This window comes from Bos indicus x Bos taurus, chromosome 9 (assembly GCF_003369695.1).
Source record: "Bos indicus x Bos taurus breed Angus x Brahman F1 hybrid chromosome 9, Bos_hybrid_MaternalHap_v2.0, whole genome shotgun sequence".
In the NCBI taxonomy this organism is placed as follows: Eukaryota; Metazoa; Chordata; class Mammalia; order Artiodactyla; family Bovidae; genus Bos; species Bos indicus x Bos taurus.
In genome coordinates this window covers 9,802,935-10,379,650 of record NC_040084.1, presented here as the reverse complement: position 1 = coordinate 10,379,650, position 576,716 = coordinate 9,802,935, and the positions used below count along the sequence as shown (strand labels likewise).

At 42.7% G+C, this 576,716-nt stretch overlaps 3 protein-coding genes across 13 annotated transcripts; 1 reads left to right on the top strand and 2 right to left on the bottom strand.

The window, feature by feature from the left end:
- Positions 1-188,916: 188,916 nt before the first annotated feature.
- Positions 188,917-282,763, top strand: B3GAT2 (beta-1,3-glucuronyltransferase 2). Its single transcript, XM_027550879.1, has 4 exons — positions 188,917-189,569; positions 225,119-225,263; positions 282,119-282,267; positions 282,357-282,763. The coding sequence occupies exons 1-4, from the start codon at positions 188,970-188,972 to the stop codon at positions 282,441-282,443; spliced, it is 981 nt and encodes a 326-aa protein (XP_027406680.1). The 5' UTR covers positions 188,917-188,969; the 3' UTR covers positions 282,444-282,763.
- On the bottom strand, positions 282,762-472,979 carry SMAP1 (small ArfGAP 1). 6 transcript variants are annotated; one of them, XM_027550873.1, is made up of 11 exons: positions 472,628-472,963; positions 402,299-402,432; positions 383,530-383,615; positions 372,224-372,299; positions 363,103-363,183; positions 356,871-356,951; positions 314,088-314,178; positions 293,881-294,008; positions 287,169-287,340; positions 285,995-286,299; positions 282,762-283,703 (listed from the first exon to the last, which is right to left on the bottom strand). In XM_027550873.1, the coding sequence occupies exons 1-11, from the start codon at positions 472,743-472,745 to the stop codon at positions 283,560-283,562; spliced, it is 1,416 nt and encodes a 471-aa protein (XP_027406674.1). In that variant the 5' UTR covers positions 472,746-472,963; the 3' UTR covers positions 282,762-283,559. The 6 variants fall into 6 exon arrangements, with proteins under 6 accessions (XP_027406674.1, XP_027406678.1, XP_027406676.1 ...); XM_027550877.1 differs by lacking the exon at positions 472,628-472,963 and adding an exon at positions 389,679-389,799 and having other exon boundaries at positions 402,299-402,385; XM_027550875.1 differs by lacking the exon at positions 356,871-356,951 and having other exon boundaries at positions 472,628-472,979.
- A 57,636-nt stretch (positions 472,980-530,615) lies between these two features.
- Positions 530,616-576,509, bottom strand: SDHAF4 (succinate dehydrogenase complex assembly factor 4). 6 transcript variants are annotated; one of them, XM_027550867.1, is made up of 4 exons: positions 576,272-576,509; positions 553,387-553,533; positions 532,758-532,888; positions 530,616-531,190 (listed from the first exon to the last, which is right to left on the bottom strand). In XM_027550867.1, exons 1-3 carry the CDS (start codon positions 576,492-576,494, stop codon positions 532,779-532,781), a joined length of 480 nt encoding a protein of 159 aa, XP_027406668.1. In that variant the 5' UTR covers positions 576,495-576,509; the 3' UTR covers positions 530,616-531,190; positions 532,758-532,778. The 6 variants fall into 6 exon arrangements, with proteins under 6 accessions (XP_027406668.1, XP_027406670.1, XP_027406667.1 ...); XM_027550869.1 differs by having other exon boundaries at positions 530,616-531,187; XM_027550866.1 differs by lacking the exon at positions 530,616-531,190 and having other exon boundaries at positions 532,457-532,888.
- Positions 576,510-576,716: the final 207 nt, after the last annotated feature.

Here is a 576,716-nt window from a genome sequence, read left to right as displayed (position 1 = left end):
TCTGTCCTTTATTGAGCCCATCTCTGCATGAAATGTTCCCTTGGTATCTCCAATTTTCTTGAAGAGATCTCTAGTCTTTCCTCTATTTCTTTGCCTTGATTACTGAGGAAGGCTTTCTTATCTCTCCTTGCTAGTCTTTGGAACTCTGCATTCTAATGGGTATATCTTTCCTTTTCTTCTTTGCCTTTTGGTTCTCATCTTTTCTCAGCTATTTGTAAGGCCTCCTCGAACAACTATTTTGCCTTTTTGCATTTCTTTTGCTTGGGGATGGTCTTGATCACTGCCTCCCGTACAATGTCATGAACCTCCATCTGTAGTTCTTCAGGCACTCTCTCTATCAGATAGATATAATCCCTTGAATCCATTTGTCATTTCCACTGTATAATCATTAGGGATTTGATTTAGGTCATACCTGCCAGGAGAAATATCAGTAACCTCAGATATGCAGATGACACCACCCTTAGGACAGAAAGTGAAGAGGAACTACAAAGCCTCCTGATGAAAATGAAAGAGGAGAGTGAAAAAGTTGGCTTAAAGCTCAACATTCAGAAAACGAAGATCATGGCATCTGGTCCCATCACTTCAAGGGAAATAGATGGGGAAACAGTGGAAACAGTGTCAGACTTTATTTTTCTGGGTTCCAAAATCATTGTAGATGGTGACTGCAGCCATGAAATTAAAAGACACTTACTCCTTGGAAGGAAAGTTATGACCAACCTAGATAGCATATTCAAAAGCAGAGACATTACTTTGCCAACAAAGGTCCGTCTAGTCAAGGCTATGGTTTTTCCTGTGGTCATGTATGGATGTGAGAGTTGGACTGTGAAGAAAGCTGAGGGCCAAAGAATTGATGCTTTTGAACTGTGGTGTTGGAGAAGACTCTTGAGAGTCCCCTGGACTGCAAGGAGATCCAACCAGTCTACCCTAAAGGAGATCAGTCCTGGGTGTTCATTGGAAGGAATGATGCTAAAGCTGCAACTCCAGTACTTTGGCCACCTCATGTGAAGTGTTGACTCATTGGAAAAGACTGATGCTGGGAGGGACTGGGGGCAAGAGGAGAAGGGGACGCCAGAGGATGAGATGGCTGGATGGCATCACCGACTCGATGGACATGAGTTTGGGTAAACTCCAGGAGTTGGTGATGGACAGGGAGGCCTGGCGTGCTGCGATTCATGGGGTCACAAAGAGTCAGACAGGACTGAGCGACTGAACTGAACTGAACTGAACTGAATGGTCTAGTTGTTTTCCCTACTTTCTTCAATTGAAGTCTGAATTTGGCTATAAGGAGTTCATGATCTGAGCCACAGTCAGCTCCTGGTCTTGTTTTTTCTGACTGTATAGAGCTTCTCCATCTTTGGCTTCAAAGACTATAATCAATCTGATTTCAGTGTTGACCATCTGGTGATGTCCATGTGTAGAGTCTTCTCTTGTGTTGTTGGAAGAGGGTGTTTGCTATGACTGTTGCATTTTCTTGGCAAAACTCTATTAGCCTTTGCCCTGCTTCGTTCTGTACTCCAAGTCCAAATTTTCCTGTTACACCAGGTACCTCTTGACTTCCTACTTTTGCATTCCAGTCCCCTAAATGAAAAGGACATCTTTTTTGGGTGTTAGTTCTAGAAGGTCTTGTAGGTCTTCATAGAGCCGTTCAACTTCAGCTTCTTCAGCAATACTGGTCAGGGCATAGACTTGGATTACTATGATATTGAATGGTTTGCCTTGGAAAAGAACAGAGATCATTCTGTCATTTTTGAGATTTCACCCAAGTAGTGCATTTCAGACTCTTGTTGACTATGATGGTTATTCCATTTCTTCTAAGGGATTCTTGCCCACAGTAGTAGATATAATTGTCATCTGAGTTAAATTCACCCATTCCAGTCCATTTTAGTTCACTGATTCCTAGAATGTTGATGTTCACTCTTGCCATGTCCTGTTTGACCACTTCCTATTTGCCTTGATTCATGGACCTAACATTCCAGGTTCCTATGCAATATTGCTTTTTGCAGCCTCAGACTTTACTTCCATCACCAGTCACATCCACAACTGGGTGTTGTTTTTGCTTTGGTTCTGTCTCTTCATTCTAACTGGAGTTATTTCTGCACTCTTCTCCAGTTGCATACTGGCACCTCACAACCTGAGGAGTTCATCTTTCAGTATCCTATCTTTTTGCCTTTTCATACTGTTCATGGGGTTCTCAAGGCAAGAATACTGAAGTGGTTTGCCATTTCCTTATCCAGTGGTCCACGTTTTGTCAGAATTCTCCACCATGACCCGTCTGTCTTAGGTGCTCCTACAGGGCATGGCTCATAGTTTCATTGAGTTAGACAAGGCTGTGGTCCATGTGATCAGATTGGTTAATTTCTGTGGTTGTGGTTTTCATTCTGTCTGTCCTCTGATGGAGAAGGATAAGAGGCTTATGGAGGCTTCCTGATGTTTTAGACTTTGTCTTAAATAAAGACACATCAAGGATGACTCATGAATATTTTCTGATTACTAAGTAGTGCCTTATTATCTTGGTGAACTGATTTTCCTACAGGAATATCCCATTTTTAATATAAATTTGTTTATTTTAATTGGAGGCTAATTATTTTACAATATTGTATTGGTTTTGCCATACATTGTCATTAACCAAGAGAGCATGTAGAATACAGCTTTGTGAGAAGCTTCATTATCACAGGTAGAAATAATGCAGGAGCCTAAGAAATGAAATCTAAGTTATGAGGACAAGAGTCTTTGTGTTAGAAATGTATTAAGTAGGGCTGCATATAATCTTGAATATTCAAAACAAAAAGTGCCTGGCACAGTGCCTGCTTTATGTGATGAGTGGTAATTTTATTTCTCACAAGTGAATGAATGAATCAGAAAGGGGCTCCATCTGCATATTCCCAGCCTTCTAGGAGTATCATGCCCCTCATCCCCCACAAAAGCAGTCATGCTGTTGTGACCTCTCAAGGTGAGCCTCGGAGCTGGCTCGGCCAGTACTGTGAGCCACAGCATCCCTGGGGGTGCACTGGTGAAAAGCCTCTGCCTGATGCCTAAAATACCTTCATGGGAAAAAGTTTTGGTTTCAAATTGGAGATTAAATGCTTAGGAAGAAAGTGCCTGCCGGAGATAACCATGCACTTAAAGTCATTGCAGTATTAACCAATCATATCATGAGTGTAGACGACAGATACTGTGTTTTCTGCTCTCTCACTGTTTTGTTGGGTGCAAGCAGGTGGCAAGCCTAAGGTCTCACCCTGACTGGCTTCTGTGAGGGACAGGCACCCCACAAGGGAGGGAGGGCAGGGAACAGAGCAGGGAAAAAGCAGCCCCTGAAAGCTGCATAGCTGCCTCTGCAAGGTGCAGTTACCTTGTACTGAACCACGGGGAAAGAATCAGCTCTTGGAGGAGTTGCTACTATGCGTGTTAAGTCACTTCAGTCATGTCCTACTCCTTGTGACCCTATGGACCATAGCCCACCAAGCTTCCCTGTCCATGGGATTCTCCTGGCAAGAATAATGGAGTGGGTCACCATGCCCTCCTCCAGGGGATCTTCCCAATCCAGGGGTTGAACCTGCATCTCTTAAGTCTCCAGCATTGGCAGGCAGGCTCTTTACCACTACCGCCACTTGGGAAGCCCAACTGCTACCATGCAGAGCTCAAAAGACTCGCTGCTCTATTTGATGAGCATATGAAGATTTTTCTATTTTTTCCTAACTTATGGTCAAGCTCACTATATGTGTTTATATATGTATATAAACTCTTTCTTGTAAGTCTCACTGCCTGAACACATCAGTCAGTTTCCGGCCAGGGAAAGAGAAAGGTTTCTGGTTATTTCGAATGGAATGATTAGTAACAAAAATGTGAAAGCAGAATTGTGACAGTGATTTGACTGTAAACGTGTTGGAAGGACTGAGGAGGCAAAGTGGGGTGGAGGCGGTGCTAGAGACTTGCACTGACACTGAGCACACACTCAGGGGCCAGAACCCACAGTCCATGGTGGAACTACCACTGCTCCTCCTGACCACCCCCCCCCCCCCCAGCGGCACAGAGGTCATCCAACACTGACCTCTTACCCACTGTCGCTGTCACTTAGGGGAGCTCCAGAAGCAAGGAAGGAATCATACTCGGGCAGATGACTGTAAAAGTTGGTAATTAGTTAGGATCCCTTAAAGAGGTCCTTATGGAGTAACAGCTGAAGGGTGACATCTTGTATTTGAAATGGAGGCATGGTGACCTATCACTGGCCACTGCATTTACCTTGAATACTAACAATGTATCTACTCCTTGCATTGCTGCTGCTGCTGTTAAGTCGCTTCAGTCATGTCCAACTCTGTGCGACCCCATAGACGGCAGCCCACCAGGCTCCCCCGTCCCTGGGCTTCTCCAGGCAAGAACACTAGAGTGGGTTGCCATTTCCTTCTCCAATGCATGAAAGTGAAAAGTGAAAATGAAGTTGCTCAGTCGTGTCCGACCCTCAGCAACCCTATGGACTGCAGCCTACCAGGCTCCTCCGTCCATGGGATTTTTCAGGCAAGAGTAGAGAATGAATCTAGTTCTTTAAAAACATGGCTGTAGACAGGCTCTAATTTCATCCTTGGTAAAGTGATAAAAATCAAGGCAAACTGGAAGTGGTCAAACAAGAGACGGCAAAAATGAATGTCACCATTCTAGGAATCAGTGAACTCAAATGGACTGGAATGGGTGAATTTAACTCAAATGACCATTATATCTACTACTGCTGGCAGGAATCCCTCAGAAGAAATGGAGTGGCCATCATGGTCAACAAAATAGTCTGAAATGCAGTCAGATAGATCAGTCGCTCAGTCCGACTCTTTGCGACCCCATGAATCGCAGCACGCCAGGCCTCCCTGTCCATCACCAATACCTGGAGTTCACTGAGGCTCATGTCCATCGAGTCAGTGATGCCATCCAGCCATCTCATCCTCTGTCGTCCCCTTCTCCTCTTGCCCCCAATCCCTCCCAGAGTCAGAGTCTTTTCCAATGAGTCAACTCTTCCCAGGAGGTGGCCACAGTACTAGAGTTTCAGCTTTAGCATCATTCCTTCCAAAGAAATCCCAGGGCTGATCTCCTTCAGAATGGATTGGTTGGATCTCCTTGCAGTCCAGGGGACTCTCAAGAGTCTTCTCCAACACCACACTTCAAAAGCATCAATTCTTCAGTGCTCAGCTTTCTTCACAGTCCAACTCTCACATCCATACATGACCACAGGAAAAACCATAGCCTTGACTAGACGGACCTTTGTTGGCAAAGTAATGTCTCTGCTTTTGAATATGCTATCTAGGTTGGTCATAACTTTCCTTCCAAGGAGTAAGCGTCTTTTAATTTCATGGCTGCAGTCACCATCTGCAGTGATTTTGGAGCCCAGAAAAATTAAGTCTGACACTGTTTCCCCATCTATTTCCCATGAAGTGATGGGACTGGATGCCATGATCTTCATTTTCTGAATGTTGAGCTTTAAGCCAACTTTTTCACTCTCCACTTTCACTTTCATCAAGAGGCTTTTGAGTTCCTCTTCACTTTCTGCCATAAGGGCAGTACTTGGATGCAATCTCAAAAACAACAGAATGATCTCAGTTCGTTTCTAAGGCAAACCATTCAATATCATAGTAATCCAAGTCTATGCCCCAACCAGTAACACTGAAGAAGCCGAAGTTGAATGGTTCTATGAAGACCTACAAGAACTTCTAGAACTAACACCCAAAAAAGATGTCCTTTTCATTTAGGGGACTGGAATGAAAAAGTAGGAAGTCAAGAAACACCTGGAGTAACAGGAAAATTTGGCCTTGGAATATGGGATGAAGCAGGGCAAAGGCTAATAGAGTTTTGCCAAGAAAATGCACTGGTCATAACAAACACCCTCTTCCAACAACGCAAGAGAAGACTCTACACATGGACATCACCAGATGGTCAACACTGAAATCAGATTGATTATATTCTTTGCAGCCAAAGATGGAGAAGCTCTATACAGTCAGCAAAAACAAGACCAGGAGCTGACTGTGGCTCAGACCATGAACTCCTGATTGCCAAATTCAGACTTCAATTGAAGAAAGTAGGGAAAACCACTAGACCATTCAGGTACGACCTAAATCAAATCCCTTATGATTATACAGTGGAAGTGAGAAATAGATTTAAGGGCCTAGATCTGATAGATAGAGTGCCTGATGAACTATGGAATGAGGTTCGTGACATTGTAGAGGAGACAGGGATCAAGACCATCCCCAATGGAAAAGAAATGCAAAAAAGCAAAATGGCTGTCTGGGGAGGCCTTACAAATAGCTGAGAAAAGAAGAGAAGTGAAAAGCAAAGGAGAAAAGGAAATATATAAACATCTGAACGCAGAGTTCCAAAGAATAGCAAGAAGAGATAAGAAAGCCTTCTTCAGTGATCAATGCAAAGAAATAGAGGAAAACAACAGAATGGGAAAGACTAGGGATCTCTTCAAGAAAATCAGAAATACCAAAGGAACATTTCATGCAAAGATGGGCTCGATAAAGGACAGAAATTGTATGGACCTAACAGAAGCAGAAGATATTAAGAAGAGATGGCAAGAATACACAGAAGAACTGTACAAAAAAGATCTTCATAACCCAGATAATCATGATGGTGTGATCACTCACCTAGAGCCAGATATCCTGGAATGTGAAATCAAGTGGGCCTTAGAAAGCATCACTACGAATAAAGCTAGTGGAGGTGATGGAATTCCAATTGAGCTATTCCAAATCCTGAAAGATGATGCTATGAAAGTGCTGCACTCAATATGCCAGCAAATTTGGAAAACTCAGCAGTGGCCACAGGACTGGAAAAGGTCAGTTTTCATTCCAATCCCAAAGAAAGGCAATGTCAAAGAATGCTCAAACTACCGTACAATTGCACTCATCTCACGCGGTAGTAAAATAATGCTCAAAATTCTCCAAGCCAGGCTTCAGCAATATGTGAACCGTGAACTTCCTGATGTTCAAGCTGGTTTTAGAAAAGGTGGAGGAACCAGAGATCAAATTGCCAACATCTGCTGGATCAGGGAAAAAGCAAGAGAGTTCCAGAGAAACATCTTTTTCTGCTTTATTGACTACACCAAAGCCTTTGACTGTGTGGATCACAATAAACTGTGGAAAATTCTTAAAGAGATGGGAATACCAGACCACCTGATCTGCCTCTTGAGAAATCTGTATGCAGGTCAGGAAGCAACAGTTAGAACTGGACATGGAACATCAGACTGGTTCCAAATAGGAAAAGGAGTTCGTCAAGACTGTATATTGTCACCCTGTTCATTTAGCTTATATGCAGAGTACATCATGAGAAACGCTGGACTGGAGGAAGCACAAGCTGGAGTCAAGATTGCCAGGAGAAATATCAATCACCTCAGATATGCAGATGACACCACCCTTATGGCAGAAAGTGAAGAGGAACTCAAAAGCCTCTTGATGAAAGTGAAAGTGGAGAGTGAAAAAGTTGGCTTAAAGCTCAACATTCAGAAAACGAAGATCATGGCATCCGGTCCCATCACTTCATGGGAAATAGATGGAGAAACAGTGGAAACAATGTCAGACTTTATTTTTCTGGGCTCCAAAATCACTACAGATGGTGACTGCAGCCATGAAATTAAAAGACGCTTACTCCTTGGAAGGAAAGTTATGACCAACCTAGATAGCATATTCAAAAGCAGAGACATTACTTTGCCAACAAAGGTCCGTCTAGTCAAGGCTATGGTTTTTCCTGTGGTCATGTATGGATGTGAGAGTTGGACTGTGAAGAAAGCTGAGCACCGAAGAATTGATGCTTCTGAAGTGTGGTGTTGGAGAAGACTCTTGAGAGTCCCTTGGACTGCAAGGAGATCCAACCAGTCCATTCTGAAGGAGATCAGCCCTGGGATTTCTTTGGAAGGAATGATGCTAAAGCTGAAACTCTAGTACTGTGGCCACCTCCTGGGAAGAGTTGACTCATTGGAAAACACCCTGATGCTGGGAGGGATTGGGGGCAAGAGGAGAAGGGGACGACAGAGGATGAGATGGCTGGATGGCATCACTGACTCGATGGACATGAGTCTGAGTGAACTCCGGGAGTTGGTGATGGACAGGGAGGCCTGGTGTGCTGCGATTCATGGGGTCGCAAAGAGTCGGACACGACTGAGCAACTGATCTGATCTGATCTGAAAGTGATAGTTGGGTTTCCCTGGTGGCTCAGTGATAAAGAATCTGCCCACAAATGCAAGAGATGTGGTTCGATCCTTGGGTCAGGAAGATCCCCTGGAGAAGGAAATGACTACCGACTCTAGTATTCTAGCCTGGAGTATCCCATGGACAGAGGAGCCTGGTGGGCTACAGTCCATAGGGTTTCAAAGAGTTGGACATGACTGAGTGACTAAACAACAAAGACAAAGTGACAGGCAGGAGGTTGGGGTGTAAGCTCTCCTGAAGAAGGGGTGGATGAGTCTCCAGTTGTACTTGGGAGAGTTGTATCCTGCAAGGCAGAATTACTACCTTGGTGTTGTCTTTTTTTGGAGATTGAGTGTCGGCTCAGGAGCTGTGTATGGGTGCAACCACACAAGGTGAACTTGCCAATTATTTGTGTCAATCTGACTGGACCCCTGGGTGCCCAGATACTTGGTTAGACATTACTCCCCACCATGAATAACAGTCTTAGCAGAAAACGAGTGGAAACAATGAACAGCCTTCAGAGTCTTAAGAGGAGGCTGAGTCAGACAGCCAAAGATGGAGCTCAGTGAACTCTGTCAAGGAGATGATTAAAATGACGAGGGATAGAATTGGATAAAGGCATGTGAAAGGTGATCAAAAAGCCAAAGAAAGGTCTGGAGCGTGTATGTGTGTGTGTGTGTGTGTGTGTGTGTGTGTGCGTGTTTGTGTACACTTCTTTTATTCACGAATGGGTAGAAATTATGTGCTTTCTAGTGATGCTGGCCATAGGAGTAGATGGTCGTATGAAAAGAAAATTGGAATCAAGCAAATACGGGTTCTGGCCCTAATTCTGCCAGAACTAAGTCACTTAATTCTATTAAATCTAAATTTATCCACGATACACAATCCCATCTCTCTAGACCTCTATTAAGTAAAGATGTAAGACCAGATCAGTGATCCCCAAGCCAGAATCACCAGGGGAGATTGCCAGACCCACTCCTGAGAACACAACTCCACCTGATCTGGTATAAGCTCAATGGTGTGAATTTTTCTTAAAAGCTGCTACAGCGACTCTGAAACAGAGCCAGTTTTGGAAGCTACTGGCCTGTGTGACCTGTATGATCACCTCCAGCTCTAAAGCCCAGGAGTGGTCCCTGAGCACCGAGAACAAGAGCTCTCAATGCCCTGTGTGACCTGTATGATCACCTGTATGATCACCTCCAGCTCTGAAGCCCAGGGGTGGTCCCTGAGCACCGAGAACAAGGGCTCTCAATGCCCTTTGTCAAATTGCGCTTTTGAGTCCCACGAGCCTCAGCCATAGAAGGGCTGCTTGGTTTTCAGATAGACCCACGTCCTGGGCACGGTCAGGTTTGTCTTACTATTTGGCTGGAGGGGAGGAAGGACACAGGGCATACACCATCCGTCTTTGCCCTGGTGTCCACCGTGTATCTCCAAACCAAACGATTACAAGAACCGAAAGGGACCAAGCAAAAGTTGGGAGAAAAGTCTATCACGAGATCTAGAAAAAACTGGTACTTTTTCAAGAGGCTGAATGAAAGTCCTAAGAGTAGAGAGAGCAAATGTTTTCATTTGATATTAACTTTCTTCTGAGACCCCATGGTGGGCTGTGCAATGGGCTGGCACAGGCATCAACACGCATGTTTGGGAATCTGATGATACAGTATCAGAGGGGAAATATCTCACTCAGAACCTTCCTCCTCCTTCAGCTCTATTAGTTACGCTCACTAAGGATACAATATTGCTGGGCTCACAGCTCTATTAGGGGCTTCTTACAATCACAGACACAAAGATTTAATTTTGTACAAAACATATGTATTCTGACTTTAGATTCAAAAATTCACTTTGTAGCTAAAAAGCATTTTATTATTTGTGACTCCTTTAAAATATTTTGAAACCTCTATTTCACTTTTAAAAGATTCATATTATGTTCCCTTCCATAATGTCGGTTGCTGCTGCTAAGTCGCTTCAGTCATGTCCGACTCTGTGCGACCCCATAGACGGCAGCCCCCCAGGCATCCCCATCCCTGGGATTCTCCAGGCAAGAACACTGGAGTGGGTTGCCATCATTAGGCTGTAGTAATTCATTTTGTCAAACCTCCCCAGGATATCCTGAGACTTTATGGGCTCACCACTATGATGATTTGATTTTCATTTATAGGAGAATATTAATACCTAGTGATTCTTATTTTCTAAGAAACCCACTCTCTGCTCTTAAATTAGAAACCATGTGTGAATTTTAACCTTTTTGGTCTGCAATGAAAGTGTTTGAAAGGCTTCCTTTTCATAAGCAATATCATTATTTCATGGTTTTTACTTATCTAATTTTGCAAAGTATCCAGGGAAACAAAGCATTTATGAAAAGCAAATTAACACTGTGTACTGCTGTATATATTTGACACTAATTAGCTTCCCCCAAACTCATCTGCTCCTCAGTTGCTCTTCAGCCTTGTGACATGTGTTCATCCTCATCCAAAAATCTGGAACAATAAACTATTGAGTTTGGAGAGCTCATCCAATGCTACTTCTTCCTTATTTGGAAACCTGTCTATATTTCTACCCTGAAATATGGGTACCCAGCTTCTGCTTGAACTCCTGGGATCAAGAGAGAGCCAACACCAATGTTGGAAACCCTAACAATCGTTTGGAAGAAGCAACCTCATATAGAGCTATTTACACCTGACTTCACAGTTCTGACCTCTGAACAACAGAAAAAGACTACTCTCCTTCCCCCAAGAGTTTTCCAAATATTTGAAGACTGTTGTGCCTGCCAAGGCACCTTGAGGTTGCACGTGCCTACTGCTATCCCTCCCATAACCTGGTTTCTCTGGATCCCTCTCACCCAAGACTTCTTCTAGAACTACTGTAATTCCAGGAATGTTTTGTCCAGGGAGGGGGGGGAAAAAAGTTTATTATAGAAAAGCCAAAAATTGTATTTTATGCTGTATAAGGACTTACCAGGCACTGCAGGTCCTATTTATAAGCTCCTTAGTCAGTGGGATACTGCTGTCAAGCAAAGAAAATGCAATAGACATCTTTGTATTCTCAGAAGCTAACAAATTACCAGCACATGATGAGTATTCAATAAATGTTTGCCTTAATTAATGAAGTCAAAGATGCCACAGTTGAATTTTTAGAAACCCTGTCATCCTCAGTTAATTGCATAATAAACACCTCTCCAGTCCAAGATCTCTAAATGAATGAAAGTCCTGCTGTTGGCATAAAACAAAGGGGTCTTGTGGATGCAATATAGAAGCTCTGTATGACTTTTATTTCCCCAGTAATTGTTCTTCTGTACAAAACCCATTATCTTTCAGGATATCATTTCCCCAACTTTTCAAGAACACCTCCAAAATATATGACATTATCATCAACCAATCCTTGTGAGATACATGTCATTCTCTAGTCTTCCTTCCTTTTATAAAGAAAGGTTATAAAATTCCCTTTAAAAAAAATTCTTTGACCTAAGAAACATCCCTTTAATCCTTAGTTGTCACACTCCAAAATCCTCTGTTAAGTATCTCTGAGACCAAGACTATTTTGCACCCAAAGATTGAGAGTGCCTTAGCCAGCCCCACAGGCACCCAAATAGTAATCCATCATTTCTGTAACCAATTTATCCAGGCCCCAGAGATCACCCTCCATCCTGTCCAACTTCAATGATGAAATTAAGGTAAATTTTGAAAGTGAAAATGTTAGTCGACCAGTCATGTCTAACTCTTTGTGACCCCCATGGACTATAGACTGTCAGCTCATCTATCCATGGAATTCTCCAGGTAAGAATACTGGAATAGGTTGCCATTCCTTTCTCCAGAGGCTCTTCCTGATCCAAAGATCAAAGGAGAGTCTCCTGCACTGCAGGCAGATTCTTTACCATCTGAGCCACCAGGGAAGCCCCAAGGTAAACTTTGGGCTTATGTAAGCTTCAGATCGCTTCAGAGCAGATTATGCAAATTCTCAAGGTAGTAAGCCTCAGACAAAGCTCCCAGGAAGTGCCATCAAGTTCAAATTCACCCTGCTCCTGCACAGCAGGCCAATAACTCAAGAGAAAAGGTGCTGTAGCAAGGAATGGCGAGTTTATTCAGAAAGCCAGACGACCAAGAAGACTGTGAACTTGAGGAGACAAAAGAACCATCTTCCCAAGGTAGAATTCAGGCTTCTTTTACACTGAAAGGGTGGGGGAGGCTGTTGCTGTAAATTCTTAGTGCAGGAATCCTTTGTTCTTGCAGCTGTCCACGTAGGCCTGGCCACGGTGTCCCTGTAAACCTCCAACAAGACAAATGTTATTTTCTGTTCTACAACTTTTTATCTCTGTAAGAATGGAAAAGTATTATACCTTTAAAGGTCCAAGCCTTGAGAATAGACTCTCCTGTTTATTTCAGACTGTAGGCCACATTCTTGAGCGGAGGCAAAAACAATGGAATATAGCAGTAAAAAGAAACAGATCCAATACAGAGTCAGATTTGGTCTTCCATTTTATAGAAGGGCAGCTTGCTCAAAGTCCCACCAATGATCTAATGAAAGACCTCACTACTACAAAGGCCTCCAGAACAAACAGTCTCAACTCCACCTCACGGAAATGATTCAACCACTGTTGCTAGAAACATGGGAAAAATAGCAACCAGGAGTAACTACACTCCCTAAACAAAATCATTTTATTCAAGAAATACATATTGTACTCCCTCCATGTAACCAATAATTTCTAAAAATTTGATTTTGAGCAAATTAAACTTCCTTGCATCTTTTCTCATAGTGACATATTTCTGAGAACCAGAGGAGAATGTTGTTTACTTGTCTCAGAGAAGAATCAAGCCTGAGGTTGAGGTATCAATTTTCAAAATATCTTTTGTTGACGCTCTTTTATTTCTTCTTCCTCATACTATATAATCATCTTGGCTAAATCCTTGGGCCTAAAAATGTCCTGTTATGTTTCTGATCAGTTGCAGTGGATGTGGCTTTCATCTGCCTGGCAGGTTATATCTTGACAGCGTTCATTTCTTTCTTAAAGCTCCCAAATTTCTGTTTAAATATAACCAGATTTTGAAATTCATTAGAAAACATTATAAAATAAAATTATGTAGGTTCTTAGTGATAAGGGGACCAAAATGGCACAGTAATTTCAAAATTCAAACCTAAATACCCTCAAGGGAAGGTACTCAGTCAAGCCTTACTTCACCAGACAGACTTCTGTCTGCTGTCAAAATTTTATTGACAAGACGAAATTGTAAATGTCTCTTAAAATTGTTTTGCAGGGGTGAAATTATTAAATACAGTACCTATAATATTTTAGATGTTGGAAGAATGAAAACTTTCATATGCAAATCAAAGGGCGTTCCAGGTGACACTAGTGGTAAAGAAGCCGCCTCTCATGCAGAAGACATAAGAGATGTGGGTTCTATCCCTGGGTTAGCATGATCCCCTGGAGGAAGGGATCCAGTATCCAGCCAGTATTCTTGCCTGGAGAATCCTCATGGACAGAGGAGCCTGGCAGAATATAGTCCACAGTGTCACAAAGGGTTGTACACGACTGAAGTGACTTAGCACACACTCATGCAAATCAAGAAAAGAATATACAATAGATTTTCCCCCTGAGATTCTGTTGCCATTTTGTTCATCAGAAATTTGGTATCCATAACATAAGGGAGTTCCCTGACAGTCTAGTGGTTAGAAATCCGTCTTTTTACTGTGATGCTCAGGGAGCTAAGATACTGAGTGGTCAAAAGAAAGAAAAACTCAAACCAGACCAAACCAAACCAACAAAAATGAGATTAAGATTAATCACCCAAGAAAGCCCAAAGATAAATCCATGCACCTATGGACACCTTATCTTTGACAAAGGAGGCAAGAGTATACAATGGATTAAAGACAATCTCTTTAACAAGTGGTGATGGGAAAACTGGTCAACCACTTGTAAAAGAATGAAACTAGAACACTTTCTAACACCATACACAAAAATAAACTCAAAATGGATTAAAGATCTAAACATAAGACCAAAAACTATAAAACTCCTAGAGGAGAACATAGGCAAAACACTCTCTGACACAAAGCACAGCATGATCCTCAATGACCCACCTGCCAGAGTAATGGAAATAAAAGCAAAAATAAATGGGACCTAATTAAACTTAAAAGCTTTTGCACAACAAAGGAAACTATAAGCAAGGTGAAAAGACAGACTTAGAATGGGAGAAAATAATAGCAAATGAAGCAACTGACAAAGAATTAATCTCAAAAATATACAAGCAGCTCCTGCAGCTCAATTCCAGAAAAATAAACGACCCAATCAAAAAATGGGCCAAAGAACTAAACAGACATTTCTCCAAAAGAAGACATACAGATGGCTAACAAACACATGAAAAGATGCTCAACATCACTCATTATCAGAGAAATGCAAATCAAAACCACAGTGAGGTACCATCTCACACTGGTCAGAATGGCTGCTATCCAAAAGTCTACAAACAATAAATGCTGGAGAGGGTGTGGAGAAAAGGGCACCCTCTTACACTGTTGGTGGGAATGCAAACTAGTACAGACAATATGGAGAACAGTGTGGAAATTCCTTAAAAAACTGGAAATAGAACTGCCTTATGACCCAGCAATCCCACTGCTGGACATACACACTGAGGAAACCAGAAGGGAAAGAGACACGTGTACCCCAATGTTCATCACAGCACTGTTTATAATAGCCAGGACATGGAAGCAACCTAGATGTCCATCAGCAGATGAATGGATAAGAAAGCTGTGGCACATATACACAAAGGAATACTACTCAGCCATTAAAAAGAATACATTTGAATCAGTTCTAATGAGGTGGATGAAACTGGAGCCTATTATACAGACTGAAGTAAGTCAGAAAGAAAAACACCAATAAAGTATACTAATGTATTCATATGGAATTTAGAAAGATGGTAACAATGACCCTGTATGCAAGACACCAAAAGAGACACAGATGTAAAGAACAGTCTTTTGGACTCTCTGGGAGAAGGCAAGGGTGGGATGATTTGAGAGAATAGCACTGAGACATGTATATTATCATATGTGAAATAGATCACCAGTCCAGGTTCAATGCATGAGACAGGATGCTCAGGGCTGATGCACTGGGATGACCCTGAGGGATGGGATGGGAAGGGAGGTAGGAGGGGGGTTCAGGATGGGGAACACATGTACACCCATGGCTGATTCATGTCAGTGTATGGCCAAAACCACTACAATATTGTAATTAGCCTCCAATTAAAATAAATAATTTTTTTTAAAAATTAATCACCCACTGGTCTGGTTAAAAAAAATAGTAATTTAAATATATATATTTGCATGAACGCAGTACATAGTTACATTTGGAGAAAATCAAAATAAAAGACTTTGGAGGACAGAGAGAATAAAATGAAGAAAAACCATAGAAAGAATCAAATTAATACATAAAAAGAAAGAAATAGTTGACAATCACTGCCTTTGCCAAACTGATTCCAAAAAGGGATCTCAAATCAACTGTGAAGTCTGTGTGATAATCAACAACTTTTTATCATGAAACTTATTGCTCTTTCTACATTTGTGCCAGTTCTAAAGACTGTTATAAGTTTTCCCCATTATAATAGTTATTGCCTGGTATAGGGCTTCCTAGGTGCGCAGTGGTAAAGAATCTTCCTGCCAATGTAGGAGACGCCAGAGAGATGAGCGTTCGATCCCTGGTTCAAGAAGATCCCCTGAAGAGGGAAATGGAAACCCCCTCCAGTGTTCTTGTTTGGAAAACTCCGTGGACAGAGGAGCCTGGTGGGCTACAATCCATGGGGTCACAAAGAGTCAGACGCCACTGAGGAATTGAGCACGTGCGCGCGCGCGCACACACACACACACACACACACACACACACACACACAGAACAGCCAGACCATTATTGTATAATATATGCATTGCTGTTGTTGTTCAGTTGCTGAGTCGTGTCTGATTCTTTGCAACCCCATGAATTAAAGCGCTTCAGGCTCCTCTATTCACTATCCCTAGGAATTTGCTCAAATTCATGTCCATTGAGTTGGTGATGCTATCTAACCATCTCATCCTCTGCCACCCACTTCTCCATTTGCCTTCAATCTTTCTCAGCATCAGGGTCTTTTCCAATGAGTCAGCTCTTCACATCAGGTGGCCAAAGTATTAGCACTCCAGCATCAGTCATTCAGCACTGATTTCCTTTAGGATGGACTGGTTTGATCTCCTTGCAGTCCAAGTGACTCTCAAGACTCTTCTCCAGCACCACAGTTCAAAAGCATGAATTCTTTGGTGCTCAGCCTTCTTTATGGCTCAACTCTCACATCTGTACATGACTACTAGAAAACCATAGCTTTGACTTTATGGACCTTTGTCAGTAAAGTGATGTTTCTGCTTTTTGCTAGCTTTGTCATAGCTTTCCTTCCAAGGAGCAAGTGTCTTTTAATTTCATGGCTGCAGTCACCATCCACGGTGATTTTGGAGCCCAAGAAAATTAAATCTTATTTTTATTTCACTGCTTATTTAAGTCACTTCTTATTTCTGTCACTCAAGTCACTGCTTATTTCACTTATTTAAGTCACTGCTTCCACTTTTTCCCCTTCTATTTGCCATGAAGTGATAGGTCTGGATACCATGATCTTAATTTTTAATGATAAAATATGCATTCATTCATTCAAAAAATATTTACTGTGTACCTACTAAGAGCCTGGCACTGGGCTGAATGCTGGAGATACAACTGAAGGCAGAACAGACCTCCCCCTGCCCTCAGGGTTCTTTTTGTCTAGAGGTGCAGTTAGACATTCATCTCACAAGTATGTCACCGCAGCTGTGTTTAGTGCCAAGAGGCAAAGGGACTTGACCTAACGTGAGAGAGTGAACAAGAGTGGCTTGCCTTCCGAGTTTCCAGGGAGATAATGAAGACGAATGCAGATAAAGACCAAGGAGCTTGTTTTGTTTCTTTTTTTAAATTTTATTTATTTTTTTAATTGAAGGATAATTGCTTTAAAGAATTGTGTTGGTTTCTGCCAAATATCAACATGAATCAGTCATAAGTGTACATTATATGCCCTCCCTCTTGAACCTTCCTCCCACCTTAATCCTCATCCCACCGGGGCTCTGCTTTTTGTTTTATTTGTTTTTTTCAATTTGCATTTTATTTTGGACTTTAGGGCTTTCCAAGTGGCTCAGCGATAAAGAATGTGCCTGCCAAGCAGAAGACATGGGTTCATTCGTTGCCTGGGTTGGGACGATACCCTGGAGAAGGAAATGGCAATTCACTCTGGTATTTTTGCCTTGATAATCTCATGGACAGAGGAGCCTGGCGAGCTACAGTCCACGGGGTTGCAAAAGAGTTGGACACGATTTAGCAACTAAACAATCAACAATACACAGTGTTGTCTTAGTTTCAGATGTAGAGCAAAGTGATTCAGTTATGCATACACATGTATCTATTCTTTTCCCAATTATTTTCCCATTTAAGTTTTTACAGAATATTGAGTATAGCTCCCTGTGCTTTACAGATATCCATTTCAAATATATTAGTGTGTTTACAAAACAGAAACAGACTCACAGACACAGAAAACAAACTTAGGTTTCCTTTCTCACTTAAAAGTTTGATACTCTAGTGGACTGAATTTGCACAATTTAATGTTATATTAGACTGTGCCATGACCCCACCCCCACTCAGGAAAAGAAAATTATTTTAAAAATCAAGGTGCTGTCTATGCAAAGAATCATGAAATAGATCTCTTTTCTGAGGCTCTTCTCTAAAACTGCCAAGTTTGTATTTTTTTTAAATGCTTACCACCTTATTTTTTTAAAAAAGCATTTAAAGCATTTTTTTTTTAATGCTTACCACCTTATGGGGCTTCCCTGGTGGCTCAGATGGTAAAGAGTCTGCCTGCAGTGCAGGAGACCCAGATTTGATCCCTGGGTCAGGAAGACCCCCTGGAGAAGGAAATGGCAACCCACTCCAGTATTCTTGCCTGGGAAATCCCATGGATGGAGGAGCATTGTGGGCTCTATGGAAAGAGTTGGACACGACTGAGCGACTTCACTTACCACCTTATAAGACAGAGTTAAACAGAACGAGGAAAGAGGATGTTGTAAGATAGCCTCTTGCTTTGTATAATAAGCTATTTATTATGGTAAATAATCTTGATTTTGACAAAGCACATCAAAAAGAGATATGATTCACGTAGAGCATAGATTTACATACAGCAGAAGCAGTGTTATTAATGTCAACCATCAAAAGAATGACATCATTTGGTCCTGATTGTATCACCAAAGTAAAAGTACTTAAATATCCAAAAGCTTTCCAATTCTACTCAGCTCTACTTAGAAGTTTAAATATAAAATAAAATGTGAAAATACCAGGCTTCTGCTGCTGCTAAGTCACTTCAGTCGTGTCTGACTCTGTGCGACCCCATAGACGGCAGCCCACCAGGCTCCCCCGTCCCTGGGATTCTCCAGGCAAGAACACGGGAGTGGGTTGCCATTTCCTTCTCCAATGCATGAAAGTGAAAAGTGAAAGTGAAGTCGCTTAGTCGGGTCTGACTCTTAGCGACCCCGTGGACTGCCGCCTACCAGGCTCCTCTGCCCATGGGATTTTCCAGGCAAGACTCCTGGAGTAGAGTGCCATTGCCTTCTCCGAAATACAAGGCTAATTCATCCTGAAACTTTCCGCATTTGTGAGCTAAGCTCTGTGGATTTGAAAGTTTGAATATGTTAGAAATCTCAGCTGGATAAGATGTGCTCAACCTCCTTACCTTGTCAGATATCTTTTGGTGATTACGAAGCAAGATGGGGAGTCAGTGCATACCTCATGCCTACAAGTCTTTCAGAGAAGCATTGTTTCTACCTGGATGCTCTGAAAGTCTTAGCCTCGAGGCAATGTCCACAGCCTCCTGGTCCCTGCTTCCCTAGTCCAGCTTCCCTCCCCATTTTTTGTTTCAGAATCTTTACCAGCTTCCACATTTCCTCACCTTCCTGCTAATGAGCTCTGAGAGTACAAACTCAGCTTCTGGCTTAGCCAGAAATTATCTGCCTCCACATAAATATCAAGGAATGGGCCAGAGCTTATTTCTCTTGTCCAAGTTCAGAAAGCAAGAAATATGGAAAAACTGGAGACCCTCTAGCAACATGACAAAATGTGCTAAGGCACACCGCAAGAATCCAGATGAAAAAACAAGATTGATAATTGTAATCTAAGAACTAAAAAAAATGGAAAGATATTCCATGGTTATGGATAACAGACCTGATATTGTCAAGGTGTCAGTTTCCTAACTTGCTCTACGAGTTAAGGTAATCCCAAGAAAAATCCCAGAAATTAGTGTTATGGATGTCAACAAATCAATTCTAAAGTTAACATGGGAAGACCCAAGATAGCCAGCACAATATTGAAGAAGAAGAGCAAGGGCAGAGGAATGATGCTACCTGACTTCAGAACTTACTCTAAAGCTACAGTAATCCAAACAGTGTGGTATCAGTAACAGTCTAGACAATAAGCAATGGACAGAATAGACAGGCCAGAAAGAGACCTCTACAAATAGAGTCAACTGTCCCTTTGGCAAAGAAACCAGGGCAATGCAATGGAGCAGAAATAAGACACCAAATGGTGCCTGAACAACTGGACATCCACACGCAAGAAAAATAAATATAGGCACAGACTTTACACCCTTCACAGACATTGACTCAAGGTGGATCCTAGACCTAAATGTAAAACATAAAAGTATAATAACTCCTAGAAGATAACAGGAGAACACCTAGATGACCTTGGGTACGGTGATAGCTTTTCTGTACCCAACACCAAAGACATGATTGGTGAAAGAAATAATTGATAATCCGGACTACATTAAAATTAAAACTTCTGCTCTGCAAAAGATCCTGTCAAAAGAGTAAAAACACAAACCACAGAGTGGAAGAAAATATTTGCAAAAGACGCATCTGAGAAGGGACTGTCATCCAAAATATTAAAAGAAAAACTTTCAAAACTCAAGAAAAAGAAAACAAAAAGCTCAATTCAAACATGAACCAAAGACCCTAACAGAGACACCTGACCCAAGAAGTTGTACAAAAGACATAAAATGGTGCTTCACATCACATGTCATTGGAGAAATTCAAATTAAAGCAAAAATGAGACACTAGTACAGACTACAAGTGACCAAAATCCAGAGCATTCACAACACTAAGTGCTAGAGAGGATCTGGAGCAACAGGAATCCTCATCATTGCTGGTGGGAATCCAAAATGGTACAGCCACTTTGGAAGACAGTACAGCAGTTTCTTACAATAGTAAACTTATGTCCACACAAAAGCCTGCACGAGGATGTTTATAGCAGCTTTATTCATAATTGCCAAAAGTTGGAAGAAACCAAAAGATGTCCTTCAGTAGGTGAATAATTGGAATAAGTACACTGTGGTGACACAGTGACAGACTGTTTTCTTGACCTCCAAAATCACTGTGGACGGTGACTGCAGCCACGAATTTAAAAGATGCTTGCTCCTTGGAAGAAAAGCTATGATAAACCTAGAGTATTAAAAAGCAGAGACATTATTTTGCCAACAAAGGTCCATATAGTTAAAGCTTTGGTTTTTCCAGGAGTCATGTATGGATGTGAGAGCTGGACCATAAAGAAGGCTGAACACTGAAGAATCGATGCTTTTGAACTGCTATGCTGGAGAAGACTCTTGAGAGTTCCTTGGACTGCAAGGAGATCATTCAGTCAATCCTAAAGAAAATCAATCCTGAATACTCATTGGAAGGACTGATGCTGAAACAGAAGCTCCAATATTTTGGCCACCTGATGCAAAGAGCCAACTCATTAGAAAAGAAGACCCTGGTGCTGGGAAAGATTGAAGGCTGGAGGAGAAGGGGATGACAGAGGATGAGAGGGTTGGAGGGTATCACTGACTCAATGGACGTGAGTTTGAGCTAGCTCCAGGAGATGGTGAAGGACAGGGAAGCCTGGGGTGCTGCAGTCCATGGGGTCATAAAGAGTCAGACACGACTGAGCGACTAAACACCACCACCACTGTGGTACATCCAGACAATGAATGTTATTCAGTGCTAGAGAGAGAGAGAGAGAGTGAGGCAGAATTCAAGCCACTACAGAACACAGAGGAACCTTAAATGCATATGACTAAGGGAAAGAAGCCCACCTGAAAAGGCCACATACTGTGTGATTCCAACTATGCAACAGTCTGGAAAAGGCAAAACTATGGAGACAGTAAAAAGATCAGCGGTTACCAGATGTAGGCAGGCAGAGATAGGGGAGTGGGGAGAGATGAATAGGCAGAGCACGGAGGATTTTCAGGGCAGTGAAACTACCCTGTATGGTACTATGATGATGGATATATGTCATTATACATTTGTCGAAATTCATAAAATGTACAACACCAAGAGTGAACTCTAAGGAAAGCTGTGCCTTTTGGGTGATTATAACATGTCAGGGTAGCTTTGTCCCTGGTTAAAAATGCACCATCTGGAGAGTGATGTTGATAATGGGGAGGCTATGCATGTCTCAGAGGAAGGGGATATATGAAGAATCTCTGTACCTCCTTCTCAGTTTTGTTATAAACTTAAAACTGCTCTCTAAAATAAAGTCCTTGAAAAACAGTAACAATATCACAAAACATTGTTAGGCAGAAAGACAGAAAGGATTCGCCAAGTCGTCAGAAACCATAAAATCCTCACATTTAAATCTAAGATGCAAAGTTTACAATGTGCGGGGACCCAGGGGGATCAGAAGGAATGGGTCATGGTTTCCCTCGAAGTTTGCCTTAAATTTCATTTATCCTTATACCAGACAGTATTCTCTATTCTTATCACAAAAGCTACTTTTATTTCATATATACTCAAGAAGTTTTTGAAATATTTTATTACTTTGAATGAGAACTGTATTAATTTCTGCTCTTAATATTTTATAAGTCAGGAGAAACATAACTCTCAACTGATGCCATTAATTGATCTGTTTAGGAGAAGACATACTTAAATAATCATTAGAAGAATACAGATATAAATTAAAATCCACAGGTTCCAATTTCCACTAACCCTGGGAAATTCACTTGATATTTCTCTGTCTCAACTTAGCCATTTGTAAAACCAATTTAATAATAAGTAAATTCTTAATTTACTTCTAATGTCAGTAGGAAACATAATTAAATGTTGGCAAACTAATTTTCTTTGCTTAAAAAGGCTAGATAATTATGTATTAGTTTTTAACTCTGAAAGTATTTTAAGATGTTTAAGTGATTAAATCTGTAAACTTTGAAAATGATCTTTATTTTATTCAATTAATCACAGCATATTTTAATTAAAAAAAAACATATCTATGGCTTTTCAGAGTGATAAAATCTCTTCCATTCAATTTAACACAAACTATACCCAAATATCCTCTCCTAAATTTAAAACTGTATGCATCTCATTTCTAACATGTATCCATTGTTTTGTTTTTAATTTTGTTCAAAGCCAATATAATTAAGATAAAAGGATTCATTTGTCAGTTAAGAATATATATCAATAGATTTTAAATAAGCTTTAAAAGCCAGTCTTACTCATCTTATTCCTTCAAATATAGTGTGAATATGTGTGCCTGTGAATGTGTGTGTGATGGGATCTGGGGACAGGTGTGTAAGTTCCACATTTGTGTGTTAGAAGTAAAGTTCATGAACTCCCCTACATTATTGGTAGGACTATGAATTGGTGCAGCTGCAATGGAGAACAGTATGGAGGTTCCTTCAAAAAGTAAGAATATAGCTACCAAATGACCCTGCAATCCCATTCATGGGCATATATCTGGAGAAAAACGTGATCTGAAAGGCTACATACACCCCAGTGTTCGTTGCAGGACTGTTTACAATAGCCAAGACATAGAAACAAGAAATTTCATTGACAGAGGTGTGAATAAAGAAGAGATGGCACATATATGCAATGGAATATTACTCAGTCCTTAAAAAGAACGAAATAATGCCATTTGCAGCAACATGGAACAACCTACAGATTGTCATACTGGGTGAAACAAGTCACACAGAGAAGGAGAAATATCATATAACATCCTTTATGTGTGGAATACAGAAAGAAGCACAGATTTAGAGAATGAACTTATAGCTGCTGTGGTGAAGGATGGGCAGAGAGGGTAGTTATGAAGTTTGGGATGGAGATGTACACACCACTATATTTAAAATGGATAACCAACAAAGACCTACCGTATAGTACATGGAACTCTGCTCAATGTTACGTAGCAGGCTGGATGAGGGGGGAATTTGCGGGACAATGGACACGTGTACATGTATGGCTGAGTCCATTTGCTGTTCACCTGAAGCTATCAAAATGTGGGGTTGATATAAATACATCAGATAAAGGAAAATAGGACTTGGGTATTTAAGAATATATACTGTCTTATCATACCTCTTCTTCCAATGAATTAACAGAAAAACAAACAATTTAACAAAAGTGATTGCTGCCTGTGTTTTATCACAGCACCACTTTTTCCTAATATGCTAGCCTTGGTTTTGCCTAATGCATTTTCCTCACTCCCTTTCATGGCCTCAAATGATGAAATCTCCTTCTGAGAAAAGGTAATGTGGAGAAAACGGCCTTAAAATTAGCTTTCCACAAAAGATGACATAAAATATCAGTGCAAAGAAAGAGATAATAGAAGAGCTAAGGAAAGCATGTCAGGTTAGGCATTATGCAGCATTTCCAAAGGCAGGATGTGTCAGTCCACTGACAATAATTTCAATGAGATTTGGGTGTTCCAGGAATGATGCTGAGGGACATTGGCAAAGTCTGCCTGCACCAACTGAGCTCCTTTCTACATTTCCTGGGTAAGGACAGCCTCTGTATCCAGTTTGTCCCATTTAAGAACATCCATGTGTGTTATGGGCCCAGAGCTTTTGTTCATTCCTCAGTCATTAACCCAGCTACCTGTTCTGTCTCATTAAATCTCTCAGCAAAATGTTTGTTGCTGCTTTGGAGGAAATACTAAATGTGATCAGGTCTCAGCTAATCACATGGAGATTGTGTGCGGCACATAACCTTTTACTTCCTCTCCACTAAATTGAAGGGTGAGTGACTAAGGGTTACATGACCTCATGCCCAAAAGATGCGTTGAGATCATATTATAGCAGCCCCAAATGTTGTCATATTGTCCTTAATGAAGACCAGCAGTTGGGAGCCACAGAAGGTGCTTGATCTGCGGAGGGTGATCTTCTAACTGTACTTAGAGGAGATCTTCCAAAGATTAAGGTAATTTGATGTTATTTTTATATGAAAATAAATAGACTGAAAAGATGGAGGTTGAAGCAGGGAGAGTAGTTAGGGGGTCTGTTCATTAGTGGAGCAATGATGAGGGTGCAAACTAAGATGACATGATTGGAGATGGAGGAACAAAGGGCAGAGGAGAGAAAAGCTCAGAAGTGGAGGTCCAAGGAGTCAGAGGTGACACCAAGGCCTTCTGAAAAGGGTGACTAGGAGGACTGCAGATGGTGATAACAGAAGGAAGACCTGGGCGTGCTGAGGCTTTAGAAGCCAGTGGGTCATGCAGGTGAGGAGGGGATGAGGATACAGATGTGGGCTACTGAGAGCATCCTCTTCGAGCACCCCTGAGGTGGACAGAGGGCGCCAGAGCCCCAGGGGCAGGAAGACCACCCTGTGGGGAGGTGTAGGGGGCTGGGAGCAGGCAGAGCCCACCAAAGAAAGCTCAAGAAGAAGAATAGGCCCCCAGCCTTAAAGGCGGTGAGTGGTACGGAGGAGGGGATGAAGTGGGGCTGCAGCCTTGCCAGCTGGGAGGACTGTCGACTTCCCAGGCATCCAGGTCACGAGAACTGAAATGGACTCTAAAGACAGTTCACACTACTGCGTGTCATTGCTGCCACTTCCCTTGTGTTACAGGCTGTGATCCTGTTTGTAACCTGAACCTGGATTGTAAAACCCACGTTTGAGAAGCTCAGCTGTTCCTCAGCCCCGTGGGATGCCAGGTCCCTGGTGTCTGAGTGACACAGAGCCAGTGCGCCCTGCCCAGTTAGGTCTTCTCCAAGGAGCAGTCCTCACTTAGTCCAGTCCTTTAGAGGAGTGGTTGAGATACTTCTTTTCAGAACAGAAATTTGGTTTTCTAGGAAGTGCTTTTATCACAGTTGTGTAAGAACTTTTCTAGGAGTAGAAAGGTGATCTGTTCAGGAGTGGCCACTGACGTCAAATAAGTGGATGACCTCTTTCCATCCATCTTATTCACAACAAATATGGTCCTTCTGTCTTCTTCGTTACTTAAGTGAACACAAGCACTTAAACCCACAACAGGCAAAGCAGCCCTGGCCACATGCGATTTCAAAGTCGTCTGCCCTCTAACAAAGATAGCAGCCGCCACTATCCCCTGTGCACAGCCAGCTCTGTAGCTCTGCTGTGTGACTGGCATGGTACCGGGCTCCAACTGGGTAGACTGTCAGATGCCAATGCGGTGAGGTTTATTCTCAGAGGTAGATTTACTAAGAAGCTAATGAGGATGAAGCTTGCGTGGGTCCATTCCACATCTGCTGTTGTTGCTGCTTAGTCACTACTCTTTTACTGTCGCCCACCAGGCTACTCTTTCCATGGGATTTTCCAGGCAAGAACACTGGGGTGGATTGCCATTTCCTTCTCCAGGGTTCCATGTCACATGTTATTATTAATTTTGCAAAACTTGAGAGATTTTAACACTGATCCACTTTGTGTACTCTCCCTTTCCACTCTGGCTCCCCCGACCCCAAACTCAATTTCATTGTCCCCCTGCCTATTGGTTTTGCACCCATGGGTATCTTTGGCATCCAGCCCAGAGGAGCTTGACTTTGGGAATCTTTCCATTTGAGATGTCACTTTCACTTTACTTCCAGCTGTTCTAATGAAGGACAGAAGCTCCCTTTTCCTCACATCCTCTCCAACATTTATTTATAGACTTCTGATGATGGTCATTCTGACTGGTGTGAGGTGATACCTCATTGTAGTTTTGATTTTATTTCTCTTGATGCTTTTGAACTGTGGTGTTGGAGAAGACTCTTGAGAGTCCCTTGGACTGCAAGGAGATCTAACCAGTCCATTCTGAAGGATATCAGCCCTGGGTATTCTTTGGAAGGAATGATGCTAAAGCTGAAACTCCAGAACTTGGCCACCTCATGCAAAGAGTTGACTCATTGGAAAAGACTCTGATGCTGGGAGGGATTGGGGGCAGGAGGAGAAGGGGACGACAGAGGATGAGATGGCTGGATGGCATCACCAACTCAATGGATGTGAGTTTGAATGAACTCCGGGAGTTGGTGTTGGACAGGGAGGCCTGGCGTGCTGCGATTCATGGGGTCACAAAGAGTCGGACACAACTGAGCAACTGAACTGAACTGAATAAGGAGTGATGCTGAGCATCTTTTCATCATTCATTAATGGCTTTATGGCCACCTGTATGCTCTCTTTGGCGAAATGTCCATTTAAATTTTTGGCTCATTTTTTGAGATTTTTTTTTTTTTAGCTGCATGAGCTGTTTATATATTTTGGAGATTAATCCCTTGTCACTCACATAGTTTGCAAATGTTTTCTCCCATTCTGTAGGTTGTCTTTTCACTTTGTTTATCATTTCCTTTGTTGTGCAAAAGCTTTTAAGTTAAATTAGGTCCCATTTTTGCTTTTATTTCCGTTACTTAAGAAGACAAATCCAAAAAGATCTTGATGCAATTTATATAAAAGAACATTCTGCCTATGTCTCCTTTAGGAGTTTTATAGTATCCAGTCTTACTTTTAGGTCTTTAGTTTATCTTGAAATAATTTTTCTTTATGATGTAAGAGAATGATGCAGTTTTCCTGGCACCACTTATTGAAGAGACTGTCTTTTCTCTATTGAATATTCTTACCTGCTTTGTTGTAGATTAACTGACCATAGGAGTGTGGATTTATCTCTGGGCTTTCTGGTCTGTTCCATTGATCTATATTTCTGTTTTCATGCCAGTACCATACTTTTTTGATTACTGTAACTTTGTAGTACAGTCTGAAGTTAAGGGTTCTGATTTCTCCAGCTTCGTTTTTCTTTCTCAATATTACTTTGGCTATTTGGGATCTTTTGTGTCTCCATACAAACTTCACATTTTTCATTCCAGTTATGTGAAAAATGCCATTGGTAAATTTGATAGGGATTGCACTGAAATTTATGTATTGCTTTGAGTAGTAATGAATTTATTTACAAAACAGAAATATACCCACAGACATAGAAAACAAATGTATGGTTACCAGAGGGGAAAGCGAAGGGAGGGATAAGTTAGGGGTTGGGATTAACATATACACAGTATTCTTGCCTAGAGAATCCCAGGGACAGAGGAGCCTGGTGGGCTGCTGTCTATGGGGTCAAACAGAGTCGGACACGACTGACGCAACTTAGCAGCCGCAGCAGCACTGCTATATATAAAACAGATAACCAACAAGAACATACTGTATAGCACCGGGAACTATACTTCCTAAGAGCCTGTGAGGGGAAAATAGCTGATATATATCTCTTTGCTATACATCTGAAACCAAACAACACTGTAAGTCATTTCAATTTTTTAAAATTTTAAAGAACAAATGAAAAAATGATATTGCAGAGCAGTAACGACATGAAGTGGCAGTGAAAGAGTTTGGAAGCAAAATATGTAGGGAAATCATATAGTAGACGTAGGTCTGTTATAATTTTAAAAGTTGCATTATTTTTCTGTATCCTGTGATGTTGTTAGAATGGGCTTGAAGGGCACACAGCCTGTGTGATCACACGGAGTCCTGCAGGCAGTAGCACCCCATGCTGGGTTTAATGCCCTGCTGTTACAATCTTGAAATCCTTAATTTTTAACCAAGGAGTCAAGACTTTTCATTTTACCCCAGGCCCTCCTAATCATGTAGCTGGTCCTGACAGCATCTCTCTGGTGGCGGTCAAAACAGAAAAGGATTAGTGCAGTATCTGAAATGAGAAATTTCAGCCCTTAGGAAGGGAAATAGTTTCCAACTTTTAAAAATGTATAATTCCTTGTGATTTCTCATTCTGAATAATGGTACACTTTCACACCTATTATTGATTTCATAAACTTGTCTTCTTCCTTAAAAACCTACCCAGCCCCCAAAATGATATCAGCACCCCACACACACACTTCAGCCAGGGTATGTCCCTCAGGCTTTAGTAACTCAGGGCTGAACAGCAACTGGTACATCGTTCAGTCCAATTTGTGATCACTTCTCAGCTTTTTAGCTTTTATTCTTAGCAGAAGCTATGAGGAAGCAGTAAGTGGTAAAACACAGCTTGATCAATCCTTATCATTTATGAAGAGCTCCAGAAATCAAGAGAGGGTTTCAATATTGTTCACCATTTTCCTTTTAAGAGGTGGCCCCGTACCTTGGTTTCCAAGCTACACCCTGGAAGGAGGGGTGTCTGTCTAGCAATCTCCCTGTTTCCACTGATCCGTGGGTGCCTTTGGAGCACAACTCTCAGTTGTGGATTTCCCTGGTCTGTTTCCTTCTCCTCCATGCGCTGGTCATGGTGGGGAAGCTGGGAACCGCAGCCTCTTTCTTACTTGACTGCAGAAGGGCTGCGTGCACTCAAGCAGAGCCAAAGCCTGGATCTATGTGGCCTTCACTGCATCCTTGCTCTGTCCATCCCTGGGAAAGACAGCCCTATGTGCAGCCTCCTACTGGTACAGGGCTCGCCTTCCAGTCGATTTTGAGGCTGAATTCACACAAATTATTTACTTTTATTAAAAGGCAAAATTGTTTTCTTCAGCTGGTGAAATGCAAAAGGTGCTCACGCCTTTGGGTAATGTGACGAATTGTTTCCTAATATGCACAATGGCGGTGCACAGCCTGTTTACCACGGTCAGTATATGCAAAAACAGAAGGAAGTGACGATTTAGCTCCGACTAACTTTCTTCAAGAAATCCATTACCCATGAATTCTAAACAGTTGAGGAGGAAGCTAGATAGTGAGGCAGGGAGTTTCTTCAATATATTAATCTCTATTTTTTTAGATGAGATTTGAAATGAGATTCAGATTGCAAATTACAGCTTTAGGCAGGCTCCCCAGTGCTGGCTAGTGAAATCCTCTGGCTTCTGGGGATGAAGCAACTTGGCTTTCCATAATAGGACCACGAGAACCTTATTTCCCACTGCTAGAATTATATGTCCGCAGCCTGAAATGCAGGAATCCAACATGGGTCACCAGTAGGGATACATTAAATGCAAAGAAAACAGGCATGGAAAAACTGTGATCCGCCTGCGTGTTTCAAATTTATCCTCAAGCCTGCCCTCCAGCTCATTTCACTCGGTTCCTCAGATGTGGCTCACAAAATTGCGTTTTCCCGTCTGTGAAAACAGTTAACCTCCTGGTGGCTTCTGGCCATGTGACGTGTGTACAGAGTGATGGATGCCCCCGTGGTTCTTTGTCCAGACACAAGTGAAGTTTTTCCCTATTAGCAGATGGCTGGATGAGAAAAGGTGTGGTGACTAATCGCTGTGCAGGCACCTTATGGGGCCTTTAGGACTCACTTAGGAGATGGCTAACATCATACACCTTTCACACTTACAAATTAAATATATACCACTGACTGCCTGCCTTCACAAGACATCACAAATTCCTTTCTCCCTAAGGGAGATGATGAAGATCGTCAATCAGAGCATCTTGTTCAATATACATCCTTTCTCAGTTTTGTGGAAATTCTTCCATGGTTTCAATTAACCTTCCTGCTTCTTTTGGTTACTTGGTGAGGGTGGGAGAGGGACAAAGGCCTGCAGAAAAAGAGAGCAGATTTTATTAACCATTGCTCAAAATTATTCGGCCTCATGTGGCTTCTATTGCCCTTTCTCCTGTGTCTCTGAGTGTTTGCAAACCATTTGTGTTGCTCCAAGACTGTTTTTCTTTAAGATGTTCCTGTATTTGAAATTCAAATCTCAACAGTCAGCAAGCTGTTTGCTCCAACATTGCCTTTTCAGCAGGCCCTTAGAGGGGGTCCCTGATGGTGTAGTCCTCAAACCAGTTTTCTTACTCTAAAAGCCCAGAAGGCTCCTCTTCCAGCTGGTGGAAAGAGAGAGGCTTAGAACAGTGAGCTAATCCTCCTTGCTTCCAGGAGGCAGCTCCTCCTGAGAGTTCTTTGCTTCAAACTCAGGCCATACCGTCCTCCCTGCCATCACCCCCCTCTGATGGCTTTGTACCTGGTCTGTCTTGTCCTTCCCTAGGCCTGTGGACACAGGGTCCAGCTAGAATGGGACTCAGGCCTAGGAAGTACCCAGGACATATTTCTCTGTGTCCTTCTCTTTCTTTTGGCATCACTCTCCCTTTTAACATAAGCTTGGTGGTGCTTTCTAAGAATAAAACGTATGAGATTTCTAAAACTTAAATAATCCCAACTTCAATCAGACTTATCAGCCGATATTCTTCTATTTGTAATAGTCTCTTGAGCTACCTTATGTAGAATTGCTTTTAACATCTGCTTATCCAATAGGGCCATATTTACTACCTTCCTGAGAAAGGGGGCCTGGGGATAGCCATCAGGCAGTGGGCACGAGGTCTGGAGATCCTGGTGTCACCTGTAACACTCACCAGAGATGAGCCACCACCGAAGAGGCAGTAAGTGAGAAGACAGAGGACTGGGCCAGTTTTTGTCATCAGCTACCCTGGAGCCAGCTCTGAGGCACATGGATGCTGTCACAGACTCCACCCAGCCCTTCTTCCGCCTCTGACTACCCATCCTGCCAGCAACATCTGAGCCTCAATACGGTTTATCCCTCAAAGAGGACAACTGGCCGCTTGGTGGCAAGCTGACTGCTTTGCACATCCCCCGATCCCGAAAGGGTCAGTGGTTCCCCTTACAGGGGTAGACGTGTATTACACACGTGGTTTTGCCTGTCCTGCCCTCAGACCCTCAGCCAACACCCTCTCCAGGGGCTGACATGACACCTTATCCACTTGGGTTGGGGACCCACACAACAGGGCACACACCATGGGGCAAGCTTACAGGAGACACTGAGAGGAGCTATTGCTGCCCCCAGGAGACAGTGAGCTGGGGTCTGATGCAGCAGCTGCGAATCGTGTGGAGGAAACACACAGGCCTGGGTAACTATTGTCCCAAAGCAGGAAGTCCAGCATAAAAACAGGTCCTGCACATCCTCTCTACTTTCTCTCCAACAATGCGCTCCTACTCCCCACCCTGCCCTTCCCCAGCACCTCAATCCAACCCTGTGATGCCATCCCAAAGGGTCAGCCTCCTGGGGCACAGAGAAAGGCCTGGAAGGGCAGAAAGCAGACCCGAGAGGGAGGGTGATGGAGACCCCAGTCTCCCCTCCTCCTGCACCACCCAGCAAGGCACACGCCCTTGGCCCTGGTGACCGTACACAGCCTCAAAAAGGGCCCAGAAATGACTTTCCAAGGAAAGGCTGAAGGGCCAGCTCTGAGGTCATCCTCTGAAAGATGAGCTGCCTTCAGCCATGGCGTGGCACCAACCTTAGATCAGACTCCTCAGTATGATGCTCTGTCCACAAAGGAAGAACACGCAGGGCCAGGAGCTGGAAGATACTTCCCTCTCTTTGGTAACCGTAAGTGTTTCTATGTCTGTGAGTCAGTTTCTATTTTGTAAGTAAGCTCCTTTATATCATTTTTTTAGATTCCGCATGTAAGTGATATCATATCATGCTTCTTTCTCTTTCCATGTTTCTCTGTCTGACTTACTTCACTTAATATGATAATCTCTAGGTTGATCCATGTTGCTGCAAATGGTATTATTTCATTCTTTTCATGGCTGAGTAATATTCCATTGCATATATGTACCACATCTTTCTTATCCATTCACCTGTTGACAACATTTAGGTTGCTTCCATGTTCTGGCTATTATAAATAGAGCTCCCATGAACATTGGGGTGCATGTATATTTTCAAATTATGGTTTTCTCTGGGGTTATGCCTAGGAGTGGGATTGCTAGACCACATGGTAACTCTATTTTTAACTTTTTAAGGAAACTCTGTACTGTTCTCCATAGTTGTACCAATTTACATTTTCACCAACAGTGTAGGAGGGTTCCCTTTTTTCCACACCCTCTCCAGCATTTGTTTTTTTCTGGATTTTTTAAATAATGTCCTTCTGACTGGTGTGAGGTAATAGCTCATCATAGTTTTGATTTTCATTTCTCTAATAATTAGCAATGTTGAGCATTTTTCATGTGCCTCTTGGCCATCTGTATGCCTTCTTTGGAGACATATCTATTCAGGTCTTCTACCCATTTTTTAAAATATTTATTTGTTCATTTATCTGGCTGGGTTGGGTCTCAGTTGCAGCACGTGGGATCTCATTGAGTCGTGCGGGATCTGCCAATGTCATGCATGGACTTTCTAGTTGTGGCACTCGGGCTCCAGGGCACACAGGCTCCAGGGCACACGGGCTCCAGGGCACTCGGGCTCCAGGGCACTCGGGCTCCAGGGCACACGGGCTCCAGGGCACTCGGGCTCCAGGGCCCTCGGGCTCAGTACTTGCTCCATGGCATGTGCAATTTTAGTTCCCTGATCAGGAATCCAATCTGTGTCTCCTGAATTGCCAGGTGGATTCTTAACCACTAGACCACCAGGGAAGCCCCTTCTGTCTGCTTTTGACTGAGTTGTTTGGAATTTTTTTATATTGAGTTATATGAGCTGCTTGTATATTCTGGAAATTAATCCCTTGTCAGTTTCATCATTTACAAATGTTTCTGCTCAGTCCCTAGGTTGTCTTTACACTTTGTTTATGGTTTCCTTTGCTGTGCAAAAACTTTCTAAGTTTAATTAGGTCTCATTTGTTTATTTTTATACTATTTATACACAAAATTGTGTAATTATAATTAAGATATCATAAAATTGATCAATTTATAAGTACATGTATTATACGATAATAAATATATTACTCTACAACTATATCATGGAATACTATTTAATAATGCCAAATTATGATGTACAAACAGACATATTTATTCACAAGGAAAGATGACAACAGTAAGTTAAGAGAAAAAAGACAGCAATATGTTTTACATATTACACAGTTTTCAGTTCAGTTCAGCCGCTCAGTCGTGTCTGCCTCTTTGTGACCCCATGGACTGCAGCACACCAGGCTTCCCTGTGCATCACCAACTCCTGGTTTTACACATTACAAAAAACTGTTCTACACAGTTTTACACATTATCTGAAAGCAATATGTAAAGTAAGATAATGTTTTTATAAAAATATGTGTGTGTATATACAGATGCTCACATATAACACTGAAAACGTCTGAAAGAACAGAAAATAAGCACAGTTATCTTATGGTGAGATTATGGTGATTTTTTTAATACTTTTCAATATATTATAAAACTTACAAACAGGATACTTATAATAATGAAAAAAGTAAGTAAAATATTATAACTATTCCAATATGTCCGGACCCGGTCTCATATGAGCCAACGTTAGGTCCTCGTTGGATTTAGGATTCCATTTACTGGAGAACAGTGGTAGTGCTACCATGCCTTATTTTTAGAAGAACGTTATTTCTCTTTTCCTGTAAGTTCTCAGTATACCTACCTCTCACTTTGAAACACTGGAGAGGAGCTTAAGTAATCTTCATCTTTACACATTATCCTAAGAAAGACAATTTAAAAGTTCTAGAAACTAAAAATTCAGGCAGGAAGAGTGCACAGCACAGCAGGGTACGGTGGGCATACAGGACTGCTCTCAGAGGTGCCTACCCCCATCTCCTCCGGGATTCCTGGGAACACTCAAGGAGCTGAGGCTCCTCCAGGAAGAGCTCGCCTTGAAGCTCTTCTGATCCAGGTCTGCAGACGGAAGCCAAGAGGACTCTACCCCATAAGCCTCAGACCTCTGGTGCTTCATCTGCAGCAAAAAAAAAAAAAAAAAAACATATCCTCTGAGTACTTCCTTGCCTCACGGTTGGGAATGACATCCCTGGATGCAGAGCCCAGGCTGGAGGGTTTCACCTCATCCGGGCACCTGACACAGAGAAGCTGGTGGGTGCCCCGTGATGTAGCAGACACGCTTTCAACTCACTGACCAGGGAGCGAGTCCGGAAGAAGGAACAACTCTTGATTTAGAATGTCATCTATCTTTCTCCTTGTCACATGCACACACTGGATTCTGTAAAATGGATGTACTGTAGCCCATGCTTATTCATGAGGGTTTCTCTAATTACTGCAAAATTCCCGATGTAATCACTGCTGCCTGGGTGATTATATTCAAAAGCTTCCATGCTCTTTGTGCAGTTTCTCACACTGACATTAGTGGCTCATTAATATTAAAGAGATCTGCAACATTGTGAGTATTAGCTAATCACACCAAAGGCTATCTTTGGAATGTGTCAAGCCTAGATCTGGCTTCTATTTTTACAGCTTGATGGGCAGGATAGGCTGATCTGACTATTTTTAAAACTATCTATCAATCCCACTTTGATGAGGAGAAATTTGTCTGCTTTACGATGCATGCTTTAACCAAAGTAAACATCACCCAAGATTAATATAATTTGAGCTGCTATTTTTGAGAAATAAAACACGGCAAGTACACATTCTGTTCACAGACCAACATTTTTAAAGTTAAAGGGGAACATCCCTGAAGAGTTTGTGTAACATGAAAGCACAAAGAATGCCCACCATCCACCAGATACCATGTACCTGCATCTTTCTGGAGTTCTACCCCTGGTTCCCCATTTGGTGACGTCCAGGGACCTTCAAAACTGAACAGAAGAACATCGAAGTCAGGGTAGAGAGAACAAGTTTTTATTGATTTCACTCTCTGGTCAGTGTGCACACAGAGCAAGGACTTGAAAGATTCCTCAGCTCGATGCAGTGTTTGCCACATGAGTGATTGTTGTCATTGTGTCCAGGAAGAAACCAACCATTGCCACATGCCTGCTTCATAAGGCACCCTGCTGGACCCTGTGAGAAAAGGCCACAGAAACCTGCTTGGAGCCCCTACAGACCACCTGAGGGCCCAGAGAGATACTGGGACGCCATCAGCCAAAGGAGGCCTGGGTGGATGCGTCTGCAGACACCAGGGCAGACTTCGGAAGGGAACCCTTATAAGAGCTGCTTATTTGATGCCAGCCAAAAAGTCCAGGGGCTTCCCAGGCGGCTCAGTGGCAAAGAATCCACCAGCCAATGCAGAAGATTCAAGAGATCGGATTTGATCCCTGGGAAGGGATCCCCTGGGAGAAGATCCCCTGGGGAAGGAAATGGCAACCCACTCCAGTATTCTTGCCTGGAGAATCCCATGGACAGAGGAGCCTGGCGGGCTGCAGTCCATGGGGTTGCAAAAGAATCGGACACAACCTAGCAACTCAACAACAGCAACAAAAAAAGCCCAAATGTTGGTATTACGTTGTACTCATTAATTCTCCCTGAGCCTAGTTGCCTTACTCTCCAGAAGGCAGCTCACCCGTGTCATCCAGCTAGTAAGTCAGAGCCAAGACCCAAATCCTCACTCCAAATTCAGAATTCTTTCATTGTTTGCAAAAATAAGGACCTCAAGAGAAGCATGCTGCCTGCAGAAGTGAGTGCAATTTTTAATCTTTTTTTTAATAACTGGAGGGATTATGAAAGGATTTCATCCTCCATAAAAAGCCAAGGTTAAGTAGCGATTGATAACAGATGAATTGCTCTGGTGTAGCAAAGTCTGCGGAAAAGAGGCAGGTTTGTAGTGTTTCTTTCAAAACTTGCCCTCCCCCTCCTACTCCGCAAAGCTCTGTTTAACTCCTGTATTATGTTAGTCTCTCAGTCATGTCAGACTCTTCGTGACCCCATGGACTGCCATGCTCCTCTATCCATGGAATTCTCCAAGCAAGAATACTGGAGTGGGTAGCCGTTCCCTTCTCCAGGAGATCTTCCCAAGGCAGGGATCAAATCCAGATCTCAATGCAGGAATCGAACCCAGATCTCCCGCATTGCAGGCAGATTCTTTACCAGCTGAGCCACAAGGGAAGCCCCAAAATACTGGAGTGGGTAGCCTATCCCTTCTTCAGCAGATCTTCCCTACCCAGGAATCGAACCAAGGTCTCCTGCATTGCAGGAAGATTCTTTACCAGCTGAGCTATCGGGGAAGCCCTCCAGGGAAGTTTATGATTAATTCTTACCATTATTTTAAGGTCTTTATTTATTAAAAAAAAATCCATGAATTTAGAAATGGTTGTATCTCTAATTTCTGATATTTTGAGAAGGCTGAATTAGCTGGCGTCACAGTCCTGGTCTTCTAGAAGGCAGAGCCTGAGGCGAGGATTATGTTGCTAACAATTTATTTGAGTAGCCCCCACCCAGGGCTGTGAGTGGAGAAGGAAGGAGAACGTGATGGAAAGTGGCCCTTACGAACTGCACCGCCATGGCTCCATAGCTGGCTCTGCGGAAACGCAGGAAGACACTGGACATACATGCTCACTCAGCACGTGGGTCTTCTCCAGGATGGCCGAGCAGAAGGAGCGCCTCAGGAGGTAGGTGTCCACACACGGGAGAGAGGAGCGGAGATTCTTCGTCCACCCCCTCCCATCTCCCATCTCCCTTTTCTCTTTTCTCCCATCTCTCCTTTTCTCTCCCCTCCTGAGCTCTCAGTGGGCGCTCAGATCCTGTGCAGTGTCAGGGAGATGGCCAGCCCCACTCCCTGCACTGATTTCTCTCCCAAGTCCAGAAGTGGGGCCCAGCCCTGCAGGAGACAAGGGAGAGGCATTATTAAGAAAACTGGAGAAGGTATGCAGGATTTGTGTCCACTGGGGATGGTTTACACAGCACAACTTCAATTTCTCATAGCATCTCTCATAATATTTAATGTAGTATCTTTTAAACAGTAAATACACTCACAGCCATTCATTCAGTGAATTAAAAAGAGGTACAAGGCACCACCGGATGTCCCTGATGGCAATCACCACCACGCTTCAGGCTCAGAGTCTGTAGCAGTCAGTATAGTGGCCCCCAAAGAAGCCCTGCTCTAATCTTCAGAACCTATGACTACCTTACATTACATGGCAAGAAGGACTTGGTCAAAGCGGTTCAGTTTGAGACGGGGACATTGGCCTGGATTATCCAGCTGAAGTCAATCACGTGCATGTGTGCGTGCTAAGTCACTTCAGTCGTGTCTGACTCTTTGCGCCCCCATGGACTGTATAGCCTTCCAGGCTCCTCTGTTCATTGGATTCTCCAGGCAAGTATACTGGAATGCCTTGGCATGCCCTCCTCCAGGGGATCTTACCCACCCAGGGATCGAACCTCTGCCTCTTTTTATTTCTCTTGCATTGACAGGCAGTGGGTTCTTTAGCCACCTGGGAAACCCCTGAAGTTACTGCTGCGAAGGTGAAGAGAGGGGTTGCCAGCCTAGGAGTGGAGACCCCCAAGAAAGGTAAGACAGAGACCCCACCCCGAGCCTCTGGAAAGGATATCCTGCCTTTAGTCCAGAGAGACCCACGACAGACTGCTGACCTGCAGAACTCTAAGAACAACAGTGTGCTGTTGAAGCTGCTAAGTCTGTGCTAACTTGTAAACAGCGCCAAAACACACGAATGCAGTGTCTGGGGGGAAGAATTAGGCTCTTTTTCTGAGGCTGTACTGTCCTTCCATCACAAACCTGAGTTCATTCTCACCGTAGAATCACTTCTTTCAGGAAATACGACTTAAAGAGTTCTGTTCTTATCTGATTTAAGTTTTATAACCTTTATAATTAGAAAAGTAGCATGTTATAATGTTTAATGATGCAAATTAAAACCATATTCATTAGAAGAAGGAGCGGTAGGAGAACTTCTGAGATGGTAAAAGAGCCCTTTACAAGAGCTGGAAGAAAAAGGAAACGTGCAGATAGCATCACTGTTGGCCAGACGTTTATATCAAAGAACGCAGACTTAAGAGCAAGGACGTAATTCGGTGCAATATAGGTTTGACCCAGTGTAAGGAAGAAATTTCTAAAAATTCAGATACCTATATAGGAAGCACACTTGGGAAACAGCAGTCATTCAAACACAGCTGATAAACATCAGAGAGGAAATTTAAGCTTCCAGTGGATTATTGGACTGGATGACATTTGTCATTTTCTGACCTTGAAATTCTATGATTAATCTAAGAAATAACTTTATTGACTTTATTTATATTCATGACACGAAAAAAAGAAAGAAAAACAGAACTTACATGCCATGAATGTGTCTACAGGCAAATGTAAAATGGAAGAATAAAACAAAAAGTCACACTGAGATAAGAGGAAAATCCAAAATGAAATGTCTATTATACAAGCCATAGCTGGAACAATATATTAAGATTGATTCCTGTGCGGTATTTCTTTAAAAGAAAAACAAAACCAAAAAAAGTACTGTATTCTTGAGATTACAGAAGCATAGTTAAAATAAGGAAGTGGTAGCAGGGAGGACTCAAAATATCAAAGAACTGTGTATACAAGAAAGACATAAACATGATAAAGAGGAGATGGGTGGCATTAATGATGATGGATGACACAATATTTTATAAGAGAAAAGATTATATTAGAGCTCCAGTTGACAAAAGGAAATGGCTTTGGCAGAATCTGCAATATGGGAAAAAAATAATAGAAAGCTAATCCTTAGACATGATGGTGTGGTGAGAACTGCATTTTAGGAGAGATTTTTTGAAAATTATGAAATATGGGAAGGACAAGACCATTGATCACAAAAGGTTTTAATTGACCAGAAATTGTTTAGAGGGCATTCTATAGGAGAAAATGAAGGGAAATCTGTTTCCTAAATGTACTGAAATGTGTCTACAGCCTTACATAAATTATTGAGCAGTCAACATCCTGAAAGTGCGTTCACACTGTCATCCTTGGAAATGAATCAGATGTGTAACGAGGAGCAGTCCTGCAGCAGAGACGCTGTAAAAGCATGCCAGCCTGTCGACACAGTCTGGTGCGCTTCCTGGGATTAAGACGTGGCTCAGAGGTTGGCATCCCTAACCTCTTTCTGTCTCATCTTTCTCTCTGTGCAATAAAAGGTCTGACTCAGTGGGCTCTGTGTTTCTTACCACCCAGAGCTGAAGAGGATGCTTGTTAGTCATAGCCACATAATACTCTGTTGATCCCAATCTAATTACTTTTAACTGAAGCCTCACTGTGATAATTTATGCTCATGTCTTTAAACTTCCACTTAAAATAATTTGAAACTTCCCTCTTCCTTACACATTCACACTTACTCATTTCTTGGTCTAATCTCTAAGCTACTTGGCCAAGTAGCTCACAGATTACTATAGGGTCCTAGCTGGTAAGTGTACTCTAAAACAACCTGGAGTTGTTTTCCACCTCATTCCATCACTCACCATTGGTTACATTGGTTCCTGGACCACAGGGAAACCTCTGAACCTGTGTTGGGTCTCCATTGCTGCATAAGGGGAGTCAGAGAGTGGGGGACAGTCTGGTGAGACTGAAAAGGGCTAAAACAATGCTGAAAAAGGCTAAAACAGAAACATCTGTTTCTTTTACTTTAACTTTTGTATTCTATTGTTTTTGCTACAAGATAATCACTAAACGAAGGTTGCCTATAGCTTAAGTAAACATAATGGAGCTCTGCCTCCCATGCAATGAGGAACTCTGCCTCCCATGCAATGAGTATTAACCTAAATACCTTTATTTAGCCCACAGGAAACATCCTGACCAGGCCCACCTATGAATGGCTGCAGGAAGTAAGAGATTGGCACACCTCATCTAGAATTTCAGCAGTGGCCGCAGGACTGGAAAAAGTCAATTTTCATTCCAATGCCAAAGAATGGCAATGCCAAAGAATGTTCAAACTACCATATGGTTGCACTCATTTCACATGCTAGTAAGGTTATGCTCAAAATCCTTCAAGATAGGCTTCAGCAGTACATGAACCAAGAACTTCCAAATGTACAAGCTGAGTTTAGAAAAGGCAGAGGATCCAGAGATCAAGTTGCCAACATTCGTTGGATCATGCAGAAAGCACAGGAATTCCAGGAAAACATCTATTTCTGCTTCATTGACTATGCTAAAGCCTTTGACTGTGTGGATCACAACAAATTGTAGAGTATTCTTTAAAAGATGGGAATGACAGACCACTTTACCTGTCTCCTGAGAAACCTGTATACAGATCAAGAAGCAACAGTTAGAACCTTATATGGAACAACTGACTGGTTCTAAGTTGGGAAAGGAGTATGACAAGGCTGTAAATTGTTACCCTGTTATTTAACTTCTATGGCGAGTACATCATGGGAAATGCTGGGCTGAAAGTCTCACAAGCTGGAATCAAGACTTCCAGGAGAAATATCAACAACCTCAGATATGCAGATGCTACCACTCTAATAGCAGAAAATGAAGAGGAACTAAAGAGTCTCTTGATGAAGGTGAAAGAGGAGAGTGAAAAAGCTGGCTTAAAACTCAGCATTCAAAAAACTAAAATCATGGCATCTGGTCCCATCACTTTATAGCAAATAAAAGGGAAAAAAGTGGAAACAGTGACAAATTTTATTTTCTTGGGTTCCAAAATCACAGCAGACAGTGACTTCAGCCATGAAATTAAAAGACTCCTTGGAAGGAAAGCTATGGCAAGCAGCATATTGAAAGCTATGAAAAAGTGTACTGAAAGCTATGGCAAACAAAGACACCACTTTGCTGACAAAGTCTGTATAGTCAAAGCTATGGGTTTTTTTTTTTTTTTCCCAGTAGTCTTGTACAGATGTGAGAATTGAACCATAAAAAAGGCTGAACGCTGAAGAATTGATGCTTTTGATGGTGGAGAAGACTCTTGAAAAGTCCCTTGGACAGCAAGGAGAGCAAACCAATAAATCCTAAAGAAAATCAACCCTGAATATTCATTGGAAGGACTGATACTGAAGCTGAAACTCCGATAGTTTGGCCACCTGATGCAAAGAGCTGACTCATTGGAAAAGACCTTAATGCTGGGAGAGATTGAGGATAGGAGGAGAAGAGGAGGCAGAGGATGAGATGGTTAGATAACATCACTGATTCAGTAGACGTGAGTTTAAGCAAACTCTAGGAGATAGTGAAGAACAGGGAAGCCTGGCATGCTACAGCCCATGGGGTCCCAAAGAGTTGGACACCTCCTAGCGATTGAACAGCTACAACAACAACTCTAGAATCTGGCTGGCACCAGGAAATATTTGCAACAACTTACCACCTTTTTTTACTTTGCCTCTTCAATTCACCCCTCTTTGTTTTGCCAAAAAACATCCAGCATCCAGGCCTGGGTAAGATGGCTCTTTAAGACGCTAGTCCACCGTCTTCTCATCTGCTGCCTTTCTGAATAAAGTCACTATTCCTTGACCCAACAGCTGTCTCTCAATTTATTGTCCTGCTGTGTGGCAAGCAGTACAAGGTTGGACTCAGTAACAAAAGGAAGTAGGAAGGCAGATTCTTTGAGAGTCTGTACAGAAATCCCTGTAAAGTCTAGAGTCCCATCTGGAGCCCCACCCACCACCCCTCACCAGCACCCCAGCGCTGAGAGCACAGTGGGGTGTTTTACGCCTAGGCAGATGGAAGGCTCCTTTCTAAGGAAACTCAGTTAACCATCTGGGGACGCTTAAGGCTTTGGTGTGCACATCAGGCCTGAGATCCTGCACACACAAATGTCCTGAGGTGAATTCCCTTAAGATGCCCCTATTACGGGTGGGGAGACTGAGGACGCAGTGTCCACTGAGTCACTCAGCCAGGATCATGCAGTCAGTCGGGAGCAGAGCCAGGAGGTGAAGACCAGCGGGGAAGACAGCTGCTGCTCACTTGGGGGTGTGGGAGACCATGAACAAGTGCAGGCGGCATGGGCTCCCGGGCTGGGGACCACTCTCTACGAGGAGTCAGGAGGGGCTCGTGGGCTCTCGTGTTTCCTTGTCAATTGTCCCTTTCCCACCCTGAGTGCTCTCCCCCTCTGCTCTGAAAGATCCATTCAGCTGTAACCAAAGGTCCTGCACGGTCCAGGGAAGTTCTTCACCCCTTAATGTGTCTCACTCTGGAACTCAAGTGTTACCTCCCTGGTCATTACTTCAAGGTGGGCGGGGGGGGGTGTCTCAAAGAGTCAGATATGACTGAGCAACTAACACACACACACACACACACACACTCCCTATCAAACTACCATCTTTTCCACTTGCTTCCAGTTGCTTTATGTCTATTTATTTAACTTATCCCTATAAAATTAGTAATGCCTGATGATACCTCTTTGCATGATGTGTTAGCTGCTACTTGTCAGGAGGAAGTGACTGCAAGGCCTGCTGCAGTCGGCCAGAGGAGGGGAAATGTGTGCACACAATACACACAAGTTGGTGGCGAGGTGGGCAGTGGGGGAAAGGGGGTGGGAACGGGGGAGGGCGGGGGTGGGGTAGCTATCGCATCCTTAGAATGTGAGTTTCCTGTCCCTTCAATCGTTCAATCATTTTTTTCCTTCCCCTAAACTAATCCTGTGCATCGTTAAGAGGTTTTGATTAAAGGTTTATAGATCGAGTTGCTTGTGGTCAGTTCAGCAGATTTTATGGCAGCTGTAATTCATTTTCTTTTTCTCTTGCTAATTAGGAAATAATGCATGAACTAAAAGATATACAGTAAACAGACTCTTTGAAAGAACTGGTTGACATAAAATGGCACTTCACATGCAATGCAAATGAATAATCCAAGTTTTCTAAGAGCAGTTCCTACTGTTAAAATATATGAGACTAAGAAAAGTCAGAGACATTGGTAATATCTTTTGAAGAAAAACCAACTGTCTACACTGAAAAAAAAAACGCTTTCAAAGAAACTAATAGGAGGCAAACAAGTAAAAATCACAAGTATCCCTTACTTAAATACCCTGATTTTAAATTCAGAAACAAGTAAAGGGTCATAAAAAATATATATCGTAAAAGCACCTTCAGCATAAGCATTTCAGCATAAGGAATGTCATTTCCCCACCAAGTCTTTTCTTTTCCTAACTGCTTTGCAGAGAGAAAGCTGCATTCTACAGGGGAGACAGGCGTGCCTTGGATTGTGGGACTTGCAAGCTCTCTTCCAAGGTTTGTCACATGTGATCTGGAAAGCAGCGAGTTAAGAGTTAGGGAGACATGGGTTCTAGTTGTCTGTCAGTCAGTAACACTAGCAACTTCAATGGTTTAACACCTTGGGCCTCAGTCTCTTCATCTGTTAAAGTGAAGTGAAAGTTGCTCAGTCATGTCCGACTCTTTGTGACCCCATGGACTGTCCATGGACTTCTCCAGGCCAGAATACTGGAGTGGGTAGCCTTTCCCTTCTCCAGGAAGTCTTCCCAACCCAGGAATTGAACCCAGGTCTCCCACATTGCAGGTGGATTGTTTACCAGCTGAGCCACAAGGGAAGCCCAAGAATACTGACTGGGTAGTCTATCCCTTCACCAGGGGATCTTCCCGACCCAGGAATCGAACCCGGGTCTCCTGCATTGCAGGTGGATTCTTTACCAACTGAGCTACCAGGGAACCCCACTCATCTGTTAAAGGAGACCACTTATGTTTTAATTTTAGTTTTATTGAATAATAGTTGACTTACAATGTCAGTTTCAAGTATACAGCAAAGTGGTTCTATGTATATTCTTTAGATTATTTTCCCTTATAGGTTATTACAAAATACTGAGTATACTTCCATGTGCTATACAGTAGGTCCTTAATGTTTATCTATATTACATGTAATAGTTTGTGTATTTTAGCCCAAACTCCTGATTTATCCCTCCCCCCATTTCCCCTTTGGTAACTGTAAGTTTATTTTCCATGTGTGTGGGTGTGTTTCTGTTTTGTAGATAACTTCATTTGTATCTTTTTATTTTTAGATGATCTATGAGGCCCTACCGGAGAAGGCAATGGCAACCCACTCCAGTACTCTTGCCTGGAAACTCCCATGGACAGAGGAGCCTGGAAGGCTGCAGTCCGTGGGGTCGCTAGGAATCAGACACGACTGAGCAACTTCACTTTCACTTTTCACTTTCCTGCATTGGAGAAGGAAATGGCAACCCACTCCAGTGTTCTTGCCTGGAGAATCCCAGGGACAGGGGAGCCTGGTGGGCTGCCGTCTATGGGGTTGCACAGAGTCAGACACGACTGAAGCGACTTAGCAGCAGCAGCAGCACGAGGCCCTACAAATCTAGCTACAAATCTGATAGTCTGAGTAGATCAGGGCCCCACCCTTATCACCTCATTTGACCTAATGATCGTCTTAGAGGCCCTGTCTGCAAATACAGCCACACTGTGAGGTTAAGGCTTCAATATATGAATAGGAGGGGAGGGGGCGAAAGGGGAGACACATTAAGTCCATAACAGATAGATGCTGCTGCTGCTAAGTCACTTCAGTCGTGTCTGACTCTGTGCAACCCCAGAGACGGCAGCCCACCAGGCTCCCCCGTCCCTGGGATTCTCCAGGCAAGAACACTGGAGTGGGTTGCCATTTCCTTCTCCAATGCATGAAAGTGAAAAGTGAAAGTGAAGTCGCTCAGTCGTTTCCGACTCTTAGCGACCCCATGGACTGCAGCCTGCCAGGCTCCCCCGTCCATGGGATTTTCCAGGCAAGAGTACTGGAGTGGGGTGCCATTGCCTTCTCCGAACAGATAGATGAGTGATAAGTAAATAGTTGACAGGTAGATCCATCCTCCTCTCTCCCTTCCCACATCGTGGTGGTGGTTTAGTCACTAAGTTGTGTCCAACTCTTGCAACCCCATGGAGCCTGCCACCCTCCTCTGTCTGTGGGATTTCCCAGGCAAGAATACTGGAATGGATTATCATTTCCTTCTCCAGGGGATCTTCCCAACCAAGGGATCAAACTTATGTCTCCTGCACTGCAGGTGGATTCTTTACCACTGAGCCACCAGAGAAGCTACCTGGCCAACGTCTAGTCTGTTCCCTTCTCAGCGTAACATTTACTCACTAGTGAGACCCTCCTTGACAGCCGTCTCCTCTAGGCCCCCACCACCCCAATGCACCCGCATGGGTTACTCACACTGGATTGTGTGTGGTGTGTCGGTGGTTGGGTCTGTGTTCCCTACCAGTCAGGGAGCTCTTTGAGGGAAGAAATGCTGACCTGTCATTCAGGCTACTCAAGGGCCCAGGCTAAGTACTCACTGAACTTCTGCAAGCAAATGAATGAAAAGACATGAGTCTTAGAATTAGACTGACCTGCGTGTCATCCCGTTGCCACTATTTCTTAGCTGGGTGACCTTGAGATAATTTTGGTTTTTGGATAATCTGAATGCCAGATCACCATCTACAAAGTGAAGATGACGCTGTGTAATTTTCAGGGTTGCTGAGAGGGTTGAGAAAAGCATACATAAAAGTGGCCAGCACTGGGCCTGGTGCATTTTTCCCGTACATCTGAGCTTGAATTAATCAGAAAACAGGTATTGAATACCAAAAACAAAAAAGTACAAAGATTCATTCTTATTCAGACTTATGAAAAATAAACAGGATGTATTCTCACCAGCTGGGGCTAATCTGGAGGGAGACACAATTTCACATTTTATACTTTTAAGAACTCAGTTTTTTTGCCTGAAGAAACAACTACTTTACAGGCAGCAAGGATAAGCTTTCTGGTAGTTCAAAGCACACTAAAGAATCACTGTATTTTGCCACCAGTTAACCCAGCCAACTGAGGCACAGCCCAAAGGAGCCTGCCTTTTAAAGGAGTGACTCCAAAGTCCCAAGCAGCACTTTTAAATGCTTGTAAAAATGAACATCCCACAGGGATGGATTTTTAAACACTTAAGGGTGTATGAATCCTCAAGAGCACAAAGGAAGTAGGGATTTGGCAACCTTCCTGCACAGTCAGCTGTCTGCTGCAGAAGCAACCCAGGACCCAGGAGAAGTAGATCTTTCTGGTGGCCCTGGGGCTTCACCACTGACCCCACTGCTTGGGAAGAATCCACAGGAGCCCAGAGAACCAGGAGCAAGCAAGGAACAAAGTAGGGAGAGGTGTAGCCCGGACCCACCCCCAGAGCTCCCCAGACAGCCACCCTGACTCTGCTCATGGACCCCCCGGGCTCCAGGCTCTGCCTCAACCTCTTTCTCCACTTCTCAGGACTCTCCCTCAGGAATCATCCATGCTCTTACAAAGCAACTGGTGAGTCTTTTCAGCAAAGTCTACTTGCTGCCGAGTGTGCTAGCTCCCACAGGTAATAAGAAGGGCCCACATCTCCCATCTATTTCAGGACTCCTTCCGAATGTAAGGAGAAAGCAATGGCAACCCACTCCAGTACTCTTGCCTGGAAAATCCCATGGATGGAGGAGCCTGGTAGGCTGCATTCCAAAGGGTATTTGGCCACTCTGTAGCCAAATGGTAACTGTCCTTTGCAGGATCTATTGACTCTACCTGTTTTGTGGTGAAGGAGTTTCCAGGAGGCCATGGTAAGTGGTGGGGGGATTTCTTATGTCTCCACTGCACACTTTTCACTGTGCTTACTAACCATTCAAGTCCAATTTTCTTAATTGATCAGATTTATCACTTTCCTGCCACACTGTCTTCATTGCTCTATAAGGACATTACCTGACATTTATAATTGTTCCAGTTCCTCTAGACGCTTAACTGCTTTTCTCTTCCCTTTTAAAACCATTTCCAGATATGTCAAAATCTGAGAGTCCACATTTTCCTCTTCATCCAAGAATTAATCCCATGGGTGATACCCCCAAGTTGTCACTAAACCAAACTTGAGTCGGTAAAAGTGGTAAAGTCAACCCACTGACCCCAGGTTGTGGTGAAGGAAAGTGCAATGTTCATTACAGGCACCAAGCAAGGAGTCCAGGGCAGCTAGTGCTCAAAACCCCAAACTCCCAGTAGGTTTCTGGGAAGCATTTTCAAAGGCCAGGTGGACGAGTGTGGTCGCAAAGTGTGTGATCAGCTAGTGCACAGCGCTCTGGTTGGTTGATGGTGAGGTAAGAAGATGGTGTCACAGGGGCTAACTTCATCATACTCAGGCTCCAGTAGGTCTGGGGACTACGTTCTCATGGTCATGAAGTAGTTAACATCTTCCATTTGGTGAGAGTTTCAGCATCCGTGAAACAACTCAGGAAGACATGCATCAGATACTTTTATCTGGGTACTTCAGGGGGTAGCTAGAGCGGGGAGTAGTGTGGCTGGGAGGGCCCCAAAGGGTCCTGCTCTGTTATAAAGTTACAGGAAAATGCACAGCTGAGGGTCAGCCTGACTCACTCAGAAGTGACTGTGCTTTGTGTCAGGATGCTTAATTAAGGACCTAAGTGTAGCCAAGCATCTCACCCTCTTGGATTCAAAGATCATTTAAATGGATGACTGTATGTGTGACTCTACTCACAGAAATCCAGGATCAACTATGGAAGTTAGTCAATCCTGAAATTTATTTGCTATCCGACACAGCTGTTTACTTTCACTTTCAGATTTCATAGTCAACTGGAAAATGCATGTAACTCCCTCTCCAGATAACCATCTCCAGGTATAATGTTTCTCACCAAGAGCCTGCAATAGTTTGGTATCTGCTGTAGATCTTGGCACTGGAGGGGTAACTAAAGTTTTCCAACAACGCTGCTGTGAAAAGTAACGTAGGCTGGCTCACTCAAATTCATTTCAACCTTAGCTCCTTTTCTTCCTTGAGTATTGGTGCTGCAAAGCTCAAATTCACCTTTTCTGACTACCAAGCCACTAAAAATCTCACCCTGGGCACAGTTCAAGTCAAAGTGATAAAAGCAGACTTCCAGGAGTGTCTGAGCAAGTCTCTGATTCCCTGATGCAGGCACCACCCCAGCCTCCTTCCCCTGTTTCTTCTTACCTGGGTTAGAGATGTGTTGACAGGAGCTGCAGCAACCACTGAGGGACCACAAAGTAGGAGATGAAGAGAACTTCAAAGTGAACTCAGATATAACTTGTCTCAGAACCACCACCTGCTCTGGACTTCCTGCATGAAGCAAAAAATGATAATAATTATAAAATAAAGAATAATTAAATAAACCCATATGTATTTAAGGCTCTATTAGTCCGGCTGTATGTTATGAACAACTAGAAACAACTCTTCCCTTTACAGTTTGATAAATGAGAAGTTGTTAACCTCCTCTGGAGAGCGCACAATCTCCTTGAGGGGCTGAGGCTGAGTGCTGTCCTATGGTGCCCAGCTGGCTCCGTAGTAAAGAGTCCACCTTCCAAGCAGGAGACGTGGGTTCAGTCCCCTGGAGCAGGAAATGGCAACCCAATCCAGTATTCTTGCCTGGGAGATCCCATGGACAGAGGAGCCTGGCGGGCTACAGTCCATGGGGTCGCAAAGAGTCAGACTGAGCGACTAAACAACAAGAACATGATGGCATAACATCGTGGTGGTTTCTGCCTAAAATAATAGTATGAATTTAAAGGGTATGTATCCTCAAAAGCAAAACATCACTAAACCTAGCATACTAAGGAATCTTTTAGATGCAATATTGTCACTAATGTTTATATGGTGATATCACCCCAGATATAGTCATTTTCATAATGAACATGAAAGAAGCTGGAAACTGTAAGACATTTTACAATCATGAGTATACTGGAAGCTACTGATTTTGCAACAGTCATCATTCTGATGAGCAACTGTCCTCCTCCCCATTTACAAGTTCTTTAGGAGCAAGAATTGGGTATAATACTTGCTTTTGCTAAGAGATCAAGACATGTTCATTGGTGCCTTTTGGAAGGCAGAGGAGGTGATTTCTGCTTGGCTAAATTTGTTCTTCTTTATGAATCAGAGTCAACAGCCCTAAATGTTTTGATTTCTCATACAGTATTAATCGTGTCCAACAACAGTTTCCATGTGCCACTGCACTCCAGGCCTGTGCTCGGCACCATGGAGCACAAAGCGGTGAGCGCCGTTTTCACCCAGGAAGCTCACCTTCGAGTTGTGGCAACAAAGTTAGCGCACTGGAAACAATCGGAGAGCAAAACTGGACAGCATAGAATTTATGCTGAACACTGTGCTACAGGCAATGTAAGAACGTAGAGAAGGAGAAATAGGGGAACGTGTTAACACACAGGCTACTTTCTGCACATGGACCTACAAGACATGTATAAATGGGTGACTTCATGCTTTAAATATACGTAGCATTGAGTCAGTGACTCAAACGGGGTGGACAGTAAGAATAACATATTCCTAAGAGATGATATGTATTTGAATACAGCATGTGGGCAGGAGGGTAGGGGAAGTGTCTGAGCCTTTGACTAGAGAGCACCACGCTGAGGGGTTTAGTACAGTATGAGTAATCCCCTGTGTACAAAGCTCTCGCAAAGCTCCATTGTCAAAGTCTGAATACCTCCCAAGTGCCTTCTCATTTGTTTTATTGTTTTATTACTTTCATAATTAAACACATATTTGAGCTCAACTATTTTTAAAATACCCAAGTTGCTGGTGTATTTAAAACTAGAATCTCTTAAAATTGTTCTGCTACTGCTACTGCTAAGTCACTTCAGTCATGTCCAACTCTGTGCGACCCCATAGACGGCAGCCCACCAGGCTCCCCTGTCCCTGGGATAGTGGGTTGCCATTTCCTTCTCCAATGCATGAAAGTGAAAAGTGAAAGTGAAGTCCCTCAGTCGTGTCTGACTCTTAGTGACCACATGGACTGCAGCCCACCAGGCTCCTCCGTCCATGGGATTTTCCAGGCGAGAGTACTGGAGTGGTTCTAGGCAGAAGCAAATCTAAATTTCCTCTAGGAAAAGGTAACATCATCCTAAGTGTCAAATTCTTCTGCAGTTTTGCTAATACAATGCCTAGCACTCCATCAAAAATAACTAGGCAGTACATATGTTCACCAAGGATATTCTTAGCCACACTGCTCGTTAAAACCTCAAAGTGAAATCTGTAAATAGTAGAATGCTAAATTAACTATGATATAAACACAATATAATACTAAGTAACAGTGCAAATGAAAAAGCCACAACTGCTACATGAAATAGTATGGATGAAGCTCACAAACACAACAAAAAAACAGAAAAACTTGTATACAATTGATATAAAGTCCAAAAATCAGGCAAAAACTCACACATGCCATGACATGACAGGGTAATGCCTATGCTTGGGTGGGTGGAGTAGAAGAGAAGGAAGAGATAGTTTTTAGAAAGTTTCAAACAGGGCTTCTGGAGTGTTGGTAATGATTTTTTTTTTTAATTTAGGTGAAAGTTACATAAATATGCTTGGTTTGTGGAAATTTATCATGCTATATGCTTATACCTGGACTTTTCTGTTTGAATAGCGTGTGTCAATATTTTTTTTAAATAACAAGGTATACAAAGGTATAAGTAATTAACCACCTACCCACCACCCCCCCATCTCTGCAAAAGAACAATATTCCACCCATGATGCTCCAGCCAAATATTTTTGTTATCAGACATAGACTTTAAAATAACTAAGGTTTTACATTAAGGGAGAGATAAAAGACAATTTTTTGGAGTTCTGAAAACTATACAAAAAAGAACAAATTGAGAATTCTAGCCTGAAAAATACAAAAACCAAAACAAAGTATTCAATTAATGTATTTAGCAGAAGATCAGACACAGATATAGGAGGAATTAGTATTCTTCCTACATCTGTGTAGCTGGTAAATAAGTAAGAAGAAATTGTTCAGCATCAACTATGGGAACTCAAAAAAGATGAAAAATACAGAAGAGAGGGAAGAGACATAAGAGATGCAGTGAGAAGTTCTAACATAGGTATAAACCAAATCCCATTAGTAGAGAAGAGAGAGAGTGTGTTAAAAACAGTATTTGAGGAGGTGATGGCTAAGAGATTGTTCTAAAACAGATTAAAAACAACAAGCCAAAAACTCAAGAAGTCCGACAAACTCCAAAAAGGATTAAAAAAAAAAAAAATGTTCAATACACCATAAGAAAACTGCCAAAGACAAAGGGAAAATTCCTAAGAGCAGCCAGAGAGAAAAGACTGCTTAGCTTAAGAAAAAATAAAAAGAGAGAAATAAAACGATTACACTGACAGTTTGGTTCTTAACATTAGAATTGTCAATAGAAGCTGGAAGAAAATGAAATAATGCATTTAAGTGCTGAAAGGAAATGACTGGTAACCTGTAATTCTATACACCATAAGAAGAACTTTCACAAATGAATGTAAAATTAAAATATATACATACAAAGAAGACCAGAAAATGTTATCAGCAGACCTGCACTAGATAAAATGCTAAGACATTCGTCAGCCCCAGTGACGATGTTCCCATAGAAAGGTCAGGGATATAAAAAGCAATGAAAAGCAACCCGTAGCCTCAGAGGGCTCTGTTGAGCTAAGCCTCATCTCCTCTTCCTTGTTGTCAACCACGCCTCTGTTCTTACGATAGAGAGTGAGGACAGTGACCCCTTTCTCATCCTCTGGGTTGTGCTGCTATGGACAATCAAGCCCACACCACACAGTCAAATGTGAGTCCGAGAAACATCTCTAGAATGGTTCAAGGCGGTCCCAGGTCAAAGACTCCAAGTAAAGGTGATTTCCATAGAGAACAAATCAATACCTCCGAAATCCAGCCCCATTTATTGGACATAAGCAACAACATCCTCTGCCTCCAAACAGGTTTCATCTCATTCCAGCCACTGGGTCGCTGGGGAGGAGAAGCGGCTGAAGCTCCTGCTAATGCCTGAGAGGTCATCATGCCAGACGCCCAAACCTCCCTGAAGATGCTGGTTTTCTTGAGCATATGAAGCTGGACCTGTGCCTTCCCTCCAAAGCCCAGCGTCCAGTCTCGGCATGGGGTATTTTAAAATCCCCTTATTCCCTCCGTATTCCTTTTCCTCCTGGTTCAGCATTTCAGCTTTATCTGAATTTCTCAAAACTGCCTGTCGCCTTTTAACAGCCTATTTCCACTGCTTCCAGTTCATTCCTCAGCCTCACTCTCTCCACTCCTCCACAGATGCTACTTTTTCCCCCTCTCTCCTGAGTGCCTTCTTTTCCAATAGGAACTTTAGCTTTGATACTCATCTTCGGTGACAAGAAACCAGGTGTCTAGTCTTCTGAAAAGGTTAGCACTCCTCACATCTCTTTGACTGCACAGGAAGTCATGACCCCAGGAATCTTTGGAGTGGAGATGAATGAAGCCTCTGCGAATTTCCCAAACGTCACCCCCTATCCTCATCCCAGAGGGGCCATCTGAAGCCCCACCCTGTGGACATCTGGTTTCTCCCTGGAGTTAGACCCCCCTAGAGTCCAAGTCAACCTCCAGGGTCTTCTCTGGCTCCTCCTGTACCACACTGAGCCACAGAGCCAGGGGACTCTGGCAGGTGCCCAGGCACTTGATTCCACCATCCACTTTCAGTAGCCAGCATGTATGCTGTGTGCTTAATTGCTCAGTCGTGTCCAGCTCTTTGCAACCCCATGGACTGTACCCCGCCAGGCTCCTCTGTCTGTGGGGATTCTCCAGGCAAGAGTACTGGAGTGCGTTGCCATGCTATGCCCTCCTCCAGGGGATCTTCCCAACCCAGAGACAGAACTCAGGTCTCCCGCATTGCAGGTGGATTCTTTACCAGCTGAGCCACCAGGGAAGCCTAAGAATACTGGGGTGGGTAGCCTATCCCTTCTCCAGGGGATCTTCCTGAACCAGGAATCAAACCAGGTCTCCTGCATTGAGGCAGATTCTTTACCAGCTGAGCTAGCGCTGGAAAATGCCCTGCTCTCAGGACGTGGAGGTACTACTGGATTGCCACTCTCCCACCTTGACCCAGGCCCCCTCTGGCTCCTCAATTCTGGACCTTTAATCTCCCCTTCTGAAACAGGGATCATCTAGAACTGCAATCCCAAATAACACCTTAACTCCCTTAAAATAGTAATTTTTTCTTAATTCCACAATGTTATACCCTCCTGTGTTCCTGCTAATCTAGGGATTTTTCTAAAAGGGAAATCTAATCATTCACTGGCCCTAAAACTTTCCATGATGCTCCTTCTTGAAGCAAAATGATCTTAGTTATACAATGTACCTCTGTGCCAGTACTCCCAGCGTCTGTCTGCTCAGTGTCCTTGGGTTCAAGTCCAGTTTTTGTTGCTCAGGGCCCTTCTTGCCTGTCTAGGCCCTATCTCTTACCATCCTTGGCTCCTCCACTCCTCTACTCCACATCTCACCCATGCAGAACTGCCTTTGAAGACTCCACATTGTTTCATCAATCTGGAGCATTCTCCTTTATCCTCAGTCTGGCTAACTCCCACTCATCCTCAACTTAGACGTCACCTCCTCCAGAAAGTCTTCCTTGCCTTCCAAACCTACTTTCAGAGTAAACAAACACAGTGCACCTCCCTCATCACACATAATTTTTTTAAAGAATGTGAGAAGAAAAAATGAATGAATGGGAGGTAGGGAAGCAGAAGAAGCCTAAATATTTCTAATAGAGTACCAACTAAAGGATGGGGGTAGGGCAGCATGAAAACCAGATATAAGAAGTATGAGATTGTAGTCATGACAACTGAAGTCACGGGGAAAGGGCTACTGTTGATGGGCTCGGGTTCCTGAGGAATGGTGAGAGTGTTAGTCTCTATTATTATAACAGGTACCATCTGAGTACTCACCACACACAGGGTGCTGATTTATGTCCTTTATAAACGAAGAAACAAGGGGACAACCAGCCTACAAAACTGGATTTAAGGAGGCACATTTTCTTCTTTAACCCGAGGGAGGGTATTTAACCGAAGTTAGTTTATCTAGACGTGAGATTGGCAGCGTGAAGAGAGAGCAGGCCCCTGACGGCTGGCTCTTGCATTTTCAAGGAGAAATGAATGCTGTCTGAGTATGGGTGTGGGTGGGAGTGGGGTGGGGGCGAAACTTGGAGGATTAACGGATTCTTGAGCTCTGCTTGCATTATTTCAGGATATCTCATTCATAGATAGAATGGTTTCTCTAAGACCTGAGTACTCAGAGTGTGGGCCATGCATCAGGGCTGGTCTGCACTTATTAAGGACAGAAGTTGAAGGTAATTATTCAAAGACTTTTCCAGCAAGTTGGCATTGCTCTGCAGCCAAGTGCGTGAGATAAGCTCCTTGCCACAATAAAGAGGGCCTAAATGAGTTCAAATGTCAGAGAACTCACCAATGTGGCGATAACACTGGCAATTTTAAAAATAGCAACTATTTTACAAGACAGAAATAGACTCACCAACATTGAAAACAAAGGTATGGTTACCAAAAGGGAAAGGCGGGGAGAGATAAATTAGAGTTTGGGATTAACATATACACATGATTACAAAACTGATACACAATGAGCACCTGTTGTATAGCACAGGGAACTCTACTCAATATCTTGCAATAACCTATAAGGGAAGAGAATCTGAAAAAGAGGATAAATATGTAAAACTGAACACTTTGCAGTATATTTGAAGCTAACATGATATTGTAAATCAGCTATACTTTAATTAAAAAAAAATTTTTTTTAGTAACCAGAGAGTTTGAGAAGCATGGGTTAGGGCGGAGAAAGGAGCAAAGCCCTAGAAGTCTGCACAAGGAATTCCCACGATGATCCCACATGACTACTGGCGTCACACGCCAGAGACAAGGAAACACAACTCCTCTGGAAGTGGCTTTGCACTTGCTGGGAGGGGCTAGAAATGAACAAGCGTGGTTCGCACAGAACCTGGAGGAAGCAGAGGGGCAAAAACGGGGGCCTCAGAATGGGTAGGCCCTGCTTCCACTTTCAGCTCTGCTTCTGACAACCTCTGCAGTCTTGAGCACCTTTAATTCCTTTCAGCCTTGTGGGTTCGTCTGGTAAAAAAATTATATGAGGAAGAAGAGGGGAGAGGGGTTTTGCCCTGGATAATCTTAAGGCTTTTCTACTCTATCATTATTCAAGCAATAATTCAGAGAAATTCCACCCATAAACACTAAAGCAGATTTAACTTGTAGTGCTCAAGCAACCACAATAGAAACACAAATTATAGCTTTCTTTTCCTCTTTTTTCAGGTTTTTAAAAAAAATTTTTTTAGTAATTCAAAAATTTTATCAAAGCATAGTTAATTTTCAGTGTTGTGTTTCAGTTGTACACCTAAGTGGTTCAGTTTTATATATATAAATATGTGTGTGTATATGTATATACTCTTTTTCAGATACTTCTCCTTTATAGGTTATTACAAAATATTGAGTATAGTTCCCTGTGCTATACAGTAGGTCCTTGGGTTTTTTTAACTTTAAACTTTTTAGTTTGTATTGGGGAATAGTCGATTAACAATGTTGTGGTAGTTTCAGGTGAACAGCAAAGAGACTCAGCCATACACGTACGTGTACCCATCGTGTCCCACACACCCTCCCATCCAGGCTGGCGCACAACACTGAGCAGAGCCCCGTGTGCTTATCTATTTTATATATAGTAGTGTGTGCCTCAGAGAAGGCAATGGCAACCCGCTCCAGTTCTCTTGCCTGGAAAATCCGATGGACGGAGGAGCCTGGTGGGCTGCAGTCCATGGGGTCGCTAAGAGTCGGACACGACTGAGCGACTTCACTTTCACTTTTCACTTTCCTGCACTGGAGAAGGCAATGGCAACCCACTCCAGTGTTCTTGCCCGGAGAACCCCAGGGACGACGGAGCCTGGTGGGCTGCCGTCTATGGGGTCGCACAGAGTCGGACACAACTGAAGCGACTTAGCAGCAGCAACAGCAGTGTGTGTCTATTAATTCCAAATGCCTAATTCATGCCTCCTACCCCATTCCCCTTTGGTAACCATAGTATTCGGTCTCTGTGAGTCTGTTTCTGTTTTATAAATAAGTTCATTTGTATCGTTCTTTTAGACTCCACATACAAGCGATATTATATGATATCTGTCTTTCTCTGACTGACCTCACTCTGACTGATCATCTCTTAGGTTGTGGTCCCATCTAAAAAGGGATCATGTGTTCCTTATAAGTGAGTTGAGGAAATAGCAAAGTAATTTCCCATTATTTCTTCAATTCATAGTGCAGATGCAATATTCTTTTCTCCCATAGGAGATGGTGTGTTCCTGGTGTATTTTGCTCATGAGAAATCTTGCTTATATTTATATATAGAAAATCATCAGAAAAAAATAATGGCCCATACACATCCCAAGTTCCATGTCTAACTATTGCTATATTAAGCCCTCCTTGTCTCAGCTCTTTAAGAGCTGGAAGAAAAACATAATATTCACTTAATAAATACATGGTATATTCACTTAAATATATAGTATTTTTGGGTTTAATGATGGTGTTCGGGTTTCCCTACACCCTGACTCCTCTGCTACTCTGTCATTTGACACTTTATCTTTTGTGTGGTCTGTGGAGGAACCGAGCGTGCTGAGCATACATTACCCTCCTCATAAAGAGTTAGATAATGAAGGACCCAGTTTGGGTCAGAGCCCAAACGTTTCTATTTTGGTGAGAACATTTCATTATTCTCATAGAGGACCTAATAAAATGCTACCATGTAAATGCTTCTCAGTGGCTCTTAGACTGTCCTGCGTACTTCCTTAACTCACTTTCAGTTCAGTTCAGTCTCTCAGTCGTGTCCAACTCTTTGCAATCCCATGGACTGCAGGACACCAGGCCTCCCTGTCCATCACCAACTCCTGAAGCTTGCTCAAACTCATGTCCATCAAGTCAGTGATGCCCTCCAACCATCTCATCCTCTGTCGTCCCCTTCTCCTCTTACCTCAAACTTTCCCAGCATCAGGGTCTTTTCCAAAGAGTCAGTTCTTCCCATCAGGTGGCCAAAGTATTGGAGCTTCAGCTGCAGCATCAGTCCTTCCAATGAATATTCTGGAATGATTTCCTGTAGGATTAACTGGTTTGATCTCCTTGCAGTCCAAGGGACTCTCAAGAGTCTTCTCCAAAACCACAGTTCAAAAGCATCAATTCTTTGGCGCTTAGCTTTCTTCACAGTCCAACTCTCACATCTATACATGACTACTGGAAAAACCAAAGCTTTGACTAGATGGACCTTTGTTAACAAAGTAATGTCTCTGCTTTTTAACATGCTATCTAGGTTGGTCATAGCTTTTGTTCCAAGGAATCAGCATCTTTTAATTTCATGGTGGCAGTCACCATCTGAAGTGATTTTGGAGCCCAAGAAAATAAAGTCTGACACTGTTTCCAGTATTTCCCCTTCTATTTGCCATGAAGTGATGGGACCAGATGCCATGATCTTAGTTTTCTTAATGTTGAGCTTTAAGCCAACTTTTTCACTCTCCTTTCACTTTCATCAAGAGGCTCTTTAGTTCTTCTTCACTTTTTGCCATAAGGGTGGCGTCATCTGCATATCTGAGGTTATTGATATTTCTCCTGGCAATCTTGACTCCAGCTTGTGGTTCATCCAGCCTGGCATTTCCCATGATGTACTCTGCATATACATTAAATAACCAGGGTAACAATATACAGCCTTGATGTACTCCCTTCCCGATTTGGAACAAGTCTGCTGTTCCATGTCCAGTTCTAACTGTTGCTTCTTGACCTGAATACAGGTTTCTCAGAAGGCAGGTAAGGTGGTCTGGTATTTCCATCTGTTTAAGAATTTTCCACAGTTTGTTGTGATCCACACAGTAAAAGGCTTTGGTGTAGTCAATAAAGAAGAAGTAGATGTTTTTTTGGAACTCTCTTGCTTTTTCTATGATCCCACAGATGCTGGCAATTTGATCTCTGGTTCCTCCACCTTTTCTAAATCCAGCTTGAACATCTGGAATTTCACAGTTCATGTACTGTTGAAGCCTAGCTTGGAGAATTTTGAGCATTACTTTGCTAGCGTGTGGGATGAGTGCAATGAGTTACTCACTTTAGTTTAAAGAATATCTCCAATTGATTTGTGATGAAAGGCAACCCAAGATTGCTTTCCACAGAACAAACTAATAAGTCCTTAAGTGAAAATGCCTCTCTTTGTAATCTTATGTCTTGGTAGGTATTACAGAAACTCTTTGGCTTCCACTTAAATAAGATGCTAATTTATTCCTTTACATAATTTTTATAAGAAGATAATAAACCTAGATTCAAGATCATTTTCTAATCTGTGGTTTAATATTTACATACTTGAAATGCTATTTTGCTGCCAGCATCTGGTCAGTGTCATATTGTTTATTTCCAGATATGCTATCATATCCAGTTTGGAATAATAAAAAGTAGATTATGTCCATTCTTTTTCAACAGGAGCAAATTCCACAATTCTCGCTCAGTAACCATCTTAGAAGACTTGAAAATAAATGAAAAAAATCAATGAAAATAAATTAATCATTTTTGCCATTTACTTAATCTACACAGTAACGTTAATTATCAGCTCAGTACAATTGCTCAGTCATGTCTGACTCTTTGCAACCCTATTGACTGCAGCACACCAGGCCTCCGTGTCCATCACTAGCTTCTGGAGTTTACTCAAACTCACATCCATTGAGTCAGTGACGCCTTCCAACCATCTCATCCTCTGCCGTCCCCTTCTCCTTCTGCCCTCAGTCTTTCCCAATATCAGGGTCTTTTCCAATGAGTCAGCTCTTTGCATCAGGTGGCCAAAGTGTTGGAGTTTCAGCTTCAGCATCAGTCCTTCCAATGACTATTCAGGACTGATTTCCTTTAGGATGGACTGGTTGGATCTCCTTGCAGTCCAAGGGACTCTCAAGAGTCTTCTCCAACACCACAGTTCAAAAGCATCAATTCTTTGGTGCTTAGCTTTCTTTATAGTCCAACTCTCACATCCATACATGACTACTGGAAAAACCATAGCTTTGACTAGATGGGCCTTTGTTGGTAAAGGAATGTCTCTGCTTTTTAATATGCTGTCTAGGTTGTCATAGCTTTTCTTTCAAGGAGCAAGTGTCATGTTAATTATACCCAAGTGAAAATGTCTGTTCTGAATTTATTCTTTGAAAACATTATATCTGAGATTTTTTTTTTAATTTTCTGGTTTTATTTGGATAATCAGAGGGTTATTAAAAAAAAAAAAAACAACCAGAATTTTAGTATGATTATATTGATAACTCTGTATATTGAATCTGAGATTTGGGTTTTACCAAGGCAAAAGGAAACCAGTCTCAGTTCCCTTTAACACTGAAGCTATAGCCCCCAAAGTCAATTGTTCTCAGTTTCTTTAAAAGGGTAAAAAGGATGCCTTGAGGGCTAGAAGACTAGGAAAGCTACATATGGAAATGCAGAAGTTGAGTAAAGAGATATCTGAGAAATAAAGAAAAAAACTGTAACATTCACCAACAATCTGAAAATCTAGTTCCTCTTATTTATAAAACTTTTCTGTTTGATTTCAAATCCATGACTGTAAAATTGTTTGGACATTTTATGACTAAAGCCCCAATATATTAACTTGAAGTAGTACAAGTTGACCTCTGCTTGAAGGAATTTACCATTTATATCATAGGTTTTCAGGATTTTTTGTTATCCATATGGCCATATTTGAAGGGAAATCTTTGTAAATTAAAATCCCCAGGGAGGGATAAATTAAAAGTTTGGAATTAACATATACGCACTGTGCTATGCTTAGTTGTTCAGTCGTGTCCAACTCTATGTGACTCCATGGACTGTAGTCCGCCAGGCTCCTCTGTCCATGGGGATACTCCAGGCAAGAATACTGGAGTGGGTTGCCATGCCCTCCTCCAGGGGATCTTCCCAATCCAGGAACCAAACCCAGGTCTCCCACACTGCAGGCAGATTCTTTGCCATCTGAGCCACCAGGAAAGCCCAAGAATACTGGAGTATTCCTTCTTGAGGGGAACTTCCCAACCCAGGAATCAAACCAGGGCCTCCTGCTTTGCAGGCAGATCGTTTACCAGCTGAGCTACCAGGGAAACTCCATATACACACACTGTAAAAAGTGAAGTGAAAGTGAAAGTCGCTCAGTCATGTCCAACTCTTTGCAACCCCATGGACTATACAGTTCATGGAATTCTCCAGGCCAGAATACCGGAGTAGGTAGCCTTTCCCTTGGGATTGAACCCAGGTCTCCCGCATTGCAGGCAGATTCTTTATCAAGTGAGTCACAAGGGAAGCCCATGCACACACTATTATATATAAAATAGATAACCAACAAAGACCTATTGTATAGCACAGGGAACTCTACTCAATGCTATGTAATGATCTATATGGGAAAAGAATCTAAAAAAGACTGAATATATATATTTATGTATATGTGTAGCTGAATCACTTTGATGTACGCCTGAGACTAACACACCATTGTAAATCAACTAAACTTCATTATGAAATTAAAAGTAAATTTAAAACATAAATTAAAAGTTCTTAGGATTTGACCATCCCAACATCTCATTTGCCCCCTAAGATAATTTCATCAGTAATTTCATCAATTTACAGATGAAAAACCTGGAGCAACCAGAGGCTGGTTTACTCTTTTACTGAGGATCACACCATCTGTGACAAAGTTGGTCTCCCCACTCACAAGTATTTTCTAGATTTCCAGGTTTTGGCTGATAATCTTCCATCAGGTTTCAACACAACTGAGTGGACATTTAACGATGAGGAAGACACACACCATAGTAACAAACAGAAGCATACGAAGGCTGTGCTCAGACAATCAAGTGGTTTCAGTGTTTGTGAACCTCCGTCTCCTCTGCTCCCCGCAGAAGAAGGACGTATTTAATACCATCAGAGACGCATTAATACCTCTCGCTGACGCTGGGTATTGGTTACTGCTTTTGTTCAACTTGCAGCTCTGAATAAGTCTTCTTTAATACCTGAATTGTGCCGCATTTCAGAGTTCATATTCACTCACTCGCATCTGAGAAATATAAAGGTTTATCCATATTGCAATATAGGAAATTATGTGATATATCACATTTAGATTGTCATCTAGGCAAAATGACTCCAGTTTTCAAAAGGAGATGAAGGGAGAGGGCCAGAGAAGGTTGAAAAGATGAGAAGGGACCCAAGTTAGTCTGCAGAATTAACTGAGAGATGAACAAGGAACAGAGCCCTTCTTTCCAGTGTTTTTAATGTTGCTCTGTCATGACCAACTATCTCATTTAGTAGTCTGATCGCTGGTGCTACCTTTCCTCACTTGCTCATTTTTCTGACTTCTATATCCCATTACATCCCATGATCCCTGTGTTTCTTCCTCATCCTTATTAAACATTTGTTTATCCTATCATTCAGTATCAGTTAGAGATGACGTAGTTGGAAGGAAATGTTTGATTAATCTCTGAAGGTTGAAGCAGAAGTCAAATCCCACCTCTAAGGTGAAACTACCCCAGTTCACAAGCAGACACACTGATACACAGCTTAAGGGGGCCTGATGTGGAAAAGCCATGCGAGACCATAGAAGAAAGTATCTCTCCATTGTACCAAAGAGGAAAGGGAAGGCAGGCCAGGAGGATGGTGAAAGGCTGAGGGTTCCTGGATTCGACTCCTCCTTGCAACTCCTGAATTCTCAGATGGGCTACCAAAATGTAGCTGAAAATCTGAGACTTCTTTAAGAAATGATGAAAGGACTGGGCTTTGCACACAGACCCGTGTAGCCGAGACTGAGGCAGCATCTGTGGCCCTGCAGGAGTGAGGGAGTGTGGAGAAAATCATAGAGAATGAAGTCGAGGCTGGGGCGGGCTCTTGGAGGCCCCACAAAGTCTGCAGAACCGAGAGAGCCTGCCCCGGGCCGGGGCGCTCAGCTGCCCTGGCAGCTCACAGCAGCTCGGGCCTCCCCGCACTGCGCACAGCCAGCCCCGCTCTCTGTCTATGAAGCACCAAGCCAAGGGGCACTTCTTGACGCCCCGCACATTCTACCACCTGGAACTCGCAAATGGCAATGTGAGAGCATCCTGCCCATCAGCACCCTGCCCATCACGGGCAAAGGTCAGGGAGGAACAAGGAAGAGAAAAGGCAACAAACAGGAAAACCCAGCACACTTCCTGCTGGTCTGCCCTGCTGTCTCTGTGTACCAGCGAGCCTGGAATACTGTTATTTAGTTAACATTATTTTTAGCTAATATTTTTAAATACTTTAAAGACTCATGCGTCTTCTAGAAAGAAATTATATATATGTATATATATATAAACTAAGTTGCTTCAGTCGTGTCCAACTCTGTGTGACCGCATGGGCTGCAGCCTGCCAGGTTCCTCAATCCATGGGATTCTCCAGGCAAGAATACTGGAATGGGTTTTATACACACACACACACACACACATATATATGTCATCATAACTAGAGGGGTGGGATGGGGGAGGGGAGGAAGGCTCAAGACAGTGTGATATATGTATAATTATGGCTGATTTGTGCTGTTGTATAGCAGAAACCATGACAACATTGTAGAACAATTTTCCTCCAATTAAAAAAAATATATTTTTTTAAATGCTACCATAATATATAGTGGGCTTCCCTGGTGGCTCAGCAGTAAAGAATCTGCCTGCCAATGCAGGAGACCTGGATTCGATCCCTGGGTTGGGAAGATCCCCTGGAGAAGGGAATGGCAACCCACTCCAGTATTCTTGCCTGCAAAATCCCAAGGACAGAGGAGCCTGGGAGCTACAGTCCACGGGGTCGCAAAGAGTCAGAAACAACTTAGCGACTAAACAACAGCAATATATATATTAATAGCAGAGAAATATATTTGCCAAGAAGATGCCCTTTGAATTACACTTACAACTATAGAATAAGTTATTATTTATGACTAGCGCAGGCAGACATCCCACAGCAGCCAAGCCTCAGAATGCTCCTCACCTCCTTCACCTTCTGATTGTTTCCACCCACTGGTTCTTGCTGAGGACACCGGTCCTGCCACTTCACACAGAAATAGGACTATGTTCTAAGCCACACAGCCCACCACCTTGGCCAAGATGTTTAGACCATAAAGATACTACGTAAAGGGTAATTAGGCTATAAGTGGCCCAGCCACCTAGAAAGGAGGGGAAAATTCTTCCTAAATTAACAAGGAAGAAAGAAAGAGGGGGAAAGCAAAAAAACAGGGATTAGATGGACCTGTCAGAGTCCCTCTAACAATAATTTGAATTTAATAACCAGAAAGAAGCTGGGCAGTGGGTGGGGGCAGGTAGAAGTGACCACGTGCAGCACAGAAGGCAGTGTGCAGGCTCCGACTACACAGAAACAAACCCTAAAGGGGAAAAAAAGTGTGTGTTAAGGAAGGATGAGTGAAGCCCTCCAGAGCAAAGGTAAGTGTAGCATGTTCAGTGGGTCATCTAACTCAACTTGTCTTTGACTCTTCCCCACAGAGCATTAGGTGATGTTCTGGGTGGTAAATTGCTTCTCTTTTTGTAAGCTATGTGTTTAAGGGCATAGAGTGGTGGGATATACACAGGCTGGTGAAGGAGAGCCCAGAAATTTCCTTTAGAAAACAGTTTCATGATTTCCCTTGTTGCCACTAGTCTTCTTCATGGGGAAGTAAACGACTTTATTTGAACATTTCTGAGTGGTTAAAACTGTAAATACGATGCTTTGCAACTGCAAGGTTGTTCATGAGTGTGCCCATACGCTACACACTCAAAGGGATATGTTTGCCCCCAAATTGAATTATTGTTCCCATATGCAGATTATCATCTTCCTTGAGGGTCTCATTAAACTTCTCCTACAATACTGTTGGGCATTCAACATCAAGCATAAACCTGACAATGTTTTCTTGTCCATATGGTCCAGCCTGCCCCTGCATCCAGCAGAAGATTCATACCCAGGGAACTGAATATACATTATGCATATGTATTGAGTGCTCATATGTGTGAGATGTCTTGCTCAGCTCTCTAGAGAAGTTTGCCAAATTCATCTGATGTTAAGAATCATCCAGGACACTTATTTTTTCAAGAAGTTCTGGAGGCCCAATCCAAACATACTGAACCAGAATTTCCAAGTAACAAAAAGCTGTGTTATTCTGATCTCCAAGGGGGTTGGAGAAAAGTTTATAGGGGATGGAAAAGTGAGCAAAAAGTCCAGTTCAAGGATGGGGAGAATGAGGTATGTCTGAAAGAGGAAGGTAAGACACAGGAAGAAGATCACCTTCTTGGGGGACAGCTGGTTATGATGATGCATCACAGACGGGTTGACAGATTTCACGTGGCAGATACTCCAGGATTTCACTAGGAATGTGCAGGCAGTTCAGTCCTAAAGAAGATCAGTCCTGAATATTCATTGGAAGGACTGCTGCTGAAGCGGAAACTCAATACTTTGGCCACCTGATGTGAAGAACCGACTCACTGAAAAAGTCCCTGATGCTGGGAAAGACTGAAGGCAGGAGAAGGAGATGACAGAGGATGAGATGGTTGGATGGCATCACCTACTCAATGGACATGAGTTTGAGTAAACTCTGGGAGTTAGTGATGGACAGGGAGGCCTGGCGTGCTGCAGTCCATGGGATCGCAAAAAGTTGGACACGACTGAGCAACTGAACTGAACTGAACTATTCATGCAGCAGCAGACATGCACATAGGAATGTGTGGGATTTGCTTGGAAAATAGGGAAGTGGTCCAGCCTAACCAGACTACAGGATGTGAGTTTGGCATAGAGTGGGCACACAAACAGTATGGAGGATACTGACACATTACAGAAGGTCTGGGGTTCCCAGGGAAAGGGTCCCTTTTTGTGCAGGGGCATAACCTGATAAAATCTGTTCCTTAGAAGACTAATCTGCCAGAGGTAATTAGAATAGTCTAAAGTCATTCAAGGCAGTAAATCCAGAAGCCCCAGAAGGATGTCCTCCCAAAGGACCAAAGGACAGGGAGGTAATAAAGGGCAGTGAGGAAGGACTGGAAAGACCATCATTTATGTGAAGTCCTTGGGGCAACGCTGGTACTTCATCCTCACTGCTCTATTTCTTATTTAGTGCAAATTTATTCAGTATTCATTCCAGAAATATTTAGTGAGCCAGACATGTGGTGAGGCTCTGGGGCCCCCTCGCTGGGAATTTCCTGGGGCAGATGGAGGAAAACACGGCCATCACGGGGCACAGAGGCAAGCAGGGGCAGTGGTCAGGAGGGTGTAAACAACACCTGAAATATTCCTGCTGGGGATGCACCCCCTGCGCGTTTCCTCCACTCTGAGCTGCAGCAAGGAAGACGCTTCTCCTCCTTTCCACCAATCATACTCATCTCAATCCACTGATGCTCAAAGTTAAAGAGAAGACTCCCCAGACCGAACCCCGGGGAAGGCCTCCGTGACTCCTGGTGTTCCCAGCCTGGACTTCACCATCCTCAGACGTGAATTTAAGGGATGCCGCTTCCCTGGCCCCTCCGCACTGGGCTGGTGTCACCGACAGTTGGGTTTCCTTCCCACGATCCCGACACCTATCTGAACCACACACGAAAAGGTTTTTCATCCCAGTCTTAAAAACAATAAACAAAAAAGGTGATGACTGGGAACTGATCGAAGTCTACTTGTCACAGAAAAGGTTAAATGCCTTGAAAGTCTGTATGAAGTGAAGTCGCTCAGTCGTGTCTGACTCTTTGCGACCCCATGGACTGTAGCCTACCACGCTCCTCTGTCCATGGGATTTTCCAGGCAAGAGTACTAGAGTGGATTGCCATTTCCTTCTCCAGGGGATCTTCCTGACCCAGGGATCGAACCCAGGTCTCCCGCATTGTAGACAGATGCTTTACCGTCTGAGCCACCAGGGAAGTCCAAAAGTGTGTATGTGTAGGTATAAATGCACACACAGAGTAACTGCATCCAGTGTTCGAACATACTCACCCAGGAGCGAGGTAGAACTTACCAGTCCCTCCATCAGAGCGCTAGCAAAGTACCGCTAGATTGCGGTACCTCTGAGCTTGCAGAAACACACTAGGGATGCCATCGGGTCAGTGTTGTTTTTTTCCACTCTTGTGCACAGCACACCAGGGATCCATCAGCACAACACGCAGACATACATCCCTGTGTTCTTTCGTTGGAACAGACAGGCTAACTGCACACAACTGTTCAGATCTCCGTGTTTCTGGACTTGATTTCTGCCAGGGAGAATGGACACTTCAAAAGGAGCCCGTCAAGACTTGCTGCATAATGCTTAACAGTGTCTTCCACATCCCTCTCCTGCCACAGTTTGTGTCAGAAAATAAGAGACTACAGCCCTGGAAGCCCCCTCCTTCTGCGTCACCGTGAGAAACGCCTCCCACCACAGCGGCCACAGTGAAGAGCAGGTCCACTGGAACCTGGCCAGTCCTTGTGAATACCTGGACTAGACGTACAGAGTAGTTAAAGGGGACCTAATAATTCCATCAGGTGGAAGAAAACATCCTCCAAGTTTTCTAAAGAATTGTTTAGATATTAGAATTTTTTTCTTTCTACTTTCCTACCTGGTTCAAATTTTTAATAAGCCTTACATCTTTATAATGAATATGCTGTTTTCAAGAACCAGATTCTGTTAAAGGCATCTCTATTGATTTTTGCTTGAATATGTGCTAAATTGATGGAAGAAGATGCAAGAAACCAATAACGTGACTGCCAGTGGAGAGAGGAGCTAGGTAGATGGAACACAGGAGTAGGCAATGGGGACGGCAGAGGATGTCGCTGCATACTCTCGTGTCTTTCGGGTTTTGAACCATGCAAATGTACTAATTAGTCCAAAAAATTAAATTAAAACCCAAATCATTAGATAAGTAGGGAGATAATGAGGGGAGAACTCATGCATTTGGACATTCATTCCGCACACACCATTCCCCACCTCCCCCCACCCCTGGTGCTGGATGCCAGGGACATAAAGATAAATTCAATGGTGACCGTCCCCATAGATTGAGTCAGAAAGTAAGTGACAGCTTAAAGTGACTCTGACTTGGATATGAAACTTCCATAGCATGATTTTTATCACTTTTTGAAGACCAGTAAAGAAAAAGCCTCAGATACCAGTGGTAGAAACAGAATCATCCATACGTTCCCTTCAAAGTTAGACTCCGTGGTTAAAGGCAACTTGGCCTTCCAAAATTAGGGAAGTCTCTTCACGATCAAAGAAGCAGCTAAGACTGTACTTAAGAGCCTAGTTTTTAGAATCAGTTGAGATTTGATTTGGACACTCTTCCCTGTCCCTCTTTACTCCCTTTGTGAACTTGGGTAAGTTACTCAACATTTCTAAGCCTCATATGTCTTCAGTTCAGTTCAGTCGCTCAGTCGTGTCTGACTCTTTGTGACCATGGACCACAGTACACCAGGCCTCCCTGTCCATCACCAACTCCTGGAGTTTCCTCAAACCCATGTCCATCGAGTCGGTGATGCCATCCAACCATCTCATCCTCTGTCATCCCCTTCTCCTCCTGCCCTCAATCTTTCCCAGCATCAGGGTCTTTTCAAATGAGTCAGCTCTCCACATCAGGTGACCAAAGTATTGGAGTTTCAGCTTCAACATTAGTCCTTCCAATGAACACCCAGGACTGATCTCCTTTAGGATGGACTGGTTGGATCTCCTTGTAGTCCAAGGGACTCTCAAGAGTCTTCTCCAACACCACAGTTCAAAAACATCAATTCTTCTGTGCTCAGCTTTGTTTATTGTCTCATATGTCTGCAGAATGACAATTATTATGGTAACCAGCTCATAAAGTAGTGGTGATCATTAAACTTCCAATGTATGCAAAGCACTTTTCATAGATAGCATTACTATTATCTGGAGAGGAATCTTGGCTTTTCAACAATAAAATGAGTCTACTGCAAACCTCTCACAAAGGTTTTTGTTAAAGAAAATAGGATTCCCTTTCTGCTGGCAGATTCCTCTCCAAGCTGCTTAATTATTTCCTCCTGTGTCTTTTGCTCCCCAAAATGAACATTTGGCTGAGAGTTTAGCCAGAAGGCAGAATGACTCCCAGGGAGATGGGTGCACCTTCCAAAGATCCATGATAAATATCTCTTGGCTTTCTAACTCCAAGGGCTTAAATCCTACTTTGTAGCCAGGGCCTGGGGCATTAACCTTCTTGGCAACTTCAAAGCAAGTTGTGTAGAAATCAATTTCTTTGGGGAAAATATAATACACATTGGAGCACATTAAAATTCATGATTTTTCTGCATCTTCTGCACAGGTATTTTTTCACTTTTTAACTTTACATTAAAAGAAGTCCACAGTGCCATGAAATAAAAGACTGATACATTTTACTATACATACCCAAAAGGAGCCCATCTGCATAACAAAAGAAATAAGTGGAGAGAAATAGTTGCACTGATATAACAAAGGCCTGTAGAGTCAAAGCTATGGTTTTCCTGTAGTTATGTACGAATGTGAAAATTGGACCATAAAGAAGGCTGAGCACCAAAGAATTGATGCTTTCAAGTTGTGGTGTTGGAGAAGACTCTTAAGAGTTCCTTGGACTGCTAGAAGATCAGACCAGTCCATCCTAAGGGAAATCAATCCTGTATATTCATTGGAAGAACTGATACTGAAGCTGAAGCTCCAATACTTTGGCCACCCAATGCGAAGAGCTTACTCATTGGAAAACACCCTGATGCTGGGAAAGATTGAAGGTAAAAGAAGAGGGTGGAAGAGGATGAGATGGTTAAATAGCATCACCAAGTCAATAGACATGAATTTGAGCAAATTCCTAGAGACAGTAAAGGACAGGGAAGCCTGGCATGCTGCAGTCCATGGGATTACAAAGAGTCAGATATGACTTAGCGACTGAACAACAACAACCATATAACATACAAAGCTAATACAAAGCTCCAATAAATTGAGAAGAAACTCTCTATGGAAAGCAATTTTGTTCCAGGAAGGGGGACCCCTTCCAGGGCCCGATACTGGGCTCTTGCCTAACACTTGGAAATAAATTGTCCAAGGAGACACATGTGCTGGCAAAGCAAGAGATTTTATTGGGAAAGGGCACCCGGGTGGAGAGCAGTAGGGTAAGGGAACCCAGGAGAACTGCTCTGTCACATGGCTTGCAGTCTCGGGTTTTATGGTGATGGGATTAGTCTCCGGGTTGTCTTTAGCCAGTCATTCTGACTCAGAGTCCTTCCTGGTGGTGTACGCCTTGTTCAGCCAAGATGGATGCCAGAGAGAAGGATTCTGGGAGGTGGTCGGACAGGTGGTGTCTCCTTTTGACCTTTCCTGAACTCTTCTGGTTGGTGGAGGCTTATTAGTTCCCTGCTCCTTACCAGGACCTCCTGTCATAAAACAACTCATGCAAATGGTTACTATGGTGCCTGACCAGGGTGGGTGGTTTCAATCAGCGTGCTTCCCCTAACAATATGGCAATATCTACCCAAATAAAATTGAATTGCCTTTGACACAGCAACTCTGCTTTTGGGAACCTACCCTACAAATATATTTGAACAACACTAAAATTATGTGCATACAGTGTTATTCATTCATTATTGTGTGTAATACAAAAGATTAGAAACAATCCAGATGGCCATTAGTAGAGGATCAATGAAGGAAAGAAATTATGGTATATCTATACAATAGAAAGAATATTTGATGCTGTGTCAATAGACAGATCTAATTTTTAAAAGGAGAGTTCTCTATGTACCATTATGGGAAGAACTGCTACATATTTATTGGATGAAAACAGTGAAATTTAGTGGTTTGTCTTCTCTGACACATTTTGTGTAAAAAATGGGCAAGCCAATGTTAGTATTTGCTTGGAAGTTTCAACAAATTTCAAAGATAAAAATCTCTGAAAGAATTGATATTGCAATTGATATTGTGACTACAGCAGTGACTAGGCAGAAGAAGGTAGGAAAAAAGCAGATCACGGCAAGGATGAGAGGAGGAAAAAATGAACATTCTTTCATACTTTTTGACTTTTTAACCCACAGAAGCTAACTTGAATTGTAAACAAATAAAAGAAAATTTTTTAAAAATAAAAAAAAGCTTTAAATGCCTTAGCCTTTTCCCTCAGAACATTCTTTCATTCTTTTCACAAATTATATTCAAAGATGACCCCCATGTCCACTGTGAGTGCCTAGAAGGCAGAGAACCACTACAGTTACTCTCTTTGGGTCAAGGCTGGTCATCTTATTAGAGACACAAGTTCAGAAGAGGGGGCTGGATGCAGACACAGAGGACAGACTTATGGTTGCCAAGGAGCGAGGGAAAGAGGGATGGACTGGGAGACTGGAATTAGCAGATGCAAACTGTTACATAGAGGATAGATAAACAACAAGGTCCCACCGTATAAACCATAATGGAAAAGAACATGAAAAAGAATGTACATATTAACATATGTAAAATGGAGTAAATTTGTTGTACAGCAGAAATGAACACAACATTGAAAATCAACTGTACTTCAATAAAATAAATTGAAAAGAAAGGAAGAGGGAGCCAGAGAGATCAGCCTTTCCCCACCGCTGGCTCCTGCAACCCCACTGAAGCCCGTCTCCATTTCCTTGTGATGAGAACTGTTTCAGGCTGGCGGTTTAGGTCAGAGCACCCTGAACCTGGTCGGAGTACCAGGAAAGGCATCACATGACCACAAGTGTGTCATCTGTAGACAATGTCACTGGAAACAAGAGGTGTGGCATTCTTTAAAAGATTCTGCAACATTCTGAATATCCTTTCATAACCCTCCAATTTTAGTGTTGAGTGGAGTTGACATCAGTTCTTTCTCATGATTAAAGACTTTTTTTTAACCTTAGCAGTTAATCAGGGAAACATGAGTAAGAGAACGACATGAGAAGAAATTAAGAATCTGAGCTCTGGGAGCCAGACTGTGCTGTGCTGTGCTTAGTCACTCAGTCTGTACGACTCTTTGTGACCCCATAGACTGTAGCCTGCCAGGCTCCTATGTTCATGAGGATTCTCCAGGCAAGAATACTGGAGTGGGTTGCCATGCCTTCCTCCAGGGAATCTTCCCAACTCAGGGATTAAATCCAGGTCTCCCACATTTCAAGGAGATTCTTTACCAGTTAAGCTAGCAGGGAAGCCCACAGCCTGGGGCCAAAACCTGGCTTGAATTCTCACAGTTGGTGTGACTTTCAGTAAGTTGCATTGCTTCTCTGGACCTCAATTTCCTCTTATCTATCACAGGGATCACAGTGGCATGTATCACATAAGATTACTGGGAGGATTTATCAAAAGGCTCAGAAAGGAATATGTACATTGGGAGCCACATTCAGCACTTTCTGTGCAGGACAGGATTCAAATCCAGCCCTGAGTCCAGAGCTGACATGACTAGAGCAGAAAATTCAACCTTGAAGGGACACAGAGTTCTAATTAAATGTCCATACACCCTCCTCTATTTCAGTGCAAAAAAAATAGAGGGAAACAATAGAATGGAAAAGACTAAGATCTCTTCAAGAAAATTGGAAATATCAAGGGAACATTTCATGCAAGAATAGGTGAGATAAAGGACAGAAATGGTATGGACCTAACATAAGCAGAAGATATTAAGAAGAGGTAGCAAGAATACACAGAAGAACTACACAAAAAAGATCTTCACTACCCAGATAATCATGATGGATGATCACTCACCTAGAGCCAGACTGGTATGCGAAGTCAAGGGGGCCTTAGGAAGCATCACTACGAACAAAGCTAGTGGAGGTGATGGAATTCCAGTTGAGCTATTCCAAATCCTGAAAGATGATGCTGTGAAAGTACTGCACACAATATACCAGCAAATTTGGAAAACTGCAGTGGCCACAGGAATGGGACAGGTCAGTTTTCATTCCAATCCCATAGAAAGGCAATGCCAAGGAATGCCCAAACTACTGCACAATTGTACTCATCTCACATGCTAGTAAAGTAATGCTCAAAATTCTCCAAGCCAGGCTTCAACAGTACATGAACCATGAACTTCCAGATGTTCAAGCTGGATTTAGAAAAAGTGGAGGAACCAGAGATCAAATTGCCAACATCTGCTGGATCATCGAGAAAGAAAGAGAGTTCCAGAAAAACATCTACTTCTTCTTTACTGACTACACCAAAGCCTTTTACTGTGTGGATCACAACAAACTGTGGAAAATTCTTAAACAGATGGGAATACCAGACCACCTGACCTGCCTCCTGAGAAATCTGTATGCAGGTCAAGAAACAACAGTTAGAAAAAGACATGGAACAATAGACTGGTTCCAAATTGGGAAAGAAGTACGTCAAGGCTGTATATTGTCACTCTGCTTATTTAATGTATACGCAGAGTACATCATGTGACATGCTGGGCTTGAAGAAGCATAAGCTGGAATCAAGGTTGCCAGGAGAATATCAATAACCTCAGATATGCAGATGACACCACCCTTATGGCAGAAAGCAAAGAAGAACTAAAGAGCCTCTTGATGAAAGTGAAAGATGAAAAAGTTGGCTTAAAGCTCAACATTCAGAAAACTAAGACCATGGTATGTGGTCCCATCACTTCATGGCAAATAGATGGGGAAACAGTGACAGACTTTTTTTTTGGGGGGGGGGTGGTCCAAAATCACTGAAGATAGTGACTGCAGCCATGAAATTAAAAAACGCTTGCTCCTTTGAAGAAAAGTTATGATCAACCTACACAGCATATTAAAAAGCAGAGACATTCCTTTGCCAACAAAGTTCCATCTAGTCAAGACTATGGTTTTTCCAGTAGTCATGTATGGATGTGAAAGATTATACGTATGGATTATAAAGAAAGCTCAGTGCCAAAGAATTGATGAAATTCTTCAAGAATTTTGAATTGTGTAGTTGGAAAAGACTCTTGAGAGTCCCTTGGACTGCAAGGAGAGCCAACCAGACCATCCTAAAGGAAATCAGTCCCGAATATTTATTGGAAGGACTGATGCTGAAGCTGAAACTCCAGTACTTTGGCCACCTGATCAAAGAACTGACACATTGGAAAAGACCCTGATGCTGGGAAATATTGAAGGCAGGAGGATGAGACAATGGAGGATGAGATGGTTGGGTGGCATCACTGATTCAATGGACATGAGTTTGAGTAAACTCCGGGAGTTGGTGGTGGACATGGAGGCCTGGCATGCTGCAGTCCATGGGGTTGCAAAGAGTTGGACACAGTTGAGCGACTGAACTGAACTTAACTGAACACCCTGCTTGTGTTCAATGATTAAAGCATCTGTTCACTTCCTAAAGAAATGCTACGTGTTGATAGATGAACATTTATGATGTTCTGCCAGATTCGTTGTCTCCAAAGAAGATTTAACTCCAGGACCAAAGACAGACTGTCACTCAGAGTTTTGTGCAGTAGAAACTTTGTTAAAGTGATAGCGACCAAAAAAAAGGCTTCTGATGTAGACTTCAGAAGGGGGTAAAAAGATTGCCCTCCTTGCTAATTTTAAGCAGGGTGTTATATACTTTTCTTCTAGCTGCTGAGAATAGGAAAAAAATACCTCAAGGCTGTGAAAATTTCGTCCAGACCCCTTCCTGTAACATACATCCTGGGATGACATCAGCATGAGATCAACCAGAAGGAGCGGGTTAACCCAGAGCTCAAGGCTGTGGAAGTTTTACCCAGACCTTCTCCCATAACATACACTCTGAGCTCAAAAAAAGGCATGTCCTTGAACAAGAGATACTGCTGCCTATGAGGCCTACTTGTCTAAGGCAAAAGAAGGTGAAAAAGAAAGATCATTCACCTCCTCTTTAAAGGGGCTTTAGGCTTGGACTCCTTGTCAACATGCCTAAGCTAACTCTCTCAATATGATCAGAATTTCCCACTCAAAGAAAAACCATTGACCCTTCCTAAGGGCTGCCGTCTATGGGGTCGCACAGAGTTGGACACAACTGAAGGGACTTAGCAGCAGCAGCAGCAGCAGCAAAGCATTATGGCTTTCTCCATTCTAGAGAGGCCACCGCTGCTCATGGTTGGACTGGAGAGAACAAGGACAAATCTACTTTTCAACCATGTGCCTCAGTACATGGAGCCTGAATGGGGGACCTAAGACAGCGTCCCACTTTGAACTTAGAGGAACAAAAAAGAGAATCTAGTTGCTCGAGTGGGGAAATGCTCAGGCGGCCTGCCTTCTTCTCTGTGGTGAGCCCTGTCAGCTTGGTTCTCAGCACGACCAGCATCCGGACTTGTCAGCACTGCAGGCTGGGGACCCATACAGCTTGCTGGCTTTCCATAAGAATAGATGCAAGGCCATATTTTCTCAAGTCTTCAAAAATGCACAAAATCCTGAGTTCAGGTTTTTTGAGCATGAGCCACCCATTCTTCTTGCTTGGCCCTACAACAAACGTTTCTCTGCTCAAAAAACAAACACGCAAACAAAAACCCTACAAAATCCTGCCTACTACATCCCACCAGTTTTAATTATTCTGAAATGCCATCTATAATTTTTACTGTTACAATGTTCTATAAGTTATATTATGAGATAGGAATCATAACAAAGATCTAGCCAAACTATTATACTAAAATTGCTATACTAACAATGAGTAATGATGTATTCATACCAATATATAGAGTTGCAAACATAAGCTGTAAACTAGTTAGGATATCACTTGTAAATGCATTCCAGCAGCTGCGGCTTCCAGATACACTTCAGAGACTCACGTCTGGGGTGAACCCTGGCACTTTACACTATGCTAATGGAAAGTCATGTTCATGAGTCCATATCTTGTTATGTATTGAGGTCAATAATCAGAGACAACATCGAAAGCAAGTAAGTGGTTTTTAAATTATTGTGTAGGAAGATAGTATTTAGATTTACTCTACTTAGATTTTCTGATCAATTAGCAGGTCACGACCAAGCAGAGCTTACATTATTCCAAGTGCTGCAGTGAATGGTTTCCCTCATTAATAAAATGCAACCATCCTAAGTTCACTCAAGCAGCTGTTGCATTTATCATATTTATATTTACAAATGACTATAATGATTGCATAATGTTGTTTTTATCACTTTTTGGAAATGATCCAGGATTTGTTTTCATAGAACTCCTGTGGGACCTTCCATTTCTGATGTAGAATACATAAAATATTTAGTATGTTTCAACTGAGGAGAGGAAACACATTTCACCAATTATTTAGATGTAATAAATATACAATAAACCAGACATAGAAACTCAGTCCTTTCAAGTCTCACTTATCACAATACCGTGTCATAGGAAAGATTAAGATACAAAGTTGGGGGAAATTGACTTGCTATTATACTTTCTAATAGCTGGGGTCAATATTTTCTGACAGTTGAGATAAATCCAAATCCCACAAGTGAATTTATATTCCATCATAGTTCTCAAACCAAAGTGTGCTTTACCGCTCCCCTGCACTTCCTCCCCCACCCTCTAAGCCACCTTTGTTTTCATCTTGTTGACTAAGTCAGAGTCGGGTGATTCTAAGTATCTTGAGAATTTCAACCCCATCATAGTCAATTTTACTGGAAACTGGAAATTTACACCAACTAGAAACTGGAAGTGTATGCCAACACATTATACCTGATCATCATCAACTCACCCCTGCACTGACATCTCTGCAGCATGAAATAGCAGTTCCTCTTTAAACTAACACAGAGAAACTGTGAAGGTAATGAGCGAATCAATATTCAAAGCGTTCTTTCTATGTCTTGAATAACTACATCTTATGTAGCTTTAAACTATCTTGTGATATGCTTTTATACTTACAATGTAAAAAAAATAGCTTATCATAGAAATATATCAATTCAGAAAGAAGGAAATAAGCATTAAAGTATTTTTTTTTATTTGGGCAAAACAGAGGGTGGTGATGAAAGAATCACAGAATTCCAAGGTTTAACCCCCCCCCCCCCGGGGGTATCCTATCTCTCTTCTCTGCTCTTTCTCCTCCCTTTCAGCCCCTCTACCACCAGCAGGGTATTCTCTCATTTCTTCCATCTGTTCAGACAGCTGTTCAAGACAGACTATTTTGGATTTATTGATTTACTCATAAATTAATCACTTTGCAACAAGAATATAGCAGATTAAATTATCCTATCCATGTAGGCTACTGTGAAAGAAAATAAGTTACATATACACACATACATACACATAGACACATAACATATAGAGATACACATACATGTACACACATATATACAATACACACATATACATACACATGTGCACGTGCATGAATGCATTTACCCATGCACACATGTATACAAGACACACACATGTGTGTGTGCATGTCACATGCATACATACATATATGCATACACACATGCTCATACATGCACGCATACATACACACACACGTACAAACACACAAAGAAGCATTCTTCTCTCTCCCTAAGGCTTACCTTCCATAGTATATAAATTATTTATGATTTTGCATCAGTTAAGAAACCTCAATAATGAAAATGCCTAAGCAATGATATTTACCAAAGTATTTACAGTCATCGTTTTCACTAAAATGATTTTATTAAGGAGGTTTTTGGCCTTTGTGTACATTCAGTTCAGTTCAGTCGCTCAGTCATGTCCGACTCTTTGCGACCCCAAGAATTGCAGCACGCCAGGCCTCCCTGTCCATCATCAACTCCCGGAGTTTACCCAACCTCATGTCCATTGAGTCGGTGATGCCATCCAGCCATCTCATCCTCTGTCGTCCCCCTCTCCTCCTGCCCCCAATCCCTCCCAGCATCAAGGTCTCTTCCAATGACTTAACTCTTTGCATGAGGTGGCCAAAGTATTGGAGTTTCAGCTTCAGGATCAGTCCTTCCAATGAACACTCAGGACTGATCTCCTTTAGGATGGACTGGTTGGATCTCCTTGCAGTCTAAGGGACTCTCAAGAGTCTTCTCCAACACCACAGTTCAAAAGCATCAATTCTTCGGTGCTCAGCTTTACATTTCTTATTTATTTTTCCTCTATCAAACTCCCCAAATACATACACACATACATGTGCATTCACGTGCACACATACATACAAACACTCTACTACATTATTTTGTGTATGTAGCGCCCTCCAAAAACCTCTATTTCAAGATTTTCTAACTTGAGACACCAAATATGTATGTAGCTTTAACTTAACAAGACAATATATTTGGGAAACAGTCAGAGTATTTAACAGCATTTTCAGAAAACAACTCATTAAAGCTGATTTTTGAAAACCAAGGTACAAATGCAATTTGTTTATTCATCATTGATTCACAGTAGGGACATGATTTTAAGACTAATAATTAAGCAGTTACTTCTTCAGTGTGTGCACTGGATATTTTATTATTCAAATTTATTATTATTCTGTTTGTTAGAGTTACAAAAATAAAGGCTCCAAAACAAGTGAGCTGGCACCAGTGTAGAGGAACCAGATGCCCTTGGGACGCAGCAAGTGCAGGAAGCTACACCCCTTGTGTGAGAGAGCTGGGGTGAACAGGGGTAGGCAGCTGCTGTCATTATGGTGCCTCTGTGGACACTAACACATCTTTAAAAACTGCTCCCCCTGGAAAGGTTTCCCAGGTGGTGCTAGTGGTAAAGAATCCAGTCCAATCCAAAAAAGCAATGCAGGAGATGCAAAAGATGTGGGTTCAATCCCTGGGTCTGGAAGATCCCCTGGAGAAGGAAACGGCAATCCCCTTCAGTATTCTTTCTTGGAAAATTTCATGTACAGAGGAGCCTAGTGAGCTACAGTCCATGGGGCCACAAAGAGTCAGACATGACTGAGCGAATGAGCACACTCCAGGAAAAGTCTATCAATTATTATATTTTGTGATCATTTGGGGTCTGAGGAGTTGGGGGGAAAAAAGAATATATCTAGAAAAAGCAAATTTAGGTTTGTTTCATGTTGCTTCAGGACACAACTCAAAATGTGAAAAAGTGAAAAATCATATCATGATCATGGCATCTTATGTGCAGATGCATACTTTTTACTGATTTTATTCAATTATTGTTATCATTACTTTAAGTGCTGATCTGTTAATATTATCTCCTAAGACACTGCTGAGCTGTAGAAATCCAAATAACATTTTGGATTTATTTCTATAGCATCTCTATAATATTAGCAGTATTGGGAATAATACCTACACATGAATGAAAGCTATGAACAGAAGTTGCAAAACAAGTTCTCAAAATCATTTGAAGAGTTATTTTGCTGGCTATCTATGCCTACGTGTTGTTTGTTAATCCTTAAGAAGTAGTGCTCTTGGAAGGAAATTCAATAACCTATATGATGTTAATGGTACACATGAAAATTCCTAGACATAGCCCCTCCCTCTTTGTACCACCAACCTATCTCTGCAAGCACACAAGAGAACATGGAGGTGTATACAGAGCATACACACACACAGAAACAGGGGGCTTCAGGCAGGTTGGTTGGTTTGTTGGTTGGTCAGTTGGTTGGTTGGTTGGTTGGATGGGTTTTAAATAGAATCTTTTTTGTCCTTCACAGAATCTTGTCAGTTAAGTATACTGATAGGAAATGATAATCCTTACATGAAAAAAAAAAGTCACCAACACTAGACATCCTCTCTGTGGCCTTGAGCAGGCCACCTAACTTCTTAGAGCCTTAGGTGCTTTTGTTTAAAATGAGGACTTTATAATCTATAAGTTTCCCTCCAGTTCTGTGGTTCTAACTCTAGATCTATTTCATCCTTAGCACAGTCCTAAAAGGTCTGAATCCTCTCCTAACTCAGATTTCTCATTTGACACTCAGCTGGGCTGCTGACCTGGGGACTAGGTAGCACCTGCTCGTGAGTGTCATAAGGAGCCGTTTGGGTCCTGGAAGTTACGACTGAGCTCTGCTTTCTAGATGAGCACAGGGGCCGACAAAAGACTCCCTTTAATTATCTGAGGCTGTGATCATTTCCAAAAACCTGCATTCATCAGTGCACATACTGGGAAGCAGGGCTTCCTACATTCCAGCTGGCGCAGAGGGTGGTGGGGGATAATTCCAGAGAATAATGCAAATTACACTCAAATGAAGCCCTTCCAAAGGAGGGGGCAAAGTAATATTTTCCCTCAATTATAGCTCTCTCTGCCAGTCCCCTTATTTTACACACCACAAGTATGCAAATGAGCCTTTGGGGAGAGATGTTGTCAAGCATATTGGAAGGAAAGGATGACAAAGCTGGGATGTGGATTAGCTATTTTAATAATACAGGGGGCCAATCACTTATTCTTTGGAGAGTGACTACAGCAAGTAATTAAATTTCTGAAGTGTCAATAAAACGAATGTTGATTACACCCAGTGTAAGAATCTGTAATAAAGCAGAAACAACTTTTTTCCCAGTATCTATTTTCAAGCTTGTGACATAGGTATTTTTGTTATTGTTGTTTAGTCACTAACTTGTTTCCAGCTCTTTGCAACCTCATGCACTGCACCACACCAGGCTCCTTTGTCCTCCACTACCTCCTGGAATTTGCTCAAATTCATGTACGTTGAGTCAGTCATACTGTCTAATCATCTCATCCTCTGCCACACCCTTTTGCTTTTGCCTTCAATCTTTCCCACCTCAGAGTCTTTTCCAATGAGTCAGCTATTCCTCTGAGGTGGTCAAATTATTGGAGTTTCAACTTCAGCATCAGTCCTTCCAGTGAATATTCAGGGTTGATTTCCTTTAGGATTGACTGGTTTGATCTCCTTGCTGTCCAAGGGACTCTCAAGAGTCTTCTTCAGCACCACAATTCAAAAGCATCAGTTCTTTGGCACTCAGCCTTCTCTGTGGTCCAACTCTTACCTCCACACATGACTACTGGAAAAACTAACTTTGACTATGCAGACTTTGTTGGTAAAGTGATGTCTCTGCTTTTTAATATGCTGTCTAGTTTGTCAGAGCTTTCTTTCCAAGGAGCAAGCATCTTTTAATTTCATGGCTGCAGTCACTATCCACAGTGATTTTGGAGCCCAAGAAAACGAAATCTGTCAGTGTTTTTCCCCCCTATTTGCCACGTAATGGGACTGGATGCCACGATCCTAGTTTTTTGAATGTTGAATTTTAAGCCAGCATTTTCACTCTTTTCTTTCACACTCATCAAAAGACTCTTAAGTTCCTCTTCACTTCTTACTATTAGAGTGGTATCATCTGCATATCTGAGGTTACTGGTATTTCTCTGGGCAATCTTGATTCCAGCTTGTGATTCATTCAGTCCAGCATTTCATATGATGTACTCTGCATATAAGTTAAATAAGCAGGGTGACAATATACAGCCTTGTCATACTCCTTTCCCAATTTTGAACAGGTCCTTTTTTCATGTCCAGTTCTAACTGTTGTTTCTTGACCTGTATATAAGTTTCTCAGGAGGCAGGTAAGGTGGTCTGGTATTCCCATCTCCAAGAATTTTCCAGTTTGTTGTCATCCACACAGTCAAAGCCTTTAGCATAGTCAATGAAGCAAAAGTAGATGTTTTTCTGGAGTTCTCTTGCTTTCTCCATGATCCAACAAATGTTGAAATTTGATCTCTGGCTCCTCTACCTCTTCAAAACCCAGCTTGTACATCTGGAAGTTCTCAGTTCATATACTGCTGAAGCCTAGCCTGAAGGATTTTGAGCATAACCTCTTTATCCTGTGAAATGACCACAATTGTATGGTAGTTTGAACATTCTTTGACATTGCCCTTCTTTGGAATTGGAATGAAAACTGACCTTTTCCAGTCCAGTGATTACTGCTGAGTTCTCCAAATTTGTTGGCATATTGAGTGCAACACTTTCACAGCATGATCTTTTAGGATTTTAAATGGTTCAGCTGGAATTCCATCACCTTCACTAGCTTTGTTTGTAGTGATGCTTCTTAATGCCCACTTGATTTCACACTCCAAGATATCTGGCTCTAGGTGAGTGGCCACCTTTTCTGTATAGTTCTTCTGTGTATTCTTGCCACCTCTTCTTAATCTCTTTTTTTTTTTTCTGTAAAGTCCTTACAATTTCTATCCTTTATCATGCCCATCCTTGCATGAAATGTTCCCTTGATATTTTCAGTTTTTAAGAGATCTCTAGTTTTTCCCACTCTTTGTTTTTCTCTATTTCTTTGCATTGTTCACTTAAGAAGGCCTTCTTATCTCTCCCTGCTCTTCTCTGGAACTCTGCATTCATTTGGGTATATCTTTCCCTTTTTCCTTTGCCTTTCACTTCTCTTCTTTTCTCTGCTGTTTGTAAAGCCTCCTCAGACAACCACTTTGCCTTCTTGCACATCTTTTTCTTGGGGGATGCTTTTGGTCACCACTTCCTGTCCAATGTTAAGAACCTCCATCCCTGGTTCACACTCTATCAGATTTAATCCCTTGAATTTATTTGTCACCCACTATGGGGTCGCACAGAGTTGGACACGACTGAAGTGACTTAGCAGCAGTAGCAGCAGCAGCAGTATAACCATAAGGGCTTTGACTTAGGTCATACATGAATGGCCTAGTGGTTTTCCCTACTTTCTTCAATTTAAGCCTGAATTTTGCAATAAGGAGCTCAAGATCTGAGCTACAGTGAGTTTCAGGTCTTGTTTTTGCTGACAGTATAGAGCTTCTCCATCTTCAGCTGCAAAGAATATAATCAATCTGATTTTAATATTGACCGTCTGGTGATGTCCGTTGTAGAATCATCTCTTGGGTTGTTGTAAAATGGTGTTTGCTATGATCAGCATGTTCTCTTGACAAAACTGTTAGCCTTTGCTCTGCTTCATTTTGTACTCCAAGGCCAAACTTGCCTGTTAATCCAGTTATCTCTTGACTTCCTATTTTTGCATTCCATACCCTGTGATGAAAAAGACATCTTTTTTGGTATTAGTTCTAAAAGGTGTTGTAGGTCGTCATAGAAGCAGTCAACTTCAGCTTCTCTGGCATCACGGTTGGGGCATAGACTTGGATTACTGTGATAGTGAGTGGTTTGCCTTGGAAACAAACAGATCATTCTGTCATTCTTGAGACTGCACCCAATCTCAAAACCCAGATTCTTTTGTTGCCTATGAGAGCCACTCCATTTCTTCTAAGGAATTCTTGCCCACAGTAGTAGATATAATGGTCTTCTGAATTAAATTCACCCATTCACATTCATTTTAGTTCATTGATTCCTAAGATGTCGATATTCAGTCTTGCCATCTCTTGCCTGACCGCATCCAATTTACCTTGATTCGTGGACCTAGATTCCAGGTTTCTATGCAATATTGTTCTTTACAGTGTCAGACTCTACTTTCACCACCAGATGCATCCACCACTGGGCATTGTTTCTTCTTGGCCCAGCAGCTTTGTTCTTACTGGAGCTGTTAGTAACTGCCCTCTGTTCTTCTGCTGCGGCATATTGGATGCCACACCCAAGCTGTGGGTATCCAAGCTGAGGGTGCTCATCTTCCAGTTTCTTATATTTCTTCCCCTTCATACTGTCCATGGGGTTCTCATGGCAAGAATACTGGAGTAGTTTGCCATTCCCTCTTCTAGGGGACCACATTTTGTCAGAACTCTTCACTGTGACTCATCCATCTTGGGTGGCCCTGCACGGCATGGCTCATGGCTTCATTGAGTTACACAAGCCCCTTTGCTACAACTAGGCTGTGATCCGTGAAGGAGGCATAGGTATGGTACGTGCTTGTTTTCTATTCTTAAATAATAAGACCTGCTTTCAATTATTAGCAAGAAAAAATAAAATTCCAGCTTCAAGAGAATTATCTTAAAAAGATGGTAAATTTCCTTCCTCTGAAATGGTTGTAGTTTTGTTTTCTATCATCCAAGTATTAATTTTCTCAAAATATGGCCAGGACTTTTATTTTATCCAATGTTCCAAGTCATAATTTCCACACTTAGTTGCTAAAACAGGAGCATAGGAAATTTAACTTAGGTTGCAGAGATCTAAGCATGTCACAAAGGTTCCCTGGCTCAAGAGTGTATTAAAATAAAATGCATTATATTTTATGCTGTTGTTTCCAAAAATATATTTTTTGTGTAATGTTCCAAATTAGACCTTGGAAATATGTAATTTGGAAAATGAAAACAAGATTTGTGAGACCAGATTTTATAGATAAAGAACAATTATTAGAATCCTGAGAAATCCTAAGAAGCCAGAAACAGTTTTCTACTAACTCATCAACGGGGATTGAAGAGAACATTTGCCTGCTAAATCTCCAATCTCAGTGCCCAAAATCTGGACACATGAAGGAGAAGCTTGAATGTGCCCTGAGTAGCACTGAATGTAGAGAATGCCCCCACAAGGAGACTCAGTCACCTGGAAGTTTGGAAAAAGGTAAGGAAAAGTTTTGGTTCAATCTGAGCATTTATTAATGTCAACACAGTCTCTCTGAGTGCTGATTTCAGCATCTGGATATGATCCTTTAAGAATCTTTTGCTGAGCAACACAAAAATGTGATCATGCACAAATGACTTTACAGTATTAATAGTATCACAATTTGTCTCGTTACTCTTTAGGGTTGTAGGGAAGGGTGTTCAAAGACTTTTATATATGTATGATCTTTTCAATTTTCAAAACTCTATGAGATGGATCCTTAGAGGTAAGGATGCTGAGATGCACAAAGATTAAGAAACCAGTAAGAGACAGGGTTGGTGATGAGTTGAACAAAAGGCCCATTCAAGTCTCCTGTTCCCATTCCCCAAATGCTTTCATCCCTCTTCTCCACTGCAGAGTTTCTCAAAAGGATCATTCTCATCTCCCTCCCTCAGCAAACAGAAGGCTCCCAAATAATCCATGTATCCAGTGGGCAAAGATCTGAGACGGGAACATTCAAGATTCTGAGTCCCTTTCACATTCAGACCATTTGCCTGAGCAGTAACTTGGGCTGTCTCCCCAGTGACCTGATTCCACATAACACGAGAATGACAGTTCTGTTTCACTGCATCATGGTTTATAATTTTTCACTTGGAAAGCTTTTTCCACAGTCAGGTACAAGCCACAGTGGTTAAAAAAAAAAGATTATGTATTTGTCAATGTCTTCTTAAAAGTGGACCGTTTCAATGCATTTCCCAGTAGCTCATTACCCAAGAGAAACTGGAGGGCTGGTGGCTCACATGACCTCATTTTCTGGATGCACTGCAATCCGGCTCACCCATTAGCTATCTAAGCTCTTTGTGAAACTAACTTGGAGCCTGAGGTTTGGGGAAAACTGGCTGTATTAGGAGCTGCATCCTACCCAGACCTGTGTGGATCAGGAAGCCAACAGGTCAATGCTGGGCATCTCTGAGCAGATGGAGTCTTCAGCAGAGTTAATGCCTGGTAATTCATTCCAGCAGCATTTTCTGGGGTAGGTGGGTAAGGATTGAAATAGCCAAGGCTTTCATATCTCTCTGCTGGTTCCAGCAAGAGCCAGCCCTGTCAGAATCAAAGCTTGCTCTGTATCAAAAGGTGCTCTGTCTTTTAGGAGCTTATTTTTATCACTTGACATCAGTTTTCAAAGAGTGATTCCTTTCACTGTCACCCTTCACATTCCTCCTTTGCTCTTGAAACCTGTTATGCTTGATACCTGAGGACAAAGCAGACATAAAACAGGGGAAAACAGAGGTGGGGGGAAGGCTCTGTGAGTGAATTGTTGCTGCAGAAATTTAATGGAGATGATTCCCCTGATCATAATTATAACAACACAAATGTGGATGTGATGGCAGGCAAGCATGCACAAACACATTCTGCTACAAAAGCCTGTGACCTCCAAGGAATGTCCTCTGAAGTCACGAAATCAGTGACCAGTAGATCACAGGTCACTTTTTCAAGGAGAAGAAAACAGCCTTTTTTTAAATACAGCACTTTTCAAAGCTCTTTGGCACCTCTGAGGCAGATGTTGTCAAAAATACAGGAGTCAACCTGAAAGCCCCACTCTACATGCACACACACTGCACAAGCCCTGCTTGTTGTATGGCATTTATTTTCTTGCATAATCAGGAAAAGCATGGTTGTCCTACTTTGGGGAATTTTCCTAGCTTCATTAATCCCCGCATGTCAGAGCTGGAAGGGAACAGGTCTGCCATCTTGTTTTTCAAGACCCCTGCCCAGGAAACCACAGCCTGGGTGCCATGACTTTGCCAAGACCCCATGAAGTTGGCCACTGGACTTTGCATCTCGGTCCACCCTCCTCCTTGGGCAACTAAGTCTGAAATATTTCATTCCTTCCACAGACACTTAGCAGCCGGTACTGTGCGGTCCTAGTGAAGGACATGGGTAAGATAAGAAAAGAATAGGATAAGAACTAGTCTTCGAGGGCCGCTCAGTTCTTAGTGATTTTGTTTTTAAGGAGAGACACTAAGTAATAAAGATTTTGTGGAAGATGAAAATCTTCCACAAAAAAGTTATATTTTTTCCTGTTTGGTGATGTTAGAGAAAACTAATATTTAATATTCGTATAGATATCACCCACAGTGTAGACACTCTTGAAACAAAATGAATGTCTTTGAAAGCTAGAAAAGAATAAGTTGACAGCACCTTAGAGACTTTTCAGAAATTAGAAAAAAAAATAGCGTTGTACCATTTGCAGCAGTATGGGTGGATCTAGAGATGACCATACTACTGAAGTAGTCAGGAGATGACCATACTACTGAAGTAGTCAGGAGATGACCATACTACTGAAGTAGTCAGGAGATGACCATACTACTGAAGTAGTCAGGAGATGACCATACTACTGAAGTAGTCAGGAGATGACCATACTACTGAAGTAGTCAGACAAAGACAAGTGCCGTATGGTGCCACTTAGCTGTGGGATCTAAAATATGACACAAGCGAACTTGTTCACAAAACAGAAAACACTCACATACATAGAAAGCAAACTCATCGTTACCAAAGGGGAAAAGAAGGAGGGGTAAATTAGAAATCTGTGATTAACATATGCATTCTGTGCTGTGCTGTGCTGTGCTTAGTTGCTTAGTCATGTCCGGCTCTTTGCGACCCCATGGACTGTAGCCCACCAGGCTCCTCTGTCCATGAGGAGTCTCCAGGCAAGAATACTGGAGTGGTTGCCATGCCCTCCTCCAGGGCATCTTCCCAACCCAGGGATCAAACCTGGGTTTCCCTCTTGGCAGGCAAATTCTTTACCATCAGAGCCACCGGAAAAACCCCATATGCATACTACTATATAAAAAACAGATAAATAACAGAGACCCTTTGTATCACATAGGGAACTATACTCAACATGTTGTAATAGCCTAGAATGGAAAAGAATCTGAAAAGGTACATATATATATATATACATGTATATATAGATAGATAGAGAGAGAGAGAGAGAGATAAACTGAATCACTTTACCATACACCTGAAAGTAACACAACATTGTCAGCCAATTATATTTTAATTAAAAAAAAAAGTTGTACACATTCTATTTGTACACATTTTTATATGTTAATGATTTCATGTTAAATTCATATATTATATATGCTTATGAATTTAGTGCTAAAATTAACACTAAATTCATAAACATTCAAGTATCTTCCATTTTATAACCAACTCTATGAGAAATACATGGCCATCAAATATTAATGTGTTTGACTTCACCCTGTTGTTCCCTATTCCAGTGTTTGGAAAGCAGAGTATACTGGGCTTATTAAATTTGGGGGGAGGGGGGTGGAAACTGTAGGTACCAAGTCTTTGCTTCCTCTTCCCCTCTTGCATTTCTGAACTCCTGTATGAATAGAGAGACAGGCTCTCACTGTTAGAGGTGATGCCCAGAGCCTCTGAAACAAAGCTCTTGCTCCTCCTCCGCCAGCGGGGTCAGGTTGGAAAGCCACATCTTGTGACTCGCGTCCCATCCTTCTGTGCCCTCCGTTTCTTCATCACCGGTAGTTTCAGCTTCACTTTTGAGTGGCCTGGGGTTCAGCCAGATAGACAGAAAGTTAAATTCAAAACAGGAACGGAATCTGAATAGACCTCAGGCGGCTGACACGTAACCCAGGGATGCAATCTATTTTCATTCGCTCTATCTCCAGGCTCTTTGAAGGTTTTCCCATGAATAAAATCTGGTTGCTGAGTACCTGTGAGAGCTGGTGACCCACAGCAAAGGCTGGCTGATAGATGCATTTTGCCCTGGATGTGCTTTGCTTTTTTTTCGTCCTTTTTGCTGGCACAGTCCTTTAACAATCCCCACCACTTTTCCTTCTAAATTAGAACAATATTAGTGACCACTATTAAATATTTACTATATGCTGCTGCTGCTGCTGCTGCTAAGTCGCTTCAGTTGTGTCCGACTCTGTGCGACCCCATAGATGGCAGCCAACCAGGCTCCCCCGTCCCTGGGATTCTCCAGGCAAGAACATTGGAGTGGGTTGCCATTTCCTTCTCCAATGCATGAAAGTGAAAAGTGAAAGTCAAGTCGCTCAGTCGTGTCTGACTCTTCGTGACCCCATGGACTGCAGCCTACCAGGCTCCTCCATCCATGGGATTTTCCAGGCAAGAGTACTATATGCTGGCACTGTGCTAAACACTGCATTGCACTAAAACTACACAAGTATACAAGGTAAATATTCGTATCCCAACTTACACAAGGGCTTTAGCAACTTAACCAACGTCCCACAAATAAATAGCAGGATGAGGGAGTCCAGACTCCAATGTCCTTGCACATGATCATTATGCTTATTCTATGCTGTGTGTTTAGTCGCTCAGTCATGTCCGACTCTTTGCGTCCCCATGACAGTAGCCCTCCAGGCCCCTCTGTCCATGGGGATTCTCCAGGCAAGAATACTGGAGTGGGTGGCCATGCCCTCCTCCAGGGGATCTTGCCAACCCAGGGATGGAACCCAGGTGTCCCGCACTGCGGGCAGATTCTTTACCATCTGAGCCACCAGGGAAGACAGCTAAATTTTTTCTAGGTTTTTCACACCAATTTTCAGTGGCACGTTGGCTTCTCACTGTTGATGAGCCCTGCTTTGAGGCTGCCCCATCCATCTAGTGGTCTCAGAGTACTGTTAAGTGGACCTAAGGAAAGCCCAATTGATTTCAGAGAATGCCTGGAGCACAGTTGTGTTCCTTTTCTATGGCTGTGTAGTAAGTTACCACAAATTTAGCTGCTTGCAACAATACAGGCACATTATCTCGCCATTCCCAGGGGTCAGTAGTCTGGAACCATTTAGTTGGGTTCCCTGCTTAGGGTCTCCTAAGGCTGAAATCAAGATTTCAGCTAGGCATATAATCTAGAACCTAGACTTGGAATAATTTCTGCCAAGTTCCCTCAGATTACTGGCAGAACTGAAGTCTTAGTGGCTGTGGGACTGAGGTGCCCTTGTCTTGTTGACTGTCAACCGGGAGTGCCTTCAGCTCCTGGAGGGTGCCCTCAGCTCCTTGCCACATGCCTCCTCCTTCCCCACAACAGAGCTCACCGCTCATAGGAATTCCACCTGCCATGGAAATCACAGCTTATTTCTTTTAAAAACACACACTGGAAAAGAGCTTTATATCCTGTGTATCCCCCTGTGTTGGTATCATGGATGCACTTACACAGGGTACTAAGCTTGACTTAAATTCCTTATTCAGTTGTATATTTTTTGCACTACTTCAGTTGTATCATGTGCAATCTCTTGACCAAGCCTATTTTTAAACTCTGGTAGAGTATCATTTTATACATATTCCCAGCTGCAGAATTGGTATTGCTTATCTCAGCAAGAGAGATTGCTTGCATGGAAAGATTAATAGCACTGATTAGCTTTCTAATATTTTGCACTTTCTGAAATGTTTGTTTTTTTATGTGATTATATTTAAAACTTTAGTAAATAATGAAATAAAACCAAAAAAATTAAAAAAAATAAACACACACACATTTACTTACTTATTTGGCTGCTCTGTGTCTTAGTTGAGGCACTCAAGATTTTTGAACTTAATTGAAGCATGAGGGATCTGTAGTTGCAGCATGCAGGTTCTAGTTCCCCAACGAGGGATCAAACCAGGGACCCCTGCATTAGCATTGTAGAGTCTTTGCCACTGGACTGCCCGGGAAGTTCCAACACAGCTTGTTTCATAATTTAATCCACTGCTCTCTTCCTTCATTTGAATAAGAGATAAATATTAATGAATGAAATTCCATGATAATGGAACTTTTTATCCATAGATGAAAAAAAGGGATGGATTTGAGCCTATGTGTGGGTGGGAAGAAGCTCTTCTTCTCCGACTCTACAGTCACCACCTAACCATGTACAACATCCAGCAGGATCTGACCTTCCTGAACCTATCTCCAGACCCTCTACAAGGAGCAGCCTCAGATGAACCTGAGGCTCCTCCTGTGAAAGGCAGCAAGGAAACAGCTGTGTTGGGATCTCTGTCAGCCCCCATCACTCGTCACTGGTCCACGTTTTATATCAATCCCAGGACACACCTGCTGACAAAGTCATTCTCACTCCCATTTGCTAATGGAAGTGTTTTGTGGATGACTATGAGGCAATGGCAACCCACTCCAGTACTCTTGCCTGGAAAATCCCATGGGCAGAGGAGCCTGGTAGGCTGCAGTCCATGCGGTCGCAAAGAGTCAGACACGACTGAGCAACTTCACTTTCACTTTTCACTTTCATGCATTGGAGAAGGAAATGGCAACCCACTCCAGTACTCTTGCCTGGAGAATCCCAGGGACGGGGGAGCCTGGTGGGCTGCCTTCTATGGGGTCGCACAGAGTCGGACACGACTGAAGCGACTTAGCAGCAGCAGCAGCAGCATCTTGCCAAAAGTGCATGATTTCAGAATAAAATAACAAATTATTATGTCTGTATTTACTTGGGTGTTTTTATTTCAAGCTGAATTTCAAATAATGGGTTCTAAGGGGCTATTCTATTAATGTTCTTTGTAAGTTCAAATATTGGTATCATTGTCCCCATCTAGTCAAAATGCCAGTGATGCCAAAATCTATACCAACACATCATCTTTACTGTTCTCCACAATCTTTGAATATCGTCGTTTGCTTTTTCTACATAGCATGAGATAAATTGGTAAGATGTCCCTAAATAAATTCCCTTAAATAAGGAAGAATTGGAAAATGCTTTGAAGACCCAAAGTTCCAAATGCTTGTAGTGTGTTTGATGGACATATGTTCAATTAAAGAACACGTTAGCAAAATTTAACTCAAAAATAGCAAGTGTATAGACTAGAAGGGGGGAATCTGGGTTTTAGTTCTAGTTCCTATTGCTTACTTCAACTGTAAACTAAAAGATTTAATTACCCAGGCTCCAGGAGGAAAGTGGAAATTATTTATTTAGGGTGATGGAGTGTTGCTACTGGACACCAAACTTCAGCTCCCAAAACTCTCTGCTCTTGTCTTCTCTGTCAATGGAAGCTATCCTTTGCTAATAAGATAGGACATTGTTAATGGGAGCTGGGGTCCTGACAAAGGCATGGAGACTATTAGACAGCTTCTAGCTTCTCTCAGTGGGCTTAAATCTTGGGTATTGATGAACTATGTCCCAAACACAGGAAGACCTACAGAGGTCCCTGACCCCCCGCCTGAGCTCGATGCCTGAAGATGGGCAAAAACTGTTTATTGTTGCCAAAACTAGAAATTCTATAAACCGTAGACATTCATCTGATAAACTGCAACTGGATTCTCAGATTAATAATTCTCAAAAGGATGGTTTGGGAAGGTTGAGGAAAAGACGCCAGGATCCTTAGAACCAGTGTAGATTAATCAGTAAGAACAAGTATTGATGGGCTAATCATATTCCTGTGCAGAGTGGGTCACTAGATGAAGAAGGAAAGAAGACAGAGAAATCTTGTGTCCGAGTAAGGACACAACTCTGGGAGTTCCCAGAGGGAGGGTGGATGAATCTAGATGGTGGGCAAGGGGGAGGGTAACGGGCAGAAAGACAAAAAAGAAGAAATAGGCTTAGAGACCCAGGAATGTGCCCTTTACACCTTTATGTCCAGTCCCCTGCCCCAGGAGCTCCCTTGAGAACAAGCTGCTCTCTTTCCAACATCCCACATGCCTGTGCTCAGAACACAGGTGGCATTTTCTTTGCTCCAGCCTCTTTGCCAGACCACGATTCTTCTCTCCTGAATACAGTTCTTCAGAGCTTCCTCTGAGGGGCCTGCCTTTCTGCTCTACCACCCGGAACTCTCTCCATCCTCCCGCCCTGACTTGCTACCTCCCTTCACTGTCTCTTGATTCCCTGAGGACTTTGGAGCCCGATACTGTCTTCCACCTTCCTCACAGCCTGCCATTACCCTGAGTTATTGCAGGGAGCATGCGCGCCCAGTCAGAACCCTGGACTCACTTCCTCTACCTTCTCCCATGCATCTCAGAGCATCTTCCGCTAATAGGACCACAGGGACTGCCACCACGAGGCTGCGGGGCTCCCTCCCTGAAATGTAGACGCTTCTCGACTACAACCATCTCTCCTCACCCCGGGGCCCACTAAGACCTCCATCTTCTCCACTAGAGCACATCTCCTTGTCTGCACCATCCCCTCTACCTCACCCAGGCTTCACACTCCCTACTTTAACCACTGTCTCACGGTATCAGATTCCTGTTGCCACTGCAACAAAATACCACAAAGATGGAGGCTAAGGACAGAAACTTATTCTCTCGTGGGTCTGGAAGCAACAGTCTGAATCCAGGCACCCCAGGGCCACACCCCCTTGAGGGACCTGAGGCAGAATGACTCAGAGCCCCTTGCTGATGGTCAGGAGGTGCCAGGCCTCCTTGGCTTGTGGTCACATCACTCCAGTCTCAGCCTCCATCTCCACACTGCCTTCTCCCTCTGTGTGTTTCAGGTCTCCTCAACCCCTCTCTTAAAAGGATATGTGTGAAGACACTCAGGGCCCACCTGGATAAGCCAGGATAAGCATCTCCTTTCAAAACTGTTAATGTAACCACACCTTTCAACATATATGGTAACATTCATGAGTTTCAGGGGTTGGGAAGTGAGTAGGTCTCTACAGAGCTGGTTTTTTTCAACCACTACCCTTGCTGTGGGCTTCCTGGGTAGCTCAGCTGGTAAGGAATCTGCCTGCAATGCAGGAGACCCTGGTTCAATTCCTGGGTCAGGAAGTTCGCCTGGAGAAGGGATAGGCTACCCACTCCATTATTCTTGGGCTTCCCTGGTGGCTCAGATGGTAAAGAATCCACCTGCAATGTGGGAGACCTGGGTTCGATCTCTGGTTGGGAAGGTCCCCTGGAAGAGAGTATGGCAACCCACTCCAGTATTCTTGCCTGGAGAATCCCCATGGACAGAAGAGCCTGGCGGGCTACAATCCATGAGCTGCAGAGTCGGACATGACTGGTTGACTAAGCACACACATTCATCAATATTCTCTACTGCTTTGCTCCCCTGATCCTTCCCTGCCATCCAGAAACCCTCAACATTCTTCCCACCTACACCTGGGCCACTGCTTGCTGCTGGACAATAACACACTCTCATGGAGAGACGCCACTGCCAATTCCCAGCCTCCAGCCCAGGAAATTCAGATGTCACCTCCCTTCTGCATTAGGCTACACTAGAGAGTCAAGTCAGAGCCGTAAACAGGCAAGAATGAGGACTTGTATTCAGGTCAAAATTGCTTATGTCTCCTTTGATTTATTTCAACAAGCAAGGCAAACAAAATAGATGATATCCCTTGAATGTGGGTGGACACAGTCTCTACCACTTGCCTTTTATCTGGTGGAGGTAGACCAGAAGTATCACGTCTTAGCAGCTCTTGTGAGGAGAAAACCACAGGGCTCCAGGACCACAGAGCTGTGGGCCCATGCCCCTCATTTTTTTATTGGAGTTTAGTTGCTTTACAATGTTGTGTTAGTTTCTGCTGTACGGCAAAGTGAATCAGCTGCACATGTACATGTACCCTTCTTTGTCACCAAGAGCACTGAGCAGAGTTCCCTGTGCTGTACAATATGTTCTCACTGGTTATCTGTTTCACACCAAGCACTGTATATATGTCAATCCCAAACTGCCAGTCTTTCCCACCTCCACTTCTCCCCTTGGTATCCATATAATTGTTCTCTACATCTGTGTCTCTGTTTCTGCCTTGCAAATAGATTCATCAGTGCCATTTTTCTAAACTCCACATATATGCATTCATGTACAATATTTGTTTTTCTCTTTCTGGCTTCACTGTGTATGACAGTCTGTAGGTCCAACCTAAGTGTCCATCAACAGATGAGTGAACAAAGACGATGTGGTCCACATATACAATCGAATGTCCTTGTTGTTGTTGAGTAGCGAAATCGTGTTCATCTCTTTGTGATCCCATGGACTGTAGCCCGCCAGGCTCCTCTGTCCACGGGATTTCCCAGGCAAGAATACTGGAATGGGCTGCCATTTCCTTCCCCGAGGGGATCTTCCCGACCCCAGAGATCCACCCAGGTATTGATCCAGCATCTCCTGCATTGGCAGGTGAGTTCTTTACTGCTGAGCCACCAGGGAAGCCCTGGAATACAACTCTGACCAAAAAAAAAGGAATGAAATTGTGCCATTTGCAGACACATGGATGGACCCAGAGACAGTCACACCCTTTCATGTGCCCAGCAGACTCAGCACCCAAAGCAACCTGTATTACCATATAGAGCTGTGTAGAGGCTCCTCGGCAGCCACTCACTCAGGCCCAAGTCTGCCTTTGGTATCCTGTGGTCCCTGCCGGGCAGGTGCCGGGGTCTGGCAGGTCTCCATCCCTGCTCCCCTGGAGGTTCCCACACCTGGTCAGCAGAGTGCCCAGCGCTTTCCCTTTGCACTCAGAGCAAAACCCAAAGCCTCTGGCAAGGATAGCATCAGGCTCCCCTCAGCCCCCTCCTTCCACCTCCATCGCCAGACCCCCAATGCCCAACGCCCAGGTGCTCGGAGGTGTTCACTTTTCTCTCCTGCCTGCTAGTCCCCCGCCTCCCACCACCCACCAGCAGCCAGACTCGCTGCGTCTTCCCTGAAGCCGCCCCGCCATCCTCCTCAAGCCCATCACCCCATCACCACTGCCACCGCAGCCCGAGGCGCCGCTCCTCTGTCTGAATCCAGCCCTGGATTCCCTCTGCCACACGCGTTCTCATGCCAGTTCCCAACGAGCCACATTTAGTGTCATCTGCTCTCTCATACCGCAGAATTCTGCCAGGCAGATGTATGTGCGCCCAGCACTGCTCCTGACACATATGAGACCTCAACAAATACTGAGAAAATCAGTGTCATTTCATCAGTCATCACCTGTAGGCTTTGTTTTTTAATTTTTATTGAAATATAGTTATTGTCTTATTTTTTATTTGAAAAAATATCTTTCAAAGGGCAATTTTAAATTACCCTTTTCACTTTTAAAGGGAAATTTTGCTGAATATGTAAATCTAGGTTAGCAAGATTTTTTTTTTCTTTTAATATTTAAAGATCCCACTCCAAGCTTTTCTTGCTTCCTTGTTTTTGACAAGAGTTCCATTATAATTCTTTCTCTTAATTTCTTTCTTTAGTGAAGTATAATTGATTTGCAATGCTGTGTTAACTTCTACTGTATAGAAAAGTGACTCAGTTATACACGTATATACCTTCTTTTTATATTTTTTTCATTATAGTTTATCTCAGGATATTTAATATGGCTCCCTGTGCTGTACAGTAGGCCCAAAATAGAGTTGTTTTGCAATGATGTGTTAATTGCAGCTGTACAGCAAAGTGAGATATACAAATATCTTCTTTTTCAGATTCTTTTCTATTGTAGGTTATTATAAGATAGCTTTAGACCCTGAAGTTGTTCATTGTCCACACAAAATGAAATACCAGGAATGAGAAAGTTGCTAGTCCCACCGCACTCTGTACAAGTCAGGCTGACGACGATATTCCACACTGGCTGCCAGCCTTCCAGGAGTGGGGGGTTGGAAACCGTGAAAGCTCACGAACAGCTGGAGAACCTAAGGAGACTCACCTCAAAGAAGACGACCTTCAAATTCTTGAGACTCCGCCACATGGTTGCAATGAGGCTCAACCACAAGCCAAAAATTCTGACCGGTCAGACAGGGAAGGGAGAGAGGGACTCGAGGGTCTGATCGTGGGGTGTCCCTGGGAGAGGCAAGAGGGCTATGGGCACTCATCATGAGGACGCTTGGACCAGAGATTTCCTACAGACTCTGCAACCCTGCCACCCCCAGAGCCAAGTTAATTAGCACGTCAGGCACTTGCCCTGCAGCAGCTCTGGCCCAGCCTGCGCTCTGTCAAGCTGCCGGGGTGCCCTCGGCGTTGAGTAAGGCTCCCCAGCGAGACCCATCTCTGCTACCCGAGTGGAGACAATTTCAGCCAAACCTTTCAGCATGACTGGATTTCTTCTCCCTTCCAACTGTCTGTCAGTGATTACAGAATTGCATATTTTGTTAGACTGTGACAAACCGCTTCAAAAGTAATGGAAAAAAAAAAAAAGCAAACAGCAACTACTTTATTAATATTTTCCTAAGAAACCTTAGAATGAGAACCTGGCCACTTCCTCAACTGATATTGTGCTTTCTCATTTACACAGAAAGCTATCATTATTTTCCAGCTGACATGTTTGATTTATGGTTCCTAATATCTTTCAAGTAATGTACTTGGTAATTGTAGTCACTCTATTGATTTTCATAAAACTTCTTTGTTCTCTGTGAAGCCACATCTGAAGCTGGTGATTTACATGCCCTCCATCCCCAGCTGCTGTTGAGGGCGTGGGTAAAGTAAATATTCGAACAGGGCTTCCTCCCAGCTCTGGACATCATTTGCCCTGGGACCAAATCTTTCAATTCCCTAATGAATCTATCCATTCACAACTGTGTATTGCTAACCAATTCACACAGCCTTGTGTGTTCAAACAAAGAGGTGCACCAATAAAAATAATCAAGTGGAGCCAAGAAGGAATTAACTTACCTTCAGAGCAATACAGGTAGTTATTAACTGTTATTTTGGGAAAGAAAGGTCAAAACTGCTAAGGAAGAGAATACTAGGAACAGACCCTGATGTTTCATCTCTCTCTGCTAGAAGCCATAGTCCTTCTCGAGATGAGTTTTCTTGGTTGACTTCAAAGGTGTTCAGCTGCCAGGCTGGGTCTCTTTTCATAAATGCATGTGTTTCCCTGTAAGGCCCATCCCATAGACAAATTTAAAGGTGCTCATTTCCTCAAGGCTAAATGGGCCTGGCAAACCTACTGCTCTCACCTTACAATGCGCTCAGCTTGCCACCATCCATACTCAGAACATAGGTCTGAGGACTGGGCAGAGTGGTCATCCACTGGTACCACTACAGAAAGGAGACGGAAGCTGCATGCTGATGGTGTGGAGCCAGTTCAGGTCCAGCAGGCTCCAGTCTCTGCAACTTTGATGGGTGCTCCCTGGTCTGTTTTGCAACTGATGTCCCCAGAATAGCCCTGCACCAGGAGCCAGAGGGAAAGGGCTCTGCTTCCTGCTCCTCCATGGACCGGCTGGGTAATAGCAGTCAAGCTTCCCTCAGCCTCTGCCTCCTCTCTGTAAACAAATGACTAATCCTTCTCTCCACTTCACCAGATCGATCTGAGAATCCAGTACTACAGATAAGCAAAAGCATTTGATAAGGAATAAGTCACAGACTGAACATACATACGGTCATGGCATTTGTCACCCAAGATGCTGTGGGGAGATATTCCCCGCTGTGCCTGGGAAGAAAAGATGGTGCTGTGCAAGGCAAGTGTCACAAGTGAGCACATTTGGGCCTGTTTTAAGTCCACAGGATTTTGATGCAATTTAAACATTGAGTCAGTTGAATACGGGGCTTCCCTGGTGGCTCAGACAGTAAACAATCCGCCTGCAATGCAGGAGACCCAAGTTCAATCCCTGGGTCAGGAAGATCCCCTGGAGAAGGGAACAGCAACCTACTCCAGTATTCTTGCCTGGAGAATCCCATGGACAGAGGAGCCTGGTGGGCCACAGCCTATGGGGTTGCAAAGAGTCGGACACGACCAAGCAACTGACACAGTCGAACAGAGAACTTTCATAAGCACAGAATCAGATGTCTCCCCAGACTGTGCTGATGATAAATAAGGGGATATGTACAAGCTGCATGCAAGCAAAACCACAGAAGGGGCAGGATGGGGGTGCCAGCCTGGTGACACGGCGGCAGGGGATTGTCCCCCAAAAGCACTGACTGTGTCTGTCTTACTCACCCCATCTTAAGGGAATGGTAGCCAAATGTAGTTCAGTTCAGATGGGGCCTGGAAGATGCTGACAGATCCCTTGCTCTAAGAGGCTGGCAAGCTCTCAGCTCCTTCCTGACCTCAGATCTCCAGCTATGGGTCTAGGAATCCATATGTTGACGGTCCTGTTGTTCATTCTTACAGAGCCTGAGATTTGAGGAGCTTGCTGGAAATTCTGTTTGAGAGACTGTTGTGGCCAATCTCCAGATACCTCCACGGCCAAGACTTGGGTCTGAGTATGGCTTCTGCATCTCCACAGGGGCATAACCATGGATGAGTCATTTAGCTGAGGTCTCATGAAGTGGGAATGACAACCTATCCTCACAGCGTTGTTAAAGCGGCAAAGAGGAAAGTGCACATCAAAGTGCTGCATGAACTACAAGAGTCACGCCAGTGATGGTGCAGCTGCATTTTTTGTTGCTGGGGTGGCAGCTGCCTGAGCCCCCAGACACTGGCCAGCGTAGAGAGATGAGCCCTGACCACAGCCAGGGGACATGATATGCAGCTGCCGTGCCTGCCCCTGAAAGTCCTCTCACCTGCAGTCAGCTCTAGGGTCTCAGTATTAAGAATCGACCCTTCTGGGGACTTCCCTGGTGGTCCAGTGGCTAAGAATCTGCCATACAATGCAGGGGATGTGGGTTTGATCTCTGGTCGGGGAGCTGGGATCCCAAGTGCCGTGAGGCAACTAAGCCCACGTGCTACAGCTACTGAACCCACGCAGCACAACTAGAGAGCCCGTGTGCCGCAAGCAAGACCTGACCCTTCCCACTGGGGTTTCATTAAAAAGTAACATCCTGCTCTGTAATGAGATTAACATTGTGTATGCACTACATATTACTTGACAGACACTTTTTATACATTACCTACTTTACTCCTCAGAACACCTGATGAGGTAGTATTATTATCTTTATTCCCTTTTTTGCAGAAGAAGAAAGCAAGGTACAGAAGAGTTGTGTGTGTGCTCAGTCACTCAACTGTGGTCCGACTCTTTGCAATCCCATGGAAGGTAGCCCACCAGGCTCCTCCACCCATGGAATTTCCAGGCAAGAATATTGGAGCGGGTTGCCATTTCTACTCCACAGAAGAATTAAGAACTTGCTCCCAAATCACACTTTTATTGCTGACTGTGTCAGGGCTAGAAGCCAGGCATCCTGACCCCAGAGCCTAAGATCGCTGCATCGTGCCCTCCTCCATGTGCAAGAAGTACCCTGGCTCTTTCCTGTCCTGTCTCCTCTAAGACATGCAGACCACCAAGGCACAAAGAAACAGGGACTACAGTCCTATCAGCCTGGCAACATCCCTCCCACAGCACAGAGCTGACAGCACCCCTGTGCAACACTCCTTTTCTTTCTTTTTTCACTTAGACTTTGGTTATATACAGAAAGAGTAAAACTAGTCTTGATTGTATTAGTCTCAGTTTAGGAAACCACTGCTGTGCATTCACATAAGAAAATTACTAAAGAACCACTATGAGTCTTGCAGCCAGAATGTCATACCTGAGAGCAGGAAATGCCTGAAGAGCTTCTAGATGAAGTGAGCCCAGAATTGAACATTGATTTGCCATTTCTCAAGGATACAGTGGCAAACTCTTCTGTTGTTAATATAAAAATACAGAGCTTTCAGATCCCATAGGACTAGTTTCAAGATCTAATTAGATTTCTCAAGAGTGACTAAAAGTACTGACACATTTTCCTTTCTTTTAAAGGGCAAAGTTCCGCCCGTCATTAGTGATTAATACCCGCAGGCACTCTTCAGAGCCTCATCCAGCAAGCAGTATCGGCTACCCAGGTGGCAAGGGGCTGAGCGTGGGTCTTTCCTGAACCACAACAACGGAGGCCAGCCTGGAAGGTGGGGTGGAGTGGGAGACGGGCCGGGATGAAGCCATCCAATAGCAAAATAGCAAAATAAGAAGCCTGTAAACAGTTTTAGATAGCCGAGTCAGGGCAGCAGTTCTTCTCTAAATTATCATGTAGAAGCAACAAGGAGGATAAGAGACAGAAATGCACATTCTTTTTTCAAACTTTTTATTTTGTATTGGGGTATAGGGTTTGCCTCATAGCTCAGTCAGTAAAAATCTGTCTGCAATGCAGGAGACCCGGGTTCAATTCCTGGGTCGGGAAGATCCCCAGAGAAGGCAGTGGCAACCCACTCCAGTATTCCCCCCTGGAGAATCCCATGGACGGAGGAGCCTGGCAGGCTACAGTCTATGGGTCGAAAGAGTCGGACACGACTGAGCGACTAAGCATACACACACATTGGGGTATAGCCGGTTAACAATGCTGTGATAGTTTCAGACGGATAGCAGAGGGACTCAGCCATACATGTACATGTACATGTACATGTACCTGCTCTCCCCCAAACTCCCCTCCCACCCAGGCTGCCACACAATATTGGCCAGAGTTCCCTCTGTTGCATAATAAGACCTAGCTGGTTATCCATTTTAAATATAGCAGTGTGTACATGCAGATCTCAAACTCCTTAACTCTCCCTTCTCTCCACCCTTCCCCCTCTCCTCCCCGGGCAACCATAAGTTTGTTCTCTAAGTCAGAAATGTAAATTCAGTCTTCACAGAAACTCTAGTGTTGAAGAGCAGTCAGATGCATGAGAGTCAGGATGGGTTCTGGAGGATGCTGAGAGAGGAGAGCCGTGGCCACAGAGCTCAAAGCCTAGCAGAAAGCATGATTTTGTCAAGTGGTACCATTTGATGGGCACTGTCAGCAGGAAGGGTGTGCCTGTGAGAGTGGCGGGAGCTTCCCTGGACCTGATTCGGCACAAGGGAAAATTAGAGAAGGCGGGAATGAGTAAACACTCATATAAATGGTCTGCAAGTGTAAGACATAGCAAGTCAGTGAGACAGGACAGGGGTGTGACACCCCAGCAGAGGAGATTGCAGCTGCCAGTATCAATCAGGAAGAGAGAAATCAAAATCAAAATAATTCACACTTATAAAGCTGTAACATAAGGAGAGCTCCCAAAGCATGGCACCATGAAAATGTCGCCATGAGACAGATGAGGTTGTGAGCCAATATATCAACATGAATTCATAAATGTATTGAGAAGCAGCTGCCAGGATAAAAGTGAAGCTCAGAGTAGAGGCAGGACTCCAATGAAGCCTGGAAACACGACACCAGGAGTAGCAGTATCTGGGAAAGACGAGAAAAACAAAATCATTACCAAAGTGAAGGCCACACTGAGAGCAGTCCCAAAGATAACAGACACCAGGAAAATCAGCAAAAGGGACACAGAAGACAGGACTGAGAAACACAACAAGTAAAATGATAATAAAGAGCCAAAAATAATAGTAGCTAAAATAATAAACATGAAGTGAAAGTTGCTCAGTCATGTCCGACTCTTTGCAACCCCATGGACTATTCCATAGTCCATGGAATTCTCCAGGCCAGAATACTGGAGTGAGTAGCCTTTCCCTTCTCCAGCAAATCTTCCCAACCCAGGGATCGAACCCAGGTCCCCTGCATTGCAGGAGGATTCTTTACCAGCTGAGCCACCTGGGGAATCCCAAGAATACTGGAATGGGTAGCCTATCCCTTCTCCAGGGTATCTTCCCCACCCAGGAATCAAACCAGGGTCTCCTGCATTGCAGGTGGATTCTTTACCAGCTGAGCTACCAGGGAAGCCCATAATTTATTTAGTCACCTTATAAGGAAACTACTTTCTATTAGTGTCACCATTTGATAAAAAATAAAACCCAGGTCCCCCACATTGCAGGCATATTCTTTACTATCTGAGCTACCAGGGATAAAGATTTTAAAAGGAGAACATAGTTATCTCTTGCCCACCACCACCAAAACCAAAATTTAACTGAAATAATAGAACAGAGGGCTTAGGTGTTGCAAGTGGTAAAGAACCCACCTGCCAATGCAGGACGGAACACATGTTCCATCCCTGGGTGGAAAAGATCCCCTGGAGAATCCCACGGACAGAGAAGCCTGGAGGGCTACAGTCCACGGGATTGAAAAGAGTCAGACACAACTGAAGCAAGTTAGCACGCCCACACACAATAGAACAGGAAAGATATAATTCACGACATTTTTCAAAAACAAAAGCTAGATTTGAACCTGCACCTGAAACGCTGTGCCATGTTCCTTGAACTAAAAAAAAATGAAACAAACCCATTAACACTGTGACATTTCCTGAAACTGTGATTGAACTTCAGAAATAATGAAAGAGTTATGTGGACCTCCAGGCAAAACATTCATCTACTAAAGGAAAAAAAAATCCTTTGACCTGGGACCCTAAAAAATAGTACAATAGTCCAAAGTCCAAAAAGAAAGAATATATGGACCTAAGAAAAGGATATATGACCTAAGAATTTATACCCAGCAAATTTTATTCAAGTATAAACTGAAAACTATCCCAGAGAATATTGCTGCCGTGAACATCTCTTGAAGAAATTTTTAGAGGACATCTTTTAGCCAAGCAAAAGAGGATAACAAAACTACAAAGGACAGACTAGCAGTAAATCCTGACTCTAACTCTAGGAATCAAACTAAAACAAATGTAGGCATTATAGTTGAAGAACAGAATCTAAATGCTATAGACAATATGGCCATGATGTAATTAATAACATTTAGGAAGAACAGAAATGAACAGTGAGAGATAAAGTGGTACATTGAACTCCTTATCTTTCACAGAAATGGATAAAAATAGCAATTAAATATATAAATCCAATAGGAAAATGCATGTGTGTTTTATATAAAGGTAGACATATTATCATATAAAGGGTGGTGGAGCAAAAGAAAAAAGAATGGAGAAGATGCAAATACAGTTATTTCATTTTTCACAAGATAAAAATTAAAGATTAAAAATAAACCCCTTTTCCAAACTAGGAGTAGAAGGGAACTTCCCTAATCTCATTAAAAGTGTATATAGAAAAAGAAACATAGAAAATATACTTTATCCTGAAATGCTGAAAACGCTGTTTTGGGAATTAAGAACAAGAGATTCTGGGACTTCCATAGAGGTTCAGTGGTTAAGTCCCCATGAACTGCAGCATGCCAGGCCTCCCTGTCCATCACCTTCTCCTGGAGTTTACTCAAACTCATGTCCATTGAGTCAGTGATGCCATCCAACCATGTCATCCTCTGTCATCCCCTTCTCCTCCTGCCTTCAATCTTTCCCAACATCAGGGTCTTTTCAAATGAATCAGCTCTTCACATCAGGTGGCCAAAGTATTGGAGTTTCAGCTTCAACATCAGTCCTTCCAATGAACACTCAGGACTGATCTCCTTTAGGATGGACTGGTCGGATCTCCTTGCGGTCCAAGGGACTCTGCCCCTTAAAACCCCAACTCCGGAACCCTTCTGAGAGTCGCTTTTTCAGCAAAGCATTTTCAAGGGTCAGGTGAGGGAGGACCCTGGTTGGTTGTTGCAAACTTCTTGGCACAAGAATCCTTTGTTCTTAGGCTGGCCACATAGATTAGCTCAGGATGTTTCTGTAAACTTCCAAGACAAATGTCAGTCTCTGTTCTGCAACTTTGTATCTCTATATGAATGAGAAACTGTTATACTTTTAAAGGTCAGAGCCTTCAGAATGGACTACCCTGTATATTTCAGGCTGTAGGCAATATTCTTAACTTGTAGCAAAAGCAATAAAAGGCAAAAGTTAAAGAGAAAGAAACAGATTCAATATGGAGTCAAATTTGTTCTTTGTGATTAGACTTTCATGTTTCCAGTGCCACAGTGCAAGTCTCCACCTATAGAGAGCCAGGGACAAGCTAGTAGAGAAAGGTAAAAATGGCCAGCTGAACAGGAAACTGGCCATTTTCTGAAGGCTGCAGAGAGGGCTCATCCAGGCAGGGCCCAGTGCAAAATGAAAATGAGGGTCCCTTGTTCAAAAAGCACGGGTAATGTGTCGTGAAATGTACTAAAACATAAAGCTTTTTCCCTCTGGCATGTTCTCTTGATTTTTCATGGTGTTTTATATAAGCTGTGTAATGTCACTGTAAGTAAAGAAAATTAAGTTTTTTAAATTACTGGCATATGTTTTGCTATTTATCTTTATATCATACGATGCCCTTTTAAATGCAAATAGAAAAGCATTTAACTCAAATGCTGAATCACTGAAAGTACACAACTCATATTTTGTAGCTCATGCATGCATATGTATTTTGTTCTTACCAAAACAGTGGAAATGCCACACAAAAGTTAACTGTGTTGTTTCACTTCTTAATATGCATATATTCTACCAACACTCTCTACCTTTAGCTGGCTGTTGAGTAAGGACACCGAAAGGAAAGGAAGTGTGGGTTGCCCAGTCTTTCCTTTTCCGTTATGTCACTGGTATCACCGTGGGTGGTTGGCTAACATAAGGAAGTGACGTGAGGGGAAAAGGATGTGCTTGGGTTTATTGGTCATCCACATACTCATGAGACAAGTCTGCGCCTTGGGATCTTCTGCTCAGTGCTTGCACCTGGACACACCTCTTCTTGAGACACCAAATGCAAAAGAAATTGTATGGGGCCAAAAGCAACTGCGTGCACGCGCAGTTAGGGCAAATTCTGGACAAAAGCTACAAAGAGGGGGAAAAAAGCCGCCTGCCACTTTCGAGGGGCCTGGAGCAAATGTAGGGTGTCAGGAACAAAAGCAGCGAGCGTACTGAGCATGCCCCCTGGACACACCGCCACCTATGCGGTGGGCAAAACACATAAGCCACCCCTCCGGCTCAACCTCTGGACACCTCCCTACCCTCACCCCATGCAAGGAACAAGCTTGCCCTACCTAAGGGAGCAAGGAAGTAATGGAACCTGTTGCTTGTTCTTGCTCCTCCCTGCTGTAGCAGAGGTCCCAAAAGACCCTTGCCTGAATTTCTTGTCTGACCTCTAATCAATTTCTGTTAATTGGGGAAGGTCAAGAACCCTCGATGGTAACATTTATAATGCTAGCGCCTCCCTTCTGGGCTTGAAGCAAGTTCTGGCTCACACGGAAATGCAGCATCTCCATCTCCATATGGGCAGCATCTCCATGTGCTCAGCCCCATGCATACCAGGTCCTCCTCCAACTCCCAACGCCCCACGTACTTGAATTCCATGCTCCCTGGAATTCCATGTTCCTGGGCATCATCAATACTGCATGTGGGTGGGCCCAGACCCACCTGAAAAAAACAAGCTCAGGGATAAAAGTATTAAGAATTTCCTGATGATGACAGCAGAACATTAAAGTTTGGGGACCACTGAAGTTTGGGGTCTGATGCAATCACTGGCACCGTGAAGCCAGCCCTCCATTCTGGAGTCCGCTGTTAAAGGAGAAAACTGGAGCACATAGACTGGCTCTTCCTCACCAGCATCTCTCTTGTCTATTTAATGTCATAATAAATGTTTAGGAGATACATCGTTAGAGTCATCATATCAAAAATGTTTGAATGACAAGATTTATGCTGCAATTTTTTATTTTCCAAGGTCCTATTTTTCAGTTCATTATCGACTTGTCTCTATATGAGAGAACAGAATAATCTTCTAAGGGTTCTTAGTGACACTGCTACTGAATTTCTATGATTATTAATGCAGGATATGGAAATTTCCCCTCCAGAATAAGAATGAATTCTGAAGCCTGGAGTTACTCTTCAGGGAATAAATTCAAACTGATGGACTCTGAGATTAGCATGCAGCGAGTTTGGAGATGCGCCTGCTCTTCATCCATCAATTGGCAGCTGGTGGGGAAAACCCTGGGTTTCTCTGCATCCTGTATTTTGCAGTGCAACTGATGCCACACAAGCTGAAGAAGATTCTTCAATCATCATGATGCTTGTTCTATTGAATATTCTATATTTTCAAAATATACTGAGTTCCAGTTGCCCCAGAACCAATGTCGGCTCTAATACAGAAAGTGACCAGATGCCTAGGAAGGGGAGGAAAGTCTCTTCCTTTTGATGAACTGTATTGGGTGCAAATTATGTATTCTATGGTCTTTCCAGTAGTCATGTACAGATGTGAGAGCTGGACCATAAGGAAGACTGAATGCCAAAGAATTGATACTTTTGAACTGTGGTGCTGGAGAAGACTCTTGAGAGTCACTTGAACTGCAAGGAGATCCAACCAGTCCATCCTAAAGGAAATCAGTTCTGAATATTCATTGGAAGGACTGATGCTGAAGCTGAAGCTCCAATACTGTGGCTACCTGATGCGAAGAGCCAGCTCATTAGAAAAGACCCTGATGCTGGGAAAGATTGAAGGCAGAAGGAGAAGGGGACAACAGCGGATGGCATCACCATTTCAATGAACAAGAACTTGGGCAAACTCTGGGAGATGGTGAGGGACAGTGAGGCCTGGCATACTCCAGTCCATGGGGTTGCAAAGAGTTGAACACAACTTGGCAACTGAACAGACAAACAAATTGGATGCAAACATACCTGCAATGTGTGCGTAAGTGCATGCTCAGTCGCTCAGTCGTGTCCACCTCTTTGTGAACCCATGGACTGTAGCCCACCAGGTTCCTCTGTGCATGGGATTATCCCGGCATATGGAAAGCCCATGTCTGTTGAAGGGGTCCTTATAAGACCTGAGGCAAGTCACTGAATTTCTAAGTGTAAAGAGACTGATAACAACAGGATTTAGTTATGGGCTATGTGTGATTTAAGTAAGATATGGATGACTTAGCCCAGCCCCTGTGCATAGAAAGGGCTAGTAACTGTTAGCTCTCATTCTTGGCTGTTGTTGGTAGCCTGCTCGTGACAGTCATGTAGAGGAAGAGATGGTGACAGAGACCCACTGCTCCTATCCTGTTGAAATTCTCACAAGTGTTTATAGCAGAACCCTCCAGCAAGTCTACCACCCTCAGAGAACTGTTTCCTGGACTTCTCAGATGACAGAGGCCCAGGGGCCCATATGACACAGAGGCTGAGCATCCTGCCTTCTGGCCTCTGGATCCACAGCTGGACACAGAAGCTCACTCTCCCACTGGCGGTCCTAGGGGGCAGCTAGGGACTCTACTTTGTCTTTGACTTGGATCAGAATTTCTGTCCCTTGAGGAAATGAAGGTAAAGACTTGGGCCCTTCAACATATTAGAACATGGCTCACCACATAGTAAAAATAACACTAGAGACCAACAGTGTGCCAACAATATGGACCATGGAAATACCTTCTCAGAGAAAGATGCAGGTGTCTTCAGCCCTAGAAACCAGAAACATTTACAATCGAGGCTCCAGGAACATATTCTCTACCTCTCACTGGGAGGTTAGCCCCAGAAGTTTTTGGTAAGGAAGATCACAGAGCAACATCTAGCCAACAATACTTCGCTTGGATCGACTAATCAGTTTAATAATTATCCTCAGAGCAACAGCCTTTCCTCACCTTCTTTTATTTTAGGGTTCAATAGAGTTCTTTTTCTACTTGATATTTGTACATATTGCAAAATTATCACCATAATAAATCCAATTAACAGCTGTCACTATATGTAGTTACAAAACTCTTTTTCTTGTGATGAGTACTTTCAAGATTCACTCTCCCAGCCACTTTCAAATATGAAATACAATATCATTAACTAGTCATCATGCTGAGAACTACATCCCAGGACTTAATCATTTCATAACTGGAAGGTTGTACTTTTTCACCACCTACATCTGCTTCCCCCACTCATCCCTACTCATCTCATATAAGCACAAGTAACTGGAAGTACAGTAGACAGGAAGACTGCCCAGAAAGCAAAGTAAGAGCCCACAGGAAACACAAGAATCAGAAAACAGGCTATTAAATGACCCACAGATCCAAGAAATCACAATACATATTAGGAAATGTTTTGAACTGAACAAAAACTAAAACAAAACATATGAAAATGTGTGAAATGCAGCTAAAACAGTTCTGAGAGGGAAATTTATAGCTTAATTTGCTTATACTTGAAACACAAAATGCCTAAAAGTCAATGATTTCAACTTGCAACTTAAACACCTAGGAAAAGAAAGGCACCGTAAGCCCAAAGTAAATAAAAGGAAGGAAATTAATAAGGATAAAATAGACATTACTACACCAATGAAGTAGATAAGTAATAGAGAAAATAGACGAAGGGAAACTTGGTTCTCTTTCTAATTTTTGTTGGAGTATATTTGCTTTACACTGTTGTGTTGGTTTCTGCTCTACAGCAAACTGAATCAGCTATAAATACACATATATCCACTCTTTTTTAGATTCCCTTTCAACTTGTGTGTGCTCATTCAGTCATGTCCAACTCTTTGTGATCCCATGGACTGGAGTCCGACAGGCTCCTCTGCCCATGGAATTTCCCAGGCAAGAATACTGCAGTGGGGGCTGTCATTTCCTACTCCAGAGGATCTTCCTGATCCAGGGATCAAGCCTGCATCTCTTGCTTCTCCTGCGTTGACAGGCAGATTCTACCACTAGCACCACTTGGGAAGCCCAGAGTTCCTTGTTTTGTTGTTTTGTTTTTTTAAAGATAGCAAGATTTGTAAACTCCTAGTGAGGCCAGTCAAGAAGAAGGAAACACAAAACACAAATTACCAATACTCAGAATGGTGCCTAACTACTATTAAAAAAAAAAATTTTAGTAATACAAGCCTCAAATAGAGTCCCAGGTGGCACTAGTGGTAAGGAGCTTGCCTGCCAATGCAGGAGACATGAGAGACACATATTCGATCCCTGGGTCGGGAAGATTCCCTGGAGGAAGAAATGGAAACCCACTCCAATATTCTTGCCTGGAAAATCCCGTGGACAGAGGACCCTGACGGACTGTTGTCCATGGGGTAAAAGGCTGGGACTGAGCGACGGAGCACATACAAACAGAGCTGGGAAACCAGCAGGGGGAGCTCTTGTTCCAAATCGGGAAAGCATCCTCACCCTGCTTAACTTATACGCAGAGTACATCATGAGAAACGCTGGGCTGGATGGAGCACAAGCTGGAATCAAGATTGCTGGAAGAAATAGCAATAACCTCAGATATGCAGACGACACTACCCTGATGGCAGAAAGTGAAGAAGAACTAAAGAGCCTCTTGATGACAGTGAAAGAGGAGAGTGAAAAAGTTGGCATAAAGCTCAACATTCAAAAAACTAAGATCATGGCATCTGGTCCCATCATTTCATGGCAAATAGATGGGGAAACAAGGACAGACTTTATTTTTCTGGGCTCCAAAATCACTGCAGATGGTGACTGCAGCCATGAAATTAAAAGATGCTTGCTCCTTGGAAGAAAAGTTATGACCAACCTAGACAGCATATTAGCCAGAAAGAAAAACACCAATACAGTATACTAACGCATATATATGGAATTTAGAAAGATGGTAACAATAACCCTGTGTACGAGACAGCAAAAGAGACACTGATGTATAGAACAGTCTTATGGACTGTGGGAGAGGGAGAGGGTGGGAAGATTTGGGAGAATGGCATTAAAACATGTAAAATATCATGTATGAAATGAGTTGCCAGTCCAGGTTCAATGCATGATACTGGATGCTTGGGGCTAGTGCACTGGGACAACCCAGAGGGATGGTATGGGGAGGAGGGAGGAGGGTTCAGGATGGGGAACACATGTATACCTGTGGCGGATTCATTTTGATATTTGCCAAAACTAATACAATTTTGTAAAGTTTAAAAATAAAAAAATAAAAAAAAAGAGCTTACCAGGGCCAAGCATGAAATGAGCCAGGCTGCAGGGCAATCGCCTGCAAACAGCTCCTCTGCCTCGTGACTAAACACCACCAGGGGGCACCCCAGTGCTACCCGACCTTTCTGTTTTCTAGAAAAAGCAAGAAATCTGCATTTTATTGTGAAATTTATTACTTTTAGATGTTGACAACAATTTTAAAAAATTAAAACACGGTGTGAGCCAAAAAAAAAAAAAAGCAGAAACATTCCTTTCCAACAAAGGTCCATCCAGTCAAAGCTATAATTTTTCCAGTAGTCATGTATGGATGTGAGAGTTGAAAGAAAGCTGAGCAGAGTTGGTGATGGACAGGGAGGCCTGGCGTGCTGCAGTTCATGGGGTTGCAAAGAGTCGGACACGACTGAGCAACTGAACTGAACTAAGCGTCGCAGAATTGATGCTTTTGAACTGTGGTGTTGGAGAAGACTCTTGAGAGTTCCTTGGACTGCAAGGAGATACAACCAGTCCATCCTAAAGGAGATCAGTCCTAGGTGTTCATTGGAAGGACTGATGCTGACACTGAAACTGCAATACTTTGGCCACCTGATGCAAAGAACTGACTCATCTGAAAAGACCCTGATGCTGGGAAAGATTGAAGGCAGGAGGAGAAGGGGAAGACAGAGGATGAGATGGTTGGATGGTATCACGGACTCAATGGACATGAGTTTGAGTAAACTCCAGGAGTTGGCTATGGACAGGGAGGCCTGGCGTGCTGCAGTCCATGGGGTCGCAAAGAGTCGGACACGACTGAGCAACTGAACTGAACTGAGCTGAACTGATGATGGTGCCACAGCCCAGCAGGAAGGAGAAAAACTCTTGTCTTTCCTGGCAAGGACTCAGCCGTGAAAAGCCAGGGGACTTTTTGTTTGCAGCCCTCCCAGCTTCATTTCCCCTCTGTAAAGATCTTCTCCTTCCCTTACTGGGGGTGGAAGGAGTGAGGGGTGACTTGTAGGCTGCTCACATGGTTGCAGACCCCAAACTGCAGTTCTCTGCTGATCCCTGGATAAACGCACCTTCACTAGAGATACATCTGGCAGTCTATTTCAGGTCAACACTACAAAAACTATGTTTTTCAAAAGGATGATGAGAATTGTTGTAAAAAGTTTTATGACAATAAATGTGACAACCCATATTAAGTGGAAAAAATATTAGAAAGATTCAAATTACCAAAACTGACACAATAAGAAAATTTTTAAAAAACATGAATAGCCCAATATCTGTTAAAGAAATTGAATTTAAAATCAAAAGCCTCCCTACAATGAAAACATCAGGTCCAGATAGCTTCACTAATGAACAGCCAAAACAGCTTCAAAAAAGGACATTGGAGAATTCATACAACCTGATTTCAAGACTTAATATCAAGCTACAAAAATCCAGGCAGGATGGTATTGGTCTGAAAATAGATAAATCAATAAAATGAAAAGAGAATTCAAAAAATAAACTCATATTTAAAAGATCAGTCACTTTTAACATATACTAACAAGTTTGCAGTGAAAGTGAAAGTCAGTGGTGTTCGAGAACACTGGAATGGGTAGCCTTTTCTTTCTCCAGGGGATCTTCCGGACCCAGGGATCTAACCCAGGTCTCCCACACTGCAGGCAGATTCTTTACTAGCTGAGCCACAGGGGAAGCCCAAGAATACTAGGGGTAGCCTATCCCTTCTCCAGGGGATCTTCCCAACCCAGGAATCAAACTGAGGTCTACTGCATTGCAGGTGGATTCTTTACCAGCTGAGCTACCAGGGAAGCCCAGAACTACTTGCTATTAGTATCGCCGTTTTATAAAAGACAAAACAGAGAGGTTATATAACCAGCCCAGGGTCACACAGTTAATAACAGCAGAGCCAAGCTTCAAAGCCAGGCAGTCTGCACCAAGATTCTATAATCATAACTCACTACACTGTTCTGTTACTATGACGTGTTTCACTATTGGGTCAGCCTTATAAGATCCTGGGAAATTTTGTAAGTAACCGTATAAATGGTGATATAAATCAGAACTATGGTATTAATACTCTGAGCAATGTTCAGGGGGAAAGTTACTTAATATCTGATATTTTAATTATTTATAATATTTAATGGCATAGTAATCAATACGTAAGCCTAGGGAAACTAGATTTATTTTCCACTGAAAAGCAAAAGAGAATTTGTCTAAGATTTTAAGTAGTTTGGGAACACTAGAGAGAAATTAAGATGAGGATAGATACACCAAGAGGCACAGAGAGTAGGTGTGGTCCAGCCCAGCCCAGAGGGGTGTTTCATCACAGTTACTGTTAGCATGCCATCACAGGGGCAATAAAAAGAAGGCTAATAAACATTTTATTGGTTTTATTATTGTTTTTAATTCTCTATGGATAATGCACCTCTTTGTTGCCTGTACCCAGAGCAGACTACTTACCAGCCCCCACAGATACACCACTGCTTAAGACTCTCCATATTTATAAGCTTAATGTTTTAGATTCATGAGATATATTTAGGTGCTTGATATGGTTTGTTGTATAGATAAATGAATTCCTTAAAGAAAATAAAGAAATCCTGGACTTAGAAATGCAATTGAGAGCATATACAGTAAATTAAGCTGTTGTGATGCTGAGGTTTATAATAAGAAGCATATATATTTGATCTGGTCTTCATTTCTAAGTTTGGTATAAAGGCGCCATCTTTCATGTTAATGAGGTGACTTTTGGAATGTCCATAGGTCTCCTAAGGCTGGGGTTAGTCAACAGAGGAGCCAACCATGTGGTTAGAGGGTTTAAATTTTTTATCCTACATTTGACCTCCCAGGAAAGGGGCATGCGAGCATCCTAAGTTGCTTCAATCATGTCTGACTCTTTGCAACCCCATGGACTGTAGCCCTCTGGGCTCCTCTAGCCACAGACTTCTCCAGGCAAGAATACTGGAGTGGGTTGCCATGCCCTCCTCTGGATCTTCCCAACCCAGGGATTGAACTCGCATCTCTTACGTCTCTTGCACTGGCAGTCAGGTTCTTTACCATTAGCGCCAGCTGGGAAGCTAAGAGGAAGGAAAGAGGTGCTTGAGTTCAATTAGCACATAGGCTTCCTCCCCACCCCCACCCCACCTCACCCCTACCCCCGCCATCCCATGGCTCAGAGGGTAAAGCATCCACCTGCAATGCAGGAGATGCAGGCTCGATCCCTGGGTCAGGAAGATCCACTGGAGAAGGAAATGGCAACCCACTCTAGTACTCTTGTCTGGAAAATTCCATGGACGGAGGAGCCTGGTGGGCTACAGTCCATGGGATTGCAAAGAGTCACACATGACTGAGCAACTTCACTACTCATGAATGATTTGATGAATCCTGCCTGTTTAACATTGGCTTTCTAGGTAGCTCAGTGGTAAAGAATCCGCCTGCCAATGCAGGAGATGTGGGTTCAATCCCTGAGTTGGGAAGATCCCCTGGAGAAGGAAATGGCAACCCACTCCCGTATTCTTGCCTGGGAAAACCCATGGTAAGAGGAGCCTGGCGGGCTACAGTCCACGGGGTCACAAAGAGTCAGACACAACTGAGCACCCACGCATGACTGTAACAAAGCCTCCATAAAAGCACAAGAGGAGGAGGTTTGGAGAGCTACCAGGTCAGTAAGTGTGTGAAGAGTGGCTCTCCTGGGGAGGGCATGGACGCCAGTGCCTCTGCTGTGCTACTCCTCCATCAGCTGTTCTTGATTAGTCGCTCAGTTGTGTCTGATTCTTTGCGACCCCGTGGATTGTAGCCCTTCAGGCTCCTCTGTCCATGGGGATTCTCCAGGCAAGAATACCGGAGTGGGTTGGCATGCCCTCCTCCAGGGGAATTGTCCTGATCCAGGGAATAAAGCAGGGTCTCCCACATTGCAGGCAGATTCTTTACCATCTGAGCTACCAGGGAAGCCCCAGGCTGTTCTTGGGTTGTATCTTTTTATACTACACTGGTAATCTAGTAAGTAAAACATTTCTCTTAGTTCTGTGAGCTCCTCTAACAAATCAATCAAACCCAAGGAGGGGCTCATAGGAACCTCTGATCTATTAGTCAGAAGGTGATAACTCAGACTTCTGACTAGCATCTGAAGGGGGTGAGCAATCTTGTGAAAGTGAACCCTTAACCTGTGAGATCTGATGCTATCTCCAGGGAGATAGTGTCAGAACTGAGTAAATCACTGGACACCTGCCTGTGTGGGAGCATGGCTCGGGAGTAAGGGGGAAGCTCCTAATCCATGGGCAACACCACATCTAGGTATTTGACAAACAATTGTTAAACTTTCTGGGCTTATAAACAGAAAGCTAAGACTTATGAGTTGAACCCAAGGGCTTAAGGAACAGAGCTTGTGCAAGCTTTCTCACATGCCAAGAATTCTCTGGGTGCTTTTCACACATGAACTCACAACCACCCAGTTAGTATTCCAGTTTAAAGGTGTGGAAACTGAGACCCAGCTGTGGTGATGATATCATCTACACAGGGTTGTGGTAGTGATTGAATAATGAGTTGCTATCTATGAGGACAGGTCAGTAGTCCACGGATGGAGCTACTAAGTGGTACAGCTCAGACTCAAAGCACAGCCTCTGCCTCCTGGGTCCAAGCTCCTAAAGTTCTGAATTCACAACTCTAATTAACTTAAATATTAGTTTGTAATACCAAACAGTCCCTGAAAACTCTTACTTGTATATTAAAGTCATTCTCAAAGATGCCGGCAAACATGTGGATAATGACAACCCTGAAGTAAGATGCTACTGTTACAGAAGAAACCTCTCAACTGAGGTTAAATAACTTATCCAAGGTCACGCATGCGTGCTAAGTCGCTTCAGTTGTGACTTCATGCAACCTCATGGACTGTGGCCCACCAGATTCTCTGTCCATGGGATTCTCCAGGCAAGAATACTGGAATGGATTGCCATGCCCTTCTCTAGGGGATCTTCCCGACCTGGGAATCGAACTCGTGTCTGCCTGTGTGTCCTGCATTGCAGGCACATTCTTTCCCACTGAGCCATCTGGGAAGCCCAGGTGGGGTTGACCGTCCAAGGTCAACTGCCTAATAACTGACAGGCTCGATATTCCACCTCAAGCCCATCTCAGTCTAAAGCCAGTCGTTTACACCAGCCTGACAGTGCCCTGGCACTTGCTGGCAGTGTGGTCTACAGGCCAGCAACACTGAAGCATCAGGAGAGATGCAGGGCGTCGGCCCTAGAGAGAATCAGAATCTGCATTTTAACAAGATCCCCGGGTGATTCCTGTGCACTGTGAACACAGAGGCTCTGCTCTCATCAACCTGACCTCCAGCTTCTAGCTGCTTAGAATTTTCTGGGCTTCTGAACACAGTTGGGTTATGTCCCAATGATATTTTCTGCTCAGACACACGAGCCAAAGGACAAGAACAAAGGAGGGGGTAAAACAGCTGACTGTTGAGTGTCAAGGAATAAAGGCAGCTAATAAAGCAGCAGGAGGAGGAGATTTTGCAGTTTCTATGAATATTTCAATTAGAAATCTCCCCTTTATCTAAATCACTCATTGGATATGTAGTTAGAGTCTAACTTTATTATCATTTCAAGAGCCCTCGCCTATTCCCCCCAAACATATTTTAAGCATATTGTAAGTAGTAAGTCTGTGAGTAGTAAGATGAGTCATTTCTTTAAAGAAGCCCTGATTACATGAACTTCCGACCTCCACTAGGTCTGTTGAAATAAAAGGGAAAAGGAAATCCATCTTCTTTGGTTTAATATTAGCTTCTTCTTTTTAATTGAAGTATAGTTGATTTACAAGGTGGTGTTGATTTCTGCTACACAACAAAGTGATTCAGTTATACATATACACGTATATATACATACATATATATGCATTCTTTTTCAAACTCTTTTCCATCATGATTTATCACAGGATAAATATAGTTTATCCTGTTCCCTGTGCTATACAGCACAGCTGTGTTGTTTACCCATCCTGTTTATAATACCTTGCATCTACTAATCCCAGCCTCCCAATCCAACTCTCATCCACTCCTCTCCCCCTCAGCAACCACAAGTCTGATCTCTATATAGTGAGTCTGTTTTTGTTTTATAAGCATGTTTGTTTGTGTAGCTTTAGATTCTACATATAAGTGATGTCATTTGTCTTTCTCCTTCTGAGTTACTTCACTTACTATGATAATCCCTACATGCCCAGGATAGGCTTGCCGGGTCATACGGTGGCTCTGCTCTTAGTTTTTTAAGGAAGTTCCATATGGTTCTCCACAGTGGCTGCACCAACTTGCACTCCCAGTAACAGTGTAGGAGTTACTATTTACTATTTGTAGACTCTTTGATGATGACCATTCTGACTGGTATGAGGTAACAGCTCATTGTAGTTCTGTTTTGCATTTCTCTAATAATCAGTAATGTTGAGCAACTTCTCATGTGCTTTTTGGCCATCTGCCTGTCTTCTTTGGAGAAATGTCTACTTAGTAGGTCTTCTGTCCATTATTTGATTGGGTTGTTTTTTGTCATTGACTTGTAGAAGCTATTTTTGTATTTTGAAATTAAGCCCTCGTTGACTGCATGTTAGCAAATATTTTCTCCCAGTCTGTAGTTTGTCTTTTTATTTATGGTTTCCTTTGCTATACAAAAGCTTGTAAGCCTGATTTTGCCCCATTTTTTCATTTTTGCTTATATTTCTATTGTTTTGGAAGACTGCTCTAAGAAAATATTGGTACAATTTATGGCAGAGAATGCTTTGCGTATGTTCTCTCAGGAATTTTATGGTGTCTTGTTTTATATTTAAGTCTTTAAGCCATTTTGACTTTATTTTTATGTATGATGTGAGGGTGCATTCTAACTTTATTGATTTATATGCAGTTGTCCAGCTTTCTGAACACCACTTGGAGAGGAGACTGTCTTTTCTCCACTGCATATTTTTGCCTACTTTATCAAAGATTAATTGACAATGGGTGTGTGATTTATCTCTGGGCTCTCTGTTCCATTCCATTGGCCCATATGTCTGTTTATGTGCCAATATCATGCGGTTTTGATTAGTGTAGCTTTGTAGTATAGTCTGAAGTTTGGGAGGGTTATGTCAATGGCTTAATATGTAAAGCATGCATGTAAATATCAGTCTTGCCACCAAGCGTTAGTTTCATTCAGTTGAACACAGGTACTGTGTTAGACTCTGTTGGGGGCCAGAGTGAGGTACTCCGCCCGTGACAAAGGTCATGAGGAAGGAGGCTCGACATATGCAAAGGCGGGATCGAGCCTCAGGAGTCCCCCTGGAACTCCTCGAGCATCTACCCCCATAACCAGAGCCTGCCTACTTTACTACTTTGTGCTCTCACCTACATCTCTGACTTTACGGGGGGCTGTCCCCCACCACCTCTTTCGGAGAAGGAGTTAACCTAGAGCTCCAGTTAATAATAATTCCTGGGCATGATAGGAGTGTTTCAACCTACAAACTCCTCTGAAGGTTCTCTAGCCTGCCTGACAGGCTTGTCCGGCCACATGTGATTGCTCACAGCCTCCGAACCGTGAGAGGCACGAGATGCTTTAAATCTTCTAAAAACAGGTTCCTTAGAAAAGTTAGAAAACTATTAGTATAAGTATAATGGGCTGATTAGAAACTGTATTGGTGAAGGGTTTTTCATTTGTTGAGCCAATGTTTGTTGCTAAGTCTCCACATCCCCTGCCCTTACACACATTAATGAATATATAGAAGAAATAAGTATTAACCTTTGATATTAATCACGTTAGACCTTAGGCTAAGTAAATTCTTTCCTTAACTAAAACCCACTACACCCTCACCCTATAGGAATGTAACTTTATTTGGGTGGTGTCTGTTTTAAGAATAATCACCCCTGGAGAAATAAGTGTCCTGGTTTACTGACCGTTGTCACAAGGAGAGGGTCATAAATTGTCAGCAGGCCCCCCTGGCCAGAAGATGATGTAACACCCCTAAGACTTCTGTATACATTTGTATGAAGCACCTGACTTTGATAAAAGTCAGGACTGCTGACCCCGCGTGACTTTTGCATAACATCTCAGTGTATAAAAGTAGACCATGGAAAATAAAGAATTGGGATCAGTCTCTCGAAATACTGGTCTCCCCATGTCGCTCTCTCTCTCACTCTGGTTGAGTCTCCATCTGGAGCGCGGAACCCGCCATGCTTACTAATTATGCCTGGGCTTCTAAGATCTGACTGGGGAGGCCTCAGTGTCTCCTCTCCTTCGGGAGAACGGAAGGACGCCTGCGGCCTACGTAAGTGGTGCAAACTTCTTGTCTTGAAGTTTTATTGGTCTCCCGCATAAACCAAGCTACTCAGCCTCTTTTCTCCACTGAATTTTCCTACTGAGCTATCCTTATTCTATTACTATTTATATCTTTAATTAATATCTAATTGAAGCTATTGTATCCTGACCCTCGCTGACGCCGTCCCCGCTTCGAATACCCTGGATCAACCGGGGCAGGACCCCGGCAAGACTCATTCATTTTTATTTTCTTTCTGTCTCTTCTATTGGCAGTGCTTCATGTTTAGTCTTTCCAAAATTGGATTAAAACATTTTCCTTCAAATACTGCTCTTTATCTTACAGCATCTCCACTCACACCAAGCTTTTCCACACCTGGTCCCCAGTGGTGCCTTACAAACCATCCCCAGCTCCTCCTTCTCCACCTCTTAAATGCAGCACTGTCCTAGCTGTTTCTAATCATGATGGGTTCTGCCCCGCCCCACAGACCTTTCTCATTTGCTGCTACCTTTTCACCCCAATAGTCCTGACCTCAGTGAAGGCCCTTACTGTCCATATCCTGGACCACTGAAGCAGCTTTCTATTGCTTCTCCTGCCTCTGGTTCTCTCTTCAAATGGTAGACAATTTCCTTTCTAAGAAACAAGTCTAATCGTGCCACTTTCCTGAAGACCCGATGATGGCTCCACTGCTCAGAGTCCAGGCTCTGTACCCAGCACCCGAGACCCTTCAGAACTGGCCAGCCTGCCTCCTGGGCCTCACTCCTAACCACTTGCCATGTACCCAGGGCCCTAGAGACCCCGAAGTGTTGACCACCCCCCAGTGTGCTTTCTCACACCATCTCTGCCTTGGCTGCTCAGAACCATCCCCATCAACCAAACTTCCAACACCGATCACACGTCCCAGCAGAGATGCCACAACCTGAAGCATTTCCTGCTTCTCCGCCTCTTAAATAGCGGTCCCCAGACAGGATTGCATCACCAGGAAACCTTTTGGAAATGCAAATTCTCAGAACCCACCACAGACCTTCTGAGGCAGAACCTCTGGCCACAGAGCAAAACAATCTGTAGTTTAACTGGCTGATTCAGATACATATCCAAGTTCACGTTCAAAGCACCACGGTCATGCCACCAGCCTACCACCCAACACGTTGTAACTACCTGTGGTTCCTCCTCCTCACTGCTTGACAAGGAGAGCCTCACATGCAAGGAATCTCATCCTTATTTCTTCAGTGTCCAGAGCACACAAGTCTATCAACTTCTTCTGCAAATTCAGCAAGAAGTAAGTCATATTCCTGACTTTTTATACTCCTATTCATGACATTATTTTTTAAAAGACCACCGTAACTTTCCTCCTGACACTGTTCATCCAGCCCTCCCTTAATTGCCAGATTCTACATGGGTGTCAACCCTGAGAAGGTTGGCTGGACAACTGCTTTTGTATCCAAAGAACAGACTGTGAAATCCTGCTCACCTAGCCAGGCAGCCTGAGCACCAACTTCTTTTCCTTGGCTATGGACCTAGTGAGCAAGTGTTTAGGGAACTGGCCTTTGTCCAACAGCTTGAGGACTAGATAGTCATTTATCTATAATTGGCCCCAGACTGGTTTCAGAGGATAATTGTCACAAGGAAACCTTCAGGCCCAAACATTTCATGTTCTCAGTAAGGATAATCTCATGAAAGATAGACGTAGGGGAAAAACGAGACAGCAAAACTGAATGTGCTTGGTTATTGTTTCTCTTTAGAGACACATATCTCACACCATAATGCTATTTTAATATACCTTTGAAACATGTTTATACGAAATGAGAGAAACACTGAAAATAGTGGTGGCACCCTGGTGTCTATATCACCCAACCCAGAGTATTAAATACTAATAAATAAGAAAGGGCAGGGATGGCATCGTCTGTTCCCTAGCGGAGTATCCGGACCTGGGTAGGCACTAGATAAATATCTGCTGATGACTGGTTTTTTTCCCCTTCATCATAGTAATTCCATTTTTAGCTAAGTAAGAGAACCCACATGCCATAAATATGCAGTTTTCACTTTCTTTTTTTATGTAAAGAGAATGAATAACCAGCCCCATTAGAACTACAGAATGCAAATTCGTTCTGTGTTTTGTTTAGAATGCCTCAGCCTCCCCCAGTCATCACTCTGGAGACTCGGGATCCCCTACCCTTAATGACCTGCTGACCGAAGCCTGGGGCACAGAAGCTCTCGGGCAACTTCCCAGCACACTGGCTGTTAATAGGAACAGCGGATACACTGCTTCCTGGCTGGGAAATCAATAGTTCTTTGTTGATTAATAACTGATTTCTCCACTGATCAAGCGCACAGATCAATGCACCGCCCCATCTCCCAGGCCTTCCAAGGAGCCAAGCTGCAGCAGGGGCTCCTGCCATCCTTCTCAGGTTTCATCCTGCTCGGAGAATGGCCAAGACACTCCAAAAGGAATAGGAAGACCGGGCCACACCCAGAACCCTGCTTTCACATTTTAGAACCGGGTGTCTGTGCGACATCACCCCCCACTTCCTGTCCACTAGATGGCGCTGGAGACCCGTATTTGTAACAGTTCTCTGGGCCTGAAGAGTGAAAAGTAACAGGCGGAACGACGTGGAACGCTGAAAATTTATGAAAGTCAATCCTTTCACCATCCTGGCCTTGCATGCGTCTTGGCAGGCCCTTGAACAGAAGGTCCATCCAAATGAATGGAAATATAAAACTTGCGCATTTATTTATGACACTGCCAACCTGAGCACCCACACCTGCCAAACAAGTACCTCCTGGCACTTCTTTATTCTAAAATAAAGCAGCTGTTTACACGCTGCCTAACAATAAATGTACCCCTAAAGAGCATAATTTCTGACACTGAATATGGAAGAGAAAGTCTGCGATGTTCCGAGACACTGCTCAGTAAAATCAACCCATTGTCAGACCTCACACTCACTGATAGCATCCTAACACCCAGTAGAAAATTAGCAGGAATTTAGTCAGAGGTGAGCCTCTGTGTTCCCAGTGATCACCTTCTCCTTAGGACTGAAGGGCAAATTCAGGTCAAAATCCAAGTAATTCAAGGCTATCCTGGCATTTCTTAGACTGTGATGGCACTCCCCCTCTGACTATTGCTTCTCACATTTTGCTGGAGGGATGTGGGGGGGCGGGGATTGGCCAGTAAATGTGGCTTATTTGGAGAGCAATCTGCGTCTTCTGTAAATAGGCGAATCGTGTCGTTCGTTGTGTGCTTTCCTTTGGGGGCCTGAGAGCCTATCTCTGCAGCAACATAAATACACTGGGCTTGGCTGGGGGCAGCCACCAGCCTCCCGTCCACAGGATGGACGGGGTTAACCTCATTTGAGATGGACCACCCCCTTCTTATATGCAGAGTACATCATGAGAAACGCTGGGCTGGAAGAAGCACAAGCTGGAATCAAGATTGCCGGGAGAAATATCAATAACCTCAGATATGCAGATGACACCACCCTTATGGCAGAAAGTGAAGAGGAACTAAAAAGCCTCTTGATGAAAGTGAAAGTGGAGAATGAAAAAGTTGGCTTAAAGCTCAACATTCAGAAGACAAAGATCATGGCATCTGGTCCCATCACTTCATGGAAATAGATGGGGAAACAGTGGAAACAGTGTCAGACTTTATTTTGGGGGGCTCCAAAATCACTGCAGATGGTGAGTGCAGCCATGAAATTAAAAGACGCTTACTCCTTGGAAGGAAAGTTATGACCAACCTAGATAGCATAGTGAAAAGCAGAGATATTACTTTGCTAACAAAGGTCCATCTAGTCAAGGCTATGGTTTTTCCAGTGGTCATGTATGGATGTGAGAGTTGGACTGTGAAGAAAGCTGAGCACTGAAGAATTGATGCTTTTGAACTGTGGTGTTGGAGAAGACTCTTGAGAGTCCCTTGGACTGCAAGGACATCCAACCAGTTCATTCTGAAGGAGATCAGCCCTGGGTGTTCTTTGGAAGGAATGATGCTAAAGCTGAAACTCCAGTACTTTGGCCACCTCAGGCGAAGAGTTGACTCATTGGAAAAGACTCTGATGCTGGGAGGGATTGGAGGCAGGAGGAGAAGGGGACGACAGAGGATGAGATGGCTGGATGGCATCACTGACTCGATGAACGTGAGTCTGAGTGAACTCTGGGAGTTGGTGATGGACAGGGAGGCCTGGCATGCTACGATTCATGGGGTCACAAAGAGTCGGACACGACTGAGCGACTGAACTGAACTGACCCCCTTCTCACCTGTTTTGAACTGTCTGGTTAACTCGCTTTGGAAAGGAGTATCAATAATTCAGCAGCCCGTTGGCATGTCACCCTGACAAATGGAAACAGCTACAGGGCCATTGACTGCGTAGCTGAAGAGACGCCCCCTCTGCAGCCCACCTTCTGCCATGGGATCAGTGAGAAGAGGAAAGCCTGCTGAGACTGATACACCTGTGGGGAGACCCAAGCACCTGAGGGCCGGCCGAAGGCCTCGGTGCGAAGATGCGCAAGGCGAGTGTTGGGTTCATGAGTATGGCTGAGGCAATCCGTTCCTTGCTCTGTGTTTCGGCTGTCTTTGGAGTCATATGAATGAACAACTCCATAGAGAACTCTGATCACGCCACCTAATGTTTTTATTCCTCCTTCTCCAAAACAGTGCCTCTGAAAGTGATTAGAAACATATTTCTGTATTTCTGTAAAGGAAAAAAAAAAAAGCTGTCGTTTGGCCAAAGTGTTGTCCATCCTGGGCACCTGAACCCCCTACCTCTGCTCAGCTCCTCTGGGTATTTTTGCTGGGTCTCCCTAGGGCCCCCGCCCCGGGGGCCTGGGCTCCAGAAGCACCTCCGTTTCTGTTTCCATGGGGTCTGTCTGCCAGGATCAGTCGATGAGCAGCACCGATTGTGCAGGAGTCTCGGGCCCCCGCACCCCCAGCCACTGCACACGCACAGTCCCAGGCTACCCACCTCCCCCAGACTCTCCGTGCTGAATTGGGACCCCACCCTCCAGTGTGACTTCACTCCCTGACACCCTTTGTCTCAGGGAAGGGTCTCTAGAGGCTTTACAGGTGGCACTGATGAAACTGCTGAAGATGTTTAAAAGAACAAGTGTGTCCATGTCTTAGGAGTGAGAACAAGAGGGTATAATGAGTGTTAAGCCGTGTCTTTTCCTCTCAGCTAGAAGCATCTCCTAGGCTCCCAAAGGCATGATCAATTTTACTAACGATTTGCTCTGACCTACTGAACAGTCTTCTGCTTAATACTAATAATGCACATTTGCAGAAGGTTTTTAACTTTGCAAAAACTCCTTGGTTCCTGTTACTCATTTAATCATTGCAAACCCACTTGATAGCACATTGCTTTTTAAAAATCACAAAAACTGGGATTCTGTGGAATTAGTGACTTAACTAAAGTTTGGGGCCGATCAGTGACAGGGCCAGGTCTTTGGAGCCTGTATTTTTTTTCCCCTGCCTCTGTCTTAAAAAAGAAATTCACTGGCTTACCAGTGCTGAGTTCATTACCTGAATCTGTTAGAATAATATTGGAAATAAATTTCAAAAATGCTGCAAAAATATTTATAGCTCTCAAATCTATGGAGATGCCACAAGAATAAAGTGGGATCATAGCAGAGTGGAAATATTAATAGCATGAGATTTAGGCTCTGGCAAACCTGTGCCAATCCTTACTACTGTGTCCAAAGTATTCAACAACCCGAGACTGCTTTCTCTTTTTTAAATAAATGTATTTATTTTGGTTGTGTCAGGTCTTCATCGTGCTGCACGGGCTTTTCTCTGGCTGCTGTGAGTGGGGGCTTCTCTACTTGCTGCATGTGGACAGCATGTGGGGTCTTAGTTCCCTAACCAAGGATCGAACCCATGTCCCCTGAATTGCAAGGCAGATTCTCAACCACTGGACCCCCAGGGAAGTTCCCTGCTTTCTCGTATGTAAAATGGAGGTAATTTCTACTGAATATGAGTGGGAGGATTAGAAATCTAACAGATATAAAAGAATGCCTGTTAGATTTATTGGCACCTAATAAATACTACCTTTTACCAGCTATTTGGATTTATTTTTATTAACATCAACATCATTATAATTGAAAACTATGGAATTAATACAATTCCAGGATAATCTGTGAGCTCATGATGATGATGTTAGTAGGTGAAACTGTACAAAATACGAGAAAACTGGCCTTTAATCTGGACATGTGGTCCAGATTGGCTGACTGGCTCTTAGTAACAGCTTAATGTTTTTCCATCCTCTGGATACTGCAAACTATTTTATTGTCTGTAAAAGTAAGTTTGGCCAGAGAAACAATTATTCCCAGAACTCTGGAAACTCTAGAAGACACGGGCAATTTGTTTTGTTAACAATCTGCCAGTGATACACCGAACTCTGCCTCTGTTTTTCCCCCTTGTCCCTGTCATTGTCAATTACTTTGCACGATATCAGGATCCGGAAAACAGTTAATCAGGTTAGATTGCTAGGCAGCCTTGAGTTGGCTTTGCTTTAATCACAAAACATGCTGCTGCATCCATCAATTTCCCTTTTATGTAAGCTTCTTCATTATTGTGACATTTCACCATTGTCCATGGCAAACGTGTTTGCCGACTTCCATGTCACGGAAAAGAAACGTGGTATGAACAGAAGAACCCATGGGGAAGGGCAGCCAAGACAAAGGTGTGGAGTGAATTTGAAGATGTAACTTAGTGAAAAGCCCAACTAGTCCAAACCCGTGAAGCCCGTGTAAGGAAATGTGACCTGTCACGAGACGGTAACAGCAACGCTTGCATTCCACCAGAGCAGAAGTCTGATGACGACATCAGGAAGCGCCTCAGAGCTGGGCTGGAGGCATTGATCAAAGAGCATTGCGGGCCCTGCAGGGAGAAAAATAGACCCTGTGCATCGCAGATGTGGTGCTCTTACCACAAGAAAGTACAGAGACAAAAAAACTTTTGGAAGGTGATGGATATGTTTGTTACTTGATTATCACCTGTGTGATGGTAATATGAGGTCTACATACATCCAGACTCACCAAATTATATTATGTGCAGCTTTTTATACCAATTATATCTCAATAAATCTAAAGGGAGGGCATTTATTGAGAACACAAAAGAAAGGAATTGCACGCAGACCCTGAAGGTAAGAAGATCATGGCAATATTCTTTTTTTAAGACTATGGTCTAGTTTTTTTTTTTTAATTAAGGGCTATTCTATTTGTTTAGGGTCTTCCCAGGTGGCACTACTGATAAAAAAAAACCCACCTGCCAATACAGGAGACACAAGAGACATGGGTTCAACCCCTGGGTCAGGAAGATCCCCTAGAGGAGGAAATGGCAACCCCCTCCAGTATTCTTGTCTGGAGAATCCCATGGACAGAGGAGCCTGGTGGGCTAAAGTCCACAGAGTCGCAAAGAGTTGGACGGAAGTGAAGCAACTTAGCATATATACTATTTGTTTATAAGTAAATTTAGTGACAGCATCTTTGAGAACACCTGTGTATGAGCCAGGGAGACCCACCCTCGCCCACCCTTGCTGGGCCATGGCCGCTCCAGCTGGGAAAGAGCGAGTGTGAAGGCTGTGTTCCCGTCATCAGCGTGGCAACTGCCCTGGTATCCCTGATCCTTTTCTGGGGCTCACCTCTGTTTACAGCAGGGAGCTGAGACTTCAAAAGCCCTTCTCAGTCCACTCTTCACAAATGTCTACAGTGTCGGAGCACTTTCTATGAACTTACTGATTCTCTCTCTTGGGACTCGCATTTAACCTTCTGGGGTAGGCCAGCAAGGTGCAAGTGTGTCTACGTGGCCCACAGAAGAGTCTGTTTCCAGAAACCACTGTTGTGCTTCCCTGGGTTGTGCTGGTGAGCCCTGGCCCCTGGGCCTGCTCACCCTGGGGAGACAGGAGGTGCTGTGGGAGCTCAAACAATCTTGGAAGAGCCTTCGGACAAAATGTTAAGACAGGGATCTGTCTCATTACGGTCAATCGGTGCGTACAAAGGAGTGTGGGCTCACACATGCCCGTGTGTGAGTGTGTGTGTGTGAGAGAGAAAGTGTGTGTGTGTGTGATGTGATCAAAACACATTGACCCAAGCTTGATCGCTGTATTCACAAGAAGTGACTCTGGGGATTCTGCGCTGCTGCCGCTGCTGCTGCTACTAAGTCGCTTCAGTCGTGTCCGACTCTGTGCAACCCCACAGACGGCAGCCCACTAGGCTCCTCCATCCCTGGGATTTTCCAGGCAAGAACACTGGAGTGGGTTGCCATTTCCTTCTCCAATGCATGAAAGTGAAAAATGAAAGTGAAGTCGCTCAGTCGTGTCCGACTCTTCGCGACCTCATGGACTGTCTCCGCTGGGGATTCTGGAAGTATTGAAAACTCAAACCCATACTTAAAATTAAAGTGCGATATTCAAAGGAAACTGTTTTCAGTCGGTGCTGATTGCTAAGTCACCCAGTCGTGTCCAACTCTTTGCGACCCCATGGACTCTACCCTGCCAGGCTCCTCTATCCATGGAATGTTTCAGGCAAGAATGCTGGAGTAAGGTGCCATACCCTCCGCCAGGGGATCTTCTCGACCCAGGGATTGAACCCGCATCTCGTATCTCCTGCGTTGGCAGCCAGGTTCTTGACCACTAGCGCCACCACATGGTTAAGTGAGGTAAATGGGAGACAGGCTAGGAGGCGGTTACCAAATTCTCTCCTGCTCTCGCTGTCACGCTTTGAGCCATCCCATCTCAGGCAGAAGAGGAGCAGAGAGCTAGTGTTTGTGGCCATTGGAGCATAGTCACTGGGTCCTTGGTGCCGGAGAAGGAGCCGCATCACTGACGCCTGAGGACACGGAGGCCTGGACGTGGCCTGGGGGCGCGTGGGGAGCCAGAATAATGACCTTCTTGTACGGGCTTAAAGGTCACTCTTCTCTGGACCACACTGCCACAGTTCTGAGAGCGGCAAAGTCAACTTTGGAGGCGTAATTTTTTTACACATATATGTATATGCATGAATACATTTATTTTTTTATATAGGTATTCAGAAAAAGAATATATATGAATTCTATATAGGTTCTGAATACATATATATGTGTTCAGAAAAGAATCTGAAAAAGAATATATATGTGTATACATATATACATAGGCTATTATATAACTTATAGGCTATTATAAAACACTGAGTATAGTTCCCTGGGGTGTATAGTAGGTCCTTGCTGGTTACGTGTTTTATATATAGTAATGTGTGTCTGTCTGTTAATTCCAAACTCCTAATTTATGCCTCTCTCCTTTCCTCTTTGGTAACCATATGTTTATTTTCTATGTATGTGGGTCTGTTTCTGTTTTGCATAGATTCATTGTATCATTTTTTTAGATTCCACATATAAGGATATGGTATGATATTTGTCTTTCTCTGTCTGGCTTATTTCACTTAGTATTATAATCTCTACTTCATCCATGTTGCTACAAATGGCATTATTTCATTCTTTTTTATGGCTAATATTGCATGAGTATGTGTGTGTGTGTGTCACATCTTCTTCATCCGTTCATCTGTCAATTATTATTTAGGTTGTCTCCATGGCTTGACTATTGTGAATACCAGTGCAACATTGGAGTGCATGTATCATTTTGAATTATGGTTTTCTCTGGATATATACCTGGGAGTGGGATTGCTGGATCACATGTTGGCTCTATTTGTAGCTTTTTAAGGAACCTCCACACTTCATAGTGGCTTCGCCCATTTACATTCCCACCAGCAGTGTAGGAGAGTGCCCTTTTCTCCATTCCTTCTCCAGCTTTTGTTGTTTGTAGACATTTTGATGATGACCATTCTGACAAGTATGAGGTGATACCTCTGTGTAGTTTTGATTTGCATTTCTCTAATAATCAGTGATGTTGAGCATCTTTTCATGTGTCTTCTGGCCATCTGTCTGTCTTGTTTGGATAGAGGTCTAAGTGTTAACACTATACATTTTTTAAACAAATTGAATTCCTTTATAATCATAACATATCTCAGAGACCTCATTTTTTATGGGGACTTTGGTATATATATAGTTCAATGTCATTTCTTTTCACAACAATACTCTCTTGGTTTCCATTTATTTTGTGTGGCTTATACAGTGTTATTTCTCTCCTTTCATCTGAATTAGCTAACAGGAAAATCCAAAGCGAGTCTTAGCGATCCAAGTGATGTTTGTCATAAAAAATGCAAGCTGTCAAAAACCACCTCCAAATCTGAGCAGAGTCAACTAACTTCACTGTTTCTCTATCTCCTAAGTTGCCACAGTACATTCATCCCATTAGGTTTTCCCAGTGGGTGAAGATAAAGGGAGAACCTGATCTTTTTTTTTTTTTTTTTGCAATTATTAATGTTTCATTACCTAAAACGAAAATATCGAACAGATTGGGTAGAATAGTCACTTTTATAAAAGGAAGTAGGGCACACAGCTTATCAGGCAGAAGAAAGAACTTTAACAAAGGCAGAGGATTTGGTGAACAAAGAATGCATTCTGATTAAACACACATTATTCACCAGCTCAGCTCAAGTCTGTCATTTAACCCCCACAAAGGCCTTTCAAATGACACACCTGGAAATGAGTGAAAAGAAACATTCTCGAAAGATGACATCCAATTTTTCTATGAAGGTGAAGGTTTAAAATAAAATATTAAATTGTGCCAGGCATCAATCAGTGCTTTTTTCAGTGCTTACTTACTCGCGTTACTGTCCAGGTGGAATGTGAATATTGCAGCACCTTTTGGAGGGAAACTATGAAAAAAATTTTGGCCTGGTTCGATAATTTGCTGCAAACACAGACATAGAGGTAGTCAGCTACAGAATTTACAAAATGTTTAGGCATACTTTCGTGCAGATTTTCTTCTTCCTTAAACATTAGAACAGTAGTAAACCTTCTTTTCAGAGACCTTACCTCAGGTATAGCAAACCTAATTTTTCCATAAAGGCAAGAAACAATAATACCCTTACAACATATGTACCACTTATCTTGAAAACTATATAAATAATGTGTTTATCATCAGTAGGAATGTTATGCTTGGATAAATAACATTTTATGGAATGAAGACTATAGCTGAGGTGATGAGACTTAAGGACACAGACAGCACATACAGGCAAACTCACCCTAGAAAGAGATCTGCACATCTATCCAGAGGAAACTCTACGCTGAAAAGATACGCGCTCACCCATGTTTACTGCAGCACCGTTTACAGAAGCCATGACGTGGAAGCAACCTACATGTCCATCAACGGATGAATGGATAAGGAAAACGTGGTGCATATACACAGTGCAATATCATTCAGCCATAAAAAGGATGAAATAATTCCCTTTGCAATAACATGGATGGACATACATCTTATCATGCTAAGTGAAGTCAGACAGAGAAAGACAAATACCATATGATGTCACTTATATGTGGAATCTAAAATATGATAGAAGTGAACTTATTTACAAAACAGAAATAGACTCACAGACATAGAAAACAAACTTATTGTTACCAAAGGGGAAAGTGAGGGAGGGGGGTAAATTGGGAATTTGGAATTAATTTATATATAGTACTATATATAAAACAGAAAATCATCAAGGACCTACTATATTTTGTTCAGTCACTCAGTCATGTCTGACTCTTTGAGACACCATGGACTACATTTCCCAGAGCTTGTTCAAACTCATATCAATTGAGTTAGTGATGCCATCCAACCATCTCATCCTCTGTCATCCCCTTCTCCCACCTTCAATCTTTCCCAGCATCAGGGTCTTTTCCAAAGAGTCAGTTCTTCACATCAGGTGGCCAAAGTATTGGAGTTTCAGCATCAGTCCTTCCAATGAGTATTCAGGATTGATTTCCTTTTGGATTGATTGGTTTGACCTATTTGCAGTCCAAGGAACTCTCAAGAGTCTTCTCCAACACCACAGTCCAAAAGCATCAATTCTTTGGCACTCAGCTTTCTTCCAATCCAACTCTCACATCCATACATGACCACTGGAAAAACCATAGCCTTGACTAGACGGACCTTTGTTGGCAAAGTAATGTCTCTACTTTTGAATATGCTGTCTAGGTTTGTCATAGCTTTTCTTCCACGCAGCAAGTGTCTTTTAATTTCATGGCTACAGTCACCATCTGCAGTGATTTTGGAAACCAAGAAAATAGTATTTGGTAATAACTTGTAAAAGAAAACACTCTAAATCACCTTACTATACAGGTGAAATTAACACAACATTGTAAATCAAATATAACCCAACAAAAAATTTTTAAAAGAAAGAAAGCAATTATGACTAAGCCATCAACCTCAACTAAGAGTATTTTTACTTTAAATGTGAATGATTTAATAAAAAGTTATGAAACAATAAAAAGTTATGAAACATTCAAAAATGAATAAATAAGAAAGATATCCACCCAACACATGTGTGGTTCTCTGCTTTGGGGAATCTATGCTTGATGTCCTTATAGACTTTGCTCTCCTTATATTGCTGTGTTTCCCAGCAGTGCCAGAGATCAAATCAACAACATCCATTGGATCACAGAAATAACAAGAGAGTTCCAGAAAAACATCTACTTCTGCTTTATTGACTACACGAAAGCCTTTGGCTGTGTTGATCACAACAAACTGTGGAAAATTCTTTAAGAGATGGGAATATCAGACCACCTTACCTACCTCCTGAGAAATCTGTATGCAGGTCAAGAAGCAACAGTTAGCACTGGGACGACCCAGAGGGATGGTACATGGAGGGAGGAAGGAGGAGGGGTCAGGATGGGGAACACATGTATACCTGTGGCGGATTCATTTTGATATATGGCAAAACCAATACAATATTGTAAAGTTAAAAAATAAAATTAAATTTAAAAAAATAAATAAAAATAAAATGTCATATGTGTTAAGAACTGGACATGGAACAGCAGACTAGTTCCAAATCAGCAAAGGAGTATGTCAAGGCTGTATATTGTCACCCTGCTATTTAACTTATATGCAGAGTACATTATGGGAAATGCCGGGCTGGATGAAGCACAAGCTGAAATCAAGATTGCTGGGAGAAATACCAATAACCTCAGATATGCAGATGATACCACCCTTATGGCAGAAAGAGAAGAACTAAAGAGCCTCTTGATGAAGGTGAAAGAGGAGAGTGAGAAAGTTGGCTTAAAACTCAACATTCAGAAAACTAAGGTCATGGCATCTGGCCCCATCACTTCGTGGCAAATAGATGGGGAAACAATGACAGACTTTATTTTGGGGGGCTCCAAAATCACTGCAGATGGTGACTTCAGCCATGAAATTAAAAGATGCTTGCTCCTTGGAAGAAAAGCTATGACCAACCTAGACAGCATATTGAAAAACAGAGACATTACTTTGCCAACAAAGGTCCATCTAGTCAAGGCTAGGGTTTTTGTTTTTGTTTTTTTTAATTTTATTTTATTTTTAATCTTTACATAATTGTATTAGTTTTGCCAAATATCAAAATGAATCCACCACGGGTTTTTCCAGTAGTCATGTATGGATGTGAGAATTGAACCATAAAGAAAGCTGAGTGCTGAAGAATTGATGCTTTTGAACTGTAGTGTTGGAGAAGACTCTTGAGAGTCCCTTGGACTGCAAGGAGATCCAGCCAGTCCAACCTAAAGGATATCAGTCCTGAATATTCATTGGAAGGACTGATGCTGAAGCTGCAATTCCAATACTTTGGCCACCTAATGTGAAGAACTGACTCACTGAAAAAGACCCTGATGCTGGGAAAGATTGAAGGTGGGAGGAGAAGGGGATGACAGAGGATGAGATGGTTGGATGACATCACTGACTCAATGGACATGAGTTTGAGCAAGCTCTGGGAGTTGGTGATGGACAGGGAGGCCTGGCGTGCTGCAGTCCATGGGGGCACAAAAAGTCAGACACAACTGAGCAACTGAACTGAACTCCCAGCAGTGACCTACCATGCTGTATGGTATTATTCTTAGCTTTCTGTGTATTAGGATGTCTTTGCATCTTAAAGAATCCCTGTGGCTGGGGAGAGTCTGCCCTCCCAGGGCGGCCAGCATTAAGAGACAGGAAAGGGTACAGCTGGGAGCAGGCCTTTGACAAGCAAAGTAAGCAACCCAAAGCCCATGTCCCTAGGAGCCCTGCGAGGCAATAGTCCTGTGTCTTCATCATCCCAGGGCAAGTACTAAGCAACTAGACACACCCCTATAGCCCAAAGCCACCGAAGTTTGAATAAACTAGCCATTCCTAACCTATTTTTTCTGCCTGCCTTGACCTTCTTCAGGAAACCTCAGTAAAGGTCCCAGGGTAATGTGCCCCCCACCCTGGTCATCCATTTCTTGACCACCCGGTGTCTCTGCCACACGGCCCGAGACGTGTGTGCCTCCTGCCTCAGGACCTGAGTGTGTCATCCCCTTGGTTCTCCTGAGCGCTCTTCCACTGCTCCTGTGGCCACACTGACCAAGCACCTCACTTAAAAACAACAGACAAGTGCTGATAACAGACATACGTAAAATTCCCTAAGCGAGGGTATTTGTACAATTGGAGATTCCATTTTGCTGTCTGTCACAGTGGTGCCCACTCCTCAGGATGCTCAACCCCAGGCGTCGTGCACTCATGAAATCTCACATTCACATGAAAGATGCATCATCTCTCTCCGTCTCTCTCTCCCTCACTCCATCTAATGGCCTGCTTTCTGAACCCTAGGAAGTGCTGAAGGTCACCAAAAGGCTGAGGAACCAAACACTAAAACTTGCTAAATCACGTCTTAAGATAGTTCAGAGTGCATTCTGAGATGGGTTCAAATCCACCTTGTAGAACATCCTCAGCTCTCAGAAGACCTTCCTACTTAAACTGCAACGTGTGGGGGAATGGAACATCATTCAGAATGGCAGGTAACCACCTCATGACAGAGATGACTTTTTATCTCCATCCAGTTATTGAGTTGAAATGTCCTTCCTTATTAGAAACCAGCTGTCCTCACTGGGAATCTAATTATCCTGTTCATTGGCCAAAAAGAGTCCTTTTTCTAAAAAAAAAAAAAAAAAACAATTCTCTTTTGCACAAAAATACATGATTTGCTTAATTTGATTACCGAGTTACCACAGACAAATTGAGTATAAGAGAGCCATTCCAAGTTTTCCACTCCACTTTAGGAAGGTGTGATCTCATCCCCAATGGTACCGCCAAGAGCCCCAAACCAGTGAATAATAGTCTCAGTCAAAATAACCAATGAATCAAACAAAGTGACCTCAACAAGGAAGTCTTTAATTAAATATCTGTTTTTCCTTGCAATGGAGGGGTGAGGGGATTTGATTTCCTGTCAGTCACTATGAGGAAAAAGAAGTGAGTGGCTAACAAACAAACTGAAAGAAGAAATTTAAGTTTTTTTAATCAACTTATGATGTGTCCTGGGGTCAGTAGAACTTCAGCCTCATCTTTTAACATGTAGACAACTCTGATTGTCAGTCAGTTCAATCGCTCAGTTGTGTCCGATTCTTTGTGACCCCACGTACTGCGGCACACCAGGCTTCCCTGTCCATCACCAACTCCCAGAGCTTGCTCAAACTCATGTCCATCGAGTCAGTGATGCCATCCAACCATCTCATCCTCTGTCGTCCCCTTCTTCTCCCACCTTCAATCTTCCCCAGCATCAGGGTCTTTTTCAATGAGTCAGTTCTTCACATCAAGTGGCCAAAGTAGTGCAGTTTCAGCTTCACTCCTTCCAATGAACATTCAGGGCTGATCTCCTTTAGGATGGACTGGTTGGATCTCCTTGCAGTCCAAGGGACTCTCAAGAGTCTTCTCCAACACTACAGTTCAAAAGCATCAATTCTTCAGCTCTCAGCTTTCTTTATGGTCCAACTCTCACGTCCACACATGACTGCTGGAAAACTCATAGCTTTAACTAGATGGACCTTTGTCGGCAAAGTAATGTCTCTGCTTTTCAATATGCTGTCTAGGTTGGTCATAGCTTTTCTTTCAAGGAGCAAGCATCTTTTAATTTCATGGCTGCAGTCACCATCTGCAGTGATTTTGAAGTCCAATAAAATAAACTCTGTCACTGTTTCCATTGTTTCCCCATCTATTTGCCATGAAGTGATGGGATTGTATGCCATGATATTAGTTTGTTGAATGTTGAGTTTTAAGACAACTTTTTCACTCTCCTCTTTCACCTTCATCAAGAGGCTCTTTAGTTCTTCTTCACTTTCTACCATAAGGGCAATGTCATCTGCATATCTGAAGTTATTGATGTTTCTCCCAGCAATCTTGATTCCAGCTTGTGATTCATTCAGTCCAGCATTTCCCATGATGTATTCTGCATATAAGTTAAATAAGCAGGGTGACAATATGCAGCCTTGATGTACTCCTTTGCCAATTTGGAACCAGTCTGCTATTCCATGTCCAGTTCTAACTTGACCTGTATACAGATTTCTCAGGAGGCAAGTCAGGTGGTCTGGTATTCCCATCTCTTTCAGAATTTTCCACAGTTTGTTGTGATCAACACAGTCAAAGGCTTTGGTGTAGTCAATAAAGCAGAAATAGATGTTTTTCTGGAACTCTTGCTTTTTATATGATCCAACAGATTTTGGCAATTTGATCTCTGATTCCTCTGCTTTTCTAAATCCAGCTTGAGCATTTGGAAATTCTCGGTTCACATACTACTGAAGCCTGGCTTGGAGAATTTTGAGCATTACTTTGGTAGCATGTGAGATGAGTGCAGTTGTGTGGTAGTTTGATCATTCTTTGGCATTGCCTTTCTTTGGGATTGGAATTCAAACTGACCTTTTCCAGTCCTGTGGCCACTGCTGAGTTTTCTAAATTTGCTGGCACATTGAGTGCAGCACTTGCACAGCATCATCTTTCAGGATTTGAAATAGCTCAACTGGAATTCCATCACCTCCACTAGCTTGTTCTTAGTAATGCTTCCTAAAGCCCACTTAACTTTGCACTCCAAGATGTCTGGCTCTAGGTGAGTGATTACACCATCGTGGTTATCTGGGTCATGAAGATCTTCTTTGTATAGTTCTTCTGTGTATTCTTGCCATCTCTTCTTAATATCTTCTGCTTCTGTTAGGTCCATACCATTTCTGTCCTTTATTGTGCCCATCTCTGCATGAAATTTTCCCTTGGTATCCCTAATTTTCTTGAAGAGATCTTAGTCTTTCCTGTTCTATTGTTTTCCTCCATTTCTTTGCATTAATTATTTAGGAAGGCTTTTTTTGTCCCCTTGCTATTCTTTAGAACTCTGCATTCAAATGGGAATATCTTTCCTTTTCTCCTTTGTCTTTCATGTGTTTTCTTTTCTCAGCTATTTGTAAGGCCTCCTCAGACAACCATTTTGCCTTTTTGCATTTCCTTTTCTTGGGGATGGTCTTGATCCCTGCCTCCTGTACAATGTCATGAACCTCTGTCCATAGTTCTTCAGGTGCTCTGTCTATCAGATCTAATCCCTTGAATCTATTTCTCACTTCCACTATGTAATCTTAAGGGATTTGATTTAGTCATACCTGAATGGTCTAGTGGTTTTCACTACTTTCTTCAATTAAAGTCTGAATTTGGCAATAAGGAGTTCATGATCTGAGCCACAGTCAGCTCCCAGTCTTGTTTTTGCTGACTGTATAGAGCTTCTCCATCTTCAGCTGCAAAGAATATAATCAATCTGATTTTGGTGTTGACCATCTGGTGATGTCCATGTGTACAGTCTTCTCTTGTGTTGTTGGAAGAGGGTGTTTGCTATGACCAGTGCGTTCTCTTGGCAAAACTGTGTTAGCTTTTGCCCTGGTTCATTCCGTATTCCAAGGCCAAGTTTGCCTGTTACTCCAGGTATCTCTTGACTTGCTACTTTTGCATTCCAGTCCCCTATGATGAAAAGGACATTTTTTTGGGGTACTAGTTTTAGAAGGTCTTGTAGGTAGTCATAGAACTATTCAACTTCAGCTTCTTCAGCATTACTGGTTGGGGTATGGACTTGGATTACTGTGATATTGAATGGTTTGCCTTGGAAATGAACAGAGATCATTCTGTCATTTTTAAGATTGCACCCAAGTACTGCATTTCACACTCTTTTCCTGACTATGAGGGCTACTCCATTTCTTCTAAGGGATTCTTGCCCACAATAGTAAATATAATGGTCATCTGAATTAAATTCACCCATTCCAGTCCATTTTAGTTCACTGAATCCTAGAATATTGATGTTCACTCTTGCCATCTCCTATTTGACCACTTCTGATTTGCCTTGATTCATGGACCTAACATTCCAGGTTCCTATGCAATATTGCTCTTTGCAGCCCCAGAGTTTACTTCCATCACAAGTCACATCCACAACTGGGTGTTGTTTTTGCTTTGGCTCCATCTTTTCATTCTTTCTGGAGTTATTTCCCCATTGATCTCCAGTAGCAAATTGGGCACCTACTGACCTGGGGAGTTCATCTTTCAGTGTCATATCTTTTTGCCTTTTCATGCTGTCCATGGGGTTCTCAAGACAAGAATACTGAAGTGGTTTGTCATTCTCCAGTGGACCGTTTTGTCAGAACTCTCCACCATGACCTGTCTGTCTTGGGTGGCCCTACATGGCATGGCTCATAGTTTCATTGTTAGACAAGGCTGTGGTCCATGTGATCAGTTAGATTTGTTTTCTGTGATTGTGGTTTCCATTCTGTCTGCCCTCTGGCAGATAAGGATAAGAGGCTTATGGAAGCTTCCTGATGGGAGAGACTGATGGTGGGGGGAACTGGGTCTTGTTCTGATGGGTGTTCAGTAAATCTTTAATCCAATTTTCTGTTGATGGGAGGGGCTGTGTTCCCTCCTGTTGTTTGACCTGAGACCAAACTGTGGAAGGGGTAATGAAGATAATGGCCACGGTCTCCAGCTGTGGCCCAGTTCAAATGGATATTCACAGTGACATCCTCTGTGAGAGCCTTAGTCACCTAGGAAAAAATCAATTATGTTCAATACTTTCCACTGATTGGGGTCAGAGAGCAGCATAGTAACTTCAAGAAGTTTCTTAGCAATGGTTGAATCACAAGGGTCTTCTGATTTCCTCTGACTTAATCTTGGGGTACATTTGACCAGAATTACCTCTTTATCAAGTTAGAATCAGTCAAAATCTTATCAGTTTATTCTCTCTTGAAAATATTTTCATGTGGTTCTTCAAATGTCAAATCTATTATATATGTGCTTTCTGAAATTTGTTTATGATAACCATCTTGTAGCAGAAAAGACTTGACTACTTACAAAATTCAAGTAATACAACCAAGTAAAATACATTCAGATAGGTTTTAAAAAACTAAGGCATAGATATGATAAAAGTAAAAAAAAAAAGTTAAACTGGAACCAGAAGTGACGTAGGCACAAAAAGTTAGGCTATAAAAACCTTCATATTTGGAAGTATAAACTATAATTTTGTCTTCAACCCTTTAGAAACCAAGTATTTGCTCTAGAATTCTTCAGTTTCATAGAAAACCAAATAGAGCTCAAGGTAGCAAGCACCCATAAAAACTAGCTAAAACCCAGCCTTTGAGATTCCAACAGGAAAATTAAACAGGACAAAACTTTCCTACAGTCTTTACAGATCAACATGCCCCAGAAGCATAGTTTGAGGGGTAGGGAGTGGGGTCTCACAGAGGGGATTTGTGTCTCCTGAATCCAGTCAGTTCCAACCCTCAGAGACACCAGTCTTAGCAAATCAGACAGCCCGAGAAAGAGGCACCTGCGCCTGACTGCCCACTGGGCAAACTTCCTCCTTCCTCTGTCACTGTGAAACACTCTCATTGAGAAGATTCTATTTTGTCTGCTTTTCATACAGTCTAAAAAGAGCCTCAAAGGTAAAAACCTAACCAGCAGAAACTCAACCAGTACAAAGTACAAAATAATAAGACCCACGTATGGAAATCCACTTCAGTAGTTTTTCAAAGAATATTATGAATATTGAGAAAGTAATATTATTAATTCCAAATAATGAATCCCATTCCTATTACTTTGTTGTTGTCGTTCAGTCACCCAGTCGTGTCCAACTCTTTGTGACCCCATGAAATGCAGCAAGCCAGGCTTCCCTGGCCCTCACCATCTCCTGGGGGTTGCCCAAGTTCATGTCCATTGCATCAGTGATGCCATCCAGCCATCTCATCCTCTGACACCCTCTTCTCCTTCTGCCGTCAATCTTTCCCAGTGTCAGGGGAAGGAAACATTATAATATCCCATTACTTAGAATATCATTTGAGATTCCCTCCCTGCTAAACAAGTGTTGGGCTCTGGAGAGCGACAGAGGGAATCCTGGCTGTCTGAAGTCCCTTTCAGACCCTAAATGGTGCAAGGCAGGGGAGGGGAGTACGCAGGTACAAGAAGGGGAGGTACAAGGAGGGGAGGGGAGGACGCAGAGTCCTGGAAGGCAGGAGAGAGCCCTTCACACTGCAGTCTCTCCACTCTCAAGGCCACTGATAAGGACCAAACAAGAGCAGTTAGAAGGCGCAAGCATGAGTGTTAAGAGGCTCCACATGGTACCTAATGGTATCTCTCTCTCTCTCTCTGTGTCTCACACACACGCATGCACGCACGCACATTCAGCCAGACCCAGTGGGCTCACAGACAGTAATGTTACAGAACCAAACTTGGATCCAGTCGCCCGAGTGCAGTAATGCTAATCTAGCCATCATCTCGTGATGGTTTGGTGTTACACGTTTTCCTGTCAACTTGAACGTCGTACAAACCGCGATGTATAATCCGGTCAACAATTTTGACCACCTTCTAGGTGCAGAGCCTTGGCCTCAGTGCTGTGGGAGTGACAAAAATACACAAACACGCCCCCCCCCCCGCCCCCAGTAACTCATGGAAGTTGGGGAGTTCGGAGGAGTTTGCAAGAAAATGGCAAACACATATAAAGTACTAAGCAGAACATGCCAATGCACGCTGTCGCCAAAGAGTGCCCAGGAGGAGAGATCGCCGCGCAGGAAGCAGAGACGAGCCCTCGATTGTCCACGCAGGATCCAGACGTGGAACCCGGATTAGGACTCCAACAGGAGGGCACAAGGTGGCAGAGGAGGGCATCTCAAGGCAGGAGGGGCAGACTCGACAAGGCAGGAAAGTGAGTGGGAAGTCTGTGGTGAGAACAGTGACTGAATGTGTCCTCTTGGTTATTACAGTCACGTGACTGCTGTCGGATTTTGTTTGTAAAAGACTTAATTGTCTTGCAACTTACCGCAAAAGGTCAGTAAAACCTTAAGTAATTAATTCTAATCTTTATGCTAAGGCCATGAAAGATTCAGTGCTTCACATATAAATTTTCGTGGGCTGGTTTGAGGTCACCTTTCCCCACTCTAGGGAAAGGTGGAGTGGTGTGTTATTTACAAGCCACCTGAGACTCTCTTATTTGGCTTCCCTAGTGGCTCAGACAGCAGAGAAGGCAATGGCACCCCTCTCCAGTACTCTTGCCTGGAAAATCCCATGGACAGAGGAGCCTGGTAGGCTGCCGTCTATGGGGTCACACAGAGTCAGACAAGACTGAAGTGACTTAGCAGAAGCAGCAGTGGCTCAGACGGTAAAGAATCTGCCTGCAATGTGGGAGACTTGGGTACAATCTCCGGGTTGGGAAGATCCCTTGGTGGAGGGCATGGCAACCCACTCCAGTATTCTTGCCTGGAGAATCCCATGGACAGAGGAGCCTGGTGGGCTACAGTCCATGGGGTCACAAAAAGTTGGACACGACTGAGCGACTAAGCACTGAGAACATTAACTTGCCTTTTTTGCAGCATTCTGGTGTGGTAAATTTCCAGATGCCTTGAAGAATGTCCATGAGAAACAATCACAAAGCTGTTAAATTAATGCCTTTCACAGAAGAGTCACATGTTAGCTTCCCAGTTTAGGTGTGTCCAAATTGGCAATTGCAGCATCTGTTATGGTACATTTTGCATTTAATAGTTACACTGGCTACCTCTTCATTGAAATAATCAATTTATGTACAGAGGAGAAAATTGGTTTTGCAGCCCAGAAGTAGTGCAGTAAGCAAATGAAGCAGAATGAAACGTGATTATAACAAAACTGATATGGTAGATGACATATTTAATAAAACTCATGGCTTTTCATAGATAAGGAATTGTTAATATAGATGCAGCAAATAAAATGTTAATTGTACCACAGGAGAATTATACAGTATCTCATCGTTAGTGGAAAAGATAGGAAGATGACATAATTGCTTCATTGAAAAATTAAATAGTGTTATCTTCTTTGTAAAAAGTAATGCCAGGAATCTTAATAAGTTCTTAGCTTTTCAGGAAAAAAATATATTTTATTTTTAAGTGGTGCAATATAAAGCATTTTAAGTAGATGATGTAAGTATCACAGAAGCATTTGAGATTCATATTTCCAAACTGCAGAACAATTAGGAAATGAATTCACCTATTTAACATAATTCCCCAGTGTGACAAATCAAAATCATTCCATTGTAGGGCTTAAGACATTGAAAAAGTTGAATTACTCTCCTGGTCTTCCATGCTAAAACAATGTAAGTTAAGGTTAAAGCTTAGATGACAGAGAATATTTGTTGGGATTTGATTCCTGAATTTCATGCTCTTATTTTCTAGTTAATTTGGTACTGAGAAATTCCTCCCCCTGCCCGGTCCATTTTAGTTCATTTGTATCTAGTCTCCCCCCTAAATTATTTGCAGTGATTCAGAAAGATGCATAAAATGTTGCAAGATAAAAGTTGATGAGGAGGAAAGGAAAACAAGGAGAGAAAAGCCCTGTGAAATAAAAATTTGTATTTTATGTCAACACAAGAAATATCTAAACATAAAAAATTCTTCACTGCCCTGTGGCCTCCTCTCCCCCTAACCATGCATCATATATATGCATTATGCCTCGATCAAACCTCCCCATCATCAGGAATACCTGTGTGCTGTGCTTAGTCGCTCAGCTGTATCTGACTCTTTGCAACTCCATGGACTGTAGCCCACCAGGCTCCTCTGTCCATGGGAATCTCCAGACAAGAATGCTGGAGTAGGTTACCATGCCCCCCTCCAGGGGATCTTCCCAACCCAGAGAACAAACCCAGGTCTCCCACATTGCAGGCATATTCTTTACCGTCTGAGCCACCAGGGAAACCCAAGAATACTGGAGTGGGTAGCCTATCCCTTCTCCTGGGGATCTTCCTGACCCAGGAATCGAACTGGGGTCTCCTACATTGCAGGCAGATTCTTTACCAGCTGAGCTACCAGGGAAGCCCCCAGGAATACCTGATCAACCACAAAAAGCAATATTCTCCTAACATCAACAAGACAACTCCTTTAACAGATAATGTCCTTTCTTGATCTTGTGAGGGGCCACGATGATGTTTAGATCTGCATTGGGTAAACTATCAGTAATACATCATTTAGTCTCACAAACTTGTCTAACCGTGTCTTGACTTCTAACGGGCACAAGCAGTTCTCAGAGCTTTTGACAGCCCCCCGCCCCCCCGCCCCACCCCATGCAGGTTGTACTCCTCAATTTGGCACAAATGAAATTTTCCGTTTCTTTTTTAGATCCACTGATGAATTTTTCATGGACAGCAGTGAGGTGGCTGTGTATCAGGCAGACATGATGTCCTGTCCACAGATTTGCCTCTATGGCTTCTGAGTGGTTTAGTAAAGAGAGTGGACCACACGTCAGAGTCCTTGTGGCTCATCAAACTTTCCCAAAATGGTCACAGCAGCATTTCCTCACTCCCAGTCAGGAGGCGGGCTCTCTTCCCCTCCCCTTGAGCCTGGGAATGACTCTCTAGCCAGCTGCCCCAGCACGTGTAAGGCAATAGAAGTGATGCTATGGGGTGTCTGTGGCTAGATCATTAAAGCCGATACATCCCCTCCCAGCAATCTCTTTGTCTCCCTAGGGATTCTCTCACACTAAGGACCCAGCCACCACGTGTGCGGAATCCCAGGCCACAGGGAGAAGCCACATACAAGGGTTCCAGCCGACAGCACCAACCAAGGTCGCAGCCAAAGCCAGCATCAAAGGGATGAGCTCACAGAGGGTTCCAACACCCAGCTGAGACCCCAGACACGGTGAGTGGAGACAAGACACCCCACTGTGCCCTGGCGGATTTCCTGGCTCGCAAACTTCCTGAGCATCATAAATGATCATTTTACACCATTGAGCTTGAGAGTAATGTCTTATGTGGGCATCGCCACTGCCACAGCCCTTTAGAGGAAAATGAATCTGGAGAAGCTCAACCGTTCCCAGCTCTGAGACTAGAGACAAATTTCTCTCATGTGTCTTCACTGAGAAAGCACTGGGAGGTAAGGAACTAGGTTCTCAGTGATGTTCGGATGGTGAAAATGGGCAAGAATTATAATAAAGATAAATAATAATAATATAATATATAAATAATAAATATAATAATAAATATAATATTAAACAATAAATATAATATTATAAATAAACTTATAATAAATAAATAATAATAAAGAGAATTATAATAATTCTCTGCTTGTTAGGCTGATTGCATCAGGGCAAAGGGCAGTGTGGCCAAAGCAAATACAAGAAGGAAGCATCAGTGCAGTTCACATCTCTAGCTCTCAGTTGGCCCAGCCTGCTGTAAAGGTGGGTTACAGTGGGGAAAGTATGCACTTGAATGACACTCAAAGATGCTAGTGCCAGAGGGGCCAGAACTCAGCACAGAGGGGAGGACAGGCTGGTGGCCAGAGAGCCCACATGAACGTGGAGCGACAAGGAGCCTCTGGGACTCCCTGATGCTCCGGTGGTTAAGCCTTCCGCTTCCAGTGCAAGGGTTTCAGGTTCAATCCCTGCTCTGGGAGCTAAGACCCAACATGCCTTGGGGCCAAAAGACACAAACAAATACTAAAAAGTAAACAATATTGTAGCAAATTCACTAACGACTTTTTAAAAATGGTCCACATCAAAAAAAATAATAATAATTTGACAAAGAAAATGTATTTCCTACTCTTCATTCTGTTTGAAAATTTGACCCTAACCATGTCCTTACTTAAAAAAAGAAAAGACTTAAGAGTTAATGAGGCTTTGCATCTTATATGAGAAATTTATAGTCTTCTAAATTTCTCTCTTTTTTTATTATTATTTTAACAAGCTTTATATTAATAATATATTTTGTCCTTGTCAAGTTCTTTCCCAAATACAGATATTTGGGGATATATACAATCTTATTTTTCTGTATTTGTCCCAACCACGGGCACTTTTTAGTTTAATTCACATTTTAGTTGACCCGTGTTGCTTATCTAGTGCTATATTCATTACCATTGTCCTTTAGTGACTGAATTCTGAGAGCTGACATCTGTGTGATGACCAAGGCATAATCAGGGCATTGTGGCTTCTGATTGGCTGAATTCCCTGGAGTTCCAATTAGTCAGAACCTCAATCTGTGGTGTATCTTCCCAAACAAGCACTTCCAGTGACACGATGTTGAGTTCATTTTCGATTTTAAATGGCACATACAGTGTTTATTTGTTCTAAGTAGCTGGCAACAGCTAGTTGCACAAATCTGAAAGATTAGGTATCTCCCTACAAGACAGTGAGACTCTGTCCTCATGTGTATATTAGAATGTGTGCACTCGTGTGCCTGAGCTAGAAGCGTGCCTGGGTGAGACCCCCACCCAGGCAAAGCTTCGGAGGTGGCCTGCTTGCTTCACAGTTTGTGTGAGCTCTGCATCCATTTGGCCATCGCCATAAACATCCTTTCTCTCAGCAGAACTGTTGATTCATAGAAAGTCTGAGATTATACCCCTTGAGAGGCGGTATCCCTATGCTGCCAGTTAAGTTCAGAGACTTAGTGGGGATGAGTTTTACTAATACAGCTTCTTCCAGAGGTTCGGATAGGATGGGATGGAGTGCAAACTACGCGACCTGCCTCTCCAAACCCTGCCACTCTGGGTGGCACACCATAACCAGACTGGTCTCAGTAGTTGTGTCAATAAAGGATTTCTCCTTGTCCATGGAGATGTTTTGGGTTGCCCCTGGTGGCTCAGAGGGTAAAGAATCTGCAGTGCAGGAGACCCGGGTTCAATCCCTGGGTCAGGAAGATCCCCTGGAGAAGGGGATGGCAACCCACTCTAGTACCCCTGCCTGGAGAATTCCAAGGAAGAAGAGCCTGGTGGGCTACAGTCCATGGGGTCACAAAAAGTCTTCACGACTAATTGACTAAGTACATAAGGAGATGTTTGGCCTTTGCCCGTGGACCCTGGAGGTAATCTCTAAACCCTTGGAATGTCCTGCCTCATGAAACTGTGTTTATCAGGCAGCTCTGAGTCACCCCAGCAATGTGATTTAGAGGGCAGGGGCTTTCTGTCAGTGGTATCAGCTCAACCTCCCAGAGGACTAGAGGTTGAGGTCAGCCTTGTGGGTGAATAGCCAGCTGAGCCCCTGTAAGGACTCTGGACACAAAGACATCAGTGAGCTTCCTAGTGGGCAGTTCGCTATGTCTGTGTCCCTCACTAACGCCAGGAAAGTGATGCTGTCCACAAGGAGACAACAGTTGGACACTCTGAACTTGGATCTTTCCAAGCTCTGCCCCAAAAGCTTCTTCCCTGGTTGATTTTAATCTGTATCCTTTAGATCTGATAAACCAGGACCATGAGTCTAACTTTCAGTGAGTTCTGTGGGTCCTTCTTGTGAAGTATCGGATCTAAGGATGGTCTTGGACTCCCAAGTTTGCAACTGATGTGGGAAGCGGGGGCAGTTTTATGGACTGAGATCCTTCTAATGTGGCAACCACAGCGAATCCTATAACCTTCTTGAACATTAACAACAGATGTTATCAAGGATTGTAGAGAAAATAAAGTAGGAGGAGGTAGTGGACACATGTGAACTGAGGAGCAGTTCCTCAGCCACAGTTGATGGGCTTTCCTGAGGCTGGGTGGGAGGTTTAACAACCAGGTCAAACAGAACGCAGTCAGACACAGCCCACCAGTGCGAGGGTCTTGGGAAAAGATCCACATACCCACCAGGAGAAAATGCCCAAGTTGGAGACTTGGTCCAACCTTCAGGGGCTGTACCCTTCAGCAGGCTACCAAAAGGTTGGAAAAATCCAGACTCGGATGCCTCCTGGAACCCAAATACCTTCCCTACAAGTGCCAGAGCCCCAGGATTAGACCTTCCTCTCCTTTTCTTTTGGAGAAGGAAATGGCAACCCACTCCAGTATTCTTGCCTGGAGAATCCCATGGACGGAGGAGCCTGGTGGGCTACAGTCCACAGGGTCACAAAGAGTCGGACACGACTGAGTGACTTCACTTCTCCTTTTCTTTATACCTGGGTCTTCTGAGGTTTGCAGAGGCCCACAACTAAATCCTAATTAGTTAAGAAAACCAACCAGCATAGGCAGAACGGAGCTAGTTATTCAGATTTAACACTTGCTTAAGTCAGTTTCCTATGAGGGAGCCATATACCAAGACTATCTATGATGGCTCTGCCATTGGAGAGAGTGGCCAACATGGAACCAGGCCACCGAGAGGCAGGAACACTATCGTAACTCCTGAGCTGACTCTCTGCCATATCTCCTGGGTCCAGAACCAACTGGTCATTGAGGTCAGACCAGAGTCTGTACACGGAAGTTTGACCTCTCCCCTGCCCATGTGACTTTGCATTCTGGTTCACACCATCGTGGGCCCAATTTGTCCAGATACCAAAGAGTTTAGGTACTAGAGATCACGGGTTCTAAGACACACAACTGAGATGACTTTCAGGAGCCATCATCTAAGAATGATACCCGTGCATTAACACCTCACCCATGGCTGACTCATGTGAGTGTATGGCAAAAACCACCACAATACTGTAAAGTAATTAGCCTCCAATTAAAATAAATAAATAAATAAGAAAGAAAAATAAATAAATAAAATTAAAGATTAACAACTGTGGGTCTTGTGAGACTTGCTGGAGGTATTTTAGGGAAATTCCTCTGAGCATGGGGCTTCCCTGGTGGCTCAGCAGTAGAGAATCCACCTGCAATACAGAAGACACAAGATACACAAGTTCAGTCCCTGACTTAGAAAGATCCCCTGGAGGAGGGCATGGCAACCCACTCCAATATGCTTGCCTGGAGAATCCTGTGGACAGAGAAGCCTGGTGGGCAAAGAATCAGACACGACTGAAGCGACAGAGCATGCGCTCTCTGAGCATAATGGGAACCCCATGGAGCGATGCTACCTGAACCATGGACCCTGGATCAGTGGCTGTATCACTTGGGAACTACTGAGAAACACAAATCCCCACGGCAGACCTGCTGAATCAGGAGCTCTGGACATGGGGACTCTGGACACTGTGCTCTAGCAAGCCCTGTGGTTGGCTGTTTCTGATGCTTGCTCACGTCTGAGCACCATCGCCATGGAGGGAAGGAGAGGCCACTGCTGGAGCCAGGGGAGGGGTGGCTGTACGGCTTCACCTGTGTCACCCCTCTGTATTTATCCCACTGATCATTAAAGGCTGCTTTAAACAATCAAGAGAAGTAACAGTGTGGGAGGAAGGAAAAATGTTAACCAAGACAATAAAGAGAAGGTAAATTTAGCAGAGGAATAAACAAAGAATTGAAGACAAAAGGAAGGAAGGAAAACAGAAAGGGAGCAAGCTTTTTAAGAAGAAAGTAAAATTAGACTATGCTTCGGCCCCCTGATGCGAAGAACTGACTCACTGGAAAAGACCCTGATGTTGGGAAAGATTGAAGGCAGGAGGAGAAGGGAAAGACAGGATGAGATGGCTGGATGACATCACCAACTCAATGGACATGAGATTGAGTAAACTCAGGGTGTTGGCGATGGACAGGGAGGCCTGGCGTGCTGCAGTCCATGGGGTCACAAAGTGTCAGACACAAGTTAGCGACTGAACTGAACTGAAAAGACAATGCGGATGCAGGAAGCGTGAACTGGAGAGATACAGGCAGCACTGCAGGAGTTTCAAATCACGTGCAGGATTCAGGCAGGCTGTGCTCATGCGGCCGCTCCACCATCTGCAGTGCAACGGCCTCTCAGGGCCTCAGTTTCCCTATCTGTAAAGTAGGTAGGGTCGCTCTGAGAATTAATGTGTGCATGTGCTCAGTCTCTCAGCTGTGCCCAGCTCTTTGCAACCCCGTGTCCTATGCATCCTCTGTCCATGGACGTTTCCAGGCAAGAATACTGGAGTGGGCCGCCCTCTCCTACTCCAGGGGATCTTCCCAACCCAAGGGATCAAACTAGTGTCTCTTGCACCTCTTACAATGGCAGGCAGCTTCTTTACCACTGCACCATCTGGGAAGCCCCATCAATGACATCAGTTCAGTGCAGTTCAGTCACTCAGTCGTGTCTGACTCTTTGCGACCCCATGAACTGCAGCACACCAGGCCTCCCTGTCCATCACCATCAGTATCCTATCATTTTGTCTTTTCATACTGTTCATGGGGTTCTCAAGGCAAGAATACTGAAGTGGTTTGCCATTTCCTTCTCCAGTGGACCACATTCTGTCAGATCTCTCCACCATGACCCGCCTATCTTGGGTTGCCCCACGGGCATGGCTTAGTTTCATTGAGTTAGACAAGGCTGTGGTCCTAGTGTGATTAGATTGACTAGTTTTCTGTGATTATGGTTTCAATGACATAAGACACATTTAAAGTGCTTACCACTGTGACTGATACATAATAACTACTCAAACTGGTTCTCTCTCTCTCTCTCTCTCTTTTTTTTTTTTTTTTTTTTTTGGTTGCTAAAGAATAGTTTATTTACAAGAAGCCTAAAAATGTTGTCAAAGGATCAATTTTTAAACATTCATAAAGGACCAGAAATTTATGTTCTACTCCTAAAGAAAATATAAATACATCCACCTCTGAATGCATACATAAAAATGTGATTTTCATAGCCCATGTGCATACTTTTAAAGGAAAAATAGAATTTGCAGCCTCATAGGTGCTTAAACTTTAGCTAGTCTACCAGTTTATTTTTCAAAAAATAAAACTGAAGCTTAAGGATGTTTTATTTATTAACCTTGTTTTTTTTTTTAGAAATAAAAATCTATCACTAAAACAATGGCATCACTAAGCCACAGTAAATTCTGAGCTATAGAAATGTGTATTTGTAAGGAAACAAGTAAAAAGCAGCAGGGAGAGGGAGAGGGAAAGACAAACACAAAAGCGAGGAAACCATTAAACCCAGTGGAACCAAATGATTGCGACCCTCATGGAGTCTTGGGAGGAGCTGGCTTCTGGTACCTGCCTCCCATGGCTGGGCTGGATCCAGGCTCTTTTCCGAGCACCCTGGGGAGGCGACCAACATCCCTTCGGCTGTATTTTGCCTCCTGACTTGTTCCAGAAGAGAAACTTCATCCACACTTGTGCCAGCTGGGGCCTTGGCTCTCGATCCAGCTGACCCTGGCTGAGCAGCTGTGATCTGATTGGTCTGAGACCCAAGCCTTGCAGGGCTCCTGTAACCTCAGGGGCACCCTGAGGCACTGCACCCACCTCTCCTGGTTCTCTTCCTTCCTCCAGAGGGGATCTAGGTGGCCAGGAAGCCAGGCAGGTCAGGTAAGCCATGAGCTTACCTCTCTTGGGCACGCATATAGGATGGAAGTGACCGTGCTTTCTAGGAATACAGATAGGTGGTCTCTTTTTTCCCAGTGTGCCCTTTGGCCATGCCTATCCTGAAGGTCCCCAGGTTTACATAGATGAGGTGAAGGCCCCTTTTCAAAACTCCCAACCCAGCTGTGTATCAGAGCTCAGCTATGGAGTACCAGTGGTTGTCCAGACAGCAGTACATGTGTGTTTTCATTCTGTTGCTTCTGTGTGTGGGGTTCCCTTGGTAATCACTGAGGTAGGCAGGGGTCAAGATTTTGGGGATCCCTTGCCAAAGGCAATGGCAACCCACTCCAGTACTCTTGCCTAGAAAATCCCATGGACGGAGGGGCCTGGTGGGCTGCAGTCCATGGGGTCGCTAGGAGTCGGACACGACTGAGTGACTTTACTTTCACTTTTCACTTTCATGCATTGGAGAAGGAAATGGCAACCCACTCCAGTGTTCTTGCCTGGAGAATCCCAGGGACAGGGAGCCTGGGGTCACACAGAGTCGGACACGACTGAAGCCACTTAGCAGGAGCAGCAGCCATAACATGGACAAAATTTCATCCATAAGCCTAACAGCAGAGATTAGCCCCTTTTTAGGGGAAGACAGGAGGGATACCCGCTATGGAGGAAGGCCCCACCACCTTCAGTAAACCTCTGTGAAACCTCGCAGGCCAGGAGTCAAAGCAGCAGGAGCTGGTCAATTGTGCTCCTGGGAACTTGGGTCATTCATGAGTGCTTGGACTTAAGACTTTCATTGCTAATACTCACAGAATGCATTGATATAGTGGCTGAGTTCATTGTTCCAGGGTTTCCAAATATTCATTCAAGCACTGAACAGACATTTAAGGGCCACCTACAAAAATACATAGCAGGCATGCTGATTGCCATCACAGCACTGGATCATGGGGACAGAGGCTTTTTAAAAAAAAAAAATTCACTGAAGTACAGTTGATTTACAATGTTGCGCTAGTTCCAGGTATACAGCAAAGCCAGTCAGTTATCCATGAAAGTGAAAGTCGACCGGTCATGTCCAACTTCTTGCGACCCCATGGACTTTACAGCCCCTGGAATTCTCCAGGCCAGAATACTGGAGTGGGTAGCCTTTCCCTTCTCCAGGGCATCTTCCCAACCCAGGGATCAAGCGCAGGTCTCTCGCATTACAGACAGATTTTTTACCAGCTGAGCCACAAGGAAAGGCCAAGAATACTGGAGTAGTTAGCCTATCCATTCTCCAGTGGATCTTCCTGACCCAGGAATCAAAACCCGTGTCTCCTGCATTTCGGGTGGACTCTTTACCAACTGAGCTATCTTGGAAGCCCCAGTTATACGTATATCCACTCTTTCCTTTTTTTTTTAGATTCTTTTCCCACATAGGCCATTATAGAATATTGAGTCAAGTTCCTTGTGCTAGTAGAGGGCCTTTTCAAAATTATTTTGAGTGGGTATAGTATGATTCACAGAGTCCTTGGGCAAGGGGGTGGGGGGGTGTTAATGAGAGACAAACGTAAGAATTTAATTTCAAGTTTCAGGAATTATTCAGAAGTTCTGACTCATGGGCCAGAGTTGATGACCTGATTTCACTTCATCCAGCTCCAGGCAGGTTGGCAGCAGTCCTGCTGCTGCCTGCACTGGGGGTGCAGAAGGAAGAGCTGTCCTAAAACCTGGGTGCCTGGCTCTGTGGATCCTGGGACCCACGTGTGTCCAGGACTGTGACTGTGACTCCATCCCTCGCCCATGTCTGTTCATGTGCCCTTCCCACACTCCCTTTTCTTTAGCCCAGTGCTGCCCTCCCAGCCCATAGCAGCATAATGTGAGCAGTGGATGTTTGTTTTTTATTGAAGTAGAGTTGATTTAGAATGTTGTGTTAGTTTTGGGGTGTACAGCAAAGTCATTGTTATATATAAGTGTATATGTATTATGTGTGTGTGCATATATATATATATATATATATATATATATATATATACACACATACTTTTTCAGACTCTTTTCCCAGAAGGGTTATTGCAAAATATTGAGTATCATTCCCTGTGCTACACAGTAGGTCCTTGTTTCTCTTTTATATATACAGTGTGTATCCGATAACCTCAAATTCCTAGTTTATTCCTCCTCTCCTTTCCCCTTTGGTAAACATAAGTTTGTTTTCTATGTCTGTTGGCCTACTTCTGTTTTGTAAATAAGTTCATTTGTATCATTTGTTAAGATTCCACATACAAATGATATCATATGATATCATTTTCTGTCTGATTTACTTCACCGAGTATGATAATATCTAGGATCCTGGCTGTATTTCAAATTTCCTAAACAATTAAAAAAGTAGAAAGGAACAAGTAAAACTAACTTTAAAAATACATTTTATTTACTCCAGTCCATCCAAAATAGGATCACATCAACCCACCATCAAGATAATAATTAATGCAATATTTCACATTCTGATTTTGCACTAAGACTGTGAATCTATGCGTCATTTTACACTGACAGCAGGTCTCCGTCCAAACGAGGGCATTCCAGGTGCTCACTGGCCATGTGTGCCGGCCAGTGGCTACCCTGCTGGATGCACAGCCTTGGCCACTCTTTCTCCAGTTTTCTCCTTTCTTCAACACCCGAACTGTCTCTCTCCCGTGGCTGCTTCTCTTGTATAACTTATAAACATCCGTCCATAGTGTTCAAAACTTGTACAAAGGCACTGTCCTCATTGTGTCCAAAACGCACAGTTGCTCATTACCCATCACCCTGTGTGATGGGTCTTGCACATTCACGAGTGTCACCATCACAAGAGTCTCTGGAGCAGGCAGAGCTGGCTAGGATTATTTGCTTCTGTCTTGGTCCATTTGGACTGCTCTAACAAAGTACTGTAACATGAGTGGCTTACCAACCACAGACACTTATTTCTCCCAGTCATGGAGATTCAGTGTCTAAGATCAAGTGCAGCATGGTCAGAGTTGAGTTCTCTTCAGGTTGTGAACAGCTGGCTTCTCTTTGTATCCTTGAAACAAGCTCTTAGTTCTTCATCCCCTGGTAAGGGCACCATCCCGTCATGAGGGCTCTTTCCCTAATGTGTCATCCAAATTGAATCACTTCCCCAAAGTCCCACCTCCAAATAGTATCATGCTGGGGATTAGCTTCAACATATGTCTTTGAAGGAGGACAAAAACAGTGTAAAGCATCCCTCCTGGTCAATTTCTCTAAAAGTAGCATGAATAACACTAGCTAACACACAGCTCTTATCAAGCACAAGCATTATTTGAAGAACTCCACCGTATCAACAAACAACATGCTAAACGAATTTTAAATATGTATTACTGGAGGTTGTCCACTAATAATCAAATGCCCTTGTTAAACTGGAAAAAAGGAACTAATTTTTTTAAACCCAAGCCTTGTATGCCACATTACCTGAGTTACAGACAGTGTGTAAATACCCCTTCTTCTGCTGGCAGCAACAAAGAGAAAGCAGTATCAATAAACCCTTAGGCCCCAAAGAGATTACTTTCTCTAAACATTGACCGGCATTATTAAATTGTTGTTCCAATTACAAATAGAATCTCACATGTAGTTGAAAATCCTCATGAAGACCCCCCAGGTAGTTCTTGTTTTGAGTGACAAAATGCAAGAGGTCAAAACTGGGACCCTGATCATCTGACCTTGAATTTATCATCTGACCTCAAACCCAGGTCTCTTTCTCTCTCCAACTTGTGCTTTTGTATAACAATGACCACTTGATAACTGATTTTTTTAATGTGTGTAATCGATTCTAACTGTCACTGACACTGCATATTCAGAAGCCAAGAGTGAACCTTACATGATGATTATTATCATCAATATCATAGCTGCAGCCACACTTACAGAACAATTACTATGTTATTGTTCCAAGGGTTTGACACCTATCAACTCAATCACAAAGACTTTAAATGCTAAAATAACTTACACTTCAGTTCAGTTCAGTTCAGTTGCTGAGTCGTGTCCAACTCTTTGCGACCCCGTGAATCACAGCATGCCAGGCCTCCCTGTCCATCACCAACTCCCGGAGTTCACTCAAACTCATGTCCATCGAGTCAGTGATGCCATCCAGCCATCTCATCCTCTGTCATCCCCTTCTCCTCCTGCCCCCCAATCCCTCCCAGCATCAGAGTCTTTTCCAATGAGTCAACTCTTCGCATGAGGTGGCCAAAGTACTGGAGTTTCAGCTTTAGCATCATTCCTTCCAAAGAAATCCCAGGCAAACTTACACTTACAGATTCTTATTATCCATTCAACCCTTTTTACATCTGTGGAGAACAGCTATCTAAAAAAGAGTGTTAGCTGTGGAATTAAAAAAAGGAATTGGGTAAAAATTCAGTCCACTTTTACTGGCTGTATGACTTTCAAAAAGTTTCTCACTCTCTGTTCTGACCTTGTAGGGTTGTTGTGTGGAGTATGTTTAGTGCACTGAACAGAACCTGGTTTGTGATAATCCCTACATAGCATCTCTTAGTTTTAGGAGCAATAGCAGGAGGTGAGTGATGGTGTCAAATTCATCATGTAGGTAACCAGTGCGTGGGTATCCAGGATGTCAACTCAAGTCTCCTTGCTCTGAAGTGAAGTGAAAGGAAATGAAGTGAAAGTTGCTCAGTTATGTCTGACTCTTTGTGACTCCATTGACTGTATTGTCCATGGAATTCTCCAGGCCAGACTACTGGAGTGGGCAGCCTGTCCCTTCTCCAGGAGAATCTTCCCAACCCAGGAATCTAACCCAGGTCTCCTACATTGCGGGCAGATCCTTTACCAGCTGAGCCACAAGGGAAGCCCAAGAATACGGGAGTGGGTAGCCTATCCCTGCTCCAGAGGATCTTCCCAACCCAGGAATCAAACCAGGGTTTCCTGCATTGCAGGTGGATTCTTTGCAACTGAGCTATTAGGGAAGCCCTTGCTCTGAAGCGGTTCTTTATCCTGAGTGCCATGTGCCACCCACTTGGCAAGGTTGACCTGGGTTTCAGGTAACTTCTAAACTCTGTGGCCAGCAGGGCTGGCAGACAGCATCCCCAGACTTAGGTTTCTGTGTTTTATTACTGCCACTTTCTAAATAATCAAGTGCTACAGAGTGACAGCACCTTGACTGCAACAGCCCTGACACCTAGGTGATTGAAGATTATATCAGAATGTGGATTTCATTTGGAATTTGAGGGGTTTTGTTTTTTTTTTTTTTTAGTTAGTTAAAGAGAGACTCTAAGCAACTATACGATAGTTTGGGAACAATAATTGCACAGGCTTAATTGCATTCTATTCAAATAGAATTCTAAGCACTTTCCTTGAAAAATAATGGACTCAACTTTGCAGCCCTTAATTCTATTTCTGCTTCAGAATCAAGAGCTTTTAATGAGCGTCTTTTCGGACTAAATCTGTGTGGGTAAATTCCTAGACTGAGGCTATAAACTTCTGATGAGCAGAGGAATAAAAGCATAAACCCCCTGTTCATTGTGTTTAAAGGATTCATATTTCATTTAAAACCCTGAATACACATCCAAGCCAAGTCATATTGTTTTTGGCACTTCAAAAACAGAAACTAATGTAGACATTTCAGGTGTCCAACTGCAGGCTCATAAATTCACTTTTTTATGAAAATAGAGGCAACTAATTCAAGCTAATGGGCCACCATATTTAGAAGAAATTGTACTTGAAACATTGACAATGTTCTATTATTTTAATTCTTATATTTGGGAGGTGGCATGCTTATATAACATGTTTTTACCTATAGGAACAAAATTTACCTTTAAAACATACAGGAGATATTTTCTTACTTAAGAAGATGCTAAAAATCCTCTTTAACCTTGTGCAGTGTACTAAATGTTTGTGTCCCTCTAAAATTTATATTATGAAATCCAGCCTCCCAATGTGATGGTATTCACTAGTGAGATCTTTGGGAGGAAATCAGGTCATAAGAGTAGAGATCTCAAGAACAGGATTAGTTTAAATCTTAGAAGATCTCATCACATACACAAAAAAATTGTAACTTATATGGTGATAAATGTTAACTAAACTTATTGTCATTATCATTGCACAATATATGCATATATTGAATCATTATGTTGTATATCTGAAACATATAATGTATATGTCAATCATACCTCAACTAAAAAAAAAATGTGGCATTAGTATCCTCGTAAAAGGGACCCCAGAGAGCTCTCCCACTCTCTTTCTGCCCTACAAGGATACAATGAGAAGTCAGAAGTCAGCAACCCAGAAGAGGGCTCTCACCAAACACCAAATCTGCTGGCACCAGCCTTCAGAATCATGACAAATAAATTTTATTATTTAAATCACCCACTATTGGTTACTCTGGTGTAGTAGTCTAAAGGGTGGCAAAATATGCCACCTAAAAATATATCACTTATATAAGGATTATTTCAATCTAAAGGCCCTTGAAAGCCGGCAGGTAGAAGGGAGACCCTCTAATCTGCCCCCTTTCTTCCTGAAAGAAGGAGATAAATCTCCCCTGTGAAAGATGTATTCCCTATACCAGTAGAAAGGAGACATTCTTATTACCAGAGATGAGGAGCTGAGGTTGAGGAAATTTGTACAAACAGACCTTGGGAAAATAATTGGGATCTTCCGTTATCATCCCCACATATAAGCCTCTCTGTTCAAGCTAGTATAAAAGCTTCGTTTTGCCACTTCTTTGAGATCATCATGGGCTGCCATGTCACATAAAACTTACACATAACTTTGTTTTTTCCCTCTTTTCCTGTTAACTTTGTTTCTTTCCAATCAGTTTTACACCTATTTAATTCTCAGGGTCAGCCAGAGACCCTACATTTTGCCTTCCCCACAGTTTCTGGACAATGAGGGTGTTGCCTTCAGAGCCTGGGATGCCCCATGTTAACTGTCTCAAGGGATTGTGGGGAGGGGTCCTGGGAGAACTGACAAAAGCTGGCAGAACATAAAAATTCTTAAAAAGTCAGCTCTCCTGAGTCTCTAGCACTGATCAAGAGGGAAGAATTTTCTTCTTGTCCTTTCTGTTCCATGGACAAATTGGCAGGAGAAAAACATTTGTAAAAATAATTAATTCTCTGCATTGCAACTCTTGTGAGTTTGTTTTGGGTGCCCAGAGACGACTAATCCTTTCCCTCTCAGGGACATTTTCCTCCATGTGTGTTTATGTACTAAAAGCTTGATGGGCTTTGCACTTGCCAACAGTCAGAGTGGAGGCCCCAAGAATGGGCAGGGCAGAATGTGGCTGCACTCCATTGGCCGCTGGCATCCTACTGCAGTTAGGAGTTCTCTGGGAGCTTTGCCAAAGTCTTTGTTTTGGCTGCCAGTGGGAGTAGCTCTGAACCTTGAGAGGGCTGCAGCTTTTGCATCATCTTTGGGGTTGGCTCACGGGACCATAGGGAAGCCATTGAAAGTCTTATTGGTTTTAAGCCATAAAAAGGTTTCTTGGCCTGGAGTGACATTGAAATAGATATATATCACAAGATTTGAACTTTTATATCTAAAACAACTTTTTAGAGGGCTGCCATCTGAAACAAGGGGCTTCTCAGGTGGTGCTAGTGTTAAAGAACCTGCCTGCCAATGCAAGAAACATAAGAGACACCTGTTCAATCCCTGAGTCTGGAAGATCCCCTGGAGGAGGGCATGGGCAACCCACTCCAGTATTCTTGTCTGAAGAATCCCACAGACAGAGGAGGCTGGTGGGCTACAGTCCACAGGGTGGCACAGCATGCATATCCGAAACAAATGTCCTATTGTTACTTATGGGAAGATCAGACTGAAAGGGAAAAAAACAAGGCAAAGATGAGAATCAACTCTTATATAAATTAGTAAATGTGTTTCTCTGTTTATACCTAACTCATGAGTTCATGTTCAGCCACTCAGGCTTGTCCAACTCTTTGCAACCCCATAGACTATAGCTTGTCAGGCTTCTGTCTCCAGGGGATTATCCCAGCAAAACTACTGCAGCGGGTTCCCATTTCCTCCTCTGGGGGATCTTCCCAACCCAGGGATAGACCCCACATCTCCTGTAGCTCCTGCCCTGGCAGGTGGATTCTTAACCACTGAGCCACCTGAGAAGCCCTAAGAAAAATAAGAGCTATACAAATTAAGTATTCATATAAATCTCAGAAGCATAGAAATAAATCCCAATGTTTTTCAAGTTCGTGTGGTCTGGGATAATTTTCAATAAAGACTAGTTTAGGTTGGGATCAAGATGGCAAAGGAGTAGGAAGCAGAGCTCACCTTCCTCCACAGAAACATTGAAAATAAATCTACAAGTGGAATGGTTTACACGGAACAGCTACTGAATGCTGACAGAAGACCTCAGATGTATAAAAAGACAAGAAAACCTCTATGTAACTAAAGGGTAACTAAAACCTCTATGTAACAAAAGGGAAAAGAAAAAGAAGTCAGGATAAGGTCTATGCCCTGGGGAGGAGCTACAAAAAAAGGAAAGATACCCACTCCCTGGGAAGGCCCCTCACCAGTGTTGAAATTAGACTGGACAGAGGGGGAGCTCAGAGTCTAAGAAGGGAGAGCAGCAACTGGTTTGTGAACAGCAAAACATAGAAGGGATCAACAGCAAAGAAGGAAGCAATAGCAAAATAACTGAGGCAGAAGAATGGATAAATGACTTGGAAGATAGAATGGTGTAAATCTCTGCATGGAAAAGAATCAAGGAAAAATAATGAAAAGAAATGAGGACAGTCTCAGAGACTTCTGGGACAAAATGAGATGAACCAACATTTAAATTATAGGGATCCCAGAAGAAGAAGAAGAAGAAGAAGAAGAAGAAGAGAAAGGGCCTGAGAAAATAGTTAAGTTGATCATAGAAACTTCCCAAATATGGGAAAAGAAATAGTCAGCCAGGTCCAGGAAGTATAGAGATTTCCATACAGGATAAACCAAGGAAGAAAATGCTGAAACAAATATTAATCAGATTAACAAAAATTAAATACAAAGACAAAACATTAAAAGCAACAAGATTAATAAAAATAATAAGTAAAATAAATAAATAAATGCAACAAGAGAAAAGCAATAAATAACATACAAGGGAATCTTCATAAGGTTATCGGCTGATTTTTCAACAGGAGTTCTGCAGGCCAGAAGGGAGTGGCAGGATATATTTAAAGTGATGAAAGGGAAAAATCTACAACCAAGAATACTCTACCCAGTGAGGCTTTCGCCCAGATTTCACAGATAAATCTAAAGCTTTACAGACAAGCAAAAGCTAAGAGAATTTAGCAATACCAAATCACCTTTACAACAATTGCTAAAGTAACTTCTCCAGGCAAGAAACAAAACAGAACAAGAGAAGAAGGGAAGAAAACAGGCCTCCCAAAACAATTAAGAAAATGGCAATAGGAACATATACACCAATAATACCTTAAATGTAAATGGATTAAATGCTCCATCCAGAACACATAGGTTGGCTGCGTGGATACAAAAACAAGTCCCCTATATGTGCTGTCTACAAGAGACCCACTTCAGAAATAGGAGCACATACAGACTGAAAGTGAGGGGATGGGGAAAGATATTTCATGTAAATAGAAATCAAAAGGAAGTTGGAGTAGTAATACTCATATCAGACAAAATAGTCTTTAAAATACAGACTGTTACAAGAGACAAGGAAGGACACTACATAATGATTAAGGGATCAATCAACGAAGAAAATATAACAATTGAATTATTTATGCACCCAACATAGAAGCACCTCAATACAAAAGATCAGAGAAGGCAATGGCACCCCACTCCAATACTCTTGCCTGGAAAACCCCAGGGGCGGAGGAGCCTGGTAGGCCGCAGTCCATAGGGTCATGAAGAGTCGGACACTACTGAGAGACTTCATTTTCACTTTTCACTTTTATGAATTGGAGGAGGAAATGGCAACCCACTCCAGTATTCTTGCCTGGAGAATCCCAGAGATGGGGGAGCTGCCATCTATGGGATCACACAGAGTCGGACACAACTGAAGCGACTTAGAAGCAGCAGCAGCAGCAATATAAAAGATAAATGCTAACAGCCATAAAAGGGGAAATCAACAGTAACAAAATAATAGTGGGGCACTTTAACACTCCACTTACACCAGTGAACAAATCATCCAAACAGAAACTTAATAAGAAAATACAAGCTTTAAATGGCACATTAGACCATATAGACTTAACTAATATTTATAGGACAATCTATCCAAAAGCAGGAGAATAAACTTTCTACTCAAGTGCAACATGGAGCATTCTCCAAGATAGATCACATCTTGGGTCACAGATCAAGTCTCAATAAATTTAAGAAAATCGATATTGTAATCCAGCATCTTTTCTGACCACAACGCGATGGGATTAGTCATCAATTACAGGGGGGAAACTGAAAGAAACATAAACACACGGAAGCTAAACAATATACTACTAAATACCAATGGGTCGCGGAAGAAATCAAAGAGGAAATAAAAAACACCTAGAGACAAATGAGAATGAAAATGCAATGACCCAAAACCTCTGGGATGCAGCAAAAAGTAGTTCTAAGAGGGAAGTTTATATCAATATAATCTTACCTCAAGAGTTAAGAAAAATCTCAAACAACCCAACCTTATGCCTAAAGCAACAAGAGAAAGAAGAACAAAGCCCAAATTTAGCAGAAGGAAAGAAATCATAAAGTCAGAGCAGAAATGAATGAAAAAGAAACAAAGAAATGATAACAAAGATCAATGAAACTAAAAGCTCGTTCTCTGAGAAGATAAATTTGATAAACCTTTGGCCAGGCTCATTGAGGAAAAAAAGAGGACTCAAATCAACAAAATTAGAAATGAAAAAGGAGAAGTTGAAACTGACACCACAGAAGTGTAAAGGATCATAAGAGACTACTACAAGCAACTGTATCGTAATAAAATGGACACATGGAAGCAATGGCCAAATTCTTAGAAAGATACAATCTTCTCTAAACTGAACCAGGAAGAAAGAGTAAATATTAAAAGACCTATCACAAGTAGCCACTATGGAGAACAGTGTGGAGATTCCTTAAAAAACTGGAAATAGAACTGCCATATGACCCAGCAATCCCACTGCTGGGCATACACACCGAGGAAACCAAAATTGAAAGAGACACATGTACCCCACTGTTCATCGCAGCACTGTTTATAATAGCCAGGACATGGAAGCAACCTAGATGTCCATCAGCAGATGAATGGGTAAGAAAGCAGTGGTACATATACACAATGGAGTATTACTCAGCCATTAAAAAGAATACATTTGAATCAGTTCTAATGAGGTGGATGAAACTGGAGCCTATTATACAGAGTGAAGTAAGCCAGAAAGAAAAACACCAATACAGTATACTAATGCATATATATGGAATTTAGAAAGATGGTAATGACAACCCTGTATGCGAGACAGCAAAAGAGACACAGATGTATAGAACATTCTTTTGAACTCTGTGGGAGAGGGAGGGGGGGAATGATTTGGGAGAATGGCATTAAAACATGTTTAAAAAATAAAATAAAATAAAAAATGTAATCAGGAAAAAAAATAAATAAATAAAAGACCTATCACAAGTAATGAAATTGAAACTGTGACTGATAATCTTCCAACAAACAAAAGTCCAGGAAAAGATGGCTTCACAGGCAAATTCTATCAAACATTTAGATAAGGATTAACACTCATTCTTTTCAAATTCTTCCAAAAGATTGCAGAAGAAGGAACACTCCCGAGCTCATTCTATGAATCCACCAACCAAAACTAGACAAAAATATCCACCAAAAAAAAAAAAATGACAGGCAATTATTACTGTTGAACTTAGATGCAAAAATTCTCAACAAAATCCTAGAAAACAGAATCCAAGAGTACATCAAGAGGATTATACACCATCATCAAGTAGGGTTTATCCCAAGGATGCAAGGATTCTTCAATATATACAAATAAATCAATGTGATACACCATATTATGAAATTGAGGGGAAAACCCCATATGATCATCTCAACAGATACAGAAAAACCTTTGACAAAATTCAACACACTTTTATGATAAAAGCTCTCCAGAAAGTATGCATACAGGGAATATACTTCAACATGATAGAGGCCATATATGACAAACCCACAGCAAACATCATTTTCAATGGTGAAAAACTGAAAGCATTTCCTCTAAAATCAGTAGTAAGACAAAGATGTACACTCTCACCACTATTATTCAATACAGTTTTGGAAGTCCTAGCCACAGAAATCAGAGAAAAAAATTAAAGTAATACAAATTGTAAGAGAGGAAGTAAAACTATCACTGTTTGCAGATGACATGATACTACACATAGAAAACCCTAAAGATGCTACTGAAAACTACTAGAGCTCATCAATGAGTTTGGTAAAATTATAGGATACAAAATTAACACACAAAAATCTCTTGCACTCCTATACATTAAAAACAAAAGATCAGAAAGACAAATTAAAGAAACAATCCCATTTACCATCACAACAAAAAGAATAAAATACCTAGGAATAAATCTACCTATGGAGGCAAAAGACCTGTACTCAGAAAACTAAAAGATACTGATGAAAGGAATCAAAGACAACATAAACAGATGGAGAGATATACCATGTTGATTCACCCTAGTCAAAAATAAACTCAAAATGGAATAAAGCCCTAAATGTAAGAATGAACACTATGAAACTCAGGAAAACATAAGCAGAACACTCCTTGACAGAAATCACAGTGAGATCTTTTCTAAACCACATTCTAGAGTAATGAAGATAAAAACAAGAATAAACAAATAGGGTCAAATTAAACTTAAAAGCTTTTGCACAGCAAAGGAAACTATAAACAAAATAAAAAGACAGTCCTCAGAATGGAAGAAAATATTTGCAAACAAAACTACCGACAAGATTAATCTCCAAAATATACAAACAACTCATGCAGCTCAACATCAAAAACAAACAAACCTAAGAAAAAATGTCCAAATAGACATTTCTCCAATGAAGACATGCAGATGGCCAACAAACACATGAAACAATGCTCAACATCACTAATTATTAGAGAAATGCAAGTCAAAATTATAATGAGGTACCAACTCACAGCAGTCAAAATGACCATCATCAAAAAATCCATAAACAATAAATGCTGGAGAGGGTGTAGAGAAAAGGGTACCCTCCTACACTGTTGGTGGAAATGTAAACTGGTACATCCACTATGGAGAATAGTATGGAATTTCCTTCAAAAGCTAAAAATAGAACAATCATGTGACCTAGCAATCCCACTACTGGGCATACATCCTGAGAAAACCATAATTCAAAAAGATACATACACCCCGATGTTCATTGCAGCACTATTTACAATAGCCAAGACATGGAAGCAACCTCAATGTCCATCAACAGAAGAAAGAATAAAGAAGATGTGATACATATGTGTGTGTGTGTGTTTACACAATGGAATATGACTCAGCCATAAAAAAGAACAAATAATGCCATTTGCAGCAACATGGATGAGCCAAAGATTGTCATACTGAAGTCAGTCAGACACAGAAAGACAAATATCATATGATATCTCATATGCTGAATCTTAAAAAAAAAAAAAACTGTACAAATGAACTTATTTACAAGACAGAAGTAGAGTCACAGATGTAGAAAACAAACTTATGGTTACCAGAGAATAAGGGAGGTAGGGATAAATTGGGAGCACAGAGAACCTACTGTAAAGCACAGGAACTGAACTCAATACTTGGTAATGGTCTATATGGGAAAAGAATCTTTTTTAAAAAAAAGTAGTATATGTACATATAACTGATTCATTTTGCTATACACCTGATACTAACAAAACATTGTAAATCAACTATACACCAATAAAATTTTTTTAAAAGGCCAGCTTAAGTTTGTTGGCTTAATAAAAATAGGCATGACTTCAGATCTGTCCTCATTAAACATACTGCAGTCATGCAAATTTTTCTACCTAGGTTTACTAATCAAACAAGCTTATGTTATCCCTATTAGATGTTGAAGATTGTGAAATTATAAATTCAACGTAAGACTTAAACACAAAATAAAAAGTAAATTATGAATGTATTTCAAGCAAGGCAATAAAAAAAAGTTTAAGAAGAGCCATATGTTCCAACTTTTAGATTTTTTGCTTCTGTGTGGGTTTTTTCATACTTTTCTGATTTGTCTACAAGAAAAGTAACTCAAGATGATGGATAGCTTTCCTTAATGTCTCATGAAATTTTGATGAGCAATTCAAGCACAGTTTGCTAAAAAACAAATGAATTAAATGGATGTAAATGGGATAAAAGTATATAAATGAACTTTCTCAATAATAACTTTTTATAAAATATGTTAAAAATAATTTCAAAACCTTTTTTGGTATCTTAAAGCCTCAAAGTTACACTAACTTAAGTTAAATGATGGATATTCATTGAATATCAAGGCCCTTTCCAAATACCAGAAAATACGGAAACACTAATTTCTAAACCTAAGTTTATCTATTCTTGACTTCTTAAGTTTTACAGAGCCAAAGGATATTTGAGTCTGCTGATATATATATTTCTTTTGTCACATGGAAAATTTGTATTATGAAAAATATGTACCTACAAATTATGAAATGATATATTCATAAAATGTATTCATTTGCTATAGAATGCTAGTATTATGATAGGCAATTAAAAATATAAAGGAAACTACTAGAAACTAGAAAGGTGAAAGGAAAGTAGTATGTGTTTTTAATTAAAAAATGGGGGGAGGGAGGAAGGCATGAGATATGAATGCCTTGTTTCTGTTAAAGGGAAAAAAAGGACTAATTTTGTCCTAAAATAAAGTGACTGGTTGTTCCAGGCCTGAGAAACAAGAAATGAAAATGATTAGCACAAAATCTAAATGGATATATTTAGGAATTTGCAGAAGATCTATGGGAGAAAAGTTTTTTATGTTGCAAGGTCAAAGATGACTCAGATGAAGTGGATTTATTTATGAGTTTTCTAAATGAGCTCAATAATATACTGATAAAAAGCTAGTATCTCATTTGCTCTCAGTTAAAACGAAAAAGATGCAGCTCTGCTTGGTGGGGGATCAAGACAATGGGGTAGGAAGACCCTGAACTCACCTTCTCCATGGTAACACCAAAACTGCAACTACTTACAGAGCGACTGTCCACTCCCTGAACACTAGAAGAAAAGGTGCAGAGGAGCCAGAAGACAGGCAGGAGGAGTGCAGATACAGTTTTTTGGGTCAGCAACCCACAAGTGGAGGGAAACCACAAACATCAACATCCTTACCGAGAGTGAGGAGCCTGGGGCTCCCAACATGCAGAATGAGCCCCCAGAAAGTCCAGCTTTGAAAACACGTAGGATTTGGGTTTGGGGGAGCAGAAGGACAGTAGGCAACAGACTGTGCTCTTAAAGGGCATGTGCAAAAGCTCACATGCCCCAAGTCCCAGCGCAGACGCAATGGTTTGACAGGAGCCTGGGTCATTCTCACTTACTGACCTTGGAGACAGTCCTGCAGAGGCCAGAAGCATGTGGAGTCCCCGTAGGAAATGAGATGCTGGCAGCAGCCATTTGGGGGATCTCATTCAACCGTGATAGCACCAGCACTGGTTAGAGCTATTTCTTATTTTGTTTTTTTCTTATTGTTTTGGCTGTCATGCACAGGATGCAGCTATCTTTGTTCCCTGACCAGAAACTGAACCTACACTCCCTGCACTGGAAGCAGGGAGTCATAACCACTGGACAACTAGGAAATTCCTCATTTTATTTTTAATTGAAGTATAGTTCATTTATAATATTGTGTTATTTTCAGATATATAGCACAGAGATTTAGCTATATATATATATGTAGATAGATAGATAGATATGGTGAAACTAATGTTGAATTAGTTTCAAGTAGACATCACAGTAATTTTGTCATATATATATAACATAAAATATTTAAAATATAAAATATTTTATATAAAAGAATCTGAAAAGAATATATATATACATATATAGATAGATTATTTTTAGATTATTTTCCCTTTTGGGTTATTCAAAATATTGGCTATACTTTCTTGGGCTATACTGTAGGTTCTTGTCCATTTATTTTTTTAATTAATTTATTTTTTAATTGAAGGATAATAACTTTACAGAATTTTGTTGTCTTCTGTCAAACTTCAACATGAATCAACCATAGGTATACATATATCCCCGCTCTTTTGAACCTCCCTCCCATCTCCCTCCCCATCCCACCCCTCTAGGTTGATACACAGCCCCTGTTTGAGTTTCCTAAAACATACAGAAAATTCTCATTGGCTATCTATTTTACATATTGTAATGTAAGTTTCCATGTTACTCTTTCCATATATCTCACCCTCTTCTCCCCTCTCCCCATGTCCATATGTCTATTCTCTATGTCTGTTTCTCCATTCAATTAAGTTCAGTCGCTCAATCGTGTCTGACTCTGCGACCCCATGAACAGCAGCATGTCAGGCCTCCCTGTCCATCACCAACTCCCAGAGTTTACTCAAACTCATGTCCATCGAGTCAGTGATGCCATCCAGCCCTCTCATCCTCTGTCGTCCCCTTCTCCTCCTGCCCCCAATCCCTCCCAACATCAGGATCTTTTCCAATGACTGAACTCTTCACATGAGGTGGCCAAATTATTGGAGTTTCAGGTTCAGCATCAGTCCTTCCAATGAACACCCAGGACTGGTCTCCTTTAGGATGGACTGCTAGGATCTCTTTGCAGTCCAAGGGCCTCTCAAGAGTCTTCTCCAACACCACAGTTCAAAAGCATCAATTCTTCGGCGCTCAGCTTTCTTCACATTCCACCTCTCACATCCATTCATGATCACTGGAAAAACCATAGCCTTGACTAGATGGACCTTTTTTGGTAAAGTAATGTCTCTGCTTTTCAATATGCTATCTAGGTTGGTCATAACTTTTCTTCCAAGGAATAAGTGTCTTTTAATTTCATGGCTGCAATCACCATCTGCAGTGATTTTGGAGCTCAAAAATATAAAGTCTGACACTGTTTCCACTGTTTCCCCATCTATTTCCCATGACGTGATGGGACCAGATGCCATGATCTAAGTTTTATGAATGTTGAGCTTTAAGCCAGCATTTTCACTCTCCTCTTTCACTTTCATCAAGAGGCTTTTTAGTTCCTCTTCACTTTCTGCCATAAGGGTGGTGTCATCTGTATATCTGAGGTTATTGATATTTCTCCCGGAAATCTTGATTCCAGCTTGTGCTTCTTCCAGCCCAGCATTTCTCATGATGTACTCTGCATATAAGTTAAATAAGCAGGGTGACAATATACAGCCTTGACGTACTCCTTTTCCTATTTGGAACCCGTCTGTTGTTCCATGTCCAGTTCTGACTATTGCTTCCTGACCTGAATATAAGTTTCTCAAGAGGCAGATCAGGTGGTCTGGTATTCCCATCTCTTTCAGAGTTTTCCACAGTTTATTGTGATCCACACAGTCAAAGGCTTTGACATACTCAATAAAGCAGAAATAGATGTTTTTGTGGAACTCTCTTGATTTTTCAATGAGCCACCGAATGTTGGCAATTTGATCCCTGGTTCCTCTGCCTTTTCTAAAACCAGCTTGAACATCTGAAAGTTCACAGTTCACATATTGCTGAAGCCTGGCTTGGAGAATTTTGAGCATTATTTTAATAGTGTGTGAGATAAGTGCAATTGTGCGGTAGTTTGAGCATTCTTTGGCATTGCCTTTCTTCAGGATTGGAATGAAAACTGACCTTTTCCAGTCCTGTGGCCATTGCTGAGTTTTCCAAATTTGCTGGCATATTAATTGCAGCACTTTCACAGCATCATCTTTCAGGATTTGGAATAGCTCAACTGGAATTCCATCTCCACTAGCTTTGTTCATGGTGATGCTTTCTAAGGCCCACTTGATTTCACATTCCAGGATGTCTGGTTCTAGGTGAGTGATCACACCATCATGATTATCTTGGTCATGAAGATCTTTTTTGTACAGTTCTTCTGTGTATTCTTGCCATCTCTTCTTAATATCTTCTGCTTCTGTTAGGTCTATACAGTTTCTGTCCTTTATCAAGCCCATCTTTGCATGAAATGTTCCCTTGGTATCTCTAATTTTCTTGAAGAGATCTCTAGTCTTTCCCATTCTGTTGTTTTCCTCTATTTCTTTGCATCGATCACTGAAGAAGGCTTTCTTATCTCTCCTCGCTATTCTTTGGAACTCTGTATTCAGATGCTTATATCTTTCCTTTTCTCCTTTGCTTTTCACTTCTCTTCACTTCACAGCTATTTGTAAGGCCTCCTCAGACAGCCATTTTGCTTTTTTGCATTTCTTTTCCATGGGGATGGTCTTGATCCCTGTCTCCTGTACAATGTCAGGAACCTCTGTCCATAATTCATCAGGCACTCTGTCTATCAGATCTAGTCCCTTAAATCTATTTCTCACTTCCACTGTATAATCATAAGGGATTTGATTTAGGTCATACCTGAATGGTCTACTGGTTTTCCCTACTTTCTTCAATTTAAGTCTGAATTTGGCAATAAGGTGTTCATGATCTGAGCCACAGTCACCTCCCCGGTCTTGTTTTTGCTGACTGTATAGAGCTTCTCCGTCTTTGGCTGCAAAGAATATAATCAATCTGATTTCAGTGTTGACCATCTGGTGATGTCCATGTGTAGAGTCATCTCTTGTGTTGTTGGAAGAGGATGTTTGTTATGACCAGTGTGTTCTCTTGGCAAAACTCTATTAGTCTTTGCCCTGCTTCATTCTGTACTCCAAAGCCAAATTTGCGTGTTACTCCAGGTGTTTCTGACTTCCTACTTTTGCATTCCAGTCCCCTATAATGAAAAGGACATCTTTTTTGGGGTGTTAGTTCTAAAAGGTCTTGTAGGTCTTCACAGAACCATTCAACTTCAGCTTCTTCAGTGTTACTGGTTGGGGCATGGGCTTGGATTACCATGATATTGAGTGGTTTGCCTTGGATACAAACAGAGATCATTCTGTCATTTTTGAGGTTGCATCCAAGTACTGCATTTTGGACTCTTGTGTTGACTACGACGGCTACTCCATTTCTTCTAAGGGATTCCTGCCCACAGTAGTACATATAATGGTCATCTGAGTTAAATTCACCCATTCCAGTCCATTTTAGTTTGCTGATTCCTGGAATGTCAACGTTCACTCTTGCCATCTCCTATTTGACCACTTCCAATTTGCCTTCATTCATGGGCCTCACATTCCAGGTTCCTATACTATATGGCTTTTTACAGCATTGGACTTTGCTTCTATCACCAATCACATCCACAACTTGGTATTGTTTTTGCTTTGGCTCCATCCTTTCATTCTTTCTGGAGTTATTTCTCCACTGATCTCCAGTAGCATATTGGGCACTTACCAACCTGGAGAGTTCTTCTTCCAGTATCCTATCATTTCACCTTTTCATACTGTTCATGGGGTTGTTAAGGCAAGAATACTGAAGTGGTTTGCCATTCCCTTCTCCAGTGGACCACATTCTGTCAGACCTCTCCACCATGACCCGTCCTTCTTGGGTGGGCTCACAGCATGGCTTAGTTTCATTGAGTTAGACAAGGCTGGGGTCCATGTGATCAGATTGGCTAGTTTTCTGTGATTATGGTTTCAGTGTGTCTGCCCTTCGATGCCCTCTCACAACACCTACCGTCTTACCTGGGTTTCTCTTATCTGGGACGTGGGGTATCTCTTCACAGCTGCTCCATTAATGCCCTGTAAATAAATTCTTCAGTACCATTTTTATAGATTCCATATATATGCATTAGAATACGATATTTATCTTTCTCTTTCTGACTTATTTCACTCTGTATAATAGGTTCTAGGTTCATCCACCTCATTAGAACTGATGTAAATGCTTCCTTTTTATGGCTGAGTAATATTCCATTATGTATATGTACCACAACTTCTTTATCCATTCATCTGTTGATGGACATCCAGGTTGCTTCCTGGATGTTCTAGCTATTGTAAATAGTGCTGCAATGAACAATGGGATATGTGTGTCTTTTTCAATATTGGTTTCCTCAGGGTGTATGCCCAGGAGTGGGGTTGCTGGGTCATATGGTGGTTTTTTATTCCAAGTTTTTTAAGGATCTCCATACAGCCTTCCACAGTGGCTGTGTCAATTTACACTCCCACCAACAGTGTAAGAGGGTTTCCTTCTCTCCACACCCTCTCCAGCATTTATTGTTTGTAGACTTTTTGATGATGGCCATTCTGACTGGTTTGAGGTGATATCTCACTGTAGTTTTGATTTGCATTTCTCTAATAATGAGAGATGTTGAGCATATTTTCATGCGCTTGCTAGGCATCTGTATGTCTTCTTTGGAGAAATGTCTGTTTAGGTCTTTTTTCCACTTTTTGACTGGGTTGTTTGTTTTTCTGGTATTGAGTTGTATGAGCTGCTTGTGTATTTTGGAAACTAATCCTTTGTCAGTTGTGTCATTTGCTATTATTTTCTCTCATTCTGAGGGTTGTCTTTTCACCTTGCCTATAGTTTCCTTTGCTGTGCAAAAGCTTTTAAGTTTAATCAGATCCCACTTGTTTACTTTTGTTTTTATTTCCATTACTCTAAGAGATGGATCATACAGGTCTGCTTTGATTTATGTCATTGACTGTTCTGCCTATGTTTTCCTCTAACAGTAAGACAGTTTCTGGTCTTACATTTAGGTTTTTAATCAATTTCGAGCTTATGTTTGTGTATGGTGTTAGGAAGTATTCTAATTTCCATCTTTTACATGTGGCTGTCAAGTTTTCCAAGCACCACTTATTGAAGAGGCTCTTTCCCCCATTGTATATTCTTGCCTTCTTTGTCAAAAATAAGGTAACCATATTTCTAGATTTCTATCCTATTCCAGTGATCTGTATTTCTGTTTTTGTGCCAGTACCATACTGTCTTGATGACTGTAGTTTTGTAGTATAATCTGAAGTCAGGAAGATTGATTCCTCCAGCTCCATTCTTCTTTCTCAAGGCTACTTTGGCTATTCAAGGTCTTTTGTGTTTCCATATGAATTGTGAAGCTTTTTGTTCTAGTTCTGTGAAAAATATCATTGGTAATTTGATAGGGACCACATTGAATCTGTAGACTGCATTTGGTAGTATAGTTATTTTCACAATATTGATTCTTCCTACCCAGGAACATGGAATATCTCTCCATCTGTTTATGTCATCTTTGATTTTTTTCATCAGTGTCTCATAATTTTCTGAATACAGTTTTTTTGTCTCCTTAGGTAGGTTTATTCCTAGATATGTAATTCTTTTTGTTGCAATGGTGAATAGGATTGATTCTTTAATTTCTCTTTCTTATTTTTCATTGTCAGTATATGGAAATGCAAGTGATTTCTGTGTAATTATTTTGTATCCTGCAACTTTCTTAAATTCACTTATTAGCTCTAGTAAATTTCTGATACTATCTTTAGGATTTTCTACATGTAGCATCAGTTCAGTTCAGTTCAGTCGCTCAGTTGTGTCAAAGTTTTTGTGACCCCATGAACCACAGCACACCAAGCCTCCCTGTCCATCACCAACTCCTGAAGTTTACTCAAACTCATGTCCATTGAGTCGGTGATGCCATCCAACCATCTTATCCTCTGTCATCCCCTTCTCCTCATGCCTTCAACCTTTCCCAATGTCAGGGTCTTTTCAAATGAGTCAGCTATTTGCATCAGGTGGCTAAAATATTGGAGTTTCAGCTTCAATATCAGTCCTTCCAATGAATACCCGGGACTGATTTCCTTGAGGATGGACTGCTTGGATCTCCTTTCAGTCCAAGGCACTCTCAAGAATCTTCTCCAACACCACAGTTCAAAAGCATCAATTCTTCAGTGCTCGGCTTTCTTTATACTCTAACTCTCACATCCATACATGACTACTGGAAAAACCATAGCCTTGACTAGATGGACCTTTATTGACAAAGTAATGACTCTGCTTTTTAATATGCTGTCTGGGTTCATCATAAATTTCCTTCCAAGGAGTAAGTGTCTTTTAATTTCATGGCTGCAATCACCATCTGCAGTGATTTTGGAGACCAGAAAACTAAAGTCAGCCACTGTTTCCCCATCTATTTGCCACGATGGGATGGGATTGGATGCCATGATCTTAGTTTTCTGAATGTTGAGCTTTAAGCCAACTTTTTCACTCTCCTCTTTCACTTTCATCAAGAGGCTCTTTAGTTCTTCTTCACTTTCTGCCATAAGGGTGGTGTCATCTGCATATCTGAGGTTATTGATATTTCTCCCAGCAATCTTGATTCCAGCTTGTGCTTCATCCAGCCCAGTATTTTTCATGATGTATTCTGCACAGAAGTTAAGTAAGCAGGATGGCAATATACAGCCTTAACGTACTCCTTTTCCTATTTGGAGCCAGTCTGTTGTTCCACGTCCAGTTCTAACTGTTGCTTCCTGACATGCATACAAATTTCTCAAGAGGCAGGTCAGGTGGTCTGGTATATCACAGTTTATTGTGATCCATACAGTCAAAGACTTTGATATAGTCGATAAAGCAGAAACAGATGTTTTTATGGAACTCTCTTGATTTTTTGATGACCCACAAAATGTTGGCAATTTGATCTCTGGTTCCTCTGCCTCTTCTAAAACCAGCTTGAACATCTGAAAGTTCACAGTTCACATATTGCTGAAGCCTGGCTGGGAGAATTTTGAGCATTATTTTACTAGTGTATGAGATAAGTGCAATTGTGCGGTAGTTTGAGCATTCTTTGGCATTGCCTTTCTTCAGGATTGGAATGAAAACTGTCCTTTTCCAGTCCTGTGGCCACTGCTGAGTTTTCCAAATTTGCTGACATATTGAATGAAGCACTTTCACAGCATCATCTTTTAGGATTTTAAATAGCTCAACTGGAATTCCATCACCTCCACTAGCTTTGTTCACGGTGATGCTTTCTAAGGCCCACTTGACTTCACATTCCAGGATGTCTGGCTCTAGGTGAGGATCACACCATCATGATTATCTGGATCATGAAGATCTTTTTTGTATAGTTCTTCTGTGTATTCTTGCCACCTCTTCTTAATATCTTCTTCTCTTAGGTCCATACCATTTCTCTCCTGTATTAAGTCCATCTTTGCATGAAATGTTCCCTTGGTATCTCTGATTTTCTTGAAGAGATCTCTAGTTTTTCCTACTCTAATGTTTCCTCTATTTCTTTGCATTGATTACTGAGGAAGGCTTTCTTATCTCTCCTTGCTATTCTTTGGAACTCTGCATTCAAATTGGTATATCTTTCCTTTTCTCCATTGCCTTTCACTTCTCTTCTTTTCACGGCTATTTGTAAGGCTTCCTCAGACAGCTATTTCATGTCATCTGCAAATAGTGAGAGCTTTATTTCTTTTCCAATCTGCATTTCTTTTATTTCTTTTTCTTCTCTGATTGCTATAGCTAGGACTTCTAAAACTATGTTGAATAATAGTGGTGAAAGTGGACACCCTTGTCTTGTTCCTGATCTTATAGGGAATGCTTTATTTTTTTCACCATTGAGAATGTTTACTGTGGGCTTATCATATATGGCCTTTACTATGTTGAGGTAGATTCCTTCTGTGCCCATTTGTTGAAGAATTTTAACCATAAACCGGTGCTAAATTTTGTCAAAGTTTTTTTTCTCCATCTGAGATTATCATATGGTTTTATCCTTCAATTTGTTAATATGGTGTATCACATTGATTGATTTGTCTATATTGAAGATTCCTTGCATCCCTGGAATAAACTAAACTTGATCATGCTGTATGGGCTTTTTGATGTGTTGCTGAATTTTGTTTGCTAAAATTTTGTTGAAGATTTTTTCATCTATGTTCATCAGTGATATTGGCCTGTAGTTTTCTTTTTTTGTGTTGTCTTTGTCTGGTTTTTATATCAGGGTGATGGTGGCATCATAGAATGGGTTTAGAAATGTTCCTTCCTCTGTAATTTTTTGAAAGCATTTTAAAAGGATAGCCATTAGCTCTTCTCCAAATGTTTGGTAGAATTTACCTGTGAAGGCATTGGTCCTGGGCTTTTGTTTTTTGGGAGATTTTTGATCACAGCTTTGATTTCAGTGCTTGTAATTGGGTTGTTCATAATTTCTATTTCTTCCTGGTTCAGTCTTGGAAGATTGAACTTTTCTAAGAATCTGTCCATGGCTTCCAGGTTATCCATTATATTGTCATATACTTGTTCATAATGGTCTCTTATAATCCTTTGTATTTCTGCATTGTCTGTTGTAACTTCTTTGTCATTTCTAATTTTGCTGATTTGATTCTTCTCTTTTTTACTTGATGAGTCTGGCTAAAGGCTTGACAATTTTGTTGATCTTTTCAAAGAACCAGCTTTTAGTTTTATTAATCTTTACTGTTGTTTCTTTCATTTCTTTTTCATTTATTTCTGCTCAGACCTTTATGATTTTTTTCCTTCTACTAATTTTGGGGGTTTTTTGTTCTTCTTTTTCCAGCTGTTTTAGGTGTAAAGTTAGGTTGTCTGTTCAATGTTTTTCTTGTTTCTTGAGGTAGGATTTTATTGCTATAATCTTCCCTCTTAGAACTGCTTTTGCTGCCTCCCATAGGTTTTGAGTTGTCGTGTTTTCATTGTCAATTGTTTCTAGGATTTTTTTTCCCCCTTTGGATTTCTTCAGTAACCTGTTCATTATTTAGAAATGTATTGTTTAATCTCCATGTGTTTGTGTTTTTTACAGTTTTTTTTTTCTTGCAATTGATATCTAATCTCATAGCCTTGTGGTCAGAAAAGATGCTTGATATGATTTCAATTTTATCACTTTCAGTCTCTATGTATCTTAAGGTCTGAAGTGGGTTTCTTGTAGACAGCATATATATGGGTCTTATTTTTATGTCCATTCAGCCAATCTGTGTCTTTTGGTTGGAGCATTTAATCTATTTACATTTAAAGTAATCGTTAATATATATATTACTTTGCCATTTTCTTAATTGTTTGGGGTTTGTTTATGTAGATCTTTATCTTCTTTTGTATTTCCTGACTATATAAGTCCTTTAACATTTGTTGTAAAGCTGGTTTGGTGGTACTGAATTCACTTAACTTTTGCTTGTCTGAAAAGCTTTTGATTTCTCCATCAGTTTTGAATGTGATCCATGCCGAGTAGAGTAATCTTGGTTGTAGATTTTTCCCTTTCAATACTTAAACACATCCTGCCATTCCCTTCTGGCCTTCAGAGTTTCTGCTGAAAGATCAGCTGTTAAACTTAGGGGGTTTCCCTTGTATGTTACTTGTTTCTTTTCCCTTGCTGCTTTTAATATTCTTTCTTTCTGTTTAATCTTTTTCAGTTTTATTAGTATGTGTCCTGGCGTGTTTCTCCTTGGGTTTATCCTGTATGGGACTCTTCATACCTCTTGGACTTTATCGACTATTTCCTTTTCCATATTAGGAAAATTTTAAACTATAATCTCTTCAAAAATTTTTTCATAATAAAAAAATTTTATTTTTCTCTTCTTCTTCTGGGACCCCTATGATTCAAATGTTGGTGCATTTGATATTGTCCCAGAGGTCTCTGAGACTATCCTCAGTTCTTTTCATTCTTTTTAATTTATTCTGCTCTTCAGCAGTGATTGCTACCATGTACATTCCAGCTCACTGATCTGTTCTGCTGCATATATTCTGCTATTGATTCCTTATAGAGTATTTTTAATTTCACTAATTATGTTGTTTTTCTCTGTATATTTATTCTTTAATTCTTCTAGGTCTTTGTTGATTCTTGCATTTTCTCCATTCTATTTTCAAGGTTTTTTATCATCTTTCCTATCATTATTCTAAATTCTTTTTCAGGTAGTTTGCCTATTTCCTCTTCATTTGGACTTGTGTGTTTCTGGCTTGTTCCTTCATTTGTGCAGTACTTCTCTGCCTTTTCATAATTTTTTTTTTAAACTTATTGTGTTTGAGGTATCCTTTTCCCAGGCTTCAAGGTTGATTCTTTCTTCCTTTTGGTTTCTGCCCTCATAATGTTGCTCCAGTGGTTTGTGTAAGTTTCGAATAGGGTGAGATATGTGCGGAGTTTTGTTTTGTTTTGTTTTTTTCCTCTGATGGGCAGGGCTGAGTGAGGTGATAATCCATTCTGCTGATGACTGTGTTTGTATCTTTGCCTTGTTTGTTGTTTGGATGAGGCATCCTGCACAGGGTGCTGCTGGTGATTGGGTGATGCCAGGTCTTGTATTCAAGTGGCTTCCTACGTGGGAATTCTCACTATTTGATACTCCCTAGGGTTAGGAGTTCTCTGGTGGTCTAGGGTCTTGGAATGAGTGCTCCCACTCCAAAGGCTCAGGGCTTGATCTCTGTCTGAAGCGAGTAATGAAGCAAGCAACACCTCACTGTGTGCAGCATGTGCAGGAGCAGCCATCTATTTTTATACATAATATTCTCTGTCTGCTAATCCCAAACTCCTAATTTATCCCTTCCCCCACATCCCTTTCCCCTTTGGTAAAGATAAGTTCTTTTTTTCATGTCTGTGAGTTTCTGTTCTGTAAATAAGTTCATTTGTATCATTTTTTCAGATTCTACATATGTGTTATCATATGGTATTTATTTTTCTCTGTCTTATTTCACTTAGTATGATACTTTCTAGGTCTATGTTGTGGCAAATTGCATTATTTTATTCCTCTATAAGGTTGAGAAATATTCCACTGTATATATGTACCACACCTTTGTCCATTCCTCTGTTGATGGACACTTGGGTTTCTTCCATGTATTGGCTATTGTGAATAGTGCTGCAGTGAGCATTGGGGTGCAGGTATTCTCTTAATTATGGTTTTCTATGTATATATATGCCAAGGAGAGGGATTGCAAAGGCATATGCTAGCTCTATTTTTAGTTTGTTAAAGCAAATTCCATACTATTCTCCACAGTGGCTGTACAAATTTGCATCCCCACCAACAGAGTCAGAGGATTTCCTTTTCTCCACATGCTGTCCAGCATTCATTATTTGCAGATTGTTTTGATGATGGCCATTCTGACTGGTGTGAGGTGACACTTGATTGTAGTTTTGATTTGCATTTCTCTCATAATTATCAATGTTGAACATATTTTCATGTGTCTTTTGACCATCTGTATGTGCTCTTTGGAGAAGTATCTGTTTAGATCTTCTGCCTATTTTTTGATTACGTTCTTTGTTTTGTTGTTGTTTGTTTGTTTATTTTTACAGTGAACTGTATGAACTGTTTTGTATATTTTGGAGATTAATCCTTTGTCAGTTGCTTCATTTGCAAATATTTTCTCCCATTCTGAGGGTGGTCTTTTCATCCTGTATATGGTTTCCTTTTTAGTGAAAAGCTCTTAAGTTTAATTAGGTCCCATTCACTTATTTTTGCTTTTATGTCCATTACTATAGGAGAAGGAGCCAAAAAAATCTTGCTGATATCTATGTCAAAGACAGTCCTATGTTTTCCTGTATGAGTTTTAAAGAATCTAGTCTTACATTTAGGTCTTTAATCCATTTTGTGTTTATTTTTATGTATGTGTTAGGGAGTGTTCTAATTTCATTCTTTTATATCTAGTTGTCCAGTTTTCCCAGCACCACTTATTAAAGAGGCTGTCTTTTCTCCATTGTATATTCTTGCATTCTTTGTCATAGATTAATTGATCATAGATGCATGGGTTTATTTCTGGGCTTTCTATCCTCTTCCATTGATCTATATTTCTGTTTTTGTGCCAGTAGCATACTGTTATGATTATTCTAGCTCTACAGTGTAGTCTGAAGTCAAAGAGCCTGTTTCCTCTGGTTCCGTTTTTCTTTCTCAAGATTGCTTTGGCTATTCTGCATCTTTTGTGTTCCCATACAAATTGTAAAATTATCTTTTCTAGTTCTGTGAAAAATAAAATTGGTAAACTGATAGTGACTGCATTGTATCTGTATATTTCTTTGGAGAGTATAGTAATTTTGACAATATTGAAGACTTGAAGACAATATTGACTCTTCCCATCCAATTACATAGTACATCTTTGCATCTGTTTGTGTCATCTTCAACTGCTTTCATCAGCATCTTATAATTTTCAGAGTACAGGTCTTTTGCCTCCTCAGTTAGGTTTATTCCTAGGTATTTAATTCTTCTTGATGAGATACTAAATGGGATTTTTTTTCCTACAATTTCTTTTCTCATAGTCAGTATATAGAAATACAACTAATTTCTACGTATTAATTTTGGAAATTTACTAAATTCATTAATGAGCTCTAGTAGTTTTCTGGTTGCAACTTTGTTGTTGTTCAGTCGCTCAGTCATGTCTGACTCTTTGCAACCCCATGAATTGCAGCACATCAGGCTTCCCTGTCCTGCATTATCTTCAGGAGTTTGCTCAAACTCATGTCCATTGAGACAGTGATGCCATCCAACTATCCCATCCTCTGTCATCCCCTTCTCCTCCAACCCTCAATCTTTCCCAGCATCAGGGTCTTTTCCAATGAGTTGGCTCTCACATCAGGTGGCCAAAGTATTGGAGCTTCAGCATCAGCATCAGTCCTTCAAATGAATATTCAGAGCTGATTTCCTTTAGGATTGACTGGTTTGATCTCCTAGCAGTCCAAGGGACTCTCAAGGTCTTCTCCAGCATCACAGTTCAAAAGCATCAATTCTGCAGCATTCAGCTTTCTTTATGGTCCAAGTCTCACATCTATACATGACTAAACTGGAAAAACCATAGTTTTTACTATACGAATCTTTGTCAGCAAAGTGATGTCTCTGCTTTTTAATATGCTGTCTAGGTTTATCATAGCTTTTCTTCCAAGTTTGCCTCTTTAGGAATTTCTAGGCATAGTATCACATCATCTGCAAACAGTGACGATTTTACTTCTTTTCCTATATGACTTTCTTTTCTTTTTCCTTCTCTGATCACTGTGGCTAAGACTGCTGAAACTTTATTGAATAAAACTGGCAAAAGTGTACATTTTTGTCTTGCTCCTGATCTTAGAGCAAATGCTTTCAGCTTTTCACCATCAAGTATGATATTAGCTGTGGGCTTGTCATATATGGCCTTTACTGTTTTGAGGTAGGCTCCCTCTGGGTTTCCCTGTTAGCTCAGCTAACAGGAGACCTGGTTTGATTCCTGGTCAGGAAGATCCCCTAGAGAAGGGATAGACTACCCACTCCAGTATTCTTGGGCTTCCTTGGTGGCCCAGTTGGTAAAGAATCTGCCTGCAATGCTGGAGACCTGGGTTTGATCCCTGGGTTGGGAAGATTCCCTGGAGAAGGGCATGGAACACACTCCAGTATTCTTGCCTGGAGAATCCCCATGGACAGAGGAGCCTGGTGGCATGCAGTCCATGGGGTCACAAAGAGTTGGACACAGTGAGTGACTAGGAAAAGCACAGCATAGGCTCCCTCTATGCCCTTTTTCTGGAGAGCTTTTATCATAAATGGATGTTGAGTTTTATCAAAAGCCTTTTTTATATCTATTGTGATGATCATTGGTTTTTATTCTTCAATTTGTTAATGTGATGTATCACACTAGTTGATTCACAGATACTGAAAACTCCTTGCATCCCTGGGATAAATAACATTTGATCATTGTATATGATCTTTTTAATCTATTTGCTAGTATTTTTTTGAGGATATTTGTGTGAACTTCAACAGTAGTAATGGCATGTGATTTTCTCCTTTTGGCAGTTATTTTGTCTTGTTATCAGGGTGATGGTGGCCCTACAGAATGAATTCTAAAGTGTTCCTTCCTCTGCAATTGTTAGAATAGTTTCCAAAGATAGGTGTTAACTACTCTTCTCTAAATGTTTGATAGAATTTGCCAGTGAGGCTATCTTGTTCTGGACTTTTGTTGTTGGGAGTTTTTAAATCACAGATTCAATTTCATTACTTGTGATTGGTCTGTTTGTGTTTTCTGTTTCCTATTGATCCAGTCTTCAGAGATTGTACCTTTCTAAAAATTTGTTCATTTTTTCTAGGTTCTTCATTTTATTTAAATATAGTATCCACCCAGCCACTCTATGTCTTTTGGTTGATATATTTAACCCATTTACATTTAAGGTAATTATCAATATGTATGTTCTAATTGCCATTTTATTAATATTTTTGGACATTCATTGCAGGTCTTTTCCCTCCCTTTATTCTTCTTTTGTCCTCTCCCCTTGTGATTTGATGACTGTCTTTAATGTTATGTTTGTATTTCTTTTACAGTTTTGTCTGTATATCAGTTATAGATTTGGGGTTTGCAGTTACTATGAGATTTTTATATCACCATCTATCTATTTATACTTGATTATTTTAAGTTGCCGATCTGTTCATTTCAAATGCATTAAAAAAAAAAAAAAAAACCTATGTTGTACTCTCCTCCCCTCAACATTACTGTTTTGGTATCATGTTTTACATATTAATTTTGTGTGTATCCCTTAACTGCTTATTGTAGGTAAGTTGCTTTTACAACTTTTGTCGTTTAACCTCCCTACCAGTTTTGTATTTGGATGATTTCCTACCTTCTGCGTGTTTGCCTTTACTGTGAGTTTTTCCAGTTTTGTACATTCTAGTTGTGGCTTTTTCTTTTTGCCTAGAGAAGCTCCTTTAACATGTGGTGGTGCAGGACTCTTAGCTTTTGCTTGTCTGTAAATCTTTTGATTTCTCTGATGAATCTGAATGAGATCCTTGCTAGGTAGAGCAATCTTGTTTGTATTTTTTTTTTCCCATTTCACCTTAAACTTATCATGTCAATCCCTTCTGGTCTGCAGTGTTTCTGCTAAAAAATCAGTTGATATATTTGTGGGAGTTCTCTTGTCTATTTGTTGTGTTTTCTTGCTGCATTTAATAGTCCTTTATTTTTAATTTTTGTCATTTTGATTACAATGTGTCTTGGTGTGTTCCTCTGCAGGTTAATCTTATTAATCTTCCTTTCTTAGGTTAGTGAAGTTTTCAGCTACTATCTCTTCAACTATTTTTTCAAGTCTTTCCTCTCTCTCTCAACCTCCTCTTGGGATCTCTGTAATAAATATATTAAGTGTGTTGATCTTGTCCCTGGGCTGGGGGGGGGGGGGGGAGTTGTCTCTTAAACTGTGCTAATTTCTTTTCATTCATTTTTCTGTTAAGCAGCAGTGATTTCCACTATTCTATTATCCCAGAAAGATAGCAGAGTAGAAGGACATGAGCTCATCTTCTCCCGTGAGAACTCCAAAACTACAACTCACTGCTGAACAACCATTGACTGGAGAATGTGGGATCCCACCAAAAAAAGATACCCCACGTCCAAGGGCAAAGGAGAAGCCCCAGCAAGATGGTAGGAGGGGCAAAACGGCGTTTAGAATCAAATCCTTTACCTTCCAGAGATGCTCAGAGGGCTCAAACAAACCTTGTGCCCACCATGACCCAGAGACCCCACAGAGACTGAGCCAGAATTGTGTTTGAGTGTCTCCTGTGAAGGTATGGGTCAGCAGTGGCCAGCCGCAGGGGCAGGGACTCTGGGTGTAGCAGACCTGGGCATAGCATAAGCCCTCTTTGAGGAAGTTGCCATTAACCCCACCATAGAGCTGCCAGAACTTACACAGGACTGGGGAAACAGACTCCTGAAGGGCAAAAACAGAACCTTGTGTGCACCAAGACCCAGAAGAAAGGAGCAGTGACCCAACAAGAGACTGACTCAAACTTGCCCATGAGTGTCCAGGAGTCTCTGAAGCAGGCAGGGGTCAGCGGTGGCCTGCTGCAGGGTTGGGGGCACTGAGTGTGGCACTGAGTGCATGGGATGTTTTGAAGGAGGTCGCCATTATCTTCATCACCTCCACCATAGTTTTGCCTCAGGTCAAACAACAGGGAGGGAACACAGCCCCACCCATCAATAGAAAATTGGATTAAAGATTTACTGAGCATGGCCCTACCCATCAGAATAAGACCCAGTTTCCCCCGCAGGCAGTCTCTCCCATCAGGAAGCTTCCATAAGCCTCTTATCTTTATTCATCAGAGGGCAGAGAGAATGAAAACCACAATCACAGAAAACTAACCAGTCTGATCACATGGACCACAGCCTTGTCTAACTCAATAAAACTATGAGCCATGCCATGTAGGGCCACCCAAGACAGACGGGTCATGTTGCAGAGTTCTGACAAAACATGGTCCACTGGAGAGGGAATGGCAAACCACTTCAGTATTCTTGCCTTAAGAACCCCATGAACAGTATTAAAAGGCAAAAAGATATGACACTGAAAGATGAACTCCCTAGGTTGGTAGGTGCCCAAAATGCTATGGGAGATCAGTGGAGAAATAACTCCAGAAAGAATGAAGAGATGGAGCAAAAGCAAAAACAAAACCCAGTTGTGGATGTGGCTGGTGATGAAAGTAAAGTCCAATGCTGTAAAGAGTAATATTACATAGGAACCTGGAATGGTAGGTCCATGAATCAAGGTAAATTGGGAGTGGTCAAACAGGAGTTGGCAAGAGTGAACATTGACATTTGAGGAATCAGTGAACTAAAATGGACTGGAATGGGTGAATTTAACTCAGATAACCATTACATCTACTACTGTGGAGACGGAGTAGCCATCATGGTAAATGAAAGAGTCTGAAATGCAGTACTTGGATGCAACCTCAAAAATGACAGAATAGTCTCTGTTCGTTTCCAAGGCAAACCATCCAATATCATAGTAACCCAAATCTATGCCCTGACCAGTAATACTAAAGAAGATGAAGTTGAACGCTTCTATGAAGACCTACAAGACCTTCTAGACTAGCACCCAAAAAAGATGTCCTTTTCACAATAGGGGACTGGAATGCAAAAGTAGGAAGTTAAGAGATACCTGGAATAACAGGCAAATTTGGCCTTGGAGTACAAAATGAAGCAGAGCAAAGGCTAACAGAGTTTTGCCAAGAGAACACACTGGTCATAGCAAACACCCTCTTCCAACAACACAAGAGAACACTCTACACATAGACGTCACCAGATGGTCAATACCAAAATCAGATGGATTGTATTCTTTGCAGCTGAAGATGGAGAAGCTCTATACAGTCAGCAAAAACAAGAACTGGAGTTGACTGTAGCTCAGATCATGAAATCCTTATTGCAAAATTCAGAATTAAATTGAAGAAAGCAGGGGAACCACTAGACCATTCAAGTATGACCAATCCCTTATGATCATACAGTGGAAGTGAAAAATAGATTCAAGGGATTAGATCTGATAGACAGAGTGCCTGATGAACTATGGACAGAGGTTCGTGACATTGTACAGGAGGCAGTGATCAAGACCATCCCTAAGAAAAAGAAATGCGAAAAGGCAAAATGGTTGTCTGAGGAGGCCTTACAAATAGCTAAGAAAGGAAGAGAAGCTTAAACCAAAGGAGAAAAGGAAAGATATATCCATTTGAATGCAGAGTTTCAAAGAATAGCACAGAGAGATAAGAAAGCCTTCCTCAGCGATCAATGCAAAGAAATAGAGGAAAACAATAGAATAGGAAAGACTAGAGATCTCTTCAGGAAAATGAGAGATACCAAGGGAACATTTCATGCAAAGATGGGCTCAATAACGAACAGAAATGGTATGGACCTAACAGAAGCAGAAGATATTAAGAAGAGGTGGCAAGAATGCACAGAAGAATTATACAAAAAAAGATCTTCACAACCCGGATAATCATGATGGTGTGATCACTCACCTAGAGCCAGACATCCTGGAATGCAAAGTGGGCCTTAGGAGCATCACTATGAACAAAGCTAGTGGAGGTGATGGAATTCCAGTTGAGCTATTTCAAACCCTAAAAGATGACGCTGTGCAAGTGTTGTGCTCAATATGCCAGCAAATTTGGAAAACTCAGCAGTGGCCACAGGCCTGGAAAAGGTCAGTTTTCATTCCAATCCCATACAAAGGCAATGCCAAAGAATGCTCAAACTACTGCACTCATCTCACATGCTAGTAAAGTAAGGCTCAAAATTCTCCAAGTCAGGCTTCAACAGTACGTGAACCATGAATCCAGACGTTCAAGCTGGTTTTAGAAAAGGCAGATGAACTGGAAATCAAATTGCCAATCTCTGTTGGATCATCAAAAAAGCAAGAGAGTTCCACAAAAACATCTACTTCTGCTTTATTGACTACACCAAAGCCTTTGACTGTGTGGATCACAACAAACTGTGGGAAATTCTGAAAGAGATGGGAATACCAGATCACCTGGCGTGCCTCTTGAGAAATCTGTATGCAGGTCAAGAAGCAACAGTTAGAACTGGACATGGAGCAACAGACTGGTTCCAAATTGGCAAAGGAGTATGTAAAGGCTATATATTGTCATCCTGCTTATTTAACTTCTATGCAGAATATGTCATGCAAAATGCTGGGCTGGATGAAGCACAAGCTGGAATCAAGATTGCTGTGAGAAATATCAACAACTTCAGATATGCAGATGACATTGCCCTTATGGTAGAAGTGAAGAAGAACTAAAGAGCCTCTTGATGAAAGTGAAAGAGGAGATTGAAAAAGTTGGCTTAAAGCTCAACATTCAGAAAACGAAGATCACGGTATCTGGTCCCATCCAGTCATGGCATATAGATGGGGAAACAATGGAAACAGTGACAGACTTTTTTTTTTTTTTTTTTTTGGACTCCAAAATCACTGCACATGGTGACTACAGCCATGAAAGAGGCTTGCTCCTCAGAAGAAAAGCTATGACAAACCCAGACAACATATTAAAAAGCAGAGACATCACTTTGCCAACAAAGGTCTGTATAGTCAAAGCTATGGTTTTTCCAGTTGGACCATAAAGAAGACTGAATGCTGAAGAATTGATGTATTTGAACTGTGGTGCTGGAGAAGACTCTTGAGAGTCCCCTGGACTGCAAGGAGATCCAACCAGTCCATCCTAAAGGAAATCTATCCTGAATATTCATTGGAAGGACTGATGCTGAAACTGAAACTCCCAATACTTTGGCCACCTAATGCAAAGAACTGACTCATTGGAAAAGACCCTGATGCTGGGAAAGACTGAGGGTAGGAGATGAAGGGGATGACAGAGGATGAGATGGTTGGATGGCATCACTGACTCAATGGACATGAGTTTGAGAAACTCTGGGAGATAGTGAAGGACAGGGAAGCCTGACAAGCTATAATTCATAGGATGGCAGAATCAGACATGACTTAACAACTGAACAACAGATTTGGTGGGTGAAGCTGTTCTAGAAATTATGCAGGCTTCCTGGTAGCAGGGACTGGTGCCTGCCCTCTGGTGTTTGGAGCTGAGTGCTAGCTCTCTGGTGGGTAGAGCCATGTCTCGGGGCTGTGGGCTCAAGAAGTCTTTAAGGTGCCTGTCTGCTAATCGGTGGAGCTGTATCCCCGCCCAGAGAGTTGTTTCCCTCAAGCCTCCTAGCACTGGAGTTAACAGGCTTTTGAGCAGGGCTTAGCCTTGATGATAATGCACCAAGATGGCAGCCGCCAGCAGTAGTGTTCTTGCAATAGTATGCCTATTTCCAGTATGTCTGCCACCAATGTCTTTGTCCCTAGGGTGAGCCACAGCTGCCCCACCACCACCCCACCTCTTCAGGATACTCTGCAGAACCATCAGGTAGGTGTGGCCCAGGCTCTTATTGAATAATTACTTCTTTTGTCCTGGGTCCTGCTGTCTGTGAGATGCTGTGTATGGCATTGAAGAGTGAAGTCTAATTCCTCCAGTCCTGTGGGTCTTCGAAAACTAAGCTCTATTGGTCTTCAAAGCCAAATGCTCTGTGGACCCACCCCCCACTTTCTGCTGAACGTCTGGTTGGAGAACCCCACCTGGGGCTCAGAACTCTCATTCCTGAGGGAGAGCCTCTGCAATGTAATTATTCTCCAGTTTGTGGGTTACCCACCTGGGGGTGTGGGACTTGACTGTACTGAGAGTCTGCCCCTCCTGCCTGTCTCACTGTAGTTCCTTCTTTCTGTCTTTAGTTGTAGAACATCTTTTCTGGAGGTCTCAGTCTTTTTCACTGATAGTTGCCCTGTAGACAGCTGTAATTCTGTTGAGCTCCTCGAAGGAGCTCAGGGTCTTTTTCTTCGGCCCTCTTGGCCACTTTTTTGAGATTCCTTTTTAAAAGTTACAGCAAAACAGACTTTAAAAGAGCCTATATGATAAATCACTATTCTTTTGGCACGTGATGAAGCCAAGATTCACTAGAGTAGACTTGTTTTACAAATGAATTCATCTTCCTTCAATTATCTTTGATAAAAATGGGGGCGATACACTGGGGAAAATTATGTTTCAGTAAAAGCTGTAACACACCCTCTTGGTTGAACAGAGCCATTTTCACTAACTGGGCCTTTTCTCCTCTTTGTTTCTGGTTCCTGTCATTTTGTGCATTTTGTCATTAATTAATATTTCTAAGTTTTCTCCCACCATCTCAACTTGACATCACTGTAAACTAAAATTGCCCTTTATCAGCCTGCAAGCTGAAGCTGGACGACTTGATATAAATTTCAAAGAAATCACCAAAACTGATCATGTATTGAATACAGTCTTCATGCCTGCTGTAGGCCACTCAGAAATTTCACCATGATATCACCTGATGCCATCACCAGAGATGGTCAACCTACAAAAAAAAATTTTAGATTGCCCTTCCCTATTCTCATTCTACCATCTAAAGATGCTTCAGGGGCTTCCCTGGTGATCCAGTGGCTAAGAATCGTCTTGCAATGCAAGGGAGGCCAGTTCAATCCCTGGTCCCACACGTCACAGAACTAAGCACATGCACCACAGCTCCTGAGCCCGTGCGCTACAGCCTGAAGCCAGCACGACTGAAGCCTGCGAGCCTAGAGCCTCTGCTCCCCAACAAGAGAAACCACCCCAGTGAAGGCCCGCACACCGCAACCAAGATTAGCCGCTACTCTTTGCAACTAGAGACAACCCGTACTCATCAATGAAGACCCACCAGAGCCTAAATACATAAATACATCTTTTTTGAAAAAGTAAAATAAAGATGCTTCAAGCCCAACATCTAAAAAGTTCTCAACTGACTGCCCTGAGTCCTTTGATGGATTCAAACACTGAGTTTATTCTAATCATTAACCTTTGTTTGTTTCCATAGAAATGCCCATTATTAAATGACTGTTACCCACATTATGTAAAGGCCTAATTTAGATGTCCCCACCCCACAACTTCCACCCACACCATTGCCTCCTGAAATAGGACATAACTGTTTAACTGACTGACCAATCTCAGGACTAAGAGACTGATTCATGTGATATAGAATAAACTACCCACCCAGCTTCTGGTCCAACAGTCCCATCTTGGTAAACAAATGGTGATATGCAATCACTAACGTAGTTTAACCTTTAATTATGGAAAATTTGGAACATGCATAAGTAGGTCCAATAATATTAGTAGCTCCCATGTGTAATATCCCAGTTTCAGCATCAACTCACGGCCAATCTTGTTTCACGTCTCTCTTCCATTTTACATGTATAAACGACTCTACAGTGTTTAAAATACTTTTATCAACATCATTTCCTTTGATTCTCATGAAAACTATGAAAGGTAGATTACGTAGTTTTACAGTAAAATCCTTTTTCTAACAAGTTAATATTTTAATGTAAATGCCAATATTTAAGATAGTGAGGGGAAGAGATATAAAGGATGATAATATGCCTTTATGCATTTTTTTTGTGTGTGTGCATCCTAATTCACTAACAAAGAGAAAAGGAGGAACACTGGCATGTTTTATCTTCAGTTATTATTCAAACTAAATGAAATTTTTTTCAATAAAATTGTTAGGCTCAATTGCCAATTTCTAATTTTCAAGAAAACTTTTACTGAATAAACTTGATCCCAAACCAACCTATAAAAGTAGATTTTTACTGTCAAACTCCTCTAATGTCACATTTTGTATATAATAGCTCCAAATATCTAAAATTTTAAGGAAGCATTAAAGTTTAGAACAATTCTAAGACAAAATTGATGGTTGGAAAGGATCCAGATACATGAAAATAAAACAAATGAGCCATTTAATTTGTGGTTTGGGTATCATTTTTCTGACAGTTATCAATGAAATTGTCATGTATCCCTGGAATTTGGGACTATCTAAATTATTTATTTTGACATTGTTCTTCCACATAATTGTATCTGATATCATAACAGAAAATATTTACGTTCACATGAGGTGGGTATTGATTATCAATACATTCCCATTACATTATTCCTCCCACATGAGTTAGTTGATTCCTTTTACAATCTGCTTTGCATACCTATATTATCATACAGATATTGACAAGTATTTAATTGCATATAGATTTTTTTTTCTTGATCTCCTTCCCACTTAAGAATATCAAGGATGTACCCAAATGTTCTTGTGAAGGTTAATTTTTCACAGTAGCAGTATCATAGGCTCAAAAGTCAAATGGGATCAGCTCCATACAGAGCTCTAATCAGGTTGCAGTCTTTCTGGTGCCAAAGTAACAGTTGCATATTACTCATCAAAGCAAAATGTAAACGTTTAGTGATTCTGCAAATATGTTTTTTGTTAACTCCCCAGATGAGGTTTTTTTTTAACCTTTGTTTACTTGAGAACAACAGCTGAATGCTGAAACACAGCAGCTGATGCCAACGATCCAAGGCTTCATTAGTACAGATGAAGCAATGCTCACTTTGTTACACAAATAATTAGAGAGATTAGATGAAAATAAACACCAAGAGGTTGTACAGAAGCTCTGAGTTAGGTAATTATTTTCATTACTCTAGTGACTTTACCAACCTTCATTAGCAGCCACAGATCACGTTTAAACTGTTTTATGTAAGAGTATCATAAACATTATGCGAATGTACCATAGCTATCAGTGATTATGCTTCAGAAAAATATTTTGTTCATGCTTCCATTTAAAGAAGCTGTTTCCATTCTGGTGCCCTGATAAATTCTCTCAATATTTTTAAAGCATAATATATTTTTGCACGTAGTAGTATTCTATCCTGATTTTTGGCTTCAAATGGACATTCTTCATTTTTATATCTTTGTATCTTTGCCAACATTTGATCATGAAAGATGTAGGTCCACATTTTTGAGTCACTGAATGGCATTTTCACTTGAGATAAATGTCACTTGGAATCATGTCATTCTTACCGTGTGATAGGGGCATCGTGTACTGGGAGTTCACTTCCTCTTTCTTCCCCTCTCTACACCAATTGGAGAAGGCTCTACCAAACACATTATTGTCTCCTCAGGTGGGGCCCTATTTTGAGGCATTGTTATGATGATCATGTAGATCCCCTGGTGTAAGACATTCCTTTGAGAAAGTGTTAACCTGTATTTAAATACCATTTACTGACTACTTATATGTTGCCAGCTGCTCTGCAAAATACTTTACCTAACATATCCTATTTAATCCTTACAAGATTTTGATGGAGTGTGTTCTACTAAGTCCATTTTTTTCCAGATGAGGACACAGACTCTGAAAAGCTCATTGACTTTCTAAAGTTGCCCAACCAACCCAGCTGGGGATAAAACCCGGGTCTACTCCAAGAACCATCATGTTCCCAGCAGATGAGTGAGTGAGGTACACCTGGGGGAAATGCTGACTAAGGGTAACAGAAAAGATGCACAGACCCCCTGTGTGCTGGTTAAGGGTTGTGTTGTAGGACATCTGTGAATCCTGGGCCCCAGTCAAAATCTCAAAATAAATTCCAAAAGGTGATGATTTTGCAAGTGTTTCTTCTCTGAGCAGTCCTGGTTGCTGGAAAAGAAGCAATCAGGAAATAGGTTTCAAGGTTCAGAGGGAATAACCAAGGTCCCTACTCATGAAGTTTAGTGATGCTTTTAAGTTCAATTCTGTGACCACTTCAGTTTTACTCAGGTAACACACGAGGCGTTTCTCTTCAACTACATGTAAAAATTCCAACAGGATGAAAGAGACTTCAGTCATCTTTGCAGGGTGGGCAGGTGTGTGTGCTGCTTCGAGAAACGCCTCCACCGATTACCCTTCCCAACTGTCCTCCCTTGCCTCCCCCAAAATGCTGACCCTGACTTCCCCAGGCGCACCCCGGGGCGTGACTTGCCCGCTAAGCTATCGGCGACCATAGGAAGGAGTCTGAAGGATTCATTGTTTCCTATGTTTGGAGGCACTGATCTAAATTGTGATTTAAAGTATGAGCTAGTAGCTGATACTGGAAGGTGGAAGAGGTGATCCCTAGTGAGGGCGGCGTGTGGGGTTATTATTATACATTTCACTCTCGGGCTTCAGACTCTGGGCTGTAAATTAGGGAAATTCAGGACGCGCCAAGACCGGAAGCCAGGCTGGAGCAGCCAGGACAGAGCTGAGAAACCAGGAGCCTCAGAGCCGCTGGACACGCGAGCATCTGTCCCAGAGCATTCATTCCCCGTGCGGACACTCAGAGCGCGATCGCCGGGGTTTATTTGTGAAGACGACTGAGGAAGACAGACAGCGAGGGAAGATGGGCTCAGAAATTATTTATCACAGGCTGGGGAAAGTCTTTGCTGCCGCTCTGCGAGCACCTCCCTTGCACGTGCCCAGGGAGCACGAGCCCGCTTTCATCTGCCCCATCGCAGGCAGCCAGAGGCTCAGCCAGCGGGTCCGCTAGATAGCAAACACCCAAACCAAGAGCCTGCGTCTACTCGCGTCTTCCAGACGCTGTCATGGTTCCACATGTCACCGAACACTCCGTTTGGTTCCGAATGCACCATGTTTACCGCCAGGAGGGCCGCCCGCCGTGGGGCTGTGCCGAGAGTGGCTTTTGCAGGCCGAAGCCACCGGCTAGACTCCGGGCACCTACGTCTCCTTTCCGCTGGGCCATCGCCACTGACCTCGGCGAGATCATTGCCAACTCTGAGTTCCAGCTTCCTCATCCAGAAAATGAAGGTGATTCTACTTCCCAGGCCTCATCGAAAGGATCGCCGAGAGGGTCAAACGAAATCATTCCGGTGGCAGCCGACTGTGAGAAACTGACCCAGAGTACAGAAGGAAAATAAGTTAAACCTGCTAACTCAGCTGGAGTTTTAGGAATTATCCCTCAATGATCTAACTGCAGCCAGGCAGCAAAGGTTCGGATAGATCCTTTCTTCTGGGCCATCTCACTAGTCAAACAGCCATAGGGGCACCCCTCTGTTTCTCGGGGATGTCCATGATCTCTGCCTTTCCGGGAAAGCGCTTCTTGTCTGCGCGGTGCGGTCCATCCCCAGCACACAAAGCCCGCGCCGGGCGCCAGAGAAGGTATCCTACGCCCTCTCCCGCCGCCCCTCTCCTCTCACTCCCCACCCGAAGTCTCCCGCGTTTTCGGCACGTGCCTGTGTTTTCCTGGCTGGTCTCCAAAGACCTTGCCGCATTTCAGAAAGCTAAAAGCGCGGAGGTCGGGGGAGCGAGCGAGCATCCAGCCCCTCCCCGAGGCCGCGGCGCCCGACGGGGACCCTCCTCCCGCTCCCACTCGGCGGTGCGGCAGCCGCCTCCGGAGTCGGCTCGCCCGGCCGCCTTCCCGCCTCCCCGCGCAGCCCCACGCCGCCAGTAGCAGCGCTGCTGTCTCCCCACAGGACTGGGGGCTGGGGGCGACGCTGGAGTCTGCAGCGCCCCCGCCCCCTCGCTTTTTCTTTCTTTCCAGGCTTTGGGATCTTGCTGCCGGAGCCCGGAGAGGTTCTACGGAGAGCAGCGCTGAGCGAAGAGACCCGGGCACAGGCTTCCGCGGCGGCGCGCGAACCGAGCTGGGCGCAAGACATCCCAAGCTTCGCTTCCGGTGCTCGTCGCCTCGGCTGGGATGTAACGAAGGAGAGCGCTCGTCGCGTGTCTCCCACGCCTGTCTCCTCACCCAGAGAGCGCACCAGGGACCCACGGCTGGAGTCCCTTTGCTTGTGGCGCCGCGGGACGGCTCCTAGCTCCCACGCTTCGGAAAGAGCGCGGTTGGATCACCACCTTCCCGGCGCCCCGCACAACTCCGGGGCCGGAGGCGCGCGCGGCTGGACCGAGTCCCGCTTCCCGCCGACTACCCGGAGTAGGGACCTCCCCGCCAGCCCGCCTGCCTGCACGCCTGCAAGCCCGAGCTCCCCGCCACCTGCGCGGACCCCGCACGCCCGGCTCCGCGCCCCCGCAGCGCCCCGCCGCCCCATGGAGTGCGCGCCGACCGCGGCTTCCTGAGCGCGGACGCCAGCGCCGTCCAAACTGCGCGCTGGGGTCCCCCGGCTCAGCCCCGCTCGGGGCGTCGGAGAGGTCGGGGGAGAGCGCACCATGAAGTCTGTGCTGTTCAGCCGCTTCTTCATCCTCCTGCCCTGGATCCTGATCGTCATCATCATGCTCGACGTGGACACGCGCAGGCCCACGCCCCCGCTCACCCCGCGCCCCTACTTCGCGCCCTACTCCGGGGGCCGCGGGGGCGCCCGGCTCCCGCTACGCCGGGGCGGCCCGGGGCGCGGCCGGGAGCCACGCAACGAATCGTGGCCGCGGCCGCCGCCGCCGCCGCCCGAGCCGCCGCTGCCTACCATCTATGCCATCACGCCCACCTACAGCCGCCCGGTGCAGAAGGCCGAGCTGACCCGCCTGGCCAACACGTTCCGCCAGGTGGCGCAGCTGCACTGGATCCTGGTGGAGGACGCGGCGGCGCGCAGCGAGCTGGTGAGCCGCTTCCTGGCGCGCGCGGGGCTGCCCAGCACTCACCTGCACGTCCCCACGCCCCGGCGCTACAAGCGGCCCGGGCTGCCGCGCGCTACCGAGCAGCGCAACGCAGGCCTCGCCTGGCTGCGCCAGAGGCACGGGCACCAGCGCGCGCAGCCCGGCGTGCTCTTCTTCGCCGACGACGACAACACCTACAGTCTGGAGCTCTTCCAGGAGGTAGCGGCAGGCCCGGGCGGGCGGGAGGACACCCCTCGGGCTGGTCCTGCCACGGCTGCCCTTCCCCGCGCGTCCACTCGGGACTCCGGGCGCAGCGCCGCAGCTCTCGCTGATCCCTCGGGGTTGGAGGAGGGTGGGAGGACCTCCGGGACTCCTGGAGAGAGTCTGGCGGGAGCTTTGCTTCCCCCTCCTTCCCCCACAACACACAGACACACACACACACACTCACTCACTCACTCACTCACTCACTCACTCACCGGCCCCGCTATTGGGCTGAAGCGGTGGTGCAGCTGTGAGGCTCCTGGAGGATTTCTAGAAACTGGGCTCTGGCCGGCCTGAGGATGGAGCCCCGAGAGGCTGGGCTGCAAGGAGAGGGGTTCTGCGTCCTGGGGGCAGGCTAGGTGGTCTCTGACGGCCTTTTCAGTGCACGCAGGTGTGATTCTGAGTCTAGAGCCATATCAGGAGGACGCTGAAGATGGTGACTAATAATCAGCCAGACACCCATTTCCCTGTTACAGTTTGGTGGGCTGGAAATGGTTACTAGTGAAAACACTGACTTCTAGGGAGTTCTTCCCCACCATCTCTCCCTGTACCCCACAAAGGCCCTTCTTGACTCTAAAGATGACCTCCTTTTCGAGGAATCCCTCTGCCAACTAAGTTTGGGACTGCCCTGTGGTTCTGTTTTTTCACAGCCCGAGGTTATCAGCAGGACTGCCGGGTTCCTTCTCCTGTCCCTTCTCGAGGCCCCTCTTTGGCCACTTTTGCACCGGCCATTGCTGCTTGGTCCTCTCCATGAGGTCCCCAGCGCAGCCTGGCCCGCTGGTGCTGGGATGGCACAGTGTCCCTGGAGCCCAGAGCTGCACAAAGCCAGCAGGCACCGGGTTGGAACAGGTGTTCGTCCCTGAGGCTGGTGCTTTGCAGCCTGAGTGTGTGCGCATGCGTGTGCGTTCTGCAAATGAGGCTGAGTTGCCTGGTTTTGACAGTTTTCTTGTTCCTCCTCCACAAATATAGCGGGAAATGACCTTGGACTTTTTGACATGCCTTGGGACTGTTGCCTTCCTCTTCCCCAAATCCCCGACATCCTGACTCTGAGACTCCATCATCCCTTCCCTTCCCCTAAGTAAACTGGGCGATCTGTATGTCTAGACATCCCCCGGTGGTGCTAGTGATAAAGATCCCGCCTGCCAATGCTGGAGGCATAAGAGAGGCGGATTTGATCCCTGGGCCAGGAAGATCCCCTGGAGGAGGGCATGGCAACCCACTCCAGTATTTTTGCCTGGAGCATCCCATGGACAGAGGAACCTGGCGGGCTACAGTCCACAGGATCGCACGGAGTCGGACAGGACTGAAGCGACTTAAAACACTCTTCACAGAAATCACAAACGTCCCATGCTTTCATCCTAATATCTCAATTTGGCTTTCATAACCTCAGGATAGAGCTATTCGGTGTCTCTCCAGCTTCATTTTTCTGCCTGTGTGGCTTTAAAAATCCATTTCTTGGGGCAATTGTTGCCTTCATTTCTGTCCATCCTCTCTTGCTTCTTGAATAAAAGGACCAGTAATTGCTCTCCTCTCTCTCTTCCATGCTTTCACGATGGAGGGCTTTCTTCCTGTATTTATTCTGAAGAAATCAATTAGCTTGTCATTGTATATTATGGTCTTCATAATATCCAAGATTCGAAATATCAGCTGATTTTTTAAGTTGGGTTTTATCTTGATTCTGCCTGCATATTCCTGCCCCCAAAAGACATGGTTTGTATTCTGAAGCCAAGACCCTTGTGTTTCAGAACACCGTCATTTTAACCCCCAAAGTCTTTTTTCTTCTTATACAACTTGGAAGTTGCTCTGCTTGTGAAAATGTGTAGTCTTGGGTAAGCAAAACAGTGCACATTTTTATTAATTAACCTTTTAGGCGAATGGGCTGTGAAGGGCAGTGAGTCTCAGTTGCTCCCCTCTTCCAGCCCGCTGGTGTGAGGCGCTGGACTGAAGGGAGGAGTTGGCCAGAGAAATGGCCCAGAACACAGCCTTTCTTTGATGCTTCCCAAACTGAAAGAAGTCTTGTTCGTGGTGGATATGAAGCAGCAAGAGGTTTTTTCATTGCTCCATTGGGGAAAAGAAAAAGAGAAGATAAAGAGGAGAGGATGGGGACAAAAAAAAAGTGTCAGCCGAGAGGAAACTATATAGGGGAAAAAAAATGCTAAACTTTTAAGATACTAATGTTTTGTATGGTTGGAAGTAATGAAATATTCAAAATAAACTTACGAACATGTGTGTCTCTTATTTATGGAGAGGTGCCAAGTATACTAAATACGCAACAGAAGGGATTTTTTTTTAAAGCATAATATGCATGATACACTTAGAATTTAAGTCCTGTAGCTTCTCGGGGTTCCTCCCAGGCAGGAATTTTAGTACTAATCCCTTCCTCGCCCACCACCCCTCCCCCAACATAACGTTTTTGAACCAAAAAAGGCATCTCTCTCTGTTCACCAGGCATGTATGTTGAGACATTAAGTTTTCTTTATTACAGCACATTCTTTTATTTGCATGGCAAGCAAGATTGAACTTTCCAAAAAGTCAGATTAGGGGAAATTATGCATCCTTAGTCTTGTATATTAATGGGATGTCCTACCCTCCACCAGTCCTAGATTAATGATTTCACATGTACTGCAGTCTAGACATTGCTGTCTTGGCCAAAAGGTAGGACCAGTTAAGACATCTAAACACTATAACTCCTTGGGGGAAGGGAAGATGCTGATCAGGGATGCTGGAGGGCCCGGCATACATCTCAGCCCTTTCTACGGTGCACACACAAATTAGTTTTTAAGTAATTCACAGTACCTCAGGAAAGAATGTCCCGAGGCAAGCTTCATCTTTTATTCATGGTGCTTCTCATTTCCATGGTTGATGTTAACGTAGATAAGATAAAAGGAGGAAAATGAACCAGGTACAAATTAGCTCTCTAAGCATTGGCTGCCAATGAAGGAAAGTAAAAGATGAAAGGTTTCCAAATTAAATTTAAGGCACAACAGGCACTCTGGAGCAATTAATCCTCCGTGGTAGCTTAGCTGGAATTGAGCTTTCTTCTCCCATCCAGCTAGCCAGCCAGCCAATTTTCAGGCTCCCCTTTCAACTGAGCTGTGCGGCCAGGAAAGAAATATTTGCATCAGACAACCCTACACTTAACAGCCAAATCCATTTGCAAAGGAAGCTGTGTGAATTGTGGCCAAAGCTGAGCTGCCCATCAGAGATGGAGGTGCTTGGAGTTATCTGGTTCCCAGTGGCCTCTTCTCGTGGCCTTGATAGGAGTTTGCACTGTGGCTCTCAGGTAATCCTAGCTGCCTGCGACCTGCACACCCCATCCATCTAGCTCTCCGGAAAAGCTTATTTGCTAAGGATTTGCCCGGCTTTCACAGAAGCAACAGCCACAAACAAATGGGACTGTAGCTGGTCACATTTTTTCAATAACACTATTGATCAGATTTCTGTCCTCTGCTAGAAAACCTTCCAGAGTTTCTTGAGTTTAAAGAGGCCGCTTTTCAGATGAAGTTGCTTTCCACCTTGGGGAAACCAGTTGAAACAAAAGGTTAAAAAGTATCACTTTCCAAGCAAGGAAAGAACTTTTAAAAATTTAACTTTCAGTTTAAGGAGATGAGGCTGGAAGACAAGCTGACTTCGAAACCGGTTACAGGCTCAGGAAAGGTCTCAGTTAATGAGATTGCATTTGGAAGATGTTTCTGGCAAGTAGTGAACTAGAGAGGTCCTTTGGATGTTGTCTTGAGTGCAGTTAAGCTGTTTGTGTGCTGGGCAGGGGCTGGGAGTGGGGGAGGTGAGTTTACCCTGCCCTTTTCTGATAATTTAGTTACACGTTCCACCCTTTACGTGCAGCTCATTGGAGCCATAATCCAAAGAATATTGAGATTTACAGAGTTTGGCACTTTCTCCCCTAAATAATAGATTACGAATGTATTTCCCGGAAGGAGACAGGAGAGATCCCTTTCCATTTCCCCTTGACACAGTTAGTGTAGAGTGATTATCTTTTCGAAGTGAAGAAACCTCAAAGATGCTTTTAGAGAGCACCATCCAAAGATGATTTTACCCGAAACACGCCCCTCATGTGTTATTTCTTCCCTCCTAAGAGCATGTTAATAGTCACGCTGTGAGTCTGATCAAATGTGAGAATTTGGTGAAATGGATGTCTAGAAGGATGGACAGCTTTCCTAGTCTATCAGTGTTAAATCTGTACATTTTCTTTACTTTCCCTGGATGTATGGTACTTGAACTGTGGCTCATTTTTGACAGAGTTTTCCTTGGACACCAGCAGTTTTCATCTGGATCTTGATATTTTAATGGATCAGAAATAACTCCTCAGGTTTCAAAGGCCTTTCTCCCTTCTTCCTGTTGTCTTTTTTCCATCTTCCTTCTTCCTCCAACCTGCTTTCCACTGATTATTCTTTCTCATGAATAGACATGAAGATAAGTCCAGGTTATTGTGTGTGGCAATGAATGTGTGTCTTTTAAGCATTTAGACTGTTGTCTACAGCTTCTTGGATCCTGGTGGGTGACTCCATTTTCTTCTGTCTACCCCACTTACCTCTAAATTGCAGGCTAGTAAATTTTCTCTTGTGTGAACAGTAATGGAATAGTAATTGCTTTGAAGGCGTGCTGCAAAAGCAGAATAGGAGAACCAAAGTCAACAGCCTTATTTATTAACTATTCCAGGTGCTACTCTAATAGTGGGTTTTTCAGGACAGAATTTAATAATATTCAGATATGTTTACTCAGACCTTCCGGACTCTGATGAACTATTTGCTTGGTCTGCATAAATTAAGATAACATTATTTGTATTTGATTTGTAGTGCTGTTGAAGCATGCAGTTTAGGTTTTACATCGTTCTCAAGTTTTCCCCCTGAAACACAAAATTGTCATACCAATCCATTGGTAAGTAGGTAGGCTGGTAAGTAGGTAGGTTTACAATAGATTTCCAATTCATAGAAATACACTGAAATACTCCATTGTTCCTACCAGGTAATTTTTGTGTACAACTTGGAAATAAACATGTAAAATACTCCTTATCATGGATACAAGCAAAATGAGCACTTACTATGGCCCGAGGGCCACATTTAGGGTGTTACGTGATTCGCTCATTTGATCATCATGACGGCTGCTGGGTAGGTTCTAGTATGGCCCCCAGTGGCCCCCATTATAGTGCTGATATTTAGGTGTGAACACCATTCTTTGCTGAATACAGGGATTTTTAAAAATGCAACCTGAATCTAAGATGGTCATAACCCTGATCAGTGTAATCAGTATCTCCATTTTATAGGTGAGCTGCCATAGCAGGAAGTCACCTAAAGGGTCAAGGAGCTGTCTGAGACAAGATCTCCTGACTGGGTCTGGAGCCTGCCCTCTGGGTACCGTGCAGCCCATCTTACTAACCTGTACCATCCGATGGGTGCGTGTCATCCGTGGCTATGAGTAAAGCCTCTGACCGGCAGAAGTCTCTCATATTATTCTAGCTGCTGCCATACTTGAACTCGGGCAGATCTGTCTTCCTTTTATTAAATTTATTCTTTATTGAGGCAGAGTTGGTTTACAATGTTGTGTTCCTTTCAGGGGTACAGCAGAGTGACTCAGTTACACGTATAGGTCTGTCTTCTTGGCTGTATCAACTTGTGATTTTCTCTCTTGCCCTTTTCTTCCTGATGTAACTTGGATTTATGAAAACGTCATCTCCTCACTATTTCACTAAGGGACCATTTGACTTTTAGACTCTTTTTTCAAGTCAGCTGAAAACTGCTAAATAAGCATAATAACCTGAAGTCATTTATGTTTTTGAACTGTCCACTCCTGGGAACAAGTAAGAATTAACTTCTGGGAAACTTCCCTGGTGGTCCAGTGAGTGAGACTCCATGCTTCCAATGCAGGGGGCGTGGGTTTGATTCTTGGTCAGGGAGCTAAGATCCCACAAGCTGTGGGGCACAACCCAAAATAATAATAATAATTTTTTAAATAGTTAATTTCTGCAAGAAAATGCAGCATTAACTTTTTTCCTCGATTGATGTACATACATCAGCAATGGTAATCTGCTGAGCATGTCAGAGTGGACAGAGTGAAGGGAAGAATACATTTCAGGGTGGAATGGAAATGGGGGTGATACTGGATTGTTTCCAGTGGGCTGGGTGCCTTACCATCGGGGTGGAGGAGAGGAGCTGGGGACCTCAGCGAATCTGAGCTGACGCTGACATGGGTGGCGGGCGGAGGGGCGCTGGGGCAGCTGCCCCTGGAGCACAGGATGAGCTTGTTGGAGCCGTTGGTCTGGTTATGCTGGCCACACCGCCCGGCCCGCCTGCCTCCTCCCTTGTGGGTGGGAGGTTTGTTGATTGTCCTGTTTGGTTCTTTGGGGACTAGAACTTTCTCTGGATTAAACACAAAATTAGTAAATCGTGAATTTCTGCATGCTAGGAAAATCTTGAGGATGGCTGAGCTAAGGGAAGGGTGAACATGCTCCTTACCCCAAGTCAGATTATATGGTCTTTTCCCCCAAATAACTGAAAACTCAGTAGTTTTTTTTCTCCCTCTGTCCATCTCCTCTGTCAGTGGAGACAGTACCTGGTGGCTCAGTGGTAAAGAATCCACCTGCCATTGTAGGAGATGTGGGTTCGATCCCTGAGTTGGAAAGATCCCCTGGAGAAGGAAATGGCAACCCACTCCAGTATTCTTGCCTGGGGAATCCCATGGACAGAGGAGCCTGGTGGGCTACAGTCCACGGGGTTGCAAAAAAATCGGACCCAACTTGGTTACCAAACAACAAACAGCAACAAGTTACATGCAGTATCTAAGACTGTCCTTACTGCAGTTTGCATGGTAGGTATTTGTCAATTGCATCTTCATCTGTCTAGTGAAAGCTGCACATGCTAAACGCCGAACATTCTCCACTGAGATCTCCCTGATCTAAATTATCCTCAATAGTGTATCACTCCACCAGATTCCTTGTGCCCAGCTCAGCTTAAACATGACCATGTTTAGAAGATGTTTGAAGGGAACAAATCAGTATCCTTCTCTCCTACTTAACAAGTGTTAGTTGCACACCTATGTGCCAGACTCTGTGTTAATTACAGCAGGATGGAGCCCTCCTGTGAACACAGAGTACCCCTGCCCTCTTCATTTAAGCCTCTGGACCTAATCTGTATGCTAATATCAGAGCCTGCTGAGAAAAGCACAGGTGCCTGGGCGTGTACAGCAGAAGCCCCTGATGCAGTCGTGAGTTGTACTTGTGGTTGTGGAGGAAGCGACATTTAAGCTGATATCTAAAGAATGGAGGGGGTCTGGCAGGGGAGGGGGCAGAGGGAACCGCGTTTGAACCCGTCTGTGAATTTGGAAGTGCTACACAGCAGGATGAGGGGCACGCCTTTACTTTTTCACGTGTGCTTTTTAGATCCCCCTGCAGGCAAATCTTTAATCTTTAATTTTTTAAGAAGAACTTGGGTAAGGTAGATACTAGATCAATAGAAAAATTGTAGATATATAATGCACTTCTGGTTGTACCAAGGAATCATTAATGTAGATGGTCGTGATTCGTCTTAGCAGCTAACATCAGTGTTGAAGTTCACTGCTCTCCTACTAGAATTTAAACTCTGTCAAGGTAGGTAGTTTCTTCTGTTCACTGCTGTGTCTCTAGTGCCCAGCATATTGTAAGTGTTCATTCAATACCTACTGAATGAAGGAGTGGATTGTAGGAAACGTTGGAGCTAAGGGAGTCCGTCCCCAAAGGAAGCTATTTCTGGAAGCAGAGATTGCCGGACCACTGCCTTGAAGTTTGTTCGTATGACTAGGGTTATACTGAGCCCTTCTAAGTAGTAACTGGAAGAAAAACTGGCTCCTGCTCTGACTCTGAGAGCTTTCAGTGCAAAGAAGGAGAGCTGGGGAGAGAGAACCAGGAACCTTAGTCTGTAGCCAGGCATCCCCGTGGATGCTCGAGAGCAAGGAGAGGGTGTGGGGGGTACTGCGAGCCCACACGGTGTCTGACCTACTTCTCACACATGAAAGGTGGGAGGCTGGTGAGGGGCTCAGGTGGGAGCTTGCGGCTTAAACGGCCCCAGGTTCAAGTCCAGCCTCATCACCTGGGGTCATGGGACATCTGAGAGGTTTGCCTGCCTCCTCCGATGGCTCCAAGAAATACTGAACAGAGGAGGGTTATAAATGTTCTTTTCCCTGCTTCTCTACTAGTGACTGCCCAGGTGATGGGTCCCCCAGGGAGCTGCGCTGTCTCGCTTGGGGAGATGCCTCTGAGTCCTCTGCTCCTGAAACCTAGACTGTGCTTCTGGAAGCCTGGAGAGGAGGATGGGGCAAAGGTACAGGACTTTCCCAAATTAGTCCATGCCAGGAGGAACCGGTAGATTGGCGATTTGAATTACACCACTGGGTTAGGACAATGAGAAAGACACAAGTTAAACAGGGCTTGTCTATAAGGAGCTTCCCTGGTGGCTCAGAGGTTAAAGCATCTGCCTGGAATTTGGGACACCTGGGTTCAATCCCTGGGTCGGGAAGATCCCACGGAGAAGGAAATGGCAACCCACTCCAGTACTCTTGCCTGGAGGATCCCATGGAGGGAGGAGCCTGGTAGGCTCAGTCCATGGGGTCGCAAAGAGTCAGACACAACTGAGCGTCTATAAGGAGTCCTGGAGGAAGCAAGATGTGATAAAGTAAAAAGCATCATAAGGAGGTTTTAGGCTAGAAGGAGGTAGCACAGTGTTCTTCGTGGGTGTGGAGCTGGTTAGGGACCGGGTGAGAGCTTGCAGGTTGGGTGCATGGGTCTCAGAGGAGGACATACATGCAGCTTCCTGCAGCTCTTGGGTGTGACTGTCTATAACCTTCGCAGCCCTTGCCCCTGGTGTGGACCTGAGATGCATCGCATAATAGATTCTTTCTAGCACCAATGAATGAATCAAGGAGATAGTCTGTTACAAAGAAGAGGGCAGCTTAGTAGGAATGAAATGAATCTATTTTTTAAATTTTTTTTACAGGAATATAGATGCTTTACTGCATTGTGTTAGTTTCCGCTGTTCAGCAAAGGGAATCAGTTATACATATACAAATACTGCACCCCCCTTTACTGATTTCCTTCCCATTTAGGTCGCCACAGAGCACTGAGCAGGTCCCCATTAGTTAATCTGTTTTATAAAGTAGTGTATATATATACCTATCCCAATCTCCCGGTTCATCCCGCCCCCCTCTCCCCTGTATTGTTCGTATGTTTGTTCTCTCTGTCTGGGTCTCAATTTCTGCTTTGCACGTGCGCTCTTCTGAACCATTTCCTAGATTCCACATATATGAATTAATATATGATATGTTTTTCTCTTTCTGGTCTACTTCACTCTGTATGACAGTCTCGAGGTCTGCCCACGTCTCTGCAAATGGTACCATTTTGTCCCTTTTTGTGGCTGAGTAATACCCCACTGCATATCTGGACCATAGCTTCACTATCCATTCCTCTGTCTATGGACATCCTGGTTGTTTCCATGTCTTGGCTGTTGTAAATAGTGCTGTTGTGAACACCGGGGTGCGTGTATCTTTTGGAATTATGGTTGTCTCTGTTAAAGCACATGATTAGAAGCAATCGCTTGATTTTTAAGGTCGCTTGCTGGATGGGAAGGTTCAGCGTATGGGTCTCTCCCACACCAGTTGGCCGAGGCAGCAGGGAGGCTCCAGTCTGACAGACTCTCCCGTGCTGGCCCCTCCAGCCTAGACTGGATCGCTGGGGCGTCTGCCGCCTGGCACCGACTGGGAGGTCCACCCTGAACCGCCTTCTTGTTTCTAAAATACTGCTTACATTTTCATAAATAAAAGCATTTTAAAGTCCATTTCCTGCCGTCTTGAGGAAGAGGCAGCAGTGGGAGAGAGAAAGCACGTGTGTGTGTGTGTCCGTGTGTCCTTCCATCCGCAAGTCCCTGGGCTGTTCGGAGGCACGCAGTTCTTTTCTCTCCCTGTTCTTTCTCCACAGACCCTGAAGTGTGGCCACCCCCAGGGGTCCTTGGCGTTTTCTGCTCATATAACGCCTAAAAGAATTTGATAAAACTGCATACCTTCTAGGATATTTTCAAGTTGATGACTACATTTTAAAAATCATGTAAAATTGTTGCAAAGCATGTGATTTCCATATTGAATCACTTTTCATATTGAATCACTATGTTGTACACTTGAAACTAGTATAGTGTTGTAAATCAACTATCAGTTCAGTTCAGTTCAGTCACTCAGTCGTGTCCGACTCTTTGTGACCCCATGAATCGCAGCACGCCAGGCCTCCCTGTCCATCGCCAACTCCCAGAGTCCGCCCAAACCCATGTCCATTGAGTCGGTGATGCCATCCAGCCATCTCATCCTCTGTCGTCCCTTTCTCCTCCTGCCCCCAATCCCTCCCAGCATCAGAGTCTTTTCCAATGAGTCAATTCTTTGCATGAGGTGGCCAAAGTGCTGGAGTTTCAGCTTTAGCCTCATTCCTTCCAAAGAAATCCCAGGGCTGATCTCCTTCAGAATGGACTGGTTGGATCTCCTACTTCAATTAAAAAACACGTTTATGTTTGAATTAACAGTATGCTTCCCTGATGGTTCAGACAGTAAAGAGTCTGCCTGTAATGTGGGAGACCCGGGTTTGATCCCTGGGTTGGGAAGATCCCCTGGAGAAGAGACTGGCTACCCACTCCAGTATTCTTGCCTGGAGAATTTCATGGACAGAGGAGCCTGGCAGGCTACAGTCCATGGAGTCACAAAGAGTCAGACATGACTGAGCAACTAACACTTTCACTTTCAACGGTATATTTAGTAGCAGTAATCAAGTTATCAAAACAACATAAATGTTGCAAAGTTGGATAATTAACTGTTAAGTATAAAAGCTACATTTCTTGGAACTTGATTTCTTACAGACATAGATGAAGCATTTTGTTGCTAAGGGTGCATACTCTGTGTCATCGAGAGTATTACTTTTTGCTGGAAAGAGATGAGGTTTAGCATAAGTTTGGTTCCCTTTAGGTCACACTTGTTTCCATAAAATAACTATGATGCAAAGCATTTTCTTCCAGCAGTGTTCTCCAATTTTTTGAACCCGCGAGCTCTAAGCCAAAGACACTATGTTGATCTCTTAGCAGAAATGATTTTAATAATCTATTGATAACATTAGTTCTTCAATTTTGTTGAAAAAGCTAATTAGGAATGTTCTGTCTTCTAAAAGGATGAGGTTACCCACTCATTAGAGAGAGGAACTTTCTTAATAAAGACAGCAGTATTTCTGATCATCTGTGTTTGGTCTTGGAGGTTTGATCACAGTGAGACAATATATTTAATATGATCTGGGATGGATATGGGGTTTCCCGGCTGGCACTGGTGGTAAAGAACCCTCTTGCAGTGCAGGAGATGTAAGAGAAGTGGGTTTGATCCCTAGGTCGGGAAGATCCCCTGGAGGAGGGCATGGAAACCCACTCCTGGAGAATCCCATGGACAGAGGAGCCTGGTGGGCTACAGTCTATAGGGTCGCAAAGAGTCTGACACGACTGAAGCTACTGAAGCTGGAGCAGGGCAGTTGGGACAAAGCAAGATGAAAGGCAGGACTGACCAGTCCATCCAAGAGGTCAGTTCGGGGGAGCATATGAAGAGTTGCCCAGAGGCTGAGATGTGTCCCCTTAAAGCTGTCTGTGCTCACATGGTCCATGAGAATCTTTATAGACATCCAGGGCCCAGGCACGCCCAGTCTGAAAATGGTTGTTCTGGTGAGAGGAGCATGAAGTTAGGAACTGGAAACTGTGGGCTCCACACCCAGCCGAGCCCAAGCCCTCCGGCCTTAACCTCGCAGGGGTGTTCATGCTTCTCTGTGTGCTGGGCGCCCCCTCTCGGTGTTGAGATGGTTCCTTCTCATCACGTGTCTGAAGTTAGGAACCACAACGCCCTTTTTACAAACGAGGGTCAGCTGTATGGCGGCGGGTCTGGGCTGATGTGTCCAACTGTGAGGATTCGGTGAGGGAGATACCTGTGGGTCAGAAGGGCAGCTTCCCTGCCGGGCTGGACACCTGCTCTCCCTGGGGTCTGGTCCCAGGAGCGGGGAGAGGGGGCAGAAGACAGGATCCACCTGCCCCTGGCTGCCCCCGCTGTGTGGTCCCAGCGGCCAGCCTCCAGGGTCCACGTGTGGACACGTGATCATCTAGATAAACTCGGTATTGCAAGACTAAAATGCCAGTGTCATTTTTAAAGGTCGGGCGACAGTTTGGGGATATTTTTGTAACTTTGGAAAGTTCTTCCATTGCATCTGTTCTCACTGGTGAAAGTGCTGTAGACGTCCTTGGGACATCTCTCTGCAGGGAGCTGCAGCCTTGCTTTGCTGGGATGCTCAGGCACCCCTGCCTCCCCGTTCCCCAGAGCTGGGGCTGGGCCTCATCCCCTGACCCTTGGCTTCGTGCCCGTGACCCCTGCTATACATACTGAAAAGACAGGGTTTGTGATTTTTTTTAAACCTGTTCCCGCCTTGCCTTTTCCCCTCTGTTGAGGGGTTTTAAAAAAAGATTTTAAAACAAAAACGTAATGAGAACCTACTGTATAGCACAGGGAACTCTATTCAGTGCTCAGTAACGCCTATACGGGAATAGAATCTAAACAAGACTGGGCATATGTAGAAAGAACTGTATAACTGATCCCCTTTGTTGTACAGCAGTAACTAGCACAACATGTAAATCAACTATACTCCAACAAAAATTAATTTTAAAAACACCCACAAAAAATTAAGATAAAATGAGACTGACAACGTTTGTGGTTTCTCCAGGTGATGATTTGGGGTTTTACAGCAGTCCAGTTTTCCTCTGAAAACCTGTTGTCTTTGGGTTAAATTCCAGTAAGATTTAAAAATAAATGCCTCTTCTCTGCTTCTTGTTAGGTCTTTCTTCCCTCTTTGTGAAGGGCTGCAGGGGAGAAACAAAAATTGAGTATACTTATTGTAATTTGTATTCTGGTAAAATATATATTCCATGAAATTTACCACTTTAACCATTTTTAAGTGTGCAGTTCAGGGGCATTTAAGTGTATCCACTCTGCTGTGCAACCATCTCCCTCTCCATCTCCAGAACTTTGTCTTCATCCAAGCTGAAACTCAGTACCCTTTAAACAGTGGCTTCCCGTCTGTTCCCTCCTCCAGTCCTTCATAACCTATAATCTACTTTCTGTCTCTATGAGTTACACTATTTCAGGTGCCTAGTGTAAGGGAGAATCATACACTATTTGTTCTTTTCTATCTCACTTCCTTCACTTAATATCTCCAAAGTTGATCTACGTTGTATCAAAACTCCATTCTTCTTTAAGATTGAAAACTCTTCCACTATATGTATAGACTGTGTTTTGTTTATGCATTCCACCACCAGTGGATCCTGGGTTGTTTCGTCCTTTGGGCTGCTGTGAATGCTGCTTTGAACGTTGGTATGCAAATGTATGCTTGAGTGTCGGCTTTCAGTTCTTTGCTGCGTACATATACAGAAGTGGAATTGCTGGGTCACATGGTATTTCTGTGTTCAAAATTCTGAGAAGCTGCCAGACTGTTTTTCCAGCTATTGTTGTTTATTTTTTATAATAACCATCTAAGGGTTGTGAGGCAGTATCTCTGTGGTTTTGGTTTGCATTTCCAACTGGAGAAGGCAATGGCAACCCGCTACAGTGTTCTTGCCTGGAAAATCCCAGGGTTGGGGGAGCCTGGTGAGCTGCCGTCTATGGGGTCGCACAGAGTCGGACACGACTGAAGCGACTTAGCAGCAGCAGCAGTAATTAGTGATGCTGACCATCTTTTCTTATGCTTATACTATTTGTACACCTTTTTTGAAGAACTGTCTGTTCATGTCCTTTGCCCATTTTTCAGTTAGGTTGTTTGGTTTGGTTTTCTTTGTTTTTGTTGAGTTTTAGAAGTTCTTTATATATTCTGGATAGTAGTCTATATCAGATATGTGATTTGCAAATATGTTGTCCCATTTTGACAGGTGCTTTTTTATTTTTAATCAATTTATTTTAATTGGAGGCTAATTACTTTACAGTATTGTAGTGGGTTTGCCATACATTGACATGAATCAGCCATGGGTGTACATGTGTCCCCCATCCTGAAGCCCCCTCCCACCTCCCTCCCTATCCCATCCCTCAGGGTCATCCCAGTGCACCAGCCCTGAGCATGAAGCGTGCTTTTTAAAATTTCATTGATAGTGCCCTGTGATGCCCCAAAGTTTTAAATTTTGATGGAGTTCAGTTTATCTATTTTTTCTTTTGTTGCCTGTGTTTTTGGTGTCCTGTCCAAGAGATTGTTGCTAAATTCAATGTCATGAGGTTTTTCCCTAACAGTTGCATAATTTTAGCTGTTTTGTTTAGGTGATTAATGTTGATTTTGTTGTTGTTCAGTTGCCCAGTCGTGTCCCAACTCTTTGAGACTCCATGGACTGCAGCATGCCTGCCCAGTCTGTCCCTCACCATTTCCTGAAATTTGTCCAAGTTCATGTCCATTGCATCGTTGATGCCATCCAGCCATCTCATCCTCTGATGCCCTCTTCTCCTTCTGCCCTCAGTCTTTCCCAGCATCAAGGACTTTTCAGTGAGTCAGCTGTTTGTATCAGATGACCAAAATACTGGAGTTCCAACTTCAGCATCAGTCCTTCCAATGAGTATTCAGGATTGATTTCCCTCAAGATTGACTCGTTTGATCTCCTTGCTGTCCTAGGGACTCTCAGGAGTCTTCAGCTCCACAGTTCAAAGGCATCAATTCTTCAGTGCTCAGCCTTCTTTACGGTCCAGCTCTCACATCCATACGTGACTACTGGGAAGACCATAGCCTTGACTATATGGACCTTTGTTAGCAGAGTAATGTCTCTGCTTTTCAACATGCTGTCTAGGCGTGTCATAGCTTTCCTGCCAAGAAACAAACGTCCTTAATTTTTGTACACAGTATTACATATTATCTTTTGCATGTGGATATCTAGCTTTCCCCAGCACCATTGCTGAAAGGACTGTCGTTTCCTCGTTGATGGTCCTGACACCCTTGTATAAGGTCATTTGACCATATATACGTGGCCATTTATTTCTAGGCTCTTTGTTCTACTCAGCTAGTCAGTATGTTTGTCTTTTGCCAGTTCTATTCTGTTTCAGTTATTGTTGATTTCTAGCAAGTGTTAAAATCAGGAAGTGTGGGTCCTTCAACTTTCTTTTTCAAGGTTTTTTTGGACTGTTTGGGTTCCCTTAAGATTCCATGTGAATTTTAGGATGGATCTTTCTATTTCTGCAAAAACCATTGGAGTTTTGATAGGGATGGTGTTGAATTTGCATATTGCCTTGGGTAGTATTGGTATCTTGACAATATTGTCTTTGAACCCATGAACACAGAATATCATTTCATTTTTTTATGCCTTCTCTAATTTCTTTCAGCAGGGTTTTATGGTTTTCAGTGTATAAATATTTTGCTTCCTTGGTTAGGTTTATTCTTAATAATTTTTTTCTTTTTGATGTTACCTGTTAGGGGTTTTAATAAGTTAGTTTGGGTTTCTGTCCCATCTCTGAAAAATATTATCATATGCTACTAGTAGAGCTAAAAAATCCAGGACTGAGAGACACTTTAGGTGCACAGAGCAGCGTAAGTAGATCTTAAAAATATGGTACAGCAGAGAGAAAATGATGGTACAGCAAAGAGAAAATGATGGAAAAAATCTATTCCATAACGCCATTCATGTATGTTTAAAAACAGCACACAAAGTATTACACATTTCATGAGGATACACACAGATAAAATAATTCAAGGTCTTCTGAGTTGTGTTCCATGGAAGAGTGGTTTCTGGTGAGGCCTGTCTGGTACGTGGGTGCTCAGTCTCTAAGTGGTGTCCAACTCTCTGTGACTCCATGGATTGTAGCCTGCCAGCCTCCTCTGTCCATGGGATTTTCCAGGCAAGAATACTGGACTGGGCTGCCAGTCCAGTATTGGACTGGTTGCTTCTCCAGGTCTGTCTAGATGTGATTTTAAATGCCTTGATTCTTGTTCATGTTCACATCCAAGGCTGACCTCAAACATCATCAGAGATGAAACTTGTCCTGAAACACAGAAGGAAGGGCATCCCTTATTCCAGGCCTGGACTTGTGAAATTTACTTGGTACAGTTTTTCCTAGAAACTAAATGTCTTTTGCTTCTTAAACATGTAAGCAAAGGATTTCTTTGTTGATGGGTCCCAGTGTCCAGGCTAAGGCTGGCGACTCTGTCCCTGAGCAGTATGGTGATAGCTACACCCTACGCTCCTCACCTACGTACTCACCTACGCTCCAGAGTCATAGCCCTATAAGATGCCACTAAAATGTTACCATATCTATTTAAATGGGTGGAAAGAAGCACAGAGAGCCGTACCTATGGCCTGAGGCCACACAGCTAACTCGTGCTGAAACAGATTTGAATGAGGAGGGGAGGCTTCACGGATCCACTTTTTCACTCTGCTTTTTCTCTTTCGCCTATCTCTAGTTCAGTTTTTTGTTGCTTTGGTTTCATTTTGCTCTCTTATTTCCTTCCTTCGGTTTTGATTTTTTCTTCTTTTAAAAAAATGTACTGAAATGAAAGCTTAGATCTTTAATTTTTCTATCTCCTTTTCTAATGTCTGCGTAAAGTTACACCCGTCACTCTAAGCACTGCATCCCACAAATTTTGCTGCTGTGCTTTCATATTGTTCATTTCAAATATTTTCTAGTTTCCACTGATTTATTTTTTCATATAGTTTCTATACTTTTACAAATAATTCAAAGCATGTTACTTAATTTCTGAATACTTAGGTTTGTTATAATCTTTGGTTCTGATTTCTAGTTCAATTCTTTGTGGTCTGAAAGCGTAGTCTAGTTTCACTCAACTGGAATGTATCGAGATTTGCTTTGTATTCAAGCTACAGCTGTTTTCATGCTTGTTCCACGTGTGCCTTAAAAGAATGTTTACTCTGATGTTGCTGGGCATAGAGTTTATACACATCAGTTTGTCAAGCGCTGTTTAAATTCTCTGTATCCCTACTGATAGTTAATGTTCTTGTTAACATTTCTGATTTTCATGGTGAATTTTTCTTTCTCCTTTTACATTTATTTTTCTTTCATCTATTTTGAAGCTATGTTATTTGGTGCCCACAACTTCAGATTTATTTTTTTCTTGATGAACTGACCCTTTCATCATTATGAACTGTCCCTCATTATTGCTGGTAATTTCTTTGTCTTGAAAGCTATTTTATCTGATACGAGTATAGCCACAATAGCTATCATATGCAGACTGTTTGCATGATATTCCTTTTTCCATCCTTCAATTTCATCCTGAATCTCTTCTTATGTTTGAAGTGTATCAGTTGTAAATAGCATAATGTTGCTTCTTGTTTCTTTATCCATTTGCTTTTCCAATACTCTTCTCTCAAGTTAAAGACTTAACAGTCAGTAAATAAAACCCTATTTAAATAACCCTTGCTGTGAATCTTGTGTGAGTAAACAGCCTGTGTATTTTGTTGTGTTTTAGACTTTCTGAATTAGGTTACCTTTCAAGACTCACCTATATTTTTACTTTCCACCAAAGTAAAGATTGGTCATGATAACTTTGTAAAATAACCTTTTACTGAGGCTACAAAGAGTCTACTTACTATTCTAGGGAATGTCTTATCATAATCTTCCTTTTTAATATTTTATGGGGGACTTCTCTGGTGGTCCAGTGGCCAAGAGTGGACCAGTTCCAGTCTTGTTCCCAGTTCAGGGGGCTTCCAGTTCAGGGGGCTCGGGTTCAATCCCTGGTCAGGGAACTAGCTCCTACATGCTGCAACTGAGTTCACATGCTTCAGCTAGAAACCCCACATAGCCAAATAAATAAAGTAAATATTTTCTGGGAGTCCTTAATTGCTTCTGTAAGATTAGAGACTTCCCTCCGTGTTTCTCTTTTATTTATTTGTCACATATTCTGAATATGCTTTCTACCAAGAGAATCAGCTATTTTTTTCTTTTCCTTAGATTCCAGGTACAGAGGTGGAGCTGATCTTACTTCTCAGGTCTGACCTGCTATCAGCATCTTCCTACGTGTCTCCCTGCTCTGTGTGTATTTCCTTTTGTCCTTATCTTCAGGCATCTCTTCTAGGATACGCGCTGTGGGTTGTTTCCTCCGTATGTGTCTTTATATATAGTGCTTTGTGTGCAGTATTTTAAATGGCATTATGGAATATATTTTTTTCTATTTTTCTGTGTTGTAACACAGAAAAAGATGTATTTTTAATTGCTATTCAGTTCAGTTCAGTATGCATCTCTAATCCACTGCTTCTAACTGTGAAGCTTTTTTAAAAATGGAAATTCTCATAAATACTCTTTATTTGGGAAATTACAATTTGTCATGAGGTACTTTGCTGTATTGATCATCATAGCACTCTAGTGCCTTATTAATTGGTGAAAAAAATTATAATCCCAAACCTGCTGCTAAGAGACCATTTTGTCAAAGACTTTGCCAAAAGCATGGTAAAGTTCCCACTTTCTGGTGAATTATGTCTGAGTGAATATGAATCTTGCACAGTGATGACCAGTACCTCCAGCTTCTGGGACTAACTCCCCAGGGAGGATGTCCCCTGGCCCTCCCCGACTCAAAGTCACGTATGGTGGATTTCCCCAGTTGTTTGTAAGGACCAGAGAAGGAACTGACTTACACAGCCAACGTGTAAGTCCATATCAGGAAGTCCAGATGGAGGGCAGGGTTCAGGCTGACTTAGAGATTCAGTGGTGTCATCAGGGGCCCAGGGCCCCATCTCTCTGCATGCTCAGAATGTCAGCTTTGTGTTCCAGCTCTTTTCCTACCAGTTATGACATGGCTGCTGCAGTTCCAGCCATCACATCCAGACATGGCTCTGTGCTGAATTCCCTAGGAGTGGGAAAACCTTGCCCACAAGCAGCCCAGCCCCCAGTGCCCTTCTGCTGATGACTGGAACTGCCAACATTCAGAGTAATCACTGATAAGTTAGGATTTATTCTTGCTCTTGGAAGAGGGTCGCCCTCTCCTCAGTCATGTTTGGCAAGGGGGTGGAGAAGACCAGTCCCTGCTGACTGTAAGTGGCTGCAAGCTCAGCCAGTAAGGAAGAGGAGAGAGTAGGCATTGAGCAGGCAGCCAGCAGTGTCTGCCGCAGCCTCTGCTGTCTTTCACATCATTTCTGACCCTTGGTAAAGGTTGTGATTTTCTTCATTTGGTTCCTGCTCTTTGCTCAGTGAGTTTACGCCTAGCATTAGTTACTTGATCTTGCTACAGCAATGTTATTTTCCATGGTATTTGCTGGTATATAGGGAAGCTATTAGTTATTAGTCACCTCTGTTCAATTGTCTTGTATCTGTGTATCTCTGTAAGTTTCCATGTTCCCTTTCTGGAATAACATTAGATGTTAATTAAATCCTGGGAAAGAAACCCAGAGGATGTTGAATAGAAAAGGGACAGGATTGAACAGTAAGAAGACAGACAGGATTTTATTATATTCCATTTCTGTGAAAAGAAAGTTTACATCTCATTGTCTAGGGGGAAAGGAGGATTGTGTGTCTATCTTAGAACTCACTTTAAGACACTGCTATATGTGACAGGGGAGCTCTTTAATGTCCCAGAATATTAAACCTGATGCTGAAACTGCTGCTGCTGCTGCTAAGTCGCTTCATTCGTGTCCGACTCTGTGCTACCCTATGGACAGCAGCCCTCCAGGCTCCTCTGTCCACAGGATTCTCCAGGCAAGAATACTGGAGTGAGTTGCCATTAACAACATCTTTTAAGAATATCTGAGTGTTTGGGGGACCTCTTTTCCCAATTTTTCTCTCTGAGAAAAATGGGAGATGGGTAGTTGGTTTTTATATAGAAAAATTAAGAAACAATGAAAGAATTTTAATTTCCTCACATACTCATAGTACTGAGGAAACCAGAATAGAGGTCTTTAGGGTCAGTGCTCGTTCAGGAAAATAGGTTGAGCCCAGCCAAGGGCACAGCCGTAGGGAACTTTGCGTCTCCCATGCAGTGACTGATGGAAGGGATTTAAAAATCCAGTATATGGCCCCCAGAATCCCCACCCTGCACACACACACACACACACACACATGCATGCGCATGCATGCACGCACACAGCACCATAAGATGTATTCTGAGACTGTATTCATTTCTTTAATGCTTTCAGTTTGCAGTATTAGTTTATAACTTTTTCCTGAGTGTGGGTTAGCTTCTTTGTATCAAAGTCTGTCTGTTACAGGCAAAGGCTGGTGGACTACTGAGCGTAGCCATCAGGTGTGGGTTGGCGCTCCAGGTGCCCGAACTAAGTGAGCTGTGCAGTTGGACAAACACTTCCTTTATAGACTGGGCATACAGTGCAGAGGTGAGTGAGGTGTTGTCTGCCATTAAAGACCTCAGGACTCTTGAAATGCAAGCAAAAAGAGCAGATTTCAAAGGGGGAAACCACTTAGTACATTGAAATACATTAGCATGCTGATTTGTGAAAGTTTTCTGTAAACCTAACAATATATTTGATTTTTTTCATTTTTCAGTTACTATTGCCTTTAAAAAACTTTTATTACAATTTTTAAAGTGCATTTACAAAACTAAATGTACTCCATTTACAGTTATTAAAAATAGCTGTATTCTCCATGCTGTACATACGTTCTGTAGCCAGTCTTAGACCCTCCCACCCCCTCACCTCTATCCTGCCCCCCACGTCCCCCGCCCCACTGGGAACCACTAGCTCGTTCTCTGTATCTGTGGGTCTGCTTCTTTTTCTGTTAGTTTGTTGTATTTCTTAGATTCTACATTTAAGTGGTGTCATAGAGTATTTGTCTTCCTCAGTCTGACTTATTTCACTTAAGAGAGTATCCTCCAAGCCCATCCATGTTGCTGCAAATGGCAAGTTTCCACTCTTTTTTCTGGTTGAGTAGTATTCCATTGTGTTTATGTACCACATCTTTATCCAGTCATCTGTTGATGGGCACTTAGGTTGCTTCCACATCTTATACATTTGATTTTATATACACTTTTCCTTTTTGATATCCAAATAAGGATTAGCAGGGTTGTTAGCAATGAATTATATTTATGTTTTCAGTAAGCATTCAATTTTACTGAAGTATATAGGTCTATACAAGGAGTACTGGAATAGACGAGGTTTATTTTGAGTTTTTAGAAGGAACATCTCTTAACCTTGCTGGCAGGAGAGGGGACGGCTCAGGTTGTGGGGGGCACGCACCTCCAGAGGAGGGCCCTGTTCTCTTGCCCGGTGTTGTCACAGTAGCATTCTACCCTGAGGCTGGATTTCTTTTCTGCACCAGTGCGTCTGTTCCGGGAAGCCCGGCATGCATGTGTGCTAAGTAGCTTCAGTTGAGTCTGACTCTTTGTGACCCTGTAGACTGCAGCCCAACAGGCTCTTCTGTCCATGGGATTCTCCAGGCAAAAATAGTGGAGTGGGTTGCCATTTCCTTCCCCAGGGGATCTTCCACACCCAGGGATTGAACCCTTACATAAAAGACGTAAGGGTACTCTCTTACATCTACCTGTGTTGGCAGGCAGGTTCTTTTTTTTTTTTAATTTTATTTAATTTTTAAACTTTACATAATTGTATTAGTTTTGCCAAATATCAACATGAATCCACCACAGGTACACATGTGTTCCCCATCCTGAACCCTCCTCCCTCCTCCCTCCCCATACCATCCCTCTGGGTCGTCCCAGTGCACTAGCCCCAAGCATCCAGTATCGTGCATCGAACCTGGACTGGCATCTCGTTTCATACATGATATTTTACATGTTTCAATGGGCAGGCAGGTTCTTTACCACTAGCACCACCTGTGAAGACTTCTAGAAGCCCCAAGGAAAACGGAAATTTAAATAGTCCTAGATTTGGCTATGATAAGTCCACACAGACAAAAAAAAAATTTCCCTGTGACTGGTTGGTCTCGCTGACACTCATCTGTTTCCTCATAAGTACATTCAGGCTAAACCTTTTTAGCAAGGATACCACAGATACAACATTCCCTCCTCTCCTGTGTCCTCTCACGTGGCACCAGCAGTCAGGTCATCTTATGGATGCTGAGGCCAAACTGGACCACTTGGTCAAGGGGGTGACTGCCAAGTCTCTCTGTGGTAGAGGCACATTTTTCTTTTATAATTTGTAAGTACCCCATAGATGGACACTCTGAAGCAGTGCGAGTATCTTCTTTCCGGAAAACTTTGACCCAAGAGTTTGAGCATCCAGTGACGATTCTTGCTTGAATTATTATTGCCACGCTTTGGGGGCACCCAGTGGAGCTTTTCTCTTTGTGTCCTTCGGCACTTCTTCGCTGGTATCCTTCTTAAAGGACGGCTTGTCTCTAACCAGCCCCCCGCCCAGTGTGTTTTAATCTGCCAGTGTCATTCATTCTGATGCTCGAATTGTTTACAGCTTGGCCAGCAGCCTGTCTTTATCATCTGTCATTGAGCAGTTCCTTTGCCTCTTTGATGCAAAACATCCTAAAGTCACACTTTGTCCCCGTGTGGGACCTGGAATCAGCCGCTTCTCCAAGGAGCCCTAGTCCCCTTTAGTGTAGAATGGTATTTACAAACCAAGATCTTGGTGTCAGGTGTGTTTATTGCTGCTGGGGTGTTAATAGTTCTACGACTTTTAATCATGAGTTCGTATTAAAACCTCCAAATGGATTTTGTTTTTAAAACCCCAGCTTCATTGAGGTGTAATTTACCGACAATAAAATGCATTCATTTTAAGAGTAAAGTTTGGCGCATTTTAACCCCCTTCCACAGGCTGCTGCACACCACCGGACATACCTGTTTGCAGGCAGCTGTGTGTGGTGGCCTAATCTGCTTTCGGACTCTACAGATGAGTCCGCCGATTCTAAAGCTTCATAGACGAGGAAGGATACAGTATGCAGCCTTCGTCTGCTCTCTTTCGCTCACCATTGTATTTTCGTGATTCATTCATGTTGTTATGAATATCAGTGGCTCATTGCCTTTCATTGCCGAGTAGTAATGCTGTATCCATTGTATGGATACATCACGATCTGTTTTTCTGTTTAAAAGCTGTATTGGGGCCGTTTACAGCTTATGGCTGCTATGAGTAAAACTGCTGTGGATATTAATGTACAAGTTTCGTGTGGACAGGTGCTTTCATTTCCCTTGGGTTGCTGCTAAGTCACTTCAGTTGTATCTGACTCTGTGCGACCCCATAGACGGCAGCCCACCAGGCTCCCCCGTCCCTGGGATTCTCCAGGCAAGAACACTGGAGTGGGTTGCCATTTCCTCCTCCAATGCATGAAAATGAAGTCGCTCAGTCTTGTCTGACCCTCAGCGACCCCATGGACTGCAGCCCACCAGGCTCCTCCGTCCATGGGATTTTCCAGGCAAGAGTACTGGAGTAAATACATAGAAATAGAATGAGTGGATCAAGATATTTGTTAACTTGGTAAGAAACTGCCAAAGGGTTTCCCAAACCATTTTTACACTCCTGTACTGAAACTCCAATACTTTGGCCACCTCATGCGAAGAGTTGACTCATTGGAAAAGACTCTGATGCTGGGAGGGATTGGGGGCAGGAGGAGAAGGGGACGACAGAGGATGAGATGGCTGGATGGCATCACAGACTCGATGGACGTGAGTCTCAGTGAACTCCGGGAGTTGGTGATGGACAGGGAGGCCTGGCGTGCTGCGATTCATGGGGTCACAAAGAGTCGGACACGACTGAGTGACTGATCTGATCTGAGGGACTGTTTCCCCACATTTGCACTGATACTTGGTGTTGGCAGTCCTTTAATTTTTGCCATCTAGTGAGGTGCCATAGTATGTTACTGCAGCTTTTATTTCTATAATGACTGACGGTATATGCTAACTGATTATTCATGTTTCTCGAATGAAATGTCTGTTCAAATCTTTGGCCAGTTTTTAAACCGTCTGTAGTGGCTATGCTTTAGGCTTTTTTATTGAGCTATGAGAATTCTGTGTGTTCTCAACACAAGTCTCTGTCACATACATGTATTGGGATATTTTCTCCCAGTTGGTGACTTACTTTAAAATTTGGTAAACAATATCTTTCAGAGAGTTAAAATTTTTAATTTTTATTAAATCCAATTTGTGAATTGTTTAGGGTTCATATTTGTAAGACCTTTCTGAGGAATCTTTGCCTATGTATATAAGAGTTTGCATCTGGTAATCCCAAATTCCCAATCCATCCTTCCCCCACCTCTCCATAAAGAGTTTCTTTTTTAAAAAATTAGTATTATTGAAGTATAGTTGATTTGCAATGTTGTATTAATTTCTGCTGTACAGCAAAGGGATTCAGTTATGCATATATATATATATATATACACACACACACACATATATATTATTTTCCATTATGGCTTATCACAGGATATGGAATACAGTTCCCTGTGCTAGGCAGTAGGATCTTGTTGTGTAAACACTAATTTGTATCTGCTAATCCCAAACTCCAAATCTATCCTTACCCCACCCCTCCACAAAAGGTTTCTTTTCTATTTTCTCTACAAGTTCTATAGCTTAAGTTTTCATGCTTATGTCCATGATTCCATTGAGTTAATCCTTATGAATATTGTGAGATACAGGGGTGGAGATGGTTCCCTCCCTTCCCTCACCGTGAAGGTCCTTTTGTTCCAGCACAGTGTGTTAAAGACTATCCCTTTCCCCACTGAGTCATCTTGGCATCTTAGGGAAAACAAGTCAGCCAGGCATATGTGGGAAGAGCTATTTCTGAATTCTGTCATCTCTTCCATTTACCTCCATGTCTGTCTTTACACTGACACCACGGTGTCTTCATATGTGATAAGCAGAGCTCAGCCAGCTCCTCCCAGGACTCACAGTTAAGTGCCCTCAAGCAAGTGACATAATTAAGTGTAGCTGGCTGTGTGTTGAGCAGTACTCTTTTTTTTTTTTTTTTGTATTAAAACTAAAGGACTAAAACTTCAGCCTGATTTATATTCATTTACTAATTTTTGTAATTACATCCCTTACCTATTATTTCTCATAGTTGTTATTGTTTCTAATGGGGTCTTTTATATATATATGAAAGCCTTCCTAAGTGGTCAATGCAAAGAAATAGAGGAAAACAATAGAATGGGAAACTATAGAGATCTCTTCAAGAAAATTAGAGATACCAAGGGAACATTTCATGCAAAGATGGGTACAATAAAGGAAAGAAATGGTATGGACCTAACAGAAACACAAGAGATTAAGAAGAAGTGGCAAGAATACACAGAAGAACTATACAAAAAAGATCTTCATGACCCAGATAACCATGATGGTGTGATCACTCACCTAGAGCCAGACATCCTGGAATGCGAAGTCAAGTGAATCTTATGAAGCATCATAATGAACAAAGCTAGTGGAGGTGATGGAATTGCATTTGAGCTATTTCAAATCGTAAAAGATGATGCTGTGAAAGTGCTGCACTCAATATGCCAGCAAATTTGGAAAACTCAGCAGTGGCCACAGGACTAGCAAAGGTCAGTTTTCATTCCAATCCCAAAGAAAGACAATGCCAGAGAATGATCAAACTACCGCACAATTGCCCTTATCTCACATACTAGCAAAGAACTGCTCAAAATTCTCCAAGTGAGGTTTCAACAGTACATGATCTGAGAATTTCCAGATGTTCAAGCTGGATTTAGAAAAGGCAGAGGAACCAGAGATCAAATTGCCAACATCTGTTGGATCATAGAAAAAGCAAGGGAATTCCAGAAAAACATTTACTTGTGCTTTATTGACTTCACCAAAGCCTTTGACTGTGTGGATCACAACAAACTCTGGAAAATTCTCAAAGAGATGGGAATACCAGAACATCTCATCTGCCTCCTGAGAAATCTGTATGCAAGTCAAGATGCAACAGTTAGAGCTGGACATGGAGCAACGGACTGGTTCCAAATTGGGAAAGGAGTACATCAAGGCTGTATATTGTTACCCTGCTTATTTAATTTCTATGCAGAGTACATCATGGGAAATGCTCAGCTGGATGAAGCACAAGCTGGAAACAAGATTGCTGGGAGAAATATCAATAATCTCAGATATGCAGATGACATCACCCTTATAGCAGAAAGTGAAGAAGAACTGAAGAGCCTCTTGATGAAAGTGAAAGAGAGGAATGAAAAAGTTGGCTTAAAACTCAACATTCAAAAAATGAAAATCATGGCATCAGGTCCATCATTTCATGGGAAGTAGATGGGGAAAAAATGGTAACAGTGACTGACTTTATTTTCTGGGCTCCAAAATCACTGCAGATGATGACTGCAGCCATGAAATTAAAAGACACTTGCTCCTGGGAAGAAAAGATATGACTAACCTAGATAGCATGTTAAAAAGCAGAGACATTACTTTGCCAACAAAGGTCCATCTAGTCAAAGCTGTGGTTTTTCCAGTAGTCACGTGTGGATGTGAGAGTTGGACCATTAAGAAAGCTGAACGCTGAACAATTGATGCTTTTGAACTGTGATGTTGGAGAAGACTCTTGCGAGTCCCTTGGACTGCAAGGAGATCAAACCAGTCAATCCTAAAGGAAATCAGTCCTGAATATTCATTAGAAGGACTGATGCTGCAGGTGAAACTCTAATACTTTGGCTACCTGATGTGAAGAACTAACTCTTTGGAAAAGACCCTGATGCTGGGAAAGACTGATGGCGGGAGGAGAAGGGGACGACAGAGGATGAGATGGTTGGATGGCATCACCGACTCAATGGACATGAGTTTGAGTAAGCTCCGGGGGTTGGTGATGGACAGGGAAACCTGGTGTGCTGCAGTCCATGGGGTGGCAGAGTCAGACACAACTGAGCGACTGAACTAACTGACTGATAACACTGTTTTTCATATTAAATATATAGGAACAGCCCTCTTTCTTATCTGTGCAACAGTGTTGCCTCCCTGTGTACAGTAAATCCCCTACATACAAACCTTCCGATTGTGAATTTCAATGATGTGAACCTGCATTTGCGTGTTCAATCACACAAGTAAGTTCTTGTGTCTGGTGTACATTGTCATGTGTGTGCATCCTCTACAAGCAGATGTACTTGTAGAGTACTAATAGAAGTACTAATAGTACTAGAAGTACTCTAGTACTCCTAGAGTGCTACTGTAGTCTAGGTAGTACTGTACAGGAAAGCACACAAAAGCAAACCACTTGTAGAGGATGCACACACATGACAAAGTAGATGTACTTGTAGAGTACTAGTAGAAGTACTACAAGTAGTACTTATACTACTAGAAGTACTCTAGTACTTCTAGAGTACTACTGTACTCTAGATAGTACTGTACAGGAAACCACACAAAAGCACAACCACTTGTACAGGATGCACATACATGACAACGTACACCAGAACCATGAACTTAGTTGTGTGATGGGACATGAAAATGCAGGTTCACATCATTGAAATTGTACAGTGTCTTTATTTCAAGCCCAGGATGTCACCTATGAAGAGAAGAAAAGGAGCTACTACCCAGATGTACCAGGCCATTTTTTCAAGAGGGTAGATAGAATTGAATCGAGTAAGGAACCTGTGCCATCGGTGTCAGGTGTGAGTGAAACCGCAGCTTGCCCTCCGTCTCCGATCGCTGACGACCCTTCAGCTCTACCATCTCCCACCTCCTCTCTCTCCCCCAGTCAGTCGCTCTTCTTACCTGTCCACTTGATGCCAGCCCCTGCAGGCCCTATACTTCTCAACGTACTGTACTGTAAAGGTGTTTTATTTTTTGTATCTGTTTGTGTAAAAAGTATTATATGTCTCCTAGAGTACAGTATTATATACACGATTATTAGTTGAATACCACAGCTAACTTTGTTGGACTCAGGAATTCATCTCACATGCTAGTGAAGTAATGCTCAAAATTCTCCAAGCCAGGCTTCAGCAATACGTGAACCGTGAACTTCCAGATGTTCAAGCTGGTTTTCGAAAAGGCAGAGGAACCAGAGATCAAATTGCCAACATCCGCTGGATCATCGAAAAAGCAAGAGAGTTCCAGAAAAACATCTATTTCTGCTTTATTGACTATGCCAAAGCCTTTGACTGTGTGGATCACAACAATCTGGAAAATTCTGAAAGAGATGGGAATGCCAGACCACCTGACCTGCCTCTTGAGAAGCCTATATGCAGGTCAGGAAGCAACAGTCAGAAATGGACATGGAACAACAGACTGGTTCCAAATAGGAAAAGGAGTACATCAAGGCTGTATATTGTCACCCTGCTTATTTAACTTATATGCAGAGTACATCATGAGAAACGCTGGGCTGGAGGAAGCACAAGCTGGAATCAAGATTGCCGGGAGAAATATCAATAACCTCAGATACGCAGATGACACCACCCTTATGGCACAAAGTGAAGAGGAACTAAAGAGCCTCTTGATGAAAGTGAAAGAGGAGAGTGAAAAAGTTGGCTTAAAGCTCAACATTCAGAAAACAAAGATCACGGCATCTGGTCCCATCATTTCATGGGAAATAGATGGGGAAACAGTTGAAACAATGTCAGACTTTATTTTGGGGGGCTCCAAAATCACTGCAGATGGTGATTGCAGCCATGAAATTAAAAGACGCTTATTCCTTGGAAGGAAAGTTATGACCAACCTAGACAGCATATTCAAAAGCAGAGACATTACTTTGCCAATAAAGGTCCGTCTAGTCAAGGCTATGTTTTTTCCAATGGTCATGTATGGATGTGAGAGTTGGACTGTGAAGAAAGCTGAGCACTGAAGAATTGATGCTTTTGAACTATGGTGTTGGAGAAGACTCTTGAGAGTCCCTTGGACTGCAAGGAGATCCAATCAGTCCATTCTGAAGGAGATCAGCCCTGGGATTTCTTTGGAGGGAATGATGCTGAAGCTGAAACTCCAGTACTTTGGCCACCTCATGTGAAGAGTTGACTCATTGGAAAAGACTCTGATGCTGGGAGGGATTGGGGGCAGGAGGAGAAGGGGACGACAGAGGATGAGATAGTTGGATGGTATCACCGACACGATGGACGTGGGTTTGGGTGGACTCTGGGAGTTGGTGATGGACAGGGAGGCCTGGCGTGCTGCGGTTCATGGGGTCGCAAAGAGTCGGACACGACTGAGCGACTGAACTGAACTGAACTGAACTGAGGAACAAATTGGACTTACGAACATGCTCTCAGAGTGGAACTCACTCTTATGTAGGGATTTACTGTACTTGTGGCTCATCTGGTCTGTTTTCCAGGTGCCCACTTTGCAGGGAGGACTGTCCCCCGTGAGTACAGACATGTAGGTTCAGCTTTGGGGGCTGTGGTAGGGGGTGGAGGGGGACCGGGGGGAGCAGGGAGGGCTAGCCTGGTGCTGCTGCAATCTAGCTGCTGTAACTATAAAGGACTCCAGCCCAGTGCATCAGATCGTCAAGGACCCCAGACAGCTTGGGGCTTTACTACGTCTCCATTTAAAATGCAAAACCGCTGTACAGGCCAGTCCAGACTCTCCTCTCAGGCTATGTATGGCCAAATGCTCCGCTGTGATCTCTGGTCTACACGGTAACTGAGGGCAGAAAAAGTGAGTGAGAACTTGACTCTAGGCTGGAGAATAAGTCTACATCATACCCTACGCATCAGGGCCGGATAGAGAAGGAGTAGTCACTCCAGGTGCTCTGGAAAGAAAATTTTAAAACAGACTTCATATTTAACACAGTTTTGGAATTACAGAAGAACTGAGAAGATGTGAGAGAGTTCCCCCATATTACACACCCAGTTTCCCCTGTTGCTAATGTTATATATCAGTATGTTACCTGTGTTACATGTGTTGTAATGAATGGATCAAATTCGCTACAGTCTATTCTTTATTAAGATATCCTTAGTATCTACCAGGTATCCTTTTTCTGTTCCAGGAGCCTTTTCTGGGCACCACATTACATTCAGTCATGTCTCTGTAGGTTCCTCTTTGGCTGTGATAGTTTCGCTGATTTTCCTTGGTTTTGATGACCTTGACAGTTTGGAGGAGTGTAACTGAAAGTGTTAGTCTCTCAGTCCTGTCTAACTCTGTGCAACCACATGGACTGTAGCCCGCCAGGCTCCTCTGTCCATGCAGTTCTCCAGGCAGGAATACTGGAGTGGGTAGCCATTCATTTCTCCAGGAGTTCTTCCCGACCCAAGAATTGGACCTGGGTCTCCTGCAGTGCAGGCAGATTCTTTACCACCTCAGCCACCAGGGAAGCCGTGTTTTTAATGACTTTGACGCTTTGGGGGAGTACTGGTCAGGTATATTGTAGCATGCCACTCCACTGAAGTTTTTCTGAGGTTTTCCTCATGATTAGAATACGGTTATGGATTTGGGGGAAGAAAAGTGTCATTTCCATAATATCAGGTTAAGGGTACATGCTATCTACACTTTTGTATAGCTCGTTATTTTGCATTGTTTCTTCTCTAGTCACTGGGAGCTCTTTCAGCTGGCTGTGTTCTTCAGACAGACCCTCACAGATGTGGGTTCGTGTGGGATCTTTGCCTTTTAAACCCTTCCTTACTTTCTGGCACTGCAGGATGATTTAGGCTCATCTTTTGTATTTCCCATCTCTGTGCTGGAATTGGCCATTTCTCCAAGGAGCCCTGGTTTATCTTATTAGAAAGATCCACAGAAGTTAGAAAAGCCCATGGAGAGACAATGCTATTTGCAGCATATCAAGGGCACATGACTTAAAACTGTGGACGGTATCCTTGAGGTTTCTCCACTGTGAAGTTTCTTCCACACTGATCTCTCTAAAAGGAAGTTACTATGCAGCCCACACCAAAGAAGCTGGGAGTCAGCTCTACCTCCTTGGCTGGGAGGAGGGCCACCTACATTCAGAATTTGCAATTCTTCTGCGTGGGAATTTGGTATATTCCCCATGTGCTGATGTATTCAACCATTTGTTTATATACTTCGGTTATATTTGTGTTTAGTGTTTATTTTGTAGTTTGTAATCTAATTTTGTTGATCAAATTGTTCCACCTTTGGCCATTTGGTAGACTCCTGTGGGCCTTTTTATATGCCCCCATCAATGTGTACTTTTTGTTTGTTTTTGTCTTTTTTAATGTTCCCTTGCTTTCTGGCTCTGAAGATGCCCAGGATCATCATGGATATTTCTGCCCCAGCCCTGGAGTCAGCTGCTTCTCCAAGTAGCTCTGGTTCCCTTTATTAGAGCATGGTGTTAGGGACCATGATCTGGAGCCAGGTGGGCTCGGTGCTGCTGGGGAGGTCACTGCTTCCAGGCCCCTCAGCTGACAGAGCAAGGAACTGCGTGTGTACTAACCAGAGTGCACACGTGTCTATCTATTGCTGTTGTTTAGTCTCTAAGCTGGGTCTGACTCCTTTGCAATTCCATGGACAGTAGCCCACCAGGCTCCTCTGTCCATAGGATTTCCCAGCCAAGAGTATTGGAGTGGCTTGCCGTTTCCTTCTCCAGATCTTTCAGACCCATGGATCCTGCTTGGCAGGTGGACTCTTCACCACTGAGCCACCTGGGAAGCCCTATCTATAACCGTCTCTATAGTAAGCTATAACCATCTATAACCCTCTCTATATGAAGCTAAACATGAGTGCATACTGACATCTCCAGCTCTCATCCACAGCCACCTGGGTCATGCTGGTCTTCTCTTTTCCCATCTGTAAGTTCTCACTCCAGCAGTGGGAAACCTGGCTCCCAGCAGCCACTGTCCAAAATGATCTATTTTATTAAGGAAGGCAGGGGAACATTCCTGTCCGCGGCCTGAAGCACTTGAGTTGCCTTCTTCCTGCAAAGTCTTAGGCTTCGTGTCCATGGTGGCCAGTCTTCTCGTGCTGTGGGCTTAGCTCAGGTCGATGTCCCAGAGGAAGCCTCAGTGGGTCCCAGACCAGATCAGAGTCTCGGAAATGAACCTCACAGCACCATCTGCTCCCCTTAGAGCCATTATCAGCATCAGATTTAAGTAACTTGTTTTGCAGTTGATTGTGTTACTGATTTTTCTTTCCCGGAACATTGGCTTCATAGGCACGGACCTCATCTACCTCACTCAGGGACTGGCACTGGACGCATATGAGGTATGTGACTGATATTTAGTGGAAAGATACAGGAGGTGTGAAGAGATGTGACGTGTGGTCTTCTAGACTTTCTACCCAGTGACACAAGAGAAGGGTTGAATATATAACATTAGGGGCATTTCTGCTTCTAGAATTCTTAGCTCCTTTAAGTAATTAGCTTGTGCCCCTCAGAAGTTCGTGCTCTGTAAATGGTTGTGTATGGAAATAAAAATTTTCTGGAAAAAAAGAGAAAAGATCCTGGGCAATATCCAGTTATGTGAAGGACACGGTGTGGAGTGAATAGAGCTGAACCAAGGAACTGTTAGTTGAAAGAAATGGATGGTGAATCAGATGCAACAAAGAAAACAGACATGATGCTAATTTTCAGACTTGTTCCAAAGAAAATTTATGGATGTGTTGGATCATATAAACATAGCTTCTCTGTTGGAAAATACCGGGTGTTTATGCTCAATATTGGAAAGGACCCTGGGCTCCAGGTGCACACTTGCTGTGTCTTCATCATATTTGCAGCTCTCTTTCCTGTCTGTCTTTAGTTCTAAATGTGGATTCTGCTACACTGAGGGTGATTTTTTTATTGTGGATTTGGGGTGGCTTTTTTGCCACTGAAATTATTAGTTTAAAAAGAAGGATATGGGATGCAAAATTCTTTATTGTAATTCTACTCCTTGAGGTTGCCTATAGCATTTCATGTTTCGTAAGATCAAGGATTTTGCTCATTTCCCTTTGGAAAAAAATAAATACAACTTTCACTTACCAGTAGGTCTTAAAGGAAGCTACAGACACTTGTTTAACTTTCAGTTTCACTCTAAGGGCATTCTGATGATAATGGATGTGTGATCTGAAGTGTTCCAGTCCTGCAGCTGGCCGCTAGCTGTCTCCCAGACAGGGACCAAAGCCTTGTAGCTTAAAGCTGCAGGAACAAAGTTGGCTTAAAGAAACAGGGGCTGGTTGCTGGTAAGAGTCACCAGACGTGGAGTCAGGGCAGTTCCTTGCCTCCCTGCTCTCCTGGAGGAGATGCAGACAAACCAGCACCCCCTGCCCTGGGGAGTTTGAAGGCATTTAGACTGGAGGAGTGTGGAGATGTACCTAACACATCTTGTGGTCCTCCAGCCATTGGGTCTGCTCGTGATTTGGGCTGGTTGCTTGGGAGTCCTGTCCATTTCACTGGGAGTCACAGCGGGAGGAGTAAGTGATAGAGTGTGGCTCTGGTGTTGAATAAAGAGGACAAAAATGCCTTTGGGGGCCAGACCTGGTCTTAACGTTGTGAATCTTATTAATATGCAAAGTGCTTCCTCACTCTCTTAACATCTAGCGCTTTACTCCTCGATTTCAAACTGGAGCTCACACCAGGCACCTGGAATTGTGCTGTGACATAGCTGCTGCTTTGTGCTAAGAAAGTGGGAAAGCTTTTAAATATTGGAAATTATTTTAGTTATAGGAAAATTTTACTTATAATAGAAACAGTCATCATTACATCCCCCTCCCCTCAGAAAAGAACGTAGCTGCCAAGGACTCCTTAAGGAGCAGTGGTGGAATGAAAAGGGTGCAGAACAAAGATGGGTCCCTGGGGTGACCTGCAGATGCTCTGTAAATAGCTCTGCTATTTTCCTGTAAAATGCCTGGCACACTCTGTAATGCAATGGTCCTGTACTGCCAGGCTGTGTGATGCAGGATTCCACACTGAATCTCAGAGGCATACATACATGGCCAAAGCATCTGGATCTTTCTGAAGCTGTAGACTACAGGCATCCCTAGATACCCATGGGAGATTGGCTCCAGGACCCACTGCGGGTACCAAAATCTGAGGATGCTCAAGTGCCAACCTGGACCCGCCGTATCCACAGGTTCAGCATCTGTGGGCTCCACCAACTGTGGATATGATGTGCTGCCTGTATTTAAATGACTGACATTTTAAAATTTAGCATGCTTGGAAATATAATCCTACCACATCACCTGTGTTCAATAGTCATTGCTTCTCCTTTAGCACCCAATCCTCTGAAAAAATAAAACATGAACAGATGTTTGATCTGAGCTACTCTCGGGAATTTGGAGCATGCAAACAAACCCTGCATGTTCTAGCATGAAACTGGCACAGAAGTGTGAAGAGTCACTTCTGTGTTTCATCTTGTTACCCAGAACCCTAGGCCATTCTGGAATCTGTGGGCAAAATCCTTCACGTTTTTCATGGCCCTGTTTAAAGTGAAAAGCCAGGCATTGAACCCATCTGGCCGTGTTTCCTAGCCCCTGTAGGAGTGTTCCCAGTTACGTGTGTTCTACTCTTTAAGGAAATTTCTCTTTTCCTGTTTCCTGTCTCCTTCCATTCTTTTCCTGTCTGTCTGCCTCTTTGCCCGTGAGGTACCTCTTCATAGCACAGCTCATCCTGATCTCTTGCTACACATGACTCACATATCAGGTATCACGTGGTGCTTACATCCTTATCAAGAATGTTTCGGCCTTTGCTGTATGCAGGCACAGCCTATGTGTTGTCAGGAGGACACCCACCCAAGTCTGAGATGGGGTCTGCTTACCAGCTTTCCACATTTCAACATTTAGTGCTCCAGGAAAAAGAAGTTTAGGAGCTGAAAAATCACAGGCATTTTAAGGAAATATCAAAAAAAGGACACAGCACTATTTTCGTGCCTTGTTAGACACAAGGCCATTTTGTCACTGTAAGAAAAACGTATTAGATTTAATTTGGTTTTTCAGTATGCTTGGCATGTTTGAGATATCAAATGAAAAAATGGAAATGTCTCCGTTTTCTGCAGTGTGCAAGGAGATGGGTCTGAAGGTGGAGTGAATTGAGAAGAGGACTGTATTTTTGTGAACTTTGCGTCTTTCCCCTTAAAGAAATCTAGGAGATAACTTCTGGTTGAGGGCTGTCTTTGACCAGAGCCCCACCAAGCACAAGAGCGGGTACCTGGAGAGGACCAGAGATTCCAGCCACTGGCATGGGGCATTTGGCCAACTGCCTTTGAAAGGCAGTGAATTTAGGGTACATTTTTCTTTCTGTCAGTCCGGAGGGTGCCTGGTGTCTGTTCTGGATCTGGATCCCATTATGAGTGTTCCCAGACAAGACCTCTCTGTGTCTGTCACAATGCAAAATCAGAGCCAGCCAAGCCCTGTGACTTCTCTGAGCGGAACTCCTGCTGTTACTGGATGTGCGGTTCCCTGGGGGTCAGCCAGCCTCCTCACTTCTGGAGGTACGGAGTATTGTTGCAGATTCAGCTTCGAGACAAGTAGACAATATCTGATGGCCACAACTTAGCTTCCAAGGAGGTGAGCGATGTTCAGACACGGACCCATTTTATCTCTCAGCCCTGAGCCCCTGACTGAGCCCACGATGGCACAGGACAGTGGTCCCCAGCAGGGAATCAGGGAGCCGTCTACCAGCAGGAGGGCTCTGTTCAGAAACCTGCGCCTTTTGAACATCTCCACTCCCCTTTCCCCCTGTTTCTTCTGTGGCTCACATTCCTTTCCTCCTCTCAGGGTCTTTTCCCTAAGGAACCCTCAACCACATCTCTTTCCGCTTTTGTAGATGAGAACGACACGCAAGGTCTCAGTCTGGCCGGTGGGCCTCGTCGGTGGGCGGCGCTACGAACGTCCGCTGGTGGAGAATGGCAAAGTCGTGGGATGGTACACTGGCTGGAGAGCAGACAGGCCTTTCGCCATCGACATGGCAGGTGAGGCGTGTGGATGGCGGGGTTTGCTCCTGCAGGACTGTCCCCGCTGTCTCTCCAGTGTATAACTGCACCAGAGGAAGCCCGCTTTGAAAGACTGCTTCGGTTCAACTCTAGACTGTATTACGTTCAGCCGATGAACTATTTAACTAAACCCTCAAAGCAGGCTTTGCGGGTAATTCAAGGAGAAATCAATTTTGGGAGTGATTGGAAAACGCTCATTCCATTTTGTCGCCTGTCCATACAGCCATCAGCCATCCCTTTTCCAGGGGGGTGGGTTGGCGGGAGGAGAGCTGGTGGGGGCCAGACATGGCCCAGGCTTCACAGGCTCTGCAGCCTGTACCTCTCTGTGCTTTGTCTACAAGTCCAGCTGGTTATAATATATCACATGTGTACTGGTTATCATATAATCACATGTGTTATAATATATCCCATGTATAATATATATAATATATCCCATGTGTAACATATCCCGTGTACTGGTAAATGGAACAGGCATATGGTATAGGCAAACCAATCATTTTAATGATTATTGATACATTTAGGGCTTATTGATACATTTAGTAACTAAAATATAAAATTGGATGACTGGTTGTTCAAACATGGATTAACATTAAATATAACTGTCTTCTGAAGTTTTTGAAATGAAACTGTCTTTGACGTTGGTTGAAGACCAACCAACTAAATTGAATAAAACCTACAGTAGACCACAAATTCTAAAATGCTGCTTCATCACAAAGTGACTCATTTTCTAGGGGTTATATAAAATGATGCCTATGATTACTCTAGAAGGATGCAGTTTGAAACATAAGACTTAGAGGCAAAAAAAAAAAAAAATCACTGACATCTATAACCTAGAAGATGAAGGCAGAGTTGCTTCAAAATTGATCTCATCCATCTTCAGGTCTGAAACAGAACTCTGTCTGTCAGCCTGGGCTTGGTCAATCTTTTGTGTGTTATTTCCCAGCTGTAGTCAGAATCACTACGTTCGGAATTGTGATGGGATGAAGGCTGTGTTCTGACTGGCTTCATCACTTTAATTCTGACAGTACTATAAATTTGAGGGAGTGAGACCATGAAGGGGACTAGGGATAAAGCTGCTGAGGAAAGCCTTGTGGATGGCTGTTCCACTGCCCTGAATCACGGGAAAAGACAAGCTAGGGCATCCTAACTCCACGTTTCCTGAGTGCACACATTTGGGGACCATGTGTCATGGTCTGTGACCCTTCCCTGATCCTCCTCTCCCAGACCCTTTCCCTGCATCCTGACCTCTCCATTGCTCTTCCAATCCAAGCCTTACTCCTCATCCCCCAGCTCTTACAGCCCCAGAGCTGAGCTGGCATCTCAACCAAAGCATCTTCCTGAAGGCAGACAGAGAGGCAGGTCAGCCATATTTGGAAAGTCTCAAGGATTCTCAAAAGAGTTATCTCCTCAATCCAGTCTGAGTTTGTGGCTCTGAAAGTATGACTGACTATAACTTATAACATGTCTTTTGAGAATCCAGGTTGTTTTTTTTTCTTCTGTTCAGAAGTGTCCCTTTGAGCAGAAGACTTGGGTACTATTAGGAAAAGTTTTGTGCTTCTCTGGGACTTGGCCTCCTCATGCAGAATGAGGGAGTGAGTGACCAGTCAGGTCTTCTCTAATGAATTCCTCCTTTCCCTGGCTTCCTACCTTGGAAGTCCAAAGAAAAGTCCAGGTCGCTGGATTCTAAGTGAGGGTGTGACTGCTAACACAGCCAGCTAGCAGATAGCTGGTCCTAATTGTCCCCAGAGCCTTGCCTGAACTTCCCAGGAGCATCTCTGCCCATCACCCTGCAAGGTAACTTCAAGGTGAAAATAACATGGATACCTCTTTCTGGATTTTGCTGTAAGAACTTTATGTAGATGATCAAGTATCCAGTAAACAGTAAGCCCATTGAGTGTTTTGCATTGCTTCCTCCAGAGTTTGGATACAAATAGATATATCCAAAATTCAAGAAAGGCACATGGGTTTTGTGATTTAGGCTGGCTAGTGATAAGATATTTGATGCTCTTTCACTGCCAAAATCTCTGGGAAACTTTTCTCCATGACATGACTTATAGTTGGATTTTTCTAAGCCCCTTATTATATTTCAAAGCATAAGAGCTATCATAAAAAATGAATGATTTGCTTATTTTTTATTAATTACCCTTATTTTAAAATAGGAATAAAATTTCTGTCTCAAAGAAAACAACTTTTGAAACACTAAATTCTTTTTTTCACACATGAATTTGCTTTGCAACTAGTTTTCGGCAAATTATTGATATTTTTGGACATCTTTATGTGACAGTGATTTGGTTGATAAGATAAAGATCTGACTTTGAGACAGTTTGTTCTCATTCTAAAACTTGAAATTCCACAGCTTTGTTTAGATTCCATATAATCCATTTATTCTTAGTGGGACAAGAGGAAGATCTTTTAGATGTTCTTGTACAAATGATACTTCCCACCTCATTTTCAAGGGACAGATACACACAGTCACTATCCCTAGAGAGAAGGAAGCAGAAAACCCACTTCCCTGCCATACCCAGGAAAGCCTGAGAAGCACTGCTTTAAAAAAGGTTGTAATAGTTGCACTGGGGGCCTGCATTGGAGCCTGGGCCTCGCTTGGATTGCCACAAACTGATTAAAAATGTAACTGACAGCTGCATGGGGACCTGGGTCCTTGGGCCAGCACCAGCCTGAAGGCCCACGTGGATTGTGGAGCCAGCCATGTGAGATTGTTACCCCGCCCTCCTTCAGCCCCACAGCCCCACAAGAGGAACATCCCTGTAGCCAGCCAGGCCAGGGTCCAGGCTCCCACCATCACACTCACAGGAGCCAGCCCAGCCACAGAAGAAGAAGGCACACAGCCCACAGAGGAGGCACCCCTAGAGCATATAGCTCTGGAGACCAGGGAAGAGCAGGTTGCGGGGCCCCATAGGACGTCTCCTGCATGAGGCCACTTCCCCAAGATCAAGAAACGTAACCAGCCCACCTAACACACAGAAATAAACAAAATTGGGCAAAATAAGGAGAGGGAAGAATATGTTCTAAATGAAAGAACAGGACAATCTCAGAAAGAGAACTAAACGAAGTGGAGATAATGAATTCAAAGCGATAATTATAAACAAGCTCATTAAACTCAGAAGAATGAATGAACATGGTGAGAATTTCAACAAAGAGCTAGAAAATATAAAGAAGAATGGATCAGAATTTAGGAATACAATAAATGAAATAAAAAATACACTAGAAGGAATCAACAGTAGATTAGATAATACAGAGGAACAGCTCAGTGATCTGGAAGACAGAGTAGTGGAAATCAAGCAGAACAGAAAAAAAAAAAAAAAATTTAAATGATGGTAGTTTAAGAGACCTCTGGGACAACGCCAAGTGTACTAACAATCACATTAGAGGGGTTCCAGAAGGAGAAGAGAGAGAGAAAGAGGTAGGTAAGTTATTTGGAGAAAAAAGTAGCTGAAAACCTTCTTAACCTGGGAAAGGATATCGACATCCAGGTCCAAGAAGCACAGAGTGTCCCCAAAAAGATGAACTCAATGAGGTCCACACCAAAATGTTACAATTAAAGTGGCAATTATTAAAGAGAGACTCTTAAAAACATCAAAAGAAAAGCAACTAGTCACATACAAGGGAACTTCCATGTGACAATCAGCTTTCTTTTTGGCAGGAACTTTGCCAGCCAGAAGAGAGTGGCACGATATATTCAAAGTGATAAAAGGGAAAAAAAAACAGGAATACTCTACCTAAGAATACTCTACCTAGCAAGGTTAGTATTCAGATTTGAGGAGAAAGGATTTTAAGGTAAGCAAAAGTTAAAGGAATTCAGTACCACTGGGCTTCCCTGGTGGCTCAGCTGGTAAAGAATCCACCTGCAATGCAAGAGACCTGGTTTTGATCCCTGGGTTGGGAAGATCCCCTGGAGAAGGGAAAGGCTACCCACTCCAGTATTCTGGCCTGGAGAATTCCATGGACTGTATAGTCCATGGGGTCACAAAGACTTGGACACGACTGAGCCACTTTCACTTTCTTTTCTTTCACTTTCAACCAGCTTTGCAAAATATGTTAAAGAGGCTACTTCAAAGAGAAAAGACCACAACTAAAAATATGAAAATTAGAGAAGGAAAAAAATCTCATTGGTTAAAAACAAATATATAGTAAAAGCAATAAATCAGCTGCTTAAAAAGCTAGTAGGAAGGTTAAAAGACAAAAGCATAAAATCATCTGTATCCACAATAAGAAGTAGTTAAGAAATACACAAACAAAAAGATGCAAAATAATTACACTAAATAGACTAAATGTTCCAATCAAAGGACATAGGGGAGCTGAATGGATAAAAAAACAAAATCCATGTATATGCTACCTATAAGAAATTCACCTCATCTCTAAAGACACATGAAAACTGAATGTGATGTCATGGAAAAAGGTATTCCACATAAATGGAATTGAATAGCAGGGAATAGCAATACTTACATCAGATGAAAGACTTTAAAACAAGAAATGAGACAAAGAAGAATATTATGTAATGATAAAAGGATCAACCCATCAAGAAGATATAACAATTATTAATGTATATGCACCCATTATAGGAGTACCTAAATACATAAAGCAAATATTAACAAACACAAAGGGAGAAAATAATGCAATACATTACAATATTAATAATAGAGACTTCAATGCCCTACTTATATCAGTGGACAGATCATCTAGACAGAAAATCAATAAGGAAAGTTGGCTTTAAATGACACATTAGAGCAAATGAAATTAATAGATTCAGAACATTTCATTAAAAAACACCAAAATATATACTCTTTTCAAGAGCACATAGAACATTTTCCAGGATAGATCACACAAAAAAAGTTCCAACAAATGTAAGAAAGTTGAAATGATATCAAATGTATTTTCTGATCATAACAGTATGAAAACAGAAATCAAATACAGGAAAAATAATGCAAAAAAAAAAAAAAAAAAAACGAAATACTTGGAGACTAAACAACATACTACTAAACAACCAATGAGTCTTGAAGAACTCACAGAGGAGGTTTTAAAAAATACCCAGAGACAAATGAAATGGAAGCATAAAGTAACAAAATCTATGGGACACAGCAAAAGCAGTTCTTAGAGGGAAATTAGAGGCATAAAGGCCCACCTCAAGAAACACGAAAAAATCTCACATGAACAATCTAACATTACACCTAAATGAACTAGAAAAAGAAAAACAAAACCAGAAGGTAGTCAAAGGAATGAATCATAAAGATCAGGACACTAATAAATGAAACAGAGAGTAAGAAAAAACAAAAGAAAAGATCAGTGAAACTAAGAATGGTACTTTGAAAAGATATATTGCTAAAGCTTTAGCCAGACTCAGCACGAGGAAAAGAGGGGATCCAAATAAATAAAATCAGGACTGAAAGAGGAGACATTACAACCAACACCACAGAAACACAAAGGATTATAAGCCATTACTATATAATGTCTTTACTATATGTCATTACTATAAAAGTTTCCAATAAAATGGACAATATATTATAGAAGAAATGGATAAATTCCTAAAAATGTATAATCTCTCAAGACTGAATAAGGAAGAAATAGAAAATATGAGCAGACCCCATTACCATTAATAAACTGGAATTGGTAAGTTAAAAACTCTTAACAACTAAAAGTCCAGGACCAAACAGCATCATAGGTGATTTTTATCAAAATTTAAACAGGAGTTAATGCCTATTCTTCTCAAACTATTCCAAAATTACAAAGAGAAAGGAATGCTTCCAAACTCATTTTATGAGGCCAGCATCATTTTGATACCAGACACATCATAGACACCACAGAAAAAAGAAAGGGAAAACAAAGCAAAAATAAATTTATAGGACATCATTACTAATGGACATAGACGCAAAAGTCCTCAACAAAATATTAGCAAACTGAATTCAATAAAACATTAAAATACACCATGATCAGATGGATTTATTCAAAGGATGCAAGGATGGCTCACTATCCACAAATCAAGCAATGTAATACACCAGATTAACAAGCTGAAGAATAAAAATCATATCATATCAATAGATGCAGAAAAAGCTTTTGACAAATTCAACATTCATTTATGATAATAACTCATAAAAAGTTGGTATAGAAGGAACGGACCTCAATATAATGAAGCCCATATACAACAAAAATACAGCCAACAGTGAAAAGTTTAAAGAATGTCCTCTAAGATCAGGAGAAGACAAGACAGCCACACTTATCAATGTAGGAGCCAACTCCTAGCTGGAGGTCTTCTGGAACCTGAGACTGAGCTGTGTGAGCTTTCTGCCGAGTTTGTTTTTGCTGTCTTGGTTTCCAGCACGATGGATTTATTATCACTTCCACTGCACTGGGTTTCCTTTGCATTCAGCTTCCACCACATGAGCTTTCACCAAGTTGGGCTTCTGCTGTGCTTGGCCTCCGCCTCGCAGGGGCCAAGCCAAGGTTGTTTTGGCCAGGTTACATCCGAGTCATGGCCCCAGATATGTTGAGGGAGTGTAATTTCCTCGGTTCTGTCTTGCCACAGCAAAGATTTGAAATGGTGGGCCAGTGTTACAGCTTGGTTACAGCTCCGAGTTTTACTCAGCAAGCAAAGGAAAGTACACCCTCAAGGCGGGAGGGCAGGCCAACCCCAAGTGAGAGGCCTCAATCTTCTTGGCTTCCTTCTTTTATTCATTTGTCTCCTCCCTGCTGAGCCTACCCTATGCAAATTAGGCTAGCCAAGAAGAGGGAGTGTTTGTTTCCCCTGAAGTTCTCACTCCAGTCAGCAAGTTTTCTTTTGTTCCATTTTTGCGGGCTTTTCCCTTTCTTTGTCTTTAAGCCACCACCATTTTGGACTCCTTTTTCCTCTTCTAACTACTGAACAATTACTACTGACACAAGAACCAAGATACTCACCCATAGGATGGAAGGAATGCATGGGAGGCTGGCAGTGGGCTTTAGCAGCTGGTCAGTGGCCACCCTGCTCTGCCAAGCCAGCAAGACCTGGGATTACTTCTCCTGGTTTGTGCCTCAGGCTTTCATTCGCACCCCTCAGGCCTCTGGCCACTGGCTAGTTCTTAGTACCTAAAAGCAGGGCTATCCTCACAATGTTTTTAGCTCTGTTTTGAAGTCAGGGAGTTACTTTCAAGTGACTGACTCACTTTGGCTACTTCCAATGACGTGTCATAAGAACCACCGCTCCCCTCCAGAGTCTCTGCTCCAAGGCCAGCTCAGCAGGCAGACCTTTAAAAAAAGTGATTATAAATGATGACTGTTTGCTTGACAATGAATGGGGAATGACAGGTGGACCCACTGAAGCTCTTTCAGGGGGCTCAGTGGAAGCAACTGTTGAACAGCGCCTTCTTTTTCTTGACACCTGTTGACAAGGACTCTGGTCTGGGTTAATTTACTTGGCAGACCCTTTTTTAGTAGGTAATGCAGTAATATCAGGGCTTCCCCAGGTGGCGCTGGTGGTAACCCACCTGCCAGTGCAGGTAGATATAAGAGACACAGGTTCAATCCCAGGGTCAGGAAGATCCCTGGGAGGAGGGCATAGCAATCCACTCCAGTATTCTTGCCTGGAGAATCCCATTGGCAAATGAGCCTGGGATCCATAGGGTTGCAAAGAGTCAGACATGACTGAAGAGACTTAGCACGCATACATGCAGTAGTATCAGCCCAGATCAGATGATCATCAAAGCCAAATGAGCTGAGCCACAGTGGACGAAGGTTTTATTTACTTCGTGCGTATAAACTCTGCAAGAAAATGGGGAGAGTGACCTTGTTGCCACTTTGGAGCCATATGTAATTTGTGTTTGGTTTTCAGTCTGTGAGTGATTTTTATGAAACAGATAAAGTTATTGAATGAATGTTCTCCATAGAATAGCTTGATGTGTCCCATAGTACATTTCAGTACAGGATCTGGGGACTGACGTGGGACTCTGCCCCTGAGTCAGTGCAGCGTGGCTGACCCGGCAGTGGCCAGTCCTGACCTCAGGACTGAGGGGTGGTAGCTGGAGATTTCCAGAATTAGGTGTATATTCCAGAAACCCCCAGACATTTGCTGACTCTGGGGGCTTGTTCAGCACTTTTCACAGGCAGCCTGACCACCCTGGGTGAGGTGGGTGAGCAGGGTGAGGAGCAGCTGTGTGCCATAACCAGGGTCCCTTCCTGGCGGTAGCTGGGGATGGGATATCCACACTGGGGCTGGGCAGGGGGGAGGGGTGGGCAAGAGGGAGGGGTGAGGTAGGGGGCTGCAGGAAAGAGGACAGAGTGTTTTCAGGGCCCATTCCACTTCAAATAGAGCAGTTCTGCATTTATAGATTGTAACTTCCCTCAAGAGTTCAGTTGATGATTTCAGATTTCAATTGAAGATTTCCCTCAAGCTTTCATTTAGGACTAAGACTTTTGAAAACCATGTTTTCCCTGATAGCAGGGAAGTCCTCAGACTTAGTAATTAGTTTGCTGAGCATTTATGGGCAGCAGGTGTCCTCAGGAGCTCTGTGTGCTTTCTCATTGAATCCTCGCCCCACGAGGCTTGTATTATTGTCCTCATTTAAATATTAGGAAGTGGAGGCCCAGACAGGCTGAGTAACTTGTCAAAGGCTGCAGTGATTGGATGGTGGAACCAGGGTTCAAACTCAGGTCCAGAGATGGTCCTGATGCTGGGCTTTGAATCCCATCCCACTCACCTACAGCCAAGGGATGTGAGCCTGTCTTCTTCATCCACAAATCAGAGGCTGTGGGTTTCTTCCCAGAGTCAGACCTCACACACAGAACATGGGATACAGAACTTTAGACACCCACCTACTCAGATGACTGGTAACCAGGAAGCAGGATGCACTCAGCTGGGGGGTGTGGGACCGTCCACGGTGGGGGTCCCATCCCTGTGGGCAGCCGTGGGGGTGAGGCGCTGACTCCAGCCCCTCCTTGAGCATAGCAGGCTGTGTTTCTTGGTTTCCTCACCTGTGGTTTAGGGATCAGACCACCTGCCTTGGGAGTGATGCTGAAGGGAGAAGAGACATGTGCTGAGGGCCTGCTGTTCTGTGAACATTTGAGTCTGTACCCCTGTGTCTGTTTCAGGTCCATCCACCTGAAAGGTCAATACTGCAGTCCATGCAAAGCCCTTGCTGGGGGGTCTAGATGGACGTTTTTCCTCCCCCTGACTGGTGGACCTCCCTCCTCTTCATTCAGCAAATTGGCTCAGTGGGCAGGATGGCATGTGGAGATAACATTGGCCCCAACTTTAGGGAAAATACCCGCCAGAGAGAATGGTCAACAGGAGAAAAACAAACCAAAAAAAGATCAGTTAAGAATTCAGGAGCAGATACGCCCTCACTCTTGCAGTTTCCCAGCTGAAAAAACTAAACAAACAAAAATGCAGTTGCGCTTTCAAAAGCAAATGCCAGTTGTAACGTGTAGATTTGCAGGGTGTTCTGTGTGGCTGCCCCTCCTCCCCCACTGGTGCAAAGAGGGAGCATCTGTTTTCTGTACAAATACCATGGCTCCTGGGGAAGGTTAAGATGATTTTCTAATCAGGCTACAGGAGGTGGGGCAGAAATGTCCATTTTACTACTTTGACTTTCCCTGGAGCGCCCCAGGGGGACATCCATAGAAGTAATTTTCGTATGGAATCTATTAAAGAGGCAAACAGTTCGTTGGGGGGAATGATGAGAATTAAGGGCTGGCGCTCTGCCCGGCTAACCCGGGGCTGCTCGTTGAATCTGGCTTCAAGCAGTAAGGTCAGCCGGGTTTTCCCTCCACCCCAGACTCTCTGCACTAATCTCACCTTGGTGCAAATTCGCCCGGCGTTGCCTAAGCTAGTAACACCACGCAGAGCAGAATATGGGATGTCGCCGTCTTCTCACGTCTTCTCCCCCGCATTACTTTCTCCCGGGGAAGTTTGTCCAGATTTTCCTTCCTTAGCAGGTGCACATCCCACGCGCTCCCCAGAGCCCTGCCTTTCCGCGCTTGTCCTCACGGTGGCGCTCCAGTGGGACTCCCGCCACCCCGCCCCCTTTGCCAGGGGAGAGGGCCCCAGGGACACAGGTTCACTCCTGCCTCTCCAGGCCTCGCACTGTCGCTGACAGTCAATAGCTGCAATGTCTGCTGAAGTCATGAATATTAACTTGTCTTTCTTTTCTAGATTAAAGATTATCAAAATTATAAGTTTTATAGCTTCTTATTCCTTCTGAGACCATATCACCATTATCTCTTGTGAGATTTTTTTAAAGAGGGGATATTGAGCTGCACCCGCAGAGAGCTCCCTAAGGAGAGTCTTGCTTAGTGGTTCTCAGCCTGGCTACACATCAAAAATGACCTACAGAGCTTTGGAAAAGTACCCAGAAATGGGTTCCATCATTGATCAATTAAACTCTGGATAAGGGCCTGGTGTTGCGGTGTGTATATATTTATTTTAGGTCCTGAGGTGATTATAAACTTCAGCCAGAGACCAGAACGGCTGGTGTAGGTGGTCAGAAGCTTCAGGTTCCTTCCTCTGGTTCGTTCTAGTCCAGTCTGTAGGCTGGGCCCCTCCCGCGCCACCTGCTGAGTCACTCTAGGAGTTTCAGCAAGATAACCCCATGCTTTGGTTATCTTCACCACTGCCTTGTTATGGAGAAGGAGCTTGCATAACTCAATGAAGCTATGAGCCATGCTGTGGAGGGCCAACCCAGACGGATGAGTCACAGCGAGAGTTCTGACAAAACGTGATCCACTGGAGGAGGGGACGGCAAACCACCCCAGTGTACTTGCCATGAGGCCCTCATGAGCTGTATAAAAGAGCAAAAAGATATGACATCAAAGGATGAGTCCCCCAAGTCTGAAGTTGTCCAATATGCTACTGGGGAAGAGCAGGGGAGAACTAATAGCCCCAGAAAGAATGAAGCATCTGTGCCAAAGATGGAAACAACGCTCAGTTGTGGATGTGCCTGGTGATGAAAGTAAAATCCAGTACTGCAAAGAACAGCACTGCATAGGAACCTGGAATGTTAGCTCCATGAATCAAGGTAAATTGGACATGGTCAAGCAGGAGATGGTAAGAGAAAACATCAAAATCTTAGTAATCAGTGAACTAAAATGGATGGGAATGGATGGATTTAATTAATTATATATATAATTTATATTATATATTTAATTATATATATTTAATTAAATTTATATTATATATATTTAATTTATATATTTATATATAAATTTATTTTTATATATTTAATTTAATTATATATATGATGTTCATCTGAATTATATATATATATATATATATATAAATCTCTATTACATTATATTATATATCTACTACTGTGGGCAAGAATCCCTTAGAAGTGGGTAGCCCTCATAGTCAACAAGAGTCCAGAATGAAGTACTTGAGTGCAGTCTCAAAAATGATGGTATGATCTTGGTTCGTTTTCAAGGCAAGCCATTCAACATCACAGTACTTCAAGTCTGTGCCCCTACCACCGATGCTGAAGAAGGTGACCAGTTCTATGAAGATCAAGAACCTCCTAGAACTAAAACCAAAAAAAGATGTCCTATTCATCATAGGGGATTAGAATGCAAAAGTAGGAAGTCAAGAGATACCTGGAGTAACAGGCAAGTTTGGCCTTGGAGAACAAAATTCTCCAAGCAACAAAATGCCCTCCAAACAGGGTAAAGGCCAGCTGAATTCTGCCAAGAGAATGCACTGGTCATAGCAAACACCCTTTTCAACAACACAAGAAACAACTTTACACATGGACATCACCAAATAGTCAATAATGAATCAAATTGAATGCATTCTTTGTAGCCAAAGATGAAGAATCTCTATACAGTCAGCAAAAACAAGACCTGGAGCTGACTGTGGCTCAGATCATGAATGCCTTATTGCAAAATGCAGACTTACATTGAGGAAAGTAGGGAAAACCACTAGACCATTCGGGTATGACCTAAATCAAATCCCTTACAATTATACAGTGGAAGTGACAAGTAGATTCAAGGGATTAGATCTAAGATCATGGCATCCAGTCCAGTCAAATGGGCCTTAGGAAGCATTACTACCAGTAAAGCTAGTGGAGATGATGGAATTCCAGCTGAGCTATTTCAGATCCTAAAAGATGATGCTTTTAAAGTGTTGCATTCAATATGTCATCAAATCTGGAAGACCCAGCAGTGACCACAGGACTGGAAAAGGTCAATCCTCATCCTAAATCCCAAGAAGGGTAGTACTAAAGAATGTGCTAACCATCAGACAATTGCACCCATCTCCCATGCTAGTAAGGTCATGCCTAAAATCTTGCATGCTAGGCTTCAGCATTACATGAACCAAGAACTTCTAGATGTCCAAGCTGGGTTTAGAAAAGGAAGAGGAACCAGAGATCAAATTGCCAACATTTGCTGGATCAAAGAGAAGGTAAGGGAATTCCAGAAAAACTTCTACCTCTGTTTCAGCAGCTACGTCAATGCCTCTAACTGTGTGGATCACCATAAGCTGTGGAAAGCACTTAAAGAGATGGGAATACAAGACCATCTTACCTGTCTCCTGAGAAACCTGTGTGCAGGTCAAGAAACAGCAGTTAGAACCCTGCAGGAACAACTGATTGAGTCAAGATTGAGAAAGGAGTGTGACAGGACTGCCTGCTGTCACCCTATTTGTTTAACCTCTACACGGAGCACATCATGAGAAATACCAGGTTGGATGAGTTACAGGAGGAGAGTGAAAGAGCTGGTTTAAAACTAAATATTAAAGTAAGATCATAGCATCTGGCCCCATTGCTGCTACTGCTGCTAAGTCGCTTCAGTCGTGTCTGACTCTGTGCGACCCCATAGACAGCAGTCCACCAGGCTCCCCCGTCCCTGGGATTCTCCAGGCAAGAACACTGGAGCGGGTTGCCATTTCCTTCTCCAATGCATGAAAGTGAAAAGTGAAAGTGAAGTCGCTCAGTCGTGTCCGACTCTTCGCGACACCAAGGGGGAAAGGTGGAAGTAGCGACAAATTTCTTCTTGGGCTCTAAAATCACTGTGGATGGTGACTGCAGCCATGAAATCAGAAGACAATTGCTTCATGGCAGGAAAGCTATGACAAACCTAGAAAGTGTGCTGAAAAGCAGAGACATTACTCTGCCAACAAAGGTCCGTATAGTCAAGGCTATGGTCTTCCTGGTGGTCAGGTACACTTGTGAGAGCTGGACCATAAAGAAGGTGGAGTGCTGAAAAATTGATGTTTTAAAACTGTGATGCTGGAGCAGACTCCTTAGAGTCCCTTGGACGGCAAGGAGATCAAACCAGTCAATCTTGAGGGTAATCAACCCTGAATACTCACTGGAAGGACTGATGCTGACATTGAAACCCCAGTATTTTGGGTTTCTGATGCGAACAGCTGACTCACTGGGAAAGTTCCTGATGCTGGGAAAGAATGAGGGCAGAAGAGGGCCTCAGAGGATGAGATGGCTGGAAGGCATCACTGATGCAATGGACATGAACTTGGGGAAACTTTGGGAGATGGTGAGGGACAGGGAGGCCTGGTGTGCTGCAGTCCATGAGGTCGCAGAAAGTCAGACACAACTGGGTGACTCAACAACAACCCCATGCTACAAAAGGTTTGCTTCTGCGTGCTGCCCACTCAGTTGTGTCTGACTCTCTGTGACCCCATGGACTGTAGCCCGCCAGGCTCCTCTGTCCATGGAATTTTCCAGGCAAGAATTCTGGAGTAGGTCCCAATTTTCTACTCCAGAGGATCTTCCCGACCCAGGTATTGAACCTGTAGTTCTTGCACCCCCTGCATTGGCAGGCGGATTCTTTATCACTGGCTGCCTGAAATGACCATACTAAGGTTTGAGAACACTTAATAAAATGGAAAACACTACCAATGGCCAAGCAAGAAGAGACTTTGAGCACAGGAGAATCGTTCTTAAAATTATGACGACTGAAAAGCATCAGTAACAATATAAAGACTGCCTATATTCACTGGAAATGCAAGTTTAACCTGCTTTTTCAATTGTGGTATAATACACGTATAATTTACCATTTTAACTATGTGTAAGTGTACAGAGGGGTCAAGTACATTCACACTGTTGTGCAGTGTCCACCACTGTACATCTCCAGAACTTCTTATTCTCACAAGCTGAAACTCTGGACTCATTTGATGACTAGGAAAAAAAAAAAACCTAAAAGTTGAGAATTGTGGTTTATTTGAAGATATTACCAAGGACTTTGGCCCAGAGCCTCTCAGACAGCTCTGAGGGACTGTCCCAGAGGTTAGGGAGGAGCTAGGATACATTAGCATTTTTCAAAATGCCTGAAACAAACAAATAAAAAAATCCATAGTCAAACATCAAATATGCAAATAACCTCAGATATGCAGATGACACTACCCTTATGGCAGAAAGTGAAGGGGAGTTAAAGAGCCTCTTGATGAAAGTGAAAAAGGAGAGTGAAAAAGCTGGCTTAAAACTCAACATTCAAAAAATAAAGACCATGGCATCCGGTCCCATCACTTCATGGCAAATAGATGGGGAAACAATAGAAATAGTGACAAACTTTATTTTCTTGAACTCCAAAATCACTGTGAATGATGACTGCAGCCATAAAACTAAAAGATGTGTGCTCCTTGGAAGAATTGCAATGACAAACCTAGGCCGCATATTAAGAAGCAAAGACATTACTTTACCTACAAAGGTCCATTTAGTCAAAACTGTGGTTTTTCCAGTAGTCATGTATGGATGTGAGAGCTGGACAATAAAAAAGGCTGAGTGCCAAAGAATTGATGCCTTCAAACTGTGGTTCTGGAGAAGACTTTTGAGAGTCCCTTGGACTGCAAGGTGATCAAACCAGCTAATCCTAAAGGAAATCAGTCCTGAATATTCACTGGACGGACTGATGCTGAATCTGAAGCTCCAATACTTTGGCCACCTGATTCGAGGTGGACTCACTGGAAAAGATCCTGATGCTAGGACAGATTGAAGGTGGGAGGAGAAGGGGAGAACAGAGGATGAGATGGTTGGATGGCATCACCGACTCAATGGACATGGGTTTGAGCAAGCTCTGGGAGTTGCTGATGGACAGGGAAGCCTGTTGTGCTGCAGTCCATGGGGTTTCAGAGTCAGACACAACTGAATGACTGAACAACAACAGCAACAAGCATCAGAAGATTACTTCTAGGAATTCCCTGGTGGTGCAGTGGTTAGGACTCCATGCTTCTACTGTAGGAAACATGGATTCAATCCCTGGGTAAGGAACAAAGATCCCATATGCCATGCAGCACTACCAAAATAAATAAAAGACCTTAGTTAAAAAAAAAAAAAGATTACTGCTAGTCACAATACAACTTAATGAATTTAATGCTTTTCTATATCAGATCAGATCAGTCACTCAGTCATGTCCGACTCTTTGCGACCCCATGAATCACAGCACGCCAGGCCTCCCTGTCCATCACCAACTCCCGGAGTTCACTGAGACTCACGTCCAACGAGTCTGTGATGTCATCCAGCCATCTCATCCTCTGTCGTCCCCTTCTCCTCCTGCCCCCAATCCCTCCCAGCATCAGAGTCTTTCCCAATGAATCAACTCTTCGCATGAGGTGGCCAAAGTACTGGAGTTTCAGCTTTAGCATCATTCCTTCCAAATAAATCCCAGGGCTGATCTCCTTCAGAATAGACTGGTTGGATCTCCTTGCAGTCCAAGGGACTCTCAAGGGTCTTCTCCAACACCACAGTTCAAAAGCATCAATTCTTTAGCGCTCAGCCTTCTTCACAGTCCAACTCTCACATCCATACATGACCACAGGAAAAACCATAGCCTTGACTAGACGAACCTTTGTTGGCAAAGTAATGTCTCTGCTTTTGAATGTGCTATCTAGGTTGGTCATAACTTTCCTTCCAAGGAGTAAGTGTCTTTTAATTTCATGGCTGCAGTCACCATCTGTAGTGATTTTGGAGCCCAGAAAAATAAAGTCTGACACTGTTTCCACTGTTTCCCCATCTATTTCCCATGAAGTGATGGGACCAGATGTCATGATCTTCGTTTTCTGAATGTTGAGCTTCAAGCCAACCTTCTCACTCTCCACTTTCACCCTCATCAAGAGGCTTTTCAGTTCCTCTTCACTTTCTGCCATAAGGGTGGTGTCATCTGCATATCTGAGGTTATTGATATTTCTCCCGGCAACCTTGATTCCAGCTTGTGTTTCTTCCAGCCCAGCATTTCTCATGATGTACTCTGCACATAAGTTAAATAAAAAGGGTTACAATATACAGCCTTGACGTACTCCTTTTCCTATTTGGAACCAGTCTGTTGTTCCATGTCCACTTCTAACTGTTGCTTCCTGACCTGCATACAAATTTCTCAAGAGGCAGATCAGGTGGTCTGGTATTCCCATCTCTTTCAGAATTTTCCACAGTTTCTTGTGATCCACACAGTCAAAGGCTTTGGCATAGTCATTAAAGCAGAAATAGATGTTTTTCTGGAACTCTCTTGCTTTGTCCATGATCCAGTGGATGTTGGCAATTTGATCTCTGGTTCCTCTGCCTTTTCTAAAACCAGCTTGAACATTAGGAAGTTCATGGTTCACATATGGCTGAAGCCTGGCTTGGAGAATTTTGAGCATTACTTTACTAGCATGTGAGATGAGTGCAGTAGTTTGAGCATTCTTTGGCATTGCCTTTCTTTGGGATTGGAATGAAAACTGACTTTTTCCAGTCCTGTGGCCACTGCTGAGTTTTCCAAATTTGCTGGCATATTGAGTGCAGCACTTTCACAGCATCATCTTTCAGGATTTGGAATAGCTCAACTGGAATTCTGTCACCTCCACTAGCTTTGTTCATAGTGATGCTTTCTAAGGCCCACTTGACTTCATATTCCAGGATGTCTGGCTCTAGGTCAGTGATCACACCATCGTGATTATCTGGGTTGTGAAGCTCTTTTTTGTACAGTTCTTCTGTGTATTCTTGCCATCTCTTCTTAATATCTTCTGCTTCTGTTAGGTCCATACCATTTCTGTCCTTTATCGAGCCCATCTTTGCATGAAATGTTCCTTTGGTATCTCTGATTTTCTTGAAGAGATCTCTAGTCTTTCCCATTCTGTTGTTTTCCTCTATTTCTTTGCATTGATCACTGAGAAAGACTTTCTTATCTCTTCTTGCTATTCTTTGGAACTCTGCATTCAGATGCTTATATCTTTCCTTTTCTCCTTTGCTTTTCACTTCTCTTCACTTCACAGCTATTTATAAAGGCCTCCCCAGACAGCCATTTTGCTTTTTTGCATTTCTTTTCCATGGGGATGGTCTTGATCCCTGTCTCCTGTACAGTGTCACGAACCTCATTCCATAGTTCATCAGGCACTTTTTCTATCAGGTCTAGGCCCTTAAATCTATTTCTCACTTCCACTGTATAATCATAAGGGATTTGATTTAGGTCATACCTGAATGGTCTAGTGGTTTTCCCTACTTTCTTCGATTTAAGTCTGAATTTGGCAATAAGGAGTTCATGGTCTGAGCCACAGTCAGCTCCTGGTCTTGTTTTTGCTGACTGTATAGAGCTTCTCCATCTTTGGCTGCAAAGAATATAATCAATCTGATTTTGGTGTTGACCATCTGGTGATATCCATGTATAGAGTCTTCTCTTGTGTTGTTGGAAGAGAGTGTTTGTTATGACCAGTGCATTTTCTTGGCAAAACTCGATTAGTCTCTGCCCTGCTTCATTCCGTATTCCAAGGCCAAATTTTCCTGTTACTCCAGGTGTTTCTTGACTTCCTACTTTTGCATTCCAGTCCCCTATAATGAAAAGGACATCTTTTTGGGGTGTTAGTTCTAAAAGGTCTTGTAGGTCTTCATAGAACCGTTCAACTTCAGCTTCTTCAGCGTTCCTGGTTGGGGCATAGACTTGAATTACTGTGATATTGAATGGTTTGCCTTGGAAACGAACAGAGATCATTCTGTCGTTTTTGAGATTGCATCCAAGTACTGCATTTCTGACTCTTTTGTTGACCATGATGGCTACTCCATTTCTTCTGAGGGATTCCTGCCGTCAGTAGTAGATATAATGGTCATCTGAGTTAAATTCACCCATTCCAGTCCATTTCAGTTCTCTGATTCCTAGAATGTCGACATTCACTCTTGCCATCTCTTGTTTGACCACTTCCAATTTGCCTTGATTCATGGACCTGACATTCCAGGTTCCTATGCAATATTGCTCTTTACAGCATCGGACCTTGCTTCTATCACCAGTCACATCCACAGCTGGGTATTGTTTTTGCTTTGGCTCCATCCTTTCATTCTTTCTGGAGTTATTTCTCCACTGATCTCCAGTAGCCTATTGGGCACCTACTGACCTGGGGAATTTCTCTTTCAGTATCCTATCATTTTGCCTTTTCATACTGTTCATGGGGTTCTCAAGGCAAGAATACTGAAGTGGTTTGCCATTCCCTTCTCCAGTGGACCACCTTCTGTCTGATCTCTCCACCATGACCTGCCCGTCTTGGGTTGCCCCATGGGCATGGCTTAGTTTCATTGAGTTAGACAAGGCTGTGGTCCTAGTGTGATTAGACTGACTGGTTTTCTGTGAGTATGGTTTCAGTGTGTTTGCCCTCTGATGCCCTCTTGCAACACCTACCATCTTACTTGGGTTTCTCTTACCTTGGGCGTGGGGTATCTCTTCACGGCTGCTCCAGCAAAGTGCAGCCATTGCTCCTTACCTTGGACGAGGGGTATCTCCTCACTGCCACCCTTCCTGACCTCAATGTGGGATAGCTCCTCTAGGCCCTCCTGCGCCCGTGCAACCACCACTCCTTGGAGGTGTAGAAGTCTTGTCTCAATGAAATCATTCCTTTGATATGCATCTTAACTATCAAGGGCCAGTACCCTGTTTGGGTCAGTATCCTATTTTTCTCCCTAAGGGTGCATGTCATCAGGGCAGCTGTAGTAGCTGATGGCTTGATGGCTAAAGCATTTGTTGTTTACTGAAATGGCCTGTGACTTTTTTTTGTCCACATGTTAAATAACTGCCCTCACTCACTCCCCTCCCCAGTCCCTGATAATCACCGCTCTCCTTTCTTATCTCTAAGTTTCTCATATAAGTTGTCTTATACATTGCTTGTCCTTTGTTGAACGAATAGAACCACTTTCCCCTCTACACATCTTTGATGTTAGTATGCCTTACTTCCTTGCCACCAACTTACTAGAAAATCATTCATGGAAATTTTTAGTATTCAATTAATTAAACCTCCTGAATTTATCTTTTACTCTGAGGATCAAGGTTTCCATCCTTATTCAGTATCCTGATTGCTTCCTCAGAAGATTTAGTTTTCTATGATGGTTTACTGTTTTCAGAGTAGAGATTTAAATGAATTGTTTATAGATTAAATAAAGAATACTTCTTAGAAATAAACCATGTTTGATGTTTTTTGCAAAGAACAATGGCTGCTAAAATGCTTTTGAGGAGTTTTAAAAACTACACAGTAATTAAAAAAAAAAAAAAAAAAGATTTACCCTGGAGCAATCTTAAATTTCAGTCAGTATTCTGGAGCAGATTAACAGACCTATTTAACAGGCAGGCCATGCTTTCTCATTCCTGTTCTGTGCTAGAAGAAAATCATCCTAAAGTATAATTGGAAGTAAATGTGAAAATCATAGTTCTGTCTGCCTGTTAAGAAGCAGAAATCTTTATCATGGTCATTAAAGAACACAGCCATGCATGCATTCGGTCTTAGAACCATGAAAATCTGTAGTTGAACATTTGCATGAAACAGTGGCAATTTAGAGATGATAGTAAATAGATAAAGGACACATTCCTGTTAGACAGTCCTTTTTGCTTTCTGAATCTGATTTAAGTCTAGTGAAAATGATTCTTGAAACACTATTGTTAACATATTTGCTTTTCAGTTGAATGTTTGAAGATGCCAAGACTAGAAGGAATAAGATTATGAAATAAAATACTTAAGTAAGAGTTTTCCATTTTTAATAGAGATGTAATTGACATATGACATTATACTACCATCAGGTATACAACATAAAGACTCAATATTTGTATATATTGCAAAATGACCACAACAATAAGTCTAGTTAACATCTATCACCTCAGATAGTTACAGTTTTTTTTTTTTTTCTTCTGTGATGAGGACTTTTAAGATTAAGGTGCTACTCTGTTAGCAATTTTCAAATATATGATACAGTATTAACTATAGTCATCATGCTGTACATTACATCCTCAAGACTTATTTTGTAACTGGAATTTTCTACCTTTTGACCACCTTTATCCATCAAGCCCACCCTCCACCCCCTACCTCTGAACCAACAATCTGTTCCCATTTCTATGAGTTTGATTTTGGGTTTTGTTTTTTAGAATTCACATATATGAGAATCACGGGATCATATGTTGTATTTCGCAGACTTATTACATTAAGCGTGATGTCCTTAAAGTCCATGCATGTTGTTGCAAAAAGCAAGTTTCCTCCTTTTTAATGGTTGAATGATATTCCATTATATGTATGTACTTGGTGGTTCAGACAGTAAAGCGTCTGTCTATGATGTGGGAGACCCGGGTTCAATCCCTGGGTTGGGAAGATCCCTTGGAGAAGGAAATGGCAATCCACTCCAGTACTATTGCCTGGAAAATCCCATGGACAGAGGAGCCTGGTAGGCTACAGTCCATGGGGTCGCAAAGAGTCAGACACGACTGAGTGACTTCACATTCACATTTTATACCACATCTTGTTTATCCACTCATCTGTCAATGAACACTTAGGTGTCTTCCGTGTCTTCAATGCTATAAATAGTGCTGCTATGAACATTGGGATGCATGAATCTTTTTGAATTAATGCTTACATTTTCTTGTGATAAATACCAAGAAGTGGAGTTGCTATTTAAAAAATTTTAAGGAACCTTCATAACATTTTCCATACTGGTTGCAGCAGCATTTACATTCCTAGCAGCAGTGCACAATAACTCCCTTTTCTCCACATCCTCATCAATCACTTGTTATTTCTTTTCTTTCTGATAATAGAAATTCTAACAGGTGTAAGATGGTATCTCATTGTGGTTTTGATCTTCATTTCCCTGATGTTGAGTGATTTTGAGCACCTTTTCATGTACCTGTTCTTTATTGTATATCTTCTTTGGAGAAAATGTCTATTCAGATCCTTTGCATATTTTTAAAATGAGATTGTTTGTTTTTTGCTTTCAGTTTTATGATTCTTTATATATTTTGCATATTAACCCTGTATAGGATATATGATTTGTGTTTTCATTTTGCTGATGATTTCTTTGGCTGTGTAGAAGGTTCTTGGTTTGATGTCATCCCACTTGTTTATTTTTTGCTTCTGTTGCCTTGGCTTTTGGTATCAGATACAAACTATCACTGCCAAGACTGATGTCAGATAGCTTTCCACCTATGTGGAAAGTTTCATCGAGGGGTTTTATGGTTTAAGGCCTCATGTTAAAATCTTTAATCCATTTTGACTTAAGTTTCTGTGTATAAGAGAATGGTCCAATTTCATTCTTTTGCATGTGGCTGTCCATTTTTTCCAGCACAATTTATGTAAGAAACTGTCCTTTTCTCCTTGTATATTTTTGGCTCCTTGTCATAAATTAATTGACTATATATATATGTGTGTATGTATACATATATATATATATGAATTTATTTGAGGGCTCTCTGATCTGTTTCAACAATTTGTGTGTCTGTGCTTATGCCAATACCATACTGTTTTGATTACTATCGCTTTATAATATAGTTTGAAGTCAGGGAGTGTAATGCCTCTTGCTTTGTTCTTCTTTCTCAAGATTGTTTTGGCTGCTTGGGGTCTTGTGTGGTCTTATACAAATTTTAGGGTTGTTTTTCTGTTTTTGAGAAAAATGCCTTTAGGATTTTGATAGGGATGGTATTGACTGTAGACTGCTTTGAGTAGAATGGAAATTTTAACAGTATTAGTGCTTCTAATTCACAAGCATGGAATATCTTTCCATTTGTGTTCTCATTTCTTTCATGAATGTCTCATGGTTTTCAGTATACAGATATTTAACCTTCTTGGCTAAGTTTCTTTTTTTAATTTAAATACAGTGTTGTGTTACAATTTACAGTGTTGTGTTAGTTTCAGGTGTACAGCAGAGTGATTCAGTTATACATGCATATATATCTAGTTTTCAGATTCTTTTCTTTTATAGGTTATTACAAAATATTGAGTTCCTTGTGCTGTACAATAGGTCTTTGTTGGTTACTTTATACATAGCAGTGTGTATATGTTAACCTCAAACCCCTAATCTATCTCTCTCCCCCTAACTTCTTGGTTAAATTTCTCCCTAGATATTTTATTCTTTTTGATGCAACTGTAACTGATATTGTTTTCTTAATTTCTATTTATGATAGTTTGTTATTAACATATAGAAATGCAACAGATTTATGTGTATTGATTTTGTATCCTTTGATTTATTGAATTTGTTTATTCTAACAATTTTTGGTGGTGTCTTTAGGAATTCAATGTATAATATCATGTCATCTGCAAATAGTGACAGTTTTACTTCTTCCTTTGTCATTTGCATGACTTTTCTTTCTTTTCCTTGCCTGATTTATCTGACTAGGACTTCTAATACCGTACTGAATAAAAGTGGTATCCTTCTTATTCCTGATCTTAGAGGAAAACTTTCAGCTTTTTACCATTGAGTATGATACTAGCTGTGAGCTTGTCATCAGTTCAGTTCAGTTCAGTTCAGTTCAGTCGCTCGGTCGTGTCTGACTCTTTGTGACCCCATGAACCACAGCGCGCCAGGCCTCCCTATCCATCACCAACTCCCAGAGTCCACCCAAACCCACGTCCGCTGAGTCGGTGATGCCCTCTAACCATCTCATTCTCTGTCATCCCCTTCTCCTCCTGCCCTCAATCTTTCCCAGCATCAGGCTCTTTTAAAATGAGTCAGCTCTTCCCATCAGGTGGCCAAAGTATTGGAGTTTCAGCTTCAAAATCAGTCCTATCAATGAACACCCAGGACTGATCTCCTTTAGAATGGACTGGTTGGATCTCCTTGCAGTCCAAGGGACTCTCAAGAGTCTTCTCCAACACCACAGTTCAAAAGCATCAATTCTTCAGCTCTCAGCTTTCTTTATAGTCCAATTCTCACATCCATACATGACCACTGGAAAAACCATAGCCTTGACTAGACAGAACTTTGTTGACAAAGTAATGTCTCTGCTTTTTAATATGCTGTCTAGGTTGGTCATATATACCCTTTATTATGTTGAGGTACATTCTCTCTATGTATACTTTATGTATACTTTGTTGAGAGTTTTTTTTTTATCATGAATGGATGTTGAATTTTTGTCTAAAAAGCTTTCCCCTGCATTTATTGAGATGATCATAATTTTTATCTTTCATTTTATGTTTATATTTTAAAAATATAGTCATTTGAAGGTTGTTTATTCTCTTTAGTTTTCCACTTAAGTATCAAATTTAAAAATTTTTTAAAATTATTTATTTTAATTGGAGGCTAATTATTTTATAATATTGTAGTGGGTTTTGCCATACATTGACATGAATCAGCCATGGGTGTACATGTGTTCCCCATCCTGAAACCCCCCTCCCACCTCCCTCCCCATCCCATCCCTCAGGGTCATCCCAGTGCACCAGCCCTGAGCACCCTGTCTCATGCATCAACCTTGGACTGGTGATCTGTTTCACATATGGTAATATACATGTTTCAATGCTATTCTCTCAAATCATCCCACCATCACCTTCTCCCACAGAGTCCAGAAGTCTCTTCTTTACATCTGTGTTTCTTTTGCTGTCTTGCATATAGGGTCATCGTTACCATCTTTCTAAATTCCATACATATGCGTTAATATACTGTATTGGTGTTTTTCTTTCTGACTCACCTCACTTCATATAATAGGCTCCAGTTTCATGCACCTCATTAGAACTGATTCAAATGCATTATTTTTAATAGCTGAGTAATATTCTTTGTGTATATGTGCCACAGCTTTCTTATCCATTCATCTGCCAATGGACATCTAGATTGCTTCCATGTCCTGGCTATTGTAAACAGTGCTGCAGTGGGATTGCTGGGTCATATGAAGAAGGCACTGGTGACCCACTCCAGTACTCTTGCCTGGAAAATCCCATGGACAGAGGAGCCTGGTAGGCTGCAGTCTATGGGTCGCTAAGAGTCGGACACGACTGAACGACTTCACTTTCACTTTTCACTTTCATGCATTGGAGAAGGAAATGGCAACCCATTCCGGTGTTCTTGCCTGGAGAATCCCAGAGGCATGGGAGCCTGGTGGGCTGCCATCTATGGGGTCGGAGAGCAGCAGCAGCAGATGGCAGTTCTATTTCCAGTTTTTTAAGGAATTTCGACACTGTTCTCCATAGTGGCTGTACTAGTTTGCATACCCACCAATGGTGTAAGATGATTCCCTTTTCTCTGCACCTTCTCCAGCATTTATTATTTGTAGACTTTTTGATAGTAGCCATTCGACCAGTGTGAGACGGTACCTCATTGTGGTTTTGATTTGCATTTCTCTGATACTGAGTGATGTTGAGCATCTTTTCATGTGTTTGTTAGCCATCTGTATGTCTTCTTTGGAGAAATGTCTGTTAGTTCTTTGGCCCATTTTTTGATTGGGTCGTTTATTTTTTTGGAATTGAGCTGCAGGAGCTGCTTGTGTATTTTTGAGATTAATTCTTTGTCAGTTGCTTCATTTACTATTATTTTCTCCCATCCCGAAGGCTGTCTTTTCACCTTGCTCATAGTTTCCTTCGTTGTGCAAAGGCTTTTAAGTTTAATTAGGTCCTGTTTGTTTATTTTTGCTTTTATTTCCATTACCCTGGGAAGGGGGTCATAGAGGATCCTGCTGTGATTTATGTCAGAGAGTGTTTTGCCTATGTTTTCCTCTAGGAGTTTTATAGTTTCTGGTCTTACTTTAGATCTTTAATCCATTTTATTTTTGTGTATGGTGCTGGAAAGTGTTCTAGTTTCATTCTTTTACAAGTGGTTGACCAGTTTTCACAGTACCACTTGTTAAAGAAATTGTCTCTTTTAAAGTTTGTGTTTCCTTGCTAATTTTCTGTTTGGTTGATCTATCCATAGGTGTGAGTGGGGTATTAAAGTCTCCTACTATTATTGTGTTACTGTTAATTTCCCCTTTCATACTTATTAGCACTTGCCTTACATATTGCAGTGCCCTTATGTTGGGTGCATATATATTTATAATTGTTATATCTTCTTCTTGGATTGATCATTTGATCATTATGTAGTGTCCTTCTTTGTCTCTTTTTACAGCCTTTATTTCAAGGTCTATTTTATCTGATATGAGTATTGCTACTCCTGCTTTCGTTTGGTCTCCATTTGCATGAAATATCGTTTTCCAGCCCTTCACTTTCAGTCTGTATGGGTCCCTTGGTTTGAGGTGGGTCTCTTGTAGACAGTGTATATAGGGGTCTTATTTTTGTATCCATTCAGCCAGTCTTTGTCTTTTGGTTGGGGCATTCAACCCATTTACACTTAAGGTAACTATTGATAAGTATGATCCCGTTGCCATTTACTTTATTGTTTGGGGTTCAAGTTTATAAATCTTTTCTTTTCTGTGTTTCTTGTCTAGAGAAGATCCATTAGCATTTGTTGAAGAGCTGGCTTGGTAGTGCTGAATTCTCTCAGCTTTTGCTTGTCTGTAATGTTTAGATTTCTCCTTCATATTTGAATGAGATCCTTGCTGAGTATAGTAATCTGAGTTGTAGGTTTTTGTCTTTCATCACTTTAAGTATGTCCTGCCATTCCCTTCTGGCCTGAAGAGTTTCTATTGAAAGATCAGCTCTTATCCTTATGGGGATCCCCTTGTGTGTTATTTGTTGTTTTTCCCTGGCTGCTTTTTATATTTGCTCTTTGTGTTTCATCTTCATTAATTTGATTAATATGTGTCTTGGGGTGTTTCACATTGGGTTTATCCTGTTTGGGACCCTCTGGGTTTCTTGGACTTGGATGGCTATTTCCTTCCCCATTTTAAGGAGGTTTTCAACTATTGTCTCCTCAAGTATTTTCTCATGCCCTTTCTTTTTCTCTTCTTCTTCCGGGACTCCTATGATTTGAAGGTTGGGGCATTTGACATTGTCCCAGAGGTCTCTGAGGTTGTCCTCATTTCTTTTAATTCTTTTTTCTTTTTTCCTCTCTGCTTCATTTATTTCCACCATTCTATCTTCCACCTCACTTATCCTATCTTCTGCCTCAGTTATTCTACTGTTGGTTCCCTCCAGAGTGCTTTTGATCTCAGTTATTGCATTGTTCATTATTGATTGACTCTTTTATTTCTTCTAGGTCCTTGTTAACCATTTCTTGTATCTTCTCAATCATTGTCTCTAGTCTATTTATTTGTAACTCCATTTTGTTTTCAACATTTTGGACCATCTTTACTATCATTATTCTGAATTCTTTTTCAGGTAGATTCCCTATCTCCTCCTCTTTTGTTTGGTTTGGTGGGCATTTGTCATATTCTTTTACCTGCTGAATATTTCTCTGCCTTTTCATTTTGCTTAGATTGCTGTGTTTGGGTGCCCTTTCTGCAGGCTGGAAGTTTGTTGTTCCTTTTTATTGTGGAGCTTGCTCCCTGTGGGTGGGGTTGGACTAGTGGCTTGTCAAGGTTTCCTGGTTAGGGGAGCTTGTGTCTGTGTTCTGGTGGGTGGAGCTGGATCTCTTCTCTCTGGAGAGCAATGAAGTGTCTAGTAGTGAGTTTTGGGGTGTCTATGGGTTTGGCATGGCTTTGGGCAGCCTGTATTCTAATGCTCAGGGTTGTGTTTCTGCTTTGCTGGAGAATTAGCATGGTATGTCTTGCACTGGAACTTATTGGCTCTTTGGTGGAGCTTAGTTTCAGTGTAGGTATGGAGGCTTTTCGATGAGCTTTTTTCTATTAATGTTCCCTGGAGTCAGGAGTTTTCTGGTGTTCTCAAGTTTTGGATTTAAGCCTCCTGCCTCTGGTTTTCAGTCTCATTCTTAAAATAGCCTCAAGACTTCTCCATACATATAGCACAGATGATAACACATCTAGGTTAATGGTGAAAACATTCTCCACAGTGAGGGACACCAAGAGAGGTTCACAGAGTTACATGGAGAAGAGAAGAGAGAGGAGGGAGACAGGATGACCAGGGGAAGAGGGGGAGTCAGAAGGGGAGAGACCAATCATGGCAGTAATCACACCCCTAAGTGAAAATGGGTACTGAAGATTAGATTCTTAAAGGTACAAAATTGATAACAAATACTAAAAAGCAAAGATTAAAAATCTAGAGATTAGACTCTCAAAAATACAATATTAAAAATACAAAACAAAATCAATCACAAAAATTATAAACATATATATGAAATTTGCATTAAAAAATAGGGTCTTTTTTTGCAAGGTAATTTAGCATATTCAAAAGCACAGACATTACTTTGCCAACAAAGGTCTGTCTAGTCAAGGCTATGGTTTTTCCAGTAGTCATGTATGGATGTGAGAGTTGGACTGTGAAGAAACCTGAGCACCAAAGAATTGATGCTTTTGAACTGTGGTGTTGGAGAAGACTCTTGAGAGTCCCTTGGACTGCAAAGAGATCCAACCAGTCCATCCTAAAGGAGATCAGTCCTGGGTGTTCTTTGGAAGGACTGATGCTAAAGCTGAAACTCCAATACTTTGGCCACCTCATGCGAAGAGTTGGCTCATTGGAAAAGACTCTGATGCTGGGAGGGATTGGGGGCAGGAGGAGAAGGGGACGACAGAGGATGAGATGGCTGGATGGCATCACCGACTCGATGGACGTGAGTCTGGGTGAACTCCGGGAGTTGGTGATGGACAGGGAGGCCTGGTGTGCTGTGATTCATGGGGTCGCAAAGAGTTGGACACAACTGAGCGACTGAACTGAACTGAACTTGCAAGGTAATCAGATCAGATCAGATCAGTTGCTCAGTCGTGTCCGACTCTTTGCGACCCCATGAATCACAGCACGCCAGGCCTCCCTGTCCATCACCAACTCCCGGAGTTCACTCAGACTCACATCCATCGAGTCGGTGATGCCATCCAGCCATCTCATCCTCTGTCGTCCCCTTCTCCTCCTGCCCCCAATCCCTCCCAGCATCAGAGTCTTTTCCAATGAGTCAACTCTTTGCATCAGGTGGCCAAAGTACTGGAGTTTCAGCTTTAGCATCATTCCTTCCAAAGAAATCCCAGGGCTGATCTCCTTCAGAATAGACTGGTTGGATCTCCTTGCAGTCCAAGGGACTCTCAAGAGTCTTCTCTAACACCACAGTTCAAAAGCATCAATTCTTCGGTGCTCAGCCTTCTTCACAGTCCAACTCTCACATCCATACATGACCACTGGAAAAACCATAGCCTTGACTAGACGATCGTTTGTTGGCAAAGTAATGTCTCTGCTTTTCAATATGCTTTCTAGGTTGGTCATAACTTTCCTTCCAAGGAGTAAGCGTCTTTTAATTTCATGGCTGCAGTCACCATCTGTAGTGATTTTGGAGCCCAGAAAAATAAAGTCTGACACTGTTTCCACTGTTTTCCCATCTATTTCCCATGAAGTGATGGGACCGGATGCCATGATCTTCGTTTTCTGAATGTTGAGCTTTAAGCCAACTTTTTCACTCTCCACTTTCACTTTCATCAAGAGGCTTTTGAGTTCCTCTTCACTTTCTGCCATAAGGGTGGTGTCATCTGCATATCTGAGGTTATTGATATTTCTCCCAGCAATCTTGATTCCAGCTTGTGTTTCTTCCAGTCTAGCGTTTCTCATGATGTACTCTGCACATTAGTTAAATAAAAAGGATTACAATATACAGCCTTGACGTACTCCTTTTCCTATTTGGAACCAGTCTGTTGTTCCATGTCCAGTTCTAACTGTTGCTTCCTGACCTGCATACAAATTTCTCAAGAGGCAGATCAGGTGGTCTGGTATTCCCATCTCTTTCAGAATTTTCCACAGTTTCTTGTGATCCACACAGTCAAAGGCTTTGGCATAGTCAGTAAAGCAGAAATAGATGTTTTTCTGAAACTCTCTTGCTTTGTCCATGATCCAGTGGATGTTGGCAATTTGATCTCTGGTTCCTCTGCCTTTTATAAAACCAGCTTGAACATCAGGAAGTTCACAGTTCACGTATTACTGAAGCCTGGCTTGGAGAATTTTGAGCATTACTTTACTAGCATGTGAGATGAGTGCAATTGTGCGGTAGTTTGAGTATTCTTTGGCATTGCCTTTCTTTGGGATGGAATGAAAACTGACCTTTTCCAGTCCTATGGCCACTGCTGAGTTTTCCAAATTTGCTGGCATATTGAGTGCAGCACTTTCACAGCATGTAGGTTATAAAAATGAAAATTAAAGGAGTAATAAACTTAAAATTTTTTAAAATTTAAATATGGTAATAGTAAGAATATATCTAGGAATTTCTCTGGAGCTGTTGAGGGCAGTGTGGGGTCAATTCAGTTCCAGATAGTTCCTTGTTCTGGCTTCTACTTGTTCCCAAGGTCTATAGGCCCCTCCAATGCTTAGTCAATGTTAACTGCAGGGTTTTAATCTGTTGCACCCGTCACTTCCAGAGCAGTTTCCTCTTCTTTGCTTATTTTGGCTTCCTCTGTTTGCAAGTCTCTTCACTGTCTAATTTCTGCCCTGACACAAGGGGATGAAGGTGGTCACTTATTTAGGCTTACTTGTTCACTTGCGCTGTGGGGAGGGAGGAACACTGCAAACAAATATCACTGACGTGTGTGAGGAGTGCTCACAGTGTATGGACCACACTGGGTTTGCCCCAGCTCACAGCATGTGTGCTTTCCCAGTCTACAACTGCTCCGGCTTCAGGCTGCTCTGTAGGGGTACTGTCCAAGGCGGGCCCTGCCTTTCGTGCACTTCCCAGGTCTAAGCTGCTCAGGTTCAGGTTCTCGGGTATTCCACAAAGGCACCTACTCAGTTGGGCGTGCACTTTGTTCCCTTCCCAAGTCCAAGCGGCTCAGGTGAGCAGGTGCTTGGCAAGCACACTCTTCCAGGTGGGCCGTGTATCTTAAATCACCTCCTCAGTCCCAGCCACTCAGTTCCAGGTACGCCATGAGAGCACCGTCTCAGGTGTGCCGTGTCTCCCCTCTGGGGAGCTGATCTCCGCCTATGACACTCCTCACAGATGTCAACCGTCCAGGATCCCAGGAAGACATGGTTAGGAACTGGGAGCCTGCTCACAGTTTGGTGGAGGATGCTGTCTCTGGGGCCGAGATTGCCCCTTGCCTTCTGGCTCTGGCTGTCGCCCGCCAGCCTCCCTGCCTCTGGTGGGGGGATGGGCTGGTCTGCCGCCAGCTAGCTCTCCTTTGGTATTCGCTTAGTCCTTTGTTCTGTGAGCAGGCCAGGCTGTGCATTAGCGCCTTTCCCAGGAAAGTGTTTTGTTTTTTTTTTTTTCCTCTCTGGCTATCCCACAGTTTGGGTTGCTATCTCACGTTAGCTCCCTCAGATCGCCCTCAGGGCATTCAGGCCTGGTACCTGAATACCTGGTACCTTCTTACCCTAAGGACCGATGATGCAGCCCATGCCTCCCTGTCCAGCCCCAGCTCGCTGGTGGTGGATGCAAGTGTCTGGGCTACTTATTTGCTGGGAGTTGTGGTTAGGCACCTATTTGTGGGTTTTTTTCCCCTTTTTCCTCCCAGGTATGTTGCCCTCTGAGACTCTAAAACTCCCCACAGACCCACCGGTGGGAAGGTTTCCTGCTCTCTGGAAACTTCTCCTCCTTCACGACTCCTTCCCCAAGGTGGCTCTCCATCCCTAACTCTTTTGTCTCTCTTTTTGTCTTTTATATTTTGTCCTACCTCATTTGGAAGAGAATGGGCTGCCTTTCTGGGTCCTTGGTGTCTGCCAGAGTTCAGAAGTTGTTTTGTGGAAGTTTCTCAGCATTCAAATGATCTTTTGATGAATTTATGGGGGAGAAAGTGATCTCCCAGTCCTATTCCTCCACCATTTTGGGATCGCCCCTCTATCTTTCATATTATTAATGTGGTGGATCCAGTTGATTTTCAGATGTTGAAACATCCTTGCATCCTTGGAATAAATCCCACTTGATTATGGTGTATAAATTTTTTAATGTATTGTTGAATTCAACTTGCTAATGTTTTGTTGAGGATTTTTGCATCTATGTTCATCAGGAATATTTACATATAATTTTCTTGCCTTGTGGTATCCTTGTCTGGTTATAGTATCAGGGTAATGTGTGTGTGTGTGTGTGTGTGTGCTCAGTCATGTCTCTCTGTGAACCTATGGACTGTAGCCCGCCAGGCTCCTCTGTCCATGGAATTTTCCAGGCAAGAATACTGGAGCAGGTTGCCATATCTTACTCCAGGGATCTTCCCAACCCAGGGATTGAGCCTGAATCTTTGTATCTCCTGCATTGGCAGGCATATTCTTTATCACTGCACCACCTGGGGAGCCCATCAAGGTAATCCTGGCCTCATAACCCTCATAAAATAAGCTTGGAAGTGGTCCCTTTTCTAGTTTTTAAAAGAGTTTGAGAAAGATTGGTATTAATCTTCGAAGATGTTTGCTCGAAGTTACCAGTGAAACTGGTCCTGGACTTTTGTTTGTTGGGAGGTTTGTTTACTATTCAATCTTCTACTAGCAACTGGTCTGTTCAGGTTTTATATTTCTTCATAATTCAGTTGTAGTAGATTGTATGTTTTTAGGAATTTACCCATTTCTTCTAGGTTGTCCAATTTGTTGGTATATATTTATTTGTGGTAGTCCCTTATAATCCTTTGTATTTCTGTGGTATCACTTACAGTATCTCCTCTATCATTTCTGATTTTATTTATTGAGTCCTTTCTCTTTTTTTTTTCCCTTGATGAGTCTAACTGTAAAGGTTTGTCAATTTTTTTTTTTATCTTTTCAAAAAACCAGATCTTAGTTTAATTTGTCTCTTCTGGGGTTTCTTTAAAGTCTATTTCATTGATTTTGCTTTGATCCTTGTTATTTCCATTCATCTACTAACTTTTGGCTTTATATGTTCTCTTTTAATTCTCTTGAGGTATAAAGTTAGATTGAGATCTTTTTATTTCTTGAGGTAGGCCTTTATATCTGTGAACTTTCTTCTTAGAACTTCTTTTGCTGCATCTTATAAGTTTTGGTATGTTGTATTTTCATTTGTCTAAGGAATTTTTTTATTTCTCAGCAGTTGTTCATTTTTAGCCTTCATGTTCCATGTTACTGTAGCTTCTTCTTCCATGCTTATTCACATCAAAGGATTATAATGGGACTTGGGGTTTGAAAAAATAAAGGCAGTAACATATTTGGTATTGGTAGATTAAAGATCTTTGAATAGTCTGTCCTATATAGAAGCAATGAGAATACTGCAACAATTGTCAAAATAAACTTTTTTAGTAATATGGAAATTAATCAAAGGTGTGCATTAATCTGGAGAGTGTTTATTCAAGAAAAATGGCTATTATTTTTGTAAGAACACTGAGTATTGAACTGTTTCAATTTTCCCTGTTCCTACCCATTCTCCCCAGTGCCATGATAACCTTGAAAAGTCAAGAGCTCCACAGTAAAGGCAAAAATCAATAGCTACTAATCCCAGCATTCACTAGGAGGAACAAACAAAAACACATCCAAAGCTCTGCTCTAAGAAAATTGCCATTATTTGACATAATAGTTCTCTAGAAAATTCTGTTCATAAAATTTGTCTTCCTCTGACCTCACTCAGAGCTCACCCAGAGCAAATGGCCTTTTCCTCAGGGGCATTTTTTTTTTTTTTTTCAAAATCAAAAAACAAATACAAAAATTCCCAATAACAAAACCAAAACCAAACCAAAATAAACTAAAACAGAAATAAAAATATTGATTGTTAACCATCACAGCTCCCTGGGGTAAGCACTAACCTAAGCAAAACATTTAAAATAAAATGTTAGAGGAATATTTTATTCCATAAGAGGGTTTAAAAATCTCTTCCATAGTACTGGAATTCTAGAAGGCCATGTGTATGCTTAGATCTGTATGCATTTCCAGAGCTGTGCATCTGCTTAAGAAAACATTTCAAGGCCTTGAGTTCTCCTCTCCAGCTGATCAGACCTCTGAGCAAGCAGGAAGTGGTGAAAGGTAAAGCAGAGTGTAAACTGCTTGGCTAAGTGTTGAACACAGGCCCAAGCTGCACACAGAGCCCCTTGGCACACTAAGAGCCTCTTTGGTTCCAGTAATTTAAGGACACATATGTCCAATATTTAACTGGCTTCTAAGATGATTGAGCAGAGATTTCAGTGGCCACACACAGCAAAGAACACAAACTTTAGTTCAAGAAAGTCACAAACAGTAACATCAACAAAGAGTAACAACAACATATTTTAGAGAGGTGAGGATATCTGATGTCCAGAGTTGTCACATTCTATTGTTTAAGATGTTCAGTTTTCAATTAGCAATTACAAGACATGCAAAGAAACAAGCATAGCCAATATGCAAGTAAAAAAAAAAAAAAAACATCCTTGAGAAAGTCCAGACACTGCACTTACTAGACAGGGACTTTCTCAAAGCTGTTTTAAATATATCCAGTACTCTTGTCTCGGAAATCCAATGGACGGAGGAGCCTGGTAGGCTACAGTCCATGGGGTCGTGAAGAGTTGGACACGACTAAGCGACTTCACTTTCACTTTTCACTTTCATGCACTGGAGAAGGAAATGGCAACCCACTCCATAGTCTTGCCTGGAGAATCCCAGGAATGGGAGCCTGGTGCGCTGCTGTCTATGGGGTCGCACAGAGTCGGACACGACTGAAGTGACTTAGCAGCAGCAGCAGTCAACCAAGAGAAACCATGTCTGAATAACTAAAGGAAAATATGAAAATGCTGTCTCATCAAATATGAGATATAAGAGATAAAAATAAAATTAATTAAATTTAAAAATGGAAAGGAACCAAGTAGAAATGCTAAGTTGAAAAGTTCAAAAACAGAAGTGAAAAATTCCTTAGGAAGGTCAAAGAAGATTTGAACAGACCAAAGAATCAGTGAACTCTAAAGATACGTCAATTGAGATGATTGAGGAACAGAAAAGATGAACACAAATGAACAGAGAGCCTAGGAGACTTATGGATCAAAAGTACAACTGTACAGATACTGTGAGTCCCAGAAAAAGAGAAAGAAAGGACTACATGGAACATTTAAAGAAAAATGGTCTCCCCAAATTTGTATGAAAAGCATTAATCTACATATTCAAGAAGCCTTAATGGACTCCTAGTAGGACAAACTCAAAGAGATCCATACCTAGATACAATAATCAAACAACTGAAAGACAGTGATGAAGAGAATCTTGAAAGCAACAAAAGAGAAGTGACCTATCATGTATAAGTGATCTTCAGTAAGATTAACCGCTGTTTTCTCACAGGAACCATGGAAGCTGGAAGGCAGTAGTTTGACATATTCAAAATATTGGTGGAAAAAACTGTTAAACAAGAAATCTATACCTGCCAAAATTACCCCTCAAAAATGAAAGTGAAATTAAGGTATTCCCAACATACAAATACCAAAAAAGAGAAAAAGTACTGCTAGCAAATATGTGCTGCAAGAAATACTAAAAAGAAGTCTTTAGGCCAAAATGAAAGGACACTCGGCTGTAACTCTAATCCATGTGAACAAGTAAAAGCGCCAGTATAAGTTACTCTAACTTTTAACTGTAACTTTTCTTTTCCTTCTCTGATTTAAAATACTGCTTAAAATGATAATTAGAAATCTGGGTTGAGAGGCACACAATGTTCATGGATGTAATTTGTGTGACAATAACAGTACAAAGGAGGAGGAAAAAGAATGCAGTTGGAGGAGGAAAAAGAATGGAAATATGTAGGAGTAAAATTTTTGTATACTAATGAAATTAAGTTTATATTAATCTGAACTAAATTGTTAGAGGTTAAGATGCCAATTGCAATCCCCAGGCCAATTCCTAAGTAAACATCTCCAAAAACTATTGTAAAAGAATGACAGCAAAATAATACACTGGGGAGTACCAGTTTAATGCAAAAGAAGATGGTAATGGAAAAATCGAGGAATAAAAATACATTAGACATACAGAAGACAAACTGCAAACTTGAAGATGTAAATCTTAATTTATCAGTCATAATATTACATGTGAATGGATTAAACAATCCAATCAAAAAACAGGTGGACAGAATAAATAGAAAAAATATGATATATTTGATATCTAAAATTATGATAACTAAATGCTATATACAAGGCAAGTATTTTAGATTCAAAGATACAAATAGGTTGAAAGCAAAGACATATCTAAATAGGAACCAAAAGAGAGAAAGCTGGAGTGGCTACCAGACAAGATATACTTTAAGAAAGAAGTTGCTACCAGACACAAAAAGGTTGTTTTATAATGATAAAAGTGTCAATCAAGAAGATAAAGCAGTTATAAATGTGTCAGTTCAGTTCAGTCGCTCAGTCGTGTCAGACTCTTTGCGACCCCATGAATCACAGCATGCCAGGCCTCCTTGTCCATCACAAACTCCCGGAGTTCACTCAAACTCATGTCCATCAAGTCGGTGATGCCATCCAGCCATCTCATCCTCTGTCGTCCCCTTCTCCTCCTGCCCCCAATCCCTCCCAGCATCAGAGTCTTTTCCAATGAGTCAACTCTTCGCATCAGGTGGCCAAAGTACTGGAGTTTCAGCTTTAGCATCATTCCTTCCAAAGAAATCCCAGGGCTGACTTCCTTCAGAATGGACTGGTTGGATCTCCTTGCAGTCCAAGGGACTCTCAAGAGTCTTCTCCAACACCACAGTTCAAAAGCATCAATTCTTCGGCGCTCAGCCTTCTTCACAGTCCAACTCTCACATCCATACATGACCACTGGAAAAACCATAGCCTTGACTAGCGGACCTTTGTTGGCAAAGTAATGTCTCTGCTTTTCAATATGCTATCTAGGTTGGTCATAACTTTCCTTCCAAGGAGTAAGCGTCTTTTAATTTCATGGCTGCACTCACCATCTGTAGTGATTTTGGAGCCCCAAAAAGTAAAGTCTGACCCTACTTCCACTGTTTCCCCATCTACTTGCCATGAAGTGATGGGACCAGATGCCATGATCTTCGTTTTCTGAATGTTGAGCTTTAAGCCAACTTTTTCACTCTCCACTTTCACTTTCATCAAGAGGCTTTTTAGTTCCTCTTCACTTTCTGCCATAAGGGTGGTGTCATCTGCATATCTGAGGTTATTGATATTTCTCCTGGCAATCTTGACTCCAGCTTGTGCTTCTTCCAGTCCAGCGTTTCTCATGATGTACTCTGCATGTAAGTTAAATAAGCAGGGTGACAATATACAGCCTTGACATACTCCTTTTCCTATTTGGAACCAGTCTGTTGTTCCATGTCCAGTTCTAACTGTTGCTTCCTGACCTGCATACAAATTTCTCAAGAGGCAGATCAGGTGGTCTGGTATTCCCATCTCTTTCAGAATTTTCCACAGTTTCTTGTGATCCACACAGTCAAAGGCTTTGGCATAGTCAATAAAGCAGAAATAGATGTTTTTCTGGAATTCTCTTGCTTTTTCCATGATCCAGTGGATGTTGGCAATTTGATCTCTGGTTCCTCTGCCTTTTCTAAAACCAGCTTGAACATCAGGAAGTTCACAGTTCATGTATTGCTGAAGCCTGGCTTGGAGAATTTTGAGCATTACTTTACTAGCATGTGAGATGAGCTCAGTTGTGTGGTAGTTTGAGCATTCTTTGGCATTGCCTTTCTTTGGGATTGGAATGAAAACTAACCTTTTCCAGTCCTGTGGTCACTGCTGTGTTTTCCAAATTTGCTTGCATATTGAGTGCAGCACTTTCAGATCCAAAATACACAAAGCAAAAACAACAGAAATAAAGGGAGAAATAGACTTACAGGTAATAGTTGTAAACATCAGTATCCCACTTTCAGTAATAACTAGGTGGAAGGTCAGTTGGGATAGAACGCTCGACAAGCACTATAATCCAGTGAGACCTACAACCTCCAGAGAACACGTCACCCAACTGCAGCATTCTTTTCAAATGTGCAATTGGACATTCTCTAGGATAGACCATAAAATAAGTATTAGTTTAGGCCATAAAATAAGTCTTAATAAATTTAAAATAATTGAAAGTATACAAAGTATTTTCTTGGGGGCACACTGGAATGAAATTAGAAATTGATACTAGGAAGGAGTCTATAGAATTCACAAGTATGTAGAAATTAAACAGCACACTCATAAATAACCAAGAAATCACAAGGGAATTTGGAAAGTACTGTGAGATGAATGAAAATGAACACATAGTGAAATCTATGGAGTACAGCTCAAGCAGTGCTTAGTAGAAACATACAGATGCAAATGCCTCTATTAAAAAGAGATCTCAAATCAATTGCTTAATCATTTACCATAAGAAACTATAAACAGAAGCACAAAGAAAAACCCAAATAAGCAACAGGAAGGAAATAGAATTAGAGAAAAAAATAACATATAGAGAATAGAAAAGCAACTGAGCATATCAACAAAATCAAAAGTTTGTTCTTGAAAAGCATCAACAGAATTGACAAATATTTAGTTAGACTGCCCCAGGAAAGAGAAGAGAAATGTTGTATTACAAGAATCAGGGATGAAAACAGGGACATGACTACCAACCTTACAGACTTTATTTTTATTATAAGAGAAAACTATGAAAAGCTGTATGTCAACAAATTAGATAACCTTAATGATATGGGCAAATTCACCAAAAGACTATTAAATCTGACTCGAAATAGAAAATCTGAATAAGCCTGTAAGACATATCAAGTTAGCAATAAGAACTTCTCACAGGAAAAAAACCTCAGTTCTAGACAGCTTCACTGGTAAATTCTACCAAACATTTAAAGAATAGTTAAGAAAAACCCTTCACAAACACTTCCAAAAAAAACAATGCAGGAACACATTTGAAGTCATTCTATCAGGCCAGTGCTGCTGCTGCTGCTGTTGCTAAGTCACTTCAGACCCTGATTCAAAAACCAGGCAGCACAAAGGAAAAAACTTGTAGATTAATATTCTTTATGAATATGGATGCAAAATTCCTAAACAAAGTACTAGTAGAGTTAATCCAGCAACATATAAGAAGAATTGTACACCATGACCAGGTGGAATTTATCCTTGGAGTGTAAGATTAGTTCATGTGCAGAAGCCAATAAATGTAATATACTATGTCAATAGAATAAGGTACAAAAGCCACATAAATCAATAAATGCAGGAAAATGATGTGACAAAGTTCAACATTTTCTCATTATCAAAACACTAGAAGGTCAATAACTGAGGAATGGAAAGGAACTTTCTCAACTTGATAAATAGTGTTTATAAAAAAAAAATTCAACTCGAGTTGAAAAATCAAAGTTTTTCATCTCAGTTCAAGAACAGGACAAGGATGACCCCTCTTGACACCGTTGAACTATAAATTACAGGAATATTAGGTGAGAGAAATTAATAAAAGGCATCCAAGTTAAAAAGGGAGATCTTTTACATAATAAAACAATCTCTTACACAGTAAATCCTCAGAAATACACACATGTGCATGCATACACACATACGCGCACACACAACCAATAGTCTAAAATGAATTTATCAAGTTTGCTGGATGTAAGATCAATGTATGTGTACCAGTTGTATTTCTGTACAACTGTACAATCTGAAAATGAAATTTAAAAACAACTTCATTCATAAAAGTCTCAGAAGTAATAAAATACTTAGTAATAAACAAACGAAGTATTAGATTTGTATACTGGAAACTGTAAACATCATGGAGAGAAATCAATGAAAAACTAAATGGAGAGACATGTTATGTTCATGGATTTAGAAGACTTAATGTTATGGGGAAGATTTATTAATATTACCAAAATGGCATTATTCCCGAAGTTCATACAGTCAATGCAGTTCTTCTCAAAATTTTGGCTGCCATTGTTTTGCAGAAACTTACATGGTGATCTTAAAATTCATATGGGAAAGCAAGGGACTCAAGAACCAAAGCGATCTTGAAAAAGAACAAAGTTAGAAGATTTACACTTCCTGATTTAAAAACACTATGAAAAGTCTTTACCAAAAAAAAAAAAAAAAGTGCCCAGAACCAAACCCACTGAATTTGTATCCTTTAAAAAGGTCATTTTCAGTATATGAATTGTATCTCAATAAAAGGAGAGTAGGGAAGATTCCACCCCCTCCCCCGCCCCCCCCCCCCCCCACCCCACACACACACACAGCACTGCGGAAGGCAGTGTGAGATTTGCTGGGAAGATCTATGATAAGAGTGAGCCACCTCAGACAGAAGAGTTGTCGGATGTATCTGTCTTTCTCAGGCAATTTTTCTGAGACTCTTGTGTGTGTTCAGTTTAAGTGAGAACTTAGAATCTTTTCTTCTTATTATTGTTTAAAGTGGGGAGAGAGACTTTTGAAAGTACCTGATACCTACTGGCAACAGCAGAAGTGCACCAAAAGCCCAGTGTTCTAGGACAACTGACCACAGCAACTGTTCAAGAAAAAAACAAACTTGTAGTATCTACCTTGTGACCAGACAATAGAGAAATTGTTGCCAAGACCAATCTTTCGGGAACTGGAAACAGTTTTATTTTGTAGGAACCCTACTGAAATTAGATTATGTTTAGTTAGAAAAGAGAGAATGTGCTGGTGAGACAAGTACATGCTGGGGAGACTAAGTCCACAATTGATGCTATTAAAGATGCCTGAGTGGGGAAGAAGATGTTTCCTGGAATTTGATTTTCCTTTCCGGTTTGTCTGCCCTTTCCTTTCTACCTTCTTTCTTTCTTTCCTTTATTGCAAAGACTAGAACCTTCGGGATACTGTTGAATAAAGGTCATGAACAGACATCTTGCTTCATTCAACCTTCAGTGGTTTAATTAACACCAATCTTTCACCACTGGGTATAATGTTGGTGGTAGGTTTTTTGTAGTTGCCCTTTATCAAGTTGAGGAAATTCGTTTCTATTTTTATTTTGCTGAGAGGCTTTTCTAAAATCGTGATTAGAGGTTAGATTTTGTCAAGTGCATTTTTTTCACCTATCGAGATAATCAGATGTATTTTTTTTTTTAGTCTCTTAATTTGATGAGTTACATTGATTGATTCTATGTAAGGTTAAACTAACATTGCAGTCTTGAAATAAGCCTCATTTGGTCATGATTTGTTGTTGTTCAATTGCTATGTCATGTTGGACTCTGTGATTTCATGGACTACAGCACACCAGGCTCCACTGTCCTCCATTATCTCCTAGAAATTGTTCAAATTCATGTCCATTGATTCGGTGATGCTATCTAACTATCTCATCCTCTGCCACCCCTTTCTCCTTTGACCTTTGATCTTTCCCAGCATCAGAGTCTTTTCCAGTGATTTGGCTCTTCGTATCAAGTGGTCAAAGTATTGGAGCTTCAGCTTCAGTGACAGTCCTTCCAATGAATATCTAGGGTTGATTTCCTTTAAGATTAACTGGTTTGATCTCCTTGCAGTCCAGGGGTCTCTCAAGAGTCTTCTCCAGCACTGTAATTAGAAAGCATAAAATTCTTGGGCACTCAGCCTTCTTTATGGTTCAACTCTCATATCTGTACATGACTACCAGAAAAACCATAGCTTTGACTACACAGTCCTTCATTGGCAAAGTGAGGGTCTCTGCTTTTTAATATACTGTCTAGGTTTGTCATAGCTTTTCTTTTCAAGGAGAAGTATCTTTTAATTTCATGCCTATAGTCACCATCCACAGTAATTTTGGGGCCCAAGAAAAAATATGTCACTGCTTCTGTTTTTTCCTCTTCTATTTGCCATGAAGTGATGGGACTGTATGCCATGATCTTAGTTTTTTTAACATTAGGATTCAAGCTAGCTCTTTCACTCTCCTTTTTTACCCTCACCAAAAAGCTTTTTAGTTCCTCTTCGCTTTCTGCCATTATAGTGGTATCACCTGCATATCTGAGGCTGTTGATATTTCTCCTGGCAGTCTTGATTCCAGCTTGTGAGTCATCCAGCCAGCATTTCACATGATGTACTCTGAATATAAGTTAAATAAGCAGGATGACAATATACGGTCTTGCTCCTTTCTCAATTTTGAACTAGTCTGTTGTTTCATGTCCAGTTCTGTTAAATTTTGACCTGCATACAAGTTTCTCAGGAGACAGGTAAAAATTTTCCAATTTGTTGTGATCCACAAAGTCAAAAGCTTTTGCATAGTTAATGAAGCAGATGTTTTTCCAGAACTCCCCTGCTTTCTCCATGATCCAGCAAACATTGGCAATTTGATCTCTGGTCCCTCTGCCTTTTCTAAATCCAGCTTGTACATCTGGAAATTTCTTGGTTTATGTACTGTTGAAGCCTAGCTTTAAAGATTTTGAGCATTTACTGGCATGTGAAATGAGCACATTTGTACGATAGTTTGAACATTCTTTGGCACTGCCTTTCTTTGGGATTAGAATGAAAACTGACCATTTATCTTTTAAATTTTTGGATTCAATTTGTTAGAACTTTTAAGAATTTCTCTGTGTTCATGAGGGCTGCTAGTCTGTAGTTTCCTTGTAACATTTCTGTTTGACTCTGGCATCAGGAATTTGAAAAGTATTCTCACCTTCCCATTCTCTGGGAAACTTGTATTATTTCTTACTTAAACATTCGGTAGAAATCACCAATGAAGTTGTCTGGGCCTGGAAGGTCTTTTTTGCTTTTTTTGTTTTGGTGAGAAGATTTTAACTATAAACTTAACTTCTTTCATTGATTCAGGACTATTCAGATTATTTTCCATGACTGAGCTTGATGGCTTGTGCCTTTCAAGGAATTTGCCCATTTTTATCTAAGCTGTGAAATTTACTTCCATAAAGTTGTTCATAATACCCTCAGTATCATTTTAATGTTTGTAGAATCTGTATTGATACTCCTCTCTCATTCTTGGCATTGATAATTTGTCTTATTTTTTCTTGATAAGTAAAAATAGATATTGATCAGTTTTACTGAGTTCCCCCCTCAAAGGACATGGTTCTGATTTCACTGATTTTCTTTGTTGTTTTATACTTGTATTTTAGTAATTTCAGATCATATTTATTAGTACCTTTTTTTCTATTCACTTTGGATTTTATTTCCTCTTCTTTTTCTAGTGCATAAAGACCAGTGGTCAGGTCACTGAGTTGAGATCTTCTTGTCTAATAAAAATCTTTAGTGCCTAGTGTCAGCATCACAGGAGTGTGACACACTCCCTTTCTCTCCCTCAGTCTACAACCAATAAAACATCCATAATTCAACAAGGTTTCCTCTGCCCAACATACCAGGATGCCAAAGAGTCCCAGACACCTGTTTATCTAGAGGTAGGTGGAGCCTACGATCCTGACCCTTTGACCACTGCAGGTGAGCCTTCATCCCCAGAGAACCAGTAGCAGCAGGGACATCAGTGTACACGAACCTGGAGTCCCAGTGCAGCAGGGCCCTTGGCTGCAGGAAACCAGGCAGGAGTGGCAGCATCCCTCCACAGCATCTGCAACTCTAGTCCCCTGCCTGCAGCTGCACCTCCCTAGCCACCCCTTACATGGCAAAGGCTTCCGCAGCCCCAACTCCCCGGCTCCCAACTCTCTATCACCCCCTCACTGCTGTAGAGCCTGCGGCTCAGGCAACCCTGGATGCAGTGGAGGCAGCATCAAGTTGCTGGGTTATCAGTGCCCCAAGTTGTGATGCAAGGGACAGCAGCGATGAAGGCAACAGCATGAAACCAGCAATCCCAGAGACACAGCAGCAACAAGGGTCTGGGGACAGCTCTGGCAGAGGCAACGGAGGTGGGAAGTGCCGACTCTCAAATACAGAGGAATCCAAGGTGAGAGAGGCCAGAAACTTGGGCCACCTACTAAAAACCAAAGAAAGGCCTCTCATTTCTAACCTGTCAAATTGTTGGAATCAACTTTCAAAAAGCTTTACCTAAATAAGAAAGGTGTTCACTAGTTTAAATGTGCCAACAAATGAACAACTTATCAAGTACCATTAAGAAGCATGGTAACAACCTCACAAAAAGAAAACAGATCTCCAGAAACCAAAATTAAAATCATAAAATACTGCAGTCTAATGGACTGAGAATTCAAAATAGTTTTCATGGAGAGATTCAGCGAGCTACCAGAAAAACTCAGAAAGGCAGTTTACTGAGCTAAGGAATAAAGTTAACACACAGAACACTTCACCAGAGAGACTGAAACTCTAAAAAAAGAACTAAATGAATATTCTGGAGTTGAAGAACTCAATAAAGGAGATAAAGAACACATTAGAAGGAACTGGAAATACAGCAGACTGCATGGAAGAGAGAATTAGTGAGCCTGGAGACATGAGCAGAAACGATACAAGTAGAAGAGGAAACAGAAATAAGATCTAAAAAGAAAAAAATGAAGAAATTCTGTGAGAACTGTCCTACACTTTTAGGAAGGGGAATGTTATGGTGATGGGTATCCCAGAGGGAGAAGGGAGCAAAGAGTTTTTTAAGGGAATAATAGCTGAGAATGTCCCAAACCTCAGAAGGAATGGGGTATACAAGTCTATAAAGCTAAGAGAACACTTAGTTACCTCAATGCAAAAAGACTGTCTCCGAGACACATTATATTAAAACTGTGCAAAGTCAGTGACAAAAAGAAATTTTAAAGGCAGCCAGGGGAAAAAGGATGGTCATCTACAAAGGAACCCTCAGTAGGCTACCAGCAGATTTCTCAGGAGAAACCACAAGGCAGGACAGAGTGGAATGGCATACTCAAAATATCGAAAGATAGTAAAATTGGCAGCCAATTCTATCCAGCAAAGGAGAAGTAAAGAAATTCCCAGAGAAACAAAAAGCTGAGAGACTTCATGCTAATTAGATATGCCTTACAAGACATGCTGAAAAGGAGCTTTTTGACTATGGCAATAAATAGAATCAGAAAATTGCAACTTCTGAATCAGGATAGGTTGTTAAACAAATATAGCATAAAGATTATAGAGGAGAAACTGTAAAATAACTGTAACTATCTCAGTGGAAAGGAACTCACAATATTAAGAGGGATAATTTGGGACACCCCTTCGTGGATCACAGCCTTGTCCTGGCGAAGGGGCTTGCATAACTCAATGAAGCTATGAGCCATGCCATGGAGGGCCACCCAAGATGGATAGGTCATAGCGGAGAGTTCTGGAAAAACATGGTCCACTGGAGGAGGGAATGGCAAATCATTCCAGTATTCTTGCCAGGAGAACGCCATGAACAGTATGAAAAGGCAAAAAGATATGACACTGGAAGATGTGTCCCCCAGGTTGACAGGTACAGTATGCTACTGGGGAAGAGTGGAGGGCAATTACTAATAGCCCCAGAAAGAATGAAGCTGCTGGACCAAAGCAGAAATGATGCTCAGCTATGGATGTGTCTGGTGGTGAAAGTGAAATCTGATGCTGTAAAGAACAATATTGCATAAAAACCTGGAATGTTAGGTCCATGAATCAAGATAAATTGGATGTGGTCAAGCAGGAGATGGCAAGAGTGAACATCAACATCTTAGGAATCAGTGAACTAAAATGGACGAGAATGGGTCAATTAAATTCAGATAACCGCTATATATACTACTGTGGGCAAGAATCCCTTAAAAGAAATGGAGTAGCCCACATAGTCAACAAGAGTTTGAAATGCAGTACTTGGGTGCTGTCTCAAACGACAGAATGATCTCAGTTCATTTCCAAGGCACACCATTTAGCAACATAGTAATCCAAGTCTGTGCCCCCAACCACTGATGCCAAAGAATCTGAAGTTAAACGGTTCTATGAAAACATCCAAGACCTTCTAGAACTAACACCAAAAAAAGATGTCCTTTTCATCATAGGGGGTTGGGGTGTAAAGTAGGAAGTCAAGAGATACCTGGAGTAACAGGCAAGTTTGGCCTTGGAGTACAAAATGAAGCAGGGCAAAGGCTAACAGAGTTTTGCCAAGAGAACACACTGGTCATAGAAAACACCCTCTTACAACAACACAAGAGACGACTCTACACATGCACATCACCAAATGGTCAATACCGAATTCAGACTGATTATATTCTTTGCAGCTGAGAATGGAGAAGCTCTATACGGTAAGCAAAAACAAGATCTAGAGCTGACTGTGGCTCAGAGCTAAAGCTCCTTATTGCAAAATTCAGACTTAAATTGAAAAGAGTAGGAAAAACCACTAGACCATTCAGGTATGGCCTAAATCAAATCCCTTATGATTATACAGTGAAAGTGAGAAACAGATTCAAGGGATTAGATCTGATAGACAGAGTGCCTGAAGAGCTATGGATAGAGGTTCATAACACTGTACAGGAGACAGTGACCAAAACCATCCCAAAGAAAAAGAAATGCAAGAAGGCAAAGTGGTTTTATGAAGAGCCTTTACAAATAGCTGAGGAAAGAAGAGATGCAAAATGCAAGGGAGAAAGGGAAAGATATACCTAACTGAGTGCAAAGTTCCAGAGAATAGCAAGGAGAATAAGAAGACCTTCTTCAATGAACAATGCAAAGAACCAGAGGAAAACAATAGAATAGGAAAGACTAGAGAGCTCTTTAAGAAAATTAGAAATACCAAGGGAACATTTCATGCAAAGATGGACATAATAAAACACAGAAATGGCAAGGACCTAACAGAGGCAGAGGAGATTAAGAAGAGGTAGCAAGAAAACACAGAAGAACTGTACAAAAAAAGTATTAATGACCCAGATAACGACGATGGTGTGGTCACTCACCTAGAGCCAGACATCCTAGAGTGTGAAGTCAAGTGGACCTTAAGAAGCATTACTACCAGTAAAGCTAGTGGAGGTGATGGAATTTCAGCTAAGCTATTTCAAATCCTAAAAGATGATGCTTTTAAAGTGTTGGACTCAATATGTCAGCAAATTTGGAAAACTCAGCAGTGGCCACAGGACTGGAAAAGGTCAGTTTTCATCCCGATTCCAAAGAAGGGCAAGCCAAAGAATGTTCAAACTACTGTACAATTGCACTCATTTTGCATGATAGTAAGTTTACGCTCAAAATCCTTCAAGCTAGGTTTCAGCAGTACTTAAGTCGAGAACTTCCAGATGTACAAGCTGGATTTAGAAAAGCAGAGGAAACAAAGATCAAATTGCCAACAACTGGATCATAGAGAAAGCAAGGGAATTCCAGAAAAACATCTACTTCTGCTTCATTGACTATGTTAAAGCCTTTCACTGTGTGGACCACAACACACTGTTAAAATTCTTAAAGAGATGGGAACACCACAGCTCATTAGGTGCCTCCTGAGAAACCTGTACACAGGTCAAGAAGCAACAGTTATAACCTTATGTGGAACAACTGACTGGTTCTGAATAGGGAAAGGAATATGACAAGGCTGTATACTGTCACCCTGTTTATTTAATTTGTATGCAGAGTACATCATACGAAATGCCAGGATGAATCACAAGCTGGAATCAAGATTGCCAGGAATATCAAGAACCTTAGATATGCAGATGACTCCACTCTAATGGCATAAAGTGAAGAGGAACTAAAGAGCCTCTTGATGAAAGTGAAAGAGGAGAATGAAAGAGTTGGCTTGAAACTCAACATTCGAAAACTAAGATCATGGCATTTGTTCCCACAACTTCATGGTAATTAAAGGGAAAAAGGTGAAAACAGTGACAGAATTTCTTTTGGGGGGCTCCAAAATCACTGTGGACAGTGACCACAGCCATAAAATTTAAAAAGATGCTCCTTGCAAGGAAAGTTATGACCAACCTAGACAGCATATTAAAAAGCAGAGACATCACTTTGCTGACAAAGGTCTCTAGAGTCAAAGCTATTGGTTTTCCTAGTAGTCATGTATGGATGTGAGAGTTGGACCATCAAGAAGGCTGAGCACCAAATAATTGATACTTTCAAACTATGATGATGGACAAGACTCTTGAGAGTCCCTTGGAAAGCAAGGAGATCAAACCAGTCAATCCTAAAGGAAATCAACCGTAAATATTCATTGGAAGGACTGCTGTTAATGCTGAAGTTCTAATACTTTGGCCACCTGATGTGAAGTGCCAACTCATTGGAAAAGATTCCGATATTGGCAAAGATTGAAGGCCAAAGAAGGGGGCAGGCAAAAGATGAGATGGTTAAATAACATCACTGATTCAACAGACATGAATTTGAGCAAACTCCGGGAGATAGTGAAGGACAGGGAAGTCTGGTATGCTGCAATCGATGGGCTTGCAAAGAGTCGGACATGACTTAGTGACTGAACACACAGTTTAAGACAAAAACATAAAAGAGGAAGAGAAAAAGAATGGAATGGTATAGGCAAATGAAGATAAGATGCAAATAGAAGAAAATGGATTACTTTACATTTGAGACATTTCATACAATTTTCATTGTAACCACAAAACATAAATGTAGAGCAGAAGCACAGACATAAAAAAGGAGGAACTGAGAAAAACATCTTAGATAACCACCAAACTAAAATGGCAGACAAATATAAAGAGAAAGCAACATGGAGATATAGAGCAATGAGAAACAAAAGATTAAAATGGCAGTACTAAGTCCTCATTCATTAATTACCCTATATGCAAATGAAGTGAATTCACCAGTCAAAAGACACAGAGTGGTTGGATGGATTAAAAATAAGACCCAAGTATATACTGTCTCCAAGAGACTCACCTCAGCTCTAAAGACAAACACAGGCTCAAAGTGAAGGAATGAAAGATAATACTCAAAGCAAAATCAGTCAAAAGAAACCAGGTGTAGCCATACTCCCCTCTCAGCTAAACTAGTCTTCAAGCCAAAAGTGGCAAGAAGAGACAAAGATGGACAGTATATAATGATAAAAGAAACAATTCAAGAAAACATAATGGATGTGTGTGTGTGTGTATCCTAACATAGAAGTACCAGAAAATATAAAATAATCTTGAAAGAAAAATTATGACCAACCTAGATAGCATATTGAAAAGCAGAGACATTACTTTGCCAATAAAGGTCTGTCTAGTCAAGGCTATGGTTTTTCCTGTGGTCATGTATGGATGTGAGAGTTGGACTGTGAAGAAACCTGAGTGCCAAAAAATTGATGCTTTTGAACTGTGGTGTTAGAGAAGACTCTTGAGAGTCCCTTGGACTGCAAGGAGATCCAACCAGTCCATTCTGAAGGAGATCAGCCCTGGGATTTCTTTGGAAGGAATGATGCTAAAGCTGAAACTCCAGTACTTTGGCAACCTCATGCAAAGAGTTGACTCATTGGAAAAGACTCTGATGCTGGGAGGGATTGGGGGCAGGAGAAGGGGATGACAGAGGATGAGATGGCTGGATGGCATCACTGACCCAATGGACGTGAGTCTGAGTGAACTCCGGGAGTTGGTGATGGACAGGGAGGCCTGGTGTGCTGTGATTCATGGGGTCGCAAAAAGTCGGACACAACTGAGCAACTGAACTGAACTGAAAAATTATTGTGTTGCTGACACCAACACAATAATAGTAGGAGGCTTTAACACTCCACTTACATCAGTGGGTAAATCATCCAGACAAAAAGTCAACAAGGAAATAGCAGCCTTAAGTGAAATATTAGACCAGATAAACTTTATAAACTTATACACACTATTCCATCCAAATGTAGCAGAATGCACACTCTTCTCACGTGCACATGGAACATTCTCAAGGAGAGATCATATGTTGGGACACAAAACAAGTCTCAATTAAGAATACTGAAATCATAACAAGCATCTTTTCTGATCAGAATGGTATGAAACTAGAAGTCAACTATAAGCAGAAAGCTGGAAAAATGACAAATATGTGGAGATTTCAGAACATGCTACTGAATAACTCTTGGGTCAATGAGGAAAGCAAGGGAGAAATTTTGAAATATCTGAAGACAAATGAAGATGAAAGTACCAAAATCTATGGGATGCAGTAAAACAGCATAGGAGGGAATTTTATAGCAATATAAACCTGTCTCAAGAAACAAGAAAAACTCAAACAATTTAACCTTATACATAAGTGAACTAGAAAAAGAACAAATAAAGCCCAGAGTGAGCAGAAATAAGGAGACAGTGAAGATCATAGTGGAAATAAATGAAATACAGACTTTCAAGACAATAGACAAGATCAAGGAAACTAAGAGCTGATTCTTTGAAAATGTAAAAAAAAAAAAAAGCAAACCTTTAGCTATACTCACTTAAAAAAAGAGAGAAAAGGCTCAGATAAATAAACTCAGGAATGAAAGAGAAGAAATTGCAAAGAATACAACAGAAATAAAAAGTATTATAAGAGAATACTATAAATAGCTGTATGTCAACACATTGGTTGACCTAGAAGAAATGGATGAATTCTTAGAATCATATAACCTTCCAAGACTGGATCATGAAGACACAGAAACTATGAATAGGCCAATCACTAGGAAGGAGATTGAACCGTCATCAAGAAAACAAAACTCCAGAACCAAATGGCTTCACAGGAGAATTCTACCAAAAATTCCAAGAAGATTTAATACCTGTGCTTCTCAAATTTTTCCCAAGAAACTTGAAGAGGAAGGAATGCTGCATAACTTAATAATAAAGTCAACATTATCCTGTTCCCCAAACCAAAAAGAGAAACAGACAAAAATGAAAATTACAGGCCAGTATCTTATGAGCACAGATGCAAAAAATCTCAACAAAGTATTAGCACACTAACTACATTAAAAGGATCATAAATCATGATCAAGTGGGATTTATTATAAGGATACAAGAACGGTTCAACATCTGCAAATCAATCAGCATGATACACCTCCTTAACAAAATGAAAGATACATACATACATACATATATATATATATATATATATATATATATATATATATAATCAATAGGTGCAAAAAAAGCATTTGACAAAATTCAACACCCATAGAAAAACTCTCAATAAAATGGGTATAGAAGGAACATAAATAACATAATAAAGGCTATATATGTCAAGCCCACAGCTAACATTATATTCAGTTGTGAAAAACTGAAATCTATCACAAAGATCAGGACAAGACAAGGTTGCCCACTCTCACCACTCTTATTAACAGAGTATTAGAAGTCCTAGCGAGAGCTGTCAAGAAAAAGATATAAAGGGCACACAAATTGGAAAGGAAAAAGTAAAATGGTCACTTACAGAAGATATGATAGCTATATATACAAAACCCTAAAGTCTCCATCAAAAAAAAAAAAAAAACTATTAGAAGTAATAAATGAATACAGTAAAGTTTCAGTGTACAAAATTAGTATACAGAAATCGGCTGTGTTTCTATACACTAACAATGAATTATCAGAAAGAGAAATTAAGAAATGCCATTTATAATTTTAAAGAATACCTTGGAATAAATTTAACCAAGGAGGTAAAAGACCTGCATACTGAAAGCTATAAGACACTGATGAAAGAAACTGAAGAAGATGCAAAGAAATGGAGTTAATGTATGCTCATGGGTTGGAAAAATTGACACTGTTAAAATCACAAGGAGCAATCTACAGATTCAATGTAATCCCTATCAAAATCCCAATGACATTTTCCACAGAAAATGGATAGAACAAAAAGTTCTAAAATTTATATGGATCCACAAGAGACGCCCAAATGGCCAAAATAAATAAATAAATAATGACAAAGAATGAAACTGGAGGTATCATGCTCCCTGATTTCAAATTATACTATAAAGCTGCAGTAATCAAAATAACATAGTATTGGCAGAAAAATAGACACATAGATAATGGAATGGAATTGAGGCCCCAGGAATAAATCCACATGTATATGGACAATTAACCCATAACAAAGGAGCAAGGAACATAAAATGGAGAAAGGACAGTTTCTTTAATAAATGATGTTGGGAAAACTAGATAGTGACATGCAAGAGTGAAACTTGACCATTATCTTACACCATATACGAAATTAACCTAAAATGGATTAAAGGCATGAATGTAAGGTCTGCAACTACAAAGCTCTTAGGCGCAACCTTAGCAGTATATTCTTAATATAGATCTTAGCAATATCTTACTGGATGTATTTCCTCAGGTAGGGAAAACAAAGGCAAAAATAAACAATTGGGACTATATTCAACTAGAAAGCTTCTGCACAGCAAAGGAAATCATCAACAAAATGAAAAGACAACCTACCAAATGGGAGATGATATCTGTAAATCATATATCTGATAAGGCACTAATATCCAAAATACATGAAAAACTCATACAGCTCAAGAACAACAACAACAAAACAATCCTGATTAAAAATTGGGCAGAAGATATGTAGACATACAGGTGACCAACAGGCACACAAAAAGATGTTAAACATCACTAATTATTAGGGAAATGCAAATCAAAAGCACAATGAGATACCATCTCACACCTGTTAGAATGGCTATCACCAAAAGGGCAAGAAAAACAAATGTTGGAAAGCATATGGAGAAAAGGGTACACTCCCACACTGTTTGTGGGAATGTAAATTGGCACAGCTACCATAGCAACTATGGTATGTAAAACGGAATGGAGATTCCTAAAAAACAAACAAACAAAAAAAAAACAAAAAACAGTAAGAATAATTAACTTCTGGCTATTCTACTTCTGGATATTTATCCAAGGAGCACAAAAACACTAATTCAAAGAAACATACACAACCCTGTGTTCTTGGCAGTATTATTTACAATAGCCAAAATATAAAAATAGCCCAAGCGCCCCTCGGTGAATGAATGGATAAAGATGTGGTATATACACACAATAGACTCCGTTATTTAAAAATTTTTTTAAAAAGATGAAATCCTGCCATTTGTGACATGGGATGGACTTTGAGGGTTATTATGCTAAGTGAAGTAAGTCAGGTAAAGACATTTAAATATGGTATGATGTCACTCAAGTGTGTGGAATCTAGAAATACACAAATGAACCAAATGGAAGAAACACACAGATAGAGAGAACAGAGTAGTGGTTCCAGAGAGGAAGGCAGTCAGAGAGAACACCAAATGGGTAAAGACGGTCAGCTTTTTGTCGGTCACACTGTAGTGTGTACAGAAGTTGAAATACAATGTTGTACACATGAAACATGTTTCTAGTGATTCCATTATAAACATACATATTTTCATTCTACATTCTCTTCTGGATAAGTTATTACAAGATATTGAGTACAGTTCCCTGGGCCATACAGTAGATCCTTGTTGGTTATGTATTTTATATATAGGAGTATATGTATGTTCATCCCAAACTCCTAATTTATCTCCCCTCTTTCCCCTTTGGTAACCATAAGTTGGTTTTCTATGCCCCTGAGTCAGATCTTCATTTTGTAAATAAGTCCATTTGTATCATATTTTACATTCCACACAGAGGTGATATCATGGTTATTTGTCTTTCTCTGTCTGGCTTGATTCAGTCTGATAATCTCTAGGTCCATCCATGTTGCAGCAAAAGGCATTATCTCCTCCTCTGTATGACTAATACACCATTGTATGTATGTACCACATCGTCTTATCCATCCCTCTGTTGGTGGACATTTAGCTTGCTTCCATGCCTTGGCTATTATAAATAGTGCTGCTCTGAACACTGGGGTTGCAGAGTCGGACACAACTGAGCAACCAAGCACGAACACAAACACAGGGGAGGGGGGAGGCATATATATCCTCAGATTATAGTTTTCTCCAGGTATATGCTCAGCAGTGGGATTGCTGATCTTATGGTAATATAACATCACAAACCAATGTTACCTCAACAAAAGATTTTACACGTTTGCTGCTTTAAAAAAACTACTTATTTGGCGGCTCGAGTCGTAGCTGCGGCGTGCAGAATCTTCATCTTGGCTTGTGAAATCTTTGTTGCGTTATGCAGGGTCCTTTGTCGAGGTGCACGATTCTTTAGTTGTGGTGCACGGGCTTAGGTGTTTCTCGGCATGTGGGATCTCAGTTCCCCTACCAAGGACTGAATCTGCATCCTCTGCGTTGCAAGGAAGATTCTTAGCCACTAGACCACCAGGGAAGTCTCTAGTGCTTTTAAAAGTAATTTTTCATCTACATACTGCTTTAGATGCATCTCACAAATTTTGATGTTTTTGTTTTCAGTTTACCATTCTTTTCCCATTTTTTTTCTTTTTGATTTGTATTTAGAATTATTTGGTTTAGTTTCCAGATATTTGGGAGATTTTCCAGATATCTGTATATTATTGATTTCTATTTTGATTTTACTATGGTTAGAGAAATATTTGGGGCAATTTGCATTCTTTTAAATTAAGACTTATGGCCCAGACTAAGGCCTATTTTAATAATATCCCATGTGCACTTGAAAAGAAAGTGTATTCTGCTGTGTTGAGTGGAGTCCCTGGTGGCTCAGCTGGTAAAGAATCCACCTGCAATGAAGGAGACCTTGGTTTGATTCCTGGGTGGGGAAGTTCCACTGGAGAAGGGATAGGCTGCCCACTTCAGTATTCTTGGGCTTCCCTGGTGGCTCAGCTGGCAAAAAATCCACCTGCAATGCGGGAGACCTGGGTTTGACCCCTGGGTTGGGAAGATCCCCTGGGGTCGCAGTCAGACAGGACTGAGACTAAGCAGAATTTACTACGTGACAAATTTAAGGCCAAGTTGGTTGACAGTGTTAAGTCTTAAATATTCTTTCCTTTTTCAAATTTAGAAACATTTCAGTTGCTAGTTTTTCAAATATATTTTTTTCTATCTCCTGCTCCCATCTTTCATTGTTTCCATGACTTGTGTGTGTGTGTGTGTGTGTGTTGGTGATTTTCCTTTTGTGTTTCCTTTGGCAGGTTTCTATTATTTATTAATTTTTTATTCTACAGTGTCTTATATTAATCTCACCTAGTGTATTTTTCATCTCAGACATTGTATTTCATCAGAGTGAGCTCACTTTGTTCTATTTAGCATGTTTAACCTTTCCCCTACCTTTTTGAACATCTTAACTGTTTTTATGTTTTAATACCCCTGTTCTAACTTCTATCATCTGTGCCATTTCTGCTGACTGAGTATGGGATTATAATTTCCTGCTTCTTTGCTCATCTGGTCATTTTTGTATCTGAGGCATTTACAAGTTGGTTGTTAGGTACTAGAAAAAAAATATGTGTTCAGTTATTTATAATAGATTGTATTTATATATACACTTATTTTACATACATACACACATGAAAGTAAAATAAATGTATATATAAGTACTTTACATACATATATACACACACATGGGCTTCCCTGGTGGCTCAGGTGCCTGCAATGCCGGAGACTTGGGTTCAATCCCTGGGTCAGGAAGATCCCCTGGATCAGGAAATGACACCTCACTCCAGTATTCTCGCCTGGAAAATTACATGGACGGAGGAGCCTGGTAGGCTACAGTCCATGTGATTGCAAAGAGTCGGACACGACCGAGCACACACAAAAAAAACAAAAAATACACACCCATATGTAACTATACACACATGGGTGTGTATATAATTATGTTTGTAGATTATATAAGTAATTTACTATTAGCTTTTTTTCTGGGATACAATTAAGTTACTTAGATTCCTCTTTTCCAGGCTTACCTTGAGGTATGTAGGCAAAACCAGCCCAGGCTTCCTTTTAGCGCTTTTTTGGCCTCACGGTGGACCAGCGGCCGTGCGAGCACTCTCCTGGGTGCCCTGCTCTCGCCCGCTGCACCCTGGCTGTGGGGCATGTGGCCAGTCCAGCCCCGAGAGGCCTCCAGGGACTGACCCACCTCTTTCCAGTGTTTCCGGCCTGGCCTCGGGGAGTCTCAGCAGCATCTGCTGAGCAGACCCAGTGGGACTGGGGGCGAGTGCTCTGCAGACAGCCATGCTCCCGCTCCCCAGGGTGATGCCCCATGACTTCCAGGTGTCTTGTCCTCCCCGAGTTCTCAGCTCTGTTTCTCACTGAGCAAGGCCTGGCAAAGGGGGGAGGGGTGTGAACTGCCCCCCAACCCACACCCCACACTCCAGTGGGGCCAGGACAGGGCCTTGCAGCAAAGCAGCATGTAGCTTCCCGCTGGCCGCCACCTCTGCCTGAGGGGTGGACTCTGCCTCATAACTGCTGTTAAGAGCCTGCAGGATATTCCCGAGCTAAGGAAATTGAGAAAACACTGAATCCTCCAGTGGTCATGATGATGAATGTGTTAGTAAGGGAAAATGAAGGGGAACAGATCAAAGTGGCATCATATAACTTTCACAGTGACTGCAGTACAATTGGGATCCGTTTTTTTTTTTTTTTTTTTTATGAGAATGAGGAAATAAAATCAGTACCTTGAAGCCATGTGAGAAATACACCAGGACCTTCAGTCTGCTTGAGAAGGGCAGATGTTGAATTAGGAAAAGAGGATGAAGCTTATTGAAAACATTTAGAAAACCAGAAACCTTTTAACTCTTACTCTTGAGTTGACCGAGTAGAAGTCACTCTATTGTGTTAATTTGAATCTTTGGCTCTTGGGGGACCCATGGCTGTTGGAGCTACATCTGAGGAAGGCTTCAGACTTGTTAGCAAAGTGGGGTGAAATGCAGGGGGCCTATGCCACCTCCTCTCATCATATTAATAATATTTACAATGGAATTTACAGTTACGTGCTTTAGGGTCCTTTGAACGGAGCTGTGCAGTTAGTGGGGTCTTTCTGTTCCCTAATTTCACATCAGACATGAGGGGAGAGGGTGTCACGCCTCTCGTGGATGAGGAAATGGAGTTTCAAAATCGAGAAAGGCTCAGTGGCTGGGCCAGTTCTCAGCCACAGGGACCCACAGGAAATGGAGGCTGCTGACTCCGCGTTCTGCCAGGACACGCTGTCCCTGCGGGACTGGTGGATACACCAGGCTGGTCCTGGGATGACTGTAATTTGCAATCATCTCCTTGTTCCGCCCCACTCAGGCCCTCTGTACCCGCCTGAGTCTGTAGGTGGCACAGTGGTGTCTCCCCAAAAGGCAGCGGGGCTGGGAGCATGGGTCAGGCCAGGCTGGCACCTGCAGAGGTTAAGAGGATGCCGCTGGGTGTTCCCACAGCTCCCCCACAGCTGACTGCAGTCATCTCATACTTGGCTAACTATCCTTTTGCAAAAAAGCAGCATAAATCAATCCAGTTCATGTAAGGAAGGGCAAAAACTTGCTAAGAAAACATTCCTGGAGATTGGTCCTCCGAACTGTAGAAGGTGCCTGGCTTTACAGTCAGCTTAGGCATGAGGAGCAGAGGTCGGGCGACAGACATCTAACAATCATGATGTCTGTGACAGCTGTTTGCAGACATGCCTTGTGGCACACTTAACGGCTGAGCCTTTAATACTGTTTGTTAAACTACAGATTAGATAGTAATGACTTTTCATTAAGGCCAAACCATTTAAGGAAATTGACACTACTTTGTATCCCTGAAAAATGAAATACAGAAACCAAATTTATCAAATGGCCTGATTTCCCCTGAACTGACTTACAGCCCCAACTCCCTTCAGATGGAATCAAACTGAAAACTTACAGCAAATTACTATTACAGAGTATTCATTTCCCAGCTAACTGACCTGATTGTATTGGTCAGTCTTCTGACCGCAAGGGCCATCAGAGCAGTGCTGGCTTCGGTAGGGACACAGGGAGGTGTCAGAGGTCACGTAGGGTAGGGACTCCCCCAGGGACGGGCAGTCTGTGTGGTTTTCAGCTGCGTTCAGGCCTCAGTCATTCCCACAGGGTGAAAGTGGAGGTGTGACGACCTCCATGAATTGCACCCTCTATCTTATCAACAGAGCAGACTTCATACTTTACAGTTGGCCCTCCGCAACCCTGGCACAGACCCTGATCGGGGCAGCAGACTCTGGTGCAATGGCAGACTGTCCTTCTGAGACTGTCACGCAGGTAACGCTCTGGTTCAACTCTGTGAACCAAGACTTGGCTCAAAATATGTACTGAAAAAACAACTTCTGACGTGACCAGATATATATATATATATATTTTCTTTAAGTACACCAGTATCTTAAACTTTTTTTTTAACTTTTCTTACAAAGGATTTGCTGTAAGCCTTCAGGTCATCTTGTCCAACCCCAAAGCTGTATTCAAGCGCCGTGGGTCCCAGCCGGGGATGCAGGAATCTGACTTTTTGAGGCAGATCACGACCGTTGAAGAACTGGAACCAAAAGCAAATAACTGCACCAAGGTACTCCCTTCACTTGTGCCACCTTCCCCCGCCCCTGCCCTTGCTGTGTGCCTGCCTGAGCATGCCTACCCACCAGGTCTCCTCCCCAGGTCCTCGTGTGGCACACTCGGACGGAGAAGGTGAACCTCGCCAACGAGCCCAAGTACCACTTGGACACCGTGACGATTGAGGTGTGACGGGGCTGCCCTGCGCCTCGGGCGTGGGGGGCGGCGGGCGCAGACTCGGCTCCTGCCTCCATTTGTTCTGCATGTTCCCCTATGACCTGGACAGTCTCTGTACAGTACAGCTGAGGGCACGCAGGGTACCACTCTGAGAATCTGACTTGTATTCCCCCTGTTTGGCCTTATAATTGGTTAGAACTGAACAGGTTTTTGAAACAGATGACAAGTATTTTGTCAACAATATGTTCCCAATTTGTGACTTTGCAACGTGAAGTAATTTTTGTCAGGTTGGTGGCAGTATACGTCACAGGAAATAAAACCCACAAAAAAAGGTCTATGGATTCATCTGTTTAATACAGGGATATGACATTTGTCAGTACTAGGCACCATAAAATGTAAACACAATCACTGTCATAAACCTGGATACACCTCAAGGACGAGTGGCTTGTTCAGTTACCCTGTTTGGATCCAGTGCGGAGAAAGGTCTCTTGCTAGGACTGTGTATACATAGGAAAAGACCCCACTTCCAAGGAAGGCAGGTAAAATCTGACTTCTTCAAACATGTGTTAAACTAAGTCATGTCATAACATCCAGGTTTATCTTCCTTTCACTAACCACGTTCCCTGTTAAGCACATCATAACAACAGCACAGTGAGGTGAATGTGACATAAAAGAGTCTGGATACACTAGAAAACAGTGCTCGGTGATACATTGACATTCATTCTATTTATATGATTAAACATTTGATCATACAGTACCTTCCTACAGGATTACTGGCTAATCTGGGGGTGGGGCTCATACTGTTAGAGGTATTACTAACATGATAACTACTTCCCTTATATGCAAACATGAGAGCTATAATTTCATCGAGAGGGAAACTGATTATGCATGTTGACTGAGCAGCTTCCCAGAGACTGTGTCTGCGAAATTCTGGGAATTGTGAGCAAAGCTGCCCTCGACATGGAACGGTTTCTCAACCTGCTTTTCACCACAGCAAATTCAATCAGTACAGACCAACACGGTCAATCAGGTAACTCTTAATATGAACAAATGGGGGAAAAGAAAAAAACATGTATGTACATGAATGGACAGGGGAACCGGGCGTGTCTGAGCAGGAATGCCGGTGGGGGCTCACTTCCACAGCTGCGTGCTGAGCGTCTGCCCCGACGAGCCCCCGGGCCAGCCCGCAGCCCCCGCCGAGGTGCTGGGCGGCTGCCCGAAGCCCGCTGCCGAGGCCGCGCCACCCAAGCTCAGGCCAGCCATCTGCTGGTTCACCTGCGAACACAGAAAAGCCTTCACTTCAGTCGTTGTTTCTTCAGCCGCCGCTGCACACTGTTCACGGCCAGCCTGTTTTCCCAGAGGCAGCCTTTACCTGAAGCTGACACAGTCAGACTCGGAAGTGTAATAACCATTCTAAGTACTTTTCATCCATGTGAAAAGCAATCCAAGCCCTGGGGTAAAAGCAGACGACCACACAATGCTTTCTCTGGGCCTCCATTTCCTTCCACACGTTAGCCCTGCCCATCAAGTAATCTCAAATCAGTTTATATTTATTCACTTTCTGGACTCAATTTCTTGTCCCCCAAAGATGAACCACAAGTGAAAAAAGTACCAAGGCAATCTTTGAATTCGTATCTGAATACACTACTCCAACTTTCAACTACACTAGAAGAGAGTGCTTTAACTACTAAAGACTAAGGAAATGTTTAAAAGTAAAATACTCCAAAATTATGAATTGTATATGATGGCAACTGTTCTCCTGTTACTCAAGTCTTAAATACCTCAATATACTTTCTAAATATTAAAAAGTCATAAAGCATTATTTTTCTTTTGCTACGTAAGTATCTAAAATTAATTTACATTATATGACAAAAGGTGCAGGATTACATGTACTTTTCTTCCAGACTGGAGTTTCACCTGCTTTTTGTGTGTACACATACGACTGGAGTCGTAAGTGTACATAATAAGCCTCCCGCGCTCAGTCGTGTCTTACTCTGCGGCCCCATGGACGGTGGTCCACTAGACTCCTCTCTCCATAGGATTCTCCAGGCAGGAATACTGGAGTGGGTTGCCATGCCCTCCTCCTAGGGATCTTCCCATCCCAGGGACTGAACCCCTGTCTCCTGCACTGGCAGGTGGATTCTTTACCACTAGCACCACCAGGGCAGCTCAAGCCTCCTGAGCCTTCTCCTTCTCACTTCTAAGACGGATGCGGAGTGAAGGAAAGGCAAGGAGATTTACCACAAAGTACAGTGGATTCAAAACCTGTGCTCAGGGTGGAACTGTATTAATAAAGTTAATTTGTCTACAGTTCCTCAAAGACAGTAATATTAACCACGTCACCAATGAAGCATCATGGAGGGGCAGGTCACTTCTTCCCAGGTGCTAAACGATGTCTTAACCCCCCTGCCATGGCCTGCAGATGCCGCCAGGGAGCGCTGGAGCAGAGCATCCCCTTCGGCACACCTGGAAATAATGCAGGGAAGCCCCGGCCCACCACCCGGGTTCAGAGGCCACTCTAACCTGAGCAGGGTCTGCACCAGCATTCTGGCCACACAAAGGCTCTTACTGACATTTGGTACTTACAATTTTTGAAATGCCCAGACAGCAGAGATCAATGTCATATAAATGCTCCTTTAAACAGTGATAGTAAAAATTACTTGGAATATTCATAGGCTATACAGTGATTTTGCTAATGTTAATTAAAAATCACTATATACAGTCCTATTCTCTGAATGCTGCAGAGAACAGAAATCAAGGGCAGCCAAATACCAGAGGAACATCAAACAGGAAGCATACAAAGAAGGGTGGGAGATGAACCTACATCTGAGGTCTCTGTCTATAGAGCCAGAGAGAAGTCAGAATGGATTTGAAAGAGGAAACACTAAATGCCATCTCCTGGCTCTTAACTAACAGGCAGAAATGGGATCTCGAAACATGAGATGTAGGACACAAATAAGGATTTGCTTGTATCTTATGGGAATTCCTGAACTAGTGGGTATTCTTTTTAAACATAAATGTGATTATAATATAAGAAATACAACTCTACAAACACATTTAAACAAAAAGATTCTTTATACATCCATGCACAGTAGCCATGGAGAACAGCCTAGATCTCTCAGAAATAGTGCTGTGAGAATGCAAGACTGGGTTTTTTTTTTCCTAATTTGTGGAAGTTACCAAGAACCCTTGAAATTATTAGTGAAAATAAATTGGTCTAAGTTGTTGACATAAACGCCCTCTCAGGGAGCTGGGTTAAGGCTCGGCACGCTAATTTCAAAAAATGCCCAAGATAACGTCTAGCTGTTACACAAACAAATATGGACACTCAACAGTTACAGCTGTGCTGGAATCGGAAATGAAAAACTACACGACATTCTCTACAGAATGTTCTAAATACAGGAGCAATGGCAGCTCATTTGTCTATCTATTGAGACAGTTTTGACCTTTTATAACATTCTCCCTACTCAATTCTTTCTGCCAGATTGTTACGAGTTAAAAACAAACAAACCCATTGACCGGATAGACCTGGTCTGACTCTGGAGAGGCTGGGGGGTAGTGCCTACCTGGGGGAGGTTCCATGGGCTCTGCGGAGCTGGCTGCAGGCCAAATTTCCCCTGGGCTGCGCCCAAGTGAGCGACCATCCCTGGGGGCCCGACCACGCCCTGCGCCAGCGGCATCACAGCAGTCTGTGCGCTGCCCATGAAGCCATTGGGCACTGGCACGCCCACCATCATGCCCGCGCTTGGCCCCAGTGAGCTGCCCACCAGGCCGGGTGCCGCGGGCACAGGCACGCCCATGGACGGGAAGCCTGGAAACGCAGGCGGTGCTTGTGAGGTAAACGGTAGATTCGTGGGTCCCATAAACACACCTGCAGCAGAAGAACCAAGCAAAGAAAACGCATGAGACAACTGAGATATTGCACACTGCTGCCCTCAATGAGCACAGACAAAGGATGACCAGCTCTAAACTGCCCATGGCAAAAACTTTAATTCCGGTCTGGCTGCTCCTACAGCTCAGGCCAGCTCACACCTTACATCCTCAGGGCCGGTTACTTCCAGAAAGCAGACAAATCAGCTACGAGCCTGAGCAAATTAGAGTGGATGAATCTTGTGCAGCAGCCACATAACATGCCCACTGTGAAGACGAGACGACACAGCAGGGGCTGCTGCTGCTCTGCACGCTCATCTCTCACGACCAGATAAACAGTCAGAGCTGACGGCATCTGGTTTTAATGGAAGCAGCTGGGATGTCATATAATTTCAGTTCACATGTGAAATGCAGCCTGTTATTTCAGAGGAAATGACAGATTAAAACTACAAACAGTAAATCTTACCATGCTAGTATTTCTTTATAATTATGTTTTTAAAAAATCTCAGAGTTCTTTTGATTTCATGTGTTATCTCAGACTTACTGCTTAACTTATAGAAAAAATACCACAGTGTACAGTTATAAGCTTCATGCAAATCAAGCTTAAATAATTCTTCAAAGATAATCCATTTCCTGTAAGGCTTGTGAAACAATATTAAGTAATATGACACCAAGCTGTTAATCTCAAATGAATAAAGTTTTGTGCATCCTGTATATGCTTTCTATTTCCTAATGCTTCTTTCATGTCAGTTTTGTAGTTGTGCAAACTGCAACAACAGAAGCACTCATTACACAGGACAAACAGGAAGAAACATCATTGACATTCTAAAACCACAACGGCTGCATTGAAGGCAGGTTTCGATGAATTACCAGGAGCACCCTGCTGCTGGATGGCCCCGGCGCCATACAGAGACAAGATGGAGTCTTTGGAGAGCTGCTTCTTGGCCACCTCTTCTGACTTTGCAGCTTGCTCAGTGAACAGATCCAGATCCCCAGATGTCACTGCAGACAGAGTGGCAGCTGCTGGTGCAGAGGATGTCCCCTGAGACAGATACCAAAACAGGCTGTCGAATTCCACATCACAAACCAGAGCTCACCCATTCCTTGGCATCCAAATGAAGCTGTGAAATTAGAAACTAAACAAACGCAGAAGGTAAAACGGTGACACTGAAGAGAATCACTCCCGAGCCCAGGCAAGACCAACAAGCAGGATAAGGGGCTGACACCTCCTGTTTTGAACCTGAAAATGTAAATGAAGTAGACAGAACCTCTGATGCAGAACTTCCATCACATCCTGGCCACAGCGGCTTCAACAATAGGCATGTGGTGCTGCCCGACCAGGATTCCTGGAGATGTTTGGGCATCTCCTGCAGCAACTACTGCTTCAAAGGAATGGGTATCCCTTAGAATAAAGAACATTTCTAGGGAGCAGTCTCTCAGAGCTATTTGAGATGCTGCCTCCCGGGCTGTGGTCCTCATTTTGCCCCAAATAAAACTTAACTTGCAACTCAAAAAAAAAAAAAAAAAAGAACATTTCTGTAGCTATAGCAGACTGCAGGACATTCCTGTAATGACTGATTTTGTCATCTCTGGGGGGAAAAAAAAGTATTGTTTTTCTAAAGCAACATCATGATATTTTTATGAACCTAATCTAATCCATTTTAACCACAACATTAGAATGTTTCCAGACTACCCAGAAATGAGGAACAGCAAATGTGCAACCACCTACACTCTCCCTGACACTTTGCATTCTGCTATGGACAGAAGTGAAGTAAAGTGAAGTCACTCAGTCGTGTCCGACTCTTAGCGACCCCATGGACTGTAGCCTACCAGACTCCTCTGTCCATGGGATTTTCCAGGCAAGAGTACTGGAGTGGGTTGCCATTTCCTTCTCCAGGAGATCTTCCCGACCCTGGGATCGAATCCAGGTCTCCCGCATTGTAGGCAGACGCTTTAGTGTCTGAGCCACCAGGGAAGTCTTGCTATGGACAGGGGTAAGTACAAATAAATACAAATAAACATGTGGACATTTAACACAAAACAAAAATTTTCACTTAATCTCCTATATCTTGCACACACACACACAGTATTACACAGCCACAACTGATACCTCATTTTAATCATCTATACAATAATCACATTTGTATATAAGGAATTGACTTAGATATGAAGAGTTTCAAAGAAATCTATGAAGGCTAGTAAAAACTGGATACGTCTTCTCAAATTATAAAATAAGGTGAGCAGCAAACAGAAGTTAAATCATATCTATGATTTGGCTTGAATTTTTAAAAAAATCAAACATTTAATGTCTTCGCTAAAAAACCTCCCAATAAACTACTATCCATGCTCATAGCTAACTTAAAGAGAACAGTATTTTCAATCTATTATTAACAAATTAAGCAAGAATTTTAAGATAGGAAAAACCATGTATCTTTGCAAAAGATCTGAAATGTGTAAGAAATCAGACATGATGGGATTCAAATGTAACAGTGGGCTTGAATCAAATACACATGCAGCACCAATGCAGCAGCAGAAGGCAGGGCTGAGAGCGTGGGCCTCACAGCTCCCACAGGCCCTAGACTATCACGCCACCGTCCCACGCTCTCCCTGGGGCCTGGGGAGAGGAGCGGCCTCGAAGCTGAGCCTGGGGACCACAAGGCGCGCTCTGCACAATGGTGCGTCAACTGTTCACATTGCTAGATAACAGAGCAACCACCTCCCTGAGTGATCTTCCATCCTAGTTTCTGTTAGTTTCTGTTTCTGCTTCAAAGGAATGGGCATCCCTTAGAATAAAGAACATTTCTACAGCTACAGCAAGACTGCAAGACGGTCCCACATGACCGATTTTGTTGTCTTTGGGGGGAAAAAAAGTTTTGTTTTTCAAAAGCAACATCATGGTATTTTTATGAATCTAATCTAATCCACTAGATCTTCCATCTTAGTTTCTGTTCAAATCTGAGAACCTGCCCCAAACCCTGAGGTCTATTCCCCAAGGAGGGTACACACGTATGAGAACACCCAAAGTGCTGGGGAGGCCACGACTGCGTCGCACACTAGAGCAGCCTCCTGCTCCAGACACAGATGTTTCTTCTGATGAATGCCTGCCTCCGTGTGGATGCAGGCTAAGCAGAGCCGCACCAAGCAGCCTGGCTAGTAAGCCTTCCCACTGCTGTTTGCTTGAGGGGCTCCACGAGCTGGCACGACCACTCCAAGGTAAAGGAGGACAAGGCTGACAGTCAGCGTGCACTTCTGGAGGCCGCAGGACTCCAGCCAAAGGCTCTTTGGATCTGGAGCCAAGCCAAACCACGGCGCCTGGGTCTAGATGCTGTGGGGACGTGTATATTACAGACAGGACAGGTGAGGGGTGGGTTCCACATGTCTCCTATGGGGACACTGGAATGACTCCCCTCAACCTGAAATACACGTGGACTCCCAGCCCCTCAGGGAAGACCCCACAGCCAAATGGAGAGCTGTCGGGAATCCAGCCCAGCGTGTACTCACATAAGGGTAACTGACCAGAATTCGTACCATACTCGGAAAATCGGGACTGAAAGAAGATGGGGTTCAGAACCCACCAAATTAGGAGACTACATACAGCCTGTGCATAAAACATGTGCTTGAACTCACCCCTCCCTCCCCGGATTTTTAAAGACATCATTTTGAAACCATGTCTGGATTAGTCTTCACATGTAGTTTGAACGGAAGATGATTCTGTGTATACAATTATTTTAGAGGAATCAATAAAACGAGCATAACTTTGGTCCAAAAACAGTATTCCATAAAAAGAATTAGGTGTGGCTTTAACAACCCACCCTGTTTCCTCCAACTACAGAGGCAGACAGCCTGAGCCTGAAGGCTAGGGCTCACTCTGCTCACCCCCGACACAGAGGAGCCGAGTCACGGCCGGGCTCACTCTGCCCACCCCGGGCACAGGGGAGCGGCGCCCACAGCCAGACTCACGCCGCTCACCCCGGGCAGAGAGGAGCTGCGCCCACAGCTGGACTCACGCCGCCCACCCCGGGCAGAGGGGAGCAGCGCCCACAGCCAGACTCACGCCGCCCACCCCAGGCAGAAGGGAGCTGCGCCTGTGGCTGGGCTCATGCTGCCCACCCCGGCCACAAAGGAGCCGCGCCCTCGACTGGGCTCACACTGCCCACCCCGGGCACAGAGGAGCCACGTCACGGCCGGGGTCATGCAGCCCACCCCGGGCAGAAGGGAGCTGCGCCTGCGGCCGGGCTCACGCTGCCCACCCTGGGCAGAGGGGAGCCGCACCCGCGGCTGGGCTCACACCGCACAGGGAGCCTGCTCCAGCCTGCACCTGCTCTAACTCTGGACGGGGCCTCGGCCGGGAGGGGCAAGGCAGCTCTTAACCGCCGAGCACGCTAGACCAAAAGAAACTACTTTTCACGCTTGCACAGCTACGGTATTAGCCTTAGACGATTTTTCACTACCACACATCCCCTTACCTGCACACATTCACAAGGTCGTGAACGTTAACTGAAACAGTACTAGCAACACTTAGTTCCTCCTGTCCTCTGCTGGGGGAGGGAGGAGAGGGGACAAAGCCATAAAATAAAGCTATTGTTTCTGAAAATAAACAGTAATGCTGCACTTAAACTAATGAGTCCTAAGAAATCTATTCGCTCAATTCTAGTGATTAATTATACAATGACTATCATAATGATAATATGTGTAACAAAAACATATGTCTTTAGTCTTAATAAGACATGAGTTCTTCCTTGGTAATACTTTCTGTCCAATTCCCATTTGGCTCACGTTTTCTACAGAAAGGGAAAAATTTTAAATCTTAAGCTGTATGCTTAAAAGTAACCCATGTTCCTGAAAGTTTACATATTTCACCTTAAAGACAACACTGCATGTTATCACTTATATGTGGAGTCTTTAAAATAAACAAGAAAGGCAAACCCATAGAAACAGAGAAGAATGGTGGTTGCCAGTGGCGCAGGAGGAAGGGAAATAAAAGGGAACAAATTTATAGTCATAAGATCAATGAGCCCTGAGGATCTAAGGCATAACATAGGTGATTATACTGTACTGAATAAATGAAATTTGATGAGAGTAGATTTTAGGGATTTTCAACAAAATTAAATTTGTAAGATGATGGATAAGTTAAGTTGGTGGTAGGAATCTTTTCAATTACATTTCAATAAAGCTGAAAAAAAAATTTAAAGTATTTAACAATTTATAATTCTAAAAAAAAAGATGTGATTGACAAGGAATTAAATCTTCAAATATACAAACATCTCAATATAAAAAACAACCCAATTAAAAAATAATGGGTAGAAGATCTAAATAGGCATTTCTACAAAGAAGATATACAGATGGCTAAAAAGCACATGGAAAAATGCTCAACATAACTAATTAAGAGAAATGCAAATCAAAACTACAATGAAGTATCACCTCACTCCAGTCAAAATGGTCATCATCAAAAAGCCTACAAACAATACATGCTGGAGAGGGTGCAAAGAAAAGGGAGCCCTTCTGCACCGCTGGGGCTTCCCAGGTGGCTCGGTGGTGAAGAATCTGCCTGACAGGCAGGAGAGGCGGGTTCAGCCTCTAGGTTGGGAAGACCCCCTGCAGAAGGCAATGGCAATGCACTCCAGTTTCTTGCCTGAGAAATCCCATGGACAGAGGAGCCTAGCAAGCTACAGTCCACAGGGTTGCAAAGAGTTGGACACGACTTAGTGACTAAACCACCACCATCATCTACACAGTTAATAGGAATGTAAATTGCAGCCACTATGGAGAACAGTACGGAGGCTCCTTTAAAACCTAAAAATAGAACTACCACATGATCCAGCAATCCCGCTCCTGTGCATATATCCAGAGAAAACCATAATTAGAAAACATACATGCACCCCAGCACTATTTACAATAGCCAGGACATGGAAGCAACTTACACATCCATCAACAGATGAATGGATAAAGATGTGGTACGTATATACAATGGAGTATTTGTTGTTGTTTAGTTGTTAAATGATGTCCAACTCTTCTGCAACCCCATGGACTATGGCTTGCCAGGTTCCCCTGTCCATGGTATTTCTCAGGCAAGAGTACTGGAGTCGGTTGCCATTTCCTTCTCCAGGGGAGCTTCCTGACCCAGGGATCAAACCCGTGTCTCATTCATTGGCAGGTGGATTCTTTACCACCAAGCCACCAAGGAGGCCCAATGGAATATTGCTACTGCTGCTGCTAAGTCGTTTCAGTCGTGTCCGACTCTGTGCAACCCCGCAGATGGCAGCCCACCAGGCTCCCCCGTCCCTGGGATTCTCCAGGCAAGAATACTGGAGTGGGTTGCCATTTCCTTCTCCAAGCCACCAGGGAGGCCCAATGGAATATTACTCAGCCTTTAAAAAGAATGAAATAATGCCACTGGTGAAGTAAGTCAGACAGAGAAAGACAAGTACCACATGACACCACTTATATGTGGAATAAGTTCATTCCACATGAACTTATAAGAAAGAAGTTCATTTACAAAACAGAAACTTATTTACAAAACAGAAATATAGGCTCACAGACAGAAAACAAACTTACGGTCACCCAAAGGGAAAGAGAAGGGGAGGAATAAATTAGGAGTTTGGGATTAACACACACACACTACTATGTATAAAACAGATAACATCTAGGACCTACTGTACAGCATGGGGAACGATATTCAATATTTTATAATAACCTGTAAGGAAAAGGAATCTGAAAAACAACATATATGTATAACTGAATCACTCTGCCATAAACCTGAAACTAACACAGCATTGTAAATCAACTATAGTTTAATTTTTTTTAAAAAAAGAATAAAGGCAAAAAAAAAAAAAGAAAAAAACATGAAATTCCATGTAATGTTAAGAAGGTAAGTCAAAATTTCTTAATCATTGGTACTTTTAAAAAATCTTGATCACTAATATTGTCTTCTAAATAATTTTTAAAAAATCATAAAAATTAAAAAGTAAGGAACATTTGCTAAAAAATCATGTGTTTGTCTTCATTAAAAAAAGAATATGAGTATTGAGTTTGCTAGAATTTCTTGTTCTGGGTTTTCCTGCACCAATGAACACAAATGAACTTATTTACAAAACAGAAGGAAACACTGTCCAGAGCTGGATCGACAGGAGCAGGAGAAAAAGACAACTGGCTTTTAGGACATGTTCACATACCCACAGTTCAAAACCTCTTATGGAAGTACCCTGTGGATCACGGGCAAGGCTGAAACAGTTCGACTTTCCCCACTTACTCATTCTAAACTCTGTCTGTCTAAAAAGTAAGAGTCAACAAACTTCAGGGGATGACTACTTAGGCTTTGTGGATCACAGAGTATCTACTACTACCTAGCTGCAAATTCTCAACTTGCTTCTGCCGTGGAAAGCAGCCACAAACAATGCCTAAGTAAAAGAAGTGGCTGTGTTCCAATCACACTTTGTCTGCAAAAACAAGCTACAGGCTTAGCTTGCCAACTCCTGGCCTAAATAAAGATCAGGAGGCTTTCAAATCAGAAACAATTCAAAATGGAAACTTTCCAAGAAGGAAATACATAGTGATCCTGTAAAAGCACACTCCCACACAATACCTGAGCCGGAGGCATGACAGTTGCAGGTAAGGGGTTAGAGATCATCGGTCCAAAGATGTCCAGGTCATCGTTCAGGGCTGGCCCCACGACTGCACTCCCATTGGTCACCGGCGCCTCGGCAGGCCCATCTGAAAAGAGCACAGAGTCTCGTCCTAAAGGTTCTAGAATGTCTTAAAAGTACCTGGAACATGGCATTATTCTAAAACTTAACATATAGTTAAAAGAAAAGTTCAGAATGTTAACAACAAAATATATATGCCCTCCTTTAAAAAAAACAAACAAATATATATATATATGCCCACCTCTTACCCAGGCTATACCCTCTTTCCCAAAGAAACCACTTTCAGTTTTGTTTGTTCTCAAAGAAACAGTCTTTACCCACTGGTTTCTAGGTATGTATGCAAACCCCCTTTTCACCAGTGGTACTACACTATTCACACTATTCTGTGTCCTGATGCTTCCTTACATGTAAGGTGCTGTTCTGAGTACTTTACATATATTAATTCATCTAATCCCCATAACTATATAGGACTGGATGAGACAGACCCACTTTTGAGGGAACCAGCTAAGCTGGGATTTGACACCACCTTCCTGCAAACGCTGCCTCTTCATAAAGGCACGCATGTGTGTTTCCAATAGTAGTTCATATCATGTTTACCTAACCTTGGAAGTAAATATTAATGACTTTAAATTCCTGAAATGTTAAAATTTAAAGTTATATAAGGGATAGAAAGAAAACAAATGTACCCTACATACTGATTCTGTAGGAAGTATCACAGAACACTGAAATAAATCCTTTCTTTATTCAGACATAGTGACCTTCAGCAATGGCCCCAGATCAGCCCCCTGCTCACCCTCACAGCTCCCATACCCCCTCCTCATGGCAGCCCAGAACTTACAAGGTGTGAAGTAGGGGCTCAGGTGGGATGCAGGGCAGAGAGCTGTGAGACCGGGGTTTCAGGGAATGGGACCCGGCCACAGCTCAGTCCTCTGTAGGTACAACCTCGAGGAAGACCTTAGAATATCACAACCCCATCTCCGGGGACTTACATCCCAATCAAGCTTCTACTTTAACAGCTTCCAATCTCATTTTGGAAAAAAAAAGTCCTTTCCATCAGAGGGGATTGGAATGCAAAAGTAGAAAATCAAGAGATACTTGGAGTAACAGGCAAATTTGGCCTTGGAGTACAAAATGAAGCAGGGCAAAGGCTAACAGAGTTTTGCCAAGAGAACACACTGGTCATAGCAAACACCTTCTTCCAACAACACAAGAGACGTACCTACACATGGACATCAACAGGTGGTCAACACCGAAATCAGATTGATTATATTTTTTGAGGTCAAAGGTGGAGAAGCTCTATACTACAGTCAGCAAAAACAAGACCGGGAGCTGACTGTGGCTCAGATCATGAGCTCCTTATTGCCAAATTCAGACTGAAATTGAAGAAATTAGGGGAAAACACCAGGCCATTAACCTATGACCTAAATCAAATTCCTTATGATCATACAGTGGTCAAGGGATTAGATCTGATAGAGTGCCTGAAGAATTATGGATGGAGGTTCATGATATTATACAGGAGGTGGTGATCAAAACCATGGCCAAGAAAAAGAAATGAAAAAAGGAAAAATGGCTGTCCGAGAAGGCCGTACAAATAGCTAAGAAAAGAAGAGAAGTGAAAGGCAAAGGCGAGAAAGAAAGATATACCCACCTGAATGCAGAGTTCCACTGAACAGCAAGGAGAGATAAGAAAGGCTTCTTAAGTGAACAACGAAGAGATTGAGGAAAACAACAGAATGGGAAAGACTAGAGATCACTTCAAGAAAATGAGAGATATCAAGGTAACATTTCAAGCAAAGATGAGTACAAAAGGACAGAAATGATATGGACCTAACAGAAACATAAGATATTAAGAAGAGGTGGCAAGAAAACATAGAAGAACTATACAAAAAAGATCTTAATGACCCAGAAAACCATGGTGGTGTGATCACTCACCTAGAGCCAGATATCCTAGAGTACAAAGTCACTTTGGAAACATCACTACAAACAAAGCTAGTGGAGGTGATGGAACTCCACCTGAGCTATTTCAAATCCTAAGAGATGATGCTATTGAAGTGCTGTACTCAATATGCCAGCAAATGTGGAAAACTCAGTAATGGCCATAGGACTAGAAAAAGTCAGTTTTCATTTCAATCGCAAAGAAAGGCAATGCCAAAGAATGCTCAAACTACCGTGCAATTGCACTCATTTCACATGCAAGCAAAGTAACGCTCAAAATTCCCCAAGCAGGCTTCAACAGTACATGAACCGAGAACTTAATGATGTTCAAGCTGGATTTAGAAAAGGCAGAGAAACAGAGATCAAATTGCCAATGGTGCCAAGGTGGTGACCTTACCTGCCTCCTGTGAAATCTGTATGCAGGTCAAGAAGCTACAGTTAGAACTGGACATGGAACAGCGGACTGGTTCCAAATTGAGAAAAGGCGTACATCAAGGCTGTATACTGTCACCCTGCTTATTTAACTTCTATGCAGGGTACACAATGAGAAATGCCAGGCTGGATGAAGCACAAGCTGGAATCAAGACTGCCAGGAGAAATATCAATAGCCTCAAATACAGAGATGACACCACCCTTATGGCAGAAAATAAAGAGGAACTAAAGAGCCTCTTGATGAAGGTGAAAAAGGAGAGCGAAAAAGTTGGCTTAAAACTCAACATTCGAAAACCTAAGATCATGGCATCTGGTCCCATCACTTCATGGCAATAGACGGGGATATAATGCAAACAGTGATATGGACTTTATTTTCTTGGGCTCTAAAATCACTGCAGATGGTGACTGCAGCCACAAAATTAAAAGACGCTTGCTCCTTGGAAGGAAAGTTATGACCAACCTAGACGGGATATTAAAAAGCAGAGACATTAGTTTGCCAACAAAGGTAGGTCTAGTCAAAGCTATGGTTTTTCCAGTATTCATGTACAGATGTGAGAGTTGGACTCTAAAGAAAGCTGAGTGCAGAAGAATGGATGCTTTTGAACTGTGGTGTTGGAGAAGATTGTGGAGAGTCCCTTGGGCAGCAAGGAGATCCAACCAGTCAATCCTAATGGAAATAAGTCCTGAATATTCATTGGAAGGACTGATGCTGAAGCTGAAACTCCAATACTTTGGCCACCTGATGCAAAGAACTGACTCCTTGGAAAAGACCCTGACGCTGGGAAAGACTGAAGGCAGGAGGAGAAGGGGACGACAGAGGATGAGATGGTTGGATGGCATCACCAACTCGATGGACTTGAGTTTGAGTAAGCTCCAGGAGATGGTGAAGGCCAGGGAAGCCTAGTGTGCCTTAATCAATGGGGTCACAGTGAGTTGGACACGCCTGAGCAACTGAACAGCAACAACAATCTCATTTGATCTCTCTGATGAACCATACATGTCTCAAAGGCACACAGGTATCTTCTAAAACCTCTTCAAAATGAGGTGGATGGACGTCTTGCATACAGTAGGACTTCAAATATCTGGCAAATTTAATGGAAGCTCTACCACATACTGGGTATTTCTATCACAACCCACAGGAACTCATAGATTTCTTCTCTTTCTTGAAGTGTAACTATGGAAATTTGTATCTTTTATTTCCCCGTTTCCACGTTTAAGCTTCAGGGAAACAACTCATCATTAATTTCAAGGAACAAAGGGTCACAATAATCTTTACTACTTAATTTGTAAAACTGTATGAAAACCATGAAAGGTTAGTTTGGAAGAGACCAACTGCAAATATTTCTCAATCATTTTCAGTGATATTACATTATCAGAGCAATAAGAAAGAAATATTCAGCGTATACATGTTTATGTGTTACACATGTTAGATCTCTATCAAGCACTATGGACAATTTAAAGATCAAGCAATAACACGATGCACAGACTACTACTAATTTATAATATACAGAACTTTAAGCTAACACACAACCATGATGTAAAATTCAAACACGATTTACACATGACAGTATATTCCCCATATCTAGCTCATTCAAAATGGCAACATGCATTTTGAAATTAGACCTCTTTAAAGAGCTACTGCATGTCTTTCAGCCCACTACCAGCGCAGCACATCAGAGAGTACACGTCAGACAGAGCGGTGAATGAACCACAAGTAACGTACTTTAGAAAGACAGGGTTTCCTAGGTTAAAAACACAAACAAAAGAATACGTTGCCTGCGGCATCCACAACTCAGTAACGAAACTCAAGTGGCAACACCGCCTGTGTCAGCGGTGCCTGCACTCCTAAGCTGCAGAGCGGAGGACGGGGAAACCACCTCATCAGGCTCGTTCACTCTACCACACCAACAAGGAAGCACTGCGACTGCAGGAAACACGACCACATCACAAGCAAATTAACCTCACAAACAGAAGCACATGTCCTCCAGAACAAACCATGACCAAGAGGACGAAAAGCGAAAAAAAAAGGAGAAAAGAAAAACCCGACAAGTTGAGCCTAAATAACTACTCTCAGTTTTTCAGTTAAAATTTGTTGCTGTTTTACGTAACAGCAAACACTGTAACAATCAGGAAAAATTTATATTTCAAAAAATTTTAAGTGTTAGAAAATACTATTAACATTATTATTACTATTATTATTTTCAGTGAATCGGGAGAAATGCTGTCAACTGATTTTTTGCCACAGAACATGTCAGTTGACTTACACAGCACCAGTAAGCTCAGGATGTGATATGTGAGAACAAAGACGTTCATTTACTACAAGCAAATAATCTACTTTCATTCTTTTATAAACTGTACATCCTTCAGAAATTTTAAATCTGTTTGAAGCAGTACATTATATGCCACTAAGGATACTAATTTCTTTATACTTTGAAGTCTAAACCCTGATCAGTACTTAGTAATACATTATCTAATCTGTAAAATGACATGTGGCACTTTATTTAGTTTTCAAAGTCTTATTTCACCTTTCACAGCCGTAGGGTCACATATGTGACTAATAAAAGTAAGAGTCAGCACTCAGTATAGTGTTTGCTTTGTGCCAAGCCTGAAAAAATACAAATACACACACATACACTTGTCCAGTCTTTATTATAATGCTGTGAAGTGAAAGAAGGAAAGAAAGTGAAGTCGCTCAGTCATGTCCGCCTCTTTGCGACCCCACGGACTGTAGTCTACCAGGCTTCTCCATCCATGGGATTCACCAGGCAAGAATACTGGAGTGGGTTACCGTTTCCTTCTCCAGGGGATCTTCCCGACCCAGGGATCGAACCCAGGTCTTCCGCATTGGAGGCAGACGCTTTAACCTCTGAGCCACCAGGGAAGCCCATAAAAGAGGTACTAAAACTACCCTCATTTACAGATGGCAAAAAATGTTAAACTTGTCCAGTATCACAGATACAACAAAGTCTCAGACTATAATCTTAAATTCAGTTTTTACTTTAAAAGTGACAAATTCCTGCCAAAGATGCAAACCACACAAAAATAAAAGTTCCCTTCCACATGTGATAGTGATGGCTACACAAAAATGTGAAAGAACTTAATGCCATGAAAACTTAAAACTGATTAAAATGGTTAAATTTTAATGTGTATTATACCCAATAAAAAAATCCCTATCATTCATTTTGTATGCTTATAAGGATGAGTAAGGAGAAGGCAATGGCACCCCACTCCAGTACTTTTGCCTGGAAAATCCCATGGACAGAGGAGCCTGGTGGGCTGCAGTCCATGGGGTCGCTAAGAGTCAGACACGACTGAGCAACCTCACTTTCACTTTTTACTTTCATGCACTGGAGAAGGAAATGGCAACCCACTCCAGTGTTCTTGCCTGGAGAATCCCAGAGACAGGGGAGCCTGGTGGGCTGCCATCTATGGGGTCGTACAGAGTCAGACACGACTGAAGCAACTTAGCGGCAGCAGCAGCAAGCATGAGTAAAAATATGCTTAAAATAATGTATATACAATGAGAGTTTTCTTAAATAAAATTGTGTTATGTATACGTGGGTGGGGCAGACAGACTGCATTTGATGACACTGCATGGACCCACGGTAACTTGCAGCTTCAATCCTCCAACACTGGCATGGAGGCAGCTTCCAGACCAGAACCACTGCAGACCCAGAGCAGCACCATGTACAGTCCTGACCCTAATGCGGGCAGGCCTCGCTTCCTCTACAGTCATCAACATGCCTTCTGCTCCCACTACTGCACTGGAGAACAGCTGCATCCTCTCCTTCCATTAAGTACGTGTGTGTGCTCAGTCCTCAGGCACGTCCGACTCTTTTGTGACCCTCTGTCCATGGGACTTCCCAGGCAAGAGTACAGAATGGGTTGCCATTTCCCCCTCCAGGGGATCTTCCAGACCCAGGAATCAAGCCTGTGTCTCCTGCAGTGCACGCAGATTCTTCACCACTGAGCCACCAAGGAAGCCTTTTATATATAAACTGGCCTTTGGAAATCTCAGAAAGGCATTCCAGACAAAAAACAAAGCGGGGCTTTCTTTGTAATCACCTCTGGCAGCGAGTGAAGCTGCCATGAAAGTCAACTTACGCGAGCCCAAGGGACTCTGGGATCCTTTAGAATGAGGCAGTGGAAGCGTCTGCTTAGGGACCGTGGTCTCTGTGCCAACACTGATATCTGCGTCGAGTGACTGGGAAAGGTCTTCTCTGAGCTCCACAAACCTAAGGTGAAGAACTCTCCCAGGCCCGTGTCCCACCTCACAGACAGCACGGAACACAGCTGTCCTCTCCTCTCTCCCCTGAAGTCTCCCCTCCACAGGATCCTCTAACATGATGGAGTAAAACCCCCCTCGATTCTCCTTGTTACTAAAAAGCCAAGCATTCACAGAACTGTTGAAAAACAAAGCCTTTTAACTTAAATGAAAACTTCTCAACCTTGGAAAATCAGCAAACAAAATCCCAGCGTATCTCCCCATTGGATTTCAATGATGGTTAATTTGACTTACCATGTTTGGCTTGCTAAACACATTGTCTACAAAGAATTCTCAAATCACCTCAAAACTTTTATTTTTTACTACAGGATAAGATCTTGGTTTTTTACCTGTTTTTTCTCCATATTTGAAGCTATGTGATTGAAGTACCTCTGTTAATAGTTTCCTGATATAAAGTTGGTTAAAATTTCATCTTTTAATAGATCACTTAGATAATATAATGTATGGGTTTTCTGTTGCTTTTTCAGGCACAGCAGATGGAGATTTTGTAACAAAGCGTTGTTACATGGCAAGAGGGTAATGATAAAATTGAAGTTTATCATTCCTTTTCATGGTAACAATTTGAGGACTGGAGAAAATGTTCAAGATTAAAACTTGATGCTCAAGCTTTACAAAACACTTCTATTTTTTATTTTCAGGATTTAAATAGGACAACTGAAAATTATATTACCATCATTATAAACATGACCTGTTCCCTAAACTTTTTAAAAGAATATTCACATGCTATCACTTCTGTCTGTATAAAGCATGGGAAGGGCTCCCCTTCATTACCTCCAGTTTCAGAAACGCAGGGCCCAGAGATTAAAGACTTGGAGTCAATTCTCTAGTGAAGCAGCAAAACTTGGACTAGAACCAAGTCTTCGGACCCCAAGACCAGTGAGGCTCTTTTAAGCTGCATTTCACAGAAGTCATGTAGTTACAACTGTATACAACTACAAAGAAACCATCTAAACTCCGAAAATCAGAAACCAGCTTTTAGTTGATAATTATCTGTGCTGTTAAGAGAAGCACAGAGGTGACCAGCTCGGAAAGCGCAGCACAGCACAGCCTCAGAGCTGTCTCTCCCCGCGGCATCCTCCGCCGAGCCCGGCGCCTCCCCAGCGCACAGCGGGAGCAGGCAGCGTGGCCACAGCGGGCGCTGGGCTACAGGCGGACATAGGCAGCCCCACCACCAGCCCTGCCGCCCAGCGCAGCCTCTTCCCCAAGTGCCCACCAGCAGCACAGGCTCTGCTGGCTAAGGGAAAGCTCAGAGACCACAAAAGCCACAGAACATCAAGGTGTTAAAAAAGCTTTTCAGATAAATATTTTAAAATTTAGAAAGAACGAGTCTTATTCAAATTAAGTGGTTTAAATACTGTAAATCAGTACAATTTAAGAAAAATAATTAAATCCACATCAGTTACATCTGTTTTGTACAGATATGTGCACACACACCCAGACAAATGAAAAACTCTCCCCTTCCAGGGAGGAGGGGGCCAAACACAGTGTATGTGTGTGTGTAGAAGCCGTGTGTGTGTAGAAGCCGTGTGTGTGTGCAGAAGCCATGTGTGTGTAGAAGCCATGTGTCTGTGTGTAGAAGCCATGTGTGTAGAAGCCGTGTGTGTGTGTATGTAGAAGCCATGTGTATGTAGAAGCTGTGTGTGTGTGTAGAAGCCGTGTGTGTGTGTGTAGAAGCCATGTGTGTATGTGTGTAGAAGCCATGTGTGCGTAAAAGCAGTGTGTGTGTGTGTGTGTGTAGAAGCCGTGTGTGTATGTGTGTAGAAGCCATGCATGTGTGTGTAAAAGCAGTGTGTGTGTGTGTGTAGAAGCCGTCTATGTATGTGTGTAGAAGCCATGTGTGTGTGTAGAAGCTGTATTTGTGCACGTGTGTCTAGAAACCGTGTGTTAGTGTGAAGCTGTGTGTGTGTGTGTGTGTGTGTGTGTGTGTGTGTGTGTCTGCACAGGTGTGTGTAGAAGCCGTCTGTGCAAACAGCGTGTCAGGACTGGGCTCCCTGCTGGGGGAGGAGCAATGCTGCTCCATCAACATGCAGAAACAGCAGCTGGTGGACAAGACATGTAATAGGAGCACGGAGTACACGGAAAGCCCGAGGCAAATGGAAGAAACTTAGCTGGGACAACATCATAAAGAATGATAATGAAGCACGAAGGACCCCTTGAAGAGGCAATGAGCAAACAGAAGAAATCAGGACAACGCACTAAAAGAGAAGAAATTCCAGTCTCAACGGCACAGCATCAAGTTTACGATCAGCTGCTTGCGGGTAACTGTTCTTTCTCCTTTACCTTAAGATTTCAGACTAATGTTGGTAGATGATGGTTTATACTGCACACATTCCAGAATTCAAAAGAAAGGTTAAATGTTTTGAGCTAAAGAAAGCAAGTTGTTAAAAATCAGTGCTGCAGCTCACATGAACAGAAGGTCTGCCCAGCACAAAAATATGACAACCTTGTGAAGGCCGTTTCTACCAAAGAGAAACCCTCGAGGCAGCTGTCTATTAACCTTGGGTATATCAGAACTCATCTGACACCGAAAATCCAAGTGAGTAACGGTAAACAAAGCACTTAAAACAATCTTTAGTGCCTTCTTCTTGGTCTATTCCAAGTGCCTTTGAATGATATTGTGTATAAACTAAAAGGAAATAAGAATATAACACTTTGGATTTTAATAACATTTTTAACACTAACATTTGTAAGTTCTATTGCCAGGTACTCTGATCATGCTTTATATGAAGTGTCTGAGTTAAATCCTCACATCACCTCCAGTGAGTTTTACACAGGAAGACTGGGATTTCAACACACCTCTGCTGGTACAGCTGGATAACTCCACTGCTCTAACCCTTCTGAGCAGCTTCTGCTGGTTCCCCCAAACAGAAGCAGTGCCCCTCGCTTGTCCCAGGTTAAACCAGCTCTCCGGGCAGCTGTCGCGCCTCCCAAGAAGAGGGCACGAAGGGTGAAGCTGGCCTCGCTGCCCAGCTGGGCACAGTCCCCGCTTCCTGCTGAGCCCACGAGACCAAGGCCCTCTCCCCACCCCACCCCCGCAGCCACTCCAGCCCGGATGGCGGGCCAGACAGACCCCCGACTCCTCCCCAGTGCAGGCGCCTTCCTGACGCGGTGTTCGGTCTGTGCCGGCATCTGAACATGCTGAGCACGCTCTCCTGGCACCGTGCCCACAGTCGAGCACCCCCGTCCACCCTCTGCCCTCTCAGAGAGATGGGGGCTGCCTCCTCAACGGATGCCCGGCACAAAGCAGATGCTCAAAGAACGACTGATGAAATGCTTTCCAAACACACATTAGGAGGATGTTTCTTGGTGACTGGAGCCATGGGGTAAAACTGTTAGGGTAAGCACACTGACTGAAACCGCCCACCCTGGCCAGGCACCATAGTCGCCATTTGCATGAGCTGTTTTACAACATTAGTCCTGGTAAGGAACACGGAACTAATAAGCCTCCACCAACCGGAAGAGTTCGGGAAAGGTCAAAAGGAGACACCACCTGTCCGACCACCTCCCAGAATCCTCCTCTCTGGCTTCCATCTTGGCTGAACAAGCCCTGAGTCAGAATGATTGGCTAAAGACAACCCTGAGACTAATCCCAGCACCATAAAACCCGAAACAGGAAGCCACGAGGCAGAGCAGTTCTCCTGGGTTCCCTTACTCTCCTGCTCTCCACCTGGGCGCCCTTTCCCAGTAAAATCTCTTGCTTTTTCAGCACATGTGTCTCCTCAGACAATTCATTTCCAAGTGTTGGGCAAGAGCCCAGTTTCGGGTCCTGGAAGGGGTCCCCCTTCCTGCAACAAAACGACAGGCAGGCAGGTGATCCTACTTCTGTTGGGAGAAAAAACAATGACTCGGAGTGTGGCAAGTCCCGGCAGTATGGTTACAAACCCCTCTCGGTTCCCATCCTACTCAACCACACCGTGTTTGACCCTGGCTGATCCTTCCTCCCTGGAAACCTCCTCTTAGTCCACATCTTCCCGGAAGACCCTGCAGCCCCTGTGATGGAGACCCCTGCCACTCCTCCCAGTCTCTCCGCCGCAGCCCCACACCCCGCAGGCTTCCACGTAGCATCTGCACCCTGCTGAAATCCCTCCCTGGCTTCTTCTCTCCAGGCCACCATGGCAGTGAGGTTGCAGTTGTCCCTCTAAATCAGAACCGCATCCTCGAGCAACACTCTGCCCATGGCCCAGAGCACTGCTGCAGTCACAGTACTGCTCACGCATGTGCACACACACGCACACGCCTGCTCACATCTCAGGCAGCCTCCTCACCGACCCCACTCCCCTCTCCCACAGCTCTGCTCTGAGCAACTCCCTGAGATGGCCTCTGAGAAGGATGCGGATGGGCTTTAAATCACAGGACAATTTATAAAGGGGAGGCCCAAGGACCCAGTTGTCTGGGGGTCACTGGTCTTTCCCAGCTGCCACTCACTCTAAACAGACCCTAGAACACAGGAGGTTTTGCCTGACGTCACTTTGCATGGCATGAAAAACTCATCTGCCTCTGACGAGGAAGAGAAATAAGGCCTGAATTGAGGAAAATAACGTGTAAATTGCGAACTTTAGCATTATGCCAGGTTTCACACTGCACTTTCACAGCCAGCCTCTTCCACAGTCCCACTCTTACCTGAGCAACAGTTCTGTCTTCTCGTTTCTAGATTGCACGCGCATGCACCCCCCGCAACTTGTACTACTAGACATACACAGAGCCACGTTCTCTGGAACTTACCAGAGTTCCATGAACTCGCCTGTGCTCAATAAATATTAACTGAATTCATCCTTTACCTGAATGTCAGTGGCATTAGCTGGTCATAATCTATTTGCACAAATAATGAAAAAAAAAGTCACAGAGTTATATGCTGCTGCTGCTGCTAAGTCGCTTCAGTCGTGTCTAACTCTGTGCGACCTCATAGACAGCAGCCCACCAGGCTCCTCTGTCCCTGGGATTCTCCAGGCAAGAATACTGGAGTGGGTTGCCATTTCCTTCTCCAACCCATGCATGCATGCTAAGTCGCTTCAGTCAGATCCGACTCTGTGCGACCCCATCGACAGCAGCCCACCAGGCTCCTCTGTCCATGGGATTCTCCAGGCAAGAGTACTGCAGTGGGGTGCCATTGCCTTCTCCGACAGTTCTATGAGACTTCTTATATCACTAATCTGGCATAGGCAGATAAGAACATGATAAGTAAGTGATGCTATGCTTCTCATTACTGCTCCTGACTGAGTGTGAACACTTAGCCTTGAGCACACCCTTGGACACCAAAAACTGCCAACTCTAATTCTTCACTGCTAACTACTGAGGCATCACCCTAGGGAGGAGCGAGTCCAAGTGGAAACGGATTAAAGAAGGCTGCTTCCATGAGGTATAGTGAGACACTCTCCTTGATGGCAAAACTCCTTGAAGCTTTATAAATCTTTATATTACTCAAAGAACCCTTTTTATTTTCTACCCAAGAAACCATTTAAAGCTTTTTCCTTTATTAAAAATGTTACTTGGAATTCCTCTGGATTTAAACACACTTGGCTTTATGAAATGAAATAAACTCCCATGTGTGTTACTTTGTAAACTCAAGTCATAAATGTTCATTTGAAGCATATTAATTTTCAGGCTTCAAATTGTTCTCAAAAGCTTAAGAAAAGATTACTGAGGGTTAAATGAAGCTGTTTATTTTTAATCTTCAGTTAATTTTTCTTAGTGCTAAGTAGGGTTTCCCAGGTGGCAGTGGTGGTAAGAACCCATCTGCCAATGCAGGAGACATAAAAGATGCAGGCTCAATCCCTGGATCAGGAAGATCTTCTGGAGGAGGCCATGGCAACCCACTCCAGTCTTCTTGCCTGGAGAATCCCATGGACAGAGGAGCCTGGCAGGCTGCAGTCCATGGGGGCACAAAGCGTTGGACACGACTGAACTGACTTAGCACGCACACACTGCTAACTAGGTGGCCTTTATGCTAACCCACTCAACTGACCGAGAGGCCTCACAGCCGTGTGAACCCTCCCGCTCCGTCTGTCCCTCCCGTTCCGAGCTCCTCCTCCTGTGAGTCAGGTCGGCTCGCCCTGCGGCCGGTGCTCTGCCCAGCGTCCGCCTGGTGTGGCGGCATCCCCCGAGGTCCCACAGACACGCTCGTCCTGCCCCATACATCGCTGTGGTGTGTGTCACACTGCCCATTCAGTCATGCTCTGGACGACGAGTACACAGCGGTGCTTGTGTTCCCTCACTGGGTGAAGGCCCCAGAGCCCGCGCAGTCCCGGCACCGCCTCTAACTCCAGGCCCCCTGTGACACGCCGCATCTGTCTCCCGGACAAGTGGGTCTCACGTCTGTCTGGTATGACACGGTCCCCTGGCAGTCTCAGAATCTCACTTCCTCTCAGAGCTCCACACACTGTAACTGTTGAGAATACCGGTCTGGCTCTGCAATCTACCAACTGCTCACCTTTGAGCAACTTACTTAACCTCCGTGCCTCAGTTTCTTCACTGGTAAAGTGAAACCAACAGTAGCTCACCAACCTCAGAGCTTCTGTGAAGATCTGTAAACACTGTTCACCATCTGTAAACACTCAGAGCAGTGCCTGGCACACAGCAGGCACCATCTCCATGCTTCTTAAAGTAACGAGATGGCAATCTAACTACTGGAGTAAAAGCATCTAGCTTCAGTTCATCTACAAGCTGAGACTGGACTCTGAACTCAGGGAGATCTGGGTTTGAACCTAGTTGTCGTCCAGAAGCTGGGCCTTGGAAGCCAACTTCAGTCAGCTTCTGTGTCCTTGTATGTTTTAAAACAAAAGGAAATGGGAAGGACAAGGTGTGTGTCTGTGTGTGTGTGCCACATCCCCCCTCTGAAGGGCTGCAGAGGCTGACACGCTAACAAAGCCAGCCTGAGGTGTGTGTCTATGTGTGGCTGTGTGTGTGTGAGACACGTTCCCCCTCTGAAGGGCTGCAGAGGCTGACACACTAACAAAGCCGGCCTGAGATGTGTGTGTGTGCGCGTGTGTGTCATACTCCCCACTCTGAAGGGCTGTCAGAGGTGTGTGTGTGAGACACGCCCCACCCCCCCCCCCCGCCCCCCGAAGGGTTGCAGCGGTTGACACGCTAATGGAGCTGGCCTGCACGGCAGAGGCCACACGCTGTTGCCCGGCCTCACCTGCACCGAGAGAGGCCCCAGGACCCCTGCCCAGGGGACCCCGAGAACTCTGCTGGGGGCATTTTCTGGGAGCAGCTTTCCCTCCTAAGAAACCACCGTCTGGACGTGGCCTTGAGGCCAGGGGCTGGGATCTTCACTGCCCATGTGCTGACCACCAGGCAGGGCCCAAGGGTGATGGCTCAGGAAGCAGGAAGGGGCGCCGACTCCTGACCCCAAACTGCTCGCTCACACAACACTCGTCAAAAGTCCCCCTGCAGCCACGTTCAGGCCCCCGATGCCCAACAACTGGAAGGCGCCTCGCCCACAGCCAGCATTCCCGCCATCAATGCCTAGACATCGCGCCTGCTGTCATGCGCCTCACAGTCCCTGGGGCCCGGGTCTGGAGAAGGCGATGCCCTCCTCCCCGGGCTCTGCTGCCGGATCTCCAGCAGGCCCAGTTGCCACCCTCTGTGGCCGCCCCTCAGACTCAGGACTGTGGATAGCAACGGTGCACAGCTGGTCTCTCCCAGCAAACAGGCACACACCTGTCTGCTCCCCTTCCACAGGTGTGATCACACACAGACAGCCAAGGCCCCCTTTTGGAAAGGGTGAAGTAGTCTTTAGTCATTCACTGAACATACTCTTCTGAGCAGAAACAATGCAAGATTTTATTAATTTTTAACCATATCTGAGAACCACTGTTGTTGTTGTTCAATTGCTCAGTCATGTCTGACTCTCTGCAACCCCATGGACTGCAGCACGCCAGGCCTCCCTGTCCCTCACCATCTCCTGGAGTTTACCCAAGTTCACGTGCACTGCATCGGTGATGCCATCCAGCCATCTCATCCTCTTCTCCTCCTGCCCTCAATCTTTCCCAGCGTCAGGGACTTTTCCAATGAGTCTGTATGCATCATTTGACCAAAATACTGGAGCTTCAGCATCAGTCCTTCCAGTGGATATTCGGGGTTGATCTCCCTTAAGATTGATTGCCTGATCTCCTTGCTGTCTAAGGGACTTTCAGGAGTCTTCTCCACCACCACGGTTCGAAGGCACCAATTCTCTGGTGTTCTGCCTTCTTTATAGTCCAGCTCTCAAAACCATACGTGACCACCAGGAAGATCACAGCCTTGACTATACAGACCTTTGCTGACAGAGTGATGTCTCTGCTTTTCAACACAAAGCTTAGGCTTGTCATCGCTTTCCTGCCAAGAAGCAATCATCATCAGACTTCATGGCTGCAGTCACCATCCGCAGTGATTTTGGAGCCAAGAAGAGGAAACCTGTCACTGTTTCCACCTTTTCCCCTTCTGTTTGCCAGGCAGTAGGGGGAGGATGCCATGATCTTAAGTTTCTTTAAGATTTAGTCTTAAGCCAGTCTTTCACTCTCCTCCTCCACCCTCATCAAGAGGCTCTTTAGTTCCTCTTCGCTTTCTGCCATTAGAGTGGTATCATCCCCATACCTGACGTTGTTTAGGTTTCTCCCGCTTGCCTTGATTCCAGCTTGTAACTCATCCAGCCCAGCATTTCTCATGATGTGCTCAGTGTATAGATTAAACAAACGGGGTGACAGCATACAGCCCTGTCTTAGGCCTTTCCCGATCTTGAGCCAGTCAGTTGTGCCATACAGGGTTCTAACTGTTGCTTCCTGACCCACATACAGGTTTCTCAGGAGACAGGTAAGACGGTCTGGTATTCCCATCTCTCTAAGAGCTTTCCACAGAACCATAACAGACTATAAAATTACTTCAGGCACGTGTGCTAGACAGAGCCTCCTCTCCTCCTCCCTGCCCGGACAGCAGCAGGACGCACACAACTAACCCCCCACCCGCAATTTCTCAGGCCAGGGCCCAGCCGTGGCCCAGTCCACCCAGTCCCAAACTTGTGGTACTTTTCAGTGAATGGCCTTTGAAAAACAGAAACCTCTCTGTAGGAATTAACTGCTTTAAAGGTAATTAGAGTGCTTTCTGAAAGTATTTTATTCTTTAGTTTGTTTCTGTCCAGAAATCTTACAAACACAAAAAAAATTTACAGAAAAAAAGGCAGTGTATTCACCTCTCTCATTATATAAAACTGGGACATACATTACTAGATAATTAAGTAGGTTATATATAATAGTAGAAACTATGTTTCACTAGCATTGCCAACCCATCTGATTTTGGCTATTGTGACAAGTTAATGCTTTTATTTCCTGAAACAGGCATGAAGAAGACTTTAAAACTTGCCTAAAGCTGTATGTTCCTCTGAGCTTTTTAATTAAGAAAAAACTGAGGAACCCACTATCTAAATACGTCTCTGTGTAGTTCAGTATTTAAAATAACTCAAGGTTGATGAAACGTTCAGGCAGAAATGTCCCTAGATGAACGTAAGCAAGCAGAAGAATACGCCCATGTAAGCAGTACAAACACCCTGAGCCAGGCTTTCATCACCAAGCTCCAGGCCGCCTCTGTGTGAGCTCTACCCAGGCGCCTGTCCCCGACAGTCCCATGCACCCACGCGCCTGAAGGCCTGTGGTAAAGCCTCCTGCTGGGGAGTGGAGTCTGCGGGAAGGCCGAGCTGAAGCCAGCAGGCCACGCTTCACCCCGCAGCCACAGGCCTGCCACGCCTTACTGCTGGAGCGGGTGCTCACCCTGAAGACTGCTCTCAGATGGTACCTTCTAGAAAAAGCAGTCTGAGGCTGTCCTAACCAGTTGCTAAGCAGTCTGTCAGCTTTCGTCTCACGAAAGCCAAGTCGTCACCAGCAGAGGCTGGCCGTGAAGACGCGCACAGCGTGGCCCCCAGTCCTGGGAGAGCCTCACGTGCAGAGCACAGGCAAGCGGCACCCCGGCGGCGGCGGGAGCTGGTGTCAGCTCTGCTCTCAGACAGCAGGGACATGCTCTAGTCAAGCGGCCGGGCTGGCCCTCGCCAAGAGGGGCCCTAAGACCTGGCCATTTCCAAGAGTAGAGGGCACGTAACAACCAAGTATGGACCCCATTTCTAATACCAGACAGTAAGGCAGAGTAAACTGTGCGTCCACAAGCTTCCAGCGCAAATTAACATCTGAACATGAAGTCATTCTTGCAGGCACAGCCAGGAGCATAAAGGCCCCTCCCAACCATCTTTAACACCCAGCAGAGCCCAGCCCCCCTCACCATCCACACTCTTGCCAACACCGACATGCCCGCCACAGGGGCGAGCGGAGCAGCTGCCCCAGAGGCTGTAAGGCCCACAAAGCCAAAAACAGTTATTCCCTTTCAGAAGAGCATTGCTGACTCTTGCTAAAAAGCACACAGAGTATTTTATGACTTTGGAATGGGAGTAGATCAGGAAAGGGGAGCTGAGGAAAACGGGTTTATCTCGAGCCACTGGGCTGAAACAAAAAGGTTCGCTAAAGGGCCCATTTAAATGGGAAGTTCACATTTCTAAAAACTTGCCTTGACTATCATCCTGTGTGAGACTACTAAAATGTGACCCCCAAAACACACAGAACCCTGGGATTCCTGGCCCTCTGTGGCTGGGTAACTGCACTAACCCTGTGGGGCTTTTCTCTGCTTTTCCTGCAAACGTGTAACGTGAAGGCTGTCTCTGCTCTCACCCGCTTGGGCCTGCTGTCTTTTCCACTCGGCCATAAAGTGGACCGCATGCGCCTGCTGCCCCTGCCCCAGCATGCCGCCACCTGCGGGGAACCAGAGCGCCACGCTTACCCATGAGAGGCTGCTGCTCTGTCCTCATTCAGGAGCACTGCTCTCTCAAAGCCAGACAATCTCTTCTAGAACTTAGGTGACTGGTGACCGGCAGGAGCAGAGCTGTGCGTGCTCTGGGTGAGGCACCAGCCTTTCCGCTGCTGTGACTTCATTAGCAAGACCCCTAAGCCCTCCTTCTGACCCCGTCACCTGCCCGGCCACTGCCAGAACTCTTCCAGCACAGAGCTAGAATCGTCAGGCAGCAGCAAACCCCCCAGATATGTCCTCACCCTCTCCTTCGAGCACTCCCACATGCTCCTACCATGAGCAAAGCTTGGCTCTCCCCTCAGGACAGTTTCCTGAAGCTCTCCCACTGCTGAAACAGGCTCCCAGAGCCCCGATGAGACCCAGCCACGGCTGACATCACAGAGCCTGACGCCAGAAGAGGGGAGCCACAGTCTGAAACCCCCATGGCCCAGGGACTGTGAGACCAGGCGGTAGAGGACAGGGACACACTGAGAGGAGACACGCTCTGCAACTGTGACCAGCTGGAAAGCAGGAAGCACAGCAAGTGACGGTCCACAAAGACAGATCTGTGTTCTGAGGTCAGAGGTCAAGTGCCAGGCGACAGGACCACGCAGCATCACCGTGGCAACAGCTGGACGCCTGGGGCCAAGCCCACCACCTGTCTCCCAGATCACCTCCGCACCACCATGCTTAGCAGCTGGAGACCTCACGAGAGCAACTCTGCTTGTCCCAAGGGAGCAGGCTGCCTGTTCTACAAAGTCACTCCCAAAGGGAAACATCCTACGCTGCTCACTGGTCAGCGAACCCTATTGGCTCCTTCTTTAAAACAAGTCCAGAGCCGGCTACTTCTTACAACTCCCCACACCACCACCCCCCTCAGCCACCGCCCCCCAGCTGTGTTACTGGTCCCCCTGCCCCTATGGCAGCCTCGCCTCACTACACCCAACTCTTAACACAGCAGCTACAAGAAGTCCTGAAACACTCAAGTCAGAGGAGGTGCTTCTTTGCTCGAATCCCTGCAATGCATTTCCAGGACACTCCAAGCAGAAGCCAAAGTCCTGTCGCAGTGGACCTCCCTGTGGCCCCACACCCTCCAGGTGTCACGCATCCTGGCCCATTCATGTGGTGGCAAGGCTGCCGCGGGGCCACCACACCCACCTGTCTCACCCCCACGGACAGGGAGCCCCGACTTCCTGAGGTCCTCACTCCAGTGGGACCTCAGGGAGCCCCCAGCACCCGTAGCCCTATTTAAAATCACCACCACTCCTTTTTGTTTCAGCTACAGCACTTACCAGACATGACCCATACCACAGTTTGCTTCACTATTTTATCACTGCTTCCCCAGAGACAATGAAAGCTCCCAGAGGTCAGGCATTCTCATCTGCTCTCCTTCACAGCTCTCTGCTTAGTGTCTAGGTGCCTGGATACCAGCAGACACTTTTTGAGAGCTGTGGGTCAGTGAGTCTGTAAGGTAAGAGTCAGGCCTGGGTTCTAACATTTCTAAGTTATGAACTGGTAAACGAGGCACTAGACTGGAGAGGAGATGCTGCCGTGAAGATAAAGATGCATGCAGTCTTAGTAGGATCTATTCTTACTTTGGTAATGAGTCTTTTTTTCCCCTTTCTCTCATTTAGAGGAAAGGAAGTAAAATACATAAATTAAGAGAACTTGTATTCAACATAATTCTATTTAAAGCGCCTGGACTGAGCCCTATTTTCAGGGCTCATAAAATCATAGTTATTTTTTTATATTTCTAATATATACCTCCTAATTTCACCACCACAGAAGATTTTTATCCATAGGGAGTATACTTGCATGAAACACCAACTTCGAAGAAATGACTAAAACATTCAATTGTAATTCTTAAAACAGAAAACAATCTTCTTAATAAGAACAAAGATCAATCTTTAGAAAACTTTCATGAAATTCAACTCCATCCTTCAACTATCTTTTACTGTTTTCCTTTAGCCATTAATCTTTCTCTAAACAGATTTTTTTCTAAATTAATTACTGCAGAAGGCTCAGATAAAAATAACTATTTATCAAGCTACTTTAGAACAAAGAGGAGAAGCACTTAAGAAGAGCTGACAATTGCAGATAAGGACAATACAAGCACCCTTTGAATGGAAGCCTGTCTACCTGCCAGGCAGACAACATCCATCTGTCAGCCCCAAGAACAAAAATGACATTAAACTGAGCACTTCTTACTGTCATCACACACATAACGTGAACCTAGCTACTAGATCGAGGTATAAGGCATGTTGCTTCAGTTAACCCAAAAAAAGCTTACTTTAAGACAGCACCTTACAATAAGGCTATGCCAGAATTATTTTGCTAAGAGATTCCTCCAACCCCGCAAAAAGCTAAATAAAGAGAAGAGGGGTAGAAGTAAACGCATCTACCCCTTGTTGCAGTGCTGAGGCAGCATGGCCCACCAAGCCTTGGAGACTGCTCTGGCAGCTCCCCTCTCCCTAGGAACTCAGCACTCGTATTTCCGTGAAGGCACTGCTGACAGATGCCAGCTCCCTTATGAAGATTTCCCTTTTTGCGGGAACACAGCAAACTAACCACACCGTGTCCAAATTCAGTTAACAGGTCCCTTTGGCACATGGACGATAAAGCCATGCTAGTCAATGCAAGTCAGGGTCTCAGATGTTTCATAGCTCTAACGGTGACGTGTTTTTTTTTACTTACCAAGTCCTAAAAGATCAACAGTGGGCTCTGCAGCTTTTTTAGGGCTGGTACTTTTTTTAGGTTCCAATTGCTGGTCTTCTTTCTTCTGCAGCTTTAAAGTAAATAATCAAATTTATTATTTTTTTTTCAAATAAATTGAACAAGACTGTTAAGCCTCAATTAGGTATACTTTTGATAAAGTTAATATAATGTAGCATATGAAGTATAGTATGATAAACCTAGAGCGTTTATTATCATAAACTGGTAAACACAATCATTCAACTTGAAATGATAAACTGGACATATTAGGACCCCAAGACAGTAAATACAGAACTTTAATCTTAATGTACTTGTTCTTAAGCATCTAAACCCTTTACATGAACGCTGCACGCTTCACAGCAATACCTGCTCCCTGTGCCGCCGGGTGGGCCCCAGAGCCTAAGCGCAGAGCACATCTCTCTTCCCCAGGCTGCCAGCACAGGCGGGCACCCCTGGCCCTACCAGAACCCAGCTGACGCATGGGCAGCACTCGCTCTACTGAGCCCTGCAGACATGCCGCTGCTCATAAACCGAAGGTCTGCAGCAACCTGCATGGACCACTTTTCCTGCATCTGCTCACTCTGTGCGTCTGTGTTGCCAACATTTCATCACTATTATACCTGTTATGGTGCTCTGTGATCAGCGACCTCTGATGCTACCCTGGAACTGTTTTGGGGTGAACCACACCCACATAAGGCAGCAATCAATAAAAGTGTATCCTGACTGCTCCACAAATAAGATGGCTGCCCATTCCCTCCCTCACCTTGGGCCTCCCTGTTCCCTGAAACACAGCAAGACTGAAACCAGGCCAGTTAGTAACCCTACAGGGGTGTCCAAGTGCTCAAGGAAAGAACAGTCCCACGTCGCTCATTTAAATTAAAAGCTAGAAATGATTAAGCTCAGTGAGGAAGGAACGTTAAAAGCCAAGACAGGTCAAGAGTAGGGCTTCTGTACCAAACAGCCAAGTTGTGAATGTAAAACAGAAAGTGTTACTCCAGTGAACATATATATGATAAGAAAACTTTAAAAAAAAAAAAAAAAGAAAAGAAAACTTACCATGTCTTATTGTTGATACAGAGAAAGTTTTAGTGGCCTGGACAGAAGATCAAACCAGCTACACCATTCCTTTAACCCAAAGTCTAACTGGAGCAGAGCTTAACCTCCCTTCAACCTTAGAAAGCTGACAAAGGTAGAGAAGCTGCAGAAGAACCCTCTGAAGCCAGCAGAGGCTGGTTTGTGTGGTGTCGAGGACAGAGGTTGCCTCCATAATGTAGAAGTGTGAGGTGAAGCAGCAAGTGCTGACGTGGCGGCTATAGCAAGTTACCCAGAGCTGCAAAGACAATGCATGAAGGCGGCTACTCTGAACAACAGATTTTAATGCAGATCAAACGATCTTCAATCAGAAGATGCATCTAACTAAAGACTTCACAGCTAAAGACGAGAAGTCACTGCCTGGCTGGAAAGCTTCAAACGACAGGGCTGGCTCTCCTGTTAGGGGCTAATATAGCTGTTGACTTAAAAGCTGAATGCCCGTTTACCATTCAAAACTCCTGGAGCCCTTAAATTACGCTCAATCTATGCTGCCAGAGCCCTGTAAGTGGAACAATCGGGCTGCATGACAGAATATCTCATAGATGGTGATGCCTCTGTTGAATCTGAAAGCCACTTGAAAAGGATTTGCCATTCTAGACGCCATTAAGAACATTCGTGATTCATAAGAGGCCCAAATATCAACATTAACAGCAGTCTGGAAGAAGCTGGTGCCAACCCCAATGGATGACTTTGAAGGGTTCAAGACTTCATAAAGGAAGGAACTGCAGATGTGACAGAAACTGCACAAGAACTGAAACTAGAAGTGGAGCCTGAAGATGTAACTGCATTGCTACAATCTCAGGGTAAAACCCTCACAGAGGAGGAGTTGCTTCTTACGGATGAGCAAAGAAAGCCGTTTCTTGGGTGGAATTTGCTTCTGGTGAGGATGCTGTGAAGATCAGTGAATGACAACAGAGGACGTAGAATATGACATCAACTTAGTTGAAAAACTGTGCTGACGAAACTTCAGCATGTTGTAATCTTACTGTAGGCGGAGGGTCTCACCTCCACGCTGCTGACTGCTGACTGATCCAAGTGGTGGCTGTTGAAAGCTGGAGCGGTTGTGGCAATTTCTTAAAATAAGACAGTGATGAAGTCTGCCACTACTGACTCATCCTTTCACAAACAGTTTCTCTGTGGCATATGATGGCTGTTTAATGGTATTTTACCCGCAGTAGAATTTTTAAAACCTGGAGTCATATTTCTCTCTAACTACAAGCTGATACTTTGTAAACCCCCTCCCCCAGCACACTTCATCCACTCTCACCCATATCCTTGCCTCTGGCAACCTCCAATCTGTCCTGTGTCCATGAGCTTCCTTGTTTGTTTAGATTCCACACACAAGTGAGGGTATATGTATCTGTCTTTCTCTGACTTAATGTTACTGAACATAATACCCTCACAGTCCATCCATATTGTTATAAACAGCGAGGCTTCCTTCCTTCTTACGGCTGAATAATATTCCATTGAATATACCACCTACCTCTGTTAAGCCAAGAAAATACAACATTCATTCTACCATTCTTTCATTTCTCAAACCACTCCTACAAGATCATTTCTTCAACTACCTAAAGAATTAATAGCTTAATTGTTACATGAGTTTGTTGCTTGATAGCTATATAAATACACAAATTTCTAAGAACATGTATCTCCCCTTACTTGTTTTTGGTCACTACTGTCTCTCTCAGAGTATTTTTTTTACTAACTAGCCTAACGTAATAGATATCAATTCTTTAATAATTTTACCAAACACATAATTATCAGCCTGTAACTATATATAATTCTAAGAAATTTAACATAATCCATTTCACATTCTCTTTTTCAACATCCAACACAGGTTTAAGACACACCCTGCTTATTACCAAAATAATTTCAAAGAAAGCACAGTGTACAATAACAAAATAAGCAATTCTTTTCAATTGAATACTTAAACTGCTATACCTTCCTTCTCTGTTTTTGTTTTTTAACTGGACAACCTGTGTTACTACAAACGCTTCAGTCTGGGGAACTGGGGAGTGAGCAGCCACAAGCACACAGACGTCCAATCCTCCCGGGACAGGCCTGCCCGGGTCACAGCCCTGGCCGTGATGCTCTGGGTATTATACCTACAAGTATCACACGCTTGTTGTTATTGTTTAGTCACCAGGTCGTGTCTGTCTTTGCAACCCCATGGACTGAAGCCTGCCAGGCTCCTCTGTCCATGACTTTTCAGGCAAGAACACTGGAGTGGGTTGCCATTTCCTCCTCCAGGGGATCTTTCCCCCAGGGACTGAACCCGTGTTTCCTTTGTTTCCTGCACTAGAGGCAGATTCTTTACCTGCTAAACCATCAGGGATATAAAACTGAGATATGTGGAATACAGCTACCATATAAAGTATAGTTTCTTAAAGCCAAATTTTAGAAGACCTAAGAAGGAAATGGGAAGGAAATGGCAACCCACTCCAGTGTTCTTGCCTGGAGAATCCCAGGGACAGGGAAGCCTGGTGGGCTGCCGTCTATGGGGTCGCACAGAGTCAGACACGACTGAAGCGACTGGCAGCAAGAAGAAAAATGCTATTGTCTTGTTAGAATTTGAGGCTGGCAAAGAACACAGTGTGAGAATAGTAAGTCACGAGCTTGAAAAGCACGAGTTTCCTCATGAACTGTCTCCCTGTCGATGTTCCACACTCAGCTTAAACACATCAAGCAGTATGTACAGAAGCATTCCACTTTGAATTCTCCTGCATATCATACATGAATTTGCCTTTTCATAAATGAAGAATGAAGCTGGCTGTCAAAGAATAAAAGTAGGCAATCTATAATTTATTAAACAAACTTTCCTAATAAACAAGAACACAGGTTTACTTAGACAAAGCAATTTTATAAAATGTAATTTCCTTAGATTCATACTGAGCAAATGTCTCATTCAAATGATTAAAATCTGTATTAGCAGAGGAATCTGTATTCACAAAGGCCTCACCCGGCTGATCTTGTGTAGTTCATAAAGCCACCCCATAGAAGGGAACTGAGCCAAAACCACGTGGTTCCCAGCTCCTACACTCACCACCATTCCTACCCTACGACACAACAGGAGCAAGAGCTCAGCCTCTGGAAGGCGATGCACTCTGCTTGGTTGAGCAACTAACGTAAATAGTGTCAATACATAAGAATAGGGAAGCTATACAACTTTTTAAGGTCTAGACGTAATTATTAGAATTCTTCTTTAAAAATGATTATCTCCAATCATGCCTTGGCTAGTCTGTCTATAATCAGTGTCCTTTAACATTCACAGACTCACACAGGTAGATGAGACAACACACCCTGTTTAACACTCTCATTTTAAAGTGATACACAGGCAGTGGTATTTACCTTGCGGTCTGCAGGGAAGACAGGAAGGCGTATGAAAGTAGGAACTGAAAGGCACCCGAGGAAGAAAAGCAAGTATGGGAAAGACAGCGGGCCTACCCGCCTAACCCGGAGGCCGAGTGTATGGAGGCGACAAAAGGCGAAACTGAAAACGTGGGGCTGTACTGTGCAAGGACCTGAACAACCCACGAGAGCTAGGAACTAGATGAATTTTCCAGGTGAGTTGCAAAAGCAAAGCTACTCCTGGGGTGGTGTGCCAGGCACAGGAACAGCCCTGCTAAAGGAGAAGATGACCACCGCCACCTTGGGCAAGGGCTGTGTGGCTGAGACACAGACAGACCAACGCCCGGGAAGACAGCCCCGAACCTGCCACCTCCCCATAGCCCGAAACCTGAACATTCCCTACCTAACAAGCTGCTCAACAACAGGCCGTTCCCAGAATACTCTCTCATCTCAGAGCCTTACGAAATCCCAACAGCGGGATTTAAGCTTTACTTCAATTTTTAGTAAAAATTTATGAATGGTAAGCTACTCCAAGCTGTTGGATTGTATGACATCATATACTCCAAAGCAGAAACAGAATTCAGACTGGATCATCCATGTTGTTCACATATTAAAGCGCCTCAGTGGCATGGTATCAGTAATTAATACAAGTCACTCTCTGGCATTCCTACTATATTCTGATAAATAACCATATGTTTGTATGTGTGTGCTTTCACAATCAAATTACATACAACCTGAGAATTAATCTTGCACATGACTGCTGCTTATTATCCCAATCTTACTGTTTTATTATTCAGAATCTTGTTAAATTTTCTTTTTTCTTTACCATTCTTTATAGATTTTTTTCACATTAAGGCTGTCATTACTTAGTGTACTCCGCTTCTGAATTTTATATTCTTTCTTAAATTTTATTTTTAGAGTTCAATTTAGAATTGTAACCTATATTTGATTGTGTGTCCCCACTCACATGGACATCTTTTAGTAAATGGCTCTCATGGCCTAGGGACACTATAATACAATCTCAAAAAAACTTCCCTGAGCTGGATAAGTAGCAAAAATTTATATAAATTTCAAAACAAGACAGAGCTTTAGACAACATTTACTCAAGCCACTATGTGACACAGGAAGCATCGCTGGGACATCTCACCTATGGGGCTGCTCTTGGTAAAAACCCCGGTACTGTGGATTCAGTGGACACGACGGTACAGCGCATTTTACATGCAGAAAATCTAAACATTAGAAAGGTTCTCTTCAGGCAGCCTGTCCCATCTACTCACTTATCCCTGTTCTCCACAACACTGCCACTCAGCAGAGGAATGAAGAGTGAACACCCCTCAGCAGCCCCAGCAGACCACTTTTTCCCACCCAGCTCTCTGCCACCTATAATCCTCTGAGGTCGTCTTTTGTGCCATTATATTCAGGGCACTTTGGGGTCCAGCTCATTCATTTCAGAATTGTATTGTTCTCCAAGTCTGGGTCAGTCTCCTGTGGGGTCACTGCTCCTTTCTCCTGGGTCCTGGTAGGCACAAGGTTCTGTCTGTGCCCTCCAAGACTCTTTCCCAGCTGTGTAAGCTCTGGCAGCTCTATGGTGGGGTTAATGGCAACCTCCTCCAAGACGGCTTATGCCATACCCAGGTCTGCTGCACCCAGAGCCCCTGCGGCAGGCCACTGCTGAGCCGGACCTCCGCAGGAGACACTCCAACACTCAAAGGCAGGTCTGGCTCAAGTCTCTGAGGGTTCTCCTGATGAGCACAAGGTTTTGTTTGAGCTATCTGAGTATCTCTGGTTGGTATGGGGTTGGATTCTAAATGAGATTTTGCCCCTCCTACCATCTTGTTGGGGCTTCTCCTTTGCCCCTGGATGTGGGGTATCTTTTATTGGTGGGATCCAACATTCTCCTGTCGATGGCTGCTCAGCAGCGAGTTGTAACTCTGGAGTTTTTGCAGGAGAAGAGCGCATGTCCTTCTGTACCGCCAACAAGCAAGAATACTGATGCGGTTTACCATTGCCATTTCCAGAGGACAACATTTTGTTAGAACTCACCACCATACCTGGTTGTGGACTTTCTCTCTGCCAACTTTCTTCCACCCAAGAAGACCTGAAATGTTGCCACTCCTTTAAATCCAAGACTACAGACACTTTCACTTTTGTAAGGACTGGTATTGTAGACAGTGTATGGTTTTCAGTAATATAGCAACATTTGCTATGTGTATAGTAACAGCATCTCAATTAGTTTCAATGATTTGGAAAAGTTCTGTCTGGAGAAATCAAACTAAACATAAAATCGCCAAAGCTCTGCTGGTGGTGTCATAGGTGTTGATACAGTCATTAGTCAGCAATACTGACTGCAGTATACTCTTGATGGAAGTCAAAAAGAGTGCAAAAGTTGGCTTAAAACTCAACATTCAAAAAACCAAGATCATGGCATCTGGTCCCATCACTTCATGGGAAATAGATGGGGAAACAGTGAGATATTTTATTTTTGGGGGCTCCAAAATCACTGCAGATGGTGATTGCAGCCATGAAATTAAAAGACACTTGCTCCTTGGAAGAAAAGCTACGACCAACCTAGACAGAATATTAAAAAGCAGAGACATTACTTTGCCAACAAAGGTCCATCTAGTTAAAGCTATGGCTTTTCCAGTAGTCACGTATGGATGTGAGAGTTGGACTATAAAGAAAGCTGATCACCGAAAAATTGATGTTTTTGAACTGTGGTGTTGCAGAAGACTCTTGAGAATCCCTTGGACTGCAAGGAGATCCAACCAGTCCATCCTAAGGGAAATCAGTCCTGAATATTCACTGGAAGGACTGATGCTGAAGTTGAAACTCTAATACTTTGGCCACCTGATGGGAAGAACTGACTCACTGGAAAAGACCCTGATGCTGGGAAAAATTGAAGGTAGGAGTAGAAAGGGACAACAGAGGATGAGATGTTTGGATGGCATCACCAACTCGATGGACATGGGTTTGAGCAAGGTCTAGGTGCTGGTGATGGACAGGGAACCCTGGCGTGCTGCAGTCCATGGGGTCGCAAAGAGTCAGACACGACTGAGCAACTGAACTGAACTGATTATTACCTAATCTGCTGGTATTTTGTGTTTAAGATTTCCAGAGGAATTGATTCTGTCACGCAATAGTTTAACTAACTAATCTCTGTTGCCCTGTCATTTGAAAATGTGAACAATGTGACAGTGATACATGCAGTTAATAAAACGGTGAAGAGAATGAAATCTGAGACTGAGACTGCAGAATTAATCATGGTCCATCGACACTGACTTCACTTCTCTCTCTGGGCTCCTCTGGGCACAGCTGTCCACTCAGAACCTGTTTACCAGGCCCCACTGCCTACATTTGAACCAGAAGGAGATTTGAAAATTGCGACCACTAAGCTTAGGCTGACACAGGCTGTTCTTAGGTAATCTAAGGTAACTAGTAAATGTGGCTGACACTCTGAAGAAAGGAGCAAATTAAAAAGAAAACTCCACTTACATTCTGCACAGAGTTCATGCCAAGCTCAATGGTACAAGCACTCATAGCCCACTTACATCTTCCTTCTAAAGTTCTGGGCGTCTGCCTCTCTCTAAACTCCTGGCTCCTGTCTTAGGTCTCAGTCTGGACAGCATCTCAAAGAGTGGCCTACATGCTTCACACGCCAGGCCCGCCACGGCTCTCACTGCTCCGCACAAACACCCAGTACCTACGCAAGTAAGTTCCCTTAAAATAATGTGCCGGAGTTTTTGTGAGGATTAAAATAACATAGTCTTTTTCATAGAGCTGGTACATAATAGGTGTGCTTCAAAACTGGCAGCTGGTGGTGGCTGTGGAGCTGCCTTTTAGAAATTCCCGCCAGAATCGTAAGTATTAGAGACACAAAAATGAGTAAAACATGATTCCTAAGCTTAAAAAGAATTCATTCTAGTGAAGCAAACGGACGCAGACCTAACTGCAGTTCGGTGTGGCCCAGCGCGGTGATGGAGGAAGAGCTCGGCGGGGGGGGGCCCTGGAGCAGGGCTCAGCCGTGTCTGAGGACCGTCCTGTGACGGGCAGCCCTATGGCCTGGCTGCCTGGGACACCCCCACTCAGTGCCTGGGAGTCCAACATCAGCTTCCACCCGTAAAAGGACCCAGTTTGGAATACCCACACCGATTTCTTATCCCTGTATGCACAGTAGTTTGGAGGTTTGCAGGGAAGGGAAAAGAGGATAGTTTTTTTTTGTAATTCACCACTTACTGATTACAGCAAAAGTAGGAAAGAAAGGACAATTAAACGGGGCCCGCTGAAAGGGGCCAGCCCTCAGCCATCACACCTGCACACACCTGGGGGCCTGGTTGCCAAAGCCTCCAGCCCCCTGCTTCTGGACTGGGTTACCATCACCGCGACCTGCTGAACGTCAGCCCTCGACACCAGGGTTTGGAAGGTAAGGAAGGAGGGAAAGGAAAGCATTAACCAACACCCACATCTCAAACCCAGCCTGGACCCTTTCCAGCTGTGTGGGAACAGTCAACAGGTCACTAACATTTCTGAGCAGCTACAGCTTGCACAGCCCACCAAGAGCCCACACAGGCTTAACACTCAGACGCTGTATCTGGAAATTCACCATCTTCTCTTTGAATGTGATTCTGCAAACACAACGGGACAAGAGAATGCAGGCTGATCTCGGGAGAGGCCACGTGCGGCCCCTCGGGTGGGTCCTCACGGCCATGTTTCACCGGGGCACAGAATGCCACCCCGGGCCCCTTCGTGCGATGAGTACAAGGCACACGGAGAGGCGGGCCTGACTCCCCGGGGCTGTGATGTCACCTCTCAAAGCACACGGCGGCAAGGGTGTGATTCTAGACACAAGAAAGACCCAGAACTCCTTTCTCGCCTCTGCCAAGGACCTCCCATGGTCCGCTCCCCTCTCAGCCTCCTCACAGAATATGCGCGTATCGAGAAGGGAAGCAAGAACAGCGCAGCTGCTTCTGTGCACTGTTCCCAACAGGCTGCGACTCAGGACCCTGTGCCACAGTGCTGGCCCCTGGACACAGGTCTACTCCAACAACAGACACGGGACTACAAGGAACTAAAAGCAAGTCACAGGGCAGACCACAGGGTCTCCCCAACCCTCACCCAAACTGGAGAGATAGGGGAGTACAGAGAATCGTAACTCACAAGAGTTGAAACCAGCACCAGGGTAGAGCTGGGGCCCAGGACAGGCTACCGCAAAATATGCCTCAATGACATACTGATTATTCTAAATCAACGCTGCGTGAGAAATAGCAGTGGCGGGTGAGGGGGGAGAGAATAAAGACTCCTGACCCCTCTGATCCTCCGCTTTGCACCGGAAAGCAGGAAATGCGTCTCCGGTGTGCAGGTGTCCTCCCTAACTGGGGGGAGAGAAAGCTGCAGGAACACTCTGACACCAGGGAAGGGAAACACCCCACTGCAGTGCTCTTGGCCGTCCTGTCCCACCTACAATGGGGAACCCGAGGCACTTGCACAGCGCACAGCCCAGGGATGCAGCCTCGCCCAAAGACGAGATCTAACCACAGTCTCCAGAACACTGCCCCGCCCCACAGCCCCCACCTGTTACCACAGGCCCCCTGACTGGGGTTCCTTGGCCAGTACATCACATTGCATTCAGCCTCAGAAAAAATGAGGCCTACAAAGAGGCAAAAAGCACAGTCTGAAAACATACACTAAGTATCAGACCCAGACTCAGATACAGCAGGGATGCAGGAATTATCAGACTGAATTTAAAACAACTATATTTACTATGCTAAGGGCTCTAACGGAAAAAGTAGATGGCATGCCAAGAACAGACAGGTAATGTAAGCAGACAAATGGAAACTTTAAGAACCCAAAAATGGCAGATTGAAAACATGTAACAAATAAAGAATGCCTTTAATGGGCTTAGCAGCAGCAGACTGAACACGACTGAGGGAAGGACCTCTGAGCTTAAGCGTACATCAACAGAAACTTCCAATGTGAAAGAGACTGGGGCGGGGAGGGGACTACATCCAAGTGGGACGACTATAAGAGATGCAATTTGCACACACTGGGGACCACCAGAAGGAGGAGAAAGAGGGAAACAGGAGCGGGAGAGACATCTGAAGCCACACTGACAGAATTTCCCCAGATTAATGCTGGATATCCAACTGCAGATCCACGAAGGCCAGGGAACACCAAGCAAGATACACGCTAAAAACAACTATGCCGAGGCACGTCATTTTCAAAGCACATAAAATCAAATACAGAGAAAAACTCCTGAAAGAAGCCAGAGGGAGGAAACAAAACCTATTAAAAAAGAACAAAGAGAAGAATTACATCTAACTGCTCCCTAGGAACCTTGCAAGCAAGAAAGACACCCAACTCAAATATCAAATATTTAAACTGTTGGAAGAAAAAACCCCATAAACTTAGAATTCTTTATCCTGAGAAATTATCCTTGAAAAGTAAAGACTTTCTCAGACAAACAAGGATTGAGGGAATTTGTTGCCAGCAGACTTGCCGTGCAAGAAATGATAAAAGAAATTCTCTAGAATGAATGAAAATGATGGAAATCAGAAGCTTAGAACTACATAAAGGGAGAAAATCAGAGGATGAACAAGAGAGGATAAAATAGGATAATTATTACAGCACTGCCTTGTGAACTATAAAAATGAAAATACATTATAAACATTTGAGATTTAAATGGTACAATTATAACTTGACTCTTTCGACTCTTTGTTGCTGGCTTTATGTATCTTCATGTCACTAGGTACTAGGCGGGAACACAGGATCACCAGCCACGCTCCAGTGGCACAACACTAACGTCAGCCTCCTTTATCAGATACCATGTACTGTCTCAAGATTTCCTTCACAGGCAGACTGTGAGCTCTCTAGAAATTACAGCAACTTATCACTAACTAATGGCAACCCATTCCAGTATTCCTGCCTGGAGAATCCCAGGGACGGAGGAGCCTGGTAGGCTACAGTTCATGGAGTCGCAAAGAGTCAGACACGACTGAGCGACTTCACTTCACTTCTTCTTCATCACTAACTCACAGGAAACCCAGAGGTTTGCATCCTTTCACTGTTTGCATTAAGATGATACATTCAGTCTACAGCAGAAATGGAAATTCAGCACCAGAAACCATTCACTCGGTTCTCAAACACAGATGTAAGCTTTCTCTATTTAAGGTTCTTGGTTTTAATAAAGTAAAATACCCATTAATAAAATGAAATCACTGTTAGCAAAGAACAGAACTCATATTCTATAGATACTTTCAGAATGATACTTTACATATTATTAGCAAGATAACATTATCTGATATTTAATATGTCAAATTCTTGTTAAAGTATTCTAGTAATCTGCTAAGAAATCCAACCAAAGATAGAGTTTCACGTTACTACAGCCAACACAACCACAACTAACAACTGGTATTTGTTAAGTTCACATGCAGTAAAGCCATGTTCTAATTTTTTTACTTTTATTAGTTAGTGATAAGATCTTAGAGTCACCTTTACACCTAAGGGTTTGGAGACTGCTCTTTTGGACAAAACACAGTGAGCCAAGCTGCCTTCTTGCTACTAAGTTACTAATGTCATCCTGCCCTACTACACACTGCCACAATGCCTAACGTCATCCCGCCCTACTACACACTGCTACAATGACTAACGTCATCCGCCCTACTACACACTGCCACAATGCCTAATGTCATCCCGCCCTACTACACACTGCTACAATGACTAACGTCATCCTGCCCTACTACACGCTGCTACAATGACTAACGTCATCCACCCTACTACATACTGCCACAATGCCTAACGTCATCCTGCCCTACTACACACTGCTACAATGACTAACGTCATCCGCCCTACTACACACACTGCTACAATGACTAACGTCATCCGCCCTACTACACGCTGCTACAGGGACTAACGTCATCTGCCCTACTACACGCTGCTACAGTGACTAACGTCATCCCGCCCTACTACACACGCTGCTACAATGACTAACGTCATCCTGCCCTACTACACACACTGCTACAATGACTAACGTCATCCCGCCTACTACACACTGCCACAATGCCTAACGTCATCCCGCTCTACTACACACACTGCTACAATGACTAACGTCATCCTGCCCTACTACACACACTGCTACAATGACTAACGTCATCCCGCCTACTACACACTGCCACAATGCCTAATGTCATCCCGCCCTACTACACGCTACCACAATGCCTAACATCATCTGCCCTACTACACATTGCTACAATGACTAACGTCATCCGCCCTACTACACACACTGCTACAATGACTAACATCATCCGCCCTACTACACACACTGCTACAATGACTAACGTCATCCGCCCTACTACACGCTGCTACAGGGACTAACGTCATCTGCCCTACTACACGCTGCTACACTGACTAACGTCATCCCGCCCTACTACACACGCTGCTACAATGACTAACGTCATCCTGCCCTACTACACACACTGCTACAATGACTAACGTCATCCCGCCTACTACACACTGCCACAATGCCTAACGTCATCCCGCCCTACTACACACACTGCTACAATGACTAACGTCATCCCGCCTACTACACACTGCCACAATGCCTAATGTCATCCCGCCCTACTACACGCTACCACAATGCCTAACATCATCTGCCCTACTACACATTGCTACAATGACTAACATCATCCGCCCTACTACACACACTGCTACAACGACTAACGTCATCCCGCCCTACCACACGCTGCTACAACGCCTAACGTCATCCCGCCCTACTACACGCTGCTACAACGCCTAACGTCATCCGCCCTACTACACGCTGCTACAATGCCTAACGTCATCCGCCCTACTACACGCTGCTACAATGCCTAACGTCATCCCGCCCTACTACACGCTGCTACAATGCCTAACGTCATCCCGCCCTACTACACGCTGCTACAATGCCTAACGTCATCCCGCCCTACTACACGCTGCTACAATGCCTAACGTCATCCCGCCCTACTACACACTGCTACAATGCCTAACGTCATCCAGCCTTACTACATGCTGCTATAATTAGTTCTCCCCTCTGCTCCCCACACCCACCTGCCAACCCAAGCTGCCTGTTTCCTTTTCTCCTAGATGACAGAAATCCTCTCTCTTTGGCATCTGGCTGTGGCTACTTCAGAATAACACAATGCTTGTCTTTCAACACTTCACTTCCAAGCTTTATGTCTTCTTTTAAACCAGAGGAAAGATAGATAACCTGAATCTCCTAGCTCACGGTTCTGCCAGAGAAATGTGGGCCCTTGGTTTAGTGCCACTACACTGGGAGGGATGTGAGGAAAAACTTTCAAGGCAACTAAACACACCATACAAGTTATCAGGTATTTTACCAACAAACGATGAAAGATTATTGGGTATGAAAAATTACTGCTCCAGTTCCAAAGGGAGAGACTGAAACGAAAGCTGCAAAGGATCCCCAGCAGGCCTGGGTAACCCACAGCAACGGCCGCCTGCACTGCTGCACATGCACACCCCCGTGCGCTCCAGGTCCCCGTGACCGACAGCACCTCACCACTGGCCGGGCGTCAGGCCAGGAGCCCGGGCATCGCTTCCAGACCGTCTCATCACACTCGGTCCCCAGGTGCTTGAGTCCTTACCAGCCTCGGGCAAATAAAACCGAACACGGGTCCTAAATACCTCATCTCTACAGAAAGCCTGGGTGGGTGTATGTACAGCTGGGTGTCCCTAAGGCCTCATGACACATTTCCATACAGCCTACCAGCAGTGCACCAGAATCTGAGTGCAGGAAAACTCCTTTTAAAGTGGCAAAGCCCCTGTAAATATTCTAAGATTATTAAAGACAAATTAGTTTAGCTGTTAGCACCATATTAACTAACCCTCTTAGCACTGCAAATTTATTAACAATTCATTCACTAGCAACTCTTCAATATAATAGCTACAGATACTACTTTTTAAAAATATCTTCTATAGTCTGGCTAAATACTTTGCAGTATTACAAAGGTGGTTTTACCTTTTTCCCTTATTTTAAAAAAGACTGCCCTGTGGTGGGTAATTAAAAGTATCAGTTCAGTTCTGTCGCTCAGTCATGTGCGACTCTTTGCGACCCCAAGGAGTGCCCCATGGTGGGTAATTAAAAGTACCAGTTGGAGGGAAAAGCATCCTGAACACGACGCTGTTTACATGCTCCCTGCAGGCTCACTGTCAGTTATGTGTTCAAGCACCTCTGAGGCCTTGGTCCATCCAACACTCACTGGGCAGTCAAGTGATGTGACAAGGAGCCGTCTGCACCACAAGCAAGGCCAACAGTGGAGAGCACAACTCGGCTCTAGTCTGAAGGCCCAGCGCCGTTCTTCCCTCAGCCCCCCCACTCCCCTGAACCACCGTGTCCACTTCCCACGCAGCCTCCCCGCCAGCCCATCACAAAGAGGGCCATTTCTACATCAAATGCTGGCTCTACCAATAGCCGTTCACTCAATAATTAAGCCTCAGCATAGGTGCTCAGCGACGTCTGAGGCAATGACACTCTACAGTCTGCATTGTGGGGATGTGTGGAGGAGATACAGAGGAGAGAAACAAATAAACCACCACAAATGAAGCAGCAGGCAGTGTTCAGTGCCACTGCTGCTGCTCAGTCACTAAGCTGTGCCCGACTCTTTGTGCCCCGAAGGACCACAGCACGCCAGACCTCCCTGTCCATCACCACCTCCGGGAGCTCGCTCAAACTCATGTTCATTGAGTCGGTGATGCCATCCAACCGTCTCACCTGTCGTCCCCATCTCCTCCCACATTCAATCTTTACCAGCATTAAGGTCTTTTCCAATTAGTCAGCCCTTCCCATCAGGTGGCCAAAGTACTGGAGCTTCAGCTTCAGCATCAGTCCTTCCAATGAATATTCAGGACTGATTTCCTTTAGGATGGACTGGTTGAATCTCCTTGCAGTCCAAGGGACTCTCAAGCATCTTCTCCAACACCATAGTTCAAAAGCATCAATTCTTCAGCACTCAGCTTTCTTTACAGTCGAACTCTCACATCAGTACGTGACTACTGGAAAAATCATAGCTCTGACTAGATGGACATTTGTTGGTAAAGGGATTTCTCTGCTTTTTTAATATGCTGTCTAGGTTGGTCATAGCTTTTCTTCCAAGGAGCAAGCGTCTTTTAATTTCAAGACTGCAGTCACCAGCCACTGTGATTCTGAAGCCCAGAAAATAACATCTGCTACAGTTCTCACTTTTCCCCATCTATCTGCCATGAAGTGATGGGACCAGATAACATGATCTTCACTTTTGAATGCTGAGTTTTAAGCCAGCTTTTTCACTCTCCTTTTTCACTCTCATCAAGACCCTCTTTAGTTCCTCTCCACTTTCTGCCATTACAGTGGTATCACCTGCAAATCTGAGGTTGTTGACATTTGTCCTGGCAATCTTGATTCCAGCTTGTGGTTCATCCAGCCCGGCATTTCACATGATGTACTCTGCATAGAAGTTAAATAAGCAGGGTGACAATATACAGCCTTGACGTACTCTTTTCACAATTTGCAACTAGTCTATTGTTCCACATCCAGTTCTAACTGTTGCTTCTTGACCTGAATACAAGTTCCTTAAGAAACAGGTAAGGTGGTCTGTTATTCCCATCTCTTTAAGAATTTTCCACAGTTTGTTGTGATCCACACAGTCAAAAGCTTTAGCATAGTCAATGAAGCAGAAGTAGACATTCTTCTGGAATTCTCTTGCATAGATGTCAGGGGGTAAGTTAAAATAGGGCATCACAGTCAAGAATGACTAGAGACCTCTGAATACTTTGAATTAGGTGCTCAGGGTAGGCCTGTGTCTAAGGTGCTGTTTAAAGTAAACTAAATGACCGGAAGGCAGCACCCAGGAGATGTGGGAAAGCATCCCAGGCAGGGTAAGGTGGAGACAGGCCATTCCGGGGACACAGCAGGGGGTGGCTGAGGCAGAGTGAGGACGGGAGGGGAGATCGGATATGAGACGTGTGTGGGGACCGCAGAGGGCAAGGTCCGAGGAGCTGATACCATTCTGTGCACGACAGGAAGACATGGGACATGATCCCATTTATCTTCAAAAAGACAGTTCAGAGGAAAAGGGCATGTACTCGGAGGGAAAGGGGGCACGCTTGCGGGGGAAAGGGGGCGTGCTTGGGGGGAAAGGGGGTGCTCTCGGGGGGGGAAGGGGGAGCGCTTGGGGGGAAAAGGGGCGTGCTCAGAGGGGAAGGGGGAGCACTCGGGGGGGAAAGGGAGTGCATTCAGAAGCTACTACAGAGGCCTGGGGACAGAGCGCGGCGGCCAGCATGGGATGGGAAAAGCAAGGATGGACAGAGGCAGCCGCTGGGATTCACTGGTGGAAAGAAGAGTCGAAGGCGCGGGGGCACTGGGTCAACTCTGACTTTTGCCTTAAGCAACTCAGTGAGCCTTGGAGTAAGGTGGCATCTTGACACGGGGGAAGCAGCAGGCAGAGGAGGAGCCACACCTCTGGTACACGGCCGTGACAAGAGGCACACTGACCAGAGAACCCTGGCCGAGCCCAGATACGGCCCAAGGAGCCCGTCTGTGCACACGGGACGGACAGAGCTGCAGGGCTGGCGGAGGGAACAGAGGAGGGAGCCAGCAGGTACCTGGGGACTCACTTCTCGGGGTCTGGAGATGAGCTGGAGCCAACAGAGGATACTGAGGAAGAACAGGAAAGAAGTGAGAATACAACCAGGAGAAAGGGGCTTGTGGACACCAAGACAAGAGCATGTGGTCAGGAAGAGTGAGCGGTCATCTATACAGAAAACTGATGAGAACTCAGCAAGCAGAAAACTCCATGGGACTTGGCAACAAGGAGGTAACTGGCAACCTTGATCCGGGGAGACCGTCAGGACAGAGGTGCAGACGGAAATGTGAGTCGAATGCAGTGGGGGGTTAACCTCAAAAAAGAAAGTAGTAAAAAGGATCAGATGACCCTTTCAAAAAAGTGGTAGCTGGAGGTGATCATAGTTGGAGATAATAAGATACAGTAGAGAGGGAAAAACCAGGGAAGCCGGGTGGAAGATGAGGCAGCAGGACCTGGGAAGGAAAGCATCCCTGCAGCAGGCACGGTCCCAGTCCATGGAGCGGCCTTCCCCTCAGGAGAGGAGGGCAGGCCGGGCGGTTGGGCCGAGGGGGAACGGGAGGGCCACCCGCTCCTCAGTCCACGGGAAACAGAGACACCACTGAAGCGGGACACGGAGTCTGTTTACAGGGGAGAGAAAATGTGAAATAACTCTGGAAAACCAGAACGCGAACAGCCAGGAAGGAGGGAAGAGCAGCTGGACAGTGAGGCGACATCAAGGCCCACTGAGACCTGCAGTCACGACCCGGACACAAGAGCAGGCGGCAGGCAGAGGCTGCTCAGCGGAGGGTGCGGGTCAGGGCGGCCAGCCGGGTTTGGGCCCCGCGGGCCAGGCTGAGTGGGTCGCACAGCACGCAGACAGTCCAGGACCGAGCAGCTGAGTCGGGGCACGCCGTGCGGCTTTCCACCCTGGGGCCCGTCTTCGGGAATGGTCTCCCCTTTGACTGTACCTCGCTTTCTCTGATCAAATCCTTGTGCAACCGTGACCTGCACATGAGAGCTGTTTTCCAACTACATTATCTGCACGGAATCCTTTCATATTATGGGGGCTCAACTGCAGTGACCAGAGAGTGAAGATTTTTCCCTAAGAACCTCCTACATACAATGGCTAGTATGCAAGGCAAAAAATAAAATAAAATAAAACCTACCAGAAAAGCGGGATGACAGGGAAGCAGCGTGAAAAGATCAAGTGAATCTAAAGATGAGCCAGACACACACACATATGTCTTCCCCCTACCCTCCCTCCCAAGGAAGACTTGAGGATCAGCACGGGTCAGGAAGAGGGAAGGACAGAAGTTAAGGACTTGCACAGTGAGCCTCATGCCCCTGCTTGTAGGGTCTGACTAGCTTCCAGGGAAGCAGAGAGCAGAGGGCAGGCTCGGGGAGACACCCCCAGCAGAGACAGGTTTCCTCCTCTCTTCTTCCTCTGCTCCTCATCCTTCTCCAGACTACAAGCTCCCAGTGGGTACTTGCTTTTTTCTGATGTCATCTTTACAGCCCCAGTGCTAGAACAGGGTTCATCACATAACAGATGTTCAATAAATACGTAATGCACTGAGGACACCTGTGCAAAGACAGACATGGAGTGACGGTTCTGGAGAAAGCTAGCACAGACGGAACCTAATGCCTTGTCCCTGGAGGCTGATGGAAACGACCTCTCTCGGGTAGACTGGCCCCTGACCCACGGGGCTGCCAGAACAAGAACAAGACTGTATCAAGATGATCAGTTTCCCAAGAGCAAATCACAACTAAACACACTTGACTCGACTGTAAGCTCTAAAGGACAGGGATTTTTGTCTGAGTTGTTCACTGCCGACCCCAAGACCCTACACCCATGTCTGTTACAGAGCAGGCATTCCTTACGCATCTGCTGAATAATTTGTCTATCCTCATGATTGGACAGGTAAGTGGCCCATCCAAATATGCTTATACACTCTTTTAGCTACTATTTTAAAATTAAATTTTAATCATAAACACTGAGGTCTTTCTGACACCTAAGTTCATGTTCTTTTCAGGGTACCATGTTGCTATTACCTACCAGAGATGGAATGCTGACACATTCCAGAAACATTCGTATTAGAAACTATGGACCTAAGACACAAACAACTTGCTATCTCCTGATGGGTATTAGCAGTTGTTTCAATTAATTCACAGCACACGTTCAGTAGAAGACAGTAACTCCCTATCAGTGACCTCCTTTTTAGAAAGACCTGCTTGATTACTGTGGGACTCTAGGCAAGTTTCACTCTGAATCTTTCGTTTCTCCTAGTGTAATGACCGTATGATGACAATGCAGGGTTTGTGTGAGAATTGTCCGGCACCCATAAAATGCTGCACTTAGCAGACACTCAGTGAATCCCCTGACCTTTCTTCTCCCCCTTCTTCCTCCACTTTCGGCTGTAAAAGTAACACACTGAGAGGCCCCAGTTAAGAGCAAACACTCTGAAGGCAGGAAGTTCAGTCTCAGATCTCAGCTTGACTACTCAATAGCTGTGTGACCAGGAATAAGTCACCAGAGGTGCATCTCCAGGCTCTCAGCAGTAAATGAGGACAAGAAGGGTGTCGAGCTCACAGAGCTGCTGTGAGGACTATGAAATAAAATAATGCATGCTGAAGGCTCAGAACAATGCCCTGCAGAGTTAAGCACCAGAAAGCACGGACCGTTTCTATTACCCGCAATTACCCATCAAATCTAACTGTCGATCCTTGCATTTGGCTGCAAGGCTCTTAAGCACAGGCTTTAACCCAGGAAGACTACCTTTCATCAAAGCATTTACTGAGGAAATATTTCTCTTATTTCCTATTTAAGGAAATTTTAATTTACTGTGAGGGACTGTAATGCATACATGCTCTTACTGACCAGAGTTTTCCTTTCCTTCATTAACTAGGAAATGAAAGCTCTGCACACAAAGTAATTGGATTTCTTCCCTTTTTATTGCCTCACTTGCAATAAAGGTTTAAATGATTGCAAAAACATTTTAGAAATTTCATCAAGAAAAAAAAAGTTTCCAATTTCCTGTAAGCCAATAACTGAACCTGAAATCTGGTTTTATGCCTCAACTTACACACTCTGTATCATCCTAGTTACTTTAACAATGAGTAAGAATTAAGACGCCATTACAGCTTTGGCTGGTTCCTTTTTCTTCTAGGACTGAGGGTTTTTTAGCATGTAGTTATTTAACTAACAAAATAAGGTTACTATCATCTTGCTACTGCTTTCTGTAAGACAATAATTCTTATTCCAGTCACTCAATTCTTTCTTTTTTAAACTAGGTAAAACAGTAAGACGAGCACAAACCATCTTGGCTGAAAGAACTTTCATGCAGTACTCAAAATTGTTTCAAGCTGATTAAATTATTTACTCTTTTAAAGGTAACCTCTCAACTGCCAGGACATTCTAGACAGTTAATTAGCACCACCCAACAAAAATCCTAGTTTCCACACACGTACCACAGAGAAGGCAATGGCACCCCACGCCAGTACTCTTGCCTGGAAAATCCCATGGACAGAGGAGCCTGGTGGGCTGCAGTCCATGGGGTCGCTAGAGTCAGACACGACTGAGCGACTTCACTTTCACTTTTCACTTTCATGCATTGGAGAAGGAAATGGCAACCCACTCCAGTGTTCTTGCCTGGAGAATCTCAGGGACGGGGGAGCCTGGTGGGCTGCTGTCTATGGGGTCACACAGAGTCGGACACGACTGAAGCGACTTAGCAGCAGCAGCAGCATACACGTACCAGATTCTTCTTTTTAAGTGACACTACTAAGTTTTGGTGAAAACCATAAAGCAACTGTAACTATCATGCAATACTGAAGAGAATATAAACTGGTACAATCACTTTGGAAAACTCTTTGGCACAAAGACTATAAAGCTGAACATAAACCCTCAGACCCAGCATCTCCCCTTTGGTGTGTACCCCATAAGCTATGTCTAGGTTTATGAAAAGGAATGCACAAGAATGTTCACAGCAGCTTCATTCATCAAAGTCCTAAATTAAAAACTACTCGTGTCACCCAACCACCAGCAGAATGGAAAACCTAAGTCTGGCACATGGACAACAGAATAATTCCTAGCAATAAAAAAAGAACACACAACAACATGGACGACTTTCACAGACATGATGACAAGCAGTAACCTGTAGCAAAGCAGGACCTCACGAGGCCTTCCTGAGACAGACCTTCCCCTATGTCCCCTGCCTGCTTCTTGTGCATGGAGAAGCTGAAGTCTCCCAGGCCTTCCCTGAGTCACAAAAGCCCGGCTCAGGAACTGATCATTGAAAACATGTATTAACTTGATGACCATGAGCACGTAGCCCCCAGACTTACTAGAGTCTAAAGCACTATGACGTTAATCCCGTGACACCACCCTGTTACCTCACCATCAAGCAACCAGAGAACTGTGCGTGAGCTGAGCACAGATCACAGACCTGCAACCACCCCCTCACCTGGTCTTTAGAAGTGTGTCCCTGAAACCCACCAGGAGTCCAGGGCTTTGGAGCGATAGTTGCCCCTGGACTGCTTCCTTGGGGCTTGCAATAAACGCCGCACTTTCCTTCACCACACCCTGATTGGTTTTAACTGCGTGTGGGCAAGTGGACCCAAGTTTGCTTTGGCAACAAAACCAGATCTGGAAAAAGTATCTGATTTCATTCACATGAAATTCAAAAGCAATCAAAACTTATCTGAAATGAGAGAAATCTGTGTAGTGATTACCTTCAGAAGGGGTTGGGTGAGAGGGCCAGGCGAGTGCAGAGATGCCACAGGGGTCTGTCTGTGATATGCGCAGCGGACAGACTTGCACTCACTCACTAAGCTATAAACGTAAGATGTCTAGGTGATACTTCAATAAAAAGATTAAGAAGTTAAAGACCTAACTTTTAAAATGAAAACTTTAAGAAATTACAAAACATTGCTTTCAGATAGATATATACTCAATATAACTTCAAAAGCTTTTTCTCAAATTCTGTTAAATTGTCCCTTTAAGAAACTGAACATCTTGAAAAAGATGGGGAGAGAGTGCTGACAGCAATTCCAGGGTTGCCTGGAGTGATGCTCTGTGACACTGGGCTGTACTGAGGACAGGATGGACAAGTCGAACTGGGATTCTCTGAGAATTCAATTCAGCAGCTAGTAGTTACGCCCTTAAAACATGCATGCGTGCTCAGTCACATCCAACTCTGAGACCCCACGGACTAGAGCCTGACAGGCTCCTCTGTCCATGGGACTCTCCAGGCAAGAACACTGGAGTGGGTTGCCATTTCCTCCTCCAGGGATCTTCTTGACCCAGGGATCAAACCCCCATCTTCTGCTCTGACAGGTGGACTCTTTACAAGTACTACTCTGGCCACCTAATGCAAAGAGCTGACTCACTGAGAAAGATCCTGATGCTGGGCAGGAAGAAAAGGGGGCGACAGAGGATGAGATGGTTGGATGCCATCACCGACTCAGTGGACATGAGTTTGAGGAAGTTCCGGGTGTTGGTGATGGACAGGGAAGCCTGGCGTACTGCAGTCCGTGGGGTGGCAAAGAGTCAGCCACGACTGAAGGGCTGAACACCACCACCACCACCTCAGAATGTAATCACTCCCTTCAACTACAGTAACTGGCTGTATTGATTAGCTCACCTGCGTGTGACTGTTCAGCCTATTTAAAATGAAGAGGAATCTGGAGATTTAAATACTATTGAAGGATTCTTCCATAGTGGTGAAGAGCAGGCTTCTAAATAATGCTTATTTATAAGAAAGTAAACTAACTCACTCTGTATAATTAAGTTGGAACACACACACACACACACACACACACACACACACACAAATATCTGCTAGACTGTGCTAGGTGGAAATTCTCTCACTGGCTCAAAATTATCTTAAAAAATATAAAACTTTTTCCAATTTGTCTCTGGTCTCTGGCCCAAGACATATCATACTTTTCACCATTAAATCCACAGTTTTTCCTCCTTTCCTCCTCTTTACAAAGCCTCAGACCAATCATGACTATTTCTATACATTTTACTATATAGAAACACGATATGAAAATCTATAAATATCTGTCGATAAATCCAATAGATATTGCTTGGTTTTGATAAATTACTATTTGGTGTGTATTTTAGCCCAAGTTCCCTTAGTCACAGTAAGATATTCCTAAAATCAGTTTTTATGTTTCTACTCATATCGTAACATTTAGTCCCCCATCACATCCTATCAGCCTCAAATATATGATAAAACACTAAATCTGAAAACCTAAAGATTAGTCAGGCCCAGTACTGAACTAGACCTCTTTGTGGAAAGAAAGCAAACAGAAAGGTGAAGCAGAGAGAGAAGGTGAAGCCACTGCCCCGCAGAGCCCGGTGGGAGGAACACAGATCCACGAGGCTTCTGACTCCAGTCCACTGGCTGAACAGGGCCAAGCCTTCCCAAACCTCCTCTCACAGAGGTATGCGGCGGCCAGCTCAGGACACACCTTTCTTACAAGGAGAATTTAGTCGTAAGGAACAGTGTACGCTGTTTGAAAGATCGAAGGCAGAAGGAGAAGAGGCTGACAGATGGCTGGATGGCATCACCGATGCAGTGGGCAGACCCCGGGAGATGGTGAGGGACGGGGAGGCCTGCCGTGCTGTGGTCCACGGGGCAGCAAAGAGTCAGACAAGACCTGGCAACCGAACAACAACAACAATGCATATGGTGCCCTGGTTCTAAACCTTAGACATAGTAATACTGTTCTGATGCAGCTTCAACACGTTCTGTGCCAATAAAAACCGCATCACAAACACTCCCATCAGCGGTCAATTTAACCCTCAGTTTATCAGGATACTAACACTTTCACTTAACACTTTATCAGGATAAACACTTCTCACTATTTAACACCTAGGTCTAAGCAACTCTTTTAAATTTTTTTATATTTTCAAGTCATTTTATGTTGACAGTCAAGAAGAATAAAGGGAGAGTAAGAAACTACATTAAAATTTTCAAAATGTATTGAAATAAAAAACTCAAAACTATATTCCATGTTTCTGGTTTTGATAGTACGTAGACCTGAACTAGACAAAATTCTCTGAATGAAATATGTGTGAACACAGAACATATTTGGTTTGTATATACTGACTCCAGATTTAAAATACCTCCCTATTAATAGCTGCTTCTGGCTCTTCTTACTCTTGCATCATTAAAACATGGAACTTGAAAAAAATTCTGACAACTCATAATTTTGTTGATGACAGAATGACTATGTATTTGCTCTATAACTGCAACAACAACAAAAACATATTGCAAGAAAAGAATAAGGTATATGATACGGGTGAATCTTAAAGCCATTATGCTAAGTGAAAGCAGCCATCCACAAAACAGTACCCAGGAAGCCACCACTGACATGCACGTCAAGAGCAGGCAAATTCAGACAGAAAGGCCAGTGGTTGCCATGGGGGGAACGGGGGACTACTAATGCCTATGGCGTTTCTTTTGAGGGAGATGAAAATGTTCTAAAACGACACTGGTGATGATTGTACAACTCTAAAAATACACTAAAAACCTCTGGACCGTACATGTTAATGGGTGAACTTTACAATATGTGAAGTGTATCTCAATAAAGCTGTTATTTAAAAAAATCACATGGTAGAAAATTTAACAACTGGAAAATATTAGCATGGTTTTCCCACAAACTGGAATAAAAAGACTACCATGATTATACATATTGGTAAACATTCCACTGCAGTCTGAGGATGCCAACACCTCCGTGACAGTTGTCTATGACTACAGATCCGTGTCCTCCAGCCCACCTCCTCCTCCTCCTCCTCCTCCTCTGAAAGGAGGTTAGGGAAACAGGAAAGAGGAAAGACGACTGAGGGAAGCAGGTCTGAAACAGACTCCCCCTCAGAATCCTATCCCCACTGCCAAGACCATGCTCTGGACACCAAGTCCTAGAGGGAACCCCTATTATAACCTCCCCACTATTTTGTTCACAAATCAAAGTGATAATGTGAAAGCCATAGCAATAGACTTTCACTGTAAACGTGATCTGCGTGTACCCTCCCCATTTTTTATGTACTAGCATATATAAAAATGGGCTTCCCAGGTGGCTTAGTGGTAAAGAATCCACCTCCCAATGCAGGAGACACAGGTTCAATCCCTGCGTTGGGAAGATCCCCTGGCAAAGGAAATGGCAACCCACTCCAGTATTCTTGCCTGGGAAATCCCAGGGACAGAGGAGCCTGGCAGGCTACAGTCCATGTGGTCGCAAAAGAGTCAGACATGACTTGGCAACTAACCCTAACCCTAACCCTTTTCCATTAAAAGGCACCAGGGCTCCCTAGTAAAATGGACACAGGTCTGGGGCAGGCAATGTATAAGAGGAGCTTAAAACAACTACCAGCCCAAGTCTCAAGGAAATTACCATACGACTAGAGCTGTATCACAGAAAAGACACAGGGACCAACTGGAAGAGGTTTTCCATCAAAAGCTAACGACTGCAATAGACAGAAACATACTTCTTGGCCTGGCTAAAAAGTTCATTCAGGTTTTTCCATAGATGTTACAAAAATAACCCAAATGGGGTAACCCAATACATATGTTTAAATTCATGAATATATTGTGAGGACCCCCCCAACCCCTGCAACCCTAACTGGACACAACCAGAGGATGCTAATGAATTAACTCGCTATCTTGAAAACCGGCAAGTTAAAGGAAAAAATTAAGTCGCCTCTCCTACATGAATTACCAGTTAATCAAAACTACCCACATATATAAGAAATGCCAAAGACAAAGGACTGGCAGAGGACGGAGGCTGATCAGCAAAACGCACACTGTGGGAGGGAAAAGACCCCGTTTCTCCCACACGTAAATCAGAAGAAAAACAGAGGTGAAAGAGGACTTGCCAGACTAAGAAACGTAAATATATCAATCTGATCTGCAGTTTGAGGCGAACTAACAAACCCGGGGGAAAAAACAGCGCATGATGTATGACTGGAAAGATGAATCCTTTAAAGGATATTTGATGAGAATAAGGAATCACTGGGTTTCCAGGAAGTCACACGATGATGTTAATCCCAGCCTCCCTGATCCACCCCCTTTACAAACACCCCCGACTAAAAAGCCAAGCAGGAGAGGCCCCAAGGCTTGCCCCCCACTCACCAGCTTGGCACCTGAACAAACCCTACTCTGCTGTCAGTGCGGCTTTCTGCATCTTGGGCCCCTGATACGACTCCAGAGATCAGAAGACCAGCAGAAACCACTTCTGGGGAAAAGTGGATTTTCCCCCAGATGCTTTCAAATCAGTTATGAAGAGAGGACAGCTTCCCCTTCTACCCGTCAGCAAGAAAGAGTAGGGACCCTGGACTAGTCTCCACTCAGAAGACTCACAGAAGTTTGGCTTCGACAGAATGCCACACCCTCCTCCTGCACTCCACCTCCGTCGGGGTCTGTGTGCTAACACACAGCACGTGGGGCCTCCCTGGGTCTCCGAGTCTCAGCGACTGCGGTGGAGGGCAGAACCACGTTAGAACCCCTGCTTCTGGGATCGTTACTAACACTCATCTATTCACTGGAGGGAGAGATGGAACTGGGAGGATCTGTTATAGTCAATGCAATGTCTGTAAAGTATCAGACAAATATCTGAAAGAGATATTTGTTAAAATTCCTTGAAAAATAAACAGATGCATGTTCATCATTAAAATCAAATGACTAGGATGTTAAACTCTTTACCAGAGCAATAAGTTTAAAGTCTAATGATCAGTTTAAATATCTTTTTGGAGACAAAATAGATCTGGCATCATAATGTCACTTTAAGCTTTTAGCTAACATAAACCTCAAACACAGCACAAACATCACACTAAGACATTTTATTAGAAAAATTCTATATACGAAATAATTCTCACAGGAAGGCAAGAGTTTCTGTTTTACTATTGTATGCCTAGTACTGTATATACAGTAATTGCTTAATAAATACTTGCTTAGTGAGTGAATAAATGAGTGAATCTGAGACAAGAGCCCCTTGCAGTTTGACAAGGCTAACTGTTAAAAAGCAGAGTAAAACGTATTAAAACTAAAACGTCTTTAAATCATCTTTCCTCAGGAAGCAGGTAACAATACTCTCCAGCCAGCAGGCTATGTCAGGGCTCCACTGTCCGGGGCTGGTCCATGGGTTACAGCTTCCCCTCCCCTCCTCCTCCTGCACCCAGGGCTCATCTGACTAAACCAGTGCTCACATCAATATACTTCCTGGGCTGAAACTAGCTATCAAGGGTTTATCAGGAAACGTCAGGTTCTCTCGATACAGTTTCTGCTGTATGAGCCCCTCCCTGTGTTACACTCCAGGCAAACTGCACTGGGCGTTACTGCCAAACCATGCCCCCAGTGTCAACCACCTGCTTGTGCGCCTGTCTTCCTGCATCCAGGGCTCCCTGACATCTTCAAAGCTCCTGCCAAAGGGAAGCACCTCCATGAATTCTCTTCACAACCCCCACATGCTCTCCTACTTCCCTAAGCCTCCGTCCTCTGCACCTCTCCAGCTGCCTTGTATCAGCCTATGCTAAAGCTATTTTTTTCATACATCCCCTTTTTAATCACTTGCTCTTTCTGAATTTTAAGATTCTGGAAGGTACACTCAGTCTCCATCACTTTTATGTTCCTTCCAACCCTTCAGGAGCATCCTAAAAGTTGTTACATTCAATCCAAATACTTCCTCCCAGAAATCTTTTGATGCATCTCTCCCTTAGATATCGAACAATTGTAGCATTTAATCTACTCAAAGGCAACCAAACCATCAGGCCAAATTCCTCTTAAGGTCACTTTTATCGGCCTTACACTTAAATCACACAGAATATCACAGTAGCTGACACAGCAACGCCCACTGGTTCTACGGCGCACTTTACGCAGTCAAGAGAGGAAGGCTGCATGTTGCTGGGGGTTCAGAAGTCAGGTCATATACTCGGAGCTGCATTCAGGTGAGCTGAGGCCACAGATGTTAAGATACAGGGGGAAGACTCTAACAACATCCAAGCAAAGCTGTGCAGTCTCTGAAGCTCAGAGGAAAAGCGTCCAGAATGAAAGGCCCGGGGAGTCCCCGCGTGGAGGCTGCACAGCGGTCTCACCGACGCTCTTCATTCTCGGCTTCGTGTGTCTGCAGCACACGAAGGGATGTGATACTTCAGTTAAAGACATTTTAGTTCAGCACATGAACTCCAGGGATGTCCACACCCACGGGTCAGTGATGAAACCTGCTGTCACGATCCACACACAAACTCTTCTGGATACTTCTGGAGCAATGCCTCAAGGGTGCTTACCACGGCTATCAGAAAAGACAGTGCCTGTCTATTTCTAAAATTCACAGCTAAGAAAGTGAAATGCAGCAGTAGCTAATAATACAGCCAGGATGGCAGCAGGAGGCTGCAAGCCCAGGCAAGGGGCCTCAGAAAGACAGCGGGCAGCCCTCTGTAGGAGGCAGCAAAGCAGAGACAACCATGCACTCACCGGGCCAGAGCCGGCCCTGAGGTGCGTACTGGGAACTCAAAAGAAACAGCACGGATGCCACCTCGTGACTGGCGGGAGGCTGCTGCCTGGCGGACAGGCGGACTCCCCTGGAGCCTCTGGGGGCCTGTGTCAGCCTCCGCACACACGCGTGCGTGAGGGGCACCCTGTCCTCACAGCACCATTTTTAACTTTCTGTTCATGAAACTTTTCTTGGAGTTTTTGTGTATTCAGAAAAAATTCTTAGAAAGCAAGTAACTACTAGGGAAAGCACGTGTTAACATATCCAGGGCACTACAAGTTTAAGACAAGTTTAAGTCCTTCTCCACCAGTTTATTCTTTTTTGGGGGGGTGGGAGGTGGGTAGGAGATGTAATAGGAAAATAAAAGGTAAAAAATGATCTATCAAATTTTTACATTTAGAAATTTAATGAAGGAAACATAACATGAAGCTTTAGTCCTTCTGAGCGATCTGTTAACAGCATTACGAACGGCTGCTAGGGCAAAACCACTGAGAGCACTAGACGTATTCATTTCAACAACACAGGCTACAGTATACCTGTGTAGCCTAAGCCTGGCTTATTTTCAGTCTACCATTACTCTAACTGGTACGGATGGCACAGGCCACAGGAAGGAGACATGCCCTTATTCATGTCTAGTGACAGGCGGGTGGTCGCTACCTGGTGGACAGGCGGACCTGTCCCTGGATCCTCTGGGTGCCTTGTCACCCTCTGCACACGCAGAGGGAGGCACAGCACCACACAGGGACAGCAGCTGTGCCTTGTCGTCAGAGTTGAAATACCACATTTGAAAATAATTTTTGGAACGCTGTGATTACAAAGGAAAAAGTTGTAACTCTACATATGTTGTTGCTCAGTCACTCACTCGTGTCCAACTCTTTTTCACCCCATGGACTGCAGCATCCAGGCCTCCCTGTCCATCACCACCTCCTGGAGTTTGCTCAAACTCATGTCCACTAACTCAGTGATGCCATCCAACCATCTCATCTTGTCATCCCTTTCTCCTCCTGCCTTCAATCTTTCTCAGCATCAGACTCTTTTCTAAAGAGTCAGCTCTTTGTATAAGGAAGGCAAACTACTGAAGTTCCAGCTTCAGCATCAGTTCTTCCAATGAATAGTCAGGACTGATCTCCTTTAGGATGGACTGGTTGGATCTCCTTGCAGTCCAAGGGACTCTCAAGAGTCTTCTCCAACACCACAGTTCAAAAGCATCAGTTCTTCTGAGCTCAGCTTTCTTTATAGTCCAACTCTCACATCCATACATGACTATTGGAAAAACCACAGCTCTGACTAGATGGACCTTTGTTAGCAGCTTTTCTTCCAAAGAGCAAGTGTCTTTTAATTTCACGGCTGCAATCACCATCTGAGTGATTTTGGAGCCCAAGAAAATAAAGTCTGTCACTCTTTCCTTTGTTTCCCCATCTATTTGCCGTAAGTGATGGGACCAGATGCCATAACCTTAGTTTTTTGGATGTTGAGTTTTAAGCCAGCTTTTTCACTCTCCTCTTTCACTTTCATCAAAAGGCTCTTTAGTTCCTCTTCACTTTTGGAATAAGAGTGGTATCATCTGCATATCTGAGGTTATTGATATTTCTCCCGGCAATCCTGATTCCACCTTGTGCTTCATCCAGCCCAGCATTTCGCATGATATATCCTGCATATAAGTTTAATAAGATAATATACAGCATTGACATACTTCTTTTCCAGTTTGGAACCAGTCCATTGCTTCATGTCTGGTTCTAACTATTGCTTCCTGACCTGCATACAAGTTTCTCAGGAGGCAGGTCAGGTGGTCTGGCATTCCCATCTCTAAGTATTTCCGACAATTTGTTGTAATCCACACAGTTAAAGACTTTAGCATAGGCAATGAAGCAGAAGTCGATGTTTTCTGGAATTCTCTATGATCCAACAGATTCTGGCAGTTTGATCTCTAGTTCCTCTGCATTTTCTAAATCTAGCTTGAACATCTGGAACTTCTCGGTTCACATCCTAGTTATCTAAAAGGTATATTTATCTAAAAGGTAGCCAAAATAAACGCCACAACTGATGAGTCTGATTATGTATTCAAAAGAAAAACATGACAATATAAAATTTACTACAGAATCATTAAAATAGAGTTATAAAGGTAAAACTGTACATATTTACAAAGTACCTTTGGAGTTTCATTTGTTAACTTTTAAACTGCAGTAATAACCATTTCTAAGCACAGAGTTCAGTGGCATTAAGTACATTCACACAGCTGTGCAACCGCCACAGCCATCCTCCTCCAGAGCCCTTTTTATCCTGCACAACTGACACTCTCTGCACACGAAACCACCACTGCCCTTACCCACCCTCCACCGTGCATTCTACCGGCCATCTCTGTGAATCTGACTCTTCCAGGGACTCGCGGGAGGCACCTACAAGTAGCATCGCACAGTATTTGTCCTTTCGTCTCCATTTCACTTCGTATAATGTCCTCAAGGAGCACCCATGCTGTAGCCAGTATTGGAATTTTCTTCCTTTATAGGCTGAATAATATTCCATTGCACATACATATCACATTTTGTTTATACATTTATCCACTAATGGACATTTAAGTGGTTTCTACTTCTGGCTATTATGAATAATGTTGCTATGAACATGGATGTACGAATTCTGTTTGAGTCCTTGTTTTCAATTCTTTTGGGTATATACCCAGAAGTGGAACTGCTAGATCAAACGGCAATTCCACGTTTCTTTGAAGAATTACCACACTGCTTTTCACTGCTGCTGCTCCTGCTGCTAACTCGCTTCAGTCGTGTCCGACTCTGTGCGACCCCATAGACGGCAGCCCACCAGGCTCCCCTGTCCCTGGGATTCTCCAGACAAGAACACTGGAGTGGGTTGCCACTGCCTTCTCCAATGCATGAAAGCGAGAAGTGAAAGTGAAGTTGCTCAGGCATGTCCGACTCTTAGCGACCCCATGGACTGTAGCCCACCAGGCTCCTCCATCCATGGGATTTTCCAGGCAAGAGTACTGGAGTGGGGTGCCATTGCCTTCTTTCACTATGGCCACACTATTTTACATTCCCACCAACAATGCACAGGTTTCCAATTTCTCCACATCCTCACCAACCACTTGCTATTTTCTGGCAATTTTTTTTGACAGCAATCATCCTAATGAATGTGAGATATAAAGTACTTAAAGTATTCTTTTAAAATTCTATAAAAATTTTCAAAAGAACTGAAAGTAAAAACTAAAATGTTAAAAGTGGTGAGACTCTATACAGTGAGACAACAGGTTTTCCTTTGTACTTTTTTTCTTGTATTTTCCATGGTTTTTATAATAGGGGGGAAATGGCTATTTTAAAAATGAGGCTGATATTATTATCACAATGAGAAAAGATTTAAGAGGAGGCATGGACCTAGTCACAGCACAGGTGCAGAAGAAGTCAGAAAGTTGAGAGGAAAACAAGCCCGGCACATTCAGGGGCCAGCACCCGATGGGCTCCCCTGGAACGTGTGTGTGCGGGTAGGGGAGGGACTGCCTGAGACGGAACGTGGGCACAGACGGGGGCACACCTCGGATGGCTCAGGTACCTGTCCTGCGGTCTGCACGCAGCGATGCCTGGTTCTCTCTCAACTTTTCCCAACGGTCAGGCCTCCATGAAGCTCTGAAGAAGTTGGAATCTTTCTTCCTGGCACCCAGTCTTTCTGGCACAGCAATGCTCAGAAATAAATGCAGTAATCTAGACAAATAATTATAAGTACCACAAAAGTGATACTCCAGAAGGGGAGTAACAACAAAGCTTATGGCCTCAGGGCTAAATGCTGTCAGGGGCCCAAGACCATGTATCTAATCCAATTTTTATCCTAACAACCTGTTCTGTTTTTACCTCCAAAATGAAGGTGATTCTTTTTTCAATTTTTAAAAATTTTAAAGGTTACTTTCCTCATAATTTTGTTTGTAATATATTTTGTGTTGTACAATATATACCCTTGCGCCTGTCTTACAGCAACAATCTGCACCTCCCACTCCCCACCCCCCATACTGCCCCTCATCTACTAATTTGTCCGCTCTACCCAAAATGCAAATGATTCAAATCACATGGGAATTAGATGAAAAGATGTGTGATTTTAAAAGATAAACTTGACTCTGGGAATCTTCGAGTAAAGAAAATGCTGGTTTGGATTTCAAATTATCTTATGTCTACCTCCCACTTAATGGCACTATTATAACCTTTTTCTTTCATATACATAACCATATTACTTCCTTCCAGCATCCGAGTAAAACTGCTAAGAAAAAGATTTGTGTCTATATCCAAAAGCCTCACTTGCACTCTCCATCGAGGTGTGTACCAGACTGCTTTCTTTCTTCCACTGAGACCAGTTTCAGGGACCTGGAATCTGAATCATTGATTCTCTAGTGATGAGCAATCTTGTCCTCCGGGACATTCAGCAACATCTGAAGACATTTCTGATTGCCAGGACTGGCAGGATGCTGGCAGACATCCTGCAAGACACAGACATGCCTCCACCACACGACTCCTAGTGTTTAAGGTGATGCTTGCCACAGGGTAGGTAGAAAAAAATGCCCATTAAACTAACAGATTTACATATGAGGAAACTGAGGTTCAGAGTGATCAAATATTTAGTAAACAGCAGAGAATGGAAGTCAAGTCTTCTTACCAAGCCCAGGCTCTACCTTCTTTACCTTCTAGTAGTTTAATATTTTTCAAAAGACTTTTTAAAAAGTCTGTATCCTTTGACTTAGCAAATCCAGTTTTAAAAACTTATCCTAATAAGCTATCACACAGTTGTACACCGATTATGTGTGCATATTTTCATTATTCAAGAGATAAATTTTAAAACAAATCTTTCTATAGTCAGAGGAGTGTTTCATTCCCACTCAAGGGAATGTTACTAAAGACAGAAAAGCATACACATATTTATCAACAAGAAAGGATACTCAAGACATATCGTTATATGACAGAGGAGCAAAGCAGTCCGATCCCATGTGGATACACACATTTCCATGGTTTCGAAATAATATGGAAGGATGAACATCAAAATGTTAGCGATAATTTTTCTAAGTGGTTAAATCTGTGATGATATTACTTTTTCTTTTTGGTTATTTTCTAACTTCTTAAAAGTAGACATGGTTTGGGGACTATGGGGAGGTAGAAGGGAGATGCTATTAAAAATCCATAACGTTTCTATCTACCCTGTATCTTGGTTAAAGAATGAAAAACGCTATAAATTTACTGGACAGGAATATGATTTCTTTTGACTTAGGAGTAGCAGTAGTGATCTTTTCTTTTTCAGAGAGTAAAGATTTACTAAAAAAGATAAACCTAATAGCTAAAGAAAGAAAGTTGTCAACAGCAACTAACAATATAGACTCTAATAAAACCTGGACCACAGAAAAGCAGGACCAAAATGCTTTCTAAGCCTAATGCACAATTATGCTGAATCTATTTTTTTAAATCTACAAACAAAAGATTGTTATCAAACTAATCTCCAATATCAGGTTTTAAGCTGAAAATGAAATGATTTGTGGAAAATACAAAGAACCTTCCAATTCCACTTATAAAAAAAAAAATGCACTGTTAAGACATCTGCCATGCTTACTTATTACTACCTAGACCATATGTCTCCACACCCACAAAAGCATTAACTGTTGGAAATATGTGATTCTCAAGTGCACACACACATCATGAGCAATGTTTATCTAGCTTCAATGGCACTGAGAACCTGGTGGCTGTGTGAGCATCTCTGCCCGACTGTTAAACAGCAGAGCCTACTAATGCAGCAGCTGGCAGTGAGCCACTGAATTCCAGTTTAATGCATGACTAAGAGCTATCATGCTGCAATTCATGGGGTCGCAAAGAGTCGGACACGACTGAGTGACTGAACTGAAACTGAAACTGAAGAGGTATGTGACTGACATACAACTGGTTGCTTACTTTTACATGGCTGTACTGAAATCTCAAGCTCAGGAGCTTTGCAATTTTACTTTCTGCTTATATTGAAAGGTCAGACCACTTATTGTATTTTTTAAGTTTTATTAACATAAAAGTTTGTTCATAAAGACAACTCTGCTGGTTGTTTCTGTTTTTTCCCCAACTACTTAAAAAAAAATCACTACTCATCAACATCATCTTCTTAAAAGATTAAAATACTATTTAACATTAATATATGTGGTAAGTTGATTTTCTCTCATAAACGTCAAGCAGTTAGTGGCAAGAATCTGCACACACGCAAAAAAAACCAAAAAAACACTTTTTAAATTTTGCATTAAAAATTGTAACACATGCTTGGGGGACCACAGGCAAGTGATTGCCAGTCACAGCAATCACTTTAAAGTATTTCACCAAGACACATACAAGAGATTGGTAACAGTACACACACATTAGGACTGACATATATACCCTATCATATATAAAACAGACAACTAATGAGCACCTACTGTGCAGCACAGGGAATTCTACTCAATGTTCTGTGCTGACCTAAATGGGAAGAAGGAAATCCAAAGAAGAGGGCACATATGTATACACATAGCTGATTCACTTTGCTGTACAGGAGAAATTAACACAACACTGTAAAGCAACTATACGCCAAAAAATTAATTTTTAAAATGCTTAAGATGAAAAAAAAGAATACTCATGCACACAAGCAGAGAAAGCTATGCCACAAAAGGTTTAAGACAGTTATCACTATGTAGAGGGATTATGAGAAGTTATGTACCTTTTTAATGTTTTGCTTATTTATACATTTTATTTTCCTACACAGAATATGTAATATTTAATAAATGTTTGAATATGAAAAATTTTTAATTCATAAAAACATAAAAATATTCCAAGATAGGTGAATAATTATGTACTAAACTCACTGTAATTATCTCAGAAAGACCTTAAGAAAGTCCATGAAAATATAAAATTCTTTACTTTGATGTAATAATCTAAATTTTTCTGTTAAGATACTCATTGCATATAAAACCAATGATGCATTTATACTTGTACAACAGGCATCTAAACAGAAATACCTAATACCTTAAAGTAAGCCATGTTTTCTGAAATATAATATATTCAGACACACACAGATATACACACACATACATACACACACAAATACATGTTCTATATAAATGCAGAAGTAGCTAGCATTAGGAAGAACTGAATACTTTTTTCCTAAATTAGACTGTCGTTTAACAGGAAGAATAGCTCATTGAAACAAAATAGCAACTAAGGTGGATGAGAAATCAGTTTGAAATAATAAAGAGAATTCACGGACTAAAAACCAACTCTGGAGCTGTGAAAGCCATCTTTAAGGATATAGTCAAGATGATTTTAGGAACCTGTCCCTATGTTCAATAGATTTAATAAGTAATTCTAAATTTAGAACTATTAATTACCATAGGGATCACTAGAGATCATCAAGGCAAAGCTTATTAATAAAAGAGGAAAAAGGAGATCCGGGCAATTAACTGACTTTGCCCAGTTAACTGACTGAACCCAGACCACAGGCTTGAACCTGACTCTCCTCCTGACCCTGCTTCTCCTGCTGCAACCAAGTCTCAACAAACATGGCCACCTGCTTCTGTAAATAACATTTACCGGAACACATTCACATATACTGCCTGTGTACTACAAAGGAAGAGTTGAATAGTTGTGAAAGATACCTTATGGCCTAAAAGATTTAGTATCTGATTCTCTACAGAAAAACATTTGCTGATCCCTAAAGTTTTCTTAACATACAATTTAAAAGTTTCAGAACTTAACACATAAATTCTATCAATAATAAACTACATTATAATAAACAGCAATAAAACCAGAACCACTACTGTGGTTATTACTTTAAACTACTTTATGCTATGCTATGCTATGCTAAGTCACTTCAGTCGTGTCCAACTCTGTGTGACCCCAGAGACGGTAGCCCACCAGGCTCCCCCGTCCCTGGGATTCTCCAGGCAAGAACACTGGAGTGGGTTGCCATTTCCTTCTCCAATGCATGAAAGGTGAAAGTGAAGTCGCTCAGTTGTGTCCGACTCTTAGCAACTCCATGGACTGTAGCCTACCAGGCTCCTCCGTCCGTGGGATTTTCCAGGCAAGAGTACTGGAGGATTTAATTCCCCCATCCCAAGAACTATCTGTCCATTTTTCATGTTTTGATATGTACATCTTTAAGAAAAACTATAAAACTTAGAACCTCCCAAAGGAGAAATCAAGATCTGCTTATTTAAACTGAAAGAGAACTCATGTACATTCCTTTAATAGAGTACTTCTCATCTACATAAACATATTTATAGATCACCAGCTACTTGGGAGACAGTCTAGTAGATAAATCTAAACAAACTGAATTAGAAATGTCAAACATAGGACAGAATATTTTAGAAAAAGTCAAATATATACACTATTTTCCAGCAGAATATCTAAAGCACAACAGACAGACATCTATTTAAATGTCAAAAACATCTGCCCTATTAATCAGTTGATTCAGTAAATGTTTAGGTTTTACCTTCTGCTTCCCAGAAAAGAAAGTGAGCTGGCTCCAGCTAACCCTATTAGTAACAGATGCTTATACAACACAGTAACATAAGCCTCAGGGAGACCTAAGTACAAAATACGATTTAAACAAAAGTAGTAGGTTGCTCAGGGGAAACAAGTGTATTTACGGAAGGAAGAAGTCCCTAAGGTAGGAAATCAATAAAAATTATGAATCCACTAGTTAGAAGACAATATGGGATGGGGTTATATATAAACACCATTCTTTTTTAGAGAACCCAGGACTGTTCATTATAAAATGATGTAGAATGTACAACAGAACAAAAAATTGCAGTACCTGAGGGCACATATGTCAAATCAAAGCACGCATACACACACAAACGACCTGGGACTTAAATCGGAAGAAAACCTCGGTTCAACCCCTGTTGGGGGCCAGCGTGAGGCACTCCGCCCATGGCAAAGGTCATGAGGAAGGAGGCTCGACATACGCAAAGGTGGGATCGAGCCTCAGGAGTCCCTCTGGAAATTCTCGAGCATCTACCCCCATAACCAGAGCCTGCCTACTTTACTACTTTGTGCTCTCCCCTACACCTCTGACTTTACAGGGGGCTGTCCCCCACCACCTCTTTCGGAGAAGGAGTTAACCTAGAGCTCCAGTTAATAATAATTCCTGGGCGTGATAGGAGTGTTTCAACCTACAAACTCCTCTGAAGGTTCTCTAGCCTGCCTGACAGGCTTGTCTGGCTACATGTGATTGCTCACAGCCTCCCAACCGTGAGAGGCACGAGATGCTTTAAACCTTCTAAAAACAGGTTCCTTAGAAAAGTTAGAAAACCATTAGTATAAGTATAGTGGGCTGATTAGAAATTGTATTGGTGAAGGGTTTTTCATTTGTTGAGCCAATGTTTGTTGCTAAGACTCCACATCCCCTGCCCTTACACACATTAATGAATATATAGAAGAAATAAGTATTAACCTTTGATATAAATCACATTAGACCTTAGACTAAGTAAATTCTTTCCTTAACTAAAACCCACTACACCCTCACCCTATAGGAATGTAACTTTATTTGGGTGGCGTCTGTTTTAAGAATAATCACCCTTGGAGAAAAAAGTGTTCTGGATGACTGACCACTGTCACAAGGAGAGGGTCATAAATTGTCAGCAGGTCCCCCTGGCCAGAAATGATGTAACACCCCTAAGACCTCTGTATACATTTGTATGAAGCACCTGACTTTAATAAAAGTCAGGACTGCTGTCCCCGCGTGACTTTTGTATAACATCTCAGTGTATAAAAACAGACTCTGGAAAATAAAGAATTGGGATCAGTTCCTCGAAATACTGGTCTCCCCATGTCTCTCTCTCTCTCAAACTCTGGCTGAGTCTCCATCTGGAGCGTGGAACCTGCCATGCTTACTAATTATGCCTGGACTTCTAAGATCCGACTGGGGAGGCCTCAGTGTCTCCTCTCCTTTGGGAGAACGGATGGACGCCTGCAGCCTACGTAAGTGGTGCAAGCTTCTTGTCTTGAAGTTTTATTGGTCTCCCGCGTAAACCAAGCTACTCAGCCTCTTTTCTCCAATGAATTTTCCTACTGAGCTATCCTCATTCTATTACTCTTTATATCTTTGATGAATATTTAAATAGTCACCGACGCAGTCTCCCCTTTGAATACCCTGGATCAGCCAGGGCTGGACCCCAGCAAACCCCCTCAACTGCTAACAACTGTTAGCACTGAGCAAGTCACTTTTCAGTGGCTTGATGTCCTTCTAGGTTTTAGTCTGCTCCTGTATAACATAAGAGATTGGGACTAGGTAGCAAGGTTCCTTCTGATCCCCAATTAGCACACTTCCAAGTAACTGTTTATTAACTCACTGCTGCACGTCAAGTCCATGTTAATGGCTTTAATTATGTGTAGAAATAAGTGGACTTAGAAGAGGTATTCTGGAAAAATAAACCCTATCAAGCATCACTCTTTCAAACGCATGAAGATGTACAAGATGGAGCTTAGTCTGCTCTGCCTTATAAAAGAAATGAAATCCTATTTTTCCAAGCTCCATAAATTATCTAACTAAACTAGATTACATTAGTCAGTTCATATATTCTCTCTGATTCTTGGTTCTTCCACCTCCAACAATAACTGGTCTTTGCAAGGAGTAAAGAGAACACACACAGGTGAAGAGCTGAAAGCCTTCCCTCTGAGGTCAGGAATAAGACAAGGATGCCTTCTATCACTGATTCACAAACCAGAAATAAAAAGAGCAATAAAACCACAGAAATAAGACATTTGCAAACATGTAACTGGAAAAGGACCAGTTTCTTCGACATGTATGCATGTGTGTTGATCGTTAAAACCGCAATATTGTAATTAGCCTCCAATTAAAATAAATTTTAAAAAAGAAAAAAATAGGCAATTAAAAAAAATAAAGAGAAACTGTATTTAGGGAAAAAACAAAGGCAAAGAGGGAAAAGTAAGCAATCCAATTTAAAAAGAGGTAAAAGATCTGAATCAGAGCTCCAAAGGGGGGCTCCAAATGGGCTATAAACATGTGAAAAGGCCCTGAGCTTTGTTCGTAATATACAAAATGGACACTTAAAATACAATGAGATATCACTATACACTCATCAGACTTTAAACAATATTTCTGATAATACCAAATGTTGAAAGAACGCAGGGTCACCAGAATACATTTGGCATTTGGTGTACATGATGCAGGGCTGTGTGACATGACTTAGCAACTGAGTATGCACAACAGTGTTCACACTTTATGACCAAACAAGTCCACTCGTAAATACATCCTGAAGAAGTACACACCTAGAGGCACGAACAAAAGCGCTCACAGCAGCACTGCTTATTAAGAGCTAAAGCCTGGATATAATCCCAGTGTTTACCAATCGAATGGATAAAGAAAGAAACAAAAATACGATGAAATACTACACAAAAATTAACTAAGGAAGCAGACAACTATATACCAAAAAAATGCTGACTGGAAAAAAAAAGCAAAACAAAAGAATATTCGTGCTATCATTTGTATGTTCAAAAAATACAGGAAAAACAGTATTTTCTAAATATGATTTCTATTATTTACATACACACTCAGAGAAGATAAATCTATTTCTAAATGCAAGGAAACGATTATCTGGGGAGAAGAGAGGTGACTGAACCAGGAGGTGTTACGGTGGCAACTTCTGGGGAGCCAGCCACGTCCTGTTTCCTGACCAGGTGGTGAATACAAGGCTGGTCACTTCACACTTGTAAGTGCACATGCAAACTACACCTGCCCAGTTCCTGGCAGATAACAGATAGCCAATAAAGCCAACCCCTTCTTATTAATGAGGATGATATTCTGACTACTACTGATATAATTTTCACTATTACTACTAATTTCTCCTCTGTAGATTATACACGGGGGTTTCCATGGGGGCTCAGTGGTAAAGAATCCACCTGTCAATGCAGGAGACGTGGGTTCAATCCCTGGGTTGGGAAGATCACCTGGAGAAGTAAATAGCAACCCACTTTAGTATTCTTGGCCTGGGAAATCCCATGGGCCTGGTGAGCTATAGTCCATGGGGTTGCAGAGTCGGACACGACTTAGTGACTAAACAACAAGACTATACAGGCTCCCTGACTACCTCAGCTCAGAGACAAGGCACAGAGAAACGGCTAGTGCGAAAGAGGAGAGCTCACTGGCGCCACTGCTCTGTCTCCCCACTGTGCAGACTTGTAAATGCACTGGTCTCTCCCTTCTCATGCAGCTTGTACTATCCTGACCACGAAAGTTAGACAGGAACTGAGGTTTCTCCCTGTGGGTGATGATTCCTTCAGCAAGGTTCCCACTAGCAGCAGCAGGAGTCCTGAACTCTGCAGGGTGAGCAAGAGTAACAGACGAGGTGTGAACTGGGTTTAGTAAAACCTAACACTGAAGGTAACAGAAAAGTGCCGGCTCCTCCCCGTGCCCACCTCTGAAGTGCTCTTCTCACACCCGCGATCCAGAGACTGCTCACAGGTCACTGGCGGCCCCTTCCCTCAGCGGGCAATGGAAGGCAAGCACTTACACATAAGGCAGTGAAATACACGAGGTCATGACATCGAATGCTCACTGTATTCTCAGGGCAAAATTTTTTTTTAAGAGAAAAAAATACATGTTTTAAAAGAGGTTAAATTTTAAATCTTGCCAAGTACAACAGTAAGGCATTATATAAACTCTTTGATATTTCTAACTTTTGAAAACAAAAGATAAAACCTTCTGGTGATTTTTAAATTCCTTTGCAATCAAAGAGAAAACTGTCAAAGAGATTTCACTTACAGCTTCTTACTGATGCATGCTGAAGAGAAAAGTTTCCCGAGGAGAACTGAAGCAATTTAAGTAACTGGGGTTATAATTACTAACTTAATCACTCCTTATAAAAAGTTTTATAATATTTAACATCTGACTAAAACAAAACCTAGATGCATCCCCTGTTGGGCAAAGAAACTGATCTAACAGTGTAATTAAAGAATCATATGAGAGAGGAAATAATACAATCAAATGTATGACAATGTCCCCAGAATTCTGAGGAAGGGAGAAAGTGCATCTACTTGGGGCAGTTAGAGGGCCTTCACGGACAAGGAGGAGGCCTAGGGAAGTTGGGGGAGAGCAAAGGACAGCCTTGGCCAGGCAGTTCAGGGAAGAGATGGGAAGTGTGTTCAGGGAGCAACAGACAGGTTGGCCTGGTACTGGTGGGGCCGGGGGTTAAGGGGACACCCACTAGGAGGGAGGTGAAGGCGCAGGTGAAGGCGCAGATGGTGGACAGGTGTGGGTGCTCCATAAAGTTCTGACCAGCCTTGGGATTCTTAGCAGCACGTCTTAAAGCTGAAGGCATGCTTATAACTTTCTGAAGGAATAGGCTATTCTAATAAACGTGATGGAAAAAGAGCCAGTTACACTTCAAATGGAAGCAGTTTGTACTGTGTAATTTATGCCTTCATAAAGTCGACTATTCACACTGCAACAATTAAAATCAAGGACACGCTCTCTTTAGTAATAATTCTCTTTCTGTGCTCCATCATTGTGTGAGGAAATGCACTGAGAGCCAAGCCACCATGACTATTTAACCAAGTCCTTTACAGACATCCATCGTATCTTGCTACAGTAGTGTAGCAAGATAGTAGGCCTGATCACAGCTCTCCTGCTCATCACTGCAAAAGAACCTTCCAAAAGAATCCACAGCCTGTCCTTCAAAAAGGATCAATGTGGACCTTAAAGTCCTCTACAATTTGAGCTCAATCTACCATTCTGGTCTCTTTCCCACGACCTTCCCACAGACATAGATCTTTCTTCACTCTACTGCTCACTCTTCTTCTAAATAAACCCTGTCTTTACTTTCTGTTACGTCCTCAAGGTGTTCTCTCCGCAGGACACACTCCTCACAACCTCCATCCTACCTACACGTCAGTCCACTCAAGTGCTACACTCAGTGTGGAGTGTCTTCTGAAGGCCTCTGCAGGGCCCTCTGCACTCTCTCAACTGTGCTGATTGTGAAGTCAGACTGTGCAAGAAAGCTAAAACCACCACTCTTTACATCAGGAATAATACTTGCCCTCGAGAAACTCACAGGAATCTACACCCACACATATGCACCAGATTACAAGTCATACAGGACCAGACAGATACAGGACACACTCCGCAAATACTGGTTCAAAGAATGACATTGCATATCATGAGTATCTCCAAATCATCCATATATAACTATACAGAGAAGGTTGTAGCCTGTGTGGATTAAAAAACAGCAAGAGATTACCTTTTCAGTTGTAAGAGGTTTTGTAGGCTTTTCTGGCTCCTTTTCTTTCTTTTTCTCTTCCTTTTTTTTTTCCTTTTCTTTCTAAAACACAGCCGAAAGTTTTGATAAGTTCACTTTTTTAAAAATGTCAGCTCTTCATACATTTTTATTTTATTAGTTGGAGTCATTTGAAGAGAGTACAAATTTCAATGATGACAATATTCAGTGATACTGAGACATGAAAGAAAGCACAGCAAATTCATACTGTCATCAAGTATGTTAATAACACAATAAAGAATAACTTTCCTTAAAAAATTAAGACAGAAGTGAGACAATTTAGAACTTCTTTGATATTTCAGAATTTGTTTAAAACAAATGCAATTTCTATTCAATAAATTCTCATTGCATCTTTACATAAAGTTAGGTTTCCTAACAGCAACCAAGAAGTTGAAATTTGAATACAAAGAAAATAAAAACTAACTCATAGAAGAGAATTCTTTATCAACCAGATGAAGGCAGAGTACAACATGTAAACATGAGAAGCAAAGTGTAAAATCACTTTAATTTTTTTTTCAATCACCATAGTGTTGTGGTATTTTTAAAGGACAAATACGATTATTTTCTCTTGAAAATAACGTTGAAGATAGTGCTTGGGGACCAGAACTAGCTGACTGGTTTGCATATATGATACAACCCAGTCAAAGTAAACTATAATGATATTATAAAGTTCACAATTTGCATTTTCAAGAAGGATGAAATAAGATATAATGATAAAAACTTAAGGGCTATAAACAGGTGGGAAAAGGAAAATGAAGTAGATTAAACAACGAGCATTTGTAAGGCATATGGAGGGAAGAGATACCTAGAAATTTACAATCTGATGATAATGCAACTGAGTGCTGATCTAGACCTTAGTCCCTGGCAGCAAAGACGAAAGGATAAACTGCTGAACCTAGAAAAGGCAGGAAAATAAACACATGAAACTTGGTGAAAATGCCTAAATGTTGCATCTGCACCTATGCCTTTAAAAATGGTGCTTGACACCACGTCTCTCAAGGGAAGAATCTTTACTATTTGTAAATTGGGAAAGTCAACACCAGCAATTCCTAAGCCAAAATGGTAGAGATAAAATTAAAGCTCCTATGGGCCAGGCACTGTGATAAGCACCTTACTGTCTAAGTCAATGTTTATAATAATGTCGGAAGAAAGTCCTCATTGTCATTTTACAAATGCAGAAACAAACTCTCAGGAAGGTGACACACGCAGCCGATCGCAGCAGGGCTGAGGGCTGCAAAGCCTCCATGCTCGCTGTCGTCCAGTGGGCTCTGCTTCCCCCACACTGTCCTCCCCAAGGGGACAGCGGGCACCTCCTGAGCCCTTCTCAAGGGCTAGACACCATGTGACTCACTGAGACCTGCATAAAAGCCTTCCGAGGTAAGGAATATCACCGCCACTGTGTAAGTGAAAAATAAACAGGATGTGCAGAAGTCCTTCAGATGTCATGAAATGTTTTCCAGACACCAGTCAAGTTTAGGGAGGAAAGCAACATAACTGGACATCCTCACTAATATGCTGGAGGTGGATGGTGCTGCAGCCCTTCAAAGCTCTTAGTTATTTCTCAAGGATGTCACTGTCATGAGATGGGGAAGAAGCCCGTCTTTCTAATCACTATGACTGGTGGGTACATCTGAAATCAACAAAAATAAATTAAACCAGTTCAGTTCAGTCGCTCAGTCATGTCCAGCTCTTTACGACCCTATGGACTGCAGCACGCCAGGCCTCCTTGTCCATCACCAACTCCTGGAGCTTACTCAAACCCATGTCCATTGAGTCAGTGATGCCATCCAACCATCTAGTCCTCTGTCGTCCCCTTCTCCTCCTGCCTTCCATCTTTCCCAGCATTGGGGTCTTTTCAAATGAGTCAGTTCTTCACATCAGGTGGCCAAAGTACTGGAGATTCAGCTTCAACATCAGTCCTTCTAATGAATATTCAGGACTGCTTTCCTTTAGGGTTTCTGCCTTTTCATATTGTTCATGGGGTTCTCAAGGCAAAAATACCAAAGTGGTTCGCCATTCCCTTCTCCAGTGGACCACATTTTGTCAGAACATGGCATGGCTCATGTGGCTGTGGTCCATGTGATGAGTTTCATTAGTTTTCTGTGATTGTGGTTTTCATCTGGTCTGCCCTCTGACAGATAAGGATAAAAGCCTTACGGAAGCTTCTTGATGGGAGAGACTGACTGTGGGAGAAACTGGGTCTTGTTCTGATGAGCAGGGCCACGCTCAGTAAATCTTTCCCTAGCCCTTCCCTTCTCCAGAGGATCTTCCCAACCCAGGGACTGAACCCAGGTCTCCCGCTTTGCAGGCAGATTCTTTATCAGCTGAGCCACAAGGGAAGCCCAAATTAAACCAGCTAGCTGTGTTTAACCAAGGGAGAGCACAATTTGATGTCTTAAACACTGGAATTTCAGTTGTCAAAATATGGCTGTAAGCAACAATTTTATGACATGGGCCTTGAAGTCACATTAAAAACATGGGTTCTAGCCAAAATGGCCATCATCAAAATACCCACAAACAATAAAAGCTGGAGAGGGTGTGGAGAGAAAGGAATCCTATACTGTTGATGAGGATGGAAACTGGTATAGTCACTATAGAGAACAGTGTGGAGATTCCTTAAAAAACTAAAAATAGAGTGACCATATGACCCTGCAATCCCGCTTCTCAGCATATATGCAGAGAAAAGCATGATCCAAAAAGATACATGTGCCCCAATGTTCACTGCAGCACTGTTTAAAATAGCCAAGACATGGAAGCAACCTTAATGTCCACCAACAGAGGAATGGATAAAGACGACGCGGTGCGCACATACAATGGAATATTACTCGGCCATTAAGAAGAATGAAACAGCCATTTGCAGCAACATGGATGGACCTAGACAGTGCCATTCTGAGTAAAGTAAGTTAGAGAAGGAAAAATATTATATGACATCCTTTATACGGGGAATCTAAAAGGAAATGACACAAATGAACTTACAAAACAGAAACAGACTCACAGGCTGGAGAACGAATTTATGGCTGCTGGCAGAGGGAGGACGGGGAAAGGATAGTTAGGGCGTCTGGGATGGATGTGTACTCACTGCTATATTTAAAATGGACAACCAACAGGGCCCTACTGTATGGCACAGGGAACTCTGCTCCGTGTTATGCTGCAGCCTGGATGAGAAGGGAGTTGAGGGGAGAATGGATACATATAGTATATGTAGGGCTGAGGCCCTTCTCTGTTCACCTAGAACTATCACAACATTGGTTGTTAACAGGCTATACCTCAAAATAAAAAGTATAAACACAAGAAAAAAAATTTTAATAATAAAGAAAGGAGACAAAAGTAAGGAACTTAAAGGCAGGCATCTCATCGGGTGACTGATCTATTTAAGATACAAGTTTCCTAAGGGAATGGTGAAATATATATATATTTTTTTAGGTTGGAGGAAATATATCTTTAGTATCAACGCTTCTGATTTGTTAAGGCAGTTGCTATTTCTTCTTTGGCTCTTAGTAGGATGAACAGAAATCTCAAAATTTTCTGTAAGTCCTTTCTGAGAGACAAATCTCGCTCTCTCTTTCTCCTGGGAATACCTCAAAACCAGAGCTGCTAGAAAAGGTAGATAAATGCGGTCTGAAGAGATTAGTTTCAACCACGCTATGAAACAAGCAATATTCAAAATCTTATAAATAAGCTAAGATGCACCAGTAGCAGACCTTTCTAGGACCCTAACGTTTAGTGAGCATTATTAAACTTTCATTTTCTATGTTTTCTCAAAAAAAAAAAAAAAAAAAAACCATGGGCTCTAAACACAGGCCATATAGTTTTACCTACAGATAACACCCATCTTTAGAATCAAAAGCTGCTGAAAGAAAGACCAAAGAGTACTGTGAGAACCTAAGTTGTTTTAAACTATTTTCTCAGCAAGAATAAAACACAGCAGTGTTTGATATTTCAAAACAGTAGTTCCTGAAATTTGGTTATTACATAGCCAAATGATATAGTGAAATAGGAGACCTTCTGCAAAAGAGAACAGGAAAAAATGTTCAAGTCCTATAAGGCAAAGAAAAGTAGATCTTGGGTTCATTAAAGATATGGTCTCTAAAACTTTTTATTATGCACTTCTGTCTCAAATGTTGTGAGCAAACATACTCAATATATGTATGTATTTATTAATAAAGCACATATAGTACTCTATTATACACATTATAAAACTACATAAAATTAGAAATTTTAAGAGGGTAAGAAAAAAAAAGCATGAATAAACCTTTTGACGGAGTGCCCTTAAACGCTGTCTAAATGGTGTCTAAATGCTGTCAGGCAAGACGACGCCACTAGGCCGGGTAAGACCCCGCTTTCCAGGACCTGGTGGCCAGCCCCGCACAGCAGACACGTGACCTGAGGGTTTCCACCCTCTGAACAGGCACCGCAGCCACCTTTCACGCCCTTGAGGCCACCTCCACCTCCTGCAGGGCTTCCTCTCTGCTCCTGACCCCTAACACCTACAACTCTCTGACCACCCAAGTCTCTCCAGCTCCAACCACGCCCTTCATGCTCCAAACCACCCCTCACTGTCTCCTCGGGACCCCCTTGCTGTGCTGTGAGGTTCCAGTGTGCCCAGCTCTCCACTCTCATGTCACCACTCAACACAGTATACGCGGACTGCCTCTGCACTCCTCCACCTGGGATCTCTCCTCGGCCTCCAGACCTGTGTCTCCAACCTCCCACCAGACCCCTCACAGGTGTTCTGTCACCTCACATTCAACACACCCAACTCTTAAGTCTGCCCCATCCCTATTCTCATCTCAAAGCTGCTCCTCCTCCTCAGCCTGGATCCCTTCTCCCTGGAGAGTGCATCATCTGCTGAGATGCTCAGGCCTGCAGCCAGGAGTCATCAAGGTCCCCAGAGCACCTCCACGACTCACTCATCATACACCTCACAGACCTGACCTTCTCCGGGTCTTTGAAGACCACTCTTCCTTCCACTCCCTCTGCCTCCAGTTCAGCACACGCTCCCATCATTTCATGCCTGAGCCAGAGCAACAAGTCCTCGGGCCTCTTCTACATCCAGCAGCACAAAGTTCACTCTCCGGAGATGGTGGCACAGACAGTCCGGAGGAGAAAACCGGTTCCGGACGCGCCTTCTACCCGTGGAAGGCACTGCGGAGCCAGGGCCTAGGGTCAGAGCCCAGACGCGCCAACAGGCTCCCAGGAAGGCGCGCCTCCGCTTCCCCACCAGCCACATGCCTGCCTTCTGCCACAAACCCCACTCATCCTGCTCTGCCCACAGGCTTTCTTCACAGGACACTTTCTCTGTCTGGACTGCACCCCAGTCCTCACAGGGAACGTCCAGGAAGAATGAGCACCCTGGGCCAGAGTGGCTCTGTGAGGGCTCAGCAATCACGGCCCCCATTCGGCTGCGCCAGAAACCCCCGTAAGGTTCCCCATTTTCCTCTGTTAGATGGAAGCATCTCCCCGGCAGAGGATACACCTTATCTGTCTTTGTATCTCACATGTCAAGTACACCATTTAGCAATGAGGAGACACAGACAAAGTGTGAGATAAAGGATGTCTCAAATTCACCATGGTCATTATAACAACAAAAAAAAGATAAAAGAGTCAAAAAAATTAAAACCTTCAACTATTTATAGGGATGACTTTAAAAGTCCATAACGGTATAGCACCACGCTCCGTAATCACTCCTACCCCACACACATCTCAACAATTATCACTCTCTACAATGATGACTCTACGCATACACTGTATCCATACGATAGTTACTATGGCTTAAAAAACAAAATGACATGAACGTTCAAGAGTTTATAACAATAGAATCATAGAAAGAAAAATTTTAACCAAAATCTCTTCCTAGTAAATCAAAGAATTCAAGAGCAATTATAGAACAGTTCCTTTAAGCCTAAGGTGGTAGCGGAAACAACAGCGAAAAAACAATTGCTTATTAAATGCTGAGATAAATCTATGGTACCGATAAATTAGTCATTCTGAAATTAAATACAGATTAAAGCTCTTTAATCCTACCTGCAGCATAGGAAAGTGGTCCTAAAATTGTTGTATTTAATGTATTTAATACTGGAGACCATTCAAAGCATAAACAACTATTACAGCATCCATAATAAACAACTAATACAGCATAAACGATGGCACGTTCACACCGAGCGTATGGACACAGCTGGCTAGAACACCACCATACCTCCAATTTGTTTTTCTCAACAGCAGCTTGTAGAGAAGGAGAGGATACCAAAGGCTGAAGAGGAGCATCAGAGGAGGCAATCTGTGGAATGCAGGTGGGAAGTCAGGAGGAAAAAACAAAAAGAAAGTAATCAGAATTATAGGCACAGGAAAGAAACAAACACTCATGCATTTCTGAGCTACAGAAGCACTTAGAAATATGTTAAAGGAAAATAATGCATCAAGAAGAGTGTTGCTTTTCAAGTACTTCCATGTGGAATTTCTGCAGATAAAAGCATTTATTACAGAAAAGTGTATGATTTCAAATGCATTTCACTCTAACATAAAATTTAAAATGCACTCAGACAAGATCATGCCCAAAGTATCTGAGAAAGAACTGAGTGTGTCTGGCGGCTCTCTTTCCATCAGTGTTATTGCTGGAGCGCTCACGCTGACACGCTGTTCCAAGTGGCTGGACAGCACGAATTGAGATCTTGTTCCCACTGACCATAATTGCTTTAAGAATGGAAAATAACACAGAGCTGAAACAGTAAAAGTTAACGAAAGTTTTAATCAACTGTGTAAGAAAACAGAAAGAAGGCTGGGAGTGAAAAGACTGAATTAACGCAGTGTAACAGCTAAGCAGCAGGCTTACTGAAAAGCCATACATACACTTCCTTCTTGGAGCTCGTGTCCACAGACACCACCCCCAGGGCTGCACCGGCTGAACTGCCCCAAAGCTCTGTGAGACAGTTACATATGCAAAGGCAGTTACATATGCAAAAGCAATTTATACAGAGATAATTTCATCTAAAAGCCTTTTCACTCATCTTACCCAATTCCTACAAGAATAGCTGATCACTTTAATGGAAGCATTATCTTCCTGCTCTCTTTACTGCCAAAATATAACTGAAATACGTTTACAAAATGTGTAGTAGATCTTTGGAGCTGTTAAACTGACATCTCTATATTGCTCTATCATATCAACAGTGCCTATGAGGAATCTTTAAAAATAAAAGGTGCTATTACAGAGAGTCATTATGCAATGTCAAAATAACAATGTGAGATGGTAAGTTCTCATTCAATCTGCTTGTTACTGAGTTAGTTATGGCTGCAATTCTGAGTCACAACCCAAGCCCATTATCTTTACGGGTCTTCCCGGGCACACTGTTAGCTCTGTTAAAAGTATACAAACTAGCCATTCGATGACAACTAACTGAAATTACACATAGAAGAAAATATTTAACAAGACAAACTGTGCCTTAAAGACCAGCTGCAAAACTAATTTATTTCACTGGACATTTCCCTGCTAGAGATATGGAGAAAACAAGAGATTAGAAAAAGCACATAAAATCATTTAAGATGGTATAAAGACCTTTCTGCCCAAATTTATGTAAAAGCTGAACATAAAAATATAACAAATAAATAAAGGCATTTAATATGTTGAGTGTTACTAATTCAAGATAATTCACTGTAGAAGTATTTTTTCGCCTCCTGAGAGGATGATAAACTGATTTTGCCACTTTTAAAATTCAGATGTTCACTGTTCACAGAATCTTGATTCAAAGTGGAATCAAGATTGCCAGGAGAAATAGAGAGATAACACCACCCTTATGACAGAAAGCAAAGAGGAACTAAAGAGCCTCTTAATGAACATGAAAGAGGAGAGTGAAAAAGTTGGCTTAAAACAACATTCAGAAAACTAAGATCATGGCATCCAGTCCCATTACTTCATACAAAGAGATGGGGAAACAGTGGAAACAGTGACAGACTTTATTTTCTTGGGCTCCAAAATCACTGCAGATGGTGACTGCAGCCGTGAAATTAAAGGTTACTTGCTCCTTGGAAGAAATGCTATGACCAACCTAGACAGCATATTAAAAAGCAGAGATAACTCTTTGCCGAAAAAGGTCCGTCTAGTCAAAGCTATGGTTTTTCCAGTAGTCACGTATGGATGTGTGAGTTGGAAGGACTGATGCCAAAGCTGAAACTCCAATACTTTGGCCACCTGATGCAAAGAACTGACTCACTGGAAAAAACCCTGATGTTGGGAAAGATTGTAGGCAGGAGGTAAAGGGGACAACAGAGGATAAGATGGTTGGATGGCATCACCAACTTGATGGACGCGAGTTTCAGCAAGCTCCGAGAACTGGTGGTAGACAGGGAGGCCTGGTGTGCTGCAGTCCATGGGGTAGCGAGGAGTCAGACACGACTGAGCAACTGACACTGAACTGAACTGAAAAGTCAGATGGAGCAATATATAACTATTTAGTAAATATCAGTCTTTTAACAAAGCATGTTAATACCAAAGTAAAGCATTAATACTATGTTCCAATTAAGAAAAAACACAGAGATCCTCGTTCAACAGGAAAGACATCTGAAAAGTCAATAGGAAAATTCACAGGTGAATGTGAACAGTTGTGTACCCATAAATCAAACTACCATCTGCCAATAAGTCCGACAGGAAACACGAAAACAGGGATGAGTCTCAAAAACATGCTGAAAGAGGCCAGACACCAAAGAACAAACAATGTATGATACCATTTACACGTTTGAAACTTCAGCAGTGACGAATATAGTCTACAGTGACAAAGAGCAGACCAAGGGCTACCTGGGAAAGGCGTGGGAAGCAAGGGGGCACAAGGCACCTGATGGGGGGAGGGGAAGGGTCTACATGCCAACTGTGGTTGTGGCCACACAGGAGCAATGAGTGACGAGCAGGGTAAGCTCCATTATGCAAGCAAGGAATGAAGACCTAGAGTCTACAGCTAGAAGCAAGAGACACAACAGACAGAGAGATGGATAGGGGAGAATCCAAAGGGCAGGCGGGAGGAAGAAAGAAAAAAATACAGAGGCAAGAAAAACCAGGTGCTCTCGTGTTCTTTCCCAAACTCTCAGGACCATTGCCCACCCCCTCCACTAAGCACCCAAGCAGAAAACCACCACCTGCCATCTGGATTAGTCCTCCAGTCCCGCTCATCCATAAACTATGCATTCACACATGTTCTACAAGGCCAGAGTCCAAACCCCTTAACTAGACTGCAAGGTGCCCTGCCTGCCCCCTCCCCCCAACCCGGTCACCACCTGTCTAGGCGCACTTGACTCCCTGGGAGCCCGCTCTCCAGTCTGCTGCTCGGGCCGCCAGGGATCGCTGCTTTGCTGCTCCCTCTGCTGGAAGCCTGCGTACCTCTAGGGGACCCCCGCCCTGCCCCTTCCCGGACGCGCCCCTGGTCCTCCCGTTTGCACCCGCCAGGATGCTGCACTCCTGCAAACACTGGCACGTGTGTCCAGTGACGATGCCGTTACTTATGGGTGTTCTTTGTGCAACTGAAGTTCTCTGAGACGGACGTCGTTCCTACTTTGTTCACCATCTTCAACATCTGGCATTCAACAGGTCTCAATAAATGTTTTAGTTGAGGAAAACAGGACAAGAGTGTCTCAGAGACAGACACAAAAGGAGGCTTACATCAGTAGCTGCCACTGTCCTCAGAAAGGGCTCTGGCTTACTCACTCTCTTCTCTGAACTCTCATGAAAGTTATCTACACTCACTGTGAAATTCAGAATATATTTGGTAACTAGATGATAATTTCATTTCACTACATTCCAGTACTTTTACAGAGAGAAGACAAGACTCTGACCTAGAAAATGGCACTGGGAATAAGTGTTGGGAAATGTGGTTGTCGTGTCTGACTGTCCCTCTATTCCCCACCCTTCTCTCTGCCCCATCTATGACCTCCTTCAGGAATAAATGAGCTATCACCCTTCCTTCAACTATTCTTAAGCCCAGAAGGTCTTCTCAAGGCCACCACCAAAGTGAACTGTATGCAAAGAAACTCCCCGAGCAATCCAAGTGTACAAACCCACCTACTACAAAAGGAAAACCAATGGGGCAGTTGGAAAACAGGTTTCCAATTGCCATGTTCCAGCAAAAAGTGAACAAATACACACTGAAAAGATACCGAGTGTTATAAAAATGCCAGGATGATTATTTGAAGGGCATAAGGCAAATTGCTCCTTTTGTCTTTCCAAGAAAAGGCCACGTCATCTCCTTGAGGATTTTGCTGCTGCTGCTGTCACTGCTACTCAGTCCCGATGTCCTGTCCCGCTCTCTGCAGCCTCGCGGACGGCAGCACGCCAGTCTCCTCTGTCCTCCACCACCTCCCACAGTTGCTCAAATTCAAGTCGCTGACTCAGTGATGCTATCTATGTCGTCCTCTGTCATCCCCCGCCTCCTCCTGCCTTCAATCTAAATGAAAATCTGCTGCTCCAAAACAACTGACAAGGACCTCATGGATTAACTGTAATACATGCCTTAAACCAGTTCTAGAGATTTTTGACTATATATTTTAAGTGGAGATTTTAATCACAGCAGTTCTCAAATGACTGTCTCATGATCTTTCAGTATCCTGTGAGGCTTAGGTTCTTCAGGAGTTGAGAAATCATCTAAAAAATATAGTTTCCAAAGTAAATTACCTTCCATGGCTGTGTCAGATATAAATACATTTACTGAACTAATAAATAAATCATATAAAAGAAATCACCAATTAAACTCGTCAGTAGCGGAGTTAAAAGACTGACAAACTTAAGTACCCAGAGTCACCACATACACAGAAGCAGCCTGAATTTTAATTTACTAACTTTAAAATCACTGGATAAAGCACTAAGAAATGCAGAATTCTGGAGCAATTTCAAACAGAAATCCATTAATCGCCACATCAGTCACCTGGAAGCCCATAACTTAAAAGGGCTGACTAAAATGTGGCGATATTAACCCAACAAACCTCAAACACTGTGCCCTTTCGCTGAAGCCACTGCGCCTGGACTCTCTGCTCCTACAGGTCTCCTCCTCCCCCAACACGAGCCTCACAGCGGCTCCTACATATAAAGCACTCAGTAACACAGACTGCTACGGAAAACACCACAGGCAACACCTTGTTTAACTCTCCTAAGAGTACCATAAAAAGCAGACACCACGACCATTCCTATTGCACAGAAGAAACTAAAACTGTAACAAAAAAGAAGTAACAACAACTCCATCTTGAACCTGCGTATTTAACAGTAATCTTAAGTCACCACTCGATAATTTATCATCTAAGTTTTTCATTCCTATCTGGAAGGATATCTAAAATGGATTGCAATGCATACAGTTTTAAAATTATTGCTCATTTATCTTAATGAACTGTATAATCATCAGTTAATTGTAAACAGTGGTTGCTGCTCAGTTGCTAAGTCAGGTCTAACTCTGTGACCCCATGGACTGCAGCACACCAGGCTTCCCTGTCCTTCACCATCTCCTGGAGCTTGCTCAATCAAACTCATGTCCATTGAGTTGGTGGTGCCATCCAACCATCTCATCCTCCGTCGTCCCCTTCTCCTCTTCTCCTCCTGCCCTCAATCTTTCCCAGCAATAGAGTCTTTTCTAATGAGTCAGTTTAATAAAATTAAAAATGCTAACTCATTTTTATTACAACACAATTCAGAAACGTTATTTCCACAACAATTTCAAAGTTGAAATAATGGATTAATTTCACTTTCATTGGACTAAATTCTAGTCTTCATACATACATGTGTGTAAACACATATAACATACATACATATAACAACGTAAGTTAGAATTTTGCTGTTTTTAAACTTTTATATAATACTCAATTTTAATACTTCAAACTCAAGAAGGCAAAGTGGTTGTCTGAGGAGGTTTTACAAATAACTGAGGAAAGAAGAGAAGCAAAAAGCAAGGGAGAAAGGGAAAGATACACCCAACTGAATGCAGAGTTCCAGAGAACAGCAAGGAGAGATAAGCCTTCTTCAATGAACAATACAAAGAAATAGAGGAAAACAACAGAATGGGAAAGACTAGGGATCTCTTCAAGAAAATTGGAGATATCAAAGGAACATTTCATGTAAGGATGGGCCATGATAAAGGAAAGAAATGGAAAGACCTAACAGAGGCAAAAGAGATAAAGAAGAGGTGGCAAGAATACACAGAAGAACTGTACAAAAAAAGTCTTAATGACCCGGACAACCAGAGTGGTGTGGTCACTCACCTAGAGCCAGAAATCCTGGAGTGTGAAGTCAAAGGGGCCTTAGGAAGCGTTACTACCAATCAAGCTAGTGAAGGTGATGGATTGCAGCTGGGCTATTTCAAATCCTAAAAGATGACGTTGTTGAAGTACTGCAGTCAATATGTCAATACACTTGAGAAACCCAGCAGTCACCATGGGACTGGAAAAGTCAGCCTGCATGCCCAAAGAAGGGCAGTGCTAAACAATGTTCACACTACTAGACAACTGCGATCACTTCCCCTTCCAGTACGGTTATGCTCAAAATCCCTCAAGCTAGGTTCCAGCAGTACTTGAATCCAAAACTCCTAGATATACAGGCTGGGTTTAGAAAAGGCAGAGGGACCAGAGATCAAATTGCCAATATCTGGTGGATCACAGAGAAAGCAAGGGAATTCCAGAAAAACATTTACTTCTGTTTCATTGACTGCGTTAAAGCCTTTGACTGTGTGGACCATAACTGTAGAAAATTCTTCAAGAGATGCGAATACCAGATCATCTTACCTGTCTCCTGAGAAACCTGTATGTGGGTTAAGAAGCAACAGTTAGAACCTCACATGAACAACTGACTGGTTCAAAATTGAGAAAGGAGTATGACAAGGCTGTATGTTACCACCCTGCTTATTTAACTGATATGCAGCTAGAGGAGTTACAACCTGGAATCAAGATTGCTGGGAGAAATAACAACCTCAGATATGCAGATAACACCACTCTAATGACAGAAGTGAAGAGGAACTAAAGAGCCTCTTGATGAAGGTGAAAGAGGAGAGTGAAAAAGCTGGCTTAAAACACAACATTTAAAAAACAAAGATCACGGCATCACTTCATGGCAAATAGAAGGAGAAACGTGGAAACAGTGACAGATTTTAATTTCTAGGGCTCCAAAATCACTGCAGCCACAAAATTAAAAGAGCTGCTGCTGGAAAAGAGCAAACAATATGTGAAAACTCAACCTCATCTACTCAAGACCTGCTAAAGGGATTTCCCTGGTGATCCAGCGGTTAAGACTTTGCTTTCCAATGCAGAGGGTTCGAGTTTGATCCTCGGTCAGGGAGATAAGATCCTGCACACCACAGGGCCAAAAAAAAAAAAAAAAAAACCCAGAACATAAAACAGAAGCAGTACTGTAATAAATTCAACAAAGATTTAAAAAATGGTTTACATAAAAAAAGGTCTTAAAAAAAAATCTTTTAAAAAACCTGTTATTCAAAAAAAAAAAACAGACCTAAATTGCCTAAGAACTCATCAGTATTGCCAGCTGTGATGCACCACTGGTTACGGGGAGTGAAGGGCAGACGACAGGACAGGTTTCTTTTTTTTTTTTACTGTAATCTTTCTTATTTATGGCTTCAGCCAGGCCATGTGTGGCATGTGGAATCTTAGGTCAGCAACTTGGGATCAAATCTGTGCCCACTGCACTGAGAACAAAGAATCTTAACAACTGGACCGCCAGGGAAGTACCCAAGACAATTTTCTGTACTCAAAGTTCTTCAAATGTCCCCTATCACTCATCCATGAAAGAACACCAGGGAGGGCAGGTTTATTCTGCATACCTGTCGTAGAATTCTAAGACAGCCACCAAAACCCTTACATACCCTGGATTCTAAAATGAGTTCTTAAAATTTCAAATGAAAATGTATTACTTACATTTTAGAGTTTGTCCTTTGTTTCCCCCACAATGCTAGAGGTAAAGTTAATTACATGGACATTATCAACATCTCTATTTTGTCCATTTTTACCTATCTTTCAAAGGATTTCCTTTTCTATATCCACCAGAAATGCAGCCCAATCTCTATCAAGGGTACCTCTAATCCAAAATATACATATTTGATTGAATTTTTTAGTATATTGCTTCTCTACATGTACCAAAAAGGAAAATCAATTTGCAAAATGAGATGAAATTAGTCTCTAAACTGCCTGACAGATGACTTACCCACAAAATTAATGGCTTATAGCTTTATGATTAATCTAGGAATCAAAGACCCTCTCCCCCCAAAAAAGGACTGCAACAATAGGGACAACTAGCCTTAAATGGTATTTAACTGGGATAAGAAAATGTATCAGAAAAAGAAACTTAAAAACAAACAGTAATAAAACATATTTGATCACTACAGCAAGGTCTCAACTATTAGGGAACAAATGCTTGATAATAACCAATCAAAAGGCTACGTTTTCAGACTCATTTTGTGCAGGAACAAGGTCAACAAAAGCTTGTCTGATACTGAACACCTCACGTTAAAGAGGCTTTATCTATTAGCACCTGCTCCTCAGGCACTCAAGCTTCAAAGCACTTTCCCAGTAAGACCATCTGGTGCTGCGATTCACGCAGGCTAAGTCACTTCAGTGCTGTCCGACTATTTGCAACTCCGGACTGTGGCCCACCAGGCTACTCTGTCCACGGGGGCTCTCCAGGCAAGAACACTGCAATGCGTGGCCATGCCCCTCTCCAGGGGATCTTCCCCACCCAGAGATCCTGGTCTCTTATGCCTCCTGCACTGGCAGGCAGCTCCTTACCACTAGTACCACCTGGGAAGGTGCTGTGATAAGTACAGATAAACAGGAGCAGCACCATGATTTCATCAGAATAATTAATGCAAGACTTCCTGTTGACTGTTTGCAAATACAGTGCAAACAATTGTGTTTTCTATTTTGGACCAAAGTGAGATAAAGCTGTTCAGGAAAAGAAAAAAAAAAAAGAAAAAAAGCTGTGTTTTAATAAACATATCTGGTCAGATCCACCAATGCCCTTAGAAGAAGACAGATTTGCCTTTTCATTTCCACAAACCAATAAAATAATTTTCTCTCCTCAATTTTTCAATTAGTATCTTTACACAGATTTCATAAATTAACTTAAATGCCATTTAAGCAGTTATTAGATGCTTACTTAAGAATATGCTCCTTTCTGAATCAAGAGTTCTGCTTTGTGAAAGCTCACTACGTGACAAAAACTCCCAACGTTCAAATTTTTAAAGTATGTAACCAGGACATTTTTACAATAAATAAGTCAAGCCATATCACATGTTAAAATTTCAAAATACATTCATCAAATATCAACTGGTGATAGAGATGAAGATTTTACTTACATTTGTAATAGCTATAGCATTTTTGTCGTAGTATTTCTTCTTTTCATATTTATCTCTGATGAAAAATTCCACTGCTCTGAAAACAGATAACTTAAGGAAAAGCATGAGTTCAGTGACATGTACACTCCCCTTTATTTACTCCACAAAGCCCAGACTCTACATTTCATACTCCTACTCCCCAGTCTGTACTTTCCTCACACACTATTTCCGCAACTAAATTCTGTAACCTACTTTTCTTTCTGCCAAAGAATCTATCTCGTTCAGGGAATCTTCCCGATTCAACAAAACCACTCAGCTGAATTCTAAACAGAAAAGTCATCGTATTTCTCAGTTCCACCAAAATCCACAGCCTTTTACCCCCACCCCTACACTAAAGGTTCATTTTGGACTTTCAGTTTAAATAAAGAAACTAACACTCATGTGGTAACCACAGCATACCAGATGCCGTGCTGGTGCGCTATCCACAGTTTTCCTTTAGTCTTTCCTCCACGCAGTTGTGTGCATATTATAATTTCCATATCACAGAGGAAGAATCAGCAACTTGGAAAGAGTAGACAACTGTGATTTCAACACTTATGTCCTTTCCCGCCACACACGGCTGCCTCTAACTGTATCAGTGAGGATCAGAAGAATGGTGACAAATTTTTTCCTGCAAAGCTTTCTAGAAATGGAAAAGTCAAGAAGCTAAAACCAATGTCAGTACTATTTAATTTTCTGAAGTTGAGTGGACCAGCCTTATCTGTTGATGGGTGAATCACTTCTAGTGGGATTCAGGAGCTTTGGGTCAGCTGATATAGATGACTTCTCTTACCAGTCAACCGACCACTGTTTTACCATGTTCCACTAAAATGGGACTTCTTCCATCAAGGACTCTGAACTTTTTTATTTTTTAGTACCATGAACCCCTTTGACTCCTTTCTGAGATAGTGCTTTTAAATGCATAAAATAAAATACACAGAACTACAAAGGAAATGAGCTACACTGAAATACAGACTCTCGGTGGATCCCCAGGTTAAGACAGCCTTCTGTTCAAAGAAAAGCAATCTGAAGCAGTAAAACAGTACATTTTCAGTCAATTGTTCCTTACTGGAAGTTAACAAAGCTCTTTAAACTGACAGTTGAGGCCACAGGTAGTAGCAAGAATTGACAGACCACTATGCAGTGGGCATTGAGAGACAGCTCTCAAAGGGCCAGGGAAGGCAAGAAAGACAGGAAAACTAAATGTTCAATTTATCAAGCAAGCGGAATAACTGAAAGCCATTTTTAAAGACAGATCTCTATCAACTGTGTATATGAAAGGCACTTCACATTGCCTCTTTTTCTCCTCTTAACCTATAGAGGTCTTTTATGTTTACAACTAAAGCCAGGCACAGAGTTTAAGGAGTTCTCTGGTATTCTACAGTACAAGAGAGGGAGTATTGTGATAACTGGAAACCAGGCACGTCTAGCATCCACCTTTTCAGATGCTACTGGTCACCACAAATTCATTTGTGAATTAGTCATTTAATTTCTGCTAATGATAATAAATGCCTTTTTATCTAGAGAAGGTCAAATGTGGTAGCCTTGAAGACCCTTTCAAGTCAAAAGCCCCAGAGCTGTCAGAAGGCTCATTAGTTAGATATGTGAACATTTTGGCAGTCAGTACCAAAAAATTACCATAACACCCCAAGATTTTCATAAACACAATAACGTTGCTTTATTCCAACTATTTCACATATAAATAAGCTAAATGCTAAGTTCGCACATGATTTTAAATCCATGTTCAATATTGCATTTTCTGTTTTTCTAAGAGGATAAAATGAAAACAATCAAAAAAGCCGGCCCTTTGGATGAATGTGGATATATGAGCAACTTTTACTGTCAAGACAACTATTTACTGCCACAACAGGAGAGAGAAGAATTTACTTAGATTGATGTCATTTTCACAGTGGATGAAATGAAATACGTTTGTGCCAAGTGCATGCTAAGTCGCTTCAGTTGTTTCCAACTCTTTGCAACCCCATGGACCGTAGCCCACCAGGCTGCAAAACAGGCAAGTTAACGCTCTTACTGCTTAGTCGCTCAGTCATGTCCAACTTTTTAGCAACCCTATGGACCGTAGCCCGCCAGGCTCTTCTGTCCATGGGGCTCTCCAGGCAAGAGTAGTGGAGTGGGTTGTCATGCCTGCCTCCAGGGGATCTTCCCAACCCAGAGATGGAACCTGCGTCATCTCTTATGCCTCCTGCACTGACACGCGGGTTCTTTACCACTCGCGCTGCCTGGGAAGCTGGGTGAAATATGTTTACTGCTTTTAAAAATTCTATAATATTTTTAAAACAGCAATTATATTTACTTCCAGATATACATATTACATAGTATGTATACAGCCTTTCTTAACTAAAGTCTAAATTCTTAGAGTATAATTTTTATATTTAAACACCTGAGAGGAGAGTAACACTTATGTTTTTCCTCCTTAATGACAGAAACAGCAGTCTATTTTGGATATTATTTAAAATCTACTACATATTAAAGCTTGAAAAGATTATAATACTCTCATTTATGAAGTGTTTATAACAAAGGAAAGATCACTGTTTATGACCAAAGAAAACCCTGATATTAGAGAGAAAATTCATTAAGAACAGTATCAAAAATTATTTAACCACCATTGTAAAACCAAAATTAATGAAAACTATAATAGTTTTGGAAATACTGAATTTGAAAAAGGCAAACTTTTAAGTATATAATCTTTTAGAGTAAAAAACAATACTAATATCTGATGAAATATGTGAATTTTCAGAAATAACAGATATACATGATATCTTAATTTCTACTTAGTGTATTTTAAGTAAGTAATTCAAATATAGCTGAGTTTCACTTCTGTTTATGATTTTAAAAAACCTCTGAAATTTTCTAAGCAGTAAGCGATTTTAAGAAATGAGATGCCAGTCCTGGTTCAACGCACGATACTGGATGCTTGGGGTTGGTGCACTGGGACGACCCAGAGGGATGGTATGGGGAGGGAGGAGGGAGGAGGGTTCAGGATGGGGAGCACATGTATACCTGTGATGGATTCATTTTGATATTTGGCAAAACTAATACAATTATGTAAAGTTTAAAAATAAAATAAAATTAAAAAAAAAAGAAATAATTCATTAAAAAAAAAAAAAACTACATCAGATGACAGTTGATCTGTTTGTCAAGGACATAAAAAAATAAAAATTAAATCCTTAAGGCAGGACAAAGCACTAGGCTAGTCCTCACAATTAAACATAAAACACTACTTCATAAAATGCAAACAAAGCACACCACCAAGTAAACTTTCAAAACTCCAGGGGAGTCACCGGAGTAAGCACTGCGGTTCAGGGAACATGCCACATCCTCGGGGGCTCTCAGGTCCTACATGCCTCTTAGACCAAGAATGTATGACGCAGTTCTTGTGTATTTTTGTACAAGGTCTCAAAAGCAACCCAACCCTTAACTGTTTATTCACCTAAAGAAGCAGTGATTTATTCCAGGGGTCAGCAAACTTTTTCTTAAAGGGCCAAATAGCACATATTTTAGGTTTCGTGGGACAGCTGTTCTATGCTGCAATTACTCACTTCTGCATTTTCAGCTCCAATGTAGCCACAGAAAACTGATAAATGAATAGGTAAGGCTAAGACTCTGAAGCTGGGAGGGGTTGGGGGAAGGAGGAAAAGGGGACAACAGAGGATGAGATGGATGGATGGCATCACCGACTTGATGGACATGAGTTTGAGTGAATTCCAACAGTTGGTGATGGACAGGGAGGCCTGGTGCGCTGCGATTCATGGGGTCGCAAAGAGTCGGACATGACTGAGAGACTGAACTGAACTGAACTGAAGGCTATGTTCTAATAAAACTTTTTTAGAGTCAGGAATTGGCTCCTGGGCCTGCAGTCATGGATTCTCAATTCTTTTCCAATGCTAGTGAGCTAAGGACACCTTGACTGGATTTATATAGGGTCTCTGTGTCTGCAAACTGGCACTGTAGCAAATGTGAGGGATTTTCAAGAGAAATCTGACAATAATTTTGCATTATATGCTGACCATAGTACTAATTCTCAAAGAGGATGGTCTCCAACATATATCCTCATTTCTGGTACCAGCAGTTCTTGCTACTTAACTGGCAGTTATTGTGACCTTGAAGCTTGATCTCTTCATACCTAGCTAAGTGAAAACGGCAAGAATTCTCCATCTCACAAAGTTGTTGACAGTATTGGGGATAATATATATAAAGCACCCAGCACAGTTCCTAACAAACTGTAAGCATGCAATAAGTGAAGTTAGCTTGTATTCTTGTGTAACTTGTCTCAGCTTCCTCACCTTTAAAACAGAGATGATACCAAGACTCACCTCCCAAGATCACAGGAAGAATTAAACATGCTCAGGTGTGGAAAGACCTCAGGACAGGGGGTGGCACCGAGTGACTGCTGTCTGACACACAGCTCTTATCATCAACCACCGTGCTCTGACAGGTCTTTAAACACAAGGCCCACGGTGAGAAGGAAACAGACAACTGCTGCGTCATCAATACTAGGAGGGCTTTCCTATCATCAGCTTTAAATAGACAAGCGAATGAGAAGTAGCCACTAAAGAACCAATAAATCTGGAGACCGGGGAGTACTGATCTTCATTTTCCAGCCTCCAGGTGCCATCTGAGACCAAAGGACTTACTTAAACTGACAGAGACCAAGAAGACACCTCTTTTTCCCACAAAAAGAAACCAAACAGTAGCACTTTCAGATCAAGGTAAGCAATATTATTACTGACAATGTAAGCCTAGGGGGCTGATCTGGGATTTAGTAAACAAACAACTAAACACCCCAGAAGATCCTCCTTGCCACAGTCACAAACCATTCAGCACAGCACACTTCACTGTCAAAACCCTCAACACGGACAGACGGCACCAGACAAGTCCAGAGAAATGGTCACAGCACTGTGTGTTCTATCTTTCCACAAGTATTTATTTTTTTTTTTTTGCCCTCCCCCACAAGTATTTATTTCTTTTTTTTTTTTGCCCTCCCCGACAAGTATTTATTTCTATCTTAAGATTTCTTCCTTTCTTTAAAGATGCTATTTAAAAGACAATTAAAGTAATATCTACTCCCAAGAACAAAATCTTCCAGTTTCAGACACACGCCACTGACAGCAGCAAAATTTTCAAAAGCTCCAAGGAGACGCACTGCTGATTAGCTCTGGTGCACACTGGATCTCATGGAACTGAGGTAATTAATGTTTTTAGATTAAGACAAAATATCCTAATAACGAAAAGCTTAATGTAAAACTTTATTGCTTGTCATGCACCTGCACACGCCACCTAGAATTACCCACATGCCACATGAGAAATTACGCTTTGACAGCAGCTTCTGCCTGACTTTTGTAAACGGTAAAGCTCACAGTGACGAATCTTGTTATGAGCACAGTCACGTCCCCTACTATGCCAGTTTCACTCAGTTTGGTTCTACTTGCTTCTAGGGATGAGACAACTATATTTTCCTTAATCCTAAATTTTATTTTTTTAATTAATTTCAATTAATTGGAGGCTAATTACACTATTGTGGTGGTTTTTGCCATCCACAGACATGAATCAGCCACAGGTGTACACGTGTGTCCCATCTCAAACCCCCCTCCCTCCCCATCCCACCTCTCCGGTTGTCCCAATGCACTGGTTTCTTGCATCGAACCTGCACTGGTGGTCTGTTTCACATATGATAATATACATGTTTCAATGCTATTCTCTCAGATCATCCCACCCTAGGCTTCTCCCACAGAGTCCAAAAGTCTGTTCTTTATATCTGTGTCTCTTTTGCTGTCTCGTGTTTAGGGTCATTGTTATCATCTTTCTAAATTCCATATATACGTGTTAATATACTGTATTGGTGTTTTTCTTTCTGACTCACCTCACTTTGTATAATAGGCTCCAGTTTCAACCGCCTCACTAGAACTGACTCAATTACATTCTTTTTAATGCTGAGTAGTATTCCATTCTGTGTATGTACCACAGCTTTCTTATCCATTCGTCTGCTGATGGACATCTAGGTTGCTTCCATGTCCTGGCTATTATAAACAGTGCTGTGACGAACATTGGGGTACACGTGTCTCTTTCAATTCTGATTTCCTTGGTGTGTTATGCCCAGCAATCAGAGAAGGCAATGGCACCCCACTCCAGTACTCTTGCCTGGAAAATCCCACGGACAGAGGAGCCTGGTAGGCTGCAGTCCATAGGGTGGCGAAGAGTCAGACATGACTGAGCAACTTCCCTTTCACTTTTCACTTTCATGCATTGGAGAAGGAAATGGCACCCCACTCCAGTACTCTTGCCTGGAAAATCCCATGGACGGAGGAGCCTGGTAGGCTGCAGTCCAGGGGGTCGCAAAGAGTCAGACACGACTGAGCAACTTCCCTTTCCCTATGCCCAGCAGTGGGATTGCTGGGTCATAAGGCAGTTCTATTTCCAGTTTTTGAAGGAATCTCCACACTGTTCTCCATAGTGGCTGTACTAGTTTGCATTCCCACCAACAGTGTAAGAGGGTTCCCTTTTCTCCACACCCTCTCCAGCATTTATTGTTTGTAGACTTTTTGATAGCAGCCATTCTGACCAGCATGAGATGGTACCTCATTGTGGTTTTGATTTGCATTTCTCTGATAATGAGTGATGTTGAGCATCTTTTCATGTGTTTGTCAGCCATCTGTATGTCTTCTTTGGAGACATGTCTGTTTAGTTCTTTGGCCCATTTTTTGATTGGGTCATTTATTTTTCTGGTGTTGAGCTGCATGCGCTGCTTGTATATTTTTGAGATTGATTCCTTGAGACAACTATATTTAAATCAGTAAAAGTGCAAAGATGTTAGGCTTTTCGAACAGCACTGAGCTTTAGAATGATCCATGAAATAGAGAAAAGGGGACTTGTTTTCTTTAACTAGCTTCCATATTACAAGCTCCAAATCACAGTGTTTCATAATTAAAAGAAGTGATAAAAGCAATGTAGTTGTAATAAGTATAGAGAAAAAAAAATTTTTTAAGACTACAGTATTACATTAGATACAAAAGCTTGTCTCATGATCCAAGAGATGTCATCTTATGGTGTTATCATTAGGAATCATCTATCTCAAGTTTGTCTAGACAAAATCCCTCTTTAAGCTTCTGACAACCTTAGATTATCTTTTTGTAAACAGCAAGACTTTGCTAACAACAAAGGTCCATCTAGTCAAGGCTATGGTTTTTCCAGTGGTCATGTATGGATGTGAGCATTGGACCATAAAGAAAGCTGAGTGCCAAAGAATTGATGCTTCTGAACTGTGGTGTTGGAGAAGACTCTTGAGAGTCCCTTGGACTGAAAGGAGATCCAACCAGTCCATCCTAAAGGAAATCAACCCTGAATATTCATTGGAAGGACTGATGCTGAAGCTGAAACTCCTATACTTTGGCCACTTGATGCGAAGAACTGACATTGGAAAAGACCTTGATGCTGGGAAATATTGAAGGTGGGAGGAGAAGGGGATGACAGAGGATGAAGTGGTTGGATAGCATCACCAACTCAATGGACATGAGTTTGAGTAGACTCTGGGAGCTGGTGATGGACAAAGAGGCCTGGCATGTTGCCTTCCATGGGGTTGCAAAGAGTCAGATACAACTGAGCGACTGAACTGAACTGAAACAGCAAGGGGTAAGCACCTCATATGAATATGACCATAATCTTCAAACATTTTACAAGTAACATTTAGCTTGAAAAATCAAATACACCTGCTTGAACTAACAGTAGCAAAGAAACACATAATCCAAGAGCCTGACCTGAATCATACCAGGTATGCAAAAGTTGCAATCTTCACCTAGACCTTATGATCTTAGTTGCAAAGAATCCCAAACTACAAGCCTATTTTTAAAAGCCGGCTCAAATGTGACAACAGTGGTTTTACTCAGACCAGCATCATTAAGTAATATTCAAGTGTCCTTATACAGGAGAGAAAGTCTTGAGGCTTTGGAAAGTTTCTTAACAGCCTCTTTGAGCATCCCACCCGCTCACTTACCAAGAATAAAAATATGTTCTCAGTTGTTTCCAAAATTAAAAAAGATACCGTATATAAAGTGCCAAACTCAGGGCTTGGCCCACAGCAAACCCTCACTGAGCAGGAAAGCTACTGCAGTTGTTTCCAACACTGTACCTTCACTGTGTCGAAGGTCAAGGACTTACTAGTATCAGATACCGATCAATCCATGATAAAAATCTCTCCTGAAATATTTAGATAAGGATCAAATATCTAAGGACATATCAACAAAAAATACCAGAAAAAAAACTCACCATCTCACTGTGTTGGTAGTGTAGTCGCTAAGTCGTGTCCGACTCTTGAGACTGGGGACTGTAGCCTGCCAGGCTCCTGTCTATGGGATTCTTCAGGCACGAAAACTGGAGAGGGTTGCCATTTCCTTCTCCAGGGGATCTTCTCGAACTAGGGATCAAACGCAGGTCTCCTGCACTGCAGCAGTCTCCTCGCACTGCAGGTAGATTCTTTACTGACTGAGCCACCGGGACAGCACCATCCCATTAATTCTTTACTTCTATTAGATTTACCATAAAATGGACGGTAATTACTTAAGAAATAGTATTCCTACCAACGTGTACCACATGGTGCCCAGAAAGGGGCAGTGTAAGCAGATGCCAGAGTCCCATCTTTGCCTGCACACCTTCAGGCCTTTGTCAATTATGGTGATCAGTGAGATACCTTGACGCTACATTCATCCACCAAATACCACATAAAGGGTACTACTCCAAATTTCAAGACTGTCAAGTAATTTATCACCTGGTATTCAAGAAAAGTCCAAAAAACCAAATTTAAACCAAGCCAATCTCCCCTTCCCCACCACCCAACACATAGACACACAGTAAAACTTCCATCCAGAAAAGGGAGTTTCTTCAATTTGAGGCATTTTATATGTCAACTTAGACTTGGGGTGAAGAGCAGAAAAAGGAATAAATTAATACAACTAGCAAGCAGTGGTAACCACCACATGGAACACAGACTGTCTGCTCTGTGGGATTCTTCCACCATGCTCTCTTCCTCAGGGTTCAGTCCCATGCCCTCACTTCCAGAGAAGGAAAAAGCATTTCCAGGATTCTGAATAAAACCCTCAGAAAGAGCAGAGGCACTGCCCCAGGTAACATAGCTCACCCAAGCATTCTTCCATCACCTACACACGAAGGGGCTCTCCAGTCTACACTGCACCCTCTGCTCTTCCAGAGTCCAGACTCCGGTCTCCAGCTTCCAGACGGGCATCTCCACGCATGTCCCACAGACCCTTCATGCTGCCCAAGCAGTGTCTCACCGTCTTCCGCCTGTAACCTTTGAACCTTCATCTGGTACTGAATTCCTTCCCCCGATGAGCAAGTCTACCTCACTCACAGAACCTTAGCCAAGCTAGAAAACGTAGGGTCATCTCAGTATCTTCCGCAGAAGGCGAGCCAATGTTAACCTACTCCAAATGTCCCTGGCTCCTCAACTCCTTTCCAGTCTCCCCAGCTCCCTCCTGCCCACTCTGAACCCCACTACATAAGTAGTACCTTCATCACTGCTCATTTCAGGGCTGCACTAGGATTCTGCATGACCCCGCTGACTCCACAACCTCCTCCAACCCCTCTTCCACGTGATAGAAGGTGACGTTTCTAATGTTTCTCCTGCCTCACAGCATTGCAAGCCCTTCAATCCTTTGGGTCAATTAAATGAGGCACTGCTCTATATTCCATTTATAGGCAGTTCTAGATGCCATTGAAAACCTTTCACAATCTGGAATAATAATGAGCTGCCTTTGCCACTTGCCCCACAAAACTTAGATGTTATTACATCGGAACTTTAAAATGTCAAGTGTCCTCACACCTTCGTACTTCTACTCACACAATTTTTATGCCTGAAATACACCACCCACTCTTACCCTAGGATCTTGTTATAACAAAAATAACCTGGGATATCAGACTGCTAAATGTGTGGGAAGGAGGCAGGAGAAGCAGAAACAGAAAAGGCCAAACACTAACTTCTGGAATATACCTCAACAGGTTTCTACACAAATATGAAAAAAAAATATATATATATATATATAATATATATAATGGCCTGTATCTCTGTGAGAAAGAACTTTTTTCATTGTATGATCACACAAATTGTTCTAGTACATGGGGAGCACACAGCTGATCTTTAATAAACTACATTATATTGCCAAAAATCACAAAAATCATCCTTGGATAAAATTACGTGTGTATGTGTGGGCTCAGTTGTGTCTGACTCTGAGATGTCATGGACTGTAGCCTGCCAGGCTCCTCTGTTCATGGAACTCTCCAGGCAAGGATACTAGAGTGGGTACCCATTCCCTTCTCCAGGGGATCTTCCCAACCCAGGGATCAAACCCAGGTCTTCTGCATTGCAGGCGGACAGTCTTATTAGATAGTCTTACTCTGATGAGCTGTTTCTCAGACTTCAATATGAGTCTGAGAAATCCTATAAAATCAAATGATTTCTCTTTAACATGTGAAAATATTCTGACTAAAATGCCGTGAGGAAATACCCTACTCATCAGTGAGGGAAGACGTGGATGCAGACAGAGCTGTGCATGCCGCCTGTGACCCAGAGAAGGTCGTCAGGGACCCGAGCCCACACACCTGTCACCACCCACGTCTACTCAGTATGGGACTCGTCTCATCCACTGCTTCACATGAAGGTGATCTCAGGAAACCCCTCTGGAAATGATTTGCTTAAACAAAAATACTTAAGATGTTCATAAATCAAATCTCTAATACCAATCTAAAGTGATAACCTATATGTTCCAATCAAGAGCTGGATATCAATCAAGAATAGGATATAATATCTTATACTTAATTATATAAAAATACTATGTAAATCATATTACCAGATTCCTATTAAAAACCAGGTGGCGAGGTGGTAAAGAACCCACCTGCCAATGCAGGAGACATCAGAGACACAAGTTCAACCCCTGAGTCAGGAAGATCCCTTGGAGGAGACATGGCAACCCACTTGAGTACTCTTGCCTGGAGACTCCCATGGACAGAGGAGCCTGGTGCGATACAGCCCATGGAGTCACAAAAAGTCGGACACGACTGAGCACAGCACAGCAGCAACAGAGTTAAAAACTTACCACATATAAAGCACAGGTCAGGGCAAATCAATCTCTATTTTTTATGAACAGTATGATAAAATTCACATGTTCCTAAATACAAAGTTAAAATATAAACTATAAAAATGAAGGAAAAAAAAAATGAGCTGATTCTTTTAAAACCCAAAATAAAGCAATGTTAAAGGATACTGATCTGTCTGTGGTCTTCGAAAGTTCTCTGGAAGATTGGCTTCATATAGTAGTCTTGCTTTAGTATTTCCCATATCTTGCATGCACTGTAATAAAAAAAAAATCAAATATTTTCATTACTCATATAAACATTAAAAAGTAATTCCTATACACATACATATACATACATACGCATATATACAAATACCAGATATTTATCATTTCCAACATATATTCTGATTCATTTTGATATCTGGCAAAACTAATACAATTATGTAAAGTTTAAAAATAAAATAAAATTTAAAAAATAATAATAATTTAAATCATAACCATGAAATTACTCAAATTCAAAACAGAAGCATAGTTTTAACCATTCACATTTCTTTAATATATGTAGATCCACCATTTTCTAATGCCTTTTTCCATGACTACAATACCACCTTTTTTTATACTTATACTTCCTTAAAGTGGGTTCCCTGGCAGTTTATGGTATGATTGATGTTTTAAATGTTATCACTTGAACAACACTGCCATTTCTAAGCCCAAAAACTCAACATCAAATTTTCTTTGTCTTGAGCTTCAAAATACTCTGAAGTTTTCATAATTTACATTCCAGACCACATGGAAAGCAGCAAGAGAGAAATGCTGGTGTCCTGGAACTCTACAGAAGTGGATTCACTTCTTTTAAGATTACTAACTTCTTTAAGGGTTATTAGCTTCTTGAAGATTCTGCTAAAAGCTTTGGATTCTCCTTTCCCTACCAAAAAAACTGCCTAATGGTTAAATTTCACATACAAGTTCATGAGCTCATAGGACTCTCCCTAAAAAATCTATCAATCCCAAGAGCAAGAACCACTGCTAAGGAGACATAAGATAATTAAACTGGTTAAGTGATTATTTTCTTTCTTATTTTGCAATGTATTTTTTTAAATTTATTTATTTTTAATTGGAGGATAATTACTTTGCAATATTGTGATGGTTTCTGCCATACATCAACATGAATCAGCCATAGGTATACATATGTCCCCTCCCTTTTGAACCTCCCTCCCACCTCCCACCCCATCCCACTCCCCTAGGTTGTAACAGAGCACCAGTTTGAGCTCCCTGCAGTCATAGAGGAGATTCCCACTGGCTACCTATTTTACATATAGCAATGTAAAACACCTGGAAAGAAGGAGACCAAGAAAAGGTTGCATAATATCTGCAATGAAACAAAAAGATACAGCTCACAGAAACTACAAAAATAAGAAAACAAAGTTTCTAACACAGGAACAAGAGTACATAAAAATTTTAACAAAAAATTTAGTAAGACTAAAAACAGTATCTGCTATACATGTCATATCTCATTGATCCAAAGTTACATTTTTCTTCATATTATAGTATTCATGGAGTAAAAATGCATCTTACAATTGACCTAGTCTTGTTAACCTATTTTTCCTAATTACTCTAATAAAATGTAAGTGCTTCTTACAACCAGTGATATAATCCTACATTCAATAAATATGACTCTATGGATTTTATGCAAATATTATACATATTCTCTTTATCTAATATAAGTCATTAACATTTTATTTTGGTAAAATAAAAAATAATTAGGAATAGGTGTAAGTGTGGGGCTTCCCAAGTGGTGCTAGTGGTAAAGAACCCGCCTGCCAATGCAGGAGACACAAGAGGTAGGTTCCATCCCTAGGTCGGGAAGACGCCCTGGAGAAGGGCATGGCAACCCACTCTAGTATTCCTGTCTGGAGAATACCATGGACAGAAGAGCCTGGCAGGCTATAATCCATGGGGTCACAAAGAGTCAGATACGACCAAAGTGACATAGCACAAGACATAAGTCTACATTGGGCTTCCCAGGTACCTCACTTGGTAAAGAATCCACCTTCAATGCAGGAGACCCTGGTTCAACTCCTAGGTCAGTAAGATTCGCTGGAGAAGGGATAGGATATCCACTCCAGTACTCCTGGGCTTCTCTGGTGGCTCAGATGGTAAACAGTTCTCCAGCACTGAGGGAGACCTGGGTTTCATCCCTGGGTTGGGAAAATCCCCTGGAGGAGGGCATGGCAACCCACTCCAGTATTCCTGCCTGGAGAATCCCGTGCACAGAGGAGTCCGGCAGGCTACAATCTATGTGGCTGCAAGGAGTCGGACACAACTGAGCAACTAAGCACCTGGCACACAGCATGAGTGTACACTATAGCAAATTATTTAATTTTGTTCTAGGGATGCTATCTATCACAATTAGACAGGAAGGAAAAAAAGAGTTATAAAAATCTGAAAGCAAGAGTGATATGAATATAAAGAGCCTTTCCTAGAGGAGACCACTGCTGAAAAGTGACTTGATGCTGGTGTGCATGCATGCGTGCATAGCGTGTGTGTGTGTGTGTGTGTGTGTTAGCTGGGCCTGGGGGAAATAAGGATTCAATAACATCACAGATACAGAGAGATCACTGTGAAAGAAGAGGGAAGGCACTAGTAAGCTCAGATAATTTCTAAGTTTCTGAAAAGTAGAACAGAGTAGGGTGGGAGGAAAGTCTGTGATGTAAGGATTAGCGGAGATGAAACTGGTTCAGTCACTGGAGATGGTTAAACACAGGAGGCAATCTCAGGAGGTAATGAGAGTGCAGTACAAACTAGCTGTCCTCAAAGTTTCAAGACACTATGGGTTAGGGCCCTACTGTACACATTAAAATTTATTCCACTGGCCTTAAAGAGTAAACTCTGGTAATCAGCAGAAGAAAATAATGAAACAGCCTAACAGCTACAGTAGCAAGCATTAGCCTCAATACCTTATTAACATATATAAATATATGTATTATTATAAATTATACATATTGTATAATATATAAATTGAATACATATTACAATATATAAATTGCTTATATATATGCCATTTAAAATTTTTTAAAATCCTAATCTAGATATTACTACCCTAATTTGGCAGGAAAGGAAACTGAAACTGCAAAATGTTAAGTGACAGGTCTAAGACTTTCCAGAAGCATTTAACTTCTGACAGAACCCACATCAGCCATCAGCCGTTTAGATACCCCAGGCTGCAGCCAGTGGAACAGGGAACTAAATCATGCAAGGCTTAAGAATACCAGGCTCTCTGCTTTAGAGGCTCAGTTTTCATTTTACTGATGAGGAAACAAGGCCAAAGAGGTTCCCTACTGCGTAATTCAAGGAATCAGTTACAGAGCTTTAAAAATATTTTAAAATAGATATTTAAACAGCAAACTACAGCTCATCTCAAAATTAGATTTTAAAAAAACAAGTCAAGCATCCAGTAACCACAAATGTATTGATATTCTTGACAAAGAAATCATTGTAAGACTATATGAAATACAAAGTCAACATTCATTTTTACTTTAAGAAAAATATATTAATGTATTAAAGGATACGTGAAATGTATACTCTGAAGTTATGATAAATGCCATTTAGGTAGGGCATATTTAAAAATTAATGTTATTTACTATGCCAGTTAAACTCAATCTGTCCTCCTTTTATATATCATATGGTCCTAGAAAGATAAATTTTATACTGTACTTTTTGATAAACCACCTTCATCCAAAATCATAATTATTACCATTATAATTGCAGAGGAAGACTTCACCTGGAAATGGTATAATAAAACTCAGTTAAGAATAGCAAAACCCACTATTATAAGTATTTTTCATCAATCTATAATCTGCGTGATTTTAGCTTCTCCACACAATCCAATACATATTACAACATCTGACCAAAGGCTCACATATCATTTGAGATTCAATTTTTTAAAATACTATTTGAATCAAAATGCTGAAAAGCATCTACAGGCTAACATACTATCAAGACAATCTAATGAAGATGATATATTTCTATTCCTGAAACTTTCTAAGTAGACAATATTATATCACCCAGCCTTAGTTTTGCAGTAAAAAAACAATAAAACTAATATTCTAAAAGATATTTTTAACATTTTACAGAGACTAAAGAAAATTTAGGTTGTCAAGTTTTAATTGGCATTTAATTAGATTTGTGTAATTTAGTAAACATACAAAAAAACACACCAAAAAAAGTGGGAATAGACTTTTTAAAAGACAGTATCAATAAGTAACCAAACCAACGTAGTAGGAAATTTTTATTTTTGTTTAACACTACTGTATATGTTTTTCACATCAATGGAGCATCTCCAGTGGAAAAACATGAAGTAGCACACAAAGACAGTTTTACTGAAAAGGGGGCTGTGAAATAAATGCTAAGATAAAAGGCAACAGGAACAAAGTGTGCCCAAGTTTACATCGTCATGGTCCGTATCAGGAAATAAACATAAAAGGCAAGATAAACGACAGGCCACTGAAGTTCCAACTCAATGACATATTCTCCTGAGAATAAAACTCATCAAACTTTTTCTTTCCTTTAGTCTTCCAAAATCCTGAAAAGCAGAGCTCTTTGTGGAGTTCAACAAAGGGATATGACTACTCCAGGACACAGCTCCTATTTGTTCAAGCCCAGCTAAAGCTAGGGGCTTCCCCGATAGCTCAGCTGGTCAAGAACATGCCTGCAATGCAGCAGACCCCGTTCGATTCCGGGGTGGAGAAGACCCACCCAGTCCAGCCCAGGACCAGGGTCTGTGTTTAAGAGCTAGAGCTCATGGGCCTCCCCACTGCTTCATCCTGTGCATGCTCCCTTTTCCCTATCTGTCCCTGGAATGTTCCCTGCATTTTCTCCCTCAGATACTGAGAAGTACCCAGGCAACAACCCTTTAAAGTCAAAGTCCACTCAGGAAGCTTTTTGTGTAGTTTTCATAAATTTTTAAGTGTGTACTGACTTGCCCTTTGGGGTTTACTGGCTATTTTTTAAAAATGGAGTAAGTGGAAAACAGAATAACAGCAACAAAATAAAGGACTGAAATTACTAATAGCTTTGTTGCAAATGATTAGTTTACAACGTGGCAATTAGATCTTCCAAATTCCCAATGCCACAAATGCAAAACATTAAAATAATCAACAGAATCTTAAACATTACTGTGTAATGGAAGGATGCTACACATCTATGTTAAATGTGGAAGTAAAAAGGTTAAATGATATAAAATACTTCAGGAAGAATATACAAGAAACTGAAAACTAAGGTTCTTCCTATGGTGTTGGAGAAGACTCTTGAGAGTCCCTTGGACTGCAAGGAGATCCAACCAGTCCATTCTGAAGGAGACCAGCCCTGGGTGTTCTTTGGAAGGAATGATGCTAAAGCTGAAACTCCAGTACTTTGGCCACCTCATGCGAAGAGTTGACTCACTGGAAAAGACTGACGCTGGGAGGGATTGGGGGCAAGAGGAGAAGGGGACGACAGAGGATGAGATGGCTGGATGGCATCACTGACTCGATGGACGTGAGTCTGAGTGAACTCCGGGAGTTGGTGATGGACAGGGAGGCCTGGCGTGCTGCAATTCATGGGGTCGCAAAGAGTCGGACACGACTGAGGGACTGATCTGATCTGATCTGATAAGAGGGAAACAGTCCATGGGTCGCAGAGTCAGATGCAGCCGAGCAACTGGACTGAACAGACAGCGGGAAGCCAGGTGGCTGCGGGTGCAGAGAGGGAGCACTCGCTCACACGTGTGTGCCTCAGACCTTTACACCAGGCCCACCTGCTCGCCGCTCCCCAACACAACAAAACCGTGAGGGGCCGCAGCAGTCCTGCACTGACCCCAGATAAGGTCTTATCTGGAGGGCGCTCAGCCAGGGCACCCGCAGAGCAAGGAGCTCGCCCTCACTGGGCGCTCCACCTCCACCAAGAGAACAGCCATCACAGATGTTCAGTGAGTACAATTAACACGTTTAAAAACCCCACCCAAGAACATCTGACTCTCAAAGTACATTCAGAACATAAACACAGCATTTATTTACCACATGTTTTCCCAGGATCAATACTTCCATGACTGTTGCTTAAGATGGTATCAGTGAAATTTCAAATTACTTGTTTTTGCTTAGGATTTCAACGTGTTTGGTTCTGTGTGGGAGAGGGAACATTACTTGCTCTATTATTTTCTATTCATATTTAGAACACAAAGACTAAAAATTCCAAATTTCCCTAGCTGAACATACATATATATATATTTTATTAAACCTCATAATTAAACAAAGCAAGTGAGCCCTTGCAGTCCCTGGTGATTCTTCATGTCCGTGACTCACCTCTACTACCACTTGCAATTTTCCAGAATAGTTTTCTATCTTCCTCTCAAAAGCCACCAGGATTTCCTGCATAGAAGCAAGCTTTTCAGGACTGGTTTCAAGATCTTTGGGGTTCCAGCTGCTGGAAAAGAAGGGCCACCAGTTTTGGTCTCAGGAACTCTTTGGAAATATTTAATACAGAGTCCATTCCTTCAGTTTTCATGAAATTGTATTTATGGAGAGCTGATCTCTTTCTGTTTCTTTGTTTTTAAGAACAAAGTAAGTAAACCACACATATTTAAAACTTAAAATTGTTAAATGATGATGTGGAATCAGAGGTACCAGTTTTCTTAATTTTCACAATTTCTAGATCTTCTCAGATCACGATTCATATGTTGCAGCACTGGCTGGCTACTAACAAATTCAGAAAATGAATTCCTTTTCTTTTAAGCAGTAAAATTAAACACTGTTGTGACAAAACTGGAAAAGTTTCATATGACAGTCTTTTATCATCTCCGCTTACTCTGCAATTCACACCACCTGAAGTCCAGGAATAAACCACTACTCCGGTCCTAGGTGTTCAGGCCCAGCAGGCGGCATCTGGACTCTCGCCTCTTCTATCAGAAGACTAGGGACTCTCGCTTTCATGTCTGTGCACGTTTACCCGGAATCAACCTTGTCACCACTGCTTTAGCTCAAGATTCAATCACCCACTGCCGAGGCCACTGCAGGAACATGTAAGAACTTACGTTCTTAGAAGAAAATGATATTAGACACTGCTCTTCAACTTAGACCTCATTACAAGCTCCCGAGGCTGTCCCTCCATAAGCCACCCCTCACAGGACCAAGGCCAAACCAGCCCCAGCCTGCAACTTTCACCTCTGCCCCTATAACCGCACCAGTCTCTTCTACTTCACTTTCTCAAACACAACATACTTTTCTGTCTTCCTGCCTAGAAGTCCCTCTGCACACTGTTGTATGCTTTTAGAAACCGATAAACAAAGGTCAATGTCAAAAACAGTAATGAGACATTTAAAAGACATGTTTAGCAAATCGCCAGTCCAGGTTCAATGCATGATACTGGTTGCTCAGGGCTGGTGCCCTGGGATGACCCAGAGGGATGAATGGTACAGGGAGGGAGGTTGGAGGGGGGTTCAGGATGGGCAACACGTGTACACCCGTGGCAGATTCGTGTTAATGTATGGCAAAACCAATACAATATTGTAAAGTAATTAGCCTCCAATTAAAATAAATAAATTTAAATTAAAAAAAAAAATTTTTTAATAAATAAAAGACATGTTTAGAACTTGCGATATCACTGGATACTGGTAATACTTTTTTAAAACAGAAAAAAGGAGCCACTCCTAAGGAACATGCTGAAGATGCTCTGCGTGCTGAGGATCTCTGAGCCAGCAAGCCTAACCCCAAGCCCAAGCCTACAGAGTACCAGGCCAGGACTTCCACCACACCTGCTGGTCTCAGGCACTCTCCAGTCACACCAAGCAGCAACTCTGAACTGCTGTGTGTGACGAAACAAACAAAACAATCGTGTTCCCAGATAATGAATTCAGTGGATTCATTCACTGCCCCCCAACAAATTCCTGCCCTGCGTGAGCACCCACTCTGGGATATATGTCCTTATCTTCAGGTAGCCTGCGATTCCTTTGGCTATACTCTCAGTCCACCTAGAGTAGCCAGCACAGAATTAACGGGATCAAGGAGTGACTTCCACTAAGTAACATCTCACCATTTTGTTCACTGCTTTGATGCAAGAACTACAGCCAGTCACAAGGAAAAGGAAATTCTATTACTGATATTGTTGAAAGTTTAACCTCAAAAACAATGAAGAAAATCAACAGAAAAATCACAATCTTGCACATTCAAATTCAAAAAAAGGGTTTTTAAAAAAATTTCCTCCAATGGATTGTTTAAAATGCAAACCCTCCACTGAATTTCACAGATCACATGTTGTTATAGACAGTGTCATATTTATTTCCCTCTGCACCTGCAGGTAAAAGATAAACCCAGCAATGTGCTGCCACCTTGCTCTGCTTCTGAGGACACAGACCATATCATGACCCTGGCAAGAAGTCAGTGTAAGTTGAATCTCAGTCAACTTAAAAAGTTCAGTATGTACATGAGGCCACAGTTTGAGACATTTCATCAGCTTGATGGAGCTATAATGAGCACTCCTCCCATAAAATAAGAAAAAAAGTTGCTTGACCTGGGATCTCTTGAATAAGTATGTACCAAGAATTGTGTAATGAAAGCTTATTATGTGTCTGATTCTATACAACACTATAGAAATTTATCTAAGGGTCAAAACCTTGAGGGGCTTCCCTGGTAGCACAGCTGGTAAAGAATCTGCCTGCAATGCAGGAGACCCTGGTTCAATTCCTGGGTCAGAAAGATCTCCTGGAGAAGGGATAGGATACCTATTCCAGTATTCTTGGGATTCTCCACAACTCAGACGGTAAAGAATCTGCCTGCAATGCAGGAGACCTGGGTTCAATCCCTGGTTGGGAAGATCCCCTAGAAGAGGGCATAGCAACCCACTCCAGTATTCTTGTCCAGAGAATCCCCATGGACAAAGGAGCCTGGCAGGCTACTATCTACAGGGTCGCAAAGAGTCAGACACGACTGAGCAACTAAGCACAGCAAAACACAAAATTTTGAGAGGTTAAACAATGTTCTAATACACACAGGTGAAATGTGGTTAAATCATGGAGTGCTTCAAATTAACTGTTATAATGACAATTTTACTCTACTAAATATTGCTTGTCATGGGGATGCTGTAACAGCACTGATGGTTTTTGAAGATGCAAGAAGCTCCTTAGCAAAAAACCAAAAACACAGAAAGAAGTACTAGATTAAAGAAACCAAAACCCACGCACAATATTTAGTGAAATGTAGTAATGGAGTTCAGTTCAGTTCAGTCACAGTCATGTCTGACTCTTTGTGACCCCATGAAACGCAACATGCCAGGCCTCCCTGTCTATCACCAACTCCCGGAGTCCACCCAAACCCATGTCCATTGAGTCGGTGATGCCATCCAGCCATCTCATCCTCTGTCATCCCGTTCTCCTCCTGCCCTCAATCTTTCCCAGCATCAGGGTCTTTTGAAATGAGTCAGCACTTCACATCAGGTGGCCAAAGTATTGGAGTTTCAGCTTCAACATCAGTCCTATCAATGAACACCCAGGACTGATCTCCTTTAGGATGGACTGGTTGGATCTCCTTGCAGTCCAAGGGACTCTCGAGAGTCTTCTCCAACACCACAATTCAAAAGCATCAATTCTTCGGCACTCAGCTTTCTTCACAGTCCAACTTTCACATCCATACGTGACCACTGGAAAAACCATAGCCTTGACTAGATGGACCTTTGTTGGCAAAGTAATGTCTCTGCTTTTGAATATGCTGTCTAGGTTGGTCATAACTTTCCTTCCAAGGAGTAAGTGTCTTTTAATTTCATGGCTGCAATCACCATCTGCAGTGATTTTGGAGCCCCCCAAAATAAGTCAGCCAGTTTCCACTGTTTCCCCATCTGTTTGCCATGAAGTAATGGGACCAGATGCCACGATCTAAGTTTTATGAATGTTGAGCTTTAAGCCAACTTTTTCACTCTCCTCTTTCACTTTCATCAAGAGGCTTTTTAGTTCTTCTTCACTTTCTGCCGTAAGGGTGGTGTCATCTGCATATCTGAGGTTATTGATATTTCTCCTGGCAATCTTGATTCCAGGTTGTGCTTCCTCCAGCCCAGCATTTCTCATGATGTACTCTGCATATAAGGTAAATAAGCAGGGTGACAATATACAGCCTTGACATACTCCTTTTCCTATTTGGAACCAGTCTGTTGTTCCATGTCCAGTTCTGACTGTTGCTTCCTGACCTGCATATAGGTTTCTCAAGAGGCAGGTCAGGTGGTCTGGTATTCCCATCTCTTGAAGAATTTTCCACAGTTTATTGCGATCCACACAGTCAAAGGCTTTGGCATAGTTAATAAAGCAGAAATAGATGTTTTTCTGGAACTGTCTTGCTTTTTTGATGACCCAGTGGATGTTGGCAATTTGATCTCTGGTTCCTCTGCCTTTTCTAAAACCAGCTTGAATATCTGGAAGTTCATGTTTCACGTATTGCTGCAGCCTGGCTTGGAAAATTTTAAGCATTACTTTACTAGCGTGTGAGATGAGTGCAATTGTGCGGTAGTTTGAGCACTCTCTGGCATGGTAGTAATGGAAGAAACCCACAAATCCCAAGATGCCATTAGGTAGGGATGAGGCATAATGACCAGCAGATATGCCCACAACACCTAATGAGGTGTTGAGTGGGTCTGAGAACAGAAGACTAAGACAGTGGAGACGTACAAACTGGAAATTACTGTGAACCAAGAGGAAGATGGCACATGAAGCTGAGGGATTTCACCCACCCCAACAGCAAGGAAGCGCAAGAAGCTGGGAATGCGGAGAGACCCCACAAGAACCACCAAATCTCCGTCAGGACAGGGCCCCACATTGAGCAGAAACTCCTGGGAAATGATTCAAAATGGAGAAGGACAGGAATCATGGAGATAAAGGAACAGAAGGTTCAGAAAAAAGTGGGAGAAAACAAGTGGCTTTATGTTTTAAATACCTGAAAACAACTGAAGAGACAGGTCTGTGTAATTAGAAAAGCTATTTTGAATATTAATGCCTTTTAAAGGTAATGAAAAACCAATGTCACATAAAAATGATCAACAGAAAATAATCAAGGTCAAATCTCATACAAAGTTGTCAGAAGAGGATGCTTGGGGCTGGTGCACTGGGACGACCCAGAGGGATGGTATGGGGAGGGAGGAGGGAGGAGGGTTCAGGATGGGGAACACATGTATACCTGCGGCAGATTCATTTTGATATATGGCAAAACCAATACAATATTGTAAAGTTAAAAAAAAAAAAAAAAAGATGTGGAACAGTGTCTCTAACAGTGAAGCCACACAAGAACAAACATGCCCAGAATACAGATCAAAGCCACAGACTACTAATCAGAACAAACTGAAAGCCATAAATACAAGATAACAAAGAACATATAAATGAGTCCAAAGACACATGATGTTATTAAAGAGCAACTAAATCAGAAATCAGAAACACACAGAATTAAAACAATAACTCAGGAAAGAATTAGAAGTTTTTTAAAAATTCAAAACTGGATATCAAATTAAATAGAAGATCAAAACAAATAAACACAGCAAGTAATGGTAGAACTCTGGACAGGCAAAAGAAGAAAAAAAGAAAACTTAATGGAAGTAAAAAGTAATGAAAAGTATCTAAGAGAAAGTGACAAATATTAGTGTCAGGCAATGAAGACCTAAATACAGGTAAGAGGGTCAATGAAACAGGAAACTCAAACAAGGAAACAGGATACTAAAAACTTCATTTTTAAAAAGTTACTGGAATAAAAAAAAAATTTTGAATGTCACTGAAATAAAAACTTTGAAACTACATGCTAAAAGAACATATCACATGCAGGCATTTCCTGTCTAAAAGAAATCTCCTATGTTTCAAGACAGAGACAGGTCAAACACTGAAGTACTAAAAAAGACAGATCACGCAACCATCTAGCAAAAGAGAGCTGCGGTGGCTCCAGGCAAACAAGACATCTAATCACCACTGTGAAACAGGAAATGAGCCAGTTACAGGGTTTTACATTTTCTGATAGCCTTACTAAAAAAAAAAGAAAAACAGGTACAATTAGTGTTAATAATGTCTTATTTAATGCATCTTTCTCCCCTGCAGAGCTCCCAGGAAAACGTAATAACTGATTTCACCTGCATCTGAAGACTTAAAGTGGTGTCATAATGTCATTTTTTTTGCAATGAACTGACAATTTAATTACTCACTAACAGCTAAGACCAGGCCCAGAGAAAGGGCCTGTATTGATCTGATACATTCTTGGATTCCGTCCCAGTAAAACCAACCTGTACAACTTCATGATTCAAGTGAAACTTAAGGTTCAGCTGTCCACAATACTCTAGTTCCAGGTTTCCATTTTATTAAAGACTGAAGAGGGAGCTCAGAGCAGACTGGTTTCATCAACCGCAAGTCATTTTATTTCACAAAATCAATACGCTTTCAAGGAATAAAATTTATTATAACTTCATCCAAAACATACTATGTCAGAAAGTCGAAGAAGAGAAAACCTCCTCAGTGTGCTCAGCCACTTCCACCCTAGCCTCTATCACGTCCCACCTCTGAAATCGTGTACACACTTATTTTACCACTGCAGATGCACACAACATGACCACAACATGAGAAGTGCCTGTCGTTTCAGTTGTCGTTCCAGCTTCAAAGAAGTAGTTAAAGTAACTATCAAGCCCCTTTTGCCTATTCTCTCTGATTTGGCCAGATTAGGAATGCAAGCTGAGCTGACAGAACACAGTAAAGCTTACTGATGAAGATCAACAGAAATCCACGATTTTCGCTTCCTTAGGGAAAATCCTTTTCTAAGAAAAACCAAAAATTTAAATGAAGACAAGCAGGTTAATGTTATGACATAAATTAAACTAAAGGCTGCACAAGTTACCTTACTGTAGGTTTCTTTGGGAATGACAAGGTTATCAGAGAAATCTCTATGCATTTAGCTGGTGATTTTCTCCTTATGAAAGAAAATAAGAAGAGCAAAAAAGTTTATCCAAAACATTTTTAGAACCTGTCTTTTTGACTTAACCCAAGAATCCTGTCATATTCTTTTGAATTATTGGAGATTTCAGAAAAGTCTTATCCTTTAGGGTAGAATTTAACTCTTGGAAAAAGTTGAATCACACCTGTTATCGTGATTTTGAACTGTTGTGGCAACCAAAGAAGATTTGAGCATACCACCCAAGAATCCCAAAAATGGAAGAGACTTCAGTCACTGAAACTGCTCCTCACCTGCCATCCAAGGCTTGAACCCCACCTACATCTCCAAGTGCGCATCCGGCCCAGTGATGGCGAGCTCACTGTTCTCCAAAGGCGATTCTTTTCAGTTTGGAACAGTCTGAACTCTGAAAAGTACTGCCTTCTAGTTTCAGCATGTATCACCTTGGAACCCCATACACACTAGCTTAAGTCAGACTTCCTATGGCGGCTATATTTTTGGAACTTTACAAGTATAAAGGAACACAGGGAGAAAAGGACAACAAATGGAAAGCAACAGAAGCAATGAAAAAACTAAGAACTGATGGGAAACAAAGGCACAGGAAAGAAAGCCAGTCCAGACAACCAGATGACCGTTTGCATTTTAGATGTATCACGCGGCAGGTAAACAGACACCTACCAATCTTAACATTTCTAAGTGTACACATTAACTCCTATGACTGTGGCCAAAGTTTCCCATATTGAAACACTGAAACAGTTTAATAAATCCTTTTTTCCTGTTTCTGTATAAAACACCTAGGCTTCATTGATAGTGTTAAAGAACAACGGTTAATGATATTCTGCTCTGTATTCTACTCAAATGTATCATGTTATCTAGCAAAAAAAAACTCCATGCCTGGTTGTATCTATTCCTTTCTCTTAAAGTCTATCATAGTATTAGCAGCTGGCTTTCTTTGTTTTATGAAAAGCATTTTTCACAAAGCAACAAGATTTTTAATTATTTCACAAGAGTTCTTGAAACACAAATATGAATAGATGATGTACAGCCATGCTGAAATTCCAGTGCCATGGAATCAACCTATCGGGCTAACTCCAGCCTCACCAAACATACTTGGAAAAATTACCAATTACCACGCCAAGGATATTCACATTGAAAAAGACCCTGATGCTGAGAAAGACTAAAGTTAGGAGAAGGGAACGACAGAGGCGGAGATTGCTGGATGGCATCACCGACTCAATGGACATGAGTTTGAGCAGGCTCTGGGAGTTGGTGGTGGACGGGGAGGCCTGGTGTGCTGCAGTCCATGGGGTCACAAAGAGTGGGACACAACTGAGCGACTGAACTGAAGCTGAACTGAAGGATATCCAAGGTTTCTTAAGGTGTGATAAATTCATGAATACCAAAGGTTTCAAACAGAAAATCTAAAAGAACTGATACTTTAAAGAGGTCACTACTAGAAAGAGGGGAAAATCATGTGCACAGAAAAATAACAACTGAACCCATGAGAGTAACTGAGTTTTCCCTGGGAGCAAGACAAACGAGCAAAAAGGCTGAAGGCAAAACTGCATAAAGTCTCCAAAAGGAGGGAAAAGCAGAAAAAAAGTTTTAAAAAAAGAGAAAAACACAGCGACTAAATAATGAAACAAAACAGAGGATGAGGGATAGTAACTGTAGATTCTCTTACACAGAAAAAGCTTCAAGAAGGCAGTGAGGAGTGTCAGGGAAGCAGGGACCACGTGGGTGGCATGGACATGGCCACGAGCGTTAACTGCGCTCTTTATGAGCACAGAGCCAACAGAGGGGCGGAGTAAAGACGAGTCAGCAGAGGCCAGTCAGGTAGAGGAGTGAGACAGCAGGGAGAGACGCTGCTCAAGAAATCCAGCTGCTGCAAGAAGGTCAGGGCTGCCCCTGGAGGACAGTGGCTGGCACTGTGAACAGTCGGTGAACGCTCGCAGGTGAACAAGTGAGTGAACCAGCATCGTGGGGTTGAGGGCTGTCTGTCGAGGGTCAAAGGGTACAAAGCAAACTTTTGTGGAGGCAGGGGGCAAGACAGCAGATTTCAAAGAGGAGGAAAGCATTTAAAGATGCCTCCAATGAATATAACTTCTTTAATTAGGTAGAAAAGCAGAAAGGAAGCTGAGAATGGAAACAAAGGCAGAACAACTAGCACCAGCACCTTCCCCCACTCTGCACCTAGAACAATAGAGCCAGCTGCTCAAGTCAGAGCAGAGATGGCTAGAGGAGGATGGACAGAAAGCGAGAGCGAGGAAAGCCTCTGTTCTTCTGATGCAAGAGTAAACAATGATGTGAGGAGAGCTCAGTTCAAAGACCTCTCCCTCTGGGCCAAAGTGTGGTCAAAGCCATAGCACAAAGGGGCAAGGTATAAAGACACGGAAGGAAAGTGCCTACAGAACGCTGAAGGCAAGCGTACCGAGCCTAAGGAGACTGGACATATTTGATAAATGAATACACTGCAGTCGTGTGTGCTTGGTGTTCCACCCTGCAAAATGCCAAGTACTGACACCTTATCAACAAACGTCACCAGTAAGTCCAAAACAAAGAACTTGTGAGAGAATATTACTAAAACACTTACAGATTATAAAGTATGAAAAATGTTACCAAAAGTTACCACGAAAAGTGGTCCAAAAGTTACCATGAAAAGTGGTCTAAAGTTACCAATAAAAACACCAAATGCATGGAGTATACTTTCCAATGCAGACAAAGTCTCACTAGGGATGTTTTATTAGGCAGCACAATTTACACAACTCTCTACAAAGTGAGCCAAGAAACTTTATTCTTTTCTAATCCTCATTTCTTTTTTTTAATTGTATTTTTTAATGAAAGTACAGTTGATTTACAGTGTTATTTTCTGGTACACAGCAAAGTGAGTGACTCAGTTACACACACACACACACACACACACACAAACACACATTCTTCTTCATATTCTTTTCCATTGTGGTTTCTTACAGGATATTGAGTATAGTGTTATACTAGGGCCTTGCTGTTTAGTGTATTCTTCATTTTAATTCCTTCAATACAGACAATGAAAAATGAATAATTAAGAATTTTTAAATAATGAGGGGAAAAGGTAATCAAGACTTCGGATTAATGAACCAGTACAAAACTAAAAAGAATACTTTATAAATACGATGGCTTTTATTTTATAACACATTGATCCTTTCCAAAAATTTGAGAAGTACCCAAAAATAAACCCAAGATCAAAGACATTTCATCTATGAACCACCATTCAAAACAATTTATTATTATAATTTAAGGTGAATAACTATTTCCACACTAAGTTTTGGTAGATAAATTATTTTCTTTTAAAAGTAAGCATACAGCAATTCTAACACAGCTATGATAGATGCCCTAAAAACTGACTCCCACAGACACTACATATATGATGGATATATAATATCAGATCCTCGAACTCCACCATTTTAGGTAAAGGACCTGAGAATCCACAGATTTCAATATGTGAAGGGGTCCTGGACCAGTCCCCAAGGACACAGGTGAACGACTGTATAGACCTTTCCCGAGGTACATAAAACTCACTTTTATCTGTACTTGCTCCGTAATTATACCTCATTTTTTATATGCTTTTTTTTTTTTAATTAAAAAAAAAAAAAAGCCAAAGTTGGATTAAGATCCCATAGGCCATAGGGCAGCGGCCAAAGGAAAAAAAAGAGACTGGAAAGATCCTCCAAGCAGCAATATTGAGGATCTTGCACAGCGAACAAAACAGACTAATCCTACTAGTAACTGACAAGCCAGCGTGACGGGAGTGTTCAAGATGTGCCAGTCTGAAAAGAGCACAATACCATAAATCAACTATGCTTCAATACCCAGTGAGCCCACCAGTGTTACAAACATTTTGCCCGTATCACCCATATTACCGCACAGCCCCACCAGAGGGCACTGGGACGGCCTGCCCTCAGACACAGGCACTGCGGCACTTAAGGCAAGGCGCCCTGCCAGGACTGCCCCGCGCTACCCGGAGTCTGACTCCACAGAAAGCCTTCTCAGTCACCTTGTTCTATGGCCTCTCAGGAACCAGCTGCCTTAAAACAAAGCTTGCGCTCCTCAGTATGGAGCCTCGGGGTCTTTGCCAACCACTTTCTTTTTCAGTACACAGCAGTCCAGAACTGATTTTAAAGAACAACTCTGGCTCTGCCTGCAAGCACTGACAAGGCCCACACAAGAATACCAGCGGGCTCACCTGTTCTTGTGACTAGGCTGACCCACCCTTCTTTTCTTTAAAGTGAGCCTCACTGTCTTCTCAACTTGACTTCGCAGGCATGCACTCTAACCTCACCCTCCTCAACTGCAGGAGGCGCCCCGAGGCTTATGAAGACACAGCACGTCCCTATGAGAAGTACTCGTCAAAAGTCTGGCATTCAAAAACAGTAATTCTTATTTGAAGAAGCTGACATACAAATAAGTGTTCAAATATAACTTCAAAGACTGTACACTACTTAGTAATTGCTTTCAAGATCCTTACATATTTAGTAAACAGTATCTTGCTTTATAACATATCCCCCAGAAAACCAGTAAACTACAGTGCTCTGGTTGGGAAGTTATGCCCTAAACTACTAGAAAAGAACAGCTGTCCACCTCAAAGAACCTGCTACTCAGCTCCTTTCAACAGCCTAGTTGAAATAAATAATATTTCTGGAGAATTTAAGTGTCTAGGGATTCCATGTTTTCTCCTTGGTTTGAAATGAACCATTAAAAAGGCAACACATTTGGTCTTGAGTGTTCTGCATCTTCACAACCATTACAAACTCAAGTGACATTTCAAGCTACACTTCATGTTCTCTTGATGACAACTTAAGAAACAATCTCATGAAAATCTGTAACCATAGTTACTACAGAGATGTTACTAAGAAAACTGCCTTAAAATGAAATGTTCAAAAAGCTCTGCTTCCTTAAGTAAATTCTCTCAAGGATCTTGAAAAGACAGTTTCATATTTCCTTTTATATTCTAGCCAACAAAAAGTTAAAAAACTAACCTAAGACTAAACTAATTAATTATGCTTGACTTTATGGCCTGAAGATCTCTATTCTATTTTTTTCCTTTGAGTATTTTTGAGGTTTAGTTTTTTAATATTTAAATTTTTGCTACATCTAGTATTTACTTTGGTATAAATGTCTTCAGTATAGAAGCTGTACTTTCTTTAACCAAGTCTATATACGTTTTTTAAGTGATCACTCTCTCCCAGCATTCTATTCTTTCTACCCTTACTTCACATATCCATGTCAATTTGTGTGTTATATTTATTTTATGATTGTGAGGTATATGTGTGTATCCCTGAGGTTCAACTACATACACTTGTATATTTATGTTTCATACTGACTATAAGTAATTTGAAAAGGGCATAAGAAAAAGACATGCAATTTCACTGTGAACTATAAATATAACCAGTAGAAATAATCATTTTTACATTAGCAATTAACCTAAAGGATTAGAAAGTATGATTTTGAAAATTTAATACTGTCACTGGAAAAATGGCAAGTCCTTAAAAGTATAAATTTATCTCTAAAAAACTAAACTGCTCCAAACAAGCCCAGTCACGAGAAGAACACTGGCTAAATGGGCTGTCTTCCAGCTCCTGTGACTTGTCTGAGAGTGGAGAACACCCACTCCTGCACAGAAGGAAGCCGTTCCTTCCCCTTCGCGCTGCAGACAGGCGGTCTGCTCTTCGTCTTTACTCAGGCGCCCTCTACTGACTGCAAAGCAAAACAGACTACGGAATTATACCCGAAATCTCATCAGCACAGGAAAAGAATTTTTTTTTAAATACTTCAAAATCAACATTTTAGAAAACTACATTAAAAACTGACTTTACTACAGAACCAAGAAAAAATAAACATCTGTGAACTGACAGTCCAAGTCAACGCTCAAATTTTATTTGTGGCATACACCATATTTCAATATACTACTGAACGATGTTAATCCTTAGATGCAAGAAGGAGTAAAGCTCTTAAATCCATTTTAAATAATTTCTCTGTAGGGTAATGTTTACCTGGATCTGTTCTGGTGTCCATTGGTCTAGGTTGACTGACTTGACCCTGGATATATGAACCCCAAGATTCCTATGGATGCCAGCACATCTGATGCAAATAAACACACCAATATTCCAGGAAGCCCATCGAGGACCTGATTACAGAGAAGAAACAAAGAAAAGCTAGCATTAAAAACTAAAAAAATATCATAACAGCATATAAGAAGCATTCTGGTTCTTTATACAATCATAACGAAGGGCTACAGAATTCACGGGCTCCAATTTTCAAATGGCACAGCAGCAGCTTGCTAAGAAGACTTGTCTTGGTTGTGCTGCTGCTGCTGCTGCTAAGTCGCTTCAGTCGTGTCCGACTCTGTGCGACCCCATAGACGGCAGCCCACCAGGCTCCCCTGTCCCTGGGATTCTCCAGGCAAGGACACTGGAGTGGGTTGCCATTTCCTTCTCCAATGCAGGAAAGTGAAAAATGAAAGGGAAGTCGCTCAGTCGTGTCCGATTAGCGACCCCATGGACTGCAGCCCACCAGGCTCCTCCATCCATGGGATTTTCCAGGCAAGAGTACTGGAGTGGGGTGCCGTTGCCTTCTCTGTTGGTTGTGCTAAAAGGTTATAAATCAACCTTCAACCTTCAAGAACTTTAAGGAGTTTACTAATTTTGCCTTCCTAGGAACTTCCCCCAAAATCTAAGAATTTAAAACTACTTTATGTGAACAGTTTTTTCACTAGCATATTTGATTCAGGAGTAGTAACAGCCCACAGTAAAGGTAAGTCCTTTATTAAATGTTTAGGGTATTGTTTAAAAGACCACCAACAAGTAAAAATCAAAGAGGTTTTTTAAAATGAAACAGAAATTAGTAAAAAAAAAAAAAAAAAAAAAAAAACAGACAATGAACCTAAATAGAAAAATGGACAAAAAAGACACAAATGGGTAATTCACAGAAAAAGAAATGTATGGCCAACAAACACATAAAAATATGTACTCTCTCACTGGTAACTGGGGGGAAATGCCCTTTAAAACTACAATAACTTCTACTTTGTAATCAACACCTTGAGGAGGGGAACATTTTTATCAATTAATACCATTAATAATTATAAGACTAAAAAAGGACTGCCTCAAGAAGTCTTTTATCAACATGAATAAATCCCAGATATAACCCTGAGATTAAGAAGTTACAGATGAACTGAGGTGTGTTACAAAATGTTAAGTCTTTGGGTCAAAAAACTGATTCAAACACCATTGAGAAACTCACCTAAATATGTAAGATACAAGCCTTAGCTGTACTATTCTTCTAGTACTACTAGCTGTACCTCTGACTGTACTACTTCTTGATAATTTTAAATCTTCTTATGATTATCTTCACATACTGCTCGTACAATTAAAGTAAAATGGAAAATAAAAGTAATATCTGGAAATTATATCAAATATTCAGAAGCTCATATATAAGATTTCTCTAAATGACTTGATTATGAAAAACACAGTAAGAGATATTAATAAAAATCAAGCTTTTTAAAAAATTTAGGGTTTTTTTCTGTTTAAGTACATACTTTTTATCTAAAGATGAGAATCTACAAAATAACACCAAGGCTAAAAATTTTAATGTAGTTAACACTAAACACATTCTCCAAAAATTCCTTAGGGGAGAGGTTATGTGTATACAATTTATGTCAAAATATCTTGCTTTTAAATTTGAGAAATGACACCTATAAACAGACAAGCATCTGGGACATGCTCTATTTAAGACTCTATTCGACTACCAACCGTGTCAAAATAAGTTAGCAGTCAAAAGACCACTGCTGTCCATGTGCTCAGCCACTTCTGAGCTGCACAGATTACACTGGACCTAGTAACAGAGCTGTAAGGTTCTCTCTCATCTGTTCAAAGGAGTTAGAATGGTTGCCCTCAATACTTAGGTGAGATGTGTACGGAAAATATTTTTAAAGTTTTAAAGCACTACTTAACGCAAGTTACTGCCATGTTAAGAAATCCTGATGATCAAAATATGACACTTTTTTCCCTCTAGAGAAGTTCCTATATTGGTCTGTAAAACAACTGTATCTTAACTTTCCTCAAAAGTAACTCCTATAAAGGCAGTGGGTCCAGAGCATGATGAGAAAATAGAAATCTTCAACAGACTCCAAGAAGGGCTTCATTTTTGTGAAAACAGAATGATTTCCCTGTGAATAATCTGCCAGAATTTCAGCCAAATACAAATGGAAACCTTTAGCACGATTTCCTAATGTGGATGCTATGACTGAAAGAACTTGCATAATACGATGCGACTCTCTGTGCAGGTACAAAACTGCAGTACCCAATACAGTGGTGCATTTTTATAACAAAAGAAAGGGATTCAAATGCATAAAAGCCTTATGCAAGAATAATGCTAGCAGTAATATGAAAAAAAGGCTATATTACTATTGAGCAAAAGCTAGATATAATTAAATGTTAGATGGTATTTAAATCTTATTAATTTAAGGCTATAAAAACCATTTTATTGATTCCTACAAGAAAGAAAAAAAAAAAAACCTGGTTATCATTTATGGGAAACTTTAGCCCCAATCATTTTTTACATATTGAAATAATAATGTAATTTTGTCAATGAATCTTTCTTTAGAACATAAACTATCATAACTGAACAACATAATCAAGAACCCCTAAAAATACTTTAAAAGTCTAACCAAAGTTACAAACGGAACATGCACTCTATAAAATTAGCCCTGTAAGTTTACCTAAAATTGCCTTGATAAAATAGTAGTTGCTTAACATGGCAGTCATTCAATTATCAAAATGAAATCCTTCTTTTCATTCACCAAACAAGCTTCCCCGGTGGCTTAGTGGTGAAGAATTCACCTGCCAATGCAGGAGGTGCAGGCTCAATTCCTGGGTTGGGAAGATACCCCCAGAGAAGGAAATGGCAACCCACTCCAGTCTTTTTGACTGGAAATCCTCATGGACAGAGGAGCCTGGAGGGCTACAGTCCACTGGGTCACAAAGAGTCGGACACAACTTAGCGACTGAACAACAACAAATTCAATGAGTACTTACCAATTCTGTGCCAACTAAATGCTTTAAAAGACCACTGACACAATGATAAAAGGCTAACTTCTCACAGTCAGGAGACGATACCAATTTAAATAGATGCAACCATTTTTTTTTAAATTGGTCAAATCTAGTCAGATGAATAAACCCTTCCAACCAACAATCTACTCATAAACACACAAAACATAAACACATGTGCTTACACATATGTGTCTCAATTTATGCATGTTTATTTTAAACAATATGACATGTCTATGTACACAGAGAAATTCACACATACACAACACACCCTTTAGCAATATTTTAAACAGTAGGTCACAACTCATTAATTTAATCTCAACCAGAATTTATTTTTAGAAGGAAAATGGTATAAGTGCATCAGATGAAGAGTAAATATAACTTTGTTAAAACCTTTAAAAAATCAGTAATATACATATATATGTACAGACACACATACACACAAAAATCAGGTCACATTATAAAATGCTGTTTCTCTGGACCAGAGTCAAGCAAGGCTGAAAAACACTACAAAGAAACTCATACATATACTCAAGAAGCTGCGTAACCAGAGTATTTACAGTAGCATGATTTCTGAAAAGATTGACAACTTAAATGTTCACCAGTACGATTATCTCCATACCACAGAAAATTATACAACAATGAAAATGAACAGACTGCACATAACATATCAACGTGGTTAAATGGGACATTTGTAATCAATTTTAGCACAAGGTGATATATATAAAGGCTTCTCTGGTGGCTCAGAGGGTAAAGAATCTGCCGGCAACACAGGAAATCCAGGTTCGATCCCTGGGTCGGGAAGATTCCGTGGAGAAGGGGCTACACGCTCCGGCATCCTTCAGGGGCTACATGCTCCGGCATTCTTCAGGGGCAAGGAGACAAGGCTATGGGAAGGCAAGCAGGTCTCACAGAGGGGGCCAATCTTGAAACAAAGCTTAAACGCTGGCCGGAGCCACTGACACAGAGTACGCCAAGACACGTCTCAGCAAAGGCTGAAGAAGGTGAGGGTGGTCAGGGAGTCTGGCAGAGCAGAGGGCAGGGTGTCAGGGAATTGGGGACCTTTCAGGAGCTGACAGAGGAGCCATATAATAAAGGCCTCACGCGACAACGGAGGGGCCGACCCCAGCCCCCACGGAGAAGACCTCAGTCCTCGTCCAAGTGCACCTGGCCTTCCTTGCTTTTGCACATGTTGCCACCTCTGCCCCTAATGCTTCCTGCAGGCTGTGAGGTGCCAGGCTCGCTCCGTCACATGCCGCCTGCTCTGGGTGACTTTGGTGACCCCTCCAGCCACAGCTGCCTCCCCCGGCTACTCTCCATCACTCATACATAACAGGACAGTCTCCTCTGAAGTCTACGTAAAAATCTAAGGTAAACAAAAAGACAGATACAGGCAAACACAAATAGATGAACAGCTGGAGGGTCTAATTATTTCAGCAGCTAAGTTTCAAAACAAGAAAAGTTAAAGAACTGCAGCGTCAGTTTCAGATCAGTGTCTCTCAAACTCTAAGGCGCGTGCATGTCGTGGGGGACACAATGGAATCTGGTGGCCCCGGACAGTGCCTGCGACTCTGCAACCTGACAAGCAACCCGAGACACCAGTGCTGCCATTCACAGGCCACAGGGACAACAGCAAGATGCAGACTACTTTTTGTATAAAATGTCTCATAGATAAAACAGTCCTTTTTCTTGCTGAGAGGATCTGCATTTGCTCACATGTGTTTTGTCCCTTTCCTCTTCCCATTTTATGCTTTATCTTGTGTCTTTTCATCTTGTGATTCTGTTACTAAACTGAAGAAGCTATAGTTATTTTTACTGCTTTCTTTTCCTTTAAGCTTTATGCTATAATGGTTTGACAAACTATTCTGATATAGTCACAATTTTATATTTGCCACCTTACTCAAAGTTTTGTGTACATTTGCGTTTCCATTTCAGGTAGAAGAGTTCACTCCAACATCTCTTATAAGGCAGGTCTGCTGGTCATAAACTCCCTCAGCTTTTCCCTGTCTGGGAAAGCCTGCATTTCTCCTTCATATTTGAAGGGTAACTTTCCTGGGTAGAGCAGTCCTGACCGACAGTTTTTCTCTTTCAGTGTTCTGAGAATGTCATTCCACTCTCCTGGCCTACAGAGTTTGTTTCAAACTCCAAGAGACGGTGAAGGAAAGGGAAGCCTGGCATGCTGCAATCCATGGGATCGTAGAGTCAGACATGACTGAGCAACTGAACAAGTGAGGGTTCCTCTGCAGGCAACCATCCTTTTCTCCTTGGCTGCTTTAAGAGTCTTTCTTTGAGACATACAGATGGCTAATATTGCTCATTATTAGAGAAATACTAATCAAAACTACAATGAGATACCACTTCACACCAGTCAGAATGGTTATCATCAAAAAGTCTACAAACAATAAATGCTGCAGAGGCTGTGGAGAAAAGGGAACCATCCTACGTTGCTGGTGGGAATATAAAATTGGTACAACCATTATAAAGAGCAGTATGGAGGTTCCTCAAGAAACTAAAAACAGATAAAAACAGAACTACCGTATGACCCAGCAATCCCACTCTTGGGCATATCCAAAGGAAACAACAGTTCAAAAAGATACCCCACTGTTCACTGCAGCACTATTTACAACAGCTGGGAGAAGCAAGCAACCTAAATATCCATCAACAGAGGAATAGATAAAAAAAGATGTGTTACATATATACGGAGGAATATTACTTAGCCATAAAAAGAATCAAATAATGTCATTTGCACCAACATGGACGGACCTATAGGAGTTAGAGAAAGACAAATATCATATGATATCACTTTTGCAGAATGTAGAAAAATGATACAAATGAACTTATTTACAAAACAAAGTAGAGTCACGGATGTGGAAAACAAACTTATGGTTATGGGCAGGGGGTGGCAACTTGACACATACACACCATGTACATAAAGCAGATAAGCGAGGACCTACTATACAGCATAGGGAATACAGGCCACTACTCTGTAATGACCTACACAGGAAAAGAATCTAAAAGAGAGTGGATGTACGTATTGGTTGGATGGCATCACCCAATCAATGGACATGAGCAAACTCCAGGAAGTCTGGTGTGCTACAGCGCATGGGGTCGCAAAGAGCCAGACACAACTTAGCGACTGTAACTGACTCATTTTACCGTACCTGAAACTAATACAACACGGCAAATTAACCATACTCCAATAAGAAGTTTAAAAAAAGAAAAGCAGTGAAAAACCAGAGAAGGACTGCGTTTAAAAAAAAAGATAGTCGACGTGTCAAAACTTTCCGAGAAGTCAAGAAGAATGGGGCTAGGGCAGATGTGTTAACTGAGAAGGCACGGGTAACCTCACGGCTGGAAGGCAGGGAAAGACAAAGAACTGTTCCTTCCGAATTCCATTACCAGGTGGGGGAGGCATTTACCCATTTTGAATTCTATTATCCTGTTAAACCCTTCCTCCCTTTCAGTCCCCAGCTCCACATCTTTAACATATCTATAATCTGGACCCAAATTTATTTTGCACTACTCCAACTTACTTACACATTCAGGAAGCCAATCGGTTAGTCAGAAAGCAGAAGAGACTCACTGCTTTCCCTTGAATACACCTCAGTTACCCAGTCTTGAAACTTTCCTGCACACCACCTCCCTTGCCTAGAATGTTCTGTTTGTGACCACACAAGTCCTACCTCATCTTCAAGGCCTCCAGAGTCCCATATTCTCCATGAAGCCTTTCCTTACGACCCCAGACCTCCATTCTCCTTCTTATAAATGTCTACAGCCCACGATAGCTTGTCTCAGACAAGACACCACAACAGATACCTGCTGTTTCTCCATTTGTGACTAGTCACATCTACTGAAGTGAATGGCACAGCTCTCACCAGGAGGCACTGTGTGGCCTGCGTCACCTAGAGTAAGGGGCAGCAGAGTAAGCGAGCAGGCAGCACAGTAAAATATCAGCTAAGTCTGATGACTTGGTCAAACACAAGTCCTTTAATACCTGAAGCAACCCATGATTTATTTAAAAGCAGAAACAAAAGCAAAACCTGTGAGGCAGAAACTGTTCTTTTTAATATCCTTTTGCCATTCTTCCTTTAAAAAAAAAAAGAAAAAGCCCCTAAGTTTTACCTACAAACAAGGCTACACTGATAGAGAATACATTTCTCAGTCTCCTCTGTAGCAAGTGTGGCCAATGGAATGTGAACTGAAGCGATGTGTTTTGCCATTACCCAAGGGAAAACTGGCCCAGACTGGGCCTGTGTGTCTCGGGCCTCTTCCCCTTTCCCATGAGCTGAGAAAATGGTGAGAAGGGAAGCTGCTGCCTTGGATCCAGATATGAAAACTTCATGGTGAAGAGGACAAAACCCTCAATAGTAGTTCATCTCCATACTAACCTGAGGAAACAAACTTCTATCCTGCTGAAGTCAGAGTACCTGAGTGCCTTTCAGTTACAGCCTTTTCATGCTGTTCACAACAGAGAACAAGATGGCTGGATGGCATCACCGACTCGATGAACATGACTTTGGGTGAATTCAGGAGCTGGTGATGGACAGAGAGGCGTGGTGTGCTGCAGTCCATGGGGTCGCAAAGAGCTGGACATGACTGAGCGACTGAACTGACTGAGTTATAGCAGCTAAGCTTGTAATCGATCTAATTCATTGTACACATTATATGTGCACATTGGCAGCAGGAATCAGAACATGCTAAAGATTTATTCCTCATTTCAGAGCCAAAACTGTAAAAGAGGTATTTAAGAATAATAAAGTATATTTTGATGGAACCTTAGTTTTCTAGATTCAATTTAAATCACCAAATATGTACTGTCTACTTTACCAAGGTATTAAATGAAGGAAACAAAACACAGATTCCTCCATCAAAGAGCTTGCACTTTAGTGTAAATCTAAGTGTAAGTGTAAGTCATTCAACAGTTACAGTGTATGTGCAAATGATGTAGGAAAAGGAAAGGGAAAAGCAAAGAGGAAAAGATGAATAAAGGGCAGGTCTATCAGCACAGGCTTCGCAGAGACAGCTGCATTTGAGGTGGTCACTGAAACAGAAGTCCGATTACAATGGTCTGCTGCTGCTGCTGCTGCTGCTGCTAAGTTGCTTCAGTCATGTCCAACTCTGCGATCCCATGGACTGCAGCCTACCAGGCTTCTCCGTCCATGGGATTCTCCAGGCAAGAACACTGGAGTGGGTTGCCATTTCCTTCTCCAATGCATGAAAGCAGAAAGTGAAAGTGAAGTCGCTCAGTCGTGTCCGACTCTTAGCGACCCCATGGACTGCAGCCTACCAGGCTCTTCTGTCCATGGGATTTTCCAGGCAAGAGTACTGGAATGGGGTGCCATTGCCTTCTCCGAGGTGTGGTCTGGACAAGGTATAAAGACAAGGTGCCTTCTGGTAAAATGCACAGTGCCCCATGCACCTTGAAGAGTTTCACCTGTGCTGTAAAGCTATGGCCAACAAACAATACCACAGTACCTGATTACCGCTAAGTTTCTTTATTTAACTACGGATTTAATTTTTTTCAGTTGTAATACATATGCACCTAACATTTGTATGACAGAAGTGACTACTAGCTTTCAGTTCAGTTCAGTTGCTCAGTTGTGTCCGACTCTTTGTGACCCCATGAATCGCAGCACGCCAGGCCTCCCTGTCCATCACCAACTCCCGGAGTTCACTCAAACTCACCTTCATCGAGTCGGTGATGCCATCCAGCCATCTCATCCTCTGTTGTCCCCTTCTCCTCCTGCCCTCAATCCCTCCCAGCATCAGAGTCTTTTCCAGTGAGTCAACTCTTTCCATCAGGTGGCCAAAGTACTGGAGTTTCAGCTTCAGCATCATTCCTTCCAAAGAACACCCAGGACTGGTCTCCTTCAGAATGGACTGGTTGGACCTCCCTGCAGTCCAAGCAACTCTCAAGAGTCTTCTCCAACACCACACTTCAAAAGCATCAATTCTTTGGCACTCAGCTTTCTTCACAGTCCAACTCTCACATCCATACAGGACTACTGGAAAAACCATAGCCTTGACTAGACGGACCTTTGTTGGCAAAGTAACGTCTCTGCTTTTGAATATGCCATCTAGGTTGGTCATAATTTTCCTTCCAAGGAGTAAGCATCTTTTCATTTCATGGCTGCAATCACCATCTGCAGTGATTTTGGAGCCCAAAAAATACAGTTTTAAGAAAAGAAACCCTGTAGAAACTGGGAAAAATGAGGTTTGTTGAATGATAAATCATTTGGTATCCAAATAATGTAAAAACATACATATATTTTTAAAAAGAACAGGAATTTTACTGAAAATTCATTATACTTGCCTTGTAGATATCGCAGTATTTGAGAAATAAAATGAAATCATATGCTCTTCTGAAAAGAAACTTCTCAAATTTCTGATTACCATGAGAGACTAGCAAACAGAAAAATCTCTTTGAATCTTTTTTATAAATAAAAAATTTCTTTCAAGACTTAATCCTTCCATAAAGCCTCCTCCAATTCCCCCAACACTTTTTTAATAACATTTATCACAGTGATTTACAGTTAATTGCTTCAGCTATCTCTTCTGTGACACAGTGATCTCTTTGAGCACAGGGACTTCATTTTATTGATCTTTGTGTGCTATAAAACTGCAGACAGTGTCTAGCTTACAAATGACACCTAAGAACTTGAGTCACCTGAGTTACTGCTGCCAAACACACAAGGAAGTATTTAACAGGAAACTAGCATCTTACTGAATATGCAAAACATTATTCATTCTATTCCAGAAACAATGCCTGATTTAATCCTAATAAATGTTGCTGTTGTTCAGTCTCTCAGTCGTGTTCAACTCTTTGCAATCCCATGCTTCCTGCACACCAGGCTTCCCTGTCCTTCACTATCTCCCAGAGCTTGCTCAGACTCATTTCCATCGAGGCAGTGATGCCATCCAACCATCTCATCTCAACCCTTCTCCTGCTGCCTTCAATCTTTACCAGCATCAGGGTCTTCTCCAATGAGTTGACTCTGCATCAGGTGGCCAAAGTACTAGAGCTTCAGCTTCAGCATCAGTTCTTCCAATGAATATCCGGGGTTGATTTCCTTTAGGATTGACGGGTTGGATCTCCTTGCTGCCCAAGGGACTCTCAAGAGTTTTCTTCAGCACCACAGTTAGAAAGCATCAATTCTTTGGCACTCAGCCTTCCTTATCGTCCAACTCTCACATCCATACATGACTCCTGGAAAAACCATGGCTTTGACTAGATGGACCTTTGTCAGTAAAGCAATTTCTCTGCTAATACACTGTCTAGGTTTTCTTCCAAGGAGCAAGCATCTTTTAATTTCATGGCTGCAGTTATGGTCCACAGTGATTCTGGAGCCCAAGAAAATAAAGTTTGTCACTGTTTCCATTTTTTCCCCATCTATTTGCCTTGAAGTGATGGGACCAGATGCCATAGGAAGTAGATAATATTCCCACACTGTATTTTGGGGACTGAGAAATGTAGAATCAAAAAAAAAAAAAAACAAAAACCAAATCTAGCAATCAGAGGAGAGAGCGAGCTAAGACTATTCCATGAGCAGATTCCAGAACACACTTGTGAATACTCTGCATCTCCTACCACGATAATTCCACCCTTCGAAACACAATTCCTTTCCACTGGATGCCTGGTTTTACTCTCCACTGTCACCGGTTGAAATGCTAAGTCATTTACTGTTGAAGCTAGTAATACAGATTTAAAGATGCAAATAATCTCTTCACCTCTCCAGAAGTATCAATCCTTCCCATATTATTATAAGTTCATTTCTTTCCTCATTATACCTAAGCTTACAGGCAGTAAGAACTGGATTTGGTTTGGTTTTATTTGCTGAAGAAGGAAACTGCAATGGACAGAGAATTTTGATCAAGGGGGAGCAGAGGCGAGGCAGGGGGCAGAACCCTCTGGGGCGGGAAGGTGGCTCACAGGGCAGCACCAGGCAGTGGGCTCCTGGGGAAGGGGGGACATGGCCAGCAGTAAAGGGGCCCCGAAAGGAAGCACTCACACCAAACACAGCTGGGACCAAACCAAAACAAGCAAAGCGCCCTTTCCCCTGCACCACCGTGAAGCCCTCAGCTCTTCACCCCAGAGCATCAACTACCTTTTGCTGCTTCATGAAGACATGTTTTCCACAGTAAAAACCAAACTACTAACTTGCAAAACAATGAGTAAGGGGCCAGGGGGACTGCAAATAGGCATGAGGGATCTTTCTGAAATGACAGAAGTGTCCTGAAATTTTATAGCAGTGACAGTTGCAGAAGTCTGCCAACACATTAAAAATCACTGAATTACATACTTAAAATAAATGAACTTTACAACATGTAAATTATATCTCACCAAAGCTGCTTTAAAATTTTTTATACATTTCTTTAAATATGAGAATGAAATATCATGTGTTCCTTTTACTGCTTTTTCTTTACCAGAAAAGAAAGCATGACAGCCAGTAGCAGAACTAGTGAGCTGCCACTGCCAAGTGCTAGAGGATGATCTCAGTGCATGTGTGGAGTGGATGATGTGGAGTCCTGTCAGAGACACAGAAACGCTGGCCAAGAAGACATGGACCCAGCTCCCGTTTAGATGGTTTCATAATTAAACCCAAAAGTGTACACAGATGCTCCATCATTACTATTTCAACAGCAGTTATTTCAAAGTTCCAGTTTCTTCCAGAAAACATACTCAACAAAACATTTAGTTCACTTTTTAAAAAATTATTTTTATGTAATTTTTAAAGGCTACACTCCATTTACTCCATTTACAGTTATTACAAAATGCTGGCTATATTCCCCATGCTGTACAATACATTCTTGAAGCTCTTTTGTTTGTCCTTCAGTCGCTAAGTCGTGCCTGACTCTTTGTGACTCCATGGACTGCAGCTCGCCAGGCTCCTCTGTCCTCCACTATCTCCATGTAGTTCATCTCATACCTAATACTTTTGACTCCAATTCCCCTTCCCCTATTGTGCCTCTCCCCATGTCCACTGGGAAACACCAGCTCATTCTCTTTACCTGTACATCTGCTTCTTTATTATTATATTCACTAGTTTGTTGTATTTCTTAGATTCCACATATAAGTGACATTATACAGTATTTGTCTTTCTCTGTGAGACCTCTTTCACTTAGCACGCTACTGCTGCTGCTGCTAAGTCACTTCAGTCGTGTCCAACTCTGTGCGACCCCATAGATGGCAGCCCACCAGGCTCCCCCGTCCCTGGGATTCTCCAGACAAGAACACTGGAGTGGGCTGCCATTTCCTTCTCCAGTGCATGAAAGTGAAAGTGAAGTCGCTCAGTCGTGTCCGACTCTTAGCGACCCCATGGACTGCAGCCTACCAGGCTCCTCCGTCCATGGGATTCTCCAGGCAAGAGTACTGGAGTGGGTCGCCAGTGCCTTCTCCATCACTTAGCATAATACCCTCCAAATCATCCATGCTGCTGCAAGTGGTATTATTTTATTCTTTTTTATGTCTGAGTAATGTTCCATTGTATAAATACACCACATCATCTTAATCCAATCAACTGTTACTGGGCACTCAGGTTGCTTCCACAGCTCTGCAAATGTAAATAATGTTGCTATGACATCAAGGTTTTGAATTAGTGGTTTTCGTCTTTTTATATATATATAACCCAAGAGTCCCTGGAGAAGGAGATGGCAACCCACTCCAGTGTTCTTGGCTGGAGAATCCCATGGACGGAGGAGCCTGGCAGGCCACGGTCCACAGGGTCGCAGAGAGTTGGACACGACTAAAGTGACTAAACACGCACAACCCAAGAGGAGAATTGCTGGGTCATACGGCAGTTCTGTTTTTAGTTGTTTAAGACGTTTCCATTTTGTAGTTTTTCATAGTGGCTGCACCAGTTGACATTCTCACCAAGGGTTTCCTTTTCTCAACATCCTTGCCAACATTTGTTATTTGCGTTCTTTTAGTTGATGACCATTCTGACAGGTGTGGGGTGATCTCTCACTGTGGTTTTGATATGTGTTTCTCTCACGATTAGCAACCTTGAGCATTTTTTCACGTGCCTGTTTGCCATCTGCATTTCTTCTTTAGAAAAATGACTATTCAGTTTAATTGGGTTGCTTGTTTTTCTGATGTTGAGTTGTATGAATTGTTTACATATATTGGATATTAATATTTTATTGGCTGTATCATTTGCAAATATCTTTTCCCATTCTGTAGGCTGTCTTTTCATTTTGTTGATGCTTTCCTCTGCTGTGCAAAAGCTTTTAAGTTTAATTAGGTCCCATTTGCTTTTGCCTTTATTTCCTTTACTTTAGGAGAGAGATCTGAAAAATACTGCTGTGATTTATGTCAAAGAACGTTCTGCTCTAGGTTTTCCTTTTTAGTTTATTTTTTAAAATACGAAATATTTTAACATACAATGTTTTACTGCTGCTGCTGCTGCTAAGTCGCTTCAGTCGTGTCGGCAGCCCACCGGGCTCCCCCGCCCCTGGGATTCTCCAGGCAAGAACACTGGAGTGGGGTGCCATTTCCTTCTCCAATGCATGAAAGTGAAAAGTGAAAGTGAAGTCGCTCAGTCGTGTCTGACTCTAGCGACCCCATGGACTGCAGCCTACCAGGCTCCTCCATCCATGGGATTTTCCAGGCAAGAGTACTGGAGTGGGGTGCCACTGCCTTCTCCCAATGTTTTACTAGGAAGGAAATAAAATGTTTTTTTAAATACCCTTTTTTTTTTAATATGAAAGTAACATTCTTTGGTATGACCTACTTGTCTACAGTTGATCTACCTCACATTTACATTTCTCTGCAAAGTGGCATCAGGAATGTTACAACATGACAGGTAGTGATAACATCTGACAGAATTTCTGCACAACTTTCCAAAACTGAAAGAGTCATTACAATGCTGATTAGAAGAAAGGTTCTGTGTGGTATTTTAATCAATCATTTCCAGGAGACTAGAATATAAAGCATTAATACACGCCAAGCAATTGTAGTCACTTAAAAATGAACTCACAGCAATATTCTTTCTTAGGTAATTTATTTTTTCTCCTAAAATTTGTCTGAAATAAGACTGACAGTAAATAGTAAAAAAAAAAAAAAAAAAAAGGAGGGTGTATAGTTTTATTTTTCAAAAAAATAACTGATCTTTAACACACTGCAGTCATCACTGTTCAGAATCTTAATTTGGTAAGACTCTTATATAGACCCAAACCAATAACGTAACAGAAAACAAAGCTTTTGAAAGAAAATCTCTAGAATAAAGAAATTTTAAAACTTTTCTATTCAGAAAGATGGCACTTAAGTTGCAATATTTAAATAATTCCCTCAGAATTTTTTTTAAGTCTCTTACACTCAGAATAGCAGTACATGTATTTACCCAACAAGCATTTGTGGAGTGCTGACCATCTCAAGGCACTACTGTGCAAGGCTCTGAGGAGTCAGTGGTGAACAAAACCGGTGAACTCCTGCCCTCTTGGGAGTCTACACGCCAGTGGAAAGCACTACACAGCGAACTAACATGTGAGAGGAACAGTGTGCCAGGGGCAGCAGACATTAGAGAGAAAAACAAAGCAGAAGTGGACCAGGAGGACTGGGGGAAATGGCCAGGCACGTCACTGTCACTTGGTCAGGAGACGGTGTGCTTGACCAGAGACCGGAAGGAGGCAGGGGAACAAACCCTGCAGACACCTGGGCCCACGATGGCGGCGAGGGGGCCGCGGGCCACAGGACTGAGGAGGACAGCACGCTCCCCCAGTTGAAGGCCCACCCCGCCGCACATTTCAAAAGTGCTGAAGGCGTGCCTAAGACACGCCAAGGAGGCTTTTGTGTTTGTTTTTAACACTGTCTATGAAGGGCCACTTTTACATCCCTACATCAAATACAGTAATAAAACATGTACTATAAAATGGTTAAAAGCAGAGACATCACTTTGCCAACAAAGGTTCTTGTAATCAAGGCTATGGTTTTTCCAGTAGGCATGTAGGGATGCGAGAGCTGGACCATAAAGAAGGCTGAGCATTGAAGAATTGATGCTTTTGAACTGTGGTGTTGGAGAAGACTCTTGAGAGTTCCTTGGACTGCAAGGAGATCCAACCAGTCCATCCCAAAGGAAATCAACCCTGAATATTCACCGGAAGGACTGATGCTGAAGCTGAAGCTCCAACACTTTGGCCACCTGATGTGAAAAGCTGTCTCATTGGAAAACTCCAATGCTGGGAAAGACTGAAGGTGGGAGAAGGGGACAACAGAGGATGAGATGGCTGGATGGTATCACGGAGTCAACGGACATGAGTTTGAGCAAAGTCTGGGAGATGAAGGGCAGGGAAATCTAGCGTGCTGCAGTCCATGGGGTCGCAAAGAGTCGGACACAACTGAGTGACTGAACAACAACAGTCTCTAGGAATGAATCAAGCACAATCTGTGTGTGTGTGTGTATTTATATCCAGCATTTTATTGTAGTGCCCAGCACATGCCTAGTAAATATGAAAGACAAGACAGAAAAAGATAAAGCTAGGTAAGAAAATTAATGAAAGGATTCCACCAAAGAATGTTTTGGAAATGCACTGTTTTTCCATTAGGCACTGGAAGGGGTAGTTACAAGGCAAAAACAAAATGGTAATCTACCCCCTACTCTTTCCAAAAAAGATAACTGCAGGATACAGAGCAGACAAACATACTCACATAGGTCATTATCTTAAGAAAGCTGGCTGTGTTTGCAAACACTCTGATTTCAACCCAAAGGTTTCCTTAATTATGTGACATTTTCCTGTATTTGTATCTGTCAATCCTGACAAATGGAAAATTCACCCCTGATATTACTGGGACAATCGATGAGATCTGAGTAAGGCCTATGGGATAGGTGACAGAATTATATCAATAATAATTTCCTGATTTTGATAATTTATGACTTTAAAAAATTCCTTGTTTTTAGAAAGTAAACACTGAAGCTAGGGGTATAGGAGCGTTTTGTTTATAACTTATTCTCACATAGTTCATAAAAAATATAACATGTCTGTTTATGTAGGAAAAAAAGGAGCAAATGTGGTAAAATGTTAACATTTGGAGACTAGATAAAAGATGATGGAGAGTACTACATCAATAGTTGCCCTTGTTTCATCATATGCTTTCACTTGTAGAAATGAATAAATGAAACAGAAATTTATGCATGACCACTCAATAGACAACTGTAGTAAAAAAAATTTAGAAAAAATGTATCCCTGTATTTATACAACTTCTCTGAACCTAAGTTTCTTCTCTGAAAATAAAAATACCACCATCTCCCATATTCAAATGATCACTACAAACACCCTTCCTGGCTCATTTCATTTACTATTGATACAGGCCATGATTTTGGCTTCAGAATCTTCAATTTCCTTAAATCATGCTATTTCAATGACTATATGATACAAAATAACCTATTTAAGGAGAAAAAGCACACTAAAGGTACACATTATTTATTAGACACTTCTCAAGATAAGAAACCTAAGAAAGTCCTTTTCATAAAGGAAGAAATGTAGTGTATCTCTAACACCAATCTCTTCTCTAAGCATCAGATTCTTAATAACCAACCAGGCTACCACAGTGCCATGTCCAAGACAGAGTTGGTCTCTCCACGGAGCCCCCTCTCCCACGTCTGGCCCCTGTCCCTCCGCTCCTCCTGACTCCGCCAAGTCAGCTGGCGGCAACACTATCCACCTGATGACTTCAGAAACACGTCATTCTTATTCCTCGCTTTCAGCCTCCATCACCATTCAATCAAACAAAAGTTTTGATCATTTTAGTTTTTCTGTTGCTGCTGTTTTATTTTTTTTGGCTGCGTTGCACAACTTGCAGGGTTTTTCCCGATCAGGACTACACTGAGGCCACAGCAGTGAAAGCCCAGAATCCTAGCCACTAAGACACCAGGGAACTCCCCATTTTAGTCACAGTTATTTTTCAAACCCGCGACATTAACCTCATCTCAACTGTACCTCCGCCCCTGTTCAGGAGCTCACCAAGCACTACCCGGAGGGCTACATTGTACAACATCCTCAGAAACAGCTTCCTAACCCCAAACACTGCCTCTCAGATTTATGAACCCAGCAGACAAAGTTTAATTCCCCTAAACATTACCTAGCAAGGCACTTCAGCTTCACCTATTTCCCTAGCCCCATCTTTTGCTAGATTCATTTCCATTAACAACAAAATATTTTTAAGACTTCTCCTAACCACTTAATTATCACATTTTGAGTTTTAGCTTCTAGTTAAGTTACTTCTAATCTTTCTTTTAGCATAAACTCTCTGAAAACCTCAAAAAGATTCAGATACGTATTCCACAGCAGAGACAAAACTTAAAAATTCTCTAACTCAAAGGCCTTGTGAAAAAACAAATCATTAAGAAAAATGGATCAGACTTATCAGAAATACAAGGTTAATCTGGGCCTATGGGCAACTTCCCTACAAGTTTAAAAGTGAAGTAAGGCTGAAAGTGTTAGTCTTCCGGTCGTGTCTGACTCTCTGTGACCCCAAGGACTATAGCCCACCAGGCTCCTCTGTCCATGGAATTCCCCAGGCAAGAATACCGGAGTGGGTTGCCACTCTCTTCTCCAGGGGGATCTTCCAACCCACGGATTGAAGCGGAGTCTTCTGCATTGCAGGCAAATTCTTTACCATCTGAGCCACACCAATATCCCCAGCTTATCACTGAACAAAGAAATTTAAACTGAAATAGGAGAAGACTGTATATATTGATTTTCCCTAGTAGCACTGACCAAGAAAAAGGCAGAAATACTAGAAAGAGAGTTTGTGGAGAGGAGGGAGCAATAATAAAATACTCTGCTTTAGTCATTTCTCTTACAAAATCTGCTCTGTGAAAATCAGCAAGTGGCAAGTCATATAGCTTCTTCTTTCCCAATAAACAACACAAACAGATGAAGGTGGTCAAAAGACTGAAGCGTTTAGCTGTAAGATAGAAAGCACTAGAGGTGTGTGTACAACATGACAATGACAGTTAACAGTGCTGTATGACGGGAACGCTGCTGTTAAGAGTAGAGTAAGAGTTCCCACCACAAGGTACAACAAGCACACCTCCACGCACATTCACTTTTATCTGCATGAGACGATGGATGTTAACAAAACTTACTGTGGTAATCACTGCTCAATGTCCGTAAGACAAATCATCATGCTGCACAACTTATACTCACACAGCAGTGTATGCCAACTGTTCCACAATAAAACCAGGGGAAAAAACTCACTATCATTCCTTTTAACTTAAAAAATGTTTAATATAAATTTTTATCTGGTATTACTAATTTAAGTTCAACATGCTTTGGTTATCAAAATAATAAATCATATGCTCTGTCATAGATAATTTCAAAAAATTATAGAGAATGGCTAAAAATGGACACGTTCAGAGATGGTTTACTCATTTTGTCAAATTAAAATCAAGCTCAAAATGTTGCATGTTAATGTGATAAAAATTAACAAAATCTAATAAATCTAAATTCCAGTACAACTAAATTTACTGTTATCAAAACTTAACTTATAACAAAAGAAATCATTAATGTCAAAAGCAGCCGATAAAAGCCAACTACTGCTAAGATCACAGGAAAACCCAGAACAAGGAAAGACAAATATATCTGGTAAAATACACAGTTAGGTTCCTAACATCAGTTTTATTCTAATATTATTCTAATTCCCAATAATTAAACTCTAGAAACTATACTGAATATTCACTTCACTCAGTTGTTCAGTCGTGTCCAACTCTTTGCGACCCCATGAACTGCAGGCTGCTCTGTACATGGAATCCTCCAAGCAAGAACACTGGAGAGGGTTGCCATTCCCTTCTCCTTCTCCAGAGGATCTTCGTGACCCAAGGACCAAACTTGGGTGTCCCACATTGCAGGCAGATTCTTTTTTTTTTGCAGGCAGATTCTTTACTGTCTGAGCCACCAGGGAAGCCCATATTGAACCCTGATCTACTGAATATACCCTATACCTATACAGTAGCAACTCAACTATTCCACTTTTTCTCTCATTCCTGAAATCTACAGTCCATTATTATTATTCATTCATGCCAAAATTCTAACAATACTCCCAACATAAAATAATTCAGAGGACAGTGTGGGCATCTTAATTAACAGTGGGCGCCATTTGGCAGTATGGCAAACTTTTCCCCTTTGTCTATTAATACAAAAGCATTAACTAAAAACAGGGTTATACAATTATTTTTGATTTTAATTATGAAAATACTTAAGTGCACAGAAAAGCAAACAAAGTAGCAGTGCACTGCTTTGGCTACCCTATCAGTGAAAAGGTGCTGAAAATAGATGGTGAACGGGAATAGGCAGGAAACATCAAGTGAGGGATACTCTGCATGACACACAGTATCTGACACACAGTCAGATCTTGGTAAGTATTAATTCATTAATTTATAACCCAATTAAACATACTAGGTATTACCCTCTGAAGACTAGCCTAAAGGTTAAGATTTTTCATTTTAATTTTAAAGTAAGATCATTTGGATCATATTAAGACAAAAACTAAAGCAATAAACCCCAACAATAAACGTTTCTTAAAAGAAATCAAAATAAGATCCACCAACGCTGTTGCCAAAATCTTGACCTAACACCAGGCCAAGATCTGAACAGAATCAGAATCTCGGTGCCTCTGTTTCCCTTTGGGTGTTTCTAACTGCACCATTATCCAAAACTGCTTAAGTTTTCTCTCGCCCTAACCAAGCGCTGCTGCTCCTCACCATCCCGGCCTTCATTCCTTGGTAAACAGGCCAAACCGCCACACCGCACGCCACTGCAGTGGGCCAGGGTCCCGGAGCAGTCACTGACTAAGGTAACCTCACGGCTCTGCTGCAGAAAGATCTGCGTCTGAACTGCCAGGACAGTAAGGTACAGAACTACAGGCAAGTAAGACGGCCCCTCCAAACACCAGTTTCCAAAACTGCTACACAGGGCAATTTCACCCACATCCTGTAGGGTCCCCTGAAATTACAGCACCTGGCACATATCACCTTCAGCCGCCTTTACGGACAAGGCCATCTTGTCACCCCTTAAACATTTCAAGTGATCAAATCTTACCATCCTAGAGCCTACACCAATCACATGCAATTATATCTATTAAAAAATTCTCTCTTACACCAATATGAAAATGCCACAAGTTCAAAGGAGTAAAAGATCAGATGAGCAGTAACAGTTGGAGAAGGCTTCATGAATGTGCCATGAGTGTAACCTGGAGTGGGCCTGGGAAGATGGATGAGACTCAGGTGAGCAGAGACTCAGATGGTTAATCGTTCAGTCACTCACTCATTAACTCACTGTCATCAAAAATGTGCTGAATGCTTATTACGTGCCCAAAACTTTCTAGATGGTAGGAATCCAGTAGGAAAACAGAACAGATGAAAGTCCCTGCCTTCATACACTGCATGTTCCAGTGAAGCAAGAGAGAGGCAGAAATAAGTCAGAAAATGTTTAGGATGTCAGCTTATGATAAAGGTTATGGAGGAATAAAAAAATAAGCAAGTACGGAGAACAGCAAGCACTTAGAAAAAAGACAGGATGCTATTTTCAATACAAGCGGTAGGGAACACAACACTGATGAGGTGGCATTTCAGCAGAGCCCCAAGACAGGAGACAAGCAGATACCTGGCAAAAAGCGTTCCGGATAGAGAAAACAGAAAGCACAAAGGCCCTGGCACAATTCCAATAGGATTAAAAACCACACGAAAGGGGAGTGAAGGCACACGGGAGCTTTGGTCAACAGCATCTAACAAAACACAAAGGATGAGAGCAACAGTGAAAATACAGCCGAGGGCACTGCAGAGTCTGGGCTCCTAAATGTGATGCTACGCTGTCAGCAACAAGGACTCACTGAACAGTTACGAACAGGCCAGTGAAATGAATGAAACCATAACTTAAGAAGAGACATAATGAATACTCAATTATTCAGTTTGCTATTATTACCTGTTAACTACACAGGAACAAAAAATGCTTTTTCTCCACCTTCTTCTGATACCAGCTCAATTAACACCAACTTTCAACATTAAGTGAAAAAATGAATTTTAATAGTGTCTTTATATTTTTCACATATTATTTTACATATTAAACCAAAAGCCTTGATATGGGGAAAGCAGAAACTGTTGGCTAACATGATAATCAGAGTTAGCTATGAAGTTCAACTACCTTCTTGTCTTTCAAGTTCACAAATAATGGAGATGGCTGATTAAGCCCACTTAATGTCTGGTATCAGTAATAAACCAATGAAACATTGATGTATCAAATTTCAACAAATATCACCGTGGAACATATGAGTCTTGTCTGCATTTTTAGCGTGAAGAATCAATGCAAAGACTAAGGCAAAGTCTGTACCCGTTTGAGAACTGCATGCTCTAATTACATACACAGATGTTTTCAATAGTACAAAATAGAATGAGATGATCTGTGAAATATGAAATATATAATAATATGCTGTAGAGTATAATCATGTTTTAATTTGACTTGACAAAAATCTGTGTTATCAGCAGTCAGCAACATAACATCACATTTATATCTGAAGAGCTTATCATAGGGGACTTCCTCTACACGTTCAGTCAGCCTGCAGGGGACAAGGATTGGCTGGGCGGATCGCTCTGTGGCATCGCCAGTCAGCAAGGCCGGGCTGCAATGAACCCTGGGGCTGCAGGGCAGCTTCGACAGCAGTCGTTCTGCCATCTCCTCCAGTGTTGTGCCAGCAGCTCTAAGTCTTACATGAAAACAAATGCTTTGAATAAACTCAGTACAACTATTCTCTCCAAGAAGCCTGCTGCTGCTGCTGCTAAGTCACTTCAGTCGTGTCTGACTCTGTGCGACCCCAGAGACAGCAGCCCACCAGGCTCCCCTGTCCCTGGGATTCTCCAGGTAAGAACACTGGAGTGAGTTGCCATTTCCTTCTCCAATGCATGAAAGTGAAAAGTGAAAGTGAAGTTGCTCAGTCGTGTCCGACCCTCAGCAACCCCATGGACTGCAGCCTACCAGGCTCCTCCATCCATGGGATTTTCCAGGCAAGAGTTCTGGTGTGGGGTGCCATTGCCTTCTCCTAGGGAAAGTTAAAGTTTCAGTAAAAAGAAACTAAAGTTTTTAAAAGTAATTTTCTTTCCCTGCCCCTTTTCTACTAAAGTACTACACAGAGTTCCATTTCTAGCCAACATGAAGGAATGGCCACTGAATTTACCCTACTGATTTTTCAAAAACCTTAAAATCCAGACAAACTATGTAAGACAACTTTCCTGAAGAGACTGGGAACCGAGAGACTGAGGACCAAGAGCGTCCCGCCTGGGGAGAGTCCCCGCCACGCCACGGCGGATGGAAAACCAACCCAGAAGCCGCCCGGGGGTCTCCCTGTGGAGATGATGGAGCTAGGAGCCAGAGACCAAGGTTACCAGACTTTCCACGGCAGAGAACAGAAGTGGAGGGATGCACACAGAGGACACCCTAGGTCTGTGAAAGGCCACCTTCAAGTATGCAGCCAAGCACTATTAATGCACAAACATGAGGAAACCAGAGGGCAGAGGAAGAACACCCCAGAACAACTAGGGGCAACAAGACAGAGGGAATAACCGTAAAGCTCAAAACAGGAATCGAGTCTGTGCCCAGCCACCAGACCAAAGACCTCAACACTCATGGAGCATCAGACGTGGAACTCAGAAGAATCTTGCCTCATCCATCGGAAAAAACTAACTCTAGAGTAAATGCTACTCTGCTGCTGCTGCTAAGTCGCTTCAGTCGTGTCCAACTCTGTGCAACGCCATAGATGGCAGCCTACCAGGCTCCCCCATCCCTGGGATTCTCCAGGCCAGCTTCTCCTAAAAAAACAATAAAAGCAAGATCTGAAAGGACTGACTATTTCCAAATAACTGAATTCAGAATCAAGAAGCAAAATTCACAGAATCTAGCATTCAATAAAAAATTATTAGGCAGGCTAAGAAGCAGGAAAATACTATCTACAGACAGGAGAAAAGTCAATCAGTTGAAACTGACCCCCAAATTACATAATGACAGGAATAGTAGGCAAAGACATTAAAAACATCATTATTACCCATGATTTCCATACATCCAAGAAGTTACAGAAAAAAATGAACAAATTAAGTAGAGGCATGGAACTGGATAGGGAGAGAAATATATATTCATGTACACACACACAGCTACAGTTGCACCAGCTGTGGCGCGCCTGCTCAGTAGCTGTGGTGCAGGCTCAGCTGCTCTGGGGCACATGGGATCTTAGTTCCCCAACCAGGGATCAAACCTGTGTCCCCTGCACTGCAAGGTAGATTGCTAACAACTGGACCACCAGGGCAGTACCCCTAATTAAATCAGAATTCCTGAATTAAGAAAGGAAGTTAACAGGAAAAATTTAAAAAGATTAAAGAAACGACTGAAGAAATATGCTCAAATTTTGTGAAAACTATAAATGTGCAGAACTAAGAACCTCAAAGAACCTCAAACACAAGAAACTTTTTAAAAAGTCACTCAAAGGTACATCACAGTATAATTGCTTAAAACTAGGAACGAAAAGAAAAATCTTAAAAGCAGGGGAGGGAAAAAAATACATTATGTAGAGGCGGTCCTAAGATGGCGGAGGAATAGGATGGGGAGACCACTTTCTCCCCCACAAATTCATCAAAAGAACATTTAAACGCTGAGTAAATTCCACAAAACAAGTTCGGAATGCCGGCAGAGGACATCAGGCACCCAGAAAAGCAGCCCATTGTCTTGGAAAGGAGGCAGGAAAAATATAAAAGACAAAAAAGAGACAAAAGAGGTAGGGACAGAGCTCCGTCCCGGGAAGGGAGTCTTAAAAAGAGAGAAGTTTCCAAACACCAGGAAACACTCTCACTGCCGAGTCTGTGCCCAGCCTTGGAAGCACAGAGGGCAACACAATAGGCAGGAAAAAAAAGTAAATAATTAAAACCCACAGATTAAGCCCAACAGTAACCCACCCAGCGGAGAAGCAGCGCAGACATCTGCGCCCGCCACTAGCAAGCGGGGCTGGGCAGGGAGGCGCGGGCTGCATTGCTTAGAGTAAGGATCGGGCCTAAATGCCCCCGAGGGTAATCAGAGTGCACTAATTTGGGCTAGCAAACCAGGGGCCTGAATGCCCCCGAGGGTAATCAGAGTGAACTAATTTGAGCTAGCAAACCAGACTGTGGGATAGCTACCACTGGAAAAGCCCTAAGACACTGCCAGGCCCCAGCACAGAACAAAGGGCGGAACAGAACTAGCCAGCTGCAGACCATCCCCCTCGGGTGACAGGCAGCCAGAGCTGGAAGGGGGCTATCGCGGCCCCAGAGAGACATTATCTACCAAACTGCAAACAGGCTTCTTTGCTTACTAAGACTTCTTAGGGCTCTGGACAGTCATCCACCTGAGAAGGTGTGCCGGTTGTACCCCCAGAAAACCGAGCAGCAAGGATGGGAGAGGCGATAAGTCGCAGTGACCCTGCTCGCCAAACACCTCATCATCTGAGCTGCTCGAAGCTGGGAAGGGCACAAAACGCAGGCCCAACGGAGTCTGCGCCTCTGAGGACTACCCGAGTGCCTGAACCTGAGAGGCTCAGACCCGGGAGGTGCATGCAGCTCAGGGCCGGCCTCGGACGGTTACCGGCAGACCAACCTAGAGGCTGAGCAGTGTGGACCGTGAGCGGGGGCAGGCCCAGTGTGGCTGAGACACTACGAGCACACGCCAGTATTATTTGTTAGCAGTGTCCCTCCCTCCCCACAGCGCGACTGAACAAGTGAGCCTAAGACAAAAGTATCAGGGCGGAAATCAGACACTGAAGAGACCAGCAAACAGAAGAAGCTAAAACCCAGGTAAACGCCTTGGAAGTGACAGGTGCAATAGATTAAAACCCCGTAGTTAGTACCGACTACATAGGAAGGGGCCTACAGATCTTGAAAAATATAAGCCGGACCAAGGAACTATCCAAAAATGAACTGACCCCACACTGCCCACAACACCACCAGAGAAAGTCCTAGATACATTTTTACCATTTTTACGATCATTCTTTTCTTTGTTTTCTTTCTTTTTTAACTTTTTTTAATTTTTAAGTCCTCTATTACTCCTTTAATTTTCATTTTTATAACCTATTACTTTTCAAAAAAAAAAACTTTAAATCAAACTTCATATATATATATTTTAATAATTTTGTCTCTGTTTTTTTCTTCTTCTTTTCTTTAATATTGTATTTTTGAAAATCCAACCTCTACTCTAGAATTTTAATTCTTTGCTTTTTGGTATTTGTTATCAATTTTGTACCTTTAAGAACCCAATCTTTAGTACCCATTTTTACTTGGGAGAGAGATTACTGGCTTGACTGCTCTCTCCCCCTTTGGACTCTCCTTCTTCTCCACCAGGTCGCCTCTGTCTCCTCCCTCCCCCTTCTCTTCTCTACCCAACTCTGAATCTCTGGGTATTCCAGATGGTGGAGAACACTTAGGGAACTGAGTACTGGCTGGATCTGTCTCTCTCCTTTTCATTCCCCACTTTTATCCTCCTGGCCACCTCTGTCTGTTCTTCCCTCTTCTCTTCTCTGTATAACTCCATGAACATCTCTTGAGTGGTCCAGACTCTGGAGCACACATAAGGAAGTGATTACTGGCTAGCTTGCTCTCTCCTCTTTTGATTCCACCTCATCTCATTCAGGTCACCTCTAACTCCCTTCTCCCTCTTCTCTTCTCCATGTAACTCTGTGAACCTCTCTGGGTGTCCCTCACTGTGGAGAAACTTTTCATCTTTAACCTACATGTTTTATCAACGGTGCTGTATAGAGGGAGAAGTCTTGAGACTACTGTAAAAATAAGACTGAAAACCAGAAGCAGGAGGCTTAAGTCCAAATCCTGAGACCATCAGAGAACTCCTGACTCCAGGGAACATTAATCGCCAGGAGCTCATCAAACGCCTCCATACCTACACTTAAACCAAGCACCACCCAAGGGCCAACAAGTTCCAGAGCAAGACATACCACACAAATTCTCCAGCAACACAGGAACACAGCCCTGAGCTTCAATATACAGGCTGCCCAAAGTTACTCCAAAACCACTGACATCTCATAACTCATTACTAGACACTTCATTGCACTCCAGAGAAAGGAAATCCAGCTCCACCCACCAGAACACCGACACAAGCTTCCCTAACCAAGAAACCTTGACAAGTCACCGATACAACCCCACCCACAGTGAGGAAACTCCATAATAAAGAGAACTCCACCAACTGCCAGAATACAGAAAGGCCACCCCAAAATCAGCAATATAAACAAGATGAAGAGACAGAGGAATACCCAGCAGGTAAAGGAATAGGATAAATGCCCACCAAACCAAATAAAAGAGGAAGAGATAGGGAATCTACCTGATAAAGAATTCCGAATAATGATAGTGAAAATGATCCAAAATTTTGAAATCAAAATGGAATCACAGATAAATAGCCTGGAGACAAGGATTGAGAAGATGCAAGAAAGGTTTAACAAGGACCTAGAAGAAATAAAAAAGAGTCAATATATATTGAATAATGCAATAAATGACATCAAAAACACTCTGGAGGCAACAAATAGTAGAATAACGGAGCCAAAAGACAGGATTAGTGAAGTAGAAGATAGAATGGTAGAAATAAATGAATCAGAGAGGAAAAAAGAAAAATGAATTAAAAGAAATGAGGACAATCTCAGAGACCTCCAGGAAAATACTAAACGCCCCAACACTCGAATCATAGGAGTCCCAGAAGAAGACAACAAAAAGAAAGACCATGAGAAAATACTTGAGGAGATAATAGTTGAAAACTTCCCTAAAATGGGGAAGGAAATAATCACCCAAGTCCAAGAAACCCAGAGAGTCCCAAACAGGATAAACCCAAGGTGAAACAACCCAAGACACATATTAATCAAGTTAACAAAGAACAAATATTAAAAGCAGCAAGGGAAAAACAACAAATAACACACAAGGGGATTCCCATAAGGATAACAGCTGATCTTTCAATAGAAACTCTTCAAGCCAGGAGGGAATGGCAAGATATACTTAAAGTGATGAAAGAAAATAACCTACAGCCCAGATTACTGTACCCAGCAAGGATCTCATTCAAATATGAGGGAGAAATCAAAAGCTTTACAGACAAGCCAAAGCTGAGAGAATTCAGCACCACCAAACCAGCTCTCCAACAAATACTAAAGGATATTCTCTAGACAGGAGACACAAAAACAGTATATAAACTCGAACCCAAAACAATAAAGTAAATGGCAATGGGATCATACTTATCAATAATTACCTTAAACATAAATGGGCTGAATGCCCCAACCAAAAGACAAAGACTGGCTGAATGGATACAAAAACAAGACCCCTACATATGTTGTCTACAAGAGACCCACCTCAAAACAGGGGACACATACAGACTGAAAGTGAAGGGCTGGAAAAAGATATTCCATGCAAATAGAGATCAAAAGAAAGCAGGAGTAGCAATACTCATATCAGATAAAATAGACTTTAAAACAAAGGCTGTGAAAAGAGACAAAGAAGGACACTACGTAATGATCAAAGGATCAATCCAAGAAGAAGATATAACAATTATAAATATATATGCACCCAACACAGGAGCGCCGCAATATGTAAGACAAATGCTAACAAGTATGAAAGGGGAAATTAGCAAAAACACAATAATAGTGGGAGACTTTAATACCCCACTCACACCTATGGATAGATCAACTAAACAGAAAATTAACAAAGAAACACAACTTTAAATGATACAATAGACCAGTTAGACCTAATTGATATCTATAGGACATTTCATCCCAAAACAATGAATTTCACCTTTTTCTCGCAAGCACACATGGAACCTTCTCCAGGATAGATCACATCCTGGGCCCTAAATCTAGCCTTAGTAAATTCAAAAAAAAATGAAATCATTCCAAGCATCTTTTCTGACCACAATGCAGTAAGATTAGATCTCAATTACAGGAGAAAAACTATTAAAAATTTCAACATATGGAGGCTGAATGACATGCTGCTGAATAACCAACAAATCACAGAAAAAAATCAAAAAAGAAATCAAAATATACATAGAAATGAATGAAAATGAAAACACAACAACCCAAAACCTATGGGACACTGTAAAAGCAGTGCTAAGGGGAAAGTTCATAGCAATACAGGCACACCTCAAGAAACAAGAAAAAAGTCAAATAAATAACCTAACTCTACACCTACAGCAACTAGAAAAGGAAGAAATGAAGAACCCCAGGGTTAATAGAAGGAAAGAAATCTTAAAAATTAGGGCAGACATAAATGCAAAAGAAACAAAGGAGACCATAGCAAAAATCAACAAAGCCAAAAGCTGGTTCTTTGAAAAGATAAATAAAATTAACAAACCATTAGCCAGACTCATCAAGAAACAAAGGGAGAAAAATCAAATCAATAAAATTAGAAATGAAAATGGAGAGATCACAACAGACAACACAGAAATACAAAGGATCATAAGAGACTACTATCAGCAATTATATGCCAATAAAATGGACAACGTGGAAGAAATGGACAAAGTCTTAGAAAAGTACAACTTTCCAAAACTCGACCAGGAAGAAATAGAAAATCTTAACAGACCCATCACAAGCATGGAAATTGAAACTGTAACCAGAAATCTTCCAGCAAACAAAAGCCCAGGTCCAGACGGCTTCACAGCTGAATTCTACCAAAAATTTAGAGAAGAGCTAACACCCATCCTACTCAAACTCTTCCAGAAAATTGCAGAGGAAGGTAAACTTCCAAACTCATTCTATGAGGCCACCATCACCCTAATACCAAAACCTGACAAAGATGCCACAAAAAAAAGAAAACTACAGGCCAATATCACTGATGAACATAGATGCAAAAATCCTTAACGAAATTCTAGCAATCAGAATCCAACAACACATTAAAAAGATCATACACCATGACCAAGTGGGCAAGGTATATCCTTGCATCCCAGGGATGCAAGGATTCTTCAATATCTGCAATCAATCAATGTAATACACCACATTAACAAATTGAAAAATAAAAGCCATATGATTATCTCAATAGATGCAGAGAAAGCCTTTGACAAAATTCAACATCCATTTATGATAAAAACTCTCCAGAAAGCAGGAATAGAAGGAACATACCTCAACATAATAAAAGCTATATATGACAAACCCACAGCAAACATTATCCTCAATAGTGAAAAATGAAAGCATTTCCCCTAAAGTCAGGAACAAGACAAGGGTGCCCACTTTCACCACTACTATTCAACACAGTTTTGGAAGTTTTGGCCACAGCAATCAGAGCAGAAAAAGGAATAAAAGGAATCCAAATTGGAAAAGAAGAAGTAAAACTCTCACTGTTTGCAGATGACATGATCCTCTACATAGAAAACCCTAAAGACTCCACCAGAAAATTACTAGAACTCATCAATGAATATAGTAAAGTTGCAGGATATAAAATCAACACACAGAAATCCCTTGCATTCCTATACACTAATAATAAGAAAATAGAAAGAGAAATTAAGGAAATAATCCCATTCACCATTGCAATGAAAAGAATAAAATACTTGGGAATATATCTACCTAAAGAAACTAAAGACCTATATATAGAAAACTATAAAACACTGGTGAAAGAAATCAAAGAGGACACTTATAGATGGAGAAACATACCATGTTCATGGATCGGAAGAATCAATATGGTGAAAATGAGTATTCTACCCAAAGCAATCTATAGATTCAATGCAATCCCTATCAAGCTACCAACGGTATTCTTCACAGAGCTAGAACAAATAATTTCACAATTTGTATGGAAATACAAAAAACCTTGAATAGCCAAAGCAATCTTGAGAAAGAAGAATGGAACTGGAGGAATCAACCTGCCTGACTTCAGGCTCTATTACAAAGCCACAGTCATCAAGACAGTATGGTACTGGGACAAAGACAGAAATATAGATCAATGCAACAAAATAGAAAGACCAGAGATAAATCCATGCACCTATGGACACCTTATTTTTGACAAAGGATGCAAGAATATACAATGGAGAAAAGACAATCTCTTTAACAAGTGGTGCTGGGAAAACTGGTCAACCACTTGTAAAAGAATGAAACTAGAACACTTTCTAACACCATACACAAAAATAAACTCAAAATGGATTAAAGATATAAACGTAAGACCAGAAACTATAAAACTCTTAGAAAAGAACATAGGCAAAACACTCTCCGACATAAATCACAGCAGGATCCTCTATGACCCACCTCCCAGAATACTGGAAATAAAAGCAAAAATGAACAAATGGGATCTAATTAAAATTAAAAGCTACACAACAAAAGAAACTATAAGCAAGGTGAAAAGACAGCCTTCAGAATGGGAGAAAATAATAGCAAATGAAGCAACCGACAAACAACTAATCTCAAAAATATACAAGCAACTCCTACAACTCGATTCCAGAAAAATAAATGACCCAATCAAAAAATGGGCCAAAGAACTAAATAGACATTTCTCCAAAGAAGACATACAAACACATGAAACATGGCTAACAAACACATGAAAAGATGCTCAACATCACTCATTGTCAGAGAAATGCAAATCAAAACCACTATGAGGTACTATTTCATGCCAGTCAGAATAGCTGCAATCCAAAAGTCTACAAGCAATAAATGCTGGAGAGGGTGTGGAGAAAAGGGAATCCTCTTACACTGTTGGTGGGAATGCAAACTAGTACAGCCACTATGGAGAACAGTGTGGAGATTCCTTAAAAACCTGGGACTAGAACTGCCATACAACCCAGCAATCCCACTGCTGGGCATACACACTGAGGAAACCAGAACTGAAAGAGACATGTGAACCTCAATGTTCATCGCAGCACTGTTTACAATAGCCAGGACATGGAAGCAACCTAGATGTCCATCAGCAGATGAATGGATAAGAAAGCTGTGGTACATATACACAATGGAGTATTAGCCATTAAAAAGAATACATTGGAATCAGTTCTAATGAGGTGGATGAAACTGGAGCCGATTATACAGAGTGAATTAAGCCAGAAAGAAAAACACCAATACAGTATACTAATGCATATATATGGAATTTAGAAAGATGGTAATAACCCTGTATGAGAGACAGCAAAAGAGACACATATGTATAGAATAGTCTTTAGGACTCTGTGGGAGGTTGGGGGGTGGGGGGGATGATTTGGGAGAATGTCATTGAAACATGTATAATATCATATAAGAAATGAATCGCCAGTCCAGGTTCGATGCAGGATACAGGATGCTTGGGGCTGGTGCACCGGAATGACCCAGAGGGATGGTATGGGGAGAGAGGTGGGAGGGGGGGTTCAGGATTGGGAACATGTGTACACCCGTGGCGGATACATGTTGATGTATGGCAAAACCAATACAATAATGTAAAGTAATTAGCCTCTAATTAAAATAAATTTAAATTAAAAAAAATATGTACAAAGAAATACAATGAGGACAGATTTCTAATCTGAGGCAATGCAAACTAGAAGACAGTGAAGCCTCTGAAAAGTACTGCAAGTAAAATACTTCCCACAACTTTTCCTGGCAAAGTATCTTTCAAAAACAAGAGTGACATAAAGATTAGGACAGAAATCAGTGAAATGGAAAATAGAAAAACAACAAAGAAAAGCAATGAAAGCAAAGATGATTATTTGAGGATATTAATAAAATTAATAAACCTCTAGAGAAACTAATTAGAAATAAGAGAAAACACTAATGACCAATATCAGGAATGAGGGAGGTGATGTTAACTACAGATCTTACAGGTATTAGAAACAAAGGCCTATTATGAGCAACTGTATGCTATTAACTTCACCAATTCCTTGAAAGACATAAATGAGCTCTTTCTCTAGGAAAAGATAATTTGAATAGCTCTATTTATCAAGGAAATTGATCAACAGTTGAAAATCTTCCAACAGCAACCACAACCGCAAAAAGTTCCAGAACCAGAGAGCTTCACTAGGGAAATCTACCAAATAGTTAAAGCATGATACAAATTCTATGTAAACTCTTCAGGAAACTGGGGAAAAGGGGGTGAAGGGGTACTATTTCCCAACTGATTCTATGAAGCCAACATAACCCTGACAGCAAAAGCAGAGGGCATCAGAATAAATGAAACTTGCAGATAAACACTCTGCATGAATATTTGCAAAAATTCTCAACAAAACTTTATCAATTAAAATTCTGGAATATATGAAAAAGATAACAGATCAAGACCAAGAGTGATGGGGCCCAGAAATATAAGGTTAGGTTAACATGTAAAATCAGTGATTTATAATTTACTAGTTTATAGTTTACTATAATTATAGTAAAATCAATATAATTCTGTTAAATAAATATAAAGAAACTATTATGATCTCAAAGTGCAGAAAAAGCACATGATAAAATCTAACATTCATTTCTGATTTTTTAAAAAACTTCAGCAAACTAGGCAAGAAGGAAATTTCCTCAACTTGATTAAAAACATCTATGAAAAATGAAAAGCTAATATCATTCTTAGGGGTGAAAGTCTGAACACTCTCACATTTAATGTAACATCATGAATAAGATAAGTTCATTCTCTCCATTTCTATTATACTGAAGGTTCTAAAAAGGAAAATTAAGGCAACAAAATTACAGAGGAAGTAATAACTGTCTTTACTTGAGGATGACAATCATCTAGATAGGAGATCTAACAGAACCTATAAAAAGCTACTAAAACAAGTATGTGAGGTTTAGCAAGGATGTGGGATATAAGATAAATATGGGGGAAAAAAACTTTTATTTCTACATTCCAACAACAATCAGAAATTGAAATTTTAGAAATATTAGGTTGTGCAAAAGTAATTGAGGTTTTTCACTGTTGAACTATGTCACTTGATTGTCACAATATATTGGAATATATTCTTAAATAAATGTAGTTATGTTGTATACACTTTAATGCACATTTCTCGCTTTATGTTTTTTGCTAATGACTTATTACTTGCTGTGTATTTTATATTTATTTTAGACTTAGAGAAATAATGTTAGTCAATAGTGATTTTCTTATTCGAGTTCAAAATGGGTTGTAAAGCAGCAGAGACAACTTGCAACTTCAACGACGCATCTGGCCCAGGAACCGCTAAAGAACGTACAGAGCAGTGCTGGTTCTGTAAAGGAGACAAGAGCCTTGAAGATGGGCGCAGTGGCCGCCCATCAAAAGCTGACAACAACCAACTGACAAGCTTACCAAAGCTGATTCTCTTACAACCACACGAGAAGCTGCCGAGGAACTCGATGCCTACCATTCTACGGTCATTCAGCTTTTGAAGCAAATTGTAAAGGTGCAAAACCTCGATAAGCGGGTGCCTAAACGAGCTGACCACAAACCCAAAAAACAGTTGTCCTAAAATGTCCTCTTCTCTTATTCTATGCAACAACAATGAGCCATTTCTCGATCAGACTGTGATGGGCGACAAAAAGTGGATTTTATACAACAACCAACGACAACGAGCTCAGTCGTTGGACTGAGACGAAGCCCCAGAGCACTTCTCGAAGCCAAACTTGCACCAAAGAAAGGTCATGGCCACTGTCTGGGAGACTGCTGCCCGTCTGATACACCATAGCTTTCTGAATCCCAGAGAAATCATTACATCTGAGAAGTATGCTCAGCAAACTAACGAGATACACTGAAAACTGTGAAGTCTGCAGCTGGCATTGCTCAACAGAATGGGCCCAATTCTCCTCCATGATGACGTTCAAAACAAGCAACACTTCAAAAGTTGAACAAATTGGGCTACAAAGTTTTGCCTCATCTGCACATTCACCTGACCTCTCGCCAACCACTTCTTCAAGCATATGGAAAAATCTTTATCTTCTACTCAGTTTTGCTGTGAACCTAAAACTATTCTAAAAAGTCTATTTTTAAAAAGTCAACAGTAAAAAAAAAATATTAAATTAGAAAATGAAAGACATGAACAGATCACTGAAGAGGATACACACGTGGCAAATAAGCACGTGAAAAGCTGTTCAACATCATTAGCCATGAGGGAAACGCAAACCAGTACCACTGTCACCATCGCTACACACCGAACAGAATGGCTAAGATTAAAAAAACAAAAAGCAGCAATGCCATATGCTGTCACAGCTGTGGAGATGCGGATCACTCACACACTGCTGGTACAAATATTACATAACACAGCCATTTTGGAAAAGTCTGCCAGTTTTGCAATGAGTCAAACATGCAATAACCATACAACTCACCAACTGCACTACTGAGCACCCGCCAGAGAAATGAAACCTTACACAAATGTACAGCATTATCTGTAAGAGTCAAAACCAGAAACAGCCTAAAGGTCCTTTCAAAGTGTGACTGATTACACAAACTATGGGACACACACACCATAAAACTCCACTCCTTAATAAAACATATATTAAGCATGATTCACACTGTCACAAAGCCTTAGTTTCTCTACATATGCTCTAATTTACAGCTTTCTATGGGAAAAGAAGCTATCATCTCAATTAAATGGCACAGAGAAAATATGACCAGTATTTTTAACCTAACTTGGAGAAGGCAATGGCACCCCACTCCAGTACTCTTGCCTGGAAAATCCCATGGATGGAGGAGCCTAAGTAGGCTGCAGTCCATGGGGTCGCTAAGAGTAGGACACGACTGAGCGACTTCACTTTCACTTTTCACTTTCATGCACTGGAGAAGGAAATGGCAACCCACTCCAGTGTTCTTGCCTGGAGAATCCCAGGGACGGGGGAGCCTGGTGGGCTGCCGTCTATGGGGTCGCACAGAGTCGGACATGACTTTAGTGACTTAGCAGCAGCAGCAATCTTTAAAACAGACAAAACACTAGAAATGCTCAATGTTCTACATTGAGGAAACTGCACAGTAATCATTTGGTAATAAAACTGCAGTAATTACAGGGTACAAAAAAAAAAACTTAATGAACTAAAATCCTCCTAAACATATTCCCTCAATTAACTGGGATTCTTCCCTGATAAACTGTTTTCATGTGAAAAGGGTATATCCCAAGGAAAGAAATTCATCGTAAATGTAAGAACAAAGACTTCATGAAAATGACAATCCTTGTTATTTAAAATTTACAAATCAGAACAGCACTGTCAATTGAACTTTATGCAATACAAAAACATTCTTTAATCTTCATTGTCCAACACAGTAGCTATCAGCATTACATGTGGCTTTAGGGCCTTGATATGCAGTCAGTAAGACTAAGGAACTGAATATTTAAGTTCAATTAAATAGCATATGGCTAGTGGTGGAGAAGGAAATGGCAATCCACTCCAGTACTCTTGCCTGGAAAATCCCATGGGTGGAGGAGCATGGTAGGCTACAGTCCATGGAGTTGCAAAGAGTCAGACACGACTGAGTGACTTCACTTGGTCACTCACTAGTGGCCACCACACTGGACAAAGCAGATCTGGAGCTGGCAGAAAAGTTCAGAAAAGAATACAAACACAAGCAATATAAAAATAATCATCAGAGCTTCCCTGTCAGCTCAGCAGTAAAGAATCTGCCTGCCAGTGCAGGGGACACCAGTCCAGTCCCTGGTCTGGGAAGATCCCAAACACCACGACCACTGAGCCCGCGCTGCAGCCGCTGCCGGCTGGGCCGGGCCCCTGCGCTCTGCGCTGGGAGGCCCGCACCACACAGAGCAGCCCCAGCTCGCCACAACAGGGGAAAGCCCAAACAGCAGTGAAGAACCAGCACAGCCAAAGTAAAGCAATTAAATGACAAAAAACATAATCATCAGTATTGTGGACAGAGGAGGTCTATTTCTCACCCACAGCACTACAGGCCTTTGAAGCAGAATAATTCATTGCACCCGACTTCCATAAGGAGAGCAGAGTCCCCCCAAACAATAAAGATGTTTGTCCCCAAATGTAAGTTTTTTCTGGCCACTCTTGATATAGGGTATTATTTCATTCAAAGAAATAAATAATAATGTGACTGAAGCCACAGAGTTCAGCGCAACAATACATTTTCACCAGCAGAGGGCAGAGAGATGCCACAAATACCACACAATGCCAATTTCAATGCCCACATGTATTGAACTCAAAGATACTTGGTATATTCACTTCCAGAGAAGCAACAGCACTCCTTGGAGTAAGAGTAAAAATGTGTTTAAAAAAAATGTATATTTTTCAAAAATAAACAGGTCTCCCCAGAAAAGTTTCTGTCAATGTCATCAGTTTACCAGTTAACTGAAACTCCTCAAACGTAACAAAATAACCCTGGCAAATAAAATGGCAACCAAGCCTTAGTTTCAAGGCCATTTACACCTGTATTAACATTATCCCACAGGTTGCAAAATAAGTTGTAAATAATTCTCCTCCTAAAGTTGTCGGAATCCATGTGAAAACAAAGCATTTGATCCAAAAGTAAACCTGACACAAAAAACGAGACCAGCAACGGACTCAGCAAAGGCGCTGAGAAGGCCCAGGCGCCCTCGGACGACCTGGTGAGGCCCACAGGGCAGCGGGTCGGCTTCAGGCTCCCTCCCAGAGCTGGAGGAACAGCCTTCCCGCCCCAGGTCCAAACGCCCTCTGCAGCCCCGTGCTGCCCTAGTGCCGCGATCACTGCCCTCCTGAAGCCCCTCTGGGGCTCCCCGCCCCAACCTCCTCCCTGAGCATGCAGGCCAGTGCCGCAGCCTCAGGCACCCCCGCGGGGCAGGCCTCCCGGGGCAGAGGAGGCCCAGGGCATCAGCACCCCTGCTGACCCCGGCCCCCTCCCTATACGTCCCTCCCTCCCCAGACTGACAGTGCTCCCCTCCCTGCTCTGCTCTGCTCTACTCTCCCTTCCTGGCTCCCTGAGGCAGGCCCTCCGCTCTGTGCTGCTTCTTGCTGCTGTTCAGTCGCTGTGTCCAAATGTCTGCGCCCCCATGGACCGCAGCACGCCAGGATTCCCTGTTCACCAACTCCCAGAGTTTACCCAAACTCATGTCCACTGAGCAGGTGATGCCATCCAACATCTCGTCCTCTGTCGTTCCCCTTCCTCCTGCCTTCAATCTTTCCCAGCATCAGGGTCTTTTCCCGTGAGTCAGCTCTTCGCATCAGGTGGCCAAAGTACTGGAGCTTCAGTTTCAACATCAGTCCTTCCAATGAACACTCAGTGTTGGTTTCCTTTAGGATGGACTGGCTGGATCTCCTTGCAGTCCAAGGGACTCTCTGTGCTCAGGGTCTGCCAATCCCCTTAGAGCGGAGGCTCCTGCAGGACAGGGCAGGGAAAGCTCCTGTCCTACGCCCGCTCTAGGAGACCAGCAGACAAAGGGTAAAAACTAGAAAGAAACATCACTACCTTCTTTTCCTGAGCCTTCCAAAAAGTATTCTTGAGTGGAGGTAGTCCCAGGCTGTGCTCAATATCACTGTTTACCAGACAAAACACAATTCACAAATGCTTCCTTCAAAGTTGTAAAAATGACTGAGTGCTAAAAAACAAAAAGACCTGACATAATTTTCAAGTCCTTACTTTGTACAGAACACTTCACAAGCTCACTTAATCCTCACAACTCCCTGACTCAGGCATCACCCTTTGACATGTGGTGACACTGAGGCTTAAAAGTTTAAACACCCACCACAAGAAAGAAACAGGGGAGGAGGGAGGAAAGGGAGGGAGAGAGGAAAGAAGGAAAAGAAGAGAAAACAAACCCCAGAGATAACAATGAGACAGCTGATTTCAATGGAGAGCCCGTGCTCTGAGCTAAGGAACTAGGATGCCTCTCAAGGGTAAAGGCAGCCCAAAAGTTAGGAAATACATAACTACATTATTTTTATTATATTTTTATTAAACTTAGGAAAAGGGAATAAGTATGTTCAGTTCAGTTGCTCAGTCATATCCAACTGTGTGTGACCCCATGGACTGCAGTACGCCAGGCTTCCCTGTCCACCACCAAACCCGGAGCTTACTCAAACTCATGTCCACTGAGTTGATGATGTCATTCCACCATCTCATCTTCTGTTATCCCCTTCTCCGTCCGCCTTCAGTCTTTCCCAAATCACGGTCTTTTCCAATGAGTCAGTTCTTCACATCAGGTGGCCAAAGTAGTGGAGTTTCAGCTTCAACATCAGTACTTCCAATGAATATTCAGGACTAATTTCCTTTAGGATGGACTGGCTGGATCTCCCTGCAGTCCAAGGGACTCTCAAGAGTCTTTTCCAACACCACAGTTTAAAAGCATCAATTCTTCCACACTCAGCTTTCTTTATAGTCCAACTCTCACATCCATACATGACTACTGGAAAAACCATAGCTTTGACTAGACATACCTTTGTCAGCAAAGTAATGTCTCTGCTTTTTAATATGCTGCCTAGCTTGGTCATAGCTTTTCTTTTACGGAGCAAGCATCTTAATTTCATGGCTGCAGTCACCATCTGTAGTGATTTTGGAGCCCAGAAAAATAAAGTCTGACACTGTTTCCACTGTTTCCCCATCTATTTCCCATTAAGTGGTAGGACCGGATGCCATGATCTTAGTTTTCTGAATGCTGAGTTTTAAGTCAACTTTTTCACTCTCCTCTTTCACCTTCATCAAGAGGCTCTTTAGTTCCTCTTTGCTTTCTGCCATAAGGGTGGAAGAAACACAAGCTGGAATCAAGATTGCCGGGAGAAATATCAATAACCTCAGATATGCAGATGACACCACCCTTATGGCAGAAAGTGAAGAGGAACTCAAAAGCCTCTTGATGAAAGTGAAAGAGGAGAGTGAAAAAGTTGGCTTAAAGCTCAACATTCAGAAAACGAAGATCATGGCATCTGGTCCCACCACTTCATGGGAAATAGATGGGGAAACAGTGGAAACAGTGTCAGACTTTATTTTTCTGGGCTCCAAAATCACTACAGATGGTGACTGCAGCCATGAAATTAAAAGACGCTTACTCCTTGGAAGGAAAGTTATGACCAACCTAGATAGCATATTCAAAAGCAGAGACGTTACTCTGCCAACAAAGGTTCGTCTAGTCAAGGCTATGGTTTTTCCTGTGGTCATGTATGGATGTGAGAGTTGGACTGTGAAGGTGGCTGAGCGCCGAAGAATTGATGCTTTTGAACTGTGGTGTTGGAGAAGACTCTTGAGAGTCTCTTGGACTGCAAGGAGATCCAACCAGTCCATTCTGAAGGAGATCAGCCCTGGGATTTCTTTGGAAGGAATGATGCTAAAGCTGAAACTCCAGTACTTTGACCACCTCATGTGAAGAGTTGACTCATTGGAAAAGACTCTGATGCTGGGAGGCATTGGGGGCAGGAGGAGAAGGGGACGACAGAGGATGAGATGGCTGGATGACATCACTGACTCGATGGACGTGAGTCTGAGTGAACTCCGGGAGTTGGTGATGGGCAGGGAGGCCTGGCGTACTGTGATTCATGGGGTCGCAAAGAGTCAGACACGACTGAGCGACTGATCTGATCTGATCTGATCTGATAAGGGTGGTAACATCTACATAACTGAGGTTATTAATATTTCTCCTGGCAATCCTGATCCCAGTTTGCACTTCATCCAGCCCAGAAGTCTGCATGATGTACTCTGCATAGAAGTTAAATAAGCAAGGTGACAATATACTGCCTTGACCTATTCCTTTGCCAATTCGGAACCAGTCTGTTGTTCCATGCCTGGGTTCTAACTGTTGCTTCTTGACCTGCATACAGGTCAGGTGGTCTGGTATTCCCATCTCATGAAGAATTTTCCAAAGTTTGTTGTGATCTACACAGTTAAAAGCTTTAGCATTAACAATAAAGCAGTAGTAGATGTTTTTCTGGAACTCTCTTGCTTTTGCGATGATCCAACAGATGTTGGCAATGTGATCGATCTCTGGTTCCCCTGCCTTTTGTAAAACCAGCTTGAACACCTGGAAGTTCATGGTTCACATACTGTTAAAGCCTGGCTTGGAGAATTTTGAGCATTACTTTGCTAGCATGTGAGATGAGTATAATTGTGCGGTAGTTTGAACATTCTTTGGCATTGCCTTTCTTTGGGATTGGAATAAAAACTGACCTTTTCCAGTCTTGTGGCCACTACTGAGTTTTCCAAATTTGCTGGCCTATTGAGTGCAGCACTTTTACAGCATCATCTTTTAGGATTTGAAATAGCTCAACTGGAATTCCATCACACCCACTAGCTTTGTTTGTAGTGATGCTTCCTAAATCCCAATGGTTTGCATTCCAGGATGTCTGGCTCTAGGTGAGTGATCACACCATCATGGTAATCTAGGTCATTAAGATCTTTTTAAAATAGTTCTGTGTACTCTTGTCATCTCTTCTGCTTCTGTTAGGTCCCTCCCATTTCTGTCCTTTATTGTGCCCATCTTTGCATGAAATGTTCCTTTGGTATCTCTAATTTTCTTGAAGAGATTTCTAGTCTTTCCCATTCTATTGTTTTCCTCTATTTCTTTGCCCTGATCTCTGAGGAAGGCTTTCTTATCTCTCCTTGCTATTCTTTAGAACTGCATTCAAATGGATATATCTTTCCTTTTCTCCTTTGCCTTTAGCTTCTCTTCTTTTCTCAGCTATTTGTTACTTTGGAGGCCAGTCCTCCTTCGAAGGATTTGATTACAGAACTTACACAGGACTAGGGAAACAGATTCTTGGAGGGCACAAACAAAACCTTGTGTGCACACCAGGACCCAGGAGAAAGGAGCAGTGACCCCTCAAGAGACTGAGCCAGGCTTGCCTGTCAGTGTCCAGGAGCCTCTGGCAGAGATGTGGGTTGCGGTGGCCTGCTGCAGGCTTGTGGGCACTGAGTGCAGCAGTGCATGCATGGGACCTTGTGAAGAAGATCACCACCACCACAGTCTGGTCTCAGGTCAAACAACAGGGAGGGAACACAGCCCCATCCATCAACAGAAAATTGGATTAAAGATTTACTGAGCCTGGCCCCGCCCATCAGAAGAAGACCAGTTTCCCCCTCAGTCAGTCTCTCCCATCAGGAAGCTTCCATAAGCCTCATACCCTTCTCCATCTGAGGGCAGACAGACTGAAAACCACAATCACAGAAAATTAACCAATCTGAGCACATGGACCACAGTCTTATCTAACTCAATGAAACTATGAGCCATGCCCTGTAGGGCCACCCAAGACGAACAGGTCATGGTGGAGAGTTCTGACAAAACTTGGTCCACTGGAGAGGGAATGGCAAACCACCTCAGTATTCTTGCCTAGAGAACCCCATGAGCAGTATGAAAAGGCAAAAAGACAGGACACTGAAAGATGAACTCCCCAGGCTGGTAGGTGTCCAATATGCTACTGGAGATCAGTGAAGAAGTAACTCCAGAAAGAATGAAGAGACAGAGCCAAAGCAAAAACAACATCCAGTTGTGGAAGTGACTGGTGATGGAAGCAAAGTCCGATGCTGTAAAGAGCAATACTGCATAGGAACGTGGAAATGTTAGGTGCATGAATCAAGGCAAATTGGAAGTGGTCAAACAGGAGATGGCAAGAGTGAACATCGACATTTTAGGAATCAGTGAACAAAAATGGACTGGAAAGGGTGAATTTAATTCAGATGACCATTATATCTACTACTGTGGGCAAGAATCCCTTAGAAGAATAAATATGTAAATAAACTCAAAATATCATAGACACTAAAAAACTAAGAAGATTCTTAGAGAACTAAAAAATCTACAAATACAGCATTCCCATGACGTTTTTCAAATGCTAATGTACTTTGGCAAAGAAGTTAAACTGTGATAGTCGTTTAAGACTCCACTGGTCATCAGGACAGTATAAGATAAAAGGAGAAGATGAAGCTTAATTTTAGATACTTGCTTCATCAGACTGTCCTAAAGTTTAAGCCTTGTCAACCCTATTTCTCACTTTGTTCAGGTGATTGAGCATCATTCAGAAACTCAGCTTAAAAGTTCAGAAGTTTGAGCAAGTGTGTTACCGCTTTCCTTGATTTTATTTTATTTATTTTTGGCTGGGCTAGGTCTTTGTCACTGCGTGCAGGCTTTCTCTGGTGGTGCAGAGCAGGGGCCTCTCCTGTTGTGAGCACAGGTCCCAGGCCCTGGGCTTCAGCAGCTGCAGCACACGGGCTCAGCAGCTGCGGCTCGAGGGCTCTAGACCGTGGGCTCAGGAGCTGTGGCCTAAGGGAATCTTACCGGACCAGAGATCGAACTGTGTCCCCTGCATTTGCGGGGGGATTCTTATCCACTGTTCCACCAGGGAAGTCCTCTTTTGTTTACATTTTTATAAATATTCTAGTACTTTCTCTATGCAAAATTCCTCTCAAGCAGAAAGAGATTCAATATTTACAACTACCTCCCTTTTAAACTATTCTTGACAGATTCCATGAGATAACATGTGCTTTTAATACAACAAACAGCACTCCAAGTTTTAAAGCATGTCTGCATTACTGCTATTGCCAAATCTATGTTCAAATAAACTTGTTGAGTAAATATATAATATGCAATCATTCCTCATTTTATTTTTTCTTAATATTCTGCCATTACACGGATATAATTTGTTTAAGCATAAAAACCCAGAATTTATCTCCCTTCTCATTATGTACAACAGCTGAATTTAAAGAGAATGAAAAAGCTGAAAATCTGAGTGATACCTTATGTAAATGTCAAGGGTGACTAACACATTCCAGTTGTCCAGAAGACCATCTGCTACTCCGGCCTCACAAAGTAGAAACTGGTTCACTGTCATATCCTCTCCCTGTTAACAGGTTGATGCAAAGCATTTAATCTATTAATTAGTTAATCAATCTCTAATAGGAGATTAGACCAGATACCTGAAAGGACTCTTCTATCGCTAAACTTTCTATAATTTTTGTTACAAAAAAATGTAGATGAGAGACTGAAAATCTGTGCAAAGTGCTTACCTATCACTTACATATGGACTTAGAGCATTTAGGGGTGAACAGTGTGGCTGGCACCGAACTCTGAGGAATGAATATTGCCTGGAAGGACTCAACAACTGGTCATGAGAAACCTGTGACAATGATAGACAATCCCACCCCCAAATGAAGGAGCAAATCATAAAAGCCTAGTAATGACCAACAGCATATTTAACATGTTCAATTTAATGAGTGTTGAAAAGCGCAGTAGGAAAGTGTGATACATTTGCACCACCTCCATTTAATGAAACTTTTCATGAACAGGCTCCTCAGTGACAGGCTGGGTGCCCACGGGGGAAGCAAGCCAGCCCTGCCCGCCTTCCACAGAGATCCACCCTCAGCAAGTAAGAGTGTGCGCCAAGAGCTCTGACAGCAAGACTCTGAAACCACGAGAGTTAGAAAGCAAACACTCCTCAGTGAGGAGCCAGCTTAGTTTAAAACACTTTTTAAACTACTATAAAGTACTATTAGCCAGTATGCTGTGCAGAGAACACTCTTCAACCTCCTTCAATACCCCGCTGTCCTCACTCTCCGCCAAAGACTTCACCTGCTGTCGCTCCCACTTCAGACCCTTTCAGTCTCCCTCCTCATCAACTGCTCCACAGTCTTCCTGATTCTTCTTCCGTCCACGGCGAACCACCTCTCTGTCTGCTATCTAACGCTCCCCTGGGTCATGCGTTAAAAAATATCACCTACACACCACACTTCCCTCCTGGTGAGCCTGCCCCCTCCTGGCTGTGGAGAAGAGCCCACTACTGGCCCCACAGCCTGCTGCCTCCAGAACTAAACCCCCACAGCGGGACACAGCCCCGGACTCCCGGATGATGACTCAAAGAGACACCACCTTCAGGAAGCCAGCCCGAGAGCTGCCGAGGCGCAGGCCGATGGATCAGTGAGGAGAGTGGGGAGGAGGGGAGAGCGTGTGAGGAGAGCCAGGCCCCGGGCCCAGGGACACAGAGAGCGAAGGCAAGGCGCTAAGCTGTCTGCCAGGCTGGGCTCGTTTTCCCAGGTCAGGCTGTGGGTGCGCTGCTCACTCTGAGACCAGCTGAAACAGAAGCCATGGAGACAGTATTGACGTGCTTACACCACGGCCACTCGACCCAACTTGTGGTGTGCCAGAGGACAGAGAGCTAAAAAAGCTTTATTTCTCAGATTCCTTTGCAGTTAGCCTTTTGAATGAAAATGAGTTTCTAGCAATTAGATGCACTCATGCAATCAATAGCTCACTTGGTAAAGACTCCATCTGCAATGCAGGAGACCCCGGTTCGATTCCTGGGTCAGGAAGATCCTCTGGAGAAGGAAGAGGCTACCCACTCCAGTATTCTTGGGATTCCCTGGTGGCTAAGATGGTAAAGAATCCACCTGCAATGCGGGAGACCTGGGTTTGATCCCTGGGTTGGGAAGATCCCCTGGAGAAGGGAAAGGCTACCCAGTATTCTGGCCTGGAGAATTCCATGGACTGTATAGTCCGTGGGGTCACAAAGAGTCAGACAACTGAGCAACTTTCACTTATGCAATCAATACCTGAAAGCCAAAGTGAGGTGGAGACTATCTTCCTGCCTTTCTCACTGTTTTCTACAAGAAAACCAGATGGTAGAATGTCTGGTCTCCAGTCGAGTCCTGGGTGAGAAGTACCAGTTTTCACGGATGACGGGAAGACCCCACACTCCAGTACCAGCTGGTACGTGTAGGAGAGTAGCTGCAGCTTTCTAATCCCAGGATCACAGCTAGCTGCTTGTTTTCTGACACTGAACAGCCCAAGGACAGCCTTTGGGCGTGAAGCTCCCTGGCGCATCAGTTCTGCTGTGATCTGGGACTGACTTTCCCGCCCCTCCCAGGTCTTTCACAAGGACCTAATTTCCTGTGTCAAAGCATTTTTGCCAACACACCTAGAGCGTTCTATTTGCAGTGCTGAAGCTCTACTAAAACAACCTAAAACATACAAAAATAATATGTGATTCCAGTATTCAAAGCCAGTGGCTTTTACAAACCTGACTAAACAAAGTTTTACATAAGCTAAAAAAAGAAAGACAGATATTGGGTGAGGCCTTATTTTCCATAAAAAAGAATCACCAAAATCACAGTGATCTTCATCAAACACTTAAGATACTGCATGAAATACCTCCAAGACCACTGAGACAAATTAGCTTTGCAGATGCTGCTCGTACCGTTTCATAAATAATGTCTTAAACTGGCAGATACAGCATTCTCAAGCCGAGCATGTGCTTCCCCTTGCTCGGTTCCTTACTCACTCAACAAATACTTACCAAACACTTATGCGCCAGGAAGTATCCTAGGCAGTGAATAAGAAAGACAAAAAATGCCTGACTTCTACATTCTAGAAAGGAAGACAACTATTAAACAAAATTAAGTACATACTGAATGAAGACCTAATCTAACCAAGGTGTGGAGGCCAGGCCCACATGCACACCTGGAGGAAGAACATTCCAAAGAGAGAAAAGGCACCAGGGCAGAGAGGCTGGTTAGTATGTTCAGAGCCTGAGTGGGCGGCGTGGACCGCCATAAGCGCTTTGGTTTTTACTCTGACAGGCAAAAATAATGGAGGGTTTCAAGTATAGCCATGACAGGATCTAACTACCTAACTTGACTTTTTAAATAGATCATTCTGGCAGCTGGGTTAGAACAGACCATAGAGGCAAGAATAAAGCTGGAAGACTATTTTAGCTATTGCGGGGACAACTCCAAAGTTCTGGGACTGAGCACAAGGGCACAGCAAGATGGGGAAGACTGTTCGAAGAGCAGGCCTGGGGAGGAGAAAGATGAATTAAGTTAAGACATGTCAACTTGGAGCTAGTGAATGAACAGCACATGCAGGGGGACAGACCAGTGTGGAGTTCTGAAGGTACGTGCCAGGGGGAGCCATCCCCTTACAGTCAATAACTAGAGCAGGAGACTGGCTGAGACTGGCAGAGGAGTAAGCACAAACAGAAGTGGAGAGGTTCAGAACTGAGCCCTGCGGCAGATCCAAGAACTGGCTGTGCAAGCCTCCCGCCTCTTCTGATTTAAAAAAAAAAAAAAATGCTATTTTGCTTAAATTAACGCTAGTCCTTTTCTATCCCCTACTATGGAAAGTCTTAAATACAGAAAGCCCTGGTCAGGATTCATTAGTGCCTTACACAACTTCAATCTCTATGACAATCAGCACCTGTGCCTAACACACAACCGGTGCTTAGAAAACACATGTGACATGAACACTTCTTCAGGTACCCTTGGGCTTCCCTGGTGGCTCAGAGGTTAAAGCATCTGCCTCCAATGCAGGAGACCCGGGTTTGATCCCTGGGTCGGGAAGATCGCCTGGAGAAGGAAATGGTAACCCACTCCAGTATTCTTGCCTGGAAAATCCCATGGACGTAGAAGCCTGGTAGGCTACAGTCCACGGGGTCGCAAAGAGTCGGACATGAGTGAGCGACTTCACCTTCACCTTCAGGTACCCTTGGATAAAATACAACTTAGGAAGCAGTATTAGAGGTTCTGGTGCACTTTCACGGTTTGCTGCAGTTCTTTTTACTATGTTCTTAAAAAAATAGGATGAGGAAGAAGTAAAATTAGTACCACACTCATTATTACCTTTTCAGATGCTTTATTAACAACAGCTGAGTCAGTACTTAAACAGCTGCATGATAATCGTTTTTCTGATCCAGCATCCAAAAATGACTAGGGTCTACCATGAGGAGGCAACAGCTAATTTACTTATTCCTTAATCACTCTGTCTTTGTAATAATAATTTATCTGAAGTTTTTTTTAACTTCTTTTGTTCTCCCGGTATGTTTACACAACCTCTAAGTATGTTCAGAACAGATGATATATGTTGAAAACTACACATTCAGTATAAGATTACATAAATGTCCAGATACATACTGTCAGTCAAAACTAGTTAACAATATAGTCTTCTAACTGAAGGGGGAAAAAATGCAGATCAAAGTGAACTAAACATTTTTTAAGTCCAGAATAAGCCTCCTTATTTGCTGATAGCTTATTTACTTCTTAGATACAAAAACTAGAATTTTTTTCCTAACTTTCATTATCAAAATTTTCTAAATACAGAGAGTAGCACAGTGAATAATAACCACATACCCAATGCCCAGATTCAACAATTGGTAGTTTTTTGCCATATTTTCATCTTTTGTGTGCTGAAGTGTCTTAAAAGTAATCTCAGGCAAAAAGACATCACTCCTAAAAACATAATGAAGCTTTAAAAACTATGAATTTTCCCTCCATAATCACAATTACCACACCTACCAAATTAACAGTAAGTTCTCAATGTCGTCTAATGCTACCTATTTTACTTCCCACAACTGTGATTCCAAAAAAAAATTTTTTTAAAGGACTTTTTCAAAAAAAGCATCCTCTCAAGGACCATTCACTGTGTTGTCTCTGACATGCCTTTTAACTTAGAAGAGCCCTCCTCCCAACTTTTTCCTCATTAAACTTAGTAAAGAGATACTAAACCCAGGCTTAACATAAAGAATAATTACACTCTCCACTTTAAATATTTTCAGGGGACACATTCAAATATGAAATGTCTCTAATCAGCATAATGCTCCTCACTTCATGTGAATTCTAAAAGTAACTTGAATATGAATATTCAAGGTCTGCCATAAAGATGAGGCTTCCCAGGTGGCTCCAGTGGTAAAGAAGCCACCTGCCAATGCAGGAGACATTGGAGATGCAGCTTCAATCCCTGGGTAGGAAGATCCCCCGCAGCAGGAAATGGCAACCACTCCAGTAGTATTCTTGCCTGGAAAATTCCATGGACTAGAGAGGAGCCTGGCGGATTACAGACCATGGGGTCACAAGAGTCGGACACGACTGAGGGACTTTCACCTAAGATTAAAGCTCAGCTGAGTGGTACTAGCCTGAAGGTCTGTTTCTTTAGCTGTGACATAACAACAGTAAGCACTGTTTGGGACTGATACTCTCCCTCTACAAACACTCAAACTCAAAGAACCTGACGTGATTTGCTTTATTCAATTTGAACATATAGGAACTTCACCTGTTATATACTCACTAATATATACACATATGTTTTACACATTCATTTAAACGTATGAAGCTATTTTTACATGTTTTTCCAATTACATTTATCTCTCACAGGCTATGGGCTGCAGACTTTCACCATACCTCAAATATCTGGTAACAGTTTCACTATGAAATTTAAGAACTTCAATGATGTTTTTTGCCTGTTAATGTGCCTTGCAATTTTTTCTTGATGGCTAGACATGCTGTGCTGGGTAAAAGAAACGGCTGTAGAGAGGCCTTAGTAACTGGGGAAGGGGGCGTTCCATAGCCCTGTGATTAGGTCTCAGCTCTCCAGGGAGTCTCTGCCTCTGTACTGGGAACTTCACCAAAATACTTTCAGTCTCTGCCATCCTTCCTTCAAGGGGAGAGGACGGCTAGCTAGACTAGGCAGGCACTGGATTTCCAGAGATGGCTAGAGTTAGGAATTTGTTGCCCAGCTCTGTGCTTAGTCACTCAGTCGTGTCAGACTCTTTGTGACCCCATGGATTGTAGCCCACCAGGCGCCTCTGTCCATGGGATTTCCCAGGCAAGAAAACTGGAGAGGGTTTCCATGCTCTCCTCCAGGGGATCTTCCCAACCCAGGGATGGAACCTAGGTCTCCCACATTGCAGGCGGATTCTTCACCGTCTGAGCCACCAGGGAAGCCCCTTGGAGCCCTACTTTAGCCCCAAATCTCTCATCTCCCCCCGGTCCTGTCATAGCGTGGCCTGGGGCCAGCCCCGAGAGGTGCTTCTTTTCCCCCAGGTCAGTTAATCTGTATTTAAATAGTTCTTCCCCAGGCTCTACCTTGCTGTAAAGAACAGAGTGCTCTGGTGTATATCTAAACAGTCCCTCCTCTTCTCCAGCCAGAAGCACTAGGAGCTCTTCTCCCATATTTACTGTGTTGAGTATCTAGAGGTAAAACTCACAAACATATCTGACCCTCCCCATTTACTGAGTCTTCCTGGAGTCCTCCAGCAACTCATCAGTAACAGTTTGGGTTTTCCCAGTCCAGTTCTGGTTCCAAGAATTATGATGGAACTTGTGATTCTCTATATTCACCTATCTCTGCAATTTGGGGGACTGCAGTTGCCCTATGACCTCATTTCTCTGACAGATCTAATAAGATCTGCTGATTGTTCAGCTTGCTCAGCTTTTTTCGTCTTGTTTGGATGGAGTGGAGACCTGAAGCTCCTTTCAGTCTTGAAGCCAGACCACAATCTGGAAGTCCTCTCAACTATTTTTTGGAAACTAGCAAAACATTTATTTTAGGTAAAAACCAGATTTCTGTTGCTTTCAGGCATATCTTGACAAATCAGTTAAGAACACTTAAAAATCAGGGAGACAAGGAGACAAGAGATAAAAGCCCAAAGAAAGGGAAGCACCAGATAGCCTTGGCTTATCTACAGAAGTGAAATCACTGTCTCCACTAAAAAAACAAATTTCAAATAACAACTAATTTTCATTAATTAATGAGGGAAAACGGCCTCTGTACAAGAGTTGAGCACCATTTCACAGGAAAAAAAACATTTATTTTAAACTGATAATATTGGGCAAAGAATAGCAGCAATAGACTAGTGACCTTTGCATATAAAAATAGTAATTTAATTAAAATAGAAAAGGAATCCATGTCACCATCAACTAAAAAAATTAATGACAACCTGAAAGTAGAGATTTATTTTATTTGGTGGGAATGTTAAGGACTCTGAGCCCAGGAGATAACATCTCAGTAGCCCTGAGAAACTGTTCTGAGGAAGCTACAGCCTGACTCCCTCTCCTGTCTCCTGGGAACAGTTTCTATATACACCCAGCTATCCAGTTGTGTATACAGTTTCTGTATACACAAGGCTATAGTACACACAAGTTTGAAACAAAGGGGGCAGGCAGTCTGAATATCAAAGATTACTGATAAGTAAGGAAAACCAGATATCAAGCTAAGGAATTTAGCATTCTTCCATGTATCAGTTCAGTTCAGTCACTCAGTCGTGTCTGACTCTTTGCAACCCCATGAATTGCAGCACGCCAGGCCTCCCTGAGTTCACCAACTCCTGGAGTTCACTCAGACTCACGTCCATCGAGTCAGTGATGCCATCCAGCCATCTCATCCTCTGTCATCCCCTTTTCCTCCGGCCCCCATTCCCTCCCAGCATCAGAGTCTTTTCCAACGAGTCAACTCTTCGCATCAGGTGGCCAAAGTACTGGAGTTTCAGCTTCAGCATCATTCCTTCCAAAGAAATCCCAGGGCTGATCTCCTTCAGACCCTTGGACTGGCTCTCAAGGGTCTCTCCAGAGTCTTCTCCAACACCACAGTTCAAAAGCATCAATTCTTCAGTGCTCAGCCTTCTTCACAGTCCAACTCTCACATCCATACATGACCACAGGAAAAACCATAGCCTTCACTAGACGGACTTTGTTGGCAAAGTAATGTCTCTGCTTTTCAACATGCTATCTAGGTTGGTCATAACTTTCCTTCCAAGGAGTAAGCGTCTTTTAATTTCATGGCTGCAGTCACCATCTGCAGTGATTTTGGAGCCTAGAAAAAGAAAGTCTGACACTGTTTCCCCATCTATTTCCCATGAAGTGATGGGACCGGATACCATGATCTCTTTAAGCCAACTTTTTCACTCTCCACTTTCACTTTCATCAAGAGGCTCTTCAGTTCCTCTTCACTTTCTGCCATAAGGGTGGTGTCATCTGCATATCTGAGGTTATTGATATTTCTCCCGGCAATCTTGATTTCAGCTTGTGTTTCTTCCAGTCCAGCGTTTCTCATGATGTACTCTGCATAGAAGTTAAATAAGCAGGGTGGCAATATACAGCCTTGACGTACTCCTTTTCCTATTTGGAACCAGTCTGTTGTTCCATGTCCAGTTCTAACTGTTGCTTCCTGACCTGCATACAGATTTCTCAAGAGGCAGGTCAGGTGGTCTGGTATTCCCATCTCTTTCAGAATTTTCCACAGTTTATTGTGATCCACACAGTCAAAAGCTTTGGCATAGTCAATAAAGCAGAAATAGATGTTTTTCTGGAACTCTCTTGCTTTTTCCATGATCCAGCGGATGTTGGCAATTTGATCTCTGGTTCCTCTGCCTTTTCTCAAACCAGCCTGAACATCAGGAAGTTCATGGTTCACATATTGCTCAAGCCTGGCTTGGAGAATTTTGAGCATTACTTTACTAGCATGTCGGAGAAGGCAATGGCACCCCACTCCAGTAGTATTGCCTGGAAAATCCCATGGATGGAGGAGCCTGGTAGGCTGCAGTCCATGGGGTCGCTAAGAGTCAGACACGACTAGGCGACTTCACTTTCACTTTTCACTTTCATGCATTGGAGAAGGAAATGGCAACCCACTCCAGTGTTCTTGCCTGGAGAATCCCAGGGACGGGGGAGTCTGGTAGGCTACCGTCTATGGGGTTGCACAGAGTCAGACACGACTGAAGTGACTTAGCATAGCATAGCATAGCATTACTAGCATGTGAGATGAGTGCAATTGTGCAGTAGTTTGAGCATTCTTTGGCATTGCCTTTCTTTGGGATTGGAATGAAAACTGACCTTTTCCAGTCCTGTGGCCACTGCTGAGTTTTCCAAATTTACTGGCATATTGAGTGCAGCACTTTCACAGCATCATCTTTCAGGATTTGAAATAGCTCAACTGGAATTCCATCACGTCCACTAGCTTTGTTTGTAGTGATGCTTTCTAAGGCCCACTTGACTTCACATTCCAGGATGTCTGGCTCTAGGTAGTGATTACACCATGGTGATTATCTGGGACGTGAAGATCTTTTTTGTACAGTTCTGTGTATACTTGCCACCTCTTCCTGATATCTTCTGCTTCTGTTAGGTCCATCTCTGGGCTCACTGAATTCAATCCTTTCATATGCACCTCAGCTACCTGGGGCCAAATTCTGTTTCTTGATTGTTTATATCCTCAATTTCTTGCTCAACATTGCTGTTCAGTTGCTAAGACCTGTCCAACTCTTTGCAACTCCATGGATTGCAGCATGCCAGGCTCCCCTGTCTTTTACTATCTCCTGGAGTTTGCTCCAACTCATGTCCATTGAGTCAGTGATGCCATCCAATAAACCTATCCTCAGTCTCCTGTTTCTCTTCCTGCCCTCAATCTTTCCCAGCATCAGGGTCTTTTCTAAGTCAGCTTTTTGCATCAGGTGGCAGAAGTGTTGGAGCCTCATCAACAGTCCTTCCAATGAATATTCAGGGTTGATTTGCTTTAGAATTGCCTGGTTTGATCTTCCTGCATCCAAGGGACTCTGAAGAGCGTTCTCCAGCATCACCACTGGAATGCATCAATTCTTTGGCACTCAGCCTTCTCTATGGTCCAGCTCTCACATCCCTACATGACTCCTGGAAAAACCATAGCTTTGACTACACTGATCTTTGTCGGCAAAGTGATATCTCTGCTTCTTAATATGCTGTCTAGGTTTGTCATAGCTTTTTTCCAAAGGAGCAAGTGTCTTTGAATCTCATGGCTGCAGTCACCATCCACAGTGATTTTGGAGCCCAAGAAAATAAACTCTGTCAATGTTTCCATTGTTTCCCCATCTATTTGCCACGAAGTGATGCCATGATCTTAGTTTTTTGAATGTTGATTTTTAAGCCAGCTTTTTCACTCTCCTCTTTCACTTTCATTAAGAGGTACTTTAGTTCTTTGCTTTTTGCCATAAGGGTGGTATCATCTGTGTATCTGAGATTATTGCTATTTCTCCCGGCAGTCTTGATTCCAGCTTGTGCTTCATCTAGCCTGGCATTTACCATTATGTACACTGCATAGAAGTTAAATAAGCAGGGTGACAATATACAGCCTTGACATACTCCCTTCCATGTCCAGTTCTAACTGTTGCTTCTTGACCTGCACACAGATTTCTCAAGAAGCAGGTCAGGTAGTCTGGTATTCCCATCTCTTGAAGAATTTTCCACAGTTTGTGGTGATCCACAGTGAAAGGCTTTAGCATAGTCAATGAAGCAGAAGTAGATGTTTTTCTGGAATTCTCTTGCTTCTTGCTTTTTTTCTATGATCCAAAAGATGTTGGCAATTTGATCTCTGGTTCCTCTGCCTTTTCTAAACCCAGCTTGAATATGTGGAAGTTCTCGGTTTACATACTGTTGAGGCCTAGCTTGGGGAATTTTGAGGATTACTTTGTTAGCGTTTGAGATGAGTGCAACTATGCAGTAGTTTGAACATTCCCTGGCACTGCCTTTCTTTGGAACTGGAGTGAAAATTGACCTTTTCCAGTCCTGTGGTGAGTGCTGAATTTAGCAACATTGTACAGGAGGAGTCAACAAAACCATCCCCAAGAGGAAATGCAAAAAGGCAAAATGGCTGTCCGAGGAGGCCTTACAATAGCTGAGAAAAGAAGAGAAGCAAAAGGGAAAGGAGAAAGCAAAGACATACCCATCTGAATGCAAAATTCCAAAGAATAGCAAGAAGAAATAAGAAAGCCTTCCTCAGTGATCAGGGCGAAGAAATAGAGGAAAACAATAAAATGGCAAAGACAGAGATCTCTTCAAGAATATTACAGATACCAAAGAAACCTTTCATGCAAAGATGGGCACAATAAAGGACAGAAATGGTTTGGTCCTAACAGAAGCAGAAGATATTAAGAAGAGGTGGCAAGCATATACAGAAGAACTGTACAAAAAAGATCTTTATGACCCAGATAATCACGATGGTGTGATCACTCACCTGCTGCTGCTGCTAAGTCGCTTCAGTCGTGTCCGACTCTGTGCAACCCCATAGACGGCAGCCCTCCAGGCTCCCCCGTCCCTGGGATTCTCCAGGCAAGAACACTGGAGTGGGTTGCCATATCCTTCTCCAATGCATGAAAGTGAAAAGTGAAAGTGAAAAGTGAAAGTGAAGTCGCTCAGTCATGTCCGACTCTTAGCGACCCCATGGACTGCAGCCTACCAGGCTCTGCCATCCACAGGATTTTCCAGGCAAGAGTACTGGAGTGGGGTGCCATTGCCTTCTCTGGATCACTCACCTAGAGCCAGACTATCCTAGAGTGCTAAATCACGTGGGCCTTAGGAAGCATCACTACAAACAAAGCTAGTGGAGGTGATGGAATTCCAGTTGAGCTATTTCAAATCCTAAAAGATGATGCTGTGAGAGTGTTGCACTCAATATGCCAGCGAATTTAGAAAATTCAGCAGTGGTCAGAGGACTGGAAAAGATCAGTTTTTTATAGTTTTAGCTTGTTTAATTTTATTATTCCTTTCAAGTACATTTTCATGCCTAGTATGAGTTAAAGGTCGAGGTACATTCTGTTGTTGTTTAAAAGACTACCCTTTCCCTACTGAATTACCTTGGCACTTCTGCTAAAAACAGCTGACCTGTATATGTAAGTCTATTTTTTTAAATTATGTGTTCCATCAATCTATGTCTGTCCTTAGACCAATACCACACTGTCTTGATTACAGTAGCTGTTGAAGTCAGTTCATATAAAAAACTGAACGTTCTTTTTCAAAATTATTCGGATTTGGGAGTCTCCTCCACATTTCTTTATAAATTTTAGAGTCAACTTGTCAATTTCCACCAAAAACAGCCTTCTGAGATTCTGACTGCAATCATGTTGAACCTACAGGTTAATTTGGAGAGAACTGACATCTTAAAAAGACTGTGTCTTCTAATCCATGAACATGGTATGTCTCTCCATTTCTTTAGGTATTCTTTAATTTCTCCCAGTCTTTGGTAGTTTTCAGCATACAAGTCTTGCATTTATTTTGTTACATTTATCACTATGTTTTCAGATTTTATAAATTGCAAATGGTAATTTTTATTTCAACTTCCAACTGTTTGTTGATGGTATATAGGAATAGTTAATTTTTCTACAATCACCTTGATAAACTCAATTACTGGTTCTAATACTTTTTAAAAATAAATTTTTAAGGATTTTCTACATAAATGGTCACGTTGCAACTGTTAAATTACTCGAGTGCTTCAGAGATTTTAAAAATAATTTCTGCGAGAATGTCTAACTTAAACTGTATTCCCTTCACCTTCCTATGGGGTTCCCTTGTAACTCAGCTGGTAAAGAATCCGCCTGCAGTGTGGGTGACCTGGGTTCAATCCCTGGGTTGGGACGATCCCATGAAGAAAGGAAAGGCTACCCACTCCAGTGTTCTAGCCAGGAGAATTCCATCGGGTCGCAAAGAGTTGGACACGACTGAGCAACTTTCACTTTCACCATCCTATGCCCTCTTAAGTATATCCCAAGCAGTACCTATTATAAAAATCTAGGTTCAATATATAACTTTTCATCACAAATCCACTTGTAGTAAGCAGAACAATGACTCCATAGACATCCAGTATCTAGATCTGTAAATATGTTACCTTCCATGGCAAAAGAAACTTTGCAGATATAATTAAGGGCACTGAGATGGTGTTCTTTTGAATTATCTAGGTACACTCAACATAATCATGGCAGTGACGTAAGCAGAGAGCGAGAGATCTGAAGACAGCACCATGAAGTTGGAGGAAGTGGCCAAGAAGCACGCATCCCAGGTGAGCTCTTAAGTTGGAAAACAGTTTCTGTCTAGAGTCTCCCAAAGGAACACATTTGATTTTAGCTCAGTAAGACTCATTTTGGACACCAACCTCCAATATAAGATGATACATTTGTGTTGTTTTAAGTCACTAAGTTTGTGATGATTTCTAGTATCAGCAATAGGAAATTAATATACTAGTGATGATCATTTCACTTCAGTAAATATACTTCTGCTAGTTTTTTGGCACCACGCACTATCACCACCCTACACCAAAAGCACCTTTCACAAGTAGAACTGAATGAACTACTACCAAAAGTCTAGACTATATGCATGCGCACACGCACACGCATGCGCGCGCGCACACACACACACACACAGAGTTGAATGTTACCCAGCCAAAACAAGAATGAATGGTTGGACCTAGAAAATACTACACTTAGTGACGTAAATCAGACAAGGCCAAGTATATGATAACATTTATATGGGGAATCTAAAAACTAACACACTGAGAATTTCCTGGTGGTCCAGACTCAAAGACAGAGAAAACAAATAAATGGTTATCAAAGGTGAGGGGAGGGACAAATTAGGAGTATGGGATTAACAGACACAGACTACTCTACATAAAACAGATAAGCAACAAGGATTTATTGTATATCACAGGGAATTATATTCAACATCTTATAATAATCTATAAAGGAAAATAACCTGAAAAAATTTATAACTGATTTACTATGCTGCACACCTGAAACACATTATAAACCAACTATACTTCAATTTTTTTAAAGTCCAGAATAAATTATAATTTTTTGTAAATTTTCTTACACTGGAAGATAAAGCTATCCTAAATATGATTTGTTACAAAATTTTAAAAATTCCTTTGATTTTCTTTTTAAGTTTGTATTCAAGCTGATCACTTGAAACACACTCTTTAAAAAAGATCAGTGGGAAACATCTGAGGATCTGTCATCAATGACTCTTAGAAGCAACCACTTGGATCTCAGAAAATGAAGACCAAAAGTTGTTGTGGAGCGGGGAGTGAAAAGAATGGAGGATTACTAGCAAGATTATAATTATCTCCCCTTTGGACCCTCAAAGTCCTTACATTTACCACTCGAAATGCATATGAACATGAAACCAGCACGTATTTCCAATAGCATCTCGTGTAAGCTCTTATTTTGTGTTAAGCAAAATACTTTCAAAAAGTCATTTCTATATGATATTATAGGTAAATGCCATTCGCAGTTAACAAAACTCCATGTAACATCTTAGGCAAAAAATACTGCCACTGATAAATGTACATGACTAACTGAAAATGCACCTACAGGTCTCCTCTTTAAAATGATGACTGAACCCATATCTTGGCTTTAGTAGTTGACTGGAAGAGGTGGGGATTTCTTTAATTTTACTCTACTCCAAGAAAGCAGTAAAATGAAAAGGTTTCACATGGAAGACTTCTCAACCAGTAAAGAATATTCCTGTTAGCTACATGATATGCCTTGAAGCTAAATAAAAACAGTGACACGTAAATTTGCTCAGCAAGACCTCAGTCATCAGTGAAGTCTTTAAAAAGTATAAAGGTCTGATCATGATTCAAAGTTCAGTAAGACCCCCAAATATTTTATACCCTCAATAATAATTATAGACCCTCAATAACAGAGGTTTTTAATTAACAATAATAGTAAATACTAGCATAGAAGCAACAAGAGGCAGGGAATTCAGGAACCAGCACAGACCATGAGGGAGATGAAATAAATCTTTGCAGTAAGGCTCAACAAGGACAGGGACAACTGGTCACCAAGCAGTTGTCCCTGCTTGTCCCTTCTAGCAGAGTCTAGAAGCAAAGCTTAGACTCACATCTGGCTTTACTAACTTACCCAAGGACACTGCTTTCCAATTCTACCGTGCTAATTCTATGGTACAGGGAGATAATCAGTACCTGACCTAAGGATGTAACTGCAGAAACAGAAACAAATAAGTTATACGGAAGACCCCCCTTCCAAACAAAAACACTTAAGGACTTCTCTGTTGATTCAATCAATTCATAGAATAAAGTTTAGTCATCAGAAAAAAAAATTCTGTTTTGTTGAAATTGGTATTTTGAAGTTAGGCTGGTTATGCTATTAAAAGCAAAGAGATAAAGTAAAACAAAGACTCTGTCCACACTTGAACACATTTAGCAATAACCTCTCTGACGAAGACCTTACGTCTGGTGGTGGTGGTGGTGCTTTATTTGCTAAGTTGTGTTCATCGGCTGTTTGCAAACCCATGGACTGTAGCCCGCTCCTCTGTCCATGGAACTTCCCAGGTTACTGGAGTGGGTTGCCATTTCCTTCTCCAGGGGATCTTCCCAAACCAGGGATTGAACCAGAGTCTCCTGCACTGCAGGCAGATTCTTTATCAACTGAGCCACCAGGGAAGCCCTTATGTCAGCTTGAAGGTGATAATCTCTTCCCTCAAAATAATCTCTTCTATCACAAATTTCAACTACAAAAGCATGTATTTTCTTTCAAGCATGTAACATGCAGCTAGCAACACACACTCTGGAGCTAAATCTCCTGGGTTCAAAATCTTGACTCTATGGTCCAGATTCCCAACTCCATCTCATCCAGTAAAGCTGGGAATTTCCTCTAATGCTTATACCTGCTCCTCTGGCCAATACTCCTAGGCTGGGTTCTAGAGATAGCTGAGATATGCTGAAACACTGACGTGGTCTGCTGATATTGTCTGCTGATACTGTCGTTGTTTAGTTGCTAAGCTGTGTCTGACCTTCTGCGACCCCAAGGACTGTAGCCCCCCAGGTTCCTCTGTCCACAGGATTTTGCAGGCAAGAATACTGGAGGGGGTTGCCTTATCCTCCTCCAGAGGAATCTTCCTGATCCAGGGAGTGAACCTGAGTCTCCTGCTTGTCAGGGGGATTCCAAAGCACTGAGCCACCTGGGAAGTCGGGTCTGCCAATATACTGGAGGAAAACACACACTATCAAACAATGCTGTAAGGTCCCCAAGTCTACCCGCAAGTGTGCTACTTCACTAAGAGGACTCAACGTACATGTGTACTCACGGCTACGATTTCTTACAGCAGAAGGATACCAAGCGTACTGGCAAAAGGAAAAGGTACAAAACGCGAAATCCGGGAGAAATCAGGCACAGGTGTGCAGAAGGCCTCTTCCAGCGGGTCTGCACTCAACAAACTTCTCCACAGTGAGTTCAGACAGTGGGTGTGAAATGCTGCCGGCCAGGGAAGCTCTTCAGAGATTCCGTGCCTAGGGCTTTTACCTGCGAGCTTGCCTAGCCCATATGCAATCTCCAGACTCCCAGAAGAAAAAGAGGTGTCCAGAAGAAACCATACTATATGCACAATGAGTTTAGGCACAGTGACCGACATGACTTAGGGTGATGAGACCCTTCCACATCCAAGCCCCCGGATGCCACTCAGGGGCCAACTCTGGAATCAATCCTGCTTCCAACAGACCAGCAAATCCTTTAATGTAGACCTCATCTTCCTGTTCCTCGATTAATTCCCAGCTCCCAGAAAAGTGCCTGAAATATATGGTAGCCATCAAAAAATTTTTTCAAAAAAAAAAAATTTTTTTCATGAAAAAATTTCTGGCTCTACCATTTCCCAACTGGGCAACATTGGGAAGTTACTTAAGTTCTGTGTGCCTCAGTTTCCTTCACTTGTATTACCAACCTCAAAAGATTACATTGAGGACTAATTATATGTTAATATGTGTAAAATATTTGATAAATATTTGATAAATACTTGCCACCAGTGGCTGGCAAGAATGAAGCACTATATAATTTGTGTATCTATCAATACGCCAGCAAATTTGGAAAACTCAGCAGTGGCCACAGGACTGGAAAAGGTCAGTTTTCATTCCAATCCCAAAGAAAGGCAATGCCAAAGAATGCTCAAACTACCGCACAATTGCACTCATCTCACATGCTAGTAAAGTGAAGTCGCTCAAAGTAATGCTCAAAATTCTCCAAGCCAGGCTTCAGCAATACGTGAACCATGAACTTCCTGATGTTCAAGCTGGTTTGAGAAAAGGCACAGGAACTAGAGATCAAATTGCCAGCATCCACTGGATCATGGAAAAAGCAAGAGAGTTCCAGAAAAACATCTATTTCTGCTTTATTGACTATGCCAAAGCCTCTGACTGTGTGGATCACAAGAAACTGTGGAAAATTCTGAAAGAGATGGGAATACCAGACCACCTGACCTGCCTCTTGAGAAATCTGTATGCAGGTCAGGAAGCAACAGTTAGAAGTGGACATGGAACAACAGACTGGTTCCAAATAGGAAAAGGAGTACGTCAAGGCTGTATATTGTCACCCTGCTTATTTAACTTGTATGCAGAGTACATCATGAGAAACGCTGGACTGGAAGAAACACAAACTGGAATCAAGATTGCCGGGAGAAATATCAATAACCTCAGATATGCAGATGACACCACCCTTATGGCAGAAAGTGAAGAGGAACTAAAAAGCCTCTTGATCAAAGTGAAAGTGGAGAGTGAAAAAGTTGGCTTAAAGCTCAACATTCAGAAAACGAAGATCATGGCATCCGGTCCCATCACTTCATGGGAAATAGATGGGGAAACAGTGTCAGACTTTCTTTTTCTAGGCTCCAAAATCACTGCAGATGGTGACTGCAGCCATGAAATTAAAAGACGCTTACTCCTTGGAAGGAAAGTTATGACCAATCTAGATAGCATATTGAAAAGCAGAGACATTAATTTGCCAACAAAGGTCTGTCTAGTCAAGGCTATGGTTTTTCCTGTGGTCATGTATGGATGTGAGAGTTGGACTGTGAAGAAGGCTGAGCGCCGAAGAATTGATGCTTTTGAACTGTGGTGTTGGAGAAGACTCTTGAGAGTCCCTTGGACTGCAAGGAGATCCAACCAGTCCATTCTGAAAGAGATCAGCCCTGGGATTTCTCTGGAAGAAATGATGCTAAAGCTGAAACTCCAGTATTTTGGCCACCTGATGCCAAGAGCTGACTCATTGGAAAAGACTCTGATGCTGGGAGGGATTGGGGGCAGGAGGAGAAGGGGACGACAGAGGATGAGATGGCTGGATGGCATCACTGACTCGATGGACGTGAGTCTGAGTGAACTCCGGGAGTTGGTGATGGACAGGAACGCCTGGCGTGCTGCAATTCATGAGGTCGCAAAGAGTCGGACATGACTGAGCTACTGAACTAAACTGAACCTTAGTTTTTTGTTTGTTTGAATTTTCAACCTTACAGTTTTACCTTCACCAAATTACAATGAATTTTCCCAATACTAAATTTCTAATGAACCTATAATCTACACATAGATTACAATTTAACTGATCATTGTTTCTTATCTACTGAGATCCCTAACTACTTTATGGACCACATCCAGAACTTTTTTAGCACATTTGACAGTACCTGACATGATACTTGACCTTTGCAGTGCCCAGAAAATACTGACTTACCAACAAAAATTATATGTTTGTTAAATCAACTTTTTACAGTGGTCAGCATGTAACACAGTCAACACTTTTGATAATAATTGCAACTGAAACAAAACGGTTTCCAAGTTTCTTTGATCTTCCTCTATTGAGAAGAGAAAAATGAGTTGATTCTATCCAGGGAAAAGACTGGTAATAGCAGCAGCAGCAGCAAGGAAAAGGCTTGAGTTTACAATGTACAGAATTATAATGTCAATTATTTGACCTTGCCTTACAGAGAGAATGGGTTGGAGTCCATAAAGGTCAGTAAGGGCTATATACACATCTTATACAGCAAGAATTAAGATACAAATTCACTTAAGTACTGAAATCAAGCCATGAAAGCCTATAATTTATAGTAACTATTTTTTAATTATTGATTTATTTTTGAGGCTACAAAATACTGATGTTTAGACACTCATTCAACATAAATGATGTATCGTTCCTAACGTATTTCACTTGTTTATAAGTGAATCAGTTCTTTTTAACTGGATAATTGCTTTTTTTGTTTCCACCACACAACGTGAACCAGCCATAAGTTTACATATATCCCCTCCCTCTGGAGCCTTCCTCCCCACTTTCCACCCCTCTAAATCGTCACAGAGCACCGGGCCGAGCTCCCTGTGTTGCACAGCAGCTCCCCACTAGCAATCTACATCACAGATGGTAATGTATATATGTCACTGCTGCTCTCTCAGTCCATCCCACCTTCTCCTTCTCCCCAGCGTTGACAGGCCAGTTCTCTACATCTCTGTCTCTATTCTTGCCCTGGATATAGGTTGATCGGTACCATTTTTCTAGATTCCATGTATGTGCATTAATATATGATATTTGTTTTTCTCTTTCTGACTTACTTTATACTGTATAACAGGCTCTAGGTTCATCCACCTCAATTCAACAGACTCAAATTTGTTTCTTTTTATGGCCAAGTAATATTCCATTGTGTCTATGTACCCCAATTTCTTTACCCATTAATCTTTTGATGGATAGGTTGCTTTCATGTCCTGACTGTAAATAGTGCTACAATGAACACCGAGATATATGCATCTTTTTGAATTATGGTTTTATGGCACCCTACTCCAGTACTCTTGCCTGGAAAATCCCATGGACAGAGGAGCCTGGTAGGCTGCAGTACATGGAGTCACTAAGAGTCAGATTCAACTGAGCAACTTCACTTTCACTTTTCACTTTCATGCATTAGAGAAGGAAATGACAATCCACTCCAGTGTTCTTGCCTGGAGAATTTCAGGGATGTGGGAGCCTGGTGGGCTGCCGTCTATGGGGTCACACAGAGTTGGACACGACTGAAGTGACTTAGCAGCAGCAGGAGGATGAACATTTCAATCTTTAAAAAAAGAAAGACAAAGACGATGAACTGGGAGAAAAAAAGCAGGGGACCACATGCAGCCAAAGTTATAAACTGATGAGTCAGAGAGACGCGTGTTTTCCATACCAGCTCCAATGTCAGAACTCTACACATAATCAAAAGGGGAAACCTGAGAATCCACAGAATTCTGGGAACAGAGCATCAGACTGAAGTTTAACATTCTGAGAGAAACTTTAGATTGATAGGTCTCTTTTCTGGGTGCAGCAGACCTGGGTATGGCATAAGCCCTCTTGGAGGAGGTCGCCATTAACCCCACCATAGAGCCGCCAGAGCTTACACAGGACTGGGAAACAGACTCTTGGAAGAAACAAACAGAACCTTATGTGCACCAGGACCCAGGAGAAAGGAGCAGTGACCCCACAGGAGACTGACCCAGACTTGCCCATGAGGGTCCGAAGTCTCTAGCAAACGCGTGGGTCAGCGGTGGCTGCTGCAGGGTCGGGGGCACTGAATGCAGCAGACCCCCTTCTGAAAGAGGTCCCCATTATCCTCATTCAGTTCAGTTCAGTTGCTCAGCTGTGTCCAACTCCTTGCAACCCCATGAATCGCAGTACACCAGGTCTTCCTGTCCATCACCAACTCCCGGAGTTCACTCAAACTCATGTCCACCAAGTCAGTGATGCCATCCAGCCATCTCATCCTCTGTCGTTCCCTTCTCCTCTTGCCCCCAATCCCTCCCAGCATCAGAGTCTTTTCCAATGAGTCAACTCTTCGCATCAGGTGGCCAAAGTACTGGAGTTTCAGCTTTAGCATCATTCCTTCCAAAGAACACCCAGGGCTGAACTCCTTTAGAATGGACTAGCTGGATCTCCTTGCAGTCCAAGGGACTCTCAAGAGTCTTCTCCAACACCACAGTTCAAAAGCATCAATTCTTCGGCGCTCAGCCTTCTTCACAGTCCAACTCTCACATCCATACATGACCACAGGAAAAACCATAGCCTTGACTAGACAGACCTTTGTTGGCAAAGTAATGCCTCTGCTTTTCAATATGCTATCTAGGTTGGTCATAACTTTTCTTCCAAGGAGTAAGCGTCTTTTAATTTCATGGCTGCAGTCACCATCTGCAGTGATTTTGGAGCCCCCAAAAATAAAGTCTGACACTGTTTCCACTGTTATCCTCATTACCTGCACCATTACTGGACTCAGGTCAAATATCAGGGAGGGAAAACAGCCCCGATCATCAACAGAAAATGGGATTAAAGATTTACTGAGCATGGCCCTGCCCATCAGAACAAGACCCAGATTCCCCCTCAGTCAGTCTCTCCCATCAGGAAGCTTCCATGAGCCTCTTATCCTTCTCCATCAGAGGGCAGACAGAATGAAAACCACAATCACAGAAAACTACTCAATCTGGTAACATGGACCAGAGCCTCGTCTAACTCAATGAAACTATGAACCATGCCGTGTAGGGCCACCCAAGATGGACCAGTCATGGTGGAGAGTTCTGACAAAACGTGGTCCACTGGAGAAGGGAATGGCAAACCACTTCAGTATTCTTGCCTTGAGAACCCCATGGACAGTATGAAAAGGCAAAATTACAGGAGACTGAAAGATGAACTCCCCAGGTCAGTAGGAGCCCAATGTGCTACTTCTCCAACATGGCGAAGAGTGGAGAAGTAACTCCAGAAAGAATGAAGGGATGGAGCCAAAGCAAAAAGAACACCCAGCTGTAGATGTGAACAGTGATGGAAGCAAAGTCCAATGCTGTAGAGAGCAATATTGCACAGGAACCTGGAATGTTAGGCCCATCAATCAAAGCAAATTGGAAGTGGTCAAACAGGAGATGGCAAGAGTGAACGTCAACATTTTAGGAATCAGCAAACTAAAATGGACTGGAATGGGTGAATTTAACTCAGATGACCATTATATCTACTACTGCGGGCAGGAATCCCTTAGAAGAAATGGAGTAGCCATCATAGTCAACAAAAGAGTCCAAAATGCAGTACTTGGATGCAATCTCAAAAACAACAGAATGATCTCTGTTCGTTTCCAAGGTAAACCATTCAATATCACAGTAACCCAAGTCTATGACCCGACCACTAATTGCACTCATCCCACATGCTATCAAAGTAATGCTCAAAAGTCTCCGAGCCCGTACGTACGTGAACCATGAACTTCCATATGTTCAACCTAGATTTATAAAAGGCAGAGGAACCGGAGATCAAATTGCCAACATCCGCTGGATCATCAAAAAAGCAAGAGAGTTCCTGAAAAACATCTATTTCTGCTTTACTGACTATGCCAAGCCTTTGACTGTGTGGATCACAACAAACTGTGGAAAATTCTGAAAGAGACAGGAATACCAAATCATCTGATCTGCCTCCTGAGAAATCTGTATGCAGGTCAGGAAGCAACAGTTAAAACTGGATATGGAACAACAGACTGGTTCCAAATTGGGAAAGGAATACGTCAAAGCTGTATATTGTCACTCTGCTTATTTAACTTCTAAGCAGAGTACATCATGAGAAACGCTGGGCTGGAAGAAGCACAAGCTGGAATCAAGATTGCTAGGAGAAATATCAATAACCTCAGATATGCAGATGACACCACCCTTATGGCAGAAAGCAAAGAAGAACTAAAGAGCCTCTTGATGAACGTGAAAGAGGAGAGTGAAAAAGTTGGCTTAAAACTCAATATTCAGAAAACTAAGATCATGGCATCTGGTTCCATCACTTCAATACAAACTGAGACAGACTATTTTTGGGGGCTCCAAAATCACTGCAGATGGTGACTGCAGCCATGAAATTAAAAGGTGGCTTGCTTCTTGGAAGAAAAGCTATGACCAACCTAGACAGCATGTTAAAAAGCAGAGATATTACTTTGCCAACAAAGGTCCATCTAGTCAAAGCTTTCATTTTTCCAGTAATCATGTATGGGTGTGAGAGTTGGGCTATAAAGAAATCTGAGCGTCGAACAATTGATGCTTTTGAACTGTGGTGTTGGAGAAAACTCTTGAGAGTCCCTTGGACTGCAAGGAGATCCAACCAGCCAATCCTTAAGGAAATCAACCCTGAACACTCGTTGGAAGGACTGATGCTGAGGCTGAAACTCCAATACTTTGGCCACCTGATGCGAAGAACTGACTCACTGGAAAAGACCCTGATGCTGGGAAAGAGTGAGGGCGGGAAGAGAAGGGGACGGCAGAGGATGAGATGGCTGGATGGCATCACCAACTCAATGGACATGAGTCTGAGTAAACTCCAGGAGTTGGTGATGGACCGGGAGACGTGGCGTGCTGCAGTCCATGGGGTCGCAGAGTCAGACACAACTGAACTGACCTGAACTTAGAGAAATTATAATCACAGACTTCTGTTTACATAAATTTATTCTACAAGTATTAACATCATTATAAACACCAGTTCCTAGAGGTGAATTGTACTTTTTAGTAAGAATTACTTTGTTATTTCAGGGTTCCTATATAAACCTATTTTAAAGTAACAGTTAATGAAAAATGTTCACCACCCTCAGCTGCCTGTAGTGGCCTCTAGGACTGGGTCTCACAGCTCCATTTCACTCTTCTAATTTGTGAAGAGGTCAGAAAGCCTAGGCTCCCTTGATGGGAGAGGACTGGACCTAAGTTAGGTCTGCAGCAGGGCATGTGGATGGCACAGGCTTGGCAGCTGCCGTCTTTCCACAGTTAGGACAGCCGACATATATGCCCAATAGGCACTGACTGGCCACAGCAGCCTGGCTGTCCAATCAGCTGAAGGGAGAGATGCAGCCGCAGCAGTGGTGGCAGAGGCAGTGGTGTGTGGCCTTGAAATCAGAAGGCCAGGAGAGACTCCCTGACCTCAGCTCCTCCAGCCCTTTCGACAGTGTTGTGGAGGGTCTACTTCTTAACAGATATCATGATGGCTCCAGTGGTTCCGTTTCCTGTCCTATCCGCTGACTTACAATACATTCACCTTAGGACAGTTCACGTCCTCTTACATTCTGGCCGGGACCACTATTATAAGCAAGTGACCAGGTGGCTGGCTCTCGCCACTCCAGTTCCTCCTCTGACCAGTCACTGCCAAGTCTGATCGTGCTTTAAGACAGCATATTCAAAAGCAGAGATATTACTTTGCCAACAAAGTTTACCCACAGGCCGAAAGGTGTACGCTCATCCACATATCTGCCGCCTGTCCTCAGCTCTGTGCTTTCACATCCACCCTTTCAAAGGTATCTGCTGAGCTGCATCTCACCTGCTGCGCCCAGGACTGGGGCTACAAGGCAAAACAAGACAGACAAGGTCCCTTCCGTCTCAGAGCTACAATCCAATCCCCGATTTCCCAATAATTACCCAAATAATGTTTAATTACAACTGTGGTGAGTGTAATAAAAAACTCAAGGTGCGTCTCACATGTATAAATGGAAGCCTAATCTAACCTGGGAAGATCAGAGAGAATCAATTCCCTTGAAGAGACACTTAAGCAGAAACGGGAAGATAGGTAAACTGACCAGATAAAAATTGTCAGCTTCCTGGGCAAAAGAAAAGAGCATGTGCAAAGGCCCTGAGACAGCACTCTAGGCGCTGTGAAGACAATCAAGGGACACAAGCTAGGTGCAAGGCGAGCAGCAGTCCACAGTAAGTGGCCAGCGAGGCGCGGCTCACACTGTTCCAACAGTGTCCTGAGTGCACTGTTCTGAAATGCTGCATGTGCTGAAAGGACTCATGTGCAAAAATGCAGCCCCCACCAAACAAGCTCCTTTAGGGTCTTGCAGCAAGTTTAGTGCTCGAATCCGATACAGCACTTAGCAGTGTGTCCTCAAGTCAAGACTGTGAAGAAATGAGTGTTTGATCTGAGTCAAGAGATCATACCTCTCCATACCAGGCAGTCTCTAGGGTTCAAGCATCTTCTGATTCCAACCACCCCAAAACTTACAAGGCAAGAGATGCATTTTTCATGCCAACCTATACATGCTCAGAGTGACAGCTAATATTTACTGCAGATGATAAATACTTCAAACAGTGAAGAGTACACTTTAAGTCAGCAAGGGGCTCTAAATCCTCCCTGCTCCGTGAAGTGCCGCCAACTAGTCACCGACAGAACTGCTTTCAAAGTCGTGCGGAGAGCCCACCAAGGCCTGAGAGAGGAAGGGCGGCACCATCTGCTTGCTCTTACTCTCCGGTCGCTCAACAGACTTGCTAAGAGTAGGACCAAGAGCAGGAAACTGGCACCTATGCCATCCTTTGCTCCTTCCTCCCTTCCCAAATACTATCAAAATCAGGAAGCACACACCGGTGACCCAGTAAGAAAACGTCAAAATCCAAGGGACAAACTTCTGCCAGTTGGTATAAGGCAATAGAAGAGGGAAATCTCTAGCCCTAAAGTCTAGTTCTGATACAAAGACCCATGGGGGAAGCATACTTTTTAAGAAAGAAAATTAAGTTAACTAGGAAATAGCTTCAAAATACATGAAAAGTTTGATGCAGTTTATTAGGCAGTGAAGAAAAAAAAAAAAAAAACATCAATACACATATACAGTATGGAACCACTTATAATAACTGAGCTGTAAAAATAAGACCTTTAGCATGTCTTTTAAAAGTATATTTAATTGTAAAGCAATTATCCTCCAGGGGCTTCCCTGGTGGCTCAGTGGTAAAGAATCTGCCTGCCATTGCAGGAGACATGGGTTCCATCCCACAGTTGGGAAGATGCCGTGCAGAAGGAAATGGCAACCCACTCCAGTCTTCTTGCCTGGGAAACCCCATGGACAGAGGAGCCTGGTGGACTACAGTCCATGGGATCACAGAAGAAGTGGACACAACTTAGCAACAATAGCAATTAAGTAAAACAATTTTATCCTCCAATTTTGAAAAAAAGTACAATCAGAATTTCACTACCTACATTTACTATGTCAATTGGCACACACGCGTGCGTGCCAAATCGTTTCAGTCGTGTCTGACTCTTTGCAACCCTATGGACTGTAGCCCGCCAAGTGTCTCTGTCCATGGGCTTCTCCAAACAAGAATACTGGAATGGGTTGCCAAGCCCTCGTCCAGCGGGATCCTTCTGACCCAGGAATTGAACCCAGGTCTCTTATGTCTCCCTACACTGGCAGGCTAGTTTTTTACCACTAGCACCACATGAGAAGCCCTGTCATCTGGTATACATAATAAATCCAAAATCAAGAAATAAACCAAGATTTCTAGATCATACCAAAGACTCAAAAACTTTACAAAATATATTTAATCATAGCAACTGCCTTACTGTGTCAATTTTTTTCAATTATTACAACTATGAAATCAAGTTTCATTCAACCAGTAAGTGCTTTGAACTATTTGCTTTTTTTTTTCCCCTTGAAGGACCAAGATGAAACAATGAAATAATTTAGAAGATCGTCTTAACACTATCCTAGATTCAGTAGCATCAGGAAAAAGCGCTGACCTTTCTAAATCCTGACTGTGGCTCATGCCCTTCACACCAACCACATCCTTGAGCTCTCGGTACTCTCTTCTGTCTCACTTCCTCCAGTTCTCAAAAACAAAACCACACACACAAGACCAAACAAAACCAAAATAAAAAAGACATCCATTCAATACACATCTACTGACCTCAGTGGCAATCCAACATGTGAGGAATACTAATGCTCGCTATTTCTCACATCAGAAAAAGTAAAAGTTTTGTCCTAATGTGAGAAGTACCTGATTATATCCTTCTCCCACCTCAAAAACTATAAACGCAAATGTCAACATGTGGTAAACAATGGCTTTCTCTAAACCTATAAATTATTTTAAGAAGCATTAGTGAAAATCTGATTTTACAAAGTACCTTTTGGCAGAAAGAAATCTGAACAAAAATTATTTTTGAATAGTTTCTATAAATAAAGAAAGGGAACTGCTAAAATTGTTATTCAATCTCTAATGAACAGATCTAATACTTCCTAGCATCTAACTATGTGATTGATTCATTACTCAAAATACATACAATATAAACTCAAATACTGGCCTTTTAAAGGCCCATTTTCCAGTATTTCACTAGTGTGGTGATGAGTAATAGAGCCTCAATACAGAAAGGAATTCATTCTCCAAAAATCACACACGTAACCCATAGCAGGTAAATATTAGTGCAATAATCAGGCGTGTGCAACTCACTGCCTGAAAGATTGGCCCCAAGTGACTTTACTATGATACTGAAAAGTGCTTCATAAACTTCCAGTCCAGTCACACGACCTCCCAGTAGCCGAGGACCGTCAGGGTAGTAAAGGAACCTGCCAATGGCGTGTGGCTGAGTCTTGTCAAGTATCACCTGCCCACTGAGGCGTGACTCATTTACACAGCGTTGAGGAAGAACAGGAAAGCTTCAGGAAAAGTCCAGGTCAAACAGTGCAGAAATCTTCAATTACCTTCCCAGAGACTGAATGCGGCTCCGGAGAACCCTCGGTCTCTCACCAGGGACACCAATTCACAAATAAGCCGGGTTTCATTTTTAGCCGTATGAGGGGTTTGTTTAAAAAAAAAAAAAAAAAAACTCTGAAACGTGTTTCCCGTGAGATTACTTATAAGACATTAAATATACATCAGTTCTCCAAAGCCGAAACATATACGCTAAAAATAAGAGTGTCTATTTCAAAGGCTGAGGCAGAAGCCCTCCAACTGAACAAACTAAAATTAGGTTCCTCTCATGTCTGGATCTCAAGAACACCCCTTCGACGTTCAAGAGGCACACAGACCAGGGTCCACATATAGACTCCCCTGGACTAGCCTGTCGGAGAGAATCGAGTTAAAACCTTCAGCAACAGAAGCAGCCCCGCGTCCAAGAAGACTCAAGTTAACGAAACCCCTTCTCTTTCGGGCCAAAATCCAGGCTGGAGCACAGCACGAACGCCCAGCCTCAAGCCCTTCCCCAGCTGCCTCGCTGAGCGCGCCCCAGGCGAGGAGTGCCGGGAGGATCGCCGGGAGGACCACTCGAGGACTGCCCCGAGGACCGCCGCACAGTCAGTCCTCCCGGTCGCCGGCCAGAGGCTGCCCCGGCCGCCCAGCCCCGCAGCGCCCGGGCGGAGAACGCGGCCCGCCCGGCCGCCCCACCCGCCGCGGCACCTGCCAGGCGGCCCGCGCCGGTCCGGCGGGAGCAGGGGACCCCGGAGCCCCGACCCGAGGGTCGCGCCGCGCTACCTTTGGCCTCGCAGTCGGCGCAGTATTTGTTGTCCTCCTCCCTCAGCAGCTTGGACAGGATGAGCTGGTGCTGCTCGTTCAGCTTCTGCGCCTTCTCCCGGCACGAGCGCGTCGCCATCGCGGCGGGGTGGACGCGGGCAGCAGCCGGGCGGGACGGGCGAGGGGCCGCGCAGCTGGACGCGCCGGGGGCCACCGGGGCCGCTCGGACTCAGCCGGGAAACGGCGGCCGCGGCGGCTGGAGCAGGAGGAGGGGCGGCGGCGGCGGCGGCGGCGGCGGCGGCGGCGGAGGCGGCAGGGCCGACGTGTCCCGCCTCCTCGCCGGGCCGGCCCCGCACGCACCGCCGAGCCGGCGAGGGGGAGGGGCCGGGGCCAAGGCTTCCGGGCGGCGCCGCCGGAAGGAACGGACGCTGACGCGCCGCGCATGCGCCGGGCCTCCCACGAACCCAGCCCGCGGGGCGCTTCCGCTCCGGTCTAGCGCACAGGTAGTTCCGGGAAGGTGCCGCGCCTTACGCGAAAGTGGACCGCTGGGCGCTTCCGCTCGCGCCCGGCGCCCAGGTGGTTCCGGCAAGGTGCCGCGCCTTACGCGCTTGTGGACTTCCGCGCTCTCTGCAGACGCTATCGTCGCTGGGGACCTCGAGTCTGACCCTGTAAAGGACGACCTTTCCGTGTGCTTCTTTGCCTTTGCACCTGCGGCACGACATTGGAAAGGCAGAAGTAATCGTAACTGGGCGGATTCTGTCATTCATTCAACGTTTCTTCACCGGCAAGTTGGAAACAGACACTGGGCTTGAAGCTGGAGGCCCGTATGGGACGTAATAGGCAAAACTGCCTGTTCTATTGTAGGGGTTGTGACATGTGTTATTGAAGGCCGACGTCGGTCGGTGGCCACTGTGCGCCTTGAGCTATTAAGTCATCCAGTCCTTAACACAGCCCTGAATAGTGTTGTCCGCATCCTACACATGGGGACATCCTAGCTTCCCAGGTGGCTAAGACGGTAAAGAATCTTCTTGCAATGCAAGAAACACAGGTTTGATCCCTGGGCTGGGAAGATCCCCTGGAGAAGGGAAAGGCTACCCATTCCAGTCTTCTTGCCAGGAGAATTCCGTGGACAGAGGAGCCTGGCGGGCTACAGTCCATGGGGTCGCAAGGAGTCGGACACGACTGAGCGACTAACACACTAACACACACGTCCTACAGAAGGGCCATGTGGCCTGGAGGAGTGAGAGGATTTGGCCCCACTGCTCCATCCAGGAGCTGAGATTCAGTACCAGAGTAAGGCCTCCCTCCCGTAAGGGCGAGAAGGACTGGGGTCCAGGAACGAAGGGCCCTGGGCCGGGTCGCTTTAAGGAGAAGCTGTATCACAATCACTTTTAATGCACAAGAATAGGGAAAGAAGACATTTTCTCAGAGCCCAGAGCTTGCAAGCCAGGCCCGTGGACTTTGAACCCTGGGTGAAGGAGTCTGAATGTTTTGGTGTGGTGTGGCATACTAGCAATTTCTAACATGGAACCTAAGGAATCAGAACAAATATGGCCCAGGCCTGTGGTAGGACGAATGCTAGGAAAGGCACTGGGCAGGAATCTGTGCGTTATCGGGCCAGTTCCTAGCCCATGCCCTGCAGAAACGTGACCCCCAACCCCAGGCTCACCTAGCCCCATTCTTGGCACAGAAGAAAATGTTTTTGGAATTAAACTGAATGGTGATGGCAGTGCAGATGTTGAGTAAATGAACTAATTACAGCTTAAACTGCATGACTCTTACAAATAACTAGGAGGACATTAAAGTAAGTGCTAATAAGCCGGAAAAAAAGTCATGTGGGAGACAGAACTAGGAGCCATTATCTTTAAGGCTAGCTTGATTTAGAGGGCCAGGGAGGGAGATTCTATGCAAGAGCAGCAGGCATAGAAACAAAGACTTGAAGTAGCTTGGAAAACAGACAGAGGGACAAGGATGCTACTTAGCACAAGTGAGAGATGAGGCTGGATAAGTCAAGTGCAACAGGATTGAAGAAGGCTGGTGACACCAGACAAAGCAATCTGGCCTCGATGTAGTAGCTGATGATAGAAAACCTGTAGACTCTTCACTAGGAGAGTAGCACGGGGAACAAGTGTAAGGGGATGCTTTGGGAAAGTTGGTCCAGCAGTAATCAGTTAACAAATATCATCTTTTAGTGTCTCCCTATCCCCGCCAGAAAAGATTCCTCCACTGCAAGGATTCAGAAAGAAAAAAACAAAAAACAGAACACAGGCTCACCACCAAGAGATCATCTACGTAATGGGTTGAAAGGTCACAGCAACATCTACATTTAATATAATGTATGCCACATGTGTACTTTTAAATGTTATAGTAACCACATTTAAAAATAAAGGAACAGGTGAAATTAATTTTAATAGTACATTTGATTTAATCCAGTGTATCCAAAATATTATCATTTCAACATGTGAATAATTTTAAAAGTTATTAGTGAGACATTTTTACATTCTCTTTTTGATATTGTCTTTTAAATCCAGTGTGTATTCTACACTTACAGCTTATTTCACCTTGTACTAGCAGAACTTCAAGGGTTTAGTGGCCACTGGTGGCTACACGACTGAATAGCCTGGCTCCAGCTGGTCAGCCCGGAGGTATTAAGAACCTAAGTTCAAGTTGATTGTCTGTTACAGATGTAGTAAGAAGAACAGAAGAGACTGGTACCAAAAACAACACTGTGTTCACTCATCAACATGTATTCAACAACTTCTATTCAGTTCTCCAATAATCTGAAACTTACAGTCTATCCAGGGTGAGAGACAAACATATTAATAGAAAGATGAAGAGACACATTGTAGAGTCTGCAGCAAATACATAGTGCTCTGGGAGCCAAAGGAACAGAACAGCAATATAAGAATTGGAAGAACTGGGTAAGGCTTCACCAAGTATGTGATGCTTAAACTTGGTTATAACAGATGTCGGAAGCTTTCAAGTGAATAGGGTGAGAGAGGAGCAAACAGAACAGTTTGAAACAAGATATGTACAGACTTCTCAAAATGCACGGTCGTGCTAGAAGCAATGGGCCTGGGAGGGCAGAAACCAGCATGTGCATGAAGAAGATGAACAGAGGAAAGGAATCAGGAAGAAGAAGAAGGACCAGGAGGTTAAGAGCTTTGTAGCCAAACTACATAGTTGGAATTTTTCCCTTTGGGCATAGAGAGCCGCCAGAAACCTTTACACGGAGAAAAGACCTGATTAGCTTTGTTTTCTATAACTACAGCAGCAAGCTGGAGAACGGGATAGGGGGAAATTTATCGGGAGAACAGACTACAGACAGCTTATAAAAACAGTCCAGAGAAGATACGTTGAGAGCCTATTTTAAGCCAGTAGCATAGGGTTTGGGAGAGACAGAATCAAATGATGTTTTAAAATTAGAAGCAGCAAGATTTAGCAGCTGACTGTATGCAGGGGTTGAGAGGAAGGAGGTGAGAACAACAGGGAGGTTTCCAAATCGGGAGACAGGTAAACGGTGATGCCATTAAGCCAGATCAAAATAGAAGGGACAGCACAGATTTGGGGTCGGAGGAGAAACGGTGTTTGTTTGAGGGCATGTTCAGTATAAGGTGTCCCCAGGTCTAATGGGACACCACATAGCTACTCCTAGAGCTCTTGTCTAGAGAGAATCTGGTGCTGGTCACTGGGAGTCCTCTGCATTTAAATGGTCATAGGAGCCATAGGGTGGGTGAGATTCCCTGGAGGAAAACATATAGAAAATCCCGAAGACAAAACTATGGGGGTTGCCAGCCAAATGAGTGGACAGAGAAAGGTGACATGTGGCCAGGAAGAGAACAGAGACCTTTCAAGGAGGGATTTCTGAGAAGTAAGCATGCGTGATCAGTTGCTCAGTTGTATCCAACTCTTTGCAACTCCATGGACTAGAAGAGTGAACAGCAATGCTAGCTGTTCTGGAAAAGTCATTTAGTTTTAGGCAACACACACAGCATGTAGTCACAGGTCCGTACTATGCACTGTTTTCCTGCATGACTGGCCCATAGCCAGGAACAAGGGAAGAGGAATCATCTGCTGAGGCGCCCAAGGGCCTGTGATTGTGATTTAGATAAAATGTTGAGGAAGAGGTGGAGGTGGTTAGAAGAAAAAGAAGATGTAGGTTCATGGGTAGGAAGCAGAGCTTACCTGAAGCGTGGATGGGAGAGGGGAGGACAGGGAAGGAGGTATCTGAACTGCATGGGAGAGGTCAGGTAGAGCAGCCCAGTGACCACGGGCTCCCCAGGAAGAGAGGCAATCAAGAGTCCTTAGGAAATGGATGCTGACAACTAAAGAAGACAGGTCTGATGGCAGCTCCCAAGGAGGAGCAGGAACTGGTACTGATGAGTCTAGGATGTCATGGTGTCTATAGATGTCTACTGATGCTCGTGGCTGGGAGTGAGGTTGAAGGTTTGTTTCTGCAGATTCTTAGAGAAGGGAGGTCCCTTTAGGCTCTGAAATTCTGTTTCCAGTTGGGGAGAAAAAGATGAGAAACAATTTAGAGAATCTGAACACAATGGAGCCAGGGTTCCACAGAGGACACCGTAAAAGAGAGACAATGGGAGGGTGGGGAGGTGAGTCGGAGGAGTGACGTGGACAAGAGGGGCTGGAGGGTGGAGGCGGCATGTCTGCTGAGAGCCGTGAGAACAAGGGTAAGAGCAGATGGAACCATTGGGTGTTGACAGTCCCCACAACAACCTCAGAGGTAAATTCTACTGAACTCACTATTCATGAAAGAAAATGGCAGCCAGGATGGGCTAATTCATGCTGAGTAACAAACCCCTAAATCCTAATGATGTCAAACAGAATGGTGATGCTATAGGCTTGTGCATTGGCTTGGTAGGGACTCTGCTCCACACTCAAGGACCAGAGGACTCTGTCATCTTTCAGGGAAAAGGCAAGATGACAACTGTCATAAGGCTTCCCTGGTGGCTCAGCAGTAAAGAATCTGCCTGCCAATGCAGGAGATGCGAGTCTGATCCCTGGATTGGGAAGATCTCCTGGAGAAGGAAATGGTAACCCACTCAAGTATTCTTGCCTGGAAAATCCCATGTATAGAGGAGCCTGTTGGGTACAGTCCATGGGGTCGCAAAGAGTCAGATGCAACTGAGTGACTAAACAATGACAACAACAGCTGTCTGAAGGCTTCTCCCTAGGGACGCACACCTGCTCCCAGTCTCAACCCACTGGCCAGAGCAAGTGCATGACCCCTCCTAATACCAGGGGGACCAGCAGTGCAAGTGGACTGTGTACCTAGAAGGACAATTGAAATTCTTGCTGCCCAGTGCAGAAACCGGGACTCAGAGAGGTGGAGCACTTTGTTGAAAGTTGTCTAGATATTTAGTAGCATGACTGACTTGTGTGCATTTTTTGGCATCCAGGCCCTGCTCTTTTCATAAGCTGTGCTACCGCTCAGGATGGAAAACCGTATAGAACAAGTTAGATCCAGCAATGACAAAAAATAAAGAGAAGCCAAGTGCTCTGAAGCCAGAGGAGCACACACACATACTCAGCGATATGTAAACATACACAAGACAAACCACCGCAAAGAGCAGAAACCCAGATTTTGTTTTTGTTTCGTTTTCAGCCTTACGCCAGTTCCATCAGCGTCTTTGAGCTTCCTGTAGTCAGCCGACCTGGTGTGGGGCACTCACTCTCCACTGACCTTTAGGGACACGTGGACCCGATGGTGAGCAGCGTGTGCTCTGTGTTAAAGGTGTGTGACTTCCAGATGCTTGCCCCCCACCTGCCTCCTGAATGTGTGGGTTTGAGCAAGTATCTCAAGAGCCCACAGCATCGCACTCTTCAATGTAGGGAAACATAAATTTCCAAAGTCTTTCTTTAAAATTGAAGTATAGTTGATTTTCAATGTTGCCTTGCTTTCAGCTGTATAGCAAAGTGATTCAGTTATATGCATATTCTTCTTCAAATTCTTTTCCCTTATAGGTTATTATAAGATACTGAGTATAGTTCCCTGTGCTATACAGTAGATCCTTGTTGGTCATCTATTTTATATATGATACTTTGTATATGTTAATCCCAAACTCCTAATTTATCCCTTCTAATTTTCTCCTTTGGTAACCAGAAGGTGGAGAAACATAACTTTTTAAGTAACTTTGAAAGAACGGAATCTGGGGTAGGGCTAGCTAGAGAGCTTGAGAATGACAGTACACAGTTCCATAATTAAAATGGATAACTAACAAGGACCTACTATATAGCAATACTGCTCAATATTATGTAACAACCTAAATGGGAGAAGAATTTGAAAAAGGATAGATGCATGTATAACTGAATCACTTTGCTGTACACCTGAAACTGAAACAACATTGTTAATCAGTAATACTCCAATATATCAATAAATTTTTTAAATATAAATTTCAAAAAATAAAGTAAAAAGGGGGAATGTAATACACAAAAATATGTCTATATTTGCCCTAATTCACTTCTGGTCTGGATCATGTTATATTCTATTGAGTCTTTTACCCTTTCCCCACTTAATATCACATTTTACAGAGTTTCTGCATGTCAACTTAGAACCTAATATGAAACAATGGATTGATTCAAAACTGGGAAAGGAGTATATCAAGGCTGTCACCCTGCTTATTTAACTTCTAGCAGAGTACACTATGTGAAATGTTGGGCTGGATCAATCACAAGCTGGAATCAAGATTGCTGACAGAAATATCAATAACCTCAGATATGAAGACGATACCACCCTTATGGCAGAAAGTGAAGAGGAACTAAAAAGCCTCTTGATGAAAGTGAAAGAGGAGAGTGAAAAAGCTGGCTTTAAAACTCAACATTCAAAAAACTAAGATCATGGCATCTGGTCCCATCACTTCATGGCAAATAGATGGGGAAACAATGGAAACAGTGACAGACTTTATTTTTTTGGACTCCAGAATCACTGCAGATAGTGACTGCAGCCGTGAAATTAAAAGACACTTGCTCCTTGGAAGAAAAGCTATGACCAACATAGACAGCATATTAAAAAGCAGAGACATTATTTTACCAACAAAGGTCTGTATAGTCAAAGCTATGGTTTTTCCAGTGGCTATGTATGGATGTGATTGGACCATAAAGAAGGCTGAGTGCTGAAGAATTGATGCTTTCAAATTGTGGTGTTGGAGAAGACTCTTCACTGAGAGTCCCTTGGACAGCAAGGAGATCAAATCAGTCCACCCTAAAGGAAATTAACCCTGAATATTCATTGGAAGGACTGATGCTGAAGCCGAAGCTCCAATACTTTGGCCACCTAATGTGAAGAGCTGGTACATTGGAAAAGACCCTGATGCTGGGAAAGATTGAACGTAGCAGAAAAAGGGGATGAGATGGTTGGATGGCATCATCAACTCAATGGACATAATTTTGAGCAAACTCCAGGAGATGATGAAGGGTAAGGAAGCCGGGTGTGCTGCAGTCCATGGGGCCGCAAAGAGTTGGACATGACTGAGCAAGTGAACAACAACTTACAAAAACCTTGAGTAATCAGAAATGCGTGGTCAATTTCAAGACTTAAAACAATCACAACAACAGCAAAGCTCTTCTGTAGTCAGATTTTCTGCTTTCACACAGGTAGCCTGGGCAGTGATGTGATACAACTCAGTCAGGCCAGTTATTTGAGGGAAGACTCAAAGATTATTGACTAAAGGCTATGTCACCATAAGTAAGAGACACAGACACAAGGCAAAGGCTGTGTGTCCTGCCATTTTTTTGAGTATACTGGGCATTTACTGACTTTGTCCTCCAAGAATCCAGCCCCACCTCTGCCAGGAGAAACACCCAAGATTTTCCCTGGGGGCAATCACCCCCTTCATCTGTTGAATCCAGTTATGAAGGAGTGGCTGTCACCCAAGGTCCCTGTACCTCCAGGGGCATGTGACCGAATTAGGTCATTTAGACACTGTCCTCTTGGAAGTTGAGTATGAGAGGAGTAACCCAAAAACAGAGACAGCTGAAGATGGCTCATCCCTGTGGAGGTCTGTGCACCTATTTGATCCTGCTCCCTGCATCCTCACAGCTGAACACCTGTCCTTTCTGGAGACTGACTCTGTAACCTTCCTGTGGGTTCCTTGCCTGCCCCAATAAGACTGCGAATTCATTCCTGTTTTGTTTTTATTATTGTTGTTCAGTCACTCAGCCGTGTCTGACTCTTTGTGACCCCATGGACTGCACCATGCCAGGCTTCTTTGTCCTTCACTCTCTCCTGGACTTTGCTCAGATTCACGTCCATTGAGTCGGGGATGCTATCTAACTGCCTCATCCTCTGCCGCCCCCTTCTCCTCCTGCCTTCAATCTTTCCCAGCATCAGGGTGTTTTCCAAGGAGTCAGTTCTTTGCATCAGGTGGCCAAAGTATTGGAGATTCAGCTTCAGCATCAGTCCTTCCAGTGAATATTCAGGGTTGATTTCCTTTAGGATTGACTGGTTTCATCTTAGATATAAAAAGTCAAACTAGAACTGATTTATATGGAACACCAAAATTATTGATAATGAGCCGTGTACCATTTGGTGGAAATGGAGGGGGTGTGTCCTTGAAGAACTCAGCCTCTTTGCCTAGTCATCAGAGGAGCCTATTCCTCTTTGCCAGGCCTCTGAGCTTGGTAACCTTGGTGGGATGAAATATTTTATACATGAAATTTTCTGTCATTCTCATTCTTGACCTTTTTACCAAAATGGTTCATATTATCTCAGTAATTTTAAACTAGAAGTAGCATCATTTTTTAGGACAAAGGGAAAGGAAATAGGCATAGGTTTATTTTTAATTGTCTTTAAAATATTATTTATCCTTTACCACCTTAGGATAGGCAGAGATTTCTTAGGACATGAGATGCACTGGCTATAAAAGAAAAAATATTGAAAATCTGAGTTTATTAAAATTTAGAACTTCTGCTCTTCAAAAGATACCATTAAGAAAGTGAAAAGTCACCGTACATGTTAAATTTACACAATGTTTAAGGGAAACATTGTGTGTCAAGTTATGTTTCAAAAAAGGTGGCTAGGGGAAATGTAAATTTTGAAATATATATACTAATATATATGAATATATACATATACATATGTTTTTGGTTGTGTTGAAAGGCTTGCAGGATCTTAGTTCTCCAATCAGGGATTGAACCCAGGCCCTCGGCAGTGAGAGTGCAAAGTCCTAACTACTTGCTGCTGCTAAGTCGCTTCAGTCGTGTCCGACTCTGTGCGACCCCATAGACGGCAGCCCACCAGGCTCCCCCGTCCCTGGGAGTCTCCAGGCAAGAACACTGGAGTGGGTTGCCATTTCCTTCTCCAGTGCATGAAAGTGAAAAGTGAAAGTGAAGACACTCAGTCGTGTCCAACTCTTAGCGACCCCATGGACTGCAGCCTACCAGGCTTCTCTGTCCCTGGGATTCTCCAGGCAAGAACACTGGAGTGGGTTGCCATTTCCTTCTCCAGTGCATGAAAGTGAAAAGTGAAAGTGAAGACACTCAGTTGTGTCCAACTCTTAGCGACCCCATGGACTGCAGCCTATCAGGCTCCTCTGTCCATGGGATTCTCCACTGGACCTCCAGAAAATTCCCTGAAAATATATTTTAAAAAAGAAGATAAAGATGCAAGCAGTAGATTTGGAGAAAATATTTGTAAGGCACCATAAATAGAACTTATTGAGAGAATATATAAGAAACTCCTGCAATCAATAGTAAAAAGACAAACGACCCAATAAAAATGGCAAAAGACTTGAGACACATCAAAAAGAAGATACATGCATGACTAATAAGCACATGAAAAAGTCTTCAACATTACTAGTCATTATGGGAGTGTATGTGAAAACCAGTGAGATTACCACTCACCCACCAGAATGAATAAAATTAAAATGACTTGACAATACCAAATATTAAGTAGGTTGTGAAGCAAGTAGTACTCTATAGCTGGGGGGAATATGAGATATTATGGCCATTTGTTTAAGCATATTTTATTTATTTATCTGGCTGTGCCGGGTCTTCCTTACTGCACCAAGGGAAGCCTGGCTGTGACGAGTGGGGGTTCCTCTCTTGTGAGGCGTGGGCTCCTCGTTGTGGAGGCTTCTCCTGCTGTGGAGCTCAGGCTGTAAGACATGTGGGCTTCAGTAGTTGTGAGATGTGGGCTCCGAAGTCGTGGCGCCTGGGCTCTGGGGCACAGGCTCGATAGTCGTGGCACAAAGACCTAGTGTTTCCACAGCAAGTGGGGTCTTCTTGGCTCAAGGATCAAACCGTGTCTCCTGCGTTAGCAGACAGATTATTCATCACTGGCCCTCTCAGGAGGGCCTCGAACTTACACATCCTTTCCAGCCACAACTGTTACTTTGATCTCTATCCCAAGAGTTATAGGAAGTTAGTGGAGTGCTTCAAACTCAGGACTGACATGATCAGACTTATGTCTGAGAAACAGCCATTCCTGGCAGCAGGGCAGGGAACAGACTGGATGCAGGGAGGGCAGTCAGGCATCCTTAGTCGGGGTCTGAGTGGGATAATGAAGAATGGACTGGAGTGGTGGCTGTGGAGATGGTCACAAGTGTGTGGGCTTAAGACGTGCTGAGAAGGCAAAAGCAACAAGACCTAGTAATGGGCAACAGAGGCAAGTGGGGAGAAGGAGGGGTCAGGGATGACCCTGAAGTTATGTTCCGGGGATGTAACACGCAACAGTGAGATTCCAGCTGACGATATTGTGTTGTCTATTTGGAATTTGCTAAGAGGATAAATCTTAAATGCCATCAGCACAAAAAGAAAGAAAAAAGGAAAGAAATTAGAACTTTGTGAGGTGAGGGACATGGTAGTTAGCTAGATTATGGTACACATTTCACAATGTATGTGTGCACGTATATATATAGCAAACCATGTAGTTGGACCCGTAAATATATACAACTTTAAATGATCAGTTCTGTCTCAAAGCTGGGGTAAGGGGGAACCGTGAGTGAGATTTCGGCCTTGTGCAGCTGCAGTCATGGTATTCCTTGAGTGAACACCAAAGCAGGAGTATGTTTTAGATAATCTTGAGCCTGAGAGCCTGTGAAATATCCAATTGGAGGTGTCAGGCAGGAGGTGGACATCTGAGCCAGGAGCTTGGTGGGGGAGGGCTGAGCTGGAGGTACAAACTCATGGCTCAGTACTGCATTTAAAAAGCTGTGGACCTGGATGAAAGCAGTGATGAGGGAGAGCTGACTGAAAACAAAGAGGACCTGGGATTGAGACTTAAAAATCATCAATAGTTATTGACTATCAAGCTAAGCACGATTCCCTGGTGGCTCAGCAGTAAGGAATCCTCCTGCCAGTGCAGCAGATGCAGGATCCATCCCTGGGTGGGGAAGATCCCCTGGAGCAGGAAATGGCAACCCACTCCAGTATTCTTGCCTAGAAAATCCCATGGACAAAGAGGCCTGGTGGGCTACAGTCCATGGGGTCGTGGAGAGTCAGACACGACTTAGCAACGAAGACAACAACAACAAGCATGATCATGGGGACTTCCCTGGCAGCCCAATGGCTAAGACTCCACACTCCCAGTGCAGGAGGCCTGGGTGCCATCCCTGGCCAGGGAACTAGATCCCACACGCTGCAGCTACGAGTTCAAATGTGGCGACTAAACATCCCCATGCCTCAACTGAAAGAACCCGCTGCAAAGACTGCAGATTCCACATGCCTCAGTTAAGGCCTGGCACAGCCAAATAAACAGATAAATATATATATATATATATATATATATATATATATTTTTTTTTTTTTTTTAAAGCTAAGCATGGAGAAGGGAATGGCAACCCACTCCAGTATTCTTGCCTGGAGAATCCCCATGGACAGAGGAGCCTGGTAGGCTACAGTCCATGGGGTCGCAAGAGTCAGACACGACTTAGCAACTAAAACCAACCAACAAACCAAGCATGATGAACCCACACAGGTGACCAAGAAAGAGCAGCCAGAGACATAATCTTTCACCTTACTCACCTAACTTTTTGTGTAAGAAATCACCCCCAAATTTAGTACCTTAGAACAGCCGCCACCTGACTGCTCACAAGCCCGTGGGGCAGCACCCACCTGGTCTCAGCTAGCTGGTTCCGAAGTGTCACGTCCGGTCCCCCATGCCCCTGTGACCATCCAGAATGCCCTAGCTTGGGTGGCTGGTGCAGGCTGGCCTAGCTGACCCATCTGGTGGCTCAGCTGTGGTTGTTGTAGCCATGCGTTCTGGGAAACAAACTCACTCAGAAGGACAATGCAGGTAGTGGAGTGCAGTTTATTACACCAGTGGGCCCAAGGCAGAGTCTCCTCTTAGCCAACGACCCTGAACAGTTTTTGTGAAAACCTTATATACCCTAAGTGTATGTGCCCAAACCCACCTCCCCAAATTCCTGGAAACTAGTCTGAACAAAGGAAAAGAACCCGTGATTCATATGCCTTAAGCCTAGGTAGTTGACAGTGGACAATTATCAATAGGCCTGTGGTCATACCCCAATAAGCATAATAGAATGTATGATTCAATTCGGTTACACAGATAATTAGGATATTCTTTACTGGGAGCCTGGTTTTCCAGTTGATATGTCATTTCCATAGATACTGGGCATAGAGCTCAAAGTCCACAGTCCGGCCCAAGATGGAGTCCTGCTTTCAAGATGGAGCCTGTTCTGTCTGTTTCCTCCTTCAGGGTGGCTGAGGTGACTGGGCCAGTCAGGTCTCTCTCCTCACAGGTTTTCTCTGTCACACGGCAAAGGCTGAATTCCGAAGAACAAATCCCTATACACTAAGGTCATGTTGGCTGATATCCTACTGACCAAATCAGATTCCATGTCCAAATTCAAGAGTCAAGGTGGGAGAAGAGACGGGAGGAAATCTGTGTCTACCTGAAAGTGCGGGTGCTGGGGAGGGTCCCGTGGGGATCAACAGTGGTCACAACCTACCAGTGCTTCTCTAAGCAGCCTCTGCTGGAGGCTCCTTCTCCACATCCCAGGCTTCTCGTCTGGCTGATTCCACCCATCTTTCAGGCTCATCCAATTGTCACAGGTTTGTTCGTTTTATTCCCTCCCATCCCCACAACAGTCCTACAGCAACAGCCACATCTAATTCCAATCTCAGTTTCCCCATGAAGCCTCCGTAGATGACTTTGGCCTTCATGGTGATCACCCCTCAAAGGAAAGGCCTGGCGAATGGGTTTTAGTCCTAGCCTCTAACTTGAGAAAGTAATGAAGACACGTGTGTGAGAACAAGAGGTCAGGGTTGACACCGAGCAGGGCCCTCAGCACAAGGCCCTTCTGAGGCCCCGGTCCTGTAATCACGGGAAACAGCCTTCCTTCAGCCTCCAGGACCTTCCCTGACTTCCAGTGGGCAGATTGAATCAGGTGTGAATCAGTGAAGGGAGGGGATAAGGAGACAAGGGAGAAACAGTAGGAAACAACAGTGCAGCCTGGGGGCAGGGTCCCAGGTCTCTATCAAAGGACTCACACAACAACAGCTTTGAGATGTTTTGCAGAGACTGAAAAGCCCTCCAGGTGGGAGAAGTCCACAATTAACGAGGTATGCTGCCCAAAGCTTGCAGACCCCAGGCAGGTTGGAGCCAGAAGGCTGCTGCTGATGACTCCCACCTACCTCACCGCCAGCCCTCAGAAGGACGTCCACGAGCTGATCGTGACCTCTCTGCACTCCTCACTACCAGCCTCCAAGTAGGGGACACACAGTTTTGAGGGCATTCACCCGATGTGTCCCCCTTTGCCAGGCACTTTGTCCTCCACTAAAGCTTTTCTTTTCTACTTCACCCAGAGCTCTGTCCTGGAGATTTACTCCAGTGGCAGGGTACAGAGGTCAGCTGTGGCAGATTCAGGTTCAGGGGTCCTGTCCTCTCTTGCCCTAACTTGTAAACTTGTGTCGGGTTATGTACTTGAGTGATGCTGGTTACAGTGGCCCCATCTCCAGCAGGGATAAAGACTCACATTCCCACACAGCACCGTGGCGGGGGGAACTCATTTGACAAGCAAGCCACCAAACAAGTGCTTCTCGGTATGTGCTTTTTAAAATAAAAATAGATACTATTCCAATCAACCTACAATACCAATTAGTCCTGTAAATGGTTAGTCAGCCTCATTTTAGAAAAGGCCAGCTCTTGTGGAAAACTCATGGTAACAAAAAGACAAAAATAAGATTACTCCACAAGCTATTTTCACATGGCCTCCTAGAGAGGCAGCAGGCATCTCAGTGATGCACGTAACATAGAATTTTCTTCAGACATATCTGAGGCTCTAATCAGCCAGATCCTGTTCTGGGAGTAAATGAATCCCAAATACAAGCAAGGCATCTGCAAAGGGCTTAACTCTTACAAGTCTCCTGACCTCAGAAACATATTCTGGAACAACAAGTATGGTTAGATTGAATTGAACAGAGAGGGAGCAAAACATTCTGAGTTACAGTGGTCATTTGGGAAAATCTAAATGTGCTTTCAGATGACCTATTTACACTTAAATAATTTGGAGGTGACAGAGAGTCAGGGATCCTCAACCCATTCCCAGCCTGTGTTCTCTCCTGCAGTGATTAATTCATCCCTCATGCAATACCTGAATCTTCACCTTTCTTCCCTGCTAAGAAATTCTCAGGCATTTCAATTGTGAGGCTGTTTACCAGAAAATAAGTTCATAAAGGTAATTTCCTGTGAGGCTGGTCTTAGTATTTTTTCACCTTCTAATAATATATATATATATTTTATGCACAGTGGTCTTAGTAACAAAGATTCGAATAGGTCAGTGACTCACCTTTGGTTTGTTTGTTAGAAAGTAGGGGAAAAGGAGGAACAAGCAGAGAAGTGGAAGATGATTATATTTAGATAATTTTAGAAACATTTTAACTGGAATGAAATTCAGTGAGGAATCTTCAGGTTCAGTTCAGTTCAGCCGCTCAGTCATATCTGACTCTTTGTGACCCCGTGGACTGCAACATACCAGGCTTCCCTGTCCATCACCAATTCCTGGAGCTTGCTCAAACTCATGTCCATCTTGTCGGTGATGTCATCCAAACATTTCATCCTGTGTCATCCCCTTCTCCTCCCGCCTTCAATCTTTCCCAGCATCAGGGTCTTTTCAAATGAGTCAGGTCTTCACATCGGGTAGCCAGAGTATTGGAGTTTCAGCTTCAGCATCAGTTCTTCCAATGAATATTCAGGACTGATTTCCTTTAGGATGGACTGGTTGGATCTCCTTGCAGTCCAAGGGACTCTCAAGAGTCATCTCCAACACCACAGTTAAAAAGCATCAATTCTTCAGTGTTCAGCCTTCTTTATAGCCCAACTCTCACATCCATACATGACTACTGGAAAAACAATAGCTTTGTCTAGACGGACCTTTGTTGGCAAAATAACGTCTCAGCTTTTTAATATGCTGTCTAGGTTGGTCCTAGCTTTTCTTCGAAGGAGCGTCTTTTAATTTCATGGCTGCAGTCACCATGTGTAGTGACTTTGGAGGCCTGAAAATAAAGTCTCTCACTGTTTCCATTGTTTCCCATCTATTTGCCATGAAGTGAAGGGACCAGATGCCATGATCTTCATTTTTTGAATGTTGACGTTTTAAAAAATCTTATTTATTTTTTAATTGAAGGATAATTGATTTACCGAATTTTACTGCTTCCTGTCAAATCTCAACATGAATCAGCCAGAGTTATACATATATCCCCTCCCTCTTAAACCTCCCTCCCATCTTCCACCCCATCTCACCCCTCTAGGTTGATACAGAGCCCCTGTTTGAGTTTCCTGAGCCACACAGCAAATTCCTATTGGCCATGGAGAAGAAATGCAAAAAAGCAAAATGGCTGTCTGGGGAAGCCTTACAAATAGTTATGAAAAGAAGAGAAGTGAAAAGCAAAGGAGAAAAGGAAAGATATAAACATCTGAATGCAGAGTTCCAAAGAATAGCAAGAAGAGATAAGAAAGCCTTCTTCAGCGATCAATGCAAAGAAATAGAGGAAAACAATAGAATGGGAAAGACTAGAGATCTCTTCAAGAAAATCAGAGATACCAAAGGAACATTTCATGCAAAGATGGGCTCGATAAAGGACAAAAATGGTATGGACCTAACAGAAGCAGAAGATATTAAGAAGAGATGGCAAGAATACACAGAAGAACTGTACAAAAAAGATCTTCACGACCCAAATAATCACGATGGTGTGATCACTGACCTAGAGCCAGACATACTGGAAGGTGAAGTCAAGTGGGCCTTAGAAAGAGTCAGTACAAACAAAGCTAGTGGAGGTGATGGAATTCCAGTTGAACTCTTGCAAATCCTGAAAGATGATGCTGTGAAAGTGCTGCACTCAATATGGCAGAAAATTTGGAAAACTCAGCAGTGGCCACAGGACTGGAAAAGGTCAGTTTTCATTCCAATCCCAAAGAAAGGCAATGCCAAAGAATGCTCAAACTACCGCACAATTGCACTCATCTCACATGCTAGTAAAATAACGCTCAAAATTCTCCAAGCCAGGCTTTAGCAATATGTGAACCGTGAACTTCCTGATGTTCAAGCTGGTTTTAGAAAAGGTAGAGGAACCAGAGATCAAATTGCCAACATCCGCTGGATCATGGAAAAAGCAAGAGTTCCAGAAAAACATCTATTTCTGCTTTATTGACTATGCCAAAGCCTTTGACTGTGTGGATCATAATAAACTGTGGAAAATTCTGAAAGAGATGAGAATACCAGGCCACCTGATCTGCCTCTTGAGAAATCTGTATGCATGTCAGGAAGCAACAGTTAGAACTGGACATGGAACAACAGACTGGTTCCAAATAGGAAAAGGAGTACGTCAAGGCTGTATATTGTCACCCTGTTTATTTAACTTCTATGCAGAGTACATCATGAGAAACGCTGGACTGGAAGAAACACAAGCTGGAATCAAGATTGCCGGGAGAAATATCAATAACCTCAGATATGCAGATGATACCACCCTTATGGCAGAAAGTGAAGAGGAACTAAAAAGCCTCTTGATGAAAGTGAAAGAGGAGAGTGAAAAAGTTGGCTTAAAGCTCAACATTCAGAAAACGAAGATCATCGCATCCGGTCCCATCATTTCATGGGAAATAGATGGGAAAACAGTGGAAACAGTGTCAGACTTTGTTTTTCTGGGCTCCAAAATCACTGCAGATGGTGACTGCAGCCATGAAATTAAAAGACGCTTACTACTTGGAAGGAAAGTTATGACCAACCTAGATAGCATATCCAAAAGCAGAGACATTACTTTGCCAACAAAGGTTCGTCTAGTCAAGGCTATGGTTTTTCCTGTGGTCATGTATGGATGTGAGAGTTGGACTGTGAAGAAGGCTGAGTGCCGAAGAATTGATGCTTTTGAACTGTGGTGTTGGAGAAGACTCTTGAGAGTCCCTTGGACTGCAAGGAGATCCAGCCAGTCCATTCTGAAGGAGATCAGCCCTGGGATTTCTTTGGAAGGAATGATGCTAAAGCTGAAACTCCAGTACTTTGGCCACCTCATGCGAAGAATTGGCTCATTGGAAAAGACTCTGATGCTGGGAGGGATTGGGGGCAAGAGGAGAAAGGGATGACAGAGGATGAGATGGCTGGATGGCATCACTGACTCGATGGACGTGAGTCTGAGTGAACTCCAGGAGTTGGTGATGGACAGGGAGCCTGGTGTGCTGTGATTCATGGGGTTGCAAAGAGTCGGACACGACTGAGCGACTGATCTATTCTATTTTACATATGGTAATGTGAGTCTCCATGTTACTCTTTCCGTACATCTCACCCTCTCCTCCCCTTCCCCATGTCCATAAGTCTATACTGTATGTCTGTTTCTCCATTGCCACCCTGTAAATTCTTCAGTACCATTTTTCTAGATTCCCTATATATGCATTAGAATATGATATTTATCTTTCTATTTCTGACTCACTTCACACTGTGTAATAGACTCTAGGTTCATCCACCTCATTAGAACTGATTCAAAGGCATTCCGTTTTGTGGCTGAGTAATATCCCATTGTGTATATGTACCACAACTTCTTTAACCATCCATTTTCGATGGACATCTAATTTGCTTCCATGTTCTAGCTATTGTAAATAGTGCTGCAATGAACAATGGGATACATGTGTCTCTTTCAATTTTGATTTCCTCAGGATATATGCCTAGGAGTGGGATTGCTGGGTCATATGGTGGTTTTATTCCTAATTTTTTAAGGATTCCACATACGTTTTCCTTAGTGGCTGTATCAGTTTACACTCCCACCAACAGTGTAAGAGGGTTCCCTTCTCTCCACACCCTCTCCAGCATCTATTGTTTGTAGACTATTTGATGATGGCCATTCTGACTGGTGTGAGATGATATCTTATTGTAGTTTTGATTTGCTTTCTCTAATAATGAGGGATGTTGAGCATCTTTTCATGTACTTGTTAGCCATCTATATGTCTTCTTTGGAGAAATGTCTGTTTAGGTCTTTCCCCCACTTTTTGATTGAGTTGTTTTGTTTTTGTGGTATTGAGTTGTACAAGCTGCTTGTATATTTTGGAAATTAACCCTTTTTCAGTTGTTTCATTTGCTATTATTTTCTCTCATTCCGAGGGTTGTCTTTTCACGTTGCTTATAGTTCCCTTTGCTGTGCAAAACTTTTAAGTTTAATCAGGTCCCACTTGTTTACTTTTGTTTTTATTTCTGTTACTGTAGGAGATGAATCATAGAGGATCTTGCTTTGACTTATCATCGAGTGTTTTGCCTATGTTTTCCTCTAGAGTTTTATAGTTTCTGGTCTTACATTTAAGTCTTTAATCCATTTTGAGTTTATCTTTGTGTTTGGTGTTAGGAAGTGTTGTAATTTTATTCTTTTACATGGAGCTGTCCAGTTTCCCCAGCACCATTTATTGAAGAGTCTGTCTTTTCCCTATTGTATATTCTTGCCTCCTTTGTCAAAAATAAGGTACCCATAGGTGCATGGGTTTATTTCTGGGTTTTCTATCTTGCTCCATTGGTCTATATATCTGTTTTTGTGCCAGTACCATACAGTCTTGATGACTGTAGCTTTGTAGTATAATCTGAAGTCAGGAATGTGGATTCCTCCAGCTCCACTCTTCTTTCTCAGGACTGCTTTGGCTATTCTGGGTCTTTTGTGTTTCCATATGAATTGTGAAATTTTTTGTTCTAGTTCTGTGAAAAATGTCATTGGTAATTTGATAGGGATCGCATTGAATCTGTAGATTGCATTTGGTAGTATAGTCATTTTCACAATATTGATTCTTCCTACTCAGGAACATGGAATACCTCTCCACCTGTTTATGTCATCTTTGATTTCTTTCATCAGTGTCTTATAATTTTCTGTGTACAGTTCTTTTGTCTCCTTACATAAGTTTATTCCTAGATGTTTTATTCTTTTTGTTGCAATGGTGAATGGGATTGATTCCTTAATTTCTCTTTCTGATTTTTCATTGTTAGTATATAAAAATGCAAGTGATTTCTGTGTATTGATTTTGTATCCCGAGACTTTGCTAAATTCAATGATTAGCTCTAGTAATTTTCTAACACTATATTTAGGGTTTTTTATGTACAGTATCGTGTCATCTGCAAACAGGGAGAGCTTTACTTCTTCTTTTCCAGTCTGGATTCCTTTTATTTCTTTTTCTTCTCTGATTACTGTAGCTGGGACTTCCAGAACTATGCTGAGTAATAGTAGGGAAATTAGACACCCGTGTCTTGTTCCTGATCTTAGGGGGAATGCTTTCAGTTTTTCACCATTGAGAATAATGTTTGCTGTGGGGTTATCATATATGGCCTTTACTATTTGAGGTAGATTCCTTCTATGCCTATTTTTTAAGAGTTTTAATCATAAATGGGTGCTGAGTTTTGTCAAAGGCTTTTTCGGCATCTATTGAGATTATCATATGGTTTTTATCTTTCAATTTGTTAATATGGTATATCACATTGATTTGCATATATTGAAGAATCCTTGCATCCCTGGAATAAACCCAACTTGATCATGGTGTATGAGCATTTAGATGTGTTGCTGAATTCTGTTTGCTAAAACTTTATTGAGGATTTTGCATGTGTGTTCATCAGTGATATTGGCCTGTAGTTTTCTTTTTTCATGTTGTCTTTGGTTTTGGTATCGGGGTGATGGTGGCCTTGTAGAATGAGTTTGGAAGTGTTCCTTCCTCTGCAATTTTTTGAAAGAGTTTTAGAAGGATAGGCATTAGTGCTTCTCTAAACGTTTGATAGAATTCTCCTGTGAAGCCATCTGGTCCTGGGCTTTTGTTTTCTGGGAGATTTTTTATCACAGGTTCAATTTCAGTGCTTTTATTTGGGTTGTTCATAGAATGTTAAATTTTAAGCCAGGTTTTTCACTCTTCTCTTTCACTTTCATCAAGAGTCTCTTTAGTTCTTCTTCACTTTCTGCCATAAGGGTGGTGTCATCTGCATATCTGAGTTTATTGATATTTCTCTCAGCAATCTTGACTCCAGTTTGTGCTTCACCCAGCCCACCATTTCACATATGTACTCTGCATATAAGCTAACTAAGCAGGGTGACCATATACAGCCTTGATGTACTCCTTTCCCGATTTGGAACCAGTCTGTTGTTCCATGTCTGGTTCTGTTGCTTTTTGACCTGCATACCGATTTCTCAGGAGGCAGGTAAGGTGTTGTGGTATTCCCATCTCTTGAAGAATTTTCCACAGTTTGTTGTGATTCGCACAATCAAAGGCTTTGGAGTAGTCAATAAAGCAGAAGTAGATGTTTTTCTAGAACTCTGTTACTTTCTCTATGATCCAGCAGATGTTGGAAATTTGACATCTGGTTCCTCTTCCTTTTCTAAATTCAGCTTGAACACTTGGAAGTTCTCAGTACATGTACTGTTGAAGCCTCAGTTGGAGAATTTTGAGCATTACTTTGCTAGAGAGTGTTAGATGAATACAATTGTGCAGTAATTTGAACATTCTTTGGCATTGCCCTTCCTTAGGATTCGAATGAAAACTGACCTTTTCCAGTCCTGTGGCCACTGCTGAGTTTTCCAAATTTGCTGGCATATCGACTGCAACACTCTCATAGCATCATCTTTTAGGACTCGAAAGAGCTCAACTAGAATTCCATCACTTCCACTAGCTTTGTTCATAGTGATGCTTCCTAAGGCCCACTTGACTTCACATTCCAAGATATCTGGCTCTAAGTAAGTGATCCCACCATTGTGGTTATCTGGGTCATGAAGCTCTTTTTTTGTATAGTTCTTCTAGTATTCTTGCCACCTCTTCTTAATCTCTTCTGCTTCTGTTAGGTCCATACCATTTCTGTCCTTTATTGTGCCCATCTTTGCATGAAATGTTCCTTTGGTATCTCTCATTTTCTTGAAGAGATCTCTAGTCTTTCTCATTCTATTGTTTTCCTCCTTTTCTTTGCATTGATCAATGAGGAAGGCTTTCTTATCTCTCCTTGCTATTCCTTGGAACTCTGCATTCAAATGGGTATATCTTTTCTTTTCTCCTTTACCTTTCCCTTCTCTTCTTTTCTCAGCTATTTGTATAGCCTCCACAGAGAACCATTTTGCATTTCTTTTTCTTGGGGATGGTCTTGATCACTGCCTCCTGTACAATCCGCCCATAGTTCATCAAGCACTCTGTCTATCAGATCTAATCCCTTAAATCTATTTGTCCCTTCCACTGTATAATAATAAGGGATTTGATTTAGGTCATACCTGAATGGTCTAGTGGTTTTCCTTACTTTCTTCAATTTCAGTGTGTATTTGGCAATAAGGAGCTCATGATCTGGGCCACAGTCAGCTCCCAGTCATGTTTTTGCTGACTGTATAGAGCTTCTCCATCTTTGGCTGCAAAGAATATAATCAATCTGATTTCAACCTAAATGCCCAACATTGGGTAAATGGATGTATTTGTATGACAAAGCAACACAGTGGGCCATCATATAAATATTAAAATATTTTTATGAAGAATTTATATAATGTGTAACTATGGGATCAGAATTACATTCTAATTCATTTATAACAAAATATCTGTAAAAATTTTCAAAATGATAACAGTAGTTGACTTTGAAAGAAGGACTTCTGGGTAATCTGCTTATCTATGTGACAATATTTTTGAATTTTCAACAAACAACATATAACAATTTTATGTTTTGGAATATTCTGCTTTTTTATACAAAAACACTTTTTACAATTCACATTTCATAGATTGTTTACTCAAGAGGAGAAGCCCAACGTCCAAGGAGTGAGGGCTGTGCAGGCGCAGGAGGGTCAAGAGGAGATACCCCTCATCCAAGGTAAGAGAAACCTCTTCCAACAACACAAGAGGAGACTCTACACATGGACATCAGCAGATGGTCAACACTGAAATCAAATTGATTATATTCTTTGCAGCCAAAGATGGAGAAGCTCTATATACTCAGCAAAAACAAGACTGGGAGCTGACTGTGGCCCAGATCCTGAACTCCTTATTGCCAAATATACACTGAAATTGAAGAAAGTAGGGAAAACCACTAGAACATTCAGGTATGAGCTAAATCAAATGTATTATGATTATACAGTGGAAGTGAGAAATAGATTTAAGGGACTAGATTGGATAGACAGAGTGCCTGATGAACTATGAATGGAGGTTCGTGACACTGTACAGGAGACAGGGATCAAGACTATCCCCATGGAAAGAAATGCAAAAAAGTAAAATGGCTGGCTGAGGAGGCCTTACAAATAGCTGTGAAAAGAAGAGAAGAGAAAAGTAAAGGAGAAAAGGAAAGATATAAGCATCTGAATGCAGAGTTCCAAAGAACAGCAAGAAGAGATACGAAAGCCTTCCTCAGTGATCAATGCAAAGAAATAGAGGAAAACAATAGAATGGGAAAGACTAGAGATCTCTTCAAGAAAATGAGAGATACCAAGGGAACATTTCATGCAAAGATGGGCTCAATAAAGGACAGAAATGGTATAAACCTAACAGAAGCAGAAGATATTAAGAAGAGGTGGCAAGTATACACAGAAGAACTGTACAAAAAAGAGCTTCATGACCCAGATAATCATGATGGTGTGATCACTGACCTAGAGCCAGACATCCTGGAATGTGAAGTCAAGTGGGCCTTAGAAAGCATCACTATGAATAAAGCCAGTGGACGTGATGGAATTCCAGTTGAGCTATTTCAAATCCTGAAAGATGATGCTGTAAAAGTGCTGCACTCAATATGGCAGAAAATTTGGAAAACTCAGCAGTGGCCACAGGACTGGAAAAGGTCAGTTTTCATCCCAATCCCAAAGAAAGGCAATGCCAAAGAATGCTCAAACTACCGCACAATTGCACTCATCTCACATGCTAGTAAAGTAATGCTCAAAATTCTCCAAGCCAGGCTTCAGCAATACATGAACCGTGAACTCCCAGATGTTCAAGCTGGTTTTAGAAAAGGCAGAGGAACCAGAGATCAAATTGCCAACATCCACTGGATCATGGAAAAAGCAAGAGAGTTCCAGGAAAACATCTATTTCTGCTTTATTGACTATGCCAAAGCCTTTGACTGTGTGGATCACAATAAACTGTGGAAAATTCTGAAAGAGATGGGAATACCAGACCACCTGACCTGCCTCTTGAGAAACCTATATGCAGGAAGCAACAGTTAGAACTGGACATGGAACAACAGACTGGTTCCAAATAGGAAAAGGAGTACGTCAAGGCTGTATATTGTCACCCTGCTTATTTACCTTATATGCACAGTACATCATGAGAAACGCTGGGCTGGAGGAAGCAGAAGCTGGAGTCAAGATTGCCGGGAGAAATATCAATAACCTCAGATATGCAGATGACACCACCCTTATGGCAGAAAGTGAAGAGGAACTAAAAGCGTCTTGATGAAAGTGAAAGAGGAGAGTGAAAAAGTTGGCTTAAAGCTCAAAATTTAGAAAATGGAGATCATGGCATCTGGTCCCATCACTGCATGGGAAATAGATGGGGAAACAGTGGAAACAGTGTCAGACTTTGTTTTTCTGGGCTCCAAAATCACTGCAGATGGTGACTGCAGCCATGAAATTAAAAGACACTTACTCCTTGGAAGGAAAGTTATGACCAACCTAGATAGCATATTCAAAAGCAGAGACATTACTTTGCCAACAAAAGTCCATCTAGTCAAGGCCATGGTTTTTCCAGTGGTCATGTATGGATGTGAAAGTTGTACTGTGCAGAAAGCTGAGTGCCAATGTTCAAAAATGCTTTTGAACTGTGGTGTTGGAGAAGACTCTTGCAAGTCCCTTGGACTGCAAGGAGATCCAACCAGTCCATTCTGAAGGAGATCAGTCCTGGGTGTTCATTGGAAGGACTGATGCTAAAGCTGAAACTCCAATACTTTGGACACCTCATGCGAAGAGTTGACTCATTGGAAAGACCCTGATGCTGGGAGGGATTGGGGGCAGGAGGAGACGGGGATGACAGAGGATGAGATGGCTGGATGGCATCACCGACTTGATGGATGTGAGTTTGAGTGAACTCCGGGAGATGGTGATGGACAGGGAGGCCTGGCGTGCTTCGATTCATAGGGTCGCAAAGAGTCGGACACAGCTGAGCGGCTGAACTGAACTGAGATTGTTTACTAAAATTAAATGTGATGACTGTAGCACCTGGAAGGCTTTACAGTTTACACCACTCTTTCATGTTGATTCTTTCATCCACAGCAGCTAAGACTTCAGCACACCACTGATTTCATATCCAGTCAAGCTAATTGTATTCCACTTTCATAGCATGGTATTAAGCCTAGCAAATATTTTGGCAGAAATAGATAATTCCCAAGGTAATTTTCTTTATGGCTGGTCATAAAATAAATAATATATTATAGTTTAGTAATAAAAAGAGAAAGAAAGCTTATAGAAGTCACCACATTGAAAGTATTTTCAAGCCCTTGGAAAAAGTGCTCCATTCCCTCACTGATCCCACATATGACAATTTAAACCTTTAAAACTCCCCCAGGGGCACACACTCAGATGCCACCTTGCTTCACTCCCTCAGGGCACACACTCAGACTCCACCTTGGATCCACCCCCTACAACCCCCATTTTCCTTGCCTCCAACTTTTCAGGAAGAAGAAGAGAAACTGAGTGTATGAGGCCTGGATCCCCTCATCATCCCACCCTTATAGCCAGGTCCAGGTTCACATGTTTTGCAGGGTTCAATGCAAAATGAAAATGCAGGGACCCTAATTTTAGAATTAAGAAAACAAATGCAGCTACAGGGACTAAAACATAAAGCTTTTTCCTTCAAAAAGATTGTATTAATTGTATATTAACAAGTGTGTATTAAAATAAAAATACTGTATACTAACAACATATATGAGAAGCAATAGTGACAGGTGAATAAAACTTCCCATGGCTTCCCCGGTGGCACAGTGGTAACGAATTCACCTGCCAATGCAGGAGCCGTGGGTTCAATTCCCTGGTAGAGAAGATCCCCTGGAGTCGGAAATGGCAAACTACTCCAGTATTCTTGCCTGGGAAATCCCATGGACAGAGGGGTCTGCCGGGCTACAGCCATGGGGTTGCAAAGAGTTGAACATAAATGAGTGACTGAGCAAGCTCGAATAGAACATAAACTTACAAATTGCAAAAAATAACATCTTTGGTATCATAATTGTATATAATACAGTATTACAGTATTTTGCTAATGTGACATTCTAATCACAAGATTATTTTGGCTCATTTATCTACAAGTTCTTTAATTAGGCTGGCACAATATTTACTTTCAACAACTTTATTTTCAATTATATTAATTGAAAGTAACATCCGTTGCTCTTTTCAAAAGGAAAATTGGAAATAGTTTTTGGTATTTTTTCATTTTGAGAAGAATCTTTCTGCTGATGCAACTATTAGCTCTTAAGCGTATTTTACAGGCTATGACAACAGTGAGATACATTTCTGACAAATTATTTTGAAATATAAATTTTACTACATCTAGAGCTGGTGATTTTTGTGGGACAATTTTTCTAAAACGTTGTAACTCTTCTTGCAAATCAGTTCTGTGTTGTCTGAATTTAATTTTAAATGTAAATATAAACCACGGAAATTTAATAGACATTTGCCTGGCAGGGTCACAGTGGTTTTCAAACCCAGAAATTCTGAACTCTGAAATATTCTCACGGCTCCCTGATATGTTTTCATGCATAGCCATGGGCTCTACTGCCTGTCGTGTCTGTGGGCTTGAAACTGGGTGTGAGCACATGGCCATCAGGTATATGTTCCCTGTTCATGGGCATGCCTCTTGGTTCTGTTGGACTCCACATACAAGATAAAACAGATAAACAGAAAAGTTCAAACAGAACGTTATCAAGAATGTGCAAGTGGGCAAGCCTAGCCCCCTGGTGAGGCTGAGCGCAGCTAGGGCACAGTCACACACCCAGAGCTGGCCCTGCTCATACCTACGGGTTTACCATCTCTGGCCCCGCCTTCTTCCCTCCCTCTAACTCCAGCAGAGGCAACCTTGCTTTTTTGTCCAGCTAGGTCTTCTTCCTCTGTGTGCATCCTCTCCTGCTACCCAAAGGACCTTGCTCCACTAGCCTCCTTTCTCTCCAGAACTTGTAAGTGACCACATTTTTCTTTACTGACACCTCCTAGATGCCTGTGAGCAGCTCAGACCTGTCCATCTAGAGAAAAGCACACTCATCTTTTTCCTTCTCTCGCAGCAGATTCTGGAGCGCTGGACTGAGATTGTGGTCTTGCACTTTCCAATGTTTGCCTTGCTCTGCCATCAGATTTCTACACTCACAACTTCACCAAAGTTTGTTCTGACCAAGGCCACCAATGCTTCCCGACTTCTGAAAACCCCTTTAACTCTTCTGAGGGACTGAACATTGTCTACCCCAAATTCATATGTTTGAATTGGAACCTCCAGTGGGACAGTGTTCAGAGGTGGGCCCTTTGGGAGGTAATTGGGTTGCGATGACGGGATTAGTGGAAGCACAAGAGAGGACTTCCCTGGTGGTCCAGTGGTTAAGAATCTGCCTGCCAGTGCAGGGGACACAGGTTTGATCCCTGGTCTGTGAAGATCCCACATGCCACAGGGCGACTAAGCCTGAGAGCCACAGCCACTGAAGCCCGCGTTCTGGAGCTTGTGCTCTGCAAGGAGAGAAGCCCCCACAGTGAGGAGGCCACACACCACAACTGGAGAACAGTCCCCACTCGTGGCGACCAGAGCAATGCAGCAAGGAAGGCCCGGTGCAGCCAAAAATCAGTCCGTGAGTGAATAAATCAATAAAGAGAAGAGCAGAGCGGGGAGGGAGGATTCCCCGGTGGTCTAGCGGTCCAGTTTCTTGAAGTCCCAGACCAGGGTCGCAGGTGCCAGGTTTCACATCCATGGCCTTGGAACAAGGCACTCGAGTCAGCCTGCTGCTCTCCCAGGGCACCATCAACTCTCCCTGGTCTCCAGGAGGTCAGCCACTGTGCGTGAAGCACCCACACTATCTCTGCTCTTTGTTCTTAATAAATTCACTCCTTTCTGAAATATTCTGTCTGGAAATTCTTTTCCAGCCCCGACACAGACTGCGCCATCACGTGCTGCAACCAAGAGCCAGTGCAGCCAAAAAAAAGTTTTTTTTAAAGAAAAAAAAAAGCTGAAGAGAGACCAGATCTCACCTGTGCTTCTTCTGTGTTTCTGTCTCCATCTCTGCCGTGTGAGGATGGATCAAGAACGTCTGGAAGTAAGAGGTCTTACTTACAGGAGAGTAAGAGGTATGTTCCTGGGAACTGAGTCTGCCGGCAGCTTGATCTTGGCCCTCGGAGCCTCCAGCACTGTGGGAACCAGCTGTCTGCTGTCAAAGTCCCAAGTCCATGGTGTTTGTTACGCAGCTGGGCTGGTGGAGACAACTCTTGCCTTGCTTTATGACCACTCCCCTTCAGGAGAGCCCTTTCCTAGTTTCCGGGGTACCAGCCTCCCTTTGCTCTCATATTCCCCCCAGCCCTTCTGACCGCCCCTGGGGCTCCTTCCATCCACAAGTCCCCCCCGCCCACCCCAGGAGTGATGTTTCTTCTTCTCCCTCAGGAGGAACTACTGCTGAGCAGTTCCAGGACAAAAGGGTGTGTGTCCAAATGACTCCTCAGCTTACATCTCAGCCCAAGTCTGCACTGACTCAAGATACCCAGCATCCTGGCTGTCTTCACCCAGGAGTCCCTGGACCTGGAACAGTCTGCCTGGCAGAAACTCCAGGTTCCTCCTTTGTGCTTTCGGCTCCTGCCCTGTCCACCATCCAAACACCGCCATGGCAGGAGCCAAACTGCCCTCGACTCCCCTTCTCTAGGGTCCGTGCTGCCCCAGATGGAAGAGATGCTGCGCTTTCCCAACTCCTTGCCTTGGTCTTCCCTGTCTCTGCTCCTCTGGTCCTGTCTTCCTCCCGTCCCGCTCTTCCCGCTCCTCAGCTCGGCAGCGGTTCTCCTTTGTGCCCACGCCTGTCTTCCAGGGGTGTGTCCTGGGGTCCTTATCCCCCATCGTGCCTTCAGAGCAGTCTTTCCAACACGCATCTGCTTCTGTTTCCCCTACTGAAGACTTTTTGAAGACCCTCGTTGCCAGCAAGATGCAGTTCATGATGCCTTGTTAGTAGGGAAAGCCTCCGGGGATCTGGCCCCCACGCGTTTCTCCAGCCTCCTCCTGGGCTACAGCCGGGCCGAGCTCCTAGCAGTCCTCCACAGAGGTCGCTTTCCTCTTTCCCACTTTTATTTCCTTTTGTTCATAAAGCTTCTCCATGTTCTCTTACACCCCTGTTCTCCCCCACGCGCTCAGGGCTTATCACAGACCAGCAGGGCACGAGGTATGAAAGAGCATGTGGTCTAGAGTGGTCAGGGAAGACCTGGGGGTGGCCTGCAGCATGAGAGATGGCCAGGTCTCATGCTGGATGCAAGGTATGAGACTGCGAGCGCTCAAGGATGACTTCCAGGTTGTTCGGGCTTCTGGCTTGAACAACTGGGAAGACAGAGCTGCTGATGTCCCAGAAGACTGGGACATGCCATGTCTGAGATGAAATTAGACACTCCAGCTGGGATGTGGAATGGGAAGTTATACAGAAGCTTGGCTTTCGGGAGACAGACCTGGGTCAAAGACAAAGTCTGGGAGTCTGAAGCATTTAATGCCACGAGGCTGAATCCTGTCACTGAGGGAGTGAGTGGAAGTTAAAAAGGGAAGTTCAAGGTCTGAAGTCTTTGATGTTCAGAAGGAGCAGCCAGTGAGAGAAGAGAAGCAGAAAACCCGAATGTCTTGGAAGTCAAGGAAAGAAAAGGATGAAATAAGATGAAACCCCTGGTAGAGTGAAGAATAAGTCATTAGAGGTTGCAGTGTGGAGTTAGAGTGGGTGGTGAGGGAAGGCTGAGTAGAGAAGTTTCCAGAGAAAAATGGGACCAAATGACTTGGCCACAGTGAACACAGGCAGTTCTTTTAAGTTTTTTTTTTTTTTCCTACACAGGGAAAGAGAGAAATCGTTGTAGTAGAAGGAGAATAAAAGTGGTGTTTATCAATATGAGAGAAATTGCAGCTTGTATTGTATAATGAAAGAAAAGAAGAGAAATTAAATGAAAGGCAGGGCCTGACACAGGAGTGGGGTGGGGCCAGTGAGAGGGCGGAGGGGCCAGGGTGGCGGGTGGCTGGGCTGGGGCCACAGCAGTTAATAAGCTGAAGTTGGAAGGTGGCAGCTGGAAAGCGAGGGGCTTGAGATGGAAACTGTGGCAGTGCAGTCCTCATTCCCATAGTGATCCGGAGTCTCTGGGGTCTGGGATATCACAGGGTAAGTGGAGGAAAAGACCACCGGAGAGAGGAGAGCAAAGACCCCAGCGGCCAGGGTCTTGGGAGGATGCTGGGACCTCTGCGCTTTGTGGAGGAACTAGTTCTGGAGAGCGTGACAGTGATCAAGAGCCGGAACCTCAGACTACCTCTCTCCCGCTCTTCGAGGTGACTGCTTCTCATGCTTTCAGTGCCGTCTCCCAGGTTAGCTCTCAGCAGATGGCTTGTTTCCCATTTCACAGACAACGTGAAATCCGTCTGGAGGGAACTTGCAGACACCCGCACCCCACCAGCTCCCTGCACACCTGCGACACGAAGTGACCCTCATCCGCCCCGCTGCCAGCAGAAGGGCCAGGCGTCTAAGCAGCCTCCCCACGGGGCTCCAGATCCCAGCCTCTCAGCCTCCCTGTGCCCACGGGTGCCTCAGACTTCTCTGCTGAGAGCTCAAGGGCATCCTTTCATCACTGCGCCCTCCTCCTCACCTCCCAGCCTTTCTTTGCACTCACTCCAGCCCGGACTCATACCCTCCAGGACCTGACAACGGTCTGAGCAAACCTGTGCCTGCTCCCACAGTCCCTCATTGGGTAAATGGCACCTCCGGGCACCCAGATGCTCCAGGTGGATTCATCCTCGACTCCTTTCTTTCAGATCCATCAGCAAACAACACCAACACTACCTTGGGAATACATCACCTGTCAGACCTTCACCCACCATCACCTCAGCATCTTCACCCACTCACTCTAGACCAGTGCTGTCCAACCGAAAGATAATACAAGCCACAGCCATATTTCTCAATTTTTCTAGCAGTCAGATTAAAAGAAGCAAGTGATCACCAATGTAGAAAAAGAATCTTATGGTTTTGGGGTGGGGAGAAAGGGGAGAGGGATAAATTGGGAGATTGGGACTGATATACAGGTGCTACTATACATAAAATAAACAACAAGGATCTACTTTATAACACAGGGAACTCTACCCAATACTCTGTAATGATCTATATGGGAAAATAATCTAAAAATGAGTGGATATATGTGTATTATATAATGTTTCACTTTGCTGTACAGCAGACTAACACAACATTGCAAATCAACCATACTCCAATCAAAATTTAAAAGATAAAAAATAAAAATACAAAATAGGAAACTTTTTGTAATTTTGTAATACATATTAACACATTAAAAAAGTGAAACCAATTACAATGATGTATTTTAACCACATATATGCAAATTTTTACCATTTAGGTCTGTAATAACTATGAAAATTACAAAACATGTAAAACATAATTTTACAACATGTTTCAGCGGTCTCCTAGATCCCACGTGTATTTTACTCTTAAAGCCCACCCGAGCCACAGTTCAGGTGCTCAGCTGCTACGTGTAACACGTGCCTCCTGGTATGGGTGTGTCACCGCTCACTGGGACCCAATGGTTGTATTTTATTGCCTAAGGGTCTCCTAGCTGACATCATGCCCCGCCCCCACTACTCTTCCATGGATAGTCTTCCTTATCAGCAACAAGAATGACCCTTTAAACATGTGAGCAAGGTCACGTCCACGGCCCGCTCAGAGCTCTCCAGTGAGTCATCACACTTAGAACAGCACCCAAGAGCCGGTCCTTGCTTACAAAGGCCCACGTGATCTGACCTCCTTCTCGGCCCCTCACTGGGACCTTCTTCCCATGACAGACTCATCCCTCTGCCACCACGGGCCCCCTGGCTCTTCTTCAAATGTACCAAGCCCACTCTCCCCACTGGGGACTTGCTGTTCGAATGCTTGGAATTCTCCTGGCTCAGACCTTTCAGGGTTTGCTCCCTCACTTCATTCAGATTTCTGCTCAGAGCTGCTCAAAAGCGGGCTTCCCCGCAAACAGAACCTCTGCCACGGGGCCTTCTTCCTGGGCTGCAGGTTCCTTCCTAACATTTGACCCTGAAGGTCAGCACGACCTGCCTTGCTTTGATGTTTGTTTGTTTGCTTACTTAAATCCCATGTTAGAATATAAACCCCAGGAGAACATCCACCAGCCTCTATTCTCTATGTGCTGACTTGTTTGCCTGGGTTATAGCTAAGTGTTCAGTCAGTATTTACTGAATGAAGAACTGAATTGAGAAGAAAGACAAGAAGAAGTAGGCTCAGACATTCAGAGCTCGCCTGACTATGGTTGTTGTTGTTCTGTTCAGTCGCTAAGTTGTGTCGACTCTTTGTGACCCCAAGGACTGCAGGACACCAGGCCTCCCTGTCCTTCACCATCTCCCGGATTCTGCTCAAACTCATGTCCATTGAGTCAGTAATATCATCCAACCATCTCATCCTCTGTCGCCTCCTTCTCCTCCTGCCTTCAATCTTTCCCAGCATCATGATCTTTTCCAATGAGTTGGCACTTCGCATCAGGTAGACACAAAATTTGGAGCTTCAATTTCAGCATCAATCCTTCAGTGAATATTCAGGGTTTATTTCCTTTAGGACTGACTGGTTTGATTTTCTTGCAGTCCAAGCGACTCTCAAGAATCTTCTCCAGCACCACAATTTGAAAGCACCAATTCTTTGGCACTCAGCCTTCTTTATAGCCCAACACTCACATCCATGCATGACTGGTTGAAAAACCACAGCTTTGACTATATGAACCTATGTCGGCAAAGTGATGTCTTTGCTGTCTAGGTTTGTCATAGCTTTTCTTCCAAGGAGAAAGTGTCTTTTAATTTTGTGGCTGCAGTCACCATTTATAGTGATTTTGGAGCCCAAGAAAATAAAGTCTGTTGCTGTTTCAACTTTTTCCCCAGCTATTTGCCATGAAGTGATGGGACCGGACGCCATGATCCTCATTTTCGGAATGCCTGACATGGCTGGGCCATGCTATATTCTAATGAAACACAAAGCATCTTAGAGCACACTGGCCTCAGGCAAGGTAGGTCTGAGACCACGATAAAATGGGGTAAGCAAGGCCAATTTATAGTTTTGTCTAAGGACAGACAGAAGCAAGGCCAGTGAGTTACCTCAAAGTGCATGCTCACTTGGACAAAATGAGTGACTGCTTCTTTATAAGTGACAGCTTCATCCCCTTGTCTGCCCTCCTTAGAGATAAGACTTGAGATTCCCAGTCACACAACTGTTTTGTTTTCTGACAGGAACCACTCTAGACCAAAATTTCTTCTCCTCTTCCTTAAACCTTCCCTCCATCACTCAACCACGGCACAAACTCGATAATAATTCTAACACTCTCTTATTGAGAGACCCTGTGAGTCTCCATGGTGTTCATCCCTCCTCACTGCAATGAGAGATAAGTTCAATTTATTTCAACTTCAACTGTGTTCCCAGGGTCTTTGCTAGCCGACACTGATGGAATGGATGAATAATTGAACCTTTGCATTTGGAAATTATGGATGATCATCACTCTCTTTTCTATTTTTTCTGTATTTTCCAATGTTTCTATAAAAAACATGTATTATTTTGGAATCAGGAAAATGTGAACACATTTAATTTTAAAATAACAGCTAACCTTGATACATCAGAGACATGCATTCTTTTCTTTAAATTTTTTAGTTTTTAAATTTATTTGGCTATACTGTGTCCCAGTTGCTGCATATGGGATCTAGTTCCCTGATCAGGGATTGAACCCAGGGCTTCTGCATTAGGAGCTCAGAGTCTTAGCCAGTGGGCCACCAGGGAAGTCCTAAGACATGCATTCTTAATAAATAGGAGATCTGGTTTTAAGGCCAACTATGACATTTCATGGCATCTGGTCCCATCACTTCATGGGAAATAGATAGGGAAACAGTGGAAACAGTGTCAGACTTTATTTTTGGGGGCTCCAAAATCACTGCAGATGGTGACTGCAGCCATGAAATTAAAAGACGCTTACTCCTTGAAAGGAAAGTTATGACCAACCTAGATAGCATATTCAAAAGCAGAGACATTACTTTGCCAACAAAGATTCGTCTAGTCAAGGCTATGGTTTTTCCTGTGGTCATGTATGGATGTGAGAGTTGGACTGTGAAGAAGGCTGAGCGCCAAAGAATTGATGCTTTTGAACTGTGGTGTTGGAGAAGACTCTTGAGAGTCCCTTGGACTGCAAGGAGATCCAACCAGTCCATCCTAAAGGAGATGAGCCCTGGGATTTCTTTGGAAGGAATGATGCTAAAGCTGAAACTCCAATACTTTGGCCACCTCATGCGAAGAATTGACTCATTTGAAAAGACTTTGATGCTGGGAGGGATTGGAGGCAAGAGGAGAAGGGGACGACAGTGGATGAGATGGCCGGATGGTATCACTGACTCGATGGACATGAGTCTGAGTGAACTCCGGGAGTTGGTGATGGACAGGGAGGCCTGGGGTGCTGGGATTCATGGGGTTGCAAAGAGTCGGACACGACTGAGCGACTGAACTGACTGACTGATGACACTTCATAGTTGAATAAACTTGAGAAATTTATTTAGCCTTTTTGGATCTCACTGCTAAAAGGCAGGAACTCTCTTGAGATCCCCTGTGGCCAAGAACTTTAATTAAAATTCTTTCAAAGCAACTGTATTTAATCTGACATAGTGAGGTTCAGGAATGAGCCAGTGAGACGAGAGTTAAAACATGATCATGAGGAGACATGTGTGCACCTACGGTTAATTCATGCCGATGCGTGACAGAAAAAAAACCAATATTGTAAAGCAATCACCAATCAATTTAAATAGATACATATTTGAAAAAAGATCAAGTGCCAATTTTTTTTTTTGCGTGATATTGGACAAATCATTTTATCAGTATTTTTTGAAGTGTAGTTGATTTACAATGTTGTATTAATTTCTGCTATACAGCAAAGTGATTTGGTTATATATATATATATATATATATATATATATATATATATACACACACATTGGAGAAGGCAATGGCACCCCACTCCAGTACTCTTGCCTGGAGAATCCCATGAACAGAGGAAGAGCATGGAGGACTACAGTCCATGGGGTCACAAATAGTCGGACACAACTGGGTGACTATCACTTACTCACATATATACATATACATGTATATAGATACATATATATATATGTATATATATATATCCTTTTTGAAATATTCTTTTCCACTCTGGTTTATTACAGGATATTGACTATTTTTCCCTGTGCTATACAACAGGACCGTGTCATGTATCTACTCTATATACAGTAGTTTGCAGCCGCTAATCCCAACCTCCCACTCCATCCCTCTTCCAACTTCCTCCCCTTGGCAATCACCAGTCTGTTCTTTATTGGACAAATTATTTCAAAACCTTGACTTCTTCATCCTTACCTGTAATTGATAAGTTGCAACATCCTCCCTTACATGGAGATTTCTGGGCATCATTTTATACATACGTGTTTAGGTAGATTATCAGACACATTCACGCAGCATCTCTGCTCAGCGGCCCCACTATGGAAGCCCAAGGCGCCACCCTTCCCTTAAGCGTCTCTAGCAAGGGGGTCAGCAGAGGTGGCAACAACCGGCTGGAATACAGCATAAGGCTGTCACTGAGAGACACATGTCCCAGACACAAAAGACATGGTGTTGGGGGTATGGGGGGAAAGTTTTATGGAAGAAGAATCATTGAGAATGTGAGAGAGGGTGAGGAAAATGAAACTCGCTGGACGAGGGCATCCTGCAGGGAAAACCTTCAAATGTGACCTAGCACCATGGGGTCAAGGACACACTGGCAGCTTAGTGTTAGTGGAGGGCGGGGGTGAGGGGCATGAGGAGGTGAGAACAGAGCTGTTAAGGGTGGTTTAGTTCACACTCTGGCTCAGTGCAGGGACTTCTTCTAGGCTTTCTGCCTGCACTACCCTCATAGGACTGTTCATATTAAAATCACAAAATAACTCGGTTTCTCAGTCACACCAGTCTGGTTTCAAGAGCTCTCTTCCCACGTGGCAGAGGCACCAGTCACAGCAGGACGGATCGAGGAGATTTCTGAGAAATGAGCATTTCCCACCAGATCAGTAAACAAGGATGTCACGGTCATCAGGGATCCCAGCTCTCCAGTGTGAGCCAGGGAGTCCTACCAACACTCAGGAAGGAGAACAGATGTGATCTGACAGTCATCAGACGGCAGCCACACCTCACGGGGAGCCCAAGGAAGCTCTGGATGTGGAAAAACACAGGATACTGGCCCAGGATGGCTGAGATGCACACGAAAGCAATGATCGCAGTAAGCCCAGACTCTTACCTGTTTCGATATGTAGGAAAGTGTTGAATTCCTTATCTTGAGATACCTGGCTTCCTTTAATTGACAATAATCTTTCGATGTTCAGACTACCTTCCCTTTGTTGCAAAACTTATATGTAACCTGGCTCTTCCCTTTGCCTCCTGGGAGCAGTTCTCTAAGGGTTACTTGAGATGCTGTTTCCCGGGCTTGAAGTCCTACACATTCCCACCAGATGAAACATAACTCTCAGCTTTCAGTCTGTGACTGGTGTTGAAGCCGACATCGTTGTACTGCAGGAGGTTCCATCAGACAGTGTTGCTCCAAGCGGCCCTGTCGATGCCATTCATCTTGCATCTCCGGGGTGGTAAGTGCCTACTTTCCATTTTCAGAGAGCTCTGTTTGCTGGAACCTAGTTTTAGATAATTCCCTCCATCACGTGCCTCTCTCCAATTTCTGAAAAGGGACCCTAGTTCTGTGGACAGACGTAACCCACGTTCACACCTCCCCCACCTGGTGCTCTTTGCCCAGCGTCCTGCATCCTCTTGTTTCTCTGCCCCAGGCCAGTCCTCCCACGGCCTCCAGTGCTTCCTCCCAAGGCTGTGCACAGACTCCTGTTCTGGGGGAGGGGGTCCACTCTCGTATCCCTCACCGTCCGTGTTTCCCCAGACTGAACTCTATCTCGGTTGTGGTTTGATCCACAGAAAATAGAATTACTGCTTTCCTGTGCGCCAAGCGCTTTATTTCCATAAATGGAGGCTTTATTTTTCCTCTTGGTTTTTTTAAGCATGTATCATCCTGCGGTGAATATTAAGCTCGTCGGCCAATAATATCCCGGCCCCACTTTCTCCTTAACACAAGTTTCTTTTCTAATAAGTCTTCCTGAGCCTGCATCACACAAGTAACATTTCTTTTTAAACCCCTAATTTCTTGTTGCTGAGGAAAATCTGTTATGGGAACAGCAGAGTAATGAGAAAAGTCACAGAGGTAAGAAATAATTAAGAAATGTCTTATGATTTATGATGCAAGTTGCCTCATAAAAATATTAAACTGGATATAAAAGAAAATATAAAAAAGACAAATGATAACCTTTGGCTATCATTTATTATATGTAATAAATTTACACTCATTTACATTTAATGTTTGAAGTCCTGAAAATTTACAAAATAAATAAATATTTATTTATTTATTTATTAAAATGTAATAAAATTGCCGATTGAAAGTGGATTGACTATACATTTTTCTTTCCAATAAATGACTTTTAAACCCTTCTTAATGCATGTGCTGAATTATTAAGCAATGCCTTTTGCAATACTAACACCTCCATAATGCATAATAGCTTTGGCTCAGGTTTGGAGGCTCAGATGTCTGTGTGAGTGCACCTGCAGACTGCCCAGAAGGCACACACGTGTCCCTCCTACCTCGGAGTGAGGCCCCTATCCACCTGCATTCTTTACCTGATGGAGGAAAAATTCCCTTCATTCCTTTCCTTTGGGCTCAAATGTGGAAAGGGCCTTCCCAACTGTTAATCTGGGTTCTGAGTTATTAAAACTGTCTTCTCATCCCTATTCATCTTTACCCACCTTTGAGACGACAGTTTCCCCAAAGCAAGATGCTGTGGGAAGTTTGCCGCCAGGACTGAGTCACTGGGGTTTTGTTTCTGGGTATTTTGTTTCCTCCAATTTTAGCGTTTCTGCCCCACCACCCTGAAGTCAGCTTCCCTGGAGGCTCAGATAATTAACGAACCTGCCTGCAATGTGGGAGACCCAGGTTCGATCTCTGGGTTGGGAAGATCCCCTGGAGAAGGGAATGGAAACTGCCCCTCTCATATTCTTGCCTGGAGAATCCCATGGACGAAGGAGCCTGGGGGGGGCTACAGTCCATGGGGTTGCAAACAGTTGGGCACAACCGAGCCACTACACTTTCACTTTCACTTCGCTTTCATTCTGAAGTCACCTCCTGTCAGCGAGGTTTCAGTTTACACATATTAGTGAGCAGAGCTGTCCCCGCATGTTCTGAGCCAGTGGGTTCACAGTGGCTGTCTTCTCAGAAAACTCCAGAAAGCTGATGGCTGAGTGTCAGGCTACTCTTCTGGGGGATGTTTGCAATGTGACTTGCACATGCTGAGTAGTGAAATGATAAACAATCCCTTAGATGTGATTTCCATCCCTCACTGGCTCCCTGTGACCCACCTGGAGACCAGTGTGGCAGAAGTAACTCCCCCTTATGTAGGAAGAAAGTTAGATTGCAGGAGACCTGATTTGCTCAAGGTAACAGGGAAAGGAAGCTGAAAGCCTGACACAAACAGCAAGGGACTTTCTATTTCACCCTGACTGAACGCCTTCTCTGCATTGGAGAGGGGCGTGCCTCTAAAACTTACCCACAGGCTTCAAGGAGCCAGCCTTTGTAGATTCTTCACTTCATCCTGGAAAGAAATAAGCAGACTTACTCTATGGCACATTCTGATGCAAACCTCTGGCGACAAAATTAAAATACGAAGCAGTACCTAAGTCTCCAAACACATGAACAATCATTTTCTGACGTTCATACCTCGATTCACAGCGGATTCTTGAAGTTTCTCTACTGAACAGTGTAATGCATAATAATGATATAATACAATTTTGGTTCCAAAAGGGATTTTCATCTTTTGAGCCTTTTAAAATGAGCTCTTTTTAATTGAAAAGGTAATACATACATATAGAGAATATTCAAATAGGGTAAGAAGGTCTATGCCTTCTTATATATGGGTATGCCTATATACTTTCTTAGCCTATTTTAATTTTCTTACCCTATTTCAACACTTGAAAACAATTTTTTTTAACATGAAGTCCCCTTGAGCAGAATGATAGACGGCCCCTCCCCCAACACAGGCCCAGACAGGGGCCAGCGAGCTGCACCTACTGTCCTGTGTCCTGCGCTTTTCACTGAACAACATACCCTGGAGGCTGTCACTCAGCAGGGCCTCGTCTTCCAGGGCCACAGTGTTCTGCACCACAGCTGATTCATCAGTCCTGATGATGACTGGGGGTGGGGGATTATATTTAGTCTTTTGCTATTATAACAATACTGTAATCCTAATCATAAGTACAGCTTAAATAAAGGTGGAATTGCTGGACCAATGTGCATACATTTTTACTGGGCTCTTTTATGATTGTAGGGGTTCCCTGGTGGCTCAGCTGGTAAAGAATCCGCCTGCAATGTGGGAGACCTGGGTTCAATCCCTGGGTTGGGAAGATCCCCCGGAAAAGCGAAAGGCTACCCACTCCCGTATTCTGACCCAGGAGAATTCCATGGACCATATAGACCATGGGGTCACAAAGAGGTGGACACGACTGAACGACTTTCACACACACACTTTATGATTGTAAGGGGCTTCCCCAGTGGCTCATGGTAAAGAATCTGTCTGCAATGCAGGAGACCTGGGTTTGATCCCTTGGGTCAGGAAGATCACCTGGAGAAGGGAATGGCCACCCACTCCAGTATTCTTGCCTGGAGAATCCCATAGATAGAGGAGGCTGGCCATGGAGTCGGAGACAGCTGAGCTACTAATACTTTCATTTTTTCCCCCAAGAAGTTAAGAAAGCAAACAGGCTTCCTTAGAATCTTGACGTGGAGGCAGCAACTCGCTTTTAAGTTAAGAAGACGTCTATGGGCTCGACTATCAGTTTCATCTACAGCCTATGTTAGTCTCGAAATGGCTGAGTGTGGAGGAAAGTATTACATGAACATTTACCACAGACTCCTCCAGTAAAACAAATTCAGACTGGAAACCTGCCTTTCTAAACTAGGGACAGCTGACACTTAGTGAAGAGCGGCCATGGGGCGGGGTGGGAGGAGCTTCTGAGCAGCAGGTCAGCCGGGTCCTCCCTGGGCTCCGCCCCTCTGTGACGTGGCTGCACCTGGAGATCATCAAGCTCTTTGCAGATCTATAGTGTGCGGTCAGAACCTCAGCCACGACCCCAAGGTAAGCACTTACCTTCACCCGCATCCTTCCCCAAACCTGCAGTCCCACTCCTCAGAGACGCCATCTGCCCTACCCTGGTTCTCCCTGCGACACTGAACTCAAGACACTGCTCTCAGCTCTGCAAGAACACGATCCGGGCACTGGCCTGTTCTCACTTGCCTCTTTCCATCTTTATGTTGCTTTTTTCAATCCACGAAAGTTTACTGGTTTTGCCATTCCGGACAAAGCATTGTTTCAGGTACTATGAAGAGAGGCATAGAAACACAGTCAGGGTCCCTGCCCTTGTGAAGCTTACAATCCAAAGACAAAGACATCCACTCACTTCAGGATAACCGGCAATTATGAGTAGCTTGTGGAAGCTGTGTGTGATGAACGCCCTACAAGAGCAGATCATTCTGGGAGCAGGACAGGGAGGACGCGGATGGGCCAAGAGAGTAACAGGCTGCTGCAGGGAAGTCAGGGATGCAGGTAGCAGAAGCGCCCGCTCTGTTACAAGTAAGTAGGGGTCAGGCTGAGAGGTTGGGTGGAGCCCCATGGTTGAGGCAAGTAAGTGTGGCCTTCATCCTTTATCCTTTGGCAACAGAGAAACAATACCAAGTGAGTGGCCTCACAAAAGCAAATTTTGGAAGGTTAATGGGCAGTGCTGTGTAGAAGACAGTGGAGACGAATTTTTAAGTATTGAGCGGAGCAAGGAAAAGAGATTTTAAGTAGGGAGTCTGTGACTCTAAAACGAAAGACTCAGGGCAAAAATAAAGAAAATGACTGCAATAATCCATGGGAAGGGACAGGAAGAGATGAGAGGGTTTTGTTTGTTTGATGACTAATTGGATACGATACAATTCTTTACTGACTAAAGAGAAAGAGTTCTTTACTAAGGGAGGGAGGTGACCAAGTCTGCTGCTGCTGCTAAGTCACTTCAGTCGTGTCCGACTCTGTGCGACCCCATGCACTGCAGCCCACCAGACTCCTCCGACCATGGGATTTTCCAGGCAAGTGTACTGGAGTGGGGTGCCATCGCCTTCTCCTACCAAGTCTGCAACACCCTCTGTTTTACTGCCCTTTTTTGGTGATGGGTCTCAGCCCTGTAACTTACTCCCCAAGCAGCAGCAGTTGTTAATTAGTCGCTCAGTTGGGTCCAACTCTGTGCAACCCCATAGACTGTAGCCCACCAGGCTCCTCTCCAGGCAAGGATACTGGAGTGGGTTGCCATTACCTTCCCCACATCCTTTCCTATAGGTTATGGCTGATAAAGCTTCAGGGGAATGAGTCACTTTATTTATATAAAATTTTATAAATATAAAATAAATTGACTTCCTGCTTGTAACATGATCCTGCATTCAGATGGCTAAAACCACCTTAATGGTTTTCTACTAAGGGAGGGTACAGGACAGTTTCCTGCAGACCTGCCTTCTCATTGTCTTAAAGGAGAGTTTTTGAAAGTTATTCAATAAATCAAGTGGTTTAACAATTTTTATCGATAATTAGTTGTATTATCAAATTTAACAAATGCTTTTCCATAATTTTTTATGGTTTTATAAATAGTTTGCCTGTTGTACTTTATTTCTTGAATTTCCCCTCTCTTTGTGACTGGGTGAAGATGCTCTGATTACAGAAGAGTGTACAGAGGTTTCCATTTTCTCTCTGAGTGGGAGGTTGCTATTTATGTGATTTAAAAAAAACTGCAGATGGATTTTAGTTTTTAAACTAAGGAAAAATCAGGGTGGTGATATCTCAAATGAATTTGAGCAGAAATGGGGCATTTCTTTGATTTTTATATAACTGGAAGAAAAAAATTCAGGCTCCCATATTCTTGGCCCCTGGGGACTGACTGAGGAGATGCATGTTTTTCCATCCCTTCCCTTATGCCTATAGGGTCTGGTAGGGGAATGTGTTCTTCCTACACATTTTATATAGGATGTAGTCAAGAAAAATGGTCACTGCAACATGTTGTCACTAAGACTGTTGACCAGCAGGAGGTGGCAGTTTTGACTTTTTTTTTGCCCATGTGTATAGAAGCCATACAAGTTTTGAATGGCAGAATGAAAGGAGAGTATCCTAACGTAAAACACCAGCATCTGTGGAGGGTGAGTGAAAAAAATGAGGCACCTCGTGAGAAAAGGCAGGAGGCGGGAGGAGGGGACAGCCAAGGGAGTGCTGAGAACACAGGTGTCAAGACTGGTCCTCTGACCTACCCCCGGCACTCAGGGGCTGTGTCCCCACGTCTGCCTCCCGCCCAGGGAAATGAAAGCGCAGTCCTACTGTTTGGGGGTGGGTGCAGTGGGCAGGCTCCTTCCCCTCCCGGAGGTAGTGTAAGTGTCTGTAAGTGTGTACAGTTGAGAGAGTCGGAGAGCCTCTGGCTGCTGGTTGGCTGATGCTGAGAGCTGTTAGCATTCCGAAAACTCCCTGGGTCTATTCAAAGGCTGGTGGTGGCCTCCTTCACACCAGGCTCAGTAAAGGTCTCTTGTGCCCTGTTACAGGGTGAAATGTATTTTCCCGGACACGATATGTTGAGGCTCTAACCCCTGGAACCTCAGAATATGACCTTATTTGGAAAAAGCATAATTTGTTAAGATGAGGAGGGTGGGCCCCTAATCCAGCATGACTGCTGTCCTTATAAGAAGATGCCATGTGAACCCAGAGACACACCGTGAGAAAGCTGTGTGACTGTGGCGGGAGACCCTGGAGTAGTGAGCATGCAGAGGACAGGCCACAGAGGACGGGCCACCAAGGACGGCCAGTGTCCCTTCAAAAGCCAGGAAGAGACAAGGAAGGCGTGTCCCCTGTGGGTCTCGGAGGGACTCCTGCACTTTAGGCTTCCAGCATCTAGAGCTATGAGAGCACACACTCGTATTGCTTAAGCTGGTTTGTACTGCTTCATTGTGGTGACCCCAGGAAACAAGTGCAGTTTTCGAGGCTGTGGACTTGGCCTTTAGCCCCAAGTATCCTCACTCTATCCCCACCCCAGGGGTGTTTCCACCGGCTGCTGCTTGGGGTAGGGGAAAGCTGAAGCTGTAGCCTGACCCTCCTCCTGTCTCCTTCAGAGGCAAGTCTGGGTTAGTGCCCCTCCAAAAGCCTGCACGTAACAGCTACTTACTTCCCTGGGAAAGTAAGAGACATGTGAAACATCTTAAAAACACAATATTTGCCTCTCCTTACTAGACTGGTGAGGCCACCATAATTAAAGGAAACCACTAACCTAAGGACTGATGCTGAAGTTGAAACTCCAATACTTTGGCCACCTGATGCTAAGAACTGACTTATTGGGAAAGACCCTGATTCTGGGAAAGATTGAGGGCTGGAGGAGAAGGGGACAACAGAGGATGAGACGGTTGGATGGCATCACTGACTTGATGGACATGAGTTTGAGCAAGCTCCGGGAGTTGGTGATGGCATGCTGCAGTCCATGGGGTCGCAAAGAGTCGGGCACGACTGAGTGACTGAACTGAACTGAACCTAAGAACAAAGTGCAGTGGCTTTTTCCTGAACAACTGTCATGTTAGTGTGCGGCTGCTCCCTGCCATGTGCTGCCCCCAAACGCAGCCTCGGTCGCCCTGCACCCTCAGGAGGGGCTGCATGAGCCCCAGAGGGAAGGGACTCCGCCCTGCAGGAAGCGCGGTCTTTCCAGCCACTCTCCTCGAGCCTGGCTGCATCTTCAGCATCCCAACAGAGGTGGTGGGGCAGGAGGCGTAGACGGGCTGTGAGCCACAGCAGGCAGGACCCCTCTGCACTAAGAACTATCACACAGGACAGAGGGACACATCCCCTCTCCCAAACACGCCAGGGCAAGAAGGAAGCCTTCACCTGGGTTACATGTACATGGAAAGGTACATGGGGGCTGTCCAAGGTATTGAATATTTGAAAATAGAGATTCGCTTAAGGAATAAAACAGCTGCTATGAGTCTAAATGCCACTTTCTCAAAGGAAAAGAAATGGAAACATACTATGTAATCAAAGAGAACTGAATCAATAATAATTTTCCTTAATGTGAAAGATGATTAAACTTTTTAATGTATTTTCTAAAATTTGTGAAATCCCCATTCCTGGTCTCCAAAAGCAAGCAATAGAACTGAATAACTGAGACCCAATAGGCTGTCATCATACTTGCAACAGGATGTTTAACCCAATGTCATTATGAGTATTTTACATCTAAAATAAATACCTTGAAGTGAATATAGGCACAATCTTCTTATACTTAAGGTGAAACCTTAAAAGAACAAGACTTTTTTTTGGTTTGCAGTCAAGATTAGTTCTTTCTCAGAAAAGATGTATTTTACAAATCCCTTGACTTCAACATCCTAGCTCTGGGCTAGTGCCTCCTTCATGTGGACACCCCCAGGTGTCACGCCCCTGCTAGACTGGCCACTCGGCCAGGGGCCATTCTCTGAAATCCTCTGAAACTTGCTTAACTCCTCTATCTGAAAATGAGACATTCAGTCTGAAGTTGTTGGCTGTAGAGTATCTTAGAGGGGAGGAAAAGTGTTAAGGGGGTAATGAAACAAACTCCGATGAATACCAACAACTGTTAAACTTGGGTAATTGCTACACGGGGGACACATTATGTTACTCTTTCTACTTCTTGTGTATTTTGCAACTTTCCATAATAAGAGTGTAAGCAGCAATAACAAAGATGACATGTCTGGTCTCTTTCCACAGTTCAGTTCAGTTCAGTCGCTCAGTCGTGTCCGACTCTTTGTGACCCCATGAATTGCAGCACACCAGGGCTCCCTGTGCATCACCAACTCCTGGAGTTCACACAGACTCAACGTCTATCGAGTCAGTGATGCCATCCAGCCATCTCATCCTCTGTCGTCCCCTTCTCCTCCTGCCCCCAATCCCTCCCAGCATCAGAGTCTTTCCCAATGAGTCAACTCTTCGCATGAGGTGGCCAAAGTACTGGAGTTTCCGCTTTAGCATCATTCCTTCCAAAGAAATCCCAGGGCTGATCTCCTTCAGAATGGACTGGTTGGATCTCCTTGCAGTCCAAGGGACTCTCAAGAGTCTTCTCCAACACCACAGTTCTAAAGCATCAATTCTTCGGCGCTCAGCCACCTTCACAGTCCAACTCTCACATCCATACATGACCACATGAAAAACCATAGCCTTGACTAGATGGACCTTTGTTGAGGGCACTGGTTAATGCCCAGCAGCAAAGGATGTGTCAGAGGTCATTAATGCCTTCTAATGAGCAACACCTTTAACTTAAAACAAGTGAGGATCTGGAGGGCTTTTGGGAGGTGACGGATGTGAGGAGTGTCAGAGAGCATAGTTGGAAAAGTGTGGAGAAAAGAAAGTTTTCGCAGAGGACTTAAACCATGATATGGAGGTCTTGAAATAGTTCTGGGTATGTCCGGCAAGATTTATCTGCAACTCTAATTTTGAAGAAAAATGGGAACTGTCTTGTATCTCACTGACTGAAATAGCTATGACATTTCATGCCTAAGCATCTTTTTAGTGACTCAACCTGAGAGGGGTGACAAGGCCTGCTCGCCGGCCTGCGGTGGGGCGGTGGGTGGGTGGAGGGCCTGGCAGGCCGTCCGGGGCACCTCAGCCCTGCACTGGCCCTCAGCTGAGCCGAGCTGCTTGCAGCCAGAGGTGGAGCTTTGCTTCAGCACAGCATCTGAGAACGTCAGTAGGATTCTTTCTGAAACCATCCTTGCCTCTCACAGTTCAGGTACTCTAAATTTTGGAGACCATCTGAATATGGTAAAGAGTTTTGTAATTTGGCTGGAGCTAACTCCCATTTCTAGTCATTCTTTTTAGGTTTCCTCAATAAAGGTTAAATGCAAATAACACTGGTAGTTTAAGTGAATGTGACTGTTCTAAAAAGTGGGGTAAGTTTAATGGTTTTTAACAGTGGGCCTATGTAAGGGCCTGAGGCCTTACACAGCCTGAGGGTCACGGCCTGTTTGCTGAGAACGAGGGCAGTGCTGAGGCGCAGTCTGCACCCTTAGAGCAACTGCCCTCAGGCCGGGATGGGCCTCAGACACGCTGAGACCAAGCCTGTCTCTGGGCCAAACCCTCCTAGCCCTCCCTCTCTCCTTAGGCTGCACACAGGCCCCGCCTGCCCCTCTTCGCCTTCCTTAACCGCTGCCCACTTGTTCTCATCCCACGCCATGCAACTCAAGCGGAACTTTTTGCTAACCTGTCTCATATTGACGTTAGAAACCTGAGAAAATTCCAAGCCTTTTAGTATTTTTGGATGTTTTCAGGAAAAAAGTGCATTACTCTTTAATAAATACATTCGTAAAAGAATTTGGGGGGTATCTTTATAGCAATTTAAAGTTGATTTAGGATTAACTATTGTATCTCGCCTGAGGGAGGCAACTGGCCCGATTCTAGAAAACCATCCCGGGCTAGGAAACCTATTACAGGGAACACTGTGAGAAGGAACAGTCTTATCTTCCGGGCAGCCAGTGAGACCAGGCTGTAGGCTGCTGCGGGAAGCTCAGTGCAGCAGACCAACATGGCACGCAAAAATGTCACAATAAAGAGAGGTAGAGCTCACTCACAGGATCCGTCCAGGGGAGCAGGCTCACTGTGAGGTAACCAGAGCGGTACCACAGGCTGACAGAACGCAGCAGGAAGGAGCCCCAGAGCAGGAATTAAGCTTAGCTGTTGGTCCCTGGGGAAGCATCCCAGGGAAGAAGGCCTGCAGGTAGCAGGGCTTCGTTTCTTCTGAGACGCAGCAACAGCGTAGCAGAGTAGGTCTGAGAGCAATTCTCTTGTACAACTAATGAAAACAAGGATCCAGTTACCCAAAATGCAATGTCTTAAAACCAGCCGAGTCCTTGGTGCCGAGGTTCGAGGCCGATGCCCTAGTAACACCAGCTTGAACACTGTGACCAGCTTCCTGTTGCTGCTGAAACAGCAAACATAATCTACAGCTTCCCTGGGTCCAGAGTCTGGGTTCTGGGGCATTGGGTCTTCTGCTCGGGTCTCACCATGCTAAAATCCAGGCGTCAGCTGGAGCTGGGATTCCATCTGAGGCTCAGAACCTGCTTCCAACTTCATTCAGGTGGTCTGTGGGATTCAGAGTCTTGTGGTTGTAGGACTGAGGACGACGTTCACCTCTTGAAAGCTGCCTTCGGGGCCCAGCCAACTGCACTCTCACAACAGAGGGTCTTACTTCAAAGTCAGCAGGAGACTCCTCCCCTGGCTGGCTGCAGTGGATTCTTACAAAGGTAACTTGACCACCAGAAGGACTATTCCATCATCATTGCCATATAACGTAGCCTAATCAATGGAACGGCTTTCTCATCCTACTTATGGACATCCTACTGATGGGAGAGGGAGTCTTGGGGCCACTGAAGTTCTGCCCGGTACGAATAATGAAGGGGTCAACACTGAGCCAACACCTGCTGAGTGTTTACTAAATGACCAGCACCATGCTGCAAATGGGGGTACAAAGCTGACAAAATAAACCCGGGTACGAGACAGGGAGTCCACAGACTAATGGAAGACAAAGAATTAAAATTGACTCTAAAACAATTTAGTATGTCTGCAGTAGTTGACTGTGGAAATAACACGGGAAAGTTAGTCTAGGACGTGAGGCATAGCTCACTAGGTGCTCTCTGGGCAGACAGTGAGGAAGACGGCACTTCGGACGGAAGGTTGTTGATCCGCTTTCTTGTGGAGGTGCTGAAAAGCCTGTGTGTGGGGCTTGACTGGGAAGGAAGGGCCGCAACAGATGTCAACGGCCAGACCAGGAAGGACCCAGAACTTAAGACTTCATCACGGGCAGGAACCACCAAGGAACGTGGGAAGGGATCCAGTAATTAAGGTCACAGAGGCCAAGTTATACAGAGAGAGAAAAAAAAAAAAATCTGACCCCACAAAAATAATAAAAACTTCAACACAAAGACTACAAGGGAAAAGCAAAAGTTTCGTACAAATTGATAACAAAAGACCAATAACCAATAGGGAATGAGCAAAAGACAAGAAAAAGCAATTAACAGAAGACTACAAAAGCTGATTAGAGAAGAGTGTTTAACATCACTTGTGACTAAAAAAGTGAAGATTAAAACAGTGAAACATCATTTTCACTATGAAATTGTTAGGATAACATATAAAAAGCATGTATACATACTTAGATTATTGAAGAACATCAAAGGTTAAGTGAGTACAGAGGTTTTATGGATGATTTTTGTTTTCTTCTTTATACTGTGTTTTCTAAATTTCTACAACGAACCTGTGTAAATTATTTAAAAAAATTTTTTAATTGCAGTGCAACTGCTTTACAATGTTGTGTTGGCTTCTGCTGCACAACAATGTGAATCAGCTCTATGTTGACACATATCCCCTCCTGCTGGAGCCTCCCTCCCGCCACCCCAATACCACCCCAGAAATGGCAACTCACTCCAGTTTTCTTCCCTGGAGAATCCCTGGGACAGAGGAGCCTGGTGGGCTGCCATCTATGGGGTCGCACAGAGAGACACAACTGACGCAACTTTGCAGCAGCAGCAGTGTATATATGTCAAACGTTACTCTAATTCATTCCACCCTCTCCTTATCCTGCTGTGTCCACAAGTCCCTTCTCTCTGTACCTCTGTTCCTGCCTTGCAAATAGGTACATCAGTACCATTTTCCAAGATTCCATATATATGTGTTAATATGTATCAGATCAGATCAGATCAGTCACTCAGTCGTGTCCAACTCTTTGCAACCCCATGAATCGCAGCACGCCAGGCCTCCCTGTCCATCACCAACTCCCGGAGTTCACTCAGACTCACGTCCATTGAGTCAGTGATGCCATCCAGCCATCTCATCCTCTGTCGTCCCCTTCTCCTCTTGCCTCCAATCCCTCTCAGCATCAGAGTCTTTTCCAATGAGTCAACTCTTCGCATCAGGTGGCCAAAGTACTGGAGTTTCAGCTTTAGCATCATTCCTTCCAAAGAAATCCCAGGGGTGATCTCCTTCAGAATGGACTGGTTGGATCTCCTTGCAGTCCAAGGGACTCTCAAGAGTCTTCTCCAACACCACACTTCAAAAGCATCAATTCTTCAGCGCTCAGCCTTCTTCACAGTCCAACTCTCACATCCATACATGACCACAGGAAAAACCATAGCCTTGACTAGACGAACCTTTGTTGGCAAAGTAATGTCTCTGCTTTTGAATATGCTATCTAGGTTGGTCATAACTTTCCTTCCAAGGAGTAAGCGTCTTTTAATTTCATGGCTGCAGTCACCATCTGTAGTGATTTTGGAGCCCATTTAATATGTATAAATTCTTAAAATAGTACCTAATAGTTTCATTTAAGAAATGAATGAAACTACTTTCAGTTCTTCTGCTTGATTCTCTGGGTATCTACTTCCAGATTTCTAAATAATATGCATACACTGTCATCCTTGGATTCATCAGTTTCATCAAATATCTCTTGACTTCCTATAATACGGTCAACATATCATCCTCTGCCCACTTCTTCCCCCTCCTCTCCATACAGTTAAGGATTTATTAGGATTGTGTGATAATCACATACCTTCTGAGCCAAATAGTGTACTGAAGCTACATATCCTTTCTTGTACAAAAAGTTTTGTTGTTCCTGGAGTTAATAATTTAATAACTATCTCATTTTTTAATTGAATAGTTTTCTTGGTACCTGTTAATGTTTCCTAAATTCTCTAATATTTGTCAAATGTTTTAAACAAGTTTTCTAATGTTCAAGCCAACAAAGGTCTGTCTATTCAAAGCTATGGTTTTTCCAGTAGTCACATATGGATGTGAGTTCAGTTCAGTCACTCAGTCATGTCCAACTCTTTGAGACCCCATGAACTGCAGCACACCAGGCCTCCCTGTCCATCACCAACTCCTGGAGTTTACTCAAACTCATGTCCATCGAGTTGGTGATGCCATCCAGCCATCTCATCCTCTGTCGTCCCCTTCTCCTCCTGCCCTCAATCACTCCCAGCATCAAAGTCTTTTCCAATGAGTCAACTCTTCGCATGAGGTGGCCAAAGTATTGGAGTTTCAGCTTTAGCATCATTCCTTCCAATGAACACCCAGGACTGATCTCCTTTAGAATGGACTGGTTGGATCTCCTTGCAGTCCGAGGGAATCTCAAGAGTCTTCTCCAACACCACAGTTCAAAAGCATCAATTCTTCGGTGCTCAGCTTTCTTCACAGTCCAACTCTCACATCCATACATGACTACTGGAAAAACTATAGCCTCGACTAGACGGACCTTTGTTGGCAAGGTAATGTCTCTGCTTTTTAATATGCTATGGACGTGAGAGTTGGACTATAAAGAAAGCTGAGTTGTGAAGAATCAATGCTTTTGAACTGTGGTGTTGGAGAAGACTCTTGAGAGTCCCTTGGACTGCAAGGAGATCCAACCAGTCCATTCTGAAGGAGATCAGTCCTGACTATTCATTGGAAGGACTGATGCTGAAGTTGAAACTCCATTACTTTGGCCACCTGATGTGAAGAACTGACTCATCTGAAAAGGCCCTGATGCTGGGAAAGATTGAAGGCAGGAGTAGAAGGAGACGACAGAGGATGAGATGGCTGGATGGCATCACCGACTCAGTGGACATGAGTTTGAGTGAACTCCGGGAGTTGGTGATGGACAGGGAGGCCTGGCGTGCTGCGATTCATGGGGTCGCAAAGAGTCGGACACGACTGAGCTGAACTGACTGAATGCTCAAGCGTGTTAAATGACGGACTACCACTTTCACCTGCCTGTCCTGGGTCCCCTTCCACATGCTTCCCACTTCACTTTCGTCTGGAGCAAGTCCTAGAACTTCCCTGTGTTGACGCTCTTGCTTCCTGGATCCACGTTTTGCTGTTGTTTTGTTTGTTTCAGTTATGCCCTTTTTCTGCTAAGGCACAGGTATCAGTAGTTTTCTAAGATGAAGTACATGGGACTGAAGTTTTCTTTTTCCCTAGGATTTACTGTGTGAAAATGTTTATATTCTATTCCCCTACTTGATTTTGTATGTTCTATGCTTACACTCGATAGGCAGGCTATATTGGCTGCATTTAATTCTAAATTAAAAAAAATTTACCCTCAAAATTTGTATCAGATTGCTTTATTATTTTCCTGTGTTCTGTTGGAAAGCTCGATACCTTTTTTTTTTTCTATGTGACATTTAAAAATGTCTCTTTTTTGGAAGCTTTTTGATATTCTCTTTATTCTTGATTGTCTGTAATTTCATGGAATCACTGCTGGTGGGCTTCTTTAGTCTGGCAATGGATCCTCTGATTCTGCTAAATAGTCTTGTATTGATTCTTTAATAATTTCTACTCTGTTTCTCTCTTCCTCTTCTCTGTTTCTTTCTGTCTTTCTGGAAATCCTGTTGGTCAGCTGCGGAAGGACTGCCATGTGGGTGGTCAAGTATCTGGAGAGAGCTGCAGACTACATACGGAAAAGGGGCGAGAAGTCTAGGAACAAAGCTGACAAGGACGGTCTCCGTGTAGATAAATACCGGACATGCAAGGTTCATCATGGAAAACAGATCTCTCCAGCTATTCTAAACAGAAGGGTATTCAAGTGCCGACTGCATTTCTGGAAGTGCTGGTTGGCAGTGACTAGACTAAGCTTCTAGGAATAACTTCAAGGAAAAGGTCTCTAGAGTGGCTTCTGGCAGGGGCGACACTTGCCCCATCGCAGCGAGGGAAGTGGAACTCACTTCTCTATCCGAACTGGTCAGGACAAGAGGACACTACCACAGCCGCTGGCCAGCCCTCAGGAGTCACAGGTGTCACCACGGCATGCCTCTGGGCCCTGCAGGGCTGGTGACTGGATGCTGACCTGCGCCATGGGCAGAGCCAGTCTCCGCCTGTGCCGGGGGCCACAACAGTCAAGCAGGACCGCAGCCCCCACACGCCCCCGTTTAAATCCCACTAAGAGCACCTAAATGGCAGAACTTAACCTGCGCTCAGAACCCTCAGTAAAAACGCAGTTTGGGGAATTCTAACCCCTACGGGGTTTTCTAGTAGTCATGTACAGACGTGACAGTTGGACCATAAAGAAGGCTGAGCACCGAAGAATTGATGCTTTCAAACTCTGGTGTTGGAGAAGACGTGAGAATCCCTTGGACAGTAAGGAGATTAAACCAGTCCATCCTAAAGGCAATCAACCCTGAATATTCTTTGGAAGGACTGATACCAAAGCTGAAGCTCCAATATTTTGGCCACCTGACACAAAGAGCTGACTCACTGGAAAAGACCCTGATGCTGGGAAAGGCTGAGGGAAGGAGAAGAAGGTGACAGAGGATGAGATGGTTGGATGGCATGATTGACTCAATGTATACAAGTTTGAGCAAACCCCAGGATAGTGAAGGACAAGGAAGCCTGGCGTCCATGGGGTAGCAGAGTCAGACAGAATTGACCAACTGAACAACAACTCCTACAGAACAGAAAAACTCCCCAGAACACTGGCCTGGAGGACCAGGGCCAAGTCACCAGAAGCAGCATAGCACATGCGTGTGTGAAGGCAGGGCTCTGCGACGAGGAGCTGCTGGCGGAGTCACAGGCTGTCAGGGCTAACGGGCTGGGGAAGCATTAGGGTCTGACAGGTTTTCGTAGTAGAGAAGGGCATTTCACAATTTGTTTATGCCTAGCCTCATTCTACAAAGGACAAGAGGACGACAAGACACGATGGTAGAGGAAGGTAGGGGGCGTTCTAGTCAGCATGAGCTTATCAACATGAACCGTGAAATAACAAGATCTGGAGGTTTTGCCCTGCTGGGGCATTCGGAATGTAGATATGGACAATGGCAGGACCATGACTCATATAATCCAGGGCTCAGACTTGATATGAAGCCACCCACTCAAAAGTTCTGAGACTTCTGACCAGCAGAATGCAAATTAGAAAATGGCAAAAATAAAATCTTATGTAAGCTTTTTTAAAAATAAAAGGATTTACCTGAGTCATTGACTTAGGAATGAAACAAAATATAAACCTCTTCTGGTAAACCACAGAAGCCAAATGTTATATAACTCTGAAGTTGTAGATGCCAGTTTGAACACAGAGACCCCCTGTGCTAGGGAACACACAGTGGTTTAAGACAGTGGTTACAGGCCACAGTCTTTAACATGTCAGTTTATAAATTCAGGTTTTTCCAAAGGGCTACTTAGAGGCAAGCCTGCAGAGACGCTTTCCTAGTTTTCCCCTGTGCGTATTTTCAGCCTCCAACATTCCCTTGTAATTGGCTTCTAAAATGCTCCTTTGATGTCCATGTCCTTCCCACACCTGCACCAGCAGCAAACTGCTTCTCAGTGTGTCCTTGACTCCTTCCACCAGCAACTGCTAACAGGACTGTGGACTCAAGCCTTCAGACAAGATTTCACTTCCTACAACTAGGTTAGGAACACAGGGCCTAAATATACCTAAGTGGTATTTTAAAAGAATACAGGCTGCTAAATTTTAACCCATTTTCATGTAACTAATTTTCATATTTATTATAACTAAGGCTGTGTAAAAGGCATACAAATAAATCATAGGCTCCAATGTCCAATCTTTACGGAAGGACTCTTCAAATTAGCAGGAACAGACATTTAACACCTTTTAGGGATTATTTAAACTTTATTTTTACACTGCTCTTATGGAAACGTTCTTCAAATGAGCAGGAATAGCCATGTAACATGTTTGTGTGTGTGCTAAGTCGCTTCAGGCGTGTCCTTTGTGACCCTATGGGCTGTAGGCTCCTCTGTCGGTGGGATTCTCCAGGCAAGAATACTGGAGTAGGTTGCCATTTCCTCCTCCAGGGGCTCTTCCCCACCCAGGGATTGAACCCACATCTCTTAGGTCTCCTGCACTAGGAAGCAGGTTCTTTACTGCTAGCGCCATGGGAAGCCATGTTTGAGGGATTACTAAACCTTCTACATGCCTATGTATTTCATATATGTTACACTAACACGTAGTATGCCCCAGTGAAACTGCTTTTCAGATAGCTTTCTCTGATGCCAGTGGTGGACAGGTAGTGTCTGTGTCGGTCAAAATCCTCTGGAGCACGATCTCTGCAGATGGCTCCCCAGACTGCATCCCTGCCTTACTCACCCTGAACAGTACAGGGCGCGCCCCGCGCCCCGACCACCCCCCGCCCCCCACGCCCCCGCCCAGGGTGCAGACCTCCACCTTCAGGACCCTCCCACAGCAGAGAGGAGAGGAGGAGAAAGAACGGCCCTGGACTTCATTTTGCCGGCGTGGTGAGCCGCAGCCTCAGCGGTCCTGGGGCCGGTGGTGGTGATGGGCGGCCGCATTTCAGGCCGCAGCTCCCTGCACGTCAGCGCTCTCTGGACCTCTGAGATTTGGTCTTGGAGGCTCCACCTGTTCTGCTCGCCTTTCTAAGGAGCCTGTATTTGGCACTTGCCCTGTGACTTAAGTCTGGTTTCCCTGGTGAGTGGCTTGGACAGTAAAGAATCTGCCTGCAATGCAGGAGACCCAGGTTTGATCCCTGGGTCGGGAAGGACCCCTGGAGATGGGAATGGCCACCCACTCCAGTATCCTTGCCTGGAGAATTCCATGGACAGAGCAACCAGGCGGGCTACAGTCCATGGGGTGGCAAAGAATCAGACATGACTAAGCAACTAACACACTTTTAATGTACGTCAGCTCAGCAGTTCTTGGAAGTGTGTGGTCCAAGGACCCTGGGGGACCCTGAGACCCTTTCAGGGGGTCTGTGAGACACTCTCTTTTCTATTTACATGTCTGTATAAAGACAGATTTTCTTCCTTACACCACAATTAAAATATTATCCCAATAGATGATACGAGATGATACGGCTGCCTTTTATTAGACATTAAAGAGAACAATAAACATAGAACACAATATCACTTAATTTTTTTTTGTTTCAGGAAGTTATTTTACCTTAGTTGCTTTTCAAAAAGATGTTATGTTTACTTGTGATGGGCTTATTATTAGGTTATTTTAAAATGAATTAAATATTTTAAATACTGCTCATCTTTCATTCCTAATATAGCACATATTGACAGATATAACACACATAAACAACAGTTCATTGGTGTCCTACACCATGTACGGACTGTAAAAGATTTTAGAGTATAAAAGGGCCTTAAGACTGAAAAGGTTAATAACCACTGACATAGAGTAGATTCTATCATCTTTATCTAAAACCCCTCACCAGTAGAGACCCAGGGATTGAACCCAGGTCTCCCGCATTGCAAGTGGATTCTTTACCAGCTGAGCCACAAGGGAAGCCTGAGAATACTGGAGTGTGTAGCCTATTCCTTCTCCAGCTGATCTTCCCCACCCAGGAATTGAACCAGGGTCTCCTGCATCGCAGGCTGATTCTTTACCAACTGAGTTACGAGGGAAGCCCCAAGAGTAGAGAAGCCTGCATTTTTCTTTCCCCAGATTCGGGTGATGACAGAGAGAGGTTAGCTTAGAGAGAATCTATGGTATTGCTCTTCCAGCAGAGAGAAGGAGCAGGATGGGGAGAGGCACAAACAGTGTCTGTGAGAACCAAACCCCAGAGGCAGATGGAGTGTCAGAAAGAGATCTTACAACTGAAGCATCCGAGGAGGGACATGCAGAACAAAGTACCCAGAGGACCAGAACTGATATCAAACACAAATCACAAATACTTAATATTCACAGGTCATTCAATAATTCTTATAATTCACTGAGCAGCCAGTCCTGGCAGCTTTGGGTCCAGTGACTCTAAGGGGCATGCCCACCAAGAAAGCTCTTCTTGGGCCAGGGATGGCTTGAGGACACTATACATGTCTTTTTGTTGTTGTTCAGTCGCTCAGTAGTGTCCGACTCTTTGCAAACCCATGGACTGCAGCACTCCTGGGTTCTCTGTCCATCACCAACTCTTGAGTTTACTCAAACTCATGTCCATTGAGTCAGGTGATGCCATCCAACCATCTCATCCTCTGTCATTGCCTTCTTCTCCCTCCTTCAATCTTTCCCAGCATCAGGGTCTTTTCCAATGAGTCAGTTCTTTGCATCAGTAGCCAAAGTACTGGAGCTTCAGCATCAGTCCTTCCAATGAATATTCAGGGTGGATTTCCTTTAGGATTGACTGGTTTGATCTCCCTCCTGTCCAAGGGACTCTCAAGAGTCTTCTTCAGCCACAGTTCAAAAGCATATATTCTTCACCACTCAAATTCTTTATGGTCCAACTCTCACATCCGTACAAGATTACTAGGAAAACCACAGGTTTGACTATACAGACCTTTGTTGGCAAAGTGACGTCCCTGCTTTTTAATACACTGTCTAGGCTTGCCACAGCTTTTCTTCCAAAGAGTAAGCATCTTTTAATTTTGTGGCTGCAGTCACTGTCCTTAGTAATTTTGCAGCCCAAGAAAATAAAATCTGCTACTGTTTCCACTTTTTCCTCATCTATTTGCCATGAAGTGATGGAACTGGGTGCTATGATCTTAGTTTTTTGAATGCTGATTTTAAGCGAGCCTTTTCACTCTCCTCTTTCACTCTCATCAAGAGGCACTTTAGTTCCTCTTCACTTTCTGTCACTAGAGTGATATCATCTGCATATCTGAGGTTGTTGATATTTCTCCCAGAAATTTTGATTCCAGCTTGTGATTCATCTAGCCTGGCATTTCGCATGATGTACTCTGCATATAAGTTGAATAAACAGGGTGACAATACACAGCCTTGACTTACTCCTTTCCCAATTTGGAACCAGTCCATTGTTCCATGTCTGGTTCTGTTGCTTCTTGACCTGCATACAAGTTTCTCAGGAGACAGGTAAGGTGGTCTGGTATTCCTATCTGGTATTCCTATTTTCCAGTTTGTTGTGATCCACACAGTCAAAGGCTTTAGTGTAGTCAATGAAGCAGATGGTTTTTGGAATTCCCTTGCTTCTTCTATGATCCATCAGATACTGGCAATTTGATATCTGGCTTCTCTGCCTTTTCTAACTCCAGCTTGTATATCTGAAGTTCTCAGTTCAGATACTGTTGAACCTTAGCTTGAAGGATTTTGAGCATTATCTTGCTAGCATGTCAAATACACACAACTGTACAGTTTGTACAATAAGTGCAATTGCAGTAGTTTGAACATTCTTTGGCATTGCCTTTTTTTGGGACTGGAATTAAAACTGAACTTTTCCAGTCCTGAATACTGCTGAGTTTTCCAAATTTGCTGGCATATTGAGAGCAGCACTTTCACAGCATCATCTTTTAGGATTTTAAATAGCTCAGCTGGAATTCTATTACCTCACTAGCTTTATTTGTAGTAATGCTTCCTGAAGTCCACTTGACTTCACACTCCAGGGATGTCTGGCTCTAGGTGAGTGATCACACCATCATGGTTATCGGGGTCATTAAGACCATTTTTGTACAGTTCTTCTGTGTATTCTTGCCACCTCTTCTTAATATCTTCCACTTCTGTTAGGTCCACACCATTTTTGGCCTTTATCGAGCCCATCTTTGCATGAAATGTTCCCTTGGTATCTCTCATTTCCTTGAAGATATCTCTATATATAGTCTTTCCTATTCTATTACTTCCTTCATCTGTACATTGTTCACTTAAGGCTTTCTTACCTCTCCTTGCTATTTTCTAGAACTCTGCATTCAGTTGGGTGTATCTTTCCCTTTCTTCTTTGCCTTCCACTTCTTTTCTCAGCTATGTTATAAGGCCTCCTCAGACAAGCACTTCGCCTTCTTGCATTTTTTTTCTCGGGGATGATTTTAGTCTCCTCCTCCTGTACAATGTTACGAAACTTTGTCCTTCTTTAGACATTGTCTACCAGATCTAATCCCTTGAATTTATTCATCACCTCCACGTGTAATAAGGGATTTAGGTCATATGTGAATGCTCTGGTGGTTTTCCCTACTTTCTTCAATTTAGGTCTGAATTTGGCAATAAGGGCCTCATGATCTGAGCCATAGTCAGCTCCAGGTCTTGTTTTTGCTGACTTATAGAGCTTCTCCATCTTCAGCTGCAAAGAATATAATGGATTTGATTTTGGTACTGACCATCTGGTGATGTCCATGTGCAGAGTCATCTTTTGTACTGTTGGAAGAGGTAATAGTAGGTTTAATAGTTTAATAGCTGATAATATTGTATTTTGGCTTATGGTGGGTTATAACATCTGACATCAAAGTTAAGAAAAAAATGCTGGACATGATTAAATTCCACCAAAACACCTACTAGATACAAGACTCAAACTACGGAGCTTTGTACACCAATGCTCAACCTACAGTTTCCCAGAAATCTCCAATGTAAAATTAGTGTTCAAATTATAATTATACTAGAAAAAGCCACAAACTTTAATGACATTTTCTGAAAACCTGTCTGGAAGTTGTTCTTTTATAATTATCCATGTTTAGTTTGAGTTCTCTGAGAAACAGATGCTAAGATGGGATTAAACATGAGAGAGATTTACTGGGGCGACATTTATGAGCTATAAATGGAAGGAGAAGGCTGAGTCTGACACCTGTGAAGGGGGGAGAGAGGGAAAGAAGGGTTGGGAGGGAAGAGTCTCACTCAGCAGCACAGCCATAAGAAAAATCTGCAAGGCTCGTGGGAGTCTTTGGGGGTCAGGCTGAAACACTCATTCACCGCAGCCCCACCACACTCACTCACTGGTAGGGGACGTGTGGCTTCATCAAGAACACAGTGGTGGGTCCAGGGGGCAGCAGCTGGGGTCCTCCGTCAACTTTGCTTCCCGCAGATCTGAGTAACACTCTTCCATTGCCACCACATCATCTTCTGTGAGTCTTCAGGTTCTTTCATGAATGTTTGATGGACATAGACTATAAATGTTTTTATGTCACCAGATTTTACCTCTAATATATGATAACTATCCTGGAACATGCTACTGTTAATGGAGGTTAAGGAGTCTATTATTTTAATACACTTCATTGCAACATATTTTACATTTGTTTTTGAAGTATATAATTGTCTTTTGTGTATCACATATGATGATTAGTGTGGAACTATATGGTACAAAATAATATTAATGAACTAATTGAAAATGTTATTTCTGGAATGTTAAAAGTAGCAAAAATTCACTGGAGGTTGACTATATTATAGAATATTTTTAAAGAAATGTGGTTACTACTTCACAGCAGACACAGTAACTGTAATTAGAAGAACAAATGCTGACTGAGAGAGATAACTGATATAAAGACTGAATAACTAACCCCAGTTACCATACTGGTTGGTTTGAAGTAGGATACCCTTTTTAAAAAGTGTATTTCCCCCCCCCCCAAAAAAAAAAGTTTATTCCCTTAAATAAGCCTTCCTATAATCTTCTCAGATGATACTGCACTTATAACTCATATCACATAATCACCAGCCTACTGCATTCTACATGCTCTGCAAACTTTCCTTCCCAACTTATTTAAATGTAGACTGGGGGCTGAAGGTCCAGTCCAGGTGGCTGAGTGAGGCCAGAGGAGAGCAGAGGACACCTTACAGGGGCTCAGCGGTTCCCATTCTTCCTTCAGCCCAGCTGTGTAAACTAGACTTGACTTTTCCCGACCCAGTTATCCAAAGGCCACAGGGCAGGAGCTTTTGAATGCTCACAACTGATTAAGCTGGCCCATTTCATCCCCGGCTTTTCTCATATTAGCCTGAACTTTATGTTTAACATAAACTACATTTCAGCTCAGTTCATCCATGCAAATAATCACTAATATCTAACTAACAGTTTTTTATATGTTATATTCATTAAAAACAATTTCAACTCAAGTATTTCAAATGTCAGTTTTTAAATCTTTCCCCCCAGGCAGCCTAGAGACCTGGGAAAATATTTATGATGTAAGCATCACTAACTCACTGAGAGGTATGTGCTGTGCACTGCTCCAAGTGGTTCACACATACTCACTCATTTAAGCTCAATTGTCCTACGAGGTAGAACTAGTATTATCTCCAATTGACACATAAGGATTCCAAAGCACAGAGAAGTTAAATAACTTACCCAAAGTTACATAAGCTAGTAAGCAGTAGAGCTGGGATTTGAACCCAAGTAATTGGCTCCAGAGTTAAAGATTTTCTATTGTTACTGTGGCCTTACCAAACTGTAATGCACTACTTAACTCACATTGAAAAAGTCACAATTATTTAGAACACGGCAACAAAATTTTTTTTAAGTTTTATTTACACTTGTATCTTATAAACAACTGATTAACTTAAATTGAAACATGGTGAAATGAAAGTTTGCAGCTCTAATCATCCCTTAAATACCCCAAAACATTTAAATTAAAATTAATGTGCTAATATAAAAATATTTCCTCTTTCCTAATTTATAGCAACATATTTTCTTTCAAAGCTATTACATATATTTTAAAACACATTATAGAAATTAGGAGACTTAAATGATGTACAGAAAGACAATAATCAAACAAAAGTTAATTCAGATGTACACTATCAGAAAAAGATACTGTAGTTAAACAACATGTGGCTTAAAAATCAATACAGCGTCCTTTTCGTTCCCAATCTCCATATCGGGTAGGTTCTGGGCCTCTGGGTCCACCTTTCTCTTTTGTAACAGGATTAATATCATCAGGAAATTCTGAAGAAATAATAAATTTAAAAAAAGGCAGTTAATGGAGGTGGGAAAAGCATTATCGTCAATTCTGCAGATGAGGGTGCTGAGCTGACAGTTAACGAGGCTGGATGCTACTGATGAAGCTACTACTATGCAGTCCTTAAACACGCTCTAGACGTGCTTCTTCCCAGCCTGAGAGATCACTTTAGGATACAATCTTCATATTCAATCAACTTTATTACTTGCATTAATGACTTAGACTTCTCAGACCCCTTTCAGGCTCTCATCTGGGGACTGGCTGGATTAGAACAGGAGGAAAGGGGCAGAGAGAATACAGACTTCAAATCCACAGGGTTTGAAAGGCTACGAAACAAGATTACTTTGAACATTACTTTCACTCAATGCCTTATTTTTTTTTTTTTTTTTATTGCCATACCTCATTTTTCTGTGCTTTGCTTTAGTGAGCTTTATAGATACATGTTTTGTTTTTTTTTTTTCCCTTGTTAATTTTCTGTTTAGTTGATCTATCCATAAGTGTGAGTGGGGTATTAAAGTCTCCCACTATTATTGTGTTATTGTTAATTTCTCCTTTCATACTTGTTAGGATTTGTCTTACATACTGCGGTACTCCCATGTTGGGTGGATATATATTTATAATTGTTATATCTTCTTCTTGGATTGATCCTTTGATCATTATGTAGTGACCTTCTTTGTCTCTTTTCACAGCCTTTGTTTTAAAGTCTGATTTATCTGATACGAGTATTGTGACTCCTGCTTTCTTTTGGTCCCAATTTGCATGGAAAATCTTTTTCCAGCCCTTCACTTTCAGTCTGTATGTGTCCCCTGTTTTGAGGTGGGTCTCTTGTAGACAACATATGTAGGGGTCTTGTTTTTGTATCCATTCAGCCAGTCTTTGTCTTTTGGTTGGGGCATTCAACCCATTTACGTTTAAGGTAATTACTAATAAGTATGATCCCGTTGCCATTTACTTTATTGTTTTGGGTTCGAGTTTATACACCATTTTTGTGTTTCCTGTCTAGAGAATATCCTTTAGTATTTGTTGGAGAGCTGGTTTGGTGGTGCAGAATTCTCTCAGCTTTTGCTTGTCTGAAAAGCTTTTGATTTCTCCTTCATACTTGAATGAGATCCTTGCTGGGTACAATAATCTGGGCTGTAGGTTATTTTCTTTCATCATTTTAAGTATGTCTTGCCATTCCCTCCTGGCTTGAAGAGTTTCTATTGAAAGATCAGCTGTTATCCTTATGGGAATTCCCTTGTGTGTTATTTGTTGTTTTTCCCTTGCTGCTTTTAATATTTGTTCTTTGTGTTTGATCTTTGTTAATTTGATTAATATGTGTCTTGGGGTGTTTCTCCTTGGGTTTATCCTGTTTGGGACTCTCTGGGTTTTTGGACATGGGTGATTATTTCCTTCCCCATTTTAGGGAAGTTTTCAACTATTATCTCCTCAAGTATTTTCTCATGGTCTTTCTTTTTGTCTTCTTCTTCTGGAACCCCTATGATTCGAATGTTGTAGCATTTAATATTGTCCTGGAGGTCTCTGAGATTGTCCTCATTTCTTTTAATTCTTTTTTCTTTTATCCTCTCTGATTCATTTATTTCTACCATTCTATCTTCTAATTCACTAATCCTATCTTCTGCCTCTGTTATTCTACTATTTGTTGGCTCCAGAGTGTTTTTAATTTCATTTATTGCATTATTCATTATATATTGACTCTTTTTTATTTCTTCTAGGTCCTTGTTAAACCTTTCTTGCATCTTCTCAATCCTTGTCTCCAGGCTATTTATCTGTGATTCCATTTTAATTTCAAGATTTTGGATCAATTTCACTATCATTATTTGGAATTCTTTATCAGGTAGATTCCCTATCTCTTCCTCTTTTGTTTGGTTTGGTGGGCATTTATCCTGTTCCTTTATCTGCTGGGTATTCCTCTGTCTCTTCATCTTGTTTAAATTGCTGAGTTTGGGAGTCCTTTCTGTATTCTGGCAGTTTGTGGAGTTCTCTTTATTGTGGCGTTTCCTCGCTGTGTGTGGGTATGTAGAGGTGGCTTGTCAAGGTTTCCTGGTTAGGGAAGCTTGTGTCGGTGTTCTGGTGGGTGGAGCTGTATTTCTTCTCTTTGTTCAGTCGCGGTATGGGGAGGGAGGGAGGGATGCTGCAAACAAATGACACTGGCGTGCGCTCGCAGTGCCTCAGCCACACTGGGTCTGCCCCCGCTCACGGCACGTGTAGCCTCCCTGCCCACACAGCTCAGGCTCTAGGTTGTTCCGCCGGGAACAATCCGAGGCTGGCCCTGGGTTGCATGCACCTCCCAGGTCCAAGCCGCTCAGGTTCAGGCACTCAGGTAGTCCTCAGAGGCGCAGACTCAGTTGGGGCTGCGTTTTGTGCTCTTCCCAGGTCCGAGCAGCTCAGGTGATGAGGTGTTTGGCGAGCGCCAATGCTGCGACTTATCGCCTCCCCGCCACTTGGTTATCTGGGTGTAAAACCGGTGCACCTTCTCAGGCAGATGTTGACCGTCCAGACCCCCAATAAGTTTTAGTTAGCAAAGAAGCCAGTTTTATAGATAATGTCTCTCTGGGGCTGCGATTGCCCCCTTCCGGCTCTGGCTGCCTGTCACCGGAGGGGGAAGGTTTGCAGCCGGCTACCTCTGTTTAGTCCTTTGTTCCGTGCGCGGGCTGGCGGTGTCTTAGGTTAGGGCTGGCTTTTCGCATAGTAGATATCCCACAGTCTGGTTTGCTAGCCCAAATTATTTCGCTCAGATAGTGCTCAGGGTATTCAGGCCAGATTCTTACTCTCAGCGATGCAGCCCGCGCCGCGCCTCCCTGCCCAGCCCCCGCTTGCTAATGGCGGATGCAGGCGGATGCAGGCGTCTGCGCTGCTTCTCCGCTGGAGGAGTTACCGTAGGGCTCGCAATCTGCAAGTTTTAATTGTTTATTTATTTTTTCTCCCTGTTATGTTGTCCTCTGTGCTTCCAAAGCTCGGCACGGATTCGGCAGTGAGAAGGTTTCCTGGTGTTTGGAAACTTCTCTCTTTTTAAGACTCCCTTCCCGGGACGGAACTCCGTCCCTCCCTCTTTTGTCTCTTTCATTGTCTTTAATATTTTTTCCTACCTCCTTTCGAGGAGTTGGGTTGCTTTTCTGGGTGCCTGATGTCCTCTGCCGGCATTCAGAAGTTGTTTTGTGGAATTTACTCGACGTTTAAATGCTCTTTTGATGAATTTGTGGGGGAGAAAGTGTTTTCCCCGTCCTACTCCTCCGCCATCTTGGCGCCTTCCCCCCTTATTTTTTCTTATAAGTGAACTGGGGACAATCATACCTGCCTTGTTATCTTGAGAAATAAAAAAAGAAATGCATGTAAAGGGTCTGGCACAGTGCCAGGTACATAAGAATGCTCAATTAATTCTAGCTATGAGTGTTAATTTTCCTCATCACACGGTTTTGGCTTCAGCAACTGGTTACCTGAAACTGCCATTTATGTGCATGTGCTTAGTCACTCAGTCATCTCTGACTCTATGACCCCATGGACCACAGCCTAACAGGCTCCTCTGTCCATGGGATTCTCCAGGCAAGAATACTGGAGTGGGTTGCCATGCCCTCCTTCAGGGGATCTTCCCCGACCAGGGATGAAACCCAGGTCTCCTGCATGTGCCTAACAGCTGCTATTACTGTTAACACTGGGTGTTCATAATAGGAATGTTCATTTTGAGTTCATGCTCAATTCTGAGGACTTTATACATATTAATTAATGCTCATAATAATCCTTTGGGACAGGAACAATTATTATCTCCACTCTACAGATGAGGAGCTCAAGGTTACACAGCTACCAAGTGGTGAAAGTGAGTTTCAATTCACACATTCTGGCTGCAGTCTTGCTCTTGACACACACACTGTACTGACTGTACATGGGGAGAACAGGAGAGGAATCAGCCGCTAGAACCACCCAGTTCTTTTTCCAAAGGTATTTACATAATGAATATTTATGTATTTGACTGCACTGGGTCTTAGCTGTGGCACACAGGATCTTCCCTGCGTCACGGGGGATCTTTCATTGAGGTGCATGGACTCTCTAGTTGTGGCACATGGGCTCCAGAGTGTGAGAGCTTTGACAGTTGCAGCGTGTGGGCTCAGGAACTGAAGCTCAAAGACTCTGGAGCATGTAGGCTTCAGTAGTTGTGGAGTGCAGGCGCAGTAATCGTGTCCTTGCACTGGGTTAAGTTGCCCTGTGGTATCTGGAATCTTCCCAGACCAGGGATGAAATTCCTGTCTCCTGCACTGGCAGGCAAATTCTTAACCACTGTACAACCAGGGAAGTCCTAAAGATAGTAGTCTATATCTCTTAATCCCATACCCCTATCTTGGCTTCCCCACTTCCCTCTCCCTAGTAGTAACCACTAGTTTAGTTTCCTATACCTGTTAGTCTGTTACTGTTTTGCTATATACCTCGTTCTTATTTTTTAGGCTCCACATATAAGAGATGAAAAGCAAGTATTTCTCTTTCTCTTTTTTCACTAAGCAGAATATTCTTGAGGTCCATTTCAAATAGCAGATTTCATTCTTTTTAATGGCTGGGTAATATTACTGTGTGTGTGTGTGTGTGTACGTGTATACACCACATCTTCTTTACCCACTAATCTGTTGGTCATTTAGGTTGTTTCTGTATCTTGGCTATTGTAAATAATGCTATGAACACTGGGGTGCAATCTGTGCCTTCAAATTAGTGTTTTCATTTTCTTTGGATATATACACGCTGGTGGAATCGCTGGGTCATATGGTAGTTCTATTTTCAGTTTTTTGAGTTAACTCTATAATATTTTCCATATTGTATGAACCAATTTACATTCCCACCAACAGTGTATGAAAGTTTCCTTTTCTCCACATCCTCTCTAGTATTTATTATTTGATGACTTTTTGATGATGGTCATTCTGACCACTGTGAGCCGATACCTCGTTGTAGTTTTGATTTGCATTTCTCTAATAATTAGTGATGTTGAGCATTTTTTTCCATGTGCCTACTGGCCACCTCTATGTCTTCTTTGGAAAAATGTCTATTCCCATCTTCTGCCCATTTTTTGATTGGGTTATTTTTTTTTTTTTAATATGGAGTTGTATGAGCTGTTTATATATTTGGATATTAACCCTGTGTTGGTCAAATTGTTTGCAAGTATTTTCTCTTATTTCACAGGTTGTCTTTTCATTTTATCCATGGTTTCTTTCACTATCCAAAAGTTTTTAAGTTTAAGTAGGTCCCATCTGTTTATTTCTGCTTTTCTCTCTTTTGCTTAAGAGACAGACTAAAAAAAATATTGCTACAATTTATGTCACAGAGTGTTATGTCTATGTTCTCTTTATGGTTTCAGGTCTTACATGTATATACTTAATCCACTGAGTATTTCTGTATGTAGTGTGAGGAAATGTCCAATCTTTCTTATGAAGCTGTCCAGTTTTCCCAACACAACTTTCTTTTCCCATTGTATATTCTTGCCTCTTTTGTTGTAGACTGATTGGCCATAGGTGCATGGGTTCTTTCTGGGCTCTCTATTCTGTTTCATTAGTCTATGTGTCTGTTTTTGTGCCAGTATTAGGCTGTTTTCATTACTATGGTTTTGTAGTACAGTCTGAAGTCTGGGAGCTTGATCTTTCCAGATCTGTTCTTCCTCTGGATTATTTTGGCAATTTGGGGGCCTTTTGTGGTTCTATATGAATGTATGGATTATTTATTCTAGTTCTGGGAGAAATGGCATGGTTATTTTGATAGAGATTGCCTTTAATCTGCAGATTGCTCTGGGTAGTATGACCATTTTAACAGTATGCTTTCTTTCAATTCAAGAGCACAGGATATCCTCCCACTTCTTCCATCATCTTCAATTTCCTTCATCACTGTCTCAGTTTTCAGAGCATGTTTTTCACCTTTAAGTTTATTCCTAGGTGTTTTATTCTTTTTGATGTGATTTTAAAGAAGTTGTTTTTTAAGCTTCATGTTTATGATAGTTTGTGTATATTTATTATGTGATAGTTTATTAGGTGTATCTTTATGATAGTTTATTAGTGTATGTAAAAGAAACATACTTCTGTATATTAATCATATTCTGTAACTTTACAGAATTTATTAGTTCTAGTAGTTTCTGGATTGAGACTTTAGGGTTTCCTATGTACAGTATCATACATCTGCAAATAGTGACACTTTTACTTCTTTCACACTTGCATACATATTTATCTTCCTTGTTCTACTGCTGTGGCTAGAACTTCCAATATGATGCTAAATAGGTGGCAAGAGTGGGCATCCCTGTCTTGTTCCTGAATTAAAAGAAAGGCTTTCAGCTTTTACTGTTGAATATGATGTTAGCTTTGAATTTGTCATAAGTGGCCTTTATCATGTTGAGATATGTTCCCTCTATATACCCACTTAGATGAAGAGTTTTATAATGAATGATAATTTTTTTCAAAGGTTTTTCTGAATCTATTGAGATAATCAGGTGGTTTTTATCCTTTCTTTTGTTAATGTACACTACTACATTAATTGATTTGTAAATACTGAACAATCCTTGTGTCTCTGAAATAAATTCAAATTGATCATTGTATATAATCCTTTTATCTTTGGATTCAGTTTGCTAATATTTTGTTGAGGATTTTAGAATCTGTATTTATCAAAGATTCTGACCTGTAACTTCCTTTTTGTTGTAGTGTCTCTGTGTGGTTTTGATACCAGGGTCATTACTGGTGGTCTTGCAGAATGAATTTGAGAGTGTTGTGACATTTTCACTTTTTTGGAATACTTTGAGAAGGTTAGGTGCTAGCTGTTATTTACATGTTTGGTAGAATTCTCCTTTGAAACTGGCCAGTCCTGGATTTTTGTTTGCTGGGAGTTTTAAAATTACAGATTCAATTTCAATACTAATGACTGGTCTGTCCAAGTTGTGTAAGTCTTCTTGTTTCAGTCTTGACAGGTTGTATGTTTCTAGAAATTTATTTCTTCTATGTTGTCCAATTCATTGGCATATAACTATTTGTGATTCTTTTGTATTTCTGTGATTTTCATTGTTATTTCTCCTTTCATTTATTTGGGTCTTCTTTTTTTCTTGGTGATCCTGACTAAACTTTACCAGTTTTGTTCATTTTGCCAAAGAGCCAGCTCTTGGTTTCACTGATCTTTTCTACTGTTATTGTTGCTCTCTATTTATTTCCCTCTAAAGCCTTTGACTGTGTGGATCACAATAAAGTGTGGAAAATTTGGAAAGAGATGGGAATACCAGACCACCTGACCTGCCTCTTGAGAAACCTATATGCAGGTCAGGAAACAACAGTTAGAACTGGACAAGGAACAACAGACTGGTTCCAAATAGGAAAAGGAGTATGTCAAGGCTGTATATTGTCACCCTGCTTATTTAACTTCTATGCAGAGTACATCATGAGAAACTCTGGACTGGAAGAAGCACAAGCTGGAATCAAGATTGCCAGGAGAAATATCAATAACCTCAGGTATGCAGATGATACCACCCTTATGGCAGAAAGTGAAGAGGAACTAAAAAGCCTCTTGATGAAAGTGAAAGTGGAGAGTGAAAAAGTTGTCTTAAAGCTCAACATTCAGAAAACGAAGATCATGGCATCCGCCCCATCACTTCATGGGAAATAGATGGGGAAACAGTGGAAACAGTGTCAGACTTTATTTTTCTGGGCTCCAAAATCACTTTTGGAAATTAAAAGACGCTTAACTCCTAGGAAGGAAAGTTATGACCAACCTAGATAGCATATTAAAAAGCCAGAGACATTACTTTGCCAACAAAGGTCCATCTAGTCAAAGCTATGTTTTTTCCAGTAGTCATGTATGGATGTGAGAGTTGGACTGTGAAGAAAGCTGAGCACTGAAGAATTGATGTTTTTGAACTGTGGTGTTGGAGAAGACTCTTGAGAGTCCCTTGGACTGCAAGGAGATCCAACCAGTCCATCCTAAAGATCAGTCCTGGGTGTTCTTTGGGAAGGAATGATGGTAAAGCTGAAACTCCAGTACTTTGGCTATGTGATGGGAAGAGTTGACTCATTGGAAAAGACTCTGATACTGGGAGGGATTGAGGGCAGGAGGAAAAGGGGACGACAGAGGATGAGATGGCTGGATGGCATCACTGATTTGATGGACTTGAGTCTGAGTGAACTCTGGGAGTTGGTGATGGAGAGGGAGGCCTGGAGTGCTGCAATTCATGGGGTCGCAAAGAGTCGGACACGACTGAGTGACTGAACTGAACTAAACTGACTCTTTACTTAGAGGGAAATAATCTTTACTTAGCAGGACCGCGTGGCAGAAGCACGCTGGCTGCGACGGACCTCACAGAAGCATGGCCGAGAAGAGCTACCCCACATCCGAGGTTGGGGTGGTGGGCGAGTGCCAGGCTGTGACTGCACAGTAGCAGCCGAGAGGAGCTACCCGACGTCCATCCAAGGTTAGGGGTGATGGCTGGGAGGAGCTACCCAACGCCTGAGGCCAGGGGCAGCGGCCAAGAGGAGCAGCCCCACGTCCAAGGAGTGGTGGCTGTGCAGGCACAGGAGTGCCGAGAGGAACTACTCCACGTTCAAGGTCAGGAGGGGCGGCAGTGAGGAGTTACCACTGGTACAAGGTAAGGAGCAGCGGCTGCGCTTTGCTGGAGCAGCTGTGAAGAGATATCCCACGTCCAAGGTAAGAGAAACCCAAGTAAGACAGTAGGTGTTGTGAGAGGGCATCAGAGGGCAGGCACACTGAAACTAGAAAAACTAGCCAATCTGGTCACATGGACCACAGCCTTGTCTAACTCAATGAAACTAAGCCATGCCCTGTGGGGCCACCCAAGACAGGCGGGTCATGGTGGAGAGGTCTGACAGAATGTGGTCCACTGGAGAAGGGAATGGCAAACCACTTCAGTATTCTTGCCTTGAGAACCCCATGAACAGTATGAAAAGGCAAAATGATAGGATACTGAAAGAGGAACTCCCCAGGTCAGTAGATGCCCAATATGCTACTGGAGAGCACTGGAGGAATAACTCCGGAAAGAATGAAGGGATGGAGCCAAAGCAAAAACAATACCCAGTTGTGGATGTAACTGGTGATGGAAGCAAGGTCTGATGCTGTAAAGAGCAATATTGCATAGGAACCTGGAATGTTAGGTCCATGAATCAAGGCAAATTGGAAGTGGTGAAACAGGAGATGACAAGGGTGAACGTCGACATTCTAGGAACCAGTGAACTAAAATGGACTGGAATGGGTGAATTTAACTCAGATGATCATTATATCTACTACTGCGGGGAGGAATCCCTTAGGAGAAATGGAGTAGCCATCATGGTCAACAACAAGTCTGAAATGCAGTGCTTGGATGCAATCTCAAAAACGACAGAATGATCTCTGTTCGTTTCCAAGGCAAACCATTCAATATCACAGTAATCCAAGTCTATGCCCCAACCAGTAACACTGAAGAAGCTGAAGTTGAACGGTTCTGTGAAGACCTACAAGACCTTTTAGAACTAACACCCAAAAAAGATGTCCTTTTCATTATAGGGGACTGGAATGCAAAAGTAGGAAGTCAAGAAACACCTGGAGTAACAGGCAAATTTGGCCTTGGAATATAGAAGAAGCAGGGCAAAGGCTAATAGAATTTTGCTAAGAAAATGCACTGGTCATAGCAAACACCCTCTTCCAACAACACAAGAGAAGACTCTACACATGGACATCAGCAGATGGTCAACACCAAAATCATATTGATTATATTCTTTGCAGCCAAAAATGGAGAAGCTCTATACAGTCAGCAAAAACAAGGCCAGGAGCTGACTGTGGCTCATATCATGAACTCCTTTTCCCAAATTCATACTTAAATTGAAGAAAACTAGGGAAAACCACTAGACCATTCAGGTATGACCTAAATCAAATCCCTTATGATTATACAGTAGAAATGAGAAATAGATTTAAGGGACTAGATCTGATAGAGTGCCTGATAAACTATGGACGGAGGTTCGTGACACTGTACAGGAGACAGGGATCAAGACAACCCAATGGAAAAGAAATGCAAAAAAGCAAAATGGCTGTCTGAGGAGGCCTTACAAATAGCTGTGAAAAGAAGAGAAGTGAAAAGCAAAGGAGAAAAGGAAAGATATAAGCATCTGAATGCAGAGCTCCAAACAATAGCAAGAAGAGATAAGAAAGCCTTCCTCAGCGATCAATGCAAAAAAATAGAGGAAAACAAGAGAATGGGAAAGACTAGAGATCTCTTCAAGAAAATGAGAGATACCAAGGGAACATTTCATGCAAAGATGGGCTCGATAAAGGACAGAAATGGTATGGACCTAACAGAAGCAGAAGATATTAAGAAGAGATGGCAAGAATACACAGAAGAACTGTACAAAAAAGATCTTCACGACCCAGATAATCACGATGGTGTGATCACTGACCTAGAGCCAGACATCCTGGAATGTGAAGTCAAGTGGGCCTTAGAAAGCATCACTACGAACAAAGTTAGTGGAAGTGATGGAATTCCAGTTCAGCTATTTCAAATCCTGAAAGATGATGCTGTGAAAGTGCTGCACTCAATATGCCAGCAAATTTGGAAAACTCAGAAGTGGCCACAGGACTGGAAAACGTCAGTTTTCATTCCAATCCCAAAGAAAGGCAATGCCAAAGAATGCTCAAACTACCGCACAATTGCACTCATCTCACATGCTAGTAAAGTAATGCTCAAAATTCTCCAAGCCACGGTTCAGCAATATGTTAACCATGAACTTCCAGATGTTCAAGCTGGTTTTAGAAAAGGCAGAGGAACCAGAGATCAAATTGCCAATATCCCCTGGATCATCGAAAAAGCAAGTGAGTTCCAGAAAAACATCTATTTCAGCTTTATTGACTATGCCAAAGCCTTTGACTGTGTAGATCACAATAAAGTGTGGAAAATTCGGAAAGAGATGGGAAGACCAGACCACCTGACCTACCTCTTGAGAAACCTATATGCAGGTCAGGAAGCAACAGTTAGAACTGGACATAGAACAATAGACTGGTTCCAAATAGGAAAAGGAGTACATCAAGGCTGTATATTGTCACCCGGCTTATTTAACTTGTATGCAGAGTACATCATGAGAAACGCTGGACTGGAAGAAGCACAAGCTGGAATCAAGATTGCCAGGAGAAATATCAATCACCTCAGATATGCAGATGACACCACCCTTATGGCAGAAAGTGAAGAGGAACTAAAAGCATCTTGATCAAAGTGAAAGAGAAGAGTGAAAAAGTTGGCTTAAAGCTCAACATTCAGAAAACGAAGATCATGGCATCTGGTCCCATCACTTCATGGGAAATAGATCAGGAAACAGTGGAAACAGTGTCAGACTTTATTTTTTGGGGCTCCAAAATCACTGCAGATTGTGACTGCAGCCATGAAATTAAGACACTTACTCCTTGGGAGGAAAGTTATGACCAACATAGATAGCATATTCAAAAGCAGAGACATTACTTTGCCAACAAAGGTCCATCTAGTCAAGGCTACAGTTTTTCCAGTAGTCATGTATGGATGTGAGAGTTGGACTGTGAAGAAAGCTGAGCGCCAAAGAATTGATGCTTTTGAACTGTGGTGTTGGAGAAGACTCTTGAGAGTCCCTTGGACTGCAAGGAGATCCAACCAGTCTATTCTAAAGGAGATCAGTCCTGGGTGTTTTTTGGAAGGAATGATGCTAAAGCTGAAACTCCAGTACTTTGGCTACGTGATGGGAAGAGTTGATTCATTGGAAAAGACTCTGATGCTGGGAGGGATTGAAGGCAGGAGGAAAAGGGGATGACAGAGGATGAGATGGCTGGATGGTATCACCGACGTGATGGATGTGAGTCTGAGTGAACTTCGGGAGTTGGTGATGGAGAGCGAGGCCTGGCGTGCTGTGATTCATGGGGTCGCAAAGAGTCGGACATGACCGAGTGACTGAACTGAACTGAACGTTTACTTTCTCCCTATTGCTGACTTCGGGCTTTGTTTGTTCCTCTTTTCCTAATTCTTTTAGGTGGTAGGTTAGGTTGTTTTCTTCTTTCTTGAGGAATGCCTGTATTGCTATAAACTTCCTTCTTAGAACTGCTTTTGCTGTATCCCATAGATTTTGGAGTGCTGCATTTTCATTTTCTTTGGTTTTGAGGTATTTTTTCATTTCTTCTTTGATTTCTTCATTGACCCACTGGTTTTTTAATAGCATGCTGTTTAGTGTCTAAGTATTTGCTCTTTACCCATTTTTCTTTCTGTAATGAATTTTTAGTTTTGTACTGCTATGGTCAGAAAAAAACGTCTGATATAATTCCTATACTTTCATATTTGCTGGGACTTCTTTTATGGCCTAGCATGTGTTCTATCCTGGAGAATGTTTCATGTGCACTTGAAAAGAATGTATTCTTTTGTTTTTGTATGTGATGTCTTATACATATCCATTAAGTCCAAGAGGTCTGTTGTATTATTTAAGACCAGTGTTTCCCTACTAATTTTCCATCTGGATGATTTGCCCATTAATGTAAATATGGTGTTAAAGTACCCTACTGTTATTGTTATTATCAATTTCTCCCTTTTTGTCTGTTAATATTTGCTTTATATGTTTAGGTGTTCCTGTATCAGCAGTAAATATGTTAATGATAATATCCTCTTATTAAATTGACCCCTTTATCATTATTATAATGCCGTTCTTCATCTGCTGTTACAGTCTTTGTTTAAAGTCTACTTTATCTGAGTATTTCTACCCCTGCTTTCTTATCATTTTTATTTGCATGAAATAACTGTTTCAATTCTTTCACATTAAGTCTCTGTCTTTAGTTCTGAAGTGAGTCTCTTGTAGGCAGCATATAGAAGGATCTCATTTTTAATCAAATTAGCCACACTATGTCTTTAGATTATTTAGTCCTTTGACATTTAAAGTAATTATTGATAGATATGAGGCTTCCCTGGTGGTTCAGTGGTAAAGAATCCATCCACCTGCTAATGCAGGAAATGCACGAGATGCAGGTTTGATCCCTGGGTCAGGGAGATCCCCTGGAGAAAGAAATCACAATCCAGTTCGGTATTTTTGCCTGAAAAAAAAAAAAATCCCATGAACAGATGATCCTGATCCTGGTGGGCTACAGTCTATGGGGTCACAAAGAATTGGAGAAGATTGAGTGTGTGCACACTTACTTAAGTGGTGATCCTTAGTCCTGACTTTTATACATTTGCCTTTTATAGCAGGATTTCCCCTTCCCTATAATTTACTGCTTTTCCATTTAGAGAAGTCCCTTCAGCATTTCTTTTAGGGTGAATTTAGTAATGATGAATTCTGTTTTTGCTTATCTGAGATGCTCTTCATCACTCCTCTATTTTAATGATAATCTTGCTGGGAAGAGTATCATGGGTTATGGGTTTTCCCTTTTGGGATTTTGAATATATCTCCTGCTCCCTTCTGGTCTGTAAAGTTTCTGCAGAGAAATTAGGTGTAGATTTATAGGGATTCCCTTGTATATGATAATTTTTCCTTTGCATCCTTCAGAATTCTCTCTTCAACATTTGCCATTTTATTTATGGTATGTCTTGGAGAGCATTTGTTTGGATTCATCTTCTTGGGACTCTCTTCCAGTACCTGTTTTCTTCTTCAGACTGTGAAATTTTTCATTTATAATTTCCTCAAATACATTTTTCATCTCCTCTTTCTCTCTTCTCCTTCTAACCCCCTCATATGTTACCCCCAAGATTTCCTGGATTGTTTTCATTTTTAAAAATTTGCCTTTTTGCTGTTCTGATTGGGTGATGTCCATTATTCTATCTTCCAGATCACATATGCATTCTTCTGTGTCACTCAGCCAGCTACTCACTCCTTTCAGTGTGTTTTTTTACTTCAGCTAAAGAATTCTTCATTTCTGATGGGAGTTTTTTTATATTCTCTAGTTCCTAATTAAAAATATTGCTATGCAGATATATTCTTTCCCCTAATTCAGTTAACATATTTATAACAAATGCTTTGAATTTTTTATTTAGTCAATTATTTATTCCACTAGTTTCTTTTCAGGGGTTTCCTACTGCTCTATTGAGAGAAATTCCTCTGCATTTTCATTTTGCTTAACTTTCTCTATCTTGAGGAATTTAGATCAAACATTTTGTCCAAAGTGGTGCTCTTATGTGGGAGTGTCCCTATACAGACTGTGTGTGCTGAATGCCTTTGGTGGGAGAGCTGAATCTGACATGGATTCAGGTCATGTCTTTCCTCTGGCTGTGCGGATAGCTATCTCCTTGGCAGAAGGTGGGCCTGGTGGTAGAGGGGCTAGAGTTGGAGCCAGGTGTGGGATGGGACTCCCCTTGCCACAGCTAGGTGGCTGTCACTGCCCTATTGGGGGTGACATATGACCCCAGGTTGCTGGAGCTGAAGCCCAAAAGTCAGGCATGAGCTGCTTCTGTTCCCTTTAAGTGTGTCTTTTCCTCTCTCCTTGTCCCAGAGTGGGAAGTGTTAAAGCAAATGGGGTCTGCCCAGGTTGTCAACTTGTGTCAGCCACGCTGGGACTGGATCACCTCTGTATCCTATGGCTGAATCTTCTTTCTGGCTGTGGCTGCCAGATTCAGGGCCACACCATGACATGGTATGAATGGGGCCAGAGAGTTGGCTTGTCTTGGGTTGGGGTGCACACTGAGGCAGTCACAGGAAAGCTGGCAGCTGCTGGAGCAGAACTCTCTCTGTCCTGCCTCTGGGTTAAGCCTGCATGCACCCTCCTCATAAGCAGAGTCCAGGTATCCCACCACCTTACTGTTAGTCCCAGTCACCATCCAACCAGCCAAGGGGGCTTGCTTCCACTGTGTAAGATGCCAGGACAGGAGCACCCAATCTGTGGTTCTCACAGCTCAGTCCCTAGAGTTTGTCTCCATCATGTACTCTCCCATTTCCTCTGAGTCCTCTCCCAAGGGCATGGGTCCTGAGTTGATCACTTTTCTTTCCTTCCAACCCAATTATATGTGGATCTTTCTTACAGCCTTGATTATACCAGTCTTTCTGCCAGTTTCCAGTGAAAACTGTTCCATATGTAGTTGTATTTTTGAAGTGTTCGTGAGGGAAGTTCAGCTCCATGTCCTTTTACTCCATCACCTCAATCAACCTCCCCAAAGTACGTCTCTTTAGAAAACTAAATCATCACCCAAATCCTGCAGTCCCTCTCTAAGCAAAAGAAAGGAGATACAGAATTTACCTTGAAAATTTTCAAATATTCATTTATTTTAAAATTCTATCTTCACTGTAAATAAACTGTCCTTCCCCCTCATTATTCTGTTTTCTAAAAGAACTCCTCGCTTTGACTTCCTTTGAAAGCCTCTCAAGTGGAAGCTTTTTCTCTCCTGTATCTCTGGGACTCACTGGTGCCTTAGTGCAGCCTGGGCTGCCATAACAAAATACCAGAAACTGGGTGGTTTAAAGAAATAGAAATTGATTTTCTTACAGTTCTGGAGGCTGGGTGTCCAAAATCAACTCCAAATCATGTTCTGAGTCTCATTCTAGATGAAAGCAATAGATTTTTAACTCATCTCTGTTTTCTAACTCTCATGGCTCCAGCCTAACCTGCACAGAAAGCTGAATTAGTATTCCAAAAACAGAATACCACCCCCAGTCATATTAAATGAAAAAAGGCAGACACAAAAGACTATCTGGCTAAAATTCTAAAAAAAAGAAGGCAAAACTAGTGATAGAGGTCAAAGGTTTCCAGGGGGATGTGAGAATGGAGTCTTTGAGGGGTGAACTGTGTTATACTTTGTGTTGGTTACACGACTGTAATCATGTTAATATTTAATGAACTGTTTCACTTAAAATGGGTAAATATTATTATATGCAGATTATACTTTAAGAAGATGATTAAAACAATCTCCATCCAGTAACATTCAGTGTATTCCTTACTGTCCACTGCAAAAAGCCCATTTACTTCAAGTCCTCTCAGATCTGAACCGAATCTACTTTTCCAGCTTTATTTTCTATTAATCCACTATACAGTTTATGCACTGGCTACTTCTTTCATGTGTCATGTTCCCAGTCCTTTCTTTCTAAGCATTCCTTTTTCTCTTTATTGGAAACATTCCCCCACAACTCCCATCTACTTATCACAGTTTCACTGTTCCTTTAAACCTCAGCTCAAATGTTCCCTCTTTTGTCTACTTCTCTTTGACCTTTTTCTGTGTATCTCTCATGTCGGTTACCACAAAGTGTCCTGTTCATAGTAATCTACATATTTCATTTTCCTTTCCTTATTCACCTTTGCATCAGACAGGTGGCTAGCCATAAAGTATGTACTAGAGGCTGTGAGACTAGATTAGAAAGAAGACAACAAGGAAGAAGACAGACTTGTTAGGAGACCTAAAGAACTAGAGACAGCCAGAATTTAGGCTTTATTAATAAGATGGACTCCTTGGACTCCAAGGAGATAAAACCAGTCAGTCCTAAAAGAAAACAACCCTGAATATTCATTGGAAGGACTGATGCTGAAGCTGAAGCTCCAATACTTCAGCCACCCAATGAGAAAGTCGACTCACTGGAAAAGAACCCTGATGGTGGGAAAGACTGAAGGCACAAGGAGAAGGGTGGCAGAGGATGAGATGGTTAGATAGCATCACGGACTCGATGGACATGAAACTGAGCAAACTCTGGGAGATAGTGAAGGACAGGGATGTCTGGCATGCTGCAGTCCATGGGGTCGCAGAGACTTGGACACGACTTGGGGATTGAACGACAATAGAATGGAAAAGAGGAGGTGAATTTAAGAGATGTTAAGAAAGTAGAACCAAAAACACTTGGTTAGGGATTGGATCCAGGCCACAGGAAGAGGCAGGAGTGAAGGATTATCCCGATTTCAGGGTTGGTGACTAAGTTGATGGGGTATAATGGGAATCCAGAAGGAAGAGGACTGGAGCAGGACTGGTGGAAGGGAACACTGAGAAAAGGATGAGTTCAGTTTTAGATGTATTAATTTGAAATATATCTGGAATATGCAAACAAAGACGTTGCAATTGTAGGTGGAGCAGCTCAGGAGGGAGGTGTTGACTAAAGGTATAAATGTGTAATCATCATCAACACACATGATACTTCAGATAATCTCAGGAAGATATGAGCTCTTTTAGGAATGTTTAGAGGGCTCAGGACAAAGATCTGGCAAATACATACATTTGGGAGTTGAGCAGATACAGAGGAGTTTAAAAAAGAGACCAGGAAGAAATGTTTAAAGAAGTAGAATGAGAAACTAAAGACAGCATAACCAAAACCAAAACAGAAGATTTCCGTAAGTAGTAGTTGTTATTGTCAAAGGTTGTAGACAGTTCAGATAAAATGAAGACTGCAAAGCATCTGCTGGATTTGGTAATGTATTTTCAACGTAAACTTTAATAACTCAAAAATTAAGATGAATGTCTAGCAATGTCAGACAGATGATTAACTGTTGAAATATGCTTTCTTCTTTGTATCTAATATATATTTAACCATTTATAAGGGTACAATTTAGTGACATTAAATATTCACAATGCTGTATAACCATAACACTATGGTCCAAACTTTTCATCATTCCCAGTATAAACTATGTACCCACTAAATAAACTTTCCATTCCCCCTTCCCTCTAAACCTTGATGACTTCTAATCTACCTTCTGAATTTATGAATTTGCATACTCTGGGTACCTAGTATAAGTGAAATCATATAATATCTGTCCTTCTGTGTCTGTCTTGTTTCACTAAGCACAATGTTTCAAGGTCCACCCATGTTGTGGCATATATCAAAATGCCGTTCCTTTTTGGGACTGAACAGTACTTGACTACGTGTACAGAACACACTTTGTTCATCTATTCATTGATGGACGTCTAAGTTGTTTCTATCTTTTGGCTATTGTGAATATAGCATGGATGTGCGGATATCTGTTTAAGTCTCTGTTTTTAATTATTTTGGATTTATATCTAGGAGTAAAATTGCAAGGTCACATGGTAGTTCTGTATTTTACTTTTCGGGAAGTTGCAAAACTGTTTTCCATAGCAGCTGTATCATTTTACATTCCTACCAGAAACGTGTGGTTCCAATTTCTCCACACTTGTCACCATCAGTTATTATTTTCTAGTTTTTCTTAAACTACAGAGATGGTGTGAAATGGTGTGTCGCCATGGTTTTGATTTGTATTTCCTTAATGATTAGTGATGTTAAGCATCTTTTCAAACCTATGTCAGTCATTTGTATATCTTCTTTGAAGAAATGTCTATTCGAGTTGTTTGCCCATTTTTGAATTGGGTTGTTTTTGTTGTTGAGTTGTAATTTTTTTGTATTCTGGATATTAATTCTTTTCAGATATATGATTTACAAATATTTTCCCCCATTCCATAGGTTATTTTTTTCACTTTCTTGATAATGTTCTTGGATAAACAAAATTTCTTAATTTTAATGATGTCTTATTCATGTATTTTTGTTTGTTGGTTGTCCTTTTGTTGTCACATGCACGGAATCATTGTCAAATCCAAGGACATAAAGATTTTCTCCAATTTTCTTCTAAGAGTTTTACAGTTTTGCCTCTTAAGTTTAGGTCTTTAATATACTTACAGTTAGTTTTTGAATATGGTATAAGGTAAGGATTTCAATCTTTTGCATGTGGATATCCAGTTTTCAAAGTACCGCTTGTTGAAAAGACTGTTCTTTTCCCCACTGAATGGTCTCAGCACACTTGTCAAGAATTACTTAAGTATATATGTGAGGGTCTATTTCTGAGACTGCTGCTTTTGTGTGAGACACTGTAAGGAAATCGTTCCTCTCAGATTTTTGTGCTTAGCTAAAACCTTCAACGGAGAAGGCAATGGCACCTCACTCCAGTACTCTTTCCTGGAAAATCCCATGGACAGAGGAGCCTGCTAGGCTGCAGTCCATGAGGTCGATAGGAGTCGGACATGACTAAGTGACTTCACTTTCACTTTTCACTTTCATGCATTGAAGAAGGAAATGGCAACCCACTGCAGTGTTATTGCCTGGAGAATCCCAGGGATGGGGGAGTCTGGTGGGCTGCCATCTATGGGGTCGCAAAGAGTCAGACACAACTGAAACAACTTAGCAGCAAAACCTTCAAAGAAGTTTCTGAAGGTTTAGAAGTCTCCATCATCTTGGCTGGTTGATCTCCTTATTAGACTGTGCTTGGTACAGTGACATAACTGAAATATTTCATGAGTGAGCAAAACCCCGAAGTTTTACATTCTAGAAAGAATTCCAGACACAGGCTTCACTATACAGATGGGTTACCACTCATGAAACTGGAAAAATCACACAAGCAGGGCAACCTTGCCAAAGTTAAAAAGTGGCATGTTTACATTTATACTGTATGAAATACTACTTTTTGAATAGCTAATACTTGCACATTTTCCACAATTCAAAGGTACAAAAGGGTACAGCATGAAAACAAAGCAGTACTTTAAAAAAACCAGAGGTTTAAGACATGAGCCAAAATTTGTACATACTGAATACAAAATAATGTTTGGTCTATCATCCTTCCTCTCTAGCTGCTGCTGCTGCTGCTAAGTCGCATCAGTCATGTCCGACTCTGTGCGACCCCATAGACGGCAACCTACCAGGCTCCCCCATCCCCGGGATTCTCCAGGCAAGAACACTGGAGTGGGTTGCCATCTCCTCCTCCAACGCATGAAAGTGAAAAGTGAAAGTGAAGTCGCTCAGTCGTGTCCAAACCTCAGCGACCCCATGGACTGCAGCCTTCCAGGCTCCTCCGTCCATGGCATTTTCCAGGCAAGAGTACTGGAGTTGGGTGTCATTGCCTTCTCCGTTTCTTTCTAGAAAACCTCTTTATTCTACAAACTTCCCCTTCTTTCCCCAAATCACATGGTTACAGTGAGAACAACCTCTTTCATCTGTGACCCAGGCCCCTGGCCACTGGTTGACTTAGCTGTGGACACCAGATGCAAGCTGGGCCAGTGAGCTTTCTTCTTAAGAAATTTGAAATGAAGACTAAAACTGTATTCTCAGTTTGGTTATTCTCTTGAACTGAGTAGCTGCTGGGAGCAGTTACCTTCTGCCCAGTGGACTCAGAAGGGAGTATGGAGACAGAAAACAGCTCAGTACCACCAGAGACAAGAGGAGGGAGACTATCTGGTTTCCACAGTGCTTAGCCCTGAGGTCCCAGTCTTCCTTCAACGGCCAGCAGCACTACTGCCCTTGAGCCTAACCTGTTCCCTGCACCTTACTAACAACACACCCTACCTTCTGTTAAGGCTGTTTAAATAGGTTTCTGTTATTTGCATCAAAGTAGATCTTAATTCACATAGTTTTTCATGTGAATAATGGAATTGAATACATGAGCAAACATAATCAATCACTGCCAAGGGCCTGTAAAACTCTTTTTAAAACCCATACATATTGATGGTCAATACAGCAATTTTATTCATTGTTGAAATATTCTTTATTACTGCTAATGAAGAATTATAAACAGTAATATGTGTCTTTAATTTTTTTCTCAGTAACAGAAACACTTTCTTTGAGACCTCAAAAATTGAGAGGAGTTTAACTATACTCACTTGTCAGTGGTTCCTTCTCTAAACTGGAATCTTCTGGCGCATCAAAACGACCTTCTGGTAACTTTGGCTTCTTAAGAGGTTGTTTGCTAGGTTCAGGTTTTCCTCCTTGAGAACTTATTTTCCTCAAATTACACAGAAGGGGTGATCCTGGCAGAGGGAAGACAGTGAAAAAACAGAAGCTGTTCATTTATTCTACTCCAAAATTTAATACTTTTAATTACTTGTTTTAACCTTATACATTCACATTTATCAAAATTTAAAAATACAAAAGGAAATATAGTGACAATTCTTCCTTTTGCCCCTATCTTTCAGACAGCCAGTTTCCTTCTTTGGAGGCAACCGATGCTATCAATTTGAAAAGAAGAGCTGTGAAATAAGCTAATCACTATCAAAATTGTAAAAACTATTTTGATTCCTATTTGAAACAATGCCCAAAATACCAAGAATCAGGTCACTAAGAGTAACTAAGTAGTAGGAACTTTTAAATGATAATACTTAGTATTTAAATTTCAAGATGTCACAAGGAATTGTATTTAGGACTCTTAAATTCTAATAATGGTCCTCTTTTTCTGTAAATTAAACATTTTTAAATGTACCAGGCACCTGTTGTTGCTGTTGCTTTAGTCATTAAGTCATGTCTGACTCTTGCGACCCATAGAGTGGAGTCTGCCAGGCTCCTATGTCTATGGGATTCTCCAGGCAAGAATACTGGAATGGGTTGCCATTCCCTTCTCCAGGGGGTCTTCCCAACTCAGGGATCAAACCCATGTCTCCTGCATTGGCAGGTAGATTGTTTACCACCAAGCAACCCACTGGGCACCTGCAATGTATAAATGTGATCACTTTCTATGTTACAATGAGAAAGGTAAGTTTTCAGAATATTCATTGGAAGGACTGATGCTGAAGCTGAAGGTCCAACAGTTTGGCCACCTGATGGGAGGAAGTGACTCATTGGAAAAGACCCTGATGCTGGGACAGACTGGGGGCTGGAGAAGGGGACGACAGAGGATGAGATGGTTGGATGGCATCACCGACTCAATGGACATGAGTTTGAGTAAACTCCGGGAGCTGGTAATGGACAGGGAGGCCTGGTGTGCTGCAGTCCATGGATTGTAAAGAGATGGACACAACTGAGCGACTGAACCACAACAAAAGTTTTCAGTATTATGGAAGTTATCCAACCCTTATTGAGATAAATCTTCAATGAGGGCAAAACCACTCTGAAAAACAACCTCTGGGATGGCGGGGGGTGGGGGGGGGGGTGGGGGGCGGGGCAGGCAGGGTTTCAAGTCTGTGAAGGAATGGCTTTAGAGACAGAGGTGGGTACTAGTTCCAGTCACACCACTGTGGCAGCACTTCAATGGCCCTGAAATAGGGTGAGAACCTAATATTCAGAATCTTTGTGTGGGTTAGGTCAGATGCTGGAAGAGAATTAGGTAGCAAATGGAATTGAGATTGCTAATCAGATGACCCTGATCTAGAGAGACTGTCCTGAACAATCTGAGTGGGTCTACTTTAATCACAAGGGTCCTTAAAAGGGGAAGAGAGAATTAGAAAAGAGAACCAGAGAGGGGGCAGTAGGAGACAGACCTGAAGATGTTGCTGACTCCAATGATGAAGGAAAGGGCCACCAAGACAAGGAAATTGGGCAGCCTCTGGGAGTTGGAAGAGGGAGGAAACGGATTCTCCCCAGGAGCTTCCAGAAGAAACACAACCCTATCACCTTGGTTTCCACACAGAGAGGCCCATTTCAGATTCCTCACCTCCAGAACTGTTAAGGGTTTTTAAGCCACTGAGTGTGTGGTATTTCATTATACCAGTAATAGGAAACTAACTGCTTACTAGTTGTTTGATCTTTGTCAAGTTATTTTCCTTTTTAAAATCCATTTCTTCCCTCTCTAAATTGAAGATAATAGTACCTATCTCATGAGATGACTAAATAGGGCAATTCATTAAAAGCACCTAGCATAGTGACAAATTGTATCTATTATTATTATAGAATTATCTAGAAGCTCCTGGTAGTATTACAAATAATTAGAATTTTCTTTCATTACATATATTTTATTCATTTTCTAACAATCACTACATTATCCTACCCCTGCTTTAAAAAATTATATATATATACATATATATATACACACACACACACAAATATACACACATAAAACTATCTGTATGTATGTATGTATGTGTGTGTGTGTCTGTTTGTGTATACGTATATACCTTCCACAGCCAATTTGGAATTTACATGACTTGTTTGCAAGATTACAAAAAGTTAACATCACAAACTACATTAACAATTTCAAAATAATACACTCTGCATATCCACTGCATGGATCTCAGTGACTGACAACATTGCTGACTCTCTGAATGACCAACTGTAATGCAAATTAAAATTAGTCTTCTTCCTCAATGAAAGGGCCCATAAAATTCAACGAGTAAGAAAATAAATATAGTGAGAATAAGATGGTGGAGGGGTAGGTGGACGTGGAATACATCTCTATCTGTGGAAACATCAAGAATACACCTTCAGACACAGAAGTGCATCAGTCCTTCCAATGAATATTCAGGGTTGATTTCTTTTAGGATGGACTGGTTTGATCTTCTTGCAGGCCAAAAAACTCTCAAGAGTCCTCCAGCACCACAATTTGCAAGCACTAATTCTTTGGAGCTCAGCCTTCTTTATGGTCCAACTCTCACATCCATCATGACTAATGAAAACCATAACTTTGACTACACACGCCTTTGTTGGCAAAGTGACGTCTCCACTTTTTAATATGCTGTCCAGGTTTGTCACAGCTCTTCTTCCAAGGAGTAAGTGCCTTTAATTTTGTGCCTGCAGTCACCGTCTACAGTGATCATGGAACCCAAGAAAATAAAATGTCACTGTTTCCACTTTTTCTTCATCTATTTGCTATGAAATGATGGGACTGGATGCTATGATCTTTTTTTTTGAATGCTGAGTTTTAAGCCAGCTTTTTCACTCTCCTCTTTCACCCTCATCAAGAGGCTCTTTAGTTTCTCTTCACTTTCTACCATTAGAAAGGTATTATCTGCATATCTGAGGTTGTTTACATTTCTCCCAGCAACCTTGATTCCAGCTTATGACTTATTATTCAATCCAGCATTTCGCATGATGTAACTGGCATATAAGTTAAATAAGTAGAGTGACAATATACAGCCTTGATGTACTTCACTCTTGATTTTGAACTAGTCCATTGTTGCATGTCTGGTTCTAACTATTGCTTCTTTACCTGCATATTGCTCTCTGAAGAGACAGTTATGATGGACTGGCAGTACTCAGTTGAGTTCAGTTGCTCAGTCTTGTCTGACTCTTTGCGACCCCATGGACTGCAGCACGCCAGGCCTCCTTGTCCATCACCAACGCCCGGTGTTTACTCAAACTCACGTCCATTGAGTTGGTGGTGCTATCCAACCACCTCATACTCTGTTGTACCCTTCTCCTCCTGCTTTCAGTCTTTCCCAGCATCATGGTCTTTTCAAATCAATCAGCTCTTCGTATCAAGTGGCCAAAATATTGGAGTTTCAGCTTCAGCATCAGTCCTTCTGATGAATATTAAGAACTGATTTCCTTAAGAATGGACTGGTTGGATCTTCCTGCAGTCCAAGGGACTCTCAAGAGTCTTCTCCAACACCACAGTTCAAAAGCATCAATTCTTTGGTGCTCAGTTCTCTTTATATTCCAACTCTCACATCCATACATGACTATTGGAAAAACCATAGCCGTGACTAGATGGACCTTTGTTGGAAAGCAATGTCTCTGCTTTTTAATATGTTGTCTAGATTGGTTGTAACTTTTCTTTAAAGGAGTGTCTTTTAATTTCATGGCTGCAGTTACCATATGCAGTGATATTGGAGCCCCTAAAAATAAAGTCTGCTGTTTCCCCATCTATTTGCCATGAGTAACAGACCAGATGCCGTGATCTTAGTTTTCTGAATGCTGAGCTTTAAGCCAACTTTTTCACTCTCCTCTTTCACTTTCATCAAGAGGCTCTTTAGTTCTTCTTCACTTTCTGCCATAAGGGTGGTGTCATCTGCATATCTGAGGTTATTGATATTTCTCCTGGCAATATTGATTCCAGCTTCTGTTTCATTCAGCCCAGCGTTTCTCATGATGTACTCTGCAGAGAAGTTAAATAAACAGGCTGACAATATACAGCTCTGAGATACTCCTTTTCCTATTTGGAACCAGTCTGTTTTCTAAGTCCAGTTTTAACTGTTGCTGCCTGACCTGCATACAGATTTCTCAAGAGGCAGGTTAGATGGTCTGGTATTCCCATCTCTTTCAGAATTTTCCAGTTTGTGGTGATCCACACAGTCAAAGGCATTGGCACAGTCAATAAAGCAGAAGTGTTCTGGAACTCTCTTGCTTTTTTGATGATCCAATGGATGTTAGCAATTTGATCTCTGGTTCCTCTGCCTTTTCTAAAACCAGCTTGAACATCTGGAAGTTCATGACTCATGTATTGCTGAAACCTGGCTTGGAGAATTTTGAGCATTACTTTACTAGCATGTGAGATGAGTGAAACTGTGCAGTAGTTTGAGCATTCTTTGGCATTGCCTTTCTTTGGGACTGGAATGAAAACTGACCTTTTCCAGTCCTGTGGCCACTGCTGAGTTTTCCAAATTTGCTGGTTATTGAGTGTAGCACTTCCACAGCATCATCTTTTAGGATTTAAAATAGCTCCACTGGAATTCCTTCACCTGAACCAGCTTTGTAAGGCCCACTTGACTTCGCATTCCAGGATGTCTGGCTCTAGGTGAGTAATCACACCATCATGACTATCTGGGTCATGAAGATCTTTTTTGTATAGGTCTTCTGTGTATTCTTGCCACTTCTTCTTAATATCTTCTGCTTCTGTTAGGTCCATACCATTTCTAATCTTTATCGAGCCCATCTTTGCATGAAATGCTCCCTTGGTATCTCACATTTTTTTTGGAGAGATCTCTAGTGTTTCCCATTCTATTGTTTTCCTCTATTTCTTTGCATTGATCGCTGAGGAAGGCTTTCTTTCTTTTTTTTTTTTTTTTAAACTTTACATAATTATATTAGTTTTGCCAACTATCAAAATGAATCCGCCACAGGTATACATGTGTTCCCCATCCTGAACCCTCCTCCCTCCCCATACCATCCCTCTGGGTCGTCCCAGTGCACTAGCCCCAAGCATCCAGTATCGTGCATCGAACCTGGACTGGCATCTCGTTTCATACATGATATTTTACATGTTTCAATGCCATTCTCCCAAATCTTCCCACCCTCTCCCTCTCCCATAGAGTCCATAAGACTGTTCTATACATCAATGTCTCTTTTGCTGTCTTGTACACAGGGTTATTGTTACCATCTTTCTAAATTCCATATATATGCGTTATTATACTGTATTGGTGTTTTTCCTTCTGGCTTACTTCACTCTGTATAATAGGCTCCAGTTTCATCCACCTCATTAGAACTGATTCAAATGTTTTCTTTTTAATGGCTGAGTAATACTCCATTGTGTATATGTACCACAGCTTTCTTATCCATTCATCTGCTGATGGACATCTAGGTTGCTTCCATGTCCTGGCTATTATAAACAGTGCTGCGATGAACATTGGGGTACACGTGTCTCTTTCCCTTCTGGTTTCCTCAGTGTGTATGCTCAGCAGTGGGATTGCTGGATCATAAGGCAGTTCTATTTCCAGTTTTTTAAGGAATCTCCACACTGTTTTCCATAGTGGCTGTACTAGTCTGCATTCCCACCAACAGTGTAAGAGGGTTCCCTTTTCTCCACACCCTCTCCAGCATTTATTATTTGTAGACTTTTGGATCGCAGCCATTCTGACTGGTGTGAAATGGTACCTCATAGTGGTTTTTATTTGCATTTCTCTGATGATGAGTGATGTTGAGCATCTTTTCATGTGTTTGTTAACCATCTGTATGTCTTCTTTGGAGAAATGTCTATTTAGTTCTTTGGCCCATTTTTTGATTGGGTCATTTATTTTTCTGGAGTTGAGCTGTAGAAGTTGCTTGTATATTTTTGAGATTAGTTGTCAGTTGTTTCATTTGCTATTATTTTCTCCCATTCTGAAGGCTGTCTTTTCACCTTGCTAATAGTTTCCTTTGATGTGCAGAAGCTTTTAAGGTTAATTAGGTCCCATTTGTTTATTTTTGCTTTTATTTCCAATATTCTGGGAGGTGGGTCATAGAGGATCCTGCTGTGAAACAGGCCAATATCACTGATGAACATAGATGCAAAAATCCTTAACAAAATTCTAGCAATCAGAATCCAACAACACATTAAAAAGATCATACATCATGACCAAGTGGGCTTTATCCCAGGGATGCAAGGATTCTTCAATATCCACAAATCAATCAATGTAATACACCACATTAACAAATTGAAAAATAAAAACCATATGATTATCTCAATAGATGCAGAGAAAGCCTTTGACAAAATTCAACACCCATTTATGATAAAAACTCTCCAGATAGCAGGAATAGAAGGAACATACCTCAACATAATAAAAGCTATATATGACAAACCCACAGCAAACATTATCCTCAATGAGGAAGGCTTTCTTATCTCTCCTTGGTATTCTTTGGAACTCTGCATTCAGATGGGCATATCTTTCCTTTTCTCCTTTGCTTTTGGCTTCTCTTCTTTTCACAGGTATTTGTAAGGCCTCCTCAGACAGCCATTTTGCTTTTTTGCATTTCTTTTTCTTGGTGATGGTCTTGATCCTTATCTCCTGTACAAGGTCATGAACCTCTGTCCACAGTTCATCAGGCACTGTGTCTGTCAGATTTAGTCCCTTAAATCTATTTCTTACTTCCACTGTATAATTGTAAGGGATTTGATTTAGGTCATACCTGAGTGGTCTAGTGGTTTCCCCCACTTTCTTCAATTTCAGTCTGATTTTGGCAATAAGGAGTTCATGATCTGAGCCACAGTCAGCTCCCGGTTGTGTTTTTGCTGACTGTATAGAGCTTCTCCACCTTTGGCTGCAAAGAATATAATCAGTCTGATTTCAGTATTGACCATCTGGTGGTGTATATGTGTAGAGTCTTCTCTTGTGTTGTTGGAAGAGGGTGTTTGCTATGACCAGTGCATTCTCTTGGCAGAACTCTATTAGTCTTTGTCCTGCTTCACTCTGTACTCCAAGGCCAAACTTGCCTGTTACTCCAGATGTTTCTTAACTTCCTACTTTTGCATTCCAGTCTCCTATAATGAAAAGGACATCTTTTTTGGGTGTTTGTTAGTTCTAGTAGGTCTTGTAGGTCCTTATAGAACTGTTCACCTTCTTCATATTACTGGTTAGGGCATAGACTTGGGTTACCATGCTATTGAATGGTTTGCCTTGGAAAAGAACCAAGATCATTCTGTCGCTTTTGAGATTGCGTTCAAGTACTGCACTTCGCACTCTTTTGTTGACTATGATGGCTACTCCATTTCTTTTACAGGATTCTTGCCCACAATAGTAGATATAATTTAACTCAGGTCATCTCAGTTAAATTCACCCATTCCAGCCCATTTTAGTCCGCTGATTCCTAAAATGTTAATGTTCACTCTTGCCATCTCCTGTTTGACCACTTCCAATTTGCCTTGATTCATGGACCTATGCCTTGATTCCAGGTTCCTATGCAATATTACTTTTTACAGCATTGGATCTTGCTTCCATCACCAGTCACATCCACAACCAGGCGTTGTCTTTGCTTTGGCTCCATCTCTTCATTCTTTCTGGAGTTACTTCTCTGCTGATCTCCAGAAGCATACTGGGCACCTACCAACCTGGGGAGTTCATCTTTCAGTGTCCTATCTTTTTGCCTTTCATACTGTTCATGGATGGGATTCTCAAGGCAGGAATACTGAAGTGGTTTGCCATTTCCTTGTTCAGTGGACCACATTTTGTCAGAACTCTCCACTATGACCTATCTGTCCTGGGTGGCCCTACACGGCATGGCTCATAGTTTCATTGAGTTAGACAAGGCTGTGGTCCACATGATTAGATTGGTTAGTTTTCTGTGATTGTGGTTTTCAGTCTGGTAGTACTAGGAATTCTTTTTTTTTTTTTTTAAATAGAGCTCTTTGTAACTCCAATTCTAATAATACCTTTTAGAATTAGAGATATCTCACATGTATAATGTGTACACGGACATAAACAAGCTAGAGAATTTCTCACAGTTTGTTGTGATCGAGTCACAGGCTTTAGTGTAGTCAATGAAGTATAAGTAGATGTTTTTCTGGAACTCCCTTGCTTTTTCCATGATTTAACGAATGTTGGCAATTTGATCTGTGGTTCCTCTGCTTCTTCAAAACCCAGCTTATACATCTGGAAGTTCTTGGTTTATGTACTGCTGAAGCTTAACTTGAAGGATTTTGAGCATTACCTTGCTAGCATGTGAAATCAGAGCAAACATATGGTAGTTTGAGCATTCTTTGGCATTGCCCTTCTCTGGGACTGGAATGAAAACTGATCTTTGCCAGTCCCGTGGCCACTACTGAGTTTTCCAAATTTGCTGGCATATTTAGTGTAGCATGTTTACAGCATCATGTTTTAGGATTTTAAATACCTCAGCTGGAATTGTGTCACCTCCATTAGCTTGTTTGTAGTGATGCTTCCTAAGGCCCGCTTGATTTCACTGCAGAATGCCTGGCTCTAGGTGAGTGACTCTACCATATGGTTATCTGGGTCATTAATAATTTTCTTATATAGTTCTTCTGTGTATTCTTTCCATCACTTCTTAATCTCTTCTGCTTCTGTTATTAATAGTTCTTTACCATTTCTTTTATCACGTCCATCCTTGTAAGAAATGTTCCCTTGGTATCTCTAATTTTCCTGAATAGATCTCTAGTCTTTCCCATTCTATGGTTTTCCTCTATTTCTTTGAATTATTCACTGAAGAATGCCTTCTTATCTCTCCTTGCTGTTCTCTGGAACTGTGCATTCTGTTGGATGTATCTTTCCCTTGCCTTTCACTTCTCCTTTCTGCAGCTATTTGTAAAGCCTCCTCAGACAACCATTTTGCCTTCCTGCATTTCTTTTTCTTGGGATGGTTTTGTTCACTGCCTCCTCTACAATGTTACAAACCTCTGTCCATAGTTCTGAAGGCAATGGGTCTACCTCAACATCTAATCTCTTGAGCCTAATTGTCACCTCCACTGTATAAGCATAAGGATTTTATTTAGGTCACCTGAATGGTCTAGTGATTTTCCCTACTTTCTTCAATTGAAGCCTGAATTTTCAATAAGGTAGGGAAGGAAATGGCAACCCACTCCAATATTCTTGTCTGGAGAATTCCATGGAGAGAAGAGCCTGGTGTACTACAGTTCATGGGGTCACAAAAATTTGGACACAACTGACTGACTTAACACACTTTGAAATAAGGAGCTCATGAACTGAACCACAGTCAGCTCCAGGTCTTGTTTTTGGTAAGTGTATGCTGCTGCTGCTGCTGCTGAATCGCTTCAGTTGGGTCCGACTCTGTGTGGCCCCATAGACGGAAGCCCACCAGGCTTCCCCGTCCCTGGGATTTTCCAGGCAAGAACACTGGAGTGTCCTTCTCCAATGCATGAAAGTGAAAAGTGAAAGGGAAGTCGCTCAGTCGTGTCCGACTCTTAGCGACCCCATGGACTACAGCCTACCAGGCTCCTCCATCCATGGGATTTTCCAGGCAAGAGTACTGGAGTGGGGTGCCATTGCCTTCTCTGTTGGTAAGTGTATGGTATGTTTCAAATTTTCTATAAATTCAGAAGCATTTATGCAAAAATAAAAATGGCACAAAATCCCTGGCTATCAAGTATAACACAGACAAAATCTGAAGCTAAAATTTTGCTTCTTAAACGATGCAGATATACGACAGTAAACAATAAAAGTAATATTATGCCTTAGGTGCCAATGTGCCAGGCACTGTGTTAGGAGCTGGAAAAAATGTCAACTTATTTGTATGAGTATAATTGCGATTTATAATAATTCTGTTTAGCATGAACATGATCATTTTCTGGAAAAGTGACACTGGGCAGATGTGGTAGAGACTGTGCAGTGTGTCCAGCAGCCGAGCTGCTTTCTACCCTTCCAATGAGTTCCAGAATGCCCACTCCCACTGTCTGTGATCAAGCTTAGCAACAGGCCACTCACTTAGGGATCACATATCCCAGCCTTCCCTGTAGCCAAGCAGCCACATGTCCAAGTTGTGGCCAGTGGGCTGGGTTAGGAAAAACATGTGCAAATTTTAGGCCACCTCAATTTTGCAACAAATCAATTGCCCTGGATTTCTTTTTCCATTCCCTTAGACTGTAATGTGGACAGTGCAGTGACCCGCCTGTAACGGTTACAAGGAAAAGCCAAAAGATCAGATTTCTCAAGGTGCTCTCAGACACGGAACCATAAACAGAACCATTTTTGTATCAGGTAGACGTGTGACAAAATGCAGAGGAAAAGAACTTCTCTAATTTTTGCACAGTACATGATTAGACAGGACACTGGGCTCCTTTACAGAAATGAGGAAATTCATCATAAAGCTCACATCTTCTTTTTCAAGGGATGCTTTGGCCTTATCCAAAGCCTATTTACAATTGTGTCTATAAGAACATTACAGGCAAGAAGATGACTTTCTAAGAGAACTAATAAAAGCAAAGGGAAAGAGTAAATTGTCACTAAAAAATAAAAATTACTTTTCAAAACTTCTGTTCTAGCAATTTGATAGAGATGCCCAAACCCTACAGCCAAAATCATCCAAAAAGGTTAAAAAAAAATATATATATATATATGTGTGTGTGTGTGTGTGTGTGTGTGTATATACACATACACACAAAAAAACATTCCTAAATCCGAGAAAGAAATGTTAAGAAAGGAAATAATGATTAAGAGTATCAAAGCATTCCTGTAAGATAGAGTTAAGCTGGTATATAACCTGGGTCTTTCTCCCCTAGAGTTTAGTGTACAGAGGTCTCAGGACAGCTGGGAGAGCACATTTTTTTGAACCCAAGCAAAATAAAAAGCCTACTAGAGGCCAGAACCCAGGAAGGGTCATGCACTGAGTAAAGAGAGTGATTTGGAAGATTTTTAAACGTGCATATAACTACCTGGGGAAGATCTTATTAAAATGCAGATTCTTAATAGGTTTGGTATGACCTAAGAGTCTGCATTTTAACAAGTTCCAAGGTGATGCTCCCGTTGCTGGTCCAAAGAGCAAGGGACTAGAAGACAAATTCTAGTTAATGAACACCTTTGTTCTGTGTAACGATGTTAAAAAGGGAGCCCCTCTTGATATTTTGAAGCCACTGGTTGACCATATCTGTGTTTATCTCAGATTACACACTATGTGCAAGGTTCAAAGACCCTCAGGGGAGCATCTTTCTATAAAGTGGATTAAAGTCTGAAGTTGAAGTGCTTTCACACACATGGCAGAAGCAAATCCTCTGAGGACAAATAGTTTTTCAATTCACGTCTTATGGAAGTCTCAAAGAGGGAATACCAATAAAACATTCAAGGAAACAAGCTATTATATGCCAAATCAACAAACAACAGAGCTAGGACCATAAAGATCTATACACTGAAATCAAAATTAAAATAAGTAATACATTTAAGGAAATAAAAATGGAGCCAAAGAGAAAAATGAGTAAGAGACTGTGAATTCACTAGGCCAATAATTAAACAAACAAACAAACAAAAAAACCCCAACCCCCAACAACCACAAATTTAAAAGTTCAATAAAAGGCCTAAATAGCAGAATAGATACAGCTGAAAAGACTTAGTGGCCCAGAATAAAGTTCTGAAGAAATTATACAGAAAAAAGCATAGCAACAAGGAGACAAAAATAACACAAGTGATGTTAAAATACTTGGAGGATAAAATGAGGGCTAACAAATGTTTGTTTAATCATAGTTCCAGAAGGAAATAATGAAAAGACCAGGAGACGTCCAACAGACAGGAATCTTCAGATGTAGGAAACACAGAGAGCAGCAAGTAAAAAGAAAAATTAAATAAGTACAATGAAGAAGCCAACATCAAAGGAAGATATAAAAAGTAGCTAGGTAAAGCAGAGATTACTAATAAAGGAACAAACATTAGACAAGAGGACCTCCCAATAGCTATAAAGAAAGCCAGAAGAGATAGAGCTGTGAGACAATGATACGTTTATTGAAACAACCTTGCAAGAACGAGAGAAATAAACCATATTTTCAGATTAAAAATAAAATACATGCTTAAAAAAAAAAGCACTGAGAAACTTTATCACAAGACTATTACCAAAGGGAACTTCTAAACAATGTACTGTAAGAAACTGATTCAAGAAGTAAAGTGTGAGATAAAAAGAGAAAAATAGAAGTTTTAAACATTGACTATATAAAAATGTAATATGTTGATTTGTGTTACTACACAATTCTACCCTAACATATACACAAGAAAACATACAGACACACACACACACCCCTAAAAGGCTGAACAACAGAGTAGGAGGGTGAATAAATTCAAAGCGTTTCTAAGCTTTGTACTGTTTAGGAGGAACATGAAGATATTAATTAACTTCAACTTCCTCAAGCATGCATTCAGATTTCAAGAGTAACCAATAAAAAGCAATGTGTATCTTTGAAATCACAGAGGAAAAAAATGAAAGAAGAAAACATTTAATTGAAAGTATGACAAATAGAAGGTACAAAGAATGAGATGGCAGAAATAAGGTCAATTTTATCAGTTAATATACAGTAAGTCCCCTATATACAAAAGAGTTCCAGTCTGAGAGTGTTGGTAAGTCCTACTTGTTCGTAAGTCCAACAGAGATCAGCTGGTAAAGAATCCACCTGCAATGCAAGACATGATTCCTGGGTTAGGAAGATCCCCTGGAGAAGGGATAGGCTACCCACTCTAGTATTCTTGGGCCTCCCAGGTGGCTCAGATGGTAAAGAATCCACCCACAGTGTGGGAGACCTGGGTTCAATCCGAGTTGGGAAGATCTCCTGGAGGAGGGCATGGCAACCTACTCCAGTATTCTTGCCTGAGGAATCCCCATGGACAGAGGAGCCTGGTGGGCTAGTCCATGAGGTTGCAAAGAGTTGAACACACTGACATGACTCAGTGACTAAGCACAACATACAGTAAGTCCCCTACATACCAAAGTTCCAGTCCGAGAATGTTTGTTAAGTCCTACTTGTTTGTAAGTCCAACAAAATTAGTCTTCCCTTGTTAAAGGTAGCTCAGTTGGTAAAGAATCCACCTGTAATGCAGAAGCCCCCAGTTTGATTCCTGGGTCGGGAACATCCCCTGGAGAAGGGATAGGCTATCCACTCCAGTATTCTTGGGCTTCCTCTGTGGCCCAGCTGGTAAAGAATCCGCCTGCAATGTGGGAGACCTGGGTTCAATCGCTAGGTTGGGAAGATCCCCTGGAGAAGAGAAAGGCTACCCGCTGGAGAATTTCATGGGGCTGTATAGTCCATGGGGTCGCAAAGAGTTGGACACAACTAAGCAACTTTCAGTTTTCACCCAACTATCACAGTGGGCTATATAGTACTGTACTATAAGTTTATAAAACTTCTCACAAAAATAATACATAAAAAACAAACACAAAAATAAAACATTTTTAATCTTATGGTACAATACCTTGAAAAGTATAGTATGACAGCTCAACAACTGTCATACAAGGGCTGGCATCAAGTGAAAGGCAAGAGTTACTAACTGGAGGAAGGAGAGGAGGTGGAAGATGGTAGAGCTGAAGAATCATCAGCAATAGATGCAGGGCAAGCTGCAATTTCAATCTCACCCAACGCAGATGGAACACACATTCACATCTTTGAAAGTTCACAACCTAAATATTTAGATGTAGGTGACTTATAGTGATTGCAAATGGATTGACCTCTCCAGTTAAAAGGTATATACTATCAGACTTCAAAATAAAAATTCACCAAAATCTAGTCTTATACTGTTTATATATAAGAGAATTATCATGATTCCAGTGTTATCTGTTGGATATTCCAGGCAAGAATGCTGGTGTGGGTTGCCATGCCCTTCTCCAAGAGATCTTCCCAACTCAGGAATCAAACTTGAGTCTCTGAAGTCTCCTGCGCTGCAGGCGACTTTATTCCTGGTAGAATAAAGAGTTAAATACAAAAAAGCCAAACTATACCCCACGCCCAAGGAGCCGTGGCTGCACGGGCACAGGAGGGCCTAGAGGAGCTACCCCACATTGAAGGTCAGTAAGGGCGGTGGTGAGGAGATACCCCTCGTCAAGGTTAGGAGCAGCGGCTGTGCTTTGCTGGAGCAGCCGTGAAGAGATACCCCACGCCCAAGGTAAGAGAAACCCAAGTAAGACGGTAGGTGTTGTGAGAGGGCATCAGAGGGCAGACACACTGAAACCATACTCACAGAAAACTAGTCAATCTAATCACACTATGACCACAGCTTTGTCTAACTCAATGAAACTAAGCCATGCCTGTGGGGCAACCCAAGATGGGAAGGTCATGGTGGAGAGATCTGACAGAATATGGTCCACTGGAGAAGGGAATGGCAAACCACTTCAGTATTCTTGCCTTGAGAACCCCATGAACAGTATGAAAAGGCAAAATGATAGGATACTGAAAGAGGAACTCCCCAGGTCAGTAGGTGCCCAATATGCTACTGGAGATCAGTGGAGAAATAATTCCAGAAAGAATGAAGGGATGGAGCCAAAGCAAAAACAATTTGGATGTGACGGGCAATAGAAGCAAGGTCCGATGCTGTAAAGAGCAATACTGCATAGGAACCTGGAATGTCAGGTCTATGAATAAAGGCAAATTGCAAGTGGTCAAACAAGAGATGGCAAGAGTGAATGTCGACATTCTAGGAATCAGCGAACTAAAATGGACTGGAATGGGTGACTTTAACTCAGATGACCATTATATCTACTACTGCAGGCAGGAATCCATCAGAAGAAATGGAGTAGCCATCATGGTCAACAAAAGAGTCCGAAATGCAGTACTTGGATGCAATCTCAAAAACAACAGAATGATCTCTGTTCGTTTCCAAGGCAAACCATTCAATATCACAGTAATCCAAGTCTATGCCTCAATCAGTGACGCTGAAGAAGCTGAAGTTGAACAGTTCTATGAAGACCTACAAGACCTTTTAGAACTAACACCCAAAAAACATGTCCTTTTCATTATAGGGGACTGGAATGCAAAAGCAGGAAGTCAAGAGACACCTGGGAGTAACAGGCAAATTTGGCCTTGGAATACGGAATGAAGCAAGGCAAAGACTAATAGAGTTTTGCTAAGAAAATGCACTGGTCATAACACCCTCTTCCAACAACACAAGAGAAGACTCTATACATGGACATCACCAGATGGTCAACACTGAAATCAGACTGATTATATTCTTTGCAGCCAAAGATGGAGAAGCTCTATACAGTCAGCAAAAACAAGACAGGGAGCTGACTGTGGCTCAGACCATGAACTCCTTATTGCCAAATTCAGACTGATAATGAAGAAAGTAGGGAAAACCACTAGACCATTCAGGTATGACCTAAATCAAATCCCTTATGATTATACAGTGGAAGTGAGAAATAGATTTAAGGGCCTATATCTGAGAGATAGAGTGCATGATGGACTATGGAATGAAGTTCGTGACATTGTACAGGAGACAGGGATCAAGACCATCCCCATGGAAAAGAAATGCAAAAAAGCAAAATGGCTGTCTGGGGAGGCCTTACAAATAGCTGTGAACAGAAGAGAAGCAAAAAGCAAAGGAGAAAAGGAAAGATATAAGCATCCGAATGCAGAGTTCCAAACAATAGCAAGAAGACATAAGAAAGCCTTCCTCAGCAATCAATGCAAAAAAATAGAGGAAAACAAGAGAATGGGAAAGACTAGAGATCTCTTCAAGAAAATCAGAGATACCAAGGGAACATTTCATGCAAAGATGGGCGCGATAAAGGACAGAAATGGTATGGACCTAACAGAAGCAGAAAATATTAAGAAGAGATGACAAGAATACACAGAAGACCTGTACAAAACAGATCTTCACGACCCGGATAATCATGATGGTGTGATCACTGACCTAGAGCCAGACATCCTGGAATGTGAAGTCATGTGGGCCTTAGAAAGCATCACTACGAACAAAGTTAGTGGAGGTGATGGAATTCCAGTTGAGCTATTTCAAATCCTGAAAGATGATGCTGTGAAAGTGCTGCACTCAATATGCCAGCAAACTTGGAAAACTCAGAAGTGGCCACAGGACTGGAAAAGGTCAGTTTTCATTCCAATCCCAAAGAAAGGCAATGCCAAAGAATGCTCAAACTACCGCACAATTGCACTCATCTCACACGCTAGTAAAGTAATGCTCAAAATTCTCCAAGCCAGGCTTCAGCAATATGTGAACCGTGAACTTCCAGATGTTCAAGCTGGTTTTAGAAAAGGCAGAGGAACCAGAGATCAAATTGCCAACATCCGCTGGATCATGGAAAAAGCAAGCGAGTTCTAGAAAAACATCTATTTCTGCTTTATTGACTATGCCAAAGCCTTTGACTGTGTGGATCACAATAAACTGTGGACAATTTTGAAAGAGATGGGAATACCAGACCACCTGACCTGCCTCTTGATAAATTTGTATGCAGGTCAGGAAGCAACAGTTAGAACCGAACATGGAACAACAGACTGGTTCCAAATAGGAAAAGGAGTACGTCAAGGCTGTATATTGTCACCCTGCTTATTTAACTTGTATGCAGAGTACATCATGAGAAACACTGGATTGGAAGAAGCACAAGCTGGAGTCAAGATTGCCGGGAGAAATATCAATAACGTCAGATATGCAGATGATACCACCCTTATGGCAGAAAGTGAAGAGGAACTAAAAAGCCTCTTGATGAAAGTGAAAGTGGAGAGTGAAAAAGTTGTCTTAAAGCTCAACATTCAGAAAACGAAGATCATGGCATCCGCCCCATCACTTCATGGGAAATAGATGGGGAAACAGTGGAAACAGTGTCAGATTTTAGTTTTGGGGGCTCCAAAATCACTGCAGATGGTGACTGCAGCTATGAAATTAAAAGATGCTTACTCCTTGGAAGGAAAGTTATGACCAACCTAGATAGCATATTCAAAAGCAGAGACATTACTTTGCCAGCAAAGGTTCGTCTAGTCAAGGCTATGGTTTTTCCTGTGGTCATGTATGGATGTGAGAGTTGGACTGTGAAGAAGGCTGAGAGCCGAAGAATTGATGCTTTTGAACTGTGGTGTTGGAGAAGACTCTTGAGAGTCCCTTGGACTGCAAGGAGATCCAGCTAGTCCATTCTAAAGGAGTTCAGCCCTGGGATTTCTTTGGAAGGAATGAGGTTAAAGCTGAAACTCCAGTACTGTGGCCACCTCATGTGAAGAGTTGACTCATTGGAAAAGACTCTGATGCTGGGAGGGATTGGGGGCAGGAGGAGAAGGGGACGACAGAGGATGAGATGGCTGGATGGCATCACTGACTTGATGGACCTGAGTCTGGGTGAACGCCGGGAGTTGGTGATGGACAGGGAGGCCTGGCGTGCTGCGATTCATGGAGTCGCAAAGAGTCAGACATGACTGAGCAACTGAACTGAACTGAGTATAAAACAGGTGGTATTGTAGTCATGGAAAAAGGCATGAGAAAACTGTGCATCTACTGATAGACCTTTAAGGAGAAAATATAGGAGAATATCTTTATAACCTTAGGGTTGGGAAGGCTTTCTTACAGAAGACTACTGATAATAAACAAAAGTATCAAAACAAGAAGATAACATTACAAATCTGTTAACCAAAAGCGCCACCTGGGAAGCTCACATAGCCCACATAGAGCAAAAGTTAGAACTTTATGCCTATATATTTAAAGTATACAAAATGAACACTTTCCCAGGAAAATTCATCAAAACTTAATTAAGAAGAGAAAATCTGATAAAAAAAACCCACAATAATCATTACAGAAATTAAACTAGTAATTTAACATCTTCAGTTCAGTTCAGTTCAGTCATTCAGTCGTGTCCGACTCTTTGCGACCCCATGAATCACAGCACGCTAGGCCTCCCTGTCCATCACCAACTCCCGGAGTTCACTCAGACTCACGTCCATCAAGTCAGTGACGCCATCCAGCCATCTCATCCTCTGTCGTCCCCCTTCTCCTCCTGCCCCCAATCCTTCCCAGCATCAGAGTCTTTTCCAGATTTAAAATCCTACCTCACACCAAAGGGCAGGTCCAGATAGTTTTCCATGTAAACTGTAACAAACACTCAAGGAATGGCTTATTTCAATCTTAAAGAAAAGGACTAAAATACTCTTGAATTCATTGTAACAGGCTAGAATAACTTTAATTTCAAAACCAGCAAAGGAAATTTTAAGAGAAGAAAACTACAGGGCAGTTTTTGAACACAATATCAGCACACCACACCCAATATTATAGTAACATAATCATCCGGATACATCTGAATATTTTCTAGGAATCCGAGTTAATTAGCACAGAAAAATCTGTAATTCACCAACCCACTGTATTAAACAAGAAAAATGAATTAAAAACAAGATGAAGAAAAGTGAATTTTTCAAGATTTCTTTTGTCTTAAAAAAACAGATAACTACATAAACAAATAAACAAAACCCCAATCCTTCTAGAAACTGGCAAGAAACTTCATTAACCTAATAAAGGGCACATCTACAGCTAATGTTGCATGTTAAAATATGAACATATTCCCTTTATAATTATGAACAAGATAAGTATGCCTATCACCACTTCTAGTCAACAGTGTATGTACTGAAAAACCTAACCAAGAACAGAAAAACAAGAGAAAATAAAAAGATATAAAGATTGGAAAGGGAGAAATAGATTTTCATTATTTGCAGGCAATATTTGTGTCTACCCAGCACCACCCCACCAAAATCTGCAAATAAATTATTGAAATTAATAAAGTAATTTACCCAGGTTACCAGATACAAAATCAGTAAAGTCAACTGCGTTTCCATACATAAGCAGCAATTAGAAAATAATAATCTTAGAAAATACTGAGCAGTTGTAACCAAATTCCAGCAGAAACTTTTTAAAAAGAATTTTATATGGAAGCAGATATCCAAGAATAGCCAAGACACTTCTGAAAAACAACATGAAAGGACTTACCCTACTAAATATTAAGAGTTGTTACAAAACTATGGATATTAAGATAGGTATTACATCACAGGAACAAACAGATCAATGACACGGAAAAGAGAGCCAAGAAATAAACCCAGGTGTCCATGAATATGTAAGACAGCTGCATTTCATCGGAGGGTGGGGGGAAGTCCAACATAACAGACACGGGACAAGTGGTTACTGACAGGAGAAAAAAGTGAAATCAGTTTCCTGCTTCACGCCATGCATGAAAATAAATTCCTGGAATAAAGAGATCAATACAAAAAAGCTAAACTATAGACCTTTAAGGAGAAAATATAGGAGAGAGAATATCTTTATGACCTTAGGGTTGGGAAGGCTTTCTTTCAGAAGACTACAAAGCACTGATAATAAACAAAAGTATCAAGACAAGAAGATAGCATTATAAATTTGTTTACCAAAAGATACCTTTCCTTTGAAGCTCTGTAATTGTACAATCGGATTCATAATTTTATTCTATCTTCTGCTGAAGATAATTTTATTTTAAATTTTATTTTTGGCTGTGCTGGGTCTTCTTGCTATTTGGGCTTTTGTCTAGTTGCAGCAAGTAGGGGCTACTCTTTAGTTGTGGTGCAGAGGCGTATCACTGCAGAGCCTTCTCCTGTTGGTGAGCACAGGGTGCATGGGCTTCAACAATTGTGGCACATGGGCTCAGTGGTTGAGTTCACTGGCCCTTGGGCACAGGCTCAAAAGCTGTGGTGCACAGGCTTAGCTGCTCTATAGCATTTGGGATCTTCCTGGACCAGGGATCGAACCTGTGTCTCCTGCACTGGCAGGCTAATTCTTCACCACTGAGCACTAGGGAAGCTCTGAAGATAATTTTTTTAGAAAGACACCATAAGAGTGACAAAAACAGCTCACAACCTAGCTTATACAGCTGATATCTTAAGTGACATCATCTTGGGCTACACAGTTCCTCCAGTCTTTCCGCCGACCCTACCCAGGACTGTATGGGGTAAATTGCTCTCTGTTGTCAAGGGCTCAGCAGTTAATAGATACTGTTAAATAATCATTAGGATCAGGTAACCTCTAAACTGTTAGTCCCCTTAAACAAGGATGAAAACCTTAGCTGACATATTCCCAGCCACCACAACACCTTCTACCTTCATATGCTGCTGTGCTGTGCTTAATTGCTCAGTCGTGTCCTCTTTCTGACCCCATGGCTCCTCTGTCCATAGGGATTCTCCAGGCAAGACTACTGGAGTGGGTAGCCATCCCCTTCTTCAGATCTTCCCAACCCAGAAATCAAACCCAGGTCTCCCACATTGTGGGCAGATTTTTTACTATCTGAGCCACCAGGGAGGCCCAAGTGGGTTACTACTCAAGTGGGTAGCCTATCCCTTTTCCAGGGAAATTTCCCAACCCATGAATTGAACCAGGGTCCCCTGCATTGCAAGCGGGTTCTTTACCAGCTGAGCTACCAGGGAAGCCCACATACCTTCACACCCTAGGTTAACTATAAAACTGTCCCACTGGCCCCTTGGCAGTGTGAAGTACAGCTGCTAATGGTTCCTGATGGCTGTCTGCCTGATCCCAGCCTATAAGTCACCCTATGATAAACTGACCCACTGATTATATGAACCTCCCTGCCTCGCTTTTTCAGTCTCAAGATGCCTTCTCAGTTCAGTAAGCACTTGTCATTCCTGCCATCCTCAAACAGAGCTATTTGCCACACTTATGCAACTTAAAAAAGGCATAGAGGTCAAATATATGTAAAGAATATAGATAAGAAAGACAAACAATCCCAATAAAATGAAGATATATTTCACCAGAAAAATAAAAAAAACTTTTGAAAAGATGTTTCATTTCTCTAACCAGAGAAATGCAAAATCATAATGAAATACTATTTCAACACCCTACACACAGACAAAAATTAAATTTTCTGATGCTATCAGATGTTGGCAAGTATTTGGAGCAATAGAAACTCTGATATACTGCTGGCAGAAGTATTAATTGCCAGTAGGAATGAAAAATGCCTTTACGATTTGGCATCACATTGTAAAACTGAACAGGTCTTTACCATACATTCCAGGAATTCAACCTCTTGTGCAAGCGCACCCACAGATGTGTAGCAGCCAAATCTGGTGCTTCCCGAATTACACAATGTCCACTGAGAGGGGGAAAGGAAAAAAGTATGATGTGTGTGTGTTTAACTGCTAAGTTGTGTCCGACTCTCTTGTGACCCCAGGGACTGCCAGGCTCCTCTGTCCATGGGATCTCCCAGGCAAGAATACTAGAGTGGGCTGCCATGTCCTTCTCCTGGGGATTTCTCCCACCCAAGGATGGAACCCACATCTCCTGTTTGGCAGGTGGATTCTTTACCACTGAGCCACCTGGGAAACCCCCTAAAGGTATGATACATTTTCACCATTTACTAATTACAACATCACATAACAATATGGATGGATTTCAGAACAATGTTGTTTGAAAAAATGGTAAAACAAATACAAAAGGCATGAAGTCATTTCTATAAAGTTACACAAGTGCATCAGGAAGCAGCACACAGCTTGGCAATGGAAACATTCTATTTCTTAAACTGGAGAATGGGTTCATAAATGTTGGCTTTGCTTCTTAACTCATAGATGTTGTATAAGTTTTTGATATGAAACATTTCATTGTTGAGCTTTTAACCTCAGTGAAAAAGGGATGTTGAATAAACACAGAGCAAAATTGTATACAGTTATTACTTTGAGGTTTGTATAGCAAGGGGGATTTTACTTTCCATATTATTCATTTCCGGACCATTTACAATTTTTACAATCAACAAGTGGTATGTCTGGGTCATGTACACATTACTATATTCAAAATGGATAACCAAAGACCCATTGTATAGCCCATCGAACTCTATTTAATGTTATGTGCTAGCCTGGATGGGGCAGGAGCAGGTGGTTGGAGAGAGACTGGATACATGTACATGTATGGCTGGGTCCCTTTCCTGCTCACCTGACATTACCACAGCATTGTTAATACGCTACACACCAATACAGAGTAAAAAGTTTAGTCTGAAAAAAATACAAAACAAAAAGCAGTATGTCTGGGGGAGAAATGATGAAAGAAATGAAAACAAGCTATATATAAATGAAAACAAACTATATATATATATGTATGAAAACAAACATCTTGGGCCCTTTAGGATGCCGGCTGGAACTGTTTTCAACTTTCAACTTCTCCAGGATGTCCTAAATTAAAACTATGCTTAGAATATTCTGTGGGTTAAGGTTGTAACATATATCGAGAAAAATTTCCAACAAAAAAGGCTTTAAAAAAAAATGTCTTTTTTACTGAAAGCATGCATACTTTAATAGTCTCCTGGCTTCATCTAATTTTTATTATACTTATTTGCCTTGGCCTACTTTTCCAAAATTCAGTGCTTTTCCGTATTTTGTACTGCAAACTGCCATAAATCCTTTCCAATGTAAATACCCTAGGTACACGACGCGTGCACTGCCTCAGGGCCCACTTTTCGCACCGTGCACGCGCACTAGCGCGCCCTCCAGGACCCGGAACTTCCGCTCCGCCTTGGTGGCCAGAGCGGCGGCCGGCGGAAAGCAGGCCTGCGGCCGGGCGGGACTTGTGACCGTGCCGCTCGGGTTCCATCTGAGCCCGGGCGGGAAGGACCTGCCCGCGCACGAGTCCGATGGCCAGGGAGGCTCTGCGGTCCCGAGGGCCCCAGAGACGGCAGCACACCGCCGCCCGGCCGGACGCGTTTCTCTCGGTGCTTGGGCCTTCGCGACCCTGCCCGCGACCTCGGCCCCAGGCCGGGGCGCCTTACTTGCCGCTCTCCACGCTGTAGCCGGGACGCGGCCCAGCAACGAAGCGAGTCCTAACGCAGCCATGGCGTCCGCTCCCGCGGCGTCCGCAACTGCCTGCCCTGAGGTGTTCGCGGGTCGCGTCGTCCCGGCCCGCCCCGCGACTGGGACGGGGCCTGCGGTACGGGGGCGGGGCCTGAGGGGGCGGGGCTCTCTCCGGCGCGGAGCTGGCCTCTCTGCAGTCATTCAGTCGTGACCGACTCGTTGCAACCCCGTGAACTGCAGCTTGCCAGGCTTCTCCGTCCATGGAATTCTCCAGGCAAGAATACTGGAGTGCATTGCCATTCCCTTCTCCAAAAGCTAACGTGGGGCCAAGCGCGCCCGACCCGACGCCACCCCAGAAATCCGCGCTCCGGCACTGGGCGGTCTGCAAGAAAAAGTGGAACAGCTCAGCCTTCTCTTGAAGAA

Excerpts from the sequence above, each read along its gene's own strand:
- B3GAT2 (XM_027550879.1), top strand. The coding sequence starts at position 188,970 with ATGAAGTCTGTGCTGTTCAGCCGCTTCTTCATCCTCCTGCCCTGGATC. Across the intron at positions 189,570-225,118 it reads GTCTGGAGCTCTTCCAGGAG|ATGAGAACGACACGCAAGGT; the intron begins GTAGCGGCAGGC and ends CCGCTTTTGTAG. Across the intron at positions 225,264-282,118 it reads TTTCGCCATCGACATGGCAG|GATTTGCTGTAAGCCTTCAG; the intron begins GTGAGGCGTGTG and ends TTTCTTACAAAG.
- SMAP1 (XM_027550873.1), bottom strand. The coding sequence starts at position 472,745 with ATGGCGACGCGCTCGTGCCGGGAGAAGGCGCAGAAGCTGAACGAGCAG. Across the intron at positions 363,184-372,223 it reads ATGCTATAGCTATTACAAAT|ATTGCCTCCTCTGATGCTCC; the intron begins GTAAGTAAAATC and ends TGCATTCCACAG. Across the intron at positions 287,341-293,880 it reads CTGTCATGCCTCCGGCTCAG|GGGACATCCTCTGCACCAGC; the intron begins GTATTGTGTGGG and ends TATCTGTCTCAG.
- SDHAF4 (XM_027550867.1), bottom strand. The coding sequence starts at position 576,494 with ATGACTGCAGAGAGGCCAGCTCCGCGCCGGAGAGAGCCCCGCCCCCTC. Across the intron at positions 553,534-576,271 it reads TACAGCGTGGAGAGCGGCAA|GATCACCCCTTCTGTGTAAT; the intron begins GTAAGGCGCCCC and ends TCCCTCTGCCAG. Across the intron at positions 532,889-553,386 it reads AGAGAAGGAACCACTGACAA|AATTTCCTGATGATATTAAT; the intron begins GTGAGTATAGTT and ends TTATTTCTTCAG.